General features: G+C 40.8%; 1 protein-coding gene, 3 long non-coding RNA genes and 1 pseudogene across 14 annotated transcripts; 2 read left to right on the top strand and 3 right to left on the bottom strand.

Moving 5' to 3' along the window:
- Nucleotides 1-158,116: 158,116 nt before the first annotated feature.
- On the bottom strand, nt 158,117-163,604 carry LOC106558827. Its single transcript, XR_005358894.1, has 3 exons — nt 163,344-163,604; nt 160,849-160,973; nt 158,117-158,709 (listed from the first exon to the last, which is right to left on the bottom strand). It is a non-coding gene; the product is annotated as an uncharacterized LOC106558827 (long non-coding RNA).
- Nucleotides 163,605-178,410: 14,806 nt separating this feature from the next.
- NFIA (nuclear factor I A) lies at nt 178,411-551,668 on the top strand. Of its 10 annotated transcripts, none has more exons than XM_038537347.1 (12): nt 178,411-178,537; nt 189,355-189,886; nt 372,051-372,116; nt 426,255-426,329; nt 443,029-443,146; nt 448,681-448,808; nt 471,426-471,554; nt 473,854-473,907; nt 491,891-492,054; nt 494,354-494,519; nt 513,878-513,969; nt 544,154-551,668. In XM_038537347.1, exons 1-12 carry the CDS (start codon nt 178,457-178,459, stop codon nt 544,169-544,171), a joined length of 1,623 nt encoding a protein of 540 aa, XP_038393275.1. In that variant the 5' UTR covers nt 178,411-178,456; the 3' UTR covers nt 544,172-551,668. The 10 variants fall into 10 exon arrangements, with proteins under 10 accessions (XP_038393275.1, XP_038393274.1, XP_038393276.1 ...); XM_038537346.1 differs by having other exon boundaries at nt 178,413-178,537; nt 491,891-492,069; XM_038537354.1 differs by lacking the exon at nt 178,411-178,537 and adding an exon at nt 182,989-183,084 and having other exon boundaries at nt 491,891-492,069.
- On the bottom strand, nt 178,772-182,945 carry LOC102154089. Of its 2 annotated transcripts, none has more exons than XR_005359684.1 (3): nt 182,811-182,945; nt 181,952-182,218; nt 178,772-181,577 (listed from the first exon to the last, which is right to left on the bottom strand). It is a non-coding gene; the product is annotated as an uncharacterized LOC102154089 (long non-coding RNA). The 2 variants fall into 2 exon arrangements; XR_005359685.1 differs by lacking the exon at nt 182,811-182,945 and adding an exon at nt 182,372-182,648.
- On the bottom strand, nt 393,371-394,053 carry LOC119871877 (annotated as a pseudogene).
- Nucleotides 530,345-533,418, top strand: LOC119876300. The gene is made up of 2 exons (XR_005359686.1): nt 530,345-530,529; nt 531,181-533,418. It is a non-coding gene; the product is annotated as an uncharacterized LOC119876300 (long non-coding RNA).
- Nucleotides 551,669-576,716: the final 25,048 nt, after the last annotated feature.

The following is a 576,716-nucleotide window of genomic DNA, read 5'->3' as shown; positions in this document are numbered from 1 at the left end:
TATTTTTGATGAGTTTTCAAAATTAGGAAATTAAACTCGATCACTTCGATGGTACCTTCCATCTTCCAATTCCAAAAAACTATGACACTTTTTAACTGAAACAAAGTTTCTCCTAGAAATATTACTTATCACTCTTTACCATTATCCAATAAAAATCTCTTCTCTGCTCCCTGTGTTACCGTGGTGCATCAGGGCAGGATGGAGGCTGTGTCTTAGAGAAACTTTATAATCACTTCCAACTGGCTGAAAGAGAATGAGAGCAAGAGGAGAGAAAGGGAGAAAGAGACAGAGACAGAGGAAGACTGCTTGGACCATTATCAATTGCGATAATAATAAAAACTGTAGCTCTTTTTGTTCTTTACCCACCCCCACCCCCCAACCACTTGAGTGTTGATCTTTATCTGAAATTACAAACATTTTCTATGACAATTTGCTTCCACCCAGCACATCTGGTATCTGGCCAGAAACTGTAAATTGATGCCCCCCACTCTAGTGTCTGTCTTGGGAAGGGGGTTTGGGGGATGGGGCAGCAGAGGAACTGTGGCTACAGAGACAGACGCTGTTGAGACATTTAAAATGCACGCTCCCCTAATGGGAAACAGAGCAGACTGTGAGAGAGAAGGGGAATGAGAGAAGCAGCTCACCATGCATGGGCGGGGGCGGGGGGGGGGGGGGACTGGGGTGGGCAGTGCACAGCTACCAAAGGCTCGGAACCCAGCAGGGAAGCCTGGGAGGATGGAACAGGAGTGGGATCGCCTGATAAGATAGCGATAGAAAACCAAGCGATAAAGAGAGTCTGGCCTGCAGGAGCCAGTCTGGAAGGCAAGCAAGGAATCGCCTGACATGGACAGCAAAGGGGGACAGAAGCCTGGGCAACCAGAGAGCTCCATAAGGGGGGCAGGGGAAGGACGCTGAGGTGCAGGGTGGCATGGAGGGATCCCATAGGAGCACTGTTACCTTGCCAGCTTCCAATCAAGTTGTACATCTTTTCCTTAAGGGGAAACCACTGAGGCATTCAGCCCACCGAGCTAGTGGCTGGTTGGCTAAGATGTATTTAACCTTGCTGGTGGACAGATTTTCCAGAAGAAATTTGGCTCAGGGAAAAAATTGCTGTTTATATCAAGGTGTCGTTATAGAAAAAGAAATCAGAAGGCATCCCAGGCCCAGCTTTTGTGACTGGAGAGCCTTAGGCAATTAACTAAAAGTTTTCTGTACATTCATTGAGTTGTTCAGCAAGAACTTACCAGAAAACCTATTCTGTTCCAAGCTGGAGTGAAAGGCCACATGCTAAAGGATACAATGGGAAACAAGACATAGACTATGGTCTTAAGGAACTTTGAGCAATTTCCTCATGTGCAGACTGCACCAAATTCCTGCCTTGCTTCTTCTGCAGGTTTCTTGGGAGGATCTTAGTGTCAATCGTGCACTAAAAGATCAAAAACAATACAAACAGGAAGAGATTAGTATCATCATCCATGTCATTTAAAGTCCTAATACTTTAGGTATGAAGTAACCAAAGTTCAGTTCTGCACCTTTGCTCTGAATGCCTAAATTCTCTTGATTCCCAAACGATCCTACCAAATACCACTTACCACGAAAGGAGTTAGTCTACGTCTTCAAAAAATCATTAGGCATCTGACTCTGATGTCCTGTATTAATGTCCTCATTGTAACTAGGGAGGAACTAGCCTCAGGGCAATGTCCTTTAAGTCAACCTGGAACAAAAAGTATTGCTCTGTCTGGCGTGGCACTCATGTGCAAAGCCAAAGGCAATGTGGAAAGGAAAGCAGCTCTCTAACCCAAAGACTTTATGCTCAACATCCCCAGACCCACTCAAATTCAAAAGGTGTTCAAAACAGAGATTGGGAACTCTCAGCCCTGTGTGCCAGATGGTGGAACCTACCAACAGGCTCAGGAAACACCACACCCTTGGGGTTGTGCACCTGCCATCCACTTCCCCATCCCTGGGAGCTTGCCAAGGGGCCATCAGCACCCTCACCAAGCATGCTTTTACTATGATGGTGGGGCACTGGGAATTTGTTAAAGTGTCACAAAAGATCAGCCCTGGTCCACATTTACAATCATTTACACACTTCCGCCCCACTGCCTGAGGACCATGAGGATAGGTTTTTTTAAACTAAAAATTCATAACATAAAAATGGTAAAAGAGGTAAAATATATATAACATAACATAATACTTATCATCTTAACTTTTTCTAAGTGTACAATTTACTGGTAGTAAATATGTTCACGCTGTTGTGCAACTGTCACCACCATCCATCACCAAAACTTTTTCACCTAAAACTCCATTCCCATAAATAAGAACGTCCGAATTCCTCCCTCTCCCCAGTGCCTGGTAACCACCACTGACCTTCCTATCTTGATGAATTTAACTATTCTAGGTATCCCATCCAAGTGGAATCATATGATATTTTCCCTTTTGTTCTTGCTTTTTCACTTAGGATAGTGATGTCAAGATTCATCCATGTCATAGCCTACATCAGAATTCTCTTTCTTTTTGAGGCTGACAAATATTCCACTGTCTATAAATACTATATTTCTTTATCCATTTATCTGCTGATGGACATTTGGGTTGTTTGCTCCTTTTGGCTATTGTGAATAATGCTGCTATGAACACGGGTACAAATATGTGTTGAAGTCTTTGCTCTCAATGTTTTAGGATATGTATATGCCTAGAAGAGGAACTGCTAGATCATATAGTTAATTCCATTTTTAATTTCTTGATAAATCGCCCTACTGCCTTCCACCGTGGCTATACCATATTACATTCCCAACAGCGATGCACAAGGGTTCCCATTTCTTCATGCCTTTGCCAGCACTTACTATTTTGGGAATTTGGTTGGATTGGGTTAGGTTTGGTTTCTGAATAATGTGACATGTTCAATCTTTTATGACACTTAAATAATATGATGTGGTATCTCATTGTGTTTGATTTGCATTTCCCTAATGATATGTGCTGTTGAGCATCTTTCCTTATTTTTATCGAGAATAGATTTTGAATCAGGACTTCACATCGTTTATAGAATTTCCATCACTCACTGCCACCTCTTCTAAATGAGTAGCAAGTCTCTCATGAGTTCCTCCTCTAGCTGCTCATAGTATGACTTTCCCAGTGTTACTTCTTACCACTAGCCCCAGACCTAATCACTGTTTACCAGGCTAACATCAGTATATTTGCATGCCGTAAGCTCACATAAACCAGAGGGGATGGGAAGACTCCATTGAGTCTCCAGCTCAATGCCTGGGAAGACTGGCTACTATTCTAAAAGTTGCCACCAATAATCTATCAATGAACCAATGTGTTTTCAGAGAACCTAGAGTCATTTCATTAATTCATTCATCCATTTGATAGACTTTTGTTGAGCATGTACTTTTGACCAGCACTGTCCTAGCTACTGAGAAGATAAAAGCAACTATGATATAGTCCCTGAGACTTTGGGAGAGCTTGGTAAAAGCTGAGTGAAGTGAGATCAAGCCAGAGGAACAAAGGTAACCTAGCACTGCTGTGTGCGGTGCATAATTGCCTGGTACAGCAGTTCTCCATAAAGAAATCATTTTAAAAGGAATTCTTTTATTTGCTACCTCATTCTCTTCCTATATTAATTAGGCCATAGTAATCCACATAAATAATATCTTGTCCTTGAGCAGTCTAAGCAATGAAAAGAGCATGGACTCTGGAAACAGACCCAGCATCCAAAAGCATTTCCAGGGCAGCCCAGGTGGCTCAGCGGTTTAGCGCCGCCTTCTGCCCAGGGCGTGATCCTGGAGACCTGGGATCAAGTCCCACGTCGGGCTCCCTGCATGGAGTCTGCTTCTCCCTCTGTCTGTGTCTCTGCCTCTCTGTTTCTCTCATGAATAAATAAATAAAATCTTTTAAAAAAACAAAAACAAAAAAGAAAACAAAAGCATTTCCAGTGTGACCATGAAGAAGTTATTAAACTCTCTTTGCCTCTCTTTTCTCAGAAGTTTTAAAAGGGGTTAGAGCTTATGAAATGCTTAGCACAGTGCCTGGTACATCATAAAAACCTGCCAAGTGTTAACTATTATTGTTTAGCTATTATGATTATTAGATAAACAGATCCTTTTATTACTTTAAGGGTTCTTTTTTTTTAGATTTTATTTATTTATTTATGAGAGACACAGAAAGAGAGGCAGAGACATAGGCAGAGGGAGAAGCAGGCTCCATGCAGGGAGCCCGATGCAGGACTTGATCCCGGGACCCCGGGATCACGACCTGAGCCAAAGGCAGATGCTCAACCAGTGAGCCACCCAGGCATCCCTATTTTAAGGCTTTTTGTTTTTGTTTTTGACACGAGAAGGGAGGAGGGAGCTTTAATTCATGGGTATTTTTTTCCTCCTTTGGCTATAATTGAGTCTCCTAAAAATAAAAAACAAAGGACTTCCTGAGGCCCCGTCTAGTGTTTCTATATATTTCACATGTGCTGGGTCTCATCAAGAATATAAGAATGATCCGTCCCATAGATACATATTTTTATAAATATGATTTTGGCAAATGAGTATTTCTCCTTTAGACACTCAGATCTAAGAAGCAAAATGATTTTTATAATTTCTAAAATAATAATAATAATAATAATAATAATTCCCAAGAATCCATTGGGTCAAATTCAGAAAGGTTGTCGCTTACTGAAGACCAACTACAGTAAATGGAAGCCCTACTTCAGGGGACCCGAACCTGGCAGGAAGTTAATAATACTTAAGGAAATCCCCAAACTGGGACAGGCTCACTGACTGTAGAGGTCCATGTTCACTGGGAAGCCTCTGTGGTAGATGCCTGTGTGTGTGTGTGTGTGTGTGTGTGTGTGTGTGTGTGCTGACTTAGGCCTCAGATTCCCAAACAGTTGTACTTGGGTTAAAATTTAGCAGCTGAGAACTTCAAATGAAAGCTTAGTCCTGGGTAACTCTGCCACGAAGCACACCTGTCTGCACCAGATTCACATTTGGGCTGCTTCACGAAACCGGCCAATTGACTTCCCTAAGAACAGCCCAGGAGTTTGGATCACAGAGGGTACAACTTGTCAGTTTTAATTCTAAGCTGCCCAGGCTTTACCCCTGGTAATAAAAACGTCCAATTCAAGAACTCAGTCCTCTGGCTTGTGACTTTCATTTGTTGGTGTTCCAAACTCTATCCAATAGAGATACCTAGAAGAAAGTGTGAGATCATTATTCTTAGCCACAGTTCTATTCGGCAGTTTCAGGGATGAGGTGAAGTCAATGGCAGGGAGGCAAATCCTTTTACAGTGCCATCATTGAACTGTTAGCACGTTTTAGTGCCACAATTCACTTGTATTGACACTAAAATAAAATTTTTAAAAGAGAGAGAGAACACCCACGCACCCCACCCCACCCCCACCCCCAGAGAGTGCCAGTGCCTCGAGTTCAATCAACTAGAAGGGGGGAATACTAAGTGTCTCCATTTGTAAAATGGTAATAATAATACTCACCACCTGCTTCTCAGAGCTGGCGTACGGATTTGTGTTCATTTCTGAGAGGGGCTTGAGATCCTTGAGTGAAAGGTGTGATGCACAGTATTATAATCTCCACCACAGGGTAACATATGGAGAGGGAAAGGAAGTGTATAGATACGTATGTTTCTGTTTAAACTCTGTGTGCAATGCTGACTTTTATCTTATTTTGCCTTTAAGCTAAACTGCATGGGTCACATTTAGAGCATATGTTGTTATCATTCGCCTTTTTTAGCTCAAGAAAATTGAGTGAATAACGGGTATTGTTTTCCTATTTGCCGTCGTTAGAGTGGTTGCACGTTTGGAAATCTCTGATAGCAGATTCTCTTGTTATGATGCTGAGCTTGTGAGGCTTCAGTTTGTGTTTCCCTCCGATCTAACATCCATGGATATTGCTGATCCGATTTTGAATATTTTGAAATTGGCAAAGTATTACTTTACAAGTAAAAAATTCTTTTCACCCTCCTTGATAAAAAGCAGACAATGAAACCATCATACTCTTCGATACCCATATGCCTCTCGCTTCACAGCCTCTTAATTGGCCTAATGTGCTTTTCAGTTTTTGCTTTTTTTTTCCTATAAAGAGCTTCCACGTTAGTGATCTTATATTTTAAAGCCTTGCCGAGGACCCCTAAGTGTCCTGGGCCAGAACCTACACTCCTTCAGAGGACCTCTTTCTCAATTGGATTTTAATTAGAAACCAGGTGGTACAAACCAAAAAGGTTGGTGGTGTTCCTGGGATGTAAGATGTGAAATGGGTTTAAGTAACACTGTATTAGTCATGAGGCAGCAATGGAGTAATGTTGACATGACTTGAAAGTAGCATTGTTGAGTAAATGAATATGTGAGAAGCACTTGCTAAACTAAATGAGTTTTGCAGTTGTATGCACATTTGTGTAATCCTGTTTATTGATGCCTGAAACAATTTGCAAAATAGAAACAAATCCATGAAGAAGAAATATGTTTGGAATTATTTGTTTATATGACAATTTAAAAAAAAACACACACAGGAATCCAACTGCCACATTTCATGCACTAAATATACCATATGTGGAAGCTTCCCCTCAGAAAATTCAGCAGCAACCTTTACTGTCTGATGCAGAACAATAAGAAACAACTCGACACCTTTTTTTAAATTTTAACCCTCCATCTCTTACTTTCTCTCTCAACTGTTTTAAACATGACAGTTTTGCAAATATTTTTTTTTTGGCCAAGCTGCGTATCAGGATACCCTACACTATTGTCTTTTGTGTTTAGAAGCTGATGAAGTAATACCATATTTCTCTTGATACAACACAAATCAGAGTAATGACTCTGATAGAAAAAAATATGTATTTGTACATTTTCCTGGGGAAAAAAATCCATGTACCTTTACAAGTAAGCTTGCAGTGGGCCAGACACGATTCTTAAGGACCTTACAAATACTAACTCATTAGTCTTCATTACAATTCCTTGATTATTATGACTATTCCAGTTGACAGATGAGGAGACTAAGGCACGAGGAAATTCAGTAACTTGCTGAAAGTCCAACAGCCAGTAAGTAGGGGAGCCAGGATGGGAAGGCAGGCAATCTAGCTCTGGCGTCTATGCCTTAACCACCACGCTGCTGCCTCTCCACAGAGTAAAGCCTCCATGTGTTGGGGACATTATTTTTTTCTTTTAGGAAGATTCAGGTTCTTGGTTTAATTTGCCATCTAGACACCAGCACTTCTTTTCTGGAGCCCAGATACTAAACACAATCTGCCTCCATGCCTGTTGGCTGCTCTGGACCCAAGGGACTCTCCCTCTCATACCCATTTCTCTGGGCCTCTGCTTTTGTGGGAGAACACTTGTTGCTGTCCGACTCACTTAAGAAGTACAAGTAGCCTCAGCCCTGCCAGCTGCAATCCCAGACTGGATCACTTCTACAGATTTGAGGTTAATCAACTGCAAATTCCATTAGCTTCATACAGAGGGAAAATAAAGAACAGACGGCTTCACGTGGGAGCCCGGAGTCAGGTGCGGCTCGTCGGGCTGGCCTGCAGGTATGAGTGGTTTCCCTCTGCCTCAAAGGAGCCATGCCTTCGGTAGATCAAACGGGGCCTGTTCCAGAAGCTACTCTGCCGCTGGAAAAGCTCTCAGAGTGGACCCTTCAGTGTACACCGCAGACTTCTTTTTTCTTTTTTCTGGAAAGATGTACAGTTTGAAACCCCGGTTCGTTACGTTGCAGCTGCCGTGAGAAGGTCTCCTAGGTGCACTTGGGCCGCCAGGCCGTGTGAGGCCGACGACCGCTTTCTCTGCCACCAGACAAAACGGCTAAGAGGTAGGCTCAGCCAGGCTGCCTTGCCTGTGAGGTGGGTCCTTACTCGAGGCTTGAGGCTTCTTTTCATAAGTCCTGATGTAGAACGGCTTTAAAACACAAAATAAAAGCCATTTTCCAAAGATCACTGGTGTTTTTCAAAGGCGAACAAAAGTGGACTTGCTAGGACATATTCAAATACAAGCTGTTAGTTTCTCATTAATCTAAGTTGACCAAACAAAAGCTTCGCCGGTGGGATGAAAGAAGTATTATATAGCAGTGTTGAGTGAGTTAGCAATTTCCCTAAAAACGCGCAGTTCCAGCGGTCTGCTTGTGGGAAGCTTCCCCGCCATCAGGTGAGAGTTCAATTTCCGTTTGACTTTTGAAATGCCATATGGTCATTGTCTATGCGCGGTTCACTTTTCTTTGAATCTCTGCCCCACACCATTGGCTGGGTTACTGTTTTGCTTTTATAATTTTCCCCTGTTTAATTGTTCATCTCCTCCTACCTCGTTTCAAGGAAAATATTGTCACCATTAAAACAGAAGAAAAAAAAAAGCAATAACCCCATTGCTGGGAACCTATAAGCTAACCAACCCCCCCAGATCACAAATGGCCCCCTTTCTAATCATAGTTTGTGGTGGAATGAAAGATGCAATTGTCTGGAAGGGATGAATATGGGATCCATGCTGGCTTGGGGGTCAAAGGTCACCGCATGCAAAGGTCCCTTTCTCTCTGGCACGGCTCCCTTTGTATAGCATAGTTTGGCAGCTATCTCCTTGCACTTCGGCTACCTGCCAGTGCAGCTGGTACTGTGTCTGGTGCAGACAACAAAGCGTCACTCAGCAACCAGCAGCTCTGCATGGGGCCGCTTTTCTCAGATGACAAAGAAAGATGGGCTATACATTCTACCATCGCTGCCCATTAAAAGGACTCTTAAATTGCATTACTACAAGTTATTGTTAATTATGTAGTAGTCACTGGAGCTGTAGGAGCTTTCCGGGGAGGGAGCGAGGTTGGGCTATAGGCTGGGGGGGGAGGAGGAGGAAGTGGGGGAGGGGGTGGCCGTGGTGAGGAGGGTAGCCCAGAGCCAGGCCTGGTGGCAGGGAAAAACAGCCCCCGTGCCGCAGAAAACCCCAGCGAGCTGCATGAATAGGGCAAGCCCTTGGATCCGAAGCTGGGCTCCGAGGGTTAGCGACCCAGCCGCCGAGGAAGGAATCCAGGGGCTGAAAGAATCTCTGATCCCGGCAATTTGGAAATTGTCCTGCCCACCCTCCATTCAAAAAGCCCCATCGGAGGTTTCCAGCGTTTTCATTTAAGAATAATTTTAAGCAATTTATCACTTGGCTGTAATGCATTCGCTCTGGGCTGAAATCAATAAGTCCTGCAATGCGGAGATAAGGCCTGTTTGAAGGTTGGGGAAAGAGGACCAGAGGTTGCCTATTGTCAAATAGCCAGAAAATTTAAATTAAAGTGATATGTTTACCCCATTTGGCCATCTGGGGTAGCAATACGGCTCCATTGGTGTTACCCAGGTTTTTCAGGGGTGGATTCTTGGAGAGACTTTTTATTGCTAGGGTCCAGTTCAATCCACTGTTTTAGAAATCACGTCAATATAGCCACGTGCCCCCAAACTAGGAAAAGCCTCTCAACTGCTTCTGTTGAATTCTTTTGTACGGTCCTGGGTCCGTATTTGTTTTCTCTCTCACTGTCCTTCTAATGGTTCCTAAGGCAGTGGCTGGGTTTTTAAGATCTGGTAATTCATTCGCTTGTCCCTCCCAGCCCTATAAAAACACACACAGTCTCCAAAGGGGTTGAGCGCGGGGCTTTATCAGTCTTCTTTGGCTTATTTTGAGGTTTGGGGCCATTGAAATGAGATGACGCTGCTCTCGAAACGTCTGGCAAGTTTTTCATGATGTGTACCAAACTCTAGCAGCGAGAGGATCCCAATTTGATGTAATTTCCCTGCAACACCACAGCGACACTACTTTTTGCTCCTCCCCATCCCCCACGCTCCTCCAGCCCCCTCTCCGCCCCCACACTCCAGCCTCCGCCTGCCAATCCTCTTCAGATTAAAAGAAAATCCAAGGGAAACAGGACACAATGGGGGCAGATGAAAGTCCACAGTCTTTAGTTTCTATCTTTCCTTCTTGTGTCTAATTTTCCGCTTCTTGGTTGTTCTGATCTCAGCTATTTGCAATAGTTATATATAATTTAACATTATACAAAAGTATTGTCATATCAAACATAGTGAAATGGATTCCAAAAACACCATCTGGTATTTGGGAATGCACTGTGAGTTGGGAACGTGAGAAGAGATATTCTTTGCCACTTTGCTTGGGATCCAGCCATTAGCAGTGTAATTGCCAAGAAAAGGTGACAGGCTCCAGGCTTAAAACAAGTGGGTTCCTCCCCCCACCCTCGCCTATTAACTCTTCTGAGTCCTAAACCATATTAAAAAGGACTCTGAGGACAGAGCAATTTAGAACCAAAAAAAAAAAAAAAGAGAAAAGTGATCATGGAATCTGATGACAGAGAAACATACCCACCACATTGTTGTTATTATTGTTTTATGAAGAAAGTAGAATAAGAGGAAAAAACAGGAGTCAGATACAGAGCGGTGGGCACTGGGGGATCGGGTTAATTGTGCTTGCAAGTTATGGGGTTTTTCCAGTGGATTTGCATGATGAGAGTTTTAGTGCAAAGCTTGTTTCAAAATCCTCATTAGTTTCTTCTAATCCACCTAAAAGTATAAAGACCTAGATTTGTGAAGGTCATCTGTGATGATTCAAACCTATTTAATATCAGGGAGGTTTGCACCCACTTCTCTGTATGAAAAAGAGAATAATTTTGAATTGTCTTCTCTGTCAGTTTCAAGGACTGCCACATGAGAGAAACAAAGAAATTCAGACAGCACTGTTATTACAGACCTGCACTTTGTTTAACCAATTTGGGATGAGAACAGCTAAGTAAATATATAAATAAATCCTGTGTAACGAGGCAGAGGAGTTATCCTACTGGACAGAAATGAGAGAGGGGACTTCTTAGCAGGAGATAAAAATAAGGAACAGCAGGAAAAAAAAAAAAACCCCACCACTGAAACCGCTCATAGCTATGTTCAATCTGGCATTCACAACCTGGGTCTGTATCTGTTTCCAACGACAAAAATAGTTTACAAGGGTCACAGTCATTTTTTTTTCCACGCAGTGTGTCAGAAGTTGGGATGTGCGACCCAGAACTGCCATTCCATTACACAGAATAAAATGATATCTGGTGGGTGGATCGAACGCTTGCCAAAGAAGACACGGTGAAAGCTAACCCTCTCAGTCTAGCTCCTGTTTTTAAATATTTATATCTCTGGCAGACTTTTTTGGGGGAGAGGAAACTGAAAGCTCTTTCGCTATCTGTCATTTCAGCCAGGCAGAGGAGAGAGTCTCACAACTTGATTTCCCTCGAATTTGGCACCAGGAACAGGCGATAGCATTTCTTCGGGGCGGTGCATTTCTCTTTGTGGAAAAACCAGCCTGGACCCAGGATTTTTACAAGAGCCAACAGCGGCTTTGGGTACCCGCCTGGGGCAGGGCCAAGTTCCCATTAGCACTGCTGTCACCGTGTGGGCCTCCTTGCAGTGGGCCACTGCTGACCTTGACCGGGACCTGTCAGGACATCTCGGGGGAAGCCACAGGGACCTGGGTGGAGGGGAGCAGCCTGGCTCCCTGGCTCCTCTATCAGGAACTTGCCTTGTGATCCTCACTTTTCCTTGCCTGCCCCCCCACCCCCCCCCACCCCCACCCCCCCCCAACCCCCCCACCCCCGTCCCTCTCCCAAGGCAATGGGCTGCTACTTCCTCCTCTGTCTGCCGCTTCCTTAGCTCGGGGCCTGGAATATTCCAGGAAACCTCTAACATCGTGGGGCAGCCTTGCAGTGTGCAGTGCAGCTGGTTGGACAGTGGTCTTTAGAATCAGGTACACCTGTCTCTTCACGTGGCTCCGCCACCTACTTGCTGTGCAAACACGGATAAGTTCTGTGGCCTCCGCCACAAAATAGTGGGGCTCATTCTAGCAGGAGGGCTGTATGGCGTACATGACACAGTTTGTAAAGTTCACCTAGTGAACTACTCACTCTACCAAAGTTATTGTTAACATAATCAACAAATGCATACAGTCCCCATCAGGAAGCTTTTAATACCTCCCCTTTTTTTGTACTCAGCATTATGCTAAGTGCTAGGGATGCAGAGATAAAAAAGACACAGAACCTACCCTCAGGGGGTTCTCCTTTAGAAGAGACTGGTTCATCAGCTACAAAACAGCTTTCACCTTCTCCCTCTAGTCACATGCCTTTTAATTTCCAATTTTCACAAAATTTCCCTACAGCACCTTTTGGCAGTAATAACCACCACAGTTGTAATAGAGAATAATAATAGGAATAGGAATAATAATAGGAATGATAATATCTAGTCAACCTTTGCCATGTGCCAGGCACTATCTATATATGAGCTCATTTCACTCTTTAGATATATACTATTAGCCATGATTACGAAAGAAAAGCTGGGGAGTTAGAAAAACTAAGTAACCTGCACAGGAACGTGCAGTTGGTATTATGTAAGAATGAACGAAAAGCATAAATAATTGCCTTTTGTTTTCTTAGTGGGAATGGGTGAACTCGATTCAAGATTCTATTCTAATTCTTTTTTTAAAAGATTTTTTCATTTATTTATTTATTAGAGACAGAGAGAGAGGCAGAGGGAGAAGCAGGCTCCATGCAGGGAGCCTATGTGGAACTCCATCCTAGGACTCCAGGATCACACCCTGGGCTGAAGGTGGCGCTAAATTGCTAAGCCACCAGGGCTGCCCTCTATTCTAACAGTAAATATCTGGCCAGTTGTTTCAGACAGAGGCAGAATGAACCATAGGGACCATACAAATTATTCTTTCACCAGATAGTCTTCTAGCATCTACTAGAGGCGTTGGGTATTCTGATAGTTACAAGTAAAGAGTGATATGTTCCATTGGAGAGTTTCAGGAAATGCCATGTCTGAGCTCTATTATCTCCAGGTAGGGCTGGACCAGAAGATACTATGAGACAGGATTCGAGTGTAGGTAACAATGACCGTCCAGAAATGATAAGGAAAGGTGTTCCAGGTTGAGAGAAACACATGCACAGAAAGGTAGGAGGTAGGAATTCCAGAGGTAGGAATGGGTCAGGTGTGTACTGCAAAAAGTTCAAGGGAATAGGCCCAGGAAAGCCTTTCAGGACACGAACTTGGATCATTAGGACTGAGAGGAAAGGATGGATGTCAGAACGAGTGGTACCTTGCCAAATTTTATGTGCAAATTTGTTGCTTGATAAATATTCTTTCATGAGGACAGCATATGCTGTTACTTAATAAATATTCCTGATGGGGAAGACATGTGCTGAGCTGATGGGGGAAAAAAAAATCATCTAGGGCTCAGTTTTTCTATTGGATCCCACAAAACCATTCATTCATTTAAGCATCTGAATGTTTATTAAGCAGATACTCCACACAAGACTAGGTACTGAAAACACAATGATGAGCAATACATAGTCTGTTCCTTTGAGGCATTCACAATCCCAGGGCAGAGGCAAGCGTGCAAAGTAACAGTTCCAAAAAGGTGTGTGTTGTGGGACAGGTGCAGTGTTGCCTGGGGGCAGTGAGCAAAAGCTTCAGAGAAAAAGTAAGATTAAGGTTCAAGGTTGAGATTCATATTCTTCCTTCAAGTGAAAGCACTTGGTGCTTCTGAAAAGCACCGTGCAAATGCTACTTGTCGTTTTTGTCTTTTTTTTTCCCAGCCATGGCTTTGAGGTTTACCAGCCCAAGGGGAAACAAGGACTTTATTTTTAGAGCTAGAACACCTTAAAGATTATACGGCTTTCAGAATAATTGTGTAGATGTGGATGTGGGTGTGTGTGCGCGTGTGGGGACATAGTTATTGATATTAGACTGAGAAAATGTTTTATAATTTCAAACTGATGATATTTACTTCTTCAAATTCCACCATAAACAGCAATAAGTTTATTCAGATTCACTCCCAACATTTGATTCTAGACCAATAGGTGACGTTTGAAATCACAGCCCCAGTATTGTCTTATTTGGGTGTTTCGTTTCGCATACGTGGCCCTACGAAAATTCTGATTGCACTGATAAGTAGCGAAAGTGGTAACATCTGTGGGCTTTTTGTTTGTTTGTTTTTTGTTAACAGCTTGACTCACAATCTCAAGATACTCTTCATTTAATCTGGGCCAGAAGCTTGAAGGCAGGATAGCGAGACATTTCAGTTTCAAAGTTGAATCAGTAACAACACTTACGATGGTTCTCTATATTCTTTGACATAAATATGAAAATCAGACAGGAGGAGCCCAAAATTTACACTAACTCTGAAGTTGTCTATAACGTGAATCATGGAGCTCAGCTTGTCTCAGGTTTCTGCATTAGAATGTTACAATTTGATAGAAGGTTTGGTCAAAGCAACTGATTCAATGTTAACTTGACGTTTATTTGGGGTACCTTTGACTCACTCATACATTTTAGGTTAAAAATCTGAATTCCACGAAGACTCCTGCTGAGTAGTCCTAATCAGTGACGTATTTATAAGAAATTAGAATGTATGTACAGACATGTATTATTTTTTTTTAACATCAAAGGGATCTTGTGGGTATTTAAATTGTTGCCCATTTGTGATTTGTCTTCTATATTAAAATTTGGATGAGAATTACTTCTGAAATAAAACTAAATATATATATAGATATTGAAGTTTTTTTTCTGAGCTCGCACAAAAATTAGTAACCTATCAGCACAAATAATTCTGATGGTGGTCTCTAATATAAATATCATATGTATACACACAGACTTAAGTATATTCATGGATTTTTATTTCAATTATCAAAATAGTTAAAAATGTGTTACAAAATTTGCATGTAACAATGCAAATAACTTAAATTTAAATAAATTAGTCTATAAAAACACAGTTTGTTTTTGTTTTGTTTTGTTTTGTTTTTAAAAACACAGTTTGAAAACCACTGATCACCTCCTAGACTATGCAAGGTAATTTTAGGTGGGACACAAGCATTTATGTTAATAACTAGGTACTTATTTACACGTGTATTAAACATCAGCTTTTCCATTTTCTATCATATAAATTTTATTTTCCTCCTAATTTATAAAATCAAGGAAAGTGGGTTAATTTAAAGAAAAATATTAAGTAACCGGTAGCACAGGGGAATATAGAAAAAATTATAACAGTAGTAGATAAATGCCTGAAGCTTGCCAAATCCTAATGCAATACAATCCACTCGTCAATCCAAGAGGAGAAATAAAGAACCAGAAAGGCATTTTTGGTGGCAGATGAGGACTTGCCCCCACGTACCCTGGTTCCCAATCTAAGAAGACTATCTTATTCATGCCACAAGAGCAAAATCTACACATTCGGCCACCAGCTCTAATGGCTTTGCCATGTAACATATGTGACAAACCAAAAAGACTTTAAGTTTTAATTGACAATATAAAAACAAACCAAGGCCAAATGTCTACAATTTCTTAGGGCTTCCTGAGCACATCTGGATATTTTCAGTTGTTAAACATGGAAGATACAATTCAAACAGGCTTAAATTATAAATATAACATATAGTATATATAAAAAGTAATAATATAAAATTTTATATATAATATACATAAATCGGCCTGGGTGGCTCAGTTGATTGAGCATTCGCCTTCGGCTCAGGTCATGATCCTGGGGTCCTGGGATCAAGTCCCGCGTCAAGCTCCCTGCTCAGCAGAGAATCTGCTTCTCCCTCTCCCTCTGCCTGCTACTCTGCTTACTTGTGCTCTCTCTCTCTCTCTCTGTCAAATAAATAAAATCTTTAAAATATATATATAAATATAATTATATATAACATGCAAAAATTAAAAAGTAATAGTGTTACTGTATTGGAAAGTCTTTAGATTTGACTGGGAGGGATTTTTGGATACTTCCAAGGATATGTCCTATTCCTCAGAGGTCTTTCTAAAGTGTTTGTATGCTGGGGGTGGGGGGAGGAGTGGTGTGACTCCAGCCACCTCAGGTGTTCACGCAGAGCCAACACCCACAAGGGTTTCTGTGTGAATTTCTCCTTGTTTAATGCCACTTTGGGAGGATATTCCTCCACTCCACTCCAGCCTGGGCCATTGCCTTCCTTTAAGAATTTACTTCCTCGTGGCTTTTTCTTAATGGGAAGGTAGCGGTGCAACGATAATCCTGCAATGTGATCTGGAAGCCAAAAAGAAAAGAGAAAACCATAATTTCGATTCCGAATTTGAGATTTGAGGTAGAGGGAAGTTAAATGGCTCTGAGAGGCGAAGGGCGGCTTTCCAATGAAGATGTTGGCTCCCCTCCTAGTTTTCTCCGTTTCTAAGTCTTCCCACGAAGCGTGCACTGTAACTCACAACTGCTCCTAAAAAAAAAAAAAAAAAAAAAGAAACTCACCTAGAAGGAAACCCTGCACAGTTCCCGTGTTTGTCCACGCAAGCGGGGCTGCATTGTACTAGCACTCAAATACTCAAATAGGAGTCGTTAGGATGCGGTGCCCTCGGGCACTAAGCAGCAAGAGAAGGAGCTAGTCAGTGGCTGCCTTGGACCTTTCAAACTGGGTGATCAAAAAACATATCCCCCTACAATGCATGGAGCAGGGGCCATTCCCTTAAACAATCTCATCTAACCCTCACATCAAGCCTGTAGGGTATATGTAAGGGGTTTAGGGGCATAGGGGGGTAAACATACACCCCACTTCCCAGATAAATAAACAGAGGCTCCAAGACCCAAAAGGAATTGTCCCCTACAGACTGATGCATGACCTTGAGCCAGTCCCTTCTTCCTCCAAAATCCTGCTCCTCTGTGAAATGAGGCCCCTGGCCCTCGAAATGCCTTCCCTGCTGCCTCCACCCTCTCCAGCCTCAGAGTGTCTGCGTGGAGCCCTCCTCTTCTAGTCTGTGAGGTCCAATCCTGGGCAGATGTCTCTCACCATATGCTGGGGGTGATTTAACAAGGCCAAATGGGCAGCCCCGCGGTTAGAGGCGCTCTCCGTTACAGCCACGCGGGTTGCTGCTGCCTCCCGCCTCCCCGGCTGTCCCAGGCCTGGCCTGCTCCTTCTCCGAGGCAGCAGCCTGCAACTGCAGATGCCAAGCAGCTGAAGATATTTTTAAAGCTACAGCATCTGGCTCCTTGGCAGCCTCTACCCGCTGGTGGGCCGGGTGTTTTGGAGTTGCCTCTGGGCACTTCACATGGTTTGGCATCTGATCCATTGTCTGAGCTGCCTTTTAGAGAGAAGCTTTTATTGTGGGGTGGGGGTGGGGGAGGGGAGGGGAGGGGAGGGTGGGGAGGCTCCCCTGAAACCAACTTTTGATTATGACCTAGGTCTCCCCTCTTGGTGGCATCAGTATGTCTCTGGATCTTTCATGGTGGAGTGTTGTTTTTTTTTTTTCCTTTTTCTTTCCTTTAAAAGAAAGTGATGAAAGAAAAAAGAAAGAACATTTCCCCTCTGCCAGAGTGGGTTTGAATAGAAAGCTGATCAGTAGCTGTGCAGCTGCGCAAATCTTGCCCACCGTGCCCACATTCTGACTAGCTCAGAACACAGCTTTCTTGGCATTCAAACTTCCCTCAGGCTTGACTATTCCTCAAATGTCTCCCCAGGGAGGTAGGGGATTTCTTTTTTCTTTTTTTTTTTTTTTCTTCTCCTGTTTTTGCAAAAGACTCTCTAAAGCTTCCTGTCTACATCCAAATACCCAATTCAAAATAATAATAATAATAAATAAGGGAAAAAGGAAAGGAAGGAAAAAAAAAAGACACTAATGCTTCATTTTCCCTGGCAAGCTGGATTAAGTTTTTTCTTTTTCTTAGAAAGGTACATTTTAGGGAACACCAGTCCCCCACCCCCACCCCAGGCCTAGAAACTCAGGCTTGGGGACTTGGCCCTGTTTCAGCATACCATTTGAAGATGACTTCGAGTGAGGATTTCAAGCCTTGTGACAGGAAAATTATCTCAGTTGGGGCAACAGGCTCCTGTGTCACGGGGCTGGGCCAGGCACCAACCAGCCTGCTTCTCACCCACGACTTGGCAAGAGCACTGAGTGTGGTCTTTTCTCCAGCCAGCAGGCATGGGGAGTTCACAGGCAGTGGCTACCAATGGGCAGGGATGCCGGTAGGCAGGGATGACTACTGGGGGCCCAGGCAGGCCGGCCAGAGGATTGTTTTAAGTGACCTATCTCCTTGCCTCTTTCTGCTACATTAATACAAGACCCCAGAACTCATTACCCCCACCAGAGCCAGGGTCTGCAGCTGACGTGGACAGCCAACAGGTGAAGGAGGGAGGGGGCTGCATTGCCTCACTTATGTTCAACAGGAAGATGGCAGTGTTCTCATCTGATGACTAATAGGAAGATCGCTACCACTTGCTGAGCACTTACAGTGCTTCACACACATTAGCCTGGTTAATGCTCACCACAACCCCATGAAGGAGCTGTCACTGTCCTGCCTTTACTAATGAGGAACTGAGTACTGAGCGGTGATGTAGTTAACCCAAGACTCTGCTAATATGGGGTAGAACAAGGGTTTAGACCCAAATGCCCTACTAGCTCCATAACTCCCTCTCTTGAAGGTAAAATAAAGGTTAATAAAAATGAAGGTTGACTTAAATTCTGACTCAATATTGAAGACCAAACTCAACTATGAGCTGTTGGTGCTCTTTGGGGTCAGCCTTATTTGGAATGAGAAGGGATTTACATGAAGAATGTTCAAAGCAGAAAAGTTCAGAATACACAGCCCATTCCTAGCATTTTCACTACAATTGGTGAAGGCTACCTTCCTCCTTGTCCCTGTTAGCCAGAGGGTTTGGCCTCAAGCTGGTCAGCAGGAAGGAGCTTAGTAAAGAGGAGAAGTGTTGGGGCAGCAAGAACAGTGCCACCTAGGCTCAGGTATTTCAGAATTTTGAGTGGCTGCTGAAAATCTAATTCAAGCAGAGGCTGCTTGAATTCACTGATTTATTCAAAATACTTGAGTACCTTCTCTGCATCAGGCATTGTCCTGAGTACAGTGGATACAATAGGGAAGGGGGATTAAGGAGTACTGGGTGAGGATAGGATCCAACTTTAAATGGGGAGAGAGATCCAACTTTTTTCAGGAAAGTCGAATCTAAAAAGTTGACATTTGAGTCAGATGCTAAGGGAGGTGAGTGATAAATTGTGCATGTGTCTTGGGAAAGAGGGGGAAGAGCCAGCGTGAAGGCTAAGACAAAGCCTGCCTAGTGCACTCAAGGAACTTCAAGTAGGCCCACGTGGCTGGAACAGAGAGAATGGGGATAACACAGGGTAAGATGAGGTCAGAATGGTAATGGAGGGGGAAGAGATGTAAACACTATCTGTTTAAATAAACTTCATTTAAAGAAACATTCCTCCAAAAAAGAAAAGAAAAAGAAACATCCCCAGTGTACCTGAGTAAACAGGAACAAAATATGAGTGATGGCATTCTCCAGGAATCAGAAACACGCAGCCTGAAGGACACAGGAGAAGGCAGTTGGCCCCTACCTTGGCACGGCATGGTTCTCCAAGCCTTAAGATGTGCTTTTGTAAAATAAGATTAAACCGTAAAAATTGAGTCTTTTACCAAATGAGAAGATGAACTTGGCAACCTCCCAGGAATGCCAAAAAGGTATGCTCATAAGAAGGAAGCAGATTTAACATCCAAAACAATGCCTCTGTTACCTACTGCAGGGCCCGGAATCCCACCATTAACTGTCGAGCCCTTTGGATTCTGAAGGCAGTAAATGGAGATGAGGGGGCACCAAAGGCAAACCCCACCTATTTCTTAAAGCTGTCAAATATTGAAATATGTATCATTCTCTCTTTATTCTCTCCATACTAAGGCCTTCTTTACAATATCTTATAACTTCATGCACTTGGAATGCCCATCAAGTATTATATACTTCATTTCCTAAAGTGGTCAGAGCTATTGAGGTCAAAATTCTCACATTCAAAGCTTTTTTGGAAGGTACTACGGGTCTCCTCTGTCCTTTGTGGTTAGTGTCTTAGGACAAGTGTGCAATAGTCTAACAAACCCAAGAACAGGTACATTTTACTGCATTTTACTTTTACATTCGGGGTAGGGGGTGAGGTAAATCCAGCTCTGTCACTCACCAGCTGTGTGACTTCTCTGGGCCTCTCAGTCTTCTTATCCACACAATAAGAATCATAACTCCTGCCTCCTAGAGATGTTGTGACATTTAGGCTTTAAAGTCTATAGAGGGGATCCCTGGGTGGCGCAGCGGTTTGGCGCCTGCCTTTGGCCCAGGGCGCGATCCTGGAGACCCGGGATCGAGTCCCACGTCGGGCTCCCGGTGCATGGAGCCTGCTTCTCCCTCTGCCTGTGTCTCTGCCTCTCTCTCTCTCTGTGTGTGACTATCATAAATAAATAAAAATTTAAAAAAAATAAAGTCTATAGAGTACCCAGCATTAAAGAAAGTAGAGAAAGGAAGGAACTGGCACACTAGTGTCTGTGTCCTATCTGTGAAAGGAAGGTGCTGGATCATTCATCCAGCATATAGGCTGTGAACACCTTCTCTGTGGCAGTTGCTGCACTAGGACCCACAACTTCAATATTTGATTCTTTGGGTGCAAAAAAATGTAAACAATGGAAATCTGAGGGATTCCATGAAGGTTTCACAAAGGACTGTTTGTCAGCCCGCTATCACTCATACAGAGGTGAAGCTCATGAAATCAGTCAGGCAGAGAAAGACAAATACCATATGATTTCACTCATATGTGGAATTTAAGAAACAAAAAAGATGAATTTCAAGGCCTCTAGGGCAAGTTTTTGCCCATATTTTTTTTCCTTCCTACTTTTCATTTATTGCTTTATTGCCATGATTCTAGAAAGTATTTTAAATCAGTTATAAAATTATGACATGACCTTAAAAATGCAAGGTCCATGGTATGTCATGTGGATGGCTACTATATGGAAGACAAATACACATTATTCTATTAACACCCTCCCTTTAATGCCCAGTAGACTCCTCCCAGGACTCCTGCTCCCAGTAGACTCCTCCCAGGATCCCAGTTGTGGGGTCCCAGATCTCATTAATGAAATACAAAGCACCCACATTATTAGTGCACCTTAACTATTTATATAACATGGCAGGTATGCAAATGTTCTCTGATGATTTTTTTTTTTTATAACTTTCTGGTCTGAACATCAGTTTTTAATTTATAACTATATTGTTAGGATAAAATTGTACCGTAGGGTAGACTGCTTCATCATAGCAACCTTAACCAGCTATTTCAATGTCCTCCCTAGGAAGAGAATTTTTTTTTTTTTTTTACTTACTTGTGTATTTAGCATCAGAAGCAATATTTTCCGAAGCACATTCCAAGGAACATCAGTTACCTAAGAGTAAAGAAAGAAAGAAAGAAAAGAAAGAAGAAAGAAAGAAAGAAAGAAAGAAAGAAAGAAAGAAAGAAAGAAAGAAAGAAAGAAAGAAAGAAAGAAAGAAAAGAGTTGGTCTAGCAAGCCCAACAAAGTGAAATCGATAATTTGTCAATTCACAATAGAATTTTGGTTTGTGGTATTTCCTAAAATCATAAAACCAGTATGTTGAAGACATACATGGAGATTACACAGCAATCCCAAAAGCACTGGTGTGTGTTTGATTTCCAACAATCCCTATAAATTTGTTTGGAGGGGGTCAAAGTCATTCCCCTGCACCTGGATGAAAACTCAGACAATTCCAAGACTTTTCTGACAACTCAGACAATAACTCAACTTTGAGATGCAAACATATCAATCAATACTTCGATATTCTGGGTTGGTTGTAGCAGGTGGGTGGCATGCCTTCACACAATGGGCTTTGTCTTTCTCCCTCCATCTCTTCCCTGAGCTTGCTTATCCTGACTTCTGGACCCTCTGTAGTTAGAGCACAGGGCTGGGGAATTGGGGCAAAAGGAACGTACAGGAGAGTTCCTTCTTGATAGATACCTTCATAAGATCACTTTGAGATCTCTGGGCCTGCCAGATGTTGAGAGATGCCTTTGTCAGGTGCACTTTTGTGGGGTTTCAGAGGGTCTCCGCTAGGCCCACAGCTACCTCTTCCCCAATCTCACCCTCAGCAGCTACAGCCACTGCTGTACATCACTAATGTCCTCACTTCGAGGGTCTCCTCCACTGCAGGCTGCCCTTTGCAGTGAAAGTCTTCTTAAAGGCCCCTGTAGGAAACAAATGGGAAACTCCAAGGGGGGTCACTGAAGGGAGTTTAATAGAGGGATTGTCATAATGGGGTGGGCAGGGGAGGACGACTAACAAGAGACCGGAAGTGACCTGAAACCAGCAAGAGCAGAGTGTGTTACCGTCCCTAAGCCTAAAGGGACACATGAAGGGAAACCTAGAAGAGATGAGCACCTAACAGTGACCTTCCATAACACATCTTGCTAGCCCACCACCCAGCCAGGAAGCAGCCCAGGGCAGGAACACCCTGACCTCTCCCCTCACATACTCCCATACCCCCTGGTGCCACCTACTAGGAAAACCCAACCAGAAGTTAGAGGGCAAGGAGAGGTCAGCCTCCTGGGGCACAGAGCCCAGTATAGAAGGATGGAGAATAGAGTTAGAAGGGCAAACAGCATATCCATTCGTGACTTCAAAAAGATATCCTTAGCACCATCTCCCCTATAGACTGGCCCTCCCCTGACTCTCACTTCTCTGTTGGCCCCATTCTATCCTACTATGCCCACTCTAGGTGTTCCAGACATTTCTCCATTCCCCGAACCATATGCTCGTTCCTTCCACCTGGAATGCCCTTTCTCCACTCTTTATGTAATGAAATCTTCTTCACTCTTTACAATCCGTTTTCAGGAAAACGAATTCATTTAGGGAATTTTCCATAGATTTTTTAAAAATTTAATTAAAAAAAAATACCTTGTACTTCTTTTACACATTACTTTGTGCTTTTGAGAGTTATTCGTTGTTTTCAATTACAGTCATTTCCCTCTTCTCCTCCAGATACAAGCTCCTTGAGGGCAGGGGTTTGGTGAAAGGGCTACTTTTTCCTGGAGTCTCACATGTAGCAGAAGCTCTGGAAGAGTCTGACAAGGGATTTGCTTCCCGTGTTGGGGCCTCAGTTTCCTTAGTTAGAAGACGAAAGACTTAATGTAGCTGAGGACATGAAAGGCCTCTTTGAGCTCTCAAATTCTCTTAAATGTAAATGCTATTCCCACAGGTGAGACCCTCTTGACTTCTCTGTCAAGAAACTTCTCCCAAGTTTATACATTAACCAGAGAATACAGTAGGGGGAGAAGGTTAGGAAATCTCAGATTACTTACGAGAGGCAAAAAAAATTGCATTACAGTGGATGTATACAGTTTCACAAGGAAATGAGCAATCTCTTCTTTGATGGAATATGTGAAAGCTAAACTGGAAAGAATAATTAGATTAAATGGTGATGTAAACTGGAAAGGAAGCCTTACTTCCTGCACTGCTCCAAATGTCTTACAGGTGTCAGCAGGACCCACCGGCTCAGTAATTAGAGTGTTCTAACTGTCTCCACTTAACTATGTGCAAGTGATTGAAAACGGGAGTTTCATTGGGCCCCTGGCACCAGAGCATTTTGGTGAAATGAGCTTTGTTCTCAGTTACGAGGGATAAAATAAAAAACAGGATTCATGGTAAATGGGTGTTGTAATGGCTTATTTTTTACCCCACACAAGCCAGAGTTTGGTTTCTGCTAGTATGTGCCCAGGAGGCTGGTAACCCCAAAGAGTGCGCACCCAAGGGGTGACCAAGTGTGAAGCTGGAAGGCAAAACTCTGACCTAAGAGTCAGCAATGTTTTGTCAAGAGCTTGCTCCTCTACTGATAAGGTGTGCAATCTTTGGAAAGCCAAAGCCTGAACTATCTGATGCACAAGAGGGACACGGTGGCATTTCTGATATACAGAGGACATTTCTGACATACAGTGGAAGCATCATAAAATAATGAACAGGGGCACCTGAGTGGATCAGTCGGTTAAGCGTCCGACTCTTAGTTTCAACTCAGGTTATGATCTCAGGATTGCAAGATGGAGCCCCAAGTCAGGCTCCACTGTGGGCAGGGAGCCTGCTTAAGATTCTCTCTCTTCTTCTCCTTCTGTTCCCCACCTCCCTTGTGCTCTGTCTCAGTCTCTCTCTCTCAATAATAATAAGATAATAATAATAATAATAATAATAATAATAATAATAATAATAATTAATAAACAACTGAGTTTTGGAGCCAGGCAAACTTCCATTCTAACCTTGGCATGGCCATTTGCAATGTGGGTGACCTTAGCCAAGCTCATGTCCTCTCTGAGCCTCAAATGCCTTATATAAAAGCTTGAGTTTAATAAAAATCATATGACAAGCCTGCTTCAACTCCTTAATAAGTCCCCAGTAACAGAGTAGCAATAACAAAGCTCCAGTAAGTGGACAGGTCAGCCCTTCTCATATCCAGGAAGTCAGGCTTTTACTTTATCCATTCATTCATTTATTTGGCAAATATGTGCACAGTACCTACAACATGCCTGGCCCAGATTATATGGTAGTTAGCAAGGCAGCCATGGTCCCTGTCCTCATGAGCCTTGCAGACTAGGAGATGTAGGAGAGCACAGACTTCAAATAAACAGAGAAGTCTATGAAAGAAAATGCATAATCCTGCGAAAGCAACCAAGGTTGGGGCACCTGGGTGGCTCAGGTGGTTAAGCATCCGACTCTTGGTTTCAGCTCAGGTCATGATCTCAGGGTTGTGAGATCGAGGCCCGGGTCAGGCTCTGCTCTGGGAGTGGAGTCTGCTTGAGATTCTCTCCTTCCCTCTGCCTCTGCCCCTACCCACCCTCTCTCTCCCCTTCTCTAAGGAAAGAAGAAAAATAAGGGAAAGCAATTAATGCTGAGTATTATTTAGATGACAGAGCTCAAGGACGATTGCTCTGAGGCAGTGACATTTAAGCTGAGAATTAGAGAATGAGTTGGTATCATAATCATACAGGTGAAGTGCGGGTAAAATATTGCTCCAGACTGTGAAAGCAGTGTGTGTGAATCTTGGAGGTGGGAGGTGGGAGTGAAAGTAGGCCAGGACAGCTACAGCGTTGTTAACAAGGGGAAGAAGGTACAGCTCAGACTGGCAAGGTGAGCAGAGACCTGCACAAGTGGGCTTAATCCTACATGCAGAAGAATACACACACACACACACACACACACACACACACACACACACCCCGCCATACTCCTTTTATGGGACAGAGTCCCTGCCTGGGTCCCTGGTTCCATGATGACCAAGGCAAGCTCAGAGAGCAGACAGGCCTGGTCTGGATGGGAGAAGACCTGGGTCCTAACCTCACATTTGTCACCTAATCTTTGTAAAGTGTGTCTTTGGCACAGAGCTTCATTTCTGGATGTCTCCGTTTTCCTCTCCTCAAACAAGATGAATTTGGGCAAAATCACCCAACCTAAAGTTCTCAGGTTTCCAATTTCTTGCTAACTTCCTTGGGTCTCATCGATATTGGGACCATCACTTCCAGAAACAAAGAGAAGGGAACACAGGCTCTGTTTGGTCCCACCCCGCTGCCATCCCTGCAAAGTCTCAGGAGAGGTGCTTAAGAAGGAGGAAACACCAGGTCCCCACAGAGGATGTCTTGTCAGTAAGGTGAAAGCTGTCAGGGCAGAAAGACAGTGTTCCCTGACTCCTGCCAGCCTTTGGGGAGGAAAGAAGCATCCTGTTCCCCAGGAGCAGAGCCTGCAACGTGATCCCCCAGAGGTGGAGCCACTCTGAGGACACCTGGAACAAAGAGGCCTTTAGATTTTCCAGTTGGGCCTGCTTCGGTCTGTAATCCATTTAGATTCCAGGCTACCAGTCCTTAGAGTAGTCAAACCTCTAGCGATTTCTGCTGGGTGGGCACAGACTAAGTCAGGTGGAAAGTTAAGACAATTACCCAGATGATTCAAATCTTGCAAAAGGAAAAAAAGTACTGAATTCAGGGCCTGGAGGGGTTTGGCTTCCTGTAAGCATCAGCCTTACCAGATCACCATTCAGCCCTCCACGTCACTGGGCTGGGTGGTCGTATTCACCCAGGGAACCCTTACAGAACATTAGAATCTGAAATGAATGAATGCTATTCCCCCAGCAAGACTGTGGACAGTTACCGTGTGCTCACCGCATGCTAAAGGCTGCAGCAACAGTCATGATTAGCCTCTGTTGCTGAGAATCAGAAATTTATAACTTAGGCAAAGAAGACCAAGTGGCAAGTAAGAATTAGTAAGTTGCAAAATAGCCAACCTAAGTATTGTGCGACTAACTGTTAATAGGGTTTAGAGAAAGAAGCTGCCAGTAGAGCTCAGGTCAAGGAGGATGATTTGCAGAGGTAGCTGGATGTAAAAAGGAGAAACTGTTCTAGCACAAATGAAGGAAGAGGATAATCCCAACTGTGAGTTAGATAAACAAAGCAAGGAGGTAAGAAAGAACACAAAGAATTTAGAAAAAAGCCAGGAGCCACTGCTGAGAGAATGCTGAATTTTTTTTTTTTAAAGATCTAATTTATTTATTCATGAGAGACACACACAGAGAGGCAGAGACATAGAGAAACAGGCTCCATGCAGGGAGCCCCATGTGGGACTTATCTCAGAACCCCGGGATCACAACCTGAACCGAAGGCAGACGCTCAACTGCTGAGCCACCCAGGTGCCCCGAAAATGCTGAAATTGTTAAAATGCAAAAAAAATTTTAAAAATTTTTTAAAGCTTTTATTTATTTATTCATGACAGACAGAGAGAGAACCAGGATCACAGGATCACACCCCAGGCCGAAGGCAGTGCCAAACTGCTGGGCCACCCGGGCTGCCCTAAAATGCAAAATTTAAGCCAATTTGAGATTCCAGCCAGTAGTGGAATTTTGACTTAGGTACTCTGTTATGGGACAAGTTGTGTTCCCTAAAAAGATCCAGTGAAGTCCCAACACCTAGTACCTGTGAATGTGATTTTACGTGGAAATAGGGCTTTTGCAGATGTTAAACCAAGTTATGATGAGGTCATTGGGGTCAACCCTAATTCAATACATCCAGAGTCCTTGTAAGAAGAGACACATAGGGAGACACACTTGTTAAGATAGAGGCTGAGATTGGAGTGGAGCCATTGCAAGCAAGGAACGCCAACAACAGGACCAGAGCTAGGAAGAATCGCAGAAGGACCCTCACCCGCAGGTTGCAGGGTGAACATGGCCCTGCCAACGCCTTGATTCCAGAACCGTGAGGCAATACATTTTGATTGTTTGAAGCCACCTTGTCTACAGTTCTTGTCACGGCAGCTCTAAGATGCTTATTCATACTCACAGACATTCTCAGTGAAGGTGCAACCATACATCACACAGACAGTGGGAACAGATGCGAGGTGCACATGGAAAAGTGCTCTGTGCTCCCCAAGAGGAATTCCATCGCCAGACAAAGGACCTGTCCTCCCACACCCCAGGAAGACACAGGTAGAAAGGAGCGAGCAGCTGGCAATAGAAAGAATGGAGACAGTTTGGTTTGTGGTGAAAGGTATGAGCTTTAGAATGAAGGGGCGAAGACCCTGCCTCCTATGCTCTGTGAAGCCTTGATCAGGTCACTTCCTCCTCTGGGCCTCCATCTCCTCAGCTAGAAAAAGGAGATGACAACTGAACTCAGTTCATAGAAGCAAGCGATTTTTAAAGAAATGGTATCCATGTAGAGCCTGGCCCCCACCTACCTGGTCCTGGGCCTTGCCTTGGGGACCCCCCCAAATGATCACACTTCTACTCACATCTGTGTCTTTGTCCTACAAAATACACAGGTTTCAGCCTCAACCCAAACATCTCCATACATCTCCCCTTTACCCAAATGTTCCTCAGCCTCTAGGCCCACTCACGTCCCCTTGACCAGTCCAGCCTCATGAAGCTGGCCTCCTCTGAAACCTGTAATACGTAAGAGCCTTTGCCACCAGGAGACACTAAAAATCAACTTGCCTTTTTCCAATATACTCTATCTTCCCTCCAGGTTACTACCATCACCAAGAGCCAAAGAAAGGAATTTGGCCCCCTGCAATGCTCACTCAAAGCCAGACCTTTACATTCTTCATCATTTAATTTAATTTCACTTAATCCCATCCTCATAATGCGTCTCTACCTTGTCTCCTCCTGATAGAACAACCCCTGCCACGCAAGTAGGTGCTCAATAAAAGCTGTTCTACTGTGCTAATACCTTCAGTCTGCTTGGGCCAATGTGAGAAAAGAGCCAGAGAAAAGGAAGAGGACCTTTTATGTCTCCAGAAAACTATTGAGTGCTGCAGGGACTGAAGGGAAGGTGGTTCTCCTTTTGAAACAGGCTTGGGAGCCCAGAATTTCCACATGAGCCTCTGCCTAGCTCACCTTGACCCGACTCTACTTCCAACACTGCTGACCCCTGCCAAGCTAACCGTCAAGAGAATAATCTTGTTATTGGTAACCTCTTCCCAACACAGCCTCACCACAGGACAGCCTATTAGGCCGTCGGGCCTGATTAGTGCTTGTTGCAGCGCGGTCGAGTGTAACTGGATCCTGAGCCGTGTGCTAAATGCTCCATCTGGAGCTACTCTCTCTGAGCACTGATGAGGGCTGCTCCCTTCTCATCCCTAAAGGTCTTCTGAAGAATGGCTCAGGTTTCCGAAACCTACTGGAAGTGAAGATAGAGTCCACAGCACAGCAGTCCTCACTCCAACATAAAGAAACCAAGGAAATAATGGCAGAGAACTCTTCCCAGTCTCATTCTTAATATGGGCACTTGGAGAGCCAATGTATGAATGCCCTGTCCTCTCTTAGATTTGCTCGACAAATCTTTATTGAACAGCACCTGCATGGCAGGCATCGTTCCGGTACTGAGGTTGTATCAGTGATCAAAACAGAAAACAACCCCTGCCTTGTGAAGCCAGTGTTCTAGCAGGGAGAGATCTAGAAGAAGTTTAATTTTGGAAAGAGGAAATGACACAGAATGTGTTTTCATTTGCCAGGGTTGCCGTAATAAAGTACCACAAATCCGGAGCGCTAGATGACAGAAATGTATTGTCTCACCTGGAGGCTAGAAGTCTGAGATCCAGGTGTCGGCAGGGCTGGTTCCTTCTGAGGGCTCTGAGGGGAGGGTCTGTTCCAGGCCTCTGTCCTTGGCTTGCAGATGGCCGTCTTCTCTCTCTGTATCTTCACATTGTCTTCCTTCTGTTGCATCTCTGTTTACTTCTTATGTTGTCCTGTTTGGTAAGGACACCTGTCATGATGGGTCAGGGCCCTTCCTGATGACCTCACTTTAACTTGATTCCCTCTGTAAAGACCCTACCTCCAAATAAGGTCATATTCTGAGGTTCTGGGGTTAGGATTTCAACATATGAATGTGCGGGAGGGAGGTGCAATCCAACCCTCACAATGCCAGGATAATGTTCTTAGTTAGGATGATCACTAAGTTATGTAACTAACATTATAACTTAGAAATAAGTGCTCTGGAAAAAAGGAAGCAAGTAAGAAAGATAGGAGTGCCCAGACATGAGGGAGCATTATTAAATAGGGCAGTTGGGAAAGAATATTCTGGGCAGAAGGAAAATTCAGGGGCAGGACTGGAATGTTCTAGAAAAGCAGAGAGGTGAATGTGGCTGAAGGTGAGCAGATCAAAGGGAGAAGAGTAGAGGGTGAGGTCTGATGAGAGAGTGAAGAGGGGCAGATGGTATATTTAAGCCACGGCTTAAGTGGGAGGGTTGGGGAGGCACATGCCCTGGCTTTACAGGATTGCGAAGAACTGTTCTTCTCCAAGTTCTGGTGTTGGGGTAAAGAAATTGATCTTCATGGTAACGTTTCCTGTCTGCAGCTCCTACAGTGAGTGCTTGCCTCACCCTCCCCTCTGTTGACTCTGTGGCCTGAGACCATGTGCTCAGGGTGCCAGTACCGGATTCTTAGGGGGCCGCATCCTCCTTTGTCTACAGACCCATTTCTTTAGACTTCTTGACTCATGAACACCACAGGCCTTCTGTTGCACGTACCAAATTGGCCTCAGTGGACCAAAGTGTTCTAACATTTCCCCATCATGGGGCTCTCCTTGGCCCCTCATTTCTGCATCATCTCATGGTGCATGGAGGAGCAAGCAAACAGCTAAGTAAGAACCAGAAATAATAAACACTTCAAAAATTGCTTTCCTAGGAAACTGAAGCCTATAAAAGCTTTTACTAACTATACAATAAAAGGTGGAAATAGTTACGCTCCCAGACATGGCCAAGTGGGATGTCATTAGAGGCAGCAGCGTTTGCTTCCAAGAGCCATCACCCAAACCCTCGGAGAGTGAGGAATTCCCTTACTTCTTTCTCCCAACCAACCCCAGTTTCTTGGACTCCCAAAGGGTAGCTGTTTATCTCAAGAATTGCTAATATTGACTGAGGGCCTGCCATGTGTCAGGCCTCTTATAAACATCTGCTCCTTCGATCTTCATGGATATGACTGTAGATATACTATTCCCATTTCACAGATGTAGAAACCGAGCCTCTGAGTGGTTGTTTTTGCTAAAGATCACACAAGAAAATCAAAGAATGGTGGGGGCAGGGCTTGAACCCAGGCTTCAAAGCCTGATTCCCCACCCTCCTCCACCCCACCCCTCACCAACACATCTTGCTGTGGTTCAAAACCCAATGTGGAGAGCAGAAGTCTCTACTTGAAACTTTCTCTCACTTAACCTGCATGTGAAAAGTTTCCTTGTTATGTTTCTCCTCTCTCTGACTAGAAAACTTCTCTTGCTATGGAATCCCAATTTTCAAATATTAATATAGTATCCTACTCTTCAGTGTCCAATCTCTAGTATTACTCCTCTGTGAAGCCTTCACCCAGAGCACCTTTCCCCCGGCACAGTCTGGATATATTCTTTCTATACTTTGAAACACTAGTAAAATATGAGGATTGGAGTCAAATGGACCTGTGGACATAGCTGAACTTTGTGACATCATCCCTGAACATCATCTCCTTACGAATGCAGTGGGGATCAAAATCCCTACCTCGGAAAGTTTTCATAAGGATTAAAAAACAATACCACACAGCAAGTACCTAGCCACTAGCAATTGCTCATTGAATGTGAGCGTTTTCCCTGCTCTCTTATGGCCCTCAGAACTTTTCACGTTATAGAATCACTATTTATGACTTGCCTTTGAAGGTACACTTTCTCACTTAATTTTTTAGCTCCCATTGATGCTCTAGATTGTTTAGGATTGTTTATGGAATGAGTTTAAGTTGCAAGTTACTAACTTTTTCTGGATAGAAGGAAGGAAGGAAGGAAGGAAGGAAGGAAGGAAGGAAGGAAGGAAGGAAGGAAGGAAGGAAGGAAGGAAGGCAATCCCATGAACGCAATGGAAGGGAGGAAGAGAAGCCCCCAGATGGAGGTCCACATAACCAAGGTGGTTGAGGAGTCCCGAGGGCAAACTGACCTGTTTTCCAGAGTTGTCAGGATCTAGCCCCATCAGGATCTATATCTTTTGTATCTGCATATGTCATATGCACACAATATGTGCAGTTTTTAAAAGCTAGTAAGTGACAAAGGATAGAAAATTCAGGCAATGCATTCCTCCATGTGTTAAACCCAGATCCAAGTGAAGAGTAACTCTGTAAAGATCAAGAGGCTCCATTTTGCTCCTTACCCGTACCTCACGGTGGAAGCCCAACATAGGCAGGTAAATCCACACGAGAGGCCAGCATCAGGTCCCCCTTTCTCCCTAGTCTCAGGCGAGAACTGCAGCGCTTTGCTTCCTCTCAATCCAATGACAGCAAGTGAAGGAGAAGAAATGAAGCCCTCTGCCCCCACTACTTCTAAGTCAATTAGAACATGCTGATTTCCTTAACAGGATTATCTCTGTCCTTCCCCAGAGCCTTTTCCATTAATGAAGTGATCAATGACGTCTCTGTCACTCACACATCAGAACCCGTAACACAGAAATCATTTAATAACCAAAACAACCAATGCAGAGTTAATAATTCTTACTTTTAAAGCATCTTTATGGCCATTTTGCTTCCTCCAAAAAAGTGTTTTAACACCAATGAAAATACCTCTTTTTCTATGTGGCATCATTCCAGTATTTTATTACTAGGCTCAGGGGTGAGGCTTTATGGTTCGTTTCTAGCAACACCAGGCAGGAAAAGAAAGGCAATAGAGTTCATGGGGTGACAAAGAGTGTTCCCCAACCCCTCCCCCAGGCCATCAGAAACCTGGAAATAATGGACGAAGTAAACTAGATAATCCATAATTCATGGGGAAATTTTAATCATATGTAAGCCGATATTGAGACATGTATCTATAAAAGTATTAGTAGAGGATATTGGAAATCCCCCAAAGCCTTCACTATGGAGTGATCTTCCTAAACCACAAATAGGATTACTTCACGACCCTGCTTAAAACTTTTCAATAGCTTCCCCTTGTTAGGAGGACAAAGTCCTACTTCCTTAACTGGGCTTCGAAAACTTGCAGGTTTTCACCCCTGCACACTTTCCTAGCCTCATCCCTGGTACCCACCTAATCCTGTCTCCGGCGTGACCCCCTACACACACCCACACATGCACATTCACAGATACACAAACACAAACACACACAAACGCATGTGCACGCTTTCTTCTACTCCTATTGATCTTTCAGGCCCTAGAGCAGATGTCACTTCTTCCAGGAAGCCCTCTAGAAATGTAGATTAGATGCCTTTCCTATGACTCCCCATAGCACTTCATGCTCCCCTATCTTATCCCTTCCACACTGTTTTGTAATCACTTATTTACCTGTCTAGTCCCCTTAACTAGATTATGAGATAAAGACTGTATGTATACTGTCTACCCCTGTAGTCCTGGCATCTAGGACAGGGTCTAGTCCACTAAATACTTGTCAAACTAAACTTAATAGAAGAGATTGAATTTAATATGACCTGGAAAATTGGCAGGCCTAGCACGTAGTAGGTGCACAGTAAACATTGGTCATATTGAATTGAATTAAACTGAATCTGACTTGGATCTTCTCAGGAAGGTAAAACAGATTGAGTGCCCTTCAGGAGGCTAGTAGATGGTTAATAGATCCAATAGCATCACCATATGTGATAGACAATGGTGTTCACCAAAAGGGAGAGGTCATAGTGGGATAAGAGAAAAAATTACCACATTTAAGGGGAAGCACTGGTTTTTTTACCCTGGTCCTGCTCAAGAGAAGAAAATCAGTAAACTAATCTCTGACTCCAGCTGGCTGTCAGACAGGGCACTCGACTGGGGCAGTGGACTCATCAGGCCTCATCATCCCTCAGGATGTTTGGCCTCATTTTCTCAGATTCACTCTTCAGGCAATATCCCATAAACTTTCCCTGCAGATTTCCCACAGGGAGACCATGGACTGACCCCAGCATTCCTTTCCTCTTGGCAGCTCCATTTCTCATTGCAAAGGACTAAATTGGCCCTGATCGTGCACTGCCCTCTTGGAAGCCAGGCTATGGCAATCTGTCCTGACCACTGCTCCATTCTGAGTCTAAGAACAAATTTACAGAACTTCACAGGCTGAGCAGTCAGTGCTCTCCCCCGGAAGACCCTGCTGTCTCATTTCTTCTAGATACAATGGGAAGCAAACCAAGAACCTGCATGACTCACTGAACAGGGGCTGAGGGAGCTGACTCTGTCCAGCAGCTGACTACGCTTGGGGAACCCAGGAGAGAAGGGACCACCTGAACCCTGGCAAAGGCAGGCAGGTAGACATTCAGGAGATTCACATGGGGCTGGACATTGTCTTTGGTGGTGGGAACCCAGCTGCTGGATGAGTATTGCAGGCAGACTCGAGTCATGGGGAGTGGCACAACTAAGCACTGAGCAGGGCTTTGGAGCAAGACCCCATTTGCGGGCAGGTGGAATAAGGAGCCTGGGACAAGAGTAACCATACTCTAATCCTGGCTTCCATTTATTAAGCACCTACAATGTTCTGACTAATGTCGTTGGTGTCTTTATAAACATTATCTAATTAAATCTTCCAACAACCCCGTGATCCAGGTACCAACAACACCTCAATTTACAATGAAAAAACCACTCTGGATACAACTACCAATACTTGGCTATTGTTTCCCTATCAAAAAATAATGACAACTTCTTGTAGTTCAATCTAATAGTCTCTGTGTCCATGATTGCTGGCCCCAGAGTCTACACAGATTGCACAGATTGGTGGAAGTGGACAGAGGGGATAGAAGTGAACTGGAAAAGGGGTCAGTATGACACAACCAGCTAGGACTTGAGGAATGATGGCCTCCATGGGGACAAGTTCAAAAATACTGTTGTCAAGCCCCCAGCATGTGTGATTGCAGGGTCTCTGGCTAAGGGGTCTGGTCCCACAGATAAGCCAGCTGTTGTTTACCAGTCAAGGCACAAGTGAAGTCGCACACTGAGCTGTCCCCTCTCCCAATACCCAGAGGCCCAAACAGCCATTCACATCGCTGTCAGCCCTTGCCGAGCCTCTTTCTGTGAACAGAAATCAGATCACATGTTGCCTGAAGTCAGATATATGACCAGACTCAGTGCACTGTGCAAGATTTCACCAATGATGAAAATAACTTTCTCCTGCTGCATTTAACATCTGGTGTCACAGATTTTTGCTGAGAGCCATAAAATCACTAACTTGCAGAGAAAACCTCATTGTTAAAAAATACATTTATGGAGGGGTGGGCGGCAGCCAGAGCCTTGCTGTGTTCTGGGGCTGCCTCGATGTTCATGGTGGCCCTTTGTCTCCTCAGCGGTTGATGACTTTCGCAAGCCCCAGGAGGAATCTGGGGCAGTAAAGACAGACCCAGACTAGTGACTGTCACTGACTAGCTGAGGTACCTTGGACTGGTTCCTTAACCTCTCTGATCTTCCATTTCCTTGTCTACAAAAAAAAGAAAAAGGAGAAAGAAAGAAGAAAGAAAGAAAGAAAGAAAGAAAGAAAGAAAGAAAGAAAGAAAGAAAGAAAGAAAGAAAGAAAGGAAGGAAGAAAAGGATAAAAATAACCACCTGCCAGGGTGACTCTGTAGATTCAATGAAATAACATATGTGACAGTGCCTGGCACAAGAGTAAATGCTAGCTTCTTTCTCCTTTCTTTTCCTTTTCTTTTTTTTGCTCTCTGACATTTCCTTTCAAACCCAAGTCTGCTTGCACACTGTGGCATTTGTCAAAGACTCGTACATATAACAAGCTTGGCCCAAGCTACAGCTAACTGGGACCCCCTGCTCTGCTCGGGGTGGAGGCACTGATGTTCTTCTCCGTTTCTCCCAGGAAAATGGAAGTTCTTTGGGGAAAGAGACTGTGCTTTGGTGAAAGCACAATGCTCGGGTACTTACTGAATAGAGGAGTGAACTGTATGACATCAAGAAGCAGCAGGAAGGGAGAAGGGGTACCACCGCAAGTGATGTCAAACAGCACTTACCTAGCAAGGTCTTGGTCTGCCCAGGTCAGGGGCGAGGCCTGGAAATACAGGGATTGGGTGATTAATGGGTGAGCCTCAGGGCCCCCTCAATTTATCTGATAAGTGGGGGTTAGGATGGGAAGGCTTCCTCCTTGTAACTGTAACTATAGACTAGGATGCCTGCCTGGTGCCAGGCCAGTCTCATTTGAGACCTCCTCTCCCCCCTACTTGTCATTCTCATGGCTGCCCTCAAAATTCACCTTAAGTCTAATTCCCCTTGTGTCTACTTGTTGCTTTGGGTAGAGCGTTCAGAGGAAGCAACAAGATGTGATTGACCCCGACCTGCCCTTCCCCACAGCATGGCCTTGACCTTTGAACCCATACCAATTGGCATAAATATTTGCTCGGAGCATATTCCATCTCCTATGTCTCTCTGTCTCTCTTTGTCTCTCTGCCTCCCTACCTTAGTTTGTGTGTTTCTGTCTCTGAGTGTGTGTACACTGTCTCTCATACACCCTTGTGTTTCTGGCCCTCTCTGTTTCTCTGTCTCACCATCTCCCGACGATGTGTGTCTCTGTGTATGGGTCTCTCTCTCTCTCTCTCCCTCTCTCTCTCAGCCTGTCTCTGCCCTCCTTCCCCCTCTGCTTGCCCCTCCTCAGCCCTCCCAGCCTGCCCCTACCTGAGCCCCTCCCCCAGCTGCCTGGGGTCGCACCCAGCCCAGCAACTCTTCACATATTTTTAACTCTCACTTATTATCTCCACCGCCGCCATTTTTGGCTGCAGGCCACAGCAAACAGAATGTGAGAAAGCAAAAACTAATGAGCTTCTTCAAGAGAGGATAGGGAGCTTCTGTTATTTCATTTAGTCCTCTGAGTTTAACTTCTGGCACTTCCGTCACATCTCCAAATGGTAAGTGAAGGTTGTTACTTTTCAATTTGGTTGGGCTGTGTAGCACATTTCATCAATTAAAATGCACCCTCAGTGCAAAATCACAACAGGGCCGGCAGGAAGGGTGCTAGTGTGTGAGGGTTTTTTTTTTTTTTTGAAAGTTACTTTTGTTCTATGTAGTTAAGATCTGTTCAAGGCACCTTTTTGCTCCAAAAAACACTACTGTGGGTGGAGAGCAACATGTGTGCAAATGTGCGGCAGGGCAGCACCCTGACCCTGCAGGCCCCGGAGAGCCTGGACCCAGGGTGGGCCCGGGTCTCTGGGTTTAGCTCTGGCTCTGCTAACCGGCCTACCAATGTAGGGAGTGACCTGGGCAAGTCACTCAACCTGTCTGCACCCTGTTCCTGGCTCACCCATCCCTCACCGGTATGCCCCAGAAGGAATTCTCTAACTGAGAAGATCTTCAGAAGGGGAAATGAATAGGCTTCACCGACTTCCCTGATATTTATTCATTCAACAGATACTTATTAGACATTTACTGCATGCCAGGTACTAGCTGGCCTCAATATTTAGAAATGTGAAATTCGAAGACTTCAACTTTATCTCCATCCTTCCCTGCCAGATTGGGGTTGATTAATTTGAGTCACCATGAAAGCTTATCACCTCAACCTTCCATTCTTCCTACCTATAAACATTGCACAGAGGGAGAATTCGGGATGCAGCTTTTACAAAATTATTGTTGTTTCCTGTATAAAAGTAATACCTTTATTATAACCAAAAAAAATGTTTATTACAGATCAAAAGAAAGAACAAAATGTTAAGTCAGTCACAATCCTTCTTCCCAAAGATCACCATTAATTTCAAAGGAATGTGATTTTTTCAGTCAACATAAACCAGCAAGCCCACTAAAAGAGAGCTGAACCCCAGAGGAAAACCTAAATTTCATTTAACACAATAAATGAGCACCTGTTCTACACCAGACGCTATTATGGATTTACAAAATTAATAGATAGGGTCTTTCCAGGGCTTGGGAATCACTGACTTACTGGTAATTTTTACCCACATGTTTTAAGCTCAGATCTAAAGTCTCTAGTCCCATAACATGGGAATAGACTCCTTATCTGATTTTCACTGGGTTTTTTTTTACTCACTCTAAAGTTCCTTCCCCCATTTTACTTTTCCCACTGCTAGTACTCCCCCTCCCCCATAGTTCACCCCTTCCCATTTTGATTCTTTCCTCCATGTTTCCCTTTCAGAAACTGTGAACACTTGGCAGCCTTAGTCTTGTGCAACGTCTAAGAGATTAGCCCTAACGTCTCAGGCAGGCTATGAACGATAGAACAGAGCAGGGTGCATGATGTGCAACATTACACTTTTAAAAGCCTCCTGCAGCTGGTGTCTTCTTATAGCCCAGGATTGGCTGCTCATAAATGCTCTGAACCAGGCAGGATGCAAAGAATATCCCAGGGCTGTTCCCAAAGTGTGTTACCTGAAACTATAGTCCCCTGCAATATTACAATATTGCAAGAGAGGGAAGGTGGTGGTCAAATAATTTGAGGAGTGCTTCTGGCCACATCCCAGTCGCAAAGCACGTGAACCCATCAAAGGCTCTGAGAAATGCCCTGAACTCACTTTAACCCAGCAATTTCCAAATATCTGACCATAGGTGTTGGAAACACTCAGGAACATCCTAAAAAACTCATGTGAGGACATAAACGGCAGCTATTGTCATTGTATAAGTTATTCATGTTAATATTATGTCAACGTACTAAAAAGGAACATTGGCTCTGGTGTTGTTAACAACATCCTTCTTGGGACGCCTGGGTTGCTCAGCGGTTGAGCCTCTGCCTTCAGCTCAGGGCCTGACCCCTGGGGTCCCGGGATCGAGTCCCACGTTGGGCTCCCTGCATGGAGCCTGCTTCTCCCTCTGCCTGTGTCTTTGCCTCTCTCTCTTTCTGTGTCTCTCATGAATAAATAAACAAAATTTAAAAAAAAATCCGTCTCTTAACACTGCCAGAGTCATTGTCATTATCTTATACAAGGTCATCACTGGCCCAGCCCCTGCCCAGTTCACTAGCCTCGGCTCCCACCCATCCCACACTTCAGTCTTCCCAGATTTGCTTGAAATGCCCCAAACACGCATGCGCCTTTAGTTGCTCCCTCACTGCGATGCTCATCGAACTTACCTGCACGGTTGGCTCCTACCCAGTTTCTAAGGCTCAAACTTCCTCAGCTGTGGCACTGTCTCTGCACCCTCCCGGAGCAGGACCCCTTTCCTTGTTTTTTCCTGGCATTCTGCATATACTCCATCCTCTGAGTGGGAGTGTTTGCTTTCCATGTCTGTCTTCTCTGCCAGGCTGAGAACTCTCAGAGGACAGGAATAGTGTTTATTCCTCTTTGTGGTCACAGGATTTAGTATAATGACTGATTCATAGAAATTTCCACATAAAGAGATGAAAATGGACCCACATCCAGAGGTCAAGCAACCCCGGTGAAAGGGGACAAAGGGAGACGTTGCTTGAAACAGGAGAAAATGCAGGCCGGGTAGCAACTGACATTTGGAAGCTTCAGCTCTAAGTGACATCCTGGTTTTAGTAGCCTCTCAACAGCATTGGCAAGATCCAGCCGTGTGGGTGGTCTGTAGGGGGGCGAGGGGGCGGGGGGGGGGGTTGGACTGGAGAACAGATTCCCAGGAAACTGAACTTCAGACATAGTACCAGGAGGTCAGGATGGGGTAAGCCCTAGAGAAAACAGGGGAACTCAGATGCAAATCTCAGCCATTGGGAACCAGTCATTGGGTTGATTGGACTAACAGCCCAGCCCAGATTAAACCTTTTAAATGGGGAAAGGATTGAATCCAGATTCAGAGGCTTGGCTGAGCCCACAGGTGTAGATTAAGTGGCTGCACCTGGAGGATTAGTGGACTACAGGGACAGGAAGCCAAGCCGATCATTAAGGCTTCCTGGTGCCTCTCTACATGGCCTTGCTCAGGTTTGCCTCTGCCGGGGCGCTATAACCTCAGGCTCCCCCTGCCCCCACTATCGATTCCTACATTCCGATCCCCTTTCCAGAAAAGCAGCTTCAACCTACTTTCAAAAGCGTTTGTACCCTAGAGTTTACATCCCAGAATCAGACTCATGGAGTTGTCATCCCAAGACCTGTTCACCGCAACATACTCAAGGCCGGGTTGGGAGCTTCAGTGACCGATATATCCAAATAGTTTTCGAGTAAAATGAAGATAGGTAATAAATATAAGCGGATTCTTTCCAAAAAAAATCTGTTTGTTTCCTTTTAATGGCTGAAGACAAAATCTCCCAAGTATCTATTACCAGTCAGAATAGTTAAGGGAAAAATACAAAAGATTCGGATCAAGCTAAGAGAATTAGAGATGTAGTTTATATTATTCAAGAGATTCTAAAAATGGGGGAAACAGATTCTAATTAAATCTGAAAGTCTCAAATCCTATCTAGATCGCACTGTGAAGGGAGAAGCTGACCACATTGGTTCAGAATGATCTTGTTGGCAGTGCACGTAACTGTGAGGAATCTCCTCCAGCAAAACATGGGAAGAGGCCCAAAAGGTCAAAAGTTTTACACTTTCCATGAAAAGTCTAAAGGATGAAAGGGACTTTCTGTTTTGTTTGGGGGATTTTAGTGATGGGAGAGTTTGGCTTTGGTTTTGTTTTACTTAATCAGTCTGGACACCAGAGATCAATGAGAGGAAGAGATAGAAACGCTGGATGTGTGGGGACCAGACAGAAGGGTGGACAAATGGATGGATGGTGGATGGATGGATGAGTGGGTGACCAGGTAACATTTTGGAAATGTGGATAAAGGTTCTCACTCGGGCACTTGCTTGGTGTTTTCCCCAAAAGGCCACATATAGTTCCTCAAAGTCCTTGTGCTTGGTGGGATGGTTGGGACAAGAACCATATGCAGCTCAAGCATGCGCTAGGATCACTCTGTCCTTTGAGAGTCTAATAACATTGCCGAGACACGACCTCCACTCCACTCCACTCCACTCCTCATCAAATCTCACCGTCGCCCCAAGATTGCTATGGATTCTACGGCTTTTGTTTTTGATCTCTTGTTACTCAGACTTTCTGTTCCTGCTACATCTAGAAAGCACGTGTGTTTCCCCTCCTGTGTCTGTCCTCATCTCTCTGTTCTAACTCAAACCCACAGTTTCACCTTTTTCCTTGATTTACCCCCCAAAACCACTCCCAAACAGTTTACTGAGAATATAGGAGAACCTTGATAGAACCACACAGAGGATGGCATAGGAAGAGTCACCATCAGGCGCTCGGGTGATCAGATGGTCCTGTTCCCCTAATCTCGCAGCCATACCTGCAGGGAGAAGTTTGTCGCTTGCTTTCCTTCTCCTCAGAATCTCTGGCCTCCTGTGACTGTTGGCTTCCACTCTCTTCCTAGATTCCTCTCATATTTTTCTTCTCTGTCTGCTCCCAACCCTGCACATCCCTGTCTATTTCTGATCCATTGGGGTTTCTCTTCACGTCCTGGCCCACGGCTCTCCCTGGCTGTGCCACAGAGGCTCCTTATGAGCCAACACACCCATGAAGGTGCGTCTGAGACAAAGGCTTTTCTCTCCGTGACAAGGATGGTATTTGTCTCAAAGTAGCAATTCTCCCCCTCCACCCACCACCACACTTCTACCCTAGCAATAATCCTCAGACACACAGCCCCCTTATTAGCTCCGTTCTGAATCAGGGGCCCAACGTCTGCTCCTGACCTCAGTCCGTAACCTGGCCCAGTGCAGCCCACCCTCGCTCCTCTCCTACAGTTGCTCCCTCAAGTCCCCTTGGCACCTGGGTTTCTTAAAAACCAATTATCTTAAAACACGAAGAGTACACAGGACCAGGTAATGCTGAAGCCATTTGACTTATTTTGCCTTATTTAAGGTCACAGCAACCCTATTAGATGGGCAATATGCCCATTTTACCCATGAAGATATTGAGGCTCAGAGAGGTCAAATAATTTTTCCAAAGTCACACGGTTTTCCTCCTTCCAATTCATTTTCCCACCTGTAGCCAAAATGATTTTTCATATCTGTGACCACAGTTACTTTTCTAAAAGGGAAATGTCACCCATAGTTAAGAATCTCCCATGGTTTGCCTCAGGAAACAGACTGAGGGTTGCTGGAGGGAATGGAGGTAGAGGTCTGGGGTATCTGGGTGACGGGCATTACGGAGGGCATGTGATGTACCGAGCACCGAGTGTTACACACAACTGATGAATCACTAAATTCTGCCCCTGAGACTAACAATACTATATGCTAACTAAATTGAATTTAAATTTAAATTTTTTTTAAATAAAATAAAAGGGAAATGTCACTCTCTTGCTTAAAACTCTTCAACAGTTACCTACTGTCCTAGGGAAAAATTTATCCTGGGTCCCAGGTTTCTCCAAGCCACCCTCTCCTTGCTTCTGCTTACCCTCTTAGACTCTAGGCTCTAGCCACACTGGATAAGATGTTGTTCTCCAAAAATATCTCCTGTTCTTTGTAGCCATTTTGTCTGTCTGTCATTATCTCCCTACTAGAATGAAAGCTTCTTGGGAGAAGGAACTTGCTTTTGCTCCTCACTGCTATAACCTTATTATCTGCAACAATGCCTGGCACACAGTAGGTCTTCACATCAGCCAAATTACTCTCTCAGCCTTAACCTCCAGACCCAATCTCAGGTGTCACTTCCCCCAAGAAGTCTTCCTGACTTTGCAACCAGGTTTCAATTCTCCTTTTCTTTTCCCTCACATCACTTCGCGGATATGTCTGTCACAGCACTGAGGAGGCTCTATTGTGATTTGTGCTTTTCTCTGCACACACTCACTGACTTTTGCACTAGAAAGTAGACTCAAGAGCATGGCTCTGTCTGGTTTATCACGGTGATATCCACAGTGATATATACAAACATACAAGCTGGAAGTCAAACGGGAACACATGTCTCCAGAGCCAGTGTGTGGAGCCACCACAAAGATGCTACTCTTGAAATTGCTACGACAGCATAGACTGAATACGTAGAGGGAGAGAGAACATGTTGCCTTAGCTATGGAAAACATTTGCTTTTGTTGTGTCACTGGCCTAAGACAATGCCTGGCATTTAGTAAACTTCAAATAAGAATGGAAGAAATGATTGAGAATGAAGCAGGTGTTGGGACTGGTGTGTCCTCCCACCAATAGCTTTTCTGTTTGGATGCTATTCATCAACCCTCTCCTATGGTAACACTTTGACCAATATGGTAGAACTAGAAAAGTGACATCCAAGACATTGGGGTTTAGGAATAACTAGTAGCATAAGTGAGCATCAATGATGGACCTTTCTAGCCAGCTGTCCCACCAGCCCTTGCCCAACTAAGAATTTGCCTCCAAAGAAACTGTAAGGTGTGTTTCAGGAGGCTCCAAGAGAGCCCAGCCTTTCTGCCCTCCCGTCAACATGGTCTTCTTGGAGCTCTGGCCGGTCACTTTCCCTCAAGGCCCATCTCACATCCTACTGCCTTCTGGATATAATATCCTATCAGGTTCACTCAAAAGAAAAATACCTTCTTCTCCATCTTAAGGATCTTTTGGGAGCTCCCTTGTAGTTATTAGCTGAGATCACATCATCTTGTTTCCTGTGAAATGTATATATTCTGCTGATACCCAGGCTGCGTAGACACTAACGGATCACCTTGACTCACTGAATATATCCAGAACTTCTACTTCCTAGCACATGACAGGATCCAGGCCACATGTGTGGGTGAACTTCCCCCTGCTCTACCAACCACCCCTTAAAACTCAACCTTTTAGGTTTTAGAAATTCAATGTAATTCAACAAATAATTATTGGGGTTACATCTGATAGCCCCAGACTGTACCAGGTGGTAGGAAGGGACTAGCTTCACTCCATACCATCCACACAGCAGCAGCCTTGGGAGGTGGAAATTATCAACCTCATTTTACAGAAGAGGGAATTAAGGCTTCCCAAGGTTAAGCAGCTTTCCCAAAGACACATCCATTGGTGGGTTAGGGCATGAGGATTCAAAGCCTAAAGATTCTAGAAGGCACATCCTTTCTACTTCATCTGTTTACCAGAGTATTTTCCTTATCTTTTTGACCAAAAAGAAATTTTTTTTTCTATTTTTTATATAATAGAAACATATAATAAATTATTTATCTTATGCTATATAATACATAGTAATCAAGGTTATTATAAATTATTCCAGAAAGATCCTATTTAACTGCACAATTTATATGGAGGCATGAGCGAAGAGGGAGAAAATGCAGTGGTGTTAAGTACCTGGCAGAGAGTATAACACAGAAACTCAGGATGAGTGAATTTTGATGGGTGTCAAGAAGAGTGGGAAGGACAAGACTGGATGTTTATTAAGTTTCTATAACATGGCAGGGGCTTTTCATGAGTTTTCTCATTCAGTCCCCATGACAAATCTGTGAGGTTGGCCCATGATGAGATAATAGTATAACTGGGTGTTATACTATATGTTGGCAAATTGAATTTAAATAAAATATTTTTAACGTTGGGGGTCACCTGGGTGGCTCAGTGGTTGACCATCTGCCTCTGGCTCAGGTCATGATCCTGGGGTCTTGGGATTGAGTCCTGCATCAGGCTCCCTGCCCAGTGGGGAGCCTGCTTCTCCCTCTGCCTGTGTCTCTACCTCTCTCTGTGTCTCTCACGAATGAATAAATAAAATCTTTAAAAAAGAAAAGAAACAGACTCAGAGAACTAAGTCAATTGCTCAGGTTCCTAGAGCAAAATGATAGAGCTTAGATTTGAGCCCAGGTCTTTCTGACTCCAGAGTTGACTCTCCTTCCTTTGTCCCGGGTTGTTTCTCACAAACAGGGCTCTCCACAGGGGACCTTGAGCACAAGTAACATAAAAATAGGAATGGAGGGAGGCAGGTGAAAGTGAAATCGAATTAAAGGAGGTACCATTAGGGCAGGCCGGGTGGCTCAGCGGTTTAGTGCCGCCTTCGGCCCGGGGTGTGATCCTGGAGACCTGGGATCGCTGCATGGAGCCTGTGTCTCTGCCTCTCTCTCTCTCTCTCTCTCTCTCTCTCTCTCTCTCTCTCTCTGTGTGTGTGTCATGAATAAATAAATAAAATCTTTTAAAAAATAATAATAAGGGAGGTACCATGGAGGGAGTTTATTTCTCAAATAACTTGGGGCTCCTGCCCAACGCAGGACAAGATCTTCAGGCTGGAAGCCCTGGTTCTCAGTCCTGCCCAGCTGAGTTCTCACCACCTAAGATGCCACAGAGCCCTGTCAGGCTTCCATTTCCTCTTCCAGAAAGGTAGTCTGTGGGACAAGGTGATTGAAGGTCTTAATAGTCTACAAAGAGTAACAGCAAAATATAACGGATTTTATTTATCACATCATTATTGTCCAAAGTCCTTCCTGGGAAGCTAAGTGTGTCCAGGCTGCAGTGTTTGCCCAAAGAGTACTTCTTTCACTGTGTTATTTATCTATATGGGCCCAGGTAAAAATTGGCTCAGGCCTTGAGAGTTGGCTAAGGACAAAGTCTGTAAGCACACTGGTATGATGTCCTGTGGGTGCGGGAGCCGGTATAGACGCTCAAGGAAGACCTTTTCATTCGGCCAACACGAAGCTACCAAGGCCCTGCCCGTAGAGCCTGGCAAATGATTATGTAAGTAACACACTCCTGTTCCGTTCACTGAGTCTCCTGGGGCACCAGGGCGGGCTTAACAGGGAGGTCCCACGGTCAGGTTTGTATTACTCCAGCCTCTGAATCATAGACAAGACCTGAGGCAGAGACCGGTTAGAAGATCCACTGCCACAATGCAGGAGAGACCTGACGAGGCCCTGAACAAAGTCAGGGCCAGCGGGGACGTGGACAGACAGACACCCCTGGGAGGTAGAGAGGGATCGAGGGGACACGGGATAGGAAGGCATCCCTCTGGCCGGCATTGGCAGGCAGAAGAGCAAGTAGTACTGACCACAATGCTCAAGGCTTGAGGCCCGCTTGGTCCGCCTGCCCAGGGAAGCAAGATGCCAAGGGGCACAGGTGTTCCAAGGCGGCCTTGCCCCCACCCCCCCGGATCGCACAAACAGACCTCCTGCCTTCCTGCCTCCTCAATGTCCAGCGTCTCCAGGGAGACCTGGCCTCCAATCCAGGGTGCTCAAGGCAGAGAGGCCTGCAGGGTGCAGGGGTCCAAGAGCGGTGAGGGCCCCTTGTGAGCATTATTATTTGGACTCTACCAAGTCCCGGGAGGGCTGTGGTCCCTCCCGTGGGCCCAGCTTCTGGGATCTCCGCACACCCTGCACCCATTTGCTACCATCTGTTTCCCATCGATGCAGAGCACAGGCTCATGTGTGTGGTCACAATCACACAGAAAAATCACTCTGCCAACAAATATGAAAAATGCTCGATTTCATCCTCTCCCTCTCTTTCCCTCTTTTTAACTGACTTATGAAATGGCCATCGAAAATATTGACCCTTTCTCTAAGTGCCTCCCAACCCCAAGGAAAATATAATGGCATCGGGTTCCCCTTGATACCCGTACTTTATTGAAAGGGAAGGGGACTTCACTGCACATGTACAACGGCCAAACCAAAATAGGAAATATGAGCAAAGTGGTTGCATCCTTTTGCAATCAACTATTATAAAAGCTGGCCATCCCCTGTTCAATAAGAAAACATGGAGTTTCCACCAGGCCCAGTTTTATTTTACATAATTGTAACCATCTCGCATGTCAATTAAGATAGAATGTTACCTTTGGGATGGGATCAATTAGGGCCCTGAAGATTGAATTTGGAATCATGATTAGTCTGTTTTACATTTTGCATTCATTTTCCAAATATACAATTGTCTGATTCAGCCCAATTTTTAAAAACATATTGTAAACTTATTTATTTTTTTAAGCCAAAACAGACGTGGGAGGCCTGCTAGTAACAGGAACCCTAGCAAAATGGAGGATGGGGTGGTGGGGTTGCTATTTGATTAGAGTCGATTCTTAAATTTCCATAGCAAGAAAATATTGAATGTGGTGTAATGGTTGCTGGATTTTCTTAAGAACTGAAATCATTACGCTCTGGCTACGATCCAAGTTCTTCCTTTTTTTTTTTAGGTTACAATTTGAAACGGTGCAGAACACGCTATAGTGTTGTAGTCATTCATGTAATGTCATTGAATCGAGCTTCTGGAAATAGACAAAGGACTTTGTGTCCCAAAATGTTCTTCTGGCGGAAAATTGATAGCAGCATGAGATATGCTATTACTGGGTTTGGTTCTGCCTCCAAATTTGTGCTGACTAAAGTGATTTCATGAGAGAGAGAGAGAGGGAGCGAGAGTGAGAGAGAGAGAGAGAGAAAGAAAGAAAATGGGTAAATGAGCTTGCCACTGTGTGGGGAAGCTAAATGCTTAAAATAAATGCCATACCGAGGAAAGGCACACATTTCCCAGCAGAGATGTGCAAGTTTTTTCAGGGGTCACTAACATAATGTGAACCTCTTTGCTTGCTTTTCTTGTTGTTTCCCGAATGGAGATGATGAACAGGCAAATGCATGACACGAAACTCCTGGGTAATTCCCCGAAGCCCTCCCCTCCCGTCCCTGCCCTCCACAGTGTTGTCCCGTTCATTGTCACCCCTCGTCTGGAGCTTTTGCCAGATTCATCAGGACGACAAGCGAGTCCAGTTTCACCAACCAGGGATGCAGCCTGAATGCAAATCAGGACTCAGCCAGGACACATGGTGTTGGGCAGGAGCCCAGGCCCAGCCCATTCTTTGCCCCCTCATGCCTTTCCAAGATTTGCCATCTTCATTGCTACAGTCCCTTTCAGAAGGAAAAGCTAGAACTGTTTGTGCATGATGTGAAAGATATGTCAATAAAACTCCTTTCCACATAAATAGCACATCAAAATATTACCAAATAATGCTGGTGACTTTGCCAGCAGGCAGAGGACTCCATCTGGAGATAATATCTTCCAACTGAGAGGCGTCCAAGGTGCCCTTTCCTGGGCAACGGGCTAGTTGACCATTCCCAGGCTAAATCCTGTCGTCTCTGCACATGCAGGCTCTCAGCGATCCCCTTCCTCTTGGGTCATGCCCAGGCCACCCACATCTGGATCTGGGAGTTATCTGCTCCCGTCCAAAATGAACCCACTGATCCTCTTTCCTCAGGGATGGCAACAGCATGATCTTTTTCTGACTACACCCCAATAATATGCAAGCATCCTCCAGGGGTGCCCATAAGCCCAATTCCGAATTCTAAGGGGGCACAGAGTTGGCTGGCTACACCAATACTCTCTGCTCATGTGCTTCTGTCAATCCAGTGACCACAGCAAAGCTCACTTTTGGGTCAGCTCCCCAAGGCGTCAGAAGTGATAGCTTCTGGACAAAGTTCTCTCACTTTCCCCTAACTCATGGGTCTCTCCCTTCTCTTAATGCCTGTGTAATTAGAGTCTGAGCCACACAGACATGCTTTCCATTGTTCTCCTCAGTTATTCAACAAATGTTTACTGAGCATTTATCATGTGCAAAAACCAGTAAGGCAACAGGAGTAAACAAAATATCAATAGGGGTCCCCTCTATGTATCTCCACATACAGTTGACCCTTGAACAAAGTAGACTTGAGCTGCACAGGTCCATTTATAAGCAATTTTTTACACACAATATTTTCTCTTACGATTGTCATAGTAACATTTTCATTTCTCTAGCTTACTTCATTGTAAGAATACGGTGTGTGATACATACAGCATCCGCAATGTGTACTAACCTACCGTTTCTATTACTGGTAAGACTTCCTGTCCATAGTAAGCTGGTACTACTTATGTCTGGGGGGAGTTGAAAGTTATACGTAGATTTTTTACTCTGTGGGGGTTGGCACCCCTAACCATCACGTTGTTTAAGAGTCCACTGTGTCCGTGTGAATCCCAGCTACTTTATTAAAGTCTGACAATTTCTGAGGATCCTTAGGGAGGTTTGTATTTATTTATAGTCATCCAGGCTCCCTTTGTAAGTGCCATCTCTACCTAGACCCACGTCCACCAGGTCATGAAAGAAGTCATTTCTACTTATTTAAAACTTCACACAAAGCTTTTGTGAGTTTTGTGAGTAGGTTTTTGGGAGAATTTGCTGGGCTTGTGCAAGAAACAGGAGGGAGTGGTGTTGCAGCAACACAATGTCATGTTACACATTAAACGTAAAACGTTGGACCATCTTACCAGCCAAAGATTTCAAAAAGGGACTCCACTTTTTTATAACTCATTCATTTCCTTCCCACCAGCTCAGCCTCATCCTTCATGATTCTCTACCCCTTTGTACTCTTCTCTTTTTTCTCTTCTCAGGAGAAAAAAATAAAAGCAAAACAAAACTCGTTTTCTGGATGCAACTGTTTGAACCGTTCCCCTTTTCTTGGGGAAGGGAGGTGTTGGGCTTACAACAACACTCACACCCTTTATCTCTAATACCCTTAGTGAGTCATCAAGGTTCTTTTCCTAAAGAAAGTTTTCCTCCCTAAGAAAAATATCTATACCAACTGTTAAGATAATAGTTTTTCCTTATTATACAACAAGGTGTGACACCATTCAATTCAGTGTCACTTGCCATTTTCAGAATACATTCTGTGTCCTTAGCACCACATTGAGCCCCCAAGCATACGAATTCACTGAACCCCTACCATGACTGACTATGATGGAGAAACTGAGGCTGAGAGCAGTTTCATTGTCCAGGGCCACCCAGATCTGTCTGATGGTAGGAACTAGTCTCTTAACCAATAAGCAAATAACTCTCCCTCACACAATGTAGCAAAATTAATTATTTGCAAGGTTCTATGAGAGTACAAAGATAAATAAGGCATGATCCCAGCACCAAGTGGGTTACAGTATAAACAGGAAGTGTTACAGTATCTTGGAGACAGAGAGACCTGGAATACAAATCCTCCCTATGTCATGACTTTGTTGAATGACACCGAGCAAGTGACTCAACCTCTCTTAGCCTTAGTGTCCTCAAATATAAAATGGACATGGTAATAGTATATACCTCATTAGATTGTTTTAGGGACTCAGTGAGATAAGGCATGGAAAGGACTCAGCATAGTGCTCCGTGTATGAGGAACCCCAAATAAACGCTATCTTTCATTATTAAACAGAACATATTTTATGTGGATTTAGCATTTTTTAGCATTTTTAAGCATTTCTTAATGAGAATCTTCCTGCTTCTAAATACCCTTCCTGGGATCCCTGGGTGGCGCAGTGGTTTGGCGCCTGCCTTTGGCCCAGGGCGCGATCCTGGAGATCCGGAATCGAATCCCACGTCAGGCTCCCGGTACATGGAGCCTGCTTCTCCCTCTGCCTGTGTCTCTGCCTCTCTCTCTCTCTCTGTGACTATCATAAATAAATAAAAATGTAAAAAAAAATAAAAATAAAAAAAAATAAATACCCTTCCTAAATATCATTTAGACAGTTACTTACTGTCTTATCACATGACATACCATAATTCATCTCACTCTTCCCTCACTTCATTTATCTATTGGGAAATAATATTATTTCTCTTCTCAATGTGCTTGACATCTTTATACACTTAGGTTGTTATGTCTTTATTTATATTTGCCACAAGTATTTTTCCAGATGTTTGTCTGCCCTTTAATTTTGTTTAAAATATTTTCTGACATACAGTTATTAATTAGTTTTTAGGTAAATTTTATCTTAGTTTTCCTTTATGATTCCTTCCATTACTTTTAAGTTTAAAAAATCCTTCCTACACAGAGACTTCACCAACATTTTTTTCTAGCATAGGATACATTTTTCAATATAAAGTAATTCATAAACCAAATAGATTCTGAAATGTAATGTTGGTAGTTTCATCTACTCATGAGCAATCTCAATATCCCATGACTTGAAGGAAATTGTAACAGTGTCAATAATAATTTTTTATAACATCATCTGGGAAATAAAAATCAAATTTGAGGGGCGCCTGGGTGGCTCACTCAGTAAAGCATTCAACTCTTGGTTTTGGCTCAGGTCGTGATCGCAGGGTCATGAGATCAAACTCCATGTTGGGCTCCATGCTCTGTGGGGAGTCTGCTTGAGATTCTCTCTCTCCTTCTCCCTCTGTCCCTCCCCCACCCCTCCCCCACTTGCAGGCTCTCGTACTCTCTCTCTTCTTCTCTCTCTCAAATAAATAAATAGATCTTTTTTAAAAAATCAGATTTGAGCCACTCATCCTGAGCAAGTTAGTCCACTTCCATTCTTGAGTAGAGTGATTTCTAAAATCTAAGAAGTTGCACAGATCTCCAGAAATGCTTTCATGAACATTAAAGCTCTACTTAGCATGGCTCTGGCCTTCAGAGAGCTCTCTGTTTTCCATGAAATCCTGAATAATTTGGAGAGAAGACTTTGGAGTGAGGCTGACTCAGGTTCAAAGCTCAGCCCTCCTCTCAACCCTATAATTGTCTGAACATGTTCTAGACAAGTCCTCTGAGCCTCTGTATCCTCATTTACAAAATGGAAGAAAATAATGGAACTGACTTCAGAGATCTACTGTGAACATTGACAAAAAAAATGCACGCATGTACATTTCTTAGCACACCTGACAAATAAGTGACCAGAAAAATGTCAGCTATGTTTCGATTTTCCCCACCCCAACATGGCCATGGTTGTCCTCAAAGTCTAGTTGACCAGCACAGACTGTGGAATAAGATTCCTCAGAACACTACAGCAGGAGGCTTCACACTTTAGGAGAACTATAGCCTTAGAGCAGACTGGGGTGGCAGTAAGCCGGAGATTCTGGGTCCAACTCATAGTGGATCAGTTTCCTGGGATGGCCATAACAAAGTGCCACAAACTCGATGACTTCAAACAACAGAAATGTATTCTCTCATAGGCCAGAAGTCTAAAAGTCAAAGTGACTGCCGATCTGGGGGCTCTGAGGGAGAAACAGTCCAGTGCCTCTCTCCCAGCTTCTGGTGGCTGCCAGCAACCCTAATCCTCCTTGACTAGTAGACACATCACTATCCGTGTTTTGATCTTCACATCACCTTCTCGCCATGTCTGTCTCTTCCTCTTGCACTGACACTTGTCATTGGCCTACCTGGGTCATCCAGGGTTATCTAATCTTGAGATCCTTAACTTCATTACAACTGCAAAGACCATTTTTCTGAATAAGATCACATACACAGGTGCTGAATAGTTATATATTTTTGGGAGGGGTCACCATTCAATCTGCTTTACAGAGGGTCCTCCCCATTAAGTGAAAGAGATGGGGTACAAGGAGGTAATATTCAGTAATACCTCAGACTATCTCCTTGAAAACCAAATGACCATGACAGCATTTTAATCATCTCCTTTACACATCCAAATCAATAGAAAATGGCAGATATTAAAATGCATTAAAGCCAGAAGGATAAAAATGGTTATCTGCTTACTAGGTCAAAAAGTATATTCTTAGAGGAATCTGTGGTCACCTGCTGAAAATTGCAAACATGAGAGTCAGGTATTTCTCTCAGTTTATTTTGAAAAGGCAACCCCAGCCTGAGAAGGATTTCTTTATTCTTTCTGCTGCTGCTATTTCTATTGATTGGAAAGGAAGATCCCAGGCAGGAAAGTGTCAAGGTGATCGGAATAGTGCCTTGAAAATGCCAATGCTTTGTAAGTGCTAAAGATAAAACATGACAAACAGAGAGGAACAAGCCCCTCTATTACTCTCCCTAAAGGTATCTTCTGCCAAATGAAATAAATTGTTTATGTTGTCTGCACCATGTTTATATATCTTTACTTCCTCTTTCTGGTGAGTGTTTTGCAAATTGATTAAGGTTGTTATAACTGTGGTTCCTCAATTTCAAGCTCCATTTTCCTTTTTCCAGGTCAACTTTAAGTGAACTTTAAGAGATTCCTCCTTGTTGGCAATTTGTAATGCAAATGTAATGCAAAAAAATGTGACTTTAAAAAGAAATGTTAGAGGAGAAATTTAATGACTTCATATCTCTGGTGTTATTTGAGAATAGAAAAGGAATTTCCAAGTCCAAAAAAATAACCAGATCTAGCTGTTGGTTCATATAAATTGTTCTGTCTTTCCTAAGTATATAAAGAATGAGCACTTAACATTCCTTACGTGTGCTAATTTAAATTTGTTTGAACAAGTCTTTGAACCCATTCTTTTTTTTTTTTTTTCAACAAACTGTACTGAATGCCTACACTGTGTGCTATTTCAAGTACTATTTAGGGGGTATAGTGGGAGAGTCAGACACATGCCTAGTGTTACCCAACCTAGAAGACCCAATCTCTTCTAGATCTCCCACTGTGATGGAATCTTCACTACCCTTCTAGAGTAGCTCGTGCCATTGTTGAAGCTTCCTAGTGTCTACAGGAAGTGGAAACTGGTGAAAATGCAGATTCCTGGAGCCACCCCCAAAATTCTGACTCAGCCAGAGACACACAATATTAATATACACCCTGGATGACTTGTGCAGGGGCTTCCCAGGTGGTCTGCAGACTGTGTGTTGAAAACTAGCTACCCAGGTGAACACTGCCTGGGTGGCTCAGCAGTTAGGCGCCTGCCTTTGGCTCAGGTCGTGATCCCCGGATCCGGGATAGAGTCCCGCATCGGGCTCTCTGCGAGGAGCCTGCTTCTCCCTCTGCCTGTGTCTCTGCCTCTCCTCTCAATCTGTGTCTCTCATGAATAAATAAATAAATCTTTAAAAAAAAAAAAAAAGAAAGAAAGAAAGAAAAGAAAACTAGCTACCTAGTAAAAAGGGAGTACGAGCCATGCTGCCAAACCTGACTTTTTGTTTAAGGCTTACACAGGACGGAGCCTCCTGCTGGTTAATTACAGGGCTACAATGGGTCTCTTAGATAATCTCCCTGGAATTTCTACCCACTGTCAAACTTCTACCCTTTGGAGTCACACAGAAAAAAATCTTATCTTAGTTCATTTTCTCATCAGCTGTTTATTGAGTGCCAGTTGTATGCCATGCATGGTTCTCAGTGCAGGGGCTACATCAAAGAATGAAACAGTCAAAAACCCCACTAGAAGCTTCCACTGGGGTGGGGGAATGATCCCCCCACTCTCCTCCTCTCAATTCAGATACACACGTATGCATCCATTTCACAAACACAGATTGGACCAGACATGATGGGGGTGCTAAGGTTCAGAAGTAGACACTAGTCTCCCCTTCCAAGGAGCCTGTAGTCCAAAGTGAAAGATGAGTGAAACCCCATAAGGCAACTTAATGAGTGCAAAGATGAAAGAGTCTGCAGGTGTTATAAGAACCTAGGAGCAAACAAGGAGAGGTTCCCAGAGGAAATGACAGTAGACCTAAGCCTTGAAGGTCAAGTAGAGTTCACAGCAGGCACAGCATATCTACATGAGAGAAGATGGCTAAAAGGAACTCAAAGTGACTGAAGCAATATGGGGGGCGGGGAGAGATGGAGGGGTAAAGCACAGAAGTAGGCAGGGACCCCAACAGTGAAGACTAGGTTTTTATCCTGAAGGCCATGGGAAGCCGCTGACATGTGTCCCAAAAAAATGGGGTAAAGTACTCTGATTTGTGTTTTTAGAAAGATCTCTCTGGGTTCAGTGCAAGGAATGGAGTTAAAGAAGAGAGAGCAGAATCATAAAGTGAATTAAGAAGAACTTATTCTCACAGAACAGGCCAGAGCATTAAGAGCCTCAATACACAAAGGCACCATGTATATGTTGAAGAGGGAGCCACAGAGTTGAGAGATATTTAAGAAATGTAATTGGGAACACTTGATGACCAATTAGGTGTCAGGCATATGGAGGAGAATGAGTCCCTAAAATAGTGTGATGGCAATTACACTCCCCAAATTTCTCTTCATTAGCCTTTCCCCAAGATTAATAACCCAGTTTTCAACCCATTTTGCATCACTCTGGTTCCTCCCAATCTTTATTGCTATCCACAATAAGTGAACTGAATTAATGGGATGCTTGACCATGGTCTCTGTGGAACATACTCAAGTGGAAACCACCTACTTACATACCCCAGCCAAGTTTAAATTATCTTCAGAGGGTCAGATCAACTAATAAAAAAGGAACTTGGTGATAATCCAAGGAAGAATATCCGAAAGAAGTGGAAATTCTCCTTGCTGAGTAACTGAATCTAAAGTTCATACAAACCAAATTACACCCTATGGCCTTTGGAAAATGATGGCAGGCTGGCAGTAATCACGCAAATCCAGAAGAGTGATTGCCTGAAGGGGCACTGGAGAGAGGGGGTGTGGTGAGGGCAGGAGGAATGTGATTAAAAGAAGGATAAAGAGAGGCTTTCTGTTATAGTTGTGGCATTTTATTCTCATGCTGATGGTGGGCACATGGGTGTTCACCTCGTCATTTTATACACTATTTGATGGGCCTGAAGTATTTCAGGCATACCTAGCATCATATTCTGTTCACAACCTGCTTTGACCTGATCTGGGCCAAAGGTTCTAGGAAACCCTGCTTGCCAGTTTAGAGACTTGAACATGTGCCAACTCTCTTTACCTGGGTATTGGTAGATTCTTGTGTATCTGAGAGGATCATATGCATAGAGAGTAATGCCCACAGCTAGTTGTATGTTGATTGCATCTTGACATATTAATCACATGTATCTAGTAAATAAAAGTTTGAAAATTTAAGGAAAAAAAGAAAGACAACAGAAATAATGATTGAAGCCAGCAGGCTTAGACACTCTTTGAGAGGAGAAGGTTGAGTGACCCAAGCTAGGAAATTTTAATTTCCTCCATTTCTCTTTTTTTTTTTTTTTTTTTTTCTCCATTTCTCTTTCACAACTGGATTTTAGGCCTGGCTAGTTTACCACATACATATACACACTTACATAAACGTATACATACTGACATACATGGCTTATACACACACATAAACACACAATATGGTTAACAACCAAGTAGATCCAAGAAAGAGGAGCAACATAAAATTACTAAATGAAAATCCCATTTAGCTCTTTATTCATCAAAGGGAAGAATCATGTTTTTCATATGTACTTTTCCATGAAGCCTTTTGTGATCTCTGTAGGGACACTAAGATCTTGCTAAGGACTGGTACCAGTATGTGTTGTGTTTTTGCTTAAAGTCCTCACTCTACTAAGCCCATATTTACTGCTCTGATACTTGTCAAATGAGCGAACAAATGAGTGAATGAAAAATGAAAGAACAAAATAGAAAACAAATAGGTGAACGGTTGGACAATTTGTCTAATCAATTAATTCACAAATAAATTATGTCCTGTGTTCTTTAAAGCTACGGGTCATCCACAATTTGAACACATATATTAATTTCTGCACATGTTTATTTCACAGCCAGAATCCATGCCTAACATTTTCATGTGTGAACTCTTAGAATCTAGGCAAAAGGTCTCCCTTAAACCAACATGATTACCCTTGACAGTAGCAGTATAAAAAGACTCGTGTCAGAAATTGTTAATTATCTTTCTACTTTGTTGATCTGCTTTACCATGAGAAGGCTTTTTTATTGGGAAGCGTGTTGGGGGCTTCCTATATGGAAATCTGCTAGAATGCAAGCAAAGACTATCTAATGGCATACTTTCTTATCACTTTTCTTTCATGGGCAAATCAAAAGGCCAAAAAATCAGCCACAGTTAGTTTCCTCAGTCAACAGAAAGAAATGAAGACCTAAAATTAAAATCCAATTCAGTTATCATTGGGCACCTATTATTGGCAGGACCATGATAGATGGAATGGTGAAATCCAGAGATGTCATCAAGGAGTTGACCATCTAGGTAGGGTTACAGACATTGCATTCATCTGTTTACTGGCTTAACTATTGTTTATTTAACACATGCTTTGAGACAGGCACTTTGGGTAAACCCTGGTGACAGACATAAAGTAGCATGATCCATTCCTAGAAGCAGTTTGCAGTGCAATAGGTAAGACAGATATTAAGCGACAAGCATACACACAAATACAAAATTTTAAGTGTTACCTAAGAGAAGAATGAGATTCTATGAATGAGCATAGTAGGGGATAATACAGCTTTTTAAATTCAATTAATTAACGTAATGTATTATTCGTTTCAGAGGGAGAGGTCAGTGATCATCAGTCTTATATAATACCCAGTGCTCATCACATCATGCCCCCTAATGCCCATCACCCACTTAACCCCATTTCCCCACCCCCACCTCTCCAACAACCCTGTTTGTTTCTTACAATTAATTAAGAGTCTCTTATGGTTTGTCTCTCTCTCTCTCTCTGATTTTGTTTTATTTATCTTTCCTCTCTTCCCCTATGATCCTCTCTTTTGTTTCTTAAATTCTACATACGAGTGAGATTATATGATAATTGTTTTCTCTGATTGACTTATTTAGCTTAGCATAATATTCTCTAGTTCCATCCATGTCATTGCAAATGGCAAGATTTCATTCTTTCTGATGGCTGAGTAGTATTACATTGTGTATCCCATCTTCTTTATCCACTCATCTGTTGATAGACACCATTATCTGTCCATCTGTCCATCAGTCCATATGGATGGGCTCATTCCATAGTTTGGCTATTGTGGACATAGCTAAACTTAACAAGTTAAGAAATGACAGATATTGATGAGCATGCAGAGAAAGGGGGACTCTCTTACACTGTTTGTGGGAACACAAGCTGGTGCAGCCACTCTGGAAAATAGTACAGAGGTCACTCAAAATGTTGAAAACCCTATGACCCAGCAATTGCACTACTGTGTATTTACCCCAAAGATACAAATGTAGTGATCTGAAGGGGCACCTGCACCCCAATATTTATAGCAGCAATGTCCACAATAGCCAAACTATGGGGATGATATACTTTAAAGGGAGAGTTAAGAAGTTACCTCTCTGAGAAAGTATCATTTGTGCTGCCCCCATCTGTGACACTTATATTTCATGGTCCAGCGAATATAATAAGAGCTGACACAAGATTCACAAAGCTCTGTAGATGTGTAGGTTAAAAAGGCATTTACCTTCATCTAAGGGACTCCTCCTAGAAGAGATCTGACATGTGGAGAAAACTGCATGAACAAAGGAACAGAAGAAAGAAAGAATGTCTAAGAAACAGCAAGTCGTTGAGTGTAACTGAGGAACAAGGTTCAGGGAATGATCAAAAAAGATCAGATGGTGGAGGGCCTAGAATGCCAGGCCAAGGAATTTAAACATTATTCTATAGGCAGTAGGGAGCTTACAAGTATATGGCTTACGAGCAGGATACTGGGATGTTCAGACCTGTGTTTTCAAAAGATCAGAATGGCGGAGGAATGGAGAGTGGATCATATGGAAGGACAAGCAAGGTGGGCAGAGCAACTAGATCTGGATGAGATTAGTAAAGACAAGCAAAACTTCCATGGTCCACCTGAGGACAGGGGCCTGAAATGGGACAATGAGTGTGATAATGGAAAAGGCATGACAAATTCCAAAGTCAGCAAGATGATGCTCCTGGCTGGCCATAGTCCAGTCCTGATTGGCCTTGGATAGTGAGAGAGTAAGATCAGTTGAGATGCTACCATCTTGAATCTCTGGAACTAGGGAGATGGTGGTGTCACTAAGCAGACAGGTAATCAAGCAGGAGGAGTGGGTCTGAGGAAGAGATGCTTTGTTCAGTTTGGGATATGTTCTGTTTAGGGATTTGCAGGGTCCTCTGTCCAGCAGGCCATATAAGTTCAGATCTGTAGCTCCCAAGCTAAGATGACCAAGCCAGAGGCTAGTGGGCAGATTCAGTGAGGCAGCCACAGTCAGGGCCTGGAGCCCCAGGGCTCTGCATCTGTTCTGTTTAGCTGGTGAGTTATGGTGAAGTATTTACTGTACTCAAGCCTCCCTGAGACCAGGCACCACAGCACCTAACCTAATATTCTCTGGGATTATTACTGCTAATAACTCTTTATTGGGGAAATCAAATAGCTGTAACTTTTCACTGTTGTTGAAAAAGCTTGAGGGGTGAGTCATGTATTACCCACAGAACTCTGCCCACGCTAGCCACATAGTAAAATTAAGTTCAAATAAAATGGTTTGGAAGAGTGTTTCATTTCAGAGAGGCTTACATTCTTCTTCTTACTGGAAATGAGTGTTACAGGGCATTAAAAAGCTCTATGCCCTATGTGGTGTTTAATATAAGGGCTCCATTTTTTTCTTCAATCTACATGAGATCAATACCAAAATCCATAAGCAGTAAAAGCAGTTACAATAGGCCTTTACACTGATAGCACTGTACACTTTATGAAACACTTGACAGCGTTACACTTTGGACACTCAAAACAACCTAGCAGAGTCAGTATTGCTGCCCCGGTTTCCTTCAGAGAAGCTGAGGCTCGGAGAGGTCACATGAGGTACCCAAAGTCACCAAGGCAGGAAGCATAAGAGCCAAGGTGAAGCCTAGAGCTTTGTCATATGTGTATCACGCTGTACGGTCGTACAGCATTTTACAGCATACAGTGCAACATCATGGTAGCTTATAGATCTTCTGGGGCCCTGTAGTTGACACTATTGACTCCCCTCTAACATAGAGGGACCTGAGAAGCAGAAAGACTGCATGGCAGTCACAGGACAGTGGCAGAGCCAGGACTCCTGGCTCGGACTCTCTCTATCCTCCCCCTACCCTGTGCAGACCTCCTTCCAAGACACCCAGAGAACAGTCCATTGATTATTCTTACTGTCAGACAACTGGGACTTCCATCTATCACATGCTATAGAACTAAAGTAGCCCTCTGAACTCTTCCTTCTTGACATTTCCCCAACCCTACATGTACTGCTGAGAAGGACATCTTAAAAACATTACCCTTTCCTTGAAATGCTTCAAAGGCTTCGGATCTGAGAGTCCACAATGGAACTTCATGGCCTTCACCCATCCATACCATTACCAATTTCATCCCCCTCAAAACAACTCAATCCAGAATGCCAGCTGATGACCACTCCCGTGAGTCTGCTCAGTTCATCATAGGGGCCAATAGACAGAGAATACAGAGTAACCCTGCCCACTACAGAGCCTGGAAAGTAATTTGAATGTAACTGAGCTCCTTTGAGCCACTTATCCTGGAGCCTGCTATCAATGGGTACCACAAACCACACTCCAAAGCTATTGAAGGGCAGTACAGTCTTTAACCAGAGGCTTCTTAATAGAGATGGAGTGGGCAGTTTATGCTTCATATCACAAAGTAGAACCTCCTCGAACTCATGCTTGGAAATCTCTCTTTTCCCCAATGTGCCTTTCCCTATAGTTGCGGCTACCCCTCCCTTCTCCCTGCACCTTCTCCTGCCATGCCCTGTAGCTCTTCTCTTTGTAGAGCAGTTGGCATCCCCATGAACCAACTCCATTCAGGAAACCTAAAAACATACCCTGAGATCCACTCTCTTTAAAAATTCAGGAATTTGGGGGGCACCTGGGTGGCTCAGTCGGTTAAGGGTCTACCTTCAGCTCTGGTCACAATCCCAGGGTTCTGGGATCCAGTCCTGCATCGAGCTCTCCGCTCAGCAGGGAGTCTGCTTCTCCCCCTGCCCCTCCCCCTGCTCATGCCCTCTCTCTCTCAAATAAATAAATAAAATATTTTTTAAATTAAAATTCAGGACCTTTTGAGCAGGAAGAGAGAAAGGGTTGGAGAAAAAGTCTAAAAACTATTGATTTAATTATTGTTTCTGCCCCCAAATAAAAACTTAATAGCCAGCATTTTCTATCTTAGATTCTTTGCATATGTTCTCCCTAATTCTCAAAACAGCCCTGTAAGGTAGGTATCAACTCCCATTTTACAGGCGAGTACACTGAGGCTTAGGGGAATTAAGCTACTCGCCAGCTACAGCTGCTAAAGTACAGACCCAAGTCTAACTGAATCCAAAAATCATGCATCCCCTGCGCTTTGGACAAAAACAGAAAGAGCGGGCTGCTTTCCTTTGGGAGCCCCCCTCTCCTTCCCAGCCACCCAGCTCAGGCCAGCTGCAGCCCTCCCCCCTCCTACCCCGTGTTTCCTCTGGCCAGAGGCAAAAGGAAGCTTATTACCTTTTCAGCTGATAGACCCTCTTCCTGAGCCAGCCCTGGGTGCTAGTGCACACATGGCCCAGCTCCCTCATGCCCCGAGACCTGCTCACCAGCCTCTAGTCACATCTGGAACTTATTTCAAATTACCTCTAACCACAACGGCAGAATAAGGATTTTTGAGTCAAAGATGGCAAAAGATGAAGCAGGAGGCTTAGGCTCACCAGCTGAAGTTCAGCACAGATCTGCATCCTCACTTTTCCGGCACTTGGGGGCTCTCCTTGGACGATTTCACGTGGGAAGGTCCATCCAAGCAGTATTGCTTGAGAGCATCGGCCCCTCGGTTCGCCTCTGGCTTTATGGACTCCCCTTGGGGGGCAGTAGGGAGCAGTGGGAAGTGGTCTGAGATGTCGAAGCATCAGCTTTGGAACCACACTGATCCATGTGCAAGTCCTTGGTCTGCCACTAACTGTCCATGTGACCTTGGGTGAGCTACCTAACTGCCCCCAGCCCTTGCTTCCTCACCTGAGTAAGAGGGGGCCAATCGGAAGTAATGCAACCATGCTGGCACCTGGAACAAAATCCTCAGTAAGTGTAATGTAGCCTTAGTATCAGTTCTAAGGGCAGCTTCAGTTCTGCAATGCCCCAAATATCGGGGCAGTCATTAGCCTCCGAGCTCCCGGTTTCCTCACCCGCATAGGCAGGCTGGGCTCAATGATCTCTCAGTCCCCTCCTGCATTGATTATCTATGAAGCCACCTCCATTCTGCAAACTTTTCCCTATTTGTTGGATGAAAAATAAAATCACTCCCAAAACCTCTTGGAAAAAGAGGGACTCCACTTGGCATGGGCTTTCACTGGAAACAGCTCTTCTTTTCTAGAATTAGAATGAAAAGCATGTGTTGTTTACTGTTTGTTCAGGTTCAGAGGGAAAGAGAAATGGTAGAGTAGCTCCATGTGACAAGGGGATGTGGAGCAGGAGGGCAGGAAGAGCTAACATGGCAAATCCACAGCCCAAGGCCCCAGAGGGTCTCCTACTCATTGCAGGTTTGCCCAGAGAGCACACCTGTTGCGTGATAAAAATAACAGAATTCTCAGAGATCTCCATCCTGGAGTGGAACTCTTCAAATCAGAACCCAAGGAGAGATGGCCAATACCAAGGGGTGCCAAGTAGGGGAGGCAGGGAGGTGATGAGATGACAATAGGGAAGGGGAAGGCAGGAGAAAGAAAAATGATACGATGACCTGGTCTCAAATCAGCCAAGCCTCTGCTGTTGGCCAGGCAAGCCAGCCTTGCCAGCACCTTCCTAACCCCTTGTACCAACTTCATCCAAACTCCTGCCAGAAGGCATCATTTCAGGCAAATGACTATCTTCACTGTATCTAGAACACATGAAAGGAAAGGCTTCCCACTCTCTCTTCTGCAAGAGTTTTGCCATTCAGACAGTTTTTCAGGGTCACTTTCTAACCCATCTCTGGAAAAATAATGACTAGCGGATCCTTTCCTGACTTCTTTGTTAACGGGAACAAAAACTATATATCTTTATTCAAAATACAGACTGATGTCCAGTTCTAGCCCTCAGGCTTTTGGAGGCACTTCTGCTACCTTGTCCCTTGCACGTTCCCCCTACCCTTTGGCCACTCTTGAAAAAGAAATGCTCTTCCAGTTTAAGCATGCTTAGGCTAACTAATTAATTCCATCTGCTTTTCCTCTGGAACTTTGAACATGACACAAAAGGTTCCAAAACAGATTTGGTTCTCATATTGATGACCAGGTCACCCACAATCGCTGGAGAGGAGAGAAAGAAGGGAAAGGAGTTTTTGGAAGGAAAGAAGCATGTAGGATTTCCCCCCCATCCATTTGCCTGGTTTTTATGCAATGTGCTGGTTTATCCAGTATGTTAAAGGCTTAGAGATGTGTGAAACTGCATAAGAAAGAAGCCAACCTCTGCTTTGCAAGGGGACTGCTTAACCCTTTCAAAGGCATCCGTAGAAGGAATGGACAGGAAGGGCAGTAAACAAACTCATGAATGATTGTGGGATGAAAGGGTAAACAATACTAACTGAGCAACTACCATGAGCCGGTATCTTTACCAGGTGTGGTACCTGTTTTTAATCCTGAGATATGCTTGTGAAGCGCTAGAGTAATGCCTGTGTCTCCGATGAGGCATCTATGCCTCAGAGAAGTGAAATAACCTGCTTCGGGTACCCCAGGCCTTGACCCGACCTCCGATCCACATCACCCTCCAGTGTCCTGCTCCTACCAAGCCACGCTGGGGAATATGCATTTCTTTGTGGTGTGTTTTCCAAAAATTCCAATGATACGGAGTTTCCAGCAGGACCCCACTGTGTCTTCAGCTGGTGGGGGGGGGGTGGGGGGAGAAGTGAACATGACGAGTGCATTATGAGCCCTCCCTGACAGCTTCAGAGAAACAAATGCGGCCTTACGTGTACGAGCTTCTGTAATGAAGTTAGTTGCCTTGATTTGAAGTCAAATGCCCTTGATCTGAATTGACAGCAGGTTTCTGATCAAATATTACTGAGTCGGCCCCTAGGTGCGAACCTGAGTGAGTTCTTCTGTTTCCCTTTGGTTAATGCCTTGTGACTCAGGGTGCCAGAACTGAGCAGTTTGACTCCGTCTAACGCAATGTGACAGCTAGCGTCCAAAGGAGAAAACAGCTTCTCTCCACTATCTCCCACATTCCCCATGTTTACAGCAGGCACATTTCAAACCCAGGCTGCAGTGAACTTTCTAACACACCAGGTGTTGCCACTTGGAAAGGTCACTTTTACATTCGCAATCTTTGCATCGTGTTCCCGCTATGGATCTGTGGAGCAGAAGGGGAAGGAGCCTCATGTTCATGTAGATTTAGTCCCTCCCAAACCACGATGTGAGGGGCCACCAGAAGGAGAGGCCCCAGGCCCCAGGGGCTGGGGGAGGGAATGCTGGTGGCCAGGCTCAGCGCCGCAGGGACTCCTGTGGCCTCTCCGCCGATGTCCAGACAGTGTGACGGAGTCAGGACAGATTTTCTCCAGCACCAGGGCAGCGCCCATTCCAGTCAGATTGAGATAACCTTGACAACACGAACAATGAACAGCACATCATTTTCCTAGGATGCGCCGGTACACGGAAAGATCTCTGCCAAATCTCATCCCCTTGCCAAGGCTTCCAGGTGTTTCTTTGTGTTCGCGCAGAGAACTAACATCATTTTTTCCTTCAGTTCAGAAGAGGTGGTCCAAAGTGTTTAAGCGACAGTAGTTGCAACATGTCAGAGTGGGAATTTATTATCTCAGCCCCAATAGGTCTTAATAAGCCTTACACAACTGTTTAGGCATTTATTCTATTAACGGCTGTTCATTCTGGTGGCTTCACCTGAATATTCATGATCTTGCTGTCCCCAGAGCTTCGGCATAGCAGCTGTTTGAAACCCGCAGCAAATGTTCAAGAGAGCTCCACAAATATAAACACCCTCACAGCTGAACGTTCCAGCCCTGGCCTCACAGAGGCTGGCCATGAAACATTTATGTCGAGTGGTTTTTGGAGGGCAGGATTTACAAAACTTAAATAATCCTCCCCCTTTGGGGAGCCCTTCACTCTAATTGGGACATGGCCACGAGGACAAAGAATCGAGGAGAGCCCACGTCCACAAAGATAACTGCCTCCCTCCTGGATCCCTCCTCCGGTGGGAGGTTCGGAATAAATCCAACTGGAAGGGGATCGAGAGCAACCTGCAGGCTGGGGTGCGGGTGGTACGTGCAGGATACACTTCTGGGGAGAGTGCTGAGTTGCTTGTTTGTGGATGAGGTGGCTGTGCAGGGAATATTTTTAGCATGAAAATATCAAAAGAGAAAGGATTGGTGGTGGTTTTCCAAAGGGATGTAAGTAGGAATGACAGGATTAAATTAGCAAGAGGACGATCTGACATGAAAGTTAGTGAGATCTCCCCCTTGAGCATATGTTCTCTGCCTTTCAAGTCAGAATGCAAAGTAGAAAAAGTTCAGGCCCATCTTTATGATTGAACAAATCTCCCCCTTGGGCAAGTCACTTAACCACTTTGTGCCTCAACTTCTTCGCTTATAAATTGGGGGCAGGGTGGGAACGTGGTGTCAAAGAAGAGCATGCAACAGCATATTCTAAACCAAAAAGGTATTAATGTACTGTAAATACATTCTCTTGTTTTCAATTTGCCCCAAACATAAAGCTAAAGATGATTGAACAATCTTTTTTAGCCCTGTAGGAAACCAAGGTCACCGGGACCAGCGAGGTCTACAGGGTGGATGAGGATGGGAGGCTAGGATACAGTTTGCTGGAGGAGAATGAATGTGGAGTTATGGAGTCATAGTAACCCATAGTATGGGTTTTTTTTTTAAGATTTTATTTATTTATTGAGGAGAGACACAAAGAGAGAGAGGCAGAGACACAGGCAGAGGGAGAAGCAGGCTCCATGCAGGGAGCCCAATGTGGGACTCGATCCCAGGACCCCGGGATCACGACCTGAACCAAAGATAGATACTCAACCACTGAGCCACCCAGATGTTCCCATATTGTGGATTTAAACCCCAGTGCTACCACTGAAATTTGAGCAAATCATGAAATGTGTTTGAGCTTCCGTTCCTTCATCTGTAAAATGTAAGGAATATCTAACATATATTTTTGTCATGGGGTTTGGGGCGGGGGGGTGTACATAGCTACTCATCAGATGCAGGTCACTTCTCCCACCTTCTGCCCTCTAGAATTAATGGGAATGAAACCATTAATTTGGAGGGGGGAAAAAAGCTTGCTCACACCCCAGCATGGTCCCTCTGCCCCGAGCAATGGGGATTTCAGAACCCGCAGCTGGGCCGATGGATGAAATAGTCCCACTGCCAGCCAGTGACTTCTCACCAGAATACCACCTCTGCAAAGCCAAGAACCTGAAACCAAAAGCAGGGCAAGAAAGAAGACTCTTTCCACTCCTTGGTTTTGTGCTGGCCTGGCAGGCTCATTCTTTCCTTGGGAACTCTGCGGAGTTGCAGAAGAAGGAGGAAGGTGAAAGTTTTATTGCATTTATTTCAGGAGGGGAAAATAAACTGCAACTTCTCCAGGAAGGTGGTCTCATCCCTGGCTAAGCTCCCTCCTCTGTGCCTCCCCAGAACTCACCATATGTATTGTCATTCTTGACTTTTTTTTTCACTCCATTTCCCTCAGTAGACAAATGCTCTCAGTTTCTTGTAAATGCCACCTTTGGATTCACATAAAAATCTCAAGTTCTTTCTGCTGGGAATATCAAAATACAAGAATTAGCACGGTTAAAATCAAATCAATGCAATTATAGTATCAACTTTTCTTTTCAAGGTACACAAGTTTCCTCCCTAACACAACTCCCTATCCCAAGCTTGGGGAAAAAATCATAATATATTGGAGAATGCCAGGACCAAACATGGAGCAAACGAATTAATATAACACGTGCGAATGTCATCAGAGAGGACCAGAGCAAGTCCTTGGGAGCACCGAGGAGGAGGGAGTCTGCCTTGAGAAGTGGGCAAGGCTGTGGACGGGCAGTACGACTTGAGTAGGGTTCTTCTCAATGGACAGGATGGAACAGGCATTAACAGGCACACGCAACCTGTGGGCAAGGGTCTAAAGGAAGGAAATGGAGAATGTGGCAAAGAAGTAGCAAAAAGCTCTTTGTGGCCAATGTGTGCTAGTAGGGAGCAGAGGTCAAGTGGGCTTGGGCCCCTTGTGCTGTGCTGGGCCAAATCCCATAGGAGGGGTGGGGCAGCAGCTGCAGGATTTTACTTCAGAAGGAAAATGCATGCATGTTTGTGATAAAAGAAGGTGAGATGGAGAGACCGTAGATTGGCGGAGCCTCTGCCGCTTACTTAACCCTCCTGATCACCCCACAGGGAAGCTGTTACTTCCCTATAATGACAAGGAGCTCACAACTTGCTCTCTTGCGGACAAGTGGCAGAGCTGGGACTCAAATCTGGGCCCCATGATTTCAAGTCTAAGATGCCTTTCCCTTCTTACTACAATGCATTAGCTACTACAACCACAGAATGCAGACACCGATTTGCTTTCAGGGGTTTTTAACCTTTTTTTGTGCTGTGGAAACAACAAAATAATCTGGGGAAGCCTATGAAACTCTTGTCACAATGCATAAAAGAAAATGCATCAAACTACCAAAGACACTAATACTACTGACATCTAGTTATCAGGATATTTAAAACTCTATGCTCTGGTAATATAAATGCTTCTCTATTACTGCCTCAAGAAGGAAGTTCTAAGGGCATCTGGGTGGCTCAGTCAGTTAAGCATCTGACTTCAGCTCAGGTCATGACTTCCAGGTCCTAGGATGGAGCCCCGCATGGCTGGGGGCGGGGGGGGGGGGGGGGGGGGGGGGGGGGGGTGCGGGCACTCACTGGGGAGCTGCTTCTCTCTCTCTCTCTCCCCTCTCTCCCTCTGCCCCTTCCCCACTCGTGCTCTCCTGCGCACCTTCTTGCTCTCTTTCAAATAAATAAAATCTTTAAAAAGAAAAAAGGAAAAAGAAGGAAGTTCCATCAGAGAAATAATGACTACCAGAATTTCTAAATAATAGTATATGTGAATAATGTTTCAAGATACCTCCAACAACTGCAGTGCAACATGAAAAATCATTATGATTTCTACTAAGGGTATAGTCATGGGTTTTGCTAATATGACTGTGACTTGCCTATAATCATGATTACTAAAAGTGACAAATTTCACTTATAGATAAGTGAACATAAAAGTGTAATTTTTTTCCCACCTAGATTTACAAATCCCTGAGTAATACTCATGGACCCTGGTTAAGAACCTCGGGAAAAGTTTCAAACTTGAGATAATCTGGAAAAGTGATTTCTAAAATATTGAGGAATGGGGGTCTTTCTTTTCAAATTCGTTGCAAATTTCAGTGGTGAAATAACTCGAAGTAGATGGACTCTGAGTGAAGCACAGTATGGAGGACTCAGAGACCCACCCCAGGTCTCCTCAACACGCCTTGGAGCCCCAGGCATCCCCAGTGGGGCAGGCCCCTGAGGGGTCTCCTCAGAATCCTGAGGCTCCCCAGAAAATGCTTTGCTGTGGTTTCCCAACACATGTCGGCGGGGCTCAGCTTTCTCAAGACAGAGGTTTGGAAGGTTTCCTGGTGATAATAACCCTTTCCCGAATACATGCTGCCAACCTACTCTCCAGAAACCTTGTTTTTTTTTTTTAAAGGAAAAGTTTCTGAGCAACTGTTGATGCCCAGCAATATTCCAGACTTAGCATTGTTCATGCATAGGCTGCTCCCAGTGAACAGTAACGGTTTCAGGCTAATAAGGAAATAATCCATTTTCAGCAGATGAAAGAAGGGGGATCAGAAAGGTAACCTGAGCCCAGGGTAATAGCAGTGCCAAAAACCTATAATGGAAACTATCTAAAGAATCCAAGACCCTTTGTTAGATATGAATGATTTCTTTTTTCTGGTGAAAAGTGTATGAAGAACTTGAGAAGAAAGGCCTGAGTGGGTTTTATGAAACAACCTCTGTCTGGGGTAGAAGGGCTTGAGGTTGGGTTGCAGCCTCACCGAATCCTAAGGTTAGGTAACAGGGGGGAGTTGAAAGATGTTCAAACCCCCACAATGTGATGTGCTCTGCCTTTGAACTCTTTCCTCTGGGTTTTAACTGTAAGCCCATACATGTTTCCTTGCAATACCTCTCTGACTAGGTGTGTAAAATATAGCAGAGACAGAAACAAACTTAATTAAGAAAGAATTCTGTAAGGGATGCTGCACGCACCTGGTGTCCTCCACTCTGAGTGCCAAAATCTTCACCGTGATAATCAGAAAGGATCTGCCTACTTGAGATGCCTATATAGGATGATGCTGCAAGGCTTTTAAAAGCAAGATTCAAATATATATATATATATATATGTGTGTGAGTATATATATATATATAGCAAGTGTCCAATCTTATTCTGAAATAAGAACTGGAGTCTGTTGGCTCTACTACCAAAATGAAATGTGGGTTGTGGTAGCAGTTTTTAGTTTCATCCATTCATGTATGCGTGATGGACTAAGCGAGGTACCATGACAAGACGTGGGCCTTCATCCCCACGGGACGCGTATTCTAGAGAGAAGAAAGACATTACACCAATACTTACTCAGTTCCTCCTGGAAGACCTGATTCTAGGCTTTAGTGCCCCTGAGAATCACCGAAAAAGTTTGTTAAAAATACATATTCCTGATTCAGCAAACCTGAAGTGGGACTGAGGAATTAGCATTTTTAACGAGCTTCACAGTGAGCCCAAGCCAGGTGGTTGGCAGGCTTTGAAGAGCTGTTGCAGCTAACGAGGCTACAGAACAACCCTGCTCCCCAGGGCCCCACACTGCGCTCTACATGCAGAAATGCCCATTCCTTGCTTCAGATCGCTTACGGATAGGCCTCAGTCTTTGCCACTCTCTCCCTTCAAGCTCAGCCTTTAAATGCTAGCTCCTAAGGGTTAAATAATTTCATCCTAGAGAAAACTCTGATTCCCTCTAGCACACTCTGAAAACACCTGCAGTGTTTTGCTGCAGCTCCCTGTCTCTCTAACCTGAACCATCTGCACCCCCGCCCCCTGCATTTTTAGGCAGCTCCATTGCTTCTACTTTCCATGAGCTTCAGCAGCAGGAGGCCAGTTTCACACTCCTTTGAGCACCAATAGTAACATTCTGCTCGCAAAGTGCTCCAGTGCTTCCAATGCTATGGAATATCCCACCCTGCCCGGGATTATCCAAGGGTAAAACTGTTTAACCTCCTCAAGCCTCATATTGCACACACACACACATACACACACACACACACACACCCATGTGTATATAAATAGGTTTGGATATAAAATCTATCTAAATAAAATTTGCCATTTCCTTAATGTGATCAAAAAGTCTTAATTTCCAAACTCTCAGCTATAAACCACATACAGCTAGTAGTCCATACAAGAATTTAGCTCCCATCAATTCCAGTTCCTTAAAAGCACCTCACACTGAGAACTCCCCAAATGCAAAGGCCTTTCTCTCCCCATAAGTGACACTGCAAGGGTCATCCTGGATGTGACACCATGCCCGGCCTGTGCTGCAACTCAGCCCATAACTCCCACAAATTAGAGCAAGACCAGCTTTTATCTTTCTCTGAAGCACAAATTGTTGCTGCAGAATCATCTCTGAACCAATTACCTATACCCCCTGGACTCTAGGCATAACACTGTTTAAAGTTAGTCCTTATATTTTTTATTTCTTCTTAATATGGTAATATCTTACTAATAAAAAATTAATTGCTTGGGGCTGAACTGAATTAGTGAAAAGTATGGATTATAAATTATGTCTTCCCGGAGCAGTTTTGTTACTCTAAAATACAACTAGATTAAATAAGTGTTGCCAAGTAGAAGGCATGCTACCCTGCCCTGTTTTAATGAGTAGATGAGACTCATTTGTAATTAGCATGTGAAGGCTGGTAAATTGCTTTTTAAAATGTTCTTAGCATAGGAAGCACATGCTTCCACAGCACACAGCACGGGCGTTATCCAAAGCTGGCTCTATGAATAATCAATAAGGGTGTTAGAGCAGATTGAAGCACTGGATAATTTTTTGAGGTCCATTTCAGCCCCAAACATGCATAATCCTCTGGTTAACTGAATTGAACACTTTTTTTTTTTTTTTTTGGTGAGATTCTTTTATGAATGATCATAAACTCCAAATTAGTGAAGCTCAAATAGATAGATTTTGCTGAAACCAATAATTCTATCATTTCCCGATATTCATAGTAAAGTTAATAAATATTTGATGCCCTGTCAAGAGTGTCATGTTCCATGACATCTAACTGAAAAAAATAAATAAATAAAAAAGGAGGAAATTTCACTCTGGACATGGAGAGTGGTATAAGAATAAGATCAACAATTGATGTTTGTATCATAGTAACTATGTACTTCCAAATGTAATGTATCTTTTTTGCCATTACCGTTACTCTGTGCGGTAACTAAAGAGTTTTTATTAATAACACCAGGTTAAAGAAAGAGAGTTCAAGGGTCTGTGAGGTTTTTCTGGATTAGAATTCAGGTCTTCTAACTCCAAGGTCTGCCTGGAATGTCATAGAAGTTCAATATGTATTGGCTTAATGAATGAGAGAATTGATCATCTGTCAGTTAAATAAAAACAATGAGAGATTATCTAATTAAAAGAAAGCACTGGTAGGCAAGGCAAGACCATCATTCAAATACCAAACATCTTTTCAATACTTAGGAATGCCGGAATCCTACCAGGATACATAGCCAGGGCTGCCTATACCATTTGCAGGGTCTGGTGCAAAATGAAAACACAGATTTCTTTTCTCAAAACTCATTAGGGATTTAAGACAGTGACAGCCGAGTGTTAAACCAAGTGCAGAGCCCTTCTAAGAACAGGGGGCCCTGTGTAACTGCATCAATCCAAATCTTTCACATCATGTTTCAAAGCTTAGGATACTGGTTCTCAAAAGGAATGGTATCACCTCATACAAGGCCTTCTGGATATTGCTGAGTGTGGAGGTTCTTGGTTGGCACAATGAGTGGAGGCCCTGCTGGCACGTAGCAGGCTTGGGCCAAAGGCTCCAGAGACGTTCAACGTCAGGGGCAGGCCTACACTATGAAGAATCTTCCTGCTTCCCAGAGAACTTTTTTTTTTTTTAAGATTTTATCTACTCATGAGAGACACAGAGAGAGAGAGAGGCAGAGACATAGGCAGAAGGAGAAGCAAGCTCCATGCTGGGAGCCCGACGTGGGCCCAGATCCTGGGACCCCAAGATCACGCCCTGGGCCGAAAGCAGGCACCAAACGGCTGAGCCACCCAGGGATCCCCCCAGAGAACTTTTGAACATCCCATATGATAGTCACATGGTGAAAAGCCTATTTATATTTATCTGAGCTTATTATTTGTTTTACACACCCTGGATTTTCCAGTATGTGTCTACTCTGTCAATTCTGGAAAACCTGTAGGCTGCTTGCTTGAAACTCTATCATTATAAGCAGTTTCATTAATAATGGCAACACATCATGTTTCACTAATTCTCATGGAAGTATCTACAAGCATCTGACCTCTCAGTTTTGTCTTCTAGTGGGGTCCTAGCCATGCTGTTACCTAAAGGGACAGATACAATTTTATGATCAATTATTTTCCTTTCATATTACACTTAGAACTTTAGGTTTTTTTCTAATTGGTTGGGGATAGGTCATACTATGGGAGCATTTCATGTCATGTTAGCAAAAGGGGATTTCAAAATACTTGTTACATAAAGTGGCTTTAGGTATGAAAGAGTTGAGAACCTGGGTTTAGAGGCATAAGATTACGAAATGTTTCAGCTAGAAGGAATTTGAGGGATTATCTACTTCATTGACAGATAAGGAAATTGAGGCTGAAACAGATTATATATCTTGCCTAAGGTCATCCTGCAATTATTGGCAGCGCCAAGACATGAACCTACACTCATTTCCAGGACTACATAAAGTAATTAATTCCTTCCTTCTTTCCTTCCTCTCTTCCTTCCTTCCTTCTTTCCAACAAACACAGCTGTGCTCTTACTGTGTGCCAGGCATTAGGGTGGGTCCCGATGCAGAGGTGACAAAGACATGGGTTCTGCCCTTAAGAAGACCACAGACAAGCTGGAATGAACAGAGCAGAACCCAGATATGGTGCAACATGCCTTGGAGTTGACCCATATTGAAAACATTCCAGAGGGTGAAAGACTGAGTCTTTGGGGCGGGGGGGGGAGGGCATTGAAGGCTTCCCAGCAAAGGAGGGATTTGAATCTTGAAATGGGAGAAAGGTGTTGCTCTGCAGGGACAGGGTAACCCTCGTTCTAAGTGGTTGCACAGAGCAGACAAAGACGCAGTGGCCAAGAGAAGCCATCTGTAACCAGGTATTGACTGTCCACAGCCCTTAAAAGTCAAGGAGTGTTTTTCAAAAGCATAGAGATGGTTATTATCCTGCCCAACACAGCCAAGCAGAAAGCAAGCAGAGAGCAGGGCTGTCTCAGAGGCCTGGGGACTCCCTGAGGTCATCGGGGAGAGAGGAAATGAAGGGGGAAGTCTCCATGCTGCTCCGTGGGTGACGAGGGCTCTGTGGGCACCGGCCAGAGTACAAACGAAGAAAATAGCTCGTTGATTGCTGAAGTGATTAAGTGGATCACCTTATTGATTCTCACCTAGCTCGGAACAGACCTCAATAACCAACATCAAGTGCTTTAATAAGAGCAAAGGAAAGATTTACTGGATGCGAGTGCTTTTCATTAGAGAGGACTAAGGGGAAATAAAACACGTTGACCCACCAGTGAGGGGCCTCGGTGCGGCTTCCAGCCTGGTGACTGCCAGCCAGACAGGAAAGTGAGTAAGAGGAAGTCAAATGAGACAGCCTCTGGGCTCATGCTTATCAGAAGTGCTAGAAAAGACTCCACAGATTGCCAGATTGTGTGCTTCGCTTCTCTTCTTCCTCTCCACACTGCAAACCCGGCCACCCAGGAAACCAGGAAATAGGCAGTGGCTGCTGCTTCTGAAGCCTAAAACCAGCCAGCCGCTTGGCATTTTGTAGACATCATCTCTAATCCTTACCTCAACCCTACAAGAAATGAATTGTTTTCTCCACATTATGAGGAAGGAAACTAAGATCCATGAAGTGACTCAGCCCATGAAGGGCTGAGGCTAGGATTAGAACCCAAGTCTTTCTGGCAGCAAGGCTTCTATGCTTGAAATCTTTCTCTTAGAAATGGGACTTGGTGGGCATCAACATTTTCTTTCAAAGCTTTAAGTTGAATCCACTCTATCCTGTATAAACTGACCAAAGTTTAATTTCAATGGAGCAGTTGCTATATGTCAGATACCAGTAAAATATCATGGCATTTGGTCTTTGCAACCAGCTTAGGAAGCTGCTCTACTATAATTATCCCCATATTAGAGGTGAGTTAACTGAGGCTTGAAGAGAGTTACTCGGGTAGCATGTGGCAAAGTGAGACTGTGAACACAACATTATCAGATCCCAAGCTCTAATCGACTACATCCTAGATGTTTCTTGAAGAAAAGAATTAACGAAACGCATAGCAGGGCAATCGAGGTAGACATAGAAAGGACTCACGAACGTCATCCATTCCTTTGAGTATTCAACAAATATTTCTTGAGTTCCTACTTCATCTCAAGCATCTTTCTAAACCCAAGGGATACAGTGATGATCATACAAATAACATTTTTTTGGGGGGGCAAATTATTATAAATGAGGGGACAAATGAGATAAACCAGAAAAGTCCTGATAGGCATGAGTACTATGAAATAAAACAGGGCATGGTGGATGGATTGACTCTCTAGTGGGTGGTCAGGGAAGTGTCACCTGAGAAACTTGCTTGTAAGCTGATGCTTTGGGGACAAGAAAGTTGTAACCACATAAAAGTCTAGCTGAACAGAATCTAGGCAGGCAAAATGTTCTGTGCAGAGACACAAGGCAGAAAGGACCCTGGTGTACCCACAGAAGAGGGGAAGTCCATTGAGATTAGGATATACTGAGGGAGGGAGGAGTAGCTCAAGACGAGGTCTGAAAGGAGGGGTAGCAGGCCTCCTGGGTCTGGCAGGTCATTGTAGGGAACTGGACATTAAGTAAGAGGGAAAGACACCAAAGGGTTTTAAGTATTTAAAATGATTTACAGGGGATCCCTAGGTGGCTCAGCGGTTTGGCGCCTGCCTTCGGCCCAGGGCACAATCCTGGAGTCCCGGGATCGAGTCCCGCATTGGGCTCCCTGCATGGAGCCTGCTTCTCCCTCTGCCTGTGTCTCTGCCTCTCTCTCTCTCTCTCTCTCTGTTCCTCTCATGAATAAATAAATAAATTCTTAAAAAAATAAAATAAATAAAATGATTTGCATTTTAGAAATATAACTTGGGCTGCTGTTTTGGATGGGTCACGAGATGAGTGGGAGGCCCTTGCAGGAGCCCAGCTGGAGCAATAGTGTTGGCTTGGATTCAGTGTAAGCAGGAGAGTAAAGAAGTGGACACATCCTAAAAATACTTTGAGGGAGTGCTGACCTCACTTGCTACCTTACACAGTTATAAATGGACAAGAGCTACTGCTTTTCTTGACCCCCTGGATGGTGGTGCCCCCTGCCAGACGTTCTCATCATGTTTTGACTGGCTTCTGCTATGCTAGACTATGAAAACTTGACCGAAATAACAGTATGTGATGCCATCATCTCCTCTGCTCACCCCAGACTTTTCACACACAAAAAAAATCTTTCACAAAAAACAATCCCTGCCAGCAACCCCAACAGCTCCCCTGATCGCTGCTCACCATGGCCCCAACACAGAAGAAAACCCACTGGCAGAGAATCTCTTGCATTTCCATCCCAGGCCCAACAATGGTCTGTCCTAGTCACTGGAGTCAAAGTGGCAGTAAATTCATAAGAAAGAGAAAACGATGTGAAAGGAGAGACCCAAGGTCACCTTGACAGGCCACCTCATGTATTTGAAAGCAGCCAAGGAGTGGTGGTATTCCTCCTGGTGTAAAAGTGAAAATATGAGGAAGACCTGTCTACCCCCAGCAGGCTGAAGTGCCCACTCTAGAAATCAGTGAGAATTCACCCAAAGGACGATGAAGAATTTGACAGGGAAGGGTTCCTCTGTGTACATTCTCAGGAGGGAAGACAGCCGGTGACATGCGATTGTCTCCAGGTCTGACTCCAGAAGACAGAAGGCTGGACACCGGGTGAACCGTCAGGAGAAAAAAAAAAAATCGAGGGAACCCTAGAGAAGATGGGCCTCGAACATAATTAATGTGACAGAGCACTGCCCACTCCCTCAGGCGGCTCAAATACGGCCACTCTCCCCGGTGGGAGCACGTTTGCGTTTAAGGGCACCAGACTCCATCTATTAAGGGAGGTGTTTAAGCAGGAAAGATAACGCGTCTGTCAGTCTGAGCGAGTGGCTCTGGAAACCCAAACACCATGTCAGAGCCTCTGGATTAAAAATATATATATCTAGCCTAAGCCAGAAGGAATTTTGCTTGTCGAGCATGGGAAGGGAGTAAAGGGCTTATGACAATGGCCCCTCCTGACTTTGGGTCAGCTAATTGTATTCAGAGAAAAAATGCTGTCTCTTCTGGGGAACTTCATAAAAAATGACAATAGGATTACTCTCAGCTACTTGGTTTTGCTTTCTTCCTAAGTGTAGGAGGAAAGACATTCATCACTTAATCAACAAACATTTATTTAGTACCTATCACTTACTTGTCCACCATTCTGCTAAGAATAATATAAGAACAGGATAGGTACACCATCCCCGCCCTCAGGGAATTTTTTTTTAAGATTTTATTTTTTTATTCATGAGAGACACAGAGAGAGGCAGAGACACGGGCAGAGGGAGAAGCAGGTTCCCTGCGGGGAGCCCGATGAGGGACTCGATCCCGGGACTCCAGGATCACGACCTGAGCTGAAAGTAGCAGCTCAACTGCTGAGCCAGCCAGGTGCCCCCCTCATGGACTTTTTAATCCGGTTCAGTTTCTGGTCTTCTAATATGTTGACAGTTTTGTGACAGAGGGGTAAATTTAGTTTAATTCAACAAACTTCTACTGATCTCTTATTCTGAGTAAAGCAATCTAAAAACAACTTATTCATTCGACAAACATTAATAAAAGGATATGTGTGATATACATTTTGGGAGATGCATAGCTGATTTAGGTCTGGATAGCTGCCTCAAGGGGCCCGCAGCGTGGGAAGGATGATAAGATGTGTATATTGATAAAACTAAAGCCAATGCTACAAAATGATAAACAGCATTGAAAAAGAGAAGTTCAGATAAAGAACTTTAACAGGAAGGATGAGGGGATGACTAACCCTGGGAGATGGGCAAAATCTATTCTCCGCCTCAATTTCCCAATTCATTCATTCATTTACTCAACAAATACGGCTTGAATTCTTGCCGGATTCCAGGCATTGTTTGGGGCTGGGATGCAAATCAGACTAGAAAGGAGAGATCTGCCAATTCACTGGGCTAAACACCTTAATCCGGGGAGGGAGGAGATGCGGTGCGAAAACGGATGAGGTAACTTCCAGGCCGGCGCGTGGTGAGACAGTTAGCAAAGGAAGGTTTTAGCTGGTAGGCGAGCTGGGTGTGAAAGAAAAGTGAACATCTCAGGGAAAAGAAGAGGGAGGACCAGCGCTCCAGGCCGAGTAATTACAAAGACTCTCGAGGAGTGGGAGATGCAGAGGGAGTTCAGGGTGCATGTGGGAGGCAGGGGAGGAGGCCGAGGGAGGAGGCCGAGGGAGCAGCTGCCAGTGTTCCCGGTGAAGTGGGAAGGGAGGTTAACAGCCAAGGGGTGGAGGTAGAGTGGTCTAGGAGACTGAAACGGCAGGTTATGCTCTGGAAAGCTGCTTTGAGAATGTAAGAAGATAGTATTAAAGAACAAGCCAAAGGCAGCTCTGAGGTAGAAACCACAAATGTGGCATAAATTCCCCACGTAGTAATGCAAAATACTCAAACAGCACTTAGTAGTCTGGGGTAAGAGGGGAGGGAACACCTCACTGGACAGACGCACCATCTGCACGTGCAAGAGAAAAGGGGGGTTACGGAGACCTCAAATGATCACTCATAGGGTCTAGCCTGATGGGCCAAAAGAAAACAGTCAGGTCATTGAAGTAGGACTGGCAGATGGCTTCCAGCTCGGTTGTCAGCTCCAACTGATATGATAGAACCCTGTGTGGAGAAGGATCCCAACGTTACCGCTGTGCTCAACAGGAAAGGGTGCGAGATCAGTCAGGAACAGTCCCCATGGCCCAGAAAGGACGGCTGCCCCTGCGCCGGGTGTTCACCATCTCTGGACAGGAGGCCAGACGAGGCCAGGAGAGGAAAGGAGTCCGAGAGCTGGGAGGAGGGGAGGTCAGAAAGAAAGGCATGGGGACCTGAGGTTCCCAAGGTAGAATTCTCAGGGGAGATGTCAGGGCCTAGACCTTGGCCATGGGAAGGTGGGCTGGATAGACAAGAAGGCATGCTCTAGGGTTCAAAGACCTGAGTGCTGCTGCTTTTGTCTCACTGCAAAAGGGAGCTGTGACTTCAGGGGGAAAAAAAGAAAAAAGACACCTTAAGAGAAGGATGGGTGATTGAAGGAGCAGTTGGCCCTTAAAGTGTAAATGGAGGAAAAGTATGGGAAACCCTCATTCCTGCATTATCATCAGCCTCCACTTTGAATAAGCCAGAGAAAGTAGTGGCATGCTGTCTATGCGAGCCTCCTCCACCCTCAGGGCTCATACTGACCCCCTGGACTCTGCTGGGGAATCAGCCGCTCACCTTCTCTAGCAGCAGGGTGGGCAGGGAGTGAGCCAACCACCTCTCCTCCAATGATCAGATGCCATGACTATTTTTTTTTTAATCCTAGTGAGAACCCTCAATGTGAGATCGACCTTCTTAACAAAGGTTTAAGTGTAAAATATGGTATTATTGACTATGGGTACTGTGTCATACAGCAGATCTCTAGAACTTTTCCACTTCATTAACTGAAACTTGATGCCCTCTGATTAGGAAGCCTCTTTTCCTCCTGCCTCCCCCAACCCCTGGCAAGGGCATCCTTTGACTCTATGAATTTGGCTATTTTCGATACCTCATGTAAGTGGAAGCATGCAGCATTTGTCTTTCTGTGACCGGCTTTGTTCACTTAGCTTAATGTCCTCAAGGTTCCTCCACGTTATCACATCCTGCAGAACTTCCTTCTTTTTTTAAGGCTGAATAATATCCCATTGCATGTGTAGACCACGTTTGCTTTATCCATTCACCCATCGACAGACACTTTGGTTGTTTTCACATCTTGGCTCTTGTGAATAATGCTACGGTGAGCATGGGAGTGTAAATATCTCTTTGAGATGCTGATTTTCATTTCTTTGGATAAATACCCACAAATAGAATTGCTGAATCATAGGATAGTTCTATTTTTAACTTTTTGCTTTCCATAGCAACTACACCACTTTGCATTCCCATCACCAGTGCACGAGGGTTCCAATTTCCCCCGCATCCTCACCTGAATCTCTTTCTGGGCTCCAGAGGGACAGTGTCTGGAGGTGGGGGGAGGGGGTCAGGGGAAGACCATACCCTCCTCACCAACTCAGTGCCATTGCGGAGGGCTGAGCTCACAGGTCTCCATACTTCCCCATTTGCCAGCTTACCTCATGGGTAAATGAAGAGAAGGAATCGGGATGAATTGAATTCGTGGCCCTAAAGAGCATGTCTAAAAGGGTTTGTCAAAAAAAGAGTTAATGACTGCTTCTCTGCGGGAAACCCTAAAGAAATGAGTGTTCTGAAGTGTAGAACATTCGCTTTTACGGTAGGTGGTGTTATTGTTACATGTTCATACAGACAGTGCTAATTAACAATCCTAAAGGCCACATCATTAAATTATTCCTCAGCTTAAAACCCTGCAATGTTTAATGCACCCCAGCAATTCAATTATATCTAAAACACTAGCCTGAATGCTAGGCATTATTCTGCGGCTGACAAAGTGCAAGTTGCTCTTAAGAGCAGGTGAGGCTTGAGAAAGAAAGAAAAGCTGCTTCCCTGGCCCTCGCACTGACACACACTCTACATAGGAAAACAACGATAATCTTCAAAGAAAATTGAAAGTGGACCTAATCTTTGCCAGACAGACAAAATGTAGAGTACCAATTTTTCTGTACATGCAGATATGAAGAATCTGATCGTATTTTCCTAAAGATCTCACCTGAAAAATCAAATCATTGCCCTCACATCTGTGTAAGGTCCTTTGGGTCTCAGAGATTTTCCTCTGGATCCTGCCACCCATCCCTTGTCATTTCTAACCACTGCAAATTGCATCTTGGGTTTGAACTTGGGGCAATGTCATGGCTTTGGGCTGGGTTTTTCCTGGATGTTTATCACAGTCAGCACAGCACACTTTGAAGAGCACACAAAGCCTCTTTGTCTCCCACCCAGGGAAATATCTGAAGTACAGAGTGCAGCAAGAAAGGGCTTCGATCCAGCTTAAACACATGCACACATGCACACACACAGGCTCTTGCCCTTCCCTCCCACCTCCAGCCTGATCTTCTCTGTAGTGAGACCGTTCTCTGCACAGGCGCAGAGCCTGGATCAGCTGGCCAAGTGGCCTCCATCCTCTGGACATGAGTTGGCAGGCAATACTACGACAGAACCTCCCGCTTGGAAAATGCTGGTGCCGAGAACGCATCTGGGAGCAGCACATATGTGATTCCACTGGTTTTCACACAAAGAGGCAGACTGTGCCAGTGGCCAGCTGGCCAGCTGGGCACTCATCTGCAGCTATGGAAGCAGGACTGAGGGAGCAAACTGCTGCTTCTCTTTGCATGGTCTCCCCCACCCCAAATACCCCGTCTCTGCATAGACCATTTCCTCATTACTCTCCTTCCTAACACTATGCCAACAGTATCCTTCAAGGAGGCACCACTCAACTCTATGGGACCAGGAGACATATATCTCCCTAGTCCATACCACCAACCACAGTGCCTTACACAGAGCATTTCTTTCCTATCCTAGCCACTAGGCCACCAGGGAAATCACAGAGCATTCTCTCAATAAAGGTTTGTTGAATGGAGGGAGATGATGGATGGATGGATGGATGGATGGATGGATGGATGGAAGACTAAAGCAACCCAAGATGCTATTACCCTTCCGTAAAAGAACGGAGTCCTCTCACTGACAGCCTCAATCTGGACTCTCCATCTCCAAAGAGATAGTACAGGCTGGGGTTAGCAAAGCCAGCAATGCCCTTGTCATGCTGCCAATCCTCATTCTTTCACCCCTGGCAGACATTGCTAATAGGCCACAGGGTTCTTGCCAACAGATTCAAGACCTCTCCTCTCAATTTTCCTCACTAGTGGTCCAGACAGATACCACTTAGCATCAAACAGGATGCAACCAAATTTCTGCCCTAGGGTTAGAATATGGGCTTTGGGGTCTGAGACCACTGTTAGATCCTAATTCAATCATTTTCTTACTGTGAGACCTGGAGAAAGCTACTAAAACTAAGATACCACAAAACTAAGCATTTAGGTTTTTTATCTGTATAAAAAGGTAAAGAACTAAGTTTATATGGTTACTGTGGAGATTAAGGGGAAAATTTAGTAAGCACCTGATATAATAGGTGCTCAATAGTCACTAGTTATTTTTATCCAGAGACTGTTTATGAATTAAGTCCCTCGTTCATTTGGAAGAATTTTCCCATCATTGTTAAATGTATTGCTCAGTTGCATCTCTCCCCAGTGGATGACAGAGAAAAGGCAGCACATGAATTCAGACTGCCTTGGTACCAGAGAGGCTTCACTAACATGGGCTGAGAAATGACAGTCTCTCGTTAGCTAGTCTAGAACAATTCTGATGGGCATCACGTGGAGACACAACAGTAGAATGACCAGATCTAGGAGTAAGGAGACCTGGGTTCTAGTCAAAGCCCTGTCCCCAACTAATTGGAATAACATGGGAGAGGTCACCTGGTTTTTTTCTGAGATAAAGCCATCGGATTGTCTAAATGCTAAAGTCCCTTCAACCCCCAATTCTGTGATTCTGTCCAGTTGATATCTTCTCACATCTCCAAGGAAGCCAGGCCTGACCATTCCCACAGAAAATAAATTCTGAGAATTTGTCACACTTGTCTATGCTATGTGTCCAGAAATTGGTCCATGCCATGGCCCCCTGGTCATGCTGATGATAATGTATACTCAAATCATATTAGCTGCAGGTCCAGGATTCATTCCAAGATACACACACACACACACACACACACACACCATTTAATTTTCACAACAACTTTCTAACTATGAGGTAATTAATATCACAATCTCATTTCACAGATAAAATACTGAAGCAGAAAAAATAAAAATAAAAAGAGTAACTTGTCCAAGGTCAAACAGTTTTGAGTGCTAGGATAGGTACTTGAATCCAAACAGTAAGGGTCAGCTGTCATAAGGCAGTGAGTTTTCCTTGTCATTTGGCATCTCATCTTGTCTCCCAGTCACCTCCCTGAGTGTAAAGGCAGGGTGGTGTAGTGACTAGGGAAATGTTCTCTGGCCTGCCCTGCCCGTGTTCAAAGCCCAGCTCTATTTAATGACTTCTGTGCCTCCATCTCCCCATGCGTCACATGAGGATAATAAGCATACTCCCTCACAGAGTTATTAGAAGAATTAAATGAGTTCCTCTAAGTAAAGCCTGGAGAGCGAAGTCTGGCACATGGCCAGTGCTATGGACATGTGTGCTCCTATCGTGCTCAGGAAACCAGCCCAAACTTCTCCATACCCTTGTGCCTCACACATAGTAAATGCTTTCGTGTTGAATCAGTTGATTTAACCGACCAGCTCAAAAACGTGTGCCTAGACCAGACTCAGTCCCAGCTCAACCACAACACACCTCTGTGGTCTGGAGCACATGAAATAACTCCTCTGGAGTCTCCATTCTCTCAACTTCTAAGATGGGAATCACACACACTGCCCCATGAATCCCACGGAATTGTGCTACTCAATCAAACAAGATGTTTGTGTACCCAGCACGTAAACTATTAGATAAATGAAAAGGGAATCATTAGTTGAGGATTGATAAAATCACCTCCTGAGGACCTCTGAAGGCCTCTGCCTGAAGGTCATTCTCACCTTAGGGCAAAAGCAGAAGAGACGGTTGCCTCCAAAGGAACCCTGTTTGGAGAAATCTTGCAAAGCCAGATAATGTTACCATAAAAGCATGTTGCAGAGGGGCCTTTAATCCTATTGAACTGGAGGAACCACTTCTTTGTGTCCAATATGGGGCAACTCATGAGTTGGCTGCTATATGTGGCTGTGCTCCAAAACACTCAAAGCATTCTGCTGCCAATGACAGGTAGGTGCCCATTCGGTGTGATGGAGGTTAGGCAAGACATGATGTTACAGACCAGACAATGTCATGAAGGAGGCATTTATTTTAGTTGCTTTTTCCCTTCAGAGTTAGACACATCTAAGTTTCAGTGCTAGTTCAATCCCTTACAAGCTATGACCTCTCTAATCATTTCTGCCTCACGTAGGACAGTTGTAAGGATGAGAGAACACACACAGAGTCTGGCACAGAAGAGACGTTCTGTGAAGTGAGTAGTTGTTATCATTTCCCTCTTTAGAGACTCCCAAGTTAGTTGTTTCAGCCTGAACACGGGGACCTGAACACAAGAGCCCTCCAGCTCTGCCTTCCTGTTCCTTCAACCTGCTGAAGGCAACACTCCATGGTCTGAACCTTTCCTCACTTCTGCCAACAAACCCCTCTTTTGTCCCCTCACATCAGATAGGCCAGTTCCTGCTGAAAGATGTGCTCTCATATGTTCCCCATCCAGGTAACTCTCGCTAACAGCTCATTACATCCCGTAAAGGTTCTAATTACAGTCATTCCCAATCATATCCCTTGAGCTCCTCTTCAGCAAAGAGTGTTCTCTGTTACTACGAAGGTCCTAAAAACTCTTCTCAGGAATACTCACCAGTTGGAGCCACAGCCCAAGGTAAAACCCTCACATGTTAGAGAAAGGAAACCGCACAACATAGAAGGAAAAAAGTGCAGAGTTTCTCATCAGAGAGATCTCCATCCCAGGGGCAGCTGTATGACCCTTGCTTTCCTGTCCGCAAAGTAGGGATGATAACATGTATCTCACGGGCTTCTTGTGATAAGTAAGGGAGATTATGCATCAGTTAGCTTTCGCTGCCTAACAAACCTCCCCAAATTTAGTGATTTATAATAACAACCACTTATCCAGCTCACAAGTCTGTGAGTGTGCTGTTTAGGTGGGGCTGAGCTGAGCAGTTCTGCTGGGCTCAGCTGGGCTCTTGAGGCTTAGAACGCCAATAGCATCGCACCACATTCAAACAGTCCAAACAAATCACAAGACTGGTCTAGATTCAAGGAGTGGGGAGACAGACTCCGCCTCTTTTTTTTTTTTTAGATTTTCTTTATTTATCTGACAGAGAGAGAGAAAATATACAAGCAGGGGGAGGGGCAGAGGAAGAAGCAGACTCCCTGGTGAGCAGGGAGCCTGATGTGAGACTAGATCCCAAGACCCTGGAATCATGACCTGAGCTGAAGGCAGATGCTTGACCGACTGAGCCACCCAGGTGCCCCAAGACTACCTCTTGATGAGAGTTGCTGAAAGTCCTTGTGAGAATTGTTTAATTCTACCATAGGTAGTGAATATAAAATACCTGATCCTCAAGCTAAGTGAATAGATTTCTGTCATATTTTTGGTTCAGAAAGTCTTGTGGTGGCCTTGTATATAAACCTAAGAAGTATTTGTTAAGCCTTTGCTCTCCAGCACTGTGCTGAATTCCGGGGAAGAAGGAAGGATTTAAAATATGTTTATGTCAATGTCTCCTCCCTCACGCTGCTCATAATCTAATTGGGAGAAAAAACATATACACAAAAAAGATGAATGATAAGGCCAGAACAGAGGAGCTGTGACAAGGCCAGACATGATTAGTTGCTAAATATAACATATACACATTAAATTCTGAGACAGAAAACGGGGTGTGTCCAGAGTCATCATGGAAGGCTTACAGAGGGAGGATTTAAGACAGGTCTTGGAAGATGGTTAGTTGGCACAAACCACCATACTGACATGACTCCCTGACATCCTCTTTCTATCCAGTTTCACTTTCTAGAGGTCCTTCTTTCATAAGGGTCTCCCTATATTTACAGCTAGCATGATTAGACTCTGCTTCTGGTGCTATGGAGGAAAAGAAGTAAGATCCGAATCCTCAGAGCCATTAGTCAAAGGGAAGCTCTTTCCTGGTGATAGACAGAATGGGATAGTAGAAACATTCTGGCTATATTTAGTCCCCAAAGCTGGCAATGTATATTTGCTTTTCTTCTCAAAGACTTTTTTCCTTTATCTTTTATCTCTCATGGGTTTGTTTTTATAGCCATACATGGAACATCACAAAGGGTTTGAATGTAACACTGCTGGCACATAGTAGACAATAAATAAAATTTATTCTTTCTCCTTCATGTTTCCCCATCGCCTCTGCTATCCACATCTAATTTATTAAATGCCCCATGTAATACTTAGTAAATATCACAGCATTAGGCCTTTGCTGTAGTATTTGTACAGCAAAGTTCATTCCAGGAGATCCCAGTATAGCACTGGGACACAAGGCAAGGGCTCAGTAAATATTTGCCCTTCCTGCTTGCAGTTCCTGAAACTCATCACGCTCGCTCATGTCTCTGAGCAACTCATCCATGTTGCTCTCTATCTGCCATCACCTACCCCACTCACCAACCTACCTAACTAGTTAATTCCCATTCATCTTTGGCAACTACTTGTCTAGGAAGACTTCCTTGCCCCTATTTCCCACCCATCCCCACTCTAGTTTAGGTATCTCTCCTACTGCTCCTAGAAATGATTATGGAAGGATGGATGGATGGATGGATGGATGGAAGGAAGGATGGTTAGCTGAGGTATCCCAATCGGAAATCAATCTGCTGGGGCACCTGGGCAGCTCAATCAGTTAAGTATCTGATTCTTGATCTCAACTCATGTCTTGATCTCAGGGTTGTGAGTTTGAGCCCTGTATTGAGCTCCACACTGGGCATGGAGCCTACTTAAAAAAAAAAAAAAATCAATCTGCCAAAAGCTCCTTTAATACATTTGGGCTGGTATAAAGTGTCTCTTATGAGGCACACATTTCTCAAATCAGAGATGGAAGCTAAACTTTCTCTGAACAGGTGGGAGTAAATGATTAAGTCTCAGTCTCCTAGAAAAAGAGACCTGTCATGGAAAATTCCTGCACAGCACGTTGCACACTTAATACTCAGAGGAAACAGCAGGTAAGCAACATAATTAGTAGGAGATGCATAAACCCAAGGAACAAATGCCATTCCCCTCTGGAAGTTTCCAGGGGCAAACTTAAGACAAGGTCCATGGAGACAAGATTCTTTACCAACTGTCAGACTCAGTAAGCATAAGACCCCAAAGTTGAAATGTTTGGGAAGGAAACGTTTCTGTCCTTGGAGACTGAATTTAGTGGCTCTGAGATCCCTAACATAAATCATTTCCATCCTGCCAAAGGCTTCAGCTAGCAATGGGACCAGGAGAGTCCCAGCTCTCAGTTTCCTAATGCCTACTTTCCCTCTCACCCTACAAAAAAAAACCCACCACCCCCTGCCCCACCTCATTATACAATGTGTCCTAATGTTTTGAGATGACAGAAAAATAAACATTGCTTATTTCATTTGAAACACCATGACATTTTTCTTTAAAAAAACTCATACAACAAAAATAAAACAAAATAATCAATTCAAACGTTAAAGCCATGAAGAACACACTATCTGAATCTAATAAAAGAAAATGTATATGGTGAGTGCATGATAATTTAAAGAAAAGTGTCAAACAAAAAAGAATTAACTGATTTCTTGCATGTTTTGTCCCTTAGTTCTTTCCTTCTTGATATACACACAGCAAACATTTATTGATCGTTGTGTGCCAGACAGTGTGCTAGGCGCTTTGATGTAAATTGAATAAGACATAATTGTTTCCCACAATCTAAGGGGGACAGTGACAGGTAATACACAGTTACTGTACAGTGTAAGACATGAGATGAGAGATATGTCCAGAGCACAGCAGAGCACAGAGAAGAACAACTTAGATCAGTCTGGTGGGTCACAGAAGGCTCCCCACAGCAAACAGCATCTGAAGGGTAAGAGTGATTTTAAGGATAAGAAGGGGTTTGTTTGCCAGGCAAGAAGGATGCAGGTTCCATGCAATAAGAATGGCAGACACCAAAGCAGGGCAATGAATTAGCATTCACAGAACTATAGGCCCCTCATCATGACTACAGGAATGGGGTGGACAAAATGAAATTTTTTTTTTAGATTTATTTATTTATTTGAGAGACAGGAAGAGAGCAGGTGAGATGCAGAGGGAGAAGGAGAGAATCTCAAGCAGACCTCCCACTGAGCACGGACCCCACCCCCACCCCCTCAACTCCTCAGGGCTCAATCCCAGGACCCTGAGATCATGACCTGAGCCAAAATCAAGAGTCAAACGCTTCACCAACTAAGCCACCCAGGCACCCCCAAATTCTGAAATCTCTTTCATGCAAAATTGAATTTGGACTTTATATTAAGAGCTCTGAGAGCTACTGGAGGGCTGTAAGCAAGCTATATTATGATGTGATTTGCATTTGGAGAAACAATCCATCATGGAGTGGAGGATGGACAGTAGGGGGGTGAAACCGGAGGCAGAAAGACCACCTAGAAAAGTATTGGAGTAACCTCGGCGAGAAGGGATGGAGGCCTGGTGGACCAAAGCAATGGCCATAGGAAAAAATGGTTGGGAGTCTTTCCATTTTGGGTGGAATCATGTATTTTTGGATGAAACTTTCCAGCACATAATGTATTGTATAATCAGCCTTACCTATAGTTTCCTTTACATTCCTTTTATGTTTGCTTTCCATCAGTATCTGGTTTGGGAAACAATATGTCTGCCATCACTGTGATCAGAAGCCAGCCCTATGTTCTTCCTCTATCCCAATCCCTTACTAGCTTGTTCCTTCAGGTGAATCATTTGTTGTCTCTGAGACTCATTTCTCTATTGATAAAACGAGATCATAAAGCTCATCTTCCAACCTTGCATAAAAGTTAAAACAATTTAATATATTATTGTTTAAACAAATACATTGCACAAATGCCATAAATCATCACACACTGTACAACATTAGGAACATTTTGGATGCAAATTATAGAAAAGCCAACCTAAACAAGCTCAAGCTAGAAAAAGAGTGCCAGCAAAACTGGCTTCAGGCACAGATTGACCCAGAATGATGATGTCACTAGAGTCCGAATCTTAGGCTCTGGTCTCCGTGCAAGGGTTCTATCCTCAGGTTCCCATTGTAGTCTCCTTCTCAACCACTAGTAATTTCAGACACACAACCCTGACTCTTCTGGTAAGTTCTTCAGAAGCCTGGAACTCTTTCATTGGACCAAACTACATCATGTGTCCATCCCTACAACTAGAAAATGAAACTGATATATTAACTTATCCCTACATCAAGTGCTTCACCCCTGGGTCACCCAAATGTACAGGATGGGAATGTGAGGGACAGTTCTCCTAAAGCAAAAGTGGAGTCTACAAGCAAAGCAAAGGGAAGCTATGCTGAGTGCAAAACTCCAAGTGTCCCTTACACGCACTTCATAGTTGGGCACCACTCAAAGCCTCTGGTTGCTAAGCAGCTGTGTAGAGATTAACTGACCTTGCTGTGGTTGCCACCGTTCTGAAACGAAGCACTAAAGAGCTGTGGCCCTTCTTTCCACTTATGTCATAATCATAAAATGGTTATTTATCGCCAAGCTTTCAAGTAGTCTTCCAAATGCTCTCATAACACCTACAAGCTATTCAGGGATCACCAGGATTCCACAGGACTCATTTAAGAGGCACTTGTAGAGGTAATGTGAGGCAGAGGGCAAGAGAGAGCTTCTAGCAACAAGAGAGGGCCTAATGGGCAGGAATCAGATAAAAGAATCTGACCATAATCAATAGTAATTGTATTTATAAGAGGTATCCTCTTCCTCGTTGGAAAGTACCTTCTAGCCCCTGGGGACTTACCCGTTTCTATAAGCTTTAAATCATTTCACAAATCTTTTGCATGCAGCAACCTTGTGAGTGGACCCCAAGAGTGAGTTGCCATTATGGATTCCAACAGAACATATCCAAGGGCAGGGAAACACACAAAACTAATAATTGCCTGGCCATCAAGAAAGGTGACTCTCCACAACTCAAGAGGTGGCTGCCATCATTTCTCGGACTACAGGAGAGCAAAGAGGGGATGAACCTTTTCTTGCCCTGGAGGTGGCAACATAGACAAAAAGAATGCCTCCTTGAAGTCTAAATCTCAGAACCAGATTCCTTTAACGTAATTCCTGGACATGTGTGTAGGTCACTCCTCTATTGGAAAGCAAGCTCCTTGAAGACAGAGGCCATGTCGTTTTCCTCTCTAGCACTTAACCACTATGCCTGACCCATAGAAGGTGTTTCATAAATGTATGTTGAATCAAGGAATTCACTTCACTAGGCACTGGCAAATATAAAGATCTAAAAGACAGCTCTGTGCTTAAAGGACTCATAACCTGGTGGAGTAGGAAATCAGAACATAACAGATTTGAAATAAGGTAAAGTGTTCCCGGTGTACCCTGCACACGCATGGTTGTCTTCTGTTTACAAGGCACTAAAACCACATCCATTTTCTTACCTGATTCTCCAGACACTCCAGTGATGTTGACATAGTGGATTCATTAGCCTCATTTTACATACATGATCAGTTCCTTGGGATGCAAGAGGCAGGAATACTCAAGCCACGTCACAGGACTTTTAACTGACAGAGTTTGGACTGGCTCTGAACCCCAAGTCTAGGCTTTTCTTATGATATCTTTGCAGATTGAACTTAGGGTTGTTCAACTCTCAATATCAAAGATGGTGGAACTGACTTAATTGTTAAAGAGCAATCTTACATTATGAAAAGTGCTTTTATCTTAGTTGTCACACTGTATTCATGTAGTGATTTTACAGAAAAAAAGAACAGAAACAGCATTTCTAGTTCCTGAATCTAGACTTAATTGGACAACTCGTCAGCAACTAAGTTAAAACTAGAATCTAACACTCCTGAGTTACCACTCCCCAGTCTGCCTTGTCTCTGGATTGAAAAATCACAGAATCATAGAATCCTTGGATGGTAGGAACAGATGAAAACTTGTGTTGGACTCTCTCACCCCATGCAGACATCCCTTCATCCAGCTTCTCCCGTGAGAACACACCACTCACCACATCGCAATATAGGCCATTCATCCTTGGAAACCCCTGGCATTGATCTTTCTGTCATTAACAAATAGAATTCTGACTCCCAGCCATGTCCACTCATTGGTTCTGCACTGGTCCAATTTCTGTTTATGTTTCTTAAGTACCTGCCGTGCACCAAGCATCCTGTAGATAGGTACCATCACTATGCCCGTTTTGCAAACAAAAAAATTGGGCCTTTGAGAGGTTAGAAAACTTACCCAAGAGGTTGGATCAGGGGTGCTACTTGAAAAATACAGCGCTATCTGTGGCTTGTACTTAGGAGACACACAAATGAAATGCATGCCTGCCTCCTGATAGGGCAGATAAGACCAGTTTTGTAGACATGGCTCCCTCTATGCCACTCTCCTGTTTTACAAGTCAGTAAATGTTCAGGAGCTCCCAATCCAATGTATGAGGTTAATTAATAATATGTAAAAGTTTATAGTTTATACAGTATAATCTCATAAACATTTATTAGTATGCTAATAGACAGTAATGACCATGTGAGCATAAAATGAGACAGGGGCTGGATGACAGAGTGAAAGAGCTGTCAAAAAAGCGTGGTATCATTTTTTACCAGGAACAGCATTTCAGGCATGATCTCCCTACAGATTCGTTTTCCTGGCTGCACGTCTACATGACCCTGACTGGGTTGAAAGGATGCTGACCTTAGAATCGGGACATCTGGGGTCTAGACCTAACTCTGTCCTTAAAGAAGGAAACGGAATTGACTTGTATTGAAACTTATTCTGTGTCAGTGCTCTGCTAAGGGCTCCCCCAGTGATTTCTCTGTTTGCTCTACCTGGCTGAACTCATGGAATTGCTTGGCACATGACACATATTCAATTCTATCTATTCAGGGGTGCCTGGATGGCTCAGTCTATAGAGCATACGACTCCTGATCTCAGGGTCATGAGTTCGAGCCATATGTGGGGTGTAGAGGTTACTTTTTAAAAAGATCAGTTTCCAAAAATAAAAAGATGCAATTCTATATGTTCAATTATGCTGAGTTGAAATGAAATTGCTCTCAGTCTCTGAGCTGTTTTCTCACCCTATCTCTAGAGGTCTTTGTATATTGCTCTCCTGATTCCAGGAAAGCCTTCCACCTTCTCTTCTAAATACATCAGGCAAGTGGCATAAAATTTAAATTATCCCACTTTCTTGAACTCTAATGCAACGCAGTGGAGTGCAAGAGAAATGGCACAAGAGACAGTGCACCTGGTATCTCGTCAGTCACTGCCCTCAATGGCCAAGGGCAAGTTACTTGATGTAATGTACTGCAGTTAGCTTCCTCATCAGAAACACAGAGATAATAAAGAGCTCATGACATGAGAAGGTCATGAAATATGTGTGAGTATCTAGAAACTCATACATGTGCATTTGTCTCTGCACCACTATGTACTGAGCATCAACGATAAATAAGCTGTCAGGCTGAGACACTGGGAATACAGACATGGTAAAATTTGATTTCTGCATTTAAGAAGTTCACTATGTACACGTATTGGAGAGTAAAGGGCAACAAGTCATCCTTAAACAAAAAAAGTTATAAATTTCTATGGGAAAAAAAGAACAATTAATTTCATTTAGATGGGATTTTTCAGAGAATGCTTCATTAAAGAGAAGGATTAGATTTTTAACCCAGCCATGAAAAATGAGCAATTTCACAACTTGTCTTTTTTTTAACCTAACATTTGTTTATAATGCATATAGATTTTATTTAACTACGATCTAGTATTTCATTTTTTTTAAACCACAGCATATTTTTATTTGCCTACTAAGGGACAATTAAGCCATTACCACTTGTGCACTGTTAGACTGACTATACCTGTACATGCTTTGGTCACATGTGAGATCTTTACCTATCAGGGACAATTGCGAATAAAATTACTAGGTATTGCTAAATAGCTCCCTGAAGGACATGTGCAGATTAATACCATTATGCAAAATATAAAATCACATAAACAATAATATTATGTATTATTTGCAGATGCATTTATTTTTAAAGATTTACTTATTTATGATAGACATAGAGAGAGAGAGAGGCAGAGACACAGGAGGAGGGAGAAGGAGGCTCCATGCCGGGAGCCTGATGTGGGACTCGATCCCGGGGCTCCAGGATCGCGCGCTGGGCCACCCAGGGATCCCCTGAAGATGCATTTAAATATAGTAAAAGCACAATGGGAATGATTACATCTGACTTCACCACAGAGCTCACCTCTAGGGAAAGGAAGGATAAGGACATTAGCAAATGTCAACATCTCTTCAAGCTGGGTGATGGCCATGAGTTTCTAGTAAATAATTTCTGTTCTTCTCTGGATGAAATGTGAAATTCCTCATAATCAATCCTCTTTTTTAATATTTGATTTAAGTTTTATTTGCCAACATGTAATATAACACCCAGTGTTCATCCCATCAAGTGCCCCCCTCAGTGCCCATCACCCAGTTACCCCATCTCCCCACCCACCTCCCCTTCCACAACCCTTTGTTTGTTTCCCAGAGTTAGAAGTCTCTCATAGTTTGTCTTCCTCTCTGGTTTTTCCCCACTCAGTTTCCCTCCTTTCTCTTATGGTTCCTTTCACTATTTCTTATATTCCACATATGAGTGAAACTATATGATGATTGTCCTCCTCCGATTGACTTCACTCAGCATTACACCATCCAGTTCCATCCTTGTCAAAGCCAATGGTGGGTATTCGTCTTTTCTAATGGCTAATATCCGTTGTATACATAGACCACATCTTCTTTATCCATTCATCTGTCGAAGGACATCTTGGCTCCTTCCACAGTTTGGTTTTTGTGGACATTGCTGCTATGAACATTAGCATGCAGGTGTCCGGTGTTTCACTGCATCTGTATCTTTGGGGTAAATGCCCAGTGGTGCAATTGCTGGGTCATAGGGTAGCTCTGTTTTTAACTTCTTGAGGAACCTCCACACAGTTTTCCAGAGTGGCTGCACCAGTTCACATTCCCACCAACAGTGCAAGAGGGTTCCCCTCTCTCCACATCCTCACCAACATTTGTTGTTTCCTGCCTTGTTAATTTTAACCATTCTCACCAGTGTAAAGTGGTCTCTCATTGTGGTTTTGTCAATCCTGTTTAAATTAGAAGACCCATGTCAGGCTGAGAAAAGGGGAGAGGTCGGCCTTCCTGGCTGATGGAAGCAGAGCTAGAGCGGAGCATAATGAGAGCACAGCCTGATCTGGACGGGGCATGGAGCATGGCTTTGACGAGAGTGAGTGATTCTTGGGTGGGAAAGGAAAATGGGAACCAGCCACCGACATATCTGGACTGTCTTCTGAAACTAGTGGGGAGCTGCTGGTGGCCAATCAGGCCTCCGGCCCACGTGTGTCTTGCTGGCCTCTCCCACTGTTTAGACACCACAAAGTGCACAGGCCACACACCCCCATTGCTGCTCCCCTCCTCACACGTTTGACCTCTGGCAGATGCTGCAGTCCTGAGCTAGGGAGCCAGGCTGCCCAGAGGCCAAGGCCCCCCTCCGTGGCAGCCCTTTGAGATGAGTCAGCTCAGAGCTGCTAACATGGAAAATGGGCATTGTCTCATGCACAGGTGTGAGAATTGGGGGAGCTCTGAGCCAGAGCCGCCCTAAGCTCGATGAGAGTTCAAACAATCCCCAGAGCCAGCGAGAAGAAAATTGTCTCATAAAACTTCCCATTGATTTTAGTTGGATCCTTATAAATTCCCGAGGGGCCAGATTGCTTTTAGCATGATTAATATCCCTGCCTTCCCTGAGGCACGTTCGTTTCTCTCTCTCTCTCTCTCTCTCTTTTTCCTCTCTCTCCCCAACCCCCCCAAACATGTACACAGTCACACCACACGCTCACACCTTCTCACACACACACACACACTTCCTGACACACACATCCAGTCACGCTCTACAGCAGGGACATGTGCACACCACAGAGAGACGCATGGTTTCTGTGTGTCTCTCACACTCCTTAAACATAGGGTTAAATGTTTCCCTTGTCAGGAAACTTCGAGTCTGTTTCCTTTTGCAATGTGTTTTTCACACTTATCTCAAATCTGGCTAGGCTTTGCCTTATGACCAAAATTTTCCCTTGAAAACAGCCCGAGTTCACATAACCCAGAGCACAGGCCTACATCAATCATGGGGCCTGATGACTGGTGGGTCGGCCCCACGAACCAAAACAAGCCACTCAGCAGCTTGTTCTCGGCTCCGCCGGGGCTTCCCAGGGTTGGTGAGGGGAGAAGACATCTCAGTGTGTCCTGCACCCAGGGGAGCGCAGACCTGGGGCCAGAACCCTGAGGGGCTTCACCAGCTTGCACAGGAGCAAACAGAGCTCTAGTCTTTGTTCAGGTAATCACAAGGAATGAGGAGAGGCAGAGTTACCCGGCCCTCTGCACAGCACAGGGGAACTCCAAACGAACTTATCCACAGAAAATGGTCCCAGAGGATACAGTTTCCAGCAGATGTCAGCCTTCAGGACTTGTTATTTTGGTGGAGAAATTAGTGTGTGTAATAAGAAGGGAACACATCCATAATAGTTCTTTTTCAAAGGCACACGGCTAAGCAGAGACGTTAGCTCACATTCATGACCATCTGGGAAACCCACTTCTCAGGCAAGAAGTAATCCCTGCCAGGTACCACATACTGGCTGTCCACTCCTCAAGGCATCTCCTCCCTGGAGGTTCCCCATCCACTCTTCCAATTCTTAGACTTAACCAAAAACTACCCAAAGAAGGCAGATTCCAGCTGGTAAGAAAGAACTTACGAGAAGCCAAGCTGCCCAGGAACGATAGGGGGCCCTTTGAGCTGTAGAAACCAGTGGCCAAGAGGAAGAGTGGGCAACAAACAATTTAATGGAATCATGGAGATGGGGCTTCATACAGCCCATGGCACATAGGGAGATTTGTGATTCCAAGGATTAAAAAAAAAAAATTCAACTGAGTAAATTCTAAAGATCTTGTTGGCTTTATTCAATGATTCATGAATGAGGCAGCCTCCCATCCAGCAGATACTGAGGAGTGGAGGAGCTGTACAAATGAAAAGACTTTTCTAGGCAGAAGGCAGCAGGAACAAGGAAACATTGGCCCCCCCAAAAAAGCAGGTTGGTTATGACAAGGTTATTTTCCTTAGCAGCAGGCAGGGGTCTATCAGGCAGGTTTCCTAACTAGTGCTGATCAGGTGATTCTTGATTGACTGATTTAAGATTCCATTTCTAGGAGAGCTGAAACTGTAATTAAGTCTTGGTTTGGTGACATGGGGCTTAGCATAAATGACTTCATTTCAGGCTTACTGTCTTATTTTTAACACAGGCTCCATCTCAGGCCTTACCTACCACCTGGAAAGCAGTGGCCCCTCCACCGCAGAGCTTCTATAGCCCATCACAAATATCTGTGTCTTCAGCGATCTTCCCATGTGCAGAGATTGTTCTCAGATGAAGTCTATGGAATTTGAAAGCACGAACTTGATCTCATTGTTCCATCTTCCCCATACCTCCTAGCACAGTGCTGGCACATGGTGAATAAATTATTTTATTTTTTGGAGTGCTTTAGAAAGGAGGTGTACACAAAAAGATGGTCCTGGGAACCTTCTCTCTAGATGGTTTCTAGAGGGCAGACAATCCAGAGTGGGATCATGTCAGGATCCCCTCCCATCATAGTAGTTCAGATCCAAACATGGTGACACACAGTGGACCTTCTCTGCGCATTACTTGTGCCCCACGTGGGATACCATGGGAATATCACTATCTCTTTTGTATAGCAAGTGGCTAAGAGCAGGGACAATGCGTATCAGGCTGCTTGTGGTTCAGATTCCAACTTTACCTCTTACTAGCCGAGTAATTTGAGGTTCATCTATCTCATTGCTAGAACAGGGTTATGAGGAGTTTGTACCTCATAGGGCTGTAATGAAAGTAGGTGCGTCGTTGCATATAAATCTGTTTAGAATTGTGGCTGGTATATTTATCTAACAACAAATATTTACCATGTGTCAGGCACTGCTCTAATTGCTACAAAAAACAAAACAAAAAAAAATAGTAGTGAATAAAAACAACAGACAAAAAATCCGTGTCCTCATAGAGCTATTAGTCTAGTGGGGGCATTGCTCTAAATATATATCATTGGTCTTCATAATTAGTTTACTTGTATTATTTCTACAGCATCACCTGTTGTCTCCACTACTGACCTATATCTCCAGGCCTGGTAAAGTTCCAGGCACACACTGGCTCTTCAGTCAACAGTTTTTGAATGGACAATGCCTAGATGAATCCATCACTGTAATCACTGCAATATTTACATCAAGCTCAAAATTATATTAGCCAACATGTATGGAGCCCTGCTCTAGGGGCTTAAATGTTCAGACTCAGTTAATCCTCACAACAAACCCACCGGGCTAGTACTATTATTACCCCCATTATATAGATGAGGAAACAAACAGACAAAAGTTAGAGACCTTGCTCAAGTCCAGGCACCCAGATTTCATGCTCATGGTGTCCATGCCATCCTGCCTCTAAAGAGAATAAGCCAGATTGTTTTAAATGCACAATGGATGCTCCTCCCACAATTAGGAGGAAATCAGTCGACACTTGGACAACTGTGGCCACCTAACTCAGCCAGCTGGCCTTGGTCCGCCCCACTTGCACAAAGCAGCCAGGGATGATCACCCTAAGTGGCAGATCTGATTGAGTCATCTGGTTAGTTTCCTGCTAGAACACCTGTGAGGCCCTGTCATCTTTAAAATGTTTTTCAAACTTCTTTTTTCTATTGTTATCTACTATTAAAAAAAATACATTTTACATGGTAACCCAGTACTTACAAATACATATACATAGAACTAAAACAAAACTTTTCAGAGCAGCACCTGCCCTTCTTGTAGGCAATATAGTTTGTGCTGGATATCTTTTTTTCCCCAGATCTACTCCCCACCCTCTCCATCCTACCCTGCTCTGGGTTCAAGGTAGCTATGTGACCATGGGCAAGTTACTTATGTCTCTAAGGCTCAATTTTCTTCCCAGTAAAAAACAGAAATGTTAATAGTTTACACAGCTCATAATAATAGTACTGAAAGAGATTGTACATATTCGATTCCTGGAGTAGGCCTGACTTCTAGCAACACTCCAAGAAATGCCAGCTAGCATTATGATTATTTTGAGTAGAAATAACAATAAATGTACACTAATTTTTGCTATGGTACTGCAATGCCCATCTCTGATTTAGCGCAGAGACCTCAGACCTAGGAAGTGTGTCCACAGTCTTGGAGCTACAAGATTAAGATGACTAATTTGCAAAGAAAACCAGCAATATGTTGTGTGAGGTGATTTATTTATTTGACACAGAGAGAGAGCAGAAGTGGGGGAGTGGCAGGCAAAGAGAAAGGCAGACTTCCGCCGAGCAGGGAGCCGGATGTAGGGCTCCATCCCAGGACCCCAGGAACATGACCTAAGACGAAGGCAGACACTTACCCAACTGTGCCATCCAGGTGCCCTGTATGAGGCAATTTTTAAAGCAAACTCAGATCGATTGCCCTACAGATCCCAGTTGCCCCAAACTGTATGTTAGAAGGCAACTTTGCAACTGAAGAGCAATCTCATATCTGGCAGTGTCGTACTGTGTCCAGAGTCAGAAATCTGAGCAGGTGCCATTCCTAACAAACTTACCGAACACCATGTTTCAGGTGCTGGGGAGTGAGGCCACTTGGGTCTCCCTTGCAAGATTAGTCTTTTGCATAAGCACAAGCAATGGCTTTTTATTCTCTGGAACTCAAGATTATTCCCAAAAGGCAACCACCCAGGTTAACAGCCAATGCTAAAAGGTGCCAAGGTAGTCTATTAGGACAAAAGAAAAACCTGAGATTATAAGGCACTTGGAAGGCTGTTTAATTATAAAATGTGTGAGGCTGAGTTTTAAATGTGAAGGTTCACATGAACTGTTTTCTAGGACTCTTTGAAAAATGTTAACTAGTTATCATTATATGAAATTTATGAATGTACCTAGCCCAGGGCTATATATTATTTCCTAGGCTCCTCAATAACTCCCAGTTACTAGGAGCTGGTATTCACTATTTAGACATTTCAATGCAGGCATCAAATTCAAGGCAAAAGCCTTGAATGCAAACATTTTTATCAATAGTTTGGTCACCGAAAACTCTTCTGACTTTGGAATATGTTGAGTGAGCATCTTTCAATAATGTTTAAACAGCCACCTTCTTACCTTCTCCCTCCTACAGCCCAACAATGTGAATCTTCTTCCTATCTATACCACACACACACAAACACAAACACACACACGCACACTAATCCATTTTGAAAGCATAATTACTACTGATAGAAACAGCCTGGCACAAAATAAGTTGGTACAGAAGATTAGCCATGAAGTGTCCTCAGGAACTCAACCCCAGGGGATCCCTGGGTGGCTTAGCAGTTTGGTGCCTGCCTTTGGCCCAGGGTGTGATCCTGGAAACCCAGGATCAAGTCCCATGTCGGGCTCCTTGCATGGGGCCTGCTTTTCCCTCTGCCTGTGTCTCTGCCTCTCTCTCTCTCTCTCTCTCTCTCTCTCTCCCTCTTTCTCTCTGTGTCTCATGAATAAAATCTTAAAAAAAAAAAAAAAAAAACTCTGCCTCAACTAAAACCCACCTCTTCCAGTTACAAGAATGAATAGGCTTACAGTCCTTGATGCCATTTACCTTTTCTCCATTTGTCACACTGTGAGATCAAATCAAGGGGAAGGGCGGGGAACAGTTGGTAGATGTTGCCAGAAACCACCTTTTCATAAGCCCACATCCAAGTTTTCATTCTGCAAATAGGCTGGGGTAGGTCACCATAGGGAAAGGGAGACTATATTCCAAAGATGAATAGATGCTGGTCCCTATCATCCACCTGGTCATAGAGCACAGAAGGATGCAGTTGATATCCCAGCGATGGCAAACAGTGTGGTAACTGCCTTGGCAGAAGTCTGAGCAGCCTCAATAGGCCACACCGGGAGAGCTGGACCCAGCAGGGTGCAGGTCAATGCTTAACAACCAGCTCTCCAAGGGAAAAGAAGTCCTAATATGTAGTTCATGACATGAGAGACTCCTAACTCGGGGATCCCTGGGTGGCTCAGCAGTTTGGCGCCTGCCTTTGGCCCCGGGGCGTGATCCTGGAGTCCCGGGATCGAGTCCCACGTCGGGCTCCTGGCATGGAGCCTGCTTCTCCCTCTCCCTGTGTCTCTGCCTCTCTCTCTCTCTCTCTCTTTGTCTATCATAAATAAATAAATCTAAAAAAAAGAGAGAGAGAGAGAGAGACTCCTAACTCTGGGAAACGAACAAGGGATTGTGGAAGGGGAGGTGGGTGGGGGGATGGGGTGACTGGGTGATGGGCACTGAGGGGGCACTTGACGGGATGAGCACTGGGTGTTATACTATATGTTGGCAAATCAAACTCCAATAAAAAAGAAAAAAAATATGTAGTTCGTGCCAATTGCCATGGTGTACATAATCCCACTATGACCAATATGAAGCTGGCAGCATGGTATCACAGAACAGAGAGCTGGAAAAAGATGTGCAATAATACACCATTACATAATACCTCCACCATAGAGTTACAATAGACAGAATAATCCCAAATACAGATCAGAGTGAAATGTAAGAAAATAACTTGGGAGGCAATACATTTTGAATACTTATTAACTCAGTTTTAAAAATCACTTATTTGATTGTGAATTGATATAATTTAAATTTTAGTAGTGGCTGTGTTTAACAACCAACTCGCAAAATTCCTACAACTTTTAACAATTGACTTTCACCAGCGGTTTCAATCCACTTCAGCACACTTCTAGACAGATTTCACTTGGACGGAGCACTGACCAGGGCACCAGCAGTAGGGTGGGGATTCAAGAGGCCAGATGTGAGCTGAGAGCTTACTTGAAGCCATCTGGGTTGGCAAGAGCTAGAGGTGCAGACCCAGCCAATATTTAAGGGGAACTGAAGGCCAGACACATACGAGACAAAGTACTAAGAGCAGACCACAAAGACAGTGTAGTGCAGAGTTGATTTGAGGCCAAGTCATGGTAAGAAAGTGAACAAGCAGGTCAGGAAACAGTGAGGAGGGTTTTAGAAGGTGTCACAAATACAAGGGATTGCATTGCTTACATTTGTTAATAAATGATCTTGATAATCATTCACAAGTGCTTAATAATCACTATGGAGCATTTAACACAGACTGGGTATTGCTTTAGATGCTTTAGATGCTTTCCTGCCACTATGATATCCCCACTTTACAGAAGGAACAGACGGCCCGTCTCCAGATCTATGGTGGCATCTGCCATGCAACACGGGTGCCGTGTTTGGGTTAAGCTGGTTCAAAATGCAGTACAGAGGGCAGCCCGGGTGGCCCAGCGGTTTAGCACCACCTTCAGCTCAGGGCATGATCCTGGGGACCCGGGTTCCAGTCTCAGGGATCCCCGCATGGAGCCTGCTTCTCCCTCTGCCTGTGTCTCTGCCTCTCTCTCTCTCATGAATAAATAAATAAAATCTTAAAAAAAAAGAAAAATATGCAGTGAGCTTGATCCAAAAAGAGCAGATAGGGCAGCCCGGGTGGCTCCGCCGTTTAGCACAGCCTGATCCTGGAGACCCGGGATCGAGTCCCGCATCGGGCTCCCTGCATGGAGCCTGCTTCTCCCTCTGCCTGTGTCTCTGCCTCTCTCTCTCTCTCTCTCAGTCTGTGTCTCCCATGAATAAATAAATTAAATCTAAATAAATAAATAAATAAATAAATAAATAAATAAATAAATGCATGCCGTACAGAGAGCAAAGTATGAAACAAAGAATCACTTCAAGTTGGAACAACCACGTGTTTTGGAGACCGTGCTGGAACACTCGGTCCGGAGCACACACGTGTTCAGAGATGCGGCCACACATTGCCTGCGCGGGGAGGGAGAGGATCGCGGGGTCAAGCAATGTCTGGCCTTACCTGTCGGGGAGCCAGGTGCGCCGTGAGCGCGCCCACGGAAAACGGGAAGGTGGCCCCTGGCCTCGCAGGACCCCAGTCTTCACTCTTTTACCCCCACGCCCGAGCCCGGGACTCGACCCGTGCAGGGTCCAGACTTCCCGGGTCTCTGGCCCGAGCGCAGAGGCTCTGGTCCCCCTGGGCCAAGGCCAATCGCCGAAGCAGCCCCACCTGTCCGCAGCCCCTCCCAGAGCCCTGAGCCCGCGCCTCCCTCGGGGCAGATTCCAGCCTGTGAGCTCCTTGAGGTTTTACGGGAATTTTCTCACAGGCTCCAGCACAGTGCCCGGGACGACAAATACTGAACATCAGGTTTGCCGGAGCAGAAGGCAGGCATTATCACGGTTTCGTATTTATTAGGCCTTCTCGTTTCATGACGCACCGCATGGGACAGAAGCCAACTGTCCCTCTGCCCTCAGGAAGTGGCCTTCGAGCTCGCAATGACACGGTGCTGCCCATTCCCGACAGAGAACCGCCAGGGCCCCCCCAAATGCTTCAGGCTGGCTGGGAGCTCTCGACTGAGGCTCGAGAAGTGTTCTTTGCGGTCGTGTCTTTGAACGGCGGGGGCACACGAGGGAAGAGCCACCAGGAAGGGCCGCTGTCGTCCCCGGGGTGCTTCGGGGAAGTGAGTGACCGGGCCTCGCGCACCGGACCTGGGAAAGCCTCCAGGAATTCACTCTCCTCTCACCCTCACCACCTTCGTGATGCTCCGTTGGCTAACTCGGCCGGGGGGAGAGGTCTGTTTTCAATTAGGGCTTCTCAAAAAAGTGTTTTTCAATAGCCTGTAAAAATAATCCAATAAAGGCCTGAGAGGTGTGAGCTGTTGTCATCATCCTGTTTGGATAACGTCACTCAGAATGCACCCAGAAGTGAGACAGGGAGGTTGTGACGCCTTCAGAAAATTAATTTGTGAAATGAAGCTGCGGGATTAGTTGTCCCCCTTTGTGCCGGCTTTAATGTGTCCTCCGCCGGGGAAATCTGAGGCTCTGGGTCATTAGCCGGGTCGGATCACGTTACCCCGTTTGGCTCTCCAGAAATCACACTTTTCATTTTGCCTTTAATCCTAAAGGTCACCGGGAAGGTTAGCCCCCAACACAAATGATACTTTGTGGTCTTACTTTCAGACAATTATCAACTCATAAATCTTGGTCAGACTGTAATGAGAGTGCGAGAAATAATTGAATTCGGTCCAGACGAGCAGTGTCAGAGGGGGACACACCTGAGGGCGACGTGAAAGGCGAAGGGAGGGGTGCTGGGGGCTCGGGGCCTGGAAGCCAGAAAGCCTTTGCTTTGTTGAGTCCCGTTTGTCCTCGTTGGGTCGCTGTGTTTGGAGGCTTGGGTGGGGGTGAGTGAGGCCATGAAAGATGGTGCCGGTCCACTGGGAGCTCAGAGAACAGAGGGCAGGAGCTCAGAGGCAACGGCAGCCAGTAGAAAGGAGACCAGGGAGGAGCCTGGCACTGGGATGCTCAGAGTCCCAGTTCAGCCGATTACCCAGTTGGCTGGCCCCAGGAGACCCAATTCACCACCGGTCCTGGGATGGAGGCTGCCAGCCGCTCCTGCATCACAAGATGGTCACAAGGATCACACGAGATAATACACTGAAACTTTCTTTTTAATCCTCCAAAGAGAAAGTAACTCTTAAGCATGTTAACTCTCTAAGCCCCAAAAACTTGCAGAAGACACTGTTGGCTGGATATCCCTAACACATCTAAGACTTGTCCATTTCTGCGTCCAATCCAGCGTCATCTTTTCAGCCAGGCTATTGGAATAGTCCAATAATCATTCTGTCTCTGAAGGCCCCTCCTCCCTGACCCACTCTCTACCCAGCGTGTAGTCAGGATCCTTTAAAAATGTCCTATTCCTCTTCTGACTAAAACCTTCCAATAGTTCCCCACGTCACATGAGTCCAAGGCAAAGTCTCAGGACTCTCGACAAGGCCTTGCCTGATCACGTGCCCATCTCCTCCCTGACGTCCCCCCCACCGCTCCCCACCTAGCTCATGCTCCAGCCACAGCAGTCTCCTTGCGGCTCCCCACACCTGCAGTGCATGCTCCCACCCCAGTCTTGCTCTGACCCTTCCCTTGGTATAGGACGCCCCTTGCCTGGGTAGATATGAATGGTTACTCGCCCGTCTCCTACTCTTTATTCAAGCTACACTGTCCCTGACTAGTTAAACCCCACCTACCTTATTTATAATATTTGTTATCTGTCTCCCCCGCCCAACTACAACGTATGCTGCATGAGGACAAGGATTTCTGTCTGTTTTCTTTATTGCACCCCAGTTCCTAGAAGAGAGCCTGGCATGCAATAAGCACCCAATATTTGCCAAACTGAAATGAAAACCTGATTTCTAATGGACTAGAGAGATGTCCATCTGACTAGAGCTCTCGTTTATGCCAGGTTAGACACTGACGTGACGAATAATGCTACCTGAATTTCCAGACCACTTTTCAGGAATGACGTGTATAAAGCCTGAATGAAATGCCTGATTTTGTCAGTCTGTGTGCCCACCCGGGTACCCTCCAGGGCAGCAGGCACCATATTTGGTTTCAGTTTTGTTGTTCGATTGGTTCTCCCCAGTTTGCCCAGGGCTGGAAGCAGGTCCTGCACCTCTAGTTCTGACCAGGGACATATCTGGGCCAGCTTTCCAAGAGGTCAGGGCGAGCATGTTTTGGTGGGGAAGGAGAGGAATTTTGCACCACTGTGCCTTCTCCCTAACCAGCCTGGCTCTCACCCACAAGAAGCTGCTACAAATACAGACTAGGCTGGCAGCACCAGTAACAGAAAGGGGGGAATCAAGTTCGGCTTGAGGTAACAAGCATCTTTGTTTCCAACAACAAGCTTTGTAAGTTCATGCGTATCTTACCTAGGCACAGCACTTCACAGTGTTTTCCCGCATGCGGTTTCACTTACCCTTATCCCCAATAGCGTAGGCATTATTGTTATCTTTATACTATAGACAAGGAAGCTGACTATGGATTGAGTCCTTGGCAGAGCCACGTCTTACACTTTCTTGCAGTTGTAAGTGAGTTTGGCGTAGCTGGCACGAACATCAACAACAAATGTTCCCTGTCTGCTGTTGCACACTTCAGAATTCTGCTGCAGTGAGTCTGTCTGTCTTGCTTTCTCTGCCTCTCAATTAAAGCAAAAGCTATTTGAGTGCAGTGACCACGTCAGATCTCCAATGACTGGGCACAGTTCTTGGCACAAGGTAATTTCGCAGTTGTAAGAGAGGCCGTGGTATGAAGTCAAGAAATAACTGAGCAAAATATAGGCGCTGTGAAGAAACAAACCAAAGGATGCTGAGGGAGAGAACATCTTCCGTAACAGTGATCTCTTTGGGACAGGGTAGCCAGGGAGGGGACCACTCAAGAGTTCACATTTAAGCTGAGACCTGATGGATGCCTGTTTGCTCCCTGGCAAATGACCTTAGCAGGACAGAGACAATTTACAGCTCCCTGAAAGCCTACCAAGGGCAGGAGCCAAAACTGTACATCCTGAGCACAGGACTTCTGAAAAAGAAAATGGGCAGGGGGATGGGAATGGAGCCACATGTGCTGTTTTCCTTTTAGTCAAGGAAAATTCACTGAGCATCTACTTTGTGCCAGGCTGCTCTAGGCACCAGGGGTATGAATAAAACTCGTGGATCAGGTGTTCTAACGAAAGAGACAGACATGGAGACTCTTTTTTAAAGTGCTGGGAGTGTAGGCTAAATAGGATAAGAAGAGGATAGATGATGATAGGGGAGAAAAGTTGATGAATCAGTAGGGTCAAGGGAAAGTCACACTCAGGAAGTGGCATTCCTACAGAGGCCTGAATAAAAACAGGGGATATGGGACACCTGGGTGGCTCAGTGGTTGAGCAACTGCCTTTGGCTCAGGTCATGATCCTGGGTCCTGGGATCGAGTCCCACACCAGGCTCCCTTCAGGGAGCCTGCTTCTCCCTCTGCCTATGTCTCTACCCCTCTCTGTGTGTCTCTCATGAAAAAATAAATAAAATCTTAAAAAAAAAAAAAAAAAAAAGCAGGGGATACACACCAAAATTTGAGAAAAGAGGAATAGTCCAAAAACATTTTAGCAACAAAAGCAAAAGCAGAGACTGTGACCCAAAACTATCTTGCAACGTTCAAGAAGAACTGAAAGAATAGTGAGCCACCCAGTAAGGCTGGAGACTGTGAGCAGAAGAGTAGAGGGAAAAGAGGAGGGAGGTGTTGCCAGGAGCAAGGTCACAAAGAGCCTTACGCCTCATCAGGAGTTCGGATTTTATCTTGTGCCATGAAAAGCCACTGCCTGCTTTTGACGAAGGGAGTAGTACGACCTGATTTGTATTTTAAAAATATCATCCTGGCTTCTGCGTGGTGAATGGCTTGCAGGAGAGGAGTTGCTAGGAGATGGGGGGATGGTGGCAGGGGTCTAGGTGAGAGACAGTGGCCTGGGAGACAGACTCAAGATGAAGGGGGTGCAGGGAGGTGGACGGATGTGGAACAATTTTTGGAGGAAGAGGTCACAAACTTATCTCTGATTCGTGGTGATGAGGAAGAGAGAAGAATCGAGGACACCATTAGGTCCAGGGTCTCAACAGGTGGCCTGAGGGTGATTCCATTTTCCGATATGGGAAACTAGCAGAGGCCCAGGGTCTGGAGGGCGATTGATGTGCTACATTTGGTGGAGAGATGGGTGCCGAGTGAGACCTGCCAGCGCCCTTCCTTCCCTTGGTCTCTCCACTCGGGTAAGTCATTCTTTAAGGAAGAAGGACAAGAAATGCAAATCCCACACTTTCCCCTCTCGGAGAGATAAGGGGAAATTTCATTGGGGACCTGTAAGGAAAAGTTTATAAAGTCCCACCCGAAAATTTAGATTTTATTTTCAGTTTCATTCACCCAGAGAAAGGAGTAGAGAGAAGCAGTAGGGAAGAGACAGAGAACCATGTAAATAATGCATGCCAAATTGTAAGTACTGGAAGGAATGAACCTGGTCTTATTCATCTCTGCATCCCAACACCTGTTACTATGTCTGGCACAAAATATTTGTTGTACTGAACTGTCATACAACGTATGAATAAGGAATGAGAGGTGATTCTGAAGGAGAGGAGCAAGGAATTCTTGGAAGAGGACTTCAAGCCTTACCTTGGCATTTTCTTTATATTTGTTGTTTCAAGTCATAGGATTACTAAAACGTACAGTAATATTATGGTCCTGGTACTGTGACGAAACCACTTTAACAAAACTAGGCTCTACCCAAAGATCTTGGAATATGAAAGTGTATCAATCCAGAATACGTCGAGCCCACAAAGTTCGTAAAAATTAGGAACCCGGTAGACAGGGGATGAGTACATGGACTTGGTGGTCTGAATCTCTTCTCTACCACTTACTTGCTGTATGTCCTTGGGTAAGTTATTTAATCCTTCTGTCCTTCAATTTCCTCATCTGCATAATGGAGATTTCAGTAGTAACTATCTCATAAACTTGTTGCAAAGATTGTGTTAACATGCCTAAATCACATAGAATGATGCCAGGCACGTTACAGAGATATGCTGCTACTACGATAGGCAGTCTAACAGACCTAAGGGTCGTGTAGTTTAGCCTATTCCAAGATGCACACTCTTGAAAATGATTTCTCAAAACAGGAAGTACAAAGGAGAAATGTTAAAATAAATGGTAAACAGGAATATATAATGCAATAATTAGGTTTCTTTTTCACTAAAGCTGTTTTTAAATCCAAGGAAGCAAACATACTTTTTCCTCTTGCACCCATGATCTTTGAAGATTTTCTCTTATCTCTTTGACTGAGCAGTGTGATCTTTATTGGGAGGGGTGGCAGAGGGAGAGAAGGAATCTTAAGCAGATTCCCTTCCCAGCTCGTAGCCCAATGCGGGGCCCCGTCGCACCTCCCTGAGATCATGATCTGAGCCAAAATCAAGAGTAGAACGCTTAACCAGCTGAGCCACCCAGGCACTCCAAGCAGTGTGAGCATTTTAATTGTATCCAAGATGGAAAGTTTTCAGAATAAAAATAAGGCCTTATAAAATGAATACCTTACAGGCAATAACAAGTATCAGTAAAGATGTGGAGAAATTGGAGCCCTCAAACACTGCTGACGGAAATGTAAAATGGCATAGCTGCTTTGGAGAGCAGTTTGGCAGTTCCTCAAAAAGTTAAAATACAATTACCATATAACCCAGCAATTCCACTTCTAAGTATATAATCTGAGAGAATTTAAAACATATATTCAGGGGCACCTGGGTGGCTCAGTCAGTTAAGCAACTGAATCTTGGATTCGGCTCAGGTCAAAATCTCAGGGTCATGAGATCGAGCCCCTTGGGCTCCATGCTCAGCGGGGAGCCTGCTTGTCCCTCTCTCTCTCTCCCCACTCGTGCTCATGTGCTCTTGCTCTCTCTCCCTAAAATAAATAAATAAAACATATTCAAAAACAAAAACAGGAAAAAATTGAAGGAAGCATCTATTCATATAAAGGTGTATGCGTGACTGATACTGCAGTATGATTCACAACAGCACCAAAGCGGTAACAACACAAATGTCCATCAGCTGGTGAACGGACAAACAAAAGGTGGGTGATCCACACAATGGAAGGCTATTTAGCCCTAAAAAGGAAACAGAGTACTAATACGTCCTGTAACATAGTGAACCTTGAAAACACTATGCTAACTGAAGGGAAGTAGTCACAGAGGCTGTAACTTGTAAGATTCCATTTATACAAAAAATCCAGAGTGGACAAACCCAGGAGACAGAAAGTAGATGAGTCATTCCAGGGGGTAGAAAAAAAGATGACTCTTAATGTTACAGGGTTTCTTTTGGGGCTGATGGAAATGTTCTGGAATTAGAAAACGATCATAGTTGCACAACCTTATGAATACACCAAACACCACAGAATTACATACTTTAAAAGCTTGGATTTTATAGTATGTTAATTAATTCTCAAAAAAAAAAAAAAAAACAAAGATTAAAGTGTGCTTGGGTGGCTCAGTCAGTTAAGCATCCAACTCTTTGTTTCAGCTCAGGTCGAGATCTCATATTGTGAGGTCTAGCGCCAGGTTGGGCTCCATGCTTAGCAGGGAGTCTGCTTGAGGATTCTTTCTCTCTTTCTCCCCCGTCCCCCCCCCTGCACACCTGCTTGCTCTCTCTTGCTCTCTCTCATAAATAAATAAATAAATCTTTAAAAAAATATAGGATTGGGGGACGCCTGGCTGGCCCAGCCATTGAGCATCTGCCTTCAGCTCAGGGTATGATCCCAGAGTCTCGGGATCAAGTCCCACTTCGGGCTCCTGGCAGGGAGCCTGCTTCCTCCCCCTGCTTATGTCTCTATCTCTCTCTCTGTGTCTCTCATAAATAAATAAATAAAATCTTAAAAATAATAGGATTAGAGTTGTTAACCATAACCCTGTTTGCAAAGTTTTCTTGTACATCATTGTCAAGGATATAAAGAATGTGGGGGAAAAAAATAAAAAAATAAAAAAATAAAGAATGTGGGGTTATTTGACAAAATAATACATGTAAAACACCTACACAATAAATGTGTATGATACTATCATTCCAAATGAGATTGAAGTCACAGATTCAAGAGTTACACGGGCCACTAGACTTAACAGTGCTCCAAGGACTTGGCCTCTGTGCTCCATCCGGAGGTTGATCATACAGTAGAGGGAACAGGGAATAGGACTTAAGGATACAGGGTTTGCCTGGGGCTTTGCCACTAACTTAAGTCTGTGGCTTTGAGCAATTTACCTCTTTGTTTTAGTTTCCCATATGTTAAATAATGGACGGGGGGGGGGGGGGGGGGGGGGGGGGGGGGGGAGAAAAGAGAAAGAAAAGAAAAGAAAAGAAAAGAAAAGGAAAGGAAAAAAGAAAAGAAAAACTTTTCTCTGACCTCCCAAATATTATGAGGATCAAGTGAAACCAAGTATCTAAGTTGACTTTGCAAAGTTGCTATGAGAGCTTATTCACCACAAGGGAAATAGCTCCCTGATGGAAAAGGAACCCTGGAGAATGAGGGCTAACATTTTGCAGAAGGCTTGCTCTGTGCCCAGCACTGTTCTAAGTGCTTTTCCAGGAATTAACTTGCTTAATGCCTACAACAATCTTTTGAAAGCTCTTATTTTATTTCTGTTTTTCAAGTGAAGAACTGAGAAGGAGATTAAGTAATTTCTTAATGTCACACAACTAGTAAGAGACACAGACCCAAGTGCCCTAACCCCAAAGCTGGCACTTATAACCTCCAGCAATGTTCAGTGTATCCCCATTTTACAGATGGGAAACTCATGAAACTACACACACGTGAGGCAGAAGGCAACAGCTAACATGTACCAGGAGCCCACCATGTGCTGAGCCGTTTCTCCTGCTTTCCACATGCTGTCCTACTGCCCATGGCAATCCCATGAGATAGGAACCATACCCATGTCACTGTTGGGAAAACCCAAAGCACATAATTCACCTACCTAAAGTCACCAGCGAAATAAGTCATAAAGCTAGGATTGAGCCCTGTTCTTTCTGACACTAAAACCCCTGCTCTTTCCACCTACCATGCCTGGGTAGAATTTACCTTGATGTCAAGAATAATTCACACACACACACACACACACACACACACACAGCCTAATGATATGGAACACATTTTCCAATGGGTTCAAAGTCTCACCCGGATATAAGGAGGGCAGCGCATTTTGTCTGTCCGGCCAGAGATGCTGATACGCTGGCAAGTACTTCTTTCAGCCACTGAGCAGGAACAGGCCTGTGACATGATGAGTTACACATCACAGAAAGACAAAACCCGTAATGACGATGCTGGCAGCGTCAGCCCTGGTGGAACTAGGAGCAGGTGGTGCTGAAATTAAAAAGTAACTGGAAAGCAGGGGAAATTGTGGCATACTTCATTTGGACTGATAGGCAATTTTTGGTCGGCTCCCATGGAAATCACTTGGGGATAACTTGGAAGTTATTAAATGCACCAGGCTTGTGGAAAGACCCATTCGTTACTGAGTCCCTGCACCCAAGTTCCCGCTTAGCAAAATGTCCACATCCCCAGATCTGATTTAAGCCTAACACAAGAGGCCACAGTAAATCCTGTCACTTAGCAAAAGGCAAGAGAAGACAGCATCTTCTCAGAGATATAATGGGGCTGCAGATACTGCATGCAGGTGCCCGGAAATAGCTAAACATAGAGAATAGACCGAAGTGACCACATTACTTGTATTTTCCTGAAATGAAGGTTCCTTGTAGTGAAATCCCAAACCTTAGGCCCCACAGTGGGAGCCACAGGCCATGACGCCACCCGCTCTGCACTCCCTGTCACTTCTGGGCCTCTCCTTTGTCTCCTTGTCCCCTGACACTTAGGCCGGGGCCACCAAAAGGCTGTAAACCCAGCTGCCTTGCCCATCACTGGCCACTGCAAGCCCACAGGTCCACTTGCACAGGCCGTAAATGTAGGAGCCACCTTGGCTCCTCTCTTTCTTCACCACCCACTCCCAGGACAGCAGGAAATTCTATTACCTCTGCCTCCTAAAGATGCCCAGGATGCAGCCATTTCCATTACTGTCACCCTCATCCAAGCTGCCAGCATCTCTCATCTGAATTAGGCAACAACCTCCCAACTTGTCTCCCTGGTTTCATTCCTGCCACTCTTCAGTTTTTTTCTCAACGCTGCAGTTGGCATGATCCTATTAAGATGTTAATCGGATTATGTCACATCTTTGCTTAAACTCTCCCCCAATGGCTGTCCCTCAATAAATAATCCAGGTCCACTCCTTACAGTGGCCCTTGATGCTGTCATGATGTGGCCCTGTCACCTACCTTACCACGTACCTTAGTTCTTCTTCCCCACCACCACCGTTCTCTGGACCTGCCCCTTTGGTTTCTTGCTATTCCTCAGATGGCCCAGAAGGCCCCAGAAGGAGGGGGCCACAGAAGCTAAGCCTACCAGGGCTATGAGTGGCCAGGGCATCCACCTTCAGGTAGTCTATCCTAGTGAGTGGGACACAATTTGCCTACAGTGAATGGAGGGCAATAGTGTGGTGCATCTGGAAGTAGCAGGGATGTTGAGCAAACTATGGGGACACTGAGAGGGGACAATGACCATCCAGTCTCCTACTGGTTCTGTAATGAGAAAGATGAGCTAATCTCCATCAGCTTGTGCCGAAGGCCCATTCCACCCTTTCATCTACCTTCCTACTCTGGCCACATCCCCTCCTGTGTCCTCCTAACTCCTAGGCCCCCTCCTGTGACCCCTAACTCCACCCATCCCAGCCTGCTAAGAGCTCCCCAAACCAGTCATGCTCTTCCATACTTGAGAACTTTGACATTTGCTATTTTGAAAAACACTGATCCCTCTCCTTCTTCACCCCTCCCCCAATATTTAAAGAATCAGCTTGTGTCAAAGCCAGAGTTCCATCCATCTCCCCATGCCTCCCTCACCCCCGTCCACACACATGCAACACACACATACACACACCCCATGTGATTTAAGATACTCTTCCTCTCTGCTCCTACGATGCTGCGTGCTCACAACGATCACACAGCTTCATCCCCCATACTGTGATGCCTGACTTGCTTATCCCTGCCAGACTGTGAGCTCTTTATTGGCAGGGACTGTATCTTGCGCATTTCTGCGTCCCTCGCATCTAAAACAGTGCCCGGCACACAGTAGGTGCTCTCTCAGCTCCATACACAGGCACCGAGTGAATGAAGGAGGGAAAGCAGGTGTCCCATCAACCCAGGGCAGCTTTGACAGCAGGTACGGAGCAAGCCCCATTCACAGACCTGGAGGTCTGAGCCAAACCTCCAGCATTCTCGAGGTGAGAAAGCCAAGTAGGGGCTGGTCTTCCAAGAAGTGGACCATGCACAGGTCATCGAAGTGGACACTTAGGTACAAGGAAGGAGTCAGAGGGCAGCCCCGGTGGCGCAGTGGTTTAGTGCCACCTGCAGCCCGGGGTGTGATCCTGGAGACCCGGGATTGAGTCCCTCTTTGGGCTCCCTGTGTGGAGCCTGCTTCTGCCTCTGCCTCTTTCTCTGCCCCTCTCTCTCTCTCTCTCTCTCTCTCTCGCTCTCTGAATAAATAAATAAATCTTAAAAAAAAAAAAAAAGGAAGGAGTCAGAAACTCAGCACAACTAGAGAAGAGATGGGATTGGTCTCAAAAACAGGACAGAAGACCCCCGGCTAGGAATGATCTCTGACAGCCAATGGAGCTAGAAGAGGTGGTAGTAGATGGAAATAAAGCCTAATTGCCCCTGTTGCTGAGAACAAAGGTAGCAAGGGGTCTGGTCTCTCATCACATTATACAGTTTCCATGGAGGGTTTTTTGGGGGGTTTTGTTGTTGTTGTTTGTTTGCCAGCCTTCATCCACCAAACCTTAAATGCGCTTACTAGTGGCGGGATCAATGGGGCCATCCCTTGGCAGAAACTAAAATAGGTACTGTTCTATTCCCATATTTGCCTCTAACAGCTTTCTCCTTCTTTTTATCACTTCCTTTCCAAAAAGTGCAAGGAAAGAAATTCAGTCACCACATTCACATTTAGCAAACAAGCTCCTGAGTCAAATTGCTTGAGTTTAAATCCCAACTGTGCCACTTGCTACCAGTGTGATCTTTGGCAAGTTGTGTGCTCGCTTGGCTTTTTCCTTTGTAAAGAAGGGATGACAATAACAGTACCTACCTCACAGGGTTCTGTGAGGATGAAATGAGATGCGTAAAAAGCGTTTAGTACAAGGCCTGGTGTACAGTACTCGGTGAACGTTCACAGCTATTGTAATTGGTGTTGTGCTATTATTTATGGCATCATGGTTATGAACACAGACAGTAGAGCCAGACTGCCAGATTAGAATTCTGTCTCCATCTGTCACTAGTCCTGGGGCCTTGGACAAGTTCTTCACCTCAGGGACTGTCCTCAGTTTCCTTATCTGTGCGATGGAGATTCTAACAGACTGACCTCAGAGGGTTGTTAGGAAAATGAGTCAATAATTATAAAGCATGGAGAACAGGGTTCTATGGGTTATAATAAGTGCTATCTAAATATCTGTGGAATAAATACGTCATTATTTCTAAGGAACCAGGGGCTTAGGGTGTCCCACTTCCTGAGATACTTGCATTTTTTTCAAAGGGCCCAAGGGGACAGCAGTCCTTACCCAAGTGGCCTAAACCAATAGACATGGACAATATTGGAGGTAACATTAGAGCTTGCTGGTATCTCCCTATAAGCACCAGCCCTTTCTCTGTGCTATCCTTCCGGCTTCACAAAACCCAAACCAGCTCCAAGCCTGCGGGGAACATGGGACAATGAGTCCTGACAACACATAACAAAGTGGCAGGAGGGAGTGGGGCCCCCGCAGAAAACAGCTGACCCAGTGGACTGGCTCCTGCCACTGGATCTATTTCCCAGCGTCTTGGAAGTTGCTGACTTCAGCCTTTCCCGAGTAAAGCACCGTCCGTGGTCAGAGACAGCACTGGAACGAGCATGCAACACAGCTGTAAATCTGCAAGCCGTATTATTTAAGAGACCTGACTTTCTTGTGTTGCGATATTAAAGCAAATCTGCCTCCTGCTCATAAATCAGCAGGGTTATTTCTGTCCTCAGCCACTCTGCTCAGCCGTCTCGGGATGCACACAGCATACATTTTACTCACTTGGGAGGTGCAGGTTGACAAAGGAAAGGAAGATATGTATCCACCCCCTCCCCAAACCCTCTACTCACAACCCTGCCTATACGCCTCTTTCTTATCTTCCGAGCCTAGATCCCCAGCCCCCTCTTGGGAGCCACAAACACTACAACATAAGCCCCTGATGTTGAGTTACCGGGGCGGTTCTCTGGGTAGACAGGGTGGGTGCTGGGAGTCCCAGTGTACAGATCATGAAACTGAGTCTCCAAGATATGAAGTGAATTTCCCGAGATCATATCAAGGAGACACAGGGCAACCTGGGCTAGCTCACGTCTCCTCACTCCTGCTCCAGTGCTCTTTTGTAGCGTTAAATCTCTCTTACCATGAATTTCTTCATATACATAAAGCAAAGAAGTTCAGGCACTCTCCTGGAGAAAAAAGAAAAGAAAAAGTAGTCTCAGCTCAAAAGTTTGAAATGAACAGTGATTGAGACTCCGCACGTGCCAGGTGTTTTCTACTACATCAGCAAGTTGTGCGGCTACACCAAACCTTTCTGTGCTTTCCCATTACCCAGAATGAAACCCAGGTTCTTAGCATAATGTACAATGATCTTGGCACCGTCTATGGCTTTGCTCCATGTCCTCCCAAAGCAAATTACAGCCCTCATTTCATCTTTCTTTCCTCCAGGACGGCAGCCTGGACCCACCCCACCTCCTGCTGGGTTAAGGCTCTGTCTCAGCGTTCAGTAGCACCTCATACTGACTTCCACAGGACTTGCCTGCGCTTGCTTACCTGTCTCCTCTTCAGACCTTGAACCCCTTAAAAGCAGGGGTACACATAGCTTTGGGTAAAACAAGTAGGTGCTCAATAAATGTTCCTAGACTGAAACCTCACCACTAACCTATAAAGTGAGCACTGTTATCCTCATTTTACAAATGAAGAAATGGAGGCGCTCAGTGGGTTGAGCACCTGACTTTGGATTTTGGCTCAAGTCATGATCTCAGGGTCATGAGACGGAGGCCTGTGTCAGGCTCTGCTCTAGGCATAGGGTCTGCTTGAGATTCTCTCTGTCTCCCTCTGCTCCTCCCCCCACTTACACATGTTCTCTCTCTCTCTCTCTCTGCTCTCTCTCTCTCTCTCATAAATAAAATAATAAATCTTTTTTAAAATGAGGAAATTGGAGGTGCATATGCAGTGAGTAAAGGTGGCCATTGATCCGTCAGGAGGGTCCCCGGCTCAGACTAGAACCCAGCTTCCAATTTCTGGGCAGCAACCCACACCCACACCTTCTCCCCACCCCACCCCCCAAGGCCTTACACAGCCTTGGATGTTTCATCTGACTCCTGCTTTTCCAACCTGAGCAATACACTGAATTCACCCTGCCACTAAGTGACACCCAAGGCAGAAAGGAGAAGAGAGATAGAGTGTGTCCCTGGCTTCCCCCACCCTCCACTCAGCATGCCTCCACCATCTCTCTAGAAAGGATGCTTGTGGGTCACCCTGGCAGCAACGTTGCTCTGCGTGCTTCCTCAGTCGGCTGACCAGGGCAATGGGTGAGCACCGGAGGGTAGGGTATTTTCATTGATTGACGAACATTGAATGTTTACTCTGCCAGGCATTTCCCAATAACTAGATCTATCAGAAGAGAGAATAGACTGGGCCATGCCTGGAGGGGGTCTTCTAGAAGCAGAGTGAGCACCTGGAAGGAAAGTTACAAGCAGAGACAGAAGCATTTGATGGGGGTGGTCTTAGGTGTCTGCTAAGGTCTCTAACTTTGGAGCTTACCACCCCCATAGCCCTGGGGACCCTCTTTTTGCTACCCTCCCTACCTCAACCCCTCCCCGACTCTTCTGAGCACTGGAAAAAGGCAGAGGCTTTGGAAATGTAACTAAACTAATCGTGTGGAAGATTCTAAAATGTTCTTTAAGTATGGCTGTAAGTGATTTTGTTTCCAATACTTGCTGGCAGAAAAAATATTACCTCTGCATCTCAATGCAGGGGAAATAAGCAGGCTGCATTTGGCCAAATTCATTTATTTAAGTTATTTCCTAAAAAGAGTGTAATTTGGAAATCACTAGTATTATTTTCTCCCCGTACAGGTTAATGCCTTCTACATGGCCTCTGGAAGGGACACTTTTCGCAAAGAGAGTTATTAGTTTTTTATTTAGAATGTACTGTATGGGTGATTTGTGGGTGTAACAAACCTGAATAATTTAAAGTAGTCTTTATTTGCTGAGAACTGCAGTTTAAAAAAAAAAAAAGTAGATTTTAAATCTTTAAACTTTCAGAGATTAAGAGAGATTGGCCAGGGATTTATTTGTAGCAGGAACTTCTTTCTCTTATGCTTGCGTCTTTCCCAGCATCCATTCTTCTTTCCTGCCTCCATCTAGAATCATGTAATGTCAGCGCTAGAAGAGCCTGTAGACAGCCATCCTTTAGGGCAGTAGTTTTTCAACTTCTTTTATGGGCAAATCCTTTATGCAAAGAAAATCTTCCCATCACTTGCAATAAACAGAAAAAACCAGAGCTTCTCTTCTTGGAGCTTCTTTCTGCCCTCAGGTCTCTCCCTCATGCAGAGCCTCACAGAACCGCTAAGGAACACACTTTGAAAACCAAGACCCCTCATTTCACTGTAAGAAAATTGAGACCAGAGGGTGAGGAATGCCTTAGCCATGGTGACTCGTCAAGTATGAGGTAGAACCAGGATGAGAACAGTGTCTCCTAACCCAACCTTCATATATCCCACTGGCTCTAGCTGCTTCTTGCACTTGGTTTTGCCATGTCAACATATACTATCAACCATCCTTCAAGTTCCCATCTCTTGAGGGGAGCGTAAGGAGACAGCCCCACTCAGGAACACAGTACAGAATCACATTCGTTCGTGTTAGTGATGACAATCATGGCTGACCTGGGCCACAGGCTCCGGGCAGGAACATTCTCAGGACCTGCCTGCCCCTCGGTAGCCACCCTCAGTCTCTAGCATGGCTTGGTGAGTTTTTCATTTCTAAGCAGGGCACGTTTTTCTGCGGTCCCCTTTCCACGGAGCAAATGGTGACAGCAGCCCAGGATGCTGAATCAGCAAAAGAGAAGCCACTTTGCCTGCAAAGACCCCACAGGGACCACACCCTTTGTCTCTCCTCACTGTGTCTGAAAGCCCAGGCCTTTTTCCTGGAAATTGGGGTACCCCGTGCCAGCCATCACCCACCAAAGGCCTTTTCTCACATCCCCTACTCCTGATTCTGCATGGAACCACGGGCAATTTTTGTTGGTTTTCTTTTTTTTTTATGCTTTTTATTTCTAAGGAGAGTGGCATCTTGTTACATCAAAGGCCTTGTTGAATTTAGGTCTGAATCTTAGGGTAAAGGCTTAAGAGACCTAAACCTCACTGCCTGAGGAAATGGGATGAGTTTGTTTTGTTTGCTAGGGGTGAGGGAGAGGACAGAAGAGGGACAGGGGAGGGAGGGATGGGAGTGTCTGCCCCTGGCAGAAGGCTGGGGTCCCATTTGTCAAACTGACTAAAGGGATTTCAAAAACCCAAAATCCCTCGCAGGAAATTTTTAAGTTATCTGTGCTGCTACGACCAACATCCCTCCCATTTCCCTACTTCCAGGAAGGCTTTCTCTATACCCAAAAGCCATGTCATGGGTGACTTTCCTGGCAGAAATCAGGAGAAATTGCTGAGTTCACATCTCAACTGGTATGGCAGGAAACCAGGCACATGAGCTGGGCTGCGAGAAAAATCCATAAAGGGAGGTAATTAAATGAAAGCTGGAGCTCAAAGCCAGAGTTGACCACAGAACAGGAGAGTCAAGCAAGGCTCCATCGTCCCGGGTAGGGGACTCACAAACCATGAAACGGGTGTTTGAGTCTGTCTGGTTTCCATTTTAGTGGGTGAGGAGACACCATCTGATGTCAGTTTATATATCTGCGAGCCATAGTATATCACCCCATGACACCACAGATCTGGCCAGCACCTTGTCTGTGGACATGGGGAGTTAGGACAAAGTGACAGTCATTCATTCAAGCTGGTCACATTTACTGACTCTGACTGCAAGCTAGACACATTCACATGAATGGTCTTCCTCTCTGGGTAGTCTCTGTGCTTGCCTGGGTTCGAATACTACCAGAAATCCTACTTCAGCCCAACCCCGCAAGGGCTGACAGGGCCACGTGTGACTAGTTGAAGTCATGAGATCTCGGGAGACCGACTGGTTTGCGCCAAAGCAAAAAGCCTAAAACTGGCTCCCAGAATATTCTGTCCCTTGGCTATTACTCTCAAGATAGGGAACAACGGCGGTTACGTACAGATGCAGGCCACTGCTGAGTGCGAGGTCTAAGTCAGATCCAATCCGAAGGATACAGGAGAAGTTGCACACCGAGCAATTATGGGAAACAGAGAAAGGACCTCAGTGTTCCTCCTCACTGTTCTCAAAGCTGAGACAGAAGACCCTTCCCTGGGGAGAAGACATCAGGGTAGAGGTGGAGAGGGGTTAGCGGGGGGCTGGTATAAGGGGGGGAGCCTCTTATTTTCAAGAAAGACCAAAGGAGGGGCATCCTGCGTGGCTCAGTGGTTTAGCACTGCCTTCAGCCCAGGGTGTGATCCTGGAGACCCGAGATCAAGTCCCACGTCGGGCTCCCTGCATGGAGCCTGCTTCTCCCTCTGCCTGTGTCTCTGCCATTCTCTCTCTCTCTCTCTCTCTCTCTGTCTCTCATGAATAAATAAAGTGAAAGAAAGAAAGAAAGAAAGAAAGAAAGAAAGAAAGAAAGAAAGAAAGAAAGAAAGAAAGAAAGAAAGAAAGAAAGACCAAAGAAATGAGCAGGTCTAACCAAGGCAGGTAGGGCCCCAGAGTGGGCTAGCTGGAAGCATCGTGACCTTTGACCCTCCACTGCCCGAGGTTCTTTTCCAATAGGCGACCCAGTTTCATTCCCCACGACCACGACTAGTCTCCAAGCTACCACATGTCTAGCAGGCATCCCTGAGTAGAGGCTGCCAGGTAGCCTTGAACCCAGAGGTTTGGACTCAAGCCTCGATTCTTGCCCTCTCTGATTCTACGACCACGAATAGATCATTCAGCCACCCAAGCCTCAGTGGGTGTATTATTTAGTAATGAGCTTTCAAGCGCTTTCTTTTTTAAGAAGTAGAAGCTTTCTTCAAGTGAAATCTTAGGCAGAAGCTCCAATATACAAAGAGATCAGAGCGGAGTTGGTTGGAAGAAAGTGAAGGTGACCACGGTGGCCCCTGAGTCACCCACAGACGCATTCACATAGAATGTCACCTGGCAGGTGCCCCCCCCATAACCTGGACTGTGCAATGGAGCAGTGCTACCTGTCCAGCTCCACATAGCACAGCTCAAAACATCACCCACTGCACAACAGACTCGCCCTCCACTTCCAGCAGACTATGGGAATACGCTTGCTCCAAAACAGGACACCCATAGGGCTAATCCCAACTCTCCTTTGCCCCAACTCAGCCTGGTTGCACCCCAGGAGACTGGAGTCTGGTCAACTTTGGATGAAAGAAGAGGAGGAAAAAAAATGCCTATCTAAGTGCTTGGTTGTAGGTACCTTGATTTCAAAATAAAACACACTGGGGCACCTGGGTGGCTCAGTTGGTTAAGTGTCCGACTCTTTTTTTTTCTTTTATTTTCCTTTTTTTTTTCTTTTTTTTGAGAAAGAGAGAGCACACGTGAGCAGGGAAGGGGCAGAGGGAGAGGAGAGAATCCCAAGCAGACTCTGTGTTGAGCTCTGAGCCCGATGGGCAGGGGGTGGGGGGGGCACAGATCCCAGACCCATGAGATCACAACCTGAGTGGGCACCAAGAGTCTGACACTTAACAGGCTGAGCCACCCAGGCGCCTCAAGCTTCTGACTCTTAGTATCAGCTCAGGTCATGAGGTCAGGGTGGCATCACCAGAGTGAGGCCCCTCACTGGGCATGGAGTCTGCCCAGGATTCTCTCTCCTGCTCCCTCTGCCCCTTCCCCGCCCCTTGCACATGCACGTGCTCTGTCTTGCTCTCTCTAAAAAAATAAATAAATAACTGCAAAGCACACTGAAGGAGGAGATTGCTGTTGTATATGGAATGAGGCCTCATTTCTCAGGCTCCTACCACCACTCACCAGCTGTGTAGCCTCTGACAATTCACCTGTGAAATGGGAGAGGCATAAATGCCTGCTGTCCTTGTTTGTTTTGAACAGAAGAGACGTTTGTGTTAAAATACATGTAAACCACAACACGTACATAGTTTTAGATATTATTAGATTTTTTTATTTTTTTTAATTTTTTTTTAATTTGACATCTTCCTAGACGTGCTTTGGATTTTAGTACAATCTTTTATGCCACTGAATCCCAAATGTGATTCAATTAATGTTTCAGGAGTTCTATAAACAATGAAATCACCATTTCAAATTTTTAATACATTCAAACATTTTTAAACTATTATTAAGTGCTTTGAAAGACAGCTACAGGGTGCCTGCAGAACATCCTGGCAGTAGGAGGGGCTGCCTTGGATTGAAGTTATAATTGAGAGCTAAAGGATACAGGGGTGCAAGGAAGGCCAAGGGAGCAGCATGATAGATACCCTACAACAGGAAAAAGCATGGAGTATTTAAAGAGGCAAGAAGACCAGCATAGCTGGAGGGAAAGAACAACGAGAGTCATGAGATGAAGTTAGCGAGGGAGGCAGGCAGGAGCCAGACCCAGCTCTCATGACCAGGCTAATCCTTACACAGGATTCAGAAAGTTAACTTCGCATTGTTATCTCTCTTTCTTTAAGATTTTATTTATTTTTTCATGAGAGACACAGAGAGAGAGACATAGGGCAGCCCCAGTGGCCCAGCGGTTTAGTGCTGCCTTCAGCATGGGGTGTGATCCTGGAGACCCGGGATAGAGTCCCACGTCGGGCTCCCTACATGGAGCCTGCTTCTCCCTCTGCCTGCATCTCTCTCTCTCTGTGTCTGTCATGAATAAGTAAATAAAATCATTTAAAAAGAGAGAGAGAGAGAAAGACATAGGCAGAGGGAGAAGCAGGCTCCCTGTGGGGAGCCGGATGTGGGACTCAATCCCAAGACCCCGGGATCACCACCTGAGCCAAAGGCAGATGCTCAACCACTGAGCCGCCCAGGTGCCCCTCATTGTTTTCTCAATAGCTAATGTATTTTTCCTTCATTTGGCCACTAGTCACAATAGAAATAAAACACCAAAATATTAAGGTACTCTGGCCAACCAAGACCTTTCTGACCAAGAAAAGCCTCAGAGCAGGAGTGACACCTGAATAATTCCAGAGCAGCAGGACACAAGGGCTTGGCACAGAGCGACGCTGCAGAAATGCTTGTGGCATGAATAAATGATTGAAAGAATAAATGAATGACATTCAGTTTAACCGTTAGTTTATCAATGATTCTACCCAAAGGACTGGAAACGAACTCAGAAGGCCCTCAGCATCGGGCTAGAGCTTCAGCCACTAAGGACCACCCGCACCACCCGTCCTTCCATAGTAGAGAGTGCATTGCTGGGCTTCGGTTCTTATCTTTCATTTTAACTTGCTTTCAGGTGTCATGAAATCAAACACCCATACAAAGTTTCTAAATTAGAAGAAGCTTTTAAAAGCATGTTGACTAAAACCTTCAACTTCCTCTCTCAAGCCCCCTACCTCAATCTCTTTTACCCTCCCTCCCCCCTCCATCTCCACTCTATATCCTCAGCTCCTGCGACCAGACCTGCAACTCTTCAGCTCTCAGACAACCATAAATGCTAAAATGATTCCTCCCTAAGCCCAAATCTACCTCTCTGAAGCATCCATTCATGAACCTTAGTTCTATTCCTCTGAGGATATGCAGATTAAGTCTACTTCCTCTTTCAAATAAGAGCCTGTCAGAGATTTTCTCCCTCCCTTTGCTCCACGGAAATCATGCTTTGGTTTTGGGTTGGAAAATTGGAGTTCTGGGATCCCTGGGTGGCGCAGCGGTTTGGCGCCTGCCTTTGGCCCAGGGCGCGATCCTGGAGACCCGGGATCGAATCCCACGTCGGGCTCCCGGTGCATGGAGCCTGCTTCTCCCTCTGCCTGTGTCTCTGCCTCTCTCTCTCTCTCTGTGACTATCATAAAGAAATAAAAATTAAAAAAAATATTAAAAAAAAAAATAAAGCTTTAAAAAAAAAAAAAAAAAAAAGAAAATTGGAGTTCTATCTCCAGTGAAGATTCCAGCATCCCAGGTTCATGGGCACAAAACCAGTGCTTGTAGGTGGCGTCTCTACGTCCTTGTTATGTGCTTCAGGTCTTCATATAGGGAGGTCAGTAAAATAAACACTAGGACCTTTGGCAGCTAGGGCCAAGGTTTGAGTTCAATTTGAAGTCTCCTGTGAAATATGTTGGGTGGTTTGAACTCCGACACTAGTGAATATTAGCTCACACAGTAAAACTATCATGACTAATTCAACCCAACTGGAGGAAGTTATTGGCAGGGTGCAGGGTAGCAGGGGTTACTTAAAGCATTGCTTTTTGAGAAAGTAAAGTTGCATGAAGATTAAATGATTTGTTAACCCCCAGAGAAGGTGTTACATATAGGTCAAAGCGGAGTTCATTGGCAGGGCAGTGGTGGTGAAGGGCTCCGGCTATAAATTCACCTTATTTCAGCGTTTATAACAATGGGCCTAAGACAAACTTTGAAGAGTGTACACGGTAATTTAATAAAGCTTATTTTTGTTATATAGGTCTGCTTGAAATAGGGCCATGATCTTTATCTTTTTTTTTTATGACCGACCACTAGGCAAAGCAATTTCTTGCTCTTGTTGTCAGAAGTATGATTCTCCTCATTCTCTCAAGTGGACATTGGTAGCAAGAAAAGGCAACTCCCATGACCGCTTGAAGCCCTTGGTCAACACTGTGGCATACCATGGCAGTCATGTCTGGGCCACTATTTGGCTTAATGAATCCACTTGACTTTCATTCTAACCCAGATGTACTCTTTTATAGCTTAATGATCTGTTCTCCCAGGCACGCTGATGAAATAGAAACAGTTCTCTAGAATCTGGTGAAACTAGTTTTTATTCCCCATTTCTGTTTCTGATTAATTGTTGAGCAATTAGATTGAAACCTGATCTGTGGTAATCACTATAAAATGGCACCGTGACAAAGATTCTTAATAATGATCTTGCATCAGCCCCCAAAGTAAGATGCACTGGAGAAAGAGGGGAAACACTGGGAGGGCAAATCTTTCTTAATTTGTTCAATTACAAATGTAACATTTTGCACTGAAACAATGCCTATTATCTGAATCGGGCCTTTCAGCCCCCTGGTGAATGGGATGGATGCAGGAAGACGCAGAGGTTAAGTGAGTAACTGGAGGCTGAAGTGATGGGAGGCCACAGCAGAATTCAGCAGGGGAGCCCTCTCGTTAACTATCATAGCCCAGAGCCAACAGTCACAATCTAAATTAAACACCCCTAACCCAAGAGAGTCGCAGAGATGTCACAATCGTACCAGAAAAATTACAACCAGGGCTTGCCTCAAAACTCTGAACACACATCCAAGGAAGAGGGTACACTGTTCTCATCCTCGATTTCCTCTGTCGGAAAAATGACGGTGGTGCCATTTCTAATTCAGTGTTATGCTGGGAAGGTTGCAAATTAATTACAATTATGCCTTCTTTGTGCCAAGTGATAATTTACTGCAATTAATTATCAAAAGATCTACTGCTGTCAATTATGATACTTGCTCTTGAGGGGGGAGGAGCTATTTGTGAACATCTGAAATCTGTACCAAAGTTATGTTTTGCCCTTTTTTTCCCACTTCCAATTAAGCTAGTATAATTTGTTTTCATTATGCCAAACACAATGGAAAAACTAACAACGTTACTCTAACCTTTTTCTTAATCTAAACATTATCTAGACTTCCACTGAGTCAACAGGCCTATTGTTACACCTGCAAGTCGTACATAGAGGGAGGCATACTTCAGAATTAATGAGCGCAGCTGTGGTCTCTCTTACATTCAGCACTTGTAAAATAGACCTCTTTAAAGTGCCATTATCACAATATTGATAGAGTTATTTATAGCATTGCAAACGCTCCCAGTCATAACAGAGGACTTGTTATCCACAGCGAGTTCATGCTGCTGTCATCCTCTGGCCTCCATCCAGCGCCGAGGAGCAGGCACCAGGTGGACCATCTTTCAAAAATGAGCTCTAAAAGACATCCGAAAAACTTTCTCAAAGTGAATGTGATCACCAGGAGCAGGTCAAGTGGCCGAGCAAATGGGCCTGAGCCCAGGTATATGAGACACGTCACCTGTGAACTGACCCAGCATAGTTCTGCCGGCAAATGGGAAACTCAAGGGCAAGATTTGTTCTGTCTCTCTACAAGTCAAAGAGATGTCCTTGAAGTGGGGCAGTGTCAGGGGAAGTCTGTCTCCATGTCTTTGCTCAGGCTCTTCCATTCAACAGAAGATCATCCTCCCTTCTTCTCTTCCGTGTATGGAAATCCTCATTTGCATCTTTTCCCCCATTAAATTTTATGCTCTTTGTGAGTGAGGCACACAACTTATTTTTCCTATTCTCACATGCAATAATATTACACTCTGTAATTTGCACTCTCAATTTATTTAAGAATTCTTTGCTATGCACCAACCATGTAGTAAACACTGCATAGTTCCTACAAAACAACTGTATATAGAAGTCATCATTTCTTCCCTTAAGAATGTCATAGTCTAGAACAAGGGATCTATGCCTTTTTTTGAAGTTATAAGGTCCTGTGTTAATCTCCTAAGGTGAACACTATGAGACATCTCTGTAGAGAAAGCGAGGTGTTGCTGGAATAGAACCCAGGTCTCCAGACTCCACAGCCAGGGCACTTACAAAAGAGGCTGCCTCAGAAACCATCTGTCAGCACAAGGGGGAGAATGCTGACCTCAGACATCCAGACCTGTTCACAGGGGTTGGGGGATCCCCTCCAGATGTCCCTGAATATACCTGGTAGGTCTAGGGGAAAGATCCAGCGGTGGCTTATGAGGTCTCTGCAAAGTAGGTGACAGTCTGCCTGGGACCCTTGGAGCAAAGTGACACCAGCTGGGCTTATTCCCTGTCACCTTTCAGGGTGTCTGTGTCAGTGGGGACTCTCTAGATTCTTGCACCCAATTTTAGGGACTCACAACCTTATAAAACCCACCCAGGGATGCCCACACACAAACACACCTATGGGTGGTGGCTGTACATGGTCCCATTGAGAGAACTCTGTATAGTGGTTGAATTTAAAATTCCCAAGGGCATGCGTTGGCTCTGGGGAAAAGGCTGTTATCAGATGCATATTCTTCCTAAACTGGCTACCCTGGCCTGCGCGAATAAAGCTAACCAGTCATTCTATATTTTGTGAATTTGTGTTTGGATTTGTGGATGTGATTTCTTTTTCCTATCTGGCTTCTGATCAAATTCACCCCACCTCCTCCACCCGTCCACCCTCCTCAGGCGTGCTTCTTGAGAGTAGTAAAGATGCACACACGCAGATCAAGCCTGCCGAGTGAATAGGTCAGGACCTTTGCCAGCCCCTTCCATGCCTGGGAATAACAGAAACCCAGCTGAGAGGGAGAGATAAGCCCTAATGCATAATCTTCCCCACCCATCCACATCTGAGTTTGCAAATAGGCATTCTAAAGTGACCCTGGCTCAGAGCGTTTTCATAGTGATGTGTTCCAGCCAAACCCTATCCTGAGTTTCATTCCACAGATACCCTGCTATCTCTCACCTACACGGGTACCCTAAGGGGAGACAGGGTGTGCACCCACCCCATGCAGAGTAGCCTGTCACTTATCTCCAGGTGCAACGCCAAACAGTTGCATAGATTGCAGAGAACTTGACCTAAGTCTCCGACAGGCCTTCCCCATAAACCCCACTGCCTGCATTTATTGGTGGTGCTAAAGAGGATTTTTTTCCCCTTGCAAAGGGCAGCTTGGTATGGTGGCTTCCTACAGCCTGGACACATTATCTTCCCAAAGCGCTTTTCTGAGACGCAGCCCCTGTCACAGGAAGAGCCTAGTTGAGGTAGGGCACCCAGGATTCTCATCCGAGCTCTGATGTATTCCAGTCACTTTTCCCTCCAAGCCTTAACCTCCTTGTCTGCAAAATGAAGGGGTCAGCCTAGATGAGAGGTCGCAACCTCGGCTGCCCTCAAGGGACCGGGCAAGTAGCAGTCATTGGAGAAGTGTTTGGAAACCACGAGAGCAGAGAAAGTCTGCCCCACCTCTAAAGGCATTTTTATTTGAAAATTGTAAAATGTGCTTGAACAGCAAAATGTGTCTGCAATCTAAATCCATCCTGTGACTGCTAGTTGCAAACTCTGGCTATTGATTACAGCCCCAAAGCAAAATGATACTATTGGTATTTCAGCGCTTCTGGTATTTAAGGATCCCTTTCTTTCAGGAGTCTTTAGACTGTTTTAAATAAAATCAGTGAAATTAGGGCAACCCCGGTGGCTCAGCGGTTTAGTGCTTGCCTTCACCCCAGGGTGTGATCCTGGAGTCCCAGGATCGAGTCCTAAGTCGGGCTCCCTGCATGGAGCCTGCTTCTCCCTCTGCCTGTGTCTCTGCCTCTCTCTCTCTCTCTCTTTCTCTCTGTCTCTCATGAATAAATAAAGTCTTTAAAAAAATCAGTGAAATTAAATATATTTCCAAAGTGAAATTTTAGCTGAGCTTCCCTCGGTGGGGACTGGTTCAGCCCAGGTCATCTGGGACCGACCCCATGGGACAGAGCCGGTGAAGGTGGGCTCTGACCTCTTATAGGGCTTAGCCCCTGAATGCAGCGTTCAGGAGCCCAGGTTCTGGGCAGCTCCTTTGCCCTGTCCAGGAGCTCTCCCCACTGCAGCAGTTTTTATTCTTCTCCCACCCACCCCCAGGGGATGGCCCTGCCTCCAGCCCTCACCCTCCCTCTGCTTCTGCAGGACAGAAGGTGGGCAGAGGTGCAGATTCCACTCAAAGCTGGCTCTCCTTAAGAAATCACCTGTTGATGATATTATTCAGGTCCCACCAGTCCCCTGCCCAGCCTTTTCCCCCATGGGAGGGGAAGGGAGGGAGGAAGGAAGCTCCATTGACCCCTGTTCTTCTGGCAGCAACTGTGCTTCCCTCCATCACTACACTTTTCATACTGCATTCTTCATTCTATTGTTCCCATGTTTGTGTGTCCCACTAAAGCCAGAAGCTCTTTGAAGGTATTTTTGTTGTCCAGGCCCTAGCACAATGTCCAATATATAGTAGACTCAACACATTTTTTATATTATTCCTTACTTCCTGTTTATTGCAAGGATGTTGAATTTATATAAACAACATTTAAAAAGATAGAACATTCTGGGGAGTGGGGAGAGTGTGAACATAATCAACATAATGTATAATTATGTATATATTTGTGTTTAATGTCTGTCTCTCCCCCTCCAATGAATTGACAGCACCCAGTGAAGTCCCTGGCATATGATGTGTGATGAGTTGATATTTTCTGAATAAATGAATGAGGAGAGGAAAAGCATTTTGCAGAATTTCTGTTTCTGGTGGCCTACCTAGATTAATTCTTTTAGCTTCCCCGCTTTCTCAAACTCACCTACCAGCCTCTCCCATCTCAAGTGTGTTAATACTTCTCTGTATCCTTGTGTTGGTTGAGAGTATGGAAATCTTGAAAGCAAACCTTATGAACAGCTCATTACATACATGATAAACCAGACTGACAGTTAAATCAGAAAGGCCTTTTTCATAATTTAATTAAACTCCCTTAAATGTAGACATAAGTCAGGGACAACATTATTGATTGAGTCTAATTGTATATATTTTCTTACACTTTTACTAAAGTCTGTACTTTAAGTCACTTGAAAGACTGCTCTCATTTCTGAAAGGGAACATGCCAAAGCAAGGTTTTAATTCATTACCTTTTGGACATAGTGTCATTCCCCAGCTAGCACCAATCCGTTACAGTGTGTGATAGTGTAATTACTTATAGGACTCCGATCTACCTTTTTATAAGAGTTAGCTTCTGGAAAATTCTGAAAACGTTTCTGCCTTTCATTAATTTAGTCAGTCAGTCATTCAACAAATGTTTGTTGAGTCCCTATTATGCGCTAGAAATAGAGATGAGTAATACACACAACTGTTCTCTAGGAGCACCCGGTCTGATGAGGGAGATAGATGCACAGTTAATTTAGTGCCATATGAGCAGTGAATTAGGAGATTTGTACAAGACACCATGGTAACCCAGAGGAGAGAGCTCATTCATGGAGGAGAAGTCAGGGAAGAATCCACAGAATGATGTGTAACCTGAGTCTTAAAGGCGATAGGAATGTGTCAGACAAATAAGGGGGGCTAAGGGCATTCCAAGCCATATAACCACCACAGCAGATCTATCCACCAGAGCAAGTAAAGTGTAGCTAAAGCACTGAGTGCCTGAGATGGAGGAGGAGGAGGTCATGCTAGAGAGGGAAACTGTCACCAGGAAGGAAAGGTCTTCTGAGTATAATAGGCACAGCCAGCCTTACACTTCAGAGCGAGGACCACAGCGGCTGTAAGGGAAATGGCTACAGGACAGTAGGTAGACTTCATACTCCTAGCTGAAGCCAGAGCACTCTAGCACCTCCTCCCCCAACCTCCTATGGATGAGCAGTGAGGATCCCCCGGAATCAGAATTATCTGCAGACTAGAAAGAAGTGTGGAATGGCACAATGCTTACCAAAAAATTGGATGAAGACCGAGGGGAGAGTATCCAAGCCGTACCCTTCAGCCTGACAATAACAGTTACCATTTATAGAACACTCCATGGTAAGTGCTGTCACACGCATTGCCTCTAGCTTTTACGTCAACCGTCCAAAGAAGGAATTTGCTTTCCCACTTCAGAGACAAGAAAACTAAGGCCCAAAGGGCACCCTGTGTTGACACAGTGGGAAGGAGTAGAGTCAAAACTCATGCCCCTGTCTAGTAGGGGTAAAATTCATGCTCCTCCCTGCTACACACTGACCATCCAAGGCTGGGCCTTCATTCACAAGTGGAGCTGAACCATTCCGGAATCGAATGGATTATTAAAGGACTCTTTGAGCTGACTTTGGTAGACAATTGAAAACTTCTATGGTTTACTTACATACCCTCACCAGTCCAGTCCTACTGGACTGAAATGCTGCTTCTACATTAATTCCTACACCCGCTTCAAAACCCAGCCAAGGCCAAGGCACAGCCTTCTCCAAAAGCCTCAAACTGGACAGAAGCCCCTCTTACTTTTTTTGAGACTGCCTAGTCTCTGCTTCCTCATGTATCCTGTCACTTATCACAAGGCATTCTAGTTTCTATTTATCTGTTCTCCTCACTTACCCCCAGTTCCACTAAACCACGAGTTCCTGATGGATACAGACTGTGTTTTACTGATTTTCAAGTCTCAGGACTTAGCGCAGTACCTGGCAAATATGTACTACTGGTTGAATGAGTGAGTAAACAAGATGGTGATGGGTCGGTTAATTCCAACAGTCACAGGTTTTTTCATAGACTTATTTAGTGTGATTTGCAAGGATCCAATCTGTTTGCTGAATCTGGAAATTCTGATATAGACAATGAATAACTAAATCCCAGAGCACTGATCCCTAGAGCATACTGATGCTTTTGAATTAAGTTTCCTTTGTAAGCTGTTAGAAGTGGAAGTCATGAATTGTCGATTTGAGCTCTGGCCCTAACACTGATGCCTATGTGACCTGGGGCAAGTCATTTCACCTCTCTGAGATGAAGAGTTTCGTGTAGACAGTTTCCATCAGTTCTGTCTGGGACAGTACAGTTCATCAAGGCAGCTTCATATCTTCTCCAAGAGCAGGCTTTGATAGGGAGGAGGGTTGATGAGGATGGTGGATTTCAGCCTTGGGCATGACATGAAGCAGCTGAAGTATGCAGAAAAGGAATAACTCTTGGAGTGGATTTGTCCCCTGCTGCTGCTACAACAGATTACCAAAACTTGGGTGGGCTAAAATAACATCCATTGAAGATCTTACAGTTCTGTAGGTTAGAAGTCCAATCTGGGTCTCCCCAGGCTAAAAATCAAGGTGTTTGCAGAGCTGTGTTCCCTAGAAGAGAGGCTCTAGATGAGAATACATGTCCTTATGTTTCCTGTGTCTAGAGGCTACCTACAGCCCTCGGTTCTCAGTCGCTGTCTCCATCTTCCAAGTCAGAAACACTGCTTGTCTCTGACCATTCTTCCATCCCCATATCTCCCTCTCTGAGTCTTCTCTTCAGCATCCCCACCCTGAACATTTCCCACTTTTAAGGACCTTTATGATTACATTGGATCCACCTGGTTAATCCCGAATCATCTCCTTATCTTAAAGTCAGCTGACTTGCAACCTGAAATCCCTTTTGCCATGGAAGGCAACATATTCACAGGTTGCAGGGGTTGTGACATGGACATCTTTGGGGGACCATTATCCTGCCACCACATGGGAGAAGGGTGCAGAATGGGCCAGTGTTAGGCACTTTAAGGAGGAAATCATTAGGATGTGATGGAAAGAGCTCTTTCCCCTGTGGCTTTGAAATTAGAGGCCTGAGAGCAAACAACTCGTCTACATGATTGCCCATGAATTTGAACAAATCATTTCATACCTCTGAGCCTCAGTATCTTCATATGTATTAGGAATAACAATAAATACCTCCCAGAAAAATCAAGAAGATAAAATATTCTTTTAAGTTAATTAAGCAGTGCTTGACCAAGAATAGATACTCAGTGGATGAAGAAGAAGAGCAAAAAACTGGTTTCAGCTGCACCATTGAGCTAGCAGAGGAGCAAAAGGATATAGAACTGGAAAGGTAAGCAGAATCCATACTGTGAGGAGCCTTGAATGCCAAATTTTATTTTATAGACCATGAAGTGCTATCAAAGGCATTGACTGGAACAGTAGTGAATGGCTTGAGCTTCACCAAGCAAGCAAGAATGTCCAATGAATTAGAATGAGTAGCTTTCGCATGACGATTCCCTAAGGACAGGTATGCTAGGCCTCCTCATGTCTAGATTTCACATTTTAAGCCAATAAGTAGAAAATAAATACCCCAATTCAGTGCTGTCAGTGGCGAACAGCATGTTGCCTTCTAAGCGTTCAGTGCATGTTCACACATAATTTTAATTCTGCTTTAACTTCAGCATCATAGATTTCCAATTTATCCAACATCTGGAAGACCAAGAACATTGGAAAAGCCATTCTGGGGCAGCCCCGGTGGCGCAGCGGTTTAGTGCCACCTGCAGCCTGGGGCGTGATCCTGGAGACCCTGGATGGAGTCCCACGTCAGGCTCTCTGCATGGAGCCTGCTTCTCCCTCTGCCTGTGTCTCTGCCTCTCATTCTCTCTTTGTGTCTCTATGAATAAATAAATAAAATCTTTAAAAAAAAAAAAAAGGAAAAGCCATTCTGGGAGCCTGCCACTTACACAGTCGTGCCTCAATAAACATTTGTTGATCAAAAATCCCAAACCTGGGGAAAAAGAAGATTTGGAAGCTCAACGAGATCTTTTGAAGTGGAACGTAATCTGAAGAGTTACTGTGACCCTATTGAAAATCATATTTCGCAATTGAACAATCAGTGAAAAATTGGCTAAGGTTAGCATAAACACCCAGGAGAGAAAAAAAAATCTAAAATCTTTGCACATGTGAAGGGAACATTTTGGACTTATTTTCATTTTTGTCATAACCACACACACACATACACACACGCACACACATGACCTGGAATGAATACATGATCACGATCATCAAGAAGTAACTTGGAACATTCAGAAATAGGCTCCTTAGTTCCTATGACTATTCCATCACAAATATCCCTAACTAATATTTGTTGATCAATAAGTTGTTTTGCAAAATTTTCTGCAACCCACAAAATCCGTTTGGCATGACATTTCTAGTTAGCTAGTTAGTTCTACATAAATTGATATATTTTTGACATTTAAAAAATGTTTTTTAAATAACTATTTCCTCCTCATTAGAGGATAACACACGCACACTGTGCTTATTGCACCAATGATCTCTGCCAGTAATGTGAATCATTTTATACTCATGAGTAGTGAGTTCCACATGTGTTGACTTTGGCTTCCTGATTTAGAACGCTTGTCAGAGCCTTCATCACAGACCACAGTGTCATTGTGTCTCCAGAAGGTTCCTTTTAAAATGTGCATTTGTGGGGCGCCTGGCTGGCCCAGTCAGTAGAGCATGTGACTCTTGCTCTGGAGTCGTGAGTTCAAGCCCCACGTGGAGTGTAGAGCTGACTTAAAAAAACAAACAAAGAACCTAAAATGTACATTTGTTCCTGAGCAAAGGGCAAAAGGAGACAGAACTGATATTTGTATAACTGCTTGGACATTAACATGGACATTATCTCACTCCATCCTCACATCAACCCCACAAGGGAGCAATTATGAGTCCCATTTTATAGATGAGTGTGTGAACCTCAAAGCGTTTAATATCTTGCCAATGGTCTTTCCACCGGTAAGTGACAGAATCAGATCTGGACTCCATTTTCTCAGCCATCCATGGCTCTAGTTTCACCTCCATCTGCCAAGACAATTGGAAAAGGACTATGAAGATAAAACAAGTCATTGACGAACCTGAACAGATGCTAAAACCTACAGGATGGGGTCTGAGAGTCATCCTTACTCTTTGAGTTATGTTAAGGAAAACATCACTGAACTAGGAATTACTAGTTTGTCGCTAAGAAGAAACCAAGAAAGATTTCAGTAAATAGAAAATCCCTGAACTGCAGTTGAAAGTAGATAAGAATAGCCACCACAGTCATGAAAATGCTTGTGTACTTACCATATGCCGGGCCCTCTTCTAAGCACCTTAGAGATATTTAATTCTTTCAATCCTGCAACATCCCTGTGAGGTTGGTACCGTTGTCATCCCATTTTACTGATGAGGAAGTAGAGGCACAATAAGGCTACAAGGTGAGCGGCAGAGCTAAGAACCAAAGCAGGCAGTCAGCTCCCGTGTTCCTATCCACTAACCCACGCTGCCTCTGTAAAGAGGATTCCAGGACATACAATATCAATGAACGCAGAACCATGCTGATACAAGAGGGTCTTTCAAACACAGAAATAACGATGCCTGCATGTTTACAGAACTTTGCAATTTGTAAAAAAAGGGGGGGCTTCTTCATTATTGTTCATATCATTCATTCATTATCTCACTTGATTCTCATGATGTAGCCTGAATGTGTATTTTTATCCATACTGCACAGATTTTCACTCATTTTAACAAATTTTGTTTGAGCGCTTGTCTTGAGCTACCTTTTAAGATAGAGGAGTAATCAAAAAGGATCTCATCCTCGTCTTCATGGAGTCCACAATATAGTGGACAGGGCTTCTTTAGTAAATAATCACATGAGTATGTAATTACAAATGGTACTAAGAGCTATCAGAAATTATGAGAGCACATAACAGAGAATGACCTAGTTATACATTCAAAATCTTGGGATCCCTGGGTGGCGCAGCGGTTTAGTGCCTGCCTTCGGCCCGGGGCATGATCCTGGAGACCCAGGATCGAATCCCACGTCGGGCTCCCTGCATGGAGCCTTTTTCTCTCTCTGCCTGTGTCTCTGCCTCTCTCTCTCTCTCTCTCTCTCTCTCTCTGTGACTATCATGAATAAATAAATAAAATCTTTTTTAAAAAAATTCTCACTGATTGATCTGGCCTGGAAGACATTCCTAAAGAAATTACTTTCAGCTAAATTCTAAGAATAATTGAGGATTAATTCAAATTTCACCATACCAGTAAGGAGTTCTCTTCCATTCTATTTTAAATTCCCAGCACTTTCCACACACCTTACTCCTTTCTAATCTTCCATATCAATTATCATCTTCTAACATACAATTTACTCTTTTATCATGTCTATTTTGGTCTGAGTAACCCCCCCTAAACTAGAATGTAAGCTCTCCGAGGGTTCTTTAATTAGTTTCATTAACTCAAGTGTTTGGCACTTATAGACAAGTGTTCTTTACTTGTTGAAGGAAGGAACGAACAAACGAACTAGGGGAAGGGAGCATAGGGGTAGAGGGACCAGTGATAAGGGGGAGGGGCAAATTTCTCAGTAGAGAGAGCTCTCTTTCAAGGGTCCTGTGGCAGGAGAATATATCATATTTTGAAGAGACTCAAGAAGGCTGCCTGGATGTGGAGAACAGAACAAGAGAGAAAGTGGCCGAAGAGGAGGTAGAAAGGGAAGATTAGGCCATGTCATGAGGAAAGGGAAATTCAGAGTATACAGTCCCCAAAAAAGAAACCATACGTACATCTCACATTAGAGCTAGCCGACTTTGCTGTTTCTTAGGCTTCTCTAAGAATACAGAGCTACTGTCTCCTCATAGGAAAAATAACCATGCCTCAGCTGAGGACAAGGAGCAGCAGAACAAGATGAGACGAATATTTCATATATAGTTAAAATATGGTCACTTCATGTGCTTGAGGCAGAAAAGCTTGCTGACTATGGTTGATTTATGAGCAGCTGGATATTAATGCAGGGAATGTCAAAGTGTATGAATTTTGTAGGGTTTCCTAATTCTGGTTTGTTAAAATGTAATATTAAAAAAGTGGTATCCTAGATCATTACTATCTGAGCTAGAGATAATTGATATTGTGGCAGATAGCCAGCATTGTTGGAGGAAAGAGAATGTTCCAGGTGGCCAGGAGCACCAGGCATTCCAGGACCCACTGAGAGATTCCTACTTGCCTGCCCCAAAGCATCTTTGTCCTCTTACAGGAAAGAGCAAAGTGTTCCATAGGACAGGATGGTGGAGGGTGCACTCTTCTATGTCCCTCCACCTGCTCTGAAGAGGGAGGTTTGTGTCTTTTAATTAAAACAGACCTTTGTCATACTAGTGTTTTGACTTGAAGCTTATTTAATACAGACTCCCAGACTATGCCTACCATGTGGTAAGACTCGTGAAACCCTGTGGCACGGTATTACAGGAGGTGCTTTGGGCTTGCTTCTGTCAAACAAATTAAATGCCTGCACTTCATACGCCTTACAAGGCCAAATTAAATGGCCGTCAAAGGGGAGATGGCTTTTCATGTGCGGTGCCTGCAGCCTTCTCAACACCAGCTAGCTTTCTCAACAAATCCCAAACTGTCCTCACTGAATACATGAGGATGGCATTTTATCTCCTAGGCGGTCATTTCTAAGATTTAAGTCTTCCCTAAAAGGACGCTTCTTGTTCCAACTACTCTGAAATTCTAGTTAGTACATAGAAGATCTTAGCCACCACAGATATTCTTGCAAATAAATGTTACCATAGCTGTCAGCTATCCATTTTGCCCAGAAGGTAATTTATAGTAAATTAAATGGGACCACCGTTCCAGAAACTCTTCCCAAAATACATGGCTAAAAGCCTTTGGAGAATGGCTATTTGTAAATTGAGCTATGAAAACTTACTATGCGATTCCACTTTCTGACATGATTACTGTAAATGCTCCGGTTGCTATAAACTAGAGATATTTAGCTCCCCGTTCAGATTAAAATCTAGACAAAACCTAACATAAGCATGCCTGCTGTGATCTTGCCAGCCAGGTATTGATTGACCTGGGTAATGCTTTAAGGGAGTAGGACCGTGTTCTAAATTATTGCCTTATCTTCCCCATCCTTATATTTATTCCGGAATCTTACATGTCAAAGGCTCAAAGAGACCTTGAAAGAACATCTGGCCAAGTAATTCTCAAATACAAGTCAGCTGAACAGCTGCATTAGAATTACCCAAGGTGCTTATTAAAAATACAATGTTCCTGGGTGCCTGGGTGGCTCAGTTGGTTAAGCGTCTACCTTTGGCTCACGTCATGATTCTGGGGTCCTGGTATTGAGTCCCGCTCAGGGCTCCCTGCTCAGCGGGGAGTCTGCTTCTCCCTCTCCCTTTGCCCCTCCTCCTGCTTGTGCTCTCTCTCAAATAAATAAATAAACTTTTTAAAAGTACACTTTTCCAGACCCCACCCCAGACTTACTAAAGTAAGAATACTGGTTGTAGAACCCAGGGATCCATGTTAGTAATAAGTTCCACGAGTGGTTTTGATCCTTAACCATCACATTTGAGAACCACTGAATTCTGTTCTATCCCTCACCCCCCAATCAAGAGGATACATAAGTCCTCTTGGCAGAAGAGCCCCTATAGAGGGATACAATAAATAGTGCCCCCTTTTTAAAATTATTATTACTTAGAAAGAGAGAAAGGCCTCAAGTTAGCAACATTAACTTCACATCTTCATCCTATTATCGGAGTTAGGTCAGCATTACGTTATAAGGAGGAGTAATTCAACATTCAAGTCAGTATACAAATGGTTCAGATCTATTGAGTGTGTTACAGCGTGGCTGGAGGTTCTGGGCAAGGTAATAGTCAATATCAAGCACCCGATATATCCAGTGGGAGTAGGACTGCAGCAAGTAGCTGCTCTAAGAGGAAACAAGTCCAAGATCATCAGGGGAAGGGGCCAACCAAACTTGAGTGAGAGCCCAAGTTGAGTAATTATAATAACAGCTAGTGGTTATAGGGTTTAATATGTGCCAAGCACTGTTGCAAGCACTTTCCACGTATTAAATCATTTAATCCTGACAGCGGTCCTTTCACATAGGCACTATTATTAACATCATTATACAAATGAGGAAACTAAAGCACAGAGGGGTTAAGCAACTTGCCCAAGGTCACACAGATACTGAGTGGCTAAACTGGGATTCAGAACCAGGCAGAGTGATTCTAGAATCCACACCTTTAATCTGCATCACCTTGCTTCCTCAGAGGCTCATGATAAGGATAACACTCTAGTCAAGAAGGAAGTGGAGCCCTCAATGAGAAAAACAGCCAGAAGTTCAGATGAATGCATAGGTCAGCCTACCAGTCCTTTTGAAAAAAGACTACATTTTGGTAAGCAAGCACAACTCTTGAGGTGCAATCAATCCAGACCATACCATAGCAGGACTAATTACAAACCAACCTCAACCCCAGGGATGGAGCAGAGGGTTCCCTGTTGTCTCTGCTCAAGAAAGGACTGGCTCAGGAAAGAAAGGGGCTGGGCATTGTCTTAGCTCAGGCTGTCATAATAAAGAGCCATAGACTAGATGACTTAAACAACAGAAACTTGTTTTCCTACAAGTAGAAAGTAGAGGCAGAAAGTCTGAGATCAGGGTGCCACTTTGGCTGGGCTCTGGTAAGAGCTCCCTTTCCACCGTGCAGAAGGCCACTTTCTCTCTGTGTGCTCCCACAGCCTCTCCTTGGTGCCTTGAGTGTGAAGAGAGAGATAGCTCTCTCCTCCTCTTTATAAGACCAGAAGCCCTATCAAGTGAGGACCCCACCCTTATGACCTCATTTAACCTTAACAACCTCCTGAAAGCCCTATCTCCAAACACAATCGCCTTGGTGGTTAGAGGAGTCAATGCTTCAACATATGGATACAATTTCGTCCATAGCAGGCATTTAGATGTAATGGGAACAACTTGATCCAACATCAGCCATGACAATGGTAATTCCTACCATTTAGTGAATGCCTTCTGTGTGCCAGATACTGAGCTAAGCACTTCATGTATATCATCTCATTTAATCAATATTCCACAAGCTCAGTATTAATAAGCTCTTTTTAAAGATTTATTTATTTATTTATTTATTTATTTATTTATTTATTTATTTTAGAGAGAATGAACAGAGGCAGGAGCAGAGGCAGATGGAGAAAAGCTGACTTCCCCACTAAGCAAGAAATCCTACGTACGGCTTGACCCCACAACCCTGAGATCACAATCTGAGCCAAAATCAAGAGTCGGTCGCCTAACCAACTGAGCTACCCAGGCACCCCAATAAAACCATATTTTAGATGAGGATGCCTTTGAAAGTCTGCATAAAGCTATAAATCCTCTCCCCAGAAAAATACACACAAACACGAAATGTCATATATCATTTTAAGGCGCTTCCTAGCCATCTAGAGTAAGGTCATGTGGAAGCATAGAATAAACATGGATTTTTTTTCTCCCTATTATCAGGATTTCAAGTAGCCATATTATAGCATGAAGGCAATTCTTGCATACATTTCTAAGCTAAAGCACATACATCAAAACAACCTCACTGTTGCACAGGTTGTATTGGGCTACACCCCCATGAGAAGAAGGTCACAGTTCTAACTGGGGATAATGATGGTGCACCAGGAGCCCACTCCTTTCTGCAAATAGATTTGATAAGGGAAGAGGAAATGGCTTTTAAAGAGGTGCTAAAAGAGCAGGCTGAAGACACAGGAGAACAGGAGTCTAGAACTCAGACAGAGTCTGGGTCACCAGATAAGAAAAGGATTGAAGCAGATTTGGCTTCACAGGTAGGGAGGGGCCAGCGGTCACCCTATGGGACTACCACTCAGGAGCTCACCATCTCCACGAGGTGGGGACACATCTTCATTTCTTAAAAGCAAAAATCTCCCCCTTTTCTAATGTCTGCCTTAGAAGACATGCCGCCTAAGAAGAATCTCATCATTTATAAGCCTCAGTTTCTCCATCAGCAGCATGATGACTATAGGAAGATGAGTCTCAAAGGGTTTTTCAGGAGATCAAAAGAAATATGTAGATAAAAATGCTTTGTAAACCACAAAGTGCTGTATAGGTGTTAACAGAGAAACCCGTGAAAAAACCAGTTCTCTCCCCAGATGGTGATGTTGTATTTAAGAGCTGTGTGTCACACACCTATAGAATCTGCAGGACAGCGGGAGGGACATTTTTGAAATGCAAATCAGATTCTTTCCTCCCTGGCTTAAACTCTCAAATGGCTTCCCATCCTACTTAAAATAAAATGAAAGCTATGTGAGATCTGGGCACTGTCAGCCTGTCAGAGCCTACTTTCCCCTCACTAGAATGCTCCAGCCACCATGCACTTGTTTGTATTCCTCAACCACAATAGGCACTTTCCCCTCTTAAGGCCTTGGACCTAGGCAGCCCCTTGGCTGGAACGTGCTGCCCCTGACCCTCTCTGCAGGTGGTCTCATCCTGCAGCTCTCCGCATAACATCACCTTCTGGAAAAGGAGCCCCAGTTCAGAGGAGCCACAATCACTCTGGGCAGCAGCACCCTATTTACTTTTTGACATATCCCTTCTGACCATCTGGCAGGGTTCTTGATTTTTATTGGCTTGCTTTTTAACAAATGTGTCCTTCTACTAGGAGTAAGCTCAATCGGAAGGGACCTAGATAGTCTTATTCACTAGTGTATCCACCAGCCTCAGAAACAGGTCTAGTACATAGTTGGAATGATATACACCCATCGAAAGGATAAAGTCTTAAAATTGGAATTAAGAGTAGAGAGTTTAGTTGAAGAAAGCACTTCAGACTAAGCCTACATGGTTTCCTGGGCCTCTCGCCAAATTTACCAAATCAGAATCTCTACACACGTAGGTCAGGTATCTGAGGTTGTAATAAACAGCTCAGGTGGGTACTTCTGATGCAGGTGACTTCAGAAGACACTTTAAAAAAAAAATACTGGATTTAGAGGCCGAAGACCAAGTTCTAGATCCCATTCATTTCCCAGGGTTTTCAGGAGGACTCTAAAGCTCTAATGGCTGGTAAAGTTTTTGCTTATGCCCAAACTTACAGAAATACAGAGCCAAGAACTCTTCTGTCCTGGCCGTCTTGTCTGGAGCTTGCAACGGGTGCATCCGGGGCCAGGGAAGCTCCCTACGCCCTGCAGCGGCTCCAATATGGAGGCCTTCCTTTCAGCCTTCAGCCCTTCAATGATTAAAGACAACTGTGTGGCTCCCTTGGGCATTCTAGCTCTTTCACCATTCTTGGGCCATGGCCACCTGGACAAACTTCAGTTTCTCCGTGCTTTTTTTAAAGGACAGATTAAGATTTTATTTATTTATTCATGAAAGACACAGAGAGAGAGGCAGAGACACAGGCAGAGGGAGAAGCTGGCTCCATGCAGGGAGCCCGATGCAGGACTCGATCCCAGGACCTCAGGGTCATCCCCTGAGCCAAAGGCAGATGCTCTGAACCACCCAGGTGTCCCTAGAGAATGGATTTTTATAAATTAATGATATATTCCAATATGGTCTGTTCAGCATCACTACATGATACAAGTATCAGTTTAAAATAATAAAAATAACTATTTTTTATAGCTCCAGGATCTACTAGTCAGGAATTTGATTTTTCTCTTCTCAGCTCACCACGATGAGGCAGATTTTTGTGGAAAGAATCATCTGCAGAATCTCACAAAAGACTGATGTAGAAACTTAAAAAGCTAGTGTATTGATCTATAATGAAGAGAATGATAATGACTAAAATGTATTGAACCCTGACCAACCCACACTATCTCATTTAATGCCCACTACTCCATAAGGGGGGATCACGATCCTCCCCATTCTATAAAGGAGAATTACCAAAGCATCAGTAACTTGCCCAAATTGTCATAGTTGGTAGTTTGCAAATTTGTCTTGGAGCCCAAGGCCAGGGTTCTTACCCACTGACTTATACCATAGTCAAAGGCCTTTATCCTCTGACACCAGGCCAATTGGTCTGCACTGGTTCTTCATTTCCTATGTTTTATGCTGACCCATCAATTCCCCTTGTCACAGATACCTTTGCTTTCTAGGTACCATGCCATCAACTCTGCCACAACCAAATTCCATTTGCTTTCCCCAAGTCTCTTCCTGAAAGTACTTTTGCATATATCTAATCCCATCCATTAGGTGTTGGTTCTGTAACTTAAGCCTTTAGACTGAGGCAGAGGGAGGGTCCCTTGCTGATGTCTATAACTTCTTTTAAGGATCAATGAAAATTCCCAAATATTTTTCTAGTCTGCTGATAGAAAGCTAGGCTTGTATACTTGTGCCATTGTTGTTGTTGTTGTTTTATTCTGAATACAAAACTTTGAATCCTGTGGGATTTCATCTTGTGGTTTCTGACCAATGTTGGAGCTTGTCAAGATCATTTTAAATCTTGATTCTATCATCTGTGGTATTAGCCATTCCCCCCAGCTTTCTGTCATCTGTAGGTTTTATTAAATGAAACATCCACTCCTCTTGCAAAAGAATTGATAGCAATGTTAAACTACATAAAGCCAAGTACAGATAGCATGACAGGAGGATTCTTTATTTTAAGTAAACTCTATGCCACACATTGGGGCTTGAACTCTTGACCCCAAGATCAAGAGTCACATACTCTACCAAATGAGCCAGGCAGGTACCCTTTAGGAGGGATTATCTAAAAAGGAATAGAGCACTGGACTGAGCATGAAGGTGTGAATTTAATCACTGGAATTAACCCCAGATGCACTATTGAAAAGAGTGTTGTCCCATCCTTCTCCTGGGCTGCCATACTCCGGCAGATGCACTGTCATTATCACAACTCTTGATACCTTTTCATATACTTCCTTACCTTCTATATAATTCATTGCCTCAATAGTCCACATTTATTGATTACTTAATAAGTAATTAATTATTAAAATATTAGTAAAATAATTGATTATTATTACTCAGTAAGTAATCAATAAGTGCTCAATAAGCACTGAGCATATGTGCTAGTGATATAGAAGTGAGGAAAATAAACAATTGAACTAAATCTGGTGCAGTAAATGCTCTTTGAGGATAAGTGAGGGATCCCTGGGTGGCGCAGCAGTTTGGCGCCTGCCTTTGGCCCAGGGCGCGATCCTGGAGACCCAGGATCGAATCCCACATCGGGCTCCCGGTGCATGGAGCCTGCTTCTCCCTCTGCCTGTGTCTCTGCCTCTCTCTCTCTCTCTGTGACTATCATAAATAAATAAGTAAAAAAAAAAAAAAAAGAGAGATGTGATATGGAAGACAAAGAGGAAGACTCACAGCTGCACTGGATAAGAGGTCAGGAAAGGTTTCCTGAAGGAGGTGCACCTGGCTCAAATTTGACGGTCAAGTATGACTTAGCCACACCAAGAGTTGAAGGTAGAGAAGTTGTCAGGAGCTAGGGTCACAGAGTCCCTAGGCCATTCTAGAAGACAGGATTTTATATTGATCATATTAAATGTATTCTCTATAGGCTCTGTCTCTGAAATCTTCCCCACCCACCTCAACTTTCGCCAATACCTCCTGCATCGAATATCCTATACCACTTGCTCTCCATTCTCTGGGGGCAGGTTGCCCTTAACCATATATGCATATTTTTACCTCATTAATAGGCACATGTATCTTTTCCACCCTCAGTTTGTGAAAGGGCATTGAAGACTGAAGCTATGGCTCTCATCCCCACCATGGGGCCTCATACAATCTTGCACAGTTCTAAGCACCAAGACGGCAGCGCACATATTCTTGATGAACTGAACAGGGCAATGGCAATGAATGACAAACAATAGCGGTGGGAGATGAGAGGGGAGGCTGAGAACCAGGGAAATGGTGCACATGGTAAGGATTTTGGGAGACTGGGAGAGAAGCCCCATATTTGCGATGGTCCCTCTTGTTGCCCAGTAACCACCTGAGTGCTCCATCTTATCTTTTGATAAAATAAACAAATAAAATGTGCTCCAATTTTCTCAAAAGAACTGTAAGCTGTACTTATTATTTATATGTGTAGTCCTACTTTCCAAGGACAGAATATGCCTTTGGAGTCCTCTGTCAAGTTTCCTGAGTTGTGAGCTGGTGTTAATTTTATCCACAATGTCTTTATACATGTCAATATATACTTGGGAGGATATGCCAAGCTGCATTCCTACACAAATTGGCTTGATTATTCTACTTTATCTAAGTCGTCAGGATACATAGACGACAGATGGAGAATAGATTGGAACCTTCATGACAAGTCAGTCAGGTTGGTTGAGAATGGCTGTCAGGGCTCTGTGGAAAATGAGACACAATCTACTGGTGATGTCTATTGGCCCAGGTGAGGGATGTGGTAATTGGAAGACACAGGGCCATATATACACCATCCCTGACAGATATTGTCTTTAATGTGGGTTTCTCAAAGATTTTTGGCACAATCTAAATGCTCAGCATCATCCTTCACCTTATAAACTGTATGCATGTGACTTCATCCTCTAACTTTTGTACTATAAAATAAAACACATATACCTAAACATATCACTAAACAAAAATATGTAAGATATACATATACAGTTCAACAATTTGTCCAAAGTGAACGTGTGTGATCCTACCACCCAGGTCAAGAAATAGAACATGATCAGGTTCTTACAAACTGTAACTGATCATGATCTTTTGCCTGCTCCAGCCTACCATTATCCTGGTTTTTAAGGATATCATTTCCTCGCTCTCTTTCATAGTTTCTTCACCTAAGTATGTATCCCTAAGTAGTGTAGTTTGGTTTTGCTTTGTTTCTTTCTCTTTTTGGTATTTATACAAATTGAATCATATACTACACATTCTTTTGTGTTGGCTTCTTTTGATCAATATTATGTTCGTGAGCTTGATCGATTTTGCTGCAGGTAGCTAGCTGTAGCTCATTCATTTTTCACTGTTGTCTTAAAAAGTGTGAATATAAGAAAAAAGTGTGAATATATGACAGTTTTATTTATCCAATCCACAGGTGATAGACATTTAGATTGTTACCAATTTTTAACTAGTTTAAATAATGTTGCTATGAGCATTCTTATACACATTTCTTGGAGCACGCTTTTCTGTTGGATCCAGGCCCGAAGAGTAATTGTCAGTAAGGTCATAAGGCATTCTTACGTTCCATCTTAGTAGATAATGCCAAACTGTTTTCCATAGTTGCTGTATCAATTTCCCTGCTACCAGCAATGTATGAGAATGTCATATATTCTTTACATTCTCACCCACAGTTGGTTCTGTAGTCTGTTAATTTTAGCTCCTCTGAGATGTGTGTGATAATTTATTGTGATTTTGATTTTTATTTCCTAATGACTAAATGGGTATCTTTTAATATAATTTTTGAATACCCTCTTCTATGAAATGCCAGTTCAGGTCCATGAGCCAGATTTGTTGTTTTCTTTTTAAAATCATAAGCATTGGGGTTTTTCTGATTGTTTGTTTTTAAGATTGTGTTTACTTATTTTAGAGAGAGAGAGCACGAGCAGGAAGAAGGGCAGAGGGAGAGAGAGAATCCCGAGCCAACTCCCCACTGAGCACAGATTCTCCCATGGGGCCAGATCTCAGGACCCTGAGGTCATGACCTAAGCGAAAATCAAGGGTCTGACACTTAACCAATTGAGTGACCCAGACACCCCTATAAGAGTTGTTTTTATCTATTCTAGACACAAGCCCTTATATCTATTACAAACATCTTTTCCTATTGGTGACCTCCTTTCCACTCTCCCAGTGGTGTACTCAGAGGAAAAGAAATTCTTAATTTTATGTAATCCTTTATATCAATATTTCTCTTTAAAGCTTGTGCTCTATTTTGTCCTCTCTAATAAACATTTCCCCATCCTGGGGTTGTAAAGATATGCTATATTATTTTCTAGAGGCTTTATTGTTTTATCTCTCACTTTGTACCTGGAATTTATTCATTTATTTGTTTCTTTGTTTGTTTGGGGTCTGCTGTGAAGCATTAAGTCACTCTTTCCAAAAGGATAGCCAACTGACACAGTATTGAAAAAAAGACTCCTCTGAAGCAGTATCTTTGTTTTGAATCAGATGGACATATATGTGTGAGTTCCTGGGATCCTTATTTTATCTTTTATTCAGGTGGCAATGCCTTAGTGATTTCTGCAGTCTTCCCATCCAGTGGAGGAAATCCTCCCACTATTCCTCTTCATCAAGTGTCTTTGCTATTCTTGGCCATATGCATTAACATATGCATTTAGAATAATCTTTTCAAGTTCCATTTAAAAATGGGGTTTTAATGAAAGACTCCTAACTCTGAGAAACGAACTAGGGGTGGTGGAAGGGGAGGAGGGCTGGGGGGTGGGGGTGACTGGGTAGCGGCCACTGAGTTGGGCACTTGACGGATGAGCACTGGGTGTTATTCTGTATGTTGACAAATTGAACACCAATAAAAAATAAATTTATTTAAAAAATAATAATAAATAAAAATAAAATAGTTTTAAAAAATAAAAAATAAATAAAAATGGGGTTTTAAATAAGAATATTCAACCTGTAGATAATTTTGGAGAGAAATAACATATTTATAAAATTGTATTGTCTAGTTTTATACATGGTATATCCTTCCTTTTATTGAGGCATTTCTATACAATATTATTGTTTTCTTGAGGCTTATTTCTGAGTATTTGAGACTCTTGATATTATTAAAAAGAACACATTTTTTAAATTTCGTTTTATAATTAAAGCATATAGAAATGCCATGTTTTTGTATACTGATCTTGTATCCAGTGATCTGCTAAACTCACTTATTAATTCCAATAATGCATATAAATTTTGGGTTTCACAAACCTAATGGTGTCAAATGCAAGTAATAGTTGATTTCTTCCTTTCTAGTCCTTATACCTTTTATGTCTTTTACTGCCCTAGTACAATAGCTAGGATCAGTACAATATTGAATGGAATACAATAGTAGTGATAGTGGTCATCCTATGCTGTGCCCAATCTCAAAGCTTTTATTTTTTTTTAGATTTTTTTAAAATTTATTTATTCATGAGATGCACAGAGACGGACAGAGAGAGGCAGAGACACAGGCAGACACAGGCAGAGACACAGGCACAAGCAGACTCCATGTAAGGAGCCCGATGTGGAACTCAATCCCAGGTCTCCAGGATTATGCCCTGGGCCGAAGGCAGCGCTAAACCACTGGGCCACCCAGGCTGCCCATAAAGCTTTTAATATTTTATCATTAAGTATAGTGTTTGCTATTGGGTTTTGGTAGCTACTCTTTTCCTGGTTAAGGAAGTTCCCCTTAAAAAAAAAAAAAAAAAAAAAGGAAGTTCCTTTTTTATTCCTAGTTTGCTAGGGTGGGTTTTTTTTTTTTTAATCATGAATAGACGTTAAATTTTATCAAACACTTTTCCTTCATATATTTAGATGATCACATAATTTGCATTTTTTATTCAGCAAATGCAGTATATTTGTTGAGTTTTGAATAGCAAACCAACCTTGAATTCCTAGAATAAACCCAAGTTGGTAATGATTTATTATCCTTTTATGTATTGCTGAAATTATTTTTTAATATTTTATTTATTTATTCATGAGAAACAGAGAGAGGCAGAGACACAGACAGAGGGAGAAGCAGGCTTCATGCAGGGAGCCTGACATGGGACTCGATCCTGAGTCTCCAGGATCAGGCCCTGGGCCAAAGGCAGTGCTAAACCACTGAGCCACCAGGCTGCCCTATTGCTGAAATTCTTTGCTAATATTTTGACCAGAATTTTTATATCTATGTTCATAAGAGAGATAGGTATATGAGTTTATTCTCTCAAACTGTCCTCATCAAGTTTTGGTATTAAGGTAATGCTGACTTTATAAATCAAATAGAGTAATATTATTTCCCTTTTTCTATTCTCTGGAAGACTTTTTTGGAAGATCAGCAATATTCTTCAAAAGACAGGTAGTTTTTGCTAGGAAAGCCATCTCATTCTAGATTTTCTTTGTAAAAAAGGTTTCTAAGTATGGATTCAATTTCTCTAATTATCAAACTATTCGCTTTCTCTTTCTAGTTTTATCCATTTCAGTAAGTGTGTTTTTAAGGGAATTTGTTTATTTCATCCCAACTCTCAAATGTATTTGCATAGTTATTCATACCCCTTTTCATGCAATTTTTCAGTGCATGTAGTGTCTGTAATCATTTCTCTTTTTCATTTGTGACATTGATTATTTGTGTTTCCCATTTCCTTTTTTTCCTCAATCAGCTTCAATAGGGATTTATCAACTTTATTAGCCTTTCCAAATTAACTTTTGGATTTGTTGATCCTTTCTATTCTATGTTTCCTATTTCATTTGTTTCTGTTCTTGTCTTTATTATTCCTATGCTCTATTTTATTTGAGATTAATTTTCTGCTTTATCTCTAAATTACTGCAATAGATAATCAGCTTATTGATTTTCAATCTTTCTTTTTCTAATATATGCTTTTGAAGCTAGAGATTCCCCTCTCAGCATGATGTTAGCTATATCCCACAAGTCTTGATCCATATTTTTCATTAATATTTAGTTTAAATTATTATTTAATTTCCATTGTCATTTCTTGTTTGAACTAAGGGACTATGAACTATGTATATTAATTTCTAGATATTTGTAGTTTTCTAGTTATCTTTTTGTTATTGTTTTGTAGCTTAATTGCATGGGGAAATTTTTTAGGTTTTTGATATTTTCCTTATGGTCTAGAATTTTGCACGTGCTTGGGAAAAATTTATGTTTTGCTATTATTTGTTGTGTTATTATATATGTCCATTAAATCAAATGTTAGCATAATGTTGCTCAAATCCTCTGTAGATTCTTAGTGATTTTTGGCCTGGAAGTTCTATTAAATTTTGAAAGTGATTCTTAAAATTTCCCATTATAAATATGAATTAGTCTATTTCATATTTTAGTTTTGTCAATTCCTGCTTTATATATTTTTGTGCCTATTATTAGGAATATATACACTTCCTGTGAATTAAAAAAGTGTCTCCATCTCTCGTAATCTTTATAAGCATTTTAGAGTGTATAGCCTAACATTTTATATTTGGCTAGTGCTTATATTACGTATATTTTTATTCTCCTTTCCTTCAGCTTTTCTGTATTCTTATGCTTAGGTATGTCTCTTACAAATCCACGAAACATAGTAATCTTAAAGTTTGTATCTTGTAATTCCTATATCTAGCATCTCTGTGGGTCTGTTTCTGTTGCCTATTGGTTTTGTTAGTTTCCATTCCTGTCATCTTGTTTCCTCACATGCCAACTTATTTTCTTTTATTACATAATAGTCTTTGTAATTGAGCATTTGTTTATAGAATTAATCTGTGGCCTAGGATAACATTATCTTCCCCACAGAGGATTTACATTTGTCTCTGCCGTCAAGCCGTAATCACTTCAATCCAATTTAAAGACGATTCAAGAGTCTTAGTCCCTGCTGGGCCGCTCTGTTTCTGGTTCACTCATCCTCCTGATCACCAATCTCTCCCTGCCTGGCCCCACCCCCTTAGCTTAGAATTGGCAAAGTTCCCTAGTGGGAAAGTAAACCCAAAATGCTGAGCTTACTTTTTGGGCCTCACTCTCCTCTAGAGCCTACCCAGGTCATTCACTACCTTGTTGTTTTCTAATGCCTTCAAGTAGATGTTTTTATGTTTTCATCAGTTTTTCTCATTGTCCTCAACAAGATGATCAGTTCAAATTACCTTGTCCACCATTACTAGCTAGACATAGAAGTCTGTTCCATTTGTTTTGATAAACCTGGGGGGATATAAGTTATCATAATTTTATATTACATAAATGTGTATATAACTACACAATAACTTACATATTTTCTTGTTATGCTTTCTTATTATGATTGCTTTCTTATTACAAAAATTATACATTCTCACTGTCAAAAATTTAGAAAATAGGGATAAAAGGAAGAAAATGAAAATCACATATTAGTTCACCATTCTGAAATAGATTTCCTTATTTTCTTCTAATGCATATATACATTTTTAACAAAAATAAGACCACACTATACATATTTTTTTAAAGATTTTATTTATTTATTCATGAGAGATACAGAGAGAGAGGCAAAGAACAGAAGCAGAGGGAAAAGCAGGCTCCCCATGGGGAGCCCGATGCGGGACTTGCTCTCAAGACCCTGGGATCATGTTCTGAGCCCAAGGCAGATGCTCAACCACTGAGCCACCCAGGTGTCCTTTAACAGAATTTATTCATTTAATATATCACAACATCTTGATAGCTTTATGGTATTCAAGTGTGTGTGTATATATATATATATATATATATATATATATATATATACCATAATTCATTTGAACAATTCTCTAAAAGTGTATATCAAAATTTTTCTAATTACTCATCATTGTAAAACCACTGTCACAAACTTTATTTTGTCAGATATTTGAACAGTTCATGATTATTTCCATAGGATAAATTCCTACAAGTGGAGTCGCTCTTCAAAAGCTAAAAAGCATTATATATATTGCCAGTTTGTCCTCAATGTACACTTCTCCCAACGGTGTTTGAGAGCAATATTGTTAAACTCCTAAAATCAGATTAGAACTTCCAAGAAATTATTTCCTTACCGACATAGGTAAGATTTTTGCCATTTTGAAGCAATTTTAAAAGGATTCTAAATGTTCTCTGTCCTGCCTTTTGCTATCATTGTGACTTAGATTTCTTCTTTGGTATGTAAAATAAGCCACTAGCTTGGGGATTGGAGGGATTTAGGGGCTTAGCATTGGAGACCAACCATTTTTAGGAGGGTGGGAGGGCTGTACAAAAGCTAGTAGTTTACTGAGGATCACCAGGGATGACGACTAACTTCCAGCCCACCAATGGCCAAAGTAGGGCTCCTCCTTCTGGTGGGTACTCACATACTCTCTATTAAAAAGCAGTTCAAGTAAACAAGCAAAATCTTATTTTTGGTAACTCAGAAATTAATATAATACCTAAGCAACACTCTAAAATAGACAAACTTTGAACTCCCCTGTACTAGCAAAGTCCAAACTCCTTAACAAAGCAAAGTCCAAACTCCTTAACAAATCTTTTTGAGAACTGACCTGTGCCCATCTCTCCTGCTTAGACTTTCTCCTCCACCTCATACTTTGACAGTAATAATGATCTCCTTTCAGTTCCCAGAAAGACCCATGTTTCTCTCTTCTTCTCCCCTATAATATGGATATAGTGTCCTTTGCATGGAATACCCTTTCTACTCTTCACTATCAACTCAACTTAACCTTCAAAGTTCAGCTCAGCAGTCAGTCACCCCCAAGAGGAAATTTCCTGTGACCCCCACAGCCTGGCATAGGAGTTACTCTTGTCTTATAGTACTCTCTATAGTTATCTCCACCACTCTACATGGCACTCCTCTGCTTACTTGTCAGTGTCACCCACTACATTAAGAACTCATGCTGTCATGGACTGCCTTATTTCACATAATAATACCCTGAGTACTGCACTTGGGAAAATGCTCATTAAACTATTTTCTTCCCCCATAAACTTTCTTCCATTCATTCCCCCAAGTCCAGGACCTTCATTTTCTTTATTAAAGAAAATCAGGGGCACCTGAGTAGCTCGGTCAGTTAAGCATCTGACTTTGGCTCAGGTCATGATCTCAGGATCCTGGGATAGAGCTCCACATCCAGCTCCCCTCTCAGCAGAGGGTCTGCTTGTCCCTTTCCCTCTGCCTCTCCCCCCACCTACCCCCCTGCCATGTTCTCTCTCTCAAACAAATAAATATAATCTTTTAAAAAAAGAAAATCAACCTAATTGATTGTCACAATTAAGGTAACAGTGGGATGTGGTTGCATAACACTCTAGAATGATAAAACTGGGAGGGATATAGGTAATCACAAGCCATGTCCTTTATTTACATAACAAAGGAACCAAACTTCAGGGAGCTGAAGTGACTTGTTCAAGGTCATACTGCATTCTCAGGGCCAAAAATAGAATGAAAATACTAGTCTTCTGGTTTCTAAACCAATATGCTTCCCACTAAATTAAGGATCTTAGGAGTAGTGCCCAGAGGATCTAGTGCCCAGTAAGTATCTAGGAGCCCAGAGGAGATAGTGCTTAACTCGCAGAAAGGAATCTCTACTGGTGGGATGCTCAGATGCTATGGCCCACGTACTAGGGAAATGACTGGCATCTCTTATCCTATGCTACATATGTCTACCCAAACTGAGGAAAGGGAAACTCTACAATATTAACATGGAAAAAAAAAAGACTATGTTTCATTATATATTCTGTAAAGAAGATTTTGTTAATTATTGTACACCCTTATTAAGATGTTGAAACCTAATCTTAGTCTTTTTGGAGACGGAGAAGTAGAAACACTAAGCTACACATACTCTTTAAAACTAGGTGTTGATTGTAATCAAAGTTGAGTTTCAAAACTGAGTTACTTTTCTTGGCTTACATGCTGTTGAAGAACTGCCCCATGGGAAATAGCAGATAATCCGTTTCTGAAATTATGATGACATAAGTTGATAAGTTAAAATCAACAAAGAAAAAAATAAAATCAACAAAGATATCTACCTGCCAAGTCTTCTATAATTCCAATTATATTATTTTTATATTTCTCTAAATATTATTAGAAAATAAGCTCGCAAAAAATATTGTATTACTAAGGTCCCGGCTTGGCAGGGGACAGTAGAGTATAGCGGTCAATATCATGGGCTCTGGAGCCAGACTGCCTTGAGTTTGGATCAGTAGCTCCAAGCTAACTTTGAGCAAATTGTTTAGTATCTCTGTGCCTGAGTTTTTTCACCTGGACAATAGAGATGTCAATACATGTTTAGTTGGCTGTTTTAAGGATTAAATGAGATAATACTTTGTAAAGTGCTTAGAACAATGCAAGGCAAGTAGTATGGCTTGGAGTCAGTTGTTTATAGGGGCTCTATAAATAAATGTGAGTTAAAAGTAATCAACAGACCCATGTGGGAACGGAGGCTAACGACTCGTGCCCGGAAATGCAAAACTCCTGCTTTTGAAATAATTTTGAAAAATAGAAATATCCTCCACTGACTCCTCATGATATTATGCCACAAGAGGCCCATGAAAGAAAACCTGATGAAATACAGGCATTAAATATTATCACGTAACTATCCATAAATTCTGGATCTCCACAAAGCAGTTCTTTCGCATCATAATTAAGGGTTTGAAAGTCAAATGATTTAAGTGCTAGTTTTAATTACCGCTTGGTGAACTTTAGTGTGTTAGAATTGTCACAACTTTCCTTAAGGATTACTCTGAAGCCAGGCAATACAGTGGGAAATTATTAACTCCTACTTTGGTACAGCAATTATCTGCATTACAAGGTTTATGCAATTAGCTGTTTAAGATGTCATTATATTTTGCCATCTGGTACACAGGAGTTTATGCATATGAACAGGCACGTGTTGAAGTGATTTTCACTATATGACTTGTTCTCAACCCAAGTCATCTCTCTAATGAGGGGAAGTTACCGTGCACCGTACATTAGTGGCAGGTGCACACTATCAAGCTTCATTTTCATTGAAGACCTTCATTTTTCCATTTTAAAGTATTCCGCACAAGTGCTGGGAAATTAATTAGTCGTTTGCAATTGAACAACGCCTGCAGACATGTTCCTCCGCAGTTAGAGGGGGGCACGGCTTCGCCTGGGGGCCACTCCTCCTCCTCTGCTTGCAAGAACCAGAGGTGAAAAGATCCAGGGCGCGAACCGCCGCGGTAGCCCGCCTCCCGCGGAAAGGGAAAGGGGGGCCCCCACCCCCGCCCCCACCCCGGGCAGGGCCCTCGGAGTCCCGCGGGGCCCCGCACAAACACTGCCCACCTGGAGGGCAGCGCGGCGGGAACGGGGCGGCGCGTCCCGGGATCGGGCCCCCCGCGCCCCCGCCCCCCGCGCGGCCCGCAGCCGCCGCTCTCCCGGAGCGCGGGTCCCCGGCCGAAGCGCATTAAACGGCGCCCTCTGGTGTCCGCTTGCAGCCGCCGGGTAAGAAGGGGCGCGCCCGGGGGCCCGGCCACGCTTCACCCCGTTCCCACACTGCAAGGCCGCCTCGAAGGAGCGCCTGGCGCCGCCGGGCCGTCCGCGCGGGCACCAGCCCCGCCCCCCCCGCGGGCACCTGGGGGCGCAGCGACCCGGGGCGCGCCGGGCCCGGAGGGGACTTCGGCCTCCGCGCAGCAGCCGCGCCCGCCGGCCCGCCCCGCCCCGTCCCGCCCCGCCCCGCACCTGCCCCTCGGCCCGCGGCGGGGGAGCTCCCCGCAAGCCGGGGGGCCTGCGTGGGGGCGCCTCCTAGCCCCCCAGCCCCCAGCCCCGCCGGGCTGCGTTCCCCACCCGGGGAGGCTCGCGGACCCCGCGCGGGCACCGCAGCCGCCACGGCCCGCGCTGCCCCTCGAGCTAGGCCCGCTGCTTCCTTTGGGGGAGTAGGGAGGCGCCAGGCGCGAGTCACGGGGCCCCCGGCTTCCCTAAGACACGTTGCCCCCCAGGCACACACCCCCCAGTTGTCCCCTCACCCCCCCCCAGCACACACCCCCAGCACACACACCCCAGCACGCACGTGTTCCTCTTTCCCAGTCCTGTACCACTAAGGGAGCCCAGGTTCCGCCCCCGCGGTTGTGGACGGAAAGCTTTTGACCACGGGGAAGTGTGGGTTTGTTAGAGCTAAGGCGAGAAGGTGGCCTCCCCAAGCCTTTTGTTTGGCCTCTCTGACTGCAGAGGTATCCTTTCCCCCTTTTATATTTGGGGCCTGAGGGTGACAGCTGGGGGATGGACCGAGGGAGGAGAATCTGGCTGAACCTGCTCTTTTTTCTGTCGTTATTTTTGCGCCAGCCTTTGTTGTGGGGGATGGACGGGAGGGAGAAAGAAGTGAGGGTAGGTTGGATGCCTTACAAGCAATCCACGGATAGTTCCAGATAGACAACAGACCCGACCTATAAAACCCTGAACCAGGCACCAGCAGTGACTGAGAATGGAAGTAGGAATTTGCAAGGTGATTAGAGACAACAGGATTCAAAAAAGGGATAAATTGCTTTGATTAAATATTCAAAGGGTGCAGCCAGGATGAATGTACAAATAAAGGGTGAGTAAAACTACACTGGCCTATTGGAGTGTCCGAATTTTTGTACCTGGGTGTCCCAGCAAGTGAACTGGAGATTAGAAGTGGTTCTGTGTAGGCTCAGGACAGGAAACAGATACTTAATAAAGGTTGAGATGATGGTGCCAAGAAAAAGAGCCAATCATTCCTGTTGGAAGAGAAAGTTGGACAAGCACGTTGAGGCCAGATTGAGAAGGCTGTGGGGCTGGAAACTGAGTGAAGAAAATAGGAAAACATGTGCTTTCAAGCCAGACTGGACCAGGTCTAAATCTCATCTGTCCCTCTTACCATTTGTAATTATGAGGCTCTGTTCCCTTCTGTGAAATGGGATAACTGTGCTGCAATGTTTCTGAGGATTGCATGGGTCAAATAAGACAATGTCCTTGGCCTAAACACATTCAGTGTTAATAAAGCCCTATCTTCTCTACCAATATTTCAGAATTGCTCCCATGATCTCTAGGCTTCTTTCGGGCATCTTCAAAGGTTCTTCAAATAAACACGTGGCTGTGTCCCCTCTTGTTTAAATTTAGTCAGACAGGCCACCTGGGTGGCTCAATGGTTGAGCATCTTGCCTTTGGCTCAGGTCATGATCCCAGGGTCCTGGGATCAAGTCCTGCTTCGGGCTTCCTGCAGGGAGCCTACTTCTCCCTCTGCCCATATCTCTGCTTCTCTGTGTGTGTGTGTGTCTTCCATGAGTAAATAAAATCTTTTTAAAATAAATAAATAAATGAATTCAGTCAGACCTGTTGTCTCCAGACACTCAAGAGTCCATGCTATACTACTATCATTTGTAGCTTCTAAGTTCCTTGAAAATACTGCTTTTTACTCCAGGCTTCTAATCATTGACTTTCTGAGCAAACATCCCATCAGATGGGCCATCTAACGCCAGTAATATGTAATGTCGCTTATTAGACTTTCACCAATGGCTTTGGCAGAAAACTCAACACTCCATGATCAGGAACAGCAGTTCAGCTTCTCAAGCTCCTACACCTGTCTGTTGTAAAAAGCTATCCAATTGTATTAAGTATATGCTTTCCCAGAGCTGAGCCTGGGAAACACAGAACAACCTCTGACCTGCAATTGACTTGGGGAGATACCCATAGTCGGAAGTCCTAAGTCTGGGACTGAGGAAAGTCAAGACTAAGGAGTTTCAAAGTGACTTACATATCACATCTGTCCTTTCATAACTAAAAAGAGCCCTGGATTGCTCACTGTTGGGAGAAGGATACCAAAAAGAAGTAGCCAAGATTTCCAGATATACACCCATTCACACGCTTGGGCTGATCAATATGTATTTCCATGGCAGAGTTCATCTCAGCATATAAAATGGGTGTCTCAAGTAGAGTGTTATCTCTTATAAATGTGGGTACACATGTGATTGTGCAAAATGAGGCCATAAGCCATAGTTCTCAACTTTCCTAAAGTCTTTTCTCCATTCATTTATATAACTATATCTAAAGATAATGAATTAGTAACATTAAAATTCTCGGATGGGGACGCCTGGGTGATTCAGGCCATTAGGTGTGGACTCTGGATTTTGGCTCAGGGCATGATCTCAGGGTCATGAGAGCAAGCCCCACATGCGGCTCCATGCTCAGCAGGGAGTCTGCTTGTGATTCTCTCTCTCCATCTCCCTCTGCCCCTCCCCCCTCAAAGAAATAAATCTTCAACAAAATTCTAGGATAAAGATAGTAATTTCAGAAGGAAATATTTCAGCTCAACATTTGAGCTAGTATATGTGTTCTTTGAACATTTAGCCCATCATTTTATTATAACAGCACTAAGAGTTCCAGAGAATAGAAGAGAGGTTTCTACCCTAAAGCTTAGACTATAAACTCTGCTATATCTCTGTTGGTACCTAGAACACTATGGAACATGTAAAATACATTCCACAAATATGTATTGGTTTCAACAGATTTTTCTTCTTATCTAATGCCAGACTGGTCCCCAACAGCTACCAATCCAAAGCCACCTGACCTTAAATTTGATAACTTTATGCTGTTAGTTACACAGTGGGGCTTTCCTGCTTAAGAATCTCCTGTGGCATCTGTTTCAAAATGAAAATCTATTATGTTATTAGAAACAATGTATAGAAGCTGAAGGTGAAATGCAGTTAAAGTCTGAGGTAGTGATAATACATTCGCAAGCAGAGTCAGCATGGCTGGGCCCAGTAGGAAAAAGATGAAAGTGGGAGGCACATGTTTACATCCAATGCCCCAAACCAAAGCATTTTATCACTTAACTCTCAGGCCTTTTGTATATTTAGTTATTCTCAGGTGTGAAAGGGAGTTATTCTGGAGAGGAATGATGGTTTGAGTTGGTACTTACGTAGGTAAGAAGAAAGAGGACTAATGAGTAATTGCTACACAATGGAAAAATGAAAGCCATGAAAGGAATATAATTCTCCCTAAACAGTCCAGCCCTTTCATCATAAAGTGTTGCTATTACACGGACACAAACCAGCAAAAATATTTAATGTACAAAAATACTTACTGTTAATAATTTTTACAACCAAATCAACAAAGCACTGTCTCCCAAGGTCCAATGCCACGATTTGGCAATAACCACATTACACTCAACTTCTCAGTGTAATGGCATTTGTTATAATGAGATTTGGTTGATTCAGTCATATTTATTTAATGTTATACACACTTATAAAAATATAAATCAGCTCATTCTTTGGCCTCTCCCCAAACCCCTTTGTCCCCTTCTTCGACCATCGATGTTTCAGTAGGAAACATTGTCATACTTTACCATTACTAAGGCTATAAACGCCATCCATTTTCTATAGGTGCAATGTGTCAAAGACACCAAGGTGACCGCTTCTCCTGCCCGACCTTCCTAGATAGCTTTTTAAAGTGCCCTAAAGCTAGCTGGAACCATCCTAAGTTGTGGTGTAACAAAAGGTATCTAGATGTGTAGTCAGAAGATCTGGGCTCTGCATGATCAGGCTCCACCACTTCTTTGTGAAGTCTCTGAACCAATATTTCCTTTTCTGTGATGAGAGAACTTGAAGTTTTAGCTCATAGAGGTTTTGTGAGAATGACATGAGACTTATGATGTAAAATTGTTTAATACAGGAACCAAGCACATAGGACAATATAAATTGACATTAAAGGAGGATTCTGAAATATCTGAAATAAGAAAAGAAAAATTTAAGTAATCTCTATGCCCAATGTGGGGTTTGAACTCATGACCCAGAGATCAAGAGTCACATACTCTACTGACTGATTCATCCAGGTGCCCCTGGAATATAAAATTTTTAAGTAGAAATAAAAAGAAGATGAACCAACTATGCCTCATATCCTTATGTCTTATTTCCTCATCTTTAAAATGGGGATAATGCTTATTATATAAGGTGGCAAAATTTTTTTAATTAAATGAGGTACTACTAAGTGGTAATAGTAAGTGATCCACAAATAGGTTATTATTTGTCTGTGAGAAGGGGATTAGCTAGAGAGTAGTTATTAAAACCTCCACTAACCCATCCTTCTATCCTAATCAGACACTCAAGCCTCTTTGGCTCTCTTTATCTTCTTCTAAGGCCCTAATCTTTGAGGAACAGAAAGCAGCTAGCCAAAGTCTTGTATGTTAGATTTCTTAGGATAAAAAAAAAAACGTTTTCATATTAGAAATAGATGAAAGCTCCCTGCAAGGCACCTATATTTTCTCAGTACATTATTTCATTTAATTCTCACAAGGACCCCGTCAGAAAGATATGTCCCTCCCGCCGCCCCCCTTCCTAAAGTACAGCATCTCTGTGAAACCTTTTGTAAGCTGAAATGGTGTCAAGCAAAGAGGCGATTATCATTATATTCTTTGGAAAAATTGTAGTACTCCCAAACCCGAAAAATGAGCTCTCCTAGACTCTTCTCTCACCTTAGCACACATCCTGCTATGGGATGCACAAAATAAATCAAAATAAAGCACGGATACTCACAGATCAAAGCTTTGGCAGCTTGATGCTGAGATGCTGAGTGTAGTTCTGGGGGCAAGAGCTTGGCGGCGCCACTCTGGCGGCTGGGGTGGGGAGGGGAGAAAAGGGGGCTCTGTCTCTATAATGATCAGCTATTGCTAGTTTTGCTTTTTCCTAAGAGCAAGAGTCCTCTTCCATTTCTTTCTGTTTCCAAAAACAGGTACCAAGCTAGGTTTTTCATGAAGTGGCTGAAACTTGTGAAAAGCAGGGGAGACCTGTACCACCACAATTCCCCCTTTTAAAGGATGAGGACACCCAGACTCGGAAAGATTAAAAGATTAAGTAGCTCCCCCAAGGCCGCACAGCTACCCTCCTCTAACATGCTGCACTCCAGGAGACCAGCCTAGGAGGAGATACTTCTTTCGTAGTGCAATAACCCAATTCCTGTATCTACCCCCACCCCCAGCTCCCCACTCCCCAAAAGTTCATTCTCAGTGCCCTAAGGACGCTCGCTGCCAACAGAGCCGTAGCTCTGGAGCACGGAACTCCCTGCCGCCGAAAGCTGGCTCTGGACTCCGCAGGCCCCGCTCCGAGGGCCGCGCACAGGGCGGGCGGCTCCCTCTCCCTCCTGCTACCCGGAGCTGCCTGTAGGTGGCGCCCTGACTCGCGCGGGGGAACTTGCAGACCCAGGACGCGGGTCTCTAACTGCCTCCCCTAAAGGCCAATTAAAATAGTCCCTTGGCTAGAGTTTTGCAAAGGAACCTTGGCGAGGCGGCCGTGCCCCCCACCCCACCCGCCGCCCGGGTCTCTTCTCGTCCCCGCTCCCCGCCGCCCCCCACTCGGGGCTGGCGCGCCGGGCGAGCAGTTAGCCTGCGCTTCCTCCGAGGCAGGGCTCCGGCGCCGGATCTCCAAGCGCCCTGGGCCGAGCCAGCCGCCCCTGGGTGGTGCCCCGATCCCGGGGGCCTCGGGCCTGCCCGCTCCGCTCCCGTCCCGCACCCCCCTAGGCCGGCAGCTGTGGCGGGGGTGGAGGGACCGGGGGGAGTGTGACCCCGTGAGTGCTGGGCGGGGCGGGGCAGCTTTAAAAACTTCTGAAAGGCCTCGTTCAAAGCCTCAAAGAACAGAACTTGGGCCGGAAGGCGGTTTCCACGGAGGGGCCTTAAAGGGGGCGGGGGTGCACCTGCAGGGCCATGAGCTCCCCTGCCTGGGAAGGGGGGGCGGGTACCCTCGAGGCCTGAGGCCCCCCGCCCCGCGCTCGCCGCCTGGCCTCGGCCTCCTCCCCCCACACCCCCCCCCCCGCCCCAAGCTCTCGCCCCCTCGGGGGAGGGAGCCCGGGGGCCCCTCCCGGGGCCCTGCGCTTTCATCCTCCCTGCGGGAAGGCCGGGCGGCGGGGTGGGGTGGGGGTGGGGGGCTGCTTGGCCCGCGGGCTCCGCAGGGTCTTCCTTCCCTCCAGCCCCTCCCTAGGAAACCGAGATTTTGCAGCAAAATTGAATTCCCGGATTTCAATCCCAATCCAGCCGGGGGTGGGGAGAAGGCAGAGCAAGTGGGCAACGCGAGGCAGGGAATGTTCCCAGTTGACACCCCACCCCAGCCCCCATAAAAGTCACTGGGGAGGAAGGGAAAGAAGGGAGAGCAGGAGGAGTGGCTCGCGCTGGGGGGCGGGGAGGGGGTGGCCAGGGTCGCGTGACAGCGCGGATCGGAGAGTGGCCCCGGCGGGGTCGCGAGTCGCCGCCGTCGCTGGGCGCCCTGGGGGTGCCATCTGGGGGCAGATGCGGAGGGGCCGCGGGCCAGGGCCTCTGGACCGCAGGCAGGGAGCGGACGCCGTCCCTCGCGGGCCCAGGAGAGACGCGCTAAGGGGATTTCCATTAGTATCGCATTATGGGGATCATCGTCCTCCAAAGTCCTTCCTATAGAGGCTCTTGAATGAATTAGGTAAATGGTTTGCTCCATTTGTAGTTTCTGGAGAAGACATTTTCTCCAGGACTTTTGAAACTGAGCGCTTTAGGTCCTAGGTCCCTCTAGGAGGGTTTCCACCACGGGCGGACTCCTTTGGGGAGAACTGCCCAGTGGGTTAGTGAGGACAGGAGGGGGGAGGGAGACGTGCAATCGCAAGACGCTGCACGATTTAGTTAAGTAGGAAAAATAGCTACGGAAAATGCGGTAGCTAAAAAATAACCTACGTAAAGTTTATTACTTTGCTTAGAGTCCTCTTCCTTGATCTGAGCAAATAAAATACAGGAGAGTTGGGTGGTGGTGGTGTTTTTCCAATTAGCGTTTATTACACTTTCTCAAAGAACTTGAAAGAACTAGTTTGGTGAAGTTTAGGAACAATAGTGGCTGTCATTACAAGCGGCAAAGATGCAGTGAACAGACCGGTAGATTCCCGAAGAGTTTGGTTGCAACATTAACTCTCAATTTTAGTGTCTACTTTATATATGTATATATAATGGGGTGATGTTTTTATTAACTCACTTCAGGAGGTAGGGAACACTGAGAAGGAAAGAGACCGGAGGAAAACTAGAGCAATGGAAACAAAAAAGAGAGAGGCGAGTTTAACTCTAAGAGTCTGGTCTTCAATGAGTCCCCAGCCCAAGTCAAATGCACCGCACATTTCTGGTAGCGTTAAGTTTATCCGGAATATCGGTGGGCCTGGTCTCTGTGCGCTTCCTAAGAAAGGACAGGCTTAAACAAAATGTTTTTCCTTTTGTGAAGGTCTAGCTCTTTGCTTTATTAGGTAGCCCGAAGGAAAAACGGATCCTCCCGATCTGATCTCCGGTGGGCTGCTTTAAAATCTGCAGGTGTGCGCAACATCCCTAACGCCACCGGCATCCTCGGCGCTGGAGGCCAGACCTGCTGGTCAGAGAAACAGAAGACTGGGCTGCGGTGTGTCCCGAGTACCCTGCCCTGGCACTTGAGCAGGCAAGGACTGGCATGTTGAAACTATCCTCCTGATGTTAGCAAAGCTAAGAGATCGGGTTTCCTACAAACTTGGCCACTTTGCCCCCCAGCATTCTCCATATACAGGATGAAAGGAACATTTTTATCCCTAAGGCTAAAATGTAGCCTTTAAAACACTCCTAGGATAGGGTTGAAAGCATGTCAAGGGCTCAAAAGCAAGCTTGTGTTGCACACAGGGCAAGTGCAACTTATCATGCTAAACAGCAAGAAACTTTGTAAAAGTTAGAATGGCCATTCAAAGAGACAGTTTGAGAAGGTGCTACAAAATAGTCGAGTAACCACAAGAGGACCAGAAATACTTGGGGGATGTATGTGTGTGTTCCCAAAGGCAGGGGAGTTGAGATTTGGTGTACTGTGTTTAGATGTTTTAAAGTTTATGGGAAGCAGTCCTTATCTTCACCCTCATGAAGCTGGCAGGTGATACTTCCCCGGCAAAAGACTCAGTGATTTGTTCCCCCCGCCCACCCACCCAGAGTTATGGGGTCCAAGACCTTTATAAAATCTGAGAAATCACAAAACTAACAAAATCTGCAGTTTTTTTTCTTGAGTTCATGACACAAAACACAGAAACCTTCAGCTCAAAAATAATGAGGGTGGTGATTTCTCTTAGAAACTCCAACAAAAGTTTGTGGAGATAAGAGCTGTGTTAGGCCCACTCTGTGGGGTGAGGGCTCAGACAACAAACTGGCACAAGCACCTAACTTCACCTGCGCTGGCACCCACACTCCCATCCTGAGTCCACAGACTGCCAGCTAAAGAATGAGAACTTGTGCACTTCGTGTGTTTAAGGAGCAAGGCTTCTCACACACACACACACACATAACAGGGTCCAAACACCCACAAAACACAAAGGGGGGAAGACCTAACTTTGGCTGTTGAGGGGAAAGGTTACCGGAAGAAAAAGTCTGGAGACTTCCAGAAAGCAGTGCAAAGAGCCTTGGAGGTCTACAACCTGTCGGCTCCAGCGGCAGTCACTACATTCTCCCGGCCCCAGGGTCCCACAATGATCAGGGCTTTGGTTCAAAAGTTGGAAACTGCGGTTTTTAATTGGGGCTCGGTCCTGCCTTTCCCCCCTTCCTCTTTAGCGGCTCCTCTCTATAAGCGGATTTGCTTTTCCATGCATCGCTGGCAAGTCGCTTTTAGGAAACCTTGCCTCTGCAAAACCTTTTAAACGTGGTAATATATTGCAGTCTTATTAAGTCGCCTCCAGAAGTGTGTGAAAGGAGCTCTGTTTTCCTGAAAGATTCAGGAACTCGACTATCTGACCAAGGACTCAGCCGGGCCCAAGGAAGGTTTGGATTGATTCCACTCTATACTCATGTGAAAGTAGCTTTTTTTGTTTTTGGTTTTGCTGTTTGGTCTGGCTTGGTTTTTTAACGCCTAGGAGATTTTAAAGTCACACAATACTCTCCTCAAAAGGAAAAAAAACATTGAACTTGTTCCCTTCATTAGAAGACACCCCCCCCCCAAAGTCCCTTAGGGAGAAGGGGCTGCTGAGGTGGTGGGACCACGGATTAATAAGGGGAACTAGGCCGTCCCGGGCCAAGTTCCCGGGGCCAGAAGACACTGAGGGGAGGGACGAAGTTTCTCACAGGTCGCCACTAGGGCAGGGGGCCGGTGCAGAGAGCCCCTGCTAAGGTTCGGTGGTGCTGGGCATCCGATCTTTCTGCCAGGACAACTTGCCCGGGAGCCCCGCGGGTTTCGGCTTCCACCAGGAAAGTAAGGGTCGCTTCTGCCGCGCCGCCCCCTTCTTCCCCCAGGGCTGCGCGAGGCGGGTGCGGAGGAGGGGGCGCCGGGGGTCAGCTCGGGGCCTCGAGGGCGGCGCCGGGCCGCTGCGCCCCGCACCTTGGCCTCCTCCTCCCGGGGCCTCGCGGTCGTGACCTTGCCCGGCGGTCCCGCGCCTCCCGCCTGGTCCTTCCACCTGCCCTCGCCCCCGTCCCTCTCCAGGCCCGCAATGCGGGATCCCCGTCGTCCCGGTTGGTGCTGATGGAGCGCACAATTTAATTTATTTACTCTTAATTTGCCCAGTACCTTTGAAGCTGGTAAAGTCCGCGGTCCACTAGGGACTGGGATCAGGGAAGTCGTCCCCCGGACGCCAGACGTCTCGGAAAGGTCTGCGAGGCCAGACGACGCACGGTCTCTGGATGCTAAGTTGGCTGCGGGTGGGGAGGAAAGGAAGTCGCCAGATTTCTCACCTTTGGCTCCGGAAAGTTTTGAAAGTATAGGTACCATGGATTTCCTCCCTGGCACCTTACAGGGACTGTGTAGGAGAAGGGATGTGCGCTTGTGATAACGCTGGAGGGGTGGGAGTCTTCACCTGCTGAAGTTTCATTCCGCCCCCACAAAGGGAAGGAAGAAGGCAAGCAGGTGGAGTAGAAGGCAGCGCACCCTCTTTTAGGGATGCATTTATTTAGGATATTGTGTTCATCAAGCTGACCAAGGATATCTGGAGCACTCACGCTAGCGCTTGGAAACAATCAACTTTTCTCCCAGCGCTCTCAGTGAGGCGCTTTCTGTCCCAAATTGAACTTAACCCCGGGCGCCTGTAGCCCTCTAAACTTGATGTCGCCGGCCACTCTGGGGCGTCCCAGGCCTGCCAGCTTGGTCTCTGCGCTGGCCCTTGGTGGAAGAGTTAGTGCACCAGGGCTTCAGGTGGCACTGGAGGAAAGAAGTGGGACATGACTTTCCAACAAGCAGAGAACTGAGCCAGCACCTATCTTGTTCTGGAAAAACACCTAATCTCCACTTCCTCTATAAAGCTTAACTGCAGCTCGCCTCCAATCCCAAATTGCAAACACTAGTGGAATTCCTCCCTGAAGCATTCCATGCCTATGACCCTTCCTAAAGCCTCGTTCAAGTCTTCACTCTGGGGGTCATTAAGAGAGGAGAGAAATCCAGGATGTCGCTTTTCCCCTTTAAACTAATAATCACACAAAGGGAGCACGCCAGAGATTTGGGGTTGTTTTGACTTCATAGTTCAATGACAGAGGCTAGGCCTAAGGTAACAAGTTGTACCCGAAAGAGTATCACAACAGAAACAGGAGCTGATGCCTTAGAAACTTCTCTCCAAAGGGGGAAAGAAAAAAACAAAAACAAAAACAAAACTTGGCTTCCTCCCACCTGCATAGTCAAAACACACATTAGTAAGTATACATTCAACATATAGAGCCAATGTTACATATTTGCATTTATCTGATCAAGTGGAGAATTCTCCAGTTTCCCAACTACTGTATGTATGGGAATGGAGTTTTGGTAGGGAATGTTCTGGCCTATTCTTAATAATAATAAAGACTGCTGAGCTCCTCGCTTTAAGCTGACATAAAAGCCAGATAAAATAAAGTGCTTAGAGGCCTTAGTTGAAATCCAGGAGCAGCTCAAAGATTCCTCTATTATATCTAACGTTGCTTTCCCTGTGTTTACATTAGAGTCATAATAACCTCTAACATTTATTGAGCTGTTTGTTACATGTGCCATGCTCTGTTCCAAGCACTTTAATATGATAACTCATTTAATCCTGACAACAGCCCTATGAATTAGTTGCCGGTATAATCCCCATTTTAGAAATGTGGGAAACTGAGGCACAACTAAAGCAAATAATATGCCAATGATTACTCATCTAGTGCATTCCAAAACTAGCTAATGGTTTGGCTCTAGCACCTACACTCTTGACCACTCACTAGAGAGATAAAGGGGGGTGCCAAACAGTGGCCCCTGCCTGTCTCTGCTTAGAATTGTTTTCTGAAAAAGTAGATGGGGAGCAATTAATCCTATTAATTCAGTAGATCTAGACAGCCAATCTGGTACAGAAGAATTCTTACCCACTAAAAAGTTATGTTTTCTGAATTATCCAAGCATTTAATACATTTCATATACAGATTACAAGTAAACAAGAATACTGAAAAGTGTTCCAGTCTCAAAATCCTTTTGGCTGACCCTTTCTTCTCCCCTCCCCTAAAAAAATATATATAATTACAAGATTACATTGTCATTCTCAAAGAGCACTCATTATATGCTATATATACTTGGACAATAGCAGCTCTTAATATAGACACAATCTTTATTGTTAAGGACTCAGGCATACTGGACTCATCACTTTCATCACCACCAGTCTTAACAGATGCCACCTGAAGAATGTGACCTCTTTTTCTCTCTATATTAATACATCCCCCACCCCATCATCATTCCCTCCTAAATAGAATCATGGAGTGTCTGTGTGTGTGTGTGTGTGTGTGTGTGTGTGTGTAGGGGTGGAAACATAAAACACAAAACTTAGAAAGCATATCATTTACCGCCTGCGATTTTACAGGAGAGAAAAGAAGGCCATAAGGAAAGAGATTTGCCCAACCTCACACTCCATTGTGTCTGAGACCCAGGTCTCCCCGCTCCAGCTCAAACCTCTTCTCCCAAACCAAACTGACCGCTAGAGCTCATAAAGATATTTAGATCAAGAGCACGCTTAAAAAAAAAAAAAAAAGTTTTAACAACCCTTTTTTGACCCAAGATATATAAAGAAGGGGCTGTCTTACGCCTTTCTTCCTTTCAGATGTGTTCCTGGAATGTCTTCACCAGATGTTTACCCAAGAAATTACAGTCGCTGAGTCTTCAACATGTGCGTGCATTTTAAAAGCAGCATTTTAGATCTGAACCCAGTTAATGATTTTCTTTTCTTTCTTTTATAAAAAAAAAAAAAAAGAAGAAGAAGAAAAGAAAGAAAAAGAAAAAGTAAAAGGGGGTGTGTGTGCATTTTAGTTTTGCCTGCAAGTGCTCCGGGTCTTTACAGAGTCTGCGTTAACGTCACTCACTTTCACTCTGGGACGTGCTAGTCTCACAGTCTAGTTTTGTTCAGACTTTATTTTGCTCCAAGCTGCATTACAAGCCACTTGTCCACGCTGCACAAGGTGGGGGCAGGGGGTTGGGGTGACGGGCCCTTTTGCTCTTTTGCCCCCTTGGTGCGCGTGAAGCCACCTGGAATCCTTGCACTGGGCTCTGCGCGCGCGCACACACGTGTACCATGCATGTGTGGGGCCCATGGATCCGTGTATACGCGCGTTGGTGATTTAAAGTGACAGGACCGAGAGCTGGACTGGAGCAGTGAATTATTTTGCGTGATAAATCAACTTGATTGTCTCCGCACTGTACTTCCATTATTCACCCGAGTGCTCGGTGGTTACGGCGGACGTGCACTGCGGCAAAAATGTCCTCGGAGCCGCTAATTTTGTGGCCACTGCGGCGGCTGCGGCGGCGGCGCGGGGGCGCGATCACGGATTGATTTTTCAAGATCACGTCTCCTTCAGTGCAACTCGCCAAATCGAATCGAGTTGACTGCAGAAGCCTCACTGGATGCATGTGGATTGGGTTTTGTACCTGAGATTTTTTTTTAAATACTTGTTCTTTGGAGGGAGGAGCCGAGCTGTTGGTGCAAGAAGGGAGATGTACCTTTTCTGTTTTATTTTCCTTTTAGGCTCTTAAAAAAAAAAAAAAAAATTGAAAATGGCTACCAGCGCTTCCTCAGGACTGGGGAGGCCAGACCTTTTGCAGATAGGGAGATGATGCTTTAAATGGTCTTCTCCCCCCACCCCTTCCCTCCCTCCCTCACCCCCATCCTCCTCCTGTCAGCTCTGCGACAGCAGGAGAGAAAAATGGTCCTAGGCTCTTGTGCGGGTCGTTTGTCCTCGCTCTCGCTTTTTTCTTGGACATCTAGTTACCCTCTTTTTTTTTTTTTTTCCTTTTTTACAACCTGGTCCTTTTTTTTTTTTTTTTTTTTTTTTTTTTTTAAAATCTAGACTCAATTTTAAAAAATGTTTCCGGAATATGTTTGATTTGTTTTCTGCTTAGACACCAAGCGATGCAGGGGCTGAAGAGCAGCATGGGGTGGGAGTGGGGACAATCTGGTTACCAGATCTGTAGAGATCACCTGGGGCAGACGTAACCCAGTGGTTACAGACACCTTTTTTTTTTTTTTTTTTGAGGGATACAGCTAATTACCAAATTGATTACCAGATGTGTATTGGTGCCTGTTTGATTTACAAAAGCATGCCCAGAATTTCACTTGCTTGTATTTATTACTGCATTGCTCTTCTCCATAGCCTAGCAGAAGGATGATACCAGACTGATAATTTACATTGAAAATAGGGGATTCCAAAGACGTAGGAGACAGCTTTGACGTCTCACTTTGTTTGCAGGATGAAACCTGAGTGTGTGAGTGTGTGGCTGTGTGTGTGGGGGGGACCTTTTCCATGTGTAAAGGTGGCACTGACATGCTTATCCTTGATTTTTACTTCTGAAGCTGATACAAAGCTGTGGTGGTATTTGCCAAATTGGGAAGATAATTGCAATGTCCATGCGTGAGTAATGACACAGTGTTGCATAATAATAATTTAAGCAACTGTGTCTTTGTTTATGGTGATGTAACTTTCCCAAAGTTTGTTTGTAACTTAAAAGGGTTTAAGTGCAGAGCGGATTGCAAATGAGTAGCTGCCCTGAAGAAAGTGCGTGTAATACAGTTCCCCCTCCCTGTGGGGTGTGGGGGTTCTGTACTTCCTATCTTTATCTGCAATCCCAACCTGTAGGTACCAGGGGTGTGGTGGAAACGGACCCCATTTTCCTTGGAGAGATTGAGAAGAAAGAGGCCAAGCCAATGACTTGACTTTCCCTGATAATGCCTGCCTGAATTGTCCATGATATGAAAGAACAGTCCTGTTCAAGGCAAATTAAAAAGCCAGATGCAGCAGTGCAGTGAAAAATCCAGCTCAGTTAAATGCGAACATATAACATAGTTGAAATACAGCTTTTTAATGAGCGTGTCTCAAGTAGTAAAAATGAGTGCAAATGAATTCAAAACCAACCACCCCATTTGCTCCAACATTTAAAACATACTAAGTTGGTCGTGTGTTTGGGTTGCTGTTTCACAGCCCATGATGTGTAGACAGTGTGCAATTTTCACATTATAATGACTCGGAGATAGAGGGGTATTTTAATTCAGTCATTAGAGTAGAGACAAATGAAAGTGTGTTAACATCTAGCTCCACAGAAGAGCGGCCTACCAGTTCAGAGGAAACCCACACTTTTGCTGGCAGCAACACCTCCACTGTCTGTTTTGCTTAAAGACCCAGATTCCAGGGCCTCACAGTTGGGCATAAATCTGATTTACAACTATAAAAGTAGGATACCAAAATGTATTAATTCACATGTGAACATATTAAAACTAACAAACACTGTTGGCCATTAGGCAGGGCTCTAAATTTGGAAATACTCCCCTAAGGTTATCTGAATTAATACTTTTTGTAATATTTTCTATATAACCATGATTTGCCATATATATAGAGACCCTATTCAGGCAGGAGAGTCAGCTTTTTAAAACTTTTGTGGTATCAAGTTTTTTGTTTTTAAAGAAAAATTACAAACTAGCCTTTCTTAATATACTTATTATAGGAAATGTTTAGTAAAACTGTTCATGTGTTGTTGCTTTAGAACTAAAGTGAACAGGCATTTCATTTGATGATACTTATAAATATCTGAATTTTATATACATTAGTTATGGTGTTTTCTTAACCGATCATGCTTTTATTTTTAAAGTGACATGATAGTAAAAAAAAAAAAAAGCTTCAGATTTTCTATATTGAGATTACTCTATCAGTAAAGTGTTTTTTTAATTTCAAATGATGATTGTGAGGCTAAACTTTCATATCCTAACCTGTGAAAATGGAGAGTTTTGTTTTTTGTTTTTTTTTTTTTGGCACTTCAAAGTTAATCCAATTATTTCATCTGCAGTCCATGGAAGCCTTTTTTTTTTTTTTTTTTTTTTATGGAAGCCTTTTATTATTGTACCTAGCATACTCTTTAAGACAAATAGTAAGTACTTGTTATACATTAAAAAAAAATTAAAGCAAGAGACTTGAGCCAATTGAAACAACTGGAGTGATCAAATAACAATGTCAAAACTATATAAACACTTGTAAAACTATGGATTTGAGTCACTATTTACATTCAAACTTACAAAAGAAAAAGAAAAAAAAAGTATGACCTTTTATAAACTCTTCAGTAGCTTTCCAAGAAGGAACATTTAGCTTGGGAAATATGGGTGCCTGTATCATTGTTATCTACTGCGAAAAATTCTCACCTGGTCATATTACCAAAAAAAAAAAAAAAAAAAATTAAATACAAAAGCATTTTAAGTGGCACTTGATATTGATATTGTGATGAGTCTTTCAACTTTCTGTAACATAAAATTCAATTGCCTCAAACTTTGACTTCAAGAAACAAAATCAAATACTAGCTATATTTTATAGGTATTTAAGTAGCTATAATAGCTATATTTTAAAACATACTTTAAAGCAAGTATCATACATACTATATTTTCAAAATTAACTCAAATGTTATATTGTCACATAAGGATTAGGATTTATTGCAACTAATGTTCAAATAGAGACTTTCAAAAGATAGTCCTACTAATAAAAGTCATTGGATTTGGAAGGAGAGCAGGGAGGTAGGATGTGCCTCGGTAATATGGTATAACACAATATGTCATATGTTTTTACTGACCTGGAGAAGGCTATTCTGCTCTGGCCTCTGGCATATAATGTAACCCAGCCTTGCTTAGAGTCAATTGCCTCTTTGAAGACCAGATCACCACCTACTTTTCCAGCAACCCCAGAACCTGATATAGTGCCTGGCTTTGGTGGCATTCAATAAATGTTTTCCAGACTTGAATTTATTTGATAGTTCATTTTTTTTTCTTAATTTTTAATAGTAAGTATAAATTTTTGAAGTGAATAGGACTAGTAGAAATACTTTGGCAGATGACCAGTTGGAAAAATTTTGTTTCTATCTGCTATCTCATGGCAAATTAAAATAGGTTTGATTTATTGTCTACTTTATAGCTCTTGGGAGGACAAGCAAACTCATAGGAATAATGTTAAAACCAGAAACACCATTCTTTGGCTTCTTTCTTGAAAAAGCACTTATTTTTCAATACACCAAAAATATACCAAGCACCTCAGAAACTTTAATTTTTCAACTCTTTGCCTGGCCCTACTTTTAACAAACTGGAGATTTTAAGCATCCTCACTCTTTATAATGAGTTCTCTTTGCTCTCATTTTGGTTTTCTTTCCTTGGTAAATACAAAGTAAAAACTATGCCAAACTGCCAAATATTATTCAATATAAATGCCATTCTTTCCAACATTATTTCACTGAACAAGGCATTAGTAGTTGAATGAATCTTAATATCTGCAGTTAATCAAGGCGTTATTCTTGCATATCAAGGCTTGGAGTATTTTTCCAAACAACTCATTTCTGTACTCATGTGATCTAAGACAGAAACCAAATTCTTTTCTTCACCCATTAAAAATAGCGTCCTTCAGGGATCATTCATTGTTTTCATAGGTATACAATCTGCTGACACTGCACGACTCATAACTTTCATAGTGAAGAAAATAAGAGGTGTATAAAAAAGGAAAACAGTATCACTGTGTAATTTTGATTCTATAATACTGCATTATTTACATAAAGAATATTATATAAAGCCAGAACTAGACTATTTGTATCCCAATTAAGGAAAAACTTCACTGAGTCCCATATGAATTTTAATTTTTCTCATACAAGATAGTATACTATTGTGTGATATTTAAGTTTTTAACCTTGTAGATAAAGGGATAATAATCTATCAAAACTTTTAAAAAATTGCCATAATGTCATGGTCTTAAAATATTAATTGGCAAACCAATGACCTGGAGACATTAATATATCATGGTGATATATGGTGATATAATAATATAATATATTATATATATTATTATATATAATAATATAATATAATAAACCATGGTGAGTAGTTTTCTCAGTTTAGGGAAAATGGTGACCAAATATTTTTTATTGTAAGGAGAAGCATAGTATAGTATTCTCCAAGATGAAATGATGCAGATTTAAATATCTTTTCTTGCAGGTTAGGTTCTGGGACATCTTGTCTACTTTTCCCACTTAGAAAGCAAAGGGGAAAATTGAGATAATGGAGTGGAGAAAAGATAGCTTGTTTTGAACCTATACAATTCATTCTCTACACTATTGTCAGAGTGGTTTTTTTTTTTTTTTTTTTTTTTTTTTAATCAAACTGATCTTGTCACAGTCTTCTTTAAGCCCTTTAATGGCTCCCCATTAATGTCAGGATAAAGTCGAAAATCTGAAAGTTGGTTACTAGGTCCAGAACGTTCCCTTTGTTTACCCCTTCAGCTTTATCTTAGAACCACTCTCCTACTGGTTTGCAGTACATTTTATTTCTTCTTTCAACCATCAAACCGGCCTTCCTCCTCCCATTCCCACTCCTCCCCTGGTTACTCTTTTGTTTATCTTTGGGGGCACCTGCTCTGGCATTCAAAAAACATTTCCAAAATGAATGAATGAAGACATAAATGGATAAACCCACATGCAAAATGAAATACACAGAATTATAGACCTTTAGAATTTTGAAGGCCTTGGATATCAACTATTTCAAAGATATCATTTTTCAGATGAGGGAACTGAGAGTGGTCCTGATAATTCACATGATTTTCAAAGAGCACTCAGTTAAATGGAGAACTGGGATTAGAATCCAAGATTCCTGGTGCTCACAAAATCAACTTCATAAATGAAACAAGTCATTAAAGATTTTGTTCAATTTTTTCTCCAAAGATAAACTATGATAGCTATATTCTCCTAAAAAAATTAAAAATAGAATTACCATATGATTAAGTAATTCCATTTCTGATGTATATACCCAGAAACATTGAAAGCAGGGATCTAAACATATTTATATACCATGTTCATAGAAGCATTATTTGCAATAGCCAAAAGGTGGAAGCAACCCAAGCATCTATCAATGGATGAATGGATAAATAAAATGTGGTATATACATAGCATGGGATATTTCTCAACCTAAAACAGAAAGAAATCCTGGCACATGCCACAACATGAGTGGCCTTGAAGACGTTATACTAAATGAGAAAAGCCACTTACAAAAGGACAAACACTGAATGATTCCACTTATACAAAGTACCTAGTCAAGTTCATAGAGACAGAAACTAAAATGATGGTTGCTAGGCGTTGGGGGAGAGAAGGGAATGGGAAATTATTATTTAATAGATACAGAGTTTCAGTTTGGGATAATAAAAAAGTTCTGGAGATGGATAGTAATGATGGTCACAATGTGACTATACTTAATGGCACTGAACTGTACATTCAAAATGCTTAAAATGTAAATGTTATGTATTTTAAAATTAAAAAAAAGATTACCATTTCCCAAAGGGATCTGCCAGCATAGTTCCCTCTCTCCCTACCCTGCCTGATCCACAGGCTTTTTATTTTTACTTTTCTTCTGTCATGTTTTTGGTTGGCTTGTAATTTATTTGTATTTATTTATTTATTTAAACTTGTAATCTGATTCTTAGCCTACCAACTGGGCTTTGAGGCAAGCTACCTACTTGTTTTTGCTTGTGTGTCCAACACAACAACAAACCCAATCCTATAACTTCCCTTGCTGGAGTTCCCTTTCCTGATCCCATTTTGAGTCACCTTATGAAAGATAGAGGTCAAGAGAGGTGGGAGAGCTAGAGGACACAGGCTGGAAAAAAAGAGTTGAGACTCAATGTCCATGCCAACTGGGTTTTCCAGCTCCCATTTCCTTCCTCTCCACGTGATTTTTTGGGGGTGGGATATGATCTTAGGAATATTACAGTGAGTCTGAAAAACCTCAGGGTCAGCGGAGTCAACCTAAATTTGTTCTTTCTTTCTTTGTTGCGGATTTTCTGGGTCTATAGATACTGTTGTCGAGCTAGGCACATGCTAATTTACCAGGTACTGAACACTAGTACCACTAGCCCAGGGCACTAAAGCTATAGCTGAGGAGTTCCTAAAATAGTAATTTTAGAAGCTGCCATCCTTCCCACTCCCTCTGTCCTTATGCTGGCTGAAATTTCATCCAGGGATTGAGTACCTGGTTCAATGTGTCATAGTAAAGATTAGTCCTCTTCATGACAACCCTGGTCTGTATATATGTATGCAGCGGTGGTGATGGTGGTGGCAGGAGGTTATGGGTTCAGTTTTCTCAGACCTAAGAATGTCTGTGATGCTTTTGAAAATTGCTTCTTGAATTTGAACTTTATAATCATCAGAATATCATATATTTCATAAGTTTTGACCTTTTCTTTTTAAAATTATTAGGAAATTCAAAGTCAAATTGCAAATCAACCCTTAAAAAGTACATAGAATTTCAATGCATGTATTTTTAGAAATATTTTATTTATTTATTTAGGAGAGACACACACAGAGAGAGAGGCAGAGACACAGGCAGAGGGAGAAGCAGGCTCCATGCAGGAAGCCCAATGTGGGGCTCATCCTGGGACTCCGGGATCACATCATGAGCCAAAGGCAGGCACTCAACCACTGAGCCACCCAGGCATCCCCATTGCATGTATTTTGGATACAAATCGTGGCCTTGTTTCACCTTTCTTTTTTTTTTTTTTAAGATTTTATTTATTTGACACACAGAGAGAGTACAAGCAGGGGGAGTGGATGAAGGAGAAGCAGGCTCTCTGCTGAGCTGGGAGTCCCATGCAGTGCTTGATCCCAGGACCTGGGATCATGACCTGAGCCTAAGGCAGATGTTCAACCAACTGAGCCACCCAGGCACTCCTCACCTTATTTCTATCTTAATGGTGTTTTTCTCTGTCTCTCTTAAATACATAGTTAGTTAGTTAGTTAGTTAGTTAGTTAGTTAATCATATTTATCCTACCTCTGTTCAAGGAGGTTTTGGAATGGAGATTTTGTATATGCGCATATATATATATGTATATATATATATGCACATTATAGATATGGATATAAATTGGTATAGATAAACACATACACACAATTGTTATTGTAAAACCTTTTGGATAAATACAACTATCTATATTCTTTATTCTGTGCTGTATTATAAACAATTGTTGGTGGTATAGGCCTTCACGGAAGAGAAACCTAAATTTATAACAGTTTCACATTCATGATTTCATTGAATTCTATCAAAATCCTGAGAAGTGGGGCTGATAATATTTACATTTTACTGAGAAGGAAATCAGAGGGAGATATTTTGAACTGCCCAAAGCCACAAAGAGCAGAGAATAGAGAACCAGTTCAGCTCATATAGCTCTTACCACCAAGGTAGAGTCCTAGACTGTTGCTCTCATCTCCACCCTCCCTTATTTTTCCTGAAAATTATCCTTTGACTGTCTGAACATGTTTGGGTAAATCTTTCAGGTACCAGCCTAGATTTTATAGACATCCCTTTGGTTTAGATAATTAACCGTTTTCTTTCTCCTATCTGATTCACTATTTCTTCACTTGCCCAGGCCTCTTTTCAGCTGTGATACCAGAGATAGTTATTCACTCCTTTCCCGTTCCTGCAAAATATCCTCTGCATGATGTAATGAAACTGGCACTGGACTAGGAATTAGTTCTTTACCAGCTGTGTAGCCATGAGCTAGCTACGTCACTCTGTAAGTTTTGGTTTTGTCATCTGTACGATGTGGTGACTGGAAACTTCTGAGCTCCCTTTTAGCTTTCCTTCTGTAAACTAGAAGCTCATACTTCGCACCCATGGCCTTAGTCAAGACCCAGTCTTCCTCTCTCTGATTATCCTAGCAGCTCAGTTGCATGACATTTGTGGTTCTTCAAGAACCTCTGCAATTTATTGTGGTGTGTATCCAAGATAAGAAGGATGGATCTGTGGGGTGCAGGAAACAGGGAGCTGTCTTCAATGGGTGTAAAGTTTCAGCTAGGCCAGATGAATAAGTTCTAGAGATTTGCTATAAGACCATAGTGCTGGTAGTTAACAGTACAGTATTAAAAGGGTAGACTTACCCCCAAAGAGAGTAGTCTTTACCCTAAAATGAGAGTGAGGGGCCAAGGAAACTCTGGGAGGCGTTGGATATATCTATTGTCTTGATTATGGTTATGGTACCATGGGTGTTTGTGTATGCCCAAACTTATTAAAATGTATATGTTAAATATGTGCAGTTCTTTGTATATCAACTATACCTCAATAAAGCTGTTAAAAAGAAATGGGTCCATTTATTTACCTTTGATCATGGTTAGAGCCAACCAAACATTAAAATGGTACTTAAAAAAATTTGAAACCTCAACTCTTTCCCAAGTCAGACATCATAGCCAGAGCTTTGGGGAGGAATATTAAATGAGTTGAATTCGGGCAGCCCAGGTGGCTCAGAGGTTTAGCGCCGCCTTCAGCCTAGGGTGTGATCCTGGAGGCCTGGGATCTAGTCTCATGTCCGGCTCCCTGAATGGAGCCTGTGTCCGGCTCCCTCTACCTGTGTCTCTGCCTCTCTCTCTCTCTGTGTGTCTCTTATGAATAAATAAATAAAATATTTTTTTAAAAAAATAAATGAGTTGAATTCTATTCAACCACTCACTAAGTGAATGATGTTGAGTGACTCCCTATAGTTTCTTGAGCCTTAGTTTCCTCATTTGTGTGGTGAGAAAGACAGTGCCTGACTCACCTATCCAGAAGGAGGGTTAACAGTGACAACATGTGTGGAAGGTCTGTAAAAAGCCAACCAATGCCCTACTATTTATACTTAAATTTCCCTTTAGTGATAATGCCATGCCTTGCATCAGCTCACAGTCCTGAGCTTGTATTACATCAAAGTTCAAGGTAGGAAAAGCATTTGTTCATCTCCCCATTCACACATTAATTTACCAAACATCTATTGGCTTGTAAGGCCACAAGGATGAATAAAGGTATTGCACTTTCAAGGAGCTCATAGTCTAGCAGGCAAACACACAAATAAATAACTGGCACATCATGTGAAGATAACTGTCCTAGAGATGAGTATAAGATGTCAGAGAACACCCAGGAGGGATTGCCAATTCTGTGCAGGGGAGGTGGGAAGTAGCATTAAACTGACTGGTTCATGGGGGAAAAAAAAAAAAAAAAGAATGGAACAGGGAGAAAACATTAGAGACTTCTGGGCAGAAAAAAATCACACAAACCAATAAAGAGAGAAATAGACATGCATGCTGTGTTCATAAAGTGGTGAACGTAGAAAAGTGACTCATTTAACGCATCTGGGGTGAGGCGCAATAGAGAGAGATTAGGCAGGAGGAAAGTCTGGAAAAGGAGGCTGATAACAAAATCAATAGGAGAAATGGATGAACTTTTTTTTTTTTTAGTTTAAATAAATAAAATTTTAAAAAATTAAAAAAGAAAATTCCAAATGTAATTTGTATTAAATTGGGAAAAGCCATAAGCTTCTTGAAAGGAAACAATCCAAAGGTACCATGAAATTGTTTTATTATCTTGATGATGGTGATGATGATGATGATGGTGATAGTCAAGGCTGGGCTGCCAAATCGGAGATCTAAAAATATAGTGGCTTAAATATGACCTAGGCTAGACAAGCGCTCTGTTCCATAGGGTCACTTAGGGACCCAGGTTCCCTCTATCTTGCTGCTCCCTTGTCTCCCATGTCATTGTCCCCGGTCTCTGTAATTGAAGTTGAGCCTCTAACATGACTTTGTTGCAGCCTTTGGGAAGGCCACAATTTTAGGACAAATTTATTTTAAGCTAGTGACATGGAAGGTTGACTCAAAAATTCTTCTCCATTCTATTGTGATCTTAATAATGTGTCATGCCTGTCTGCAAGGATGGTTAGGAGACAGAGGCTCTAGACTGTTCATTTATGCATCCAAGAATAGAGAGAGACCAGTTTAGGGGACAACAGTCTGCCAAAACTTCCTGATTAGGGAGTCTCATAAATTCCTAGATTTACATTTGCTTCTAGTATTTATCATTTATATTGTCACATTGGTCCTCTAAATGCCAGTGTTGATTACTTAGCCTAAAAAGTGCTTTGGATGATCTAGGATTTACCCAGTCAAATCAAGAAAATGTGAAATGTATTCCTGTAGTCAACATTCAATTTAGTTCACAAATTTAAAACTATAGTATTAGAAAAACACTGCAATTTTGAATCACGTAGCTAAATCTGTAAGTCTGATGTTGTAGTCTCCATATCAATGCCCTGCAAGAGGATTAAGTTTTTATTTGGGTCAACAAAGCAGAATTCCTGGAAGAACCTACTATTTTCAAGGCATGAAGCCAGCCTACGTGGAAATATGAGGCTCTTAATGGGGTTGGCAACCCAAAGTCACACTATTGGATGTGCAGCTGATTTTTGGTGGCATGGTGGGACTGATGTCACTGGAATGCAAATTCATAGGGTGAGAATAGCCAATATAAACACTTAATCCATGTGTGCTATTGTTCCTGTTATGACTATTATTTTAAAATTATTTAATATTGGCAGGCTTAAGGATATAGAAGTGGAGTAAAGAGAGCTTCTTCACTAATAGGTCTTACTATATATATCTTGTGGGTATTTGGAGTTGGGAGAGTCTGGAAAAACTGTATTCCTAAATTGTCCCTGTTGATCAAAGTCCCTAAAAACTAGTATTAATGGTGGGTCTCTCTTGCTTTTTCTCCTTTCATCCACCCTCTGCTCTTACTTCCCTCTCTTTCTCTTGCTCATTCATTCTTGCTGTGCATAGTTCCAGATTTCATCTTCTCTCACCTCTAATTGGTCTCCTTGCCTCCTTTGCTGGGATGATCTTTCTAATCTGCAAAGTTACTTTGTGTATCTTTTGGTTAAATCCCTTTGATGTCTCCCAGTCAGTCCAGTGAAAGTTTAAACCTCTCACAAGGCTCTCTACTGTCTTGCCTCAGCCTCACTTTCTAACTTCATCTCTCTAGCTACTATGATACAAGCTAATTCTAGCTAGAGCAAGTTGCCACAGTTGCATACATCTCCATCCTCTGGCCCAGGGCATACACTGACATCACTGTGCTTTCCTGGACATGAATGCCCTGCCTCTCCTTTGTCCACCTGACAAATGCATACTTCTGGCCCAACACAATGTCATTTCCTCTTTTTTAACCTTCTATGTATGACTCTCCCTATGTATATACCCAGGCAAAATCAGTTATTCTATCATCTGTAGTTCTATTGCCCTTTATATATATATCCAAGTTGAACTCAGCACTTATCACATTACATTATTGTTCATTTTGGGGGGGCTTTATATCTTCCATGGGACTAAAAGCTTCTTGAAGCCAGGGACAGTGTCTTCTTCTCTGTGTCTCCAGCTCTTAGCACATTCAAAGTACCTGGAATATGGTACACATTAAGCAGTAACAGTGGTACTACTATAGCGACAATATGTTGAGCACACATAATGTTCTAGGTAAATTACATGTTATCTAAATATCTCCTATATTCCATATGAGGAATCTAAATCTTACAGAGGTTAAATAATTTGTCTGGAGTCATATAGCAGGACCAACATTAATACCTAAATTGGACTACAAAGCCTATACTATGCTGTTGTTGACTAGATGCAGATATAAAATGTCACTTTGGAAATGGTGCTAAACTACCACATTAAACTAAGTTAATGAACTACAGACACGCAAACAAAACTCACTGTTACCACCTACTAACAAGGCCTGACTTGCTTAGCATTGGTGATTATTCAGACATAGCATCTACAGAGCAATGCAGTACAAGTTGATACTTCTTGTGCATTCGAAAGGCTCTTACCTCTTGACAAGATCCTCCATTCTCACAATAGGTCGATGTCCTATTTTAGGGGTGTTATGTAACTATCTCAAGGTCACACAGCCTAGCACCAGCTGAACAAGGCCTAGAAGTTTTTTGGTTACTTAAAAAAAATTTTTTTTCTTTTTACTTAAGCCATTAAATCCCATTAACTGTATTTCTAGAGTGAAAGTCCTATGCCAAGTTGAAATGGAAGCTCAGTAGAAGGGGCCAGGATTAAATGCCACAGACTTTCTAGAGCAAGACAGTATCTGAATCTATAAGAGCCAGACCAGAACAGCAAAGCTTGTCTAAAACCACCGGTGGCCACAGTACCATACCTTTCAGCAATGTTGCATCGGTTAGCTTGTTGTATAGTGCAAGCCTAAATCAAAAAATGTGGTTCAAAACAAAATAGGAGGTTTCTCTAACCTCTAATTTAACTCTGCGAGGTCTTGTTATTAATTAATAGGTGCCTTCACCAAGGACAGTTTAAGAAAATCAGACAACTGCCAGGTTGCTTCCAATTGCTCTCGACTTCTTATTGGATAATTTTTATCAAGTGAGCTAAGCACACATTTTCCTGTAACTCAGTTATTCAGCAAAAAACATCCAAAGCTACTTAACTGACGCAAAGCAAACAAACGCAATAGCCCTGGTTGTGATGCTTTCCATTTAAAGGGACACTCCCTTCCTTTAGAGTCGCCTTCCCCGCACCACCACTGCACCAAGGGCTAGTCTGTTGTTTAAAACAAACACTTAAAAGGTTGACATTGAGATGGTATTAAAGAGCCTGGGTTAATGAAATAAGATGAATCAGTTAGGTGAAGCACTTAATGTTCCAATAATTACATTAACAGCCTCCCCCTCCCCATTTCAACCGTCCAAACCCAGCCCTTCTCTTGGGGCGATGGGATGGGGGGTGGGGGCGGGGGAGGGCGTCAAACTTTGTGGAATCCCGGTTTTGTAAGGATATTGACACAATAGATGCTTGGCAATTAAGCTAGAATTCCACTGCATCTCCCCCCTTTAAAGGGACAACTTTATTTTTGAGGGAGCCCACCTAACAATTTTATGTTCAGTCATCTGCAGAGAGCAGAACCGGCCGGGCTTTTCCTTTCGGAATCTAAAGTAGAAGCTTTATTTCACTGCAAGTTCTCTGTGACATTTTGCACTCTCGTGATTTAATGCACCAAAGAGGATCTTTAACTCTTGGTCTACACAGTGCAAATAAAGGTTAAATCTCTCACTAACCATCATGAACTAGCCTAATAACTCACGAGAGGCTATGGAAAAAGAAACCGAGAGAGCAGCTGTGCAGACTTGATTAAAACGTACAAAACCCGCACAACCGCAGGCAAAGGTCCTGCATCCTCACATAGTCCTAGTACCGGCTGCGAGGTCCGCAAGCAGGGGAACTTCCACCGCGCCAAAAACACGATCCTGCGAGCAGGGCCTAGTAACACTGGAGCTTTTCTTCCGAACGGTGTGCCGACCGGAGCCTGCGCTGAATCCCGGGGCTCCTATTGGCCACGCACCGTGGGGGAGGAGGAGACTGGCGGGCAGGGAGCCGGGAGGAGGGGAGAAGGGGGCAAGGCCTGGTCCCTGCCCCCTCCCCGCCCCCTCCGCAGGCTGCCGCCGGCGCCTAGTGCGTGGTTACTATGCAAATTGCAGCGATTGCGGAAATAAACAAGGGGGTAGGGAGAGGAGAGAGGGACTGCGAATCGATTGCAACTTCTGCAAAGTCTCGTACAATCCAAAGCACACAAGGCAAAACCAGAGAGAATCTGAGAACCAGCCAGCCCGGGTTGGATTGCTATCAAAAGAGGAGAGAGAGAGAGAGAGAGAGAGAGAAAGAGTGAGAGAGGCAGAGAGCGCGCATTGCAATTGCAAAAGCCTTCTGATTTGGAGTTAAAAAAAAAAAAAAAAATCTCCAAGAAGCCTGCAATTGGCCAACAGCTTTAAAAAAAAATCTCTTCCGGGTTTTCAACGGTTCCAAGTTTATTTAGATTTTTTTTTAATGCAAAAAAGGGGGACAACAAATGAAGCCATTCGTCTGAACATTTTAAAGTTTCTCACGTACTCTTTTTACATTGCAATGGTACGTGGTACATCTTAAACTTTCTATTTTGCGTTTATACGATGTGTGTTTTATAAACAACAATAATGGTAGAATGATTTTGTTTAATGGCTAAGACTTTAAAATTTCTCTGGCTTGCATATGCATTTAAGTGATTGCTGGGTGAATGTTTATTGTGATGGTTTTGTTTTAAAGACGTAGCTTTGTGGATGGCTTTTTTTTTTTTTTTCTATGTGCATCAGAGACCGGGTTTCCTTTTTTTTTTTTTTTTCCTCCCCGAGATTTGAAAAAATTGCTGAGCTTGACAGATTTTTTTCCTCCTAGCGCTTGCTCGGTTCCAGAAAGGGGGAAAAAAATCCTGTACGTGCTCTGTTCTGTAAAAAGACGTCTGGCCTCAGCAGTCAACCTAACTCGAAAAGAAATGTCTGGACCCGGAGAATAATTGACGATTCGATCCTCTAATCAATGGTACAACATGGGAGATTGACAAAAGCTTTATCCAATCGTGAGGAAGCCTGGGTGTACAATGGTTCTCAGTAGCCAGAGGGGGCGGGGCAGAAAAGATCTAAAGTTCTCTGCGGCTCTGAAGGGGATGGTGTGGTTCAAGCTGTCAAAGCTACAAGCTCTTCCGGATTTAGCAAGCACAATAGGAAAGAGTTTTTGAGTTTAAGAAAAAAAAAAAAAAAACTGGGGGAATTTTTGCATGAATTGTAATGCTTTCCTAATTGCCTTTCGGAGAAAGTTAGAAAAACTCTTCTAGGGAAATATTAACTTTGCATTAATTATTATTTTTGAATTCGGGGAAGCTTTTAACTGTTGTGCAAGGGGAGGTTCAACTTTTAAAAATGCGTGGCTTAAAAACTTGCCTGAACTATCCAGGACGGTACTGAGCTTTGGAAAGTCACATATTGGATAGGCAGCATTACAAACTTCCCTGGTTATCTTAGAAGCTTTGACTTTTCAAGTACTTTGCAGGAATAGGCAAGCCTCTCCTCCTGAACTCTAAACAGTAGTTTTAGGGGAGATAGAATGTTTCACAGGTGGATTGACAGCTGTTTTATACATTTGAAAGGAGGAAGGGGAGAAAGTGTTTTTTTCTCCACTCTTCTTGAATTCTGCTGTTTAAATATATGGTCGGTACCAAATAGGATATTAAGGCTGGCCAAGTTCACATTTGTTCTTGTTACCACAACAACCCCTGTGGAGGGTGTGTGTGTGTGTGTGGAAGATTGCTGACTTGCTAACTCTTAGCTGGAGTCTGGCCTCTTGGACAAGTCTTTGATACCAATCCAGTGGAAGCCAACTGCAGTAGCTTGTCTTGGAGACAGTAACTGGCAGCCTCTGACCAAAGTACATCCATCTCTTCCTTCCCTCTGAGCACCTAATTCTGTTGGGAAGCGAATGGAAAATAAGTATGGGCTCTTTCCCATCTTTGGATTAAATTCCCATCGAGTTATTTCCCAAGGCTGTAGGCCTTCTAATCAAATCTGGTTTGGAAATTTGATGTTAAAATCCACTTGGATTCTCAGTTCAGTGACATTATTCAATTTAGTATTATATGCATCTAAGAAAGATCTGCACACAAGTGACCAGCAGGTCAAAAAACTAGAGAAAAATATTGGAAAATGCTAGTGATAAAGTTAGTCTTGGTAACAACTACAGAGTTAATGGCATTGTCACTTATGAACCCCAATTTTATCTTCACTGCTTTGGGCATTAAAATCTAAATCATATTAATAAGATCTTCCTACCAAGTAACCTCCCGAAATGAGAGGTATTTGAGCTGTACATATAAGTGAAACCTTATTGACGTAATTTATATATCTAAGAGGATTTCACTAAAGCTGGCAAGGTAACATTTCTGCAAATAAAACACAGTAAATGCAAGGCTGGGCTCTGTGCCAGGGAGAATATGGATAGCAGAGAGCATGACAGGAGCCTCCTTTGCGCAAAGACAATCCCATTTCAAGGCAGCCTCCTAGCACTTGCAAAATAAATGATTGGAGCGGTTATTTCCAATAAGGGGCTTATCCTTCCTAACAATGGTTCATTTATGTGATTGCAGGAAACCAGGTTTTGTACTTCACCTGTTTCCTACAACTGTTCTCTCTTACTATCCTTTCTTCCTTCTCCCCTCCTTCCATCCGAGCTCTCTCTCAAGTGTCTTTAGTATCTTTGTGAACTCTGGACAAGGATTTACTTTTGCAACTTGGGAAGAGGGGAGAGTTGGAAATGTTTTCTACCCCCAGACTGCCCTTTGCGGAACATCTGTTTCTTTGTGTGTGTGTTTAAATTTATGCCTGTTGGAGAGAAAGTTACCAGAAGCCTTTCTGTAACTGTAACTCTTCTACTGTATTTTTCTCAGTCTTGTTTCCAAAGGCTGTAGTTGGAACGGTGCTTTGTAGAGTTCCCCCCGCCTCTCCCCCTCCTCCCCCCCCCCATCCCGCGGGGGAGGGAGCGGGAGCTGGCGGAGATAGGAGAGAAAGCAGGAGCGGATGTGCAGGGCTTTGGTGCTGAACTTGGATCCAGCCCTTGCCTAGAGGGCGCAAACAATCGTCCCATATCCAAAAGTCTTACGAAGGGCGCCAAAAGTTACTTAAGATAATATTGCTAACCGCAGAGAGCTGGAAATCGCGGGCACGTTCACTGCTGCAACAAAAGAAGTTTTTAAACTAGAAATATCAGCATTAAATTACTTTTCCCTATTTTTAAAAACCAGGGCGGTGTGCCAATCCCTTAAAAAAAAAAAAAAACCCTTTTCTTTTTCTTAAGATTCGGTTAAAAGTAAGAATCTTTCTTGTTTTGGAAAGAGGCAGATGTGAACTCTATCTTTCAATACAGCAAAAGAAAGATTTTAATCTGCTCTGGAAGAGAGCTTCCCAAGAGTACACACGGAACAATAACTTCTCACTGTGCCTCAGTTACATGTTGGGACTGTCAGCCAGAAACTTCTATCGAGGAAACTTGGAGCGAGTTGAAGTTATAGATCCCAGCAAAGGTTTCCGTGGCCAGGGAGGGTGTCTCTGTAACTCAGCTTAGCTTTTAGGACATTTCTCTTCTGCTGAAATCCAAAAGGAACCAAGGAGAAGCAGTTATTTAGTTGGGGAAAATGGGACTCTCTCATTAAAGATTTAAGTCATTATCTCCCCTCACCCCTTAATAAATAATTTGAGACGTTTCCAAGGATGTTTAGGAGCGGGGTTTGTGAAGATGGTCTTGAGCATTCAGAAATTATTTTAGCCACAAAGCAACTGGAGAACAAGCATAGAATGACTTTAGACACATGCAGAATATTTCAGAGGATTATATTTTGCTTTTTCCAGTAACAGATTTCTTGCCCTTTACCTAAAGAAAAAAATAAAGGGGGTGGAGGGTGCAGAGGGGAACGCAGTCTGAATGAGAGTGGCCTTAGCACGTCACCTCTCACTCACTCACCTGCAGAGTGGGCATTCCTACAGGAGTTTCCTCTTTTCAGAGGCTCTCTGGCTCTGTAACCTCTGCCAAGGTGCAGATTTCCCAGTCTGTGTGCCAGTGTCTTTCACCCTGGTCTTTCCTCTTGGAATTTTGAGAAGGGTTCGCAAATGCAGCAGGCTTGCAAACTACAGTTAGGAAGATGGGGGATGATGAGATGGGATAGGGGTCAGGGAAAAAGAAGGGTTTTGTTGTTGTTGTTGTTGTTGTTTTTCCATCAGAGAGGAAAGCCTGGAGAGAAAATATGAGGTTAAAAAAACTGGAAAAGCAGGCTTATTGGCAACTTGCCAAACCCTAAAAACCACCCCCCTTTTATGCCAAAACAATACTTTAGCAAACCTAAAATAATTGCAGGAAGCTCTTTTCCATTTTAAGAATGATTACCTGGGGGAGGAAAAAAGAGGGGATTCTTAAAAGGCACCCTTCCAGAGGTGTCCCAGGAACGGGGACGGTAATGATAGCCTGTGTCCAGTTCTGGGCACGCGTCTGTGGACCAGAATATCTCCCTTCCCTTAGGGGACATCCCTTTCACATTTTTTTTTTTTTTCCCTCCTAAAAAGAAAAAGATGTCACAGCTAAACCACTGTTGTTTCTGAACGTGATAGAACTTTTTCTATGGCGTCTGTGTTCAGACCCACTAGTTTCACAGTCCTGGGAGGGAGAACGCTCATTAATCTCCGCCTCCTTTTCTCCAGACACCCCCCCTCTTTTACCCCCCCAAATCCGGTGACTCTTCTGTGTGAAATTATTCCCCACCACCCCCGCTTCTGAATGCCATAGGACTGAAGCTGCACAAAGTTTGCAGGATTTTGTGCATAATTACCTCTACCGACGATCTATTCCCACAGAAAGCTTCGCTGGAGAGATTACAATGCTTTGAGCCGTACCGCATTTCAGAAGGGGGGGGGGGCGGAAAAGTTACCTAGGAGGTCTGATTTTTTAAAAAAATTTGCATACATGCAAATTTGCCCCCCCCTCTCCCCCCCACCCCGCACCCCCCCGGCCTGCTCCTGGGTTTTCTACGTGCGCACGCAGCGAGCCGGGAGCGCGGGGCAACCTGGCAAAGTTGCCCAAGTCCTCCACCGAGGTCCGCGAAGGTCTGCGGCGGGGCTTGGGGGATGGGGATGAGGAAAAGTAGTTTTGTTTGCTTAAGCACATCCTGTGGCAGCCTATAGCTGCCCGGGAGTACAGACTGTAACTGCTCCTCACTGCGTTACCCAGTAATGCGCTGAGCGGGGAAGCGGGGGCGGGGGGGGGCCGAGGGAGCGAGAGAGCCTGCGAGCGAGGGAGCAGGAGAGGGAGCGAGCGAGCGAGCGAGCGCGAGCGGCCGCGGAGGCTCGGGACCCGGCTGGCCGCGCGGCGCCGCAGCCGCCCCCTCCCCCACGCACCCCCCCCCCCCCCCCCCGGCGGCGGCGCGAGCGGGCGGCGGCTGTGCGGTGCGGTGCAGAGCGGTGGCGGAGGCGGAGGCGGAGGCGGAGGCGGAGGCGGAGGCGGGCGCGCGGGCAGCTCGCGGGCACCCGGCCGGGCGGGCGGCGCGGGCGCGGGAGCGGGAAAGGGTGCGCTATGCCTTTAACGCCCGCGTACAGTAGACATGTATAGTGGAGTGTAGGGAAACTCTAGGCGGGGTTAAAGTTCAGCTCATGGAGCGGCAATCGCGCCGGCTGGCTGGCTGCAGTTGAGCCGAGTTGGAAATGTGAACGCAAGAAGCAGGCTTGATTTTTTTTTCTCCCCCCTTCTCTCTCCTTCTCTTCCTCTCTCCCTCTTTCTCCTCTCTCACCCGCACTCACGCACACCTCCAAACCGCACACCCAGACGCACACGCACACCCCACCGCCCGGCAGTTATGTATTCTCCGCTCTGTCTCACCCAGGTAAGCAGCTGTTTGGATGCGGCGGGGTGTGTGGAGGGGCGGGGGCGCGGGGCTGCGGGGGCGCGGGGGCGCGGGGGCGCGGGGGCAGCCCCGGGGCCGGGCGCGGGGTGCCGGGGACCGTCGCGCTGGCCAGGCCCGGGGCATGTGCCTTGCTGTGTGTCCGTGTCTGCGCGTGTTTCTGTGTGTGTGCGCGCGTGTGCTCGTGTGTGTGTGTGTGTGTGTGTGTGTGTTGGGGGGAGGCGGGGGGGGAGAAATGCAGCTTCGAGAAAGTAACTTTGTTTCCATGCGGGTGCATTCCTCTTGCACGGCCATTTGTGTGGGCACATGGCTAATGGCGCCCTCTTATTAATGCGTTAATTAATATCGGGGCGACCGACTGCGGAACGGCGGTGCTTTCGGACGCCCCGCACGTGTTTCGGCGGGGTTGCAGCCCATGACACGCTGAAATCTGGACTCAGCGTTTCTGCAGCCGGCAGGCCGGTGTCTGGAGTTCCGCGGCTCCGGGGAGGGGGCCGCCCACCGAGCCCGCCGCGCGCCCCGCACGCTCGGGGCCACCGAAGCCCCCCGTGCGGGGGAACTCGCGCCCCTGCGCCCACGGCCCGCGCGCGGAGCCCGCGCCGCCGCAGCCGCCCCAAACTCTTACTTTTGTTTATTGTTTGTCAGCCTTTGGGGTCCGGCCGCGGGAGGGACGCGGGCGGGCGGGCGGGCGGGCCGGCGCCCCGGGCCCGGCCGGGACAGCGCCCCTCGGACGCGGGCGGCGGCGGCGGCGGCGGCGGCGGCGGCGGCGGCGAGCCGGCCCCCGGGCTCGGCGGAGCGGGCTGCGTGGACGCGCGTCCCCCGGCGCCGGCCGGGTGGAGCCTGCGTCCTTGCCGCTCGTCGCCCGCTCGCTTTCCCGAGTGAAAGTTTCGGTGCCGGCGCGAGCCCACGCCGCGCAGGGCTGCGAGCCGCGGAGGCCGCGGGCCGCGGGCCGGGGAGCGCCGGGCGGAGTTGGGTCCGGGCCGCGAGCCCGAGCAGCAACCCGGGCCGGACGCGGCTCCCCCCGCCGCAGCCGCCGCCGCCTCCCGCCGCCGCCGCCGCCGCCGCGCGACTCGGGCAGCTCCGCGCGCAGGACGGGGGCAACTTTTCCCCTCCGACTCTACTCCGACCGTGGGTCCCTCTCGCCCCCCGCCCCTCCTTCCCAGGTCCTCCCTTTCCATCCCTCTCCCGTCTGCACCACCCCTAGGCAAAATATTGCTACTCCACGGCCCCAAATCTGGTCCCTTTTGAATATATTATTTATTTTCTTGGACTAAAAGGCATGAAGTCAAAGTGATTTTTGCGCTTAAAAATTTTATTTATTTATTTATTTTTTTTTGGAAAAAAGTGTGAGCTTTCATACTGTTTTGGTACGTTGCAGTCTGACCATTAATCACCTACATGAAGTTGTATGCTCCATATAAAATGTTTATTTATCACTCCCTTAAAAAGAAAAAAAAAAACCTGCTACCACTTATTGCTTTCGTTTAGCAGGAGATAACGGTTTAAACCGAATACTTTATGGAAGGTTAAAAAGTACCAGTGATTTTTTTTTTTTCCTTGCCTCTCTAGATTCTGGATTTATTTCTCACATGACATCCTTTCTTATTGCAATATCTAACAGGAATAATACCGGCTATTTGATCTCAGAAGACTCTTAAATGCATCTTTTATGTTGAAATGGTCTGTTTGGGATTTAGGCCTAGCATTAGTAATGGGTAGCAGTTGCTTTGAGTTATTGTAAAAGTTTTTTATTTTTCCCTAACAAACTTCCAAAGTTCCTATTTTAGTAACTTGTGGAAGTGTGGAATGAAACTTTTCCAACCACTTCTGGCAAGGTTCACAATTGCATATGGATAAGATGCAAAGTGTAAGAGAATTTGAATGAGTTATGACTACAGTGGAAATGCTGAGATTCAAAGGCTGAAGTTCTTGCTGGCAAAAGTTTGCAGCAGAGAGAACTTGTAGACAATACCAGGGTGCTGCAATAATGGGGCATGACCTTAGCAGATACATGAACGTCTTCTCAAGTGAGCTCTCGAGAAAGATAAATTTATATTTTGGGTTGGTGCATATATAAGGATACCTGTGTATCCATGCAGGCCCAGGGCATAGTCAGGTACTTGACAAAGCTGGATTCTCTTGGCTCATGAGCTATTAACACATTAAGAAAGTTAAAAAAAAAAAAAAAAAAACAACAACCATATTTGGCAGCGTGATTGATACACTCCCTAGGCCTTCTTCTGGAAACACCAGTAAAAGAAACACTTAGTATAACAGTTTGTGAAGAAATTGTACACTAACTAGTGAATGAGAATAATTTTTAATTCTTCTCTTAAAAATTGATTTACAATTTTATTTAACTTGCTGGAATGCTTACAAAGCTTTTAGAACCAGTTTTAAAAAGAAAAACTTAGGTAGTTTATTGGTCATTAAAGAAAAAGTCCAGTAAGCACAGTGATAGAAGTACTCTAAATGAAAGAATAAACTCCATGTACGTGTATGCAATTTTTAAAACTTTATCAGGAAAATGCCAGACATCATCTTTTAAGCCATATAAACATATCATAGCCAAATCATTTATCTGGCCATAGAACGATAGCCCAGTAGAGATTTATAGGTGAACCTTTAAAAGTAGTTCTAGAAATATCAGCGTTTAGTGGTTCTTAAACTTGGCTTACTTACAAACAGATCAACATATAAGATGCTGATTCAAAGTCGTATCGCTTTTGAAACAGGTTTTCAGGTTTGTTTTCATTGGTGGCCTATAACTTTCTCACTGAGTACATATGTAAAATATTCTTTATTATCTCCTGAATATCTTGAAATATTACATGGTTTATGGTAATATGTGCAGCAACATGCTTTATAGGGCCATATATATATATATATTTAAACTAATTTATGTTATGCCTTGACATTTCCTACAAGTTAACGATATTCTTTACTTTTGATGGTCTGGAGTATTTCTAATTGTGAGTTGAGAAAGATGATTAGCGCTTTGATAGTACATGTGAGTAAAGTTATACAAAATATTGTGCACTTTTACTGGCACATTCTTGAAACCTTTGGGGAGTGATAAGTTGTAAATACTTTTGATGCAGAATTGGGGACTTAGATTATTCTTAATAATTAGTTGACAGAGTTGGCCTCATTTAAGGGTTTTTATGGTGAGATATATAGGCATTTGGTTGGCAGGTAAACAAAATCCTCTTGAACACGAAATGAACGCAGTTCGCAGTCCTGTGAGCAGTACACTTAGGAGTATCTTCAAACACTTAAATGCCATATTAGAATGGTTTTTAAAAATGTTTATTATTATTAATAAAGCTTTTGAATAAGATAACATTTTAACATAAATGTGAATTGTTTGGAACTTAGTTGTTCTTTGCTTTATAAAATGGGCCTGAGATTTTAAAATGAAATCTTTTGGTGAAAGCTCACTTTGTAGTTAAGGTAGACTCCAGGAGTTCTTAACATAATACCACAGAACCTTGGTCCCTAGCATGTCCTGTAAAAATCAATCTATGTGAAGAACTGTTTCAATCCTAAATTTTATGTATTTTAGAGCATTTCAAGGATGAGCCCAGAATTTAGTAATGTTTAAATGCTTTGCGGTGTGGCGTATACCTTGTTAGATAAACTGTGACCTGAAAAAATCCCCCCTTCTCTCTTTTAAAGTATGGCAATAAGAAAGATTCTTAAACATCAGAAATTTAAAATGTTTATGGTAAAGAATAATATGATTCTTGCATTTTTTTTCTGTTCCCTCTCCACTTGAAGAATGCACACGTGTTATAAAAGCTCACTTCTCTTTTGGATTTTTATTGAAAAAGAGCAGTTTTCAAAGCTAAATTTGCAATGCAGAGTCTAAAATTTGTTCAGAGAAGAAAAAGATAAATGCCAATTATTGAAGTGATTTATTATGTATTACATTAATATGTACTTTAAAAATAATCTTATATAGTGTTTAGATGATTGATTATAATTTATAATATTTTAAAAGACCTGATAAAATATTTTTCCAATTTTAGCCACTCAATTTACGTTTGAACATTTAAAAATTTAATGATTTTTGTATAGTAATAGTATTTTGGACTTACAGTTACTTGTGCCTCCAAAGTATATATTTAAATGCATATTACAAACCAAAAAAGAATGCATTTTCTAATATTTGTGTGTCCTACACTCTTTTTAAAAAAGTCACCAAATATCTTTTTGGTTTTCTTATCCTCATTTATTTGAAAGTAAATAATTTATCTTTTGGGGGTTTGTGCGGCGGAGAGAAGTTATGTAAGATTAGTGTGGGTTGGTTAATCAAAAGTTAGATGTACTCAGAAAGCTTTGTGGAGGTTACTGTTTAATTTTTATTTAATTTTACATTTATATTTCCTAAGGAAATATCAAGTAAAAAAATCAAACATTTTCATAAGACAGTAAGAAAAATTTAAATATTTTAAATTGAATTTTATTTTCAAATTACTTGAATTTTAAAGGCAACCGTGAGGGTTTTCCTGGAGTCTCGTAAACATTAAATGTACCACGTTCTCTGTTTCCTTGTGAGAAAAAGCCTGAAATATTAATTTCAGGAATTAAATACTGATTCTCTTTTTTTTTTAGGGATGATTATTACCGAAGGCATTTCACAAAATTAACTGTATTTAGTTGCAACCCTGTTGTCACAATGACGCATTCTATTTACTATCTGGCATGTACGCTTTTCTTTGTTCCCCCCCCCTTTTTTTTCTTTTTGTTTCATTCCCATAGTATCAGCAAGTGTGTCTTGGAAATAGATCTTTTATTTCAGTCTGAAGAATATCAAATTCATCTTTTCTATATGCCAGATTTTTCTAAGTTTTTGACTAAAAAAATTATATGCAACCGTAATCCTTAAGAAGGAATTAAGATGTTACCAAAATGCCTAAGAAACAGATTAGAGTCTACATGCAATATTTTTAGAGGGAAAGTCTTTGTTTTCATTGATCGTCGAGATGATTTTTTTTGCTCCTAGACTTCCATAAACATTGACTGGCATCTAAATGTTTAGGATTTGCCAATCTGGCGGCCGAGCCCTGGCTGTACTACAAGTAGTGAGGTCAAGGCTGGAGCAAAATTAGATATGCCTTTCTTGAAATAGGGTTACGATTATATATTGTTATAAGCATTTCAATGAATTTCACTTACTATCTAAAGGATTTGGGACCTAAGCCTGGCAATAGGACCTGGTGCACTTTGGTGAACATATCAAAACATTTAAAAATTTTTAGCAATTTTCTTCTTTGAGATTGTGAGAAATGCTACCGTTTCCTTTTTTTCCCCTGTCAGATTTCCCATAGGCATCCTCTGTATAATTTTGGTAATGTAATGCCTGAGTTAACTTTCAAGTGAAATAAGCATTTCTTTTTAAATGACCATCTGAAGAAAAAGTTACTTCCTTTTGTTTTCATGCTAGTTACATGTTTGTGTTTATTCATTCCTCCAGGATGAATTTCATCCTTTCATTGAAGCACTTCTGCCCCACGTCCGAGCCTTTGCCTACACATGGTTCAACCTGCAGGCCCGAAAACGAAAATACTTCAAAAAACACGAAAAGCGTATGTCAAAAGAAGAAGAGAGAGCCGTGAAGGATGAGTTGCTAAGTGAAAAACCAGAGGTCAAGCAGAAGTGGGCATCTCGACTTCTGGCCAAGTTGCGAAAAGATATCCGACCTGAGTACCGAGAGGATTTTGTTCTTACAGTTACGGGGAAAAAGCCTCCATGTTGTGTTCTTTCCAACCCAGACCAGAAAGGCAAGATGCGAAGAATTGACTGCCTTCGCCAGGCAGATAAAGTCTGGAGGTTGGACCTTGTTATGGTGATTTTATTTAAAGGTATTCCGCTCGAAAGTACTGATGGCGAGCGCCTTGTAAAGTCCCCACAGTGCTCTAATCCAGGGCTCTGTGTGCAGCCCCATCACATAGGGGTTTCTGTTAAGGAACTCGATTTATATTTGGCATACTTTGTGCATGCAGCAGGTAAGTGCGATGGTGAGAAGTTGTTCGACTTTCTTGTGTGTTTCTTTTCTGCTGACCTCCGTATGTGCCGGGGCCATTCCCGAACCCTCTAAGTTATTGCAGGCCACGTACAGAGGGACAGTGTGGTTTCAGAGGTAAACCAAAGTCAGAACAGCCAGCAGCCCCACAGTCTGCAGGGACACCTTCATTCAGGTGGATAAGCCTAGTTTTGAGAGGACTCTCACTCACCAAGTTCTGTTCTTTTGGTGAGTGGTGTTATCAGAGGTGTTGGTAGGCCTGTGATATGTTTAGATCACCCTTTTTTGATGATGGGTGAGAGAAGCCTCATAAAACTTCTGTAATAAAGGGGATGTTGTAAATGGCAAGTGGAGATTTCGTTCACAAGCACTGGGTTTGGTGGTGAGGCAGTATTTTTAGTTGCTTATCTTCTGGGTGTGTTTTTAACCTACTGGGGCCTCTTGAACCCCCTGCTAGTTAAGAAGAGGTGGTACGAGTACTATCAAATTGCTGATCATGTAGGAAGGAAAAAGAATCACATTAATAGGCAAACTTAGTAGCTCTGTATTTAGGAATTTGTAGTGTCGAAGCTGAGGGAGAAACAAACCCAACTCTTTAATTGATGGGGAGGTTAATCTTAAAAGTAGCCAATCTGTGTAGTGCATGAATGCACTGAGAAATCGATATTGATCATTGATTTAGTGAGTTGCTTTGATTGGTGATAAGATTCTGTATTGTTTGAAGGCTGGTTTTGAGGCATGTTTTACCTGTGTATATATTACAGCATTTAGAGTAGCATTCAGGCTAAAACTATTGAGCACTGACTAAAAGAATGCATTTTTACTTTGTTTCTTTTGCCTTGATTTAGACAAAAGGTTCATTGTGTTATGGGAAAGCTCAGGTCTTGTGTAACTTGTTGACTTTTTTATATGTACATATCGGCCTTGCTAGATTTTACTTTCATGGCAATTACTTGAGCCAGATGGAAAAAAGAAGGTTGTGGAATCCTACAAGTAGGCTGTTTTGGGGTTCATATATTTATGTATTTTTTTTCCACAAAGGAGAGAGGTGTTACCTGTAAAATCAACACTGTACTGTTTTTGTAAAATGTTTTTAATTCTAAGAATATGAGCTTTTTTAAAAAAGAAGCCAGCTGATAGCCTATTCTCTATTATTTTTCTCAATATATGTTTTAGAAAGAGAACTTTTGTTATCCATCTGTCCTTACATAAGAAACTGGAGAAATTAACTTTGCAAGCATGTCACATTATCATTTGCATTCTGTTGGCAGGGGATAGATAAGTATTTTAGAGGATGTGATCTGTAAGTGTTTCAAATATTTGGGTTTTGGAGAATGTATACTTAATTGGTAAGGAGTGCCTGTTGCTTTAGCCCGTTCTGGGTAGTGAAATGAAAAGGCAACACCTCTCTAATGACCTCTAGACAGGAACAAGTATCCCTTTCTTAATCCCCTTTTCACCCTATTGTTACTTGGTTTTCTCTACTGGAAAAGCAGAGTTAAATTTTTAAAAAATTAATTTCTGTATGTAAGTGGAGGTTCCGAAAGAGAAAGGCAAGGTGCAAAAAAAAAAAAAAAAAAAAAGATGCGTGTTGTAAGTGCTTTCAGGGAGGACTCTTTAAGATCTTGTGTTTAATCTTTTTGATATTTAGAAAAGTAAATAATTTATAAATTATAACAAATGCTCTCGTTGGACCAGTCAAGAAAAAATGCGGGTGCTGCCAACAGGTGGTGCACATCATGGGGTGTGCTTCCTTACCAGGTACCCCAAAATGGAATACCACTTACACTTTTGTCCCTTTGAGAAGCACTCGTTCTGAGTTTTAGATATAAATATTTCCCTTAGATTGCAGGAGCTGCAGCCTTCCTAGCTAGTGCCATAACGTGCATCCTCTGTCGTCGCTGACTGTGTGTTACTGTGCTGTTGCTCCAAATCCTTGAGCTAACATGGTTGCTGGTGGTTTCAGTACCTGAAGGATTCTGTTGGTAAAATGACAGGTAGAAGGTGGCTTTGGAGAGGTAGCATCCTTATTGTTTATGAAAGATTTATTGACAGCAACATGGATCAGACTACCTTTCGGTTTGGTTTTCCTGACGTATCCCAGAATCCCTTGGTAGGCCTGAATGGCAGCCAAGTGTTAGACCATTGGCTTTCACCGAGCGCGGTGATGGCTGCGGCTCTGTGCACGCAACAGGACGACTGCAAAAGAAAATATTAAGGGCCTTTTGTCTGAAAATATTACAAATTTGATTTAAGAGATTTAGAGACCTGTTATTTGTGGAAGGGAAGCTCATTGCCAATACAAATATGAGGTAGATCGGTCAACTTACATACAACTGATTTGACAAGCATCTGTTATAATACTGAAGATTTGTAAACACTAAACAATGTTTTTACCTCCTTAAAAGTTTTGAGAACTTGCCAGTATTGGCAGGAGGCAGAGACTCTGAAACGTGCTTCAAGAAACATGCCAAAACCATTGTGGCCTTTTCACCTATAGTGGATTCCTCCCCCCCCTCTCTTTTGCTGTGTTGCATTTTTTTTTCCTTCTGAAATGCCATTTTTCCCTCTAGATAGTCCCTCAAATGAAATTTTTTTTTTCTCTTCTAAAAACGTATATGATAATTACGGCTTCATGCCTCGGCCTTCTCTTTGGTAGGAGGTTGAAATCTTAGGACACACGTGTAAATACTGGAAGCCAGTGCAGAATCAATCTTTTTTTTTTTTTTTTTTTTTTTTTAAAGCGGAGGTGATTTACTCGAAGACTTACTGAGATGCTAAAATACAATACATAAACTACATCACGGTTTTTTTTCTTTCAATCCAGCAGCATTAGAACTGTGTGAATTTTGTGGCTGATAAACAGTAACAAGTATAATGAAATTGGAGTGATTCTATAAGCCTGAGAATTTCATCTCGTTAAAAGTATAAAAGAGTAAAACCGTGTTATGCCCTTCATTTGGTCTTTATTTGAGTCGTCCTTCCATATGTATCGTATGACAACTTGAAGATGTTATGGAATTGTGGCAAATGGTTTTCTTTGTGGGCGTGTAACAGTAAAGCTAATTTATGACCAGTCTTTACCAGATGATCTGTATCAGAATCTACAATATACCCGGCACGTGGCAAGGTCACAATTTAAGTTGTTAAGGTCATAACCTTAGCCACCAGGCATTTGACCTTTTAGATAAAGTTAACCTTTGTTCATTAGTAGGCACTCAACCGAGAACTTTCTGGAGAGTTTTTTTTTTTTTTTTTTAACTGCGTCTATATAACTTCTGGTAATTTAATCAGATTCTAGAAAGATTCTCAATTTAGTTAAGTTTTGTAAGAGGTTAGACTTTTTAAGGACTCATCTTTTGGACAGAGGTAAGTTGCTGTATCCAGACCACAGAATGACAGAGCCACAATTTATTTCTGATAGTTATTACCTGCTGTGAAGTAGTATATAACTCTGAGGCAGCTGTGTGGAGACATTTAAAAAGTAAAATTAAATAAATAGAATCATATTCAAATCAACTAAGTAAGGCCTTTGCTAATTTTTTAAGCGGCGTTAGGCTCAAAAGCTAAATCACAATGAGCATCTTCAACCTTTTGCAGATGGGGATTTTTCTAAGATTGGAGTTTTTTTTTTTTTTTTTCCCCTCGCCTTAAAATTCGCTTTGAAGGACTAACAAATGACAAAAATTTGTCAGATGATTACTGTAACTGTTAATTAGCTAGTGACAGAGTGAATTGAATTTGTCCTGGCGGTAGGACGGGTAGTGTTAGTAGTAAAGTAGAAAGTGACCATTTTTGTACAGGGATGTTTTAGTCCGGTAGCTGCTGGCTGCTTCCACGCTACCCCGCTCACTACCTTTACTTAGTTTTGCTTGGACCAGGAATAGTAACGGTCCTGTCACTCACTGGAAGAACTGTTTGGGTGTCTTGGAAGTCTGGTACCTGTTCTGTAAACCTGTACGGCCGGTGTTACCGATTACCACACGACTTGTACCATACTGTTCATTTAATTATGCTGTAGTGAATGAATGCTCATTTTAAATTATTTACATTCTGCTAGTTTTGCTCTGATATGCCACGTATTATTCCATTTCCACAAAGAGAGAGATACTCCCAGTCAGGTGCATTTTAGTTTTATTTTGGCTTCGTGATTGTCATTCCTTCATATAGTAATAGAGAAAGCCGTGATATGCAGATAGACCAGATGGTCATGTTGACAGATTGAGAATTCACTTCCTACCGCTTCAGAGCAGGTGTAAGATTAGGAGTGTCTGTGTATGAGTGTGTGTGTGCTTCGTGTGCATGTGTGTGCACATGAAGGCTGCACACAGTGCTGTTTAGAGCAGTGCAAATGATTTCTTTTTTAAAAAAGTTGGTACTTTAAATACGGTATAATTCTATGCATAAGGTTATCAGTGCATATAGAATAATTGTAAAAAATTTTAAATGAATACTGTTAGATTGTTACAGTTTATAATTTTATGCTGAATTGGTTATGGTAATTTCTTAATTTTGGGATAACTTATCATGTTAGTTTATGGCAGTATTGCTTATCTAAAACATGTTCAGTATATTTTGTTAGCAGACATACATGTGTATGTGTATTTATGGTCAACTTTTAGGACTATACGTTATGTAATTAAACTTTTTCAGTACCTTAATAAACTCACGAGGAGAAAGTTGTGCAGCTGGCACCTTATTTTTATAATAATAAACTGTATTAAGGAAAAGGAGGTGTAAGACTAATGTATAGTGACATTTAAAATTAAAAGAGAAGTACCACCCTATCTCAAATTGTTACTCTAACCTTACACTGAACTCAAGGTGGAGTTTGTGGCTCGCTGATTTATTCTAACTCAGTGGTGTATGCACAGTTCTAGAAAATTTAATTTATCTTTTATGTTTTAATTCTTCAAAGGGAATAGCACTAACAAGTCAACACGCTTAAGATAAATACGGCTTTTATATCCTTGAGTGTTTTTGCGGAACTTGAGGGTAGCAACAATATCTCTTACCTAGAATATAGTAACAGTACCTTTTATCTAGAATGTAGTGAAAAAGATGGGAATTCAAAGTCAGGGAGGGCTATTATGGAGTAAACTTATGAACAGAGGTCAGCTCATTTATGGCTAAGAGGTTTGAGTGTTGGTAAGAAATTTCCCAATGCTGCTGGCTTAGATTTGCCTTGTCTTCTTTTCCACCCAGTGATGAATAGCATTAATTTAAACCTATTTAGGGCTAGTGTGGGAGAAACCACAGCCTTTGTTGTGGTCACTGCTGTACACAGTAGGACTGGGTGTTTCACTTGGTTAAGGCCTCAAGCTGCTTCCAGAGGATGCAGAATAGCCTGTCAGTTTTTTAAAACTTGCACAGAAGCAGCAACAATTCTAATTGCTCGCAAATGTTAATATAGATTCTTGAAAGCAATTTTGAGGTTATAAGAGAAGAAAAAACATGAAATACAGATTGAATTCACTGAATGTGCAAAACACCAGTTTATTACCATTTCAGCAATAACTTCCTCATCATTATTTAGAGGTTAGATCTTGTTTTTAAATATATTATAAATTTTAAATCCTTGGGAGGGTGGGGTAAGGGGAAGGAAGAAGTCAGGTGGAGGAGGAAGAGAATGAATGAACTGGCATGTTTTGTTAAGAGAAACATAAAACCATGAATTTAATCGCAAATGGAGATGCTCTCAAAAGTATTTTGGCTTAAGTAATAACTGTAAAAGAATCCTGAGCAACAAGATAGCAAGTGGAGAATTTTATAATCCATCTCTCCACATTTTTTTGCATAGTTTGTTTCTAAGAGACTATTTGGGGCTTTTGGAGTTTCTATACAAATTTTTGGAAAAAGAAAAGTTTTGTAACAGTTCTTTTTATTGTTTAAGGGTCCAGTAAGGGATACTGTAGCATATATAAACTTGGAAAAGGGGCTATTGAGGTGTTTGTTATTTTGCTTTTTAAGGTGATAACTTCCAGTGTCACCTCAGAATTTTGGCTGTTGCTTAGGCAACTGTAGGATACAAATTATTGATCCAAACTTTAGCGTCCCTCTGAACTTACCAGAATTCTCTAGTTGCTGCTAAGACAGAAATGGCTTTTACGCTTGGTTTTCCTGAAAATATTAGAAAACACCGCATTCATGTTTTGTTATGATCGTTTCACAGTGTAAAAGTATATTTTACCTAACGGAATTATCCCCTCTATTAATATTCTGGTTAAATAAACATGGCTTACGAGGCAAAGAAATAAGTCCACAAATTGTGGCACCTCTGTAGAGAGGATGGCTTTCGTCGTTCTGTCAAAGAAACCAAGTAAGATAAAAATGAGAAAAAGAAATTCTTTTTATTTTGTTACGTATTGTGTATTTTGGCAAGAGCTGGTCTTTTTTTTTTATGTGTGATACATTGTTAATCCCAAATGCAGACATGATCAGGATGACCGTAATAGCTAGCGATTGAAGTGGAATAGCTTTAGTGTTCTTTGAGACGTTTACACTTAATTTCTCTTCATGGCTTTCACATGCTTTCCTAGTGGTAGATATTTCGGACCTAGATTAATTGAAAATAGAGAAAAGGAGATGGATGGAAGACAGGAAGGCAGGAAGGCAGATAACTTTTATAGAGCTGTCTGTTTTGCAGCAAGCATACTAAGTTTTGCCATACATTATAGTTTTCTCTCTCTTTTTTTTTCTTTTTTTAAAAAAATTTCACAGCCATATTGCAAATAAGTGATGCACTCTCCATCTGTACAGGTGAAAATAAAGTCTCAAACTGTCCAGGTGACTGGTGCACAGTAGGATTAAAGCCAGGCCTTCTGATTCTAAACCTAGTGCTCTTCAATAACAGTTTGGATCCATTCTGTATCCTTCTCTATATCCTGTTTTTGGGGGGTTGGATGTCATTTAAATGGTATCATCCACTACCTCGAATCAGAGGGAAAAAAAAAGTCAAAATCCAGACCCTTCCCATTGAGATATTTTACTATGGAGTCCAGTTCCTAGGCACAGGATGAGGCCCTACTTGGTTAGGAGAGGGAGAAAATGTTCTTAAGCTTTTTGTCAGGGCTGGGGTCAAAAGTCTGGAGTGCCTTGTTCTTTCTTGTTTTTAGAATGTTGAACTTTGGTGAATAGAAGGATTATTACACAAGTTTAAGGAGTGTTTTTTCCTATTTGTCAGGTAGATGAATGGTTCTGGATGCTTTGGGAAGCCACTGAGAATTAAAGCAAGCTTCAGTTTAAAAATCAGAATTGCAGGCCGTATTTTACTAGATAAATTTTTGTACATACTTTCTTATATGCATAGGAGGTGTATTTCTCACTTCCCTTGATGATTAGATTGAAAATTTTAAAATTTGCTTTACTCTAAAAAGATCCTTTGATTATGGCCTTCTGTGTCATTATTTAAAAGAAAGCAAAAATTGAGTTTGTCAGTCAAATTTGTTTTTTTTAATTTAAAAGAGTAAAAAGAAAAATTCAAACTAGGAACAAGGTTCATCTTAATCCCCTTAAATGATTGATTTATGGATGGATCTATTTAATGCTCTTATTTTCATTTCTTTAAGTGTAGGCAAGATTAGTTCTTAATGACTTCAGTGCAAAAATTCAAAGACTCATTCAACGTGAATTTTATAGTTGTAAATAGAAAAAAAGACTGGTAATTATAATTTACACTATGTTCATTGTATGTAGATTAATTCTTCTAGGGTTTATTTAAAAAATAAGCTGCTGAACTGAACTTACATTGAATAAAATGGAAATGTAGTTTCCTTTTTAAGTTTCTCTTTTAGAAATGCTGATAAATCTAAAAGTTGTGGAGTATCAGTTATGACAGCAAGAGAAAACTGAAGGATGTAAATAAACGTGTAAACTGGAAATGAGAGGATCAGAATAAAAAATTAAGACTCACACCCATTTATTGTTCCATTCTTCCTACCTTTCTGTGTCTCTGATGAGTATTTGTGGTGGTCGCAATAATCTGTGAGTTTCTAAACATAAATAATTTTCAGAGCATATGTATTAACAGTATTTTAATGGATATTTTTGAAATGCTCAATAGGTTAAAAATGTGAGATGAAATAACAATAACAATAAAATACTTTGAAAAACGAATAGTACCTAAAAATTTCTGTGTATGCCTGTTTAGCATCTGCCATTATCAGGCTGTTGTCTTTGTTGCTATGGTTTGGGTGATTTTATTTCCTTTTGTAATTTTGCCAGCCCATGATTGGATAGTGCAACATGTTCATGCTGTTGGGGAAGATGTATCTGTGGTGAATTATATAGCTTGATCTGAGTGGTAATTTTTGGTATGGAAAGGTATTTGTCAGTGGATAATAGGAACTGCCTTGCTACAATATCAATTACCATTTAATTTTAATTTTCAAAATTAGGGATGTGTTACTTCCTATGGGAAACTCAGGACTCTCTCTTCTGATATGTGCCTGCCTCTTCCCCTACTGGAAACATTTAGAACTCTGTGTATTTTGATCTTAAAAGGATTATTTAATTTTAAACTCCTACATAAAGTGAATATTCTACATGCAGGATCCCATCATTGTCACTTTCAAATATTCCATTGCCTTTCAAAGGAGCTGACATTACAAGTCCTTAGGTTGACAAATTCTCATCAACTTTTGTGAAAAATTTGGCTGCAGAAGGAGTAAAGTCAAAAGAGGGCCATAGACAGATGGATTTCAGTGTTAAGATGACATCAAGCCCTTCTTCGTGGCATTTTTAAACATTCCAAATGAGTGAGGAATGGAGATGCTTAAGAGCTCACTATAGAATGAGTAATTAAGATACTATGTATCTCCTGTAAACCTTTGTTGCATACTATTAAAACAGAGCTGTACAGGCTCAGACATAATGGCAGATCAGCAGGGAAAATCATAAATATCTTTGATGCTGAATACAATTCATAAATAATATTAGACGCTAAAAATGTTGATGGAAAACAGCATCTACCTGAGAGAATATTTTTAGCATTTAGTAATTGGAAGTTAAAGATGAGTGGATCACAAACGTTGAAGATCAAGCAGGGATTCTGGATAAGAATTTGGCAAAAGCTGATCACTATCTTTGTGGTGTGACCATAGAAAGATTTTTGCATGGATGCATATTATAGAAAAAATGAATAGGTTACTAAAGCCTCTGATTGATTCACTTAGTTGGCTTTTCCTCCCCTTCTTTTAAATGGTAGAGGTTCTCTTTTGGAGAGTAGTTTCAAGTAACTTCTGAGAATGAAGTCTTTGTAACTTGATGCTGTTCAACAGCATAACTATTGTTGTATGTTCCTGTCAGGGAAAGATAGTCATTGCAATACTTTTATTGAATGGCCTCTTAATATGTGACAAGGACTTTTATTAAGAATTCTTTTTTTCTTTTACATGTACTTTGGAAGTCCCCCCTCCTCCCCACCTGATCAAGAATTACAGTGGTTTTTAGTAAGATCCAAATGAGTTTTTATTACTTTCTTGGTCTATTCGCCATATGGACAAATGTCTTATGTTTTAAAAAAAAGGTTATGGAATTTATGTACTTTAGATTTTCTGTAAAATAAAGTGGGAGTAGTAATTAACAGAAAAGTGCCATCTCATGGGGCCCAGGATGTATACAGCTCTTTGGAGAATGAGGATATTGCAGTCTGAAATGTTAGGATTGAAGAACTAATTGTTCTAAAGATATTTGCTCCTCATCTCAGAAAAGATGGCAAACATGCAAAATGGATAAATGTAATCCTTTGTACTTTTACCACCTACATTTTTAAACTACAGTGACTCCGATTTCTCTAGAAAGGTCAGAGGTTTCAGACAGAAAGCTTTGTAATTCTTCAAAGAGAGACATTTTCAATTTTGCTATATAAAGACTGATTATGCATAGCTTTTTACTTTATTTGCAGTTGAGCCTCAGAGGTTCTGGGGTGGGGGCAGTGCTGAGTAAGTGAAGCCGAATCATGAGACAGCAGAATTGCTCGGAAACAGATTGGAAGAAGAACATAGATTCACATTTGGAGATGTAAATTTTTGGCCCTTTATTCCCCCATCACCTTATTTGAAAGTGAAGACAGGGCAGCTGTAACGCTGCATTTTGCTTTGCACTAGGGCATTTTATGATAGACTGAATATTTTGGGCACTTGAAGGAGTTTACATATCTGGGTGCCATTTCTTAGGATTGGCTTTGTTGGTTTTTCAAAACCGTGGATATGGCTTTCTCTGGTTTTATGTGGGTTTCTTTGTTTCTATTTTGTTTTCCTTTTGGACTTCTCCAGGTTCTAGAGAATTTTTCATGTTGGGTGTTGGGAGAGAGGAGAGATGGTAGATGACTTTTGTTGTGGGTTACTCCTGTTATTCAGGAAACTGAGGCTCAGAGACTGTTAGTAACTCACTCAAGGTCTTGCCTATAGTAAGTGGCAAAGCCCAGATTAAAGCCAGATCCATCAGAACCCAGACTGGTGTGGTTAACCTCTATAATATTTAAATTGGCTTTTCGTATGCATTGTCTTATTCGCTCTTCATATAAACCTTAAATTTAGGTAGGGGAGCTTATAATTGCTTTTGTGCAGGTGAAGAAGCAGAGAGGCTGAATAACATAATATCTGTGGCAGGATGGTTAGTGGTTAGGGCTTTGTGTCTCCAAGGTGGTCCCCAAGATACCAGGCTGTCTGAGCTCCACCCCAGAATTTATGGATGGGGTAAAAGGTGTTTGCTGGAGGTATGTACTGGTGCTGAAAGCCATGGGTTTTTCTCTGAAGTTTAAAAAGGCGTGCAACTAGAGCTTTTTCTGGTTTGTTGGTAGATTTCAGAGTTTCAAGCCTTGAAGGAAACTGAGAAGAAACCTTCATTTTACAAGGTGAAGATGCTAAGTGTGTGCGTCCCGGAGCTGTGAAGCTAGAAAATTCTTGTGTAAAGTGGAGTGCAGTCATACGTAGCCTGTTGTTATCACTTGCATCAAGGTGGAAGCTCTTTGGTTGGTATTGGCATAGAAAATTTACCTCGTGGGATGCCTGGGTGGCTCAGCGGTTGAGCATCTGCCTTCAGCTCAGGGTGTGATCCTTGGGTCCTGGGATCGAGTCCCACATCAGGCTCCTTGCATGGAGTCTGCTTCTCCCTCTGCCTGTGTCCCTGCCTCTCTCTCTCTCTCTCTCTCTGTGTCTCTCATGAATAAATAAATAAAAGCTTAAAAAAAATCTACCTCAGTTGCCTTTGTTTTTTTTAATAGTTTTTTTTTTAAAATTTTTATTTATTTATGATAGTCAGAGAGAGAGAGAGGCAGAGACACAGGCAGAGGGAGAAGCAGGCTCCATGCACCGGGAGCCCGATGTGGGATTCGATCCCCGGTCTCCGGGATCACGCCCTGGGCCAAAGGCAGGCGCCAAACCGCTGCGCCACCCAGGGATCCCATCAGTTGCCTTTGTTGACAGATTCCACTGTGTCATTGGCAGCTTGGTTCAGCAAACATATTTTGAGCACTTACTACCTGTTAGGCACTATGCTAAGTGCCAAGGATACAGAAAAGAAGAAAATAACTATGGAGATGAGTCAGTGCCATCTCAGATGAAATTCCTTCAGAAATTCAGATTCTAAAAATTTTATTCATTCACTCATGTATTCATTGAGAGACAGGAGAGAGGGACAAGCAGACTCCATGCTGAGCACAGAGCCTGAAGTGGGGCTTGATCCCATGACCCTGAGATCATGACTGGAGCCGAAATCAAGAGTTGGAGGCTTAACCAACTGAGCCACCCAAGCGCCCCAGAAATTAAGATTTAAAAGCTTTTTATGTCTTTGAATTAGGATCTTTACAAACTGATAGCCCATAGGAAGTTTTAAACATTTGTAGAGCCAGCTCTAGGTATTGCAGAGGACCTTACTGTACCAGGTATATGTGGAGGAATCCTGTCACTTGCTGGTACTTCTAGTAAGTGGTACATTTTTTGTTTTCTCATGTCAAAAATATCTCGGTAAATGGAAGGAAAACTCAAGCAGATACAGGACAAGGCACAGGTGGTTTTTATTATTTAATAGTTCACTGCGGCATGTTTTCTTTAAAGAAAGCTGGTGGTGCACAAAAAAGTTCTATTTCTTTTTTAGAGGACATCCTTCTAGTAATGCCGAAGTATAAAACAGAGTTATAGGAAAACTAAACAGCAGGAGAATGAGGGAGTGACAAACAGAAAGGAAGGGAAGGCCTTTGAGAGCAAGCCGTGGTGAATTCATTTGGCAGTTGGTAGTAGTTCCTAAAACACAGCCAAGTCTCAGTAGCATAGCCACTTAAATTCTCTGTTTTACTCTCTCTCCGAAGAAAGTTAGCAATCTTGAGACTTTTACACTGAAGTGGGTTTTAAGTTGTCCGAGGTCTCAAGCTGCTTTGCCTTTCTTTCTCTTGTGAAAAGAAAACAGATATGTATGACATTCAGACAGAAAGCACGGAAGAGGTCCTATATGTGTGAGTGTGTGTTAGTGTGTTAATGGGACAGCTGTGAGGGTCTTCTGGGAAAGTGTGTGCAGATGGTGATAGGAAGAAGAACTATCGCATGTCTGATAAATGAAACACGGACAACAACCCAAAAATCTGGTGGTCCCAAACAGTGTGTGTCAGAGTTTTCTGTTTTTTTTTTTTCCCCCGCTCTCCCTTCTATCTGCTTTTTGTTTAATCTGAAAGTGAAATCTGTTTGTCCAGTCATTAATATGTGTGCTTTTCTTTGAATAGAGTGCAGAACAAATGATTTGTTCTGTAATTATTTTCAAAAGGCAGAAAATCTGTGTGTAACATTGAGAATGGCATGGAATTGTCATAGAAACTCACTCTGAACACTGTAAATAAAAATGGTTGGGGATTAGTCACCCTACCATGTGGGACATCATGAAACTAAAGACAGATTTCTTTGTTTTACAGTCAGTAAGAGAAGTGAGGCAAACTTGATAGAGTTCATGGGATGTTAGCAGTTCGGTTCCTCCAGGGAGAACCATGTTGTCTTCAGATTAAATAAGCCACCTGGATACAGACATTAGAATTTACCTGATGATTTTAGCAATCGCTGATGTTTCCTTTATTTTAAGAGTGTTTTATCTCCAAATAATGAAAATTTAACAAGTTCGAAAATCTGTTTTTGCTACTAATCTTGAGAATCACCCCCTCTCACTCCCCCACTCCTTCTTTTCTTGTGATCTCAAATAACATTTTTACTGATCTGGCCTTATTCTGTTTTCTTTAATCTCCCTTTTTTTTTTTTTTCAGGTAATGAATAAAACTGAACACATTAACCATCGGCAGACTTCATTAATATTATATATTTTAAATTATATATATTCAGGTTCGAATAATGAGTCTGCAACATAACACCCTTTTCTGTTTCTAAACCCATTATTTAGAAGGAAATTGTTTCAGAGTATTCTCATTGTCTGAATCCAACATCTGGAAAAGGGATTGTTTGTCTTTAAATTTGGACTGAATCCCCAATTGCAGATTCCCACCAGGGTGATGTTTCAATAAACTCTAATGTGTCAGTTTTGGATCCTTGAACTTTTGGAGGTAGGAGCTGACCTCTGAGAAGGGGATTTCAGGGTGTAAGGAGCTTAGCGTGTGCACTGACTCATCTTCCTCACGAGGCCCCTTTCACGATGCTATACGTTATTGAACTTCCTATTTGTAATCAAGAGAGTAGCTGCAGGATTTAAATAGGGGTAAGGTGTCTTTAGACAAATATGGGATAAAGTGAGTACATTGCCTTATATTAACAGTGAATACAGCTAACCTTGAAATGGAAGAGAGCACATGCAAGGACAGAAATGAGAATTTTGGTGCATGGAATACACAGGGGCAGGCTGTCTTCCTGCCTCTTTGCCCTAAGGCTCTGGCCACACTTCCTATCATAGTATGTGCATATATATGTATATATTTTTTGTATCTTTTCCTTGTATTATTCCTTCTACTGAGAATGTCCTCACTCACCTTTAATTGGCTAATGATGCTTAGGCCCTCTTTCGACCCTAGCATTGGGCTCCGGGCTCCTTCCCTGCCTTCCCATAGTGTCTTGGTGTCTTGTTAGCATTGTAGTAGTGCTCACTATTACTGCTTCATTATAATAAAATGATCTGTCTTCCAAGGTGGGCTGTGATTTCTTTATGAGCAGAGAGTGGGTTGTATTTATTTTTGTGTACCCTCTCCCACAGGGGTACGTAGAACCCAGCACTTAGTATGTGTTCAGTACCTTTGTTGAGCTGGTGACTGGGTGGGAAATCTGGGTTGAACAAAACAAACAGAAATGTGAGATATTTATAATATGAATTTAAAAACTAGGTGACATATAGCTTTTGTTCATCTCAGGAATACTGAATTTATGCCTATGTTTTGGGGGTTAGGATGACTTTCCCTTCTCACTCTATCATGTTAACTGACTTTTCTTTCTTCACCCAAATCCAGAGTCTCATGTTAACCTAAGAGAGTTATTGACCTGTGAATAATCACGGGTCAATAAATAATTCTGAAAATATAGGTTTTGTGATGCTAGACTGTTTATAGAAAATATTCAGGTTATTTGTTTTCCCATGTAACATCTTGGTCTCGACTTTTATCTGGACTGTTTACCTAGAAAAGGTGGTTTGGAAGTGATCAAGTAGCATAGCTGTTGATCGAGTTGCTTTGTGAGGAAATCATCTTTGTACCAGCAGTCTTTTATCTGGTACCTACTGTGTGCTAGGTGCCCTGCTGGGAGGGAAAAGAAAGGATTTTAATTTCATGCTTGAATTTTTTAAGAGCATGATCTTGATTAAAAAAGGAACCCCTTCCTCAAGATGGCACACCTTTTTTTTTTTTTTTTTTTGGATTTGAACCCCACACTGTCTTGCTCTGCAGGAAAAGCTTTTGTGAATCATACCCTTGTTTCTAGTGAGCATTTGCAAGTTTGTCTGTCTTATCTTTACTAAATAGGATACATTTTGGCATGGTTACTTATCCTATGTTGGGAGAGGCCAAAGGCAGTAGGAGTGAAAAGTTAAAGATCAGAATTAAGGAGGTAGGCCCAGTTATATATGGTTACCCCTAAATTCCCCTCCTAGCCAGTGCCGTACTCTCATTAAAACTGTTAGACCAATTTCATTAGCTCCAAAATGCACCAGCATATGTAAATCTTCTTTGTTTAATTGGAGACCTATTGATTGTAGGGTAACATAAGCCTCTCTAAGGGAAACAGAACCCAACTGAAGATAAGAGTTTCTTCCCCCCAACACATACAGCATTCATGATTTTATTTCTCTAGGCATGTTCATTATCAAAATCGTTCCACTGCAGATTTTCCCATAAAGTGTTTCCGTCTGGCCCCGTTTTCATATCTAAAGCTCCTACTGGTTTCAGCAAAGGATAATGGAAGCATTTTGACAGAATATATGTTTCTTTATTCCATTTTTTAACTAAAACATTAAAAATAATGAGAAACAAAAAGTTATCACACAAAAATTAATTTGCTTGAAAAAGAGTGAAAATAAATCTTTTTGTGTTTTCATAGAATGCTAACAGGGACCAAAATCTGGCCATCTTCTTTAGGTGAGCAATCACCAAAAATATTCCAGTGGGGAATGAAAACTAGAATGTAATTTTTTTCACTTACATCCTAATTGGATCTCAAAGCTGCAGAGAGGATAGTGTGCCAGCCTGCACTTTGCAAAGTGGTATAAAGTATGGGATTTTCCCAGTATGCTTCTTAGGATTGGAACATCTTATAACTGTTAAACTAATGAGAAAGCTTGCATTTTCATATATATCTTCTTGCATTTCCATTCTTATTTCTGAAGATTCAGGTCAATCAATCTATAGCTAGTCACTTACAATAAGAATCTTAGGAAGGAGAAATATCTGTTGAGATGTTATAGATTGTTACACAGTAATTCAACATTAAATGATAAAAACACTAGACTGTATTGAGGAAGTAAATATCTATTTTTCATTTCTTAAAATTATACTAAAAATTACTTCTAATAATAAGAGCTTGAATTAGGAAACATGCTAATTTTTCTCTCCCTTGGAGCATTATTGATTTCTAAAGGAGATATTTAATTAGTGAAATTACAGCATCTGGAAAAAATTGGTTATTTTCCAATTTTATTCTGTAGTTGATGCTATAGCAATGAATTCATGGCCTTTCTTATATTCATCTTCTTTTGTTTGGTGTCGCTGGTTGAGCACCTCTCAGGTTGTGAGGAGTGTGTGCTTAGATGGCATATAGTAGAGAGATCTTGAGTGGTAGACAGTAACTTTATATCAGCCGCTATAATGCTTATCAGTGAAATTCTAACTTATTTAATTATTACTTAATTCTCTGCTTATATTTTTGTATCTGATGATCACGTTCATTCTCGCAAAGTATAGGTGGAAAGACATTGCTGTTTCATTTTCTTAGTTCAGCAGGGCTGGGAAGGCACTTTGAAGTTGAATATCTTTTAAAGAATAGTATAATCTATGTACCTATAAGAACGGATTTGGTGAAATTCTGACCAGGCTCATGGTGAAATAGGGAATGCCTCATTTTAATTAAATTAATCTTTGAGTACTGCATACCACTCTTGTTCAGTCAGCTTTTTACAAATTTTCTCTTGGAGATAATTCATAGACACTCAATTCTTTAACTGAGTTATTTATAATTAAATATTATCTTTGGTAGGAAGCTTTGTGCTCATGTATCATCCCCTCTCTGCCAAACCACACAAATACCTTGTTGATTTCTTCTTATATACATATTTTAATATGATATGTGATATATGACATATGATATATGATATGTGTGTGTATGTATTATTGCCCAGCTATCTACAATAAACCTGGGTCATCCCTCCTTGGTCCCTTCCCAGAAATAGAGGTTTCTTTGAAAGCAAGTATAATCAGGACATGAAATTCAGTGTTAAAAGGCTGAATGATACATTTTAATTCAAACAGAAATATGGATTATCTGCTGTTTGGATTTGCCCATACTGGAGTTAGTTACCTCCTTTATCACAGCATCGTCCCTGTTTGCACAGGGAGGTGAGATTGGATTTAAAATACAAATTATTCATATCAGTCAAGTAAGAAAGAATGAAGATTTTCCCCACTAATTTGATTATTCATACAATTTGAGGGGAAAAGGGGACAGCGTTATTAAAACAATTTAAGGTAGTAATTCAATTGTATTTCTTTTAAGCCTCTTCAGGCCTGGCTAAAAGGTTCTAAAACATTATGAAAAATCCTTTTGTTTTAATAAGCATTATGGGCCTGATTTCATTATTTTCACTTTGTTTTTCAATGTAAGAATATATGTAAGCTACAACATCATAATGAAGACCTGTGAATTTATCACCCTACCCGAGAAGGAAAACATCACCAGTGCTTTGTTTTTATTTCTGTGTTCCCTGAAAATATCCTCTATTATCCTGAGTATTGTGTACTATTCCCCTCCTATAAAAGAGATGTTTTCATCACATATAAGTGTACTTAATATATTGTTCAGTTTTTCTTAAGTTTTATAAAAATTATATAGACATATATATATACACATATACATACATACACATAAACATGATTCTGGAAATTGTGTTTTTGGTCAACATTACATTTCTAGACTTGCTGCATGTACTGTAATTTATTCTTCTTTCTTATATAATATACCCTTTTTTGGTAGATTGATAGGATGTTTCTAGTTTCTTGCAACTAACAAGTGTTATGAATTGTAATGTGTCTTGTGGAGCATGTGTGTAAGGATTTCTTTAGGGTGTGTACCTAAGAGTAGAATTGTTGAATCACATGGTGTGTAAATGTTACATTTTATAAAAAGATACTGTTATTTTATTAAGCAATTGTACCTGTTTACACTCTCCCTAGCAGTAGCACTGTACAAAGGATTCTGTTCCCTCCAATACTTGCCACTGCCAGATTTTTACTTTTTGCCAGTCTGGTGACTATGAAATGATATTTTATTGCAGTCTTAATTTGCATTTCTAATTTGATTAATAATGAGATGAAACATCTTTTTGTATATCTATGAGCCACTATCTTTTCTGTTAAATAAATGCTCATGTCTTTTACTCATTTTTTTGTTTTGTTGCTTGTCTTTTTCTCGTTGGTTTGTTAGGAATTCTGTATATATCCTAGGCTCTACTCTCTTGTGTTAGGTGCTTGCAAACATCTTTTCATAGTTTGTGGCTTGTTTTTTCATTTTCTTTAAGGTATCTTTGATGAATAAAAATTCTTTTTTTTTGGAAAATTTTATTTGTTTATTCATGAGAGACAGAGAGAGAGAGGCAGAGACCTAGGCAGAGGTAGAAGCAGGCTCCCCTATAGGGAGCCCAAAGTGGGACTTGATCCCAGGACCCTGGGATCACGACTGGAGCCAAAGGCAGATGCTCAGCCACTGAGCCACCCAGGCATCTTGATGAACAAAAATTCTTAATTTTAAATTAGTAAAGTTTATTAATCTTGTTTTACAGTTGGTGTTTTGTGTCTTATTTAAAATACGTCCCTTACTTTGCATTTAAAAAAATACATGGTATTTTTTATACACCTTTAAATGTTCATCTCACATTTACACTTGTATTTCATTTGGAATTTATTTTTATGTATGGTGTGGGGTAGGGATCCAATTTCATTTTTCTCCCCTATAGGAGTAACAGTTTTCACTTCATCGTTGATTGAATAGTTTCTCTGTTCCCCAAATGATCTTTAGTGCCACCTGTCATTTGTTAAGTTTTTATATTTGTGTGGGTCTGTTTTTGGATTCTTTGTTCTGTTCCAATGATTCATTTGTCTACCCCATACCAACAACATGCTGTTTCAGTTACTAAGCTCTTATAGTTAGTTTTGATATCTGATAAAGCAAATCCTGCACACTTTTTTCCTCCTAGGAGTGTTTTTAGTTATTCTTGAACCTTCATATAGATTTTATTTATTTTTCTGTTATTTTATGTTCATTAAGATGGGCTACAGAGATATGCTTTCAAATAGATTTCTAGAATTGAATTTCTTTTTTTTTATGTCTTTTCACCTTTTGCCCCCCTTCATCTATTTCTCCCATACCCTACTCTGCAACCCTGGCAGTCATCAACCTGTTTTCTGTATCTGTGAGCTTGGTTTATTTTACTTCTCTTACATTTCATATATAAGAGAGATCATACGGTATTTGTCTTTCTCTGACTTATCTCCTATAGCATAGTGCCCTTAAGGTCTATCCATGTTGTCATAAATGACAAGATTTCTTTCTTTTTAATGGATAAATAATATTCCATAGTGTGAAATATTCCATTTTTTTACTTATTCATCTGTGGGTGGGCACTTAGTCATTTCTTTTTTCTGCCAGTTGTAAATAATGCTGGAGCAAACATGGTAGTGCATATATCTTTTCGAGGTAGTGTTCTGTTTTCTTTGAATAAGAACCCCAAAGTGTAATTGCTGGATTGTATTTGTATAATAGCTTTATTTTTAATTTTTTGAGAAACCTCTATATTGTTTTCCGTAGTGGCTATACCAGTTTACATTTCCACCAACAGTTGTTATATTTTATCTTTTTGATAGTAGCAATTCTAAAACATTTGAGGTGATAGAATAATTTTGTCAAGTTGCATGAAAAATCCTGTGTAGATTTTGTTTAGAAATGTATGGAATCTACTCTTGAATTTTAATTTGAGGGGAATTGACATCATTATCAAATCTTACTATGTCTATGAACATGGTATGCCTCTCCATTTATTTAGATTTTATCTTTCAAGAAGCTAAATTATTTTTCACCCAGGTCTTGAACATCTTATTTGAAATTACTTTTATAAATTGTATTTTTTAGCTATGTGTTTCTAGTATAGAAAGAAATACAGCTAATTCTTGTATAATGATCTTATATCCAGCTATCTTTACATATTTTCAGCCAACTGTTTGTAAATTATTTGGTGTTTACTATGTAGCTACTCAGATCAAATAGAAACCATAGCATTTTCATTTCTGTTATTTCAATCTTAGGCTTTTATTTTACTTATACTTCTCACTGCATTGGCTAGTACCTTCAGTTTAGTATTGAATTAACCTGTGAGGGTAGGCATCCTAGACTTCCCCTTAGTTTCCTATTTATTTTTTATTCATGAATGAGACTGAGTTAATGCCCTGCTATTTAATATTACATTTGCCGATCTTTTAATCAGAGAAAATGCAAGACCTTAGCTAGTTTTGTTAAGTTTTCCCCAATTTTTCTTACTAGGTTTGATCTGTTACCCATAACTGAAACCTCATATTCTCCTGGAAAATTATGCCAAGTGATATAGTATAAGTTACTGAATGAGTGGTGTTTTTAGGAATGTAATCATCTAAAATTTTAAAATAAGAGCCCCGTTTGTACTAATCATTTTATATTTCGGTAAGAGCAGTACCGTATTTTGTATTGACTTGAGATTCCTTGATATGGTGGTGTATAGATTAGCCTCTTAAATTTGGATTTGCTCTGTGGAATCCTTAAGTATCATTTTTCACAGTTTAAAATGCCTAGTTTGTATGGTTCACTTTTTCCCCTTTTGCTCATGCAATTTTTGTTAAGACTTGAACAGATTACTCCTAATCTTGTGAGCAGACTGCAGGAAGACAACTATTAAAAGTAGAAAGCTATTAAGCAGTCAGGGGTTTATTATGCTTTAGTGTTTTGTTTAAGTCTGTTCTTAATTGGTTGATTAATGTACGTGAAGTCCCTTTCCCCCCTCCATCTCTACAGATGGCAAATGGTAAGTCCCAACTGTCATTGTTCGAAAAAAAGGTTATGGTTCAAAGTCAAAGATTCAGAGATACTACAATAATCAATCATAGGAACTTGTCTTGGGGTGCCCAGCCAGGCAAAAGTTAGGCAGAATAGTTTACTTGGAATCCCTTAGGACCTTTTTTTTTTTCTTTTGGTGTTTTCTTGATTTTATTTAGAAAAGATTAATTAATAGAAATGTCTCTCTGAATTTAGTGTCAGGCATTTCAATAAGTATGAAGAAGAATGGTAAATAAGTTTTCTGTTTATTGGTTGTCACATAGGGCTGGAATTTAGGCATACAGTTTTAAAATGGGTGTAATAGAGAAAGTAACATTCTTAATATATTGAGATTAACAGAACACTTTTAAAGGAACACCTTTTTACCATTTTCGTGTGAAGATGATTTATAATAGTTAGCTTCCTTTTTTTAGGAGGAAGAATAGAATTATGTTCTGGTATTGATCCATAAAGAGGATTTGCATTTTATTCATACTATAAAAGTACCTTTAATGGATACATTGTGGTAATTGAATCTATACTGTGTATCACTATCAAAGAATCTTTTTAATTATTTTATGTTATATAATTCAGTAACTAAATTTAAGTCATGGGGAAGGAGATGACTATATTATATCTTTTATGTATAATGTATAGGCTTTAATATTCTTAAAGTGGACGGCAGTTAAGGACATTTTTAGTTGAATGCCAGAGAGCGAGAGAGAGGGAGAGAAGAGAGAGAGAGAAGGAGGGAGAGAGAGAGTGAGAGAGGAGATTCCATTACATTCAGCACAGTATGAAACTAAGTCAAAGGAGTTTTGTTAATTAAATTCAATTGCCATCCATTAGACTGGTGGAATGAGATGACTCTGCCAGGACGCTGACACAGCACAAGTAGGCAATTTGGCTAAATGGCCATTTCTAAACCATAGCACACATTTCTCTACTTGTTCACTTTTTTTTTTTTTAAGTGAGAGTTTTTACTCTTTAAAAGTCAAAGTGTAACCAGTGCTTGCTGAAGGGTAAAGGTATCATTTTTAAACAGTTTATTGAGAAACAATCAGTTTGTTGGCTTGGAAATGTGTAGCTCACATGGAGAGTTTGGGAGAAAATGATTCTTTAAAAAAGTATGCAATATCTGTAGGCAAGCATATTTACAAAATGTATACACACATGTGTCAATATAGACACATGTATGTTTTAAAATTTAGTTGTCTTTTAATCTAAAGCTTTTTGAGTCATAATTACTCCTCGAATTTTTGGAAGCCCCCTTAAAGTTGTAACTACAATCTGGACATATATCTGGGGGATGTTTTAATAATTGTGGGAATTATAAAAATGAAGTTTAGGTGGTGGGTACATGCATCTACATTTTGGCATAAACCACTACTTTTAGAGGCTTTATATGTCAGACTGATAACTTTCTTACCATAGTGAAATGACAAGAATACCACTCAGGCATTGGCTGACACATAATTTTGACAGCCAGCAAGATTGCAGTGTTGCTGAGTGCACAGATTTCCACTTCCTGCCAAGATTAAAATTGGCAAAAACCAAAAAGGATATTAGGGATTGTCACTTTAAGAAGAAATAACATGTTAATGCTCTACATTTGCTTAAGAAATAGAAGGTTGATCTCTTGAACTGTAGTCTGTTGAAATCTACAAGTTTGCAATCAGTAAAAGAGTTTGGTTAGTGTGCACATCAAAAATAAAATAAATTGAGGTTCTCTGACATTTGTGATAATAAAGCTCATTTTCGTTTTACTTAATAAGACATTATTATTTCTGTATAAAAAGAATTCTTCACCAAAGCTATAAAATAGGTTGCCCAACAGCCCCGGAAGAACAAAGGCCTACTTTAAGTTTGTGAATTTGAAGACAGAAGGCCTTACTTCCTGAATTTTCTTATTTTTTCCTGTGTGAGCAGATGGTTTTTCTTTTTATAAGTTGCCAGATCTTTCCTATAACAATAACTGTCGTTTATTGAGAAACTACTATATGCTGGGCTCTGCACAAGGCACTCAAACCTTTGACTTTTTTTTTTATTTAGGAGTTTTTGTTTAAATCTAGGCAGAAAAATGAGGAAAAATCTAGACATAAAAATGTGAAAAAGTCAGACTCTGAATTATGCTTATACTTTGCTATTTACAGTAAGTACTTTTGAAACAGCTGTAGACGTTCAAATCAAAGTAGCAATGTGGAGTGGGAAATGTGGGAGCGTTCATTTGTGAAGACTTTGCATTTCTCCAGCTTTATAGCCAACAGAAAAGGAGATTGTTGTGCATTCTATTAAATACTGCCAGTATGATTAATTTAAAGGGTTACATTTTATTGAACCCTGGTGTAGATGTTCTTTGTCAACCCACATTCACAGCTAGTTAGAGTGTGTGTAGCATTTATCAAAACTTTCTGGAGCCCCTCTCACCTCATTAGCATCTGAATCTCTATTCAGCAGTTAATGTCCGTTACTGCTAGAGTGCTCAATTCTTGTTTTCAATAAGCCAGTTGTAAAATGTCAGACTGTCACTTACAATATAAAAAACCAAAAATGATGGTATTTGTAAAAATGTTATCACCTCATAAAAACAAATTGTAAAGACATGAAAGTGATCTTGCTATACTGGGCTTTCAGAAGGGAGTTAGTACAGCTACTTTAAATACCAGTTGTGTAGATTCCCACACTTTTCTACCAATGGAGAGGTTTACACAAGCATAATTTAAGTTACAATTACACTAATTAACATCTCATTTGCATAAATTGTTGAAGTCAAAACAACAAAGAATTGTCTAAGAAGCTTAATCCTATTTGTCCAAAATAGAAAGATTTTTCTAAAAAAAAAAAAAACCCATACTCTAAAAATTGGCAGCTTGAGTATGTCTTTAGTATGTTGAGCTGTGCCATTTAAAAAATAAATGCTTTCTATTTGCTGAAGAACGTATTTCTCTATTCTTTTTTGAATCTTCCATATTTAGTATGCTCTGAAAATAAAGTATACTTTGCTTCCTAAGTCACTAATAACTAGATATTACAATCAAGATACAGTACCATTTACATGTAGTGGTGGAGAGTAATGTTGACTCATTAGATAGTTGGTGAAGAATATTTGTATATATGCACATGTGTGTGTCCTTGTACATGTGCACATGTATACACACGCCCATGGGCAGGAATTTGTGAATTGTCCCTGTCGTTTATCCATGGTCAGCTAACATTTCTTTCTTGTAGGCAGGTCACATTCAGATAGTCCAGGTATTTTCAGGGTCTTGCAGGGTCTTTGTCGTTCAAGGTAGTTTTTACCCACGTCTTCCACATGTGTGATAGCTCACATCTCCGGCCAGAAAGCTTCCTGTTTCATGGCCACCCAGATGCAGTTAGCCACTTCAGGGGTGACTTCGTCCTGTAAACCGTCTTCTTCGCTAAGATCCATTTAAAATTAGGGACATGTTTGCATACAGTGGACTAATGAAGTTTTCAGACGAACCCACAAAACTCAGCTGTACACTTCTTTGTAGGTCTGACATTCATTCATTTCATATGCAATTATTGTTACTGGTGAGTTCCCATTAAATAACATTGTGCATCTATGGAAATAAAATGTCACTGGCAGAGTTTAGGATTTTTTATTGTTAATTTTTATAGTCACTTGGGGTTGAGGAATTTAAATTATCCTGCTTAGTTAGTACTTCCAATGGTTTATTAGCTCTGAAATTGTGACAAGATGAGGAATAAGATTAGAATGAAAGTTTTACTTTAAAATTATAGGCCTGGAAAGCATTTTATTTGTTTTTAATAGATAGTGTATCTTAATCTAGTTGTGATAGTTTTTAATTTGACCTTTTAGTATAAAGTTTATAAATTACTGACTCAGAAATAATTAGTTAATTTACAAATACGTATTGAGTGTCAACTCTATGTGAGCCATTAGGCTAGGTTTGGTGAAGGAAGTAATTTTATACATACACAATGTAGTCCTTGCTTGTATGAAACATACGTTTTTCTTGGGGATGTATAAATAAATAGCAAGTGAGAACATGTTTTATAGAAATTTAGAAGAGAATTTGTGAAGAATTGGGACAATCTAGACAGCTTTTAGATAAAATGAGATTTGAGTTGTGGATTGAAGGATGGTTTGCATTCGGGTGAGGCGGGGTGATGCTTGAGATTATAGTAGAGAGAAGATCTGAAGAGCAGAGGCAAGGCATGGGGGAAAGTGTAGAAGCTAGAATATGCTAGATTTATTTCAGATGGGGTCAGCTGACAACTTTGATTAAGATAGGCCTTCATGCAGGGCAGGGCTTCGAGTGCCAGTTTCAAGACTTAGGCAATAGAAAGTCACGTAGGGTTTTTGAACAGGAGCATGACGTGTTTCAGGAAATGTTTTGGCAAGATTAACCATGAGGCTCAAATGCAGGGAGCCTTGAAAAAGAGGAAAAAGTGGAGTTAGGGGCAGTGAGCAGTAGCTCTTGTAGTTGTCTTGGCACAAGATTATAAATCATAGTGGTTTTCATTTCCTATGCCCTGAGTAATATAATGAACTAAATATCTGAAATGAAAGGGTGCTTTTGAAAAAAACGATTTCTGATTCTGAGTAGTACTTAAAACTTTAAAAGAAATATTTCCATGTAATAAAACATTTTATTTCTTTTTATTTTTAATAGTGATTAACTCTATAATTTAGAAAGGTACGTGTGTGGGGGAAATGAGCTTTATTTCTTTTCTCCTTTCAAAGGAAAATGACTTCTAGATTATTTTCCCATTTATTTCTTTCAAGGTTGATTTTTAAGAGAACACATTTCCATTTCTTTTGAGTATGGCCAAATCACTTCATTGTCAATATTTGATCTTTATCGGAAGTTGAGGGCATGTTGGAATTACTCAGGAGAACGTTCTGGACTTTTCTTTGTATCTTTTAAAGGCTTATCTTTCATAAGGTTGGACATGGTATGCACATGGTGACTTTTTTTCATTCTCCTTGTCACTTTTCTATGTTTACCTTTTTCATGGTATATAGTTTGAGAGTGCCTTCAAGAGACTAGAAGACACCTGGCCTCAGAGACACCACATATAATCAGGAGAAAATTGGGTGTTGTCAGACAGGAAGGTTGAATGCATTGGTATAGAGAGAAGTGCTGGTTTTAAGCAGTCAACAAGTGCATATTAATTCTCTACTAGAAATATGGTAACATGGTATATGCTGATAGAGAAACAGGAAATCAAGAAGCTCTCCTTCCCTCCCAGCTGTTCATAGACCTGCAGGGGAAGAGGCAAAATGTCTTCAGTGGTATGTTTCATAGTGGAATACAAAGGATCCACATGACCCAAGAGAGGACAGTATTGATTCTGAGTTACAGAGAATGAGAAAGACTTCTGGGCAGGACAGGACGTTAAAGCAGGGCCTGGAAGGTTGGCAGGAGAAATGAAGGCACAGAGCCTGCCGATGGGAATGAATGGCGTATGTTCTGTAAATGACCCACGGCTGAGATGAAGCACAGAGTGTGCAGTGTGTACTATGTCTTCACTTCTGTCCTCATTCATTCAGCAAGCTCCTATTATTTACCTTGTGACAACCATTGAGCTAGGCTACCTGAGAGGAACTCACCAGCTTCTTCATGGACAAAGTTAAAAGGGTGTGTTCAATGGCCCTTGCCCCAAAGGGAGAGAGGGTACCGCATATGGTACCTTTGGCATATTATCCCTTGGCATATTTAAAATTTGATTCAAGAGCACATTTAAAATTTTACATTCCCTTAACTAAAGAAACGTTCGATCCTATAAAAAGATGATGAAAATCATTGTTCTCTCTGCTCCTTCCCTTTCTTCACTTGTAACCAGATTGTCCTGCCTTCCCTCCAGGAGGATCTCAGGAGTATCTGCAATATCTTCTGTCCTTTCCTTGGTTTGAGGAGTCCTCTTCTTTCTCCCCTGAGAGAGTTTGGGTCTGATGCTAATTTCTTCTCATTCAGGAACTGCCCAGTTATAACAGAGTTCAGTGGTATAAATGCAAGGCCCAAATTAGTAATCCAAGAATAATGTTGGGGAAGGAGAATTCTTTAGCTATCAGTAGACTGTCTTATGGATTTGAGGAAACCCTTGTCTACCCTGAAAATGAGACCCTGAGTTAATTAAATAACTTCACAGTACATATCTGCCCCTGCCAGTACTGCTATAAATAATTGCAAAGGTAAGGATTTTTAATAACTGCAAATATGCAGAAAACATGGATATTTGAAAGTTTAGATGACCTTAATGAAGAAACAAAGTTGGCTTTGGAACTGTGCCTAGCAGGAATGAGGTTTTGTGAATATGATAAACACTGTCAGTTGTTAAGGCATCTTCTGATAGGTGAAAAGTGGTTTTTCAATGCAGTGCTGCCTGGCATGCATCTTCTCTATGGTCTATTATCTTGTGGGAATGACATTCGTTAAGTTGGTATCTGTGTGCATCCCACCCAAATAAAGAATGTTTCATCAGCAAAGTGAATTGCCATATAGTCATCAGACTCTAGAAATAAATTATCAACCATGACTGCAGTGGGTGAGGCTGTTTGTTTATCAGATCACTTGAGAACAGAGTAAAGTGAGTTTCATATTTTCCTGAGTCTTGAATTCTCATTTTAGACATCTGTTCAGAAGCTTTCTAAGCCATGGAGTATTCTAAATGAGCATTTTGTTAAATGGATGGAGGAAGACTTAGTTTTCCATTGTTAGGTGAAACCTAATTAAAAATTAAATAATGACCTTGTGTTGGCTTGTGAATTCCTTATTCCCTGCATGTGCAAGTATATTTTGTTAGAACGTTCCATTTTAAAGCATGGCTTTTTTTTGATGATGAGAAATACTTTAGAGGTACTGTTTGCTTTTGGAATTACAGTAGAGTATCAAAGAATAGCCTATGGTTGAGAGTAGAGGGGTTTAGGAGATGTTAGAGGTATGTAGCTTTATGAATTGTATTTTCTGTAAATATAGCAGAATTAGTTTAACTGCAATGTTTCACCCTCTCCACCATGATTGCACCCATCATGGCAGTTAACAGAGGCACTGCTATTTGTGTTATATTAGGAGTTCTTTATAAACTTAATAAATGAAAGCTTTTTCTCTTATAGGCCTGATACACTAGTGGACTTCTAGTGAAATTAGATGGCTACCTTTCATTAATGTTAATGGAGGTTATAGATATAATTCCTTCCATAGTGATGGAAGAATGAGCCCTAGAGAAAAGAATGTTTGTTTTTTTTTTTTTTTTTTTTTAAACATTTTATTTATTTATTCATAGAAACACACACACACAGAGAGGCAGAGACACAGGCAGAGGGAGAAGCAGGCTCCATGCAGGGAGCCTGACGTGGGACTCGATCCCGGGTCTCCGGGATCACACCCTGGGCTGGAGGTGGCGATAAACCCACTGAGCCACCAGGGCTGCCCGAGAAAAGAATGTTTGTAATGAATCACTGGGTTGTGGTACAGGACTCACTTGGTCTCCCTAATACTATTTTTTCCCTCCTAAAAGTTTAAAGTCTTGTATTTGGGAACTAGTCTCTCCACCCTAATCCTTTGTGGTCAAGTCTGCAATTATGTTAAGAAATAAATAGAAAAAAAAATAAATAGAAAAATAAATACAGATTGATGAGTAGGCATAGTTTTGGAGTATGTAGTGACACAGCACATATATAATTTTATGTTTTCTTTTTACTTAATATTATTTGGTAAATATAACTTTAAGTTCTAAGAGATCATTATATTTTTCACTAATAATGGTTGCTTGCTAATTCATTGTCCTGACAGACTGCAGTTTATCATTTAGATATTAAAGCTTTCAGATATATTTATTGAGTACCTATTGTGTTCAAGGCTCTAAGCCTAATACATATAACACGGTCCCTATCTCAAACTGCCTGTCATCTTATGATGCAAGTTAAACCCAGTCTTGAGGCTCTTTCTTGTGGGCCAAGACCAAGTGTAAAGAATTTGTTGGGAGGGGTGTGTGTATGTGTGTTTGTGTGTATGTGTGTGGCGGTGGGGGAGGTCTGTGAGTCTTTCTCTCCTCTCTCTCCCAGGGACTGAAGAAAGGAAGGCTGTTGTGGTTGGATGGTGGTGTGGAGAGAGTGGTCTAAAGAGAGATAACTAAGTTCCTCCAGGGAGGAAACACAAGATCTTGCCACAAGATCACATAGCAAGTTGGTGGGGGTGAAGGTAGTGTTTGACTCCAGACTGTGCTGGTAGCCTACCACATGATGCAAGCACCAGAGGGTAAGTGCCAAAGAGTAGTAAAAGAAATAATTTCTGAGTAGTAGAAGAAATAATTTCTGCCAGCATCCAGACACTTTGATCTAAAGGAAATTTCAGGACTCTCTGAGAAAAAGTATAGCATATGAAAGATGTTATAGGTATTTTCTTCCTATAATATAAGCAGAAAATAATTCAGGCTAATTTTCAGATAAATTATAATCTTGAGTTGAAAGATATAATGTACCTAAACCTTTTTTACTGGGTAATCTTTTCCCATAACATTTCAAATATTTATGCATGTAATATGGTGATGATTTTTGCTATTTAGGATCTTCCCTCCCTAGTGACACAAAATCTTCCTTGCCCAACTCCCAAAGTCCATATCACTAGTAAAAGTCTACTACCTCTATTGCTGTGCCAAGCATTCTTCCTTTGTTACTAGGTCCCTGTAATTAATGCTTTATCATGTGAGGTAATTCAGTTACTCAGCAAAACTAATGATATATACTTTTAGAGATGGCTCGAGAAAGTAAATTTGAACCTAAAAGTATTTAGTGGAGAGGAAATTTCTGTTTGTATTTAATTAAGAGAAACTATGGAAATATAAGCTAAGGATGCATTAATCAGAGAAGTTGGCATTGCACCATGTTATTCATTTTTATTTGGCATAGATTGCTTGGGTGCTCATTAAATAATTTGTGTGGCTGAAATGATTCTTGTGATATTTCTTGCTAAATTTTTGCATTTGTTCAGACTAAAACTCTGGAAAGTTTTTAAAAAATTCAGTCCTTAGGTTTGAAACTTTGACCCATTTGTTATGACTGAAAATCTTTATTGTGCAAATATATGTTCATTGTAATATGTACCTCATTTTTGGGGAATAAATGTATGAGAGTATATAAGTTGTTAATGAAAAATTATTAATCATATATGAGATTTGTATCTGGTGAGTGGATATTTGCACTTAATACTCTTCAATTTTAACAACTTTGCCTCTGCCCATCTTATCTGTGATCTTGTCAACTTTGATATTGTTTTAAAAACAAATGTTAGAAGGAGAAAGTTTCCACATTTAGAGGGTTGGTAGTTGATTTCCTTCATAGGTATACATGTACAGTAGGAACCTGATCTATATAGATATCATATTTGGATCATCAAGAGAAAGGGAAAGAATTTTCCCCTACCGGTTTACATTTTTTTGGTTTATATAGGTCAGGCTAGATTTCTTTGGCATAAATTATGTGGTGTACACTTGGCCATAGGTTTGGCTTGGTCTCTGTAATATTTGCAATTATGTGAGATGACAAGATTGAATTAACTTAATTGTAGAGTTTTACGTAGTGTTTGTACCAAATCCTAATAAAATAATATGAAATTCGATGAAGAGAGTGCCAAGTGGGACAGTGTTCCACTCACATAAGCTTACTAAACTTGATATATTCTTATGGCGCTTCTCCAGAATGTAGAAGAAACACATTTATCTAGGTGATTAGTATTCTTTCTGTCTGCCAGATTTAAGGATTGTTTGGAAATATTGTTAGAATCAAAATCAATGTTTGTTGCTACACAGGGTTGGGCATTCCAGGCAAACTCCAGTCGTTTTTAATGGTCTTATTCTTCTGTCCACTTATTTCACATCTGCCACGACAGTAACGTTTTCAGTTACACAGAGCTGCTCTCAAAAGAGTGATATGCTTTTAAGTGAAGCCTCTGGGAAAGTAATAAAGTCATTTGTGTCCCGTCTCAAAGGAAATTTTTGAAAATGTCTTTAAAAGTGATCAAGGTAACGCATACTAGGCCCTCTATGGTTCCAGTTTTTGAAGTTAACAGCCTGCAGTTAGAGTCCATTTCAAGCTGAAAAGTGGTTCTTACACCACCTACCTACCTACCTTCCTTTCTTTCTTTCTTTCTTTCTTTCTTTCTTTCTTTCTTTCTTTCTTTCTTTCTTTCTTTCTTTCTTTCTTTCTCTTTCTCTCTTTTCTTTTTCTTTTCTTTTCTTTTCTTTTCTTTTCTTTTCTTTTCTTTTCTTTTCTTTTCTTTTCTTTTCTTTCTTTCTTCCACAAACATTTTTTATTTTATTTGTTTTTTAAAAGTTCAAATATAGGGGCACCTCGGTGGCTCAGCCGGTTGGGTGTCTGCCTTCGGCTCAGGTCATGATCCTAGTGTCCTGCGATAGAGCCCTGCATCTGGCCTCCTGCTCAGCTCCCTCTCCCTCTGCCCCTCCCCCTGCTCATTCTTTCTTTCTCTCTCTCAAATAAATAAATCTTTTTAAAAAAGATTTAAAAATTCAAGTATCTTTAATATACAATATTATATTAGTTTCAGATATAGTCATTTAACAGCGATTTGACAACCATATACATTACAAAGTGCTCACAAACTATTCTTTGAATACTATAGCTGGTTCTAAATTTAAGGAAGAATGAAAATATTGGAAAATAATAGTTACAGGGAACTCTAGGGTAGAAGATGTCTTTAAGTTGGTAACTGCCTGGGTCAGATTTAACTTGAACACACGGCAGTGCTTTGCATTTTATGATGATGACTTCATGCCTTATGGTATATTTTGTTAATGGTATCTATCAGCCATGATACCAGGTCCAGTTTTAAAAAGCGTGAATAAATTTATGATAAATGTATTAACAAATGGTGAGGTTTTTAAATTGACCTCCTGGACATTAGGAAATCAAATTTAAAGCATTGCATTGTCTGTTACTCAATGGAGTGGACTGAGTACAGCGTGTGACTTGTGTCCTGCAAATGACGCAATAAGCTAAACATTCTGGTGTGAGTGAAGGTTGACTAGATGCTCATCTTTAACTCTGCTTTCTCTGGGGGTTTTTGAGCTATGTTTTCAGGTGATATTCTATGTCGTATTTTATTGCTCTTTTAAAAAAATGTTCTCTTTTGGGCAACACAACATAGAGATTGTCTTTGGATTCTTTTTTTTTTTTTTTTAAATTTTTATTTATTTATGATAGTCACACAGAGAGAAAGAGAGAGAGGCAGAGACACAGGCAGAGGGAGAAGCAGGCTCCACGCACCAGGAGCCCGATGTGGGATTCGATCCCGGGTCTCCAGGATCGCGCCCTGGGCCAAAGGCAGGCGCCAAACCGCTGCGCCACCCAGGGATCCCTGTCTTTGGATTCTAGATGGAAATTAGCAACCTTATGCTCAGAATGTAAAAGTATACTGTGTTATCACAAACTGACTCTCCTCCAAAAAAAAAAAAAAATTCTAGGGAGTAAAATATATAAGCAAGACATCAGAAATTGATTTACAGAGTTAATAGATTTTTTAAAACTTTCTTACGTTTTTGTCCTGGAATTAATTTCAGTGAAAATGAAGACTTTTTTTTTCTACTCATCTGGAATTGGTTTTTACCTCATTAGCAGGAAATGGTGATATACATTCAGCACAAATAGAGTTCACTTTATGAGGCAGAGAATTTGCACTCCATAAGTAGATGTGTGTACAATAAAAGACCCTTTCTGCTGTCCTTAAAGAGCATTGTGAAGGAAGTTATGAAGTAGATACCACCGGCCAGGTAACCTTCAGTGGTGTGATTCCTGCCCCCCTTCCCCACAATAAGTCCAAAGAAAGGAGAAATTTAAACTTTAACCTGTTGGGGAGTAATGCAGTGTAGCCTTTAGTATATTGGCAAAATTAAGTGTTCATTAGCTGGGCCTTGGTAGCGATGGCATGTGGGTATAGGGTAGAGCTCTCTTTTCCATTTTCTTTTGATCTTAAAGTTACATAACTGTGCATTCAGCTTAACTTGTGTTATTGCAGTAGGAAGATGTGTAGGTGGAAAGATATTCTAAAGGGAAGCTAGAGCTACCTTCCCTGACAAGAAAAAATTCAAGGGAACAAATAAATAAAAATACACTCAAAGAATCATAGAAGGTTATAGCCATAAGGGACTTTAGGTTTCATTTAACCTGAATTTTAGCTTCAAGGTCTTAGAAAAAAAAAATGTATATTCTGTGGTTGTGAATGGCATTTCTCCATATCTATAAGTTAAATTTATTGCTGTGTGTGCTTGTTACTCATGATGTTTTTGTGGCTATTTTTTCGCATTACTAATGGGAACATATTCTATATTATAGTATCTTTTTATTTGTCTGGGTGCTTGTTTATGCCTGTTAGTCTACTAATACTCTCATGGGTGCAAACGTACAAGAGCAAATGGTAATCCAGTGTTAAGACATGGAAAAAAAAGTTATGGTGCAAAAAGACTGGATTAAGTGAGCTTTTCACAGTCAAGTTGCCATAAAGGTCATATTTTAAAGTTTTAGACTAATTCACATGTATCCCAGAGTTTATACAAGGTTGTTGAGTGTCTCATTAGAAATACAATCTGCCTGCTGTTTGGTCTTGACGTATAAAATGGATATCATTGAACTGGCATCTACAAAGCGTTGGTAGCACTGCAGATTTTATCACTCATTCCAAACATAGGAATTGCAAAACACCTTTCTTTAAATATTTTCTCTTCATGGTGCAACGGGGGAGGGCCAAATTCCAGGCGTCAATAAAGTTTCAACCTGACTAGTTGGTTGAATGGTAGCAGTGGGAGAGTAATAGAATTTATAATCAAGAAGCTAGACTGTGTTGAGGATTAGGCTGTACATTTGCGGCTGTTTTAGATGGGCTCCTCATTTCTACTCAAAACACACATCCTTGTAGCCATGAGGAAATGGAGAGTTCTACATTTGGTTTCTTCTTCTAGAGATGATATTCCCCATGGGACTGCTAGGCCTTAATCAGTATTCTTTTACTGATGATAATCTACTTAAATGATATCCTATCATCAGAACCCCTTTATTGAATTTTCTTTGCATTTTGCACTGTTTTTCCATCCCGGCTTCTAAAGGCATTTTATTATTATTTTTTCTTAAATCATTTTTCTAATGGTGACAACATGTAAATATGCCAGGAAGAATCCATAGTATTGGCAGGAAACCTGCATAGTAGGGCTGGTTTTGATACACAGTCCACCCTACTGGCAAGTGCATTGTAAGCAGCTTCAGATAATAAAGCAGAGGGTACAAAAAGAGACCTATGCTGTGATTTCTTTGGTTTATATATTTTGCATTGAAATTGTAGATTTTTTTTTGTTGGAATTTATTTGAGATGATTAAAGACATTTTGCAGAGTACTCAAATATAGGTGAAAGAATTTCAAGTTTGCTCATTTTGGCATAATTTTAAAACAAAAGTGTTACTGTTGGATCTGGGCATGTGATGGGTGAATGAGTGTTTCAATGAAATGACATAAGTCTGTATAATTTGGAGGGTAATGATGCCTTAGAACGAGAATAAATCTGGAGCGATGGAAAGGCTCCATATTCTAGATGAATGCATGCTTCCTCTTATGAGTCTGAAAAATAAAATTAAATCTTTATTTATACGAATCCACTGGGAGAAAAAGCTACATGGACTGGGTTTATGATATATTTCAGGACAGGAATATTAGCCTTAACCTCTTTCCTCACATTGCATATGATATTTAATCCATCATCTTTGTTTTAAACAAACAATACACAAGCTGTTGCTGGCATTGGTATAAAGCTGATGGTCCATCTGGAGAGCAGGAATATAGATCAGGAAAATAAGAGAATTGAAATTGGGTGCAAGGGCAGATTTGCATGTGTAAAACCTCTCTGTTTACTAGCTTTTTATCAAATTGTTTAATACGAGGCAAAACAGAATCTTTCTTCTTGAATCTGCGAGCCTTACTGGAGGAAGAGTTGCTTGATGCTGAAGGGAGAATAGTTGCGTTTTGAGGGACAATAAAATAGCCAGTACTGTCATCTCCTTTAGCATGAGAGCATCTGTGTAGAAGAGTTGAGAACACTGCTGGGGGGCATTGGGTTCTTGTTCTAGCTGTGTGATCTTTGGCCAGTCATTTCAGCCTCTTGACCTTCAGTGTCCTTTGATCCAAGTTAATTTGGCATCCACTTCTTGAGGCAACCATGAGAATTTTCTCTGAGCCAACCATTATGCTAGACATTGTGGATCCAGAGACAAATAAGACTGAGTCCTAGTCTCAAGAAGCTTCAGGTCTTGCAGTGGAGACAGATGTTACCATTGAATCACATAGTGAGTGTTACATATGAGATATGGGCTCAGAAAGGAAGGAAAGATTACTTCTGTCTGGGATAGACAGGAAGATTTGTATTACCAATCTTTTGTAAGGATTTTCTACTTTGACCGGCAGAGGAGCAGACATCCCAGGTATGTGAATAGTGAGAAGTTCAGAACAAATTATCAACAAAGTTCTTTCCAGTTCTACATTTGTGGTGTTATCAATGTAAAATTCTTTGAATAGCTTTCCACTGATGAGGTATTCGCTGAAGAGTGTTTATTGTCATGGTTGAAAGAAAATAATAATGAAAGAAACAATGATTCGCCTTAGTTAAAACTGGGGCTGGGTGGGAGGAGGCAGCCAGTATTTTTCTCTTTAATTATTGCATATAGGGTGGCAAGCACTGTGGCGTAGAGGCCTCCTTCCTTCCTTCTGGGGAGTGGCGGTGGATGGAACCACTGTAACCTGGCCTCCCGCCACGAGAGGAGGGAATCCAGGTGGCTGTGTTCAAATGTGTCTGTGTGCAGCAAGGCTTCTGAAATGACAGGAGGGCCCGGCGGCTTCCAAAGCAGCTGTGACTGGATCGCGCCCACCATCTCTGCTTCTCACCACAGGAGGAGTGAATCTCTGCTGCCTTAGGAGGCATGGAGCCTGGGACTTTTCTTCCTTTTTACATTTTTTGTCTTTATTTTTAAAATTCCTGAGTGGTGGCTGATGCCTTCTTGACAAAAGAGAGATTTCCCCCCTCACCTCCCCGCTTTTGAAGTTGTTTTAATTCAAGACCTTGTGTACGCTCGTGGGTTAGGAATAAGACTAGAATACCTTCTTTTTGTTGTTGTTTACGAATGGCCAATAATTTATTCACATGTGACATTTGAGCTGGCATTTTTTTTTCCCTCCCGTCCAAAGATGACAGTAGCTTCCGCTGTTGTGGTATCCTGAAGCAAAGTCAGAGTAGCCCTTAGCTTTTGTCCCCACTGGTAGTTCTGTTTTGCCCTCTTGCCTTTCTCATTTAGACCTTCTGGTATTTCCTCACCCTCAGACTGTTTTGAAAGGCTTTGATTAAAATATGCTGATAAAAGAATTTGATAACCAAGTTAGGAACGACAAGGCTATCTGGGGAAGACCGAATGATTTGGCAGCCTAACAAATTCTATTCAGAGCACACAAAGAGATTCTGGGACGTTTTATAGGGACTCGTGTTTGGGGAACGCTGTGAACTCAAGTTACCTGCTGAATAGGGTGTCATATGGAAACATTTAAGAGCGTATGGAAAATTCTTTGAAATAAAGTGGAATGAGCTAGCAAGCGTATAATACCTAAGAAGAAAAATAAGAGCATTCATTCTGATTTTTGAGGTGGCTGCTTAAGGAAGGGAGATGGATAGAAGTGAAGTAAATCATTTCAACTCTGTGCACATAATGCAGAAGAGCTGTCACCTAAGAATAGTTTTGCTAACCAAACCCTACACTTAAAAGGATATTAAAGGTCATCTTGTCTAACCACCTTCCTCTGGAGGAACCTCCTTGGTGTTATGCCCAGCAGCCTCTGCTTAAATATGTGGAGAAAACAAGCGAGGGACTGGGGGAGTGGAGATGAAGGCTGTCAGGAACTTCTATAGAATACCTAATATTGGCAAGATCCTGCAGTAAGCACTTTCGCACCATCTCATTTGACTTCTGTGTGGATTTTACAACCTCCAGATTACAGGTGAGGAAACTGAGTTATATAAAAGTAAAGAAACTTGCCTCAGCTCATGTGTCTAGCTTCAGGCAAAACTGAAATTAGAGCCTCGTTCCCTCTCCTTGCACTACACTAAACTGCCTCTCATTGAGGGAGACCTCCCTTCCTCATAGGGCAGCCCCTCTGTCTTAATAATGTACATTGTTTAAAAATGCTTTCTTTTATTTAACTGAAATCTGTCTTTCATTAACATCTCTCCTTGGTCCCAATTCCACCTCAGAAATGACACAGAGCTGATGGAGTTCTCTTTTCTCACGCAGGTATGTTAACAACCACTGCTGCCCGTATGGCCTGTGCCATCTTGTACTCAGTTGATTTTTATTTTTTGACAACACACACACACACACACACACACACACCCTAATGCCCTCTTGTTGATTCTAGTTCACCTTCCAACATATGGAGCTCTTTTTGAATGGAAGTCTAGACCCAAAGATCATGAGTGTTAGAAGACATTTTAGTTTCATCTTGCCCTGCCTCATTCATCAAGTTGTTAGTATGCCATCATTTAAGCCATTAACAAACCACTCATCAATAGTGAACAGGACAAAAAGGTGAGGTTAACTCATGGTCTATGTATCAGACTTGAGGCCTTTAGGAAGAATTTAGACTACCTGTGAATTTTTCTTGGAAGAAGGTTGGTGACGACTGCCACATTTTTAAGGGAACTTGTCTTGAAAGGTTAGAAACTATCCAAAGTAGAGAACTTCGTCCATTTTTCTTTGTTTTAAATGATGAGCCCAAGTATTATTCACCAAAATCTTACCTCTTGCTCTGTAAGAACCTTTGAAAATGTATGGGACACTGATGAATATCCTGTATACACCCAGCACTTACCTGTTGTAGAATAGTGGTTGGCTTCATCCATGGACTGGGAGCTCCTCAAGGTTAGGACATTTGAAAGTCCTTGACTCACCCGCTTTAAGCCTCTGGTAAATACTAGATCCTTAAAGTTTATGAATTGAGTGGAATGGTTCAGATGAAACTACCTGTATTTTAGGATTGTGCTGTTTATTTTAGTCCACCTTATTTCATGTGCCTTTATTTTGGGTGAACGGCATAATAAGACAATTGTACTAAGCATCTAATTAATTTAATAAATAGTGAAGAGGAAGAATAATGGCCATAATGAGATGTGAAGAACTCAGTTAAGAATGATGAGTTTTATTAGGTATGAAATAAAAAGTATGCACCAAGTAAAAGTGTTTATTAATGTACTCCTTTATGTGTTGTTGTTTAAGATGATAACTGGCCTGCATGAAATGGAAATTGATACATACATAAAAAGAGAATTTACCTTAAAGAGGTTGGCTGATACAATCCCCTATACTTCCCAGATTAATAAGGAAACTCAGATTCTGATCATGAAGTGACTTTCCAAAGGTCACACAGTCAGTAGAGTAGTACTCTTTCTAACAAATGGTGGTGCCTACCTCACTTTTTTTTTTTTTTTTAATCTTCTAAATGTTAAAAGTGTAAGATTAAGTAAAGGCCATTTTTTGACCGTATAAAGTAGCCCAGTGGCCCCAGAATTAGTTTATTGTATGTATATCTGCTCTTGGCTTGCAGACTAAGAACATAAATCCATACAACTTGATTTTAAGGGACAGTTTCTTTGCAAGTGAAATATACCTATGGAAAGGAAGCAGTCATATTGTCTTATATGAGGTTACTAGTTCTTTGCTGTATTCCACATTAGTAATGGACATTTTCCAAGGGGAGTTTAGCGATAATGAATGTGTTAAAGATCTCTAATAAAGGTAGGAATTTTGAGAGACATTTGGAGCACAACCATATATTTCCTCAAACTGTCTCTTAGTTAGAATCCTGGCTTGAGAGACATGGGAATTGACCTAGTGTAATGGTTTTTATGTTGTTATGAAGAATCTTCCTTGACTCTTGTTCAAAAAGCCAAAGTCAGTGTGTTTGATGGCTTTAAACATGATTGTTTTGTCTCGCCAGCCTAGACTCTAAGCTTTTCGTAGGCTCCTAGAATGACTTATTCAGTAATTACTTCTACTTTTTATTAAAACAGTTTTGGTTGTTTAGGTAGGAAGAAGAGGTAAGACTAACCCACTTCTAGTTTGCTTCTAGTTTGATGGTGTCTTTCAGACTGCTAGTGAAATAAGAGAGATTCCTGGTTTTTAAATCAGAGATGCTAAGTGTGTGATGAAGACAGATGTTATCTTACTCATTTTGAGTAAGGGACACAAAGACGTGCCCATTGCCCTGTAACTTTCAGATCTTCTGTAACCTTTTTAAACAAAATGGGAGAAGCAGCTACTCGTACCCAAGGGAAGAGAAAGTTAATGAATAGAAAAGACAGAATTTACTTAGGAGAACAGTGGAATTAAGCTCTGGACAAAACATGCATCAGTGATGCATAACATTTTTGTTAATTGGGTCTTAACAGGTTTCTGACTCATGTGGTAATCATTGTAGAAGTGGGTCATACCAGACCATGCCAACAGCATATCCCACAGCTATAAGAACTCCCACCTACTTGTGCATGTATACACCTGAGTTTCTGGAGGCATACATTTCTATAGCTTAATTTAGGTTCCACATACACTTCAGTGGTTAAACCTGAGCTAGACTCAAAGAGTTTGTTTCCATTAAGAAAATGAATCTTTTATGTGGACCAAGGTCAGGTTAGTTAATTTGTTTGCTTTTATTGGAATAACTTTTCCCATTCCAATTCATCACTTAATTTTAAGTGGTTCTACTAAAGCACCCATTAAAGTCCCTTACATTTCTCACAGACCAAGGCTATGACGGGTTCATGTGACTTCTTTTTCAAGGTGCAAAGGTAGTTTTTCTGGTCATCAGCCTATTTTTCCTGGTCTGTAATTTCCCAACAATGAGGGAACATTTTATATAATAGTATGAACTCCAATTGCAAAGAGGCCAAATGAAGTTTACACAAGAAGTAAGATTAAAATATAAAAATGCACCCAACTGTGATAAACTTTTCTTTTTAAAAAAACAATATGACTATTTTTTTCTAAATTCTTTTTTTTGCCCACTTCACCCTCTTTCCCACTGATGCCTTTTCCAGCAACTCAGAGTTGACTCCTGCTAGTAAAGTAACTAAATGTGATGTTATTGCTCTAATTAGTGGTGACAAAAGATCAATTAATGTTATAATTAAAAACAGTGTCTAGATCTGTTGTTTGTGGTGAACAAATGTGACAATTACTTTGTTCATTGACATAGATGTGTTGAATTTCCTCTCTAGATTTTAAGGGGATGCATTTTAGTGCTGATGTGCGCATTTAACTGTGGACAGTAGGAACAAGGCAAGCATATTAGGGAAAGAATAGGGCCCCTAATGTCTAAGCTAGAGCCATATTTTAACATACTTGACACCTTTCCTTGGTGTCTGGTGCTATATCAGCAACTTGCACTCACTGGGTCTGGAGCCTCACGCTTTTAATATTTTATCACTAAATGCTTTAAGTGTTTATGTTGCAAAAAGAAAAGGAAAAAAAATTCCCACTTGGACTCTCAGCGCACATGAACAGGACAATGTATGATAACCATGTCATTGATGATTTTGGTTCTATATATGGCAGTAATGTTTAAGTTGATGGGATAGAATAGCGAGTATGTGATTTTTGCAAATCTGGTTGGATTTTCTTCTGATACAGAGCAAGCTGTTTTTCATACATTCAAGCCTGGGAAAGCTATGTTACTGTAAAAAGAGTAACCGTATCTCTTTTTTGAGTTGTTGCCAAGCAGATGTAGACTTTTGGAATGTGCCCAGAAAACTACAGCTGATATTTTGGTGACTTGTTCCTACTTCTGGCTACCAGCACCTATTTAAATAGCAGAGGAACAGGATTTTGTATCAGAATGTCACAATTTTGTACATTCCTCTACAAGCAATTAAATATAACGAAACTAATATTGATGGAAATGAAGTAAACTCCATTGCTTTTGAAGAATATCAGTGAAGATATGACCAGTTTTGCTAATGTCATTTTTGACAGAAAAGAATCCAGAAAATCCATCTAAAAAGTTCTCTGAGAGATTGGCATTGAGCGTCAAACAAGGCAATCCACTACGATTACTAAAAGAATCTCACCTTTTAACCCCATCCCATAAATGGATCATGCTCAGTGGATCTATCTGAACAGCACGTGGTTTCATTTTAAATTCTTAGATTACTGACTCCCACCATCATGCTTGAGTATTCTTTCCATGGTATTAAAACCGTAAGGGCTATTAGAAATGGGGAAATATCAACAATGTCAGGTTCACAAGTTTACCAAGAAATGAGCGTTTTCTGTAACATCAGCTCAAAACAACAAACGCTAATATTACAATCTCAGGTAACTTGGTAGCAATGGAAATCCTGTAAACCTTGAAGGTCGTGTGCTTTTGACATGGATGGTAAAAGAAAGAAGCCAGTTGAATTCATTTGCTCTGTTGCTGACTAAAAAAGACAAAACAAGAGAAGGAGAGAACAAAGAAAACTAAAATCTTTCTTGAGGTGTTGGAAGATGAGGAGGAATAAAACACGCTAGATATATATGTTAAAAACTTACAACAAATCATAGATCATACTAAAGGATTAGTGAAGTTGTTTAAAACATGGCTGAGGGTATAGATGTCAGATTTTTCTTACACAATAGTGGGTCTTTGTTTCAGAGTTCACTCTTGGCCAGAAACTCCCTACCACTGTGTTAATTTCCTGTGGATCTTTCATTCAGCAACAGAACTAGAGATGGGGAGCAGACACCCCCCCACCCCCCAGGCTTTTTAAGACTGTGCTTTGTGTAGATTAAAAAGAAGAAAGAAAAAAGAACAAACTTTTTCCAAACAAGATGTCCATGTGCATTCTTTAAGATCCTGTGTGTGTGTGCTTAAAATGATCCTTAAAAAAAAGCTCTCTCCATAATTTTGAACCTCTCCTTTTTCTGAAGACTTTTATAGCCACTTTTTTTCCTTCTCAGCATGTGAACAAATGTGTAACTCGAATAGATGTTACTTTGCTATTTGCTTAGATTGTTTTAAAAGCCTAGCGGTGTGGAGGAATGAAGAAGGAAGGGAGGCAGGAGTAGCTGGGGTTTATTTGTTCTGTGTTGACCTAATGAGTGCAGTTCTTAAAAAATAATAAATATTTATATGTGATCTTAATTTTTAATGAGTCTCATAAACTGGCTGGTATAGAAAAGTGTATGAAAAGCCATATATATTAAACTATACATATTGTAAATACATGCATATGCAGAGTAGAATGTTTTAGGAGGGAAAAGACCTTATTGATCCTGTTCACTGTTGTTTTTCTGGTATCTAGAACAGTGCCTGACACATAACAGACGCACAATAAATATTTGTTGAGTCAAAAAGAAATAGAAAAGAAATAGGCAGCATCATATAGTGGGGTAGCATTAGGTTGGAATTCAGAAGACCCAGAGTCTACTTTCGGCACTGCCATTAACAAAGTGTATGTGAAGTCGCTGAAGTCATTTCATTTCTTTGCTCAGTGTTTGCTTGAAAACTGGAACCCTGGCCTTCGTGGGTTGTTTTTGTTTTTAATTTTTTTTATGACAATTAAATGATACCTCAAGGATACAAAAGTGCTTTGGAAACTCCAGGGTGCTCTAAAGAAGTGTGAGTATGTGTGTGTATATATACAGAAAATCCTTTATCTCTTTGCTTCTCAATTTCTCTTCTTAGGAAAATCAGATTATTTAAATCCCATTATGCGCAGCTCTCCCCTGCTCTTCCTAAGCCTCTGTATTCCATTACCTCTAGTAAATCAGAAAAAGGTGGTGAGTCAGGCTATTGTAGGCGGCAAGGTCTGCTGTTTCTCATGACCATTTTACTGTGTGGAACTCTAAACTCTCCCATGTGTATGTGTCATGGAGTTTCTTACCTGTTTCAGCCATACAGGATGTGATGAATGACATGGGGTTCTCTTGCAGATTACCACTTAAATATTCTCTGATGAACGGGTTAAAGTATTTATTAATTATTAGTACCATAGATTGATAATCATGAATTTAACAGAGTCTGCCTAATATTAGTGTCATGGAATGTGGAATTAGCAGTAAAGATTTTTTTTTTTTTTGAACACAGGGCTTGAGCTCATGACCCTGAGATCAAAACCTGAGCTGAGAACAGGAGTTGGATGTCCAACCGACTGAGCCACCCAGACACCCCTAGCTGTAAAGATTATTTTTTAAATGTGTGTGTGTTAATGATAATATGTCCTGAAGCTGCATATCTGGAAGAGAAAAGGATAGAAAGTCAAAAGTAGAAAGATCTCAACAAAGAGAAAAGAGATCATCATCAGGACGATTGCTTTTCATTTTTGAAACTCCTCAAGGCTTTATACTCATTCACTCTCCACAGGTAATTTTTGAATTAGGATTCTTATTCTTAAAATTTAAGTTTCGAGTAACCAATTTGGGTGGTCCTTTGTATTAACATCTTGCCCTAAGTTGGGAAGAAAAGGGTGTGAAGGTTGAGGTAGATTTTAATAGCATCACAGAACTTAGATTTGGAAGTAGACTGTATGAGCATTATAGGACTTCTAAGATTTTAGGAGACTTTTTAGTTCACTGTTGCACTCATTTGGATCTGAGGAGAACTGAGGCCCAGGTAGACCAGGCCAGGAGCCTTTTGGAAGATCAGGTGACCAGTTACTCTAGAGTCCAGACTAGAGCCCTAGGTCTTCAGATTTCCAGGTTCCAACTATTCCTTCCCAATACCCAGACTGTCAAATTTCTTAAAATGAAAAAAAATATTATACACCCCACTTAGAAGAGCTTTCCTAAATATTGTTAGTGTTGAATGCCGCAGCATTGCATTTGCTAGTGATGGCCACTCAGGTTTAGAACTGGAAGCCTAAGTTGAGGAGGAATGAGACAGGCAGTGGTATCTGTGTGCCATCACTGGTTGGACATAACTACAGATCACACATTTGAAATCTGAAAGAATGTAAGTAATTCTCTCCACACCACCCCCACCCCCCATCCCTTTTTAAATGACAAGGGGCTATTGACAACCCTCCAATGTCACTTGCACCCATGTGGTTTAAAATATATACTGGTGATTGAAAGAGTTGTTCAGCTCACATGCAAGGAGGTATATTATACCATGCAATATGCCTGCATGTGTTCATGCATTCTTTTTGGAAACCTGATCTTATTTATGTCTGCTTTTACCAGATAGGCTAGGTTAAGTTATGTTAAACATGTTGTACTGAGACTTGATTCACAGTGCTGCAGCCTGGCTTTCTTCCTTGATTAGCTTTAATCAAACTCTCCGCATTCCATGACCTTAATAAAGCTATTTTTTCCTGACAACTGAAGACTGTCTTAACAAGCACAGCTCATCTGCGCTGAAACTAAGGCTGAGTTAAGATGGGGTTTAGGTGCTCATTAAAGCCCAAAGAATGGAGTATAAGAGGAAATGATGAAATGGTGCTCCCTGAAACATCTCTTCTTTAAATTTAATTAGACAAATTATACGAAAACCAGTAAATGCCCTGGGAAGGCAATCAACATTAGGGCCAGTAAAAGGCTTGAATAGTATAAAAGGGCCAGGGTTGGGAGGGGCTGTAGAACCTTTCTAACACTTGCGAGAGGTAAATTAACACCAATTGCTAAACACAGAAACTAGATGAATTTCAACATTGATTTAGAAATTAATTTTATGATGCCATTCTAGGTACAAAAATATAGCTTATAAAATCTTTTGAAGTTTGGCATGTACACACTTGCACAAAGTGTTTTATGAATACTCTGTATATAAATTATTCATATACACTTTATATATGAACTGTTTTATACACTGGGAGATGCAGTTATGGTCTGACTTTGGAGTTTTGACAGACCTGGGTCCAGATTCTTATAAGTTCCCCCCATTTTAGCTCCCTGTGTGTGCATGCAAGTTACTTCACCTCTAGGAAACCCAATTTCATCATATGTAAAATGAAATAATTCTTTCCCTGAGTGAAATTGTGTGTATAGAATGCTCTGCACAACCCCTGGCACATGATAGGTACTAAAAAATAGATGCCCTATATTTAAAAAGAAACTCCCGCTTAGTCAAAGGTTGTTTTAAGCGAACTATCTTATAAATATGTGAGAATTAGATTATGAGAGTAAATATTTTCTACACGTAATCTTATGGATTCAAGATCACCTCTTAAGGGAAAATGCTAGAGGACAGAAGCTTGTAGTTTTTTTAGAAAGAATGATGGCTCAGACACACTAAATGAATTGTTCGGGACCTAGAGCCACCAAATGGAGAGACACTTCAGAAGGTTGAAATATTTATTAAGCACCTTATATACTATTTGAAGATGACTCTGCAAGGTAGGTGTTATTGATCTAATTTTATAGACAAGGAAAAAGAGATTCAGAAAGACTGGGTTGCACATTACTAGGGAAGAACCAGAGTTGTGACTCAACGTTGGCTCAGCTCCAAAATGCTAGCTCTTTGGGGCAATTGGATGTCAGGCTAGTGCAGATGTGTGTATCAGTTTAAAAATAAGATCTGCCGTATAAGTTACTGGATATACAGGTCTCTCTCCCTTTTCATCCTTGGATGAATTCTAAGTGAACTCATTTTGTGTTGTATTTAACCCTCAGTTTCATTGCTTTTGGACTGTGGTTCTCAGCCTTGGCTGTCCCTTCTAGCATCACTCAGGGTGGGATCAGGCATTAGCACTTTCTGAAGCCCTCCTGGTGATTCCTAGTGTGCTACCAGGGCCAGGGGCTTGCATTCAGATATGTTTACCTCAGACATAGGTGTTTGGTAGCCCACAGCATTAAGCCTAAGTGTCAGCAGTGATTTGTCAGAGTTGATTATGATCCTTCTGCTTGTTTAGAGGAGGAAATATGGAAGACCTGAAATCTTCTCCAGTTGTGATAGATGTTGCTTATGCATTAATTAGCAGGTAAAAATTAAATGTTCTCTGTTCTTACTGTTAGCTCATTTTCTCTTCTTCCAGCTGAAGGAGGCTAAATTATGGCAAGACAAAAAAGAAAGAAACGTGACTGTGGTAGCTTTGCCCCTCAGAGGGCCAAAGAGCAAGAGCATTTTTTTCATTTATTTTTAGTCAAACAGAAATTCTTTTCAAAATAGTGACCTTATTTACACCTGCTCCCTTAGAAAGGGAAAGAACTTTGGTGGTCAAACTAATTCGTGGACAAACTCGAGCTCTCACTTTCTAATAAAAGAATTAGTCATTTTTAATGCATGGAGTCTCGGTTTCCTAATCTGTAAAATAGAAATAATTCTTAGCTCATGTAGTTAACTCTGAGAATAAAATGAATAAAACAGTTTGCAGAGGACAGTCTGGAACCTGAAGTGTGTAGCTCCTCTTCTTAGCTTCCTGTGACCAAGTGTCTTTGGATACTGGTCAGATTGAGTGTTTTCTGAGAGGGTCTGTGGGGCTGGCTGGTTCTGCAGAGCAAGGAGGTCTGCAGTTGGCTCTCTCAGTCCTGGATGCTCCCCATTCACAGGGACCTTTTTCTTTTCCCTAAGAGATTCCTGGGTATCTTCTTTACAGACCAGAAAGTAAGGAAAGAAGTCAGGGTACCTTCCCTGAAAGCTGGTCTGGCGAGTTAGTTGCTGATAGAAATCTGCATCCCCTAACTTGAGATTTCATAACGCTCTCTCTGGTCTCGATTCTGCGTCACCCGTGCCTGCCCTGGTGGCATTGTTAATGACCTCAGACAGTTACTGGGAAGTGATCCTGTCTTTCCTCCTGCCTTGAGGCACAGCTACATCTAAATTACCCCAAACAGATGTATTCCCACTCTTCTTTAAAAGACTCTGTAATGAGCTTAACTAATAAGTACATTCTAATTTCTAACATTGATAAGCATCAAGTTAAGCATATTGCTACTCTTAACCATCTTCCAAAGAGGTATAAAGTTGCTTTTATACTCCTTAGGGATTTTTACGAAGAAATTTTGGTGTGAGTTAATAGGTTGAAATTTACAGGAAGTTTTAAGAACTCACCAAAAGAGTAGCTTTTCCTGCAGCTCTGTGACCTGGTGGGAATCCAGACATTAGGTTCCACCAAACTTAAGTGATACCCAATAAATGATGATAGGAATATCCAGGGAGATTGAAGACTTGAGACCGCTCACTTAACCGAATCCTTATATGACCCTGAGACAGCCAGGCGGAGGGGCTGCAAAACTGAGATAAGTGCTGGAAATTGGCCAGTGTACTTTTTTTAAAAAAACATAGCCCTCTCCTTTACACTTTTTTTTTTTTCTGTACCTCTGCCCTGAAGGCTACACAGCCTGTTACATACTGATAGCTAAGTAAATGCAATCAGCATTCCTTACTACTGTCTGCAGAAAAGACCTCAATTGTTCCCTGGCCTCCAGGATGTTGGTAAATATCTGGCTTGTTCTTTTTTGGGGGTGATGGTGGGGCAGTGTACAGGATCTAAGTTTATACTATGAAAATACAAATTTTGTATCATACAATAAGAAAGAAGTAATTGACAGTAGATCTGCATTGTTCCAGGACCAGTGAAAAATTATCTTATTCTCTGTGTGTAGTACCCCCAAGCCCCCAGTGGCTTTACATATGTTCTGTAGGGAGAAATGTTATTTATAAAGTAGCCTGGGATACGGAAAAGCCAGTGAAAAAAAGGATGGAACATTTTCAGACTCTTTTATTCTTGGAATGTAGCATGGGACAGCTCATTCCAAAAGGCTATATACCTCTGGGCATTCTGGCAAAACTAGGGGCTGAATTGGTAAGAATGAAATAAAAATGGGGTGAAAATCCCCATTTTCTGCTAAACGCAGACAGGCTAGGAGTGGAGCATCCTGCATTTAGAATAGAAATGTCATTATACAAAGACAGGGTGGAGGAAACCTAATTTGACAGCAGTTGATGTGAAAACAATCCAAGAGTGTAAGTTGACCACAAGAGTAATAGGGGCCAGCAGTGTGACATTGCCGTTTAAAAAGCTAAGGCTGTGTTGGGCTGTGGTCTGACCACAGCTGGAATATTTTTGCCCAGTTTTGGTACAAATGCTAAAAGGAATGCCAACAAAATGGAGACCCAGATGCTAATGGATCAGGAAGTCATATCTTAGGAGGGGCAGTCGAGGAAAGCATAGCATGTCTGGAGAAGGAGGGATTCTTTAGAATGACCCTAAGAACAAGCTAACATATTTAATGTCTGGTGGGATATTCTCTTTTATTCTAGAAGACCAAAGTAGGAGTTGGGTCTTTCTCTGGAGCCTCAAACCCACACTTGACATGAAAAAAAAAACAGAGACGAAAACCTGAGTTAACATCTTGCACTGCCTGACCCATTTTTCCAACAATCTGCTCATCTTCCTGTGTTTCAAAATGAGTGGCTGTCACCATTCTTCACCCTGTCATCCAAACCAGAAATCGGGCATTATCTTTCACTCATCCCTTTCACTCAGGGCAAAAAAAAAAACAAAACAAAAAAACAAAAAACCACCACAACTAAACCATTGCACTCATAGTCAGCACCTCTGGACTGGATTTCTATTGGTCTCCAAAAACTCAAATGCTAATAGCTCTTGATGGGGAGGCAAAATAGTTAAACTTGATAATTTCTAGAGAGTTTTGAGCTATTTAGCACTAACTGATGCCAAAGGAAAAGAATACTAGCATTACTCACAGCAGAGGGAATAACTTAATATCCTTTTTGGGGGCCAAGGTTAAGTTCTGTGTGACTCAGCACATTATCATCCTATATGACCCTAAGTCCCTTCTGTTTCCTGATCTGCTTGTCCTGACCTGTTTCATTTCCACACCAAAATAGTTTCATTAACACTATGATCATGCACAGGAGATAGTAGTTAACTGATGTAATTAACTGGTGTGTCAAAGGCTATTGGTTTATTGCATATGCAACTGTCTTTCCTGGTGGGAAGATACTTTCTGCTGACATAATAGATCTGCAGACATGCCAAATTGCCAAATAATCTGCTGGGTGATGGTGAGGTGTTTGTAGTGATTCCACTTACATAGGCAGAATGGTGGGATCTGTTGCTGTGTTCTGCTGCTAAAATGCAACTGGCCAAAGGTGCTTATTGTTCAACAGTTGAAACAGAAGAAGAGAAGGCAATTTAATTTTGGGCCTTGGTGAGGTTCCTTTCTTTCTTTCTTTCTTTCTTTCTTTCTTTCTTTCTTTCTTTCTTTCTTTCTTTCTTTCTTTCTTTCTTTCCTTTCAAATCTGTGCTTTTGGCATGCTAATGAATGCATTTAGTCTCTGCAAGAAATTTCCGTTTAAGAAAGAATTTAAAAACACGAAGTGCTCAATCCATATCTCCTAAACAACTAAAAAGACTGCAATTTCAAATGAGAAATTATGTTGCAAAGATGAAAAAAGTTGTTTATTATGGCTCAAAATTTTAATCACCCAAGGGCTGTAAAGTTAAAAATAGACAATTCTGCCTTCTGTTTATGGTAAACTTGGCTGAGTCCCGGCAAATTTCAAAGCTGAACATACTGTATGTTATTTTTGCTTAATTTTAGATTCCACATTTTTAAATTATTTCTTACAAGAAGCATATTTCAGGATATAAACTTAGCCTGAAGAACAGTATTCTTGATTTCTGCCCATATTGAAACTCCTTTGAAAATAGTAAACTATGGTTTTGGGATTTTCCTGTTCCCAAGAGTCCAAATGGGTACCTTTCTAAGTCTTTTACATTATGAATGAACACAGGAATACAAAACTGTAAAGGTTACTTTCCGCTCTCCAGTTCCCTTAATTGTCATTTTAGTTTTCTGCACAGTAGAACTTGATGCAAATATACAGAGTGCACACTAACTTTCACTCAAGGGAGGGACATTTTGTGTTGCCCCTCGTGTTTCAGGTAGGGAGACTGGGAGACGCAGAGGGAGAGTCTTGGGGCTTAGAGAAGGTGTCTGCCCCTGTGCCAAGAGCTTAAGAGAGCACCTGGGACAGAACCTTCCAGCTGTTGCTACTGACAGTGCAGCCTCTCTTCTGATACATTCACACCTGCCAGGAGAACTGCCTGTGTGGTGACTGTTTGCCCTAAGAGCAAGTAGGGTTGTTGACTCAACCTTCTTCATGCCTCCTCAGAGAGGAGAAACACCTGGCTTTACCTCTTTACATAACTCCTGTTGATTCTTGCCTCTGCGCTCTTCCAGAGAGCTCCTTTGGGTCTTTCCTCCTGGGGTTTTTAGAATGAGCCCTTTGGATGGTGAGAAATCTAGGAAGGGACTCTTTTTTTTTTCTTTAACCCATTACTTAGTGTGGCATCTGAAAATCAAACATGCCCCACAGAATGAATGGCATGCTTGGTAAGTATTTGCTAAATTGGAATGAACAACTATTTCCTGAAGATCAAGATCTCTGTGATGACCCTGACAGAGGTATATTTGTGATTAAGGTAATTGTAGCTGCTGTTGAAGATTTCTTACTGTGTGAATTCTTACTCCTATCTGAAAACTTCATCTTTGTTGTCTTTGATCTTTCCAAGAACCCATTTTATAAAAGATTTTTTTAAAAACTTTCCAAGGTTAGGAATATGCCTTGGGATATTCAGCTATATAGAATAAGCTGTGTGGAATCTGTGCTTAGTGAGTATAGAACCAACACTGATTCTGTGTTCTTTCCAATAGGTCACACACATCATCATGATTGAGAGAGGTTGTGGTAACGGTACCCCTACATTGAAACCATGCTTCTCAATGGCCAAAGGATAGATCACAACATTCATGAAGGTGCTCATACCCTTAATCATGAAATAATCTCCCAAGTCCCAGTCAGAACCTGTTTATATTTAACTTGCACACAATTTTAATAAAGTTGGTTATCTGTTTTTCAAGTACACAGTAGATTCATTCACTCAGTAAATATTTTCTGAATACCTAATATGTGCTAGGTATTCTTCTAGAGACTGCAAACAAAAAAGAATCATTCCACTTAGGTTATATTACAGATTTATACATCAGTGGTTCTCAAACTGTGGTCCTCAGAGCAGCAGCAGCAGTCTCACGTGGAGACTGGTTAGAAACACGAATCCTTGGTCCGCATTTCAGAAACCGGGAGATCAGGGACGCCTGGGTGGCTTAGCAGTTAAGCGTCGGCTTTCAGCTCAGGGCATGATCCTGGAGTCCCACATCGGGCCTCCCTGCAGGGAGCCTGCTTCTCCTCCCTCTGCCTATGTCTCTGCCTCTCTCTAAGTCTCTTGTGAATAAATAAAATCCTTATTATTTTTTAAAGATTTTATTTATTTATTCATGAAACACACACACACACAGAGGCAGAGACACAGGCAGAGGGAGAAGCAGGCTCCATGAAGGGAGCCTGACGTGGGACTCGATCCCTGGTCTCCAGGGTCAGGCCCTGGACTGAGGATGGCGCTAAACCGCTGAGCCACCCAGGCTGCCCAATAAAATCTTTAAAAGGAAAAAAGCAACTTGAGGATCGAAGCCCAGGAATCTTTTTTTTTTTTTTTAAGATTTTATTTATTTATTTATTCATGAGAGAGAGAGACAGAGAGAGAGAGACACAGAGAGAGAGGCAGAGACATAGGCAGAGGGAGAAGCAGGCTCCACCCAGGGAGCCTGACGTGGGACTCGATTCCAGGTCTCCAAGATCACTCTTTGGACTGAAGGCGGCGCTAAACCACTGAGCCACCCTGGTTGCCCCTAGGAATCTGTTTTTAAGCAAGCCCTCTAGGTGATGCTGGTGTATGCTACAGTTTAAAAACCACTGTTCTGGAAGGCTTAAAACAACATTTTTTGTTCTTGTGGCAGGTAGCTCTGTAGAAAATTTTGTTGCCAAATCTCTCCCAACTCTTTGTGTGTGTGTGTATTGGGGTCTGAGTTCATGATGGCATTAGTGATGGGCCCTTATTGGGTAGAGGTTCTAGGACATTTATACACAAGGATATGGACCCTAAAGTCACATGGACATGGATTCAGATTCTTATTTTGCCAAGCACTAGCCACATAAACTTGAGAGAATTATGAGAAGTCTAAGCCTTGATTTTCTCCTGAAAATAAGGATATTAGTAAGGGAACCATTTTTCACACTTAGTGCAGCTGCTTGGTGCAAAAAAATGCTCAATAACTAATTATCACTGTGTTTCTATCTCTAGCATCTAGTACTGGGCTCGGCACAGGGTCGGTGCTCAGGGAACATTCTTTAGAATATGGATGGATATTTATTTTCCTTTGTGTCAGCCTTAGCTGAAGACCTGCAGCTATTTAATTCTTACCCTGTGTCCACCTTCAGCAAAAGAAACCAGAATAATGAGACCCAGTGTCAGAGCATACCCAACACACTAGGCCCCTTTGGAAATGTGTGTTGACCTGCCTCAGTTTAGCTCCTGCTGGTACTTAATCCTCACCTGTGTAAGTGATGTCGCCTTTTCCTCTAGCCTTTAACTTTGGGATAATTCAAATTACTATAAAATTTTATTTAATTAAGGGTCTTCCATATCTGCTTGTAGATATTCTTGAAATGCTGGTGGCATTACTAGTAACTCTAAGAGAATCAAACCTCTGCCTCTTTTATGCCATTTCAGCACTAAACCAAGGAGAAAAACTCTCAAGGAAATTAATGCTTCCCTCAAGTACAGTAAGAACACGAATCTAACATACTGCCACATAACCTGGTTTCACTGACTTTCTGAATTTTTGTTTTGCCATTTTTATTACATGTCACATCGTATGGCTAAAACCAGAAGTACAATTATGAGGAGACTGTTTTCTCAAAATCTGCAGAGTCTGCCAATCAGATAACCTTTCAGAAGAAATATTATCCACCAGAGACTTACTTGTTACTCACAAATAGATTATTTTTTATCTCCAGACTTTCATTAGTTCACTAAATATTATTGAGCAACTATTGTGTGCCAAGCATTGTTCTGGGTGCTGGGGAACCAATGAGACAAAAACACTTGCTCTCCAGTTACTTCCTCTTGCACATGTGTGTTTAGGTGTCTCTGTATGGAGAGTCCTGCCCGGAAGCTGAGCCTGTGGTGGCATGGCAGAGGCACTCAAATATTAATTCCCTGGACACTAGCTGTTTGTTCAGTTTTAGTCATAGAAGCAACTGCCTGTTTTAGGTTTTATGTGTGAAGTTTGACTCCTTTAGTAATGACCACTGACATTGTTTCTCTGCTGTGGTGTATCCTGGGATCCTGGATTTGTGAGGTCAAGTAAGTTCCGATTTAACTTAGCTCTCTGTATCACTGTAAGCCCCGTGTTTTAGTTTCCTATTGCTGCTGTAACAAGCTACCATTAACTTAGTGGTTTAAAATGACACAAATTTAGTTTCTTACAGTTCTGCAGGTAAGAGGTCTAAAAACCAGGCTGGTGTCAGCAGGGCTGGTTCCTTCTAGAAGCTCCAGGGAAGACCCCTGTTCCTTGCCTCGTTCAGCTTCCAGAGGCTGGTTTGGCCACTCTTTGGTCTCTCTGCCTCCTTCTCCTGGGTTTTTGATCCTCTCCTGCCTCTCTCTTATAAGTAACCTTGCGATCACATCATTGGGCCTACCTGGATGCTGCAGCATAATCTCCCCACTTCAAGATCCTTAACTTGATAACATCTGCAAAAATCCCTTTTACTATGTTTACAGATCAGGAATTAGGACATAACACATCTTGAATGGGTGGTTAGGTGTGAGGGGGGTCATTATTCAGCTGACCCCCACTCTGCCAGAGATTCCAGTGCCCTCAATGGCTGATAGGCAGGATTTTTAAAGTAGTTTCTTCCATTCTATAAAACCCAAGCCAGCAGAGCACACTCTAAAATGCAAATATTGCTAACTTCACAGAGTCAATAATACACATGCATAACTATTTGAAACCTCCTTCATTATTCCTGTTTCTTTTACAAGACTGAGTTCAAAAATCCTGCCCCCAGAAAGATTTCCTGGGTTACCTTGGGCTTGCAAGGTGTTTCTCATTTGTGATTCTGTGGCACTGTGTGACTACAGGACAGCACCTTTGCTCTGTAGTTGTGTGGACTTACTTGCCACCCACTGCCCCTACGTCTCCTCCTCTTCTCCTAATTAGCGTGCTCTTTATAGGAAGGGACTGCTTCTGCTGGATGCTAGGAGATCTTTGGGAAAAGTTTCTGTAGCAATGAAAGGATTCTTTTCTCTCATACATTTTTGAAAAAATGTGTTAGGAGAGTTTCACTGAATTTCACTTGATAAGATATTTACTAGAAGTTGAGAGTGGACTGTGGCCAGGTGGGTTCAGAAAGCACAGGTATCACGTGGCTTGCATCAATGTATCTCATGTGGTTAGGACACCTGACTGGCCAGTGAGTTAGTGAATCTTACAGATGGTTCTTTTCAAGTGACTGGTCCTGAAGCTATACACTCTTCTTTCCTTAGTGTCACCATGAATCTACCATAATCCAGGTAGATTCCTAATATTCGGAAATAATGATGTAAATCAAGGTGAATGACCGAATACTAAAATTAATCTCTACCACCAAATAACGGATTCTGTGGCCTAAAAATTTTTAGGGTTACTCTAATGGAGTCAGGTCTCTAGTAATTGAGATATTTTATTTTATTTCAATTTTTAAAAGTAGAATCTTATTATGTGGAAAAATCTGTGAGTCCTGCATGGTTGCTGGTGGAAAATCATTTTGCCTTCTTTTATAGCATTCAGGCTGATTTTTTTTCTTTGTAAGTAGACCTTGGGCTTTCTGTGTTGGTTGGAAAGCATGTAATTTTCATTTGCTTTTTTTCACCTAGTGGTGCTTAATGATACCATGTGAATTTTTATGGTCCCAGCTGCACCGAAGTGTGTGCCCTGAAACTTCAGTTGGATTAAGAACCTACCTTGGTGTGAGGGCTGAAATTGGAGAAATGGGAGAACACAGGGTGCATCTATATATGTTGCAATTAATATTGATGAGTGGGCAAAAGTCCAATGTTATCCTAGGGGGTTGGCTAATGTTCATTGTAAACCAATGCAAGTGAGTCCTTCCCCTGCAGGTGTGGATAGTTTAATTTAGTAGGTGGATTAGGAAAAGCAAGGGGTATTTTCTTGTGTTCCAGTTTACATTTCATGTTGAACATCAACCAGCTGTGTAAGGTACAGCTCATCGTTGAGTGGTGGTAAGAGGTATCCTGAGACGTTGCTAACCCATCTCAGTATCTCTGAGGTCAAGCATCATGCCCGATACATAGTGGGTGCTCATTAGCAACTATAATGAATGATCACTATCAGAAGGTCACTTAAAAATACTGGCCCCTGCTGACCTCTCAAGCCTTCTTTTACCTGCTAGCCGGAATATACTCTTTGTAGCTTCTTAAATGTTCCACATTCTTTCTTGCTTTTGGATCTCTTTACTTTTCATTTTCTCTGCCTCAGACCATCCCCTCCCCACCAGCCACAACTCCATCCCCTTTGACCAATTCCTGCTGATTCTTTACAATTTAGTGCCTTCTAGAAGACTTTCAGGAGGCATCATTGTTAGTATCTGGTTAAAGGCCTGGCTCGTCTTGCAATATTTCTGTGAACCTTTGGATAACAGCAGGAAACTACTGACTAGTAGAACTGTCAAAATCTATGTCTCTGATTTTTCTTTTCAGGAGAATGTGGATCATCGTCACATGCTTGAATCATTTGGATTACATCTCTCAAACTCTATTAGTACTTTACATTTAGAAATGGGCAAAACATGGCTCTATAGTAACAGGAACAGAAATAGTCAAGTTGAGCAGCAGATTCTCTTGCGTTTGCAGAGCATCACAGGGTAAAATGGGATGATGAAGGAGAATGATTGATGAATTATCTTTAGTATGCCTGATACCAAAGAGTCCAAAGGCAAATAAATGTTGGGAATTTGAACCATTTCCTTTCTAATTAAGGATAGGAAAGTTTGGTGCATAGTAGGTGCTCAGCCAACATTTCCCAAGGACAAAAGAATAAATGAATCAAGTTTTTCATTTGTTTGTTTTTTTGTTTTGCCTCTTTCCTGTGGATTTTTTTTCCCAAGGGGATGGTGGTGGTAGCTTTATAATAAATTTTAAAAAATTTCAGATAGTCTCTTTCACTTCACTCCTTTTTGCCCACATAGCCCTAGCCTCAATCTATACTTAGTGCTTTTGCTGAGACTGACTCATCTTGTTTCTGATTGCTTTAGTGATATGAGATTCTGGTATCCATGGGAATGGTGTAAGACTATATTGCTTTCATGCTTGGAAAAATGTTAACCAGAAAGGCCAGCTATTAGTACCAGCATCAACTAATTCCTGACAACTCTAGGGCAATCTCACCCTTAAATTCTTAACCAGTGTGGAAAATAGCATCATCTTTTGAAAAAAAAAAAAAATCAGCCTTTGTGACGGATAGCTGTGATTTAAACCTTATCTCTGCCGCTGACAGGCTGTGTGACTATGGGCAAATTGTTCAGCCTCTCTGAGTTCCTTCATCTCTGTTTTTTGTGAGGTTTTTTGGTTGTTTTTTTAAAATTTATTTTCATTTGTGAAATGAGAGGACGGTATTAATTCAGGATTGTTTAATAGTTTGAAGCGATTTTGTTTTGCAAGTGTCCCCGTTTATATCTGATGCTCAGTAAATGGGAGGTATTAGGTGACTACTATTACTCCTAGGAACCAGATTGGATATAGGCCGTCCATGGTTTCCATCAGGACATGGTCACAGGTAACCACCAAGATCAGCGCAGGACTGCTGAATTAGATCTAAGCAGACTCTTTATGTCCTCAAAGGAGGTGTTTTTAACCCCCCTTGTCCCCTCTCCCTCAGGGAGAATTCACATCAGTTTAAGAAGGGAACTGAGTGTCTTCTTTATGTTCTAGGTGTTTCAGAGATGGCTAGAAATTGATAGTAGTTACTAAGGAAGAACTTTAAAAAATACACATGTTAGGAGGCAGGGTGGTGTAGAGGAAGGAGTGCTGACCCGTGTTCCCAGGGGTCAAGGCTCTGCTTCGCTCCAGGTTCTCTGCCAAGTCCCCTTCTATCACTGTGCTCTACACCTCCCCCTGGGAGCGTATCAGAGCAGACAATTATCCTTGCCCTCTGGTTTGTTTCCTTCCCAGGCAAGTCCTTCTTCCTGACTGGGAGTTAGTATGGGTGGCCCTGGCTGGGGTGGTTTTATTGTTTCAAAAAGTGTCAGCAGAGAAATGGCTGGATCTTGGAGTATCCCTTGTGATTTAACATTTGGGGGCATCCCTTTATGGTACAAATGTACGTGGCCCCAAAGTCTTCCAGCTCAGAAAGTCTGTGAGTAGAAACTCTGAATAAATGTAAACTAAGAAGGGATTTTCAGTGTAAATTGAAAAATTCTCATGTGGGGTGGCTGTAGCAACTGCTTCTAACACTGGACTTCTTTGGGGGCATTGAAAATGCTTGTATTTGAATGGGGCAAGGATTTCCCAGCTTTCTGGGAACAACAACAAAAATTCCCCCAACAAACCCCAGGGTGTCTGAAGCTCCTGCTTTCTTCTCAAAACAGCCGATCGAATACTCTTCTGTTGGTTCAAGAGCTATCAGCAGTATTGAACAATTAGACTAGAAGGAATGGTGGTGAACGGTTGTTCCCCAAAGGCTTGGAACTAACAAAGGCCATATTAGTAGGACCAGGGAGGGGGGAGTGATGGAGAGGACGGGGGCTGGGAGGAACAGTTCAGAAGTGGAGAGGGTGATTTGGAGGGGTTTGTTTCCCAGATAGTTTTCAAAGAAAAGAGATTTGTGCAGTTTGCTGAGGGGCTGAGAACGAAGTGCAGGCCCAGTTGATGTTCTTTTTTTTTATCCAACAATTACTTTCTCTGGCACATTCCTTTTAGGCTAACAAAGTGTCTTCCTTTTCTTTTTCATGGTCATTGATAGCAAGAGCTTAAGGACTCTTTGCTTCCCAGGGCTCGGGTTGGGGTGGAGAGAAGGATACATGTAAGAGGGAATTGACATTTTTTAGATTTTCTTGAATTTTGTCACAGACAAGGGGAAACCATCCAATGGCTAAGGAAGGCTCAGGTTTTCATTTTAGTCTGGGGGTGATTGATTTCTTTCTTTCAAGGGGCTGATGGAGGAGGTCAGAGTCTTAGGGAAGAAGCCAGGGAAAAGGAGAAAAGAAAGAATGAGATTTATGACCTTCTGGATCCCAGCTTTTATGTCGCGTAACCATTCCCAATACAGGAAGTTCATGACACCCTGAGAACCAGGCTTGGAACTCAGAGTGGTGATCTGCATGCAAAGGCGAAATTAACCAGTCCAGCAACTGCTTTGATTGAGAGACGCACAGTCCAATCTTGGATGCTGAGCCCTGCTTCCCCTGCGTTTGTCCTGTAGGCACAGAATCCCGGGTTTCATGGACTGATGAGATAGACCACCCAGGGCCACTCATGTTATACTGAGGGTGATTGACGACGGTGCTTATAGAGGAATTATTTCAACAATGGGACTTTTCCATTATTCTCTCTGCAGTCAGCTCTCCACGCTCAGAACATGGAAACCTTTGGATCTGTCACCAAAGAATACTAAACGAATAGGTGTTGCTCACATAAGCCCCACCCTGGCCCAATAACCCTGAGATAATACTTGAAGATCTTAAAAAATATATATATGTATCTTCCATTTTTATTCCATATGGCCCCTTAGGTAACATGACCCAATGTGGCCATTAAATGACCCCGCTTACACTTGGATTACTCGGTACAAAGCAAATTTATGGTTGTTTATTCTCTCCTCCTATCAGCTATTAGTGCCTAATCATATGGTCTATCGATCATGAGATTAATCGCCTGCTCAAAGAGGCAGCAGGTCTTGTGGAATGCCGCACTGCGCCAGACTGAACTTCAACCTTTTATACAAACTGGAGGAGTCAAAATCATCATTCACTGCCTGAAGCCCCTGGTCCCTGGGCCTCCTGAACCCCAGGAGGTAAATCCCTGCTTTTTTACACAGTGTACTTTGCACTTCCTTTTCTTGTGTAAAACTTCACCTCATTGATTCAGGCAGGCACTCACAAATAAAATCCTTTTCAAGGCATCCTATAAATAATGATCTAAGCTGAAAATATGTGGGCTTTATTATACAAAGCCCCATAGTGCTGCCATAATTAAAGGTCTGTCAGTATTTCTATTACAAATTCTCATTTTGGAAGATTTATAACTGGGCCATTAAAGTTTTCTTAGGGTAAGACTTTCCGAGGGTGTCATGATCTGAGACCTTTTTTTTTCTTCTCTTTTTGTAGAATATATTTCTCTAAAGATTTAAAGCCCAGAAACATTATCACACAGTAGTACATGCCTGCAAAGATTGGATGCTAAAATTTGAGGACCGTGTCCCCTCACGTGGCTTCTGGTCACCTCCTCTGTACTTTCATTGCAGTTATGAGAACAGAGAATCATTGAAATGTTCATGCTGTATGGTAATGTTTGTTTCCTGGTCTGTGTCTCCTACTCTAAGGACAATGAGGGCAGGCATCTTAAATCATTTGTCTTTTCAGGCCCTGGCTTTTCCAGAGAGGATAGCCCAGTGTTAAGTGCTGGGTTTGCTCGGTAAATGTACCCAAGAATGGGCATCAGGAAACATTCTTTCCAGTCTTTCTGTACTACTTTAAGATGGGGAACAACCATAGTCGATACATTTAAGCAAGTCACTTACTTCTCTGAAAACAAGTTTCCTGATGGCTGAAATGGGTGTGTGGAGTTCAGGGCTGGTAAAGTGGTGCTCTGTGAGTTGGAATCTGCCCACAGAGTGTTTTCAAACATTCGAATCTGAACACCTTGAGATGGAATCTGGGCTTTCTAGTTTGCCCTAATCCCCACCACCATTCCCTGTTATATTAGGATGTATTAGCAGCCTGCTTTAAACATCTGCCTGCATGGTCGGGAAGTGTTTATGATTCCTTGTAGTTAAACCTTTATGGTGTGATCTTTTGCTTTGTTGTTATCGTAAAGGATCTAAGTGTGAGATTCAGGTGAGCCGGGGCTGCCTTTGACTGTGATTTTAATTCTCTGACTTCCAGTTCTTTCTACCACCGGGAACCTCAACTATTATTTTTGATTCCCTGTTTTGAAAAGTTGTGTCTTCTAGACAAACTGTGCTGGTTAATAATTAATTTGTTTTCCTATTTTTAAAGCAAACAGACATCTGAAACTGAGCCCGCAGATACAAATAAGACATCAGCAGTGAGAGCATGGAGTCGTTTTTGTGTAATGAGTTGGTTGAGGTTTTAGCAAGCTTGTGCAGCTGTTTCATGAGTTAAGTGTATGGTTTCTATGTGAGCTTTTGACACACTAAAAATAGGTCCTAGATCGTCCTACCTTTTTAGACATGTTCTAGGTGAGTGCCTCGTTTGTTCTTTTAGGAGTCGCTGGGCTACTCTTGTCCTCAGAGCCCCAAGTCAGTTGTTTGTCTACATGCATGGTCCTGGTCTTTCAAAGTTCGCCTTATGGTCGGCTTAGGGAAGGCAGTCTCTCTAAAAGCTGGCTTTTATGCTTGATAAGAGGAGGAGAGCTTCCTGATACACGTTGACCTGCACACCTTGGTTACCTGTTCTCCCTTCCGTCCAGGGCATTTCAGTAGTTGGTTAAAAAAGAGTGGGAGAAAAAAAACCAAAAGAGTGGGAGACCATTGGATACTTGACTCCCAAGCTAAGGAGAATCTTTCCATTTCTCTCTCTCTCTCTCTCTCTTTTTTTTTTTTTTTTAAGATTTATTTATTTATTCATGAGCGGCACAGAGAGAGAGAGAGAAGCAGAGACACAGGCAGAGGGAGAAGCAGGCTCCCCACAGGGACTCGAACCCAAGTCCCAGGATCACGCCCTGAGCCAAAGGCAGATGCTCAACTGCTGAGCCACCTAGGCGTCCCGAATCTTTCCATTTCAACTCAGGCTGTTGCTTACTCTTATGGATTGAGGAATTAAAGGCATCCATTTAAATAGAGCAAATTAGAGATCTGTAGCGTAGAAATAGTCTGTATGGAAACCAATCCAAGACCTGACCTTTGGGGCTTGAAGTAGTCAGCATCACACAGAAGTAAAGTGTGTTTGAAGAGAGCAGCCCTGTTTCCCCACATTATCACATGGATATAGTGTAATAAGCAGTGGTGCCTACTTTGTGGCTAGGAGCTTAGGCTCTGGGGTTCCACTAATTTGGGTTTAGTTCTGTTTTGGTTCCTTACCATTTCTCACCTCTTGAAGAGGTTATTTAACTCTCTATAAGCCTCAGTTTCCACATTTGTAACCTGGGGATACTCATAGCATGTTGTAAGGAATAAAGGCGGGCAACTCACACAAAGGGGTTATCATGTTGGTCATAGAGTAAACAATGCATATTAATTATTATTAGCTAGGACATAGTTGAAATATAGTTCTGAGCTTTAAGGTTTTCTTTTTTAAGATTTATCTATTTTTGAGAGAGAGATAATACAAGCAAGTAAGCGGCGGGGGGTTGGGGGGGAGAGGGAGAATCCCAAGCCGACTCCCCACTGAATGCTGAGCCTGACCCGGGCTCAGTGCAGGGCTCGATCCCATGACCGTGAGATCACGACCTGAGCTGAAACCAAGAGTTGGATGCTTACCAGACTGAGCCACACAGGTGTCCCTGCAGTTTTCTTTTTAAGAGTTTAAAGACATACTTAAAGGTTTGCTTTCTTATGAGTGTCCATATATGCTGGGTCACTTACCTGCATTTCTAGGAAATTGTATGTTTCAGCAGTCCATATGTGTTGCTTTCAGGTTTTTCAGGAAGCAAGTAATGTTTGACTTTAAAAATCTAAAGCTGAAATCTTCTTTCCTGCATTTTCTTTTCCCTCCAGATCAGTTCAAATTAAAGTTTCATTGCAAAAGTTTCATGGCCCATGATTAGCATTAATTATTATTGGTGTGCTGGTAGGAATCCTAAAGTGGGTGCATTAAGAATTAAAACCCTGGAGAAAACTTTAAGCCCTCATGGACTCATATTGCTGGAAGGGACCTACGAGATCATGTCCCCTAAGTCCCATTTCACAGATCAGGAAAGTGTATTTTACAAGGTAAAATAAGTTTTGAACATAATGGCTTTTTAATTTGCACCCTCACTGGAATCTGCACTTATTTGCCATGTTGTGATTAGGTTCTTATTGTGGGACTTGTAGGTATTTATTAGAGACTATTGAGATGTCGCATTGGGCATTACTTTTGTGGCAAAGGCACGGGGGCAGGAATCATTATTAATGGATTCCATTATTTGGGAGAGCATTTTACTGACTATAGAGAATTCATTGCATTGATCTATTGTGCCACATTTGTATTATACCAGGTAGTTTAAAATGATACTCTCTAAACTGTTAGGCTGAAAAATTGTCCACTCTTGGCAGTTGTCCCATCAGTAAGACCTTCCTTTTCCTACTGAAAATACATAGTTCTGTTGAAAGAAACCTTTTGACTGGTCCCCAGTGCCCTGAACGTGCTTAAATCCCTCACTACTGAAATAGGAGGATTACTACTGCTATCATTGTTCTAAAACAAACTTCCTTTTGGGCGATAACAGCAGCGGTAAATCAGATGTTGAAGAAAGTACCAGCTTAACTCCTGTTTGCTTTAAAAGGGTTTCCTCTTTAATTGACAAGTGTCATGTATAATAGAGCATGGTGGCTCATAGAAAACCGTGTGCCGGACTTCCCGCTGTGGTTGGAGTTCTTAATGAACATACAAGTGAATACACCGAGGCAAAGACGTAAAGCGCCCCAACTGTGGAGTATTCATTCTGCTTGCTCTGGCCAGCGTGATGATCAGCACCAGCCACGCCGACGACCAAAGAGACCCGTACTGGTCATGTGGCTGTTTTGTAGCTGTGAGCTGGTGTGACTGTGGCCTTTCCCAGTGACATTTTGAATAACAGCGCGGAGTCCAGCTTCACATCTAAGGAATAAACAAAGTTTTGATTTTTTAACAGAACAATAATACGTTATTTGGGGCACCTATAACCTTTTCCCAGCGCGATAGTTTTCTTGAGCCCTGGACCACTTGCTAACACTCAAGTTCCCTCACTTTGGAGTTCCCCCCACTTTCCTTCCTCTCCCCAGAAGAGAACAGAACTGATTTTTTAGAGGTGATGTTTACAACAGTTCAACACACTTGAATAAGCACTTAGAGTAATGTCAATAGAGGAGGGGAGAAAAAAGGCATATTATTATCAAATTAAGTGATGGATGGGCAGTGATATTTTATTTATTAAAGCTCATCTGAGTACCATTGGAAACAGAGTATGTTGGTTCTGAAGTGCACAGATTAGAAAGGAATGTTGAGTTTGGAAACGTGGCAGCCTGCAGCACTGTGTATGGTTTAAATTAAACCTTTTTTTGGAAAGCAGAATAGCTCTAGGCCACATTTAAGGGAAAAGCTACAGCAGAGTGAGCTGGCTGTGGTTTTTCTTTTACTCTGTAACCGGCCCACTTTCCCTTGTTTTAACACAGAAAAAAGACTTTGGACTCCTTCAGACCAACCACATAGCTTCTCTGCTGACCACAAAAAGGAAGTTTGGCGTAGAAGCCATAGGATTAATACCCACTGTCTCTTAACCCAACAGAGTGTGAAAACTTTTATAAGAGATTTCTCTGGGCAGACTGACACTGTGGTTGGACTTTAAACATTTTAAATCAAGAACAACTCTGAATTGCATTATGCCACAGTGCTCTGTAAATTGTTATGTGTGATCCCACTGTTAAAAGTTATTTACATGAATCCCCAGGTTTCAGAGGGATAAACCACTAACAGCTTTGTGTATCTTGATAAAGAAATACAAGGAGAATTAAAGGTGTGCCCATGCCAAATTATCTCAGAGACAGTAGGTAGATCACAGTCTATCAGATTTTATTGTTCGTAAGCAAATGGAGACAGTAGGCTCTTGGCAGAAAAGCCTTTTCATCTTTGAAAATAATAAGATTAAGATTGTGGATTCTATTAATCACTTGATCAACTTTATTATCTCATCACATTATTTTTAAACTGGGGAAGAAACCTTCCTTTTAATAGATTTGCGTTTTTCTAAAATAATGATTTTTACAGTTCCGCAATGTTATTTAATATGCTGACCTACTCAGCTATTATACATGGTTGTTTGTGTGCCTTGAGCATTAATTTTAATGATTGGATTCTTACTACCCTGATTAACTAATTATGTGTTTGCACAAAGCAACTCTGAAATTACCAAAAACCAAACAAAACCAAACCAAAACAAAACCCATATGTGTTTGTATTTATATTTACTTTTTTGAATGCCTAGGATTGATACTTTTTTTTTTTTTAGAAAAATCATTTGAATTTATATTTGGCTATGCTGAAGCAAGCAGCTTTTCACAGGTGCACTGTATCAGCATTCTGGTTTCTGTTCAACAGAGAATCTCAATCGAAAGAATTGATTTGAAAAGTTGAAGGAAAAACCTGCATACATGTTTCAAAACTGTGATCTTACGGTAACCACTGAGTTACTTCTTGGTTGACTGTATGTCGCGAGAGGGGTTTATTCGCTGTTATTAGAGAAAGTGGTCTGTATGACACTTCCTATATGTGAAGAAATGCAGTTGTCATCTTGCCTAGATCATTAAAACAGTATTTAAATACTTCCAGTTGTGAGGAGCCTTGCATTTATTGTGGTTATGTTCCCAGGTGTCTTAGGAGCAGCTGTTATGTGCTTTTCTGAACTTAATAGTTGAAGAATGTGGGAAAGAAATGGTGTACTTTCTGGGTAAAGTATTTTAGCCACCCTGGAGTAGATACATTGCATCTTGATCTTTTTTTCATCTTGGTAGAATTATACTGTAACTAATTGAATCCATTGATCACTGTCTCGTTTTTTTTCCATCTTCTCAGAGGATTCATTTCATAGGGGTCTGTACATCAGTCAAGAAAATGACTACAGAGGAATTACCAAGACTGGTAATCAAGGTAATTTAACCTGGTTTAATATTTTTTTAAGGGCAAAACACTGTAAGTGCCCTTTAACTGGTGAGAGTTAACTTCTTACCTGGTAAGAGTTAGCTGGTAAGAGTTAACTTCTTACTTAGGTTATGTTGGAAAACAAGTCAGACTGTGCTACTGAGCAGTACTTTCAGAGAGAGAGAAAGAGGGGCGAGAAAGCATCGATTTTGGAATTAGTTGACCTGGTTTCCAGGCCTGTGTACCAAGAATCATAACGCATTTGAATCAACTGAGGATTCTGTTGGGCTGCAGAGTGTCACTCAGTAGGTCTTTGATCCAGCCTTAGGTCCTGCCCTGCTAACAGGCTTCCTGCGATGTCCTTGTGGGGCCCCAGGCCACACCCGACATAGCGGCCATCCATCAAGGCACTTGCCGAACTTGGTGGCTTTGGATCCACTGTGTGACAACTCTGCATCTCAGTTTCCTAATCTCTAAAATAGGAACGTTAATCTTTGCTCTGCCTACCTCATTAGGCTGTTATGAGACCCCAGTGAGATAATGTAGATGAAATTTTAAAAGGCTGCTTACGTATAAGACACTGAGGATCTTTGTTTATAGATAAAGACATTCTTGGCATACCTTTCATCGGTGGGATCAGTGTGAGTCTCGTTCTGTGATGGGAAGTGTCCTGAACTTTGAGATAGCGGAGAGAGACTGGAATCCTCTCTTCCCTTGTCCACTCAGTGCCTTGGCCAGATCACTCCATCCTCCTGGTCCCTTGCTGTCTCCTCTTTAAAACTGTGGAAACTACTACCTTTTTTTTTTTTTTTTTTTTTTTTTTTAAATGAGAGAGAGAGGGAGGGAGAGGCAGAGACACAGGCAGAGGGAGAAGCAGGCTCCATGCAGGGAGCCCAACACGGATGCGATCCCAGGTCTCCAGGATCAGGCCCTGGGCTGAAGGTGGCGCTAAACCGCTGAGCCACCCAGGCTGTCCTGTTTCCTCTTTAAAATAAAGACTTCACCTGAATTAGTGGGCCTCCACAAGTGGCTGCAAGTCCAGTGGCCTCAGCATCATTTGGAAACTTACAAGACGAGTGGATGTCTAGTCCTTTCCTAGACCTAGTACGTCAGAAATTCTGGGGGAGGGGCCCACCAGTCTGTTGTTTAACAAGTACTTTGATTGATTCTGATACATGCTGAATTTTGAGAACCACTCTGAATGAAGTGTCATCCAACTCCCAGTGAGATATTGAAGCATTCTCTTGATAGGTCCAGCCATGGGAGTGCCTTCTTGGGTGATCTAGAGAGTGTCCTGTCTCATTGGCAGAGACGAATTAGGAGTTGAGTATTCGTTAAAGGTGCCTGCTGAGCATGTGGAAAGAGGAATAAACATCTGGCGGTTTAACCTCACCTCCCTGGAAGTCAGAACAGATTATAACTACACTGGCCTACACCTTCCTAGCTTAGCCCAGCTTTGAGACTGCTTTCGTGGTCCATGACAGGATTAAGCCTGAGCAGAACATGCAGTCTTGCATTCTCCTCTTTACTCTTCAGTTCCCCTGATGGTTGTTGGCATGATGCAACATCAACTAACATTTTTCAGACTTTATAGGAACTTTTACAAAGATTATCACAATCTGTTTGCATAGGGTAGGTTGGCATGACATGAGAAGAACTGAGAAAATAAAATACATCTTTTTAGTGAAGTCATTGACAGCCAGACTTCATATACCTATGGCTTTGTTTTTCTGGTTTTGTATTATAAGAGAAAATGTCTGATAACTAGAAAAACACCGCCAGCCTTCAGTTGTCCAAAGTAGATTTTCTCTAGTTCAAGCACTAAAGCGCATGATCTTATGCTCAGAAGAGACAATCAGTGAAGCCTAACTTCTATCCAAGTCTGATTTTTCATTGCAGAGCAACGAATAAAGTCATAGTGGATAGGTGCTTGAGACTGGAAAGTGGAAACAAATGAGGTGTTAGCTGGCAGTTTGAAGAGTAAGAGGAGTCATGGAGATACTATCAAAGTCGAGTAGATATGAAGTCAAGATGGTTAGTATCTTGAGCTCCTCTCTCTCTGTAGATATACACATATTGTATGTGTACAATCTGAAAATAAATATTGATAGTACATATATGTGTATATGTATGCATATCTAGAAATACATAGTGCACGTATGTGTATGCATATATAAATATAAACAGGTATGCATGTATACACATTTGGTTACATATACACATTTTTTATATATGCATGCACACACATATCCTATTAGTATTCCTAAGTATAATATTTTTGGGAGTGTTAACAGTGATAGAATACTTTTGTGTAACTCATGTTCTTAATGATACCTTTAGGAAAAGATCGAATTATGTTTCTGTATATAAGGATATTAGTTACAAATTATAGATTTCTCTCCACAGGGAGTTAATGTAGAAAAAAAGAGCCCTGGGATCCCTGGGTGGCGCAGCGGTTCAGCGCCTGCCTTTGGCCCAGGGCGCGATCCTGGAGACCCAGGATCGAATCCCACGTTGGGCTCCCGGTGCATGGAGCCTGCTTCTCCCTCTGCCTGTGTCTCTGCCTCTCTCTCTCTCACTGTGTGCCTATCATAAATAAATAATAAAAAAAAAAAAGAAAAAAAGAGCCCTTATAATGATAAGTATAATTTTGCAAATTTGTAAAATCATGGACAGCTATGGTTATGAAGGACCTTATAGATTGTTTTATCCAGTGGTTTCAGATTTTCTTTACTGTATTTCTTTTTTTTTTCTTTTTTTTTTTTTTTTTGAGAGAGAGAGGGTGCGGAGGGGAGAGACAGAGGGAGAGGAAGAGAGAGAATCCTTAGTAGTCTCCATGCCCAGTGCAGAGCCCATGGCTGGACTCTGTTTCATGACCCTGAGATCATGACTTGAGCTGAAATCAATAGACACCTAACTGATTGAGCCACCCAGGTGCCCCTAGATATTCTTTAAATAGGGATCTTTAGAACCAAATTCGTGGGAAAGCTGAATACACACACACACACACACACACACACACACACACATTTATATACACATATATGTGGAAAAAGTGGAAAAGTGTGGGGGTCCTGGATCCCTGTTAGCTTGGCCCATCTGTCCTTTCTTCCTAAAGCAATTCTCAGTTGGATTTGATCACTAGGGCAAGGAATCATGTAGGAAACCCATTATAGGGAGATTATGATTCTGTAGGTCTGGAGTGGGGCCTAAGACTCTGTCTTAGGTTTTAATAAACCCCTGAAGTGTTAAACATACACTGATCCTAATTCGAGTGGCAAAGTCCTGGGGGAATCTGTGCAAATAGTTTGAAAACTTTTGATGGGTCAACCTCTTCATTTTCCAAGTGTGAAAAGAGAAGTCTGGACTTAATTTTCAGAAGCCACATGCCTCGTGAAGGTCTTCTGATTTCTGGTGAGATTCTGTTCTCTGCATGGCTGTGTCCTAACCCTTCCAGCTGGATGAGCTATCTCAGTAGTACGAGGGTTCCAGTGGCGCTACCAGTGCCCTGTGCCAACCTAGTTTATCACTGTAGATGATGCTGGGAATTTGTTCCCTTCCAGCCTGCTCTTTGCCCCATGGAAAAATAGTACTTTGAATCAGACCCCATTTAGGGTGGAACATTCTGATTAGCCAGCAAGGGCCGTTAGGCTGGTAGCTGTGGTGTCTGCTGCCACAGCAGAATGGATAAGCAGTTCTCAGCCCCCCCCCCCAGCATAATCTATAAAACTCTTTCAACCTCTTTTTTTTTTTTTTTGCATGATGTCTAGTGTTTGCAAATGGAAAATGGCTGAGGAAAAACAGAGTGAAAGTTTGTATAAAATATTTATACCTTAAAGATCTTTTATCTTGTGTCATTCAAGAGATAGAGAAGTGAAAAATGTATTGGGAGTACATTATCAAGAGTACATTATAAATTTAAATCTCAGATTGAATAATACCAGCTGCTAATGTGTGGAGCTTTGGAAATGAGTCACTTTTGAATCTTGAGAATTTACTGTACCAGGTCAGTTACACTTAAGAAGGAAGTGCCTCTTGAAAAAAAAATTCCTATGCCAGAATCAAGACTTATACTAGTGAGTATTAAAAAATCAAATATTTGACATAATGTTCATATTCAAATGTAGTTATGTAGGAGTGAGATGTAGGGTCTGAAACATCTTACTGAATATTTCTCAAAAAAGTCAGATATTTTTGGATTTCTTTGTGAAGCAATATAACCTGTGGTTAAATAGTATGTGTCATAGAGTCAGACTGAGATTCACATTTTCCTTCCACCACTTGTTAACTGTGTGATTTTGGAAGTTACTTTCTCTAAGGCTCACTTTCTTTATTTTTTAAAATAAAGGTAATAGTATTTATCTAATATATTCTTTTCAGAGTAAGCGGCATAGCATTTGTAAAGCACTCAGCACACTGCCTAGACTCTCATAAAAATCTCAGTAAATAGTGGGTGTTATTACCATCATTATCACTATCATACTATCTTTAGCTCTAACCGATAATATACAGCCCTTTGGTGACATGGTATCTTTCTCCTCTCTGTATAAGTGTGCTATGAAAGCAAAACCAAAAACAGTGTGCCTACTGAAAAAGTTGGTAGTCAGGAAAAGAAAATATATAGTTTGACTATGACTGTCTATGCACCTGGATTCTAGGGAGCAAAAAAAGAAATATTTTGTTGATTATGATAGTACTTTGTTTTTATAGTGCATAATATATATTTATGTATGCTGTGTGTAGGATCTCACATTCAGGTGGTTGAAGCAGATGGACAAGTAACTAAAGGAGTGAAATGGTCTCTGGACAGAGAGACTCCAAGTCCCATTGAAAGCCAGTAAGTTTCGGGCAGTGTTGAGTTTTTTATGAAAACCTGGGCACAGTGTCACAGTTCTTCTTCTTCTCCTTTTTTTCCCCCAAGAATCTGGAAATCCAGATTGAAGAATTTTAAATAGTGGCAACCAGGTGCTGAGAATGCTATTGGCTGCAAGAAACAAAAACCAGTAGTTGAAATAAAGACTAATTTTTCTTAACTAATGGCAAGTACAGAGGTCGTAGCTAGCAGTGGTTTATTTGGTCATTCCTACCAGTAAGAGTCGAGGCACTTTTCATTTTTCTGTCTTGCCATGCTTATTTGTAGACTTATATTTTGTAATTCTTTTTATTTTAAATTTTAAAAAAGATTTTATTTATTTATTCATGAGAGACGCAGACAGAGAGGGAGAGGCAGAGACACAGGCAGAGGGAGAAGCAGGCTCCATGCAGGGAGCCTGATGTGGGACTCGATCCCGGGTCTCCAGGATCATACCCCGGGCTGAAGGTGGCACCAAACCGCTGGGTCATCGGAGCTGCCCTAATTCTTGTCTTGTTACAGTTGCCATAGGTATGTTTAAAGCAGGATGGTGGGGGAGCTAGCTGGTCATACTAACCTAATTTCTTCCATTTATCAGAGAAGGAAAAACTTTTCCAGAAACAACAGAGGTGGCATCTCTTGATTATTCACTGGTTAAAACTGATCACTTGCTGTAAGGAAATTCAGATATATGGCCGTGCACCTTTCTAGTCCCTGTAGTGGGCAATGATGGGGAGGTTGTAAATGACTGTCGTGTTTGCCAGGGAACAGGGTCCATCACAGAAACAAACTCAAAAGGAAACCTAGATGCAGGGCCCGGAGACCCTGTGACCGCCAATACATATCAAAATCTCCAGATTTGACCATTATAAAGAAAAAGTATCATTTGGGGGAAGGCCAGTGCTTTAATTTTTAATAAATGCTCTTGCATTATATGAGACAGGTCATTGCTAATGATGAACAAACTGTTGGAACAGTAAATGAATTTATTTAATTCTTGGAGTTTATTTAGAGTTTTTGTAAAAAAAGTTAGAAAAGAACATGCCATTTAGTGTTATTTCTGTATTCCTGCATCACAATAAAATATCTAAGTTAACCCATACATATTTTCCTTTTTCAAAATTTATAAACTACACTTTTTAAAAAAAAAAGTATTTTTACTCTATAATAAATTTGTTTTATAAGTCATTCGCATCTGATTTTAATAACTTGTATTGGAAGAAAATCTTTTCTGTCTTTTTATTTATCTGTATATTTAACTCAAACACTGAGAGACTCTTCCAAAAATGTTTTATAAAAAGCAGCCATTTCATGCCGATTAAAAGCATGTTTTATATGTATGTGTGTAGTTGAGCTGCTACCAAACCAGGTATATATATTTTAGTTAATTAAACTCAAGAATTATAGAAGTTTGAAGAACTGTTAATCATAGGGAAGCATGAACTAAGGGAAAACTATCTGTTTGCTTCTAGCCAGTTGACTCATATGTAAAATTTTTGCTTTTACCTTTTTGCAGCTTATTGCTGATTAGATGGTCTCTAATATCCTTGACAAATTCAGGAAGGCACCGCATGTACACAAATTGAGACCAAATATTTTTGCCAATTTGATCCTGATCATTTCTACTCAGGGTTATACATTTGGGTTTTTATAATCTAGATGTTAATTGGGGAAAAAAGCAGAAAAAACCCCAAACCTAAATGAAATGAAAACAACAACAACTCTAGATAATCTGAAGGGTTGCTCCTTGATATAGGAAAGTATTGTAGAGCAAATTGGCCACCTACTGAGTACCCCAGAAGCATGGAGACCTTTACAACATTCATACAATTCCAATATATAATCACTTTGTCAGGCCCAGCGAGTTAGTGAAATCTCTCATAATGCTAGGATAATTAAATATTTCAGTAACTGTAAGCTAGAAGGAAAAAGGCAGAACTGGTTTTTATTAGGGTTACTATGCTGAGACCATCTTTGTGAATTATTTAAGGAGGTAAATAGATATGTGAACCAGTTGACTCCTCTAAATAATCTGTTTAACGTTGAAAACAAAATATCGTCCAGATTCTGCATCATAGTCTACTGTAGAGTGAAATGGTAATGAGGGATTCTTTTGAGAGTAAGGGAGAAGGACAGGGAAATCATTTGTATGGGTCAGTATCATGTGTTTCCATGCCAGAAGCATCCAACTTACTCATTCATCTTCATAGCAATTTTCTACACTGGCTAATGTGACCCCATTGCCCTGGTGAGGATATCAAAACTCTGAGCACTGGAGTGACTTGCCTGAGGTATGACTAAATTTTAGAGTTGACCTCTGAATCCCACTCTATCAGTGTTCCACATGCAGTCTCTTTCCCCTATATCGGAGGATTCACCCCACTTTGTACAAAGGAAACGCGAAACAGCAGATGGACTTAAATGTGGGTAAATAATGCACTTAACAAAGAAACAGTCCGAACTATTTGTAGGATATGCGCTCTCAGCTGCTAATTACAACTCACAAAAGAAGCCTGAAAGTCAGTGTACAGGCTGTTGCTGGACCTGACCATTGGCTATCCCCTGCAGTCAATTAATCAAAGACTATTTGTTCAGCACTTCTTTGTGTGAAGATGGAAAGAAAATGTACTTGAACTTACGTCTTTTTCCATATGACTTTTCAAATGTTGCTAGAGTGAGAAAAGTCCCCAGTAAAACCTCCTTAAGCAACACATCCATCTGTACGTGGAAAGGATGGATAAGTGTACTCTCATTTAGGATTACAAACTGATTTGGAGTGTATTTTGGGAATGACGACTAGAAGTTAAAATAAGTTTGCTTTGATCTAAATGAGGCATTTTCTTAGTAGAGTCATTATGATATTATTTCCTTGCTATTAAAATTTGCCATCTTGATGCTTGGTTATTCACTGAAAGGAATGAAATATTTATTAAGGTCATATCACTGTTGTGTACAAAGGGAGCCATGGAGTGATTTTTATGCCATGCTTTTTGGTAGCAATGTTTCTGCTGGGTTGCATCAACGTCTGTAGATTTTATTGATTATAATTAAGTTGGTCTGTATTGTCTCTAAGAATTTTACATGAGTTTTAAAATCAATCCTTTATGTATTCCTTTGAAATAATTTGAAAACGGATCTTAGTAGAAGGGACAAATCTGCAATTATTAATCCTGTTATTTCTGTAAGCCAGCAATGGTATTATTCCCATTAAAACAGTCGCAGGTTTTAGATGTTATGATCCTTTTAGTTTTCTTTTAATTTTATTTCCTCTACCTCCAATCTTTCAAAAGCATGTCATAGCTTATCTTTATCTCCAGTAGATTTCTGGGTGTGCCTGGAAAACCTCCTAGCTCAAATTGTGGAAGGTTATTTAAATTCCAATATTGGATGCTCTCCACATATACAGATTTTGATGTAAAGTTAATAAGATATGAAGATTTTATGCCAATTGATATCTCTCATTTATGTGATGGATCAGACAAAGGACTATGGAAGTGTTAATGGATGGGTCTGGGCTTTGATTAGAAGAACATTACCAGGGCCATTTACTAAAAGATTCCTGTGTTACCTTATGCATACTCGTTTAAGCCAAGTTTGACAAATATATTTATGTTAAATACTGAGGCATCAACAGTTTTTTTAAAAGAATTTATTATTTATTTATGAGAGACAGGGAGAGAGAGAGAGAGGCAGAGACATAGGCAGAGAGAGAAGCAGGCTCCATGCAGGGAGCCTCGATCTCAGGACTCCAGCTAGGATCACGACCTGGGGCTGAAGGCAGATGCTCAGCCACTGAGCCACCCAGGCATCCTGAGCCATCAACAGTCTTACAAGCTTGTAGAATGAACTCGTATTGATAAATGTAAGGTCTTAACTAATCATGCAAATGCCAACTGCATGACCTGCAACAACTAGTGCTTTTGTTGACATTCAAGAATTGAGTTATATTTACATTATTTTTCTGTAGCAATTAATTTCAGGTATATCTACTTCTGCTCAAGTGCTCTATCTCTGTGTGTGCATGTATATTATAAGTATATTTTGAGAGAGACAGAGACAGAGAGATGAAGAGATACTAGTTTTTTACACAAAAAATACCAAAGTAAATTGCACTTTTATTTTTATGTTGAGGAAAGATTATATAAAAATAAAAGAGCATTATTTAGAACATAAACTCAAACTAAATATACAGCTGGGTAAGCCTTGAAAAAAATTTTTTTTGAGATTCCTTTAAGGAATCTTAAGTTTTAGCTTCTTAAACTGGAGGTAGATGGAGATTTTTGGACACCAGCATTTTCTGTGGCTGTAATTCTTGAAGATATTCAAGGAAAACTTCTCCTGTTACATTTCTTTAAATGAACATTATATCTGTGTTATCCTAGGACTGTTTCAAGCCTTTGGGATGGAGGGTACATGTCTCTTTCCTAGGAGTTGGAAAATTAAGTCCTGGCTTTCAGAGTCTTGGTGTTTCCTATAAGTTCATAGCTTCACTCCCAAGTTTTTGAAACCTTCGTTATGAATGGCTGTTAAATATTTTTCTCTTCCCCAATTATCAGCATTTTCCCTTTTTTTGCAGCAAGACTTGCTTCCTCTGCTTATGGGAGGCCCCAAGCTTGTTTGGAAAACAAAGTCTGTCTTATCATAATTTCTTTGGAGACAAGATGTGGCTACATAAAACAACAAACCTGTGAATCTTTTGCTTCTGGTACCTGGCCTCTGTTCATGGGAAGCCTAAATGGATAAAATAGCAACTTAGTAAACTTAGCCTTGACTCTGTTTAAGGGGATCCTTTACTTAACAAAATTGAGTTGGTCCCTCCTGAAAGAAAAAAAAAAGTAATTTTACCACTAAAATTATCTTGAAAGCTTCTAGATAAATACTACAAGTTTTTTTTTTTTTTTTTTTTTCCTGCTGCTGTAAGCTTAAAAAGCAACATAGACAGTCTGAAGCCTGGTTTTTCCAACTGTGTAACAAGCACAGAATAGAGATTCTAAATATGTATTTCCCCCATTCCTGTCCCCTAATCTGTTCTGTGTTGCAGTCAACTTGATTATTTGCTGTTTGTTTCCAGGACACTTTTCACATGGTGGTCTTCCAGGCCCTTCCTACCTTCACTTACTTGTCTGTTTAAAGGAGTCCTCAGTCTGCATCATAAATGCCATTTCTTCCTGAAAAATCTACAGACTCCCCAGATTTCTCTTTTGGAAAGGGGTCCGTGCTTTCCAGTGCAGTGACCTTACCTACTTTGTGGTTTGCTCCACGGTGTGCTTTTTCTGCCTTGTGTTTTAGGTATTTGTGTATTCAGTAGGGTTCAGTGGTCAACAGATATTTATTCAATGTTATATTACTTACTGGAGAAAACCAGAAGGTTTAAAACAAAACAAAAAAAAGCATGGCCTGGGATGTCAATAACCTCTTGGTCTTTTCTCTTCCCAATTTGGCTCTGAATTTCCAGTGGATAGAAAGAAGCAGCCTCATGATTCTTTAGTACTCTCCACAAATCTTGGCTTCTTACACATAGTAGCTGCTCGATAAATGTTCCTCTAGTCAAATTAGTTGACTAAACTAGCTTTTCCTTATTGAATTTTATTTTATTTTTTAAAGATTTTATTTATTTATTCATGAGGTATATATACCTCACAGAAAGAGAGAGGTAGAGACACAGGCAGAGGGAGAAGCAGGCTCCATGCAGGGAGCCCAATGCGGGACCCGATCCCGGGACTCCAGGATCACACCAGGGGCCGAAGGCAGGCGCCAAACCCCTGAGCCACCCAGGGATCCCCATCCTGATTGAATTTTAGCAGCAAAGATTGGCTTTTCTCTTAGGGATTTGAATAAGAGTAATGTTATTTATGCCATCTCCAATTCTACCATGATCTGTTTGCAGTATATAAAGAAAAACTTTCCCACTGCCCCTGCCATGTAGTCTTAGATGTTCACTGTTTACCTTGGCTTGGTAACAGCTAGCATAGGCCAGGCAATCAGATTTTTACTGAGTACCAGTGGGCACTATGTTGGCCTCTTCATCTGGCCCCACGGAGCTACCCTGGGGTTCCTTATGCAGAGACAGCTGTCTGACTACAGCTTCTGCATATCATTGGCTGTAGCTTTCATCAAGTTCCCAGAGGCTTCCAGGACACAACAGAGGGTAAGTGAATGAGTAAGTTCACACCCGTCTCCCTGAAAGACTGAAAGTGTAGGTGGCATTTGGATAGGTTCATGGTCGCTCTGATCCATAGCAGTATATCAGAATTTCCTTTTCCTTGCATGGGGGGAAGAGGAACACCTATAAATGTGGAGAGATAATAAAACTAAAGATGTCCTCTGTGGAGCTGTAGGGATCTTGGGCAAATTATGGCTAAGACCTACATTACTTAGGCTAGCCCAAGAAACCCAGCTTGCTAGTAAATTGTCTGTGAAGATAGCTTATACCCTGACTGTAGCATTTGGCATTTTCCCTGTACTCCAGCCACTATAGGATTTCTGTGTGTTTAGGACTGAACTCTTGCCTGAGAATATGCGCCCTCCCACTCCCACCCCCCTAACTCCTTTCTGCCACTAAATGACAAAGATAATATCAGTAACACTGCAACTTTCCTGCAAAATGATATTCTTCACTGAGTGTAATGGGAAGTATTATTTCTTTACTTTGGAACTTCAGAAGATGGCCTGAGTTGAGCAAAAATTAATGTCACTGCCTTTATAACGGCTGGACACTTATCACCACACTGTGCCAGCATCAGTGATGGTGCACCCGCAAAGGTGTTTGGTCTTGATAAGCCTCTAAAGAAGCAGACTTTGTTTGTTTGTTTGTTTTAATAGCTGCTGGACTCTGTTTCAGTTTCATTAAAAAAATGAGAGAATTATTTGCTAAATAGAGAAGGACAGAAAATTTACAGGAAATAATGCTTCAGCTACTAATGCAGTGTTTGCCTTTGCTCTGTGGTGTGTGTGTGTGTGTGTGTGTGTGTGTGTGCATGCATGCATGTGCGTGTTGCATGCACATGTGGCTGCTTGAGTTCATACTTAGTCTATGCTATTCAATGGATACCAGATTGACTGTGTAACCTTGGAAGATTTATTTACTCCCTCAATTTCTTTTATTCCCAATCTTTTATCAAATACTGTTTATTATGTTCTCTGAGATGTTAAATAAAAGAGACTGTGGAAAAATTCTAAAATGCTAAATTTATTCCAGGCTGAAAGTATTACAATAGGATGATGCTGTTTAACTCGTCTACTTGAAATAAGAAGCCAAGCAAATGGAAATGTGATATATTTAAGAGGACATTTCTTAGAGGAAAAAAAATGTTTGATGTTCTTTCTAGACTGACATTATTCATTGTATTTTTATTTTAAGCATAATTTGAAAATATTTTGAAAGTAACTATAGTGACATTTCTTCTCTGGTTGAGCCAAAGGATAATAAGAGATAAATGTTATCTGTAATGCAGGGTACATTGAATCATTAAAGCCCCATCTTTGTTAAGACATTGAATATTGAATTTGGGAGGAGGAGGAGGAGTTGCTTATTTAGGAAAGATTTTTTTTGTAGGTTGCTTAAAGAAATGCCCTGCTGATCTAATCTGGGAAGGCATAAGAGAATCCAGCCCTCTGTGGCCACCATGCCTACAGTCCTGTGTTTGTATGGGTATGGATGTAATGTGTGCTTTTGTCAGGGAAAGGGAACACGGGAGTAGGTTTATATACCCTTAATTCTAAGCCACTACACCCCTTAGGAACGGTGTGCTCTACTTGAGACAGCGTGATCCTCAAAAAAAGGGGGAATTTCCTCTGCACCCCTTAGGGTTTCTCCAGGGTTGATGCAAAGGGTAATTTCGAGGGATTTACCTTGGGAGCTTTGTCACTGAATACAGAAGGAGGAATTTCTATGATGATTCCAAACTTAGCATAAATGCTGGGGAAGGATCCATAGAGCTCCAAGGACTTCAACCTCCAGGGGAGAAAAGCAGTAATTTATGGATCTCTCTAGAAATTATGGTTAGGTTCTTTTCCCTCTGAACCTAGTCTTCCTTAGTCATGTGACCGGAATTCAATTATCAATGCCATAAATAATCTTGTGAATGGAAGCAGTGTGTTTGGCAGTGAATTTCTGCTTCCTAAAGAGAAAGGAACCTTTAGCAGTTATTAGAAATAATGCTGTACTAGCTGTGATTCTGAAGGCAAATGGTCACAGAGGCACAGTACCAGGTCCCTGAAGACAGTGGGTTTTAGATGAGTCAGATACGTGCTGGTGACGGATGGCATGAAGATTGGATGGGTGTGTGTGTGTGTGTGTGTGTGTGTGTGTGTGTTTGTAAATGCATATTTAAAGCAGGCTGTATTTAGAAGTTTATTTATAATTGGTTTTAGGATAAAGCCAGCCTGTTGATGCATAACAGAGTTGATCTTTTGGTTCCATTAGCATCCTTGAAATATTTAACAAGAAGCTGAGTTTAGCCTATGAGCTTCTTCAACCATTGTTGGAGATAAGGCAGTCCATGTTGGATAATTATTGTAAAACAAGCAGGCAACCCCTTTGTTTTTCCATCTTGCCCCATGCCCTGTGTTCTAGACTTGGGAAGGTCAGCTTTTTATAGTCCGAGGTCTGTATGCCTTTGAAAATAGCCATTCCCCTACCTATCCTCAGCTAGTAACAATTTATGTCCCGAAGATAGCAAAGAGTGCTGATTTAATTCATTTTACAACCAGTGTCTTTTCATGGGAGCGAGCGGGGTGGTAAAATTGTTTCAGGAACCAGAACATTTTTCTTGGTTATTTATAACATAACTTGACCATCTAGCTACACAGAGCTTCTTTCAATTGAGAAAGTCTATTGAATCCAAAAATAATAATCCTTTATATTTGTACAGTATTTGCAGTTTTATAAGGGACTCTTCATGTCCATTCTCTCGCTTGATTCTTCTGACAACTCTAGGAGGTAGAGAGCAGGTATTGTTACCTCCAAGTTACACATAAGGAACCTGAAACCAAAGTGCTTGTGAATCCTGCCCAGGGTTTCACAACCAGTAAATGCCTGGGACTTGAGCCCCCTAGATTTTATTCTGGCTGAAGGGCCAGTGCTCTTTCCACTGTTTGTTTTGATACCCTTGGAAGGTTCATTGCTCATCTAGGAAAGAAAAATTGGCAGCTCTTGCTGAAGAACATGGAAGGCCGCTGGGAGGGACAGATCCGAGAGTCATACTGGCTAATAAGTAAAATGAGAAAAACCAGGGAGGGTCAAGTGATTTGGCTTCTGTCCCTGAGTCACTCCCTGTGTGATCCTGGGCAAGTCACTTAACTTATCCATGCCTGAGAATTCTTTTACTTTCTCCAAGGATGTCAGTCTCTAACCTGCCACAGCCATCCTGCATACCTGTGGTGAAGATGACAGAGAAGTAATTTCTCTGAGGGCTCCTTGGGAGGATGCACATCAGAATATGAAAGGTGGTATCACTGTGCTACCTTTGAGGTGTGAGGTGGAGAAGCAATTGTTTTGTATTGATAGGGCCCTCAAATCTACCCTGAAGGGAAGAGTAAGGGATTGCTTTATCCGCCTTTAGTAAAGCAAATAAATCAATCCTTTACTCTTTGTGATTCTCTGTTTTCTCTCTCTCATCTCTCTGGATGGGACTGTGAAGATGTCCCTGAGTATTCCCCGTGAGAGGTGGGGGTGTGCCATTGAAGGAACATCAGAGTTATGGCCAAGGTAGCCCAGCCCTCCCACTTTGCAGCTCTGGGGCCTTGGACAGGTGACTTCACTTCCCTCAGCCTGTTTCTGCTCCTTCAGTCAGGGACAAGGGTGATACCCAAGGGGACTAAGTGAAGTAATGGATGCATGGTGACTGACACTCAATACACTCTCAATAAGTACTATTCTTGAGTTAGGGAAGAGTGAATATTGATGATGAGGGGTGGAGCTGATGGGAAAAGTAGGTGGAGAGAGGGATGGCTGGGGGGAATCTGGCCGCTTTCTCCATTTGCAACACTAATGGTTATATTATCTTTCAGCTTTCATTTTTGTCTCTCATCTTTTGTCCTCCCATCTCTGAGGTGTCTTAAAGGAAAAGGCAACGTAGGAGTGTAGTCATGGTGCGGATGGAGGAGTCCAGGGCCAAAGGCACTAACGGAGGCTCTGCCCTGGGTCTCTTCGCAGTCCACCTTGACCTTGGCGGCGGGCACCCCGAGCGGGCCAGGGGAGTTTGCGGAGCTGCCGGGGAGGCTTTCCCCAGGCAGCAGTACCCACCCCGCAAGTGATGCCGGAGCCTACACACGCTTCCTGCAGCAGGTGGTGCCTTTATTTTCCACGTGGTCTCAGAACGAACTGGACCTTCCCCGGGACTGGGTTGGGGAATGCCACAGTCCTTAGTGACTCCGGTGCCGGGGCAGAGATAGGGCACACCGTGGCTTTGAGAAGGATTTGCTGTCTCTAGTTTTGTTGGCCTGTGGGGTAGGGAGATGAGGAAAGGGAAGCAAGTGGATGAACGCCACCATACGTTCAAGGGGGCATGCTTCTGGTCTAACGGGATTCCATGGGACCAAGTGGGAGGGCAAGTTGGTTTGGTTCTGTCTGATAACCTTTGAGCGCCTCTGATGTACCAGGCACTGTGACAGGTGCCTCGGTGTAAGTAGGGAAGACCCAGATCTTGTCTTCGAGAAGATGGTGTTTGAGCCACATTTGATGGGGCTGAAGCTATGCCTTGAATTGGGAAAGTCAGGATTTTTGGACGAACTTCTGATAGGGCACTGATAAGAGATGATACATTCTTTTGAGGGGTGCCCTGGCAGCGAGGAACACCCTCTGTAGCTAGAAGGTGTTTTAAATATTGCTATTCTCGGAAACGTGGCTTCTTCCCCCGTGACAGTGTCAAGGGTTTTGAGAAAATACAGCTCAAGTCTTGGTGTTTATTGGGTAGCAGCTGACCAGTCCCCAAAACATCATTCATTCTTGACTTCTAAGCTAACTAAGTCTTTCTGTGCTTTGGTGTATTTCCGGATTGTGTAAATACACAATAACCTGTAACCACAGACTCTTGCTGAATTGCTGTCCCCCCTTCCATGCGCCATGCGCTGTTAGGCATGCTCCTGTCGTCAAGGAGCTCACTCTCCAACCAAGAGACAGACAAGGGAGCAATAAAGTTTGCTTTGTGATAGACTTAAATGCAGTTTTCAGGGCACTCTCTGAAAGAGGTTTCCCTGACTTAGTTAGAGAGGCTGAGTGGGAGCACCGAGGCGCAGAGGGGGAGGATGTAGGAAAGGTAGCACGTGTAAAGAAAAGCGGAGAGGCTGGAGATAACTGGCTATGTTCCCACACTTGTACCCGGTTCCGATGGAGCCAAGCGGGGTAGGTGAAAATCTGCTTGTGAAAGCCGATGGGGCCTTTGGTTATCTGCTGTGTCACCAAGAGCAGAACGTGACGTAGGGGTTGGTAAAGGGCCACCACATGGGCTGTACTTCCACTTGCCCAGATACTGATTTTCCCCCTTTTTAAATATTGCCATCGTTTTTATTGTAAATGTCATTGTTTTAAGTTGGGTCATAAACTTTGCAGGGCGAGGAGGGCAGGCATGAATTAGTGAATGGTAACGGCCTTGAAATCTCCTTATTAAGCTCCTACCAAGTTCCTTCTTTCATCTTGGTAGATATTTCATAGGATAGAAATGAAAGAGTGCATTTTTCTAACCTCCTAATTGCTGACTTCTGTTTAAAGTTTTTTTCGTATAAAATGTGTTGATATTAAAAATAACTTATTTCTTCTAGTAAACTGGTAATATTATCTCTAGTATAGAAAAGCTAGAAAAAGAGCACAGATGAATATTAAAGTTAACTCTAATTCTGGCCCCTTTTTATCATTTTTTCTCCCTTTGTTTCCCTGTATACATTTTTAAATAAAAGTGGGATCATACTATAGAACAAATTAATTTTTAAAATCCATTTGTTCAAGAGATGTTTGTATTAATGTTTCCGCAGCAAAACAAGCCTTCTAAATCCTTTATAGGGAACTCTGACAATTACTGGGAATACCAAAATGAGAAAAGTAGAATTATCTGTATTTCTCTCCTTCTTGCATTTAGTTTTCTATATTTATGAGAATATTCAAAAGAAGCTTATCAGGAGTTACTTCAAAAATAAGTTCAAATGTATGTCACAGGGTTAATTAAGCTATTTCAATTACCTGTATCTTCTCTATATATGTTAAAAACTATTTAGTGACTTCATGATGACAGTCATAATAATAACCCTGACTTAAAGAATATCCGTATGACACCATTTACCTACTGCTATTAGGTACATTATTTCATTGAATTCTGAACAATTTGTGATTGTTATTACTATTCCAAAGATAAGAGAATTTTGAAGTGTTGAGAAATTAATCCTATACCATAATACTCAGGTATGTTCTGAATCATTAAAGAAGGTTATATTATATTTCAGTATTGTGTTTATAGTAAAAATGTTTTCTATCCCCTATGAATATGTTTTGGAAGACCATGCTTTATATACAAGTCCCCCTTGATTTAAGCTAGTCAGGCTTCCCCTTCCATAATCCTCCTCCTCTTCAAATATAAGGTATCTTGAACAAAGAGGAGCTTTAATAAACCATCTCTATCATTGGTTCTGTAAGACCTTGACATTTGCAAACTTTATTTTTTTTGTCTTTTGTCCCACACAGTAGCCACTCTTGCAAATCAACCTTGGGAAGTTAGCATTCTTAATGAAGATCTATAGGAGACTTTCTCCTTAGACAGTAAATCAGCTCTTTCAAGGCACCATTCATCTCTTCCTTCGAGCGCATGAATTGGTATGTGGCACCTTACAAGAGCTCATTTATCTTATGTGGGTCCCTAGTTATTCCCTCTGCCCACTTCCCCTAGATCGCCGGAGATCAAGGCTGAAGTGCATTAGAGTATGGCTTTGTGCTTTGAAAGTTGCCAAGGTCAGCCGAGGTGCCTGTGGCATTGACTTACAGAGAGTGGTGCTGAGTATCACCCATAACTTTTAGGGTGATATCACCCCGCACCAGCAAAGGAGTTAGTTTGCTAAAGCATTTGAATTACTCCTGGTTAATTTAAGGTGATTTAGGGCAGCCTGAGTGGCTCAGCGGTTGAGCGCCACCTTCAGCCCCGGGGCGTGATCCTGGAGACCCGGGATCGAGTCCCACGTCGGGCTCCCTGCATGGAGCCTGCTTCTCCCTCTGCCTGTGTATCTGCCTCTCTCTCTCTCTCTGTCTCTCATGAATAAATAAATAAATAAAATCCTTAAAAAAAATAAAGGTGATTTAGAGGATAGGCAAAACGGGAAAAATTTTGTTACCTGGTACCTTGCCATTAGAGAATGTTTTCCTCATTAACATTTGTCCACATCCCCTTGGCTTTGTAGTTAGTTCCATAACAATGATAACGATGAACTTTTATAAATCTCTGTTGTATGCTAAGTGTTTTTACAACTTCCCTATTTTCTTAAAATCCTACCATGATGTAGGAATCATCCTCATAGCTCACACGAGGAGCGGATGGTCACTGAGGGTCAAAACTTGCTGAAGAATACACAAACAGAAGGGCAGAATCAGGAGTCAGAACCCAGTGCCCCCACCATGTTTGCCTCTGTGACCATCTTTTTTGGCAAGACTGCAGCTTTATTAGACTTGCCCACCGTTTGAAGGATGCTGCAAACTGTACATAACATTCTGGTAACTAGCAGTGGACCCCAAAGCCAAGCTCACTCCGCTAATAGTGCTAAATATTAATTTTATAGTTTGGGTTTCCTTGCTAGCAGACCCTGAGACAAAGGTTTGGGTGCAGTTTATTTAGGAGGTGATCCCAGGGTTTATAGGGAGGAGATAAGTCCAATAAAAGACGCCTTAATGTAGCAGATTATGGCTGTGAGCGATGGGGCCTCAGTCCTTCTGCCTACCCCTACCCCCCCTACCCCTCCTTAGAAACTATAAGACGTACACTTGTTTCACTGAAGGCGGACTCTCCTACTTCATAGGTTCAGGGTTGCTCTTAGGTACATTAACTTCCCTGTACTTTCAGCCTGCCTCGCTCTACCCCGTGGACAGAGAAAGCCCCAGGGCAGAGAGACTCAGGTGTTTGTGTTTTAGACTGGGAAGCGTGTCCACCCCAGCTGTGAGTGACCCCCAGGATGGGAGCCAGCACGTGGGAAGGGCACCAGTAGTTTCTGCTACATTTGGTTTTGAAGCCAACACTAGGGCGGATCAAGATGCATCCAGACTGGTGACCCTGACTTGGGGGTTGGCAGCCTTATATAATAAGCAAAGCAAGGAAGCAAGGAGGGCAGTGAAGCTAAGCTCAGACTCAGAGGAGGAACAGAGGAGTTGGAAGAGTCACACAGTCTTGGACTTTGATCCCAGTTCTGCCACTTACTAGCTGTGTGTCAGGGTGAGTCACTTAATTTCTCTGAGCCTCAGTTTTCTCATCTCTAAAGTGGACTTAGCTGCCTTACAGGGTTCATCAAAGCCTTTGTAAACTATTTCACCTTTGCATGGTTCCCACTGGAGCCCCTGATTGAGGCATCTGACGGAGCACTAGATGCTAGCAGAATTTTGAGGGCCGCTGTTTGCTTTAGGTGAAGCTCTTTGAAGGGTACCATCTCAATACCTTAGAGTCTGTCCTCTGATATTCTGACACGTTAGAAGTCCTGGGTGAGTTCAAACCCCTTCCTCTCAGTATAGTTTCTGATCAGCCGAGAATTGGTAACCCCGTTTCTCTACCATGGTGAGATTGGGTTTCCAATAACCCCCTGTGGAGTGCAGTTTTTTTTTTTTTCTTGTCTCTTGAAAGTTGATTTGGATTTGCAACCCCACAGATAAAAGCGCTGGTTCTTCTAAAGTTCCACCAGCCTTTGGAAGATGTCAGTAGGCTTTCATCTCTCATTCTCCATTTGGTTTCTGACCAAAGGCTGACTCATCCACAGGTGGCTGATGTCAAGTGAATCAGGACTCTCTCCACATATGAACTGGGCCCTACCGTAGCCAAGAACGGCATGGAGAGCCAGGAGCACATTTTGGTATTCACCCTTCAGTAGCCCCTGGCTCCTCAGGAGCCACACTCCAAGGAGGCCCTGAGTATACACACTCATATCCAGTGCCGTGCCCGGGACCGTGTTCCTTCACCCCACTCACCCAGTCAGACCCTGGCTTGAACTCCATCACTCAAAAGGGAACATTAAAAAACCCACACCTCTGACTCATGCTTTGATTTTGCGGCCTAAAGAGGCAAAGACGCCGTAAGGAGCTTTTAGGGGCCATCACCATGGAGCCTCTTTACTGCCTAGCAAGAGCCTTAAATGATAATGGGAAACCTCACTATTGATTGGCTGACTCTTAATTCTTCCTCTTTGGGTTTTGAAGTAGTAGTGATGGTCCAGAATATTTATATTACTCATTGGATATATTAAATTAAACATACAAAAGTCCTGAAGCCATTTAAGATGAGTTTGCAGCACTGGTGAATAGGACTTTATTACCAAAAGAGAGAATAGTAGCTTTTAGTTGTGGCTTAGCTGGTAAGTATGTTGATGATAAGAAACGGCTCAGCAGAGGTCTTAGAGCTCTCAAAAGGGACTCAGAATGTGCTTTCTTTTAAGAAAGTTCTTCAGGCCCATCTTCTATAAACACCCAGGTCTGTGGTGTGATGGACAAAGACGTAGCTTCTGTCCTGGTGGAAGATAGGCCCTGTTGACATCGTGGCAAAGGCCGTTGTTGGGCCACTAAGGACCAGTGCTTGGGTTCTGGAGACGCAAGTCTCATAAGGAAACGTATGCTCTTTGGAAGAAGCCACTTGAAGTATAACCTCACTGTAGTATGGGATTTAGATTCTTTATTTCTCTCTCTCTCTCTCTCTCTCTCTCTCTGTCTCATCTTAAACCCATTGGAAATTAGAATGGATGGGAGGATTGGTCCATTCTGCTAAATGACTGGGCAGGCATGTAAGGGCTACAATTTTTGTTTTAAGAGATTTTGACCTCTAGAAAAAAAAATACAGGGCCCGAGGCAGTGAAATGGTTAATATGACTGCCTCCCTTACAGGTTTCCCCAGATATGCTTACTCGCTGTACAATGGATAATTGTTAGCTCTTGTTGTGCAGATGCTGTTGCAGATGGAGTCCTGTACCTGCATGCATAGCAAATGAATTAGACTGGCAATCCCCTTTATAAAGCATAAATATGTAATTTGTTCAGCTGTTGTAATTAAATATGTATGTGTGAAACAGCCACCATTCAGGTCATTAATGATGCGCCATGCCAAATTAGAGCTTACAGACAGTAATGTACATTGTTGTGCAATGAGGGAATTGCAAATAACATAACTAAGCCTTTCCTAGTAAAGTGATGCATTCAGCAGCTTTAAAAGGAATATTTACATTTGCAACATTTTTATTTAGAAGATACATTTTTGTTCAATGTGAGAGTCTGTAGGATAGAATTACTTTTAGCGCCAGTTTAGTTTTATTAATGTTTTAACATTTTATTGTACAAATGCCACAGACTTTATTAAACATGCTGTTTGGTGATAAGTCTTTTAAGTATCTACTTCTATATAAAACAGCAGTTGCCCCTGGTTTTCTACATGGTTCTAATAGAACTGATGTATCATAGCACCTTGGAACGTCTTGATTATTCATTAAAAAAAAAAAACAAAAAAAAAACCTCATAGTATTTCAACTCTATTCCCCACTGATAGATAAAGAAATTCCTTTGACAGTAAACAGAATTTTTATTTCCATAGAAATTGAGCTGAGAAAAATGTAGTTATCAAAATATAAACAAATAAAAGTGGTGAATTTGCCTCTTGTGCTTTAATTCCCAATGAATTGCTTGTGAATCCAAGGAATTTCCTAAGAAAAGTGTCATCCATGGGTCAGAATGGTTGTTTTTTAAATTTTAAGACTCAAAGTTTGTGAAGTTAATACACTTGGGGAAATTATCGTCCGGTCCTTTTTCTCCTTGGCTCCCTGATAGAGTCTTTAAAATACTTGTAGCTGAAATTTAAATATATTAAAACCACTTTTATTTTAAAATTTTTCTGCATTTATATTTTAGCTGCCTACAGACACTCTATTTTTAACGTGCGCGTTGTTTTGACGGTTGGTACTGAGAGTGTAAGAGCTAACCATCTTGACCTTTCTGTCCACCAGGGCAGCAGGAGGAAGCGTCTCAGAGTTAATTCTGTCTTGTTCACAGCTGGGAACAGAACATTCCTCTGTGATTCGTTTGCCCATGATTCGTTGGGATCTCTTGGAAGCCAAACTTGATACTATAAGTCCTGGGCTTCTGAGGTCAAACACAGATCAACCCTAGTGACACATTTGGTTAAGAATTAGATTACACAAGACCAATGTAGTCAAAGTTTTACAGACAAAGGAAAATGGAATTATTTGGTATATTATTTTAGTCTTACAACAAATTCAGATGCAGAAATTTCCTTAAGCAAGATCAATCAAGATTAAGGACCTTGAATTTCAAAGTTAGAACTCCACAAATTGTGTACGGATGTAAAATCCTCTTTATTTTCAACAAACAGCAAATGTTTCAATTAAGCGAATGTGTATTTTATTTGAAACAGATGAAATCATAACAACTTGGCTTGCTTTACCTAAATTATTGTTCCGTTACATCGAAAATTTCACTTAAAAGGAGTTCTTACCTTCACAGCCCTTGATTTTCCTGTCCTGTTTTCTGTATAACTCTTCAGCCCATCCGAACAGAAACATTTCGTTTGCAACAGTAAGGAAAAGTTTGGTTCACTCATTGTTTATGAAGATAGAAACGTTACACGGGTGACAATGATTCAGAAATTTTGTGACTTATCTTGATTGTACTCAGACTGCCCTGAATACTGAAAACCATGAAAAGACTTTGCCCTGCTGGCTACATGGTTAGCATAAACTATGAATTCATAACTTCCCTGAAAGGATTTTCTTCCAAGATCCTTTTCTCATTCTGTTCCTTTATCCCTATTAAAGATCTTAATCTTTTGATGGGCAGCTTCTCTTATTTCTACTGATTTCAGAAGTAGGGGACCAGTAAAATAGGCACAGCGGTCTCTAGGTTTTGGTTTCTGGAGAAATTTGAAGGATGCGTGGTGGATTTGTGTAAAAGTATCCTGTGGCCAACTGTCTCTCGGAGGCCTCCCAATGTATATTTTCTTGCGGGAATTTCGAGGATGCTCGAATTCGTCAAATGATGATGATTGAGGGTTTAATGAGAGCATTAACGCAGGGAAGGGACCAGAACTGGAGGTGTCAGGCCTGGCGCCACCAAGCAATGCCAGGTGGTGTGAAAAAGGTCACGGGCCCTCCCGAGGTAGTTTCAAGGAGCAAAAAAACAAAACAAAAAAAACCAAACAAACAAAACAAAACAACAACAACAAAAAACCCTGGTTCTGCAGTAGTGGTAGCAGATTCCTGGGTGGTTTGGCTCCTTCAGACCACCTCGCTGTGGAGGAACCCATGCAAAACCATCGGCATGCCTCTTGGTCTTGTATTAACTGTGGCCAAGGCTGTGCATTAAAGAACATGACCCTTCCTGAAAGGGTGGGAACACCCCAGTGGCCAGTGGCCAGTGGCCAGGTGCTTTATGATAACACCACACGCAGGCCCGGCCAATCAGATGGGAGCTTTTCTCTGGCAGTGGCTCCTTTGGCCACCACTGCAGTAAACACTTTCCCTTGGATGTTGGTTTTCTGTTGTGTCTGGCAGCCACACTGGGCTGCTTGAACTTTAGCCAGAGGCAAATATTTATACACCAGAGTGTGCAGTGTTCAACTGGTCAGGCCTGGGAGGGAGAGGGAGAGACCTCTGTGCCTTTTCACCAGAGAGGATGTGTCCTCCCCCACCCCCTTCCTCCCCTCTTCCCCTTCCCACTGTGTGACATGGTGAAGTGGGACCATCCTGGAGGTCATCTGAGCTCGGGCTGCGTGGGCTGCCCTGCCTGCCAACCATATGGAGGCAGCAAACGTAGGCCCTGCTTGCACACACACACACACACACACACACACGCACACAAAAAGAAAAAAAAAAAGAAAAAGGGAGGGCTTCCTAACATTTCAGGCCTGCGCCTTTAATTCCTCTTGGAAAGTTTACAGTTAATATTTTCCCTGGAACATTGTCAAGCTTTTGACAGAGCCTGAGTGTATGCCCGAACTGTGAAACTGAGCCGGAGAAAGCAAGTTGTGAGAAATCTGTTTCTACTCAAATCCGTAAGGTTTATTGAAAAACAAAAACAAAAACAAAACCAAGAAGAAGAAGAAAAAAAAAAAAAAACCACCACATTTGAGGAGGAGGAGGAGGAGGAGGGGGGGGGAGGGGGGAACGGAGAGCGGGTCTCTCAGCTGGTGCGGACTCAGGCCGCCATTTTAAGAAGCCGGCGAAGGGCGACGTTCCGCTCCTTACATGGCGGCTGTATTTACCCGGCCGCAGCCAATCACGCCGGCCGTGCCAAGCCACGTGACGTGCCACGAGGGCACGCACAGCCATTTCCTCGTTTCTAAAAAGACGTGCTACCTCCACGCGAGCGCTTTACCTTGGGTGGCGTGCCAAATGCGCCTGCAGAATGTGTCTAGCAGACTGGCGTTTGTCCATAAAGTTATTTTAGTAGGTAAAAAAGTCTCTGAGCACTTGAGCTTTGTGCATTCTTTATGTAAAATGGATTTCCCTGCTTGGCCAGAGGCCAAGGGTACAGCACACTCGCTGGGTGAGAAGAGAGCTCCTCTGCTGAGAAACTGGTGGACCGACACACTCTTAATTTTTTGGCTTCTGACCAAACAAGCTAGATGGATGCCAAAATTCAACAAAATAACACATTATTGTGTGATAGGAGCCGGGCTCGAAGAGAGCAGGAACTCTCGGAGCAACTTCATACTGCCCCCCCCAACCACCCCCAACCCCCCGCCCTTTTTTTTTTTAATTTTTTAAAATTAAAAAAAATTTTTTTTAATTTTTTAAGATTTTTATTTTTAATTTTTTAATTTTTTTTTTTTAAGCCTTGTCACATTGGGGAGGACACGAGAGGAAAATGGCAAAATGCAACCTAGAGAGGAAGGTATGATTTGACACGTAAGCACAAGGGGAGGAACTGAAAACAGGAGTTTGAAATTACTTTTATGGACTTCTCCCCCGGCGGGAACCCACAGTCCTCTCTGACTTGATTCGACTTACATGCTTTTAACCCTGTAGACTCTGTGTGTGTGTGTGTCGTGCTCAACCTCCACTGCTGGGTATTCGTGTGACAGTTCCCTGTGAGACTTAAGCCCTGGAGACAGGCGTCGAGATGGAAGGATAGCTGCAGAGTTCAGATACGGAGTCTTGGCAGGCCTCGGAGGAGCAACACAAGCCTTTGTAAACTCCTCTGTGTCCTTATGCCTTTGCCACCCCACCACCCCACCACCCCGACATCTGCCTCTTGAGGGAAGTCTGCTCTGAATCAACCTGCACAGCGGCGCTAGCACGTAAGGGGAGCTTTTCTCTACCTCGCTTTCCACCTACGAAGACCATAGAGGAGAAGAGTTCAGAGCTCTCTGAACTCCAGAGACACTACAAATTGAGTTTGCAGAGATAAGTACAATAAGCATACAACACATCTCCTGTTTTTCTATGGCAATTTGTTGGCCCAAAGGGGAAAACAAAACAAAAAAAAAGAAACCATCTCTAGTCTGAGACACCACTCTCCTTGCTGAGACTTGGTAATTTGGGTAATCCGTGAGTACTCACCCTTATTCTGTTCTTACTCCTTCGCACGGTAGCCATACTGGTCTCTAAAGAACTAAGTTCGTTTTTTTGTTTGTTTGTTTTTTTGTTTTTTTTAAGGTTTTATTTATTTATGCATGAGAGACGCAGAGAGAAAGAGGCAGAGGGAGAAGCAGGCCCCACGCAGGGAGCCTGATGCAGGACTCGAACCCAGGTCTCCAGGATCACGCCCTGGGCCAAAGGCAGGTGCTCAACCACTGAGCCACCTGAGCTGCCCAGAACTAAGTTATTTTTTATCGTTCCTCTGCCTAAAAGCCTTTCATGGTTTCCCATGGATTCAGGATAAAATCCAACTTGTTGCCATGGCCTGCAGAACCTAGTGCCTTACTGGTCTCCCTTTGGTTGTCGGAACCTGGCAACCTCTTTGCCCCTTGTTGGCTGCTCAGAATGCACTTACCCCTGCTCCTCCTGTGGCTAGCTTAGGTCCACCCTTCAGGCCCCCGTTCAAATGACCTATCTGTGGAGCAGCCTTCTATCTAAGATTGGCCTTAGTATTTATATATTTTTTCATGGCACTTTTAGCAATCTGAAATGTTCGTGCTGACTTCTATTTGATTACTCATGTTATACCTGTTTTCAGTCCCACAGTGACAGGAATCCTATTTACCCCTCTCATTTTCTGCTTTTTGCACTGTACCTAAGCACAGTGAGAACGAATGGTTGGGCAAGTTAGGGCACTCCAAGATGCACACTCCATTTACCTTCATTTTACTGAAGAATCCAGTATTTTATTATGTATACTCAAAAAAAAAAAGTTTATTATAAAATGCCTCGTGAGACCAATGCCTTCAGTTCTCCACTGAGAGTCAGTAGATCACATTGGTTTAGAGAGGACAAAGCTTGTGGATCTTTGGAGGGCCTGGATGGGAGCGTTGGCCCCACCGCCGTGACCAGCTGTGTGAACTGAAGCAGGTGCCTCGGCCCCTACACTTCAGTTTCCTTAGCTCTAATACAGGATTCCAGATGATGCCTACATTATAGGGGTATGGTAATGATGAAATGTGATACCACGTGTAAAACTCTTGTCACCAAAACGTTAACTCTTGCTATTGCTGTTGCTGCTGCTGTTAATTAGTAGCAGTGTGGTGGGCTCAGTACTGGCAGGGGAAGTAGTAGGAAACAGTCCTGGCCATTAAATAGTTCAGTCAGCTGAGGAGACATATGTGTAAATTACCTACTGTAGGTGACACACACGGTGCCAACAGCTCTAACAATATGTGAACAGAGGATTCAACACAGAAGGGGGAGCAACTAGCTCTCAGTAGACAAGCAAAGGTGCTTTGGGGGAAGGAGCATGTGAGCCAGATTAAGGAGCCCCTTAGGTAAAATACGTCCCTTAGAGACAATAATAAAATATAGTAGCCTTTGCCCACCTAATTCTTCTACTAATACACAAGACTCGGAGTGTTTTACATATACTACCTCATTTAATCCTCTCGGCCACCCCGTGAAGCAGGGCTACTATCGTCATCCCCATTTTACAGGGAAGGAAACTGAGCCAAAGAGAGGTTAAGTGGCATGCCCAAGGTCACACAGCTGTTAAATCCCAGTCCTGGGATCTCATACGTTTTTGTTGTGAGAACGTGCGTGCCACCTCTACTTGGGTACTCGGGCATTTCAGGAGGGCTCCCCACTTTGGCGTTCAGAATGTATGGAAGCTCCAACAGGATTCCTCAAAGAGCCGGTTTCACCCTGTTAGCCTTGTTGCTCTACTGGTAAAATGTCCACCTACCTTGTGGGGGTGATTATGAGCTTCAATGAGATAATTCAGGTGAAGTGCTTAGCATATTGCTTGGCATATGGTACACATTTACCAAATGTTCCCCCTAAGTATTATTATTATTATTATTATTTAGCCGTATTGAAATGAGATCTGAGGTCCCTTGTGCACGCCCCCTCCCCCCCCCCCCCCCACCTCTCTGTTCCTGTTAACCTCCATACTGGGATATCTGCCTCCAAAGAGAGCAAGTTCCCAGCAGTTGAAATGGCATGCTACCCAGGTTGCTAGCATCGTCCCTCAGCTGCCTCTCCCAACTGCCAGAGCTGCCTTAGTATTTAAAAATTACTCTTCCCGTTTTATATTTCAACTCAGAAATCGATGCATCTGTGAGGCAGTTTGTTTTCCTGGGGAAGTGTAAGGAGCTGTGGCGGTGGTATGGAGACGCGCTCGGTTTAGACTCAATATTGCCACCCACTCCCTCAGCAGTGTCAGAGAACGGTCTCAGAAAGATCTGTTCCTTCCCCTCACAGACTTGGTACCACAGGCTGGCCTATCCTCAATGACTTCGCTTATCTCCAGGAGTAGGGAAGTACTGATTGCCCACAGCTTGCCTCTGTTTCTTGTTTGTCTGGTGCACATTTTTAAAAAGGCATCTAATGTTTCTCCTCCTTCAAGAGTTTTCGAACTGTCTAGATGCCCCTGTTTCAACCCATGAGGGAAGGAGGGGAAACTGAATGGAAAGAAACCAGAGAGGGAGACAAACCATGAGAGACTATTAACTCTGGGGAACCAACTGAGGGTTGCTGGAGGGGAGTTGGAGGGATGGGGTAACTGGGTGATGGGCATTAAGGAGGGCACATGATGTGATGAGCACTGGCGGTTATATACAACTGATGAATTATTGAACACTATATCTGAAACTCATGATGTACTGTATATTAGCAGGTTGAATTTATTAAAAAAAAAAAAAAAAAGATGCCCCTGTTTCAGAAAGCTAGTGTTCTGTGCCTGCTAAAAACCAGGGCAACCTCACCATAGCCCAACTTCTATTTTCCTTTTGTCGAAGTGGGTGTCTGTGAGAGGGGTGTGCGCCCCCCTTCCTTCTCTCTCTCTGTGTTTGGGACAAGGCAGTCCTGCAAAGAGGAGGCTAAGAAAGGAGCCTCTCTTACTTTGCTTTCCTGGTGGAGATGGGGGTCTGTGTTCCCAGAGGTGGTGGGCCTGGCGTAGCTAGTTGTTTAACTGAAACAGAGTTAGCTTATCCTGGAAGTTTTCTTATATGCCCATCTTTAGATTGCAGAGAAGGAAGAGCACAGTCCCCCAAAGCACTGAGAGTTACAACATACAAATAGCCCTGCTGAGCTGAACAAAAGTGACCATTGTGTGGTGTACTGCTTAGCAAGATATAAACTGGGAGCTAAGAACAAAATACTAGAGTTGTCTTTTTTCTTTTCTTTTCTTTTCTTTTCTTTTCTTTTCTTTTCTTTTCTTTTCTTTTCTTTTCTTTTCTTTTCTTTTCTTTTTCTTTTCTTTTCTTTTCTTTCTTTTCTCTTTCTTTCTTTCTTTCTTTCTTTCTTTCTTTCTTTCTTTCTTTCTTTCACTTTTAGCTTGAAAAATTTGTTTTCCTCATTGCATAGTGCATTTACTCTTGTGTCTGAAACAGGATAATTTCAAAATGTGGGTTCAAATCCTGGGCTGATCACTTGGCAGCTATTTGATTTTTGGGCAAATTATTGAACTCTGTGCTGTTGTTGTCACTGCTCTTTCAGTGCATTTTGTAATCTTCTGGAGGCATTTACGATGGATAGAAATCTGCTCCAGATAATCATTCACTGTACCTAAAAATTTCCTTCTTTCACAGCTTGGGTCAGTTTTAGTCATAATTTTTCTATTCATTGTTGTTACCAGGCCATACCTAGTTGGGGTTTTTCAAGTTAAATAAGTCAGTTGAGGTGTCATAGTAATTGGTGCCTGAGCTTGTGTTCAAAGCCCTGTAGGTCTGATTCTACCTGGGGGCAAGTTTTTTAGGTACAATAAATGTTTCCTTGTCTATAAAATAAGGATAATAATACCTGCATAACAGGCTCATTAATAGGCTCATTGTGAAGATGACATATAATATAGGTAAAAATAGCCAGTTTGGTGCCTTTCCAAAATTTGAGGGGATCATGGCTGGTCACACAATCAAGCTAGTAAGGAGCCAAATAGATCACCTGTGATCACTTAAAAGCCCTTGAGTCGGCTAGTGTAGGCACGATGAGGTGGTAGAAAAGGTGAGTAGTCTTCTGTGGCCAGAAGAAAAGCAGGGCAAGGGTGTGCTAATGGAAAGGAGGCAGATTTGGAAACCAAGGCAGACAAGGCCAGGAGTCCTGAACATTAGCGGTGTGGGGCCTGATCTTCGGGCAACAGCTCTTGGGTTTCTGCATTTCTTTCTGCCCTCTGCTTAGGTAGCACATGACTTCAGAACTAGAGGACAGGTATAGTGAGAAGGTTCTAAAATGTGGTTCAAATATATGCCATAGGTCGCTTCCCCAGTTTTCAAATAAGTACCATATATCTAAATCAGGAAGTTCACTACCAGTGTTTTCTCATATAGAATGATTTGATTATATTAAAAGAGACTTCCCTTGTCTTCTTACCTATAAGGAGATCTGGCTGGCAGGAGTGCTGGGATGTTGACTCATGGGCAGGCATTAACCACTTGCTGATGGATTGATTGGGTTTGGACCACATCTGGGTTTGGGGGAAGTCTCGTTCATAGTTTTAGGATAAGGGAAAATGTCACATATTGCTATTCCTGATGATAATGCTATTGAATTTTAATAATATTAAGAGCATTTATTGAATGCTGCTGTGTAGGCAAGCAGGCAGTGTTCTCAATCTCTATGTCCCTTATCTTATTTAATCCTCACAGTACTCTCTGAGTGAGGTAGTGTTATTCCTCCTGTTTTTCTGACCAGGACATTGGCACCAGCTATGGGACTCCAGAGGCCACCTACCTAAATCACCCCACGACACTGTCTCCACTCAGAATCATTCCATCTTTGCAGTACTTTGGACTAATTAATTCTCCAGCACCATGCGGTTGGTGAATTCCTTCATTGGCCAGATATTTCTTATTTCTGTGCTACCAGTATTGGGCCAGGCATGAAGTAGCACGTGGAGTCACTCCTGGAGGCTAGATCATTTTTCCTGGGTAGGATTGCTGTCAGAGGTGCAATTTAAAGATCCAAGTTCATGACTTCCGGTCTTTTGCTTGTAAAATGGACCCACATACCTTATCCCATTTTTATGGTTGCATCACGAGAATGATTTGCCTTTAATCAGACATAAGTGAGGCAGAGTGGTAGCTAATCAGTCTCAGGATTTGTTGCAAATTTTATCATTTATATAACTGACTGGGTCAGACTTGGGGCATTCACCAAAACAAACAAATAAAACATTTTCTGACCTTCAGAGAATTATAAAGTTTGGGTTTAGAATATGTGCAAAATCAGGACCTAGGAATATGACTTGGATAGTATATTAAAACATAGACTATATTTGGTTACTCCAGCACCACGGATTTTAGTTACATGACTTAGACTTGGATTTCTTGCAAGAGTAGCTCCTTTTCTTTCCTTCCCCATCTGCAGGCTTTCTATCATTTTTGGTACTGAACACCAAACTCTTCTGGCACTTTTTTAATTGAGGTTTTGTAGTTTTAATGGTCTGGTACTATAAAAAGCCAACTTTGTGCCAAAATTCTTCCAAGACCAGACATGGGTTTTGACACCACAATAAATTAAAGATAAATAAATAAAGAAACATGGCAGTGAAAATGCGGGAAGTGGGTTTTTGTTGCCTTTTTTTTTTTTTTAAAAAAAACTAGCATTTGGGGCCTACTTGTAAATTTCAGGCATGTTTTCTTAGTACTCAATGTTACAATGCTTAGCTACATTAATCTGTTACTGGGTAACTCCAGAAAGAATGTAAGACCAAACCATTAGGAGATTGGCAATGCCCCCCTCCCCCGCCCTTGAGCATTATTGAAATTTGACAACATTCTCATAGCCTCTGCTTTCATTTAAGGATTTGGCTATCAAAAATACAGGCAAATGAAAGGCACCAAGAGAAACTAATGACCAAGTGAATAGTAGTATTTAAAGGCGCAAGTTGCTACGATACAGGCTTCATCGTGACCTGGATGGATAAGGGCTAAACAGGATTTGCTTTCTGGAGAATCTGGGTGCCTGTTCTACCAATTCTGTTTGTCTCCAGCCTGCCTCACTGGTCTCCTCCTTTTCCCGGCACCACTTATTTAGGTTCTGAGAAACAGCTTCCTCCCATTACATGTAGCAATTCAATTAGGCAGGAGATCGTACTGAATGAAGGTTTTTGATTCCATCAGCTTCTGGTGTGTAGACAGTAGCTGTGTTTGGGAAAACTCTGTGAGGTGCATCCTTCTGGATTCTGATCCCTACTTAACTTAATGACTTTTAAACCAATCAGTGAGTTTTTCTCCCTTCTTTCCCCTCTCCTCCCAACTGCCCTTCCTCCCATTTCTCTCTCTTCCTCTCTCTCTCCCTCCTCCTCCCCTCCATCATAAAATGATGGAGGTGATGGCACTGATCAAACCCAATAGCTATCTTGGTTCACAAATATTGGAAAATCATCAGGAAGCTATTAATTTTCTTTTAGATGGTATGTAATGATAACACCCTGTTGAGCATGTGGGTTTGGAATTTAGTTTGTCCCTTCAGGGACCCGTTTCCTCTTTCTACACTGTGTCTTAAAATTTATAGAAAAAGGGCTGAACAAGCTTTGAAGCGTATTAAAAATAACCCAACAAAAACTTCCTTCTCTTTCTTTATTCTACTAAACTTTGTCTAATTTTAAGCCAGCATGTGGAACCGAGCCTTTATTGAGGTTTGAAATGTCAAAATAAGGAGGGATTTGTGTATATTTTCACTTTTGACTTCATTTACTGGAAGTGCTAAAGCACCAAGTGGGAGGTGGTTTTGGAAGTATTTCTGATCTAAAGAGGAAATTCCATAAATCATCCATGGTGATATGTCTCATTTGGTATTCCAAGGAGGCGTTGGCCATTTTCATCATGGATCCTGGCTTTTGACCACATACCTGGTCTTAACCTGGATTTTAACATTTCTGTTTCTCACTCTTGAAAGCTTTTATACTCAGATTCTTAAAATCTTCTTTTAGGAATTTTCCAGATTAGCCTAGAGTAGAGTTCAAAACTGGCAGGCACTGTCAGAATTCTCTGATATGGGAAAAAACATGGCTATTATCATTGAATGTGCCTGTAAAACCTACCAAAGTTGGCAGGTGACCATGTATTTAGTTTGGACCAATTTATAAAATGTTCATGTGTTTATGAAAATTTTAATCTCTGCTATTCAAAATAGTTCAGTATAAAATTGAGCAGAAAAGCTTAAGAAAAGAAGCTTTCTGGGACTTCCAGTGTTTCTCTTTTGATCACTGAGTGCTATGAGAAGAGTCTTTTTCATTTCCAACTTTTGCTGAGTCTCTTAGAGTTACATCAAGTGATAACTTACTCTGGTGTCCTTTTGTCTCCTCCATGACCCTCTCTCCTCCCCATCCAAAGAAAGATGGAGTAGCTTCTGAATTAGCTATGGCAAATAAGTGGCTTCTAATATATAGTCAAAATTACTTCTTTCTCTATTGAAAACAATGTAGTAGGGGCTTTCCAATGCTATTCTGTGAATGTTTTCTTTGCTAATGTGGTGGAAAAGAGATGATGAAGGATCGTCATCCAAAGTCATTTGTATTTTAGTTCTACCAAAGATGATATACAAGGTGATAGATTTACTGGACAAGCTATAAACCCACTGTATCCCAGGAACACGTTCTGATGGCTAATGTATTTATTTCATCATCTGCCTGCCTTTCCCTTTAAAAATCCCACCCCTTTAATGTTTTTATTGCCTTTAATAGAAATACCAAAAGGCAAGCATCCTACTATAAGAGGACTTATGATTCTTGTGCAGATTCTTAGGAGTATGTCTCCTTAGACTTACTACATTTTTATTCAGGACTTTGTCTATATACATCCAAAGTCAACTTAACTTTTGACCCAATTAACTGATTGGCCTGATGAATTTAATTAAAATAGGGGAAGTGCTTTTGCAGAGAGGAGCAGCATTAGTATAATGTGGTAGTTAAGATTAACAAGATTGATTTGATTTGATAATTAAATCATTTGATAATTTGATTAACAAGATAATTTAGTGTCAGTCAGACCTGGGTTCAAATCCATATTAGCTAGATGACTTTACCTTAAGCATTTTAAGTGTCATTCCCCGCCCCCCCCCATCTATTAAAATGGTGAAATAGCACATACCTCATGAGAGTGCTGTGAGGATTGGTGAAATCAGTCATGTAAAGTGCTTAGCACACTTGGCCCAAAGTCGCTGGTGGACAACACTGCCTTTTGGTACATTCTAGAATTTTAAAATGTGTCCACCTAAAGAGACCATGTCTTAGATTGCTGTCAGCTTTCTTTCTGAATGGATAGAACGTCCTTTCTTTTCCTGACAACATCAGTAGCCCAAGTATCACCTTTTGGTCCATCTTTTGGCAGCTGAAGCACTCCTCCCTGCCTTATTCATGTCAACTTTAGGTCATCCTGATAATTCCCATATTAAAAAAAATTAATAATTTCTACACACACTTATTCTCACAGAAACCTAGTAAGGTAGTCAAGGTAGAGATTAGGTCATTGAGATAAAGAGTTTTAGAGCTAGAAGGACATGCAGTGGCCTCGGCTCCACAATTTTTTGGTAAGTGAAGCAGAACTGTGTTCAAGTTCTGTGTGGTTAGTGGCAGAACTGGAGAAGCAGACCTGAGTTCAGTGCCCTTTCTTCTACACCATGCTGATCACTTCTTTTTTTAATTAAAAATGCCCTGTTCCTGGCCTCTTATTGACAAGTTGCTCATAGCTTTTAATTTCTAGGGTTCTTAAAACTGTTTAATGAGTGTATCTGGATTAAATCCAGATACTCTGACTGTATAGAGCTCCTTTCAGTTCCAAAGATACCTAAGCAAGGACAGCATAGAATCCATAACAAGTTCCTATCAATTTCCTCTTTTAAAAATCTTGGCTCTTTTTCCGTAGCCCTCTGAGAAATCAATTCTGTAGACCCCTGCTTCCTTCTAGCACCACTGCTCGTCACATATGTTTCTCTGACTGTAGCTGCCACATTTAAGATAATGATAGCTAGGAATCTATACTGAAGTATTTGCCATTAATTCTTATTTAGTCTGCAATATGGGCATTACTGGGCTGCTAGATATGCATTTACAGATTTCCTTTTTCTGTTTTGTTTTATTGGGTGTTAATTTTGTTCAGCAGAGGTTACTTTGTCAAAACTGCTCTGATCACAGGGTCTTATGCAGTCATGATTATCTTCCCCTGTTAGTTAATATTACCTCAGCTACATAAAAAAATGACCAGTATGTGCCAACTTGTATATGAAATGCAACCCAAAGGATTTTCACTTAAACTTTAATTTTCTTGAATCCTTTGTATTTTAAGGTCTAATCCATAATTTACCCCCCAAAAACAATATTGTACCTGTGGCCTTCCTTGCATACTTGCCTCTGTACGTTTGTCTTTTCTTATTTTTGGTTGTATTTTCCCCTTAAAAGTTAAAAAATTTAAAAATACAATTTATGACCTTATCCATACTATCTCTATTTAAATTGTTTTTAACAAGTAAACATTTTGCTTTTGCATCAGCTTTATGAATTTTTATCCTCTGACAGTTTTCACCTATTCAAAGGTGAGACTTATTTTTGTGAATGTCCTATAATTTGACATTTCTGTGAGATTTAGTGAAAACTTACCCATAATTAACAGTAGATATTATTTAGAACCATAAGAAATATCTGTTTTAAATGTTACTTTATAAAATTTTAGAGACTAGAAATTCAGTTTGTTTTTATTAACCAAGTTGTATAGTAGTCAAAAAGAATTACGTGAAATACTATATTTAACAGTTTTTAATGAGCCTGGTTTTTCTTATAGAGTAAATGAATTTTTTCTGTAACAGAAACTTGATCTTCTTGGATAGATTTTGCTTTATTTGGGGATCCCTGGGTGGCGCAGCGGTTTGGCTCCTGCCTTTGGCCCAGGGCGCGATCCTGGAGACCCAGGATCGAATCCCACATCAGGCTCCCGGTGCATGGAGCCTGCTTCTCCCTCTGCCTGTGTCTCTGCCTCTCTCTCTCTCTCTGTGTGACTATCATAAATAAAAAAAAAAAAAAAAAAAAAAGATTTTGCTTTATTTGTCCACAGGTGGATTCTTATTCTCCTCATATTGATTGGAAATTACATTTTAAACTCTACAGTTCACATGTCTTTCAGTTTTTAATTTTACAAAGAAAATTAAAACTAAGTTTGCTTTGTGTGTGTGTGTCCTTTTGTGTGTGGGTGCTGAGGTGGGTTTTAAATGAAACTTAGTGGTATCTTTTGAGAAAAATCATAGCTAGAGTGTGCTATTGGAAACCCAGGGCTGGGAAATCAGTACCTAACAGTTGATTTGAACAAGAAATTTGTACTAATTTGATAGAAGATTTTAGCTGGATGAAAAATTTGTGTCCCTAAGGCAAGATCCAGTACTACTTAGTAAACTCCTAGGTCATGGCTTTGGAGCTCTTCCTCAAGTTAAAGGAATCTTCACTTGTGCCAGTTAAAGCTAGTTTAAGATAGATTTGGAAAAGATCTAGAATTGAGAATATATATTTTGCCCTCAGTTTTCTCTGTTGCTCTTAAAGGTACATTTTAGTGCATTTTTTGGTGCAGAGCAAATTTTATGGGCAGTATGACTGAGCAGTAGTATTTTATTTCAAAGAGCTCATGCTAATATATAGGAGGCTACAATATTTTTTGTTTGTTTTAGCAGCAAGCTTTATTTTTTTTTAAGGGTAGCTGTATGCAGAATGCATATTTGCTGTCCAAACTAGTTAATGGGCTTACAACTAGAGGGTGTAAATTCTAGTATCTGTATTTTCCAGCTTGCAGCAGTGTTGTCTGAAGCCTGAAACGGCTGATGTTAATCTTTTGCTTGTTTTGTTGCTTTCCAAAAATTAAGTTGAAGTAGAATAAAATGTGATGTAAATCAATTGCTTTGCATAATAATAACAATACCAATAGTAAAATGTAAAGTGAAATTTCCTGTATGTCAACACTGTTTAAAAACTTGAAAGGAGTATGTGTGTGTATATGTTTAATTGAATAAGAGGAAGCAGTAAATTGCTGGCTTTTAATCAAATTGATGAATTTTGAATTTCCACTTCAATGATAGTTCTACCTTAAATTCATTTGGCTGATTTGATAGCAGTATTTGGAATGCAAGGAAGAGATAAGGATTTGGCCCTCATATTTATAATATCCCAGAAGAATTTCATTGCTTATTGGCTAGAAACTCAGATTTCCCACAGAGTTGTCGATGGTGCAGTTTGGCATGTGCTTTTCCTTACTCCAGTTCTTTACAGTCAAAGATTTATAGCTCAGAAGGAGTCTGTAGGTAGAGAAGGATCTAAAGAATGGTTCTCTTAATATTGCATGGTTTGGCTAGGAAACTCTCTGGTTACTCTGTTTCTTGTGGGTCCTACCTAGACTTGCTTAGGAACAGCCAGACTGTTCCCACGTCAAGTGGACTACATAGGCATAGGGGGATCAGGAAAAGCGGAAGCAGCAGCCACAAGGCAATTCATTAACCCATTTTAAGACATTTTCAGATGACTTGTTCAGCTTCAAAGGTCAAACTGACCAACATTTAATTCATCATGGAAAAAAATTCTGGTGGAAGAAAAAAGTTAGCCAACCTGACCTTTAATGCTTAACAAGTTGTCTTAAAATGTTTTTATTCCATCTTGATACTTTGCTAACATGATTCATCTTCTAATCTATGTAAATGTGACTTTTAAATCTTATTTGGTTTTAAGTAAGGGCTTAATGCCCTGGACTTTGGAGCAGGTAACATACTTCTTTCTTAATCGCCATATCCTGATGTGTCTTACCACAGACACATGGAGAGTGCTCCTGCAAGGCTGATTTAGTGTGAAACTCTTAGGGTTTCTGAAACTGAGAAGTCACACACACAGAATCAGTGGTTGGGATATTTTCGGGCTTGAAACTGCAAATGGGGTGTGGGGGTTTTAATCTTTTTATTTGCTCTTCACTGTCTGTCTGAATTGCAGCAGTGGTCCCTGGCAGGCAGCATCTACAAGCGGCGGAAGGCAGTGCTGCATAGGGGGGTGATGTTGGCAGAGCACTTTCCAGGCATGCTAGCACCTAGCGCACAAGCGGAGAACTTTGCTTCTGCCAACTGTGACTTCAGAACCCAGGTCTGTTCCTGAACCTGGACGCCCAGCTGTCAATGTGTCGCCATATGTCACCAGCACATGGCACCCTAATTAAAATTTCAAATTGCATGCATTTGTGTTTGCTGGCTGGCTTGCTTAAAAGGCAGAGACCTCACCACCCCAGCCTGCCCCCCTCCTTCGTCACTCGGAGGTATTATGTTCGCCATCCTGAGGCATGGGTTGGGGAATGGCCTATCCCCACTAAAAACCCATCATTCTTTCATTTGCTCACCTCCCATTTTGAAGAATAGTCCCTATTTTAAGAGACAAGGAGGGGTGTGAGAAAATGTGGCCAGTGGTCTCTACTACAATTCTAAAGACCAGAAATGGGGTCTTGGTTTTACCAGTGGCTTATACAGATCACCCTTTATTCTATAGCTTTCTTTTCTCAATTGAAAAAAAAAAAGTGAATATTACTATCCCTTAAACATAGTATAAAAATTTTAAATGAAGCCAATTTCTTATGTTAAATATTTGTACTTTTGGAATAGACATTGTGAGGTGGTGTGGATGAGTACATGTATTTCTTTTGTGCTGTCCTCTCTCTGTCCATATACATGTAGCTCTTTGTGTGTTTACATTTGAAATTTTCAGAAAGGATTAGATTAAATTTGACTGGAAAACAATACCAGCAAAATCCTATGAAAGTAGTTCCCTCTGTAGCAGTACCATTAATAAATGGTACTAATAGGCACCATTTAATCATCATTTACAACATGCTAAGGAAAATGCAAATCAACTTGTCTATGTCACCTTATTTAATTATCAAACTGACCCTTACTATATCGCAACCACTAGTGTCCTCACTTTGGCAATGAATATACTATGGTTTGCTTATGAAGCTTTTCCAAGTTAACACACTTAGTATGCAAGAGAAATGACACTTGAACCCAGATCTGTTGGACTGAAGACTATGTGGGATTATACTGCTTCCTCTCTGGGAGAAGATGTAAGTTTTTTCTGACTTATTCTAATCTAGCTCTCCTAGGTATGAGGTATACCTCCAAGTGTAAGCATTTGTGTGTAGTCTTGGTAATTTTTGCTGATATGCTGGAGAATTTGAGCTAGAATTACGTGATTCATTTCATATCAAATTGTAGCCACCATTTGCAATGATGATAAGCCAGGGGTATTTTCAACTGCAACTAGGTTGGGATCATGCTGTCTCATGGTGAAATGTGCCTGTGGTTTATTTTAAATCTTTGACGAACTCCAACATTAAGCTCTAGAAGGACATTATTGCCAAAGATGTCACTGCTCAGGTGTTTGTGATTGATCAAATACATGTCATAGAATTTGCATATTTATTTACTTACTAACTGGTGATTAATGGTGAGGCCACTCATCTACAGAAATAGGCATACAAGGGGTTTTCTTTCTACCATCTGGGAGGCTGGTAACTACCTAAGAAGGGAGCATGGTCATTAGTAGGGACTCTGGAGCCTGCTTGCTGGTTCAAATCCCAACTTCCCTTTTTCATCTTGGGCAAGCCATTGACTTCTCCTCTGCCTCAATTTCTTCCTTTGTGTAAAAGGGATAAGAGTAGGAGTAGATCCACATAAGACACTTCAGAATGTTGCTCCTGGAACACTGGAGGTACTCAACAAATGTTAGCTACAAGTAGTCACCACATGTAATACTTGACATAAAAAAATAAGTTATTTTTTCAGGAATATTAACCAATCCACTTGATTGCAAATTTTCTTTTTCTTTTTTTTTAAGATTTTATTTATTCATAAGAGACACACAGAGAGAGGCAGAGACATAGAAAGAGGGAGAAGCAGGCTCTCTGTGGAGAGCCTGACATGGGACTAGATCCCAGGACCCCGGGATCATGACCTGAGCCGAAGGCAGCCATTCAACCGCTGAGCCACCCAGGCATCCCTGATTGAAAATTTTCATATCAAAATATAAACCTTTTTAAAGCATCTACATAAAACAAGTTACCTTCTTAATTTGATCTGCCAGTCAACAAATATAGATGGAGCTTCTGCTGTGAAGCAGTGTATGGAATCTCCAAAATAAAAAATACTATCACAAACCTTAAAGAGCTATCAGTCATGTTGGGTAGACAAGACCTATCCACTTACTTATGTTTCAACAAGTGCTGTGGAGTATTTCCATATTCAGTACAGCAAATTGTCACAATAATATAATTAAATGTATACTCATCCCCCAGGATGAAGTATAAAGGATGAAAGAAAGCTAAACACATAAACAAACAAAAGCCCGGAAATGTTGATAATGTATATAATGCTAATAGTGATATTTCTAACAATGATAGTAGCAGTAGTAAAAGCTGGCAGGACACATTTAAGTAGCTTCTCTTATGGCTGTAGACAAATTATTTACATACTTAGCAAAGTTATGAAATTCTATCATCTATAATCTTTTCAACCACAAACTATTCATTTCTTGTAAAACTCCCATGTATTCCACAGGGTTGCTGAAACACAGCAGAGTGTGAAGGGGAAAACAACTACTCCCTCTACGTTTTATTTAAAAATAGAAAGTTCTGATGAGAATCTGCAAAACAAGCCAAGATATGTATTAAGATTTCACATACATTCTCAGATTTGGCTTTTTTTAACCCCAAGTTATCATATGGAAGGAAATACATCCTGATAGCTGAAAGAATCAATATCTTTTACTACATCTATGGAAAATACAGTGATTGTTGATAATTTTTGTAAGGTTCATGATACTAATTTTCATCATCACATCCTCCCACCTATAGCATCACTAGCTTGAGATAAAACTGGCTAACGACCCATTAACTGACCTGTTTTCTTTCTTTCATTGAGCTTTAAAATGTTATGCTCTCCCTGGTGTTCAAAGAGATGTATTTGTATGAGCCTTTGTGTGTATTATGTATCATTAAGAAAATTATAAAGAACTTGATGAAAGCTCAAGGCAAACTCTTAAAATAGAATTTGTCATGTCAAATTCCCGTCTCCTTTGAGCTAAAAATTTTTAAAAAGGAAAGAAAGAGAGTGAGGGCCATTAGGAGGATAGCAGGTAGTAAAAACCTGTTTAATGTAACATCAATTGTGGAGAAAATATTAGGTACAATTACATAAGGATTGCATGAGAGGGAGCACCTTGAGAAGCGTAATTTAATTAGAATGAATTTATGAGAGAGGTCCTGTGCTATTAGACAAAGGGAAGGCGGTAGTGTTGCGCTCTCCTTTCACAAGAGCATTTTAATGAGTTTCCACACAAAGTATTTCAGGTAAAAGATTTGTAGCAGGTGGGAATAGAAATGTAGCACAAAGCAGAAACTGTCAAGTGGCTCCAGTGGCAATTTCTGAATTAAGAGTATTCAGTAAAATACATGGATAATAGTATTCCTTGATGGTGATTTTAGTGAACAACTATCACAGCAAGATAATCCTTTCTTTTTTAAAAAAATCAGATGTCAACGCATTCTTTGGTTTGTCAGTGAACATCGTGCTGTAGTCCTTGCTTGATTCCCGTCGTGGACATGTGATAGGTCACACCTGACTTAGCATTGCAAACTCGTCATCTGTCCTGATATTCCAGAAGGATAGGTGCCAGTGATGACTTTAGATTGAGATTTTGCCTTTATGGAATGTTTTCTGGTTCTGGTAAGAGGAACTTAAAGTATTATCTCCCTATAGTAACTGTGGTCATAAACTTTATCAAGATTGTCTTAAATAAAATTCAAGTAGGTGAAAGGAAGAAAAGCACTGTGGTGAAATTGGGGGAAAGAGGATGCAATAAAGAGATGACCTTAATTTTGGTCAAAATATGTTCAGTAAGACTCTGGAAAATTGTGTGTTATATAAGATTCACGTGGAAGGGTTTTTTTTTTTAAATTAAATTAACAATAGAATAATTCATTATTTAGGGATTTATTTGTGTCTGTTCCTTAGAAGGTAGGTCTTTGGGGTTTATTGCAAGTAATTCTGTTCATCTTTTCTAGGTATTTTGGCATGCTAGGTGGTTAAGGAAGGATGATACATAACAGGTCTATGAGATGCCATAAACTATTACATAATAATATAAACATTTGTGGTATCCATGACTAACTTTTGGAAGGCAAAGTTATAAATATCTATAAAGTCTGTGTGCAGTTGTTACTGATTATTGTGGCATTAATGTATAAATAACATTTGTTTTGTTTTGCCTTCCACCCTAAATTCTACTTGTAAAACAAAAATTTTATATTTGCATAGGAGAATTAGAGTGTAAGTTAAAGACCAAAAAAACCCCCAAAACCCCAATAGGGGAGAATATTTGAAATGTCTTACAAGGAGTAGAATAAAAAGTTTTGCTTAAAAATTCCACCATATGCTAACTATATACAGCACTTCAAGTTTATTTATTGTTAAAGCCTCATGTAAATCACGTCATTCTGAAAGTCATGGAAACTGCACATTTGTGCATTAAACTATGTAAACAACAAAAACTGGTCATCCATCCAATTGTTGCTTCACTTATTTTGAATTATAGTGCAATTTTGTGGAGAGTGAAATGGGGATTACACAATATAGCGATTTCCTGTAACACCTACATTTTTGCTGATCTAGCAAGGTCTGTTAGTATGAGAGCTTAACCTTTATTTTATTTCAAAATGTGTTTTTTATTCGGAGAACCATTGGTGCCTGTGGTTTCACTTTTCTCCGCAAGCCACATTTTAAAGCCTGCCCTGTCTAAATGAAGGAGTCAAGTGGTAGAAAAGATGTTGTAGGCAGGGGAATTTTATACTGGAATGAGTTCAGGAATACTTTGAATCTATCAGTAGTATTATTAATAGGGAGACAGTGTAAATGCTAACACCTCAAACACTAAAGTGTACATGTCAAAACTAAAGCATGAGGTTAACATAAGACCACTCATCATCCTCCCTTATTTACAAAACAGATGTATATTTTGTACCTGACTTGTCCCCCTCTCCTTTTTTTTATACCTGTTCTGTGACTGGGGTGCTGACTCCTCCCTCTGCTTGTGGAAATCCTGCTTAGCTTTCAAGCTGCTGCCAGCCTTTTGTGGAATAAGGAATACATGTGTCTTCTGCCCCACCTGCCATCACTCACCTTCTTCTTTATCCTTTTACCCACTGCACATGGCTTCTGTTGTCTTATGGTAGTTGAGTCTGGTTTGTATTAACCATTAAATGTATAAGAGTTGGTCTTTGATGCTGGACCAATTTTCTTAGTGCATATGACAGCTCTTTGTAATGGTGATGATCAATAACGATTGTTTGGACTGAAAGGGAAACAGAAATGAAAGTAATCTACTTCAGTACCAGCCAGGCTATACAGTGGTGAGGATACACTTAGGGAAATCCCTACATCTCCAGAATCATGGCCAGTTGCCAGGCTCCAGTACCGTTTGACCCTGTGTCTCAGGGTAGATTTTAAGGTGTGTGTATTTTCTGTGGCCTGTGAATACTCCTTTTGACCAAAGAAGAAGTTGTTTCTTTACATATAGATCTTGTGAATCCCTCTTCCAAAAATTCTAAAGGAATTTTTTTTTTTTTTTTTTTTTTTTTTTTTTTTTTTTTGCCCCACTGGCTGCTTAGGAATTTAGGAAATGATGAACTGGGCAGGGACCTTTCTTTATCCAAACGTTCTCATCAAAGTGGCATCCACTTTTCCTCTGGCCCTCTTGAAGTGGACCTAGTCTAGAAAAACCTCTGATTAGTTTGTTCTTCAGATTTTCATCTACTCAGCCATAGGCTCAAAGGATCAGGATGAATTTGTGATTAGTGAACTGAAGCTGCTTAGCTGATGGACTGCAAGTTATTCAGGCTTATACTGATTCATACCAAGATCTTTGGAAGTTGTCCTTGGGCCACAAAGCTTTCTATAGTCCTACCCATACCTCAATTTGGATTTAGAGCATGCGTGTAAATGACCCTAAAGGGTAATAGCTGATATAAGGACCATCTTTTTTTTAAAAGTGCCGTTATTGGGGATCCCTGGGTGGCTCAGCAGTTTAGCGCCTGCCTTTGGCCCAGGGCGCGATCCTGGAGTCCCGGGATCGAGTCCCACGTCGGGCTCCTGGCATGGAGCCTGCTTCTCCCTCTGCCTGTGTCTCTACCCCTCTCTCTCTATGTCTATCATGAATAAATAAATAAAATCTTTTTTTAAAAAGTGCCTTTACTGTGTAATCCTAGATGTTTTAAGTGACTTTCCTTTTATTTGTATCTAGCTTCATTTCTTACAAAGACGAAGAAGCAAAAATGCACTAAATTTTATTTAATTTCTAGTTGTAGACATTTGACCATACTATAATTGCCTTAGTCTACCTTATAGCCCTCTTGAGTTGATGTGGTTACTGAAGATAACAAAGCTATGTGGAGATTGGATGTTGACCTTCACTTTAGTAGAACAAACTCAGCTGCTGTTCTTACCTACTAGGGGTGGTGAGTTGTAGGCAGCTGCAGCCAGTGATTCGGTTTGTTAGCATTCTTCTGGCATATACTGGGTGATACTGAAAATATTTAGGTAGAGGTGTTTACTCTCTGAGTCTGCTCATTCATTCACTCAGCAACTGTTTATTTAGTACCCACTATCCTAGGCACTGAGGTTGTATTCTCCTAGCTTAAACACACTTTGCTTAGTTCTAGGACACATTGGTTGATTTCAAGTCTCTTGCCCATCATAAACTTATTTCGTTGTCAATTCAGTTATGTCCTTACTGTCTATGACCCCCTATGAGGTCATGCCATTATTATTCCCATTTGACAGATGAAGAACCTGAAACACAAGAGGTGAATCCATTTATTCCAGGTCATGTTGCTAGCACATAAGTCGTAGAACTAGATTTGAACCTAGCTAGTCTTCAACTCTTGAGTCTGTACTCTTCTATTTTTTTAAATTTTGTGATCTTACCATTATGCTAAGTTGCCTAAGACTTTTCAGAAGGCTTAGCCTAAATAAAATACAGCATTTCAATTTCTCTGAAGGTTCATTTAACAGATTTTCTGAAAAGCTAGCTCTCAGAAATGAGGCTTTTTCATAGATACTGCAGTAATGATATAAAAATACAGAACATTTTAGAATCATGCAAATTTCCAGCCCCTGGAGATGATCTATCCACTGGATTCTTCATTTTAAAAATGTGAAAGTTGAAGGTCAGGAAGCTGTGAGACAGGCATAGCTCAAACACTCGGTTATCAGAAAAGGCAGGACCAAGAGGCAGGACCAAGAGGTTCGGTGAGTGAACTGAGAACTTCAGTGATCCAGTATTTGTTTCACTGTTGTCACAGGTCTCAATATTTTGTATCGATTTACAGTTTTACAATATTCAACAAATATCCTACAACGAGGCTTTACTCTTTATTTTGCAGGATTTTTTAGGCACAAAGTTCATATATACATATATATATACACACACACATACACACATATGTATGTATATATATGTATGTATATATATGTGTGTGTATATATATGACTTTCATGGGTGAAAGTATTTTATTTTTCAATATTTTGTATTCATTTGAAAACAGTCTTTTTGTCAGCACATGAAATCTTATCCAAGTTGATGCACAGTTTCTTGCTGAGAAGCTTTCAAGGTTTGGTTCAGCCATTATTAGGAAGAAAAGCTACAGATACTACCTTGGCAGCTAGCAAGACTTCAGATCAGCCCAATTTCACTGTGCTGACAGGACAGGAAACAGGTTGGGCTTCTGTGGGCTTTAAACTGAAACCAGGGACTGGCATGTTTTCTCTTCCAGTCATAGGCATGATTAGAAGTCAATTTGAAGGTTTTCTTTCCCCAGTTTTGATCATTCTTGTCAGTGTGACCTCAGAGACACATATTTCCTCCTTTGCTGTGCATTCTCTGTCTAGATGGAATTTCCCTTAACATTGGATGTTACAAGAAAGCATTTTAAAGATGCAAGGTGTCTTCCCAAAAAATATAAATTAATTAGGTACTAACTTTTGAAAAAGAACAAAGATAGTCACAGAGCCCTTCTTTTTTCCTTTGCCTTTCAAAAGTGTTATTTTCTGCTTATCATAATACTCTCAAACCAAACGTATGGCAGTGCGCGCACACACACACACACACACACACACACACTTTATATTGTTGCCTGCAAACCTATGCATTGAGGCCAACATCCCTGTTGTTTTGAAGAGCTGTCATATCAACGAGTAAGTGAACGCTTGATGGCTGTAGGTGTATACCTAGGATCAATGCCTGAGAGAGGCAGACAGAAGTCAATTCAGTATGAAGGTCATTGTAATTACTGAAGAAGTCCAACGGTGGACTAGACTTGTAGACAACCAGGGGACCCCATATCTGGTGATCTGGTTCAGAGATTTTGTAGCTGAGATAGACTAAGAAGTAGGATAAGAAGACCAAAATTTTGTACAAGGTTTGAGATTTTGAAATGAGATCTAGTGAACTGATTTGGGGAACAGCTGGTATTTTTCTTCAGCCATTTTACTTCTTTCAGACGTAAGTAGACACTGGGAAATCATTTCTGAGTAATAAACAATAGACTCATTTCACATATATCCCTATGTGTTCTTTCCCCAAGATTTTTAAATTTAAAAACAAGACCACGAGGCAATTTAAAACTTGTTTAGCTGTGATGTCTGTGTTTTCCTTTGTCCTTTCCTTTCCAACTTCATGATTTTGTCCTGGCAGACTTACTAATTCCACTTACATGTGCTTCCCTTCCCAACCTGACAGCTGTCACTAAAAAGTAGCCTGGGTACACGTAGGACATGGAGGGTTCAGTTGATCCCCTGGAAGTGCACAAGGAGCCCAGGGAAAGATGTAGCCGTGAATGCTCATGCGTGGCTACAGAGGCGCTGCGCTGTTAAGATGTGCCCAGATGGAATTCCTGTGACCCTCTCTTCTATGAAGTGGGACTTTTTTGGCACCAGCAGCCAAGTGATTCATGAATGAAAAGCATTCTCTGGTGTCCCCACTGCATTCACTATTTTGCTTTCCTTTGCTTTTGCTAGGCGTAGGCCTTTTATTGATTCACACACAAGTTTTTCAGAGATTAGAATCTACTCCCATGGTAATAATATTCCACGAGTTACCATTTGTGGGAGGAAGGTGCACATTTCATCTCGGTGTTTGTGTGTGGTTTTGCTGAGAAAAAGAGAACTGAGCAAAGTTTCATTCAGTATATGGGATAGAATGGTATGCCTCATATATGTACTGAACTTTTTTTTTTTTTTGACTCAGCTTCTCACAAAATAATAAGGTAAGGCACTATCTATAGCACACGAAGTATTTTTTAAGAAGTGAACATTCTCAGTAGAACCATGATATGGCAGGAACAGGTCAAGTGCTTTCTTTCTTTGATAAGTTAACTAGGAGAGACCACTTTAATACTCTGAAGCTTTCCCTATAACTGATCATCCTTTTCTCTTTTTTATTCACAGCATTATGATCAAACTCTTGTTCTTATCCACCAATGAGATCTTGCATCTGAAGACCCTGCTGCAAGCTCATTCTGACCAACTTGTCCTTCTTTCTGCCATACTCTGCCCAAGTGCAGCTTGCTTTGTGCCAGACTCGGAATGAGCTCAGCAGAAGAAGGAGAAATAGCTAGTGGTTTAAAAACATGAAGAGGAAAAGAGTGTTTTGGTGGTTTTTCTGTCTTCATGTTTGCTTTGTGTTTTAGCTTTGAAAAGACCCAAGCTCCCACTCTTTTAATTCAGAGGGAAGCAGTTTGACAGATGAGAAGCATGGTCATTGGAGTCGAGGAGATCTGAGTTGGGAGCTATGCTTTATGACCTTAGGTTACTTAGTCTTTCCAAGGTCCAGTTGGCTGTCTGTAAAATAATAGCAGTCTATCACTGGGTTGGTAGGACAATTAAATCAGACACTGCATGGAAGTTCTAGGGCACATAATGGGTGGCTTGCTGTTATTCTTATATTAACAAAGCTGCCCTGGTTTTTCTTCCCATTGTCAATTTTCATAAAGTACCTATTCAGAATACGATGTAAAATTTTTAATAAGCAGTTTAGAGTCTAAGATTTAAGACTTTAAAAAGGGTTCAGATATGACTGGTTTCTTGGTGATTAGTAGTGGGCAGTGGAAAACTACTTATTTTATGAGATGTTTAGGAGAAAGTACTGAATGAGGTTCACACTGGTAACATCCCCTTTGATTAGATGACCAGTTAGAGAAGTCATTCCCAGTGCTGTCTGGGAATAGAGTAGATTTCCTGCTGCATTAGAAAAGCCCTGGGTAAAGGACCCCAAAGCATTCCTGAATTAAGAGAGCCTGGAAACTAAAAAATACAAATATTTTTCTTTTCAGAAAAATGATATATTGCATTCTAATGATATTAAGTAGAAGTTTTTTTTTCTAGAAGAAAACAGCTCTCTCTTGAGAGCTTGCATTGTCTGTCAAATTTACATATTTGATTTTGGAGAAACTGAAACCTGTTTGTTCCATAAAAGTAGTTATTTGTGTTCAGATTTGCTCTTTTGGAATCCATCATTAATCATTTAAGGTTAAATTAAACCCTAATTTTGTATATTATTGTATATATTGTATACAATATACTATATTGTATATTGTAATTTTGTTTTGGTATATTCATTTTTTAAAAAAAATTCATCTTTCCATGTAATCTCTTTGAGAGCAAGAATCAGGTAGGCTCCAAAGTACAGAGCACCTAGGCTCTGTACTACATACTGTGCTATACAGCATGTACCTAGGCTCAAAACTAATGTCTTTATTTTTAAGTACTTTTATTATCAAACGTAATATGAGCTATTTGTAGCTCATTTGGAAAATATAGCAAAGTAAAAGGAAGAGAAATCATATACAGTTCCATCAGCTAAAATCAGTGTATTAACACCTTGAGTATTTCCTTCCAGATCTTTTTCTATTTGTGCAGAGCACTATGGTAGACTCATGATTATAAATATATATGTAAGATCCTCAAAGACCTTCTCATGCTGAGGCCAGGTGTTGTTGGACAGAAACTGATGGTAGCCAGGCAAAGTGTATAAACCTGATAATAAGGATGACAGAATCACAGCAAGGATAGGAATACCTTTGGTTTCCTCAGCCCAGGGCTCCCTCCTCTATGCATTGGGAAACGTGGTTTCTCATTTTGGAATAAGATTGTAGAGGGAAGGTAGGCAAACTCAAAATAAGTCTTCCAATTGCCCCTACGGCAGGTAACAAAGGCAATAAAACAACTCAGTTCTGCTGTATTGTGGTATTCCTATATTCAGGAAAAAAATCATTAGTTTGCACAAGTCCAAGCTTTGAGTGTAATGTTTTTCCCTTGAACATATTAGGGCTTAAATTATTATCATTAACTCCACATGTAGACAGGGGGCACATAAACATGAGAGAATTGAGAATTGGTAGCACATGCAAATTTATGCAGCATCCATCACAGTCCTGAATCATGAAAAACTACTTTTTATTGAGTGCTATCCTTATAGATGCTTTCTAGTATGGCCCATGCATCTCTGGCTTTTCTCTTGCTGAATCATACCTTATTCTGTTACGTGGATGTGTGTGTGCGTGCGTGTGTGTGTGTGTGTATCTCCATTATTGTACAAAGACTGGAGAAATGGATACGGCATTGGGAAATGTGTAAGATTTCCAAAAAGTGTATTGAAAGAGGATTTTATTGTAATCCTTCCTGATTGGACACCTCAAACCTGTTATTCTCATCTGCAAAAGTGAACATTTTTATTCCTTTTCCCTTGGCTTTTTGTCTCCATCTGCATGCGTTGCTCAGGTGGACTTCTTTCCCGAAGAGAAGAGCATAATATTCTTCTAGTTTGCCTAGCTCTTTGGCATTTAAACAAGCTAGAGAGATGCATAAATTTAGCAAAGGATCGGGGCCAAAGTGATGGCTGAACTGGCATCATTTCACATTTTTCATGCTCTGTATTTATAGCAATAAATTTCAAGCAAGGAAATAGATTGCAAGGAGTGTGCTGTATTAGGAAGGAAGTTTGTACACTTTTGTGGCTTATTGGTATCTTAGAATAACCTTCTTCCCACTTCTCTGGTTGAGTGAACTGAAATGAGTAAGTTCAGGGACTTTTTGGTAGTTCATGTATCTGGCCGGTTAAGGGATAGGGTTTTTTTCCCCACTAAACTGGGCTCCCAAAATTATTGTGCTGGGTTATTTGTGACTTTCTTTTAAGGAGCTTCCCCCATCACACACACACTAGAACTCTCTCTCTCCCTCTCTCTCACACACACACGCACACACACACACACTCAAAAACTCACAATCTATCTCACTGTCTCTCATTCTAGAGCCTGAAGAAATCCTCTCATGAGTGCTGCCTCCACACTTAGAACATTCTGGGGCTTTGCAATGAATTGCATCTGTTAACTTAAAAAACAAACAGTACCCATTTTTTTTTTTATGTGTGATACAATAAAATTGTGTTTCCCAGTCATTGAGAAGCTTTACTAGTGTTGAGAAAATTTTGGTTCATGACTGTCTCACTTTTTGAATCAGTGGTTAGTTATAGTTTAGAATAAATTGCCATGGGGTGCCTAACTGGCTCAATCAGTAGAGCACGTGACTCTTGATCTCGAGTTTGTGAGTTCGAGCCCCATTATGGGTATGGAGATTACTTAAAAATAAAACTTTTTCTTAAAGAAGAAATTGCCAAATGATGATAATAAATAGTAACAGCTTATTTTTTAAAAGACAGATACTGAGCTAAATGCTTTCATGAATTATCTCATGCAATTTGCTCAACAGTGTTTGAAGTCTTATAATCATTATTCCCATTTTACAAGTGAAGAAATCCTTATTTGTTTGTTTATTTATTTGAGTGAGAGCACATGTGAGCAGGGAGGGCAATGAGGGGCAGAGGAAGAGGGAGTGAGAGAATCCTGAACAGGCTCCACACCCAGCACAGGGCCCAACATGGGGTTTGATCTCACAATCCTGAGATGATGACCTAAGCCCAAATTAAGAGTTGGATGCTTAACCCACCGAGCTACCCAGGTACCTGAAACCCAATTTTCTGAGAGCCTAAATTAACTTCTTTTAAAATGTAGCTCATAAATATCCTGAGTAAATAAGTGACACCGGGAAATGCTCCTCACAATTAAACATGTTTTCTCCCCCATATTCCATAAGGTAGAGATTTTTGGAGAAGGGGTCTGTTTTTGTTTTTGTTTTTTTGTTTTTTGTTTTTTGTTTTTTTTTAAGAGAAAATCTCAGTGGAGGTTTTAGCCTTCATTAATCAAACACACTTAGGGTGTAAATTTGAATGAGCAGATTGGGTTGTTGGATATGTTGTAAGAGATTGGGGGTTGGTTGTGAGAGATTTCAAGGAGGGGTGATAGCTTTACCATAGAAGTTTGTTTTCGAAAGAGGGACATGCAAGCAAGCTGGCTTTCTGTGCTCAGGAGTACAAGGTGAGATAGAAACAAACCACAGATCCCACCTGCTGAAACTTCACCTTTTACCCCAATGAAAATTTTTTTGTATGTCAGCTTTGAGAGACACACAGCTTCTTGTCCTATAGAGCTGCCAAATAAATTACATTTACTTCAAGGACAGTGAAAGAATAGTCTAAAAGGATATATATTTTTTTAAGATTTTATTTTATTTATTTGACAGAGAGAGAGTGCCAAAGATCACAAGTGGGGGGTGAGGGGCAGAGGCCGAGGGAGAAGCAGGCTCCCTGCGCCCTTGATCCCAGGACTCTGGGATCCTGAGGCAGATGCTTAACCGACTGAGCCACCCAGGTGCCCCTAAAAGGATATTTTAGATTTAGAAGCATGATTTTTGAATTCTCAGGGTTTCATATCCAGCATGGACTGTGAGTCCCATGAGTAGGAAATGAATTGTCTTCATCTCTATGTCCAGAGTGCCTGAGATCGTGTCCAACATATAACGTGGTAAGGATTTAATAAAACTTTATGAGTAAATGAACGAGCAAAGGAATGAACAAACAAAATTTATAGTTTTCTTCTGTCATCTAAGCCTCTGCCTATCGTGTTATAGAACTTAATTTTATATAAGATTCAAGGTATGTAACATAGCTTTTATTAACAACATTCATTCGTATATATTGTGACGGTCCTATTGTTAAAAGAGAACTTTGCCGCTCGGTTCCTGAAAGAACATTCGCCATTCCGTAGAGCTGGGACCACACCTTCAGACACAGACACTCCATTCAGACTTGCAGACCCCCACCCTGCTCAGCGTCTGGGTTGCAGCCCAGACTGAGGTTGGGCAGTGGGAAGAAGGAAGCCGTGTGGTTAAACCACTTGGGATAATTGAAAGTCGACCATACTTATTTTCAATTTGGCAGCTGCATTAGCTTTTTCCTCAAGTGTGCAGTTTTCCCTGGCTGTCTTCACGCTGCGGCCCGCTCACCATTGGTGACCTGGCAGAGGCATCTGGGGAGGCTCGCCATGGCTCTTCCCTGATGGTTTCCCCTAGCCCAGCATTTTCCCTCATTGCTGTGCTCTCTGGCGTCTGGGAGTTAGATCAGTTTCCGTGAGTGCAAAAGAAGATAAAGACAAAAATCAGGAAAGCATAACCTCAAGAATAACAATAATGAAATTTTAAATTTAACATGGTGTGAATTTGGCTGCATGCAAATACTTACAGCATGGGAAAATGCTTCTGGTTCCTCCAGCCATTTCACCTACTTTGATTCAGACCCTTAAAAGTTTCTGGTGGGCAGCTGATATTTGAGTTCACTAACGTGTCAGTCCTGATGCTCCTGACTTGGGATGCTATTTTCGTTAGACGCCCAGCATGCCTGCTACAGATTATGTGTGGTTGTTTCAATGTCAACAGGAGAGGAAGGTTGTAAAGATAGACGTGGGACACATTTGCAAATCCAGATCTCCAAGGACAAGCTAGTGTACATAACCTTGTTCATGATGGGCCTGTGTTTTGTTTTGTTTTTTTCTTTGTCCATTTTCATCTCGAGTTGATGATATGTCATTTAAATCTTCACTGTCACATGGGCATTGTTTTCTACCCAGGTTGAATCTGAGTTTGAAGGACCTCAGCTCTGTGGTGATTTTATTTTATTGTTTTCCTTGGATAAAATGCCCTTGATACCAGATAACTGTATGCTGAATATTTATTATTGCTAGAGTATAGTTTCTTGGAAAGGACATCAGGGTTTCCATAAAGGGGCAGTAAAATCCACTTTTCCCTTTAGCATTTACCAACGACTTCGCAATTCGGGTGGCTTGAAATATGGTCAGAGTGCACATTACTCAACTTCTCCCGGCTGCCCTGCTCTTTCACACTGCACTCAGATGATGCCCTCCACCCCCTGCCAAAGAGCGTAAGGCCTGCTGATGCATCAGGAGCGCGCAGGGCTTTGGTTATATGGTTCAGGACTCGAGCAGGGAAGGATGGAAGCCAAGAAAGCAAGAATCAAACTACTGACCTGCCTGGTTTAGAAGATAGCACCACTGCATTTCATTAAAAGTATGGGAGTTTGGAGGTGCTCTCAATCAGACCTGCAGGTGGCCAGCCATGATTGGGCTTTTTTCTTATAGATGTGTAGAGGGCGTCATTTCATGACTACCTGGGACTGAGTGGACAGTTGATTAAAAGATATAAATTCCTGGATGGAATCAGAGAGAGAATTCTATCTTGTGGTCGGTCAGAAGTGGGGCTCACTCCTGTATTCTATTAGAGTTGATCAGGATATTTCTTGCAGGGAGTTGCTTTTCCAGTTTGGATTGAACCACTTAAGTTAAATGGAGCCCCACTCTTAGCTTTGCAAGTAAAAAAATAAATAAATAAAAAATCCTGGAAAGTAAGAGTTATGCTAATATCTTGTGTGGATCTCAGTGATGGAAATTGGGATTAGGAGCCAGGGGAGTGGTGTGTGGTTAATGGAAGTTAGAAGTTGAGCTACTAATAAGTTACATTTGCATATCAGTTAACAGCTTGCAAACTGGCTCACACACCTTATCTGAACGTTATAATTGCTCACTGAAGAAATTAAACTGTTGTTAGTATTTTTACCGCTATCACCAGCATCATATTCCATCTTATGGATGATAAAATTGAGGCTCTGAGAATTTAAGAGATTTTTCTCAGATTGCTAAACTGTCACATCTGAATCTGAGCATATGACATGAACTCTGTCCCCAGATCCCGTGTTGTCACCTATAAACTATACTGTTCCTAAGCCTAGCTTCCTGAGGACTTCCCTATCTTTTATTATTTCATATTTGGCATTCTTGCAGAACTGAAGATGTTTTATAAATGCATATTTTATTTAATACTTCCATGGCCAATATAGGAAATGGCACCAAAGTTAGATACTTTGCTTGATAAAATCAGCACACTTGTGAAATTGGCCTAAACTTCTATAAACTTTCTTAGCTCCCTAAGGCTTAACTTCTATATTATTATAATAAAGTTTGTGAAGCACTGCAAATATTAAGAGACATACTTTTCCTCTTTCCTAACACCAGATAGTACTATGACATGTCTGGAGTCTTCAGCAGAAGACATAGCCTGCAGTTATATATTTATTAAAATGTAGAGTTTTTCAGTGAGTAAATTTCTTTTAAAACTGAAAAAATAGTATCTAGACAGAATTTGTAGCATTGCTTTAAAATGTGTTTTTAATGAAGAGAAATACAAAGTATATTTGATAGATTCTTTCATATTGCCAAACTTTTAAAAATGATTATACTGGTATTTGAAGTATAAAGCCTATCACATACAAATGTTTCCATTATTTGTAACACAGCTAAAAAATTCTAATGGGGCTGTGTCCATTGCAACTACAGATTGTGTAATGCTATGCATTTTTGATAAGCATGTTCCAAATTTTTCCTGTTCTAAAAACAAAAGCATTAAAGTCACCCACTGTTGAAGATAAAAGACCATAACTTGGGCAGCCCGGGTGGCTCAGCAGTTTAGCACCGCCTTCAGCCCAGGTGTGATCCTGGAGACCCGGGATCCGGTCCCATGTCACAGTCCCTGCATGGAGCCGGCTTCTCCTTCTGCCTGTGTCTCTGCCTCTCTCTCTGTCTCTCATGAATAAATAAATAAAATCTTTTTAAAAATGTTTTTTTTAAATAAAAAGACCATAACTTTTCTTTAGGAGACATCATTAGATACATTTAGAATGAGGTAAAACATCAAAACTAAATCAGAAGATAGCTCCACTGATAAAAATTCAGTTCCTCTGTAGCCGATGAATAGAGAAGTCTTTTCCAATAATAACCACTGAACATAGCAGGCTTTTAAAGCACACCTCACTGTCATTGTAGAAGTGTGACTTTTTCAAGTAGGTAAGATGAACCAATTCTCCTTCTAACAAGCTGTAATTAAACAAAGATGATGATATCTGACCTATAAATGACTTCTTTTTTTTTATATTGCCTGTGTGAATCAGGTCACTACAAAATGGCTGTCTGTTACCTTATTTCAGTAACACAATGGCCTGAAGAATTCCACGACTTGTCCATCCCTTTTTCCTGTGACTCAGAATTAGATTCTTCCCTCTGCTCTGCCAGTGTCATTCCCACCCCAAACAGGTAAAACTAAATAGGAGGAATGAGGACTTAAGCCCGAACATATATGGTCATCACATACGTTCCTCACTTTGGTTAAAGAGTCCTTTGTTCTACTTGATTGCTTATTTACTGAAGACGTGATAATCCCCCCAGACTGTTGATGTTCCGAAATGCAAGGAGAAATATTGATGGCTATAAACTTTGCACAGTGCTGCTGCACTCTAGTAGTGCTGTTTTGCACCGTTGAACTTTCTTGGTTCACTATCCTTCACTGCATTAGCCTTTAGGCCTTTAGTGAGCATCACCATATGCAGTTCTTGGTGATATGTAGCCCTCGTTTCTAGAAGGGCTCTGAGATTTGGGTAAGAATCCAGGGTTGTCATCATTGAATCTTTCCTGGAAAAGATGTATCTGTATAATATAAGTGGCCTTTACTTCTTGGGATACCAAATTCAGTACTGTGTGTTCCAGGGTGTTTTTTTTTTTCTATCGACTCCACAACCTCCTCGTTAAAAAAAAAAAAATTAAGGTGAATCTAGGACTTTCAAAGGAAGGTATCTACTTCTTATTCTGGTGACCAGTAGTAGGTAGAATGTTATGGCAAAACATAGAAATTGTTCCATTTGGTTCTTGAAACTTGAAAAAATTTCATGGTTTCATTTGAACTGGATACTGAGTTTAGTTTTTAAAAACTGAGCAATTCAACAGGACGTGATTGATTGCACAGGCAAATTAATTGCTTCTGAGACAAATGTTTGGTATAATTATTCATGTACTATCTCTGGTATCAGTGTGTAGCAGTAATCTTTACTGTCCCATTTTGTTTAATTGTCTGTGTATATATTCTCTAGAAAGGAGGTTGATTAAACTTTGAAATAGCTTGTATCTGTTTTATGAATTCTTATTAATATGCATAATTATGCCTGGAAGAGAACTATAAGTAATTATAAGATTTATAGTTAGAACAGGTGAGACATATATGTATTACATATATATATTATATAATATACATATATATTTCCCTTTAGCTTCTTTTTACCTGTGTTTTAAGAGCTGTTCTGGAGTACAAGTTTTGGTTAATAATCCCTGAGAGTGAAAGTCAGGAAGAGATGGTCCCACAGGACCTGAGCTGGATCTTGCTGGGAAAAGCTCAAGATTGGGAAATAGAACTTTGGAGACACAGGTCAAAGGAGGATATGAAGTATTTGCCTCACCACCCCATACATGACTAACCTTTATTTTGGAGAGGAAAGGTTTCTCAGGCTTCCTGAAATAGCATTAGATTAGAACAAACCTGATTTCAGTAGTTTATAAACTCATAAACTAGCAGAATAAAGGCTTAAGATCAGACACTGCATTCAGCCTGGACTCTGCCACTTAAGAACTTGGGGACTTCAGGCATGCTGCTTCTTAATCTGTTAACCTCAATTTCTTCAATCTTACAAAGGGTAATGATAGTATCTATATTGTGGCATTGTTACCAAGAAAAAAATGAGGTAATGTCTGAAAGTGTTTAACATAATCACTGGCACATAGAAGATATTAATAAATGGTGGTTTCCTTCTTGTTCAGCAAAAGCTTAAGGAGAAAGCTGGTGGGGATGTTTATGTGTTTCACTACGTCGATAGCCTTTGCCAAACACAATTACCTCATTGTTGCTAAGTAATTAAAATAGAAAGCACATAGCTAAATATGCAGATACCTATTTTGAATTAAGGTACCACTCATTTTTTTGTAGTGCATTTGGAGTCTTTTGCCTTTGCACCTCTGAACATTTGACAATTTTAAGATATGTTGATAAGCTCATCTGGGAGTCTTCTAATTGAAATGGGAGTTTTTTTTACCTCCATTCACATACTGACTTCAGAGTATCTGAGAACTCCCTGAATTGTCACACAAAGTAGTTTATGTTTGTGAGTATATATATGTGTTTTCTTGGGAGGAGAGGCCATGGCTTTCATCATTTCCAAAAGAAATATGGGATTCCAAAAGTTTAGTATTGATCCTAATGATAATAGGATGAATAATATCTGTTTGTGTTTTTTGGTCTAAGAGTATAAACATTTCTATTGATAGGTGTTGGAGATTTACTGTATGTTGGGCTAAGCTCGTTAAATGTTTTACACTAATGGAGATTGGGCTTTTATGAACCTCCAGTTCACAGAGACTCTTCAGCACACTCAGGAATGGGAATCCAAGGCACGATTTACCATGGCACTGTAAAAGACACAAACCAAGGATGGACAATTAATTCTGCTCTTCATTTTACATATAATTTCTAAAATATTTGGCTATAATGTCATAATAATAATGTTATGTTTTTATACCATGTATAAAAGATATTATAGGTTTTTTTTTCAAGCACTAAAAGAATGTGATGTCAAAATGATCATTCCATGAATTGTGGTGTGTGGATGTGTATGGAATATACCGTAACCCATGAACCTCAGGTTTTGGGGGTTTTATTTGTTTATTTACTTACTTAAACAGGCCGGAAGACTGCCATTGCCAAAAAGATTAGCTCTACTTGTCCTTCATCCCCTCTATGGGAGTGAAGAGAAGGGATAATCTATGGAAGATTCAGATGGGTTAGAAAACCCACAGCAGGGAGTCTTTTGCTGTGAAGTGTCCCAGTTACAGCTGGGAAAATTAGGAATAACACATACTGCCAAATATTTGGATACTGGCCAGTTTGAGAAAATCTTTAATATAGAGATTTAGCAAATTCTTAGCTTGCTGTTGAACTGTTCCATCATGTACATAGCTTGAAATTATCAAGACTTGTGAGTTGAAAATAAGATTGTATTTGCCTTGATTAGAATTGTCAGCCTTACTGGACATCTCCTGAAATAGCCCTTTTGTACCTGGGGTTTGTTTATGTCTATTGTATTTTAAACATTGTTAATAATACAGTCAATCATAGCACCTCTGCAAAGTCAGTTTTAGTGGTTACCTGGTTACTTTTGTTTGGAACACAATTCAGATGCTTAGTAGAATTCTTTTCATCTATTGTGCATTTTTTATGGTTTCTGTAAATTTGCCCTCAAACTTCATTCATTCACTCTGTTTATCTAGTGTGTAAGTACTGAACAACTATTATGTCTGTGTTCCAAGTATTAGTTCATTGCTTTTAAGAGTGCACATCTGGACATTGTTGTAGAATTATTAGCTGTGTTTTGTCCAGAGGAATAGGTGAGAAGGAACAAGGAGATTCAGCAATTTTGTCAGTGTTCAAGTATCAAAAATGATTAATATAAAATAGAAATACAAGTCTGGGCATTCTGTTTCCTGACTACATGATCCCCCACATCTAATGCGCATTATAAAGTGTGTGTAGTAGAATTGCTGTTTTTCTGAAGCCATCTTTAGAAGATTTTTACAAGGATTTTGAATTTTTTAGGGAATATAGAAGAATTTTACTTCATTTTGGCTGGAAATTTGGTGTCTCCATTGAAACTTGGAAACCAAACCAGACAGCTTTGGGTTCTCATTCATCATTTAGAATGTCAAAGAATGTAAAAGTGCAAAAGCCAGTTTTATCTTAATTCTGCATATCCATTATATTTTATTTTCAGTTTTTACCCAATAAGACTGACTTCACTTGCTTCTTATGAACCAAGCCTAATAATCTATATTTTTTTATCTAGGCGTGTTAACTAAATTATGTATCCTTGAACAAAATAACATAAGCTTTCTGGCTCTCAGTATACTTCTTGACAGTTTTTAAATTTTAAGAGTTGTTTTTTACTTAATTTTTCTATAAGAGAATTTCATGGTAGTAATCTAATAATAGTTTGTATTTATTGTGTCTCTGAACTTTTCTTCCTGATCACTTTTAGAAATCTAGCACAATTTAGTAAGTAGTGATTAGCACTAGACCACCAAAAAACTTAGGAACATTTCTAAAATGCATCTACTCTTAGGATCGAATTTGATAGGAGTGATTTAAATACCTAGGGCACAAATGCCTTGCATCATGATATCTTTCTTAAAAACAAGAAAAACTTACTTCTGTTTATTATTACAAGATTCATCTGCCATTGTCATAATTTGCATCATACATCCAGTAGAGAAGAAAATGAAATCACCTCGGGGAAAAGAAAATAAAGATCACCTAGGGAATGCCATTATTAAAATTTTGCTATTTTGGGGTTTAGCCTTCCAGATATATGTATGTTTAAAAATCCTTCTTAAAAATGTAATGCTATACCACAAACACCTTTTCCTGTCATCTTACATTTTCCCACAGCATTGTGTTAAATGGCTGCGTTATATTTCATAATACAGATAGAACATTATTTGTGAAATCAATTCTGCATTGGATACTGAATTTGTTTGCAGGTTTTTGCTCTTATAACTAATATGGCAATTATTATCAGCAGAGCACAATCGCCATTTTGTATTTGTAGAGCATCTTTATAAAAAAACAGTATTTACTTGTGATTGAAGGTTATTTCAGACAAAACAGTGGTACAGAATTGGTCCATTTTTCCTTTTATACTTTCTTATTGTTTGCACCCTTTGTAAAAATTATTTTCCAAACTAGTAACCTTAATTATTTTAAAGCAATTTTAAAACATTTAAGAGCTATATAGTTTTGATGTGTTGTGTGAGTAATCTAGTTTTTAAGCTTATGGTTTTCTTGTACTTGAAGAAATACCAGTGGTCTCACATTATTTTCACCAGTAGAACAAAATATAATAGTGTCCATTTTGGGATGGCAGGTAAATTAGCATATCTTCCCTTGGCATTTTTCATCAGGGGAGCATGTTTATGCCATTGTCTCCCTGGTGAGAAGTGAAGAATTTTTCAGTCTTAGGGATGAAGAGGGACCCAAAATTCACAATAATTATGCTTATATTTTAAAATACTCTTTTACTTCCTGTTTGGTTTCAAAACCTACGAGGCTTTAACTGTATGTGTGTATTTTTCCCTGCCCATATGCCTCACTATCCCTCATAGAATATCTTAAATGCCATTGGAATACTTTACCCTGTCCCCTCCAATTTGTGGGTTTGTGGGCTAGTCCAGCAGCAGGCTTTGGAGAAGTTACTTGCTACCTTATTATAACATACTTAAACTCAATAGCAATTCAGGCTTTACTGGGTATTTACCTAATTTATTGTGGCAATGCGGTATTTAGACCACTGATTAAGTGAAGTCTGTCAGTATAGTTAAAAGAAATTAGAGACACTATCATTGCTAAATCACTTAACAATTCAAAGAAGAATTGTAAACATATGAATCCATTTAATTATAATAGTGCCAATTATAAGAGAAATTGTAACGCTGAGAACAGTGGCTTTTATGTAATCATAATAATGGCATGTATTTATCTTGGTTTGGCAAGTTAGGCCTTTCTTTAATACTTGGCTTTGCCTAAATAGAATGTGGTTTGCTGAAACCCACAATAACCCCCACACCCTCCAATTTGTTATTGCAGAAAATACTGAACAATAATCATGCAGTATGAATGATTAATGTATGCATGGGTTAGTAAGTATCTTTGAGGTTTAAAAAGTGTTTTTATTTACATTCTTCTGCTGGCTGAAGGTATAAAACAAATAAATACAAATCCACATGTGTTAAGTAGTCCCATCCCTTTTCATACAAGTATTTGCAATGTGAGTACATAGTTTTTTCCTTATTTTCTGTGCTTTCTGTTTATGTTTACCCAATGCATATCCTTTGATTATATTGCAACTGTAATATTTGATATATAATCCATTTTTAAATTCACTGAGTACTTGGAACATATAGCTTCCCCAAAATATAAAAATAATCAATTTAATGATATTTGAGGATTGGCCTAAAATTTAATTTATAATGTTGTGTTCTAAATACCTATTGGAGTCACACTTATAGGAAGAGCATATGTAAAAAGATTACTCACATTCTCTGCTTAATAAGATTATGATTATAATTGAGGACGAAGTGCTATCTAGTGGTATAACCAAAATTACTCTGGAATTGGAACATTTCTGTGTTTTATTCTTGGGTCTTTTATTTCTTTTTCTTATTTCAGAAAGATAAATTTGCAGCAGTTTCACACTGTGCCTTTCTCGAAGTAGAAGGAAATCCTACTTTCTTGGGCAAAGAAGAGAAGAATTTCAGTTTAAAGAGGGCTCTGATAAAAACTTCTAAAAATTTGGACAGGTCTTTTTTTTAAGAATATCCCTTCCATGTACACTTAGAATTCATTGTGAAAGCTATCTATTACAGAGAACATCAGAAATCCAAACTGTGGACTTTTTTTTGTGAGAAACAGCCTAAAAAGTAAAGAAAAACTGGAGATTTTAAAAATTAGTGTCCAGAAAGGGTTAATATTTTTATTACTTGAAATTTGATATAAAATTGTGGGCGACCCATGACATGGTTTGGAGTACTTGATTATTCTTTTCTCGATAAATAAGAGTGGCATACAGTTAATTTCAGCACTGTGATTGAGCAATGCATTCTGGGAAGTCGAAAAGCACTGTATGATGAGGAAATGTTTTAGGGCCTAATCATGAGAAGAAAGGAGCCTTTCATAGGCCGTATGATGCTGTTGTCAGAGCTAAAGGCAGATAATGATTCGGTAATAATGGCACATTGTGAATATTTAAGCTGAAAAGATTTGGGCAAAATGAACAGACATTGTTGGTTTGTTAAAACTGAACAGTTGGTCTTTGGGCTTCAAAAGCACTCTGAACTCAGTACAACATTTTTATTCAACATTTTTCCTAAAGCAAGATACTTTTTTTGAAAGTTATATCAAACACCATCACCATAAGAAGTTTTTAAAAAGATCTTCTTGTTTAATTTTCACTCTAGAAATTGATAGTATGGGCTCTTTTTCGTTTCAGAGTTTAAAAGTTTCACATGTTTCTTCCTTAAACACATCTTTTCAATTTTGTTGGCAGAAGCAACACCTTCAAAGAACACTCTCGTACAGAGCAATGATGTAAAATATTAAATATAAAACCAGGAGTGTCAGATTGTGAAGAAAGTGAAGTAATTTGCATTTTGTTCCTAAGGTTTCCAATACGCCCTCAAGAGTCTTGCAGCTGGGTTTCTATGTACCTTGGCTTTTCTCCTCATTAGTATATTTTCAACTAGTTTGTTTTTGTTCTTGAAACATCTGTAGATTGCAGATTTATACAGGTCTGGTTTCCCATTTTGGGGTGAATGTTACCAGAAGCTTACGATTTGAGTCCTCATAACCTTCTTAACTTTAACTTGAATAGAAGAGACCTGGTCCCCAATCCCAAGAGCAGGATATTTTAAAACTTACTTAACTTTCATGGTAGGTTTTTAGAGTTGGTAGCACATCTGGTAAAAAGCTAGGTTCTGTTTTGCCAAAGTATAGGTAATACAGTGTTATTATATTGAAATAATGCTTTTTGAGACTTTAAAATATGACTCAATTAGAAAAGAAAACTTTTAGAATAAGTTTTAGGACAGAATTCAGCCTTTATGAATGTAAGATATGTGATAACTCGTGAGCTCTCCCTTATTGTGTACGTGCTATGATGACATAAATAATTCGCAGTCTGGTATTTCTTTTATAAATATACTTCTCATGTGCAGTTTTACACAAAGACTGAAATTAAACAGATTTCTGAGGCTATATAAATGTTTTTTCTTGAGTAAAAAAGATTACTTATTAAAAATGGCTTCATAATTTAAACCAAAATAACTTTTTTTTTCGGGAGGGGGATGTTTCTACTCTGAGATTTTTTGAAGGGAAAAAAATGTTGCCGTATGTTTATACTAACATTCATTTTTGCCCATATGCTTTAAATCTGTGTATTTGTTTAACCAAATATTGTTTATTTTTAGAACTGTTTGATTTTTTCTTTTTAACTGGAATTTTTAACTGCAGTTCTTTTAAAATTAAGTTAAATAAAATTATACTACTTAAAGGACATTTTCATCCAAGAGTTTGAACCAAGAAATAAATCATCTGTTACCATTAGGTGAGACTTTGGGCAGGAAATAGGCAGAGTCCAGAAGCAAAAATAAAGCAGAAACAAATGTTTACCAAGAAAGTGTGATGTGATCCAGGCAGATTCTTGTATCACTGTTTAAAAGTAGCTTTTATGCAAGGAACCCAAGGTAGCCATAAGCAGAAGAGTCTCTCCCAGTCTTCTACAAGGAAATACAATTTGAATTTTGACCTGTACAGACATACACTTTTTTAAGTTTGTAGAAATTGAGAATATAAAATGAGATTGTTTGCTTGGAAGCACCATAAAATTTAACTTATTTTTAGCACGTATGATCAACCTTTCAAATTGTATTTTTAAAAAGTCTCTATAATCATTTTTTTACTGAGTTTTTTTTTTTAAGATTCCATATCATGTCAGATTTGTAATTTTTTTTGTCTGATTGTGTGTCTGAGAGTGTGGACTTCTTATTTAATAGTAGCAGCAATTTTATTTAGAATGTTGATTATTAAAAAAAAAAAAAAGAATGTTGATTATTATCCCCCTCCCCTTCCTCTGTATTTCTGTTTATTCAGATTTACATATTTTTAGTAGATAAGTCTATGGTCAAAATCAAGCGAATCAGGGATGCTAAACTCTATTAACATTTACTTTGAGGTTTTCTGAGGATAGCAACTAAACCTTTATTAGAGGAACCTTCCAGGAACATTAACCTTAAATTTTGTTATAAATAATTTAAAGCCCATATTCAGAAACCAGCCTGTTTGAAAACTGGCCTCTCCACTTACAAATTACCAGATGGTTCTTTCCTAATATGAAGAGAGAGGCTTGAGTTGGAGCTTTAGTGGGGAGGTGGAGGGAGGGATTGTTACTGCTGCTAGAATGGCATTTTATTTATTGAGGTATAAAACAGTAAGATTAGTTAGATGATATATTTAAAATAGGAAAATTACTGAAGAATTTCAATTAGCTTAAAAATTTTTTAAGTTTATTATCTTAAATTCAGCTTTTCAGTTTAATTTAAAATTTTTTTAATGAATGTAAATGAAATTATATAGGTAAAAGATAATATACTTATTCCAATTAAAAGCCTCAAATTTATACTAATCAAAATCTATTTTTTAAAATCTGCACCTTAGGACATGCCCTATAGAAAAAGGGATTGTGTGTGTTTGTGTGTGTGCGTGCGCGCACACGTGTGTGAAATACTTTTAAAATATAAATGCATACTGTTGGCCCTCTTGAAAAGTCACAGTGCACATTAATATGTTAAAAGGTCTGAGAACGAGCAGTTCTCAAATTTATCTGTCAGCAGAACCTTTTTGCTTGTCACCCTTGTTAACCCCCCAAAACACCCTTTGCGAAATTATGTCTTTCACCTTTTCTCTGCATGTAAGTGAAGAAACCCAAGATTTCAATCCCTTTTGGTATAAACATTATCTTCCTGCTGACCTTCCTGCTCTGCCAGAGCCCTTAACAATGAATATGTTCTAGTCTCCATTTGGGTGGCAAATGCCCCCTGAAGGGGGATTTTTATCTCAGAAGCAATGCTACTTCATTCAGTTGTCCCACCTCCACTACCCATCCAGTCTATTGCAATTTACTTTAAGTACTTCAAACTGTGTCCTTGGAAGACAGATTTGCCTGGAGCTGTTCCAGGTTGGCAAAGGGATGTTCTAATAAAGCTCTAAGTGGTACTACTTGCTGATCAAGAGGAGAGGGTAAGGGTGGTGACAATGTGATGCTACAAAGGTCATTTCATATGACTCTAAAGTCCATTTTTAAAGGTCTCCTTTCCTTTCACCCCATAATTTTTTGAGTATTGCAAAGATTTGTTAATGAAGCTCTCTTATTGTAACGCCTACCAAGAAAGAGACCTTTTTTTTTTTGTTTATTTATTCACGAGAGACACAGAGAGAGCGGCAGAGGGAGGATGTGGGACTTGATCCCAGGACCCCAGGATCACGACGTGAGCCAAAGGCAGACACTCAACCACGGAGCCACCCAGGTGTCCCAAGAAAGAGCCTTGTAAAAAAACATTATTTTCAGGATTCATGACATAGAGATCCATTAAACACTTGTGTTTTAATTTGCCCCGTTCCTCCAAAAATGTTTTTATCACTTTTTTTTGAAAAAAAGTCTATGAGAAGGAAATTGATTTGAATTTACCTAAAACTCAGTAAATATTCATTGTAAAACCATGATATGAATTTTTAGGTATTTAATATCTTTTTACGTGGGAATGACAAGCAATTTTAGCTGAAAATTCTGGTGTTTTTTTTTTTTTTAATCAACAAAAAAAGTTTGTTGTCCTCATCTTCAATATTTGCTTGGATAAGCATCAATTATTTTTTTATGTCATTATATATATGTTTGCAACTGTCTCAAAGATTTTAGATTTGTTAATGTCTGAGGCCCTCACTAATACGAGAGATGAGTTTATGTCTGTGTTTGAACTGTTACCAAGCTAAACAGTCTTTAAAATGCACATGTGTATGTGCACACATGAAACCAACCACATATACACCAACTCTATAATCATGTTACCAAGTAGACTCTACTAATCCCGAGGATTTAACACAGTTTATTAGATAAATGACATGCAATATTAAGAAACCATAAGCATACATTTAAAAATTATTGTGAAACAGACCTTGATAATAATTCATATAATCTAATTAGCAGATGTATCAGTTGTTAATACTTTTTAAGATATCCAGTAAACTAAAGTGAAATGTTGGACACTGGCAAACATGTGTGACAGAAGAAAATCCAACTCCAGCAGGAAAAAAGTATTTGTGGAATATTTAATGTGGTGCTCTAGTAGTATTACAGAAGCTTAGTGACCAGCTGGGGTTATTAAACCTCAAGTTTGCCTCATGCTATTGACATTAGGCAGCCACTTGGTAAAGCCTGGAGAGTAACATGTGCCTCAACAGTTAGCGCTTGGAGACTGTTTTAACAAGTCTCCAGATATGTATTTACATGATAGACCATACTAACACCTTTTAGTGTTATCTGTCAATCAAGATTTAATAATGTTTCTTGATAAAATGTATCTGGTATTCATTTTCATTGAGTTACCCTACTTACTTGGTATTTTTACGTATCCGTTAAGGATCCATGGTCACCTGACCTCTTGGCAGCCTTCTGTACCCTGCATGTTAACCCTGCTTCCCAAGGACAGCAGGGGTCATTTTCACCCTTGTGAAGCTGAAAAGTTCCCAATAATGAAGTCCAAGGACAGTTGAGAAGGGATCTGCTAAAGTCTTCCCCCAAAAAAGAAAGGCTTAATTTATGCATTTGGCAACCACCCCTCCTCCCATTTTTTTATTTTTATTTTTGGTAAAAGGATTTTACATCAGACAGATATTATTAAAAGATTTTATTTAACACTCACATGCATTTTGTTCGAAAATGAATGCTTGCTCAAGAGTCTAAGAAGGCTTCATGGGAAGAGCAAAGCAATCTAAGCCATATGTATTGGGCAGGTTGCCAGTTGTTTGCCAATATGCCCAAGCCACCTGGCTGTGCATTCAGCCAAGTATGCCATTCCGACCAGCCAGCTTTAACCTCCCGGCTGCTTTTCAGTGCTTAGGAAACTCCAAAGGCCTGGGAGCTGCACTTCATTTCTCCCATGCCAATAGTTTTCACTCAGGCAAACTGCACAGCTACACTGACCAGTAACTCACAAACGCCCATTTTGAATGAGGTCTCCTTTTGTTGAAAGCACCATTCACTGGTGTTGAACCAGTGCCATCAGATGAGTCTGGAGATAGCAGACTGAAACCTTTACCCATATGCCATAGACAGACACTTTGACTGACAAGCAGTATTTATTCCCAGGCCTGCAGTGACAAGGTTTTGTGATTCTGGTTTGCTGAGATTTAGGTTGACTTTATTTGCCGCTGGTTTCAATTTTTATTTTGGGTGCTTCCTAACTTTTAAGTGTTTGGAAACATGTGTTCATTTGGTTTTCCCTTTTTGTTTAGTTTAGAAATTGGTTGTGCTGTCTCATAATTTATTTATCAAGCCTGATTTCATAATCTTTGGCAATCTAGGTCAGGAATTGTGTGGAACAGGCAGCCTTAAAATTGTCAATGGAATCTTGAAGACTGATTTGTTCCTTTCAAAAGTTTTTATTCCTAAAAGGTGGTCTTCTTCCTTCTAGCAGATCATAAGAAGCGTATAGTGTGTTGTTTGTTTTTGCCTTGGCTTGCAAGAAACTCAGAAATAAATTTAATTCTTAGCCTCAGTAACTACATCAGCCTAGGTTTTTGCCTTCATGACTTCTCTTCCTGAACTTCACGCTGTTGTTTTTGTTCTTATGTTTTTCTGTTAGGCCTGAAATTTGCATGTTTTGTATATGTATGTACGCATTTACTATATGTTTGTGAACACCATCTCAGATCATTTTTGGAAGGTTGGTGTGATCACTGAGAAGTAAATATAAATTCAGCATAGAAACTTTAGTCTCTTCCAAATTAAAATCTTTAAATGAACTTTTCTGATGTAATAAGCAGCTGCCTCAGATTAATTAGAACATGTTCTAAATAAAGGGGGTCGTGATGATTTAGGCCTAGAACTTTCATTATTATAAATTTCCGTGCTAGCCCTTGGACTGGCCCATTTATTATTTCCCATCAGTATTGTGGTCTGTACATTCTCAGTTGATGCTGTTTCCCTCTTCCTGGCTCAATGACCACTATCTCTCAGATCTTGAAGATCTGTTTTGGCCTGGCTCCAATTTAATCAGTCTGAATGGATCCTATTGAGTAACTTGACTCATTCACCCTGCTGAAGAGAGTCTGAATACACTATTTCTGAGGGTTTTTTTTTTTTTTAAACTATTATAATGTTCTTTTTGATTAGAATTGTCAGTCATTTCAGGAGAAACATGTGATCTCTGTGTGTGTATGTTTGTATTTTGGGAACCCATTTTTCATCCCATTAATAAGACCCTTTTGGATGGTAACATTTTGGCCAAAGTCCTATGATACACTCAACAAAGCCCTAAGCAAGGTGGAGTTACACCAGCTCACAAGATGGATAGACAGAGCTGGGGGAAGTGTCCCAGCGGGTTTTTGCAGCCTGTCAGAGGAACTGCAGCTGTAACCACCCATCTGTGCATCCTTGGCTTAGACTGGGCTTCAGTGTTGAACACTTAGCCCGTAGAAAGATGTTCAAAAGGAATGGATGGTATGGTTCAGATAATAATGACCAAAATGTGACAGGGGTAATGTTTAAAGAGAAGAATGATTATATTCCACAAACTGTAACATTTAGCCCTTTGACATTTCTAAAATTCTAAAATTTCTGCAATATTCGTCCCTTTGCTTATTTTCCTGGATCCTACCAAAAAAGAAATACTGGGCTTTCGGTTTATTTTTTCCACGTGTACGTGAAGATTTTCAGCATAATGTTAAATCCAAAAGAATCCCAGTGACCATATTCGTAGTGTCTTCCCTGATTCATGCTTTTAGCTTATGAGTTAAGTTTCTATATTAGGTAGTCCTCTTACATATCTTTGTTCCTGAGCATTTATTATCTCCTCATTCATTTTTCTTTTCACAGCACTTGTGTACAATACAGTGAGCTCAGTGTTTCTGGACAAGGAAAAGGTCATTGATTATTTGTGTTTTTTAAGGTTCTTTGTAAAAACCTTAAAAGACCCTGATCAGAACCCATTAATAACCAAGAATGCAAATATTCCCCCTCAAACAATATAAAATTTCTCCCCCTTTTTGATATAGGCAAATGATACATACCATTTATATTATATTTATGTTTGATGTAGACAAATGAAGAGGTTTCATCTGAATTGTCTAAAATAAGTTATTAATGAGGTCAGTAGAATAAAAAGCAGACCTGGCAAGATTCTTTTCCCTTATTGGTTAAAAAATTTGATAATTCCAATATATAAATCAGACTGAATTAAAGACTTAAAAGGTATTCTTGGAAAAATAAATTACAGTTGACCTTGAACAGCACAGGTGTTTGAACTGTGCGGGTCCACTTATATGTGGATTTTTTCTGATAAGTAAAGTACTACAAATGTGTTTTTCTCTTCCTTGTGATTTTCCTAATATTTTCTTTCTTGTAGCTTACTTTATTATAGGAATACAGTGTATAAAACATATAACCTACAAAGTGTAACATATCTACTATGTTATCAGTAAGGCTTCCCAATAGGAAGCTATTAGTACTTAAATGTTGGAGGCGTCTAAAGTTATATATGGATTTTTGACTGTGCTTAGGGGTTGGTACCTCTAACCCCCATGTTGTTCAGGAGTCAACTATACTATGCTGATTCCCCAGTACAATTTCCAAAACCGATTACTCAACCTATATTTTTAAGGAAAAGAAATATCTTTTATATTTATGCTTAAAAATTTGTTATGTATTTACAGTACAGTGAAATCTTTATTCCATTTTTAAAATATTTTCCCATACTCAGAGGCCTCCCAAACATATTTGCTGTCCTAGGCCAGATCCGTGAGTAGCATTTTTTTTTTTTAATTCTCTTTATTTGATTTCACTGAAGTAGATGAGCTTATCCCGCAAAAAGTGGAATGGTAAACCAGACCTCATCTCAATGAGGAAACGTTGATGGATTTATTTATTGAGTGCCTACTGTGCTAGGTGCAATAAATCCCATCCTTGTTCTGTGGAAGATGAATGTACAATTGAGTCAGGAGGCACGTGTCTTTCGTTCCTCCCCAAAGTTCATTTATTAGCCCTTTCCTCTAATCTCCTTGAAAATTCTTCTGTGTTGAATTTTCTATTAAAATCTAGGATACAGGTGCAAAAATTTTATTAAAAATAATTTTGGACCGGGGCACCTGGGTGGCACAGTTAAATCTAGTTCTTGGTTTTGGCTCGGATCAGTATCTTAGGGTCCCACGTGGAGCTCAGCACTTGGCATGGAGTCTGCTTGAGATTCTCTCACTCTCTCCCTCTGCCCCTCCCCCTAAAATAAATAAATACATCTTTAAAAAATAGTAACTTTGGACAAAAAGGATTTGATAAAATTCAACACTGATTCTAAACCTTTCAGAAATCTTTGCTAACCAGTAATTAAGAACATCCTTAACATGATAAAATTATCTGTCATATCCACAGAAGGAATCATACTGAATTATGAAATATTGGAGTCATCCTCACTAAAATCAGGAACAAAACAAAGGTGACCATGATCAAGATTATTATTTAATGTTCGCCTAGAAGTTTTGACAAATACACTAATATAGAATCAGGAATAAAAGGACTGTTAGAGAAGACAGAATTATCATTAGTTGCAAATGACAGAATTATCTACTTAGACAAACAAAGGATTCAACCAAAAACATGTGGAATTAATCAGAAAATTTAGTAGACTATTTGGTTAAAACATAAATACCCCAAAGCAATATATTTTCATCATTCAGCCGTTTCCACTAAGCAGCTAGGGTGGAAAAAAGATCTCGTTCAGGAAAGGAATAAAAAGTACAAAATATCTAGGAATGATTTTTAAATAATTTGGCAGTGATTTGATGAAAAAGTCGGCTATGAAGTTAGTGTTCTGAATTATGAAGATTAAAGGAATGGGAAGGAATGGCATCTGACAGGATTACCCCTTATGCATTTCTCCATATTGCAACCTGGAAGTTATCTCTTACTCCTCTTTCATCATGCCTCTCGTCTCTAATCAGCCACCAAGTTCTGCCAAGTCAGCCATCTTATTAGCATGCAAATCAGTTCCCATCTTGCCCTGTGATTCCTTTAGGTTTAGGCCCTTATTATGTCTAACCTGCACTATCTCTGTAGGCTCCTCTCTTTGCTCCTGTTCTTTCTCTGTCATCCATCCCTTCCACCTATTCATGATACTACTGCCAGAGAGATCTTTCCACAAAAAAAGATTTCTCACTCCTTTACCGACATCTCTTTAATGGCTCCCATCACTTGCTGTATAAATTTCATGTTTCTCAGCATTCCATACAAGGTACTTTATGGTCTGGCCTCTCTTCGCCCCTCTGGTGTCATTACCACCACCTCACCTTTCACACTTGGATACACTATTCTTCAGCTCTCTGATCCATCTCTCTTAAAATGCTTGTGGTTTACCAAGGCTCTCTATCAGTACCTCAATGCTTCAATAGCAGTGTGGCACCGTTACATATTCTGGTTCCTCTGCTGAGCATACTCTCCATCCAGATGGCTCCACAGCCTGCAAAACTCCAGGTCCTCTTGCCACACTCAGTGTAAGCATTGAATCATTTGGAAAACCATTGCAGACACCTTCTTCCAAAGTTAGAGACTAACTTTCTCTGTTCCTTAGTATCTTTGTGTACTTCTGTCATTACAGTTACTGTACTATACAATAGCCAAGAATGGCTGGTAACTCCCACTAGAGTATCAAGCTCATTGCATTTCTAACATCTGGCACAGTGGCTGCTGGAACATAATGGACACTCCATATTATTTGCTGAAAGGAACATTTAAAAAAAATCCCTTACCTTTGTAATTCATGAATTTCTGTTTCTGGTGTAATTTTATAGTTATATAATTGTTTTCTGTGATAATTGCTTTAAAATTTTGTAATTTTTTTTAACATCTTGGAATTAAACAATGGGGATAAAATGTAAGTACACACATTTTATGTCAAAGCTAAAGTTTGACAGATATTGAGTGTTTTTTGGGAATAAATAATAAAGTTTTATGAATTAGGCTATAATTTGTGTTTATATTATCAGTGCTAATCATTACTTTATTTGATGCCTGCGTTACGGTCATTACCTAATTTGCTGACATTTGCAATCATCTATCAGTGTTTCATTTAAGCTAATAAATGACACAAAATAATCATAGATATGTAAAATTTGGACCCATTTAATATATTTACTCAGATTCTTGTATACACTTAGGACTAATATTGGTGCTATTGCATTTCAGAAAGGTATAAAACAGCTGCATCATTAAGAAGGTTGTATAAAAGATAAGACTTGCTTGCATACTAGCTAAACCAAGACAGAATTAAAAGGGCATTGCATCCTGAGAAGCCAAGTATCATCATCCCCATTTTATAGATAAGGAAACGGAGTTTCAAAGAAGTTTGGTGATTTTAGTAGTATTACACCCAGCTGTTAATGATGGGTTTGAGGCTGGGGCCTAGGTTTTCAGTCTCCTGATGAAGGGCTCAAAACAGAGTTTAATATGCTAAAAATCAACTTGATGAATTGGGAACATGTAAAGCAAATCCACACAGATCAAGAAACAGAATAGTGATTTCCTGATTTTTCTAATTGTTTTCCCCTATTTTATTTATCCATTTGTAGAAATAAATATTGAGTAGGTTACATCTGAATAATACAGCATGGCATTTGGGTGGCTCTTTATTTTGTAGGCATTCCAGAAACACTAATTAATCTCAGTTCAAAAATATTCCTCTGAACGATTGGGCTAGACCCGTTTTAACTAAGAGGGAAATCAAGCCATATGTATTATATATGTACATATTTATGTAAAGCATAGTAGAGCCATATTACATCAGTGTTTTATTGCCGTGAGTTTGGATGACATGCTGTAAGTGGTAAAGCCACAAGTGAGTTACGCAGGTCATCTCAACTAAATGCCAATAAAATGTTTTTATGGTACCACGTCATCCGGTATTCTGCCTATGCTACAAATTTAAAGGGAACCAATTTTAGAAATTTCCAGAGTTGTAAAAGTTTTTATTGGCACTATATTTCAAACCTGCTGGCCTATAAATATCAGTTCCATTAATTGTGGCAAAAATTAACACACAGATTTTTTAAAAAACACTCATAATGGGGCCTTTTTTTTTTAACGTGTTTCTTTTAGATTTAGTCCAGTTTTTCTGGTTTTAAGTATCAGTGCTTTTCTCTCTCTTTCCTCTTTATGTAAATCCTTTTCTCTTTTCTAAAAGGTCCTGAAGCTCCATCTCCAAAGAGCAAACTGTAGCTAATATCCCCCCTAGGTTTGATCTCATTTTTCACTTACTATTCATAAATTCATGTGGTGAATTTTTTTATTGCTTTTTAACCACTGTTAGTTGTAGCTTATTGTTGAATTATTAATCTATAATTTATCATTATTATACTGTTGAATGCATACCGTCTTCCCAAATAAATTCTAAGCTCTTATAGAGTGTATTCTATGCTTTGATGTCCCTGGGCTCTAAGGCAGTATTTTATTTGTTTGCTTTTACTGTCCTTTTTTGTTCCTTCCCTTCCTTCCACAGGCATCAGCTGAATGCCTACCATTTTCATGTCTAAGCTCTATATTGGATTCTGGAGATGAAAAGGCTGCCTAGTGGGACATTGGGCAGCTCAGTCAGTTAAGCATCTGCCTTCAGCTCAGGTCATGATCCTGGGGACCTGGGATTGAGTCCGGCATCAGGCTTCCTGCTCAATGGGGAGCCTGCTTCTACCTCTCCCTCTGCTGTTCCCTCTGCTTGTGCTCTCTCTCTATATATATATCAAATAAATAAATGAAATCTTAAGAAAGAAAGAAAGGGAGGGAGGGAGGGAGGGAGGGAGGGAGGAAGGAAGGAAGGAAGGAAGGAAGGAAGGAAGGAAGGAAGGAAGGAAGGAAGGAAGACCTGCCTACGAAAGAGCAGATAGAAATGATTCTCAAACTGTTGTGTGCATAACAATCACCTGGAGGGAATTGTTAAGCAGGTATATTTCCAAGCCTTACACTGGAGGTTTTGGCCAGGGAAACAAATACCTGTATTTATGAACAACAAGTGATTCAGATGCAGGGACCCCACAGATGTGGAGAAATCACAGTATATATATATAGGTGTTGGGAGAAAGTTCCACAGACAGATCCTCACAGTGCTATAGTTTAAAAAGTCTTGTGATAGCAACATGCTCTGGGTATTGAAGGAGCCCAGTAGAGGGACATCTGTGGGAACCAGAGAAGTCAGAGGAGTGATGTCACAGTTGGTGCTTAATATGTGCTCTATAAATTAAATGAATGAACACTTGAATTTCGAATTAGACCGAGGTGGTTGAGTTCGTGGGGCTTAACTTCTCTGAGCCAGAGGGGAGTGGCCATAGGTTGGGGTATCCCCAATGCTATTTCCATTAAATTGGTTTCAGTAGTTGCTTGGCATAATTGATTATTTTCTTCTAAGAATCCATAGGTAGTTCCACAGAGAGCTGTGAAGCAACCTTTGAACTCTTAAGTTTTTCTCATTTTAAACAATGTGGACAGAAGGCCCTATTCCTATTGCTTTGAAGGGCCCATTTCACAGGGACCGAATTTAAAAATGGGTTTCTCAGATTCTAGCCCTAGTTCTGCAGTTTTGAATGTTTGATGCTGATCCATCCTTGCATTAATTATGTGGGTACATGTGTGCTCCTCTGTTCTCTGGTTGCCAGCAATTCTGTGAGCTAGAATGTCTGTCCTTTTCTTTTGTCTCAACAAACCTATCATGCTACTTGGCCCTTAGTTATCCCTTCGAAATACTGGTGTATAAACAAAACACTTCCCTCAGAGGTCCCTGGTAGCTAGCTGCTGCCCCAGCAATAGATGTGGTATTTAACCACTTTAGGTAAATAAATAATTAATTATTTATTCAATTTTTTTAAAAAATTGTGCTTTTCATATTACCAGAGAATTGTCACTGTTTCTGTCTCTCATGCTGTGCTGCTTTAATAGTCAGAAATTTGATGACTTACCAGTTATTCAAGAAGACAGAGTACGTATTTCGACTGCCGGTACTTCCAGGATGAGATTTTCATTAAAAGGCAAGAAGAAACATATTTGTGTTACAAAATTTTTACTTTTTTTTCTTGGTTTCTAAAGATGCCCACAACTGGGTTGTCCTAGAAATAGAGCCATAATAGTGACAACCATCCACAGTTTCTGCAAACTTGTGAAGGCTGTGACATCTGTCTTTGGTTTTCCTGGCTTCGTATTTTAGTTCCTCCCTCTCCCTGGTGGGTCCTCTCTTAAACAGAGTCAAGCCTTTATACCCTTTATACCCTTTAGACTCCACTGACAAGAATGAAGCTATTCCCACTAACAGAAGTTACAACTTGTGCGTAGGGTATGGTAGACAGGAGTACCAGTGTCTGTTGAGTGAATAAAGGAATGGAACAGCTCCATGACAGGCAATTTCAAAAGGGTGAAGAAAGTAGATTTATCAGCTTGTCATTTCATTGTAAGAATGGAAGGGGACTGCGTTCCCCCACTCAATTGAAGATTGCTTTGTAGCTATGTAGACTCATTGTGTTTTTAGGGTTAGTATCTGACAATGTAGTTTATAGATCTGTGGGGAAGGGTGTTCTCTTATTCATATGGTTCCTGAACTTCCCTTCCCTCTCTTTAGCCCCTGCCTTGTGACATACCACTGGGGCTGCTCTTATGTTCTAATGCTGATTCAGAAAACATGGAAAACACCCTGAATGACCAGTTCATCTGCATTCAATGCAGGGTATACTTATCATTTCAGAAAAGGTTCACCTTTAAGAAAAAGGTGGGAAAAGGGGGGAAGAGAAGTAATTTTCTTTAGATCAAGATCAACATGGAACAACTATTCTGCTTAGAACTGACAGATAAGTCGTCATTTGAGAGAGTTCTTTAGGTAAACAGGTGTGAAGTGGAAGGTGTATCTTGAGTGTACTGCCAGGTAGGGTCCCCAAACATATGGCACAAGATATCCTTGAACAAAATAACAGTATGTGCTGCTCTTTTAAGGCAAGGGTGATATGTAATTTTTATGTTCTTTCTTTGATGTGAGTTGTCACAGTGTACTTTATCACAGCCAAGCCTTCAGTCCTGATTCTCACCTCCAAAAATGTGATCTAGACAAAGAACTAGAAAAGCTTGAAGTTGTAGGGCTAACACCTTCGGGACATACCTTGGCCTACTAGTCTAACCTAGCTACCTTTTAATGGTTACTAGAAAGGAGTTTTCCTAGAAATGACCTATTTCCTGCTTCTCATCACTCAGTTTCTTTATTTTTGTAACTCCTTTCTTTTCCCTGTTGTTGGTTAGTTGACAATGATTCTGCCTGCATATTCATTTACCATATATTTTTTAAAGATTTTATTTATTTATCCATGACAGAGAGAGAGACAGAGAGAGAGACAGGCAGAGGGAGAAGCAGGCTCCATGCAGGGAGCCCGATGTGGGACTCAATCCCGGGTCTCCAGGATCACATCCTGGGCTGAAGGCGGTGTTAAACCACTCGGCCACTGGGGCTACTACCCTCATTTACCATATTAATGTGTGAGGGGTACAGCCCAGGACTGTGTGCTTTTTAGTCTACGAGCAGATAGTGACCACCTCTCTAATTATTTCCAGCTCAGTGAGGTATGTCAGTCACTCTTGCTTTTCATCAGTGAGAAACCTTAGGAAACTTAACCCTTAGAAGAAGGGAAACAAAACAAACAACTCTGAATCAAAGCCATGGCCAGTAACTTTTTTCATGTTTCTATCCCATGCCCAAGATGTTTACTAATTATAGCATGGATAAATTAATACATATCTAGAATCTTTGTTGTCAACTCCAGTCTAATATAAGATCACAAAGGGCAAGTTTTGTCTCTGGCTCACCACTATACCCATGGCGCCTAGAATGCTGCGTGGTACATGGTGTGGTAGATGAACCTCTCCTCGCCATCCTCAGTGCTGAATGAAGGAATGAATGAATGAATGAGTTCAAAGCATTCCTTAACCCACAACAGTCAATGATATAGTCATTTCTAGTCCATATTGTTGAGAACCTCAGACTCACAGGGACATGTTTCCAGTAAAATCATTTACATAATTGTACAAAGTGTGTGTACTTATTTTTATAATTTAGTCACTTTATTAAACCAAAGATAATATGAGGACCTTATCTTTGTTGGGTTATACTGGTGATAGCATTATTTTAACAATCAACTAATGCATTCTTAAGTCTCTATAGTGGGCAAAATAGTGTGCTTAAATTTATTAGAAATGGAATTCAGAAAATTCATAAACTTCTTACTGGCAGAATAGGTAAAAGCAAACAAATAAACAAAGCTCATTGTTTGATTTTTCTTTTTTTAAGTAACAAAATCAACAGGAGATGAGCCAGATCACTTTTTTGTTAGTCATACAAGTTTTTTTTTTCTTTCCTATCACTATTTTTAAATATAAATTCAAAGGTAGAGTATTCTGTAAATCTCCCACATTCTTATTTTCATTCTTGTGTATGTCGTATGATCTTGGTTTACCATCATCACTTTGCTTTGCCTCAGCTTTCCCAGGTGTAAAACTGGCCTGACAATGCTCAATGCTCCTCTACTAGCACAGGGGTGGGGGGTGAGGGGGGTGGGGGTTATGAGACTTAATTAGCAAACAGCTGGAAAATCCCTTGAGACAGTTCTGTGAGTCAGAAGGGAAGTGCATTGTGATTAATCATTATTATTATTGTTATTATTTGCAAATGGCTCAAAGCCATCTCTAAATTTAATAGTAAAATGAATGCATCTAATAATTCTTCCCATGTACATGATCTGTGGTCATGCATTTCACAAATTAAATGGCAGAATACTTGTAGGATATGATTATAATGATCCAAGTAAATGGTCCTCAACCAATTCAAAATTATGTGATTAAGACCCCAAGGAGCTAAAGCAAGCATTTTTCTTTGTTACCTTTCAGCTTCTCAAATAACACATTTGTTAATTTATGTGAAAGGGAAAGATTAGCTATTTTAAATTATTAACTTGGACTTTTCTGTGTAATTGGTTGGGAATTTGGGAGTGGGTGTGTCAAATAAGTCGATCTGTCACACCTGTCTGTCATATACGGGCAAGTTGTTTCAAATATGATTGGCTTAGCTTCCTATCAGTTGTCGGGTCGAGGTAATTTGTGAACTCTTGAAGTCTGAGACCTTCAAATACCACCTGAAAAGATAATCATATGTCTTATTTTTCTGGTAGTTCCCTTTCTTCCCCTGTACCCTTTTGTCAAGAAATGCTCTTGGGTCTGAGTTAGGTTATATTGCACGTCAATGAAGAATCGGCTTCTACTGTAGACTGTATACCTTTAGCTTGAATTATTGCAGGCAGACATCCTGGCTAGCTGTAGTGCAAAACTCAGAGGGCTCATGCCTGGGAAGACCTACAGTCCGCAGCCCCGTAAGTTGGAGAGGAGAAAAGAAAAGGGAAATTCTATCTTTTCTGGTGCTCTTCTCCTCCTGGTTTCCCCACTAAAAATCAATAGCGTGGTCGATAGTTGGTTTTGAGTTGTTCACTACATGATGGAGTTTTTCTGATGTAAACCTTTGGTGTCTGGGCTTCAGACATTATAATGTATCAGGGAAGGTTTGATAGCTGCCACAGCCCTCCTGGGTTACATTTTATTCCCTGTGACAGCTTTTGTAATGTGAAAGGGGAAGTACAGATCAATTTTTACACCATTTAGTTGTTGGAGGAAATTTTTTTTTCATGAATTGATTATTCCTTTACAAATTTACCATATTTATGTATTTTTTTCTTCTTAACAGCAGAAGCTAATAAAATGAGGCCTTTTCATTAAAGAATATTTTAAAATACAAACTAATTCAAACCTTTCTTGAAATTGTTAAGGCCCTGTTGTGTCCTATTCAGAGTTTCTCAGATTCTCTTTGCATGACTTGGGATGACACTTTTAAATTTAAATGTATCCGTTTGGGAAAACCTGGTGTCTTTTCTTAGCAATGTTCTGGAATGGTGATATAAGGAAGAAAATGGCACAGTGTCAACTATAATGCTTGTGTGGTTTTAATGCAGATTTTGGTTTCTTTGAAACAATATGGTAGCCTTTATGGATATAGAATAATTCTGATGATGAATAATCATTATAAGTGATGTCTACTACAGAGTTTCCATTTTCATTGGAGTCCTTTCTGTTAAACGTCTTGTTCTCTGTATTAGCAAATCATTAAGTTTTCTCTTCTAAAAATAATATTTTAAATTGCTTACCTATTTTCTCTCTCAGCTGTTTCTTCTTTACCACAGTAACTTAACAAAATTGTTCTTGAAAAGCTTAAAGGTAGGTAACCTCTAGTCTATTCAGTGAGTTAAGTACAAGATAATAAAGTCGTGTTTGTAAAATGTCTTCGAGTTTTGAAAGATCAATTTCTAAATGGAATGAAAATGTTCGTGCAAGACTGTGTTGAAACAGCACTACAGAAATGCAAATGGTCTTTAAAGTACTAAATTCATTTATTTGAAATGTTGTCAAATATTTGAACAATAATATTTAAGCAAGAACTCTAGAATAAGGCCGCTTATTCTCAGACAGTGTTAGAAATCCATCATGCTGTATTAATTGAAAGGATTTGGTATAATCTCGTAAAGAAACAGGCAAACGCTGGGCTTTCCTCTCTAGTAAAAATATATCATTCATGTCTTCCATTACTGTGCTATAATTATGGTAAGTGAAGCAGAACGGAATCAATAGAGCAATTTATCAATGCATTCTAAAGTATGCTAGCACCATTTACGTCATCTACTGCAGATACTGTCATTCAATAAAGAGACATCTAATAGTATCAGGACTAAAGACTGATCCATTTCAGCATAATATTTTTACATGTAATGTTCTAGTTTTGATCATAGATTAATGAATTGTTCATTTGTGTGATATAATGTGAAGTAAAATATTTCCTGAATTAAACTTCAGTAGAAATTTAGAATTTCAGTCTTCAAGTTCAAAAAGCACTGCAACATTATAAACATTGGAAATAGTGCATGGATTTAGCCTTTTTTGGTGCTATTATGAATCATATCATAGTTGGAAATAGAATACAAGCTGGGTGTCCCTTTTGCCCCAAGAGGCATTAAAATTTAAATGACAAATATTTGGCAAGGCATATCATTTAATGACTTCCAATTTTTGTCATTTTATTATCACAATATTCAAAATAATTTAGGCTTTATCTTCATATTTATGATTTAACTATAATTATGGATTCAGAGAAAGATGAGTTCACTTAGATTTTTTTCATAAAACCACAAAGAATATGACTTTTTTTTACCATAAACCACCCCTCATATTAATATGATATTAAAAATTCCTGACACTAAAGGGAAGATACTAAGTTGTATATTAAAATGCTATTTATTTCAGTATGGAAAAGATATTTCAGATTATTAGATCATCATTTTTCTTTTCCATATGGTGGTAAAATTATCATCTAGTATCATTTTATCATCATAATATCATCAAGTCAACCTTCTATAAAACTATATAAATCTGGTAATGATGCCAAAGTATACCAACACAAAATTATCATTTGTATTTCAGACTTGTTACCATCAAAAAATGTTTTCAGGGACAGAGCTTATTTTTCACCAAGTTACAACCATTGAAACTGAGGCAAGGTTGAATATAACAGCATTATCCAAAAACATTTATAACTTCTAACTTTGGAAAACTGACATTATGTACAAGATTTTCCTCTTTGTTTTCTTTTACACAAGTTCTTAGGGTTACTTATTTTTTAAGGTAATTTCCTTACCAAAGGAAGAGTTTTGTACTCAACTCCTCAGGATAGTTTCCATGAACTCATAAAACATTAAAGGAAAGGGGACATAGTCTGGAGTTGTGGGATCATTTTCTGGAATTATACTCCATGGAGCGGAATGACATCCTTCTCCCTTCTATTTTATATCTTGGATTTGAATGGACTTGTGAATGTTTTGATATAGATTGTGACTGTGTTTTCGGCCACTTCTTTCATCTGTTATACTTTCCACATCCCTACTGGCTGGTGCCCCTCCAGTATTGATTTTTAAGAACTTGTCTGCTAAAGGGTTAAAGAGTCAGCTTTTAAACTGCTTTAGCGCGAGGTATTTAAGAAAATGTGACTGTCATTCACCTCGGTGAAGATGTTATAAATTGTTTTGTTGGCGAGGTTTATTGAGGGTTATTCTACCTGATATCACATTGTATTGTTTAACGTGGACTATTTTTAACTAGCATTCTATTTAAACAGTGTCAGCGAATTCTGAGAGCTTGCCAAGCAAATTCTCAAAATGGTTGCCAAGCTGTAAGATGGCTGCCAAGGTCTGAACACACTGAACAGGTTCAAAATGGTGACCAACTTTTTAGGGTTTGTTGGTCACATTTCCCTACTGCCACCCTCTCCCCCCCTCCCCAGATACCACCCAAAAAGGAAGGGGAGAAAATCCCGAAGATGCAAGACTTGGCACCAACTCCTTGGCACGAGTGGTTATAGTGTCATCCAGAGATTCAAGTAGTCACCGTGTACTACTTGTTTCACATGCTTGGCAGAGGACTATTCAGGGGAATACGTGAGGTGAAAACACCACTGTCAAATAGCATGGCCATTTTCTTCACCTGATCTAATATGCACCAAATACTTATTTAGAAAGAGGTCTGGGGGAAGACTAGACAAGGCAGTACTTTCAAAGAGCTTTCTAAATGAGATCGAAGAGCGTTCACCAAGACTTCAGGCTGTGCCTTTTTGTACCGCTTGCCTAAAGTGGCACAAACTTTATATACAACAGGTTTAAGATTTATTTTAGTTTTGCATTTGTTTACTTAAGTTTATAGCAATTGCTTTCTGGCAGTTGTGCTACTTAGCAGATTGAAATAAAATCATAAGGGTGAATTAAAACATACTGCTGTTAGTGCTGATTAGAATTTTAGCTTAGTGTAAATACCGGATGCAGGGTCCAATTTTTCAGACACTTGGCATGAGCTCAATAGGGATCTCCAGGCTACACAGGAGACAGTGTGTTGTGTACTTGGATGCTTTTAAAATTCTTGGATAGGTGGAGCATACTACTTCTGCTGGCATGTTAGTTCATTGTGCTGGCTGCATAATGTGCTTGGGTTCCAAGGTAGATAGAGAAGCTGGGGAAATGATAATAAAGGAAAATGGTTTGCACGTAAAAAACAAAGCCCAGAGAAAGGGATGTTAATGAAACCCCGTGCAGTTTTTACTGTGTATTTTGATGACTAGATATAAATAACTAATACCAAACTCAGTTGAAGAACTGTAGAGTTTGTGGTAATTTGAAGAACGATCTAAAAGTGAATATATTTCTGCAACTTGTTAAAATTTCTCTCCGTGTGACACTCTAAAAAATATACTGGTGAGTTAACTTCTCCAGGCAGGCGGTTGACTCAGTGAATGCTTGGAATAGGTCTTCTGTTTCATATAAGCTGGGGACTAGGTTTTCCAATCTGATCGAAACCTGAATTCCTAAAGATATTTTTTTAATGGGGAATGTATTTAATTCTTAAGTAGCCATTTAAAAAAGCTGGTTGTCGGGAAAGGTGGTGGTTTTATGTCATTTAATAAGTGGAATCAGCTAGTGATACTATTACAGTCTATTACAGTCAATGGCGTATATAATTTGAGCTTTTAGAAATCTACAGTTCTAGGTTGTTTTCAGTCATGGAGCCCTCAGGCGATGAGATGTATACTTGGCGTATACTCTGTTGTAAGAGGTAGCTAAGAAATACCACTTTTCAATCCCCCCCTTTCTTTCTTTTTTTTTTTTTTTTAACCAATTTTCCCTGGATGTTTAGTCAACAATGTTTGTAGCTAAGACTCTTGTAAGTTCATTTCTAGTCCTTTCCCTCATGGTGGACAATTATCAACCAAGACGTGATCATTCAATAGATGAAAACAAATGTTATTGACAGTGTTGAAATCTGAACTCTGCATCCTTCAATGTAAAAGATCAATGCCATTAAGATGCTTTAGCTCTGGAAACTTCAACATAGAGCTGCATAGGCATTTAGAGGTTAGCTGGGCAAATGAGTGATATGAAAGTTGCATGGCAGATCCTTCAGTACATATTTATAGAGTACATTCGTAATGTATGAGATTATAAATGTAAGGTAGTTTAAGAGTCTTTCTTGCTAATTCTTATATATCTTACTATGAATTGGTGACAAGGAACCTGAATATTTATTTATTTTTAATTTTTTAAAAGATTTTATTTATTTATTCATGAGACACATAGATAGGCAGAGACATAGGCAGAGGGAGAAACAGGCTTCCGTTGGGAAGCCTGTTGTGGGACTCAATCCCAGGACCCTGGGATCATGGCCTGAGCCAAAGGCAGACGCTCAACCAGTGAGCCACCCAGGTGCCCCTTGAACATTTCTTTTAAAGTAAAAATCAAGAGACCGTGCTGCTTTATAGTAAATCAAAGCATCTTTTTAATCTTCAAGTTAGGAACATACTGATTATTACCTGTCATTTTTTCCTATTCTGTTACATGTTATTCACTGGCAGTTTATTTAGATGAATTACTATTATTGTAGCAAAGGTAAAAATTAAATCATTTAAAAATCTTTTACGTTGTTCATAATGGATTATATCTATGAATGTGTAAATAAGTAGAATTGTTTCAAATTGCCTGAAACATGAGGTAATTCTAAACTTTATAGTATGAAATGCCAGTCAGGCAATGTCTAGGGAGATAGAATGAGGAATATTTTTGCAAATTCTCAAAGAATTCATCAGCATCCTTGGTTACATGAAAGGCAGAGTATGTTTTCAATATTTTAAGAAAACTTTTACTTATCTTGCCATTGTTAGACATAGCCCGTATTTTAAATTGGTGAATTATAAAATCTTTTCTTTAGGAAATTTATCTATTTGTCCTTCCAAAGGGAGTGTTTTTAATTCAAAAGAGCTGTTTGTGTTTCAAATTTATGTGGCAGTGTGTTTGGCACTGTACCCTTTTGTACGTAGGATACGTGTATAATTAGTACATGGGGTGTATGTGTGTGCTCGTGTCTCCCTGAGTATGTATAGAGATATAAATTTTACTTTCTATATAGTAGCTTTCTGCATAGGGCAACCCAAACAGCTGTTATTCCTTTTTATAGCTTCTTTAATCTATGTGCCAACAAGTCAGTTTACAAAATCTGTTTTGTTGATGGCTGCTGTGATAATAATTGTGGTGTTTTGTGGCTTGGCAAAAGGCTGGGGTCTCCTCTGAGGACTCTTGCCAAAGGCTTTGAAGGGGTTGAGGTGGATTCGCTGCCAGAATGAGTCACCACTCTCTATTTTATTTAGTGTCCTTCTGCCAAGGCCTTAGACACTTTCTGTTTTCATTCTTTTGTAGGCTTTCCTCCCCACATTGTGGTTTTCTTCACAGCCAGAGGCCTGGGTCTGCCAGGATAGGTGAGAGAAGCTGGCTACCCTTCACCACACGCCAGCGTGCAGTCAGGCTGAAGGGCTAGGGGGTTAGCTGTGGTGCACCTTGAGTCAATGTGAGTTTAATTATACCGTTATGAATTATAGATAAAATGACGGACTTGGATAATCTAGTATATACTGTAGTCACCTGGGTTTGGATCAGAAATTCTCAGAAGAGTAGTTATTACTTTTAAGTAGCATTCAGATAATGTGACAGTGTTGTAGTGCTTTTCATAATTGATTGTTTAAAAACCTTAGATAATTCATGAATTCTGGCTCTAGGCCCAAATCTTGAATTTTTCCTCAAACAAAAGAGTACCAGTCCCCTCTTTTTAAATTCCCTAGTACGTGCCTCACATAAACTGTTTCCTGGATACACCTAATGGTTTTCAGGAAATAGTCTCAAAAGATGTTATTTCTACCTATCTCCATGTACATTGTCACTGGTAAATGGACTCAGATACGCATTGCTAGTCTTTTATTTAAGATCGAATAGAAATTCAAACATATTTTTATCATTAAATACTTTCAATAGATGAAACTAAGTTGGATGAAAAGTCCTCTGGCTACGTTCTTCCAACTTAAATATACATTATGTGTATATATATATATATATATATATATATACATATATATATATATGCCTGTGATAAATTGGAATCTTCAAAAGATAAGCAAAAATGGAATCTCCTACATTCCTGTGAGGAGGACTTAGTCCTTTGATGATTTTTGCTCCATAAATTCAGATGGCTTTTTCTTGACTAAAGTTATGACACCATCCTAAAAATCTTGTAAACTGTGTGTGTAGAATTAAATTGAGGGGTGTAGCTTTTGTTTTCTTAAGTACCCATTCATTGTGTTAGATCTTTAACCATGGTGTACACAGTACAACTTCATTATAACATCCCCTGAAAACATTTCCATAAATGTAAAGTGTATTTTTCAAAGTTCAAAGTCCTAACTATGGGGTACCAAAATTTTTTCCATGTATTATGGTCCAAGCTTTTGTTTCTCAAGGGAAAAAATGCTATAAACTGACTTAATTTAATACTTTGTTTACAAAATAAATGCTATTAATAATTGAGTATTATTCCTTATAAATATTTGAGTTAGAGAATGTATAATTACATAGGTGAAGAGTCTGAAATAAGACTGGATCAAATTGATCTAATCACATCATACAAATCTCAATGGTTAGCATTCAGGCAAATTAATATATGTAGAAGTCCTTTGTAAACTAAAATATTGTATTAATTTTAAGATATTACATTTTTATTTTTTTTCCTTAAATTTCAAATTATCAGATGCTTCTCTCCATGTATCTGCCTTACAGTTTTCATCTTAAAAGAGCAAAAATAGGGATGCCTGGGTGGCTCAGTGGTTGAGCATCTGCCTGCGGTTCAGGGGATGACCCTGAGGTCCTGGGATTGAGTCCTGCATCGGGCTCCCCACAGGGAGCCTGCTTCTCCCTCTGCCTTATGTCTCTACCTCTCTCTCTGTGTCTCTCATGGATAAGTAAATAAAATAAAAATAAAAGAGCAAAAGTAAGAAAACAGCAACAGATACTAAAAATGTGCAGTCACTTTGTGATGTAAACTCATTTGGAATTTTAATACTTGGAGTTCACGGCAAGACTCCAAGATAGAAATTCTTTTGGATGATCTATAAACCACTCAATCCCTGGTTAATGCTCAAACCATGTGAGAAGTTCCAGGTGAAGTTCACTTTGAGCCTTGTCTGAACCCCATAAACAAAATGAAGTCCTGTAAACCCTGTATGAACCCCAAAGAATGAGAATCACTAAACCTGATGCCTCTAATTAAAACCCACTATTTTCTAGTGGCTGCTTTATGTGTCTGAAATTTGGAGACAAAATTTAAATTTGGAAGTAAGCTTTTTTATTTTGGAAGGTATGAATCATAAGCCACTAAGTATTTAGATGTAGCTATATTATTGTGAAGCTCTGATAATAATGCAGTTTCAGAAAAGGAACTGGAACCTTATGAGTATTAATATTCCCAGGATCTCTTATAAAATCAGCAAGACATAAATACAGTAGTATATAATGCAGTTTCAGAAAAGGAACTGGAACCTTATGAGTTTTAATATTCCCAGGATCTCTTATAAAATCAGCAAGACATAAATACAGTAGTAATAATGGTTGTGTTAGCAATAGTATTAATTGTAGAGATCTTCATCAATATTATTTTGAAAGAGTAATGTTATTTTGAATTCATACTGAACCTTTGTGCCGAATGCTTAAAATAAGACTCAATACATCATTTGTTATGATAGTATGAGTTGATAGGTGCTAGGTATTATTTGTCCCTTTATACAAAAAGAGAAACAGAATCACTGATCAGTTAAGTCATTTGACTTCCACCTAGTTGCATGACTTCAGATACAGATACATGAATTGGGTGGGGGGCGGATAATACAGTGGTTTCCTCTTATGAAAAATGAGGAGATTAGACTAAAATGACTTCTTAGATTGCTTTCAACTCTTAAAAAAGATCTGGAACTACTTTTGCTGTTGTTTATGAAAGCTAGCTATCTTTGTGTCATGGTTCATTATATCCCATTTGAAGATGAGGTGACTTATCCATGGAGGACACATTATAAATCACTAGCCTTCACTTATTAATCATCATAATCAGAAGGATAATCATAGTTATCACATGCCAAGCTTACTTTGTCTTAGACATTGTGTGCTGGGCTCATTCCATGAATTAGCTCACAGGTCCTTCTGCAGTTCTTCATTAGTAACCTTAGAACCTGGGTATATCAATGATTTTACTGGCTTGACTAAGCATTTCATATGACCATTTTGTGAGGTGGAGGGGAAGGACAGAGGGAGAGGGAGAGAGAGAATCTCAAGCAGACTCCTTGCTGAGTATGCAGCTGGATGTGGGGCTCAGTCTCACTACCCTGAGATCCTGACCTGAGCTGAGATCAAAAGTCAAATGCTCAACCAGCTGAGCTATCCAGGAACCCCTCACATGACTGCTTTGTAGTCCGATGTGTCCTTGAGTGTTCAAGAATCCTAAAACCATTCCATTTGCCTTTAAATATTGATAGTTAACCAAAATGATAACTCTCTCTCTCTCTCTCTCTATCTCTCTAAGATTTTATTTATTTTGAGAGAGAGTGTGAGCGCAAGCTGGGTGAGAGGGAGAGGGAGAGAGAGAATCTAAAACAGACTCCCCAGTGAGCAAGGAGCCTAATGCAGGGTTGATCCCACAACTCTGAGATCATAACCTGAGCCAAAATCAAGAATTGTACCCTCAACCGGCTGAGCCAACCAGGTGCCTCTGAGGACTCTCTTTCTATCCAACAACCATTTTGCTTTTTTGACTGTTTGTCTCCCGATAAATTGTATAAGGATTCAGTAATTTTCATACATTCATTTGCTCATCCATCCACTTGATTACTTGCAGCCCTTTGCTCACTGGAGAAAGCTAGATGAGAGAGAAATGCGGTCTATCTTTAAGAGCTTACAATTCTCAAAGGATTCACCCACAAAAAGAGTTTTGTGTCACATGTTGAGTTCATCACCTAACTGCGAAAAACCATCACCTAAATGGCACTGATAAATAGTTTCAGATGGGCAGAATATGCAGCTGGCACACAGTGAAACGTGTGCTTCACAGATTTTCATGTTCCATTTCCAGAGAAGAGGTGGCACTGTCAAGAACTGGGCTTCTCAAATGCATGTATTTAACTCCATACTAGGTGCTAAAGAAAGTAAATGGCTGCTGAAATTGTCCTCTGTCCCACAGTGAACAATATCTTTGAAGCAGTCACTGCATACACTATACCACGTGAGACTCTGTCTGGTGTCAGGTCAGCTCATTAAAGCTACTTTCTGGGTCTTTGTTAATGTCATGCAGACCTTGTGACAGGTGTTACAGCTGCCAGCCTGGCACAGTCCATTGAGGGTATGCTATAATTGCTCTTGATGCCACCCTTAATGGGTGGGGGAAGAAGGCAGCAACATGGGTGAGGGGAGGTGGAAGGATGCCCCCAGGCCATGACTGACATCTGGTCACCACTGCTGTCTCACTGCAGTGTCTGTTCTGTGCCTACAAATATTGGACCTTTGGGTTGAGTTTGCCGCCACCACTGGATTGCTGGCATCCATCATTATTTCACAGCTGGGCAATGAGTTTAGCTTGGGAAAGGGGTATTTATCATAGGGTCAGAAACAATCTACTGCCAACATGACCCTGAGAACTTTCCTATGTTTATTAAATGAGAGATTAGTATCCTCGGGATCTCCTTTATTAAGTGTTTTCTGGTTTTGATGAACTTTTGGGTTGTTGGTGAGAATGTGATCTTTCGTCATGATATCTGAACCCATAAAGGACTAGATTTCCTCTTAGGCATTTCAGATATTTCTTATATGTATGTAGGGTGATAAGCAAACCTCAATTGGAGGAAGTTCTGAGAAATCTTTTTCAGCCAGCATTTACTGAACTCTTTTGTATCAGCCACTGAACCAGGTACTGGAAAAGTGAAGGCCTGGCCTTAGCCAACTCTCTCACTCGTTCTGGAGAGACAGACCAATGCATGATGAACCATAATGTTAGCCAGGCTGTGGTTGAATTACAAATTAAATAAAATGTGTAACCGTGTGGGTACAATTAGGATCTGTGTGCGCTGCAGTGCGAGATAGTGCTTTTGACTGTGAAAGCTTGGGTGAGACGGATTTTAGGAAACTTCATGCAGACTTTTTGATGCCACACAAGACAGCTCTCTGATATTAAAACAGTCTTGAGAGGGAGATTTTCAGGTTGCCTGGAATCTCCAAACTGGAGTTTACCCACAACTAAATTGAAAATGAGTACCTCTTCCTTGTGATCTTTTTGTTTCTCTATAAAGTACCGTCATACTCATGCTCTGTGTACTTTTGGTTCAAGCAGAGCTGTCACCTCTTGTTAAATTGCATCAGAAAACTGAGTGGGGAAAAATCAGAGAGGAAGACAAACCATGACTCTTAACTGGGAAACAAACAAAGAGTTGCAGAAGGGGAGGTGGGTGGGGGGATGGGGGTAACTGGGTGATGGGCACTAAGGAGGGCACGTGATGGGATGAACACTGGGTGTCATACTCTATGTTGGCAAATTGAATTTAAATAGAACATTTAAAAAATAAATCAATTGCAGCAGAAAACTCAGACAATTAATGAAGAAGATTTGAATGTTTATTTTAAACCAGTCACAAAGTTCTTCTTTACAGAAAATACCCACAGTGCCATCCTAACTTAAATACCAACTTAAACAGGACACTTGGCTCTGGGTGTGCTCAATAAATATTCAATGACCATTTCTGGGGTAATATGAGGCACTTTCACAACACTTAATTATAAAGATATTAGTAACTAAAAAATTACCAATTAACCCCCTCCCCCCCCATTGTCATGTCTCTGTGTGCATACCTACTCTCAGTGCTTATGGAGAAATAACATTAGGGCTCTCATCTCACCGTAGTGATTTCACAAATGTAAAGGTAGCATCTCATAGTCCCTGAAGTGATATATTATTGGAAAAGCATTCATACGATTTTGTTTTAATTGATTCTGACTCTTAAGTATGCAACCAATCTGTGTATATCTCCTTTTAATTATTTATCTGAACTATGAGAAAGAAGTAGGCAATCATTTGGTGATCCATTCAAATACCTTGAAAGGAAGGCATCCGTCTTTTGTGACAGACATACTGAAAGATATAAAATACATTTTTATTTAATAATTTCAGTAATATTATTTATAGTGCCACCCATTTAAAAATACAACTTATATGAAATGCTCAATAACTATTTTTTGACTGAAAAAAATGGCCACAAAAATTAACTTTATGAAATCAAGTAAGGTAGGCAGCCCAGATGGCTCAGCGGTTTAGCGCCACCTTCAGTCCAGGGCATGATCAGAGACCTGGGATCGAGTCCCGCGTCAGGCTTCCTGCATGGAGCCTGCTTCTCCCTCTGCCTGTGTCTCTGCCTCTCTCTCTCTCTCTTTCTCTGTGTGTCTCTATGAATAAATAAATAAAATCTTTAAAAAAATCAAGTGAGGAGAAAAGAACATAAGAACATAATAAATTAATGAATAAACACTTTTCAGAAGGAAACCAAATGCTGTTGTTAGGGCAGACAATGAAATAACCCCACCGTAAGAAATGAATTCAGTCAGCACATTTATTAAGTGCCTCCTGTATGCCTAATATGGGAAGTGTGACTGGAGGATGTGGAGGAAATGTATCGAAAATGAAAACTATTCATTCCCATGTTCCTATGGACATGTTTGAGTATGTGACATATGCTTGTGAAATTGTGAATTCAAGGAAGCAAGCATAAGATAGGTTAGAATCATCATGGATGGATACTTACTAGAAGAGACAGAAAAAAAAAACATGTAATTCCTCTTCTAGGAAAATATTTGTAAATTATGTGTGGTTAGTACAAGCAGACAGAAAGCAGATGGAAGTTTTCAATCTATTTTCCATAGAGTTTGTAAGATGTTGGGTATGGTGTATGGGTCCTTGTCCTAGCCCTTTATGCTGAAAATGAGCATTTTAATTGGATTGCTTCTTTGGAAACAAGACAAAGAGTACATTGCTAAAAGCTTTTGGAGGCCATTTTCAATATTTGCAATGATATAAGTGCTAGGGATGTGCTTCCATTTATATATAAAGGCAAGAGTGTCTTCCGTAAGCATAGAGTCTCTTATAAGACTTTTATTATATTGTTTACTTAAATGCAAGCAAACAGAAATTATTTTTAACTTTAGAGGACCAACTTCATCTTTCTCCTTTGCAACTTTTTAGCCACTTTTTCTATTTCTGCTCCCAAGAGCAACTTAAAAGTCACTTTTTATTTCACCAAAAAGGGAATGTTCATTTCTACAAGTATCTTGTCAGCTTCACATGATCTGGATGGCGTGTGTCATAAACATAATTTCTGTATGATTAGCCGAATTTTTCACCTTTAAGTTAAGATTGCTGCCGTAGCCTAATACTTGGGAATGTTTGCATTGGGGGTTAACTTAGAATTTATTACCTTACTTTTAAAAGTACCTCTGATAATATAGGTTTAATAGTTCAATTATTAAGTTCCATCATCTGTATATAGTTATATACATGAAACAGGTTTAGAAATTAAATGAGCTATACCGTATAATGTGTTTCTTTTCAAGATTTTAATTAAACTTTTATGATGTCATATATACATAACAGACAAGATTTGAAATTTTAAGAAAACAATTCAGTGAGCTATTGAAACGTACATTGGGATATTGAAATGTAGAGCATTATGAGTGTATTTGGTGAAAAGGCACTCTATCTCTTTTCTTAAGCCAAGTCAAAAAGTTTGCTTTCATAACATGCCATTGAAAGAGATACTATAAAAATATTTTATAAAATCTGGCCTTGCAATTTTTTTTCTTACAAGTAAGAAATTATGTTTGAAATTATGGATTTTACTAGAGGGTAATGTAATTGTGTTTAACATAGAAAAAAAATCATTGAGAATGTGTTGATTTGGTTCTTCTCAACTGTAAGTTGGTTGAACTTCTTTTACTTCCATAAATTCCAGATGTCGTTTCCTGGCTTTCCCATGTATGAGAAATCCATATACAACAGAAAAAAGACGGAAAAGATGGAGAGCTTTCATTTCCCTTATTTTCACTTTTGTTCCATCCCTCTGTGCTTGTTCTTTGTTTAAATAAACTTTTGTGGTATGTCTTTCACACATCATCGCTCCTTGCTTCAAAGCCTTCTTTTAATAACTTAGCCCTGGCTCACTTTTCTTTTGCATATGAAATTGATTTACTAAAATGTGTGTGTGTGTGTGTGTGTGTACAGGCCAACATGCACACACACATCTGTGCAAATAAAAATTTCACTGAAAAGGAAAGTTTATGATCTCTGGTTTACTTTAAACACACACACACACACACACACACACACACACATACACGCATACACACACTAAAAAACCTTGTAAAAGTGAGAAGCCTAAGCTTGGAGTCCATCTACTTTTGAGATCCTGATTTTTCTCTTACTGTTGTCTCAGTTTCCTCAACCTGAAATAAGAATAACTGTATTTACTTTGCAAAAGTTGCTGGGAAAGTTACATGTATGTAAGTCACTTAGCTCTCAGTGCTGGCCATTTTTAAGCAGTTAGTAAACACTTGCTATTGCTATCATAGTTGTCATCATCATCATCATATATGAACACAATTAAGTAACACATTTATTTAAAGCTGATAATAAACTGATAATATTAAGTTTGCTAAGAAGCAGAAAGTTGAGATTAGGCTTTTCGTTGCTAAAAAATTGGTCTGGGTACAATTACATGAAAAGTGATAGTTATATAACCTAAAAATAATACAATAGTTTAAGAAGCAGGACAATATTATCTTTGTGATTGTTTTCAATTGTCAAACCAAATGATGGTAAAATGCAAATTAAAGTAATCCAATTTAGACAATTACAGTGTCTATAATTTTAAAAAATGTTTTACCAATCACGATTTTATTTTTTTTTAAGATTTTATTTATTTGAGAGAGAAAGAGATAGTGAAGAGAGAGAGCATGAGCAGTGGGGAGAGGGAGAAGAGAAGCAGGCTCCTCACTGAGCAGGGAGCCTGATGTGGAGCTCAATCCCAGGACCCCAGGATCATGACCTGAGCCAAAGGCAGATGTTTAACCACCACCCAGGCGTCCCCCTATCACAGTTTAAAATCAAAAACAGAAGTAATGATATTCTGGTACTTGTATAAAGTAACAAAAATATAAATATAGTTTACAACTTGAAATACTATATTAGGAACTAAGTTGTCCAGTTAAGTTTGTCATCATTATTTTTTAAAAAATAAATTTAGGTCAGTTTAAATACGGTTTTTTGTTACAAGTGAATAGAGATGCCAATTCAGTTACCATTTTAAATACAGAAACTCTGAGATATGTTTCTAGTTATTTCTTTTTTTAAATTTTATTTATTTATTCATAGAGAGAGAGGCAGAGACACAGGCAGAGAGAGAAGCAGGTTCTCTTCAGGGAGCCTGATGTGGGACTTGATCCCGGGTCTCCAGGATCACACCCTGGGCTGCAGGCGGCGCTAAACCTCTGCGCCACCAGGGCTGCCCTTCTAGTTATTTCTTATGCTATTAAAAATTAGGGCTATATGAGAATGCTGGGAAAGATGTCTTTTCCAAAAATGTGTCCCACCGTCAGGCAGCATGCATGCAGCATCAGTGCCTGCTCATAACATCCACTCAAAGACTATTTGAATTTTATTTTCTTTGGGTGGACCCTCATAGTAGAAGCTTTGTATTAATCAACTTACAAGATTAACTAAATCTTTTTATTTTCTTTGTAATGTACTAACTGATGCCTGTAGGATGGTGATTGCTCATGGTCAGTAGTTACCTACTAGTATATCCTAGCACTTTGTTTCTACTGGTTGTGTGCTTAACAAAAGTCCACTGTGTTGTCACCAGACCTGTTTATACTACTATATTGGTATTGTTATTATATAATTCAATTAAGTTTATATGAACCGATGACATGCAATTTCAAAAATAAAAGAGAGTTTTATTTCTATGAGATTAGGCCAGTGCCTAGTCTTTGAAGGCTTTGGAAGACTCAGTAAAGGTGAGTTAAAAAATTTCTGTCAGATTATACGTAGATGAGATGTCTCAACTGTAAAGGGAAATTATGAAAATATAAAAGGATTCTGTACTCAAATTGTTTTAGTATTTTTAGGTTGTCTTTGTAATTAAAAAATAAAACTAGAAATCTTATATGATGCATTATGAATGTGGTTTAATTAAGAAAGATGCTGCAATTAATAGACATTAAAGTTAAGGCTTCTCTGCATTAAAAGATCTGCCAAGGAATGTGTATATATGTATATTCAAAGTTAAAATGCCTAAGGTGTATATGTCTCGCAAAAAAAAATAGTCTTTATCTAGTTTTTTAAACTAACCAACTACCAGTCCTGATGGTGGTATTAGATATGAATGCTTTTACTTTTTCAGAGTTTTAGAGATGTTCTGTTTCCTTCTTACCAAGGAAAAGTAGAGGGGATTGACAGAGGGGGAATATTAGACTCATAAAGGACCAAAACTTGAAATTATTATGTGAGAGGTGATATTCTGAAGTTCATCTAGTTTTGGGGTTCCGTAAAAAAATTCAGCCCATCCTAAAGAGATTCTAGATGGTCTGATTATAGAAATTGATTGCTAGCTTAGTGAAGCAATGGGCAACATGGAGGTCTAATAGGCAGAAAGTAGAGTGTCCCAAAAGTTGGGCAGACCCAAGAAATAGAATACATGGGCAGATGATGCTAGTCCAGGCAGGAAGTTATAGCATCAGAGAAATCTGTCAGCAGGTAGTTAGAGGTCCAGATGCTAGCCTGGGCGTCAGTGTCAGAATCTTGTTCTTGGGAAGGTGGTAAGGAAAACCAAATCGGTGTCTCCAGTTCCAGATGAGGCAGCATACTTGACCAAACACAGGTACAGGAAGGAGTTGGCACTTAAGGTGGAGCTTACTGATTGGAGAACAGGACACAAATTACTGGAATCAAAATTGGAGCCTGAGGGCCAGAGGCCTATGGGTCACTTAATGGTGGTGAAATTTTCTCACAGCCTCTCCTGTCTGCAGAAAATGGAAGTGCTTACAGATTGGGACTCTTATGCAATTGGATATCAAATGGTTTAACTGGGGAGAGTCCAGTTAGGTGGACCAGAAAATAAAATTGCTTCATGCCTGTCTTCATGACAACAAAACCCGAATGAATGGCCACAGGACTGAAAGTTTTCCCAAGAAACCACAAGTTTTGAAAGGGCAGTGGAAGATACATCTGCTTCCTATGTTAGAATAACCATGTCTAAATGGGATGAACTCTTTGTCTTTTATTGTTGCTGTTGTTGATTTTTGTCCTGGTATCTACTATTGCAAGGCACCAAAAAAAAAAAAAAAAAAAAAGGCAGTGAATAATTATTGGCTAATTTGACATTTCTTGATGGCACTTGCAATTCAGATGTAAGTAGTTATTTAAAATAAGTGTATTCATTATTTTTTTTTAAATCTGTTTACTATTTTTATAAATGTGGGTTTCTGTTTTGTCTGACCTGCAGCTCAACTAAGGTGTTTGGATCAGACTGCATAAACATTAGTGTACTTTGCATGCGTTTATTTCATGTCCTTCATTTTATATCATTTGTGGCACTGCAAGTGAGATCATAATTCCCAGAGGGTTGGGACAGTTCATTCAAAGGCCAGCCCACCTATGTTTATAGTAGTTCTCTGTAATATAATTGTAACTAATTTCCACTGTTGTTTTTGGAAAAAACAGTAGACTGTAATTATGTGTTAGCACTTTTTAAACAGCTCCCTGCATTGTCATATTATTTTAAACGGACTCTGTTTTAAAATAACCTTTCATGTTTTGATTGCAAGAATATAGCTTACATGGGTCTATAGTTAACAAAATACAAGGATCTAGTAAATGATAGAGCGTCAACACAACTCTGAAAGCATTTGTTCAACATCTCTAGCACTGCCCTAGGTTTAGAGGGGAAAATAGAAATTCCTTTTTTTTTTTTTTTTAACAGTTTGTCAGCTTTATTGAATAGGCAAGATATTACAGAGAAAAGGGTCACCTGGGTGGCCCAGTCAGTTAAGGCTCTGACTTCAGCTCAGGTCATGATCCCGGGGTACTGGGATGGAGTCCCAAGATATTGGGCTCCTTGCTCACCAAGGAGTCTGCTTCTCCCTCTTCCTCTGCCTCTCTCCTTACGCATGCACAAACGCACCCCTCTCTCTCATATAAATAAACTTAAAATAAAATCTTAGTTATTTAAGCCCCCATGTGCTAGTTATAGGATGTTAAGAATGCTACAAAGAAGCGTACTGTATTTCATTTTTGTGGTTCACTCCTAGGAAGTCTCAGCGAAGAGTTAGGGGTAAAGTTCCATCTTCCAGGATTAAGAGCGGTCCCACCATTTTATCTTTTGGGAAATATTGCCCATATCTTCAAATTGCAAATATCCTCATCTAGTTAGTCATGTGGACACACCCTTCCCCTGCTACATTTCATTGCCATATTAGTAATAGAATTTTAGTGTTGATTTAAAAGACAATCTGCCTTAAAGCAGATTGCATAGTTTGCACACTGTGAATTGTAATTAAAGTGTAAGGGGTGCTTATTATGTCAACAACTGGCATGAGAACTCCTGAGCAGCAGGTGACCCCGAGCAGGTGACGTTTGTGACAGCTAGGATCCCCTTTTCACTGGCTTAGCAATCTGAAAGTCCAAATTGAAAGAAGCCCAGAGGCTGTATATTTCATTAGATCCCAGGGGAAGTTCAGGATACAGCTTCCTTCTGCTTTCCTGGGAGGTCGCCAGAAAGTTTGGAGAGCTCTGTTTCTGTCAGAGGCTCAAAAGAGAAAAGAAAAAGCACACACAAAACAAAACAAAACACCATACACACCACAAAACCATCCACCAATCACCCCCAGAACCATAAATTTGACATTTCCCACAGTCTCTCTGAGACCACAGCATTGCTGCGTCAGCAATATGCCCCTCGCTTTGAATTGTATGAAAGGAAGGCTCAGTGTTCCAGCCTTTAAGAAATGTCTGATCTTCACAGGCAGTGATTCTTTTGGTTTTGAACCATGGAAAATTATCAAGTACAGATATCCTATGATTTGCTTTAAATACTTTCACATTACATATTCCATCCTCCTCAGCTTCTAGAATGGGACAGAAGTCCAAACTTAGAAAGAGGAGACCACACGAATAAGGAAGGAAACAGACCAAGGAGGCATGCTATATGTATTTCAGTTCTTAACTGTGATGGGTAAACCATGTGGAGGGTGGTCACCTTAAAGGTATGTTACTGTAGGAGGCTCAGAACCTTTCTAGACTGGTGTTATGTTGTATTTCACAGTGAGTACAGTCACTCCCTTTAGTTTGGTCTTTAGTCACCTTGAAGTCTGACTGGCAGTTGCCGGAGTGAGGAGAAAAGGTGAATCTTTCTCTTGGCACCTGACATGAGTTCATAGGCTTCTTCTTCTTTTTTTTTTTTTTTTTTTAAGATTTTATTTATCTGTGTCTCATGAGAGACACAGGGAGAGAGAGACAGAGACATAGGCAGAGGGAGAAGCAGGCTCCATGCAGGGAGCCTGATGTGGGACTCAATCCCAGGAATCCAGGATCATGCCCTGGGCCGAAGGCAGGCTGAGCCACCCAGGTGTCCCGGGTTCATAGGCTCCTTACTGTCATAGAGTTTTCATATCACAGACATGGAAACAACAGTACTATCTTGCTTAGCTTCAGTAATCCAGATCCTTTGATTTTGAATTTGAGAATCAGGCTTCCCACGTGAACTTGTGGCGACTACTGCTAGCCTGCCCTCAGGAAGACCAAAATTTAAGCCCAGAAGGAAGTATTTCTCACCCCACATATACCTGCCATACCTTTTAGTCCCCAAGCGTTATTAAATTTAAGGCAGAAAATAATTCTCAGAACACGGATTCCGTTTTCCTGTGTGCTTTATTTTTTTGGTCAAGAAAAGTGTTAGCAGTCGCCATTTATATGCTTGTCTGTGACTGTGTGTGTTTGCTCTTGCTAGCCTGGAAAGAGAATTGTAGGGCTTGAGAGAACAAGATGCACCATTCTTATAAATTTGGTAAGTAAATTAAAACTGTCCAACTTTAGAGCTGCATTCAAGTATTGTTATTAAAGGAATACCAGTTGTCTCTAGTCCACCAATTTTAGCAAACTTGGAAATAATTATTTTCTGTTTATTTATATCTTTCAAGGTCTGTTCCAGCTAGAGGAAAACCTAATATACTTAGCAGAATTTTACTTCAATTACCTAGACTGAGAAGAGAAGAATAGGTCAGAGGGATGCAACAGACATTTGTCTGTCTGTGCTGCCTATAGTTAGCTAGCTAATCATCAATTTCTGTAGCAATATAAGCAGGCAAAGGTAGAAAATTGTCCTAGGTCATGAATTTTCCATTTTTTACTTAGCTCCTTATGTGAAACTTTCCTTCCCTCTCATTGTATTATTTAAATACTTCATCTTTATTCTTAGTTCAGCATCCTTTATTATATGTCCTTAGCTCTCTTGCAAGTGTGCAGTATGTTATTTTATCATCTGTACAAAGTCATATCACTTCATGGATATTCTAAATATAGTTTGTTAGTATAGAGCACCTAATAAAGGGTGAATACAAGTATATTTTAAAAATAGGCTGTTTTCAGAACTTTTGGCTAATTTTAGAAATAACACGCTCAACTTTAAGCTAGGTTTTTGAAAAAAGAATGTAAGAGTATCTGAGACTGTGCTTACATCAAGCCAAAGGTAGAGGCTGTTCTGTTGAATGAAATAGGATGTGGCAAATGTGCTACATATTGGAATTGGTCTTTTGCCTCACAACTTTTTAAACTAGTTTTGGTAGCCATCTCCTAAAATGCGTGCTACAATGAAAACGAAAAAGGAATTTTTCAATCTTATTTTTAATGATCTAAATATAACCTCTGATATTCTTTCAATGTCGTTATTGCTATTCTCATTGACAGCAACTTTACTAATACACTAGTCCAAACATAGCTATGTCACTCCTTCCCATACTTAGTAAAGTGTTTTTGCCTTCTGATATATATCAAGGAGTTGTCTGTCATTATGAAACTAGAGATGCAGAAGCCCATCATCACATACTATAGAAATTTTCTATAAGATTGACCTAAAAGGATTTAAAGTAAATAACATTTTAAGCTTAACTTGATTCCTCCTACTACAGATAACAGGAAATGTTTTGAAAGATCAGTCCCAGAATATTTGCAAAGAATTGTCAGAATTGTCTCATGATTTGAGTAATCTACTTCCCTCTTAGAGTCATATTTTTTTGTTGATTTATGTTTCAAATATTGCATTGATAGGATGATTGTGAGCACGAGAAAAGACATTTGGCCATTGCTGATAGGGATGAGGCAGTTCTTTCATATGTAACCATTTCACGAATTGTAGCCTTAATTGAAAAAAATTCAGCATGTTTTCCATATAGAGTGTGTTTCTGCTGGAGATAGAAAAATCTATAAGCCATCTCTGGCATAGTCCCTGCTTAGAAGTCCTACCCAGCCTGGCCCCTCCCCTGTAGTCCTCTGTTCAAGGTCACTTACTGAGCATTTACTATGTGCAAACTTTCTTTAGGCAAGTAGGAGCCTTGTGCCCTCAAGGGTTTACAGCTTGTTGGGAAGGCAGATGGGGATTAAGAAATGAAATAGGAGCCTAGCCCTGTTCTTAGTAACCAGGCAGTGGGGAACCAGAGGAAGGGAGTGATTAATTCTGCCAAGAGGAAGGGAGAGGATTCTGTCTTCAGCCTCCTCTATACTGAATTACCTTCTAAATTCAGGAGAGGGATCTGCGCTGTCTAAATGTGACTAACAGGGATCGGGAAAGAATGTAGTTACTTTCTGCGCCTAAATAGGGTGTTGGCGAAAACAGGGTAAAAGCAAAGTCATAACTGTGCAAATTATCTGAAATCTTTTCAGATATTTGATAGAAGTCCTTGGGTTAAGTGTTACAGTTTTAATTAATGTACTTTAATGGCAACGGAGGGTTAATAAACCCGATGGGCATTGTCCTAGTTATCAACGTGTTGTGGCCATACAGTTGGGAATAGCAGTGTGGGCTTGTTTGTGCAATACCCGTGGGTTAATTAGAATTTGCAATAGTCTGTCACTCATTCCTTAGGCAGAAGAACTTTTGAGTTTGCAACAGATCATCCTGTTAGCCATAGTTGTGCCTACTGAAAAAAAATCGTGTAAGAAATGGAAAAAGTGTGGGGCACCTGGGTGGCTCAGAGAGAAAGGTGACTGACTCTTAATTTTGGCTCAGGTCCCCCATCTCGAGGTGGTGAGATAGAGTCTGCTTGAGCTTCTCTTTCCCTCTTTCTCTGCCCCTCCCTCCATTCACGCTCTTTCTCTCAATACATAAATATATAAGTAAGTACATTTTTTTTAAATGGAAAAAGTGGAGTTTTGAATTAATGGATTTGTTCAGTCAGGGCAGAGGTCCAGTTTGAACAATTTAAGCCACAGACATCTTTCATGGGAAGACTGTGTCTGCACTTTGATCCTTATTGCCCCTGTGTTCTTCTTTGCTCCTGTGTTCTTCTTTGCTTTGCTCGTTCCAAAGGCATGATGCCTATTTTCCATGTAATTTTGCAGCAAATATCTGTACCCATTTTTTTATTCTCTTAAGAAAGCTTTCAGAAGGTTTGTCAATGTAGTGAGCATGAGGGACCATGTCTGTCTCTATGTTGGTACTATCACTACCCTGTTTTGAGCTGCGTGGTGATTGCAGTTGAATTCTACAGGGGATAAATGTCCCAACTCTGTAGATTGTAGGGTTAGTGTTTTGTGGATATGATGAGTGCAGGACTTTGGGAGACTTCTATTCACTGTTCTGTCTCCAGAGTTCCCAGGAGTGTTTGGCACACAGTAAGTGCTCAACATATATTTGGTTTTATTTATAGAATGATAAGCTGACTGATTAGAGTGTATCATTAAAGAATTTTAGTTGAGCTTTCATTTTGTCAGTTGCTAGATTTGTAGTATTTTAATCTGTGTATGACATTTCATAAATTATATCAGACTTATCAGTGACATCTGAAGCTCCATTTACTCTTTCGCAATCAGTAGTTTCTTGGGACATACAGTTTTAGGGAAACATGATTTAAAGAATTTAGAAATTTTAGGGAAAATCTAGATCTTATTGACTTTAATAGCCTTTGATAGATAAGGTCAATGGGACCCAGGTTTACCAAGCTTTTAACAATTGATTTTGGATCCCAGATTTCATGATTCTGAACTTGGTGTTCTTTTTTTTTTTTTGGATATTAAGCCAAATACCTTAAAGCTTTTCCTCTCTGTTGCTCTCACTTTTGATCTCTCATTTGTGAACACTTTCTTAGACCAAACAGGGAATAATAAAGTACTCCAGTAGAAGAGAACTCAGAGGTGAACTTCACATGGAAGTGTTACAGGCCAGGCCCTACTGGAAAGTGCAGCCAACAACAACAACAACAACAACAAAAAAAAAAAAAAAAAAAAAGAAAAGAAAAAAAAGGAAGAAAGAAAAAAAAAAAAACCATGAAGCTGGCAATCCGCCTCCCATGCAAAGGTTATTTTTCTTATTACAACAAAACTAATTAGTGGATTTTCTAATGTAAGAAAATGTTGCTGTTAGTAAAAGTTTCCTCAGTGTGCCAGAAAGCAGATGGTGGCAGTGAACAGTGTTTTCTTTTGCCAGGTTTTGTATATGCTTTCTAAACCTGCAAGAGATTTTGCTTTTCCAGATTCAGACTTCTGATCTTTTTTATTTTTCAACAGAAATAGAAACTTATATTTAAATGTACTTGCATCATGTGGCCTGTTTGACATATCATGGTTACTTGAAAATGTTGAGTAACATTTGATGTTCTGCATGAATTTCTTCTCTGGGAGTCTTGTTCTATACTTTCTCTTCTTACGGAAATCGAGTTTGTGCCTTGAGAGTGCCACAAAAATGAGGTTTGTTGGGATGATGGAAAGCCATGTATAGGATTTTCTTTACATGGAAATCTTTTTTACTTTGTTTTGTTTTGCTCCCAATTACTGGGTAATACCAGCTTTTCTCAGGAAGGTTCCTGAGAGCCTGCCTCTACTCATTGTGGCATCAGTGTTTGTGCCCTTTGGAAGAATGCATTTTCCTATCTAACAGAGAGATGTTACTCTCTGCTAATTTGGGATTTTCTTTTTGCCTGTTTTTCAAATGAAATCCCTTCCAACCATATTTGTTTAAATTCTTCCCCCAGAAAGTCTAAGCATGTCCATACAATACTACAATGGCAATATTAAAACAACACTCTCTCTCTGAGTTTCAGGCCAGTTGGGAGAATATGTGGCAGCTGTGGTGGAGGCATGAAGCAGTTTTGTATGGTAAAGACTTACAGCTTTGTTGACTCCAGACATTTTTCCCTTTCTACAGGATTTCCATTTAGAGGGGAAAAGGAAATCATTAAATCATTAGGTTTGTTGTTAAGTAGAAAATAAAAGTGGGAAATGGAAACCAACTCAGTGATATTGTTGAAATCATTTGAGCGAAATGTTAACAAGAAAGAATCGTCCCTAAGTTACTAAATGAGAAAGTCTTATGAAATTATGTGCTATTTGTGGAGATGAATAGCCAGAATCAAAGGAAAAGAAAGAAAAACATTGTTCCCACGTAAAAGGGGTACAGATACTGTTCTGTCCATTCCCCAGGACTAACCTGAAAATTCAGAGATGCTCTGCAAGGAGTTATTTTACCCTTCACCACTGAAAAAGCTATTTTTTTACTTGTAACATTTCCCATGTGTGTTGCAAATAAAATTTCCTATCCCATTGGAAGAACTGCTATTACTGACCCCACTTCATAAGATACCACTTCTTTTGTTACTGCTTCCTTTTTTCTTTTTTTTCTTTCAATTGTTTCTCTCCCCCGTCCCCACTTATTGTTCATTTTTCTCTTCTAGTAACCAAAACATAAAACAGGACAGAGTTTAGAAAGCATACTCGTAGGTTTTAACCAAAAATGGTCTAGCCAGTGTTTTTTCTTTGCTTATCTTAAGATTGTAAATCTGAAAAGATGGCAGTGATATTGAAGTCACTGGGAACCAGAGGTCAGAGTCTTGGCTGTGGGAAGGCTACAGGGACTTAAATGCTGCTTCATGAAGCCCAGCAGGGTAGGGAGTAGAGGTGAAAGTGGGGGCATGATTGGCGGGTAGAACTGCTGGCTTGTGTTGTATACACTGGTCCCTATACCTCCCTTAAACTTTTACTTGAACATAGGCTCTCCACCATGACCAAAGATGTTGGAAAAACCATACATCCCAGGGATCTTTTTTGTTGACTATAAGACAAATACAGCAGCCATTTTTTACTTATATAAATATCTACCTCCTCACCCCTGATAAATTTTGGAAAGGGTTCTAACTTAGAGAAACTCTATGGTACTACCCCTGATGGAAATGGAGTAAGTACTTTAAAAAAACAACTAGTGTACACTTTTCTAAGAGGTATGGAGTTGAATGAGTGGAATTCTTAGTCAACATTACGAGCTACCTTTGGACTGAATAAAAGTTCACAGTGCTTTTGCACACAGTAGGTGATCAATAAATGTTTGATGGGCTGAAATAAGCAAGCTTCTTCTAAGAATGACTAATTATTAGTCATTGCATAGAGTGGCAATGATTTTTAAATAAGGAATCAGAGTAAAGATCAAATCATCCCTTAGAATTTTTGATGAGGATTAGCTGTTGAAATAGCACCTATATTAGATTGCCCAGAACACATGATTTTTTAAATCAAAATAAATCCAGGTGACAAGAAACTCTTATTTTAAAAGCACATCCTGGGGGCCTTTGGGTGTCTCAGTTAAGTGTCTGCCTTTGTCACAAGTTGTGATCCTGGAGACCTGGGATCGAACCCTGTGGGGAGTCTACTTCTCCCTCTCCCTCTGCCCCTGTCCCCACTCCTTCTCACTTGCACTGTCTCTCTCTCAAATAAATAAATAAAATCTTTAAAAACAAACAAACAAACAAATAAATAAATAAAAGCACATCCTGCAGATAATTCATTTGACTAATCTGACCCAGACTATCACTAGGCATTATAAGGAAGATAGTTTAATTTTAGGATTATTAATAAGCAAATTATTCATCCATACTGAGTTACTAAAATGGAAAATACTTATCCCTTACCCCAGCATCACCACAGAAAAGAATGTAGACTGTGTCCCAAAATGAAAACAAAAATGCGGATAGATGAACTTTAAATGAACACATGCACTCAACTGGTACCTAATTGTGTTCAAGTAATAGGACCCCACAATCACTGGTGGATTTCTGAAAGTTTTTCCGGATTTCAAAGCTATATGAGTGAATTCATGTGTTTTAATTATCTAGGTTTGTTTTTTTCTTGTTATGTATAATGTTTGCAGTTTTCTCATTTGTATCAACTCACACATTTTTGAAATTTTATAATTTAGTATAGTTTTGGTTATAGATTAAAGTTCACTGACTAATCTTTTTAGCATGTTCAACTGCTCCATGAGAGATACACAGAACTTTATGGCTTCCAAGTGTGGTTCAAACATCCAAAGCACTTGAGATTAGCACCATGTGAAGAAATTTTAAAATATTGTACTGCAATTAATTTTAAATAACTTAGCACTGCATATGTCAAGGAGAAAGCCGATAAGATCCAAAAGGAAACTCCTGAAAGTGAAATGATTCAGTACATTTAAATCATTTTATCTATCATAAAGACATAGAAGCAAAACATATATGATTATTTCTACTTGCAAAAGACTTGGGTGAATTGGTAGAGAATCAGATATCACTTGAGCTTTATTATGATACTATGGGAAGTCTGAGAACCATTTTTTGGCTGGGCAAGTGATAACTCCCCATATTCATGCATATTTGTTATAGGTTCAGAAACCAAATTATTAAGGAAAAGTTATTGTCAATGTGTATTTTAAAGATTATATAGGGGCACCTGGGCAGCTTAGTCAGTTAAGTGTCTGCCTTCAGCTCAGGTCATGATCTCAGGGTCCTAGGATGGAGCCCCCTGTCGGGCTCCCTGCTTCTCCCTCTCTAACCCTCTATGCCCCCCACCCCTGCCACTGCTTGTGCTTTCTCTCTCTTTCAAATAAATAAATAGAATCTTTATATATATATATATATATATATATATATATATATATATATCCACACACACATACATATGTATATATACATATATGTATATATGTATTTGTCTGAAATATTTTCTAACAAGTATTGTTTTAAATCCTAGGGCCTAGACCTAGACTAAATTCTTTAAGGATACCTTATTCAGTAGATCCTAAAACAGAATGTTTTCTGGTGCTCTGGATGACATGGTGGATCAAAGTCCAAAGAGAAAACATTGCTTATAGTCTTTTGTGGTCAGGGTTGGCCAAGTCACTTAAGATAAACATTTGCAACTCTTCATGGGCTATTTGTGGTCATTTATAAAGTAAAGAAGAGACCGTCTTTGACTTATAATTGCACTCATGTTTTTTTCTTTTTTTTCTAATTGTGCTTATGATTGGCAGTAAATAAGAAACTATCACCCAATCCCTTTTGATGGAATAGGGTCCTGGCCTTGAATGCCTTAAAAAGAACAACTGGATTGCTCATGATCTATTTCAAATTAGAATTCTAGGGCTGCAAAGAATCTTTACAATATACCTAAGACACCACCACCACCACCCACCACCCTGCAACACCCCATTCTGGCCCAGAAAGCAGGCCTTCTGACTTCTGTAGGGTCTTTCCTTACCATGTGGGATATACCACCACCCAGTCTTGCAGTCTCTCCAAAGCCAGGGAATCCACCCAAAAACATCTATTGACATTTCCTAAGATAGATCCTTTGGTTTTTCATGACTCTAAAAGAGCTATTTTTTTCACTTTCTGATTTCAATTCCATTTTAACAAACATCTATTAGTACCTGTATGTTCCAGATACTGTGCTATCTGGCAATAAAAATAATGGGGCAGGAAATAAAAGTAGGTAATAAGTGTGATTCTTTCACCAGTTTATATACTTTAGAAAACCTGCTTCCGTGCAGTGTGCAGTTAGAGAATTATTGCTCTTATAATTTACAAGACATTTAAAATAATACCACTCAGTTCTCATAATCTTGAAACTCAGGCGTTTAAAAGATGAGGAGAAGCAATGGGGGCTTGCCCAGTTGCCCAGAGAGGCCTCAGATCCAGGCTTGCTAATACCTTTGCCTCCTTCACTTGGATCACAGCTTCATCAGTTAGAATTGTCCTTTCTGTTAAAAGGGAGGACACCAGGCCTGACTAGGAATAACATTTGGCACTACCCTAGGAAATTGTTTATATGGGGAAAATCTGATTCAAAAACACTCTTTTGGTATTTACGCCATGCCCAACAATGCCAATTATATAATTATAGCTCCTATTTCTCTTAAAAGGATTCAGCCTAAACCTCCTGTATCTAACTAAAAAAGTGAATCCCAGCCATTCTGCCAACAGTGAGCATCCAGGCTCTTGTAAATTTTGTTACAAGGCTACATTTAGTGGTACTGATTCCTGCTAACAGTAAGAGAATAAAAGCAATTAGGAGTGTGCACAATAACATGTTGCTGTACATTGATTTCACTAGGAGATAGGACTCAATCAAGAGGCGATGCTACAGAATCTTGATTATATTACTGTCTGGATAGATTGAAGGCTCCTTAAGAACAGAGTCCTTACCTTTTAATATTTTGTGTCTCTAGGTAGATAGGGTGAAAGGCACACAGTAGATGCATTAATGAATGCAACAACTTCATGAATGGAGTGGGTAGGCCCAAGGACAAGGAATTAAAAGGAAGCAATGCTGTTTCAGGAAACTGTTCCAGTGTTGTCCTTCCACCCCTTGGTTAGGAGTAGTGGTGTGAATACTGCTAGCACTGCAGAATCCCAGACTTGTCCAAAATCTCTACTTCTATCTCACACCAGGCGTGGAATTCATCACACGCTGATAGACAGTCCTGTTTTCTCAAATGCTTCAGGATAAAGACTAAACAGAAACAACAACAACAACAACAAACTTCCTGATTCACCCAACCACGGAACTTTAACCTTCCCATTAAGGTGTCTGTGTTTCTTAGGCAAATTGTTTACTATGCCCTTCTCCTGTTCTTTCACAGAATTATTTTCTGGTTATGGATTGATGGGGTCCGGTTGTCTCATTTTTGGAGTTCAGTAGTATAGTTAGTGGATTTGAGTCTCTTCCACTTATGTTTTCTCTGTGCCCCTTCATCTCTGGCCTCCCCCCACTTTAATCCCCTTCCCTCCTTTTTTTTTTTTTTTTTTTGCCTCTCCAAGCAGGCAAATGTCACAGCACACCCACTACCTTGTCATCCAAAATTCCATGGGAGCCTGAGCTCTGGGGGTCTTCTTCTTGAGGCCTTAACCTTACTTTTAGACAGTTGTCATTATCTTTGTCTAAAGGTCATAGCTAAATTGAATAAAAGGAAAGCTGTGTTTTCCTGTCGATGCACAAAGGCAGTATTGACTTCCCTAATCCAGTTTGCTGAGGGGTGAGAGAATTAAATTAGATATCTAAGCACAGAAATTGAGAGCCTTTGAAAACAAAGATAAGGAGACAAGACTGTATTTTCCCTTTTCCTGGGAGCTCTGGACTCAAGATTTTGCAGGTGTGTCACCTGATCCATGGCTTGCATCGATCAAAACTGTGCCAATGCATATTTAATTAGCAAGGGGACCCTGGATGCATTATAGCCATCATCCCTATATTGAATGGACTGTCAGACTTTCTGCACACTTCTCCACCCCCACCCTCCCTTCCAGCCATGCCCCCTCCCTTGCCTCCTTGTTTGGGGAGCTTCTGCATTTTGTCTGAGCAGCTAAAAAGTTTCTTTGTTTTTAGCTGCTGATGCATACAGCACCACTGAGGAGAATACAAACAAGTAGAGTCCTAACGTGTTTATTTTGTCTAGGAAGACAAGCTAAACCAATTCAGTTCCTTTGGTAAGATTTTTCAAACCCTGTAGGAAACCAACACAAAAAACAAAAAGAAAAACACACTGTTCGATTCTTCATGTATAGATTTTTCTTTTTTAAAGATTTGGTTATATTAGGATTAAAAAGAAAAAAAAAGAGGATTCCAGGATAAATAATAAGAGGATTAAAGAATACTTTTTATTATGAGAGAAAAGTATTTTCTTTTTAAAAAACCTGTCTTTTCATCATGACATGAACAATTTTAAAAAATTTACCAGTTCAATTTGCATGATAAAATTCACCATTTTTGCCTGAGTCTATCATGCCTGTAGGAGATACGGTGAATGTAGAAAAGTTATTTAAGATAGAAGGTGGGCAAAAAGTTAGAACTCTATGATTTTTTTTTTTTTTTTTTTTTTAAGTTTCAAAGGTTTCATGGGAGCTTCTACTGGTGGGGATTCTTAAAGTGAGAGGAGGTTTGGAGTTTTGCCTCAGACAGGTTATTTCATGGGATTATGGTCACCGTTCATTTTCACACAGGTTACAAAGCCTGAATACCCAGACAGAGTGTTGTCTGATAAACAGATGTATTGCACCAAGTCTGCTTAGAATAAAGAGCAACAGACTGTGAGCACATGTTTAGGACTCATTTAAACTAATCAGCATAGTCTAGCTCATAGTTCTGTCTCTAGTCTACTTTTGAGGTAGCTTCTTGCTGGTAAAGTAACAAGGAATTTTTTTTTTCCTTGCTCCAATTTGCTGCAGAGACTCATGGGAAATCATTTGCATACATCTTGTTACAAAGACTGACTACTTCCTGGCTTAGACAAAGTGTTGCCTGATAAACAGACTTAACACACAAATGTCTGTCTGGAATAAACAACGGCAAGCTGAGATTTACATTTCCATTATCAGAGATAATCTCTTTCCCAGTATATGGGAATTAACCTTTTCTTTTACACCAGGTCTGTGATGCTGGTGTTTTATATCAGAATCATATCATGTGTGGGTTGGGTCTGATTTTTAAAAAGAAACAAACTCATTTGGGTGGGAAGATTTATGTTGCAGTGGTAAATGTACAATTTTTTTTTTGGAGCGGGGGAGAAAACCAGGTTTTCTTGTATAATTTTATTTGAGTTTATCAACAATCCTGTTAAGTTAGGCAAGGTAGCAATTAGTGTCCCCATTTTAGAGATGAAGAAACTGAGATCAAGAGCAGTTAAATTATATAGTTGAGATTTTTTAACACCTTTTTTTTATTTCTTACTCCTTTCAGTAGTAAAATATGAATGCAAAAAAAGCTAATACTTAGTGAACACCCCAAACTTAAATAGCATAGATGGTTCCCCTTAACAGAGGGTATTTTGTTATTGTAAGAAATTTCTTTATGGTTATTCAGATACAAGAAAATAATGCATCTAGACTGTGACTCAACTATGCATCATTTTCATTTGACACACTTGTTTTAATAACATGAAAGTATGCAGGGGAATTTTCTATTTAAAGTTGTATAGATGAGGGGATCCCTGGGTGGCTCAGCAGTTTAGCGCCTGCCTTTGGCCCAGGGCGCGATCCTGGAGACCCGGGATCGAGTCCCACATCGGGCTCCCAGCATGGAGCCTGCTTCTCCCTCCTCCTGTGTCTCTGCCTCTCTCTCTCTCTCTCTCTCTCTCTCTCTCTCTCTCATAAATAAATAAATAAATAATAAAGTTAAAAAAAAATAAAGTTGTATAGATGACTATGTGAGTAGTATTCAAGTATATGTTCTTTTATTTAAGAACTCCAACAACTTAGTTGTAATTAATTTTGTTTGTGAAAAAAGTGACTAAAAAAGGGATGTGTTGGCTTTTTAAGCAGGTCTTTGTTTACACATGAGTAGGTAGGTGACCAAGTTGACTTATTAGTAACCTTGGAGTTCTGAATTGATCAGCAGGTTACCATCACATTTCCTGTTGTGGGAAAAACAAAACTCAAAATGATTGTCTAAATATCATAGTTTATTTTAGTCACAGACCCTTGTCAAAGAACATGTAAGAGATTATAAATTTAGTGTCATGTTTGCAAATCTTGTATCATCTCCATATTCTTGCTATTGACTTTATGTATAACTTTATTGAAAAGCTGATCATTACTTGAAATCAGCCTCATGCAAAGATTGAAGGTTTAAGATTGAGTCATTTTGTCGTTACTTTCAGAGTGACTGAGTTTGTAATTTTTAAAGCTTAGAAATGATTCCCCTTCACTGTCATAACACAATAGTTACGCCATTTTATTTTTTTCCCCAACGTGTTAAAGCTATATCATTCTGCAACCTCCTTGTGCACATAGAAAAATAACACATTTATGAGTAGGTGATAAGACAGTTGACTCACTCTTCAACCTAAACGGTCTCATCATCATACACAGTCCCGACTAAACAGATGGGCTCTGAATACCAGTACTAATGCCAAAAACTCTAATTCTTGCAAATTTAATATTTCACAAATTCTTCAGGAAGACATTTTAAAAAAAAAGTTTCAAGAAAAAAAATTGTAGTAACCTAGATTATGTAACACTCTTGAGTATGCCCTGAAAATGCAATCTAGGGGGCTAAGAGGTAGAGATCTCCTGAGCAGCTGGCAGCCCCCAGGGTGGTCTGGTGAGCCCTTCCAAGTCACTGCTGCATGAACACAAGCCTTCCCCCTCTGTCTGAGTCTGGATTAGCGATGAGGAAGGCCCACATGTGTATATTAGCCTAATTCTGTTGGAACTAGGGCTTTTCCTCTGACTGCATCTCTCCTTCTCCCTTCTGGTGAAAGACTTGCTCTGCATACTTTGGTTACTGTGGTTATCACGCACACACACATCCATACAAACACTCAGTTCTAGCTTAGTGAGAAAGTTCTGGAGATCAAAGTTTGTATTTTAAATACAATAAAGATCAAACTTCCCATTTAGAGGACCATGGAATGTGTCCATTTTTAAAGCTAAGAAAACCTTTATGGTGTGATGCACCATGTGATTTATCTGTGTTGAAAACTAGGTTATTGTATGTTAATTTTTCATTAAGTGGGTCATGACTGTGTACATTAATTGACATTAAATATTGGTTCGGTTATTCACTGAGCTTAAAGGATTTTATCTATTCTCTGGAAAGCTGATAATAATTGAATATATTGAGTGGCCCCAGATTGAATGATAGTATTATAAATTTCTGTTTGTTCTTTTTCCAGACCATGATGGATAATGCTAGATTTAGCCGATGGTATTGTATTCATCAGTGTTCACATGTAAGCTGCAAATTGTGTATACATACACCGACATTTTACATTCTCAGATAAAGGTTTTTCAAATATTTCCTCACACCTCAGTCTTTAAGGTCATGGTCATACTGGGAAAAAATAGATATCAGCCTTAAATATTATGAAACCTTATAATATTTCTTTTGTAGCTATAGCTATGATGGCTAATAAGCAAATGTGACTATCATAACAATTTGACCTTCCAGATTTCTTCACTATCATAACATATGTGATACTGGATGGTCACAGTAGAGTAATTCTAAACCTTACACTAGTAATCAGAAGGAGAACTATTTTTCCATTATAACATCATGGACGTAGAAAAAAATGAATCTTGGTGTGTTTTGGCCCGACTCTTTTGTGAAGAACTCTGTCTTCCTGAACCATAAGAAACAAAACTTACTAAATTTTGAAAGTCTTTAAGGGCTACAATTATGTAGTGTAACTATTAATTATATTCAGAGTATAATCACCCCTATTCCTTATTTTCTTTTCTTCCAGAAATACTCCTCTAACTCTTCATTTATTTGCAGCCAAGTACTCATTCCCGTCTTTGCCTTTTCTTTTCACATCACAAAAAACTCCAAATTTTTTTAGATGAAATTTTCATTTGATTTCATTCATTTAACTAACTCATTTTTGTTCCTGAGCACCTTCTGGCTTTTTCATACCACCTTTAAATTAGGGAGATTTGGGGGCACCTGGGTGGCTCAGTGGTTGAGTGTCTGCCTTTGGCTCAGATGGTGATCCCTGGGTCCCAGGATTGAGTCCCACCTCAGGCTCCCCACATGGAGCCTGCTTCTCCCTCTGCCTATGTCTCTGCTCTCTCTGTGTGTCTCTCATAAATAAATACAATTAAAAAAATAAATAAATAAATTGGGGAGATTTCAGACCAGACATAGAAGTTTAATAAAAGCTTTTCCAACTTCATTTTTAGCCAAATCATTCTCTGGTAGGGAGGTTGAAACCTCGGCTGAATCATTTTCCTGGTAGAACCAGAATTTGTACTGTTATGGTCCATAGACTTCTGTTGATACCATGATAACTGAATGCGAATTACATTGGTTTGCATCAGAAGGGGAAGGGTTCTTCACCACCCCTCCCACCCCCCCCAGCTCTCCTTCCTTTTATCAGTTGTTCACGACAGCAGTGCTTGGGATTTTGAGGCCCTCTTCAGGTGTCAGAGTATGGCAAATTTCTCTCAGCTTTGTGTTTTTTGAATGTGTGGAAAGGTCCTCTGTTACCTGGCATTTTAGACCGCACACATTTTGGGGGGCCCTCCCACATGCCTGTCACTGTCCTCAGCTCCTGTTATTCCAAGGAGCCTCTTGTGGTGTGTTGGCCAGGGGACCATAGGAGGTGACTGTCTGCAACTGCTAAACACTAAGCAAGGTTTCTCACATGTAGGCCAGAGGGATGTGCCAATCTCTCCCTTGCCAGGCCCCATGAAGGGGAATATCAAGCAGAGATAAAGGCCTTTTCTGCCTTCCTTCCTCATTTTGTGAGTCCCAGTCCCCCTTAGGTGTGACTTTGGTACAATTTTCAGTCGCTGGCAATGACCCCGTGTTAGAAAGCTGAACAACAGGTTCATCTTATTGAAAATTCATCTTTTAGTTCAGCAATTAGTGAATCCTTGGCTGGACTTGGCACCTTGGAAGGCCCTGGGGGTAAGACAAGAGTCAGAAAGGAACTCTTCGGATGCCTGGGTGGCTTAGTTGGTTAAGTGTCTTCCTTCAACTCAGGTCATGACCTGAGGGTCCTGGGATTCAGCCCCGTGTCAGGCTCCCTGCACAGTGGGGAGCTTGCTTCTCCTTCTCCCTCTGCCTACTTGTGCTCTCTCTCTCTGTGTCAAATAAGTAAATAAAAATCTTTAAAAAAAGGAAGGGCACTTAGGTGGCTCAGTGGTTGAGCATCTGCCTTTGGCCCAGGGCATGATCCCTAGGTCCTGGGATCTAGTCCCACATCTGGCTCCCGATAGGGAGCCTGCTTCTCCCTCTCTCCTTGTCTCTGCCTCTCTCTCTCTCTCTCTCTCTCTGTGTGTGTGTGTGTGTGTGTGTGTCTCATAAATAAATAAATAAGATCTTAAAAAAAAAGAATTCTTTTCTTACAGAACTTGATTCTCATAGGAGATCATTTAAGATCACCTTAGTGTAACACAGAGTAAATCACACAACAGGAGATGTATATACAATGAAGGGAACTAGAGAGGAGAACGTTTAACAGTGTGTCAAGCACAGGGAAGATTTAGCAACATGCCACCTTTGCTTCATGTCTATAGAATGTGAACTACAGGGAAGTAAAGTCTCTATTTTTTACCTGCCTCGTTTGACCGTATTGACATGTCTTTGACATTCTTCCCCTTTCCCAGTAGGAATGTTCTCTGGAAGCCCATGCTGAGGGGGAGCAGAACTCAGATTGGGACAACTGCATGTGTGGATCAGTAGCAAATCCAGTACAAGGTTTCTGTTCATTGCACAAGCTTATGGAAGCGGCGACTGATATGTAGGCATTAGGATTTATTTTATTCCTTTCCCCAGTGATTATATCGATAGTAAAATATCTTTGTCTGAGTACTCCAGCAATATAGCTGTAGGCGCCATAAAAATGCATAGATAGATGGCTACAAGTTCAATTAAGAGGTCTCAACCCAGCCTCCCATATGCAAACCCTGTCTATTTTAGGTTTAAATTTTTCCTCATAAATTTTTTAAAAACCAAAAGAAACATTGCTTTTCAAGGTTAGGTTGATGTCTAAGATTCCTTAAACAAAAAGGTAGTCCCTAGATGGGGAAAAAAAATGATGACCCTAATGTATTTCCTCACAATAGCATTTCCAACTCCATCATTTAAACACACTTTAAATAATATTCTCTTCATTGTAACATACAAATCTTCTGGCTTTCAACCAGGGAACTAGAGGAAGTCATGCCAGATATAAGATTGAAGCTATGAGATATGGCATCCAATTCCATGCAGTTGCGTCTGTTATTCTGGGGCTTCTAATTCTTTCAGGAGGTGGGAATCAATGGACCATGTAGAAATTGTCCAAAAAAATAAGCTATGAAGTTAACCTAGACTTCTGACCTTGGCAGGTCTCTACCAAGTATGAAAAAGAAAAGTAAGTTAATTGTTAACCTTCATGATCGTGTTTCAGTGTACATGCTTAAGAGAACAATCGTTCATTTATATCAATTATGTATGGGTAGAAATTAATTTGCAATTCTGGTTGGCTCCATGCTTAACAGCATCGGTGACCATTTGCAATAACTGGGAAAGTGTCCATGCATCCTCAGTGTAGAATAAAGCCCTGGGGAGTGCCTGGGTGGCTCAGTCTGCCTTTAGCTCAGGTCATGATCCCAGGGTCCTGGGATCAAGCCCTGCATTGGGCTCTCTGCTCAGCAGGGAGTTGCTTCTCCCTCTCTTCCCTGTTAGTGCTATCTCAGTTGCACAAAAAGGAAAAAAGAATATAGCTGCGGGACAGGGCAGTTCTGTTCCTTGTTGGTTCAAAAAAGAAAGGAATTAAACTGCCTGGGGTTGAAAGTAACTGCTGAAATTTTTGGAACATTTAAATTTTCTTGTAGATTTTTGGCTCTGCCTATTCCTTACCAGGATAGTGTGTTTTAGTATGCTGTCCTCGGTGGACAGCAGTGTCTCTAGCTTTTGAAAAAAACTGGAGAAATTAAATTCTGTTTCCAGTTTGGCTAGATGCCTCCCCCAGTGTGTGTATCTGAGCTTTCAGAAGAGCGCTGCAGCCCCTTTCACACCAACTCTGAGTCTTTTCTTGCCTCTCAGTTTATTTGCTGCTTTTTCTCCTTCTGTAGCTTGGAATTTTAAACTTTGAACACACCTGCAGGCATCTTTTGTTGCTGTTCAAGTTTTCTATAATCATGTCATATTTCAATGAAGATAGGATGGTGAACCAAGTGGAAAGGAAAAGTAAAAAGAAGTAGTCCACTTTCATATTATTAAAAACATTTTTTAATCTCCTTATCCTTCTTGTTTTAAATCAGTGGATAAATATCAGAAAAATAATTGGCCTTTGTATATTTGAATCAATTGAGATGAAAAAATGTTCTTCTGTTTGTTCGAAGTGATTAATCCTAAGGATATATCTAGAAGAAGAGCATCGGCAAAGCTATCATATTTCCACCAGTTAGGTTTGCTGGTATTACTGCAACAACATAAGTGTTCTGTTTGGCAGAATTTTATGCATCATTTTTGGAATGAGATCAGAAAGAATTTTAACTTTCCCTGAAACAAAATTATGTATTTTTAAATTTTTAATTATAAATATTAATGGTTTAACATTTTCTTGGACAAAAATAATAAAGGTATGCCTTTCTCCTAAAATGATGTTGAAATAGTTCTCAGACTAGTTTATAATTTTATTTTATTTTATTTTTAATTTTTATTTATTTATGATAGTCACACACAGAGAGAGAGAGAGAGAGAGAGGCAGAGACACAGGCAGAGGGAGAAGCAGGCTCCATGCACCAGGAGCCTGACGTGGGATTCGATCCCGGGTCTCCAGGATTGTGCCTTGGGCCAAAGGCAGGCGCCAAACCACTGCGCCACCCAGGGATCCCTATAATTTTAATGGCAAAATTGTAGGATATTTTTTTAGAAAAAGAGGAGGTAGTCCTATTTTTTCATTGTTCACTACAAAATTAGTATTAGTTTATGGGGTTAAAAAGTCAAATATGGTCCAATATAACTTTGCAGTTCCAATTTTCAGTGCAGCCTCCATATTTCATTTCAGGGATCATCCTAAAGGATTTATCTCAAGTTTTTTTTGACCTGTCATGCTTTTATGTTTTCACTATGACAATTGTTACAAAATGATAAAGACTATCATGTTGCCAGACTTAAATAAAAATTCACACTTCATGTCTTTTGTTATTTGTTCCTTTGGATCAGCATAGATTTTTTTGTTGTAGTCACCAGGTTAAGATCATCTGAAAACTTAAAGATAGACATTTTCCTAATAGTACTTCCCTATAATTAAAACCCTCATTTGCTTAAAAGCAGGGAGCCTTTCTAAAGTAATAAATTAGCATTTCTCGACCTAGGGTCACTAGGAGTGCTACTTCTTTTTGCAAATATCTCCAAGAAAGAGAATAGTAATGCTATACCTCTGTTGAAATAGAAGTAATATTTTCAGTTTAATCACAGTTAAGTATCATGACCTTTTGATCTTGCACTGAACTTCTTGCTAAAATGTGGTCAAATTTTAGATAGCCGATTCTAACCCTGTGTAGCCAAGGTAAAAATTATTAACCATACTTTCCATAGATATAGAACTTTTTCTAAAAAAATATTTTGTTTTTAAATAATGTTCTATACTGTTTCAAAGTCTCCGACTGTTTCAAGCACAAAAATTTACCCTAGAAATATTTTGCCTGATTTTTGTTTCCTCCCTCCAAAAAATGTCTAAGTATGTTTACTTCTAATTCTGTGAAATTCTTTTCTTTTGCTCTAACTTAATTTTATCTCATTTTTAAAATTAAATGTTATTTTGTAAAAAAAACAAATCCCATTTAGAAAATAACTGAATTAATTGTTTTAGTTTGAAAATAATCGTGGTTTTTGGTTTTGGGTTTTTTATATAAATGGAGTCCTGTGAAGGTGTGCAAGAACCTGTTTTTTGCAAACAAGTCCTCTTAGGAGCTCCCAAGGACATCAGTACAAGAGGAAAACTGTACTTATAAAGTGGAGGAAACATGGCCCCTTCAGAAAGATGCCTTGGAGTTATCCTGTGATTTCAAGTAAATGCGCTAGAATATTAGGACTCTTGTATTTGGTGGTGTTAGTCTGCATGGCGTGTTGCTGTAGCACAGAGCTAAATATCAACAGAACTTGTTACTGTTGTTTGAGTTGCTTTTTATATACCAACTTCAAAATATGTTTTGACACTTTATTATGTTCTGAATCAAGCTTCAGATGTGTGTAATGAAGGATGAAGTCTTTATCAGACTCTAGTGTATAAATAATGGAGAAGAGCAGTTTAGAAATGGTTTCTCTGTAAGAGAATAGTTTCTGAAGAGTTTCAAGTTATGATCCTGGCTCAAGGCAGACGCTACTGCTGAAGGCATATCCAGAATGGAGCATCCTCTCTAGAGGCACAGGCTGCTCTTGCTGCTTTTCTCTCTCCTTTTTTTACCTTCCTCCCTTCCCCTACTCCCCTTCCCCCACCTCATTCATCTTGTCATTTCTATAACATCCTCATTCCTAGTTTACATGCTGAACCTTTTGAGAAAGTCTGGCACCTCTGATCCACTTTCCCTCACAGACCCTGTAATTTTTGGCTGTATTTTTATGTTTTTCAGATTCAAGTCAATCTGAAAGTCCCAGCCAGCCAAGTGATGCTGACATTAAGGACCAGCCAGAAAATGGTAAGTTTAGTTGGGGACTCTAGCTGCTGCTCTCAGAGTCCAGCAGTGGCCAGGAGCCAACCAAGGACAAGGGTTTTTGAAGTCTGCCCTGTGGGCAGCTCACAGTAGGAACAACTTCGATGACTCAAGGAGTTCTCTGGATCATTCTAGCAGTCAAGCCCTCCTCCACCCCCGCTCCCAAACATCATCAAGAACTTTAGTCCCCAAGAACATCGATGACTCTGGGAGGTAGGGTTGGTTTACCAAATCAGAATCTTTTGCAGCACAAGGGAGGAGGCACTGCCTCTCTTGTTTCATTTCTCGTTCCTTCTAAGGTGACAAATGCCCCTCGACCTTCTTCGCTGGTGAATTAAGGGTACTGACTGATAAATATGTTTGTGGCCTTTCACAGCTCAACCCTTTCCTAATTGCTTTCATAAAATGAACTCTGCCTTTGAAGGATTTTCCACTTTCAGTTGTCTGAAATAAAACAGTAAAGGTACCTGACAGTATTACCTTCCTAAATTATGTAATAATATAAACTTTCTGTCTCAGAAACTTGATTAACATAGAATGCATGTTTATATACAAAATAATAGTATCCAGTAAAATACTAGCTCTGCGGTATGCACTCCAAGTACAAAACAGATTGTTATAGGTTGAAATTTAAGATTGAGTAAAACTATCAGTTTCAGAAAAAACTGAGAAGTGAATTTGCAGTCCCTATCATATACTATACATTGTACTGTGCTTTTTTACTGTGTACCTTCATGGATATCATCTCATGAAATTCCAGAGTGTTCTTCCTCAGTGATACAATGAAAGATTCTAATTGGGAGGCTTGACCTTGAGGGCCCTGTGAAGGGCATATAGCATCATGGTTAAAATTTTGAGTTGTAGCATCAACCTGCTTTCAAATTCTGCCTCTGCTATTTCTTACCTTTGTAATATTGAATAGGTTATTTAACCTCTCAGGGTATAAAATTACTCCTCATCTTTAAAATAGTATGGTCATAATGTATTACTAATAGCCTACCTGTTGAAGAGCTAAATAAAATGCACATATTCATATAGTTTATTAAAAAAAATTATTGACTCCTCAATGTTACTACTTACTTTTCTTGTCAGTATCATCCGTACCATATTGGTTTTTCATTTACTTAGAATGACCTCATTCCTTTGGTCACTCTTTTATTGTTCTATACATTTTTCTGTTTTGATCTCCATCTGATCTTTTGGAAAAGATAAGGTAAACTGAATTCTGTCAGTATCATGGGATGGGGGATTTTTACCACATGAGATACCCTCTCCTAATTTTTTTCAGGATCTGTTTCATTTTCCAAGCCTGGGAAATTCTTGATAACATTGGTGGATTCTGACATCAAATATGGACTCTGGCTATCCCTCTTCTTTTCTGGTGTTTCAGTGGTAGTTTCCTTATCAAAGTTGTCTCTTCAAAGCAAGCATAAGGAAGGAGAGAACCCCGAAGTCTTGTTTTTAGTGACATTAACAGTACATCTTATTTTTTGTTGACATTTTTAAAGGGATACTTATACATTAGTTTCATCCTCTGTTTCCATCTGGTATCTGATCCATGAGGAATCACTTACCAGTGATACCTTAAATGTTTCATTTTTCTAGATTATACTTAAATATAACCTGCCTGAAGTTGTGTCCAGAGATACTCATTTTATTCTCAATTCATTTTTAAAAATTTGTGGGTTGTCCGGGTATGTGGTTCGCATACTTGGGTCTGGCCACCCCTTTCACAGACCTGCAATTCATCTGTCTTCATAAAATGGCCGACAAGCTGTTCACATGCAAATATAAATTGAGGCCTGGCATGCCTTTCTGGAGCTGTCTGTATACCGATATTGTGCGTTTCCCATTCCAAAAAGCAACCAGGATCGAGCCTGGATTTTTCGGCCAAAGGCACAGAAATATTAGCCAAGTTCATATTAACCCCAGATTACTTGGGGCTACTTCAAGGATTCACGATACCATTTAGGGGTTGGGGGGAGGGGATAGGGGAGGATTGTGTGAGTTCAAAGAAAGCATTAATATCTGGGAGAGAAAGTAGTAAGTTCCTCTGTTTCAAATTTCTATTTATTTCAAAGAAAAAGAAGTAGAGGCTGCTTTGTCTTGGATGACTCCAGTTGAAGCTTAGCCTAGAGGAATGGCAGCCTACTCAGTTTCCTCTACCTGCCTTTTGTCAATCTCAGATGAAGTGATTGAAGGAAACATGATTTTACCCCTTTTCTAAAGACATATAATCCCTAAAGGAAAATAAACGAAGAGTTCAGGACCAGGTACTTACACCCATTAGAAAACCTTCCAGTGTCACTTTGACCAAGAGTGATTTTCTTTTTCATTACCCAGGTTATGAACAATGAGCTCCTGAAGGGTTTTCGTTTGTTTCATTGTTGTTTTTAAAAAGGCAACTCTCATAAACATAGCAACCAACCTCTGAGAACTTTTGGAATCTTGGTGGGTGAAGAAGTGACAGACTCTGGTCTTCAAATAAAGTGGGAATGCATTACATCTTCTTTATGTATATATGCGAGGGGAAATCATATTCTTTTTATCCTAGCTCTTGAAGAGAAAGGTAATGGGAAACGAATGGTATTTTCCTAGTAAACCATGGAGAATGAATAGACAAATGGTAACATGCCGTTTCATCCAAAACCATAAACTAGGCCATGTAACTTTACCTAAAGTGGATGCAGCTGTTTCTTCCCTGTCCAACTAGTCTGGCTTTTTTCTGTGGAATTTTTGCTTTCTTTTCTTGTACTCCCTTAAGACCCAACTGTAAAAGAAAACAAATCTTTGTCCAATTAGAGTATTAGATGGGAATCTTGAAGGAATTATTTGAAGCCCAGAGATAAAATATCAGAATCTCTGAAACTCAAAATTGGCATTGTGTAATGATGAAAAACTCTGCCTCTCAAGTCAGACAGACCCACCTTTAGATGAAATAATGGCTGGGTGACTTTGAATAACCTATTGTCCCAATCTCAGTTTTCTTATTAGTGAAGTAGCAATACTAAAAGAGCATACTTCGTATTAAAAGGGAGACTATTCTGTACACGAAACAGCAACATGTCTGGTTCATGGTAAGGACTCAAAGAAAAGCTTATATCTGTAAAGTGCATACATATTGGAGAGGCCAAAAGCTGGGAGATTTGGAATGGAAAGGGGTTTGGTGTATGTCAGAAATAAACCAAGACTTTTAGAGACATCTCTTGTCGGTACCTGTTCTGTTCTGAAATGTCAGACATAAGTCTCTTTAAATCTGTCCATAATCCCCACAGTGCCACATCTAGTTTATTATGTAGACTATTATTCTTCACATTCTGTTCCCCTCCTAGCAGTTGACTACCACAAAAGTGATTCAGAGTTGTCAGAACCTTCAGAATGAGCACTCCCAGAGAAGGCGATTCTGGAAAGAAGGGACCCCACCTAGATGGCTTTAATTTTAGCAGTCTTTCCTTGGCAAAACCAACTAGAATCTGGCTTATTAAAACCTATAAGCTGATTAAGGGTCAGTTTCATGACCAGTTCCTTTTAAAACAATATGGCAGAGCATATTGCTCTGTGACTTGAACTGAGCAGGTACCTGGTATTTATCTGCTTAATGAATAGAATTAATGAGTCGATGAATATGTTCTCATTGTCCCCAATATTTTGTGAATGTCTGCTCACTGTTGATTTACCAAGAGGTTTTTAAAGAAACAAGTATCAATTTTTTTTAAAAAAACCTGGAAATGCTAAAAATCTAATTTGGGTGTGGGGGAAAATTGTACATGGGGTCATTGACAGACATGAACAGACATGCTAGGAAGCCAAGGCCAAAGGCTATGTTAATGTCTATGGTAGATCGAGTTGTACCTCTGCCCCTCCCAAATGAGCAGGTGTGAGCAAAGGTATGAAATACCATCGTGTTAGCTTATGCTTGCTTACCACAGGGGACGAAATTCTGACAAAGTTCTCAGCTCTGGCTGGACTCATGCATTTAATTCTTTTGCATACGGCTGGAACCCCTTTCTGGCTTTTCAAGAGACTCTGAAGGTTATAAGCCTTATTTGTTGGACTTTGACTTAGGACGTCTATTCAAACCACCTTTGTGAATTCCCGTGAAGTACTTTGGCTACTGATTGTTAACAGTATTTATGGGACAGAACATTTGAAATGACTGCTTGGTATTTACAGGACCTGTGAACAGTGCTCTAAAGCTTGCGCTTTGTGGTGCATCAGGTCAGTCATTTCTGAGGGAGGGAAAAGCTCATGTGATAAACCTCCTCCTTAATTCAAGTCATGCTTCTGTAGGGCCACAGTGAATCCATGTCTGAGGGAAGCACAGTCCAGCATTGGCACTCTGAAAGCATATTCCCCGCTGGGACTCGCTGTGAAAACACCCTTAACTGAAAAAAGAAAATATGGGATTCCCTTGCCAGAAAAAGAAAAGAACACAGAAAAACATGTGTTCACATGTTTTTTCCCCTCTATTTACTCTCATCACCTGCATAGACTACTATTGATAGGCTCATCTTCATGGTTTTTAAAATGTGATATTCATAACAGGAAAGCAGAGTTGGTATTTGGATTATTTCCTTTAGGCTTAATCATGTTTGTTCTTCCTCATTTATCTGGTGCTTGCACATATGTTGGTGGCATAAACCCTCAGATGGGCCTTTGCAATCAGTGGAAAGCCATTAATCATGATGCTTGCCCCAGATTTTGAAAAATTTCAGCTCTACCTGCCAATTTGAAAATCACCCTGGAGAATTGGTTGAGTATAGCTTTCATGGTCACCAACTTCATTTGTGTCATTTCCATCTTGTATTGCTACACTAGATATTGTTGCTAAATGTTGCTGGATGAATAAGGAATGTACTCCAACCACAGTCATGTCTCTCTGGTTATCCATTAACTCATTTCTGTGAGTATTTTGAATATTTCGATACTTATGAAATAACTTTCAAAGCTACTGACCTGTAGGATCCACTTTGTAATTTGAGGGTGAGATAAGAGAACTGTAAATTTCTATTTCTCTTATGGATAAACATTCTTTTATCTGATAATGTGCTCTTAAAACATTGGAGGCCCTATGCTTTAACTTTTTTCCTATCTCCTCAAAAATATAGTAGGTATATTGCAATGTTATAATATTAATAATACACGGTGGAAAGGCAAAAGAAAATTCATAATTCCAAATTCTAAGAATTGTCTGTTAATTATTGCTGGATGCACTGCCCATTTTAGGAACAGTTTTGATTAGTGCGTCATTTTTGTTGGGTCGTTTTAGGAATTTTTGAGGTAATGCAGCCCTATAATTTGCATTTTACTGGGAAGGCAGGAGCACTGTAGTGCCATTGACTTGTAAATACAATTTATCAATATTTCATAATTTGCATGAGTTTCTTTTACAATTACCTAGCAACAGTCATTCTCCACAGTGTTCTTTCAAAAAAAATGCCGCAGAGACAGACACAGCAGAGTGACCACCAGAATAGCAGCAATAACAGTAATGATCAATATTCTAAACTATGTAAAGGTCCCAACTTAGGGAGACATTCAAAACTAAATGCCTTCTGGTTTCCAGATCTGTATAATTAAATTCTGACTGATGAATTTTCAGCAATGCGATTAAGTTGGACTCTCTCCTTTAAGAGACTAGAGAACCAGAATTTGGTTTGAACCTAAAAATGTCAATCTGAGACCAGGTAAATTGTGCTTTCTTAAATATTGTTAGCAGATGTGACCCATCATTATTTGCAGAGGCTCTTTAGAAATGCCTCTACACAAAGGAAATTCTTGGATCTTGTGTTTTGAAAGATGAGGTACCAGGTGAGGCTGCAGGGTTTCCCCGGCATGCGTATTGCAGTGCAGTGTATGTTGAGCTCTACCCCAGGACCCAGTGTCATTAAGGAGCTTTTTCAACTGAAAAATAGGGAGGAAATTTGTAGTCATTTTTAAAAAGTAGTTTTACCTCACACATTATGGGTATTTTATTGTCTACATACAGAGGATAACTAGCTGAATAGACTTTAAGTGGTTGGCTAGTAGCCAAAATAGGGAGTGTTTTAGACTCATGTTCCTTGATGTCTAAATTCTAAAATGGACTGGATGGGTGGTCTAGTTCAGACATCTTCCCTCCTCCACCTCCCCCCACTTCCCTCCCTGACCATCCCTCACACACAGTTAGTTACAGAGGAAAGAAAGAAGTAGTAAAGGGATTTTTTCTGGTCCTCAAATTTATTTGTGCCTATAACTCTTGACCTAGAAGACATGACCATGTGAATGCCTATTGGGTATAACATTCTAAGTAGGAAAGCATTTTTAGGTGTCGATTTGTAATTTATATGGGATCACGTAAATCTATCTGTAGATCTTGATTCCAAAAATATGAAGCAATACAATTAATGTAGTATTTGAATTGGGCTCAGAAAAAAAACCAAATGAGGAGCCGTCATCAAATCACAGTGTGGTAGAAGGTACACCTGGTGTTTATCTGCAGCTCCATCTGCTATTGTTCTGTTTTCTCTGTGATCTGAGCCCGAACAACTCTGATAGGACCCTTTGACAGAGAAGGACCTTAGAAGGACCTGCAGGATACTTTTAATGGTCCCTTTAGGATACCTTTCCATCAATTAAAAATTAGCCCAGTGAGATATCAGGGAGGCTAGTTTGGGTCAGGAATAGTGAATGAGCTTTCCTTGCCACAAATAATAGGGTCTGATTTGACACTTGAGTGTGAATTTGTTGATTTAAAGCCTGTATATTATTTTTGGGAAGGAATTATCCATTTGTGGGTAATATTAGAAAACTGAATGTAATATAAATAATTTATTTGGGGATTTGGAGTCACTAATCCAGATTGATTAGTTGTCTGCTACAAAAATTCATGTGGCCACAAGGATTTTTGGCACCTTTTCTCCCTACAGCTTCCCCATTCTTTTTCTCTTCTTCAGGTTTTACTCAGCTCCAGGCAACTCTGTTCCCTTGGCATTAGCTTATCGTTAAGGAAATCTACTGGGATAGCTCAAATAGAGGTGGGGGGAGGATAATATTTACTGCCGATTACTCTGCCCCATCTCAGTTGTTCACTTCTGTACCTGGTTGATTTTAACCCAAAGGCAACAAGGGGGTCTCATAGGCCTTATTCGCAGGTATCATATGGTGCATATCCAAAGAGAGAAATGGAAAGGATGTTGTGGAAAGGCCCAGCAAAGTAATAATAGGCTTCCAACAATCTCCAAGTCATTGTTTTCTTAGATCTCTGTAGGTATTTTGCAGCCAGAGAGCTGCTCAGTAAGCAGCATTTGTAAACTCAAGAGATGAGAAAGGAGAAACTGAATCACAGCTTCCGAATAGGTCAAATCAGTAAGGGAGAGTTGCCATTATAAGTCTGACATTGAGCATCTCTTAAGAGAAAATCAGTTGTCCAAGTCACTTAAAGACTTTGTTCCTCAGTTTTCTCATAAGTAATTCAACAGATAGTTATTAAGAATCTGCTGGGTACATTTGGTCAATGTACTTAGATGCATTGAGGGAATACAACCATGGACCAGACATCTTGTTGTTGAAAACCTGATAGTCTAGTAAGGGGGAAAAGGCTTAATTTGTCTATCCACTCAACAAATATTTAGCTAGTACATCTTAAGAACCGGGCACTGCACTGAACAAAGCTTACCTTCGGGGGGGAACAGACAGTGAACTAACTAATAATACGTATGTCATGTGCCCAGTGATATTAAATATTACAAAGAAAAATGGGGACAGATAAGGGGTTGAACAGTGGAGGGTATGGGTGCTATTTTACATAGCATGCATGGGGATCAGCTTTTCTGATCTGTTGACATTTGAGTTCAGACCTGAAGAAGGTAAAGAAGAGAACTATGCAGACATTATGGACTTTGAGTCTTAAAGGAGAGATCAGTAAATGTAAAGGCTTTCAGGGATGTGGGAGGAACAGTAACCAGTGTGTGGCTTTAGGGGCATGAATGAAGGAGAGAGTGATTGGAAATGGGGATAGCAGGAAACAAAATTGTATCAGACCTTCTAGGCCAGGGAAAGGACCTGGCAGCTCCTTGGTAAGCTGTGATATGGTCTATAGAGCTATGCACATTCCAACTCCATTCATTTCTTGATATAGTAAATATATCCTGAGCCCCTACCATATACAAGATGCTTAATGTTTTTTTTTTTTTTTTTTTTTTTTTTTTTTTTTTTTTTTTTTTTATGATAGTCACAGAGAGAGAGAGAGAGGCAGAGACATAGGCAGAGGGAGAAGCAGGCCCCATGCACCGGGAGCCTGATGTGGGATTCGATCCTGGGTCTCCAGGATCACGCCCTGGGCCAAAGGCAGGCGCCAAACCGCTGCGCCACCCAGGGATCCAAGATGCTTAATGTTTAGTGACGAGCAAAGCAAGCATAGAGTATAGTGCAGAGCTATAGACAAAGACCTGATTTGTAACATTGCCAGAGAGAGAGAGAAAGAGAGAGAGAGAGAGAGAGAATCTCTTATCTACCATGGCAACATCCTTTAGTATCCCCAGAGGTTTTTTGTTTTTTTTTTTTTTTTTAATGCATGTCATACTAAAAGCTGAGTTACTTACGTGGGATACTTGACTTCACATACCCACTCATGCAAACGATTCCTTTTTCATTTAATGGAAATCTAAATCTGTGGGTTTCTAGCTTATCCCTTATCTCATGACACCATTTAGATCATAAGCCCCCAGGTCTCAAGTACATTTACCATGAAGCTTCATTTTTCTCCCTACTAGTTACCAGATTCAGCAATAAAAATGGAGGACACCACGTTAAATTTGAACTTCATGTAAATAAACGATGCATAATTTTTTAGTATTAAATGGGATATACTCCTATTTTTAAAAAGTGTTTACTTAAAGTAACTGCTACATTTTATCTGGCAACCAGTCCTAATTGGCCACACAGTCCTGTGTACAGTAGTAACAGCAGCATATGGAAAGGTTTGATTAGTCTGTGATAATTTCACTGATCACAAAGGGTCAAACCACTGGAATTTCACCCACTGAAAATGAACCCTGGGAAGAGAACCGCAAAGTTCTAACGAGTTGACTACTTAAATTCCATTCCTCCTGCATCTGCTGGTACCTAGTCCAGTAGTTATCTTGGAACAATAAGCCTCTTGTAAGGCACAGTCAATAGGTACAGTATAGTAGTTGAGAGCCATTCAGCCTATGCAAGTAAATTTGTAAGTTTAATTAGTGGGATAGCAATTGAGTAAGCCATTGGACAGTATGTGAGTCACTTCTTCAGAACAAATGCAGAGGAAGTATACTTTATTACAAGATTTAGTTATCAGCAGATTATTTGCTTCATGAAAGATGGTGAAAGTAGAAAATCGGTCAAATAATGAAGACTGGGAAATTCCACATTCAAAGGTGAGGTAGACAAAAGACAATTCAGATAGACCTGAAAATAGAAGGTGCCATATTTTTCATGTGCTATCTGGGAAACGAAATATATATGTTTTCGTTTGTAATTGAGGACTGTTTTGCTAGGTGTGACAAACCTTGTCAGAATATGTTACAAAAACACAGTGTGATCTCCCATTTAAAATAAAGAATAATGTTCACAGATTCAAGGAAAATAGTTTGGAAAATCAAGATTAAACTCTACTGGGCTGTAGAGCCAGATAATGATAAAAATAATGATTTTTGGTCATAATCATGGTAAGAGCTTACATTCATTGTGGACTTCCTGCATGCTGGCTTGTTACTTTGAATCTTTCAGAAAGAATATGCCCTGGTGGAATTATATGTGCATGGATTTATTTGGGGTAAAGCCTATTAAATATAAAGAGAGGGAGCAAGAGTTAACTGGGAGAGCTTTCACACCACAATACTGACCTGATACCTGTGGAAGGAGATGGGGAAGGAAGGAGGATTGGGTTGGAAGCCTCTCACATATCAGTAAGTTTCTAAGAAAGTTTTTGTACAGGAGAGTCTTTGAGCCAAAATCACCTGTTTTAAGAGTTCTATGTCCCATGGGGTGCCTGGGTGGTTCAGTTGATTGTCTGACTCTTGGTTTGCCCTCAGTTCACAATCTCAGGGTCGTGAGATTGAGCCCTTCATTGGGCTCAGTGGTGAACGTAGAGCCTGCTTGAGCCTCTCTTTCCTTTTCCCTCTGCCCCTTGCACTCTCTCTTTCTCTCCCTGTCTCTCAAAAAAAAAAAAAAAAGAAAAAAGAAAAAGAAAAAGTTGTGTGTCCCACTGGATTGGGTCCACATTAGTATTCTCCCCCTTAGTCATTGGCTGGAATATCCTGGAGGAAGGATGGCCTTTGAACAGAGGAATGGCAGCTGGGGTTATCAGGCAGTTATGCTCCTTGTAGCAAGTGATCTGATGGCTCATTTTCATGGCCACCACAGCAAAGCACCGTGCTGGGATTTCTCTTCTCCTTATTTAATCCTAATAGAACCTTACAGAAAGAGGTACGATTAGCATGCCCATTTTACATATGAAGAAACTGAGACACAAAGAATTTAAATAGTTTGTCCACCATCCAGAAGGTGGAAAGTGTACTCAAGCTTACTCTAATTCCAGGGTCTAATTGCTTAATCATGACATTGTGTTATAGAAAGAACAGCATTCAGCTTCTGGTTCCATATCTTATTGATTATGTGAATTTGAGCAAGTAATTTGAACTCTTGGACTTATGTTTCCTCATTTATAAGGTGGGATGTCATCACCTTCCCAGGAAATGTGTTTTTGTCACTGTTTTGTTTTGAGCTTAAACAATGTTAGTTCCTTTTCCTTCCTCATGTTTTTCTCTCATCTGGGATTGTCATCTCTTCCTTTATTCCTTATCTCATCCTCCCAGGTATCTGCCTCAGCCTTGCTCAGGCTCCCACAGGTTTAACTATGTCCTCAGAACTAACAGGACTGTTTCTGTACAGATTTTATATATGGATGTATGTTGGTATGTAAAGCACCTAGAACTTGCGGTGATCCGTGGTAGATAGTCAATCACGTATAGCCCGCCTTCTCTTTCACCTGCCTCATTGCCTAATAGACAGGAGCCATATTGCCAGAGGGGCGATCCAGAACACATTTTTTTTTCTTGCTTCAGATATTTGAGGGGCCAAATTACATTCTTGTTTTTCTTCTGAACATTCTTTACTCTCTTTCCCTATAATCTCAAGTATTATGAGTACTTGATTTTTTAATGGTTTTCAACAGTGGACTGAATTTTCACTTGATTTTTCTGCTGGAGACAGAGAGTATCAAATGAGATGAGCTGTGAGATATTTATACCAGATGCCATCAAGTTTGTCAAATGGCATAAAACAATTATGATTGCCAATAAATTTGAAGGTATTGCAGTGACAAAAGAGGTACGAATGTATTTATTGAAAACATAAAATGTTTATTTCTGTTCCCCGTTGTTGGTGAAGTGCAATCGAAACTTGTACCTCATCCCTTTGATTTTAGATTTCTGAATTATTTAAAAGAATCGGTTAATTCTCCAATTCAAGTGAGTAAGACCAAGTTCATTAGGATATCTGACTCCTAGCATGTCCCACATTCACAGATCATGTTAACTCCATGGAGAGGTTTATCTTCTCTTAAAATTGCAAATGCTGCCCAAACTGAAAGCTTTTCCATTAAATGCATTCTTGCAGCTTTGGACTATAAGTAAGATCCTTAATGATAGAGAGGGGGACAATGAAGTACCTTGTTGTCAGAGCATCAGCCAGTTCTAAAAGTAGTAGTGTTTAGAACATGCATGTCCTTTGAGTTCTAGCAGATTTGCAAATTGGTATCATGAAATAACATATAGGTAAACTCCGCACACACTAACACATTCTTTTCACCAATGGAATGGTTGCCAACTGGTGGTTCCCGAAGGCGGTGAAAAGAAAAATCTTAAAAGAAATTATGCGTTTTCCTCCTAGAAAAAGCTACACAGGCTGAAGATTTTTGCTTTTGACTCCATTTATGAACTCACTGGTTATCTTAACACTTACAGAGATTTATAGTTTGGATTCATTAGGTAAAAGGTGGGGGAGAGATGAATTATCCATTATTTAATGAAGGTGGCAAATTAAATACTTTGAGAAATAGGCTCCATGATAGGAAAATATTACAAGATATCCTTAGTAGAGAAAAGATACAGAAGCCTCAACTACGGACCAGTGGTTGAATAATAATAGCCTTTAAGTTTTTCTTAATGGAAGGAGAGAGAAGATAAAAGCAGGTTCCAGTAAGACTCAGACAAGACTGGTTGTGGCCATAAGCTGTCTAGCATCTCTATATTTTTTCCTTCCACTCATTTTTTCCACTAGATATTGCTGAATTCAATTCTACCTGAGCAGAATTGATAGTGAAGGTCAATGGTGAAACAGCTCAAAATAGGAGACTGAGGCAGCACTTCTCTACATAAATTGATCAGGAAAGCATACTTTTGGAATACAAGATCTAAAGAAAGTTTGGGCAGCCTGGTCATACATAATTGTGTAGAATATTTGAGTTCCAGGCTCAGATCTCTCTCTGTATAGATTCTTTCTGTGCGTCAATTGGAGAGGCAAGAGAACTGACCATAGTTGTATAATATTACATACTAGAAACTTTAAATCATTTGGATATGTTATCTTAATTTGGCATAATAGTTCTGAGAAGATGAGGAAAATGAGATTCAGGGATGTTGAGGCACAAATCCATGGTCAGCAGTAAGTGAGTGGCAGAGGAGGTGCTACTTCATTTTTCATTTTCCCAATTAGACTTTGAGACTCAACAGAAATAATGGGTAGTGAGGTGCTCTGAAATGTTTTGGAGCAACTATAATAATCTCCAATAGCTTGTATTGTAAGGTTTTCAGTGTATCTTCTATCTGTCCTGTTCCCTCTTCCCAGGGAAATTACAACCCTGAGGTTAGGAAATGACAACGGTGATGTCACACTTGTGGTGGTGGTAGTGATGGCAGTTAACTAGTTAAAACTAGATGATCTCCCAGTCTTTTCAACTGAATACTGACACCTGAAAACAGTGATATGTCAGAGTGTGCTGAAAGTGAAGCGAGTAAGAGTGGGTGTGCAGTTATTCTGCATTTTGCTAGGGATACCTCGTGTACTATGGGCAACGTGTCACCATCTGACGTATGTACCAAGTGAGGAACATGGCATTATTAATAACTAATTCAGGGATCCCTGGGTGGCGCAGTGGTTTAGCGCCTGCCTTTGGCCCAGGGCGTGGTCCTGGAGACCCGGGATCGAATCCCACATCGGGCTCCTGGTGCCTGGAGCCTGCTTCTCCCTCTGCCTGTGTCTCTGCCTCTCTCTCTCTCTCTTTCTCTGTGTGTGTGTGTGACTATCATAAATAAAAAAAATTAATAACTAATTCATTGTTATTTTTTAGAGGATGCAAAATAAATATGAATAGAAGCCCTATTATTTTCTTTAAGTCCCCCTAACATGTATTTTGAGGAGACAACTATGTTAACTGTATACTCCTTGAGGGCAGAAACTAATATTCATGCTGCACTTCATATTTTTAAAAGTTTTTATTTATTTATTCATGAGAGACACACACAGAGAGAGAGAGGCAGAGATACAGGCAGAGGGAGAAGCAGGCTACACACAGGGAGCCCAAAGCTCGACTCGATCCCAGGACTCCAGGATCACACCCTGGGCCAAAGGCAGGAGCTCAACTGCTGAGCCACCATCGTGCTGTACTTCAAACACAATGTCTGGCACTATAAATGTTTTTGGAATGAATGAATGAGTGATTAAATGAGTGAATGAATAGATCTTGTCCTCAGGAGTTCAGAGTCTTTTGTTTTTAATTGAGATGTGTTTGACATATAACATTGTGTAAGTTTAATTGTATACAACATATTGATTTGATTCATGGCAGTATGATCTCCAACAGCTAACATCTCTACCTCGTTATGTAATTATCATGTCTTTGAGTGTTGGGAATGATTAAAATTAGTCTCTAATAATGTTGATAATTCAGTTTTGTCATCTATAATCACTGTACTGTATGCTAGGTCTCTAGGACTTCTTTATCTACTAATTGCAAGTATACATGCTTAAACAGTATCTCTTCTATTCCCCCCCACCCTGGTAACCACCAATTTAGGATTTTAACGTCTTTTAAGGGAAAAATAATAGGTAATTATAGGTAATTTCTCCTCTTTCCAATTCATCTTTGCCCAATCATACTAGTGTTTATTAATATATGTGAGAATCCTTGTGTTAGATGATGGGGACATAAAGATAAATGAGGTTAAGATGCAGTTCTCATTGGGTGCACATTTAAACACAATTTGCCATCAAATGTGATTGTGTTTTTCCGAAGGTATTTCAAGTGTTTGGGGCCCATGATGAAGGTGGTACAAGAGATAAAAAGCTACTCAAGAGGCAGCAATAGTTAAGTTTTAGGTGTTCATAAAAGAGATTTATTGGATATTTAATATAAATATTGAAATGTATGTAGATTTCCAGATGTTACCTATGGTCTCCTTGCCCCTTAGAATTAGCTCGAGACCTCTGTCCCGCACACTGAAGAAATCTAATGTCTACCACAGGATTTTTTAACATTTTGGAGAGGGCTTTCGGGCTCAAGTCCCCTTCTAGCTGTAGATTCCTTTATTTGCTGAGTTAATTGAGGCTTCTCCATAGCCTTATCCAGGCCCTGCACCCAGGTGTGGGATTCACCCCCTTCATTATACTTCTATACTACATACATAGAAATTATGGAAGTAGTTGACTTTGGTGAAGTTGTAAGGTGGCAGGGTTGGGGAGGGAGCACTTAGGTTATATCTCAGAACACACAAACCACTTGACATTGATTTTAAACAATTCTGCTCTTAAAAACCACTTAGGCCACGGTGCCACATTACCACAGCAGCCTGTTCTGTCTCCTACCCTCTTCTTTCTGAGCCTCTTTTTGTTCTTGTTAACTTGTAAACACAGAGGAGTTTCACTATCTCGTATTTCCTTCAATTTTGCAAATTTATGTTCTTGGGAGTTCACTTTATCGCTAAAAAAATACCATCGGTGTATTTTCCTAATCAATGAATTCTAGTACTCTTTTTTTTTTTTAAAGATTTTATTTATTTATTCATGAGAGACACAGAGAGAGAGAGAGAGAGAGAGAGAGAGAGAGAGACAGAAACATAGGCAGAGAGAGAAGCAGGCTCCCCTCAGGGAGCCCAATGCGGGACTGGATCCCAGGACCCCCGGATCACAATGTGAGCCAAAGGTAGAAGCTCAACCACTGAGCCCTAGTACGCTTGGTTAATAAATGGGATTCACTAGCTATATATGAGAGGGAAAACACAAGGTCCTTGTCAAGCAAAAAGAGCATTAGGCCCATCACATAAGGCTCCCTTTGGCAGAGGCAGAGTGTTTCTGACCAGTGTCTAATACACCAGTTGTATCCTATTTAATTCTTCACTGGCCGGCCATATAGCGCACTCTCCTTGGAATGAAGCTTGCTGACTGGTCAACAGAAAAGCATCCAGAAAGGAGAGATGGAGACAAAATTAAAGTGTGACTTCTTTGGCATCCACCTTTGGAACATAGGCCTTCCCCCACTTTACTCTAATTCAATTGAGTAGATGTTGGGTGGAAACTAATACAGTTAAAAAGAACTTCATGTAATCTCACTAACATTCTTAGAACATGATGCTCAAGGTCTTCTGGTCAAGGATATTTGCATTTGCATTTAGAGAATAGTTAGAGCCAGAACTCTGTGAATGTGAAAAGTCCTTGCTCTAAGGATGACATTTCTAAGCTGTCAAAATCTGACGCGCTCAAGGCTAAAACCCAAAATTGCCTTATATTCCGTAAATATTGAAAAGAAAGCTTAGCATGGCACTGGTGAATTTGCTAGCCAAGGTACTAGCCTAGTGGGTTGGAATCAGAGAAAATCCATTTGTTGAGTTTAGATTGTTATAAAAATTCAAGCCTGAGGGACATGGCAAGAGAGTATAACGGGCAGACACAGTCCCACATTTCCCTGTTGGCACTCAGCCACTCTGACACTATTTACGAGTGAAGTTTCATTTGGGACATAAGCACATTACAGAAATTTCTGTTACTTGACTGTTCTTATCTCTAATTTCTTCATGTTTACTGTGAACTACAGAAATATTCACACCAAATCTTCACATATTCTATTCACTCACTCAATCAACATTTATTTAGCAAACATCTGCTGTATGCCAGACACTGTTCCAGGCATCAGTTACAGGACTGTTGGAGCCCAGAGAAGTTCAGTGATGTGCCCGAAATAACACGATGAGCAGTGGAACTGAAGCCTTTGAGGTCCAGCACTTGTCCTGCCTTCTTTCTCCTATAGTATTACTCTGCTTTTCTTTGCCTTCTTGCTTCTCCTCCCAAAAGAAACCAGAATTGGAAAGCTACTTGAAAGGCTATTGAAACATTTCCTTTAATTTGCCAACAAGTTGTGAAGTTTATTGGCAAGTCACGTATTTAGAATTCCGAATTGAATTATTGCAGTTTTAATATCACATCTTTTTGCATGTGATTCTCTGAAGAGTGTCGGCAAAGGCCAGTACTATTATAAAGCAGATTGTAAACTCCGTGAAGGCAAGGACTGTTTATTCTTTCTTACTTACTGTTTTGTGGTTTTCCTGTAGCACAGTGCCTGCCATGGAGTCTGTGTCGACAATCGTTTGTTGTAAATGCAGAACGAAATGCATCTCTCATGCCTTATAACATCTCTGTTTATCTTGTGTAGTGTGTGTGCAATATGAGCTCTCCATAAAAGCCTGCTCCAGGGGAGATCATAAGTGATGTCATCCGTATTCAGTGGGCCTCCGCTTAGAGCATGAATTTCCCAGCCCATATTTTCCTATGTTCAGTGCTTAGATGGCCAGTCAAGCAGCTTGCAATTTTGCTTACTGGATTGAGGGTGGGAAGTATGCCTATAATACCTGGAGGCGGGGGTGGGTGTTCATGATACCGGGGGGTGGGGAGACTGTGATACCTGGAGGGGGGTGCCTATGATACCAGGGAGGGAGGGCCTATGATACTTGGTGGGGGGGGGGTTTGCATATGATACTGGGGGGAGAGGGCGTGCCTATGATACCTGGTGGGAGAGTGCATATGATATCGGGGTGGGGGAAGGTGTGCCTGTGATATAGGCAACACAGCAAGATGGTTTTTCTGGCAAGACATGGGAAGTTTGCTGCCAAGTGAGGGAGGAAAGTTTTTCCCCAGGTCTTGGCCAGGAGTGGCAGGAGTTCAGGCTGCACATTTGATAGTCTTCCCTTTTTGCCGCCACCACTGTCCTCATCTGCCTGTAGTCGTCGGTTTTCCTAGGTGTAGCACTCCAACAGAAGACGGTATGTGAGTCAGAACCAGGTGTGACTAGTCAAACTGTGAGAGATGTGCAGGTTATGTGGCAAAACTGACTTAGACATGAAAAGATCTTTGTGCCATAAGAGGCTGAGCAAAAGGAAGGAATGCAAGAATAAATAGAAGTAGGCTCTGTGTAAGCATGTAAGCAAGTACACATGTGAAAAGAAAGGCCAACTAATAATTCTAATAAGTAACCTATACTTTATGGGAAAGCATAAATGTAAGACATGATGTCTCTCTTGCTCACTCTTCTTTTTCATGATCTTGTAGGGTCTATCTAGAAAGTGGGTAAAATTTGAGGAAGGTGATGGGTTTGATAACTTCACTTACTGGAGGAACTGTTTTTTGAAAGGAAGAGAGGGTGGCCCTCCAATTTGAACTTCGACAGGTGCATGGGTAAAAGAGGGATTGGAAACCGAGGCCAGAGCCTTGACTTTGTCACTTATCTGGCCGTGAGATGCTTTTAAAACATTCAGATGCACTTGGGAAAGGGTACTTAACCTCTCTGTGCCTTAGCTTCTTCGTCTATGAAACGGGACTACTGATTCTTGCTCTTCTTGCTGCCTAGAATTTAGTAAAGATATAATGAGGGGTTGCCTGGGTGGCTCAGTCAGCTAAGCATCCGCCTTCGGCTCAGGTCATGATCCCGGGGTCCTGGGATTGAGGCCCGCATCAGGATCCCTGCTCTGCAGGGAGTCTGCCTCTCTCTCTCTCTCCCTCTGTACCGCTCCCCCACACACACTTGTGCTCTCTCTCTGGCGTGCTGTCTCTCTTTCAAATAAGTAAAATCTTTAAAAAGAAAAAAAAGATATGATGAGATATCCGCAAACACTTTTTAAGAAATAGAATGAGGAATTCCTTCATTTCTAGCCCTGGTCTCCAGACAAATGCTAGGAGACAAAATTAGTATATTCCACATCTTTTTTTCAGTCAACCTAACAGTACTCGTTTTCAGGTGAATACGGTTACAAAGCTGTTGCATGGGAAATGAATGTTCCTCACCTCTGGAAGCATATTTTACCGTTTAGCCCACAACTTCTCTCCCATGCCCACAGAGTCCTAAGGACACTGAAAGGTATTCTTTCCATATTTATCATTTTTTCCCTTTATTCCCAAGCTAACCTAGAATTCTAAAATTTTCAAAGATAATTTTTAAAAATGTAAGCACCTAGAATTACCTCAAATCGCTCAAACAAATAAATGAAACTCACAATTTCTAATAATGACATTCCAGTTGATTCAGAATACATTTAAGGAATCTTTAGACGATGTTAGCATATTAGTGTTTGACCTCATTCTTAAACTTCCTTGAATCTATAGCCATTTTTCTTGTTTGTACTGAGTATATTCACTCCAGTGACATTCAGATACACTTTTAGTTGGCTTTTATTTCAGTTTTTCTTTTTCTGGGACAGTCAGCTTAGAGACAAAATAGGCTCAAGCCCAGCATGTTTATTGTTTTGGCAAAAAGATGTATTTCACTAGATGGTGAGGGTTATAGGAACACGATTGTTTCCAGTAATTCTTATGTGTGTTTAGTGGTCTTAAGTGGAAATATTAGTGTCTTCTTTCTTAAGCCACTGGTCTGAAAGATCTATCAAGCATAGAATTTAAATCTTTGGCAGATTATGTCTACAGTTTTAGAAGTTTTGAGCACCTTCTGATTCCAACTCTTACCTCTGCTTTTGAGTCTCCATTTCTATCCATTATGACCTCTGCCTACCAAATACTTGTGTCCTCAAGATATCAAAGCTCATTTTAAAAAAGAAAAAGAAAAAAAAATAAAAAGATAGGGCAGCCCGGGTGGCTCAGTGGTTTAGCGCCGCCTTCAGCCCAGGGCATGACTGGAGACCCAGGATCAAGTCCCACGTCGGGCTCCCTGCGTGAAGCCTGCTTCTCCCTCTGCCTGTGTCTCTACCTCTTTCTCTCTCTCTCTGTCTCTCATGAATAAATAAATAAATAAAATCTAAAAAAAAAAAAATGAAAAGATAGTAAGTTTCAAAGCATATGTCCAATATATATTGGGAGGGCTATGGTATGTTTGCCTTTTTATGCACTTTTCTGGTGGAACCAAATTTGTTCAGCCACTCTTCTCAGAAAAGTCTGAAACCGTGCCCACGTAGAGGTACAGCAGGACAAGCAAGAGTCAGTCATTCCCAAGACCTTGTTTTTTGCTTTGTGGTGCCTACCGAGGAGGCTATTTATAATCTGACATATATGACATAAATTGGTAGAGAAGAGCCTTCTTCGTTAAATGGTTCATTCATTTCACTGGCCTGATGCAAGTTATATGAACCACAATGAGTCACAACAATTACTCGTTTAATTCTTTTTTTACCCTGTATTCATCTAAAAGGTTTGCTCTATAAATATAAGACCTGTAGATAAAAGGTTTCTCTAAAAATCACTCTCTTTTCAAGATGTTTTCATTAGTTGGGATTCATTTAAGTGGGTTCTACGCTGCATACCATTAAAGGTGTGTGTAAATGTTTTTATTGGTTTCTTCCCTATCTTCCACTGTGATATTTCCCCTATCAGAGGCAGTGCCATTAACCTTAGCAGTGCTGAGTGTGATTGTCTTTCGATCAGCCCCATCATTGCAAACCACTGATCCATAGCTTACATTACTTAAACCACTGGTTCCTAAACAGAAAAATAGCCCCATTACCTTCCTTGGAATGGCGATAGCCTGTCTGAAAAATCCTTTCAAAAAGAAGAGTGAGCAAAAATACTTCCTACTTCCTTTGGGAATAGTCCTTTCTTTGATATAAATGTTGTAGTAGTAGACTGTAAGTGTCCTATTTTAACTATACACGAAACATTGATTGAGTGCCTGCTGCATTCAGGGTGCTGTGTGAGGTATATGGATGATACAAAGATGGTTTGGGTGCAGTCCTTTAAGAGACATGCTTTTTTTCTGCAGGTGATGGGTGTATATGCCTCTAATAATAATATAGGGTAGATATGCTACATGCTCTAAGAACAAAACAAAGTCTCCTGAGAAGATAGTAGAGAGAATGCTTTAATTCAGACTTCAGGGACAGGGAATGGAGAGTTGGATTTCACCCCAGCAGAGAAGAGTGAGGCACATTCCAAATCAGTAGAAATAGCCCCCACAGGCTCTGTGTGATCTAAAACTTTATGGTGAGCTTGGAAAAGAACCAAATAGTCTGGTATGGCTTGCAAAAGGTGAAAATGGGGGATGACAGGAAGGCACAGTGTGCACAAGTATGACCTTCATGTTTTAGCTTTACCTTTTCGGTTCTCCTTGCAACATAAATCAAAGATGCTATCAGTTCACACACATGGCAGACTCTCACTGTCATTAGAGTTCATGTCTTAATCCCACCCCATCATTCACCCAGAATGTTGAAGACAGTATCGGATTAGGAACCCAGAAAACTGGGTTTCACTGCTGGCTTGGTTGTTAAGTAGCTGTGACCTTGAATAAGTAACTATTCTTCCCTGAGCCTTGATTTCCTTTTCTGTAAACCAGAATAAAGATAGTGCCTACCTCATAGTTGTTAAGAGCTTAAATGAGATCATGCATAAAAGGCATTTAGCGCAGTGCTCTTGGCATCTAGCTAGTGCCCCTCAAAAATGGAAACTACTAATTTTCAAAAATATTTTGACACCTCATCTCCCATCTTTTTTTTTAATCTGTCCTAATACTTTATTCGTTACCTTTTGGCCTGCGCCCAGCTAGATGGGCTCTAGGGAAGGGCTCACCATTCATCAGCTCCCAACTGGGAGAATGAGAAGGCCTTGACCAAGCCCTCCAGGGTCATGGACTATGAAGTTTTAAGGGGGCAAGTCTGGCCTTTCCTGGGTCAGCATGGGGTATCCAGGTAGGGGCGTAGGTGGGGGCCGACAGCTTTCCGCCTGTCTGCAGTCTAGTTGTGTTTGGAGAAGTATTCTTTGCTGTCGTCCATGTTAGGCTTGATTGTGTCACTGCCTGGCTTCCAGCCAGGCGGGTAGACTTCCCTGTGCTCATCCGTGTACTGCAAGGCCTGAATCAGTTGCAGAACTTCATCCACAGAGTGCCCCACAGACAAATCATTGACAGTGATCTGGAGAGGGACACCTTGCCATCGATGATAAAGAGGCCCCTGTAGGCAATGCCCTCATCTTCCTTCAGCACACCATAATCTTTGGATAAACTTCTAGTTACGCAGCCAGCAGGGGATGTTCAGGGGGCCTCCGTCCTTCCTGGGAGTGTTGATCCAAGCAGGTGGGTGAACTGAGAGTCCACGGAGACCCCAGCATCTCACAGCGCAGCTTGCCGAAGTCTTTGGCATGCTCGCTAAAGCCAGTAATCTCCATTGGGCAGACGAAGGTGATGTCCAACGGGTAGAAAAAGGGGACCAAGTATTTCCCTTTGTAGTTGCAAAGCTTCGCCTCCTTGAAGATGCTGTCCACCACAGCAGTGACCTGGAAAGGCGCAATGGGCTTTCCGATGTGTGCCTTGCCAGAGGTCATGACTGCAAGCTGCATGGGCAAGGGCAGCGCGCACAGGTTGGCAGATGCACGAATACCCTCATCTCCCATCATAAATGAACTGGAGTTTATTTTAGTTATTGATAACTTATAACACACTGAGGGAAAAATCCCTCTGTTCAGAGTGGGTGCATTAATTTGAAAAGAAGATCCCAACTATTTCCTTTCCTATAAAAAGCACTCTAGGTGAGTGCCGACTTCTATTTGTAGAAGAGGCATTTTGCAGATTTGGAGATCTAAGGCTTAGAAAATTGGACTTTCATGCGTATCTAAGATAATTTCTAATAGAGCTATTTTTCATCCAGTGGGTTTATAGAAGCTAAGAGAAGATAGTCTTCTCTAGTTATGTACTAAGTGCTAAAGTTTTCCTTACATGGTTCCATCCTTTCTCAAAAGGCTCTAAAGATCCCTCACATCGCTGTTAGCATTTACTGCCGCTACCATAGCAATTTTGCATCTTGATCTTTTCATTGATTCATATTTTACCTTCTATTTAGATCTTTGAAATTCTTTTCTGAACTTTGAAAAGACATAAGAGTATGACAGCTTGACCTGGCTCTGTCTTAGGCTATGGAGAAGAGATTAACTTATGTTCCAAAACTAGGGTGTTACCTCTTTAATTTTTCTTTTAAATTTAATCTCTGTGTCTGTAAAAATTAAAGTTGTTGGGTTTTTTTTTGGTTTTTTTTTTTTTTACTTAAAGCACAACCTTTAAGAAAAGCATTTTTGTTAAAGGGAACTCTTAATGGGGAGAAGGAGAGATAACAAATTTGAAGAGAATGTCTGGCAGCACAGACTTCTGCAAGTTTGAGGCGCTTGGTGAAATTTCAAACAGTCCAAATGGAAAATTACCCAGTCTGTTTCCTCAAGATAGACTTGTTTGTACAGCTACTCAAAGTTTAAATGGCAGAACAGTAGGTACACACGCTGTACTTATAAGCTGTGTTTGTATTACAATGCTGTGTTTTTAACCTCCTTTGAATTTGGAACACAGGCTGGTTAATGTCTTAGTTCTGTGCTTCCTGGATTATTAGGGAATAGCTCGGTTGTATTTAATAACCAGAAAGAAAAGAAAAAAATAGGCAAATAACTCTGCTAAAAATATCTCTCATCTCTTGGGTTTTTTCTTCTGTTTTATAGGGAGACTATTTAAAAGTTAGATATTAAGTCCCAGTCTCATGAGACTGAAGAGTGTTCAAATAGCTGAGGGTTTTCTTGAGTATCCTTATTTTGTAGAGACCCAGTGAAGGAACACACAGGACAACTTGAATTCATGAGAAGATCTGGTGCATCTCTGATAATCATGTTTTATATGATTATGGGCAATGGTAATAATAGCTAACATTTGTATTATCCCTTGGAGTTTTGCAGAACACTTTCCTATGCATTATCTTCTTGCCTATCTTCTTCTAAGTATAATTACATGATATTCAAATCGGTCTCTCCCCAATTCACTGGAGCATGAGTAATAAATATAGTGAATTGTAAAAAACTGACACATGTCTAAAATTTTGGAGAACAAGGCCATGAAAAATTAGAGTCCATGAAGTCTAAATCCTCATTTGTACTTGGTAAAATAATATTATAGAAAATGATATTGAAATGTAATACAACTATTTCTGTATATTAGTAGTTAGCTCACAGAGATTTATAGAACGTGTTACAATAATTTCTCTACAGTGAATGATCCAGTACAACCAATTTTATTTCTGTTTCATGTAATAGTTCTTTCCCATGAAAATAAATATACTATTAAATTGTGATCTTTCTGGGGTGCCTGGGTGGCTCAGTGGGTTAAATATCTGCCTCTTGATTTCTGCTCAGGTCATGATCTCAGGGTCATGAGATCGAACTGTACATGGGGCCCCCCATAGGGCTCCACACTCAGTGGGAAGTCTGCTTGAGATTCTGTCCCTCTCTCTCTGCCCCTCCCCCTGCTTGTGCACGCTCTCTCTCTCTCTCAAATAAATAAATAATAAATCTTTAAAAAAAGAAAAACTAGAGGTGCCTGGGTGATTCAGTTGGTTAAGCATCTGCCTTCAGCTCAGGTCATGATCTGAGTCCTGGAATGGAGCCCCGCATTGGGCTCCCTGCTCGGCGGGGAGCTTACTTCTCCTTCTTCCTCTGCAGCTCCCCCTGCTTGTGCTCTCTCTCTGTCAAATAAATAAATAAAATCTAAATAAAAAATAAGGGGATCCCTGGGTGGTTCAGCAGTTTAACACCTGCCTTTGGCCCAGGGTGTGATCCTGGGACCCCGAGATCGAGTCCCATGTCAGGCTCCCTGCATGGAGCCTGCTTCTCCCTCTGCCTGTGTCTCTGTGCCTCTCTCTCTCTCTCTCTCTCTCTCGAATAAATAAATAAATAAAATCTTTTTTAAAAAAGAAAGAAAGAAAGAAAAAAAGAAAGAAAAGAAAAGAGAAGAGAAAAGAAAGAAAAGAAAAAAGAAAAAAGAAAAGAAAAGAGAAAAGAAAAGAAAAGAAAAAAGAAATCTTTCTAATTACCAGGCTGACATAAAGGCGTGTGTGTATGCGTGTGTGCATAGTTTGTATGTATGTAATCTGTGTATATATAATAGCTCCATTTTGGAAAAATCAAATGGCTTATAAAGAATAAGTACAGTAAAATGGAAAATATAAACAAGTTTTAAAAATGAGGGTTGGGAAATATATAAATTAAAATAGCAGAAAGGCAAAATCAGAGAAAAAACTTGAACAAAGATTCTACAATATAGATCTACATAGTTAATAACATTGAGATATGTTTGGTTCTGTATTTCCTGGCAGCCAAAGGAAAAAGAGGAATATACAGGACTAATTATGTGATTCTTACTACCCATAACATGATACACAGCAATTCCTCAAAGAGAGAAAGTGTTACCTGGCACACAGTTCTGATATTTCCATGTAGAACTTCCAACAGGGGGACACGGAGTTGCTCCAGTGACATTCAAAGCCATTAAAGTTGATGCAGTAGAGGATTTGTTAAGATAGCTTCTTTTAAGGGCCTACTAACTAGAAGCTGAGAGCCTAATGCAAATGTGTAACTCAATAAAAATAATTTTGAGTGACCCATGAAGGTAATTTGCTTCCAATCCATCAAGAAATTTATAAAAGAGAAATTTACATGATGATCTTTACAAAGTCTACACAAGGAGGTAGATCTCATAGCCTTCAAATGATTTTAGATATTTCTCACAGCTAGACTTTTGATTAAAGCTGAGCCATAAACAATTCCCATTGATTTTTTTTTTAAAATAACCAATACTTGCTTAGAGACTGGATCCATATACTTTACACAGTAGACAAGAAGAGTTGGCCTCACAGGCAGAAACTGTGCTTTTTAGGAAAGGTCTTGCTGGGGTAAAGGGAGAACAGGTATTTGCCCTTGTGATTATTTTCAAAAATTCCGTCTGTAGTATCTTCCCAATGGCTTGAAGATCTAGTTAGCAGTGAATAAAATCTGTTGTTGGCTAAAGAGAAACATGATTTAGAATGCAGAGCCTTTAGAGAGAGAGTGAAAACATGCTGATTTAATTCTTTTCCAAATAGAAATGATTGATATCAGATTGTTGTCTGAAAGCACTTTCCCCAAGTGGAAAGAACTTTGGGTTCTTTGGGGAAGGGGGTTGGTGAAAAGGTATGTTCTGTTGAGGCCAGCTCACCTACAATTGTAAGCAAACACCAGTGCTTCTTCCAAAGGTGCTTGTTGGCAGTCCTCAGCCTCTCCTGGCCTAGTCACCTTTTCTTTGAGTTCCACCCATAACTTTTGTCTGAAAGAGAACTTTCTTTTTTTTTTAATAATAAATTTATTTTTTATTGGTGTTCAATTTGCCAACATATAGAATAACACCCAGTGCTCATCCCATCAAGTGCCCCCCTCAGTGCTCGTCACCCAGTCACACCCCCCCCGCCCACCTCCCCTTCCACCACCCCTTGTTTGTTTCCCAGAGTTAGAAGTCTCATGTTCTGTCTCCCTCTCTGATATTTCCCATTCATTTTTTCTCCTTTCTCCTTTATTCCCTTTCACTATTTTTTACGTTCCCCAAATGAATGAGACCATATAATGTTTGTCCTTCTCCGATTGACTTACTTCACTCAGCATAATACCCTCCAGTTCCATCCACGTCAAAGCAAATGGTGGGTATTTGTCATTCTAATGGCTGAGTAATATTCCATTGTATACATAAACCACATCTTCTTTATCCATTCATCTTTCGATGGACACCAAGGCTCCTTCCACAGTTTGGCTATTGTGGACATTGCTGCTATAAACATCGGGGTGCAGGTGTCCCGGCATCTTGCTGCATCTGTATCTTTGGGGTAAATCCCCAGCAGTGCAATTGCTGTGTCATAGGGCAGATCTATTTTTAACTTGAAAGAGAACTTTCTGAAACATTTACAATATTACATGAACATGCTACTGTTGCTAAGGACCAGAAGGGTTATTCACACAAGGGAGAGTGTGGTAGGTGTGAAGGTATGTGTTTTGACAACTGCCATTCCCCCATACAGTGATCAGTTTCTCTTTTGACCCTGTCCATCCATTGCAGAGAGGTGTGGGCTAGTGTTGGATGCTTGGGATGGGAAGTCTAGAAAGGTCTTTTGTTCATAGTAAAAACCACATGGGATTCAGGAGTATTAAATTGTTGAGTTTGTATATCCTGATATTGAACTTTTAAGCATAACAGAACAAAAAAGAGGGTTTTGTTCTCCAAATACCCAGCTCCTAGCTGTGGTCATTTTTTAGTACGTCACCTCAAACTGATGTCACCAGAGAGCAGCTGGGAGGTCCCGGGACAGTGCCTAAGTGGGAATATGCAGCAATGACGAGGGAAAACTTAGTTTCTAAGAATTTTGTCTTTTTGGAAACCCCCTTAGACTAATGACAGAAGAAAAAACATGTGGTGTGTGTTGAGTTGATCATTCCCCAACAGGATGTTTTATTTTTTTGTGTTTAGTCTTCGTCCATAGTAACAATTAGAATGGACGCATCAAAAATCAAATATGCAGGCCTTGTGACCTATCTTGTAATCAAATTAGTTTGGGGGCAGGAAAATCTAGCTACGTAATAGTCTTATTAGATGTTCCCAAACATTTTATTGCAATATTTTGGAAAAAACATCTACAAACAAACCTAAGTTTTCAATGTGTTTCCTATTCAATCCATATTTTGTTTTTGGAAGATTAATTAAGCTCTATGTTTATAATTCCTTAGTTATTTTAATTCATCAAAAAATGCTGCCTTTTGAGAAACCCATGTCAGCATAGGAAGATTATGCTTTGCCCCAAAAACATGTTCCTGGAAAGGGGGATATATCTTTAGTACACTCACTACCCACTCCCAAATGTTCTCCAAACTTTAAAAATATTTTTGAAACTTCAAGCCGTTACTCTTCATTTGTTTCTAGTGATATTGAAATAAGTTTTTTCTGGGGCGCCTTGGTGGCGCAGTTGATTAAGTGTCTGACTCTTGATTTCTGCTCAGGTCATGATCTTAGGGTCATGAGATCGAGCCCTGCGTCAGGCTCCATGTTCAGTACAGAGTCTCCTTGAGATTCTCTCCCTCTCTCTTTACCCCTCCCTGCCCCCACACTCTCACTCTTTCTTTCTAAAATAAACAAATATTTTTTAAAAAAAGTTTATTCTGATGATCACAGTTGCTACCATTGAGTGACTAAAATGAGCTGAGCACTATGTATACTTTTCATTTTCCTAAACTATCTTTTTATCGATGAGTAGACTGAGGCTCAGAGATGTCAGATGCCTTATACAAGTCAATGGCTACTAAGCACCAGAACATAATCATTCCTTCCTTCAACACTCAAGAAATATTGAGCACTTACTTTGTGACAGAGACTTTTCTAGCTACATAGGCTACATCAGTGAATAAAGCACCTAAACTCCCTGCCCGCCAAGGAGCTTCCATTCTAATTAATGGAGACAGAGAATCAAAATATAATGTAGTGTGCCAGATGGTGAGAAGTAGTGTGGAGAAAAATGAAGAAAAGGAAGATAAAGGGGGAGTCAGGGGTAGGTTGTATTCTGAAAAAGATGGCCACAGATGCGTTAACTGAGAAGTTAACATTTGAGCAAAGCCCTGAAGGAGGTGAGGGAGTAGGACGTGCAGATATATGGGGGAAGAGTAGGGTAGATGGGGTGCAGTGAGAGAGGAGGAGCACAGAAGGGCTGGACAGAGGCACAGTTCATGCAGGACCATGGTTCTCAAACTTTAACTGCACCAGAATCACTTAGAAGTCTTATTAAAGCTTTTATTTGTTTAGAGAGAGAGAGAGAGCGCGTGCGCACACAAGCAAGGGGGAGGGGCAGAGGGAGAAGGAGAGGGAGAGAGAATCTCAATCAGATGCTCCGCTGAGTGCGGAGAGCAACACAGGCTCGATCTCACAACCCTGAGACCATGGCCTGAGCCAAAATCAAGAGCGGGATGCTCAACCAAATGAGCCACCCTGGCGCCCCTTGGAAGTCTTGCTAAAACACACTGTGGAACACTTCTCCTTCTGTTTCTGATTCAGAAGTTTGTATTTCTCCCAAGGTTCCAGATGATGCTGATGCTGCTAGTCCAGGGATCACACTCTGAGATCCACTGGGTCTGTTGTAAGAGTCTGGCTTTTCCCACCAGTTGCATGGCTGTTGTTGGCGTGTTGTGAGTACAAGAGAGAGGTCTCTATGCTCGCGAGAGTACAGTGTAGGGGACAAGGGCAGAGGAAGGGACACCGATTAAGGCCCTACCACAGCAATCCAGATAGGAGATCATGTTGATATCACTAAGCTGTGTTCTCTCTCCATTCGGAGTCTCTTTGAGGTTGTCCTCTAAAGACAAACTTTCTAAGTGTGAGTTGTGTTCAACCTAAAATTCCTTTGGCTAAATCTTTAGCTTCGGTAAGTATTTGAGTTTCCCTTCACAGAGCTGCTAGTCAACAAGTTTCTGAAAAGGATAGAAAAGATGGGGGAGCTCAGAGTTGAGAACTCTTCCGAAAGAGCTGACAAGGCTCTGCCTAGGAACTGGAACTTTGTAAAGAGATCGTTAAGGTGCGAGTGGAGATGCCAGTGAGGATGGTGGGTGGGAGGGAACCCAAACTTGGCCTTCAGCTTCTTGCCACTGTGTCTACGAGCTGATCCTTGGTAGGACGGGAAAGGTGGAAATTCCCAGCTTCTCAAAAGAAGTGTTGTTTAGGGTGCCTGCACAGGCTCCCTGGGACAACCCACATCTGTGAGGGTCAAATAAGGAAAGAGGGAACTGAAAGGTGACATCGCCTTTGCTTCCTTCCTGATACACAAAATGAGGGGAGCAGCAAGGAGAAAGAAGTTTGAGCTTGGAGCCACCAGCCTCCAATGAATAACTGTGCAACTTGGGCCTGGTCCCTTAGTCTCATCTGCAAATGGGAGTCACAGTGGTGCTTGTCTGCTTGCAGGGGTTGAGGGAGCATACTCATCAAATCTCAGTGGTAGCTATCATTCTTATCACAATGAAATTTAAGTAAGTTTCCATCGACTTTTCAAATCCAACATTTCGTGGTCCCTTACACAAAAATGGTATAGTGTACAACTAGGAAAAGGGGGAAACCATGGAAATGCCATGGATGTTGAAGTACATAGTGGATGTGGGAGAGAGCGGAGCCATAACCGCTGTGAAGGAGGGAGGAGGAAGAGAAGACAGGTAGAAAGTAGAAATATAGTGGAGATTGGGAGGGAGAGGTGTTTAAGATAGAGAACCAGAAGAGGCAACATAAAAAAAAGAGGGAAATGAGGAAAAAATGGCAAGGTGGGAAGAATCAGAAGGTCATGAGACTGCTTAGCAGGGCAGAGAGTAACCCCAAGGCAACCATCAGGGCAGATGTCCCTTTTGGAACCTCCATGACACACAGGAGGGCCACTGACTGGTGCTGCAGAAGTCTACAGTTCTGAGGGGCCACAGAAAACAGCAAGACAGGTATCGGAGAGGTTGCAAGTTAGACTTTGGAGACTTCTTAAGTGTGGTGTCTGTGCCATGTAGACTCATGAAATATGATATCCATGCAGACCTCTTAGCTGAGAACCTGGACAGTTTCTACCAGTCCCCATGAGAGCACACGAGGACCAGGATTCCTTCTGCACATCCTGGGGCTGAGTCCTGTGTGACCTGCTCCTCCAATGGATGGGAATGACAAGGACCACCACCACCATCCCTTTGGGGCCTACCCTCTTAATACTTAATGCTCAAATGGGCAGCATTGATTGTGTTTAGCAGATGCAGACTGTGAGGCTTAATTTGTTAAAGGGGTATGGGTACTCCAGCCTGGCTCGAAAGGACTGTCTTTCTATGAGCAAGAAACTATCTTCTGATGGTTTTTAGGGACTTATTACTCAACCTTTTTGCTTCTCTCAGTTCTCTGGCTCTCTGCCTGCCTGCCTTTTGACTCTTTCACTCTTACACCCTGGAATTGTTCTTGAATAGAAACTATGAGATTTGGTGTAGAATTTCTTTTTTCCCTCAGCTGTTGTTTCTAAAATGTTTTCTCCCTGTCATCCACCTCTTCTTTACCACTTGGCATTATTGATTACTCAGGTTACCTACACAATGATCTTGTTCTCTGAATCACCTGGTCTGTGGAGGTTCTTTGCTGGCCCCACCCAACCTCACAAACATAGTGCCCACATTTTGGTCTGGGAGTCCTGGAGGCATTGTCCCATAGGATCAGCAAGTCCATACACAGCCGAGTATTGTCTTCTGTGTCATGTCAAGTTATACAAAACCCCTGGACTGTAAGAAAAGTCATCCTAGGGCTAACGTTCAGGAAGTATTCCCCTCCTAGTGTGTCTTTCTGGGCATCATCCTTTTCCAACTCATCTCCTCTTCATCTACCAACATCTGGCACACTACCATACACACAGAAGTTCAGAAAGTATTAGGGTGACTCATGGAGCGTGGATTACCCATTTTAGACAAAAGCACTGTCTTTAGGAAAAACCTCTGGTGGGTGGTGTGTGCACAGAAGGATCAGTGCATTTTATAATAACCACACCGCCATCCAACACCAGAAAATGTGATTAAAAAAAAAAAACATAATGAAAATCAGTCACCTGGATAAGTGTGTTGAGTGATCAAGTGAATTGGCTGTGATCTATAAAGAATCATTTCCAGTATGCAGGTCTGATCCTGTTTCCTTTTTGCGCTTTTACTGAGTTGCTCTGGGGTAATACCAATGGGAGTGTTTGCCCATACAGTGGAGTTGGCAGTTGAGTCACCTGTTTGTGATAGCTAAACTTTTACGAACCCTTAGCAGTTCCATTTGCAGGCATCTTTAAAGATTCCAGATTTTCCCAAGCCTTTTGTGGTAATAGCTGATGCATCAGAAGTAGAACTGGGAGCTATTCTTTGTCAGGAGTTAGGAAATATAGGCAGTCTTGTCTTCCCTCTAAATGTAAGTTGTTGTTGTTGTTATTATTATTATGTCAGCAGTGAAGTACTCCCTGGAGAATGGAGATACAGCATCACAGGGAGAGCGTGCCTTGCTGTGGAAAGAGGCAGTAGGAGGAAGATGATATTATCTTGTGGTAATGAATTTACCTTTATGACAGATCATTATCCCCTTCTGTAGCTGAACCGGATGAAGGACAAGTCTAACAGAATAACCTAGTGGTACTTGGAATTTATTGGCTTTAAATTTTTCAGCTGGAAGAATGCAATAGCAACCAGGTTATTTCTATAGGAATGTTGCAGAGGGGGACAGAGATGAAGGAAGTCACATTTTCTTGCTAGTGATGGTAGAAAGCAGGGGGTGGTGACAGTCCTTTACAAAACAATGAGTGTGGGATGTCTGGGTGGCTCAGTGGTTAAGCATCTGCCTTTGGCCCAGGGCTTGATCTTGGAGTCCCTGGATCAAGTCCCACATCTACTTCTTGCATGGAGCCTGCTTCTCCCTCTGCCTGTGTCTCTGCCTCTCTCTCCCTCTCTCTCATGAATAAATAAATAAAATCTTAAAAAAAAACAACACATGAATGCAGTTTCTCATATACGTTGCCATTTCGGTGTTTGAGTCACAGGACTAAATGAGTGGGGAAAAAAGCATAGGACATTGTCATCGTCAGTAATGGAAATTGCTGGAGGTCTTACTGTTATACTATAGGAAAAGAGCAAAGATTTATTTTTAAAAAGAAGGAGATGAGCAGCCTGGGTGGCTCAGCAGTTTATCGCCGCCTTCAGCCCAGGGGGTGATCCTGGGGTCCCCAGATCAAGTCCCGCATCGGGCTCCCTGCATGGAGCCTGCTTCTCCCTCTGCCTGTGTCTCTGCCTCTCTGTGTGTGTGTGTGTGTCTCTCATGAATAAATGAATAAAATCTTTAAAAAAAATAAAAAATAAAAAATAAATAAAATAAAAAGAAGGAGATAAGATTCCCTTCGCAGGTGTGTATAATCTGAGGTCATGCTTTAACGGCTGCATGTAACATAGAGCCATCGTGTATTAGTGAGCTGGGGTTGTAGTTTTGCATGGAGGCAAGCTGTGGTATCAAGAAGTAGGTATCTTGATGGGACAGGGGTAGGCTTTAAATCATCTAGGACTGTATCCTGGCTTTGTCCTTTACTTAGTGTGTGACCTCAAGCAAACCACCTCAACTTTCTTAGTTTTCTCAGTTAGGAAGCTAGAAGTCAACACCTGGCTCACATCTTTCCTGTATGCTTTAGCATCAAGCACCTACTAAATCTCCAGTAAATGATCATTTTTGGTGTTTCTGCCATTCTTGCTACTGCCTGGAATAAGGAGGCCTGGTGTGACACTCTATGCTAGATTCCAAGTGGGGCCCACATCTAATTATTTTGAATGATCAAAAATCAGTATTGATGTAAAGCTCCTCAAATCCAGCATTGCTACCGGAGCCATGAGGAATCCATCGCATTGCATTGGTAATCCATGCTATAGGGTCAGACTCTCAAACCATTTCCATTTGCACAATCATCAGGAAAGACAGATACCAAGTGTGCATTATCTCTCTCTACACACTCCATGGAGTTTTCCTCATCTTTCCTGTCTTTCCTGTAATTTCCAGCTGATCTCTAATACTCTGTGCATCATGTTGACTATGTGGAGCCTAGCACCAAAAACTCTATATTGAGGGGCTTTGCCAGAGTTGGATACAAAGAGACCACCGAGCCGTGTTCCCTACGTTTGCTCCTGTGAATCTGGGAACCTTATCTCCTTCTTCAGTATCCATGTCCATTATCTTTCATTTTTGGCAAAATGAAAACCTTCTCCCTATGACCTCACCAAAATAAAACCTTCCTGACCCACAAATCTATATTATGATTTTTCCTTACTTAAATCTTCTCATTTCGGGGCATGTTCTCTCTCTCTTTCCCTTCTCCCCCCGCCTTTTTTTTTTTTTTTTAACTTTTTCAACCATGAGAGAGAAAAACAGGAAAATTCACACGAGAGTTTACATACCTAAAGACTTGGTTAGAAGTTCCCCTGAGTTCAGGGAGTAAAAGAACTTTCAAAGCATAGAAATTTAAGTGAATGCTTCCTTCTTCTCTTCTGTTTTGTAGAATGACTGCACAAAATAGAAGCAATTGCTTCCCTTTTATTTTTTAATAAAGCAGAAGCCTGTTTTCAAATAAGTACTTGAATTTCCCTTCGCAGAGCTGCTTGGAATACATAAGAATACCTAGAGAGCTTTACCATGGCAGAGATGTTTTACAAAGGAAGACCCAGTTGGAGTTGCTCAGTCAAGATGTGTCTTGGGTGAAATGTTAATCAATTCAGCACATCCTTGTGTTTTGGAAACCTCTTTCCTGTGCTGGGCTGGTGGCCACATTATCTGGTAGTATAGATGCAGTATTAGACTTTAACAGGTCTGTTGCAGCAAGTATGCGATCATGGTGCAACAATAGGAAAAGACCACTGGAAATGGAGAAGCTCCACCTCCTTCCAGTTAGAACTGTCATTTTTACCTTCTGTCTGATTACATTACTATGAGCCTGCTACCCCTCAGGAGCTGTGCAGTGCTTCAACCAAGCTTAGATGGAGCGGCAGTGCTTGCTGCTTTTGGTATCAGAAGTCAGTGGAGGCTGCCCTCTTTGTCAAGATTCCTGGGGAGGAAGTGTCTTACTGCCTTTTAGTGTGTATGGGGGATACACGAAGGGGGAGTTAGAGATGCTAGGTATCTTGTAATGCTCTGGATAGTACTGCTTGATAAAGATTTATTCTGCCCAAGATGCCGCGAGTGTCCCCATGAAGTAAGGGCCCCCAGACTCTTCAGTCACATCAGCATTTCCAGCTCCTAGTTACAGCCCTCATCAGCATTTGAGCCACCTGCTCTCTTTCCTTCCTCTTTTTTCTCCTTTCCTCTTTCTCCTCCCCTCCCCTGCACTCCCACCTCCCGCTCTCTCTCCTATCCTTTCTTCCTTCCTTCCTTCCTTCCTTCCCCTGAATCTCCTGTACCTCCTTCAATAGACAAAACAAGTGTCCCCGCCTCTGAAGCCTTCCAAACACCCCCATATATTTTTAGGGGCTACTTCCTCTGTGCTGGCATTGCCTTTAAAATACATGACTCCATCCTGGGAGTGATCCGCTGCATGATGTTCCCACTGTTCTGTGCCCGTATAAGTGCCTGGTGGGCAGGTGCCTGGTCTTCTTCTCTGTATCCCCAGAACTCACACAATCCTGGCAAACTGCAGGCTCTCCATTTCCGTGGAATAAATGGATGAACAGTAGGTGTTCGGTTAGTATTGCATTGCATTTTCTGAAAAAATATGCATACTGTGCTGGAGTTGAGTAAAATTTCAGTCGCTGCTTCTCAGCCTCAGCACTACTTATACTTTGGGTGGCTGCTTCCTTCATCTGTCTTCACATCATCTTCCTTCACTGTCCTGTGCATTAATGAGATGTTTAGCAGCACCGTGGCTGCTGCCACTAGATGCCTGGAGCACCCCTCCACAGTTTGACCACCAAAAATATATCGAAACATTGCCAAGTATCACCTGAAGGCCCAATGACTCCCAACTGAGAACCATTAAATTCAGGTAAAGGAAGAACTAACGTGCATTCCATTCCATTGAATAAGCAAAGTGTACATATCTTGTGGCATCAATAGTTCATTAACCCAGTTAGCAAACACATATAGAGCTTTCTCCAAATTATTGGGCTATGTGGTCTTAACTGTTAATGCTTGAATATTCTATGAAAATCCACTGCTGGCAGAATTCTAGCATTATGAAATCACAGAGCAACCTCTCTGATGCTTGAAGGCCCTCTACATGGCAAAGAGGCCTTTGTAATCACCATGAACATCTTAGGTCCCAAAACATAGCATCAGAGGTATTAGGAAATGGTGCCCACTACATTGGTTTTCCACACCACAGCCTTTATGAGGTACCATGCTTGGGTTTGTGCATGATTTCATTTAATTCTCCACTCCAGCAATAGATTAAGAAATCGAGGACCAAAGTGGTTACATAGTTTGTCCAAGATCCTCAGCCATTAAGTAGAAAGAATTTGGATGGGAGTGCATGTCTGCTTGGGAGCAAGACCTAGGCTCTTTCATGCTGCCCACCTCTTAGATGAATTTTTTTACTCAGTGGGGAAAAGAAGTTGCCCACTTCTGTCTAGAGGTTGGCTGTCATCAAGATGTGGAGAGACATCTATTATCTGTTCTGTGCAGCAACATCTGTACTCCTTATATCATTGGCACGCTAATAAATATCTGACAATGATTAGCCCAGTTCTGTGCATTTGGGAGTATTGAGTCACAGCACAACTGTAGGTACACAGTTGGCTTATACTTTGGGTGTTGGAAAGTAGAGTTCATGGAGATGGGGCCATGGCCAACCAAGAGATTTGTAATTCCCCCCTCATCTTTTGTCTATACCAGACCTTTGTAAGTGCAGTGTCTACATATCTTAATGAGGTCTCAGATGAAAAACAGGTGTCAGTATTACCAAGGTTGTTCTTTATAACAGTCCTTTATTACCTGACTTGATTGGCAATGCAAGATGAGTTTCCAGATTGTGGTTCTGAGTGGCATTCTGTAATTCACTGCTGACCCCCATCCCCAACATTTTGATTTGAAAAAAAATTTTTTTAATTGGGATTTCTTTATAATAAGATGAATTCTATACAGGTTTCATTTGATAAACCAAAAAATAAAACCTTCTTAATAATTCTGTTCCCCCCAGTGTTCAGTCACAGCTTTCACTCTTAAGCTAATAGAGCTTTAAGTTTTCACATAGGAACAAAAAATACGGTCAATTAAGTAGAAAGTGCAAGGATGGATCAAAACCATATATATGGGGAAGAGGTAGAAGAGAAGTGGTGTTGAAGGATACAAATTGTTTTGAGAGATTGTAGTTTTAGTGATATTGATATGGAAGAAATAACCTTCCCACAGTGTTGTTTGGTGAGAACACTTCCCTTTGAGTATCAAACTGAATTTCAGTTTGGGTAGAATCTACTGGGTCCATCATCTGGTGGGGAAAAAAATCTGTAGTTAGATCTGTGGATCAGGGATTTGTGTATATATATATTGATGTCGATACTAGTTCTCATAATCTTACCATCATCTCCTGAGCCCTTCCTCAATGCCTGGGCCTCTGAAATAGGTATTCTTATTCATGCAATTAAAGGTAGTGCCACAGTTAAGAACATGGGTTCTTCAGTTAGATGGCTTGATTTGAAATCCCATCTCTACCCATGACTCTTTGTGTGATCTTGACTTAGTTGCTCAGTCTGTCTGTGGCTTGGTTCCTTTATCTGTCAAATGAGGACATAACAGTACCTACTTCATGGCACTTTGAAGATTAGAGGAGCAAGAACACATGAAAAGGCTGAGAAGAGTAGCTGGCACACAGTGAGTTCTCAGCAAACACTAGCTGTTGTCACTGTATTGTTATTCTTAAAGGCACAAAGAGACCATGCCACATTCTGGTCATTAGGGATTATATAAACCATCACTGCTCTTCCAGGAAGCTTTCCCCAACCCTCCCTAGACTTTGTGTCCTCAGAACCTGCTTCCATTAACAGAGTCATATCCTGTTGGATGATAATTGTCCCTATTCTTGACCTTCAAAGAGGTGCACCTTGATGCCTCCCATACTGCCTGGAACAGAATAGGTATTCACCAGATGTTTCTTTGGATAAATTCATGGACGTTTAGTTAAGATCACAAATTGAACAAGAGCCATGTCTGACTAATAAAAATAAATAATAAGCTATAGAAATATTCTCTGACAATGATATATTAAATTATGACTCAGGACTTACTGCTACTTACAGAATATTGTCAAAATTATTTAATCAAATTTTGGCCGTATCATCCACTATTGCTATCATCTAGCACAAGTACTTGCTGCCTCTCCTACCCTCAACGTATGCACTTGGCTCCCTAGGCTATAGGATTATCCTTGTTGATCCCTGTAAGTGCGTCTTACACTTTCATCTTCTCCTCTCAGGCAGTCATCAATATTTATTGAGCCTACGATGTGGAGGTCTGTGATGCTCTAAGGATACGGAAATGAAATCAAAAGGTGGTGACATTTGAATTGGGTCTTGCAGAGGTGAATCAGGTCTTCTTGCTAGTTCTTTAAAGGGTGTTTTTGCTAGACTGTGAGCCCTTGAGGACAGGGGATATGTCGATATTTATTCCGAGTTCGTCATCTATACTTAGCTTGTAGATTGGCATCAATAGCCATTTATTGAATGAACGAATCAGGCAGTAGAGAAAACTTGAAGTTTATAGTTAAAGCACATTAAAACACACACACACACACACACACACACACACACACATTTAGCCTCTCCCTAACCCTCTTGATAGTGGTTGGAGCCTCAGAATTGGCCATTGAGCTTACTGACATTTCCAAACAATTTACTGTAGAATAGAGCAGAATGCACTTGGCTTCCCCAGCTGTGTCCAGAAGGGCTCCATGTTCAGATTAGCCACAAATCATACCCCTCTTGGTATTGTTGCTAATGGCAACACTGAAGGCCAGAAATGCCTATGTTAGTGAAAAATATTTTATTTCAAGTGCTTCTGACAGTCTACATCTGACCAAAAAGAAGTGTTTGTCTTCTGTCTCAGTTTTTGAGAAAGTGAACTAAATTAAACACATGTACATATATGTGTACACGCATGCATCTGTGCACACAGGGTTCTCACCTCTGGTCTGTGACCATTCTACAACCTTAGGAAGATTTTATAGATTTCCTAGTGTTAAGGAGAGAAATTGAGCAATAGGTGATCACAAACCGGAAGGACTTTGCTGTGACCTGGCACTGAGTAGCTGCCCTTGACTCTTACTTTTGGAAGAATGACAGGTATTCAATAAAGTATCATAGTGATTAGAGAAAAGAAAAAAGTATTAGAGCCATAGGACCTGCCCTCCTTCTGAACAAGCAGTAAGACAAAGGCATTCATTTGAATTCCTGATTGGTTGACAGTATGCAGCCAGTTGTTGCTGAGTTTTATTTCCTGTTTATTTTCAGAGTGTTGTTGGTTTGGTTTTGGCAATAAGAACTTGGGTCATTTTGGCTTTGTCTCTCTTCTTATTTCACCTCTGTCCCTTCATTGAGTGCAGAGAGCAGAATGAATATTTACTTTCAAGCTTTACATGTTATTTTATATCTTTGCAGCGTCTGTGTACCTTTAGATTCAAGAGTGATGCTGTGAACAAACAAAATACTATTTATGTGATTCCCGAGAATTTATTAACAGTAAACATTTCTTCTTAGCAGCAAGAGGAGATCAGGGAGCCTTGAACAATATGTTCACATATATATACAGACTGATGAGCCAATATTTGAAATCAGGACCCTTCCAGAAAATCCAAAATGCATATTTTATATTTACAGACCATATATATGTGCCCCCCCAACAAAACAACAAAACATAGAGTAGTTCAAATATAATTAATTTTTAAAAATCAACTTCTAACTATAATACCTGAACTTGATACTTGGTAAGGGTGAAGGATAGAGGGCGTGATTGGGGTTGAAGAGGAATTTGGAAAGAATTGTAATAATCTGACTTGTAAGAGTTTACATTCTAATTATAGAGACAATAAACCAGTTCAGTTGCGGGCAGAATTGCGTAGTATTAAATACCTAATGAAATCCATAAGGCAACAAGTGTTATACCCTAGAGTGTGCTTCACCAAGGGAGCCCTTCTGGAGGGGTGTTCAGAATGTGTGAGGACACTCTTGGACAAGGAGGGGATATGGGCAGTCAGTGGTGGAGGGCAGGGATACTGGGTGTCCTCCAGCATACAGAGGAGTTCTGAACATTGGAAGGAGTCCCTCCTCAAAATGCTGGTAATGTTTGATGAGAAACATAGAAGAAATTCCGAGAACTCCAGTGCTCTGACTTAGCTAAAGCTGAGTAGAAGATGTACTCGGTCCATTCTGTGAGTCAAACAAAGATTCTGTTCCCTAAAATGAAGGAAATGGCCTGCATCATAAAGTGCTTCAGTGATCAAAGTCAGTAAAGTGAAACATGTCGATCATTCTTCTGCCTAAAAGGGCAAATTCTTTTAGCATTGATTTAAAGCAGTTAGGAATCAAGACCCTTTCTTTAATGATGCTTTCTGATGGCTCTCCGTTTATATTGAAGTGAGGAGCTAAAATGTGGAGGCCCTAGACTTGTTCATTTCAAAGAGGTATTTTTACATTTAAGGTTATAATTGCTTATTTTGTATATTTTTATACCACCCAAAATATTTTCATGTTTAAAAAAATTTAAATAGTTTTCATGTGAAAAATACTGAAAAACAAAATTAGATTTCTAAATACCTATTTTCCAGAACAGACAGCATTCATGTAGTTACCAATAAGAACTTTTAGCACACCAAATTCTTTAAATAATAAAGGCCAAAAAAAAAAAAAAAAAAAACCCAAACCCACACACAAAAACCCAGACATTTTAAAATTTCCTCTTTCTCTAAATATGCCTGTACAATGTTTATTGAAAAATTAGATAAAACTTGATCTGCTTGAAAACAAATTGACCTACAGTTCATTTCTAGGTTGAGTATCTATAGTTATCACCCCCAAAATACAAGGCCAAAATTTGTGTCTCCGTATTTAGGCTAATGCTTGGCCCATGTAGATGGCCACTGCACATTTAAAGAATAGATTTATATTTAAAATTAAGAATTACAAATAATTATATTTTTATAAACATTTGTAAATAAATCTAGAACTTGATTTCTAAAATTTAACTCTGTTTATTAAAATAATGAATACTAAGTACTGTTCTATCGCACTTTAGAAAAACTTCAGAAATGCCAGAGGACTTGCTTTTAATAAGTTTTGTGTTACTTGCTTTAGAGAATGGTTTTATTTTTACTCAGAAATTAACACAAAATTATATTATCTAGCATTATTATTTATTTATACAACTTTTCTGTGAATAGCTACATTATTTATTACTCTGGTCAGAAGAACATAGTTATTTCTACCTGTTGTTTGTTTTTTAAAGTTTCCTATAGAATTCAAGATCTAAGATATATAATGCACTTATTATTTATAAGAGTAGCTGCCATTTTTTTTAACACATTCTGAGTCTTAGTTTCTTTGCTAAGCATTATAAGTGCATTATCTTGTTATTCCTAACAAATTTGTGGTAAGTAAAACCCATTAGTGCCATTTTACAGATGAAAAAAACTGAGACTTACAATATTTAGGACTCTAACTTCCCTACTACTGTCCCTTCTGCTATTTTATATGTAAATAATACCTTGCAAATGTAATTTTTGAAGGACAAGATAAATGGACATGCCAAGATATTAATCCCTGTATAAGAGAAAAGAAATACATTGCAAGTTTGCCTTGATTTGTACTTAGACTAGAGTATTTGGTTTTTCTGATCAAAAATGACTAAAAACTATGAAACTGAATGTGTTTGATAATTTCTTATTTTAAATTAGATATATAACTTATTTGAGTTCAAAAGTAAGTCTGGAGAAGCTTGCTCAGTGAGGCAGAATTAGCTTCATTTTGAGCAAACTTTCATAAGCACTGGTAATAACTTGCTGAGAAGAATGGACACTGGCAGGCTGAATCCTTGGTTGCAAGCTGACACTTTGAGGGAATGTTCTTAGCAAAACACTCACTTCAACGGAAATTAGGTCAGCCTTCTGGAACATTTATCATGTATACCTGTCACCAGCAAGACCCAGTCCTTAAAGTGAACTGAGATCACAAGCAATAGTCCCTTCTGCTCTGAGTTGCAAAGGACACTCTAAACCAATAGTTCTACAAATATCTGAGCTTGGCAGAAACTCCCATAAAGCCAAAGCCAATGCTCATATAGTTGCTGTGGGAATTGAATTCCTTAATACTCTGTTTATAGAATTTTGAAACGGCAAATGGATTTGGTCTGTTCTGAAAAACAATCTGACCCATGGCTTGTTTGGAATAACATCTAGAGTTGCTATAGAAGGATGTAAGCAGACAACCATGTCTGATTTGCAAGCCAGTTTCACCAGCCTCTGTTTGTCCCATACCACACAGCCAGGTTGGTTTTTGCCCTACTCAAGGTATTATTTGCATTTAAAAGAAAGGCCACCTCCTACTGAAGCTAAGGAGTTGCTAATTTGATATAGAAACTGGAGTAGTTAGCAAAATCCAGAGCTAGAGGAGTTAGCAAAATCTGGAGCAATAGAAGTTAAGATAGAGTGTATGGTAAAACCAAAACAACACAAATGAGTCATAACCCAATGTCCTTTCAGTAATCATGTGGCATCATTCTGGTGGTTTCAGAGCAATGTCAGCAAGTATGAGTAGGAATTGGAGATTGCATCTGTGTGGGTTTAGGTGCATTGCAGCTCAATGGATATCATTCATTGAGAGTCTTATGGATTGAAATGCCCACGTTCAGCAAGCAGTCAAATCTCTCTGTCTGCTCGGTTGAGTTACCTTCTCTTTGAAAGGAAATAATTACTTACCTTCTTCATATGTGCTTGTTGGGTAAACACACCTGTAGACTTCACTAAAAAATTGATCATGAATATGTGAAATTGAAGAAAAAGAAGAAATTATTGAATGTGTGTGTGTGTAATAATCTCAAGAAGAGTAAAAAGAATGAGTGGTTAAGAATAAATATTTCATCTCGATGCCTATTTGTCATACATGGAGTGAGGACCCACCATGTGGTGTACACTGTACACATGGTAGAATTAAAAAGATGAGAAAGATACAGTTCCCACTCTCACTGAGCTCTCATTTGTGTGTGTGTGCACGCATGTGTCTCTGCGTGACACATCCTTAAACAAGAAATAATCATAGCCTGTGTGAAAAACACCACAGTGGAGGTTATTTTGAAACTCAGGAGAGAACTCAAGAACTCAAAGTAGTTTTGTCTGTGAGGAGTAGGTGGTAAAACAAAGTTTGGTTTTAAACTGTATCCATAGAAGGATGGGCCTGTTACATATGAAAACCCACAACATTTGAGGGGCTGAAGGAAATAGTGGGTATGGAAGAAATCTACTGATGATTTCTTGCTAGAAGAACTAAAAAAAAAAAAAAAAAAAACTTTCATTATCACACCCTATTAAGCCAGGACCAGGAAACAATTTCTAATCAGCACTCCGATCTGGGCAGAGATTGTGCAGTCTTTTGTACCAGGCCTCAGATCCGTGTTCTCTATTCACACATGCTCACTTCCAGCTGTTGTCATTGAAATCCCACATAATCTTTTAAGGTCAAAGGGCAGTCACCCATGGCTGCTGCAGTTAAAAGGTTATGCTGATTTCTGTTGTCAAATATTGGCCCCTTTCTCTCCCAATCACTCCCATTCTACTTTTTTAACAAGAAAAATCCAGCCTAGAATTGTATTACATGACTTTAAAGTCTTAAAAGTGTTTCTCCATTGTGCTAACACGACATGGCCTGAACAGTGTAATTCATTCTGTTATATTCACAAAGAATTTTCTGGTACTTCTAAAATACTTTGTGTTTGTGCTAAGCCAGCAAACTTCAAAGTATAGGGGCCCACACGATTTGTGGCATGGTGTAGTATCTGCAGAAATGTATAATATAGAGTCTATAATTTAATAAATGCTGTGAATTATGGCATCAGTAATTAAGTAATTGCCGGGTGAGAGCAAGAATTGCATGGAGCAAATGACTTTTAAAAAGATGAATGCACTTTGTATTTTGTGGTTCTAAATGTTAACTAATATTATTATATATTTGGAAAGTGGCATCTACCTGCTGGTATTTTTTTTTTTTTTTTGCTTTTTATAGTCCTGGACAAGTATAATTGCAAGGATTCTTTTAAAATATATTGCTTCAACTCATCAATGATTTCCTTTCCATGCTCGGTGAACACAACATCAGTGCCGAGTGTCTTAAAATTAGCACACGGCCCCTGGTCATTTTCTTTCCTTGTCATTGGATGTGTCCTCAGGTGGTTTAGCAAGCAAGGCTCTCTGTAATGTTTCTCAGCAATGTGAATTAAACCCAAAAACAAAGAATAGGACAATGTACATTAAGTGTTTTTTTTGTTTTGTTTTGTTTTGTTTTTTTGCTGTTTTACACCCATAATCCAGGGTAGCCTTCGGGTGATCCAGTTTATTTCTGTTTCAATTAAGGTATCAGTTTATGATGTATTTAGAGAATAACTTTCCTTATTTTTTCTCCAGTATGTGTAAGAGTTCATAACTAGAAACTGAAGCTATTACAAATAGTTTGATCCACTTGTAGATTACCAGTTATTACTGTCCAGGTGTAAAGAAAACTTTGATTCAGAACATAAAAACAATAGTCATTTAAAAATCTGTCAGTTCAAAAATTTTAATTTAAAAAATCCTTTAAAAACATACTTCTAAGTACATTAAAAGACAACAAAATTAATCTTAAAATATTTAAAATTACTGATTTTATTATGCTAATGATACTGGAATTTACTTTTGCTAACATGAAGCAAAGTCTTTTTCTTTTTTTAAAGATTTTATTTATTTATTCATGAGAGACACACACACACACACACACACACACACAGAAAAAAAGAGAGAGGCAGAGACATAGGCAGAGGGAGAAGCAGGCTCCATGCAGAGAGCCCCATGTGGGACTCAATCCTGGAACTCCAGGATCACACCCTGGGCTGAAGGCAGACACTTAACCGCTGAGCTACCCAGGCATCCCCTGCAAAGTCTTTTTTTTTTTTTTTTTTTTTTTTAATGTTGCTTAAAAAAAAACATTGTGTACAGCAAGTGTTTCTCTGTCCTTATACACAACTACTCTGTAGTTGGGGCCACTTGCAAAGTATCTATTTCTGCTTATGATATCCCTTATAAATCTGTGATTCTAAATGTTTAGGGATGGTAGGAAAACTAATTTGTTGACATGAGAGAACTATGAAAGAAAGGCTATTTAGCCTAGAGGACAGAAAATTAGAAGCCAAGGGACTATCTTCAAATACTTGAAGGATAGCAAAACACAAAAGGGATTAAATTTATTCTGACCTGTTCCAGAAGATAAAATTGAGGTAAATAGAAGTTATGAGAAGGCAAACTTATTAAATGAATTATTATTTTTTAAATCACACTTCATTACTTTGTTAAAAGCCTTTGTTACAATACAACAACAATTACTCTGGTGCTGGGTGATCCTTAAGATCTCTTTGCTTCCAGTTGATTCCATGTTGTCATGCATTCACTATTTCTAAACATGCAAATAAGTAAAACTTGCTTTTCACTTTTTATTTAGATGTTTTCCTATCTGTTAGACATAGTCCTTTAATTAAGTGCTTAATCCTTGTAACTCAAACTCTTAAACCCTCTTTATGTGAAGTCATTGAGCAATCAAATTTAATTTAATGAAAAACTACTCTTCTCTTACTAAGCGTAGGAATTGGTGAAAAGATATAAGTCCTTTGGGTTAGACTGAATAAATCAAGTCTCTGGTATTATAGATGATGAATTAAAATGCAATAACATTTATTATACAAAGAGAACTAAATGAACCTATATTCTATTCATGAGAGGCAGAGACACAGGCAGAGGGAGAAGCAGGCCCTTCATGGGGAACCTGATGTGGGATTCGATCCTGGGACTCCGGGACCACCCTGAGCCAAAGGCTGACGCTCAACCACTGAGCCACCCAGGCATCCCAATGAACCTATATTCTAATCCTAAATTCTGCCACTAGCTGTGTGACCTTCAGCAAGTCACTTAACCTCTCTGAGCATAAGCTTCCTTTTCAATAAAATCAGACTATTGCTAACTACACAGAGTTGGAGCAGGAATTAGAGCTAAAATGTCCAAAGTGCATAGCACAGTGCCAGACACATAAATGCCAGGTAAAGGATATTTTTGATGAAAATGAATACTATCTAGAGAGGTGCTGGGGATAAATTTTTAAAATAGCCCACCTTTATAACCTCTGTTACTGTCTTGATCCATTTTCCTAATTTAGATATGTCAGAATGATTGCAAGTAAAGATGCAGAGCATCCTTGGGCCTTGCATTAAAGTGTGAATTAGCCTGGAGAGTTCAGATTCTACTTTCCCCTCAGCACATTGGTACATAAACCAAATGGGGAAAATAGGAAAAGTTGCAGAACAATCTATCTAAAGAATGATATTTGCCAAAAACAAATGGGGTCCTTGTCAAATTCTTTTGAAAGTCGTGAGTTAAAGAATACTAAAAAACTTTATTTGTTGCAGGAACTCTCAGAGGCTTTAACATGTAAATATTTCTTGTCATTCTCCAAGGGTGGGTGTGATGGTCTTTTCTGAACTTATTTAACTGTGGAGTTCTTTATTTTACATATATTTGTATCCTTTTTAAAAATTTATTTGCTGTGGGGCATTTGGGAGAACTATTATACATAACATATTTTGGGAAGTACTGATGTGAATTCTAATGTGGAGGATAGAGCATATCAAAATTTGGAGAATAGCAGGTGGGACATCTTGGCTGCCACATATGGAGTCTATATTTGGGTAGTATTGGAAATATACCTTAAACACTAGAAAGGTGTACTAGAGGACAGATTTTGAAGGGCTTTAAATATACAGTAAAGTAGTCTAAATTTAGTTCTCAAAGAAATCATGAAATACTCACAGTTTTTTTTTTTAATTAGACAAAAGACACCAACCATCCATTCATTCTCTCCCTACCATTGCTAGTAGATTAACATGGAGAGAAAATGCCCAACAGGTGTCCCAAATTATTGTGCCTACAGGGGCCTTACAGATCATTAAATAAATGAAATCTAATAAAGAGTATTAGGGAGTGTGGCACATTTGTAAACTCATGCCCAGTTTCAAAACATCCATATGTAAAAAATAATAACCAAGAAAAGTATGTTGACATACTGGAATTGGCCTGTTGGCTGCTCTTTTGTGACACTTTAGATTTTAAAAGCAAAGGTTGGCACTTACATTGGTTAAGGTAAGCGGTAGCCTGCTATAACAAAGAGAAAGGGAAAACAGACAGTGGTCTAAGTACACTAAAGTCTTTTTTTCATTTTGGTAACTCTTCCAGATGACCAGGCTAAGTTGACAGGATGCTTCTGCTTCACACTGTCATTCAGGGTCCCACATTCCCTCTGTTGTACTACTTTGCCATCCCAGGGGCTCTGTCCTTGTCTTTGTGGTTGAAACTGTTCTAGTTCATAAAAAGAGGAAGAAGAGTGCCTAGGGCAGGAATTTGTTTTCAGGCAAGTTGGGTAGAAGTTGATTGTCTCACTTCCATTTACTTTCCAGGGGTAGCCACTCCTCAAAGAGGCTGGGAACTATGGTCTATAGCTGTCAATCATGGATGTGCATGGACAACCAGCAGACTCGGCATAGGATGTTACAGTAATCTCCACTATAGTCTTTTCCTAGAAAAGTATTATAAAAAGACCCAATTTTAGATAAATATGCTACTGGAAATCTTGGTGTCCACATCTTTCTTAACTGGAAATGTATCATCCCTCCCCCTCCAAAAGTAAATACCTTGTGCTATTTTTGCTGAATCTCCAGGGCCTAGGACTGTGCTTGCCACATGATAGGATTCCAATACGTATTTGACGAATGAAAGCGGTAAACCAAATATTGACTTTATGGATATGGAAGAACAAACAAACTAAAAACACAGATTAGGTACCTGTATTGAATAATACCTGAGCAGAGCAGGGAAATTTAGGGCAGCAACAAAAGGAATCAATAGTACCTAAGTCCCATGACACATACTCCAAAAATCATTTCTTGACTCATCCTCCTCTTCAGCTCAGACTACATCATTCCCATACTAGAGATAATTCCTTGATGTGTTGTGATAAACCAGGATGTCAATCATAACCATCGTACAAATGCATTTATAACAACCCTTTGCATCTGAGAATCTTAAAACACCTCTTTCATATTAGTGGTTAGCAAATACCATTTCTTTATTTTACAAGTTCTCAGGCACAATTTCCTAGATTATTGCCAGTCCAACTATGTATGTCAGTCTTTTAACGTTTACTGTAAGCAGACTACTGAACAAAACTCCACCACGGTGAAGATTAATTACACAGAGAACATCTATGTTATTTTTATTGCTACTGCATTCTTTTAGTAGATGTCTGAATTTTTGGCATTTTTGTAATATTAGGTATTATTCTAAAAATAATATCTCATTATCAATGAATGGCAGAATGATTTAAATAGTCACTGTAGAGTCATGAAAAATGGGACCAAAATTTAGAATTTGGGCTTAATGGAATACCACCTCCTTTAAAAACTTATTTTCTAAAAGATATTCCAAATTAAGAGGACAGGAGTAAGGCATCACTGGAGGTAAGCTAATCATTATTTCCGTTGTGCTTTAGAGGGCTACTAAATCCAGGTATTTCAAGTCACTCATCTGGATCATTAAATAACTATTTATTACACACCTAGACCAAGTGATTGTTCTGGGCTCTGAAGAGAATGTAAGATCAAGAAATTGTTATAGGAGTGGAGAGTTTGTTGTAGGAGCACAGAGCTAAAACAGATAAACAAGTAACATCCACATAAGGTAGAAAGAGGCTGTGACATGAGGCAAGTAGAGCAGAAGTTCTACTCAACAGTATTGATGGAGCAGACGTTCTACTCAATGTATTGACCGTGGGGAGAGGGAGTGAAGGAGCCATGTTCCCTTTCCTTAGGTGGCTCCTAAGCCAATGGGGAGTTTAGGCAAGGAGAAATTAAGATTCTAGGGAGGAGCAGTGTGGTGAAGGGAGACTTTCCTTTAGAAGGATGAGCATGTAAATTCTGTGAGAGCAGCATCCTCAGGACTTAGCCCAGGGCCTGCACATCACAAGTAAGCTCTAATACTTGCAGAATATAAGTGCATGAGAGCAGTGGGCTCCTTTTCCTTTGGAGTGCCCAGACACACAAGCATGGAAAGGCCTGGTCATTGGCCTGTCTCTTCCTAGTAACGAAACCTGATTCACCAAGGGCAGAATAGAATAGAGATGCATTCTTTTTGATGAAATGACCTGTGTGTTGTGGTTTGTCTGCATCCTGATTTGCCAGAGGAGATTTGATCATTTAGAGCTGAGAGCCCTTTGCTATACCAACAGGACAAACAAAAGCACCATCTAGTGTGTCAGTGTTCCTCCTCAAATGCATTCTCTGACTCACGGACACTCAACTTCCTCCCAAGGCCAACCCTCTGGGTGGTTTGTCCTGAGTTGTTACTTCCCCTCGACCTCTGAACAGTTCTGCAAGGTGACCTGTCTCTGCAAATTGAACCTTTTTCCTTTCCTGCTTATGAGGTAGATAGATGTGCAATTCCTTCATGAGATGAGATTTGGTTCCCATATAATGGCATTTTCCATAATAACTGCTGATATCATCAAGGTAAAGATAGAACTGCTTTTCCTAACCACCCATAAAAGAATTTAGCTTTTTATATTTCTGCCTCTCTTCAAAAGCCTCATCTCTCCATCGTGAGTACAATTGACTGCAAGGTATTGAAATCTGTACTCTAATTGGGAATTCATTGAACAAGTTCATTCAGGGAATGAACTTTTTTTTAGCCATTTTATATAAAATGAAAAAGGATCTGTCCCTCCTTTCAAGCTACGATACAGTTGCTCCTGAACAGTGGTTCAGAACTAAAGAGAGAGATTGCTGCAAAATCTGGGTTTTCTGCTAAGACTTCACAAAAGTATGTTTTGCACTCGTTTCTGTATTCAAAATGTAAGTCTTGGGACCTTTCAGGGATGTTTAATCAGCTTTCCAACTGAGAATCTTTTAATGTGAACATCGAAGTTCAGAATTACTGAAATTGACCTTTTTATTTTCTTTTCCATTTCTCTCTCATCTTGCAATAAAGTAGAACAGCCAGATTAGTGTTATTTCCCTGAAAGTCATTTTTATGATTTGGTTTGTGTTAGCAAGAATGAAATATTAATCTGCTCAAGTTTGCTTAGTAATTACATTAGACGTGTCACTTTTTCCGTCATTTCTTAGGTTTCATTTCTCATTGCTTTCTTCCTCTAGAGTTCACCAGTGGGTTTCCAAATAATTGGTGAAGGAACAAAACCAGTTTCATAGTCCCTTAAAGTTACATGGAGTGTTTACACATACCTTTCCCCAGAGACACATCACAGAGGAGATGGTCACATCAGGACTTGTGAAATCATTCTACTTTTTATTTTAATTTTTCCAATTATTGTATAGTCACATATGGTACACCTCCTAAATTACACGCATTCTATGAAAATCAGTGTGAGGGAGCAGGTTGCCAAGAGGACAAGGAGGATCCAATTGTGATTTTTGCAGCAACTTTCCCAGGATCGCAGAAGATCCTAGAAGCTTGGGACTAGACTCTTTTTTTTTTTTTTTTTTTGGTACTTTATGTCCATTAAATCATGCTTCCCTTTAACTCTGTTCTAACTCAGGCCCCCAAAATAGGACCACAGTCACAACAACAGGACAATCTCTTAGGCATTCCTATTTTTTTTTGAAAAATTTTTTTCACTTTTATTATCATTCAGATTAAATCTAAACTAATAAAACAAAAATTATGTTGAAACATCAAAGGTTTATTTATTTTTTATTCTTTATTTTTATATGTATATCTTTATTGGAGTTCGATTTGCCAACATACAGTATAACACCTGGTGCTCATCCCGTCAAGTGCCCCCCTTAGTGCCTGTCACGCAGTCACCCCATCCCTCCGCCCACCTCCCCTTCCACTTGTTCATTTCTCAGAGTTAGGAGTCTCTCATGTTTTGTCACCCTCTCTGATTTTTCCCACTCATTTTCTCTCCTTTCCCCTATAATTCCTTTCATTTTTTATATTCCCTGTATGAGTGAAACCATATTAGGCATCATCTCTCATCAGACAACCTGATGGCACCTTCTTGATGGGAAGCTCCATCCTGAATGGATTGTCTCTTCAGTCCTTGTCCTATTTAGTCTGGAGGGACTATTTGGATTGTTCACTTTAATAGTTTTCAGATGTACATTGGCTCCATTTTAGGTCAAACTGTATTGCTAGAGATGAAAGAGAGAAAGAAAAAATAAGTTCTGTCAACATTTCTATAAAAAGGAAAATAAACATCCTTGAGCTCAAATTGGATTGTGTTCCCTCAGAGACAGCCCTGGAGTGCTTACTGCTTACCAGGCACTGTGTTAGGACCTGGAGGCACAGAAGATGTTCTTTCTCAAGGGGCGTACAGTCTAATACAAGAAGAAGATAAAATTACAGTTCAATGTGCTAGGTCCTAGATTAGAGGTGTATTCTGTACACCTGGTCAGGATTGAGAAAAGCAGTCTTTGCCAGCAGTGCAGGTAACCAGGGAAGGTTTTGAGAGAATGACAATAAAGCTGAGTCCTAAAGGACAAGTAAGAGGTTGGCCAAGCAAAGAGCAGGAAGGACAGAGACATCCCAGGAAGAGGGAACAGTGTGGGGAGAGGAGTGAACCACAACCATGGTGAAGCAGGTATTTCCTTAGGCCCACAGGTAGGGCCAGAAGAAAGAGAGCAAAGATTTTTTTGAATGAGCCTAGAGGGGAACCTGGGTGGCTCAATCAGTTAAGCAGCTGCCTTTGGCTCAGGTCATGATCTCAGGGTCCTGAGATCGGGGCCTGCAATGGGCTTACCACTCAGTGGAAGCCTGCTTCTCCCTCTGCCTTCTGTTCCCCATGCTTGTGCTCTCTCTCAAATAAGTAAATAAAATCTTTAAAAAAAAGATGAGCCTGGGAAGGAAGATAGAGGCTATGTCAGGATGATATGTAATGGAATTTGTACTATACCCCAAATTCTCTGTGGGGCCCTCGCAAGATTTCTGACAGGCCAGTGAGTTCTGAACACAGAACTCAGTCTCTAGGATCTCATTCTTTCCTATACCCCAGGGCCTTTACACACACTAATCCCTCTGCCTGAAGGGCTCTTTCCCCTTCTTTTCCTGGCTGTCTCCTCAGTATCTTTCAGATATCAGCTCTTAAGAGAGGCTATCCCTGACCACACTTTCTAAAATATTTCCTATTTATTTTCTTCATTTCATTTATATCATATATAATTTTTTAAATAATTCGTTTTTTTGTGTTCATCTGTCTCTAATCCTAGACTGTAAATCCGTAAATTCCCTGAATGTAGGAACTCTATGTTGAGCCCTTAGCACTATGCCTGGCTCACGGTAGGTGTTCAGTAGATATTTGTTGAATAAATGAATGAGCCTTCATATTTGCCCATTGTTGAGACAGCTCTGCCTGCAGAGTGGACAGTATACTAAGGAGACGCTAGGACTGATGACAGAGAACACAGTTAAGAGGCTGCCCCATCAGGCTGTAATAATTGGGAAGAGCCTGAGCCACAGACTTGGCACTGGGCAGGGGAGGGTTAATGGAGATGTACTTGGAGTCAAGAAATTGTAAAAAATGGAATCAGGATTTGTTGGCTGTGGATTTCTGTAAGAAGCAGTAGTTAGGGATGACACCAAAACCTAGAAAGCAAGATGTTGGTGGATGGCTCATTGAAGTAGGGAATTCCACAGTGTCAGAACAGGTTTAGGGAGGAGAAGAAAATGAGCTTGGCTTTGGACAGGTTGGATCTGGGGATACTCATGGCGATCTGGGTAGAAATATCCAGTAAACATTTTGAGAGAGCTCTTGGCAAAGGACAAAGATGTGAGAGTCATTGGCCTGTAGAGGCATCCATCCACTCATTCAACACATTTTCTCTTACCAACCTTTGTCCCAGGCATTAAATATAGCAGTGCAGGAAACAAACGTTACTCTGATATTCATGAATATCAGAGTCAAGACTGGTAACAGATCATGGAAGCAGAGGAAATAACTAGGAAATATACTCATTGAGCACAAACCCTGGTGAAACCACATCTTAGAGATGGACAGAAGCAAAGGGCGAATCCAGAGGTGGTATTGGAATGGATGCGTGCAGGTGTTTCCTCCTCCCAAGTCCTTGCAACCAAACTAAACTCAGTTTTCAAAACACAGTGCTTGCTTTTTTCAGTGGCATGATTGAAGTACATGTGTTCACATTCACTCTGCACAGAAATTCTTGTGAAGTTGTCCATAAAGTAAGGAATTTCAAAGTTTGGAACTGAAACAAGTATCAGCCCGCAAGCAAGAGCTGCAGAGATGAACGAGAGCTGGAAATCAACCCTGAGATTCCCATTTAACAATGCATTTCCTTGCTCTCATTAGGTGTGTCTTAAGTCAAACTTAACGTATGTTGTGGTTGAATTTGCTTTGTTATAGCCTGTGGGATTAATGCAATGTCAAGGTCAAAATGGAAAGAGATGTTCTCATCGGTTTTGACAAGACGACTTTAGAGAATTTTTTATTTATTTGCTTATTTTTATTTATCAGGTGTCTTTATCCAAGAAATGACACCTCCGGCACTTACCAAGTTAAAGTCAACCAAAGACCTGGGTGGGGGTTGTTTCAAGAAGTGAAATTTCTTAAGCACGTCTTCAAGTGAAAGTTTGCCATTTAACTTTAAAAAGCAATTTATAGTTATTGCACATCCTACAAGTTAGAGCTGTGTTTTATCTAAAACATCATAGATGGTATTTGATATAAAAATTAACTGAAAAAAATTTCAAATTCAGAAAAAAAAAACCTTTCTTAATCCTGAGGCAGTCAGAAAAAGAATAATTTGAGGGTATCTTTATAATTCTTCAAAACATAGTAATTTGTTGCATGTATTTATTTGCATGACATTTGATGAATTTATTGATGTGTTAACTATACCATAGGTAAATTTGTTTCCCCTTAGTAATGAGCAAAAATCTATTTTTTGTCAATACTTACGGGCATTGTTATATATTCAGATTGACCTGTTTTCTTATGTTACGTTTCTTAAAAGTATGTTTCTTATTTCAGAGGACAATTATTTTAAAAAATCCCTTCACCCAACTTCTCCTTTGGCCCTATTTTTAAAGCAGGTGATTATGCTAACCATATAGACATGTCTGAACTAGATTTTACCTATCTAAGACTCAGAATCAAAAAACTTGAGAAGCAGAGAAGATAACATATCATAAATTACGTACTCCTAGATATTTATAAGTTTTATATTCCAGAATGTACCATAAAAATAAATAAGCAAGTGAATAAGAGATGTAACTGCAGATATCTTAAAGAAATTAATTATATCCAGCAAAAATAAAGCAGATGCAAAATTCAGAGATTGTCATTTTGAACCATTGGTTTATTATCTTTTCTTAAAAAAAAAAAAAAAAACAGACTCAACCCACCCACTCACAAAAAAAAAAACCCTTGTTCTCAAAACAAATCTAAATTTTCATTGGTGCTCAAAAGAACTTGTTTCACGTTTCAAGGGCTAGGGCTTGCTTTTTCTGGTCTGGCTTTTTAAAGAGTCACCCTGTGATACCTATAAAAATGAAGAGAACATCTTTAAATCTTGTTTGATTTGAATGAATGGATAGCTAATCCTGATCAGATGTTTCTTTAGAGAATAATGTTTAAAAATTGTTATGGAATGTAGGTATCCTGGCTGATTCCTAGGTATGCTGTTTTCATCCCAGCTGTTAAGGTCTCAGAGGTCAGCCAAGGTAGCCATTTATTTTAAATCTTCTTTTGTTTCAGATTTCCTGTTGAGTTTTTTTTTTTAAACCATTTCAGAAATCACCCAGTTGTGTCATAGCTTTCCATAGCCCTCAGATTCAAACCAAAAAACCATCTATGTAACTAAATGACTGTACCCTCCCACATAAACTCTAACTAGAGCAGAATATGAAATTAGACATTGCCTTTTTTAATCACAATGAAACTAATATTTAGAATTCTGTTGTCAAATGTCTTCTATTTATGACACTGTTTCTTTTGTTTTTGTTTCCCCAGGACATTTGGGCTTCCAGGACAGTTTTGTCACATCAGGTGTTTTTAGTGTGACCGAGCTAGTAAGAGTGTCACAGAGTAAGTATAATTTTGCTTTGATTTGGTACAGATTTGCCTTGGGTTTGTACTTACTTTCTGCCTAGGCCTCCTAGAGACATAAATAGCTTTTAGAATCCCTTTTGCATTCACCCATTGGAAGAATTTCGCCACGCAGTTTATTTGACAGCCAAGAATTTAAATCAGGAAAAATTAAATATCATTTTAATGTGAGACTTAGGGAAAGAACTGAAATCCTGACTGTCTCACATATTCCCTACTTTATAGTGTGAACCTGGTTAAAAAAAATTTCTGAGGCTTCCCTGTTTCTAAGAAATTCTGCATTTTAAAAGAATTTGGCTTTGACCTTTAAAGAATGCTAATGCCCTCAGCATGAGTGACACAGTACAGCATGATCATTACCAGCTTGTCAATAATCACCAACAACAATGAATTAAGAGTACCTGTCACCACCCTGTTCCATTGATCAAAGGGGTCGGTCATTGATTGTATTTTTGCTATGACATAATCCAGACAGTCCAAGGAGAAGGTATAGGATTAAGGTATAGGATTCTCCCCTTCTCTCTCCCTCAGTCTCTGTCTCTCTTTTTTCTCTCTCTCACACAGTCTTTCTTGCCTTCCCTCAAAAACATCTCTTTATTTTTATTTAAATGCATACCTACAATGACTACCATGTTGTGGGTGCCAATAACAAGAGGAAAATATAAATAGCAGATATCAAAATGTTGCTTCTTTATTCTCCTCCTACTTCAAAATACTTTTAGATAAACTTTACATTGTTAACATTGGCTCCAAGCTGCATCAAATCCTTTGCGGATGGAGGTAGAGTAAAAACTAATATTTTCATTTCAAGTTCATACCCCCATCCCCTGCATTACAGTCTTGCAAGATTGACTGAGTATACCAGTCAGTCTCTGACAAGATGTCAGGTCAAGCAAGTCAAGCCATCCCAATCTCACAGGCTCAGATTCGGTCTGTTATTTCTTAAAACTGGAAGACAGTTAAGAATCCAGAAAATGGGATATAAGATGGGAGCATAGAGGCTGGAGTCTGAGGGATAGGCAAAAAAATCTAATGACTGTTGAGCATTCACTATCTGCCAGATGCTATGCTGTGTTTTCATGTATGTTGCATAAATTAATCTTTGCAATAAACTTGTCAGGTAAATAATTACTCTCATTGTTACAAAGGAGTTGAACTGTGGGTCTATTTAAGCCATTTACCCAAAATCAAACAGTGGATAAATAGTTAAAGTTAGGTCTGTGTAATGCTAGAATGTGTATAATCATAACAGAGGCCCAAGGGGACTTGAAGAAATGTGCAATGTGAGACAAGACAGGGAGATGAGAAGGAAGTAACTCTGAGTGTGGGAATTCTGGGAGTCAGGACACTTGGTTGATGCTGGGGCTTTCCAGTGTTAAGAAGGTGGAACCATAAGGGATGAGGCATTAGGAGCAGGAGGGTGTGAGTTGGAATGGAGAGGTTGCTGCCATGTTATCAAGTGTGCTTGAGGTACCAACCGATGAAGAACAGACGAGATGGCCTTGTTCACTGGAGGATAGATGCTGCTCTCACACAGCTGACTAGCCAGTCATTCGCCATGGCAAAGAATGCATGTAGAGATTTTTTTTAAGTGTTTTTTTTTTTCTCACTTTGTGAGACTTTTAAAAAGGATCACTAGGCCGCACTCTTCTTGTGATTTTAATAATAGTAATAGGATACAGATATATATAACTGTCATAATGGTATTACAGGGAAATGCATTCCTTGAGCCCTTCCTAAACATAGCCTTAAAGAGTGAAAAGAAAATCCTGCTAGCTCTTACATTGGAGCACCAGACCTTTGCATTCTACTCTGGCTGCTGTAATGCTCACATTTTGTCTTCATTACCATCAGGGTCCCAAGGCCTGGGTGGTGTAGAGAAGGCCCACGCTGCTCAGGACCATCCCCAGAATCTTGTCCCTCTTCCACTTTCCATAAGTCCCTGTAAAGTCTTATACCCCAAGGCCTATCAGCTCCAAGCTAGATTAGACCTCCATTCAGTCTACCAAGCATGGTTGCCAAGTGAATTCTAAATCTGCGTTCAAGACTGCCAGAGGGTGCGGGCCGACCACAGATTGAATTTGCAGAGGGACCTGGTTTTGTTTCCTGTCCCCGTTTAGGGGGTTATGTTGCTGATGCCTGGCGTCATGAGCATCCTTCGGCTCTTGAATGCTTTTCGATTCTGCACACTGCTGTGTAATCGCTGTAGGACTCACTCACACATGGCCTCGTGCTGACTAAAACCGTTTGGCAGGAGTGGGACTGGGCTGTGTCAGCTAAATCATGGCTTCAAGCCAAACTGCTGTCCAGAGCCCCCTCTCTCCTGCAGATCTTTACTCCAGGTTTGTCAGGGTACATGTCACAGGACCATGTCGGCTGCTGGGGTAAGGATCCATTCCCCCAGCTCAAGTCTCCTCACCACACACCTTTCTGAAAGACTTCATGCTCAGGCCACAGGATGAGTCAAAATCCTTAACCATTTCTTATAGCCCTGCCCACTTCCCTAAGTTAAAAGAGCTAAGTGTCCATATTAGAGGTACAGTGGGCACTTTGTACAAGTGAATGGAGCTTGGGATGTGGGTTCTGCAACCTTGAAATAGAAATAAGCTAACTAGCTCATAAGCTGATTAAATGCAGAATGTTAGCCCTGTTAGGAGCACAATACTAATATGAAAAATTACCGTAGCTAGCATTTATCAAGCATACACTATGCATCAGGCACTGTGCTAGGCACTGTCTTAAACATAATCTCAGTCAGTCCTCCTGTGGTTGCTGTTACTGTCCCTTTTTATAGATGAAGGAGACTGTGATGTTCAAAGAGGTTAAGAAACTTGCTCTTTTTACTTTGCTAGCTGACTGCAGACATTTTCATCATGACCTCTCCTATAACTGCATTACAGAACTAAACAGAATCCACAGATTCTGTGCTTTGATTAAAAACCATTTCTTGTTAGAGTTGATAAACTTTTAGATTATTAATCAGTGCATCAAAAAAAGGTTAAAGCGATTTTCATATGAACCAACACAACTAAAATACTTAAATTTTCTTTTCCCCGGATCTGTATTCAGTTGTGTGTGTGTGTGTGTGTGTGTGTGTGTGTGTGTGTGTCTAGGCTTTATTTTTTTTAGAGCAATTCTAGGTTCTCAGTTTTAGGTTGACAAAAAGTACAGAATTTTAATATTACCCCCCCCCATACAGTTTCCTCTATTTATTAACATCTTTTGTGAATGTGGTACATTTGTTACAAGGAAGGAACCCATATTGACATGCTATTGTTAACCAAAGCCCATAGTTTATGTTAGGGTTCATTCTTTGTGTTGGAGATTGTGCGTTGACAAATGTATCCATTCTTGCAGTGCCCTATGGAGGAGTCTCACTTCCTAAAAAAATCACCTGCGCTGCAGCCAATCTTCTGCCCCCCTGTCCCCCGCCACAATTATACTCATTCTCCGGATAGTTCAGCCTTTCCCTGGATGTATTTAATGACCTCGGTGTCTTAGAATTTCTTCCACTCTGTTGCACATTTCTTCTCAACCCCCTCATATTTATCTCAGCCCCACTCAGTTCCCCCAGTCACACTTATGACCACATGTATGGCCTGGAAATGTCAAACTAATGGTTGCCCTAGGTTGAAAATATTTCCCTCTTCCTGAATCTTTAGTATGCAATTTTAACATTTGCTAATATAAATATTTACTTTACCTAGGTTTCCAGTTCATGTCTGTTTTTCGTTTTCCTCCTTTTAAATTTAATGGAGGAGGGAGGTGCGATTTCAGCATTTCCTCCTGAGGATTCACCGAAATAACTATGTGCTAAGTTTGTTGTTTATAATCGTGTTACTACAGGGTGGCAGTGGCAGAGAAACTCAAGAGAGAGCTGCTGGCTTAGCTTCACACATTTGGAGGTGAGGGTCAGGCAGCAAGGTGGCTTGACATTAAATTACACTCATCAGATGTATGGGGCTCATGCTGCAGTCTCTCACCAGTTCCCCTGGTCACCCCTGCCTCCTGCCTACTTACCTCCCTACCTACCTTTTAATTTTTCGCATTATGTAGAACCCATGGGGGGCAAGAAAGGGGAGGTCTGTTTCCCTTCACCATGAAGAAAGTGCTGTAGCCTAAGAGTTAGATGTATATCTGCGCTCCTCCTACCTTTCCCCCCATGTGATGGGGCCATCTGAAAGTCGTCCTAGTTATTTATGACTTTGTTCCAGGAGAGGGTCGGGAAGGGGGAACACAGACCACTAGACACCGTGCCAGAGAGAGAGAGAGGTCTTCCCTGCTCTGGGGGAGGGGGTTTCCAAGTGCTAACAACGCGGTTCAGAATCACCAAAGTTGTTTTAGCATAATACCATGAGGAAAGAGACAGGAACCATCTGCTGAAATGGTTCTTACATGATGCTGCATTTTCAAACAAAGCCTGCAAGAAGCATTTTCAGATGGGTCTCTTTCCCATGAAGCCACCACCAAGAGAGAGCCAGCTCCCCTGGCTGCTGACTGACTGACTGACCCACCTCGACCGACCGCCGCCTCTGGCAGGGCCCACACCGGTTGATTTTTCATGGTGTTTTCCTCAGAGTGTGGGCTCTGAGGCTGTTAAATTCCCTTCCTGGGACGAACCCAGAAAATCCTCCCGAAGAATCCACTACTTCTGCCCATTTCCTTCTAAAGTGCTGACTGTTTTACTTGAAGCTGGTGGGGTGACTACGAAACCTTAAATACTTCACTGGGAAAGAGGAAAACCGCAAATACACACAGGCCATTGTGACTCTGGCCGGGCGGGTTCCAATTTGCTAGCAGTGGTTTGTACACCCGAGCGGGCTGCAAGGGTTAAGTAAACTTCGTGGCTAGGGATGACTTCATGGCCCTGGAATTTTGAAAAGCCAGGGTTCCCAGTACACTGTGGCCAGCCTTAGCGTCTTTGGGTGTAAAAACCACTCTCAGTTACCCAGACTGAATTTTTGGTTCCTCTTGCACTGCTACAGAATCTATTAAATCCAGCAGCTGAATTGTCCTGGCTCTGCCACAAAGCTGGGCTGCGGGGTGGCTGCAGGATTCCCGAGTTGTTTGTCAATGGAAAGGGGGAGTGAACGGAGCCCGCAGGATGCCTCAGCCTGGCATGAGGTGGCACCCTAGTGGCTGTTTTCTGCCTTCGACATATGCACTCTTTCTCTGTTTTCACACAGGAATCATCATTAGGATCCAAATTGCAGTTCATTTTTCAACTTCGTTTTTAAGTCTCTAAGTCCTTTTTGTGACTTTGAGTACCCATATCCACGCACTAGGATTTTCTGGCCAGCGTTACAGTAAGAACAACTGGCAGTGTTCTAACCTGACATGATGAGGCGAGTGCAACAGAATTAACTCGGCTCCAAGGTACAATAAGAAAGCGAAGCTCTTCATATGAACAAGCCCAGACTTGGAAATTACAAACTATTCTTGCAAAGATGGACTCATGAGGAAATTGGTATAGGAGGAGGGATTCCTGATGTCCAGTCCTTTGGGGTGCCATTTGAAACAGTTGCAGGATTTTAGATCTTTGTTAAAAGAGATCTAAAACTTTCTTTTCTGAACAAGTGGCCTGTTGGTTCTCCTCTGTTAAGTAACCTGATAGCTGTGATCATTGCATGGAAATTAATTTTAAAATTAATATTCTTCAGCAAGCTCTTCTTTCGAAAGAAACCATTTGGGCTTGAGCATTAAAGGAAGAAACAAAAAGATTATAATAAAAAATAGACTACAGCCCTAGCATGAACAGTGGCTGTGACCTTGCCTTTTGTTTGCCATTACACAATTCAATGGCAGTCCACTCAAACTATGCTCTCGATCAATATCCTATTAAAGCAGCACAAAAAGTCTCCATAAACTTAGTGGTTAGCTATGTTTATAAATGGAACTCGGCATAATTAGATGGTCAATAGCAGGCTCTACTAGTAATTTTAAAATGAACATCACACATTTTCTGTCTGTAGAAGTCAATGGCACCTTTTCCAGATTGAGGGTATCGTGTGCCGCAGACAAAAGAGTGGGAGATCCTTTAAAAAATCATAATGCCTATCTTGAAAATGCAGGATTTAAAGAAAATCTGTTAAGTTACAGACTCAAAAATACTGATTGGCCCTATAATTTTTTTCATTTTTGCCTGCCTAAGCCACCTTATTCTGAATGTATTATGACATCGCAAATGTTTCCTAGTTTTAATCAGTCTCTCATAGGGAGATAAAATAATAAATATTGCCATACTCTCTGGAAGAAAAATATCAGTCTGGCTGGCTTAATTTAGTGGGTTTCCTCTACTATAATTCAATAAATTTTCAAAATAAATACTGAAATTGAATTAGTTCAGAAGGATGTTTTGTTGTATAGTTTTTTTTCTTTTAATTTTCTTGCCATATTTGGGTTGAATATTTGGACAGTAAAGCCGGCGGCAAATGGAACGGACTGGCAGTAATAGAAATTTTTGTCAAACTGCTCTTTCTTCCAAATCCCAGTTCACAGTATGGGCAGCGACACATGATTTTTCCCATTCTCCTCTCCTCACCCAATAGAGAAGGAGCCACATAAAGTGAGAGGTGTCCCCATTCTTACCTACAGATCAAAATATACAATGTGCCTTGTGTTTGACATGGACCCTGACAGTGGCATTATGACCACCTTGCCGACTGAAATTAAAACTATGGTGACAGGAGCTTATGACATCAGCATATCCACTGGTCAGCTTGATGCTTGAAAGTCAATTTTTTTCTGTTGCACTCATCTTCTTACAGCCTTCCTGGTTAGAGCTGGTAGTGAGAGTTTTCATGGCAGCTTTGGGGTGGGGGGCAGGGGTGGCTCTTGTTCTGTGTTTTCCTAGCTGAAGCTCTTGCTAAATTGACCAGACCACAAGCATCCTTATTTTAAGGATTGGACTCAGAGAGAAGTAAAACATGTAATACCTTGATGTCCATACTAATTTGTTATTATGATCTCTATTTGTATATTCATCTATTTCTAATCTTTTCTAGCTAATTCATGGGTTTTGCTTCCTAAGTATAATACATTCTATGAAATCCATGTTTAAGATGGCAGCATGATATCATAGTCCAGGATATAGAACTGGGGATCTGGCTCTGCCACTTACTGACTCTATGACTTTGGGCAATACTGAATGCCTCCCAGCTATGTTCTTGTAGGAGGTAGCAATCACTTGTTCAGTCAGCAAACAAGTATTAGATACCAGCTGTGTGCTGGGCCTGCATCAGAATGCTGGAAACACCTCTTAGGAGTGATTTGAGGATTAAGTGAGAAAATGGCAAGTATCTAGCATATAGTAGATGCTGAACAGTGGTAACTACCATGCTTATTATTGAACAGAGCCTTTGTCCCTGGTCTTTCACTGTGTGTTCAGAGTTCATCCTTGAGCTAGCCACACTATCAGCATATTTATTAAGAATCTCTGTGTATGTCTGTATGTGCTCTGTGTACATGTGTAAATTAAGAAGGACTGATTTTAGATTCAAGATTTAAAAGTCAGTTTATTAGAAGGACCATTCTCATGACCCCTTCAAAGTTAATAATTTTGATGGAATAAGAGCTTGCCAATACTAGGCCTAATTCATCTGCTTTAGGAAACCAGAAAGTTCTTAGTCCTTAACCTCTCAGTCAAAGCTTCTACATCTGTGTTATTCTGGAGATTTATCTTCCAGGGTATCTAATAGATAACAAGATGTTTTAAAAATTCTAAATCTAACACTGACACATTAACGTTTTAAGTGGCTAGCCGCACCTTAATTATTTTCATCAGAGTTCTTTAAAGTAGTACTTAGTTCTGTAGTATTTGAATTCTTGCTTTCTTTTATATTATGGACATAAAAATTCCCTGTGAGTAGTAGGGGCATGCTGGAGGTTTACAGCAATGTGGTTTTTAGTAAATTTTCACTTACGTACTTATAAGCCTCATTTTTTTAAGAGCAGATATTCCTATCCAATGGGTAACATTAGAAAACTTAACGGTATTTTTGGGATTTCCAGAGGACTGACAGAAATTCAATATTACTCCCACAATAAGACCACAAATGTTAAAAAAAAAAAAAAGACCACAAATATTATTGAGATTTTGGCTGGAATATATTGACCTAGCTAACTCTTGCTAATTAGAAAGACTGTTGTTGGTGACACAGTAGACATGTCCAGGATGAGATCAGTACAGTCCAGGCTCAGCAAAGCCACACATTAAACCCAATGCAAGAACTGAGTTAATGCAGTATGTGATTGATATGAGTACATGTTAATACCCAGGATCTTTCAGTGGATGGAGAAGGAAAAAAACAGTTCTTAGTGAAAATACTGAGACTTATTAGTATAGCCAGCTGGGTTTGTAAGTTGTTGAGATGAGACTCTGCTGATATAGTTTGGTCTCCTAACAGCTAATGGTCAGATAGTCCCAGTGCGCTCTTGGTGAAGGGGCTTATATTTAGAAGCCCTTCCCTGGTTTATAGATCATTGTGGTAAAAAGATGTCTCAGGCCATCAAATCCATCCCCTGTCAGGGAAGACTTAATCCCATGGCTGAGGCTGTATCAGGTACTAAACGGGTACCACATTTGACCTCAACCAAAAGCTAAGATGAGATGATACTCTAAAATGCAGAAAATCAATTTCAGTCCCCAAGGCAGAAGCCACTAATGCAAGAGATCGGTCAGCATTGCCCACCGCGCCATGGATGGCTCTGCTCGACCAAGTGTCAGGCCCTCTATCCAGTGAAGCACTGACTGACTCTTGCAGCTCTAAAGACCTGTAAACACAAAGAAGGGAGAAGAAGATGATAAATACAAGTTTTCCCACTTTATGGATAGGTGATAATTATTTTTCTCTATAAATCTTAGTGCATCTGTCTCTGTAGTAATTGATGATAAAGGAAAGACAGGGAGACTGGAAATGTGAGTTTCACCTCTGGGCTGGTATCTAGAGATACTCGGGTTCAAATCATCGCTCTGTCACTTACCTGTGTGATCTTGAGCATGTTACTTAACCTTATAACTGATTTTCCCATTTGTAATGAGAATAAACAAATACATGTTCTATAGGGATATTGCAAGAATGAAATGAGGTAATTCAGGCAAAACACATAGCATGCCAGCCTGACACATAATACATAATAAATAAATATTAGTTCTTAGCTGTTTTTCATTAACAGGCTCATATAATCTTAGTTCGATTTTAATAAATAATTGTTGCATGTGTAATATATGAAGCATTTCACTCTGTGTGCTGAGAATACAGAGATAAGTAGAAATGGTTCCTTCCTTTATAGAGTACATATTTAAGTTTCTTGAGATCCAAGACTGAGCTCTCTTGTAATAAAATGCCCAAATATGCTTACTTCACAAAACGAATTCACAGTGATTATCAAAGGTAAATTGTCTTCACGATTCAGAGTGGGGAGGAAAGAGGGTATCAGTGAACTGTTTTTATCTTAATAAAAAGAAAACATTTTTTTCAGAAATAAAAATTTCACTATTCTCCTCCTACCCGTTCTAGCACCACAAACCCACATATTTCTTAACTCGTGCCCACAAACGTGGATGTGTGAAAACGGTGCTCTCTCCACATTAGCAGATGCCGTTGATGGGGTTAAAACATCGTGCTGGCTTTTGGCACCTAATACTCCATTTCATAAAAAGCATTGCTTAAATCTCATAATAGCAGGGAAGTTCATTTCCACATAGAGGGAAATCCTCGTTTTGGTCCAGTGCCTTTCTTTTATGTTCCATTTTGGAAAACCATACTCCTAGCCTGCGCTGGGGCAGACTTTTTAGAAAGGAAGGGCAGAGAAAGGAGAGCAGTACGCGGTTTGCAGACCAGAAATCTGCTCAGCAAAGGAGTTGCTGAAGACTGTGGCATAGAAGCTGCAGGGAAAGTACCTTTATGATTGATTTCCATTCAAGTCAGACTGACTTGCAGTGTGGTCATTTTTCTAACTCATAACCGTTCACACTGCAGCAGTCTGCTATCTGCAGGGTGTCTGAATTATAGCAGTGTATGTCCATGTTACCTCTTACACAAATTACTTACACTGGTTTCTTTTTCCATGCAAATTCATCAGTTTTACAGCCCCTCATAGCCACAGTCAGGAAACTCTGGCCAACAGCACAAATTGATAAAATGAGTTAATTTTACTATACTTACTTTTTTTTCTTCCTAAAAGCCCTCTTTCATAGGCAGTGTTCAGGAAGCATATTACGGTAAAAGGAAGATAACAAAGGAGTTGAATTTTCTTGCCATAAATTACCTTCCAAGTTAATTCCCTTTAACGATGATTCCAGATTTGCTTGAGTTTTCATAGCATTGTGCGTTTTACAACTGTGCCTTTGAGAGAAAGAAGACCAAGTATTTTCCCATGTTCACTCCTTTTGTGCCAGTGACATGGACTTTCTTATGAGATCTTTGCCACCAGAATGCAAAACAACACTAAATTGTGCTGGGCCCCTAGAACTGTGTGCTTGTTGTTGGATCTTACCCCCTCCCACCCCCCACAAGCCTTAAAGTACAACTTCCCAAAGTCTCAGTGAGTACATTAGGTTACATAATCTGGAAATAAATATACCTCTCTTATTTTTTCATAGTTATTTTATAAATTGAAAGTGGAGCCCTAATAAGCCCAGTAGTCTTTTTTGAGGGTTACCTATTGGCCATATGGCCATATTCTTAGTTGCCATGGAAATTTGAGGAAGGGACAGCTATGACTGTTAATCTCTACAATGGAAGCCCCACGAGGACAGGGGGTCTTATATGTCTTGTCCACTGATAGATCCTGAGCATCTGGAACAGCACCTGGCACAAGGAAAGTGCTCTCTGAATATATGTTGAATTTCATTGGCTATAGCCTCTCAGAGAATATATGCCATTAGCAGTAGGCTGGCCACACGAGTCATTCACTTAATGCTCCCTGTTGATTCCTGCTGAACAAGTTGTAAACTCAGGGCACTGTCATCTCCCAGGCTTGAAATTTTGGACAGAATTTTTTTTCCCATCACCCTCTCTTCCCAACAGCACAAGCCTGAGCAGATTGTCTCTGGTGGATGGCAGAAGTTCAATAAACCACAACCTTATCCAACTACTAATGTGTACAGAAGAGCAGGTCATTAAGAGGGTTGGCTACTAAAGTAACCCCTTTCTTCCAATAGCCCACATTACTATAATGATTCCTTAATAGCAAACCATTTATTAAGAAGTGACACAAAGACTGCATTCTACTCATGACAGGAGAAAAGGAAGTGGGGGGACAAATGGCTTAGAAATAACATCCAATGAGACAATTCCCAAAAGTTCATCTTTTGGGAAAAACAACCGCATGGAACACAATCCACAAAAACTTCAGGTGTGACTCACAGCAGTACTGCTTTAAAAAGTTGAGGAACCAGTCCTCACTGCTCATGTACTTAAAGATTTCTGAGCTGCATGTCACACTGCATAAAGTTGAGAGGTGGAGAGCAAATGGAGAGGGTGATTACTGATACTCCTTAATTCAAACATATTTATTGATTATCAGCTGTTGTTTTGGATTGATCATCACATAAAACTCTGCAGGGCTGTTTAGGAACACACAAAAGGCTGTCAGATCTGGAGGGTTAAAGGTCATCTGGAATGACCCTCTCTGACTTTGTGACCTAGGGATGTGACTTCACCTCTTTGTACTTCCATTCTTCCCTGGTAGTGTGATGAGGATTAAATGAGATGGTGTGTTTCGAGGGTTCAGACCAGCATCTGGCCCATAAATAATGCTTAATAAAAGTTGGTGCTTGTGATGCTGGTAGTGATGGCCTTGGCTGTGGTGGTAAGTTTACATTTCTGTCATAACTATTAGGGAATTTTGAGGTCCAGAGAGTTTAAAATTACTTCAGCGACACAGAGGGTTATTGGCAAGGCTGAAACTCCAGACAGTCTCACCCAGGCCCACACCAGCACTTTTTCTACGCCCTGGGATGTCTATATTTACAGTCCTCAAAACGCACTCTATCTAGTGTGGGGAGAAAATGTCACATAGGAGATAATTTAAGAATGATAGAGCCTAGGGTCAAGTACAAGGGGAACAAAATCAGGTTTCACAATATATGGAACAGACAGGAAGTGCTGTGGTTGGTCCAATATTTCCTTAACATCCCTGCCTTTGATTGGCAGTGGCTACATAATCTCTGTAACACATCAGTAAGCTGTTAGTCTTTGGCTTTAGAAGCCCAGCATGACATCCTGAGCAGACCTTGTTCAAGTCATTTAACCCTTGACAACTTTGAGTTCCCTAATTTGCAAAAAGGACTTACTACCATTATTAGCTAGGAAGCACAGTGTGTTATTTACATCTTATCAATATTTTATATCTGTGGAATAGTATGACCCATTTGCTTGTATATGTCCTCTCATTGTGCACCACTGGACACAGATCTTTTTGTATCTGTTTACCAAGATGACGGATACCCAATGGTGAAAATTCTGTTTTATTTCCTGACAGCATGGCTTAGGCGTCCTTTCCCTCGGGGAAGGGACCCCACGGTCCCTTGCCAGGACCGTGCATCAACCTACCAACTGATTTCCCCACCTTAACCCCTTTGGTGCATTCTGTATGCTGTTGTCACAGTAATGTTTCTCAGATTCAACAATGATCATTTCCCTACTCAGAAACCGTCATGGATCCCACAGGTCACTAACTATACTTCCTGCCTCTAAACTAATGCACATACTGTCATATGCCTAGAAACCTTCTTCGTCGCTGCCTCTTTAAATCCTACCATCCTTCAAACCTTAGCTTAAGTGCCCAACTCTTCCTGGAATCAAACGTTTGTCTGATCCCACAAGCCAATATGATTTCTCGTTCCTTTGAACTTTCCTAACACATCCTTTGTATTTCTCTCATGAGACTTAACACATTCAGCATTGAATTAGATATTCAAGTATTATCTACTCTAGTAAACTTTGTGAGACAGAGATGCTGTGTACCTTTTTATCATCTGATGTTTAAGGCAAATATTGGATATGAAAGACAAGATACTGTGATCAGAAAAGCAACAAGTTTGGAGGTGAGACACCTTTGAATTTTAATCCTGGCCCTCCCTCTTTTGTGCCTTTCTGTGGTCCACAGCAAGCCAGTTAACCTCATTTTGGGGCTTCTTAGTTTTTCTCATCACAAAGAGGTACTTTCCTAAAGAGGTGGTTTTGAGGATGAAGTTAGGTATAAAAAAATAAAAAGCTCCATAGGTAGTCAGGAGAGCCTGCTTCCTTAGATAGCCCACCTTCCTTAGATACCTCTCTAAGCCTCTTCCTGTTCTCCAGATAGAGGCACCAAGAGTACCCAACTCATCGCAGGGACCCTTGTCAGTGACCCCCTCCCCAAAGGCAGGAGGCTTTCTCTTTAACTGTCATAGTATCACTGAATCAGATTCCATTCCCATCGACTGACCTTCAGATGATGCATAAAGACACACAGTACTGGGGGATGTTTCCTTACAAGACTTTTTCAAAGAATGTGGAGTTTGCATCAGGGCTTTATTAGGATTGTTTAACCCAGGTTGTGAAACCTGTTCTCATTTCAGAAATTTAATGATGTTATAAAATTGACGATACACAGAAGCAGTTTGTCAAGACCTGAAGTTAGGCACTGTAACTCCAATAGGCACTTTGAGAAAATATCACAACGCTGCCAGTCCAGCTGATAAGCGTTTGCTAGATTACAAACACACCGTGCTGAGTGCTTCACAGGAAGTAAATATATGGGCAAGTGAAGGAACATTTCTGTGGGTTGGTTATTTTTTTAATCTCTCTCAGAAGTGTGCACACTATATTTACTCTGTATTTTCCTTTCTTCACCTATTCTGGCTTCTTTGACATTTTAATAAGATAATCAAGGCAGAAGACATTTTTCCATGGTCCAACATGGTAAATAGAATGTAATGCATAAGCGCAGCTGGGCAGAGGGCCTCCAACTTCTTTCAGTCTAGCTAGGCCATTCACTCACACCTGGCTTTACCTTTCCTTCTGAGGAATGGTGTGGGAGCTCTGAGGCTCATGTGTTTTTGCCGGTGCTCAGCTACTGGGCTGAGGCCTGAACCCCATCTCAAAACTTAGAAAGAGAATCTAAATACAGAGCCTTGACACTGATTAGCTTCATCCCTCTTCTTTAGTTAATGGGAGGTGTGAATCTTTAAGCTACATGAAGGCACAAACATTAATACGTACCTGTTATATGTTAGGCTGCTGAGAGGGGATGAGGAGTGATGTATTGAAATAACATCCTCCCCAGCCCCCTAGCCTATTTCATCCATAAAATAATATGAAATAAAGGGGAAACTGTGCAAATAAATTTAGTATAAAAAGCAAATTAGGGAATGACTACAAAGTCATTCATTGGAACTCTACTTATATGTATCATCAAGCTCCATCATTTGTTTTTGAACCAAAGGCCCTTCCTCTATTACGCCTGTCATTAAAAGATTGGTTTGAATTTCAGGAAGTATATGTGAATTTCAGAGCTTTCCACTTCTCAGCAGTGACTGTTTTTATATAATGACAGTTATGATTAAGGTTTAGCCATTGCTAGTGATCAAACAACTAAGTTTTATCCTTAGATATTACTCTATCCCTTCCTACCTTTCCTTGATTCCAGATTTTTATTATGGTACCACAATTCACCTAGTTTCCCAAGCAATAATCCTGGAAATCATCCCATACTCTTCCTTTTCCATTATCACTGCACTCAACAAGTCAGCACATTTTCCTGATTCTATCTCCTAAATCACTTACATGAGGCTCCTTGTCTTCAGCCCTTGAGTTTAGACCCATCCCCACCTTACTTTTTTCTAAATGACTCCACTGGCCTCTGTGGTTTTACTAATGATATTCTTCAACTGCGACCCTCTGTCCCCCATGCCTACCTTCATGACAGGATGATGTTTCTAGGTTATAAAGGCAAGTTTGGTGACACATTCTTATGCTTTGCTGGTTCTCCTTTGACTAGCAATCAATCCCATTTGACCAATGCTTACTGACTGCCTCTTGGTGTCAGGGATTATAGTAGATGCTGGCAGTATAACCCCAATGGCCCCCAATGAGTACAGAGTGATAAGCTCTTTAATAGCTTACAAACTTGGGAATTTTCTGGACTCAAAGTCCCATTCCTTAAAGAAATTCATGTTCCTAAAGACCTTTTGTAACCTGACCTTAACCCTCCCCTGATTTCCCCATGTACTATATATACTTCATCACACAGAGTTGTCAAAAATCCAGTATTTGTTTTATATTCTCTCACCTCTGTAAATTCTATCCCCCCTACCAAGCATGCCTCCATCCCTCTCAGTTGGGCAATTCCTACTTGTCCTTTTAACATTTTCCCAGACATCATGTTTTCTGAGGTCCTTTTTACTCCCAGAACCTCTCATTCCCCAGCTGAGTTAGATACCCACTTCTATGTGGCCATATCAATTTAGGAATTAAGTACTTAATACACTGTATTGAAAATAACCTGTCAACTTTCCCTCTAGAGCTGTCCCAGGGTAGCAAACATGTCTTCCATCTAAGCACAGTTCTAAGCAGTGATCATTTGTTGAAAGAATGAAAAGTCCCTGGTTCATGATATTCCTAATTATCCTTTCTTCTTATGGATTTTAGCGTTTATTTATTTATATATCCACTTACATGGGCTTACTTCCTGAAACCAGCTCCTTAAATACAGTAATTTATGAATCTGTTGCTCCTGCTTTTGCATAAGCTTTCAAAAGAAGAGGTTATTTCCACTAATACAGTTGCACCACTAACTTTACGCAGTCACTTCATAAAATTGATGTTATTTGTTTATTCAAAAATATCTATGAAGCTACTACCATAAATGAGGTATCTGGAGGCAACAGGCTTTAAAACATACATCACATCTCACTCCGTAGTCAGCTCCAAAAATCACGCATTCAAAACCATCTTTAATAATCTCTTAAGTCAGACATCGGAAAATTCTGTGTAAGTTTTTTTTTTCTCTTTTATGAGCCATACGGTGTCTGTGTGGTTGCTAGTCTCTGCCATCACAGTGTGGAAGCAGAGACAATACGTAAATAAGTGGGTGTGGCCATGTTCCAGTAAAACTTTATTTAGAAGAACACACAGTTCAAGAACCCTGGTTTGAGGACCCTGCCTCAAAATAGAAGGTGAGACAAATAAAGTGAAGGTATATATGTAGATGCTAAGCCAGTTCAGAGTAAGGAGAAATGGCACATTTCTTGTCACCAGAAATTAGGAATGGGGAGCCTGGAAAGATGAATTTGCAGTTCAGAATTAATTCCAAAATACCGATGAATGAGAGCTAGCAGGATCAGACAAAGCTAGGAAGGCCCCAGAAAATGTTCTGGTTGGTCATTCAAGAAAAGCTTCAGAGCAGATGTGGAGGTATTTTTGTTAAAAGCACCCAGGAATGTTGCAACCGTGGTGACAGTTTGCCATTACAAGAAGAGAAAGGACAAAAAGTACATTATAAAACAAAGTCTTCTCTGGTGTAGACAGTTTTTGTGGTCAACATTCTTTGGAGGTCAGAGTTCATTACCGATTATTTCAGATAAGCTTACTGTATAAATACAGAAATAGAATGTGTTACATGCAACACTGATATGTACTCTTCATTGATCTTTTATTCACAGAACATAACTTTTTTTTTTTTTTTTTTCTAGCACCAATAGCTGCAGGAACTGGCCCAAATTTTTCTCTCTCAGATTTGGAAAGTTCTTCATACTACAGCATGAGTCCGGGAGCAATGAGGAGGTCTTTACCCAGCACATCCTCTACCAGGTAATTTGATGGGTGGTTCTCCACAGTTCCACACCTTGATTTTGACTCTGAGCCTAGAGGCTCTTGCAATGTGTGTTTGCTGGTGGAAGATACTAGGGAAGTATGTTCAGCCCCAACAGATTTTCAGTCTTATTGGAAAGAGAAAGCAAAATGTACATGCTACAGAAATAAATATATAAGTGTGTCAGTGAAAAACAGTGAGCTAAATTGTATGGCACAGGCTAAAAATAGTTAAAGATTTATCTGAAAAGATTGACTTGAGTTCAACTGTAAATGTTGGTTTAGAGTGAGCAAGATTGGAAGAAAAAGGAATGGTGTCTGGGTGGGGTGAAGACATGAGTAAAGCATAGAGAAAGGATGAATGATAAACACAGCATGTTCTCAGGAGATTAAGGACAGCACTTGACTAAGGAAAAGGGTGTGTGTTTTGGCCTGTTTGGCAAAACGTTGACACTGGCGATACCAGTTCTAGTCCCAGTGCCTGCAGCAGACATTACAGCTCAGTCCCAGTGCTTTTCCCCCACAGGATCTAAAAATCCAGGCTACTGGAGTTGCCCTGCGACATGAAACCCATTTGATATCTAGGTGTGAAGTTACAAAAGTGAATGCAGTCCTGTGACAGGGCGGGGCTGGCTCATAAACTCCGTTGTACCAGGAGACCTTTAAAAAAGTAAAGCTGGAAGAGCACAACCAGATAACAATTCCAGGGTTCTTGATCCCCTTGAGGTCACAAAGCCCAAATCAAAATGAAGCATTTTGCAAGATCCTGTTGTCTCTAGATAACCGGTACCAGAAGGAAAGGGATTAGGCATTAAACCCACAGTATTCTTTTACAAATTGGCTTTAGCACTGGACTGTGACAACAAAGAAAAGAATGGTGCAGAACGATCTTTAATGTTTGTGTACTTTGCAGAAAAACGTTTCACAAAGGTATATTCTTTAAAGCAAGCACTGGAATTTTATGATTTAAAACAATGGCCAAATTATAGAAATTTTCCCTGATAGAGACTCTTTCTTACCTTGACTTTATATATTTTAACCAGAATTACTCTAAAAAGAAAAAGAATCAGCTTAGTCATTACTAATACCTTGAAGACAGTTAAAGAACCAGTCATTCCCTAAATATGACCACCAGCCACATCCTCCCTCATTTTTCATGTTGGTTAAGTATTCCCTTTAGTTTATTGTAGTATCAGATCCTCGGGAAAAAAAATTTCTAAAATCCAAAGTACATTTATAATGAAAGAATGAGATTGTGAACACATTCAGGTGTTCATACATTTTGAGGATTTTGAATGTTTGCTCATGGGGGGACATTGTGTGTGACTGCACTCCGTCAACACGAAAAAGCTTTGCAAATACTTGTGGGTAGTGATTAATTTACAAGTTGATGGGATGTTTGTTTTTCATATGTGTGCTGTGCATGTACCATGGACGTCCCAAATGGTGCTCCTCATCCTCCTCACCTCCCCCCAGACCCCTGTCCTTTTGACTTCTCCAGCTGTTTTGTTGCCTTTTCTTGTGATTCTCTGATTGGAAACCTGGTTTTTAATGCCATTTCAAAGGCTACTGTCATTCTCATATTCTGCAAATAACCAACCCTGATAAGGAGCTAATTATAAACAGCAGCAGTAGTTAATAACTTGGTAATATGTTTGTTTTACTCTCATTAGGCTCTCCTAGGATGATTTTTTTAAAATTATTCTCTAAATATATAGACTCAGCAGAATTATCTGTGTACAGGTTAGAAAATATGCCCAGAAGAATACCCCAGATTTACATATAGAAAAGTTCATCAACCAATCAATATTTGCTCATGCTGTGCCAATATTAATCGGTCACCTGCTCTGTAGCAGACACTGTATTAGATGCTTTACATACCTGATATGATTTAATATTCACAGTACTTTTACAATATAGATAGTGTTGCCATTTAACAGCAGATCAACCAGAGAAGAAAAAAGAAAAAAAAAATCTTATTTTTCCTGGATACTTAGTGCTTGCTACCTTGAATTACTGTTACCATCTTTGAGATCTGTACAGATCCTGCCTCCCCATCTGGGCTGTAAGTCCTGTAGACGTAGACCCCGTAGACATAGATGTAGACGTAGACAACAGTGTGTGTAACTCCTCCAATTTCGCGACAAACATTTCTTAAAAGGATATCATCCAAGGCACTGTGTATATAAGTCAAGTAATAGGAGCTATATGGTCTATTGGTAGAGACTGACAAATAAATGGAAAATTTATTTATTAATTTATTAAGAAAAATAAGGATACTAGATATTCTTTTTGGGGGGGCTTCATGTTCTATTGTTCCTTACTGAAAGAGTAAGCCCGGTTCCTAAGAGGATCCAACGTGAAAATATCATGTTTTTGAAGTTCCAGCACACCTGAATTTGAATGTACGTTCTGCCATTTACTACATCTGTGACCTTGAGCAAGTTACTTAACTTCTCTGGACTCTGGGTTGATCAGAGAAGAAAGAAAGAAGGAAGGAAGGAAGGAAGGAAGGAAGGAAGGAAGGAAGGAAGGAAGGAAGGAAGGAAAGAAGACAAGAAAGAAGGAAGGAAAGGAAGGAAGGAAGTACTGGTCCGAATGTCAATAAGTCCGCCTCCGTCCATCTCCTCGCCCTCCTCCCTACACACCCTCCTCCCCTCCCTCCCTCCCTCCCCCCTCCCTCCCGACGCCACCTCTAAAGAAAGAGAGAGAAAGAAAAGAAAAGAAAAGAAAAGAAAAGAAAAGAAAAGAAAAGAAAAGAAAAGAAAAGAAGAAAAGAAATGGGCCTTTCCCTACAGACAGATCTCACAGTCCCATCAGAACATATAGGCCTTGCCTTTTTATTTGCCAGGAAACACAGAGAAAAATATTTGTTTTGTTTTTAACATGTGCCTTACCAACTTCCAAAATGATTTCAGGTGGCTTTCAGGTTTTAGATACAGCAAGAACTATTAAATATAGAAACAGAGGGCAGAAACCATAAAGAAGAATAGGAGAGTGTGTTGTATCAGGAGCCTGAAACCAAAAGTTGCACCTTATGTTTAGTCCTGAGGCTCCTGGTTGCCAAGGCAAGAAAGGGAAGCAGTAGGCTATAGAATCTGCATTTTCTGATAAAAGGAAAGAAGAGAAATTCATGCAGAGAGACCATATTTTTTCTGGTTTTATGTATAGAAGGAATTTTTTGTGTACATCTTTCCATAAAAAAATTTCTGTTCAATATAGTTTCACATAAATTACAGAAGAGTTCTTCAAGTGGTTATTTTTCATTGAACTTCAAGGAAAGCCAAGCAAAGAACATAAAATAAGCTATTAAAGGTTTTCCTTTGGGGACCAAGCTAGCATGCTGCAGATATGTTGCTTTCCTGTGGTCTGTCTTTAACAAGGACAGAATTTAAAGGCAAAGAATACGGAGAGAGATACCAACTTTATTAATTAGAATTTCTTGCCTTAAATTGGGTCCTCAACATTTTCTTACTCGGTTTGCAGCCATTGCCTCTTAACTGTCTTGCTGCCTCTTGGTTCCATCTCCTTCTTTCTCCTTTGCTTTTCCAAAGCCATCATCTGCACAATTACCAGAGTGGCCTTTCTAAAGTCGACTCTGATGTCACTCCCTGCTTAGTCTTTTTCAGGAGTCTTCTTTGCTTATAGGATGAAATCTGGATATGTAACATCTTCTGTAAACTCCACCCCCTTCTTTCACTTCGACTTCAGCCAGGCCAGACACCGGGCAATTCTCTGCACGTGTCACACCTTTCTCTGTATGATGTTGCTTCTGCACCTTCCTCCTGGGAGTGATGTTCAGAATATCTGATGACCTGTGTGGATGCTGCTCTGCCACAGTGCTCAGGCAAAGTCCTGGAATGCCCCAGATACACCTGATGTTAACCCTTTAGTTTTTGGATGATGAGGGTGTCCTGGGGCAAAGCTAGTGAAACTTTCAGGGCTTGATATCATGATACTTCATGAACTGAGAAAGAAGTATTTCAATATTTTGAAATAATAATTGCTGCCTGAGTGGTGCATCAGCCGAATACCGGCCTGTGCGTGCCCTTTCCTTTCTTTTACTGTCCCCTCGACACTCACTCATACAGCTCAGGAACTACCTCCTTCAGGAAGCTTTACCCAACCTCCCAGCATATCATTGTTTTCTTATTTCATCAGGAAATCTGTGTCCTATATGTGCTTTCATCATAATACTTATATTTCTCTTTTGCACAATTATATTTGCCTCTGCATCTCTGTCCACTAGACCATGAACTCCACGGAGACAAGGGGCCATGCCTGATGCATCTTGATATCCCAGCATTTAGCATGGCACCCAGCACGTAGGAGGGACACAGCACATGTTTGATAAATGAAAACATATTAAAAATTCTGTACCCTGACATGGGAGGAAGAGATTTCCCAGTGGGCACTCCCACTAGGTATGAAATCTATTCATTCTGGTAGTGTATTAGTGACATAATCAATTAAGACAATTAGGACATATTAGCAACATGGCATTTTGCTGCCTTCTCATTTCTGAAGCCTCATTTCGGTTCTTCAGCTGGAGGAAACAAGATACAGGCTGGAAATTTCTCAACCATACCTCTCCAAAAATAAAAAATCCAGAACTTCATTTTGATAGCCTCTGTGTAGGCATAGAAAGAGGAGAGGCAGGGCACCTGGATGGCTCAGTTGGTTGAGCATCTGCCTTGGGCTCAGGTCATGATCCCCGGGTCCTGGAATGGGAGTCCCACATCAGGCTCCCTGCAGGGAGCATCCTTCTCCCTCTATGTCTCTGCTTCTCTCTGCATCTCTCATGAATAAATAAATAAAATCTTTTTTTAAAAAAAAGAGGAATAAAAAAGATCAGGTCATGCTTTTTTCTATGTCCCTTCTTCTCAGAGGGAAATGTACTCCTTCCCCCTATTTTTTTATCTCTCTGGGCCATTGTATTTTCTCTAGCATCTGCCTCAGAAACTGGACTATGGTAGCTGTGCAGCAAATATTTTTAAAATGAACAGATCCAAGTGGAAGATAAGAAAACAGTGGGGGGTGGGGGGGAAGAAAGGAATCCAAGCTCTTCTTGAAAAGCTATCCAAGTTCATAGCAATCTGAGCTATGAACCCCTGATTTTTATCCTTCCTGGGGTGCCAGTGGGATAGACTGATGTCTAGGGACATCACTGAAGTCTAGGCCCTAGGCGCCGCCTGAGGAGACACGAAACGCGGTCTTCCTACAGACACTTGCAGGTGGAGACAGAAGTAGGAGCCTGCCACCAGTTCCTCAAAGGAGAAGGGAACAGGATGTGGTGGCAGCAGCCACTTCAGGGATGATAAAAATCAAACCCAGACACTTGGAACAACACAGACCCAAGACTTTGTTCCACATCCAGTGACTCACTCAACTGAACCAGAGCCTAAAACAGAGTCCTAGAACTCCACCGAGTTGCCCAGTTGCTTCCTCCTTTGGCTTGCTTTCAGCCAGAGGTGCAATCTCCAAGAGAGGTGGTTTGGATGGCCTTTAAACGTGTACCCGTTGTGTTATTTCAGCTCCACAAAGCGCCTCAAGTCTGTGGAGGATGAAATGGACAGTCCTGGTGAAGAGCCATTTTACACGGGCCAAGGGCGCTCCCCAGGAAGCGGCAGCCAGTCGAGCGGATGGCATGAAGTGGAGCCAGGTAAGCGGGGCGGGCGCTGGGCACGGGGCTGGTGCACGCAGTCAGAGAGGCCTGTGGGGGCCGGGCCAGGTGTAGACCGAGGAAGCGGGCCCGAGGCAGTCGACTGGGGCAGCGCCAGTGCTTTTGTATCCAGGTGCAGACCGGCTGGAAGAACGGTGTCTGGTTTTTGGCTCTCACATATTTTTGCCTATCCTACAGTCCCATGTTCATTTGCCCCTGCTTTTGTTTTTAATCCTGAGTGCCTTTGGGGATTGGCTTTTTGGATTATCTTTTAGCAATCTTAAATAAAAATCTGTCAGCATTTTCAACTGGATGGATAATGCTAGGAAGGAGACGAGCGTCCCTGGGCCACAGTTTATGCTTGGATTTTTATAAAATGAGGAGGTGTCAATTTTTTTTTTTTTTTTTTTTTTTTTTTTGCTGTTACTTATCACCCTGATGGTTTTTCTATTTCAATGGAACGGCTGGGACACCTGGGTGGCTCAGTGGTTGAGTGTCTGCCTTTGGCTCAGGGAGTGATCCCGGGGTCCTGGGATGGGAGTCCCACATTGAGCTCCCTGTAGGGAGCTTCCTTCTCCCTCTGCCTGTTCTCTGCTGCTCTCTGTGTGTCTCTCATGAATAAATAAATAAAATCTTTGAATGAATGAATGAATGAATGGAACAGCTATCCATCTATAGTGAACTAAGGTAATGATGACTGTGACCTCCCAGGATAGTCTAGTCTTGGCTCTGGAGTCTTGAGAGGAATGTGAGAATTTGGCTAGCAGGAGCTTTTTGGAACCTTTCTCAATGTCTAATCTCCACATGGGCAAGGGAAAATCTCCCTTACCTTCCTCAATCTGCAAAATCAGATGGAAAGAGAGGGTAGAGTGTGGGCATTGGACTAGAAAAGCAGAGTATAATCCTGGCTCTTTGCTCCTGCTGTCTATGGGATTATGGGCAAGTGACCCAACCTTTCTGAGCATGTTATAATCTGTCAATACTAATAGCTGTTTCAATGCTCTTGAGAGTTAAATAAGGTAACATACATAACCCCTCTAAGAATTACACCTACCTAGCACAGAGTAAATTTGAAACAAAATGTTTTCTGATTATTCTCCCCCACCTAGGCCTCAGAGTGATTCCTTGCAAGAACAGACAAGCACCAAGGAGATTTCTGAACTATCCCTTTTGTCTTCAGATCTTAACTCCTCTCTCCTCCCTGACATAGCAAAAAACAATCCCCAGAGGGAATGGCATGAGAGAGATTGGGGGGTCATGGAACTGTGGGGTATCCTGACTGTGGTGGTGGGAATAGGAATCTGTACATGTGTTAACATTCATAGAAATGTATACTTCCTTCCCCCAGCAGTTTTATTGTATGATAATTAAAAACAAAACAAGACAGAACAAAACCTCAGGCAAACTGGCTGAGTCCTTTATCTTGCTCCCTTTACTGAAATGCAGAAATTTCACTTCTACTTACTTCTACTTAATCCTCTCACTCACCCATTCATCCATCTTCATCGGGAACTTTCTGCCTGGTTCTGGGAACTGAAGGGTGAATGGGAAGGCGCTCTGGCTTTTGCTTTCAAAGAATTCACAGTTGGGGGTAGGACACAGATGCATAAGGAGATCATTACATGGTGATAGGGGAAGTGCAGGGATGGGGAGATTAGCCTCCATCTTCTCATTATTTCTAATTATTACCAACACAGCATTCAGGGTGTGGGGGATCTTCTATAAAGGTCATACACATCTGCTTCACACCACACTTAGCTGGTGCCAGTTTACCGAAAGTGGCTAAGAAAGCCAGTCCTAAATGCAAATGAAAATGCTGACTACCCATTGCTGCTAACGGCATCATCATCAGCAAGACCTCAGGATAGTGCCAATGAAAAGTTTATGTGCTATTAAAAAATTAAAAGATTTACAACTTCTTTGAACCCTTTTCAAAAGGCTAATTAAAGTTCTAGCCAGTTCTAGCCCTGCTTCAGTGAAAATCAGAATCAAAATACATAGGTTTCAGGCAGCCTGGGTGGCTCAGCGGTTTAGCGCCGCCTTCAGCCCAGGGCCTGATCCTGAGACCTGGGATCAAGTCCCACATCGGGCTCCCTGCATGAAGCCTGCTTCACCCTCTGCCTGTGTCTCTCATGAATAAATAAATAAAATCTTTAAAAATATATATATAGGTTTCGTACATGGTGCTTGAATGTTGTACTAATGCAGTTTTATACACATTGAAACTGCTTTACTGCATCGATGTACACGACCCCCCCACCCAAGACTCTTCTCTGGGTCCTTAAGTAGATTTGGAGGAGGGGAGGGCATATTGGGGGCAGAGAGGGGCAGGTCCAATGCGCAGGATACTTTGACCTTGTGACTTTTTTTAAAAGTAATTCTATTCAAGTTTGCACCTTATGATTCAAACAATCATAAATTTTAGCATCTGAATGCCTAGATCCTTTGCAGTCATTAAATAATGAAAGTTTAATAGCCGAATTATTTTTGGGTAATGATATTATATATCTAGCATAAAAGAGAAATTTCCCCACAATTCTACTGTATTCTTGGATTTATTCTCCATCGTCTATCCCTATTTCATTACAGAAAAATGCAGCTTCATGGTATATGTGTTGGGGAATGGGGGAGGACAGTGGGTAAATTTACATTTGGCCATATTCAGCACAGAAAGTCATCATTGAAACAGGGCCTGAGGGGACATTAAAACTCAACCCAAGGATGTTGTACATGTTCGTGGTGACTTTGGTGTCATTAACTCACACCAGCCATTTTAAATGGATAATTTATGCTGCCAGATGGTCCTTTTTGGGGATTTTCCATCTAGCCCAATCCCCTTTTTGGCACAGAGAACACCCTTATGTTGTTCCCTCACTGATCGGGGCCTGCATAGCTTTTCCCCAGGGGTACAGTTCATTGAGTAGGAGGCTTTTAGTGGTTCACTCATGTAAATTACCTTCAGAACATGTTGGGAGTTATATATATCTGAATGCACCAACAGCCTCTTGGTTGCCTACATTGGGGATAATTCTCTCAAACAAATACTAAAAGATACTTTGTTTATGCCTCAGATGTGACACAGGAAGCAAGGCCTGTACTTACTCCTCACTCAGAGAGCTTTGCATCTGTTTACCTGCCCTCAAATGCTTTTTCAGGACTCCCAGCCAAAAGAGGGCCGAAGGTTGCCAGAAGAGACAAATTTCCTTGAGCAACAGGAAGGCTTTGGAAAGTAAAACAAACCAGACATGCAGTAAATTACATGGGCTCTTTCAAATGTCTTTTGTAGTATCCTGTTCCCCATTAGTTTATCTCAGCACTTTTAGTGCACAGCTCTTATTATCTGGGAAGAAGGGCATAGGAGATGAAAGATGATGTTAGTTTAAGAACATCAGACAACCTCAAGCTGACTTTTGCTTCTCTTACAATGCTGCATTTGTTCCCTCCACTTAGTTTCATTTCCCAGTTATCTCAAAAGTGGGTTAGATTCGAAGCTTTGAAGCTAATCATGCACTGATGAAATGAGTCCTATGAAATTCTATCAAGCAAAAACTCACATACCATCGACTCTTATTTATCTGTACAAATGAAAAATTACAGAGAAACTGATAATGCAAATAAATAGGAAGGAACCCAAGAGGCGCCTACATTGGATCAGACACTGTGCATGGTGCTTTCATATACATGGTGAAAATTATAGTTACGATTGTTTGATTACCTTCTGTATACCAGTTTTTTTAATTACCCTAAATTATGCAAGACAGAATGACCTTGCCTCTGTAGAAATGAAAACAGAATTATAAAAGGTTAAGTGACTTGTCTCGGGCCACACAGATAGTAAACCTCTGAATCCAGGATCCAAACTTTAACCTAAATCTGAGTTCAGAAGCTAAGTTTTATCTTGCGTGCTCAGTAACCTCTTTTAGAATAACACTTATGCTATAGAAGTATAATAATAAAAAACAAAAAAGTAACTCAACAGAAGGAACTGGAAAAATCCCCCACTTTCCTTATGCCAAACCTTTGTCATTTAACCGAAGCCAGAGAAAGAGTGTGGGCTATTTAATGTACATAGGACACAATATATGAGCAAATAGTATTAACTATTAACAAAGTAAAATATCATTTTTTTCCCATAAAATCAAATCCTCTTCAGCATTCAGGTCTTTGTTCAAATCATATGTCATCAGAGACGTTCCCAATAATCTAAATAGTTGCTCTTTTTCTTGCATCATTCTATAATTCATAATCCTGCTTTTCTTTCCTTATACCACTATCTACTGCTGTTGTCTGTGTTGTCTCTGGAGAGTGGACATTCCATGAGCAGTGGGACTTAGTCTTTCTTTTCCACTGCTGTATCACCAGCGTCCATAACAGCATCTGGCACCTAATAGGTGCTCAATAAATATTGATTGATTGAGTGGAGCCTAACAAAGCAGGGAATTTGGTGTGTTTTCAATAAATCTAAAAACAGAATTTGCCACCAATAATCCTCCTAGAATTGATGTTTGCTATATTCTCAATCCGTCAACTGTTATTTAGCTAAATCCAATTATTAACAAGTAGTAATCAAAATAATCGCTCAGCCTCAACCATGGGTCCCATTGACAAGTAATGGTGTGCCAACCTTTATTTCAAGTATCCCTTGCCTTAAAGGGTATTCCTTTGAGTGAATCAAACCTTTCTTAAAGAGAATTATTTCCTCTTTAAGATAATTCAATATTACAAGCTCTATATCAAGAACCACAGTTGTGAGTTTTTGTAGAATATTTAATATAACCACCCTGATTTATGTCTACAGTGTTTCAGATTTCCCTATCAGATTTTCTCTTCTACAAATTCAAGGAACATCCATATGAGACACTATCAGCTCTCTATCATAGGAGTTATAACCTTGCTACTCGAAGTGTGGTTGGAGAACTGGCAATATGGCATCGCCTCAGAACTTATTAAAAATGCAGGATTTCAGGAGGCACCTGGGTGGCTCAGTCAGTTGAGCTTTAACTCTTGATTTCTGCTCAGGTCATGATCTTGGGATCATGAGATGGAGCCCTGCATCAGGCTCCACACTCAGTACAGTCTGCTTATCCCTCTCCCTCTGCTGCTGTCTCTGTCTGTCTCTCTCTCAAATAAATAAAATAAAAACAGAATTTCAGGTCCAACCCAGACCAACTGAATATTAACAGTTAGTGATGTTTATCTGGGTGATATTTATACATGTTAGGGATTAAAAAGCACTGATCTAGCCCTTCCCTTGGCTCTCACCACTCAATCTTTGTCTGGAGGCAAAGTAGGTATCATGGGATACTCTCCAACCTACCTCCCTACTTTAAATAAGAATGCCTTTAACATTTTTCTGGATAGGTAAAAACCTAACCTATTTTAAAACATCAGAGAGGGTAGTACACTCATGCAGTGACTCATGCAGTGTTTAGATACCTCACTGCATGAAAGAACATTCTCCATATCTTTCTCTCTGTCTCTGTCTCTCTCTCTCATCTTTCTCTACTTTAAGTGCATGAAGAATGGCCAATCAGTATAATTCAAGTCAAACCAAGTCATGGAATCTTTATTAAGCGCTGACTGAGTGCAGTATGGAGTACGTACAGAGATGACCCCATCAAGTCCCTGTCTTCGAGGACAAATCAGATTTCTTCAGTTGTCAGTCACTATCCATATGATGAGAACTGTTGTTTCTGGCCCATCTCTGTCACAGGGTTGCCACAATCAAATGAGGTAATGAACTTGAACTTCCCTTCCAAGTGCCAGAATCCCTTTTTAAAGTTAATGTTCTCTAATCATGTGAAGTATCATTAGGATTATATTCAGCAAATGGTAGTTGAAAGCAGGCAGGTTTAAATCCCTTAGAAGGAAAAGAAGAGTTGTTCAGTTTGGCTGGAGAATAGAGGACACTCTCCCCAAAAGGCAGCCATGGAACTAGGTTTCAGCTGGAACCCAGATGAGAAACAGTCACCAACTTGAAAGTGAGACTTGATATTCCTCAGCCTTTTAATCATTAGTATATATAAATTTAAGTGTTCTTCCTGTATCTTTCTTCCTGAGTTGAAAGGCAGCTTTGTGGTTGTCCTGTGAGCCTTCTCAGGTTCTGTGTCCCCAAAAGTGACTCATTTAAGGGTCCAGTGCACTTCATAGATTACCGAGTAGCACCACTTACTGCATTTGAGACCACAGCTGCCTCAAGCACGTACGTTTTCGTGAAGTTCCAGAAGAGGTGAAGATCATTTTTTATTGTGAAAAAGCATGAAATTGTAGGACTTTTGAGTCAAGTTTAGTACTGTGCTTGAAAACAGGAGTAAGAGACTCCTGAATTTCTCTCCTGTAGAAAAATGGTCAGAAATAGCATACTTTCAATTATACCATGATTGTCAAACCTTACTAACAGACACCATTACGTTCGCCAAGACATCAGAAGTTCTAAACAGTTCAGTGAAAAGTTTTTAAAGTCAAACTTGATAAATAGTAAGTTTAGTTCTAGCTATCCTTTTAAAAACTTTCAGCAATAAAGTTCTTCTGGAGATAAACTTCTTCCCAAAGGCTAAGTAGTCTTCATTTTTGAAGGTCAGAATGCAGTAACATGCTGTCTGTTCTTCATGATCATTAAGTAAAGAAATACATTTTTTAATGGCATTTGTAGAAGAATATCTTTGTAAACATCTGGTCAGCCACTAGCCTGGGACCTGTTAGACCCAGAGTTCAGTGTCACAGTGACTGGGAGCACGGTAGGATTTTGCAGGCTTCTGTTCATTCACTGTCATGTTAAATACTGCATGTTAGGTTCACTTGGGTTCCCAACTCTGCTGGTCCTAATTTGACGGCCAACCGCCATTCATCAATTGTAAGAATGGGCCAAGTTTACCAACTTAAACATGTAGCTGAGACACATAGGAGGAGGCCCATTATCAATGCCAATAAAAAGGCAGCAGACTGGTAACAAAAGTACATTGATCACAGACACTGCTGCACTAGCATATATTAAAGACAATGATTAAATCTCCCACCGTCTCCCGTTTTAATAGGAATAGTCACTGTTACAGAACACTGCCATAGGATCAATGTCTTGGCTTTTCTTCTGCATTTATGGAGCAGTGGGAAAGCATCATTCTGTGGCAACGTTCTCTTCCATTATCCCTTTAATATTGGCACCTGCTCATTAGAGACTGGTACACCAGGGAGCACGGGTATGATAGCAAGGGGGCTGTTCTTTAATGACCCTCCTCTATCAGAGAAATTTCATCCAAACAAGGTTTTATGGCAGGAAAGCTATATTCCACAATGAGCACTCTAACCATCTTTCCCACAAATGTCCTTACTTTATTTATCAAAGCTGGGGTTTTTTTTAAGGCCAAATTAAGGCCTAAAATAACCTATTGTAATTGGAGTCCAAAAGGTTACCTATAAAAAGAAAAATAACTCTTCTCACATAACTATACCATATAAGAGAAAACATGGGCAAAAAATATACTGTTCTGTTCTTGAAGCCTCCTATATAGTACCTGGCACAGGATATCCATTCGATCAATATATGTTGAATAAATAAATGAATAATAAGATGGAGACCACACATGTCTGATCTCACCCTGCGAGTAGGGCGAAGCGCTCAGGAAGCAGAGCGCTGCATACATTTGTTGTGTGAATGAGTGCGGCTCCTCTTGCATCAGAACCCAGATGCACAGTCTCGTGAATACAGAAGCTCCCAGGAAAACAGATGCTGCATCTCAGCTGGGCTCGTCTGAGTAAATGAATTATCCAAATCTCCAAATTTTTAATTTCATGTTTGAAACTGAGGCTGTGTAAATATTCCAGAAAGAAGGAAGGAAGAGATGTAGCGTCTACCTTGGATCTGGATGTGCAGTCTTCTGCCCTGCCTCATTCCCGTCTCCATTTTCAGCACAACCCTGGTGGCCTCGGTTAGCAAAGTGCTGGCTCATCCTGTGGCCCTATTTAGCATGTTGGAAGGAGGAACTGCAAGGCACATTTCATTCCAGCCACAGCAATCTTCACAGGCTCACTGAGGAGGGAGGAAATAAGAGTGAAATAGAACATATTTCTGAAGAGAAAAAAGTGCAAATTAAGAATCAAAACTCTACAATTCTTGCATTTTGCCACGAACCCAACCTGCCTGGGGGGTTCCAGCAAACTACTTCTCTGATTTTTCATTTCCTTATATGTGAACACTGGGGACAATAAAGCAGCCCAGCCTGTATGATTTATAGCTTTGAAATGATCAAATAGATGTTAATAAAAGTAGGAGCTACCATTTATTAAGCACCAGCTGTGTGCAAGGTACTGTGCATGGCACCAGACATAGAGTACTTTTAGCATATGTAAAGTATACTTCATAAACCATAAAGCTTTATATGAATACTATTTATCTTTTTGTTTTAGTGAATACTTTGAAAACGCTGAAGTGCTATGAGTTTAAGGTACAAGCATACCTCATTTTATTGTGCTTTGCTTTATTGCATTTTTTTTAGGATACTGTGTCTTTAACAAAGGTTTGTTGCAACTCTGCATTGAGCAAGTTTCTCGGCATCATTTTTCCAACAGCCTTTGCTCACTCCTTGTCTGTGTCATATTTTGGTAATTTTTGCAACATTGAAAGCTTTTTCATCATTATTGGATTGGATATGGTGATCTGTGATCAGTGGTTATAAGTGGCAGGAAGCTTAGATGGTAGTTAGCATAGTAATATTTTTAAATTAAGGCATATACATTATTTTTAGACATAATTTTTTAGACAATGCACTATAGTACTCTTAGTGGACTATAGTCTAGTGTAAACATAACTTTTATATGCATTGGGGAGCCAAAAAATTCATTTGCCTTGCTTTTTTTTGCAATATTTGCTGTATCGTGGTGGTTTGGAACCAAACCTGCATCATGTCCGAGGTATGCCTGTACATGAAATTAAATGGAAAATATGTTGTACGTGTCTGTGTCTACTGTATGCCAAGCACTGTGCTGCTGATAGAGGGAAAGATGAATAAGTAAACCAAGACGGACCTTGCCCTCAAAGTGTTTACAACCAGTAAAGGAAGGAGGGCTAAGTGCTTAACCAAGTACCCAGTGGCTGCAATACAGGTATGAGTACGCTAAGATTCATGCAGGTTAGGAGTTTCTTCATTGGCTTGGACCACAGTCCTCCACTGTAACTGCTTGAAAACGCTAGTGCATCAACCATTCCATTATTAAAGGAGTATCAATAAATACTAGTCCCGGGATGCCGGGGTGGCTCAGCGGTTTAGCGCCTGCCTTCAGCCCAGGGCGTGATCCTGGAGTCCCAGGATCGAGTCCCACATCGGGCTCCCTGCGTGGAGCCTGCTTCTCCCTCTGCCTGGGTCTCTGTCTCTCTCTGTGTCTCTCATGAATAAATAAACAAAATCTTAAAAAAAAAAAAAAAGACTAGTCCCTATTTCCTTCCCTTTGTAATACCTGCCTTTCTTTTATCTCTAAAAAGCATGTGAAAAACCAGTATACTAGAAAACTCTCAGGAAGTGTGCAAGGCAATGCCATCTGACTCCAGCAAAAGATCTTTCTGTATCCATGGACTCAAATCTGCCTTCCTGACACAGAGTTTTATGATTTGTGAGTAATGAAATTGGGTAGAATCTAAGCAAATGCTTACTTAGAGGAAACACAGTTATTCTGAATTGACACTAAATTCACTGAAGGGAAAAATAACCAGAAAGTATAGTTGGAAGAGAAGAAACGAAAGGGATAAGTAGATAGGCAGGCAGATCAGACTTACTTAAGAGTTTGCTATACTGGTTTTCCTGCATCTCATAAATGTTATTATATCTAGCATTATTAAATATTTGTAGAACTCACACAGAAGGTAGTTTTTTAACCTCTAATATAAAGAAAAAAAATTCTTTAGTGTTCTTGCTTCCTTTGTTCTATGAAACACAATGTAGGTGTTTCATAGACTCAGATAATACCACAATTTAATTAACAATGAAAGATAAATTGACCTATGTTCTATCATTGGAATACTGATGAAATTTTAAGAGTTTGTAAGTAACAATTAATGTTTATTGAGCACTTACTATGGGCCAGACATTGTTCTAAGAGAGGGAGAGAAAGAGATTTAATTTGTAAAAAAAAATTATACAGGTAAATCATAAATCTGTTGTCTGACTTCCTTCTCTCTCTCCTACATTTTTCTATTTTTCCCACATATTGGTTATTCTAGTTAAATGCTAAACAAATACAACACCATTGGTCTATATAAGCATAAAGTTTACTTTTTTTTGGCCATCAATGTCTTCAATAAAGTAGATTTTTAATGCTCCAGAATAGGGGCTTTTTATATGGGGAATATGAGAGAAAGGAAGAAAGAAGCCTTCCTGCCCATGCAGACCTCAAGAGTCAGTAGCTTTGCTGCCGTGCTGTGTGGCAGCTTCTGATGCGGTTGTGCACACATTCCAATCACTTTCCTGCTTGGCAGAGGATTACAATAATGCCTATTTATCCAACTCTATCCATCCAAGGATTTCAAATACATCATAAACTCATCAATTAATCAAAGATGTGGCACCCATTTCGAGATGATGGGTGAATTACATCCTACAGGATTACGAGAAATGCTCACATTGGCATAGTAAATCAGTGGCTGTTTCCTGATAGATTCCTGAACAATAGAAGTCCTAACACGGAGAGGGTTCTCTCCAGCACTGAGTCACAAAGTGTGTCTCTCAAATAGGGGAAAACGTCAGGAATTAAAAAGCCACTCTATGTCATAGCATCACTTAACCTTACAAAGAATTAAACTCCAATAAAAAAAATTAAAAAGCTGGATCTGTTGAAATACAGTTGACTGGCTTGCCTCCCCAGGGTAAAGTAATACTGACCTTACGATTGAAAACCCCTCTGAAACTGCTGGATTTAAAATACTGGCCTCCTCCAGCTCTTGGTACTCTGGTCTGTTTGGAGTGAGGAACTTTGTGTTGTGATCCAGTGCCGTGAGCCCACTGTGGAGGATGGGCTTTCCAGACAGCTGTGAATGTTCAGTACTCATCCAGAGGCTACCCCAGCTATTCTGGGGTTTTAATGTGGTCCACACCGCATTTATTGCCCTTCATTTTGAAGAAATGTGCCAATCTTTAGGGATTGTCTGTAATGACAGGTTGTTGAAGTTTTCATTGGCATTGTTGGAAATGCACTCAAGTCATTAGAAATTCAAGGAACGACAGCCCAATATCCATTTCTAATCTGAAGTGTCCTCTGTAATACCAGATTACTCTGCCTTTTTAGGTAATCCCAACCCAGAAATCGCTTCACGGTGATTCGCTTCCAAGATTACTGAATTCTAAGATATCACGATTACTTAACGACTCCATGCCAGTCCGAATTTGCCATCTGCCTTTCAGCCATTTCATGAACCCAACTGAAGTGAGGGTTTACCAAAATGGCTGCGCACCATCTCTTATGTTTTAACACTCTTTAGGGACTGATTTAAGCGGCTCTTCATGTTCTTATGTCAAAATACATATGTAAGGATTAAAAGTAGTATGGGTTGCATAAGAGTGCTTTTCAGGGCCAGTTATTCTTTGATATTTATCACTTCATAGTGGTGACACCTGCTTCTAATTTTAAGAGTTCTCTTTTTCAGTGGGTGATTTTTTTTTCTTTTCAGAAAAGAAATCTTATCCTCAAAAGACTTAACTGGTGATTTTTCTCCTTTTGATGTGCTTGATATTTTTATGAGTTTGTCCATCAGCATTGAAGCCTTAACATGCCTTTAGTTTAAAAAAAATCCTTATAACACATCATCATTATATTAGGTTACCTCAATTTATGTCCTAGCCACACATTTAGAGACTTTTCCAGAGATATAATTTGTTATAAATGTCATTATTTGCCACTTGGACTACGTGATAGTTGTCTGAATTTGACTAAAGCCATAGGAATAAACTCTGCCTTGTGGGAGCAGTTCAGCAACTTACATTCAGTATGTGTATTTGGTTGTTTTTTTACAACCAGGGACACGATTGATGACAACTGTCATTTGAGATTGGTGAGTGGAAGGAAAAAAGAGGACCCAAGTTTTGTCTATTTAGACACATATGAAAATAATCCTTTGGTTTGAGGGTAGCCAGCCCACTTGTAGAACCCAATGTGGTTTGCTTTTCAGATTTTATCTTGTGTAAGGACCTTTTCCTAATAGATGCTGGATGAAGTTAATTATATGAGTAGAAGAAGCTGCAAAAGATGGTATATTGCTAGCAACCCTTTCTGATTGGCCCGTGGGGAGTTGTCTGTATAAAATTGGATCCTTGTGTTGGGTTCCAAAAAAAAAGGTGTGAATATGAAGGAGAAGTGCTAAATCATGACTCCAGAGAAAATGTCGGCCACGAGCAGTTTTTAGTTTAAGTGAAAACCAAACTTTAGGATTTGGACAAATAAGACAAGGAGAAAAAAGCGTGAATCATTAACTCCCAACATAAAAAAGCATGACAGTGATCAAGTTTCCACCAACCCTAAGTAAGAGACTCAGTGAAGACTGAGTGAATGGAACTAACTTGTTGACTTAATTGATATGAAAAACTTTGCCAAGTATTTACCCTTAGTGTCATATAAGTAATTTTTAATAAAATATTTCCAAGATACGAAGACAGTTAAGAAAACAGCACGGTTTTTAATCATTGCACTCATAAGTAAATGGATCTATCATTACGTTGTCACAAAGAATGACAGTGAGCAGAAACATGCTGCTAATCCCTCTCAGATAAGTATTCAATGTAATTAGACAGACAACGTCTCTTGGGTTGAGTGTAGCATTAATCAGGAGAAGTGCAACTTTACACAGAGTTTTTTTTTCTGATATGTCATTGTTAAAAAAAGAAACGAGTTTGTCAGATATTGCTTCAGAAAATGATTTATGCGGCTGTGCACAGTTATTTCCCTTTGTAATCTTTATTTTGTATTTTAATGGTGTTTAGTAACAGTGTGGTCCTTTTGCATCCACAGAGCTGCCTTTGAGGTTAGTGGTTCCTTTTGTCTTGCATAATGAACATAACATAAAGTGTTCTGAAGCTTTCAAATGACCTGTTGGCTCATCTATTGAAAGTGAAAGCTGAACTCTTTATTTTTTTAAGTATTTTATTTATTTATTCATGAGAGACACAGAGAGAGGCAGAGACACAGGCAGAGGGAGAAGCAGGCTCCCTATGGAGAGCCTGATGCGGGACTCGATTCTAGGACCCTGGGATCACAACCTGAGCCCAAGGCAGACGCTCAACCGCTGAGCCACCCAGGTGCCCCAAGGCAGAACTCTTGAAGAGAGAGGTTTTCCTTTTATAAAGAAAGGGCTGGGAGTTTTCTGCATTAAATAATAACTCAAGAGAGAGCCTCTTTTTGTGAAAAATTCCATGTTAAGATGATGGAATGTGTTGCCCCCTTGCAGCATCCGTAGGCACTGCCTTTAAACACACACACACACACACACACACACACACACACACACACCAAAACCCATTTCCTTTTGCTGTGTAGCGTCCAGCTTGAACTATGAACCACTGCATAGTTATAAAGTTGTATCATTTCTGCTCCTTGCACAGCTCTATCTTCCCACTTTCTCAGTGACTCTCAAAGGCCTTTGATGGCAAAGAATAGGTTATCGAAGGATGGTGGGCAGATTTCACTAAGTAACAGGTGGAGGTCATAGTAGTTTATTTGTGAGGATGAACACAGTACAGAGATGAAAAATCAAATGCTTGCCATAATAAGGTTTAGAAAGAAAATGCTGACTACACTAAGCTCAGATTCTAGCTGACAGAACCTTTTCTAGTGTTCATTACTTGATTTCACAGTTCAAGCAATTTGAAGAGGCCTAAAATTCTATTTCTTTTTTCCCCTATGAAATGTTCCAATCAGTTTCAAATTTTACCTTAAGTAAAGTGGTGAGCATTGTGCTTGTGTCCAAGGAGTACTGGGATTAATAGATCCCCAGTGCAGGCATAGCCCAAACATGGAAGATCACAGACAACATCTTTAAAATTAAATTTTATCAGTAAGATCCTTAAACACCAAGCTTTCAATCATGTTCTGACAGAAATGAGCATATTTTAATAAACACTTAACTTCACATCATTGAAACTAGTATTCTAGGTAGAGAAAAGTATCTATAAAGGTGTTCACTAGGCTTGAGCACCGATTATCCCCAGCCTGTTGGGGAGTTGGGAGGAGAGGGCTATTGGTTCCCCCCACCTATATATAATTTTGTATTTGTATAGTGTATATGTTCTACTCTGTGTCTTGCAAAATAGCTACACATATAAAAGTAAGGTTTGCCTGCTGTATAACCATAGGACCAAAAGTAAAAAATTATTTGGTGGCATATAGATCATAGAACTTCCTGCAATGGTGCAAATGTTCTCTTTACTGTCCAGCATTTTAACAACTAGCCAAATATGGCTTTTGAGCACTTGAAATGTGGCTATGCTGAGCAACTGAATTTTTAAATTCATTTAATTTTAATTAATTTAAATTTAAGTAGTCACATGTGGCTAGTAGCTACCATATTGGATAGGGCAGATATGAACCAAACATATGTATGATTGAGTTTTTTACTTTTCAGCTGGGTATCTAGGCAGGATGAATAAAACATTATGCTATACTATACTGTTTTTATTTTTTATGCAAAGGAAATTATTTGGTTTTCTCAGTAATTTCTTGTTTATTCTTAGTCCTCTGTGAATGTGTGTGAGTGCTATGTTGAGCCAAAATCAATCCTCCCCTGAACACCTGGGAGGATGGGATAGTTAGAAAGAGGATGGGATGGGTAGGGAATCTCGAACTTGTTAAGTGGTAGGAGCATGAAATATAATGTTTTAAACTTTGGTCCTGATGCTGAGGTGTCTGTATGTACCCTCAAAGGAGAGAAAATCCCCTAAAAAATCAGGAAACTTTAACATTGGCCCAAGAACCAGATCTTTGTATGACATTTTCCTCGTGTCTATTCTCTATTCTCTTGGGTTGTAAATTTTCACTCACAAATGAACATTTGGAATACATTAGAGAACTCATCATTTCTTTTCTCCTGAATAATCCATATAATTTTTACTCCATTCTCCCATTTTTAAAAATTAAAGAAATCGCTTGTATGCAAGCCTCTTAAATTACCTGAACTTCTTTATGACGTGCTAATTCTTTTGGGGGCCCTTTCAGCTCATCTTAAATGGGTGCATATAGAATAAGAAGGATAAACCTCAGAAGCTATATTAACTTCCATTTTATTCTCCCCTTCATAAAAATGATTTTAAGACATTTCTATTCACTGAAAAAGGTTAAAAGTCAAAATAGTCTGAATGTTTTACTTTTTTTGTTGTTGTTGTTGAGCATGTTAACCATAATGAATTACGTTGGAATGAACCATAATGGATTTTATCATTAGGACACAAATCTAAGATGAGTGCAGGATCTTGAACTACCTCCTCATATCACACAGCATGTGTTTCTACCCAGAGGAATGGAATGGCCCTTTAACTGTGGGATTGATCTGTGCAATCAGATCCTTTATTTAGCATCATGGTTGGTGATTCTTTCATCACAAGGTGCAAAGGAGACGGTCCTGGGAAGGTCCCCTTCTTGCCTATGTGCCAGCTGCCAGAGAATGCTGCATTCTCTCTATTGGGAGGAGATGAGTCCAAGCATAAATTTGCTGGTGGTAGATGACTTGCAAAATATGGTATGGGTACGTCAATCAACTTTCATCCTAAGCTTGAGAAATGGGGCTGAAATGTATGTTGATACTGTTAGTGTGACAGATGTGACTGGGGTGCCCATTGCCTACACTTAGACTTGGAGATGTAAGGGAATCTGAAGAACAGCCATAGTAGTGGTTAGCACACCATTTAGGCTATAGACACATATTTGAGTATCATTAATGTGCTCGGTTTTAAACCAGCTTGTGATTAGTCTGTGTGAGTAAGATAGATAAATAATCGGAACTTTTTTCAGGAAGAGGTATCTTGGCAGAGCAGCACCCTGGAAGTGGGAAGAGCTCTGGTTCAAGGCCAGCTCCTCCAAGTAGTTGATTGTGTAGCCCTTCGCCTTCCTCAGGACTTCCCTTCCTCCGTTATCCTCTGAGTCTTTGCTTTCTGCCCATCTGTCAGGCAAGCGTGCTTTACTGCCTCCCATCTTCGGGAAGCTCTGCCTTGCTGACCCCCCAACTCCATATTAACTTACTATCCTATTATCTGCTTCCCTCTACAGACTCATTCTAGGAAGAGTTGACTCTGCCCATTTTCCCTTCTTCATTCCTGATTTTGTAAACCACTCTGACCTATCTTCCATGTACCTTCCTCTCCTGGAGGTCATTTTTTCTCATTATACATGACCTCTCAATAGCGTTCGACTCACTCCATCACAGCCTTCTCCTTGAATTGAAATACTTGGAGTTTGTAACACTGTGATTTCCTCTGAGTTTGGTGACTCAGCTAAGTTGCCTATTTTGACACTGACTTTAGTAGCTCAGGGGCCTCTCTTGATGGCAAGACTTACTGAATCCTAGATAACTGTGTGTGTTAGACTTTACCTCTGGTTGAGGTATTCCTGCACAATAACATACACAAGGCTTACAAAATGCCAGTGGGTCCTAAAAAGAAGACTTTTGATCCTCCTGTTTGCAGGAGGCTTTATAGAGGAGGTAACTTGTTGAACAGGCAAGAAGCCTCTTGTATATATTAAATGTATGTATTTACTATTTTACAATTTAACATTTTTGGGTCATTATGTTCTTCTAAGTCTATGCAATATTTATGTCTTGGAGGTTCCATCTTAGAATGACTGCTAATAAATGCAATATAGTTAATAAAAATCCCAACTAATCCCTACTAATTAATGCCAAGAAAAACCTTTGGTATATAAGACAAGATAATTCTTAGTATACTTGGGAGTTGTTTTTATTTTTTGCATGTTTTTATTTTTTTGGATAACCAAATTAGAAACTTCAACTATAAATATACTTTATTGACTTAAATAGGACACAATTTTTATAATATACAAGGGAAACTCTATGAGGCAGTGTGGTGTATTACAAAACATACAAGCTTTAGAACCAGAGATCTTGGTCTAAAATACCATTTAATAGCTTGCTATGATCATCAGCAGGTTGCTTGACATCTCTTGGTGTCAAGTTTCTGCAGTATTAAGTTATAAATAGGCAGAATTTTAATAGCTACCAATTGGGAAATGAAAATGTAAGCTTTTGAGATATTTGTAAGTACATGGCACATAGTAGGTACTCCATAATTGGTAGATTTTATTCTTTTCGGTCTGTGTTTTAGAAATGATCAATATGCAGAGGTTTGATGACCATCTCTTTAGCTGCCTCCTAGCTCTCTTGAGGCCACTGGATGGATGAAGGCTTCCAGCAGCCTTTAGTTTTGGTATAATAGTTGTTCTGCTTAAAGCAGTAGTACTGATAGTCATTGGGAATTAGATGAGGGCAATGATCTGGAGAATATATAAAGTCAAACTTGCAGCATTTTGTAGTCCTCTCTAACCTGCTTATATATTGGATTTTAGAACAAAAGTGCAGAGTTTGCTTGTTTCCATATTTTTTTCCCAAACAGATTGTGACTATAAATGCACATTACTGAATACTTTCTGTTCTTGACTTTGATACTTTGAAGAAAGAAATATATACTAGTTAACTCTGACAACTTGAATTTCAACAATGCAAACTCCTTCAATAGACAAAATAAGATCCTGCTGTCCTGAACAACATTTACCATTGATAATTTTCACAGGATAATGAATTTTTTAATAACTCCTTGGGAAAAGTAAGCACTCACACTGGCTTGTCACGGTTTTCCTTTGTAACAGTCTAGCATGGTGTTCCATTGTTTCTGGAATAGTTACAGTTTATTGTGATCTCTCCCTCCAACCCCCTTCCCATTAATACTGTACCTCCTTTGAATCCTAAAAATCCATTTTAAGTAGCTTCCTTAAGCAAAGAACAGCGTTGTACTTTCTTCTCATTCCTGTAAGACTTGTTTTGTAACTATCCCTGTAAAGTTCTTGGTCAAAGTGTTTGGTAAATCTCACAGTTGAGGAGACAGACAGAGTTGAAATTAATTGTTTTTCCCCCCTTTCTTCTTTTTACTTTCTGCAATATCAGGTTGTAGAAAAACTTACCAGAAACAAACCTTGATTTGTTATAGGAGAGTCCAATAATTACTTTTGAGTTTTCTTCATATCATTTGATCTGATTTTGTTATCATATTTCTTAATCAGAGTGAAATAAAAATTTTCTGAATTTATTTGGAAATAAAATTTATGCCATTGAAATAACCACTTACTTGCCTCTTTTGCACAAAGTAATACTGTTTTCTCTGGGTGAGTTTAGCTAGTGGAAAACCTCACTACCGAACATGAATTTGCTAAAAATGATGGAAACCTCTGGAATTCTAGAGAGTTATTAGCGTCCAGTAAGCATCTTTAATGCACACATTTTTAGCATGGACAGTATGATTGAAAGTCTCATATTTTAGTAACATGTAAGTAAGATGTTGAGTAACATCTTAGTTTGTTATTGCTGTATAACAAATTACCACAAACATAGCTTAAAACAAAACACATTTATTACCCCATTATCTTATTACATTATCACTAGTTTCCATGGTTAAGAGTCTGGGCACAGCTTAGGTGGTCCCTCATCTCGGAGTCTCACAAGGCGGCAATCAGTATTTCATCCAGGCTGCATTACTTTCTGGAGCTCTGAGTTCTCTTGCACACTCTCATGATTATTGACAGAATTGAATTCTTTATAGCTTTAAGATGAAGGTCCAGCTTTCTTAAAGCTGGCTGTCACCCAGGGGCCTTACTTAGCATCTAGAGGTCCCCACATTTCCTTGCCATTTGGCCCTCTCACAGGTGCCTTCACATCATAGCAGCTTACTTCTTCAAAGACAGCAGGACAAGCTCTCTGACTTCTAGTCCCTCTTTTAAAGGGTTGCCTGATTAGGCCAGGCCCACCCAGGATCATAACCTTTCACTTAATTCAGAGTCACCTGATTAGGGACCTTAATTACATCTGCAAAAGTCTCTTCACCTTTGCAATACAATAACCTAATCACAAGATTAGGCCTGTCTGGCCTGTGCTTTCAAAGTTTTCCTATTGGGCTTCTCGCTTACCACTGCCTTTAGGGATCAGAGTCACTGAATGACTAGAATTTTATGTTTGCCTTTGTCCTCTGGACACTATTTGAAACGACTCAGGTAGCTTAGAAAAATGGTGAAGTGGAGAGAAATTCAGAAAGTCTGATAGAAAACCAGTGACAAACCAAAATGCTTCTTGAAATCCATCTTCTAGGGGCACCTGGGTGGCTCAGTGGATTAAACGTCAGACTCTTGATTTCAATTCAGGTCATGGTCTAGGGTTGTAAGATCCAGCCCCAGCATGAAGCCTGCTAATATTATCTTTCTCCCCATCCCTTTCTGTTCCCCCCCCCCAAACACATGCTCTCTCTCTTTCAAAAAAAAAAAAAAAAAAAAGAAATCTATTTTCTTTACCATCATTGGGGTTTTTTTAAATAGCAATCAATAGGAGAAAATGTCCCATTGAAACACAGCATTCTGCTGAACTTCTTGTTTTATAAAATTCTTTATTTTTACATAGTGAAAAGAACTTTGAAGTAATATTTTGTTTGTTCTAGAAAAGGGCAAATATTTTTAAAGAAATATGATACTTCTGAAAAGTACATTGAAATAAAAAGTTTTGATGTATTAAGAAAAAGCCAATCAGTCGTTAATCTGGACAACCATTGCATAACAGTTGTGCGTAGCTAATTGGTAAAAGAAATTCTAACAAGAAGCTTATACTTAATCTAACGGCAGAAATCAAATTTGATTTCAAAAATAAAAGTCAAGATTAATGTTCTGTCGCTTTTAACATAAAGTAGTTTACTACCATTTTGAAATTTTATCCTGTCAATTAAGTATATGAAGCAAATTAACCAAAACATACATTATGCATATGGAGAAAATATTAAAGTATATAATAAGGAAATGTGCTCAATACAAGTCTTTAAAAATTGAAAACACCAAAGTAATTTTGAGATTCATGACAGCCTTAGGGTTCATCTTACTTGACTGTGATAAATTTAGAAGATTATACATAGTTTGGCTTGTTCTTCTTGTGTGCAGACAGTATTTCTTTTCTCATTAACCCTTTCAAGGAGGGTTTGAATTTTGCTGTTTTTGAATCTGTTTACCAACTTCATTCTTCATGCTCGTTACTGCCTGACTTTTACCTGTATTCCCCCTTTTAAAAGGGTAAATGTAAATGGTGGATTTAAATCATGTCAATATTCCTGCAGTGTTTAGAATGGCATGGGATGGAACTCATGAACTTTTCAAAGAAATGCTCCCTTTTCTGTGAGTCCAACCATTTGCTTTCTGTAATAAGGCTAGTTTAGATACTGCATTTCATCAGTGATTCCATTGTCTGAAAAAAATTCTGCCATCTTAAAAGTTTTGACATTTTCATTTTCTGCTCTATTTCTGTTTCATGACACATAATTCAGGCATTTGACGGAGTTTAAATCAGTGGACTGGTTGGCAGCCTCAAAATGTGCTTTGCACAGGAGACGTTTGAATGAATTGAGGGATTTGTTTACATTTTGGTAACTCTTTATTTCCTCCCTTTAATTTTTTAATTTGAAATCCCCTCTCTAATGTAATTCTGTGATTATACCTTAGGCTAGGTTACTTGCAAATGAATGTTGGTCCAAAACCCCAATCTATCCTAATGATGTTAGAATTTTGGTATGGTGTGACTTTGGTTACTGATTCAAAGAGCAAGGAAACACATAGCTAAAGTCGCTTAATGACATGCTTTTTAATTCAAATCACATAGACATTGATCTGGAATGGTTAGGATCTAGATTTGTCAAGCTGGTGTGAAATCTCAAACCACTTCTCAATGTCCTTACATAGTACCATGCAAATGTGCTTACTAATTTGCAATTTGTTTTTCTTTTTTGAGGTCAGACTCTAAAGTTTTACTATGTCCATGTATCAGTTAGTAAAGCCACAGATAAAGCTGAGACTGTTACATGTAGTTTAAATATCTTTTCAGGCCACTTGCTGTGTTCTAGACTCGCTGGATATCCTGAAAACAGAAGGGGCAAAACAGACTATCCTTATAGAATCTGTAGTCACGCTCAAAGCTTGTGTTGTAGAACCTCATTAAGGAAATCTGTGAACATAAATAACAAGGACATTTTGAGATACAGTCCAAGCTAAGTTTTGGGACACTTCTATACCTATAAAGTGCTTGGCACAGTGCATAGGAGTTAGTAACTCTCAATAACAGGTACACGCTAATATCATTGTTATTTTCACTACGTATCTTTCCAGCTCACCCAAATAATTCTTTCACATAGACAGAATAACACATGTAGACATTATGTAAGTAAAGGAGATTTGGTTCTTTTGACATGAATACAGACCAGTTTTGTGCTGCAAATGTAAGAGAGCCCAAATTTGTCCTGTAATGTGGAGACAAGGAGTCATTTCCTTTATTTTTATATCCAAGTTTTCATTGTTTTAATTGGCACCCTACCAAACTGATAGATGCCTCCAGTTGTGTATGTCAGCGTGGTTGCTGAGAACATTACAAACTCAGTAATTACAAGAGACTATTTTCCCATTATTTTCTTCCCAAAGCATTCTCTATGCTAGATGTTACGCAAACCTCAAAAACTATGTTAAAAATACTATTTTTAAAAACAAAATTTTATTGTATTTTCTTAACATAAATGTAATATATGTTCATCATAGAAAAAACAAGTAAGCAAAAAGAGGCAATGAATACCACCCGAATCTAACACACAGAGAACTGCCGTTACAGTTTATGTGTATTTTGTTCCAGTTCTTTCTCTGTACATAGGAATATATTTTTAAGTGGCATCATAGCACAACATCTTATTTCATAATCGCTCTCCATGTCTTTACTCCTTGTCAGGTCAGTAAATTATTATCTTTCCATGTCATTATTCTCTAACAGTGTTATTTGCATATTTAACCAGTTTCAATTGTTGGGCATTTAAGGATTTTTTTTTTTACTCTTTTCTTTCTTTTTTCAATTATAAATAATTCACAAGATAAGCAAGATTGAGTTGTCATTGTTAAAGGTTTTTTTTTTTTTTTTTTTTTAATGTTAAGGTAGCTAAATTATTTAAAATGTGGACTGAGTGCCTTGGCTCTTCAGTAAAGTACCTGGCAAGCTGAACTGATTGCAGCTGAGGTCTTCACGTGCCTTTGAGAGCCTCCTTTCTGAAGGGCCCCGGGAGCCACAGGCATATACTACCTGTAGGAAACACTGGGAAGTGGCCCTCTGTAATTAGACAAGATCAATAATGCCAAAGTCGACTGTGATTTAGTAGAATAAGTTGAAATCAATTATAGTTGGACTTACCAGGGGACCATGTTGTCCCTGTTTGTTCCTGTGACGAATTCAAAGAAACTCAAAGCAAATTTTGCACTCACAGGTGGATTTCTTTTTTTAATTCTTTCAGTTTTATCTTTTAGGTTGTACAAGCTGTCGTGCCATGAATTAAAGTGTGCTTATCACTCCATCCTTCTTGCCAGGAATGCCATCTCCAACCACACTGAAGAAGTCGGAGAAGTCTGGTTTCAGCAGCCCCTCCCCTTCGCAGACCTCCTCCCTGGGAACTGCATTCACACAGCACCACCGACCTGTCATCACAGGACCCAGAGGTGAGCGGCTCCACAGGCATCCTTGCTTGTGCTTAGATCATGTCCTTGTAAACAACGTAGCAAAAGGAGAGACAGGGAGGTCTCTCCCAGAGTGCTCCTAAAGGCACCCAGGCCAGTTTCTCATCCGTGGGGACAGCTTTGTTGTCAAATCCTTGATCCTCATCTCAGGCCAAAAAAAAGACCACACCTGTCATTCTCAGGGGGATGCTGCAAAGAGGTACGAGGTAATTCGAATTGAACCAAAATCAAATCTGTCCTACAAATTGTACAAGAGGAGTGCGTGCATGCGTGCGTGTGTGTGTGTGTGTGTGTGTTAGGTGAATATATTTTCCTGTAGTTAGTTACCTGTTTTCAAGTAAGAGCTGTGTTTCATTCTCATTCCTGCTGATTCCCTTTCCTTAAAACCTGATTTCAATATGTGGCATTTTGCATTGAGGTTGTTTGCATCACGGTGTTGACGAGCAGTCTTCACTCACTCCTTTTGAAGTGGTAGATAGTTAGTCTGGTTTTCATTGCAGTGTTTTCATTATTTTTGTCTCGTGTGCTTTTAAGTTTATTATTAAAATGTGTCCACAAGAAATATGATTTGTATTTCACATTAAAGACAAGCTTTAAACCTCAAGAGAATGTCAGCAAATCACTTAACTTGCTCTTATTGCAAGATGAAAATATTTATTAGTTTGTTTATGAAACTCCACAGTAGGAGTATGAATAATTGTAACCACGTTTACTTTCTGCCATCAGATTGTCGCTTAGGTAGGTCTGTGATCCACCAGCTGGTATTATAAAACATCCTAGAAAAAGTTATGGTCTCGTGTCTACTTTGACATATGCCTGGGGAAACTGATATTTCTTGCATTAATCTCAATGTTAGACCCACAAATCTGAATCCCTTTATGAATACTCCGTGAGCATCTCAGGGAAATAGGGCAGTTGAGAGGGCTGTCCAATGCACACGTGCAGAAATCACTCTGAAGAAAATAAGTATTCAGAGTATTTTGTGAAGTGATTACTATATCCACAATTATGAAAACCTACTTGCTCCATCTTTAAACATCTTGTGATCATTGACAGAATTTTCTCAAGATCCCTTATTATTTCACTTGTGTGGTATGCACGCGCGCGTGTGTGTGTGTGTGTGTGTGTTATAATCAGAAAGGCAAAATAGATTTTTTTTTATAACTTGAAAACTTTGCATCCAAATTGGATTATACAGTCCCAGAATGAGTCTCTGTAAATGGGCTATGGTATTATTATTATTAGATAATGATATTATATAATGATATTATAATTATATAATGATATTATATGATATTATCCTCATAGTCAGCATTCATTAAGCATCTAAACTGTGGTGGAAAATAAAAGATACAAAGTCCTTTTAGTCAGAAGACTTTTTGGTCTCAGAAATAAGGCATGTGACATTTCACATCTTTTTATGGTCAGGTTAACATTTTAAATGCTAAATGAATGTTAAAAGTAGAAATTTCGGCAGGGACTATGGAGGTTTGTTCATTCATTAAACAAGTTACTAAGTGAGTGCCTGTCGCTGGGAATTCAGTGGTTTCTGGCCACATAAAGCATACAGTCTAGGGCAGAAGAGATACAAGAAAATAAGCATTCAGAAGATGATGTGGAATGTGCTATTACTACTTTTTATCAAATAGAGAAAATTCAAAGTTTAGACAGCGTTGAAGTCAAATCTTAAGAAGTTGCTTGCATGAATAGACGGCATTTCAAGCAGAAGAAAGATTTAGTGTAACAAGATAATAAGGAATGGGAAGAACAGTAGGCTGGCAATCAGGATAGCTGGTAAGCTGCCTCTTTGCCTTTCCATTTCTCTTGTGGATTTTTTAATGTCCTCACCAATAAAATGGTTCAGTACTATTGTTGAATGAACTTTTCCTCCCAACTTCCTGATCTTAATGTAGAAACACAATAAAACAGTATTTGTAAAGACTCTTTGAGGAGCATAAAGCAATGTACATATATTATCATTTATTCAATAAATATGAGGTGCCTTCTATGTGTCTTGCCTTAAAGCCATAGTTCTACAAATTATTATAACAATTCTAGAATTTACCCATGGAGTGCCAAGATTGGGAGCTTCTTCATGCTAGGTACTTAAACACATTTGCTAAAATGACCCACCCTGGGTTGAACCAAAGTGGACCTCCTTAACCTTCAGAACAATGAGCTTTGATCTCCTGTTCATACCATGAAAAAATGTTTATGAGGAAAAGAGAAAGATGCCTAGTTTAAGAATTATGGAATACCAAAGATTCTTTGTTTTCACCAGAATTCAAGATGGTTCCCAGCATCCTCGGTTCTCCTTTCTGGAAAATCTACTCAGGTACCCATTCTTATTGCACCCTGCCCCCCCCCCTTAGTGGTCTGGTAAAGGGAATTTAATTTAGATGAAACTCTTCATTGGCATCTTTGTGGCAAGAATCACAGAGCAGGGATCCCTGGGTGGCACAGTGGTTTAGCGCCTGCCTTTGGCCCAGGGCGCAATCCTGGAGACCTGGGATCGAATCCCACGTCGGGCTCCCGGTGCATGGAGCCTGCTTCTCCCTCTGCCTATGTCTCTGCCTCTCTCTCTCTCTCTCTCTCTCTGTGTGTGTGACTATCATAAAAAAAAAAAAAAAAGAATCACAGAGCAGAGATGGCTAACCTGAGACATTTTAGGGCTAAGATACTTACAAAGGTTAGAATTGAGCCTCTCTCTGTCTAAAAAATATTTGCTGTAGGCACCATGATGCCCTTTATTCTTCTCTGAACCAGATGATAAGCTAATGTTTGGGATGAGATCACAGGATTAGGAGTCGATGTTTTAGGAATATGGGGCCAAAGGGAAGGAGAGACAGTCTGACTGAATGAGTCGGTGTGGAGTACATGTGATGTGTACATCAAGGAGACTTTAGCCTTGCTATTCCTTTTATTGTAAAGAGTTGCCATAACCCAAATCATGAGAGAATCCAGACAGACAGTTGAAGTTCAAAGGGCCTAGAAGAAGAGACAGGTGTGTCTTTTATCAGAGTCCTGGGGTACAGGGACAGGTGAAGCTGTCTATTACACCCTTGCTTAGAATCACATGGCATATCCACTCCTGCATAGTACCCAGATTGCAGGGCTTCTGCTGCCTTCTTCAGAAATTTCTTAAAATTTCCCATTGGAATATCTTGATTAGACAAACACCAGTTTGTAAGCAATAACTGTGTAATATATCTCAATGCCCAGACCAGGGGTGATATTTTAACAGAGCTACAACCAAAACAAGGTCAGCTAGCTAAAAAAAACAATGGCCCTGTTATTTTAATTTATTTTCCAAATTTGGAAATTTGGTGGACACTTGTTACAAAGGAAACCTCTCTTTGAAATTGCAGAGCAAATGCAAAAAAAAAAAAAAAAAATAGCGTCTTAAAGGGAGGCAGCATTGCATAGTGGGTGAGCATGGATGCTTAGGGGTCAAATGAACCAGCATTTGAATCCTGTCTCCACCACTTTTATCAGCTGTGTGAACCTGGTACATTGCTTTACTTCTCTGAGTCATAGGTCCTTGTCTATAAATTGAAGATCATAATCTCTACCTCAAGAGAATCATATCATCTGAGGAGCAAATGAAATCCTGTATTTGCAATTGTTTGCACAGTGCATGAAAATAGAGTACATACTCAAATCATGCAAACAAGTAAATCACCCATTTTCACCCAGGCTTTGAAAATTTCATGCTGTCCCTACTACTTTCACCTATCAACATTTTGTCCATCCCAAGACCAGCTCAAGAATGATTTCCTACATGAAGACTCCGTAGCTCCACACAGGCTGCCATCACCTCACACTCCTTAAAGGAGTGTGCTTTGCTAGTTAATGTACAGGTTTTGTCGCTCTCCTAGAATGAAACCTTTGGAAAGGAGGATCTATAACTTACACTTTTTGTTACCTTTATTGTATCTCATGCCATGGATTTTCTGCCCAAATATTGATGGATAAATAAAAACTACTCAAATTGCACATAAATGTACACAAGGAGCATTCATCCCCTCCCTGACATTGACAAGATCATATTGCTTCAGAAGAACTTAGAGTGATAAATGTATAATAGTTTATGCAGGACCTCTTTTTAAGAAACATCCAAGATGGGGAAGAATGACAGCCTTCCATCCAAAGAAAATTTTTGTAAGATTATATGAGTAAAACTTTGATATAAAAGTCATGTTTTTTTTTAGTTTCTGCTATTCAAATCACTTCTCTATGTACATCATGAAGGTAGATACATGGTTTCTTAAAATAAGTCCCCTCTCTGGTACTGGTTTTCTTTGTGGCTTTGATAAATCACTTAACCCTGTGGTCTCAGTTTAGTCATCTGTATCATGGGGACAATCCTTGGCCACCTGTGTAGGTACAATTAGGTAAAGGAGTTGAAGCATTTTGGAATAGCTTAAGGAGCGGAGAAGACATTAAGTTTCCATAAAAGCATTTGTATGTCATTATACATTATTGTAATTACTATGCACTTTTCAGCTGAAAGATTGGGCTTTCAAAGGCTTTCTTTTATCAGCACTTAAAAGTTCAACCATAATAGTATTTAATCACAACAGTTTGTTTTATTCATGATAATTGAAAAAAATCTTTGTTCTTCCCTTTGCTTTTTTAGGAGTTATAAGTTTGATGATTTAAAGGATCTAGCTCCTTTTATTGAAATTATTTGGAGCAATCGGTGATATTTTAGAGTGTCTGGAAAATTCATCTTCTTGAAACATAGGTGTCTGCCTAAAATCTTTGCTATTTTAAAAAACAAGATAATGAATGATACTTAATTTAAGCATTTCATTTCATTTAATGCTTTCTACTAAGTAAAGCAACTCTGTGCTTTAGAGATTTAGAAATGGGGAGGCGCCTACACTACACACATTGCAAGGCAGAGGTTGAAAATATTTAGCAAGTAAGCACTTACTGAGCTTCCTCTAGAACCACAGAATGTGAGAATAGTGCTCTGAAAATCTGGTCTAATCCGTTTCCTATATCAGCTAAAAATGTGTTTGACTGCAAGTACCAGAAAAATCTGACTAAACAGGTCATATTTTTCTTGTGAAAAGAAGTATGTGATTCAGGACTGTTAGAGCCCAGGGACTGAGATTTTTATCTCTTAGCCTTGATTTCACGGGTTGTATTCATCCTCATGCTGTGACCTCATGGTCACTATGTGGCTGCTGCACAACTGCCCTACATCTGCATCACAAGCAGAAAGAAAGGCCAGCTCATTCTGCCACCTTTTGTAGAATGTTATGCTGTGTGGCCGGAACTGTGTTGCATGCTCACCTCTAGCTGCAAGAGAAGCTAGGAAGTCTTTTTTTTTTTTTTTTTTTTTTTTTTTTTTTTAGCTGAATGCATTGCCACTCTGTATAAAATCAGGGCTTCATAAGTGGGGTGAGCAGGGGAGAAATATGCTGGTTAGCAGTTAGTAATGTATTCCACATTACTCTTGCAGATGGAGAGGTCTGGGCCAAGAACAGAAATCAAGTCTCTAATTCAGTGGCTTTTCCACCGCATCAGTAGGTTCTACCTTTTTCTCCCCACTGGGAGAAGTAAACTTCATTTATATAAACAATTAATTTGTTTTCACATTTTTTATTAGCCTAAGACATAACATAGTCATTTAGATCTTTTGATAAGCATGACATAGCCCATGTTATCATACTGAGTTTTTTAATAACAGCCATAAACAAATCACTTGACCTTTTTTTATTAGCTCTTGAATCCTTGCTACCAGTAATGCAGGGTTCCCGCTAGTTGCAAGTCACTTCAAAACACAATTTTGGGGGTCAGTGTGACTTTTTTCAGCATTGAAATTGATTCGCACACTCCCCTGTCTGGGGACCCATTAATTTTTTCCACAAATATTTATCAACCACAACAGCATGTACAAGGTGCTCTACTAGTTGTCGAATAAGGTGAACAAGAGAAGCCTGGGCCCTGGCCTCAGAGTGCTTACCTCGTGGTGGGTAACAGGACAAGGAAGCCAGCAGGTGTATTACTGTGATAGGGGAACCACAGGGTGTTGTTGGGGACAAGAGCATCCTAATAGAGAACTGCTGTGACATTTGGCAATGGGAGAATCCAGGCAAGCATAAGACTTAACCCCTATTCTCCTGCAGAGTGCCTTTTACCTGTAAGTGTGCAAAACAAAGCAACACCAACAAGTCGTTCTTTTGGATTAAAAAAAAAAACTGAGGAATTAAAGACATGCACAATGTGAGCATGAACCTCAACCACCCACTTGTTTCTGAGTCCAAAAACATACATGATGGGAACTGAGAAGTAAAATCGCCCTGGTACTGAAAATATACATAAGATACGCTAAAACAATAGCCATATAAACCAAAGATTTATTGTGCAGCTTTCAAAGAGTCATGCCAGTTTCTGTTTGGAGAGGTAGTCAGAAGTTTATAAGCTCTATAAACCTCTCTAAGTCCATGATCCTCATGATTCAGGCGGGGATCCTGCTCTTAGTGATGAAACATCTAAGGGTCTGCAGTTAACAGTATCTCCCGGTTTGGCCAAGAAAAACATACTGCAGAGAATTATGAGAATTAAGATCACCTTCCAGGAAGTGGAGGTCACCAGGAAAGATTGGAGGAGTGCAGATTCATAGAAAATAATAGAGGAGGAAAGAAAGAGAGGTAAAATATGAAGGCAGCAGTTGTCGTCTAGTGATAGAGCAGGAACCATGGCTTTATTCCTCCTGCCTGTGTCCCTCCACCTTGTACCTGGTATAAGGAAAGCACTCAACAAATATTTGTTGAATGAACGAATGACTACATGGATTTGATTGAAGACACACTGAAGGTTTGGGAATAACAGGGAGTTATTTCCATCCCCCATGTGTAATGATAATGTAATATTCAAGTGCATGTATTTGGTAGCATTTAGGGAGCTGCACTGCATGGTGAATAAGTCCTCAGTACATATTCACTTTGTCTTAATGAAGAGCTTCTACCTTGACAGGCAGTAAGAGAAATACTGAGCTCAAGGTGATTTGATCCCCTTTATTACAAAATTTTTGTTGTTGAAACTAAGGGCTCACCAGAAGAAATACTCCATTTATCGCCACCATAACCATGGCACCTCTCCCTTGGCACAGGCCCCCCCTCTAACTCAGTGATAGGAGTGTTCAGCTTTCTTGCATCATATGTGCAAACTTCTTTGCCTCTTAGGAAAGCTTTTAACTTAGTTGTAGAACCTCCCCATGCCTTTCAAAGGAGCTGAATCTAATTTGTCTCTCCTGGTTTAGTGCAATTGAATCATCTCAGGAAAATGAGAAGCAATTAAATACCTGTTGCTAACAAGGTGCTGAAATAATCTGCCAACAGACACAAGGTGTTTATTTATTATTGGAGTATGTCATTTGAGAAAACATTACGTTGTCATTCTACAATAAGAATTGCCAGAATCGATTTTCAGATGGAGGCATCACAGACCTAACAAGTACCACTTTGAGGAGCATTAAAAGACAAGTTAAGAGGGCCTGTGAACATTGGTCAAGGTTAGCTCAAGTGCCAGTGTCCAACCCAGTGGGAAACCCTGTCGATGGGATTTGAAGGATCTGGATGGTGAAGAGGAAAGGCAGCTTTTTAGCAAAGGCCCTTTAAGCCTCAGTTCAGGAAATTATTAAATTCATTAGCCAGATACTTACCACCAGCTATTACTGCCCAGCCAAAGGAAAAAACAGTGCCAGCAAATGTTTTAAAACTACAACTAAACAAAAGTCAGGAAGCGTGTAATTAAAACTGTACCTTTATTGTATTGTAAAGAGTTTCACTATGACATGGAAAATATTTAAAGGAGAAGGCTGTTTAGCTAATTTGTCTGCAAGTGAACTGCTTAGTGGAAAACTATCCTAAATTAACTGTAAGGCCACCCACCGAGCGAACCTCATAAAAGGCCATGGCTGCTCAGCTTGGTTTTGTGTAACCGTTCAATAATTACTAGATAAATGCATAACTAAAAGCTCTATTACACTAATAATTTGTACTGAGATAGATGTGTGGGACACCCTGCTGGGTTAATTTGTCATCCCCGCAGCAAACTTCTAAAGAGAGCTCTTCTGTTGGGGGAATCGTGCTAATATGTGGTCCCAAGGAGGACAGGTTAGAGCAGTAAGACCAATTGGCTCCTTAATCTCTTAAAGAGGCAAAATGCCCCCAGGGTGAGCACCAGAGAGAAAAATAGGGTGATTAACCACGTGGGCCTAAATTTAAACTCATCTGGACAAAAGAAGCTGCTCTCCCTTGTTATTCCTTGCCCCTTTCTCTCCATCTGTCTCTCCTTCCCTCTCTTCCTCTCTTCCTTCCCCCACACCCCCACTATAGACCCACATAGGCACACATGGTGAAGGCAAGGTCCTAAGCAAGTTTTCTTTAAACTCCTCATTGATGAGCCTTCCTGGTATTGCTTGTACTATAAATCACATCATCAGATAAATCCCTAGCGGTTCTTTCTTCTTGGTCTAGCTTAATATAATGTGGATTCCATGTTTGGACTCATTCTTTATTTTCCTTTTTTTGGAATGGAATAAAAAAAGTCAATATTGGACTTGTATCTCGTTTTTATGTGGAATGTTTTCTTCTGTCACATATATACACACACACACAATTGCTGTTTTAAATATGAAGCTCACATTGAAGCTTCAGTGCAGGGTTTTCAACCTCCCCTATTGACAGAACCATAAATCATGTTAAAGTTAAGTGAATTACTGTAGCATGGAACTGTGGCTTTAACAATGTTTATGTAGTATCAGCTTATCATCCATGTAGGCAGAGGGGGGTGAGTACTGATATTTGAAATGGGAATATACAGCCCTATTAATGTGGTTGCAGTATTACAGAGAGTCACCCATTTCATGCTGCATGCTTTGTATTCTTGAAATTAGTGTACTTAATCACACGTAGAAGATGTTTTCTAAAATGTATATATTCACAGTAAATTTACATTTGTCATGTGCCATTGCTTCATTTGAAATGGGGACTGCTTCTCCTCCTTCCCCCCATCAAACACTTCCTTTCTCGGATGTGCAAAACACACATGAGCAACATCAGAGTTGCCAGGTTCCGATACAATAATAAGGGACCTGTGAACACAAACTTCTGAAGGGAAATAAACCATCTGACCTCTGAAAAAGAATTCAGATGGGAGCAGCAGAGGACAATGAAAAGTGCATGGGCTGTAGGGTCAGCCAGTGGGGTCCTGGATGGTCACTCAGGACCCACGTGTGCTTGTGAGAGTCACTTATCTTCTACCTTGCCTTTTTCCCCCACCTGTACAAAACATTAAAGCGTGAGGAAGAAGAGGAAGTGAAGTGACATATTGAAAGGGCTGGGTACTGTCGTAAGTATGGTTACTAAATACTCTGTGACTCCTTTTATCCTCATACCTGTGTTCGCTTTCTTTGAATGCGGTTCTGTCAAGAGGGTTCTCACTTCCTCCATCCCTCAATCCTCATCCCCAATCTGCTCTTTCTACCTGCTGCCGCGGGTCTAGAAGGAGTGCATGTTTCTCCTCTCTGGGTAGAGCCACAGAGGCCCAGAGGAGGAGATGTGGTCTCAGGGAAGTGAGCCAGTGGGTTACCCCATCCCACTGCTCTTGTCTGGTCGGGGGAACAGGGAACTCTCAGTGGGGCAAGCTAATAGCTCCCTCCCATTTAGCCATTGCAGAGACTTCTCTTTGCTATGTCTTCACTAAAGTTCAGATAAGCACCTCTTTTGTTAACAAGAGTCTGTGTTGTTTCTAGGAATCAATTCAGCAAGTAATTATTGAGCGTTTACCATCTGCCAAGCACTGTGCTAGACCCTAAATGAACAAACCAGACAAGTCCTGCCCCTGTGGTTTAGCCAAATAGGTAGATATGAAACAAAGTATTATCACTATGATGAGATTAATTGGAGGCGAACTCAAGAAAGGGATAATCCAGCACAGGTATTTAAAGTATTTCTGGGAGTTTGGATTTACTTGTGTGGGTCCCTTCTATTGGCACAGGATATGAATTTAGAAAACCTTGGCATCCCTGAGGGATATCTCCAGATCTTCCCAAATCCCTGAGTTCCTGAACACCGTAATAAAAGTTGTGAAATTCCTACATACCCAGTAATGAATGCTTTGAAGATATGCTAATATAGACTCTTTCAAGTGAAATATTCTTAGGAGTGAAAGAACCCAACCAAATGCCTTAACCATCCTTCTACTCCTCCAAAAGGAAATCATGGATTGGTGCTTGTAACTAAAAAATGTAGAGGTTTATGGCTTCAGGTAGAGCTGGATCCAGATGCTCAGGTGAGACCTTCAGAAATCTGTATGTCTTCTTCTTTCCTTCAGCTCTACTATCTTCTGTGTGAACTTCATTCTTAGGCTGAATCTCCTCAGAAAGTGGCATTAATGATGTGAGCAGCTCCAGGCTTAATTTCCACCTATGTAACAATCCCAACGGAGAAAGAGAATAGCTTTTTTACAGATCTGGGAAAGGTTCTGCTCCTGGATGCTTATGACTCTGATTCTCCTGATTTGGGTCATTTGCTTGGGTCACTTTTGGCATAATTCTTATGTTTAAAGGTAAAGGGGTTTCTCATTGGTGTGGCCTGGGTGGCATGCATACCCACAGAGCCAGGAGGTAGGGTTAAGGCCACTCTTGACCACATAGCTTGGGGCTGAGGGAAGGGTAGGTAACCCTCAAAAACCTGAGAGCTCTGTTTCCAGAGGGAATGGCAAGACAGAGAAAGCTGAGCCCTTTTTACCTAGCTGAAGTGACTTATTCCTGCAGTTAGGATTTGCAGGACACAGGTTAAATGCAGGATCTAGAGAGTGGTGATTAACCCATGCTATGGGCCTCCAGGTCCATGAAAGCAGTCCAACTCTTGATATCATTATTGCCACATTGCATTATATGATCCTGATTATTTTTCATGTATCTTAATCTATTCTAAAAAAAAACAATTCTAAGAATAACAAATAACCCACAGTCTAATGTACTGCCTAGCACATAGTTGATTCTCAACACATACCTTTTTTAAATGAGTGAGCCTTGCTAGGTACTAGAATTAATTCTAATCCTGAGAAAAATACTTTTTTTCCTGTGCTATTTTATCCAATTTCTGGATAAGAAAATGTGAGCTCAGAAATGTTGAGTGACTATTCCAAATAGGACAGGGAGTGATGATTTCAGATGCAGAATAGTCGAGCTCTACAACCCAAACACGACATATGATTTCCATTCACAGTAGAGGAAGTGAGGAGGCTGACACACAGAGCTAATGGAATACCCAACCTGGGATAAAATCTTGAACCCCTAACTTCAGACACTGGGCTGATTCTTCTCCTCCTTCCTCCCCTTGTGTCAAATCTACTACAGGAAGAATAAATCCTTCAATCCTATAGGGTATATTCAGGAAGATACTTGGAATTCAGGAGGACGCTTTGAAAGTAACCTCCGCTTTAGTAATCCTATCTCTCAGAAATAGGGGCTTAAACCACAATGTAAACCCGACAATTCGGTGGAGGAAATGCTGCAAATCAGCCCACGCTTTTATTTTTGTCATGGGTTTTGCTGTTGTTTATTTGCTTGTTTTTTGCCCTTTTTTTTTTTTCACATTGGCAAATACTTGCACAACCACCAGTAGTCCTCTAAGGGGCTGGAGCACCTCCATGGACTTTACTTCGGAAATTCTCTTTTGCAGGACTGCAATTTGTTAGAGGACTCCCTGCCTCGTTCCATTAACCTCTGTGATCACCCAATCTGTGGGGTTGTTTTTTTCTCAAGTGTTTTTCATGTTTCTTATTATTGATCTCTTATTTCATAGCATTGGTTGCAGATAACATAGACGCTCCAGTTCTCGTCATAGAATGGAATTCTTGTCAACTTTGCTTAAACAGTCCCTCTTCATATTTCCAATAATCATAGCTGTTATGTGGCATTTGAACATATTTCACACTAGCCATCATGGCAGCCTAGGCAAGTAGTGTGCAAATATAGCATATTCAGAGAGGAGGTCCCGTCAAGATCCCAAGGCTGGCACTCTATCTCACAGAGCTTGAACAAGTACACTCAGGGATTTTAAAACTCAAAAAAATTACAGCCTTTACAAAGCCAGGATGTCTTGGAGATTGTGTTCAAAAATACTCTATAACTTAGTACCTCAGAAACACTTGAAAAATAATTTCTTTTAAAGGGCACGTGCTGGGACACCTGGGTGGCTCAGTGGTTGAGCGTCTGTCTTTGGCTCAGATCATGATCCCAGGGTCCTGGGATCTAGTCCTGTATCAGGCTCCCTGAGGGGAGCCTGCTTCTCCCTCTGCCTATGTCTCTCCGTCTCTGTGTGTGTCTCTCATGAATAAATAAATAAAATCTTTTAAAAATATTTAAAAATAAGGGGGCACATGTTCCCTAGTTTAAGATATTTTAGATTTCAATGTTACTACTATGGATCAGTTGTACTGAGTATTTGTAACTGTAATCCCAGAGACAGACTTCCATTGGAATGCAAAGCTACGTAAGCATCAGCGATTGAGTACAAACTACATTTTGCAGAAGAGAGAACTAGAAGAGAAAGAAGTCACCCATATTAATAAAGCCAAGTAGTGGCAGAAACAAAACTATAAGTTCCTTCATCTAGTTAGTAAATTTTCAAAAAAAAATAATTATTATAAAGTTTTCTTTAAAAGCACTCCTGGGATGCCTGGGTGGCTCAACCATTGAGCATCTGCCTTTGGCCCAGGGCATGATCCCAGGATGCTGGATCGAGTCCCACATCGGGCTCCTTGTGGGGAGCCTGCTTCTCCATCTGCCTGTGTCTCTGCCTCTCTCTTTGTGTCTCTCATGAATAAATGAATAAAATCTTAAAAAAAAAAAAAAAAAAAAACTCCAGATCTTCTTTTAAAACTTTTTTTTTTTTGTAGTATTTAACATGTATCAGATCTCTGATAAGCAACTCCCAAAAACTGACATGGTGGGCCTTTCAAAGGGTAATAGAAATTTGCATTGTATCTGGGTTTGCTGGGGCCTGGACTGGGGAGCGGGAGGGCACAGTGTGGGAGCAGGAGGAAGACATGTTCAGATCCTGATTAGGTTGGAAGTATGCCTGGGTAAGCAGGGGTCTACATGGTAAAGGGGGAGGTCAGTATGGACACTCAAGGACTGTAGATCTAAGTGAAAAGTAGAGCCTCGAGGGAGACAGCTCCCTAATTCTAAGTTTCTAGATTGTCAGAGTTTGAGATTTAAGCAAAGGTACAGGTTCAAAGTATATTTGGTTAAAAAGTCTTTATAGGTTATTGTATCTATGATAGCTATGAGCGTTAGATCAAAATTGTTGCTACTGTTGCTTTGTTTTGCATTTTGTTGTTAAGGGATTTTTTTTTTCAAGACCCTCATGTCATGTCCATACTTGATAGTACCTACTGTCTCATCATTATGTATTTATTTATGTATTCATTTGTCCAAGAGACAGATTATTTATTCATTTGTCCAAGAGACAGATAAGCAGCAGGTCCCTCTTAACTCGTACTTACTATTCCTTTCCCCTTGTATATTCTGTAATCCAAATAAATCTTAGCAAATAGGAACAATTTTTAATTTATTCACCCCCCATCCTCATCCCCATCCTTACTTATGACAGTATTTCCAATAAAAGAAGCTATTTATTGATCACCTACCCTCATGGTCAGGAACTACACCATGTGTTTTTGTCTTTGTCTCATTGGATCTTAACAACAAATCTATGAGGTGTTATTCACCCCACCATACAGAAGGCAAAACCGAGTCATAGAGAAGCTTAGAAACTTAAAGCATAGCTGATAAGTGAAAGATCTAGAATTAAATCTACACCTATTTGACTCTAAAGCCCACAGTCCTCATATTATACATTTTTTGGATTCATATGTTTAACTTGAAATTATACACACACAAGTATGGGAAACCAGCACAGACCAAAGCAGGTTAAATAATGGTGAAGACAGACAATCAAAGAGCTATAATGGGGGAGTGGAGGAGGAGTGGGTGAAGGTAGTCAAGAGGTAGTCAAAAGGTAATCAAAGAAAAAAAAAGCGACAATGGAGTTAGTAGAAATATAGAAGGAAAGCAGATTGCTTTGAAAGCTTCAATACAGTGAGGCTTCAGCAGAAAGATGGACCAGCAGAAAGACAGGGTTTAGTAGGGAAGAGCTGGAAGGAGCAGTGATCATCAGGTGCTCAACTCATGAGCACAGCATGGCAGGTGTTTGGAAAGTGAACAGGAGTTATATGGGGCCAGCACACTATGGCCCACAAGTCAAATCCAGTCCTCTGCCTGTTTTTGAAAATAAAATTCTATTGGAACATGGCCACACTCATTTGTTTGTGTGATATCTATGGCTGCTTCTGCACCATAGCAGCAGAGTAGAATAATTGCAGGCAGAGACCGTGCAGCCTGCAAAGTCTAAACTCTCTGCTCTCTGGCCTTTACAGAAAACGTTTGCCAACCCCTGGTCTAGATTATAAGCCAGAGCCTCAGGGCAAGAAGGGTCCTTCAGTGGCTAATATTGATCTAAATAAAAATGTTAAAAGACCTTGCCCTCCTCCCCTCCCCCTTTCTGTCTGTTTTTCCAGGAGACCTTGGAATTTGATTTCCAACCCGAGGATCCCCTTTATTCAAATGGAATAGAAAATACCAACCGTCTTGGAAGTGCAGCATAGCATAAAGTTACTTTGGTAGCAGGAATATAAAAATATCAAGTGCTTGACCAGCTATCATGCAATGTCATTTGTTTCTCTCCTGTGACATCTGGGTCTTTCACATGCATCTGAGCAATGTTAAAGATAGGTACTCTAGGTTTTGAAAGCCTTGGGTTGCCTCAAGTCAGAGGTTTGTTATTCAGACAAGGCTGTACCTCCTAAAGGCTTAAAAACCATTGCCAAGTCCCCTTTCCTTGTGTCTCTATTAAAGTAAATCCCAGGGACACCTGGGTGGCTCAGCGGTTAAGCATCTGCCTTTAGCCTAGGGCATGAACCTGGAGACCCGGGATTGAGTCCCACATCAGGCTCCTTGCATGGAGCTCTGCCTGTGTCTCTGTGTCCCTGCCTGCCTCTCTCTCTCTCTCTCTCATGAATAAATAAATAAAATCTTAAAAAAAAAATCCCATACTTCCAAACTCCTGGGCTTTCATAAGTGGCCAGTCTGACTCATGCATGATTTATAAATTATAGCTATAGACCATTAAGATAGATTTCTCAGCTTTAGGTAAGCTACAGTGGCATCATATACTGTGGTTTTGAATTTCCGAAGAAACCAAGTACATAGTAGTTGACAACCCAAATAATTCGAATTCTATTTGCCTTTATGGAAGGCTTTTTTTTTTCTCCCACTTCTCCTTTTAGCGATCTACCTTATTAAAATCTTCACTTCTAAATATGAGTAGTCAGGAGTTCTTAATGCCACCCGTGGCTCTACGGCAATGGTTATTTTGGTCTAAAGTACCATCATATTGCTAAAGAGAGGAGTGGGGTTTTTCTGCTAACCGTACTAACACGGGAATGGTTTGGACTCTCACCTGTTGCCCCTGACTTTGTGTTGATTAATAGTAAGACTATGAAGTCTTATAAATGCCATGGCTTGGGAGTGATCATTCCTCCTGTGAGAGAAGAAGGCTGTGTGTTTTCCTGTGTTAAGAGCATGCTGCCCCTGAAAGGGGATTAGGTCGTATTGTTTGCGCTGCTCTCTTGACAGCTTTTCTTTGGAGCCTCCCAGACAAGAGACTCTAGGATTGCCAGAAAGGAAACGCTAAGGTGAAAAGAATCCAAGTCTCTATCCGATCTGTGAGAATCTGTGATGGTTTGTGAACGAGGAATAAAGCAATTAAGGCAATGTCAGGTTAAATACAAGAACCTATTTCAACCCATAAATTTTGGTTTGAGGAAAAATGTGGGAAGGTTCTTAGAATTCTTGGAGGTTGAGTTTGGGGAAAATTGCTAAAAATGGTGAGGAAGGATTACTTTCCTCTCTCTTTTCTTTCTCAAGCTTTATAAAAGAATGAAACGAGTTTCCAAACCTATCTAGCTATGCCTCCTTGATAGCATCCTTTTGAGCTAGAATATATGTTAGTAAGGCCTCTTCCCTATGGAGGACTCAGACTAAGAGTCCCTTGGATCAAATAAGACTCCCAACCTACACAGTAATACAGTCATTACCTTGACCTTCTCCTTCCCCAGTCCTCATTCTGCTTTAAAAGAGAAAGCATTTAAGTTTATACATTTAAGTTAAATATATATATAAATATATAAATAAAATATAAATATTTATAAAAATATAAATATAAATACATATTTATATTTAAAATATATATTATATACAATACATATTTACAATATATATTAACATATATACATATATGTGTGTGTGTGTGTGTGTGTATATATATAGTGTTGAATTTTTAGCTTTTTCTCTTTCAAACTAAAACCAAGAGAATCTTTTTAAAAGAAGCAGAGTCCAGGCAGGGACAGAGTAAAAACAAGTAAACCAACCTGTCTGACCTGCTTTCTTCTTTTTAAGTATCCAGTAATATGATCATTTTGTAATAAATAACTGAGCTCTACACCCTTTGGGAAATTCTGGCTCCCTGTTTCTTGAATTGTGGCTACTTTGTTCAGAATGTGTAGGCAGTGCGTTCTAGCCAAAGAAACCTGATCAAATTTCCTTCCTTCTTATTTGTATTGTTTGTGAAAAGCCCAGCAGTTGTTTTAAATAAGTCTGGCCCCTGGTTAAAATTTAAGCTGGTAGTGAGAACCATCCAGAGCAGAGTGTTTCTGACACTCTTTGCTGCTCCTGGCCTAGGGTACTAAGAGTATTAGACCCCAGAAGCAGCCAATTTTGTAGTGCCTTTTAATACACAAAATTGTATTAACATCAACATGGATACAGATGGATACACTGTAATAAACTGTAACCACTTGAGAAAAGCCTTTATTGACTCTCAAGTAAATAATGCACATTTTAAAGGATCTAGATATGCATTTACATAATGTGCTATAATTTTTTATTGTGTCAACTACACACACACACACACACACACACACACACACACATATCCGTAAGAGATGTTTTTCTCTGTCAAAAGTTTGGACTGAGACCATTCTTTGTGCATTGCATTAGTACCATGCCAGATTCAGAATGGTGGAATTCCCAAATGGTAGTTTCTCTTCTGTGGGACCCCTGATCTGAAGATCTCAGTGTATATTTAATGAATTTTACTGATTGAGCGATGGACTGATTTAACCCCAACAACACTTTGTAAAATGATTTGAAACTACTCAGACAAAAGCTTGGGCACACCAAAAATGTCTAACTCAAGGTCAAAGAGAGAAGACAAGAAACAGGAAAGAAGAAAATGCAAATCTACATGTTGCTGAAGTCTGAGCTTTAGAGAACCAAAGAACATGGGTCTTACCCCGTGAAAGAGTAATACTAGTGCTCTACCTAAAGACATGGGTCTTACCCCGTGAAAGAGTAATACTAGTGCTCTACCTAAAGCATGTATTTAATGATATTTAACAGGACTGTGTAATGTCTGTAACACAACTGATTTCCTTCTGAAGAAATGAAAGCTCAGGACCTCAAATGATTTGTATGCCCACTTTCACTAATGGCTGCACCAGAAAGTCCAAAGCATAACAAAGTAAGGGTTGTGAAGGATGACCCTTTGAAATGCAGACTCAGCAACTGCCTGATTTGAAACTACAGGCGAAATGATTCCCTGGTGCTAATTAATTAAGAATTGGTCCTTATAAGTCAGTAGTTGCAGACTTAGTTTCATAGAGCACCACATGTTCTTAAGTTCGTGCTAAACTCGGTGCCACAAGGAAAAAGTGAATTGTTTTAGTAGAATATAATAAACTTGACAAAGGTCTGAATTCAGGTTGCTAATGATGTTCTTTCACCTATTAACAGTAACAAAGAGATGCTAGGATGGATGTTTGTTACCAACAATCAAAGGAGGGATTCCAAAATCTGTTGAGTTATTCCCTCTGTCCACTTCCTTTAACTTTTATCTGTCTGACATTTTACTCAAGTGAATATTTTCCCTTGGGCAGCATTCTCTGTGGGCCACCACGATGCATCCTCGAACGCCATTTATCACTTTCCACTGAGCACCTGAAGTACTGTCACTTTATCACTAAGGTCGGCTTCCTGGGGAATTTTGGCAGTGCAGTTCCCACCTTTGTGTTAGACATGCTGCCAAGGTTGACTGTATCATTTTGTTATGCTCAGTACATCCCCAGCCATATTTGGGAAATGTCCCCCCGCCCCCAATCCCTGACTGCAAACTATTTGGTCAACTGCAGGGTGCGGGGTCAAATTTTCTTGCTACCAGCAAAGATAGCCATGCCGTATTAGATGAACAAAACTCGTTTGGTTTCTTAAAGTCCCATGTGCAAAAGTAAGAGATGACCAGAGCCATTTAACAACTTAATCTTGTGGGTTTTTACTCAGAGACAATTATGGATCCCCAGATCCATAATTTATCATTTATTATATGAAGTCCTAAGTTTGACCAGTTCTGGCTTTTTGCCAGGTGGAAAAAAATGCAAGTGTTAAGTCTATTTGTATGGTTCTCGATTTCTGTACCACCCTTGTATTCATTCAATTGATCACTGTACATTTGACTAATACTTATTGAGTACCAGTGTTCTGAGGATATGACAGTGAATAATTAAACAGATGGAAAAACTATTTTCTAAGATGTGAAAGATTGAAAGAAGAGCAAGTATAAAGGATGGAAGATGACAACAATTCTGGTTTCATTGGCTGTGTTCAAGATGCCCTCAATTGTATGATTGAAGATAAAATTTTGTCTGTGTTGGCCCACTATTGTATCTCACACCCACAGTAGAAGCCCATCAGTGTTTATTGGATAGATTACAGGTTGCATGAATGAGGTGGTCCCATCAGATCATCCATAAGACATGGAATAGACTATTGCTTCCATTCCACATCCCCATTTTCACTCTTTAAAAACTATAGATGCAGTTCTGAACCTCAAAATCCTAGCCATTTCAATTATTAGTCAGAAAGTACCCCAATACTAAAGATAGTCCAGTAGGGAACAAAGAACCCATGGCCAGTGATCAATGGGAATGTATCATTTTTACAGTCCTCAGCCATGCTTCTAGAGTAGTGGTAGAAAGCACAGCCTCTCTTGCTTAGTCACCTCTACAGTTTTATGAGTCACTCTTGGTATTAGAAATTTTACTGTCTAAAATTGGAGCATTCCTTTGTTTGATCTTTGCAGGGACTCCTTGAGTTTGAAGACTTAAACTGCAAAGTGTAAGGGAAAATAAATATTCTCACCTGCTTTTATTTGGGAGCTGCTTCTCTGGCCTTCATTGAGAAGTGAGAGCTGCTACCTTGGCATTACTTGGTTTGAGTATCTCCAACCGTTCCCATGCCTGCTCTTCTTCTCTAGCAGATTTTATCAATCACCCTTCCAATTCAAGGGCAGATGTTCTCGCAGAAACATTATCAAGCGTCTCACATAAGTTTTTTAATCTACTGTAATCTTCTTGTACAAATAAAATGTAGCAGGGCTCAAATAAAAAGGAGTAATAGTTGTCTGAGTTCTTTTATCAATTTTTATGGGCAGAGGGCCCACAGTTTAACAGGAGTCACTGCCTACTCAGCCTGTGGGTTCCCCTGCTCTAACATTTATGCATTTCTGAGTTTCAGTTTGAAATGGCCAAAAAAGAAAAAAAATGTCTATGTAAACTGTCCATGTAAAGTGAGGCATCCAAATGGCACAGGTTCATTAAGTGATCATTTACTACATACTTCAAAAAAATTTCATCCTGTATTAGTCCCTAGAAATTTCCTTGAAAGGGGTATAAGAGCTTTAACAATGAATTATTGTCTATGGGTTAGCTCAGCATGAAAGAGGATCCATATGTGCAAACTAGAATTTGTCATATGTAATGTCAGTTAAATCAGGTCTAATCTACCAAATACATTTTTTATTGCTTGCTTCATTAAAAAGGCTCTTAAGGTAATGAATAATCTTCAGCTTCACCAAGGATTATTAATGCCTTTATAACTCATGTCCACTGAAAATGGAAAGACAGCCTGAAACCCTACCCTAATCTAACCTCCATGTTTGTCTTAGAGCCTTAAGGAAGAAAATCTGTCAGAACTATCCAGTGTGAAATTCAGCGCCATAAGCAGTGCTGTGAGCTGGGTCAGGAAAGAAAGGAAAAAGGAGGTTGAAGCGGGCTTGATGCTGTGGCACAGCGGACCTTTCCCTTCATGACTCTCACGTTTTCTTTTCCTACAGCAAGCCCTCACGCAACACCGTCGACTCTTCATTTTCCAACATCGCCCATTATCCAGCAGCCTGGGCCTTACTTCTCTCACCCAGCCATCCGCTATCACCCTCAGGAGACGCTGAAAGAGTTTGTCCAACTTGTCTGCCCTGATGCTGGTCAGCAGGCTGGACAGGTGGGGTTCCTCAATGTAAGGAGACCTCTTTTTTTTTCCAATTTCTTTAGAAATATTAACCGAATGTAAAAATAACAAGGGGAGACCTTCTGACCATGTGACATTGTGCTCTAATGTTGCGCTGACGGACTCCAGGCAAATGTCATATTTATTCTAGATTGTGGGAAAGTTAACTTGCTCTAAGAGTGATTGGCCAGGGTTTAAAAAGTGTTTGTGTTAAGTTCGCAACTGTCAAGTTTATGGATATAAATCATCTCAAGGGTGAACCGTATAACCTTCTAAGGTCTGTGGGCTGATAATTCCACCTCAGGCACACTAACCCTTGGGCTCACGCGGTTAACAAAATAGAAAGACCAAATAATTTTAAATAATGATTTGGGGTGGTAGGGAGAAGTAGGGGGATGAGGGGGCACAGATGTTTCAGATCAACGGAGTTGATATTTTTTAAAAATACAGTCTTCTAACACTTTAGATCAAGTTGACCAGTACTTGAACTCAAGATGCTAGAAGTACAGTTTATTATGGTTTGTTATTTCTGCAAGTAGTTATCTTTCCCACTTATCTTTGTATAAAGCTAAACAGTATTCAACAGCTTCAAATGAATGTTTTCCTTTTTTTTTCTCTAATAAACCAAATAATTGCAACTTGAAACCGTATTCCAAATGTAAAAGTGATTTTTAAAAATCACAAATTTTATTTCAAAGTTGGACTAAGTGTTTACAGTTGGATAGCTGTATCCCACAGCCACTAATAATAATAATGAATAGTAAATAATGACCACCATAAAGCCAAATGTGATTTTCCTTTTCTCCCAATAGCTACACATGAAGCCACAGATCAGCCGTCATTATCATTGCCTAATTTAGAATATTATATCACACCGCCCTGTCGCTGATTTTCTCAACCCTTGCAGAAATACCTGATTGTGCATATCTGAGACAGAACAGGCAGCTTTGACTAATGTCTGGTGATGTGTTAGCAGATACATTTCTGTCTAGACAACAAATCAATATGGGGCCTTTTTTCTTTTTGCTTGTGTATTCATTTGCTTGGCTTATTCTAAAGCATTCACTTATGGACTTTAGCCCACTCAGAAATAACACATGGGCAGGTTTGCTGGCAAGAAAGCACAGCATTCTGATTGTCAGACGAGATAGTCTTTGAGGAAACAATACTAAATATATAAGAGAATGTGGATGAGGGGCTGGCTGAGGCTGCCCCTACAGAATTATTAAGCTTACACTTATTAAACCTGGGACAACTGATTCTCCTTCACCTGAACTTTGATTCAGGACTGTAGCCTAAATACCAGCTGTGGTTACCGGTTGTGCAGTGTCACTGAAGTCTGGCATCGGAAAAGCCACCTGGGAGACCATGAGAAATCTGAAGTGATCACCAGCAGCAAGCATCTGACTTTTAAATTTCTAACTTCTTTAAAAATAGTCCTGACATTATCCTATATAACTGTCAAAATCCCGGTTTTGCATTTTGATCAAAATTTTGTAAGGCTTGAGGCAGGTCTCTTTGTGGGACTGTTTTGAAAAACTTGAAAATAAAATAGATTTTATTGCTTTCTTCAGAGGGGAACTTTCTTTTGTCAAAGAGCTGTTATTTGGTTGTTCTAACATCAGGCAGCCAAATAAATATGACTGTTATGGCATATGCTTATATAATTTAAATCAAAATTAGAAGTGATATTTTTCCCTAGCAGAATTTTGACAGCTCAATTCTAAAGTTTCTGTGCCTGATGTTATACAATATGTGAAAGAAATTTTTTATGTTCCCTTAACATATTTATTAAATGTTATATAATATCAACTTTGAGGAGTGAAAATAAAATATTATTTTTAATTTCAAATGCATATTTGGGGAACTTCATTATATCTGTATAAGTAGACAATATGGAATAATCCTACAACTTGTAAAACATATATTTAAAAAATTATAATCATGAGAATGATGATGAAGGTAGCAATTAATACAGAAGTGAAACATTCCAAGCAAAAGTTGGTGGGTCATTTTATGGAAGCGAGATGTGGAGAAGGTCAAAGTAATTCAAGAGATCATTTTAGGATACATTGAGTATGTGTGCCTAAGATGAAACTTCTGTGGAATGCCTTAAGAATGCCTCAACTTTTTTTTATCTATCTGCTTTTATGGAAGAATTCAAGCAACTAAAATACTTCGTAATTTTACCTAAGTGGTGACTAATACGTCTTTTGTTTTCAGAAGCTGCTAATAGTTGATATATGTCTCTTCTTTTCCTTCTGCGTGTTCTGTTTTGCTCCCACGCTCACAGCCCAATGGGAGTAGCCAAGGCAAAGTGCACAACCCATTCCTTCCCACCCCGATGTTGCCACCGCCGCCGCCACCCCCGATGGCCAGGCCTGTACCTCTGCCGGTGCCAGACACAAAGCCTCCAACCACGTCAACAGAAGGAGGCGCAGCCTCCCCAACCTCACCAAGTAAGTATGGCTGCGATGAGGCGCCGGTCACTTATCAAGCTCTGTTTACTTGAATCCTCATTTAAGTTTGGTCCCTAACTACATAGGCTCTAGTGATAGGCACATGTCCCCAGAGATGATTATAGCATGAATTTGCAGAGCCAAAACCAGATTGCAATGTACACCACTCTTGGGTATGATCAGCTACACCAGATGCAGAAATGACTGAGTGTTTGGGTGGAGAAAATGGCATAACTACATGCCCCAGACTGAAATCAAGATATGACTATTAAATTTTCATATTATTTGAATGGCTTTGAATGCTCTCCTCATGATCATCAAACATCATCTACTTGCATGAATTCTGATTAGCAAAAAGCTCCTTTTACTTCTGGAGAGCCCTCTATAACTTACAGTCCAAGAGAAATGCACTTGATGAGCTATAAAGGCTGTGCACCTCATGCATCAAACAGGGAAAACAAAGTTAAGTCAAAGTAACAGTTCAAAGGTGTGTACCTTGAACACTCACCAAGAGTAAGAGCCTAGCAGCAGATCAGAGCTGGTAACCATGGTAGTTGCATGGCCAGGTGTGGCAGGGGAAGGAGGTAGAACGTGTAATTGAATGAACTCTTGGCTCTTCTCTGAATAGTAAGGGAACGTGTGATCAGACAATATGGGATTTCCAAACTTTTTTAGATGATAGGGATTATTACTTGCTGAATTAGAGGAATCGTTACCAATATTTGAGAGATGACGAGGGGATAGAAATAGTCTGAATACACAGATTTGACTTTTGTTAGTACCTGGAACAATGTCAAAAAGAGTGATGGCTGGAGGCATAGCTCTGAGGTAATGGTTGGATAGGAGGACTTAACCTTGATAGAAAGGTGTGATGGGCACCTCCCGAAAGCTTTACTGAGGGGTCAAAGTGTAGGAAAGGATAGTAGTTATGACAGCAGTCCTAAAGAAAGCAGGTTTCCGAAGAGTTCTACAAAGGTGAGACTGAAGGCAAGGAATCTACTGAGGAATAGATAAGAGTAGACTAGGGAAAAAATGTTAAGATTAAGAATTTGACCAGCAATCACAGAAGTTGAATGGAGGAGAGCGTGAGGAGGGATATTTTGCAGACATGAGCTTTGGGGTCGGACAGTCATTTCAGTGACTATAATGAAGGATGATTCTAGGCCTGTTAGGTTCCTTACTTTCAGGTTAGGGAACATAATTGTATTGGGTGCAGGAGGGAAAGGGCCAAAGAGGAAAAATAAGCCTCTGTTGATACTGTGTTTGTTGGACTGGGGACACTAAATTAATTCTGGGGACACTAAATACAAAAGGTCTGAAGTTCCTTGTGGGCATGTCTTTGAGAATGAACTTTGGGTTATCTAGTATTTATTCATTTTGGTAACACACGTGGAAGTAAGTGGCATTGTACTTGGATTCTGGTACTACAACAAAAAGATTGAGGGGCAATTTTGTGGGGACCTACTTCTCTTGATAAGAGATGGGTCAACACTTTTCAACAAAGGAGAAAACCCCAAGTGTCCAGTGACACAGCAAACAAACGAGGCTTGGTCTTCGAATTTGGAAGCTCAGCTTGGAAAAGAAGCTTTTGAGAAGCAGAGGCTCATAGGAGTGTCCTGCTTATTGTGTATTAATGTAATTTCTTCAAACCAGTTAGAGAAATCACCATCCCCAAACTCTATTTAAACCTGTTCACTGGGGATATTGACCTACAGATCGGTAGCCACATAATTATTGCACCCTGTACATGCCTCCAGGTACAATTTTCTGCTCATCTTCTCCCTATCTGTTCAGGAAAATGACACAGTTCTTTAAAAGCCGTGTGGTAATACTCTACCTATTCCATTTAAACACATCCTCCCCTCCACCATCAGCATCTCCTGCATTCATAGTGCATTTTCCAGTAATGGGGATGGGGCCCCTCTGAGGCACTGGGGAAGAATAGGTATACCTTGTGCAGTTATGGAAAACTAAAAGATAAGGACCCAAATCCCCCCACCTTTCCCATTACTAGCTGTGTTTATCTTCAAGTCAGTTTCCTCATGTATAGAATGTGGGTGGTGATACCTGCCTGTCAGGGTTGTGTCAAATCAGCCAGAATAAGTACCACCACCAAATAAATTGGGATATTTTATTACCTGCCAAAACTCTGATCTAGCAGAGTCCCCAGGCTTGGGTAATGACAAAATAGTTCTGTGGGACATGTAAAGCTATTCAGCCCCTGAATCAGGTTGATGTCTTTGGGTCCATACTTCTGGATTCCATACCATGGATAAAATCAGATGCCTTGTATGAAAAGGTATCTGTCATTCCATCGTGGCCAGACTCAAGCATTCCTCCAACATGATGGGAAGAAATGTGGAGGGGGTCCCGGCAGATCCAATGCATGTGGTTGCATGTCCATTAGGACAGGGTTTGAAGATTTGGGGAAAGGGGTGATATTGGGGGAGAGAGGGCCAAAAGTTTGATACAGGTAATTTGATATTTACTTTTTTTTAAAAAAAAGATTTTACTTTATTTAAGAGAAGAGAGCATGCAAGCTAACACAAGCAGTGGAGAGGGGCAGAGGGAGAAGCAGATTCCCTGCTGAGCGGGGAACTGGGCTCAGGACTCCTTCCCAGGACCCTGGGATCGTGACCTGAGCCGAAGGCAGAAGCTTAACCAAGTGAGCCACCCAGATGTCCCAGCCGCTCCATATGATTTTAAGAATTTGGGCAAAACAAAATGTTCTACTGGTGGCATAGAAAGGCTTTTATCATTATAAAGTCTATCCCTTGTTTCTAGGCTTTTTGGGGTTTGCTGAATTCTCAAAAATGTGCTGTTTCAGAGCAGTATCTCACCTTATCATCCTCTCTTTTATTGAAAAGACAGTGACAGACTGGGGGACCTATAATTTATAGCATAGGAGGAATATTTCAATTTAAAAATCTCAAAACCCACTGGTCCATACTGGAAAGAAATTTAACAACTCCAGCTCCACTCCCCCCACACACACACACACAAATTCCTCTTCCATGCCCTGATTTCTGAACCAATTGCTAAATGAAATACAAGCAAAAATCAGATTTGAAGACCAGATTATCACTTTACTATCAGAGAGTTGAGTTTATGACTATAGGCAAATATGCTGCCTAATGCTGAACTCCTGAATTACACAGACAAATCTCCAGTCAACGGGCAGTGCTGAACTACCACAGGCCTTCCCAGGTGAGGTCTGCCCTCCTATTTAGAGCCGATAGCATGGAGGCCCAGATGGCTGCATGTTGCCTGCCAACACCTGTCTTCCTAAGAGAAAAGAGCACGACAGGTCACCTCTGGTTTCTACTTCCAAACTCTACAGTCTAGAGAATAGAAAGTGAGCATGGGGTCGGGGTGGGGGACCAAGGGGATATGGAAGGGAACCAATATCAGAGTGAAATCGCCTGCCCCTCTCTTACCATTCATCTTGATGACTACCTTTTTCCATTTGCTTATTCAGCCTTCATATAGTGAGCATGGACTGTTAGCTACTTGGGATATAGATATGATTAATCCCTGCTCTACAGAAATGTGGGATCCGTGGAAAGAGACAGCTGGTAAATGGGTAGTTCACAAGAGACAACACTAGGACAAAGGCATGAGTTCTATAAGAGCATTTGGGAGGGAGTTTGGTCCAGGCACAGGGTCTCAGCTAAAGATCATTTTGAAAAGGGTGACTTCTATGCTATTTTAGTAGGGATAATATTCAGGTGTTTTAAATCTGAGAAAGAAGAAACCACCCTGGTAGGGGGGAAGGGATGTCTAAAATTAGATTACCACTGAATAAAAATTTAGGGCAAAAAATATAGTTTCATAAGCTATGTGCTTTCCTAGAAATTAAAACCACAGGGTGGTTGGATCCTGTTTATCTTTGCCAGTTTATTAGAGCTCAGCTTTAGCAAGAAGAAACATCATGATGGGGTATTAAGTACAGATGTTCAACATCCCAATAGTATGTCCAAAATTGAGGCTTTTTTCAAAAACACTAATTGCATAACCTAGGACAGCCATTCCTATTTGGGGTTTGAGATGACTTGTAATAAAATGAGATTTATAAAATAAAAGTAGGAAATCATGCCAAGGGTCTCCTATATTACCAACTTTTCTGGGCCAGAAATTCCCTTATCTGCTATTGGGAGTATCACTGACTGCTCTACCCACTCTCTTAGGCAGACTGTCAGGACAAACTGGGGTGACAGATGCGCTATGCTGTAGACAGTTAAGAGTCCAAGGCATAATTTTTAATATCATCTTATAATGAAATACAAATGGATGCCAGCCTAAAGCAGAGTATGTATTTTTAACCTAATCAGTTGCCTCTGGCACCAAATACTCAACTTTGCAACTGTGGCCAGAAAAACATGGGTAAGGCAGATTTGGGGAAAAATGTGCCTCTGAAATAAATACATTTTAATGGGAAAAATCCTTACTAGTGCCCTAAAACAACAACAACAGGGGAGTAGGAGTGAAGTTAAAAGTTCTCTCTCTCAAGGAGAACTTTTATATTGTTGATTTATTTGGAAAAAGATTGATAAACTACTATGCCAGTTCTCCTTAGGAAACCATGATAACTAGAGATGACCTATAAGGGTGATTCATAACGAGTGTTCTCTGTTCTGCTGACTACCTACCTACCGCTGTAGGTTTAGATACCTGCTGAGAGAATATCACTTGTTCATTCAATAAATAGTAATTGACCATCAGCTAGCTACATGCCAAGTCATGTTCTAGTTACTAGGATTCAGCAGGAAATGAAAGAGATTTTACAGATTCCCTGATCTTGTGGAGCTCACATTGTAGAGAGAGAAGAAAGTCAGTCAACAAAATAGTATAAAAGGTGGATGACATAAGCTGGTTATATGTAAGCGTAATGTAGGGGTCGGGAGTGGTGGAGGTGGGGGTATGACTGTACATAGGGTGGCCAGAGAAGGCCTGTCCGTGAAGAGAAAATTTGAATAAAGACCTAACATAAGTGAGAAGGTAAGCCATGAGACTGTAGGGGAAGAGCTTTCCAAGCAGAAGGAACAGCCCGTACACCTGGCCAGGGTAGTGAGAAGTAGGCTAAAGTAGGAGGAGGTGAGGTCAGAGGTATAGGTGGATGCAGGCCGGGAGCTGGGAGTTGGGAGTAGGCTCTCATAGACCATTGTAAGGACTTGGGGCTTTACTCTGAGTGACAGGGGGAGCAGAGAAGTGATAACTTCCTAGTTTTTAGCAGAAACACTTAGAAGGCTTTGTTGAAAATAGATTGCCAGGGGCAAGAATTAAAGCAGGGAGACCAGTTAAGAGGCTGTTTTTTTTTTTTTTTTAATCAATAAATATAATGAGTGTCTTCTACATGCCAGCTACTATTTTAGACACAAGGGAGGCAAAAGTACACAAAACAATCCCCTTCCCTGTGGACAAACAATAATCAAAGTAAAAGTAAATTAGTAAGTTAAGGACCAGAAAGTCCAGTAGCAAAGACTAAAACAAGGAGAGGGGTGGCACACTGGTATAGGAATCCAGGCACCAACATGGGGCAGTGTGGGTGGTGAGAATTCTTTGAAGGGTAGAGCTGACAGGATTTGCTGATGCATTAGATATGGGTTAAGAAAAAGAGAGAGAGAGAGAGAAATCAACAATGACTCCTAGGTCTTTGAACTAGGCAACTGGAAGGATGGAGTTACCATGAACTGAGATAGAAAAACTGCAGGAAGAGCCATTCTGGGTGAGGGGCGGGGACCAGAGTCTGGTTTGACCAAATTATGTTTGACATGCCCATTAGGTATTTTACCAATGATACTAATTATAATAGCATCCTACCTATGAAAGCTCTTTGCAGTTTACTGAGTTTCTCCACGTGCATCATGCATTAATTGGGTAGGGACTCCTTTTCAAACATGTAATACACTGAGTGGATATTCCTCAGAGTCCTAAGGACAACAGCTGAAGTATAGGAGAAATACCTCATTACATTTGGGTCTGTTTTGTGGTATGATGATTCAAAACGCACTATTCTTTTTCTTAATTATATTGTAACACCCAATTCTTATATAATAGGCTAGTACCAAGATCATACTATAAAGATGGACTTTTCCAGAAAAGAAATTGCAGATTGGCATCATAGCCTAGAATTATAACGGAGAGAAAAAACACTTTTGGATTATGATGGAAGATAAAACATGCATATTTTCTTTTTTTAATTAATTAGGAACACAAAAACTCAATTTGGGAATGCATAAAAGACTCATAAACATTTTTCTCCATGCCTTCTTAGCTATGAACTTTTGATTTTTTTCAAACTAGAATTCTATTAAAGTAGAAGCATGCAATAACAAGTTTCCTTTATTATTTATTTTTATATCTCCAATGAATCTTATATGCATTCATTCTATGAATGAATATGAACCTGTTAACCAAGAATATAACAATAATCTATGACCGGGGATAGAAATTTTGTAGTATAATAATTAACGTATGTGCAGTGCTTTTCTGTTGGCAGAACTATTTACACAAATACATCATCTCGTTCTGTCTTCCTAAGAGTCCTGTGTGGTCAGGATTTTATAGACAAGGAAGCTGAGATTAGAAAGGACAGATGACCTTCCCAAGATTATACTTCTGTAGTAGCCTGGTAGGGACTCAAATGCAGGCTTTCCCATGTTATTTCTACTATCTCATTCCTACCTCATACAAATTACAGAGCAATATGACATGATCTCTGGTTCTGAGGAGCCACAACCACCTGCTTATTGGAAATTAATAACAGCACAACAAAGAACTGGGCCAGTTCTACTCATGGGCCAGGCACTTTAAAATTATTTGTATATCTATTGTTTTAATTTTCCTAGTAATCCTATGAGGTTAAATATTCTTGCCACCCTAATAAGATAACTTGCTCAAGGTTTCTCACCCAGGGGTAGCAGCATCATGATTCACACCCAGCCACCTTGAACCTACAATTCATACAATTGGCCATAGCGTCCTCCGGGTATCTTCACATTAGCCCAAAGCTTCATGTTTTTGCTGTGAAAACCCTATGGGAAAAATATAAAGGAAGATGTTAGTTGGTCAGCTATACTTCAGTATGAATTGGTTTCTGTTGCTCAGAGTAACCTTGTCAGTGAAAGGAAGAGAACATAAGATTTGGAGGGACATAAAACAAAAACAGCAAAAAAGGCAAAAAATAGGAATTGTTGAGAAAGCCAGATTTCCTTTATTCTCCAAGACTCCCAAGAACTGTTGAATGCTTTGAAGAATTATTTCCTAAGTTATCATCCAAATAATGATACCTGTCCTTTTCACCAACACTTTTCCTTAAAATGTGTAACACATTTTTGTAATCAATAATTGGATTTAGAGCAAGCCAGGGAATGATATGTTACATTTTCACAATTTTTAGATGATGTAAGGACTGTGTTTCCTCTTTCAGAGAAGAACTAGTGGATAATCACAAGAGAGAATGGGAAAAGAAGTTAGTGGCTTCCTTTCACAAAACACTTTTCATTACTAATGCCTGAACTATTGCATTATTCCTTTTCTTTACACTTTTAAAATTACATTCAATAAAGTCCATTCTTTGCTGTACACTTCTTAGAGTTTTTATAACATCATAGATTTTTTTTAAAAAAGATTTTATTTATTCATGAGAGACAGAGAGGCAGAGACACAGGCAGAGGCAGAAGCAGGCTCCATGCAGGGAGCCCGATGTGGGACTCAATCCCGGGTCTCCAGGATTATGCCCTGGGCCCAAGGCAGGCACCAAACCGCTGAGCCACCCAGATGCCCCAAGATTTTTAAAAAATGTTTATTTAAATTCAATTTAGTTAACATACAGCATAGTATTAGTTTCAGGGGTAGAATTTAGTGATTCACCACTTACATGGAACGTTACATCAAGTACCCTCATATTAATGCCCATCTCCCGGTTACTCAATCCCCCCACCAACCTCCCCTCCAGCAACCATAAGTTTTTTCCCTGTAGTTATGAGACTCATATGGTTGTTTGCCTCCTTTGCAACCAATTCCACAGGTAAGATGGAGAACAATTTCAAAGAACTCTCTTCTCATTCTTACTCTTAAGTTAGTGTCTGTCCGATGTCACTTAGTGCCAGGAAACTCATTTTATGTTGATCTATTCCCACATTGCTATCATATTTTCTTGTTTTGTTATTCCACATTGGTTTCAATTTCTCTACCAGCTCTGCTGCTATCTCCATTATTTTCCAATGTTTGATATTCTTCTGAATTGGAAAGAGACCTACATACCTGCAATATTTTAATATGTGACAGTAGTGGCATTTTGTATTAGAGGAGGGGGAGGGATTATTCAGTGAAGTCTGTTGGGACAACTGAGCAACTGTCCTGAAAAAAAAAAAAAAGAAGATTCCTTAAACCAAAATAAATTCGGAAAAATAAATAAATAAATAAATTCGACCTGGAGGGAAAAAGAAAAAATAACAACAACAATCATACAAAGGTTAAGCTTTAAATACCACATGAAAATATAGGACAATTTTTTAAATAATAATGGAGTGAAGAAGGCCTTTCTAAATAACACACATATACAAACACAGAATCCATGAAAGGAAAGACCAACAAATTCTACTCTAAGAATATAAAAAAATTTATGTATGGAAAAAAACTCACCATAAACAAAATCAAAAAGACAAAAATGAAAGTGGGAAAAATATTTGCTACACATGTAACAGAGGGTTAAATTATCTAATATATAAAGACCAACAGTCCAATAAAAAGACCAAAAAAGGGTATAAACATAGAGAAATAGAGAACAGTTGAAAGGTGTCTCATTCATGTAACATAAAAACAATACAAATTAAGACTTGGGTGCTATTTTTACCTGTCAGAGCAGCAAAGATCAAAAAGTATGTTGCACAGGCTTGGAAAGTGTATGGAAAGACAGGCAATCTTCTGCATTGAGGACTGTAAATTGGTTCAACCTCTTCAGAAGACAGTTTTATTTTTCATGTATATAAAAATACATATATCTTTATCTAAATTTTAAATGTAAGTGATAGAGTTGGACATGAAAACACATATATCAAGTATTCATTGCATCACTGATAATAATAAAAGATTAGTAATAACCTAACGCTTTAAAAATAAACAGCCAAATCTATATGAGTTATGTTAAATCAGCAAACAAGAATACTAAGAAATGTGTATAGAATACACACTTACAGTGAGGGGATGTATATACACATTCACTTGTGTATTGAAAGACAGAAACTGGTTTTTCATAGGATAGCTCTTTGGTACCTTATCCACTGAGAATGAAAGGTATTACTGAGTCTTAAACCCCCCTTTTATAGCAAATACAATTATTTCTCTATTTTCAAAAATATTTGTCTAATGATTTAAAAATTCTTCTTTATACCTTAATCACTCTAGTGACCAAAACTTACTCATGGTGGGGATATAAAACCCTTGGAAATTTTTATACATCTGGCTTTTAGCTATACTAACCTGAACTTTGGATATGATAACAGAAAATGTGTGTTCTTTCTGGTAAAGAATAATATTCTTTTTCCCTCACAGATAGCATGGAGCTTAGTGTAAGGTTAGCATTTTCATTCTGCACAGCCAATATTTGGTCACAATTTCTGCTTTAGGAACCTATTTAAATACAAATGTACATATACAATCTTTTTTTTAAAGATTTTATTTATTTATTCATGAGAGACAGAGAGAGAGAGAGAGAGAGAGAGAGGCAGAGATACAGGCAGAGGGAGAAGCAGGCTCCATGCAGGGAGCCCATTGCAAGACTCAATCCAAGGACTCCAGGATCACGCCCTGGGCTGCAGGTGGCACTAAACCGCTGAGCCACCCGGGCTGCCCCATATACAATCTTAAATCATAATTTTTCATAAATGCCCTTTGGAGAGTATTATTGCTCTCTGTACAATCCAATTTTGTCATGTTTAAATTTGCAAAGGAAAAAGAAAATTGTTGAAAATCAGGTATTTTCATATACATTACCTTAATTCATTTGGTTATGATTATAAATCTGCAAGATTGGAATTGTTAGCACTCTTTTAAAAAAGAAAACATTGGGGATCCCTGGGTGGCGCAGAGGTTTAGCGCCTGCCTTTGGCTCAGGGCGCGATCCTGGAGACCTGGGATCAAATCCCATGTCGGGCTCCTGGTGCATGGAGCCTGCTTCTCCCTCTGCCTATGTCTCTGCCTCTCTCTCTCTCTCTCTCTCTGTGATTATCATAAATAAATAAAAGTTTAAAAAAAAAAAAAGAAAGAAAACACTGAAACTGAGTCAGGCTTCAAAGCCCTGGGTTTTACTCTACTGGGACATATCCCATGTTTAGAGATATAATATTGTATGTATACCTGTCCTCTGAAAATCCTAAGACACTCCATAAAGAACTTTTACATATTCCAAGAATAACATATATTTGCATACATTGAATTGGATAAAAAGTAGGGGAACAAGAGCAAAGTAAGAGATGGTCATTGTAAAGGAGTGACAAAAGAGAATGGGCAATGGATGATTCAGTTCTTATAGGTTTTCATAACCCATTCAAGTCTTGTGTTTGCCTCAGTTTGTTACTTTTTCAGATGACAGAACTAACAAGTGAGTTTTAAGATTTTCTTCACCAAAGTAATATATTGCAATGTAAGAAACTTGGAAAATGTGAAGGATAAAAAATGAAATTAAATTCTCCTATAGTCAATTACTATGAACATGTTGGTCCATTTTTTTCCCTTAATGCATGTTGATGTGTGTATTTGTGTGTATACATACACATATAAGATGATTATGACCATGGTAAATATAATATTTTGTATGCTATTTTCTTAATTAGTATTTTACACCTTTTCTTATTTCATAAAAAATAGGAAATGTGATATTAAAACTATTTGTATCTATTCTTCTACTATGGCACATTAACTTTTGCCCCAATCTATGAAATACATTCCAGCAATTATTCGAAAAAACATTTTGTCCCCAACTTAATAATTTTATCAGGATAGATTCCTAGATTTGGAATTACTAGTATCAACAGTGTGAATATTCATAATGAGATACTTTACCAAATTGTGCCAATTTACACATTACTTATGAGTTTGACCACAACATTAACCCTTGAGAGGTTTGAGTTTTATTTTTTTAAGAGTTTGAAAGCAGCTGTCTTAGAGTATAATACCCTTATCAGATATTGGAATCAACAGTCCCTGATTGGATGATTTTGGCATTTTTCTTCAATTGTTTTAATATAATATATAGTGGAATTTTGGGGATTTCCCATCTTGTTGGCTAAGCCTCTCTTAGGGATTACTTTCTGGACTGCTCCTGTAGAGAGTGTTACCCATTAGACATGTACAGAGGGATGAAGCCTTAAAGGCCTATGCATATTGGAGTAAATTATATTTATTATACTGGACTCTTTATATATAGAAGCTCAGAAAGGTTAATTGGTTTCCCAAGACCACATTTCAAGTAAGAGTTCTGAATGGATTCAATCCAGGATTTCCTGGTTCTGAAATTCATTCTGAAATTTCATTCTGAAATTCTACTGGTCACCTTGCATGGCTGTAAAAATGAAAGTATTACTTGGGGTTTTCAGGTTCTGTCCATGTTTATTTAAGATTAAAAATTACTGGAAGTTATTTAAAAATCATTTATAATCCCATTCTTCAGAGGTAATCATTTTATGTGCCTATTTTCCAATCATTTTCTATGTATATTTTAAACATAATTGATCATGATATGTGTGTGCATTTGTCTATGTGTGTGTGTATATATATATATATATACACAGTTTTTAAACTGATTTTATTCATTTTATTACATACTATCAACATGTCATGATGTCATGATTATTTTTAAATGTGTTTAAAGACTGCAAAACATTTCAACATATAAATGAAGCATTAGCTTATAAGGTGGCTCTGGTTTGTTCCTCTTTATAAATAATTCTGTAATGAACATCTTAGAGCATAAATCTTTATCTGTACCTTTAAGTATTTGTTGAGGATAAATTCCCAGAAGTAGGCTTCCAGAGTTACACTGCCTTTTGAGAGGCCACAGAAGCCTTTCAAAAGGGAGCAATCCGATATATTGATTTAAGTTTCTTTTTTTAGTAAACCCCAGCTGAATCCAGGGTTTATTCCCTGTGGCTATTTAATATAATTTCACCTGTGCCTACTCACATACATTGTTGCTTCTGATCAATAGATGTGTTCTATCAATTGTGCAACACACAACAATTTACCTAAAAATAAATGACAGTTATAGAATTTGGATTAGCCATGGGAAATAAATTTAAATGAACTGAAATAAGCCTCTGTTCTTATCCTTTACAGCTGTTATGAAAACCAATGTTATAGGCAGTTTAAATAGATTGCCTACAGGAAACAATCCAAAGTGCCTGCTTATGACACAGATTTGGGTAACATAAGGTCAGAGCGTCTCCAGTTTACAAGTTGTTCTGATCCCTTTCTCTCTGTGCGCACGCATGAATTGTCTTATACTTCTCTTTCTGCATTTTTTTACCCCAAATCATGATGTAGCTAGAGCCCGTACCTCCCCGTGAGGATCCTTAATACAAACAGAAATACGAGCAGAGCAAAACCATCTGGCTAAATTGCCTCTTCTCAAGATTTTTGTGAACTACTGGCACATTAGCCATGTCATGCAAATTGCTACCATACATGTTAAGTAATGCTAATATATTAAAGTTAGAATTCATTAGCTTTTCAGGAAGAAAGCTTATGGGTATGTTGTTCTGTAATAATTTACTAGCAATAAGTAGGTTTTAATTTCATGCCCTGAGGGCTGTGTCTTTTTTTTGTTGGTAACTTGTTTGTAGAGACAAAAGATTTACAGAGATAATAGAATGAGGTAACCGACTGCACAGATGTGATCAAAATAATGGAAATTCAGTGTGGTTATCTTTTAGATTCCAAACATCTGGAAGACAACTACAATATCCATGCAGTCATGTGGGAATTTCTAAACCTCTGAATACTGGATCATGTGTAAGAAAGGCTGTCTGTGTTTCCTTGGCTATATAATATTAATAACACTAACCCAGGCCCTGTAAACTTGTCGATACCGGTAGATTTCTTCAAAGGAAAAACACTCCCAATATCCTCCAGGATTTCTTTGTGACCTTGGAAGAAATAGTGCTGTTCAAGTTCCTAAATGAGTTTAACCACTGTAAAGGTTTCATTTAGAAATTAGCCAACCTATTTCCTGATAGTTTCTGCTTTTTGTTTTGTTTTGTTTTTTAGAAATGGAAGTTATCTCACGAGGCTTTTTCGTTTGGTGTTTTTTGGTTTTTTTAAAATAACATGATAGTGCAGTTAAAAGATTCTAGAACCATTTCACATAGGTATTTAATCATCTCATTATTTCAAGTTTGCAGCTGAATGCTTTCTCATGCACTTTTCCTTCACCGTCAGGTGTCCCTGATAAACATTTAATAAAATTGCAACTTGAATACACAGGGATCTGTTCAGACTGAACTTGCTTTGATTACTTCTGTCCAATAATTAGCACGTTTCTGTGCAGGTGGTAGAATCACAGTTAAGTCTATTTTGAATGAAATTGAATTTTTGCGTAGGTATTTTTTAGAGGGGAAATCCCCACATGTGACTATGTCTGAGTTTCTGAAAACGAGGGAACTTGTGACGTGTATATTGCTATCTGAGATATGAAGGGAGTGGTTTAGCATGTGAGGACCTCTAGTTGCCTTAGAAGTATTTGGAATAGAAATTTTTGATATCTCTGTTTATTTTAGAAATTATTTCTTTTTCTTAAAAGCAATTTCATGAGACTTTTTCCCCTCCATTTTCAAACGTTCAGGTCTCTGATGCTTAACATTTTACCTTCCCGTGCAATACAGCAAAACATAATTTGCAATCTCCTGTCTTTTCCCTTTCCCTCCATGATCAATGCCTCTGCTTCCTGCCTCCGGGCCTTTGCTCTTGCTGCTTCCTCTGTGACCCTACATCCAGGCGAACCTGTCTTCCTCCTTTCCCCTGTGCTGCTTTTCCCACTCTCCTGCCAGGTGTCACTTTTCTGTCCTTTAACATCTCATAGATTCTTATTTATGTCACCTTTAAAAGCACCCATATCTTCATTTTTCTACACACAGCCCTCACCATTAGGTAGATGCTAGCATTTCTAGGATGACAGTGTGTGCTGCTCACCACTGAATCTCCCCTGGTGCTCAGCACAGAGCCAGTGGTCGTGAGAGACAGCCAGAGAGACAGAGACAGACGGGGAGAGAGAGAGAGAGAGAGAGAATGAATAGGAATCTATTGAATATACAGAAACACCTCTCTTTGATGCACTCTCAAGGTTAGACCTGGCAAAGTTCAAGGGAATGAAGAAGGGGATGTTCACTCTTTTCCTATATCTGGAGTCTGACAAAGAACACAAATCTCTCTTCTAACCTCGTGTGAGGTTGGAGGCCAGGTTGCCAGGGTTCGGGGGACTTCATTGCTTCCTGTGTGTGGAAGTAAATGTAGAACCTCAAAGCTCACCAGGTCGCTTACATTTTCTTTTCTGCCAAGATGCCTTACCATGTCACTGACCCCGAACCAGGGCAGAGAAGCTGGCTGTCACTCTGCGCAGGCTGTTCTGCTGTCTGTGAACCGGCTCTCAGCCTCGCCGCCAGCACTCTGAGTCCTGGAGGGGCTTCATCCGAAAGGCAGCTCTCCCTTCACACTCTTCCCCCACAAAAACGTCTGTCTAAATTTTCTCCCTTTGCTCCCTTTCAGTGATTACATATATTTTAGTGGTTGCTAAATGTGAACTAGACCTTGAGTCTGTCTGCCTACTTTTCATTTTCTAGTTTGTCAGATTTAGGTGATTTTAATGCTAGCGTTTTCAACATAAAGAAAAACCACCTGACAATGGTACAAGTATTTTAATATCTTAACGTCTTTTTCTTCAGTCATAACTTTTTCCAAAAACAAGGAACACTCCAAGCATCTCTGCTCAAAACAGTGTGACTGCCTTGTTAACACCATGGTCAGATTTGATTTATAGGTGAGGGCTATTACAGACTCAAAGTGGATTTTTGGGGAAATACCATGATTCCTTTATCCAGACACATCCTTTATTCCTTCTTATTGAGAAAAAGAAACAAAACAGAACCTGACACCTTGGGAACAAGAAAAGTAGGAATTCTGTTTGGCTTGCAGGTGGTCAGTTACATGCATTTCTTTTTTATTTTTTTTTAATTTATTTATTCATGAGAGACACAGAGAGAGAGGCAGAGACATAGGCAGAGGGAGAAGTGGGCTCCCTGTGGGGAGCCGGATGTGGGACTTGATTCCAGGACCCTGGGATCATGACCTGAACCAAAGGCAGACGCTCAACCACCGAGCTACCCAGGTGCCCCAGTTACACACATTTCTGAAGACAAAAAGGCTGAGTTCTCCTGGGGAACACCTGCTGCACAGTGGTAAAGAGCAGCTTAAAAAAAAAATAAAACTGCAAAAAAAAAAGAAAGAAAAAAAAGAGCAGCTTTAATGGATGATCTCAGGCACTCTACCTGCCCACTCCCTATGCCCACCCCACAGCCCCCACTAGAGATGGATTCCTGCATCCTCAGAGGCCCTGTAAAAGTATTGCATATAAAGAAAGAACTGTTCTTGAGCCATCCTCCCAACTGGTCATACTGAGATAGGACTTGCAAGGCCTACGTGAAGGATTTTATAATTAGCAATGCATATGGTAAGCGGGTAACACAAAAGAATGGGATTTTCTGGATATGCGATCAAATTCTGACCTGGGATTTTCATACTTATCACTATAGCTAAGGCCAAACTAAGACCATAGGATAATGGGAAGACATACAAGTAGAAAGAGGAAAAATATGATCAGGTTAGTATAAATAAAATAGTGGAAGCTTCTAATAGGAATGTTCATCCATAGCATTAGGCAAATAGTTGACGATGATATCGCTCATGTAGGTAAGATGGCTGCTTTAAAAAAAAAAAAAAGCTTCTGCTTCAGAAGCAGCCAAATAATCAATAATTTGATTTCTAATAGTCATGCTTACCATGAGGACTTTTACAATGAGATTATATAAGTAAATTGATTTCCCTGTTGACTTTATTAGAAAATCATCAAATGCCACTGAATCTTCCCTCCTGAATCTTCAAACAAATGTCTATAATAATCTTTCCCAAAAATTATTTTCTGGATTTCATGATTTCCTGAAGCTTTTCCTGTGGCATTTTATTTTTGCTGCTATAAATAACACCAGGATTATAATTGAGAAAGATACGAATGTGATATAATAGCATAGTAAATACAGTTGTATATAATTAATTACCACATTGCCCCCTTTACTTGGTTTAATATTCATGTTGAAAGCTCTTAACTGTGCATGTATAATTGATTCGCTATGGTATATGTGGTTGTTTAATAAAAAGTTGCAACTGAGGTTTTTGTTCAGCAGTATAACTCCCTTATTCCACTTTTTCTTTGGGAAAATCAAATTTAGCTAATGTCACATCATTTCTGGAACTACATCCTGTTACAGGTGAACACTCTGCCTATTGCAACTACAATAATGGAAGATGAGTCAGACTTACTTTCTTCCTTCCCTTGTTCTCCCTGTGTCCTTGAATTTTCCCAGAAGCTACATTTCTATAGAATAAATTTCCCCAGGCACCATTTCTTCCGTTTGATAACTTGAGTACTCAGAGATTCCCAAGTTTTTGTAGTTGTAAAATGAATTATTATTTCTTCTTCTCCTCCTCCTCCTCCTCCTCCTCCTCTTCCTCCTCCTCCTCCTCCTTCTTCTTCTTCTTCTCTTCCTCCTCCTCCTCCTTCTTCTTCCTTTTCCTCCTCCTCCTCCTCCTCCACTTCCTCCTCCTCCTCCTCTTCCTCCTCCTCTTCTTCTTCTTCTTCTTCTTCTTCTTCTTCTTCTTCTTCTTCTTCTTCTTCAATGCTAACACACTACCACCTCTCTTACTGTTGCTCTCATTTTAAAAACCAGACTAAACGTTGAAGCAGTTTTAGGAGCCTATGAAAGCATGAAAGGCTTTCTGGGATATTTTGAAATCAAGAATGCAAAGTTTGTCTCGTGCCTGAAGGAAGGAAAAATATCCGGTTGTTAGTCTTATAGCACTTTTGAATGGCTAAATTATTTGTATGCTACACCTTTCAAATGGCAAAATTTAGGTCTGGCAAACAATGGAGAGTAGAATGTAATACCAACCTTTTCAGACTTAGTAAACTTGGTATGATCCATGGAGAACTATCTTCACAGAAAAAGAGAAGCAAAAAAAAAAAAACTGCCATGGTTCTGAGGATCACTCAGCATGCTTGTTTCTGATGTCACCAGTATGATAAAAGCATCATAGGAAATCCTGCTATGTGTCTGTGCTGACCAGTGCAGCCCGAGGACACAGTTCCACTAGGACTCACATTTCAGCATCTGTCATCAATCACTTAGTCTTAGTACCTTAGCATATACTCTTCAGGCCTTTTTTGGTTCCTTCTCTACCTACCTACCTATTCACGTGTAAAAGAACACTTTTCCCCCCTAACCACTGAGAGGTTTGACAGGTTATACTAGCTTTTCTCCTTATCTCTCCCACATCCTCTTTGTGCTCTAGAAGCAGGTAAATTCACTACCAGGTAATTATAGTCCATCATTTTGAATACATAACTCTCTATGGAGACTTCTTAAATCCTATCAAAGCAAAGCAATAACCCGAATAGAGCAATTAATAAAGAATATTTCACTGAACTTTTAAAAACTTCAGTTTCTCCAATACCAGTGAGTGAGAGGCACATACAGAATGGCTTGATGCAGAGCTATTTCTAAAATCTGTTCATTTTAGTCTAACATAGGAGGGGCTGGGATTCACACGGCTAGATGGCATAACATATCATACATGTTTTTACATAAACATTTATGTATACATTGTTTTTTTTATAAAACTATGACTGGACAGATCCTTCTAAAACACACTCCAACAAAACTTTCTTATTAATAGACATCAGAGGATCCTCATGGAACAGGATGCCCTGTTCCATGCTGCTTTAACACAGCCCCACCATGTGCCCATCACAGATCCGTGTGGATGACTTAGCTCTTACCAGAGATGACCAACAGGACTTGGGCCAGTTGGTAGAAATTTTATCTCCAGACATGCTTAACAAAGGAAACAAGTCTGAGCCGGTTTCTGTAAAACAGAAAAGCAAAGAAAAGCAGATGATGCCAAAAAGAAAAAAAGAAATCTGGCAAAGGAATTTGGTACTATTCCCTCAGATATCTGTGTTTTTTTTAAAAACTTGCAAATCCTTTTCATCTTTTAGATGGTGTGTGTCTAGAGTCAGTCCAAAAAATTAGGGCCTTTTACAAGTATCGTGAAGAAATTTGAATTGAGCAGAAGTCTGTTATCTAAAAGTTCTAGTACAAAGAAAGAATGTGAATAAATATTAGGATTTTGCGGTAAAGAAGTGAATTGCAGGACACCAAAAGACCAAATGCACATTTGGATTTGTAAGTCAATGAAACACCGAAGCCACTGAGTTTTTTTCTCACTAGAGTGAAGCTCTTAAATAGAAATATATATATATATATATATATATATATATATATATATATACACACACACACACAAAACTTTCATGTACTGTGAAAGGAATGGTAAACTGAAATGTGGTTTTAGTGTGATGTCTTGGTTTACACGGGTTCTTGATAGTTTGTGCCTTAACAGAAAGTTCTAGGATGGGAAGACTACAAACGTTAATATTTTAAGCATGTTTTGTGCTTCCTAGAAACTCTGGACACTCTCCTGAGGCCTATAAAGACAGCTGGTTCTCAGTGCTTTTCCACCTCCTTTCTGGAGAAGCCATTAATTCCTTCTATAAAGACTCCTCTTCATATTTAGCTATAGAGACACAGGAATGTCTCATGATTTTTGGGAGCGTCATAGTGTGAGAAGCAAGGTTGTAAAATGAACTGCTTTCCTCCTCTTCCTACCTAATTTCTCTCTCCCTGTGCTCTAAGGACTAGGATATCTCTTTCTGGCCCCAGAGCTCATGTTTAACTCTGAAAGTATACTTTGCCAATGTCCTGCATGTTCTAATTTGTATGCGGGAAGGAGAAAAGAAGTCATGTGAGCACCAATTTGATATTTTTTATTCCAACAGTCTTTAGAAGCCAACACCCCTTCCCTTTTATGACTGTCTAAAATGCCCTCGCTAGCCAGATCCCTTTGCCTAGCTCCAGTGTTTGCACATTTCCTTGTTAATCAGCTGCGTAGGCTCGGAGACTGTGTGTTTTGGTGTTGTTTGTGTGTGCAATCTCGTGCTGCTTCCTGAACGCATGTGTCCCTTCCCTTCACAGCCTACTCGACACCCAGCACCTCCCCCGCAAACCGATTCGTCAGTGTTGGACCACGGGATCCAAGCTTTGTAAATATCCCTCAACAGACACAGGTGGGCCGCTCTCATCTTTTCTGTATGTGGTGCAGCTTGTTTTATTCATCAGGTGCATTGTAACTTGTCTTTTGGCACAACAGGCTGCATTTCCCAGACCCTGTTCGGTGGTCCCCTTTCCTCCCGACCCCAACCTTTCCTGGCCCTCCCCGGCCCTCCAGCCACACTTCCCTGTGTTCTCAGAAATCGCAGGAGACAGTGTCTGCGATTTTTGTGTCTTGTGTCGAGGGGGTAGAGGAAGAAGGCTTCTGTGCCAGAACTCCTTTCGCTATGGCAAGAAAGGTTTCCCTGTGCCAGCGAGTGTGTTTCCTCGTCTAGGAATTCATGTCTCTCTACTTTCGAGCAGACAGAAGGACGCCCCTGCCTGGAAAAGTAAGCTCTGGTTGCCCATGGAATCAAAGTGCATCCTGGGAACGGGGAACCAGCCAATCTTCTGTTTTCGTCATAGGGTCCCCGGGAAGCTGGCAAGCTTTCTGAAAGAAAAAGGAAAGAAAGGGTTCATGAGTCCTATTAAGTTGCTGGTGTTGGTGCAGAAATAGGTGGTGTTTATTCCGGGGTACCCTGGCCACTAGGGAGCGAGGGGTGGGAGGGGATGTATGTGAGTCATATTTGGGGCAGATGATTGAGAAAAGATTCTCCTGGGACATCGAGAGCTTGTTTCTCGGTAGATAGTTGTGTTTTGTGCTAGTATGGGTCAAAGAGAAGAAATCTCTGTTAAAAGTTTCCAAATGGCTGCTGTTAGAAACAGTGAGAGACTTTTGGAGGTCAGAGGTAGCAGATGTAGAGATATTTAGAAGTTTGTCAAAGAGAACTAGGTTCAAGTTTTGGAAGGATCTCCTCATTGGTTTCCTAATTAGAATGTAACCATCCACAATCATAACTGACATAAAGAGTTTCCTTCGAGGGTTCTCAGCATGTTGTTTGAAAGAGTTCTTGGAGATATTTTTTGCGTGTGCCCGGCTGTGTATTCTCCAGATGCTGCATTTGTAACTACTCATCTTTGTTTATAAGAATATGACCAGATGCTTATCAACGGGATAGATTTGCTTTCTTGGGTCCATTTGCTCTCTCTCTCTCTGTAAAGGATTTTAGTTTATTGTTGTGTCGACAGCGCAGGTGAAACTGCACCGCATCTGAAGCCTTCCTTACGCTAAAGCAGGGTCACATAAAGTACAGCTTCTGAGGAGGCAGCTGGGAGGAGCGGGGGGAGCAAAAAAGAAAGACAGAAGGTTAACTCTTGAATTTCCCACCTCTGCTGTTTCTCCTGAAACTGGCCTGTCCGTGGCTTCTGGGATTAACATATATTCAGGACCTCCCATAAAATTGTTCCAGGGTATTGCTTATTTTCCCATACCTTCAAATGCTTAACTGATGGATTTGAAGTCAAATAATTAGCTCAAAGGCATTAAAATTTCATTTTGTACTTTTGGCTCATGCGTTCCAGTTCAGTGGGAAGGGAGAACTGGGGACGGTGGCTCTATATTGAATGATTGCTTTTCTCAAAGCACCAATGTGCTCGGGTTACTTCATTAAGAACCTCAAAAATGCAGTTTGGAAATGTCCTGTTTGTATTTTACATAGTATTTTTTGTATAATCTGTGATTCACAATACTGAAATGGTACCCTATGTTCCATTCAATTTGTTTCTCTATAATCAAAACGTGTTATATTCCAAAATGGCTTTGTTTCACAAATGCCTTATTTAACCCAGAAACTGAGTCTTCATGATGTTGACCACAAAAATTCAATTCTTGAAAATCCAGATTTTCCACGCATCTGGATGAATGATGTCACTTAGACCCAGTTTTGGCATCTGGAACTGAATTTTTTTGGTTTCTGTTAAATATTTGGCATCATAGGAACAACAGCTTAAATGTTTCTTATCAGAGTTACACCTGCCACGTTTGTCTTAAAGAAAGCCATCCTCAGTTGTCTTAGGAGAAACTGCACTAATGGAGCTGTCTTTTTTTTTTTTTTTCCAAAAAAAAATATATATATATATGTATATATCCTGAGGTTAAAATTCTGTGGTCAAAAATATTTTAATTTTTAGGTGTATATATATTAATTCTTTTTTTTTAAAGGAGCTACTTCCTGGAACCATTTAAAGTGTTAGACATATAAAGATAAAAATAGTTATATACTTTAAAAATAATCTCCTTCTTGAGAAGACATTAGTTCAGAAGAGATTTTTTTACAGCAATTGTTTTTAAGGCTTCATTTGAACATGGCGTGCAGATTAGTAATTTTCTAAGCAAGTTGGCATTTGTCCTATATTAATACTTTTGCTAATAAAGCACAAAATTCGTATTAATTGGGAGGACAACATTTTGCCTTCTACCTTTAGAGAAGTAAAAATGGAAGAGGCACCCAGGCAGATACTTGAGCTTTACTCAATGCAGAAGAGGTAACTTGCACATGAATTCATAAATAAATGCAAAGTAAAATGGTGTCCCTTTCTCCAAAAGGCCAGTTCCCAATAGAAATCTCTTCAAATGCCTGAGACATCAACCCAGAAGAGACAGATTAGGTATGGTCTCAATTTTTCCCAGTAGATAGAATTTGAACTACTGCATAGTCATTTTAAATAGGCAGCTTCCAGTTTATCATAAGACCTTTCTTTATAAAAAGTATTCTTTAATTATATATAGCTTCTATTCATTGAGCACTTTCTATGTAGTAAGTACCTGAAGTACATTACCCAACTAATCTTGACAGGGACCCAATAGGATAGATATAATTATCTCCACTTTGTAGATGTAGAAACTGAGACCTAAAGAGATTGTTCATTTTTCCATGGTCATAAGCAGTAAGAGGTAGAGCAAGAATTTGTACCCAGTTTGCCTGACTCCAAGGCCTGCATTCTCTAACCACTGAGCTGCATGGCCTCATGAGCTGGTAAGCACCTTTCCCTACCGGTATTCAGACATTGATATGCTCAGCTCTCAGGAGTATTACTAGCATACCCCCTGCTTTTAAATCTGAGATTGCATTAAGATCTAGTCATTAGTATATATCCAAAAAAAACCAAAAGCAAAGTCTTGAAGAGGTATTGGTACATCCACATTCTTAGCAGCATTATTCACAACAGGCAAGAGGTGGAAGCAACCCAGGTCTCTATCAACAGATAAATGGGATAAACAAAATGTGGCATATGTATTTTATTGTGTATCTACCATTTTAATGTGGTATATAGTACACGTTATTTGGCCTTAGAAATGAAGGAAATTCTGCAGTATACTACATGGATGAGCCTTGAAGATATGAGGTTAAGTGAAAGATGCCACTCACAAAAGGGCAAATACTATATGAGTCCACTTATGTGAGGTTCCTGGGTTCATAGTCAGATTCATAGAGAGAGAAAGTAGAATGGTGGTTGCTGGTGGGTGAGAAGATGGCAGAATGGAGAGTCATTTTCTAATGGGGATGGAGTCTCACTTTTGCAAGATGGAAAGAGCTCTGGAGGTGTTTGGTGGTGATGATTGCACAACAGTGTGGCCATACTGAAGACCACTAAACTGTCCACTTGAAAATGGTTAAGATGGTACATTTTATGCTATGTATTCTTCACTACAACTTTTAAAATGTAATCTTTAGATAAACTCTGATGGCCCTTTCACCCCTTAAGAGCATAAAATTCTGTAAAACAGGACTAGTAGACAGTTATCAACAAAATCCACTGTGAGTATGTGCTGACCTCTCTAAAAGTACTATTTCTCATGCCCGTTGCATAGTGGGTAGTCAGCATATATTGCTTGAAGCTAAATGATTCATAAGGAAGTTTAAAAATAATGACTTTTTCTTATTACAGTCATGATACATGTTAATTGTGGAAAATACAGATGGGAAAAATAATAAACATCACTTGTAGTCCTACTGTTAACATTTCCATATAAATCCATCCAGACTGTTTTCTGTGCATACAAGTGTATTGCAAAAATAGGATCATATTATATACACTGTTTGATAACCTGCCGTTTCTTCCCTTTAACAATATATTATGGCCTTCTTTCCATGTAAATTGGAAAAATTGAATATTGGCTTTTATTGCACCAATTCATCATCTGTAATGATTGGTAAGGAAAGATAACGTGGATAATTGAAAGCCATTTTTTTCTCCTCCTTCTCTTCCAGTCTGTTTTTTTCCTCCAGAGAATTCCTCCCTTCACTAAAACAGAATTGCCTTCTTTTTTAGCCTTGCCTTGAGCTAGTTTTCTATCAGCCTTGCAATTGCGTTGTATATCTCACCCCAGCTTTGGGCTGTGTTTGAACATTCTTGCCCAGTTATTTGTCCCATTATTTGTCCCATTCTTCTGCCTCACTTGTCTGGTACCTCTGCTACTCTCATCATTTGCCTCCTATCCCTCTGCATCCTCCATTTCATTAACTCATCATTAGAATAGAGGGTGGCCACCTCCCTGCAGCTTTCAGAACATCATTGTGTTTTGAGAAACCATGACTGCTCCTCCCCAACCCTGAATCTCTTCTTTTTCAAATTTGTCCCATGACAGTTGATATTACAGAGAAGTCTCTGGGGCATAGAGTATTTACTTCACTTTGGACACTATTAATGTCCCCTGCATGCCCACTGAATGATATAATATAATAGAGAACATGCTATCATCTCAAATAGCAGAAAGCCAATGGCCATTTCAATTGCATCCCATAATTTAATCTGATCCCTGAAAACAAGAGCCATTAAGAAGAGGCATTTATTTAGAGAAAAAAAGTTAATATTTCATCATCAGGTAATAAATAGAAATACCAATTCCCACACAGAAGGACTGAGCAAAGAACTCATTTTGATTCAGGTTCTAGTTTAATCAGAATGCTCAAATAAAATGCTTAACCTGCAGAACTCCAATGAGAACTAATTCTTTAAAATGAAAAATGAGTGCAAACAATATTAAAAACAGGCATTTCTTCCCTGCCACCCAAATCTATCACTGTTCTGCATCAATAGAATTGTGGTATCTGAAATGCTATTTAAAACCAAATTACCATTTGGGTTATTAGAAGAATCGCTTGGCATGGCATGGGCCTGATTTGTTGACAAAAAGGCACAGGTGCTGTAACCTTTGCTTAATAAATCATGTAGCTGCCCGGGTTGTGAGCAGTGTGACTGCCTAGGCCTCATGAAATTTACAAACGTGTACACAAGCCACACACTTCACTGTGCCGAAAACCAGCTGATCTGGAGAGGTCCCCGCGTGGCTAAATTATGGGCATGTCACCTGCTGTCTGCATTGGTGGGGATGCACGAGGAACGTGGGGAGGTGGCAAATACAGAGAGCATTTCAATCTGTTGTCATTCTGTGTCATATTCCTGAAGTTCTCCTTGAGAAATCAAAGCATAGGCAGTCTACAAAATTCTTAAGTTCCTTTCTTCGCTTACTCATCGTTTCTTACAGTATTCCCAAAAGCTACAGTATGAGGAGTAACAATTCTCCTCAGGTTGTTCAAAGACTAATAGAGGACATGGATGTAAAACATAATAATAGTAGTAATGACAACAACAACATGAATAATGCAGCATGATACCAGTTACACTAAGGATTTGCCTAAGAGGCTTTGAGACACAGAGTTGGGTAAAAGAACTTTCCAGAGTGGAAGGAGCAGAAGGGCTAAACTATTTTTCTGTCCGTGTCTAACTTTGACCTGAGGATATGGCTCTGATTCTCACATAATTTACCTTTTTTCTTCTGAGCTTTAATTTTTGCCCTTTTATCTATCAGCTAGTAGATAAGGCTTTATTTAGCCCATCCTAAGAGAAATGACATGTTTGTTGGCTTCTGTCTTCTCTGGACCAAGCAGATAAAATTGGAATCCTTTTTTGCTGCAGTCACGTCAGCCAGTAGCTCCCTCACCCCTCATTTCCAAGAAACTCCCCCTCCTTGTATCATGTCCTCACGCAGGGCACCACATTCACCTGAGACTTAATTCAGATTAGCTGAAGCCTTCCCCTGCTCCTCCCGACCCTGCCCTGTGCTGCCTGGAGGGGTTAGATAGCCACAGAAATTCAGGAAGCAACTGCAGAGTTGCAAAGGCAAGAAACTGAGATTTCCTAAGAGGAGGAAAAAAAAAAAAGTATCTTTCCCCTTCTAGTTCGAATTGCATTTTCAGTTATAAGCCCACACAATGACAGATAAAATTTCACCTCCTCCTGACTTTGGAAAAAGTAGGAAGTCTTGTTGGTCAAATTGGTACTCTGTCTGAAGCACCCACGTGTGCCAGGTTCTGTGCCTGCACTTGCTACAGCACTCAGAGTCCTCTGAGGTTGGTGCTATTATCCCTGTTTTACAGATGAGGAAACTGAAGTTTCAAAAGGATACATCCACCTCAGGCAAACGAGGTTGCCAGGATTTGAACCAGTTTGTGTCTCAAATTTCTTTTTCCCAAGTGCCATCTGCATGCTTAATTAGTGTTAGTGAAATGTTACTGACCATTTTCTCTTCAAGATGGTCTAGGATTGACTCATCCTCTTACATCAAGGAATCAGAAGCCTAGAAATTGGGTCCCATGGGATAGGACTGATGTTATGCTTGGTCCTTCTGAAGACCTGCCCCAGTTTCCTATTAGTTCATGCATCTGTAAAATAAGACTGAGCTCATTCTCTCATCTTGCCTGGGAAAAAGACCTTTACTAATGATGTTAGTCTGCATCTGTGAGAACAGCTAGCCTCTGCCCAGAGACCAGATAGCAGAGCAGCTGAGATTGTAGGCTTCCGTTTCAGATCTTGGGTGGAGCTTTATTCCATCACTTAGAAACAGTATATGTGTTTCTTTTTTGTTGTTGTTATTCTTTTCTCTTTTTTTTTGGCGGGGAGGGGGGTAATTCAGTTTTGTTAGTCTGGTTTATTAACTGCAGAATGATGATTGATTGTATCATCTCTGATGGTTGTTTTATCTCTCAGATTTTACTGGTGTAAAGAAAGTAAATGCTTGACTCCAACTAAACTTTCGACAAATTATAGCTTTTATTGTTTGGCTGATAACTAAACTCTTCGATTTAAATAGAATTTTCTGGATTATAAAGTATTTTCTTGGGGCACCTACATGGCTCAGTCAGTTGAGCATCTGCCTTTGGCTCAGGTCATGATCCCAGGGTCCTAGGATTGAGTCCTGCATCAAGCTCCCTGTTCAGCGGGGAGTCTGCTTCTCCCTCTGCCCCTCCCTCCTGCTTGTGTGTGGTCTCTGTCTTGCTCTCTATCCTTCACACACATGCTCTCTCTCAAATAAATAAAATCTTAAAAAAAAAAAAAGCAATCCATTGAGGTGGGCTGAACCATTATTATTGTTAACCCCCATTATGCAGATTTAAAAAACTGAGATTTAAAGAGAAGTGACTTCCCTGGAACCCCATAGCCAGGGATCAGTATAGCCAGGGAACAAACTCACTTCTGATTCCCAAGCCCAGGCTCCCTTCAGTGTGTCCCATTAGGCAAGGTCTTGAGTGAACCTTTTAGCACATCCTCATGTGCTACTATGTGGATATGGCCAGAACCAGCCAAACTCTGGATCTAAAGCAACTGTCAAGCAAATTAGGACAATCCCTCCCCTAAAGATTATAACCCCATGGATCCTTCCATTGAGCATTTGCCCTAAAGGTACCTCCAAAGCCTAATAAATTAGGCACATCTATTCCTCTGCACACCATTTCTCCTCTTCAGCTAAATTGTGCCCCAAGGAAGAGAGACTCCCCAAGAGAAAACTGTCTCTGAGGGTGGTAAGGACTGGCAGCAAGTGAATATACTTCCCCCTATTAGACCCTGAAACCCTGAAGGGGAGAAGGCAGTGCCTGGTCATTTTTTCTCTTATGGTCTCAACTCCAGTTACAGGTGTAGAGTAGTAAACAACCCCTGACCAGGATGAGTAACTTATGCAGTGTGCTTCCCCTCCTTCCTCTGAGGAAGCGGCTACTGTGGGCTAGAATGGATCCTCTCAGCTTCCTATCTCCCACACCAACCTGTACATTCTCTTCAGGTACACTTGGTAGTTGACTCAGTGATAGGCTATGAGACACTCTTAAGATTTTTAATAAACAACGCTTGTCTTTCAGTTTTTCAGTTTCAATTTAGTAGCACGTTTTAGATGTCTTCAGCCACAAACTTCTCTTCTGGGCAAAGTGAGAGCATCAGTTCTAGGTACTGGTCTCTTTTTCCTCCCTCAGTTCTCTGTTTTTTTTTTGTTTTGTTTTGTTTTTTTAAAATAAGATTTTATTTATTTATTTATTTGAGAGAGAGAGCATGAGCAAGGGATGGAACAGAGGGAGAGGGAGAAGCAGACTCCCCACTGAGCATGGAGCCTCATGTGGGGCTCCATCCCAGGACCCCAGGATCATGACCTGGGTTGAAGGCAGATGCTTAACCAGCTGAGCCACCCAGGCGCCGTCTCCCTCATTTCTTATATTTCTGTAATCCCATTATCTTTAAGTCCCATGTTTTAGTTTGGGTTTAGCCTTTTTGTTTGTGTGCTTTTTGCCTGCTCCAAAAAGATTTGGGGAAGCTTCTTAGTTAAAGCAAATGGATGATTATTGAAAGAATTAGGTGCCTACTTGGAGTCTGGCACACAATAGGTGCTCAGTAAATCTGTCTCCTTTCTCACTTGACTCTTCTCAGTATTAAAATGAGATCAGTGGCCATGGAGAAGGAAAAGATAAGAGGGAGCTTGCACCTGAAATTTTAGATCTTATGGAAGAAGATGGATAAAACATCTGGTATCCATTAAATTAGCTGTTGGGATTGTGGGAAAGAGGGGGCTGAAAATGAAGTGGGAGGAAAGCTTGAAAACAGAAGGTGAGAATTTGTGTAGAGAACTAAGAGGAGTGAGGTCAGAGTTTGATGATAGCCTTGCAACGAAGCCAGAAAACCCTAGCTAGTATCAATTGCAGAATTGCTGTCAACATTTCCAGTCCTTAGATGAATCTTGATAATGATGTTTCTGATCAGGGGATGTCCTGGGATACTAAGGGAAATATATTTGGTAAAAAAGTAATGAATTAAAGAGTAGGATAGACCTATTTTCATATCCTGGCTGTGCCATTCGTCAGAGTGTCTTGGATGTTACCCTTTAAAATTCAGTTCCTTCATCTATGAAATGAAGGCCACTGTACTATCTGCCTCATAGAAGAGAACCCAATTAAGTGTGGTTTAAGCCAATCAGGATTATTTTTCTCATATGAAATCTATGTGGTTGTTGGCCTTGTTTCATCTGCTATATGATGCCAGCAGGAACCCATGCTCCTGCAGACATTCTGCTCTACTATCCTTTGCATGTTGTCCATTCATCCTCATGCTTGGTGCCTTAGGTTGTAAAATGGCTGGTGCAGCTCCAGACATCAAGCCCATATCCTACTCCATTATCCCTCTTTCATCAGGGAAACAAAGGCCATACCTTACTCTTCCCCTGCTTCCTGTTAGAAAATTTCTATTTAGGTCTCACCAACTAAAACTGGATTACCTTTGAATCTTTAGCTGCAAGGAATGCTGGGAAAGCTAGCAAGGAATTATGTTGATTGGCTAAAATGGGGATTGATTGTGACCTATGCTGAGTACATCGTCCTCCCTGAACAAAATTGCCCCAAGAAAGAAGGGGCCGTACATAGTAGGTAAACTGTTAACAGTATTTGCCATATTCCTCTTTCCCACTGTCTGATAGGTTTCCTGTGCTTTTAACTCCTGTTGAAGCACTTGACTCCCTTCATCCCTTGATGCCTGTCTTCTTACAGTGCCTTTCCTCTACACTCACTCTCTGTGTGCCTAAGAGACATATATGTTGTGTGTGCATGAGTGTGTGTGTGCAAGTGTGAGTGAGTGTGTAGTGATCATGTCATGTTAGCCTTCTGTCCGAAACCAGGATTCAGGCAGACATACTGGAGTTTTGTGCAGCCCAGCTCCCACAGGCTAGGTCAACTTTCTCCTGGTAAACTGGAACTCTGAAAGGGCTGAGTTGGAGGACATGTCCCTTTGTAATTGCAAGGGAACTCTGTGAAACGGTGCCTCCGTGTGCCCTCCCAGGTGCTTATCAAACAGTCAGCAATAGGTTCTGGGTTTCTCTTTTATGACTTGGAACCAGATGCTTCCTTTGCAAAAGAAAAGAGCCTGGTTTTGCTGAGCTTGAGTCAACAGAGTTCAGAGAACAGGAAAATGAGTTGATTGGCCCCACTCCGTGAACTGTGAGGAGAGAGGCAGTACAGGTGGCGTACTGTCCGCCTTTCTACAACGCCTCTGCCTGTGAAACTCCCATGCCTGAGGAGTTCACTTTATCAGATGTTTCTGTGCTCTAAAAAATGACCCTTCCCATTAGGAGAGGTTCCTTCGGGCACTGGCTTTCCCAGGCTTTCTCCTGAGCCCAAGATGTGAAGGTCCCACTGACATACACAGTTTCAAGGCCAGGGCCTATTGTCTCAAGTGAGGTTTTCACAGATCTCACATGAGTTCTCAGTGATTCTTTCTGCCCACTTTTCTCACACCTACTTGTTTACCTTCCTGTTTGTTTATTGAGGATGAAGGCACATTCTTTTATTGGGTGGGGGGGACTCTCTTTTTGGGATAGAGCCTTTCAATGAGGCCTATTCATTGAGTTACATTCCACAGCACACGCCTCCCCAAAATATTTGCATGAGAATTTTTCCTTAGGCTTCACATTGCTTCCTTTACAGCAGAGATGAAATAACTTAGCACTTCTAATTAGCTTTCCACTTTCCAAATGCTTTACACATTAACTAATGAATCACAAGAGCTTGTGATAAGCTGGATCCCTGTGTTGGGGCTGGGACACATGGGGTTAGGACGGGCCGGCAGTGCTGGCCCTGTGTTCCTTGCCCTCACGCCCTCCCTCCCACAGTCTCAATGTGTTGGGATAATGGAGCTGCAGCCCAGACATGAACTTGAAGGGCAACCTCAGACCCCCACAGTGCCGCCTTAATAATGTGGGAAGTGTTCAGTGCTCCCTTCCAAGGCAGAATATGCTGAGTGGCTCCTGTCGCCTTGAGTAGTTGGGGAAATCTTCAGGCCCTGTGTTCTCTTGGCACACAGCCTCGCCTCTCTCAAGTACCATCTCCCTTCCTCAGATCCATGGCCATTATGTGTGAGTTTGGGGAAGGGAGTAGTCCTGCGAGGATAGGACAATATGATAGAGAATTCTAGTAAGGGAACTGACCGTGATAGTGACCTGTGCCTCTTGGTAGAATAGAAGGAGCGCTAGACTAGGAGCCAAAATACTTGGATACTTAGCTTATCTCCCCCACTCATCAGTTATGTGATTGATCTTGGGAACAGGGAAAAAAAAAATCTGAGCACCTACTATATTCTTGGCACCACACTAGGCTGGAAGAGGAATGCATGTGTGTGTATGTATGTATGTCTGTGTATCCAATCCCTGCCATACCTTGCTCACAGACTTCTAGGGAGAAAGGTAAACAAATTATAGTAAGGTATGATAAATGAAACAATTAAAGTATGTAAAATCTGTAAGGAGTACAAAGAGTAGGTAATTTTCTCTGGAGAGAAGCTGGGCATTCATGGAAGATATTGTAGACGAGATGACACATGAGCTGGTCTCGAAGGAGACGGACAACATTCCATTCCAGACAGGGGGAACAGCATGTGCAAAAGAGTAACAGTTTGAGGAACATTACTCTGTTTGGTATGTCTGTTAATGTAAATGGCAGAGAACGTTGAATAATGAGGCTAGGAAGTTAGGGTCTAGTCATGAATAAATACATTACTTTATACAATGGTAAGGCAATTGGACTTTATTCTGTGGAAGGTGGGAAGCAGGTGAAGGACACAGAGGGATTTCTATAGGTGAAGCAACTTTAACCTAGCTTCCTTTAACAGTCCTTAGGTACAGGATTTTACAGATATTAGTAGTTTGAAGACCTGTGATCATGAGGCACCCTCCTCTCCTGGGCAATGCAATATAGGAAAGAAGACATCCGCTGGAGCCAGACAGACTTGATTTTGATTCATCTCAGTACGTGACTGCTGTCGACTGAATTGTGTTGTTCCCCCTTTCCTCCTACCCCTACCCTGCCAAAATTCATATTCTGAAACCCTAGCCCCCACTGCAATGATATTTGAAGATGGGGACTTGGGGAAAGAGGTTTATCTGTGGGGTGGGAGGAGCTCATGATGGGATTAGTGCGGGTGTAAGAAGAGACACCAGAGAGCTGGTACTGTCTCGGCCGTGAGGACTGGTGAGAAGGCAGCCACCTGCAAACCAGGAAGAGGACCCTCAGGGACCGGTCAGGTACAGATGAGCTAGAACCTTGACATTGGACCTCCGAGCCTCCAGAACTGTGAGAAAACAAGATTTTCAGATATTTAATATTATTTGAGCAACCCAGTTTAGGATATTCTGCTACGGCAATCTGAGACTATTATAGTGATCTGGGGGTAGTTTTTAGCCTTTCTGAACCTCAGAGGTCACATTTATAAAATTGGAAACCTGTGCGTGCTGCTTGGAGTTTTATAAAGATTGAACATGGTTAGGTTATAAAGCCCCCAGCACCCTTCCCTGGCACACGGAGAGCTGCGGATGTGTGCTGCTGCTTGTTCGCCTCTTAGAATTGAATCTCTGTAAAGCACCAGAGGTCAGGCAGGATGCATCTCATTCATCTTTAGGACCAGGGACCTGTGATTGCCCATAAGAACCCAGAAATGTTAATATGGCGAAAACCCCAGAGGTGATCTGGTCATGTCCCCCTAAGCTGAGTCTCTTTTCCCCCCATCCTCCCACATCCGTGTTCCATAAGTTGTGCCATTAATTCTCTCATTAGCTAGTGGAATGATATTTATTTATTAAGAACATACTTAGCATACTCCCAAGGAGCAAGTTAAAGCTCAGCAACAGCTGCAGTTTCTGGTTGGGAGGCAAAATACACTGAGAAATGCATACGGAGAGTTTGTATGTATGTTATAATTTCATATTTAAAAACTATTAAACTTTATGCTGGATGAGGGAGAGAAGAAAAAAAATCCCTGTGCAAAAAACGTTATGAACCTAGGAGCACAGTTTCTGAATGTTTATTTTGTCAGATACACAGCTGACATGATTAGTTCTAATGGGGTGGTGATCCTCATTGAATTGCAGATCTGTTTGAGTGACTGAAATACCGCAGGGACCTAAATAAGTGGTGCATACGGTATTACTTAGGCTGCATCCTTTAGCCAAGTCGAAGGCTTCTTTTTCTCTGCCCCTTCTAAACCTGCACACACACACGCGTGCACACATGCTCATGCACACAGCACACCACGGATGCATTCATCTCTCCAGAAACTCCATGTAGAGCACTAATTACCTATCCAGAGTGACACTGACTTGCCTTTGTGGATTTCTCCCCGTTGCCCTCAGCCACCCAAGCGCACCCAAACCCTCCACACACACACACTCTCCACTACAGATAATGGTGTATCAGATCAGTCTGCTTTGCTGCTGCATCAAGACCCAGATCAATTTATTGACTCTGTCAGAGTGGCTGGTACAGTAATTGTTACAAGAGAAGAATGGAAAGTGAGAACGCATCCACATGAAAAATAAAAATGACGTTTTTTTCTTTCCTGCCCTCCCCTTTTTGCTTTTTTTTTTTTTTTTTTTTGCCTCATAGATCTTTATGTGTTTACACAGCAGAGAGCACTTTACTTAAGTTAATCAGCTCCTTCTACATTATTAATTGTGACAGGGTGCTACATGACAGGAAGAGTATTATGGGAAGCATTGACCTCCCTCAGATGGTGTGGACCTGAGCAAGTTTGGTATTCCTTACCTTATCACACTGCTTTGGGGTCCCATCAACTCACATTTCCCTGATTGACAACACAGAATGCCTCCCATCAATACAATTGATTTTGTGAAAAAGGACAGGGAACATTTTTCAGCTTGAGATAGATGAATTATGGTGATGGCAAGAGAGAACATTTCAGAAATCTTTCAGTTTAGAAATCTAAATTGGGAACTAAGGTACTATTATCATCCCAAACACACACCTAATTTTTATCCTCAGAAAAATAATAGTATTAGAGGAAACTTACTACAAGTGAAAAATAGATTTAGTTGAGGCCAGCCATGAACCTGAAGATGTAATAGCTATTTTTAAAAGGCTATCTGCTAATTTTTTTGTGGGAAATTTTTGGTTAAGTGCACATCTTTGAAAGACATTTCATTAAAGTTCAACTTTCATGGCTTATACCTGTAGACCCTAACATAAATCCTATGTGAACGGACAAAAGTGAGTGGGTGTCATTTGTGACCTGGAAATAAAAGGTCAACCATTGGATTTATAGCTTTTTTACTGAAAAGAACATAAAGATTCCTGCCAACTGGAGTCAATCCATATTTTAATGTTTCCTAGTTAAGATTATAAAATCAAGGGATTAGGATCATGCTGTTCAGTGAAGGTCAAAAATTAAATGTGGTGGGCTAAGTGTCATTCCCATGGGGCAGAAGTTAATATTTCAAAAACCATTTCTACCACTGGCAGTCAAGAAATGAATTGTCTATGGTCATTAACCAAGGTAAGGGGAATCCCACTATCATTACTACATTTAATGATGATTATTACACTAATCAACTATATTGTTAAATTACTCTGCTGTTCTCCTATAATGTCCCTGAACAGTGATAGTGGATTGATTGCTATCAAATAATTCTCATATGCAATTGGGAACAAGTCAAAATGGAAGATCATGTATGAAGGCTTCCTTGTGGGAAAAGAAGTTGTGGCTGTTTTATGAATGTAAGGGCAATAACATAGAATCTTACGCCACATATAACATTCTGCTAAGACCAAGAATCTGCAACGCTACAGGCCTGTTATTTGGTATGATTCACCAGTACAAAAGTGTTTAAATACAAAAAGTGAAATGCATTTCTTTTTATTATTTTTTTTTCTATTTCACATTTTTTGCATGTGCTGCCACCCCCCTCCGTCGTCTTCTCTTTTTAGAAAAAAAAAAAAAAATTTCATCCACCATGTCCTTTCCTTCCTTAAATTTTTGGAACTCTGGATTCCATCTACATTGGATTTTCATTAAGAGAAAAGGTTATTTGCATGTCTTTACAGGATGACTCAGATACAGATACCCCTCACCATTTTCAGATCTATTTTAAGATACCAGTATTTTTTGAAGTTATAGAAATACGGAATATTGAAGCTGGTAATTTCCTTAAAGATGATCTACTCTAGGGATACCTGGGTGGCTCAGTGGTTGAGCATCTGCCTTTGGCTCAGGTTGGGATCCCGAGGTCCTGGGATGGAGTCCCGTATCAGGCTCCTCACAGGGAGCCTGCTTCTCCCTCGGCCTATGTCTCTGCCTCTGTGTGTCTCTCATGAATAAATAATAAAATCTTTAAATTAAAAAAAAAAAAAGATGATCTACTCTAGACACCATCATTTTCCAGATACAACTTTAAGTGCATTTTGGAATAAAGCCTGTGTCATTTTGATAAAACAGCACCTCCATTCAAGAGACCCAAAGCCCAAGGAGGTGAAAGAGCCTCCAAGGGCACGAGGCTAACCAGAGGCAAAAGGGGAACTGGAATGTAGGGTATCCCACACCAGGGAGGAAAGGGACTGGTGGTTGAATCTCTGCCATAGGAAATGGGTGCGTGGCCTCTATTTTACAGAGGTGTTTTATAAAAGCCCTATATCCATTAGACTGACCTGAGTGCATTGGAATCCTCGAGAACAAAAGCGTGTAATTCGAAAGTCTACCTCACAGAATTTTTCCTGCTAAACTGCCCTGTGGGTGTACCCTGTGGATGTGGGTGTGGGTGGGTCTGTCTGTGCTCCTGGGTAGCTTTTACTTGCACAGTTTCTTAACTTTCGTCCTTCACAGTATAGACAAAGGTTAAAATTCCCATCTACTTTCCCAGGCAAACACTTTAAAGTGCTTCTACAGGAGGCAGAGAGCAGGGAGGACCTTTGATTTAAAGTTCAACATTTACATTTGTAATTTTGACTAATTTCTGTGCTCGCATTAATTAAATTGAAATTGTTTAATTAGAATAAAACTAAAATTGATCATTAGGATTAATTTAACCTGATAGGCTTTGTGTGCCTTTCTAGACAAATATTATGAAATATAGTGATAATGAAGCAGTGAGAGGTATAATTTCACATCTTATAATGATTTTAATATCTGCCAGTTGTTCTCCCTGGTATCTGGATAGCTCTGAATGTTGCTATTTGTTACATCATTACCAGCCAGCGAGGGCCATGCTGCATCTCACAGTTGGCCTCTTCCCAAATATTTTTCCCTGTCAAAGTCTAAAGATGTACCCACTTCTCTTCACCCCCACCCTCCTAAAAACATCATTCTTCCTCTTTCTCCCACCCCCACCATCTTCCAGGAAGGCTGCTTGCTTGGCTCTTCACTTCCCCTGGGCCTTGCATCACAATGACCTTTGTAAACTAAGAACTGCTGCTTGATACTCCTTATGGAATTCACTAATGCTCCTCAGCCATAGGGTCAGTGCTGTCAAATCTGGACTGCCCCCCTTTACACCCCTTCCTGGCTGCTTGCTTAGAATAAGAACCAGGCACAAATTAAGCTGCATGGTAAGATGAGCTATTGACACCACTGAATAACTAACGCTAAGGGAGCGGAAGAAAGAAGGCAGCTTCTCCAAGGGTCTAATTGGCTTCTAGGAAATAGCTTGTCCTCTTCAGCCCATGCCTTCCATGTAGCTCTCTTAAGCCAGTATGTTTCCAGATTTGGTGCTCTCTGTTTCTTGCAGAAAATCATAGAATAAGGATACTGTTTGACCAAAGGATTCAGCATCGGTTTAAAAACATTAGACCTGCATCTACCTACCAACACACTAACAAGTGAACAACTTTTTTTTTTTTTTTAAGATTTTATTTATTTATTCATGAGAGAGAGAGAGAGAGAGAGAGGCAGAGACACAGACAGAGGGAGAAGCAGGCTCCATTCAGGGAGCCCAAAACGGGACTCGATTCCGGGTCTCCAGGATCACGCCCTGGGCTGAAGGCTCTGGGCCACTGGAGCTGCCCCAACTTTTTGAACTTACCAGGTTGACTGTCAAATTATTTTATCTTCCAAACAATTAAAATTCACATTGGTAAATTAAATCCTCAGGAAAATCTGCAAACCATCTCGAGTTTCAAATTCCTCCCATCCACCATTTTGTCAGAGTAACCTTAAAAAAAAAAAAAGTCACGTTAGCCAGTTATGTTTGTTTCCTATAGCAACCTTGAACAGCAGAATCCAAAAGGCAGTGGAGAAGGAGTCCAAATCATATATCTATGAAAAAGAAAAAAGAAAATAAACCTAGATGAAAGAAAGAACATGACTCTCAAGAATCTGTGGATGACTGACCAGTGGGATTAGCAGAGACTATCTCCTATGCAAATTATCATCTTTCTGCCAGAATGGCCAATCGGTCCTGGCCAGAGGCTGACAAACTCTTAGGGTTACGAGCCCATCCACTCAATCACCGTAAGTAAACTGCTGTCCCAAAAGAGACTTCTTTTACTGTCCATTCCTTCAGAATATCATCTCAATGATTCTACATTTTATTCATGTCTTATCCAGTAGAAGAAACTTACTTTCATAGCAAAGAGTTTTATTTAGAAGCTTATTCACATTTAACTTGTTTTTAGAAAATCCTTGATGTTTCTCAGCCTTTGAGCTAGTCTAAGTTCAGGGGATTGAAGGAAGAATACATGGCTAGCATACAATTGCTGTTATTGTATTTATTCAAGAAAAATGACTGCCTATCATTGTACTAGGCCAAGAGGAGCAGTGACTGGCATAGAAAGATGAGGTTTCTGTCTTTCCTGTCAGAAAAGAATACCATAAAACAAGCATCAGTTCTGCATAGTCTTGTTAAGACACAAAGCACTTTCATATATCATTTCCATTTATCCTCACAACCACAATGCTAGGAAGGTGGTCTTAATCCCTCCTTAACAGAGGCACGCACTGAGACTCAGATTCATTGTGGACTCTTTGCACCATCCTCCCTTGGCCAGGTAGATTCTTCTCTAACACCCACAGCAGTGCTTAATTTTTCTTAAACTATTCGATTCATCACATATCACTCTGCAGGGAGACAGCTGCTGAAGCTGGGAATGCCACATCCCACAGTGATGCTGGATGTGCTCACCTATCCAGAAAGAAGCATTCCAGTGTAAAGAGATGCTAGAAAGTAACTCTCAGGCCCTGCATCATTGGTTTATTACTCCTGTACCTGCTTTCTCACTAGATAAACTCAAATTTCAGAGAGAAGTGAGTGGCAGAGTCCATGGTGCTATTTCTCTGGTTCTCTTTCCATATCTGCCCATGAAGACAATGGCTGCTTTCTCTGAACTCCTGGACCCTCGCTTAGTCTTAACCTCGGTGATTCATGAACTCAGCTCTCTCCAGATTGGTTCTCTATAATAGCATTTACGATCCCTACTTAAACTCTTTTATAGTCCCCAACCCAAAATAGCTACTTCTTCCTCTCCAGTGTACCTTTATTGCCGGGAAAATCCCTAAGATCTTTCTGACCTCAAAAATCCCTTAGGTTTTTTTCATAAACACAATATGGGATCCCTTTTGGGTTGGGGACATTTATCTTCATAACACTCTTTATCTACATTTTCAAGGCAGAAAACCAGTTTAGCAAACTCTAGTTTTTATATTTGAAGAGAATAAATATGCATTGACCAGTTTCATAGAAATGCTGAAGACAATTGCAGAGGAATTCAGAGTCCTGGCTTTGGAATTCTAGAACTATATCTAGAATCTGTTACTCACTTTTCAACTGGAATGTTAACTTGAAAGCCTTACAGGGAAAATTAAGAAGATACAGTTGGCCCCTGCCTTGTCTTTCTTTTTCTCTTTCTTTGACTTTATGGCAGATCTGAGGAAACTTTGAATACTAACTAAAGCTTGTGCTGCTCAGCCTCAGAGTCTGAAATGCCTGAGAAAGCCGTACAGATTCCAACTGTAAAACATTCCTTCACCAAGCCTTGGAAACTAGCACACTGAGGCCGACAGAGCTCAGAGGGAACACATGTAAATGAGGCTCAGTTATAAACTCCTGAAGAGTGTTTTATTTAGTTTAAACCTGAACTTGAACTCGTAAACCTGTTCCTGAAAAACACCACCAAAAGGCTGATGGAGTACAACAGGAAGCCATATTTTAGCTCAGACAATTCACTCCTCAAAGAGAAAGAAAAAAATCTTCAAGTATTTTTTTTTTAATTCAATGCCTTTAAGACAGTGGTAGAGCTGCAAGATTTTTGTGATTGCAGAATCCAGTGAAAGTTAAGAGGTATCATTTAAACTTCCCACCATTCTTGCAAAAAGAACAATAGCATCTCCCATCCATATGGTGACTTAACAAGAGAAAAGGGTATTTAAGGAGCCCATGAATGTATCACAGTCCAGTGTGTAATTGGTTTCATTAAAATATAATAAAGTGATAGCGGAATGTGTAACTGTTCTAGATTAGCACTGAGTGCGTGAGTTCTAACCTTGTTCCCAGATGTGATTTACTGGGACAGCCCTACCTGGAGAACTTATCTGAAAACAAAGTAGGTGATTTTGTTACCATGTTTGATTTTATAAAACACATTCTTAAATCTGTCTTTGCTTGGGAGATCTTCACCACCTCCAAAGTCATGACTAGAAAGATAAAAATGCAGTAAATTTGCTGTGTTAGGATGATATTACCTCTCTCCAAGAAGCATAGACTCCTGCCAGGGAAGCCAAGTAGCTCTGCCAGTCATACATCTTATGTATATGGCCAAACCATTGATGAGACCCTTCACACTGAATGCTAAGGTTATAGGATCTTGTCTTTGTTCAGTTCCCCACCCAACCCCACCCTGAAGCTTCCCACTCACCTCCCCTAGAAATATTCAGGAAGAATCGAATCGTTTGTAGTAATGAATATCGCTTACTTTTAAATTTAATCTACAAATTTAGAAGGAAATAAATCTGAACATAAAAAGCATTTGCTGTTTCAGCATTAAAAAAAAAATACTGTCATTTGAAACTGCCAACTCCCCCATGTGGGTTTGTTTTGCAAGTCACGTCTTAACAAAGACAAGTTGTGTTGCCATAAAACCCTAAATCCTACCACATTTTCAGAAGAAGGAGGAAAGCATTGTTCACTGATCCCTGGTTTGTGCATTCGGGGATGTCACATGAAGCTTTGACTAGGCCCGGGGAAATCATTCCATTTCTATCAAGGGTAATTGGCCCAGAGGAAACCTTGACTCCCACCCCATGTCTTCCAGATCACAGCCACACCTCCCATGGCCCTGCTGCTCATTACTCTTCTGGCTGGTATTTCAAAATCATTTAGGCCAGTATTTGAATGTTTCATCTTTTTGTGTTTGTTATTGCCTCCAAATACTGTGGGTAACTGGTACACCCAGGACTGCTTTGCAGATAAGTTAGGTTGGACCCTCACCACCCCCCTCCCACCCCTGGGCCCGGAAGTCACAGAGACTAAAACTCAGGTCTCTAGCTTTCTCCATGGCCAAGTTCACTCTCAGCTCAATGAGGGGTGTGACCAGTTTTTGTGACCAGTTTTACCCTAGTATCCCATCCACACTGTCACTGACTCCTGGAACCAGTGAAATGGAAAAACAGGTGTTCCCAGAAGGTCAAGAAAGTTAAGGACTGAGATCTTAGTAAGTAGAATCAGAGTGATGACCTCCCGGGATGCCAGTCCCAGGGCAGCCAGTGCCTGAGCTGAGGCTTCCAATTCACAGTCCAGTGCTCAGGTACATCTCACTGTCCTTGTGAATCTGAGAACTGAGATACAGCAGCCTCCTCCACTTTCCACCCCCATTCTACTTCTAAACCTGGTTTCTTTGGCTCACTACAGAAATCTTCCATTCCAGCTGCTGGGTGGGGTGGTTGTGGTTGCAACTGAGTGCGTTCTCCTGCGCTTCTTTTCTTAATCCAGTGAATGGAGTAGGAAGGACTGTTGGTTTGTGCAGCCTTTGGGAGAGGAGGGGGTCTGCCCTAATTCCTGTGGGGGGCTCAAACCCAGGTGGAGAAGGAGAGAAAGAGACTGGCTGGAGGGCTGGGAAAGGACAGGAGGAGGGAGCCCCTACCGTGAACAGAGGGTGATTAAGGGGGTAAGAAGCAAAGACCCGTGCTGTAGGTCGTGCCAGTGGGCACCAGCTGGGGTGGAAAGGTCCAGAGGTGGCAGGTGCCATCCAGTGCCTAAAGGGCTTCTTGGCTGAAAAGGTTAGTTTGGGAATTCGTTTCTGGCAAAGTATCAGATCCTCCATTGCTCTATTGCAGGACGTCTCTGGGAGCCTTTTTGTAAGAACTGGACTTTTCGCTTTCATGTTATTTTTTCCCCTTTCCAGACCTTTTCTACCTGCGCAATCTGAACACTAAATCTACATGATAGATGTGCTGTGAACCTGAGTGGTGTTGGGGAAGGGCTTTTCAGCTCTGGGGGAAGAACAGGAGCGGAGAAGCACCGGGTGGAATGATTATTACAATGTGGCCACGCTCTGCTGAGCTCTGACCTCCACTCCCACGCCTCTCTTTTTAAACAAGAAAGGTTACCTCCCTGGGCCACCATTGGGCCAGCCCCAAGTGTGACTGTCTGCACTTGTTAGACAACAGGCATTTAATTAAAGTCGGAATCTGATGTGCAGAAAACATACATTTTTTTTTTCATTTCATAGCTCCCTAGGAAATCATATTCTCCTCCGTGCCGACTGTACTCAACTCTCCCTGCCGCCAAAAAAAAAAAGAAAAAAAAGAAAAGAAAGAAAGAAAAAAAGACCAGAGGAAAGATTATCTTAATACCGAAAATCAAAAATTACCAAAGGGTACCGTGCCTTCTTTATTTTTTTGCCTTTCGGGGCAGACATTAGCCAGTAATAAAGCCTGTATTGTATCTTCAGACCAGAGCCAGCCTTTTAATGGCTAACTTCCCACACGCGAAAGGGTTCGTCCCATTTCGGGGCACTAAAATAACAGCATTTAATGAATCTGTAACTAAAATCTTTCATCTTTCCTCTGTGCAATCAAAGGGGTTGCCTGATGCCTTCTGGTACTTGGTCTGGACTTTGTGGAATCAAAAATGAGTAAAAAGGAACAAACAATAAACACCAGGCCTGGCTGAAAATAAACCGCGGAGCCCCATTGTCACTGCATTTCCGTTCGCAGAGCCATCCAGCGCACTGTCGCGGCTCCACCCAGAGAATCCGGCGGTGCCATCCTCGCCCCACAGATAGGAACTCTGGACGATTTCATCGGGCCCTTGTCCCCTTAATCTCCACGCCGCACCTCAGATCTCAAGCAGCTTCCGTGGCGCGGGCTCACTTTAATGGATAGAATCTATTTTTCATGAAAAAGCAGGAAATAAGCTGTCTCTTTCATAAAAAGATTTACAAAATGTAATCATTGTTGAAATATTCCCTTTGAACTGCCGTGTCCACGGGGGTCTCCGGCTCCCAGAGTCGTGCTTCATTAGAACCCCCTCACAAGCGGCTCCAGAAGGGCAGGTACACTGGTGGCGCCCGGCTTTGATGTCTTGAATGAATGAAAGAAAAGCACAATAAAAAAAGAGCTGTTGATCAAGCATAAAATACTCTTTAAGCTGACAGAATAGCAGCGTTAACACACCCTAAGCTGCTTTTAGTTTTTCCCTTTTTTCCTCACATTTTCCTGTGCTTTGTGTACAGTGGGGGTTTGTATTTTATAAGAAGTCTCTGATCTATGTAGTATGCCATTCGCTAACAAAAACCAAAATAGGATTGTTTCTGGCCCACTTGGTTGCCTGACTACTCCCTCCCTCCCCGCCGCCCCGCTCCCCCGCTCCCCCCCAACTTCCAAGGCGTGCAGTTTAGCCTTGCAAGGCAAGGGCCCAAATGCCTTTCATAAACTTGAGCCAATTCCTTTTGTGTGGTTAGTTTCGCTGCTCTGATTTTAATACCGCAATTAAAGACAGATTTTTATTTTCTCAAGAACTTTCTCTTGCAATGGGGGGCGTGGGGGGGGGGATGGAACCGACGCAGCTGCTACTTTTAACTAAGAAATTATATCATTAAGTCCGAGAGAGTCGCCTTGTTGAGCGGTGACTTTCCAAGGGAACGGGTCTTCCCAGCGTCTCACGTGGACCTGAGGGCCCAGACACATGTTAAGCCATTTCCCTTGACGTCCTGGTTTTCTGGGCTTGCCTCTATCCAGGCATTAGCTCATCTAAGCCACATAAAAACTGGTCAGGTTGTTCTCTCCATTTCATGGAGTCTAAAACTGAGACTCGGGAATGCTAACTTCCCTGACATGACTTAACTAGTACAGGGCAGTGTGTACTAGTTGGACGATGGGATTCTGCTAACTCCACCTCTGGGGCCCTCGCTCCACCACGGGGCATACAGCCCTCTGAGAGGGAGGTCTGCAGAGTGCATGTGAGTGGGCCAGAACACCGCTGTTAATTCAAAAAAGTCTTTGGTTTCATGAGGTAAAAAGGTTACTCAGATGAAAATGTAAAGGGAGACCAAAAAAAAAAAAAAATTCTTGATAGTGAGGCAGACACTAGGGCAGGTTGGAAGATGGTGAAAGATTTAGACTTTGGAACTACAGTCGGAATAATTGGATTGTGTGTGTACTCTCAAGGTTTGGAGGTGCTGGATGGCTTATTGGGCAAAAAGATTAGTGTTTTCCCGTCTTGAGGTTTGAACCAAACGGAGGTCTTGGCCGGGAGCAGCACGGTCACTCTCCAGGGAGCGGTGGTTTGGACAACTCCTCTGTGCTTGTAGTAAGTAGGCAGCCGTCCATGTTACAAAACTATTGCACGTGCTACTGACGCAGTTGGCCACAGTTGGCCCTACTGCAAGAACTCTTCCATCAGAACTGCCTGGGGCAGCTTGTGGAGACCTGCGTGTCTCTTTCTCTCTCTCCCTCTCCGGAAAGCACCTGTCATTTGGGGAGGCATGGCCATGTGGCATGAGCATGGATGTGGTACAGCTATGCTAGAAGTCATCCATCTAAATGCCTTGTTGGGGTAACTGACACCAGGCTTCGAGAGAACCTTAGGGACAGCTCATTTCTGCCTGCCTGCCTGCCTGCCTTCCTTTATTCAACCGCATTTAGTAAGTGCCTACTCTGCACCAGCCGCTGGGCAAGACACTGGGGATGCCACACTCAAGAAGAGATCCATTTTCTTGGGGAGAAAACAGGTAATTACAGTTCAGAGACTGTGACAGAGGTAAACCCCAGGACTAAAGGCCTGGAGAAAGACCCCTTGGAAGAAGGGATGCTAATCTGAGAATGCAAGAACTAGCAAGTGTTAGCAAAGCCAAGGAGAGCGGGATCGCCCGTGCCAAGGCCCAGCAGGGAGAAAGCATTTGGCTTTGGGGAATCTGGAAGAAGTTTAACACAGCACAAGTGTTGAGTACAAGCAGTGAAAAGATAAGGCCACAAAGGTAAGTAGGGCCAATCATGGCCCATTAATGTTTTAATAGTTTCCTGTACAATAAACAAGTCTTGGTTTAGCGTTATTGAAAACAGGCTTTCTTTAATTAACAAAATCAGACAAGAAAAATGACGGCAGAGATCAAAGCCCGTGGCTGGCAATCCCAGTAACTGACACCTGTGTATATAGCATGCCACCTTTTCCAGAAGAAACCAGTGTAAACCCCCCACCCCTCTCCTCTGCTGTCATGCAGAATGAGTCCTCTCGGCAGGTCTCTGGGGGCCTAGGGCAGAGACCTGCTTACTTAAAGTCATACAACGAGCTAAGGGAAAAAGTAGGACTCAACCCAGAGTCCCTGGGACATCAGATGTTCAGCCCCATCAGTCGATATTCGGTTGGTAAAGACCCTACTATGAGAAGGGCAGGGTTCCTGTTATCTTGAAAGGTATAGAAGGCTGCAATCCGGTGGCGTCTTTCTGCACAACAGCTCCTTAAGGGCAGGACCTGTTTACTGTACACATTCTATCCCCAGAGCCTAACATACATAGCACGTGTGAGGCCCCTAGTGCTTGTGGCATGAGTGAAGAAATGCCCCAAAATGATGGCTAACTGATGCTAGAAACCCAGAAGTCCTGTCCATTTCTGTTGTATTGAAAGGGTTGGGGGGCTGAATGGAGCTACCAGGCTTTGGGCTGATTTGCCAAGAGCAACTCATTTGGGCTAAGCAGTGAGCTTTGGCTCATCCATACAAGAGCAGGAAGCCAAAAATGACTAACTGGGTGAGTGTGAGCCACTTGAGGAGAAGAGTCAAAATGGTGCCCACAACTCATGCTGTCCTGGTTGGTAGAGAACTCTTTGGGGCTGATGAAGAGTCAGGCCTGCTGGGGGAGTGGAGACAGGCCTCCCTGTGTCTGCATGTCTCTGTTTTACGTATGTGAATGTCCTTAAATAACCCACCTTGCCTGGAGAAGAAAGCGAAGTGTCACACCCAGTTCTGGATTCCACATTAACAGCCTCCTTCCGCACTGTTCAACTTTGCCCTCGAGGCCTTTTGTTTAACTTTTTAATCTGAAAAACAGATTCTGCTGCGTCACAGTCTGTGCCACCCTCCCCCTTTCCACCCCCCGCACCCTCTCTCTCTCTTTTTTTTTTTTAGTTACAGTAAAATATAGCTATCTCAAACAGACTTGTATTTCCTTTCATCGTTAAAATATACATCCTGCCCTCTCAGTGAGAAGAGTATATAAAAGGCCTTTGGAGAAAAAAAAAAAGTTGTTATTCACATTAGAATGTCTGTTGTTAACGAAGGAGTCGTCTTCGTCAACCTTGTCTTAGGCCACCTCATGACCAAATTTTGGCAAAGAGTTTCCTAACAGCTCTCCATGGAGCATAAGAAAGGAAGGAGCCTGGCACTGTCAAAGGTGCCTACAGCCGTCCCAGCCTCCCTGTTTAGGATGCAGCCGGATGGATATTGTTTATGGTTCATAAAACCTGACTACTGTGAGTATTCCAGAATCCCAGCAGAATGGGATTCGAACTTTCATAGAGCTGTAAATTAAGGGGTGGGAAGTGTGATAAAACTCCTTAGAGAACGGTGAAGAAAAAAAATTTCGCGCTGCAATGGTTAAATGAAATTTTATAAGCACATTCAGTGTGGAGCTGTTTTGCATTACATGAGTTGAATACCTTAGAGACGCCACATCTGCAGGCACTTTATTAAATCCTTAGTCAGCACTTTCCAACCTGATGAGATTACTTCTTCATTTGACTGGAGAAAAGGAAAGCTGAGCTCTGGTCCTGGACTGCAAGGTTTCTTTTGATGTTTCACCTTGAACACTGAGAGAGGACAATCACCACCAACCCCCTCCGCCGCTCCCACCCCCAGCACATCCCAAACTGTAGAAATTGTGAATGTAACAGACTAATTTTACTGAACTGGAGCCTCTGTGGGAGTGTGGATTTATGGACCTCCAAAACAACTATAGCTGAAAGTCCCTGAGGAAAAAATAGATCAAAGCTCTGTGTTTACTTCCTTAATGTAAATGTATCAAGATAACATCGTCCTATATTGTATTGTAATATTGGAACTCACTGCAGATAAGGGACAGAGATTCCTTTGTAGTCCATCTGGATACAGGAGGTTAGATTAAGGGGTTATAAAGTAGGAAGGCAGAAACCATATGAAATGTAAGCTTGTGTCAGTAAATGTCAGAAGACAGTATTTTGACTCTCCATAAATGAATTTTGTTCAATGTGGCACCATTTTCCCAGTGATTTGCTGCTACTCAGCCCCAACAGTTTAACAACCTCAGATTATTTTTGTATTTCTCTTGTATGGCCCAAGGAAAAAAATGCTCAGTGTCATTCTTCAAGTAATGTTTTGAAATTCGCGCTGCTTGCATAGTAGATTTCCTAAGAAAATGTCACAAGAGAAAAGTGGGCTTTTCCAAATACTATCTTGTCTACTTGATGTTACTAGTAGTTTGTGGAAGTTTCTAGAAATCAAGTGGCAAATACATGTGCAACTATCACATTCGTCATTCATCATAAAGAAATTAAGAGCGTCTTCAGCCACAAACTGAGCCTGAGAAAATAATTAGGTGAAATGGATGAGTTTTTGTTTTTTTATTATTATAACTACTTATCTGACATCTCGGCAAATAAATGATTTAATCAAAGAGAGCTTATCTCCCCCCCCCCCAAAAAAAAAGCCTCAAAAAAACAAAAAACAAATTCCCTGTGTGGTTCCACTAGGATTGACTTCCCATTCAGGGGTGGGGGGCAAGGGGAAGCCTTGGTCAAGTAGCTGGGTTAATTGTCATGAAGATTAGTGTGATGTTGAAATAAGTACTAATGGTCAAATTACAGGAGTGAAAAAGTTTAAGAATAGGTTTTGGTTTGGGCCTGAAAGGGTTAATTAAGTTTTTTTCATGGGTTATTAAAGACCCCCAACCCATGCCTTCAGGAGTCATATTGACACCACACCACAGGGCAACTCGCTTCTCTATTGATATGTTGCTGGTCAGAGCACAATAGCCTTCTGTGTCTGAAAATCATTGCTAAAATCATCTCAAGGAAAAAAAAAGTTTGAAAGCTCTAACGGTAGACAAAAGCCCAAGAGCTGCAGTGCGCAGCTCAAAAACCCAGAGTCAGCAACTTCTATTGATTAAAAACTAACCTTTAAAGTAACTCTGAGAGTGTGTGGTTAGCATTTAAATTTAAACATGTCATGAGTTGATTTGTGTTACTGAATACCAACTCAGAAGGAGTAACATTCACATCGCATTTTTTTTCTAATTCCCTTAAGCAGCTAAAGTATTTCATGAAATGTCAATAGGGCAAAAAAGAAAAAGTGGAGGGGGGGGGAATGCTAGGCCTTGTGGTTTTCTTTCCCATGCAAATATTCACACACACACCCCCGAAAGAAAAGTGTGGAGAGTGAAACACAATAATTAGTCCTTTGTCTAACTTTCCCAAGTGCCAGAGAAAGACAGATTAATTAAATATACAACAGTGTTGGTTTTTGGAGTGGGGGTCTCGCTTGCCGTGTAGGTCATAAATTAGGCAGAATAAATACTTCAATGTGTTTGCAGTGGGCTTGCTACGTCAGAGCCACTGGAAGGTTGGTGGGAGGAGAGCGGAGGGTTTCTTGCTAATGATAGTCACGTCTGGGTCTGTCTGGTTGCTCTTAGCAACCAGACATGATGTAACACCAGGATGAACTTGAACTTGGGGGACTTGAAAAGAGAACAATAGACCAGAGCAATCAATAAAGCCTATTTCAGTGAAGGATTACAGAGCTGCTCTGGGGTAACCTTGTCGGCAAGGCGCACACTGAATAGTAAGATGTGTGAAGAAACTTTTTTTTTTTTTTTTTTTTTTGCTTTGCTTTTTAAGAGAAGTGCAGAGGCACTGCAGATTTTTGTAGTGCACTGAGGTTGTGTCCAGAAACTGTGGTATGGAAAACTGCTCCCCCTGCTGACTCACTGGGTCCCCCGTGTGTGCTTCAAGAGCTACTATGCAGCGTCAGATTGAAGAAGGCTGGAATTTCACCACCGACTTAGAAAGTGTGAGGACAGAAATGCCGTAAGCGTTACTCGCCGCACCCAAACTTGGATACTGTTTTGATAGCGAGAGATGAGACGGAGGCCGTAGCACGCACGGATCAGTGGGCTACTGGGAGAAGCCTCCTGGAAATACAGCTTGGGGCTTGCCACCCCTGTCCTTTCTCCCCCCACCCCCCTCCTTTTGTCCGGTTAGATTTAGGCCATTTGTATTTGCCAGGATGATTTCCTTTCGGGACACAAGAGGCTTTATTGTGTTCCTCCAAGCATGTGGTCAAAGAAGAATATCTAAAAGTTACACAGGATGAGTAGTTTTTCGATTCAGGCCTGGCTTTTTCAAGTCCTCTGGAAATCAGAGGTAGCTTGTGCGACCAGGAAATCTCATACCCACCTCCACGTAGCTATCATTTTGCCACATCCCCCTGGGATCAGAGGCTGTCCTTTACCTAGTTGAATCTCTTGGGCACCAATGAAAGTCTGACTGAACCCACTCAAATGTACCCCTTTCTGATACTGCCAACTCCATTTTCAGAGACATTCACTTTTGCTAGAAGTTGGTGATTTTTCTGTGAATGATGATGAATGTGGTGAATTTGGCAGGGCATCTCTAGGGAGAAGTTGGCAAAAGCTAAACACTTCTGTTTCACTTGAGAAACCAACTCTGATATTAGACCATAACTGGTCACTTTGGTTAGCCAACAGAGAAAGAATTGCCAGCATATAAAGTGATGTTATCCAAAGCCAATCACCTGAGGATTTTTGAAAGGAAAAGGTAACTGGTAACTGGGCCCAGCAGGCATATGGCAGGCTCTAAATAAGTGCTGATTGAACATAAACAAGAACAGAGGCTATGCAATGGCCTCATTTATGTCCTTTGGACATCATGGCAGTTAATAGGGTGAAATCTTGATCCCACTTGATTATTATATATCATTTTTGATAAATTATCTTAGAAACACTGAGCCAAAGGAGCATTTTACCTCATAAAATCTATCTCAGGCACACATAAAGGAAACTGGGTATCAAGGAGGTGCTGTGACTTGCCCAAATCCTGCAGAACTCTTCATACAGCACTTTTTCTACTTCACCGCCCCTATTTTTCTATCACTATTGATCATCTGCGCCTGTTCAGAGAATGTCACAATACCATCTTTAGTGCCTACATCTCATTGAAAAGGAGATGTGAAAAATCATCAAAGTAGACATTGATTGGCACAGGAAACCTCTTCCCTCACCCATTGTCCATTTATTCGACACTTCTTTGTTGAGAACCTTCTACTCCTGGCACTGTGCTGGGCACTGAGGGCTCAGTGACAAGATGATCAAGCTTCTTGCCCTCCTATAACTGCCCCCACCAGACTGCAAAACATATATATATATATATATATATATATATATATATATATATATATATATATATATCAAGCAGACATAAATACTTTATTTTTGACACACTCAGAACGTTTGCAAACCCCAGTGAAGATGCTGAGTTTCAACTTCAGAGAAATAAGATCAGCTTCAGTGACTCAAGATTTACTACTGTTTGTCATTCCCTTCTACCTTACCCAGAAAATCTGCCCCTGTACCGCACCCCCACCCACAGCCTTCATGCCTAATACAGATCCCAATTTCATGCTCAGAAGGGCAACTTCTAAAATATTTTACTTTCCAAATTATACCTCTAATCGTTCTTTCCTTTTTGTCTTCCAGTCCTGGTACCTGGGATAAAAGTCGCAGCGTCCCACCATCCACCAGACAGACCACCTGACCCCTTCTCAACTCTGTAACATGGACGCATCCTCAACCCAGCGCGGTTACAACTTCACTGTCAGTGGAAGGGGAGAATCAAATCAACTTGTACATGGAAACAGCGAGCATTATGGTCAAACAGCAAAGGCCATAACCTTTTGGGATTTTTTTTTAAATACTTTAGGGACTGTTGTAATTTTCTCATATGGTGCTGGAAATGGTTGGGCTTTGTAACATTTGGAGTGTTTCCGTGGTAGCGTGAGCATTAGGTGATGTGGCGAGTGGAGGTCTACCCTTGCTCACTGACTTCCCGTTGTAACACACTTTCCTTACGGAGCCTGGCTGTTTCACAGTATTTCATGAATTTACCCACACAGGTGTGAGCCTCCTTGAGTCATCAGGAGACACATGGAGAACTAAATCTTTTGTAGTAGCTGAGATCTGCAATATATAACTTACGGGACAGTCAAAGGGCAATGTTTTTCTGTAACACATTGGAAAAAGAAAATGCAGTTATGTTCCTTTTTTATTTTTTCTTTTAGTTTGGTTTGGTTCAGCAGTCAGCAGTTAAATATATAACATGGCCCACAAGGACAGTGAATCCACTCACGTTGCAGAACAATTCCGAAATGACAAACTACTACTACTACTATTCAGTTTTTTAAAAGTTGTGAAATGCTGCACTTACATTTAAAAAAAAAACATTTTTTCAACAATTTCAACAATGACACACAAATTCACATGGAAATGGGGAAGATGGTCTGTTTTGACAGAAACTGACAGGAATCAATCAAAACAATCGAATTTTGAAATGAGTAAAGTGCAATTTCATTGGATAGCTAAATATCTTTGTAAGATAGAGATTGTTGAAAATTCTATTTTTGTTTTTCAAGTCCTTCCACCCCAGGACTCTAAATTATCGGGGTAAAAAACAGCCTTGCAAGAAAAAGGGGAGCTATTTTTGCTTTTTATGTTTTTTATTGTTAAACTTGTATCCCTTTAAAAACTGAAGGAAAATTTAAAAAAAAAACAAAAAAACAAATCTAATGGTGCTTTTACCACAATATGTTAACTACATTAAATGCTAATTAATTATTTTCTGTTATTGAAGCACATAACTAAAATGAAATCATGGTATCTGTTAATTTTATAAGCTAGAAGTCACTATTATAATGGATTATGCCAATTCTGAAAATTTTTACATGTATCCAGCAACATAGGATTTATCAGTTATCAGACACTTCATTGTACCAGAGATTGTCCAGAACTTTTAAAAGACCTTTGTGCCCCTGAACTGGGCTATGGGAAAAAATAATAATAATAATAATAATGAAACCAATACTGACACAAATGCTGGTGCCCATTCAGATCAAGGGTACCTGTTAGGGAAAAAAAATAAGTTTGCACCCCCAAATGTCCTGTATCTTATGTAAAAAAAAAAAAAAAATACACACACAAAAAAACAAAAAAATAACAAAAAAAAGTGCAAGTGATTTTTCTACCAGACAGCGAAGCACCCCTTTGCTTCCCATGCAACTTCAAGAAGGTTTCCTATACTATACATATATATACGTTCTGGTTGGCAAGCCCTGCTGATCAGAGAAAGTCTCTGCATGTTCTAGTGTTAGTAACTAATTTTTATATAGTTAATGTAGGATAAAGTAGAGTGCATTAAGACACAATATTGTAATCCCTACTCTAGGCACTTGCCTTTAAACTATGTTTTTCAGCCCTTCAGAAGGGTTCTACTACTGTCCTATACAATCAAGTAACTGAAATTCTTGGGAAGACACTTTGCTCCTCATCTTTCCCCCCGAAACAATGTTGTTTTGTTTTGTTTTTTTTCCTTAATTTGCACGAAAACAAAAATTCCATATCAATGTGCCTTGCCCTGGATAGCGATTATTTGTGGAATTGTTGCACATGCTCCTCTATTGAAAGGGGTTTTTCCCTCGTCAAGCATTTGGAGACACTTTTTGTAAATGTGACTTTTATGTCAGCCATCGTCAGTTTCAACATCTAGAACTAAATAGAGAGTTAGTTGTTCCGCAGATAGGAGTAGTCTTTATTGTCCTCTGTGGTCAGTGGCAGTGCTATTCTGAGATCTGTAGATGGCTTAGAATATCAGTATTTTGGATGTTGCTGCATTTTACAATTTATTTGGAGTCTTCCTTTATTTCCCCCCTCCCAGATATATGAAAATATGCAATACCTGCTTATATCGTGTAGAAAAGCTTAGCGATTATTAATTTTTCTTTTATTTTTTTTTATTTGACCAAAGTCGGTGCTGCACTTGACGCAGTGTGTTTTAGGTGTTTGTCTTTGTACTTTTTTTGTGATTTTTTGAATGCACGTGCGCAGGAAGGGCTCCTCTTAGAGAAGCAGTCAAACTGTGAAGCACTAAGCTGACCCTGCTTCAAGCAATTTTGTTTTTACAACTGTTCCTTTCACAAGCAAGCCTTAAAAAAAAAAAAGACAACTTCCTTTTTCTTCAGCTCCCACACCCCATTTTTCTTAGCAGACCGCAGTCAATCCACATTCAATAAAAAAGTATATAATGCCCATTTTTATATGCACGTTTTTAAACTTCCAAGTTCTGAAAATTGTTTACTGGTTATCTCTATTTAAGGAAAAAAAAATAAAATAAAACATTTTGGATTTTCATATGTGTCTGATAAGTGGTTGAATAGTCGTTTGGCGCTGTTGTATGGTGTGATTGTCAGTATATGGTGTCACTTCCTATAGCCAGCCAGCATACTTTGCCTTCCCCTATAGCACTTAGCTGGGCATTACTTTATTATGACATATGTGCACTAAAAAAAGGAAAAAAGGAAAAAAAAAAGAAAAAAAATAGCAGCTTTTCAGTGCTTCACAGTGAAGGGAAAAAAGCCTAGACAAACATTTTGTCAGAACCTTGCGATAAGCCAAGGTATTACCAGGAAATTGGTTGTATATACAATAAAATTGCACCCTTTTTTTAAAAACAAAACAAACTAAGCAATAGTTTGGGCAGTTTTAGTGGTTTTTAGTGAGCATGTTGTAGTCATGACTGCAAAGAGAGAGAATAAACTGCCCACTCAGAAGATATGTAATTTGTATTGTTGTATAGTTTTATTGATTACACTGATTTATTCTACCCTATTTTATAATGCAGGACTTTTGTAATGTTGTTTAAATGAGGAAAAATTTCTGTCAAATTAGCCTAGTGAAATTTCTGATTGTCCATTATAAAGGCAGCGTTCATAGAATTGCTTTTCTTTCTTTCCTGCCCCCACCCCCCTTTGGGAACTGGATTTAAGTTTAAAACTTTCCTGTTTCCTTTTTTTTTTTTTTTGTAAGTATTTAAATACAGTTATTTTTTCTCTCAATGGTATAGCATATTCCTATGCTTGTGAAGTATAGGTCTACTGAAAAACCATTGTAAATGGACGTTACAGGTATGCTGTATTTTTGAAGGTATTTTGTTGTATTAAGTTTGATGAAGCTAAAATTAGGGAACTCTGAACAAGATTTGCAGGAAAAAAAATGTTTTAAAGGCTTTAAAACATTAAGGAGGCAGTCTAGGGTGATAACGAACAGGGGTCAAGTATTAAATACACTAAGTTACATTTTTGTTAATGTTTCATTGTCCAGAAAGCAGCAGGAAACTGTAGTTCAGTTGTGATCAAGCAGGAAAAAAGAAACACCAACAATCCGAGTGTTTACCTTTTTAGATGAAAGCCAAGCGAAGATGTTTGAGGAAGACTTTGCTACCTGGGGTGTGTAGACTGACAGGCTGAGGGCTGGCCCAACTTCCAAGGCCCCGCCCTTGATTCCGAGACACATTTGAATTTTTTCTCTCCCGTCAAATGGCATTGACAATATCAGCAAAGAGAAGTCCCCCAAATCCCTCTCCGTGTTTTTTCTTTGGGAACTGAAGTCAGAGGCACAAACACTAAATCTGATCATTTTTCTGTATGCTTTTTCTTTTTTTCACCCTGATCCACTCCCCTGCCACCAAAATGCTCCTTTTCTGATCATTCATGGGCAGAGGCCCTCCCGCTAATGCCACTCTCTCCATCCCAGAGCCTTTTACTTTCCTCTGAGACTCGAGCAAACTTTTCTGTCTCTTCACTCCCTGGCCTGGCGGGTATTGGTGTCAGACCCTCCCCACTCTCCCCTCCACCCAGAGTCGGGCGTGGGCGCCCTTCCCCCTCCGGCCAGCAGGTACACCTCCCCACGCTTGCATTCTTCATTCTCTGACAGTCGAAGTGTAAGGGAACCCACATTTTCCAGAGTCACGGTGTTCAGTCAGCCCACAGGAATATGCAAAACCCATCTCAAAAAGTTCGTCTTTTACTTTTCAAACCCTTATCCCCATAAACTTTGAATTCTGTTGTAATTTATGAAATCTGGATTAAGAAAAACATTTTTTTTTACTTGTGATTTTTTTTTTGGGGGGGGAGGAATTTCTAGGAATGTCATTTAATGTACTTGGCATCACGTCTCTGGAAATATCTTTTTGTCCATAGTGGTGGTCGTCTCCCTGTCTCTTTCTTTCTTTTCTTTCTTTCTCTTTCTTTCTTTCTTTCTTTCTTTCTTTCTTTCTTTCTTTCTTTCTTTCTTTCTTTCTTTCTTTCTTTCTTTCTTCTTTCTTTCTTTTTTATTTCTTTAAGTGTTTTGTTCTTTTTTTCCCGGTAGCAGGCCTCCATAGAACAAATTTAAAACACAACTGGCATGGTAGTGTAAGGAGAGCTTCAGTGGCACCTCACCACCCACCCCCGGAGACCTGTCCCAGGACAGTCTCAGAAAGCTGCACTGCCCACCGGCAGAGCTTTCGTTCAAATCGGCTTCCAAGGTCAATTTTGTCCTGAAGTCAATGCATGTATTTACTGTTTGACAGTAAACCCGCTCTGCCTTCTCCACGTCCAAGGCTGTGCATTTGCCTAATTAGTGTCGTGTATGTTTTCCTTTTATTTTTTCCAATAAAAAAGCAGTGGGATGAAAATTGCTTTGATAGATAGCAGGTAACATTGAAGCTGTTCCATAGCACTTAACCGTAGTGAATACTGTGTCACCAATTCTGAAATCAATTTAATGTTTAATGCAAATCCATTACATGGTGCTATTACAGGCTGACAAAATGATTTACACCAATGTGACAACTTGGGCTCAATTCACTCTGCTTTCCAACAGTGTAAATGCATAGCAGTGTTTATCTGCATGAGAACTATGCACTAATCTATCTGAAGAAAAAAAAAAACTATATCAACTTTGGTATCTACTTTCCGTTTACTTCAATCCTTGCCTTTTTGGTCATTGTTATAATGCCAGCTTTAGGACAGAAAGAATTATAAGAAAACCAGCATAATACCTGATATATTAAAATGTAGTGCCTGTGAAATCTGTATTATATTGCTCTTCTGAAGTAAGATTTTTCTACACCGGTAGCCTTCGCTGTCTGTCAGTCAGGATCTTCTGGTATAGGTGATGTAAAATAACCGTACAATATTAATGCATGCTATTCCATAATGCTTAGTGAACTGTATGAATATTACTCAAAGTTATGTTAGTCTTTTTTTCTGACTTGGTTCTTGTCAGCTAGGTTTAAAGGTATTTCACTGAGAACGCAAATTCTTTCTTGATTTCGGCTGTTTTCAGTATTTTGGAGGTATACATTTACTTAAATTCAGTATTACTGTGTTTTTGTTTTCGTTTTCGTTTTTTTGTTTTCCTTTTCCTAGGGGACAAGCATGGGTGGTTGATTTCAGAAATCAGTCCCTGGCAAGACTTTTGTCTCAAAATGACCATTTGTATTTCGAGAACTGTGCTACGAAGAAACTCTGAGAACATTTCCAAGCGAGGGACGTTTTTCCTTGACTCTCGACCGAAGCTATGCTGACCCTGAAGCGTTTTCTTAATGGACAATGTTCAGCCAGGTACCCATGCTTGATCCGTCTTCACACCAGACTTCCTCATATTAAAAGAAAAAAAGAAAAAAAGAAAAAATCTTTAAGAAATCACATGGCTATTTAGTTTCATGCACAGTTGCAATATTTTCTTCAAAAATAAAACTCTGTACAAACTTTGGGCCCGATTCATAAGAAAAAGGAGTTTGCTATTAACACGGGATTTTTTTTTAAATATACTTTTTTTTGGTCTAAATTTGAAACTACTTGCTTCCCAAATTAAATCAGTTTCATCTCACTTTTTTTTCCCCCTAAACCAGCACCCATCTGCCTTTTGTGCCCCCAAAGGGTTACATAACCAGATGAGGAGAACGGGGAGATGGGGAGTAGGTACCAGAGATGCTCAGAACAACAGGGGACCGCCTGCAGTCGAGGCCACCAGAACCGGGAGGCGGCAGTGTGGGGGGCAGGACCTCGCCTGGGTGCCAGGCATCACAAGTTTCACATGTGGACTCCTTATGCGATTTCACTCAACAAACACAATTTCCAAAATGTGTCTGGGCTGCAGGAATATGTGGTGGAAGTGCCACCTCTAATCCAACCAGAGCGCCTTCATGGTAGAAAACACTCACCAGGTCACGCAATGTGAACTCTTAAATCTCCACAGTGTTTTAAGGACAAAAGGTGTCCCAGGAATTGGGCTGTTTTTCCTGCTGTTCTTTATGCTCCACTTCTCAAAATGACAGTAGCTCTCCCACCTTTGATTCTGTTTGCGTTATTCTTATTTTTCCATTTTTAAATTTTTTTTAATTTATATTTTTAGTAGTACTCATACATATACATCAGCACTTCTTTTTTTTTTTTTTTTTAACATCCCAACCGAAGGTCACCAGGCCACTGGCTATGTGGGGATGGAGGTTTGAGAGACCTGCCAGGTTCATTTTTTTCTCCCTGGTCTCAGACCAGCCTGTCTGCACTGTGAAGGCATTTGGTAGTGTTATCCTGAGATACTTACTAGACCAAGAGCTGGAGCTTTGTCGGGTCCTAGGAGGTCCTCACGAGAGACTCTCCAAGTCAAATACATGATCCCCCTTCCCTACACCTCTGACCTGTTACGCAGAACAAGGTTCCCTGGGGACCTTTCCCACCACCCTTGGAAATCTGCCCATTCAAGATACCTCGGGTTTTTCATTTCAAATTGCGGGGGGAGGGCACCGAACACTTCCAGAGATGAAAAGAGATCTGTTGTGAAACTAAACACCCCCCCGTGTTAATAACTTGGTTTGACATTTGTTTTTATGAGCCGGGCCCCCTGTGCCTCTAGTATACTTGTATTGACTCTCATAGCTACCCTTTTAGTTTTACTGTGTTCTGTGAAAATTTGTAATTGGTTGAGAATCACTGTGGGCGTCCATTCTTATTCAACTAAATCTCCACAGGTTTTTTGAGCTGGTGTGGATTAGTTTAACTCTTGTATTCAACCATTAGTGCTACCACCTTCTCACATTACGATACAATTACTGGAAGCAAGTACTGCATTTCCTATGCAACAAAAAAGGAAAAATAAAAAATTGCTAATGCTCTGGAAGCTGTGTCATCATTTGCTTTTGAATCACAACCTGGGCGGTTGTATTTGAGTGACAGTTAAGGGGATGGATCAGCCTTTCTGCACGGTGGAGTTAGCATTATCCTTAATAGATGCCAAGCACATCACGCCCTTCACAGAGTTCTGATGGGCACTGCTGATTTTCTCGCCCAGTTCACCAAACGCGAGGCTTAACGTTCATTCCCCTGTGCTTCTGACGTGCCTGATACTGTGCTTTAGGTGTTGTATCAGGGCCCCATGAGGAGTCAGGAATAGGGCCCAGTAGGTTTTCCAAGAGGAGGCTCTGCAGTAGCCTGGAGGCAAGGAACCGTAGGTTACAGCCACCAGCCCCGGGGCTGGGGACCCAGAAGGGAAAAGTTGAGTTACCAGGACCTGGGCACTCCAAGGAGGAGCTCCACACAGCTGAGACTTAGATCTTTACTGAAAGGGGTCACCATGAAGGTGGGGTGCACCACATGGGTGGGCACAGACCTCTGAGAGGACATGGGTGGCTGGTGCTAGGACCGCCGAGGGGCACGCGGCCAACAGTATTAGTACTTCTGAGGAGGCGACGGTGGCTGGTGCTGGGAGCACTGAAAGGAGCTGGAGGCCGTTGGTGCATTCATCTTCTGCTGCTGTCACATGTGGACAGGACCTGAGACCAGAAAGAAGTCCCCTCTCTCCCTAACCGCCTATTCTGAGGCTCCTGCCAGTGTTTCCCAGTGGCTTGATCAAAGCATAGGCATCTAGGAAGGGAGTATGGAAAATATAGTGAGAAAACTGCCAACCCCCAGAACAGGATACAGAAAGGTGAGCCTGGAGACCAGACCCAGGGTGTCAACAAGCAGCAGATGTATCTTCACCCATTTTATCCTCTCAGCCACCTCTGAGATAGGAACCACTTATATTCCCCTTTCCAGGTGAGGAAACTGAGGCAGAGACTTAGTAAGTTATCCAAGGTCATACAACAACTAAATGGCAGGGTGGGATTCAAATCCAAGAAGTCTGCTTCCAACTTCCATCCTATAATCACCCCATCAACTCAATTTTTTTTTAGATTTTATGCATTTATTAGAGAGTATAAACAGAGGGAGGGGCAGAGTGACAAGCAGACTCCCCGCTGAGTACAGAGCCCAATGGGAGGCTCCATCCCAGGACCCGGAGATCATGACCCGAGCTGTAGTCAGACGCTCACAACAGACTGAGCCACTCAAGATGCCCCTCAACTCAATTATTCAACAAAAATTGAGTACCCACTATGTGCCAGAGACTATGCCAGTGGCTAAGGATAGTAGGTGAATAAAAACTGTGCGACTATTCTTATGAAGAATACTGTCTAGTGGGCAAGGTAGCCATTATCCAAATAAACACAGCAGCCAAGGTAAGCATATAGCTGTGATGAGGGCTATAAAGGATACAGGTTTCTGCAAAAGCCCATTGAGACCAGTAGGACAGAGAGAAGCTAACCAAGGACAGGGGGCAGGCTGGAAGGAGAATGTTCTGGGCAGAGGGAACAGCACGTACAAAAAGCCTATAGTGGAATGGAGCTTGGCGCCTTTGAGGGGCAGGAGGAAGGCCTGTTTGGATAAAGGGAAGAAAGAAAGGAAATAGCGGTTCAAGATGAAGCTTGACACTTAGGTCAAGGTATTGCAAGGCCTTGCAGGCACAGTAGGGACCTTTATCCTCTCCCCTACGAGCATCAGAAAACATGTCTTGATCACATTAGGCTAGATCTCTGCTGTGATACAAGCAGGTCCAAAATCTCAGCGGCTGACAATAGAGGCTGGCATCTGATTCTGCATGTCTGTTCAAAGGTTTGTGGCGTCTCCTACAGAACCTCCTCACTCTGGGACTAAGGGGGAAAGCAGCCACCACCTCAACGACTGCTGGATGTGTCAGCATGAGGGAAAGGAACATGGCAAGGCCTGGCCTGGCTTTCAACCATTTCATCTAGAATGACACATGCCAGTTCCACTCACAGTTCATTGGCCATGTCACGTGGCCATGCCTCAGTTCAGCAGGACCAGGAAGGAGACTCCTCCCTCAGGGAAGCCTCTTAGAGAATACATTTTTTTTTAATGTAAATCTTCATTTCGGTGGGGTTAGCACACAGGGTTGTATTAGTTTCAGGTGTACAACACAGTGATTCAACGATTGCATACCCCACCGTTGCTCATCATGACAAGGGCACCCTTGATCCCATTCACCACTTTCACCCATACCCCAGCCCACCTCCCCTCTGGAAACCATTAGGCCATTGGCCAGGAACGTTCATAGGTTAGCTTGGGGCGGGGGGAGGGTAAGGTGCAGAGAGGAGAGGGTCAGCAAGCGACAGGACGGGGTGGTGGCCGGGGCTGGGCAGGTGCCTGTGGTGGAGCGGACAGATCAGAGAAAGTAATAGGATATTAATAGCTACTGGGTATTGAGCTCTTTAATGGGATTTATCCCATTAAATTTCATGTTTTCTCTCTTATTACTGCAGCTCAAAAAGGTAGAGTAGGTCCTCAAAACACATTCCTAACTCAAGTGAATAGAGGCATTTCACACCCGTGTGGCTCAGGGTTTAAGTTCGATGGTATCAGTCACTATCTTTAGATGAGGACTCTGGCCAATAGTAGGCACTCTGGTCTTTATTATTCAGAGTTCAGAAACTAGAATTAAAGCCCTTCAACAACTCTTACTGACAGATCGTGTGTAGATACAGGGCTGGGGTGAGGACGATGTAGAGGTTAAAGGCACAGACTCAGGCACAGCACTGCCTGGGAGGCATCTCAGCCCTGCGTCTTATTAGTTCTGTGGGGTTGGCAAGTGCCTCAGTTTTCCTACTGGTAAAATGGGAGTAATAAAAACAGCCCCTACCTCCCTCACTGGATTGCGGTGAATATTTGTGGAGTTGTTGTTTGTAAAGGGATAGAGCAGTGTGGCCTGGCATGTTGTTAACGCTATGTGAAGGCTTTAACTAAACAATAAATACGTGGTTCCAAAATGTGGAGATAGGGCAGTCTTTATCAGCGCTTTGGCGCCACAAGCCTTCTTCCTTGTCATTTCCAGGACTCTACTTGAATGAACGCTGAAAAAACTTCCATTCAATATCTGCCTCAACAAAGTAGAAGAGGGAGCTTAAAAAAATATAGTTGAAGGTTTGAGGACAGACACAGGTGGATTTAAATCTTGACATTTGGGGGAATGCCTGGGTGGCTCAGTAGTTGAGCGTCTGTCTGCCTTTGGCTCAGGTCATGATCCTGGGATCCTGGGATGGAGTCCTGCATCAGGCTTCTCGCAGGGAGCCTGCTTCTTCCTCTGCCTATGTCTCTGCCTCTCTCGTGTCTCTCATTAATAAATAAATAAAATCTTAAAAAAAAAAAAAACTTGACATTTGGGGCCTCAGTTTTCCTGTCTGTAAAATGGGAATCTGGATAGTACCTACCTTACAAGATCAGGAAGACGGTCAAATGAATTAATGTATGCAGAACATCTGACACAGTAGCAAGCATATGACAACTATTATTATTTGCAACCCTGGGTTGGTGCATCCCTAAGAATACTGACCACCTGGGAGGGCAATATATAGTGGAAAGAAGCTTGGGTTGAAAAACGTGAGTCCCCCTTCTACCATTTATTGGCTATATAATATTAAAAAGTTATTACACCTCTCTCTGAGTCACAATTGAGAGAAAGGCCCAAATGGCTCAATGAATATGGATGAGAATGTGCTGGGAAGCACAATTCCCAGCATCAGTCACTAGGCTAGATTGAATAGAACCCAGCTGGAGGGTCCCACCTGGCTCTGGTTCCTATTTCCTTCAACCATGGTAACTGCCAGGGAAATCCATTCTCATCACACAGGGAAAGTTGGCCAAGGGAAGTGATGCTAGTCATCATTTTAACCCTTCAAGTTCTGACTCTTTGGTAAAAGAACATGGCTAAATTATAGAGGTCTTAATGGCCTTTGCGGAGGAACAGGGCTTCCCTTGACCTAGGAGGAATGAACTAGTTTCTATTTCTCTCTGAAACACCTTACCCCTCTATACCCCATCCACTTCCTGGCCACCCCCAGGTTGTTTTGGAGCAAATCTCAGGCATCCTATATTTCATCTGTGATTTTTCAGACTCCATCTCTAAAAGGCAAAGACTCTTTTATAAAACATATTCAAAATACTATCTCACACCCCTAAAGCATTAACAATCATTTCTTAATATCGTCAAATAACCAGTGTTCAAATATTCCCAAGAGTCTTCCGATTTTTTAAATAGTTTTCCAACTAAGAATCCAAATAAAATCCATAGACTAATTGATCTGTATCTTAAATCTTTAAATCTATAGGTTCCCCTTCCTTCTCTTTTATTTTCCTGGCAACAATTTTCTGAAGAAACTGGGTTATTTGTCCTGAAGAGTTTTTCAGCCTCAGTTTTGTGGATTGCATCTCAGTGGCATAGGCATGTTCTACCATTAAATTGGAAGCGTATTCCTGACCTTGGGAGTTGACCTGTAGCATATAATCCCCAAATTGCCTCACACACACCATGGGATGAACCAAGAAGTTCACCTTGTATTCGTGGTCTTACTCTGAAAGTTATAGGCAAAATAACAGAACCAAGGTGAAAGATGATCTGGGAGCTGTTCACCAACTCCACCCCTAGCTGGCTTTTTCTCTCTTGTAGGAACTGTGAAGACAAGGTAGAGTCTACCCGAATGATAAAGAATACAGTCTCCTTTGAGATCTATTGCAGACAAAAAAGAAAGAAAGAAGAAAGAAAGAAAAGAAAGAGAAAGAGAAAGAGAGGAGAAGAAAAAAGAAAAGAAAGAAAAGAAAAGAGAAAAAGAAAATCCAGCTTCCACCTTCAAGGGGCACAAGATAAATAATTCTGGTTGGTTAAAAGTCTTCAGGTCAGATAAAAGTCTTTCCGCTCTTGCCTCCTTGTTCAACAGGCATCCTCTTCCCTTGTGAATATTTGGCTTGTGGGGGCAGAAGACAGTCCAAGGGCAGGGAAAAGGAGCTCTCCCATCAGGCTCTATGGAGCAACCTTGGTGCCTCTAAGATTGTTTCATCTGATTGGTCATCTGCTGCCTCCACTTCTACCTTCACAGACCCTGAACACTGGCCTGAGCCACACTGCTCTTCATGAAAGTATAAAATCTCATTCCAAACAAACTGGACCAACATTATCAAGTACATCCCATGTGTCGGAACATGGGGCCGCCAAAGGAGATGAATCTGAGATCATCCCTGAAGAGTTCAGAGTCTAGCAAGTCAAATCACTGCACCATGGCCTTATAAAAACCAGGGAGAGGGATCCCTGGGTGGCGCAGCGGTTTGGCGCCTGCCTTTGGCCCAGGGCGCGATCCTGGAGACCCGGGATCGAATCCCACGTCGGGCTCCCGGTGCATGGAGCCTGCTTCTCCCTCTGCCTGTGTCTCTGCCTCATTCTCTCTCTCTCTCTGTGACTATCACAAATAAATAAATAAATAATTATTTAAAAAAAAAAAAAAAAAAAAAACCAGGGAGACAGCATGTGCCTGATGATCTGGGGACCAACTATATCCAAGGGAGAGTGAGCCACAGGGAGGAGATGCACAAGCTAGGTCTTCAAGGATGAGGAAGAGTTCTAGAGATTGTGTCTAAAAGACAAAAATATCAATAGTGATGATAGCAATAATAACAGCTGGCATGTACTAGGCGAGCCCTTCACAACACACATTAGTCTAAGCGCTTTACAGGCATAAGCACATATAATCCAACCCCATGGAAGAGAAACAATTGTTATTCCCATTTTAGAGACATTAAGGCATAGAGAGTTTTAGTAATTTTCCTTACTTATGTTAATAATTAACCACGTGGGGCCTTAACATGTCAGGGGTAAAAGGGTAGATAGGTTTCTAAGTCACAACTAGTCCAAATGTTAAGTCTGGTTCCCTGTCCTCTCCCAAGGGCCTGGAATAGTGCTGGGCACATAGCAGGCACTTTGTACTATCAGAGAATGAGCCGTGGTTATGTCAGCTTTTATTTGTCCCCCTCCCCCAGATCTACTCTCTATCCTTCTCTAAAGTGTTCTGTGCTCAGGAGGCTGACCTGTGTGGACCAGATCAATGGGCTTCCTTGGCCTGGGGTTACCAACTGGTGGATCAGCAAATCAGAAGCCCTGGTATTGGGGGGGCGGGGGTTGCTGGGGAGGGAGGCCAGTGATGTCAGCATATTTATTTCCCTGGCTCCCTCCCCAGGTCCTCTCTGATTGGTGACATCCCTCAACAGAAGGTCACGGTTCCTCTCAACATGGCCCTCTATACCTTAATTTCTCCTTCTGTGTCCCCCTAAGAGCTCCCTCCCCTCACCCCTTTAGGCACAGGGATAGTAAGAGCTTTGGGTTACTGCTCTGTCCTTTGTAATTTCTTTACCTCTTACCCACACCTCTGTAAATAGTCTCTTTATTAAACCCCTCTCAAATGATCGAGTTGAAAGTGCCATCTGTTTCCTGCTGGAACCCTGACTGATAGAGTGGTCAAGCCAGAGCAGGCTTCTGGAATCTTCTTTATTCCTCAAATTCCAGCAGAGGCTCAGATTTATTCACCTGATGGCTGTCAAAACCGTAAATTTTCCCATCTTAGTTTATCCTAGATTCAGATGGCTGGACTCAACCTTCAAAGGTCGCTGAAGTCCATTTCCCTGCCTCCAGCTAGGAATCCCACCTCCCCACCTCCACCCCCCGACTGCTCCTGTCAGAGGGAAGTATATCTTACTTTGAAGATCTCCAGGTAAGGAGATACCATAACTCATTTTAGTGTCTTCATACTCCCAGCCTGATAAATCTCCCTCCTGTCTCACACGAACCCCTCCTGCTACAGGTGAAGCCTGTTTCCTTTGTCTGCTCCCTGGCAAGAACTGAACAAAAGAGCCTTCCTTCTTTGAAAGTATGCATTAAACCTTCTTTACCCTCCTCTAGTTCCAAAGTGCAGATCAATGAAAGCAGATCATCTGCCCAGGCTAGTCTCAGGTCGTCAACCCAGACGTTCTAGGAGAACTTCGCCTTAACAAACTTTTACAAGAATGAGTTCGGGAAGGGTTGTCAGGGGAGGGAGGGAAAGATGAGGCCCAGCATCTGCTGAGAGCCCACTGACTGGTCTCCCGGCAAGAGTGATGGGGAATTCTTCGTCTCCTTTGATATATGTATCCACTTGGCCCTTCATCATCCTCGCCTGTTATCCTGACCCTGAATTCTGGACGGTGCTGATTTGCTGGTAGTTAAGGACTCTGACAAAGCGCTGCCTCCCAAACAGAAATCTGCCACTAGGGCCTCAGGCCTCCTCCTCAGCCTCCTCCACCCGCTGGGCTTTCACTGCATGTGAACGGAGGCAGGGGGGTGGGGGGCCCGGATCCACCACGCACCCCAGGACCTGATAAACCTCAAAGCCCACAGACCATTGTTTAAAAATAAATTTTACTAAATTTCAGAGTTTCCCCCTCAAACTCTAATGCACATACACACACACACTCGCATGTGAAATCCCAATTATATAGTTTAAACCACGTATCTAGATCTTTCAAATGTTCTCCAACCTGATATGCTTTTTTTTTTCTCATTCCTAGGTTGATAAACATGCACAGGGCCTGTACCCCCTTCCCACAAAAGCATAAATGACTGATATAGCGGCCTTTACTTACTCCTACTTCAATTTGATGCCCCACTACGAAACCCTAGAGTTAGCGCTGGAGTAGGTGCTTGCCTTTGTCACTGGGTTATCCTATGTCATCATTTAATCCTCCCAGTTACCCGGCAAGGTAGATGCCATAAGTCCTATTTAATAACTCAAGAAATGGTAAGTCACAGAAAGGTTAAAATCACCCAGCTAGTGGGCATGAACCACCTGAGCCCTGAAAGCTAAGGAAAATCTATCTAGACAAAGACAAGTGTCAGCAACTAATACTGTGGAATACTTACACCTCAAAAGTGCTCTTATTTGGGACTTGAAGGTGTCTTACAGCCCTTAATTTTTTTCAAAATAGTCGAAGAGAGCTCTGAATAATTTTAGTACCACTTGAGTGTGCCAAATTCTTTTTTAACAATTCTTGGTTATGAGAATGTGGTTAGTTAGTACAGGAACCATCAAGGAAACCACTGGGTACCCTGAGCACCATTTACAGGGGCGGGTGGGGTCCATAGGCAGCTGATTGGGGAGCATGATTCCCAGGGACACACAGCCTGACTATTACAAGGATAAGTGGAGTCCCAATCTTCAAAAGCTCTAGAAGTTAAGTCAGGGCAAATCCTCGGTTATGGCACTGAACGCTGGGTATTTGCCAATGACATGGCAAGAGGGAGTCAGAGATTCACACTCTGTGGCCCACTGTTCCTTGAGTGACTGAGCCTTGTGTTTTCCTGGGATCTGGATCTGTTCAGAGTTGAGGGGGTTTGTGTCTCTCCTCTGATGGTCTCAGAGGCTGACTCATTGTAACCATCCCATCTTTGAACTTCAGCACTCCTCGTTTGTGAAACAGGAGTTTCTCAAAGGTGAGAAAAGTCCTTGGTAAACAAAGGAAGATCATAAAGAGTTGAAGATGGATCTTAAGGGCTGTGAGAAATAGAGCATACAGATAGTGTCCCTGAGTCAGGCTCTGTCTAGGGGAAAGACGTCATTAGGGTCCTCACTCCCTCTCCCTCCTGTCTAATGACACCACTCACTCGGTCCAGAAAACCCAAGAAAGGGTCCCCTGCTCTTTGATCTATCTGGCTCACTTCTACTGAGATAAGAACTGGCCAAGCCTAGATAGTCCCTTCAGAAAGTGGGCAGCTCTGTTGCTTCCAGGCCAACCTGGGCCTGGGGCTCTTTCGCATTGGTGTCAGAGCTGAGATGCATAGAGTCTAGCCTCCTCTGCACCACAGGCGGCACTTCCCCCATCTTACTGGTTCTGTGCAAAAGGCCCAAGTGTAATAGAACTAAAGGTTACCTTGGCCCTTCCACTTGCTCAACTTCCTGCCTTCCTGTGTCTTATTGAGGCTGGATTCCTAATAATTAATTGAGTGGAAGGTTTTTTCCTGGTTTGCTAGCAAGTTATTACTTGGCCTCGAAGCACAAAAGATAGTAATGACTCTCTGAGGGAAGGTAGCTCAGGTCATGGAGGCTCTGCTAGCTTCTTGGCACGAGAGAACCAAAAATATCTCCCTTATTTCCAGATCTGATGTAATAACGAGAGCAAACTTCATATTCTTATTTCTACAAATTAGACCTGCATTCATGAAGACCGAATGCCAAGCACCGTGCTAAGGGCTTCCTTTGTAACTATTATCTTGTTTGAATGGAAGGTAATAAAATAACCTGTGCATCCTAAGAGATACCACAGAAATACTAATGTCGTGCTCCCATTTGCTCCCTTGGGGCCACTCATTGCTTGTCACTCCCCCCACCCCACCCCCAAGAAACATTCATGTGTTATGTTGAAAGTGAATTGATTGCTATGAACAGAGCCCATTACCAAAGCCAAGCCCTGGTCTTTTATATATAAAGCTCAAAGTGCACCATTCCTGTTGTCTGACTTAACGAATTTGGGTGGCTCTCAGAAGAGACCGAGCTTTCATCTTCCCTTGTCCAGGGAAGAAATGGTAAGTGGGCTCTGGAAAGGGAGGGGCAGAAACAGTTTTAGAAGAGAGAAAAGTAATGACAAGAGTTTGCCCTTTGCCCTGAAAGGTAGGAGGAGGGGTGGTTGGGGAGGGGAAGAAGGAAAATAAATATAGGAAAGTCCTAAGGGAAGAGGGGGCACAAGTTGAGAGCGACAACCTCAGGCTGCCCTGCTGGAGACACAGTCCCTGGGAGAGCAGGCCCGTGTGCCATCTGCAAGAGGCCACCTGCTGGGGCAAAGAAGATGCACACTAGAGATGCCCATGAGTGGGTCATGGGAGTGAGGGAAGAAAAGGTGTCCTCCATGGGAATCACTCGTTCAGGGGCTTCCCAGGAACCAGAGGTGCCTCTGAACAGAGCAGCCCCTGGGTAGCATCTGCTCAGGGCGGAAAGGTGAGACCATGAGGACAGCAGCATCTCTGGCAACATAAAGACAAGACACAAGAAAGATGGGAAATGACCCCCCCTTTACCCACTTTCACCCCACTGTGGTTCCCTCACGGTCCTTGACATTGGAACAAACTCCAGAGTGGGGGAGAGAAGAAACCGAAAATGGTTTTAAACCGGACATGGATCCAGGGTGTGATCCCAGGGTCCTGGGATCGAGTCCTGCATCGGGCTCCCCCCGGGGAGCCTGCTTCTCCCTCTGCCTGTGTCTCCTGCCTCTCTCATGAATAAATAAAATGAAATAAAATAAACCACCAGGAAACAAAAAACAGACATAGATCTAGTAATTGTAAATTTGACAGAAATCACTGGCTGGCCTCAATTTACCCAAAGGTGTCTAAATTGAGTTGCCGGCTGACAGCTGAGAAGTTAAGAATCAGAAATGAAAGAGTCACAGTTTGTACACAGCTGAACAGGACTGTGACATCGCAGACCCACTGTAGCCGCTAGGAAGCATGAGCCCAGGGAGCCCCGGCCCTGGGCACGGAGGCTGACTACCTTGGCCGGATGGGAGAAGGAGAAACCCCAAAACTTCTCTTTTTTGACTCTCCTATAGCAGCAGCAAGGACAAACCATAAATAGTATCTGAGCGAATGGTCCTGTAAAAATAACAAAGATCCTCACAACAGTTATTGCCAAAACTGAGAACAGTGAGGTCGTCATTTACCAACCGGTGCAAATACTGCGGGCAGCGCAACAGAGGTGTCGTTCACCATGGCTCAGGTGGGAGCGCCGATTGTGCCATGCAGCTGTTCTTTCCCAGGAAACCCCATTGCTCACAGTCCCTATCAGCTAAGGAGGGGAGAGAAGGTCACAGCTGGAGACCCACTGGGTGGGTGTAAGATTCCTAACATGGGTAGGGCCCCATCTCCTTACTCAGCCCTTCTGAAGACAGACCCCTGAACTCTGGGTCCCAGTTGAAATAGAGTGGACCTGCGAGGGATCCCTGGGTGGTGCAGCGGTTTAGCGCCTGCCTTTGGCCCGGGGCATGATCCTGGAGACCCAGAATCGAATCCCACATCGGGCTCCCGGTGCATGGAACCTGCTTCTCCCTCTGCCTATGTCTCTGCCTCTCTGTGTGTGTGTGACTATAATAAATAAATTTTTTTAAAAAATTAAAAAAAAAGAAAAAGAGTGGACCTGCGGCCAGGACACAAGCATGGCAAGCTAGGCCCTTGCTAAGATGCAAGACTGAAGAGGATGCCAAAACATTCAGTAATGAAGATAAATAATACTTTAGTGCGAATACATTTTAAATAAAAGTTAACACAAAAATAGTCACGATGAACAAAATATCAAATTTTTCAATAAAGACAGGCTCGGTGTTACTGATTTTCCTTTTTGTCTCAGGGTTTACTATGGCTCAGTGTATCACTGTTACTGATCCTAGAAAGAAGAAAGAAAACTCTCTTTATTCACAGGCTGCACGATTGTCTATAAGGTAAATCCAGAGAATCTACAAAAGAAATTGCCTGCAATTAAAAAATGAGATTAGCAAGTGTATAAAAAAATCTGCTCAGGCTGCTATAACAAAATACCATAGCCTAGGTGGCTGAAATTACAGAAATTTATTTCTTACAGTTCTAGAGGCTAAGAAGTCCAAGATTGGGTGCCAGCAAGATGAGTTCCATTCTGAGGTCTCTCTTCCTGGCTTGTAGGCAGCCACCTTCTCTCTATGTACACACATGACCTCTTCTTTGTATAGGCTTAAGAGAGGAAGCTCTCTGGTGTCTCTTGTTGTTATCAGGGCACCAATCCCATCATGAGGGCTCCACTCTCATGACCTCATTTAACCCTAGTAACTGCCCAAAGGCCTTATCTCCAAATACTGTCACACTGGGAGTTGGGGCTTCAACATATGAACTGGAGTGGGGTAGGGTTGGGCAGAGACAAACATTCATTCCATAACAGCAAGGTCACAGGATACATGGTCAATGTACAAAAATCAATTATATTTCTATGGAATAGTAATGAGCAATTGGAATTCAATTTTTCAAGTACCATTTACAATAGTACTCCTGCAAAATACTTAGATATAATTCTAATCAAATATGTTCAGGATCTGTATGCTGAAAACTAAAAAACGCTGGTAAATAGATTAGATAAAACCTAAATAAATGCAGAGATACATCATGCTCTTGCATAGAAAGACTCAGTGTTGTTAAAATGTTAAATCTCAGGGCATCTGGGTGGCTTAGTCAGTTAAGCATCTGCCTTTGGCTCAGGTCATGATCCCAGGGTCCATGTGCTCTCTCAATCTCTATCTCTCAAAAAAATAAATAATCTTAAAAAAAGTGTTAAATCTCTATATTGATTTGTAGAGGCAATTTGATCTTGACAAAAATCCCACTACAATGTAGACATCAACAACCTGATTTCAGATTTTTTCATGAAAAGGCAAAATGGCTAGAAAAGGCAAAACAATTTTGAAAGAAAGAAACAAATAGGTTTCATACTGATTTCAAGATTTACTATAAAGCTACAGTAATCAAGACAGCGCAGTATTGGCAAAAGAATAGTGGGGCACTTGGGTGGCTCAGTTGGTTAAGCGTTTGCCTTTGGCTTAGCTCAGGATTCCAGCGTCCTAAGATTGAGTCCTCCATCGGGTCCCTGCTCAGTGAAGAGTCTGCTTCTCCCTCCTCCCTCTGCCCCTAACCCCTGCTCATGTTCTCTCTCTCAAATAAATAAATAAAATCTTTAAAAAATAGATAGAGGGCAGCCCCGGTGGCACAGTGGTGTAGCGCCGCCTGCAGCCTGGAGTGTGATCCTGGAGACCTGAGATCGAGTCCCACATCGGGCTCCCTGCATGGAGCCTGCTTCTCCCTCTGCCTGTGTCTCTGCCTCTATCTCTCTCTGTGTCTCTATGAATAAATAAATTTTAAATATATATATATATAAAATAAAATAAATAAATAAAAAATAGATAGATATCTCACTCAATGGAACAGAATACAGTCCAGAAATAGATTCGCACAAATACAGTGAACTGATTTTTGACAACAGGGCAAAGGCAACTCAATGAAGAAAGTATAGTCTTTTCAACACACGATGCTAGAGGATTAAACATCCACATGCAAAAAAGAAGAAGGAGAGGAACAACCTCAATGTACACTTCACACTTTGCACAAAATTTAGGTCACAATGAAACACAGAACTAAATGTACAACCTAAATTTATAAAACTTCTAGAATACAATATACTAGAAAACTTTTGTGACCTTGAGTTTTGCAGATTTTTTAGATATAACCACAAAAGCATGATCCATGTAAAAAACTGCATTTGTTTTTATTAAAATTAAAATATTTTGCTTATCCAAAGACAGTGTTAAGAGAAGGAAAAGTAAAGCCACAGACCAGGGAATATATATATATATATATATATATATATATATATATATAATAATAGGATTTTTAAAATTTGTTTTACACAGAAAGAGAGAGAGAGAGTGCATGAGTTGGGGCGAGCGGAGAAAGAGGGAGATGGAGAGAATCTCAAGCAGACTCCCCGCTGAGCAAGGAGCCTGACCGTGATCATGACCTGAGCTGAAATCAAGAGTCAGGTGCTCAGCCAACAAAGCCACCCAGATGCCCCAGGGGGAAAATATTTTCAAAGCATATATCTGACAAGGAACTTATGTCCCAAATATATAAATAGCTTTCAAAAATCAACAATAATAAAACAAACAACCAAATTAAAAATAGAAGATTTGAACAGGTATTTCATCAACAAAGACCAGTTAATTTTATTATATGTAAACTAAAAATAAATTTTTAAAAACTTAAGGGAGTTAGCTAGACCATACTCACATAACATTTTATAGCTTTGAATAAAATACGTTAGCAAATAAAAAAAGATGAAATCAATGGACTAAGAATCTAACTTAATAATTTGTTTTAAACCACTGAATTATTCTCAAAGAAAGTAGAAAGAAGAGAGAAACAGAAAGAAAAATAATGGAAGACAAGGCAAACATATAATAGAGGTCAGCACAGCCATAAATTGATACTTTGAAATGAACAATAAAATTGAATACTTTGAGGAGAGTGACCCATAAAAGCAGAGCTTAGATACATATTTAAGCAGTGTCAGGGATAAAAAGGGAGGTATAACCATAGATAAAGTAATCATTAAAAATAATACAGTAAGAGAAATTCATTGAAATAGTTTTATCCCAATGAACTAGAAAATATTGGCCAAAATCCTTAAAAAATCCTGACAATAGTCAAAATCGAAATCTGAACTGTCCCATCAAAATGAAAGTAAAAACCTTCCCAAGAAAACTCCTGGCCCTAATATCTCCAAGAGTGACTTCTGTTAAACATGTAAGGCAGAAAGGATGCTAATAGTTCATAACTCTATTAGAAAATAGAAAAAGAGAAACCCATCCAACTATTTCACCTTGATACCAAAACTTGACAAGGATGTTATGAGGAAAAAAAGTTACAGGCCAGTCTCATGCATGAACTGAGATGCAAAAATTTTAAACAAAGCATTAACACAGAATCTAGCTTGAGGATAGTAAAATAAGGATAGTAAGAGTATGACCAGTTTGGTTTTATTCCAGTAATGCAACGTTAACTTAGCGTCCCCAAATCAAAGTTAATTTACCATATCAACAGAATAAAGGAGAATGTTTGCTTGGGATGAATCATTGAGCTACAGATTTTTATTGTGTGCAAATTTATTTTTATCTGTATTTGTATTATATTTTATTAGTTAAAAAATTATTGTAATGAAGATCCTCAAGGCAGAGGATGCTCTCTTAAAATTCGCACATCTTTTATAGTAAGTAAGGGTACTTACTGGTCAATACAAAAAATTTTAAAAGTTAATTGCATGGCTAAGCTTGCAAGGAAGAAAGAGAAATGCTCAGGTTCTAGATACATAGCAGAAACTGAGATGGGACCCCTGGGTGGCTCAGCGGTTCAGCATCTGCCTTCAGCTCAGGGCGTGATCCCGGGGTCCTGGGATCGAGTCCAACATTGGGCTTCTTGCATGGAGCCTGCTTCTCCCTCTGCCTATGTCTCTGCCTCTCTCTGTCTCTCATGAATAAATAAATAAAATATTAAAAAAATAAAAGTGTTTCAGAATAAAAGGCATGATATGGAAAGTATCACAGTAAAGAATTATAATATGGGCAGCCCGGGTGGCTCAGCGGTTTAGCGCAGCCTTCAGCCCAGGGCTGATCCCTGGAGACCCGGGATTGAGTCCCATGTTGGGCTCCCTGCATGGAGCCTGCTTCTCCCTCTGCCTTTGTCTCTGCCTCTCTGTGTGTCTCTTATAAATAAATAAATAAAATATTTTTAAATAAAATATTTTTTAAAAAAAGGAAGAAAGAAAGAAGAAAAAGAAAAAAAAAGAAAGAAAAAGAAAAGAAAGAAAGAAAGAAAGAAGAAAGAAAGAAAGAAAGAAAGAAAGAAAGAAAGAAGAAAGAAAGAAAGAAAGAAAGAAAGAAAGAAAAAGAAAAGAAAGAAAGAAAGAAAGAAACTGAGAGCACAGGGGCAGCATCTAATGAATCTGGGGCAACCCAGCAGGTGAAGGTTGGGGCCCTCCGCGCCCATACAAGCAACAAGGGCTTGGTGTTCCTGCCGGTGCTCAGTTTCGGGCCGCAGGGGATGAAGAGCTCCATTGGAAGCCACAGGTGCATGTGAGACACTGAAGTTTAGGAGGCGGTTGGTTGGTAAATGTCGGAAGCACAAGAGCACAAAGCAAGCTGGAGACCGAGACTGGGGTTACAGGCCGCAGCCCGCGCTGCTGTGCTTCCCTCCGCCTAGCACTGTCCCCAGTCAGGATGGCATTTTCAGCACATCTGTCTGTCCTTCCCTCGCTGCTCAGGGCAGGAAACACTTCTGCATCCTCAGAAGACGTTCCACAAACAAGCTCTTGAGCAGTTGGCGGCTGCCAGAGGGCGGGAAGCCCGGGAGGAGGCCCGAGGTGGGAAAGCAGCTGAGCCTGGGAGGGAGCGCAGGCGGTGCTGGGGGGAGGCTTCTAAGGAGCAGCTGGGAGCCTCTGAGGAAGGAGTGGCGCTAGGACCCCCGAGGCAGCTTCAGAGAAGAGGAGGTTGGGGCCACCTGGCTCCAAGATTGGCCTCCTGTTTTCAGGGTCTGGTTCTCGGGAGGTACAGTCTGAGTGATGGGTGGTTAGGAAGGGCCCCCCAACCTCGCACCACCCCGCCCTCCTGCACCCTGGCCCTGTGTGCCCGTGGGGATGTGATCTCAGCAACCCACCCGAGGGTAGGACCCAGAACCTTGCCTCTTTTCTCATCAGAGCTGCATCTGCCCTGCTGGAGCAAATCAGGGAGTCTCTGCACCATGAGGCCATAAACCTGTGCTTTCAAGTGCTCTGAGCCACCTCTCCCAGGGTCTGTGAAAGATCGCATAAAATCTCTCCTTCCAGAAGCAACCAACCACCCGGCTGATGAAAGAAACATCTCCACTGCAGGCAAAGCCCTCGCCCATGCCAGGTGCTCCCTACAAGAGCTCTTGCCTGGCTCACCCGCCTTTCTCAGTGGCATTTGGTATCATTGCCAAGTGATCCTGAGGAGCACTCAGCCATCCTGAGGAGCACTCAGTCACACACCTGGGCATCTAGGAGCAGGCGGGGGGGGGGGGGGGGGTACTCTCAGTCCAAGGCTGCTTTTTGATTATCTACTTACTTTTTTAATTTTGATGAAACCCAAAGCACCACCAGAAAGCTCCCAAGCCTGAATCTCTGAAACTGGAAGGAGAATCAGAAAGATCAGAGAGCCCGCTACACGCTCCTTTTTAATAACCTGAATATAGCTGCCGGAGGCAGAGCTGTAACGGCGCCTAAAAAGGAAGAAAGGTGGACACCGGGAAATATGCTGGGAAAATATGTGGCAGGCTAGCCTGCAAACAACTTCTGCATATGGGGGAAAACAATAACAGAGAGTCTGGAGGAAGCTGACCGAGACAGTACACTATCTTCCAAATAGTCTAGAATGTGTGTTTCTGCTCTATTTTCCACATAGGTCTGTAACCCACATGCCTCTTCTACCCGCAATTTGAAAAATGCCAATGCACATTTCTTTTTTTTCTTGTATGTTTTTTTATTGGAGTTCAATTTGCCAACATATAGCATAACACCCAGTGCTCATCCCGCCAAGTGCCCCCCTCAGTGCCCGTCACCCAGTCAGCCTCACCCCCCTGCCCACCTCCCTTTCCACCACTCCTTGTTCGTTTCCCAGAGTTAGGAGTCTCTCATGTTCTGTCTCCCTTTCTGATATTTCCCACTCATATTTTCTCTCCTTTCCTCTTTATTCCCTTTCACTATTTTTTTTCTTCCCCAAGTGAATGAGACCATATAATGTTTGTCCTTCTCCGATTGACGTACTCACTCAGCATAATACCCTCCAGTTCCATCCACGTCGAAGCAAATGGTGGGTATTTGTCATTTCTAGTAGCTGAGGAATATTCCATTGTATACATACACCACATCTTCTTTATCCATTCATCCTTCGATGGACACCGAGGCTCCTTCCACAGCTTGGCTATTGTGGCCATTGCTGCTAGAAACATCGGGGTGCAGGTGTCCCGGCGTTTCACTGCATCTGTATCTTTGGGGTAAATCCCAGCAGTGCAATTGCTGGGTCGTAGGGCAGATCTATTTTTAATGCTTTGAGGAACCTCCACAGTTTTCCAGAGTGGCTGCACCAGTTCACATTCCCACCAACAGTGCAGGAGGGTTCCCTTTTCTCCACATTCTCTCCAACATTTGTGGTTTCCTGCCTTGTTAATTTTCCCCATTCTCACTGGTGTGAGGTAGTATCTCATTGTGGTTTTGATTTGTATTTCCCTGACGGCCAGTGATGCGGAGCATTTTCTCATGTGCATGTTGGCCATGTCTATGTCTTCCTCTGTGAGATTTCTGTTCCTGTGTTTTGCCCATTTCTTGATTGGATTGTTTGTTTCTTTGCTGTTGAGTTTAATAAGTTCTTTATAGATCTTGGAAACTAGCCCTTTATCTGATACGTCATTTGCAAATATCTTCTCCCATTCTGTAGGTTGTCTTTGAGTTTTATTGACTGTTTCCTTCACTGTGCAGAAGGTTTTTGTCTTGATTAAGTCCCAATAGTTCATTTTTGCTTTTGTTTCCCTTGCCTTCATTGATGTATCTTGCAAGAAGTTGCTGTGGCCACATTTCTTTTGATGTAGAGGAATATTTAATGCCCTGAGAAATATTCATGATATAGTATTAAATGAAAACAGCTGCCCTTCTAATATGTGTATGTGTGTGTATAGATTCTTTTTTTAATGGACCAATCTGAAATTAATGGGGTTCAAAAGAAAATGGCTTACTCTTGGCCAACCACTCCCTTCAAACATATTCTGTTGAATCTCCCTTCCCTGCCCCTATGAGATTTGGAAGCTAAGGTGCCTTAGCTTTTCTGTCATGAGCATGTTCTCCGTGATTACAGCTCCTTTTCAGGCATTAAAAAGTCCTTCTTCCTACCCTTTTCCTGTGGCTTCTGGTTTCTTTAGGGTACTAGGCCGGGGGAGTGGCCAATGCGCATTCCGTGAAGAAGTAATATGGACACATTTATTATCTTGTACTCTAGTTCGGCAGACTGAACCGGCACCTCTTACTCAAACAATTATAACAGCAACTCCTACTAGGTGAGTTCAGTGCCTATACGTGCTGGGCATGGTGTTCATTGGGTTGATGATGTGGAGGTGGCTTATAACTTTGGTAGGATCTGTCTCTCAAATTGGAGGCAGAAGCCAGACTGTCGTGGGCTGTATGGTGAGAAGAACCAAGAGGATAAAAGGTAAGAGCAAATTTGTTCAAGAGGTTTGGTTTTTTAAGGGCAACCATAGGAAAGGTTTTCTATAATAAGGTTGCATTGGTTTCTGGGGGTAACAAAACACCACCGACTATGGGGCTCAAATAACAAACATGTATTTTCTCATAGTTTCCCTAGACTAGAAGTCTGACATCAGGGGTCAGCAGGTTTGGTAGACCCCTTGCATTTGCAGATAGCTACCTTCTCGCATGTCCTCACATGGCCTTCGCGGTCTGCCCACCCATCTCATTGTGTGCCCAGGTTTCCTCTTCTTATAAGGGCACCAGTCGGATTGGATTGGGCTCTCCCTTAAAGGCTTCCTGGTAAGTACATCACCTTTTTTAAGGCCTGATCTCCAAATACAGTCACATTCTGAAGTACTGGGGGGTGAGGACTGCAACATAGGAATTTGGCGGCGAGACAGTTCAGCCCATAACAGAGGTCGAGGACATTTTTTCCTTTTAATATACAAGAGACAGGATTGTTAGGTGTTGTGGAAAGAGCTCACAGGGCAAGAGAGTACAAGGGACAGAGGAAGAGCTCGGAGGCGGAGGGAGGGGTCCTCCCACTGTAAATGGAGGGAGGGGTCAGGGTGGAGCAGGTGCAGTCCGTTTTTCCATCATTTGACTGTGAGAAACTAGGGAGTCCTCACCTGGCAGAGGACAAGCATGTCTGGGAGCATAAATAGGAGCCCCCCCCCCTTTTTTTAAAAGATTTTCCTTATTTATTCATTAGAAACACAGAGAGAAAGGCAGAGACCTAGGCAAGAAGGCTAAGCAGGCTCCCAAATGAGAGCTGTTTTGAGGGCAGTCTGGCCGCGTAAGTCAGAAATGTTAGGATGCCTATGGGCTCTGTGGTTTGATGTGTCTGCCTTCCGCTTGTCGTATGACCCCGGGGTCCCAGGATCGAGTCCCACTTCGGGCTCCCTGCGGGAAAAGCTTCTCCCTCTGCCTGTGTCTCTGCCTCTCTCTGTGTGTCTCTCATGAATAAAAAAATAAATTTTTTAAAGGCTTTAAAAATGTTGCCTAAAGGGCAGCCCGGGTGGCTTCAGCCCAGGGCGCGATCCTGGAGTCCTGGGATCGAGTCCCACGTCGGACTCCCTGCATGGAGCCTGCTTCTCCCTCTGCCTATGTCTCTGCCTCTCTCTCTCTCTCTCTCTGTGACTATCATAAATAAAAAAAAATTTTTTTTTAATGTTGTCTATAAATTGACCTAGAAATTCCAATTCAACAAATCGGTTCCAAGGAAATAATTAGGTGTGTACACCAGGATCTAATCATAATGCTTAGTCAAACAGAGCCACAGTGTTGTTTATGACTTAAAAAGGGCAAAAAAAAAAAAAGGCAGAAAACAATATTCAATATTCAAACACGGAGGGACAGTTAAACCAGCTCACATTCCCAGGATCTGCACACACTGTGGTGGGGCCCTAAGATGTCCGTAGCCACTGGACATGCTTTTAGAAAGACAATAGATCCATGAAAAGAAGAAAAAGAACCCACATGTGTAGGAGGCAAAGGTTAGCTGTGGTTATCTCTGGGTGGTGAAATTTAGGGAGCTAATTATTTTCTTTTTGCTCACCACTAGTTTCTAATTTTTGCCACAGTGAACACATTATTTAAGCAACACAGGGTCGTGGGGAGCAATAACATTTTTTATTTTAAGGCAACACCCAGGTTTCTTTTTGGGGCTATTTTCTACAAAGACACCTTTTTTTTTTTTTTAAATTACTTGAGAGTTGTTATATAAACGATGCCTGCCCAGGGCAAATAATAAAGCAGAGAGGAAGGTACTCTGTGCAGACTGCCGCTCAGGTGGCATCCCTGGGGCCCAGGGCAGCATTTTGCACACAGTAGGCCCACAAATATACGAGGAAGAATGATTGAATAAGGTACTGGGGGCAGAGCAGGTCACCAGTCTTCCCTTCAAGTGAGAAAATCACCCTCAGGGCAGCCTCCATATGAGGTGTAAACTCATGCCTTCATAAATAACAAATGACCAGAGGTCATCAATCCCTGATGTGGCTTCCGAGTTGTCAAAATCTAGAATATTCTATCAAGGTTTCGAGCCCGTGAGAATGTGGTCTCCAATTCCCACCCACTGCTCAGACTGCTGAGCAAAGTGGATTCCAGCCCCCATCAGAGGCAAGGCATTTGCTTTCCAGAAAGCCTCTGAGGCCAAAAGGCTTTGGTATTGATGATGTACCTTCCTCAGAAATGTTCCATCTTCTTTTCAGGCACGTTGTCATTACCACTATATCCTGAAGGCATTACTGAGATGTCATGAAACAACAGCCTTTTAAATTCATGTTATGGGCTGGCCTGGCGATTTAATCTCGTTCTTAAATGTAAATGTTTCAGATGCTGTGGAGGGGAAGAGAATGGAAGAATATTATTGAAATAGGGGATGAGTCTAATGTCTTTTATCTGCCAGAGACAAGCCACGACTGAAGATATTTATTGGTTCAGTACTTCAGCAACATGGTATTAATTGTCTTTGAGTGTTTTGATAGGTAGTTAGCGCAAGGGTATTAATGAAAACAGCCCCACTTCATTTTAAAATTAACTGCTTGGCCATTGAGCAATAGGAGCTGATAAATGATGGCAATAAATTTGTGATGGAGATTTATGTGCTCGTAACTCAGAGCAGGGCTGCGGGCATGCTCAGATGGGGTGGGGAGATAAGAAATACCAAAAAGTAGCTTTATCCAAAAGAGCATTTCTCCCGAATCACCGCTGAACCCGTTAGCAGTCACGTCTTTCTGGGCCGCCGCAGGTCGGTGCAAACTTGGCCTCGCAGGTGCTGGGCGCAGGTCCCAGGCCGTCCTGGGGGATGAAAGGCCTCCTGATCCGGGAGAGGGTGTTTTCTGGGTGCCCTTCGGGACTACTACACCCACTTTGGCCGGCTGGGGAAAAGCCTTCCTTCACCTGCTTCTGGAAAGCAGCTCCTCCCAGGCCGTCTTGGCTGACACAACTGATACCTCCTCAGAGCTGCTCCTTTGCTAAGACAAAGGGAAAGTCCACCCAGATGGACACAGCGAGGCGGGAAGGAAATATTTCTTGCTCGGTTGCTGTCAGGCCCTGGGCCGGTGCCTCATTTACATAATTCCTTTTAATCTCTACAACAATCTTGAGAGGTAGTTCTTATTAACCTATTAGTGACTCTGGTGTGGAGAGAAGAAAGCCGAAACCCATAAGCTGAAGTGGCCCGCCCTGGGCCCATGCATTCTGCTGGTATGGAGACGACGTGATGGGGAGAACGTGGGGTTTGGGATCACAGAGCAAAAGTTCGAATCCCAGGTATGCCACTCACTAGCTGGGTAATTAAGAAAAAAAATAATAATAATTCTTCTATGCCCATAGTTTTTTGGTTTTGGTTTTGGTTTTGGTTTTTGTCTGTCACCAAAGATGAGAACGCAGTCATCACAGGATTCTCAGGTACGGTAAAATACTTGAGGAGATGAAAGTCGATTGGGCTTTCCAGAGCTCCTGTAACTGACCCATAGAAGCTTGGGACCCTGGAGAGGCCCGGAGGCCAAGGCAGGGTGCCAAACCAGAGGCCAGGAGGGGGCAAGCAAGGAACGCAGGGTGGGGCCCACCTGGGAGTAATGTGGGGCTTGGATCCGTACAGGAGCGAGGCTGGAGCATTAGTCCTGCAGTAAAAGGCCACAGCAAGGTCAGCTGGCAGGCACTCTTGAAGGTGGAATAATATATCCCTGCCATATGGGAATGTTAGACACCCCCCCACCCCCCCCACCCCCCCCACCCCACCCCCCACCCCCCGCCGCCAAGCACACACACAAAGAAAATGAAAATGAGGCAAGTAAGGCTGGTTCCTGGGAGTTAAACTATATACAGCAACAGCCCCAACTTAAACCTGAGTGAGTTCGAAGGTCTGACAAATACAGGTTTGAAGCCTACTGGTCTGAGAGCAGATGAGTGTCTGCAGGGAAGATAAGGGGTGATAGAAAGTCAAAGTTGGTGGCCATGGGATATCCCAAATGGGGTTTCCTTGGAGTGAGCAGGACACCATCGGCCACCTAAGGCTGCTGTAGAAGTCATTGGCAGAAGTTATTCTCATCTGGACATTCTCTAAAACAAAAGTCATCCTGTTGCAGGAAGACGAGTAGAGACCATGACAAAAATCTAAGAAAGGAAGTAGAATTTTCCAGGCCATAGATTTGACTGAGGTCTCTCAGCAGTGGGGAAGCTACGGACAGTAGGGTTAGGGCATTGGAGACTATTTGGAGACAGGATACAATTTAGCAGTAAGAGAATGTGGTCGGGCTGGCAATCACTGATGCAGCACCCACTCTGGCAAATATTTAGGATTCAGAAAAGCCAACGTGGAATTGAGAGATGAGGGCACAGAGGTGCCAAAGGAAAAAAAAAAAAAAAAGGAAAGAAAAGAAAAATGATGCCTGCCCTCAAGAAGTCCCATGGGGAAGATAGTGCATAGGCATCTGGGACACGATGTGATTAGTGTCTGTTCCCAGAATAGCCTTGAGGAGAGGCTTCTCAGCCACGAGGAAAAAGTTCATGGAGAAGCCAGCACCGAAATGAGCCTTAGAAGCAAGCAGCAGCTACTCAGGACAAGAGGATGTCTCTGCCACTGTCCTGCTTAAAATCTTGTCCCATTCAGTAACATGGCATTTACAATGAACCACATTCACGACTCACCTCCCACCTCAAATCCCCAAGCTCATTCCTTGTCACTCCCTGCCTCATGCTTTTGGCTACAGCAACATTAGCGGCCGTGTTGCCTGCACGTTCATGCTGCTTGCTAGCTTTTGCTTTAGATTATACACTCCTCTCTGCCTGAACTATTCCACCATCCCTTGGGGTGGCTGAACCTTCAGGAGTCTTTTAGCAACTCTTTTCTGCCTCCCCCATCTGGTCTTAGGTGTCCCTAACGGACGCACCTCTGTGTGTATCTCTATCACTATGCTTATGACCTTGTATTAGATTTAACTATGGGTCTTTTCCTCACTAGACAGTGTGCTAGTTGACGTCAAGGACTGTGTGTTTATTCTTTTTTATATCAAAGCATCCGGCACTTAGCTACTACTTCATAAATACTTGTATTGTGTTCTACTGTGTTTTAATTTCCAGTATGGTTAACATACAGTGTTACGTTAGTCTCAGGTGGACAATGTAGTGATTCAAGACTTCCATACATCACTCAGGGCTCATTCTGACAAGTGCGCTCCTTAATCCCCATCACCTAGTTCACCCATCTCCCCACCCCTAATTCTCTGGCAACCATCAGTTTGTTCTCTATAGTTGAGTCTGTTTCTTGACTTGTCTCTCTCTTTTTCTCTCTTTTTTCCTTTCCTCACTTGTTTTGTTTCCTAAATTCCACATATGAGTGAGATCATATGATATTTGTCTTTCTTTGACTAACTCATTTCACTTAGCATTATATTCTCTAACTCCATCCATGTCGTTGCAAGTGGCAAGATTTCATTCTTTTTTATGGCTGAATAATGTTCTATATGTATATACCACATCTTCTTATCCATACACTTAGGTTGCATCCGTAATTTGGCTGTTGTAATAAATACTTTTTGTAGTATGATTATTTACTAGAGGTCGACCGACAAATTTAAATTAAATATTTCTTTTCTCCTTACAGTTATCAGATAGACACAGGACACCCAGTTAAATTTAAATTTGAATTTAAAAAAAAAAATTAAAAAAAAAATTTGAATTTAAATATCAGTTAGGCAACAAAACTTTCTTATGTCTCAAAAGTTACATGGGACATACTTAGACCAAGCAGGATGTGACTCAAATATTTCATGGGACATACTTACACATAAAAATTAGTTGTTATTTATCTGAAATTCAAACTTAACTGGGCATTCTCTATTTTTATTTGCTAAACTAACTAGCCCTATTTCTTCTGTTAAACTTGTAAATACAAAAAAGCACAAAGGATGTGAGCAAGAGCCTTGATTGAAAAAATGTTCAATCTGGCAAACAGTTTAGCAAATGTTTTCAAATATAATTATAACAGTACAAAGATAATAGGAATTCTGGTATTCACAATGGCTCAAAGTTAGAAACAATTTAAATGTACATCAATAAGGGGATTGGTTAAATGAAACAGAACTTTTTAATATTATTATTTTTTTATGTAGGCTGGATGCCCAACACAGGGCTCAAACTCATGACCTCAATATCAAGAGT

Source organism: Canis lupus, chromosome 5 (assembly GCF_011100685.1).
Source record: "Canis lupus familiaris isolate Mischka breed German Shepherd chromosome 5, alternate assembly UU_Cfam_GSD_1.0, whole genome shotgun sequence".
NCBI classification, from domain to species: Eukaryota; Metazoa; Chordata; class Mammalia; order Carnivora; family Canidae; genus Canis; species Canis lupus.
The sequence above is the reverse complement of the archived record's forward strand: the minus strand, read 5'-3'. Positions and strand labels throughout refer to the sequence as shown.

Coding starts and splice junctions, on each gene's coding strand:
- NFIA (XM_038537346.1), top strand. CDS start 178,457: ATGCAAAAAAGGGGGACAACAAATGAAGCCATTCGTCTGAACATTTTA. Junction 178,538..189,354: donor ACTCTTTTTACATTGCAATG/GTACGTGGTACA, acceptor TCATTCCTCCAG/GATGAATTTCATCCTTTCAT. Junction 443,147..448,680: donor CCCAGCACATCCTCTACCAG/GTAATTTGATGG, acceptor GTGTTATTTCAG/CTCCACAAAGCGCCTCAAGT.